The 576,716-nt window shown below is 40.2% G+C and overlaps 3 protein-coding genes, 4 long non-coding RNA genes, 1 other non-coding gene and 3 pseudogenes across 47 annotated transcripts; 8 read left to right on the forward strand and 3 right to left on the reverse strand.

The window, feature by feature from the left end:
* Nucleotides 1-320: 320 nt before the first annotated feature.
* LOC131759715 (uncharacterized) lies at nucleotides 321-59,183 on the reverse strand. The gene is made up of 3 exons (XR_010838126.1): nucleotides 59,136-59,183; nucleotides 1,795-1,883; nucleotides 321-393 (listed from the first exon to the last, which is right to left on the reverse strand). It is a non-coding gene; the product is annotated as an uncharacterized lncRNA (long non-coding RNA).
* A 435-nt stretch (nucleotides 59,184-59,618) lies between these two features.
* On the forward strand, nucleotides 59,619-86,007 carry PSEN2 (presenilin 2). Of its 16 annotated transcripts, XR_010839619.1 has the most exons (16): nucleotides 59,650-59,711; nucleotides 60,611-60,734; nucleotides 64,876-64,960; nucleotides 65,504-65,539; nucleotides 69,363-69,523; nucleotides 71,554-71,768; nucleotides 73,053-73,194; nucleotides 75,322-75,389; nucleotides 75,961-76,181; nucleotides 77,197-77,295; nucleotides 79,803-79,886; nucleotides 80,243-80,344; nucleotides 82,287-82,362; nucleotides 83,033-83,093; nucleotides 83,866-83,984; nucleotides 85,282-86,007. XR_010839619.1 is itself a non-coding variant. In XM_067028673.1 (14 exons), exons 5-14 carry the CDS (start codon nucleotides 69,383-69,385, stop codon nucleotides 85,435-85,437), a joined length of 1,362 nt encoding a protein of 453 aa, XP_066884774.1. In that variant the 5' UTR covers nucleotides 59,649-59,711; nucleotides 60,611-60,734; nucleotides 64,876-64,960; nucleotides 65,504-65,539; nucleotides 69,363-69,382; the 3' UTR covers nucleotides 85,438-86,007. The 16 variants fall into 16 exon arrangements, 11 of the variants coding, with proteins under 11 accessions (XP_058924948.1, XP_066884840.1, XP_066884848.1 ...); XR_010839612.1 differs by lacking the exons at nucleotides 60,611-60,734; nucleotides 83,033-83,093 and having other exon boundaries at nucleotides 59,637-59,711; nucleotides 71,539-71,768; XR_010839615.1 differs by lacking the exons at nucleotides 60,611-60,734; nucleotides 83,033-83,093 and having other exon boundaries at nucleotides 59,637-59,711.
* Nucleotides 86,008-86,164: 157 nt separating this feature from the next.
* On the forward strand, nucleotides 86,165-99,600 carry LOC136793808 (uncharacterized). The gene is made up of 3 exons (XR_010839621.1): nucleotides 86,165-86,331; nucleotides 98,381-98,530; nucleotides 98,944-99,600. It is a non-coding gene; the product is annotated as an uncharacterized lncRNA (long non-coding RNA).
* On the reverse strand, nucleotides 96,118-103,611 carry LOC136793809 (uncharacterized). The gene is made up of 4 exons (XR_010839628.1): nucleotides 103,325-103,611; nucleotides 102,178-102,745; nucleotides 97,299-97,539; nucleotides 96,118-96,270 (listed from the first exon to the last, which is right to left on the reverse strand). It is a non-coding gene; the product is annotated as an uncharacterized lncRNA (long non-coding RNA).
* Nucleotides 103,612-111,993: 8,382 nt separating this feature from the next.
* On the forward strand, nucleotides 111,994-114,661 carry LOC131759700 (uncharacterized). Of its 2 annotated transcripts, none has more exons than XR_009336539.2 (3): nucleotides 111,994-112,069; nucleotides 113,970-114,079; nucleotides 114,312-114,661. It is a non-coding gene; the product is annotated as an uncharacterized lncRNA (long non-coding RNA). The 2 variants fall into 2 exon arrangements; XR_010839629.1 differs by having other exon boundaries at nucleotides 112,000-113,695.
* Nucleotides 114,662-116,674: 2,013 nt separating this feature from the next.
* Nucleotides 116,675-169,298, forward strand: COQ8A (coenzyme Q8A). Of its 3 annotated transcripts, XR_010839638.1 has the most exons (16): nucleotides 117,149-117,279; nucleotides 145,923-146,108; nucleotides 148,667-149,074; nucleotides 149,337-149,403; nucleotides 158,302-158,376; nucleotides 161,337-161,459; nucleotides 163,009-163,094; nucleotides 163,211-163,351; nucleotides 163,852-163,933; nucleotides 164,020-164,113; nucleotides 164,389-164,530; nucleotides 164,762-164,869; nucleotides 165,014-165,079; nucleotides 165,375-165,461; nucleotides 166,191-166,913; nucleotides 167,364-169,298. XR_010839638.1 is itself a non-coding variant. In XM_067028910.1 (15 exons), exons 2-15 carry the CDS (start codon nucleotides 145,932-145,934, stop codon nucleotides 166,476-166,478), a joined length of 1,944 nt encoding a protein of 647 aa, XP_066885011.1. In that variant the 5' UTR covers nucleotides 116,675-116,957; nucleotides 145,923-145,931; the 3' UTR covers nucleotides 166,479-167,334. The 3 variants fall into 3 exon arrangements, 2 of the variants coding, with proteins under 2 accessions (XP_066885011.1, XP_058924857.1); XM_067028910.1 differs by lacking the exons at nucleotides 117,149-117,279; nucleotides 167,364-169,298 and adding an exon at nucleotides 116,675-116,957 and having other exon boundaries at nucleotides 166,191-167,334; XM_059068874.2 differs by lacking the exon at nucleotides 167,364-169,298 and having other exon boundaries at nucleotides 117,144-117,279; nucleotides 166,191-167,334.
* Nucleotides 168,880-482,617, reverse strand: CDC42BPA (CDC42 binding protein kinase alpha). 22 transcript variants are annotated; one of them, XM_067028810.1, is made up of 40 exons: nucleotides 481,159-482,617; nucleotides 432,304-432,395; nucleotides 392,457-392,540; nucleotides 382,768-382,863; nucleotides 369,114-369,262; nucleotides 334,797-334,890; nucleotides 323,484-323,684; nucleotides 321,504-321,752; nucleotides 318,811-318,890; nucleotides 315,455-315,621; nucleotides 304,221-304,343; nucleotides 292,250-292,383; nucleotides 282,770-283,012; nucleotides 282,408-282,518; nucleotides 265,246-265,493; nucleotides 259,262-259,367; nucleotides 248,922-249,046; nucleotides 235,502-235,607; nucleotides 234,950-235,098; nucleotides 233,357-233,448; nucleotides 230,905-230,981; nucleotides 229,561-229,608; nucleotides 221,841-221,879; nucleotides 214,701-214,805; nucleotides 210,743-210,826; nucleotides 204,633-204,738; nucleotides 201,830-201,966; nucleotides 201,011-201,150; nucleotides 199,650-199,731; nucleotides 197,051-197,267; nucleotides 196,104-196,166; nucleotides 194,609-195,202; nucleotides 192,462-192,559; nucleotides 189,726-189,810; nucleotides 187,061-187,184; nucleotides 186,243-186,360; nucleotides 181,426-181,611; nucleotides 178,336-178,453; nucleotides 173,751-173,908; nucleotides 168,880-169,053 (listed from the first exon to the last, which is right to left on the reverse strand). In XM_067028810.1, the coding sequence occupies exons 1-40, from the start codon at nucleotides 481,334-481,336 to the stop codon at nucleotides 169,042-169,044; spliced, it is 5,418 nt and encodes a 1,805-aa protein (XP_066884911.1). In that variant the 5' UTR covers nucleotides 481,337-482,617; the 3' UTR covers nucleotides 168,880-169,041. The 22 variants fall into 22 exon arrangements, with proteins under 22 accessions (XP_066884911.1, XP_058924800.1, XP_066884893.1 ...); XM_059068817.2 differs by having other exon boundaries at nucleotides 168,880-173,291; XM_067028792.1 differs by lacking the exon at nucleotides 230,905-230,981 and having other exon boundaries at nucleotides 168,880-173,291; nucleotides 229,561-229,607.
* On the forward strand, nucleotides 259,376-260,679 carry LOC131764296 (sialomucin core protein 24 pseudogene; annotated as a pseudogene).
* Nucleotides 404,584-420,355, forward strand: LOC131764302 (cathepsin B pseudogene; annotated as a pseudogene).
* On the forward strand, nucleotides 407,491-407,562 carry TRNAR-UCU (transfer RNA arginine (anticodon UCU)). Its single transcript has one exon. It is a non-coding gene; the product is annotated as a tRNA-Arg (tRNA).
* Nucleotides 482,618-535,100: 52,483 nt separating the features above from the next.
* Nucleotides 535,101-536,224, forward strand: LOC131759625 (beta-citrylglutamate synthase B pseudogene; annotated as a pseudogene).
* The last annotated feature ends 40,492 nt before the right edge of the window (nucleotides 536,225-576,716 follow it).

Below are 576,716 nucleotides of genomic sequence, written 5' to 3' on the forward strand. Positions count from 1 at the left end.
ATTCCAGAGGAATACCAATCTTTTTTTTTTCCAAATTTATTTATTTATTTTTATTTTGGGCCACATTGGGTCTTCATTGATGTGCATGGGCTTTCTTTATTTGCGGTGAGCAGTGGATACTCTTCATTGTGGTGAGGAGGCTTCTCATCGTGGTGGCCTGTCTTGTTGCAGAGCACGGGCTCTAGGCGCACGGGCTTCAGTAGTTGTGGCTCACAGGCTCTAGGGCTCAGGCTCAGTAGTTGTGGCGCACGGGCTTAGTTGCTCCGCGGCAGGTGGGATCTTCCCGGACCAGGGATCGAACCCGTGTCCCCTGCATTGGCAGGTGGATTCTTAACCACTGTGCCACCAAGGAAGTCCCGCCAATCTTTTTTAAAAGTGTTACTATTACTCTACCTTCGGAAGCAGAAGGAAAGAGAAAAACATATCATTTCACCCACCGAGAAAGTGGACATTGGAAAACTGAAAGCAAATATAAAACTCCTTTATCAAAGTGCCCAGTTTGGTCACTGATCACTTTTTCCGTCATTCATTCATTCTTTCATTCGTTCAATGGTCATTTGTGGAGTGACTTCTAAGTGCTGGGGATACAAGACAAAAAAATAGGGGAAGGATACATTGGGAGATAGGGATTGACATATATGCCCTACTATATATATAACAATAACTAATAAAGACCTACTGTATAGCACAGGGAACTCTACTCAATACTCAGTAATGACATACATGGGAAAAGTATCTAAAAAAGAATGGATATATGTATATGTATAACTGATTCACTTTGCTGTACAGCAGAAAGTAACACAACATTGTAAATCAACTATACTCCAATTAAACGAAAAAAAAAAGACAGAAAAATATACAACCCCTGCCGCCACAGAGCATTCAGTCCGGCGGTGGGGGAGGGGAAGTTCCACAGACCTTCATCAGATGACCACATATGGATGTTAAGTTACCACTGGGCTAAGTGCTGGGAAGGAGGGGCTGTAAGTGGCCCTGTGAACGTGGGTGATGGCCTGGGCTGGGTGTGGGGCTAACTTCATCATCAGCCCCGGCTCTGGGCTGTCCCCATCATCACCGCATTGGCTGTGGGCTGTGACACACCTCCTCCCAGGCTCTCCCTCTCCAGTGCATCCAGCAGCCCCTCTCACTGCTGGCTTCCCCCAGCCTGTCTCTGTATTCAGTAGCTCCATGACACACAGTGGCTCCCTATTACCACCAATTGTCTCAACATTAAACAACTCTATCTGTCTAGCGTGCCCAGTCCTGGGGAATCTCACCTCTTTAGGTCTTTCCTAGTCCACACAGTACCTTTGGTGCAAGTTTTAAGAAGGCGTCTCTTCCAACCCCTACCAGGGCAACTACTACTTGGAGAGCGGAGCTCAGGTTGCATTTCAGTCCCTACTCTGTTTTCTAGTTTTAGCTCCACATGTAGACCACATACCTCTTGAAGAGGAATTGTATTCTTTTGTGTTTTAATTCCCATGGTGCCCAACTCAGCACTGGACACGTGGTGCCAGGCCTTCTCGGGGACAGACAGGCTGCCAGATTGAGTCTTAAATTATAGAAACTTTCCGGCTAACCAGTCTTCTATGATCTTGGAAAGTGTCCTTATGTCCTGAAGACCTCCATTTCTTTCTCTCTCTTTTGTAAAAAATATTTATTTATTTATTTATTTTGGCTGCACCAGGTCTTAGTTGTGGCACGTGGGACCTTCATTGTGGCACGCATGTGGCATCTAGTTCCCCAACCCGGGATCCAACCCAGGCCCCCTGCATTGGGAGCACAGAGTCTTACCTAAATGGACCACCAGGGAAGTCCCCCGATTTCCATTTCTTCATCTGCAAAGTGGGAGGATGCACTGGGCACTTCAGGCGTGCAGCGAGCTGGGAAGAGAGAGAAAATCAGAGTTGAGGGGAGACAGAATGAAGACGGGGTGCGGGGGGAGGAGGAGCAGGAGGAGGTGACAGGTTCCTTCTCCCTTGATCTTCTCGAGTTCACCACAGGAGCTGAGAAGTAGTTGCGGCCGCCTGCCCTGGGGAGAGCGTGTCTCTCAAGGGCGCCTTTGCAAGAGGCGCCCCCTTCCTGGGCCCCAGCCACCTGTGGTTGACGGGAGCTCGCACATGAAGTTGAACCCAACCAAACACCCACATGAAGACCGCAGGAGGAACTGGATTTTCCAGGGAAGTCCTGATTTTGAATCTTTTGTCTCACTGTCTAAACATGATCTATTGGACCACGTGCTCCAGTTTGGGGCCCAGAAACCTGATCAGCTGTGGACTGGGGGTCCCTAGACGGAAGATGGAAGTGGAGGCCTTGCACGTCTGTACTCAGCACAGGTGCTTCAAGCTGCCCTGAGCTGCAGCCACTTTTCCTGCTGGCCCTCTATTTCCTTAGTGCAGCCTTGGTGCCATGAGCCTGGGCCTTCCCTCACACCGTCCCAGGACCTACCTGGCCATCAGGCCAATGGCGGGTTCACTGGGTCCTCCGGGAGACCAGGGCCCTCCTGTCTGACTCATTAGGGACTCTAGCAGTGGGACTTCCAAGTCTTGGCCAGCCGCTGAGAGGCGAGGGGAATGTTCGGGGGTGATGGACATTCAGGGCATATCAGGACAGAGGCGAAAAGCAGGTGGCAGCCAGGAGAGGCTCCTCTTCCCTCTGATGCTGCATGGCTGGACAGAAACAGGAAGCAGGGGCGTGTGATGGGTTTGGAGATGCCAGAACTGAGTTTGGTCCTTGCTCTGCCACCCACTAATACTGAATCTTCCTCCGGGTCCATTTCCTCATCTATAAAAAGGGCCAGTCCTTGACCAGGCTATGGTGCTGAGCAGCTGCCCGGCTGTGGCTTTTCATTAAGCAGCTCCCGGCAATTCCTTGAGCATGGGTGGCCCTGCTCTGCACATGTGACCCCACCACTGATTGGACCTGGGAACCTTCAAGGCGGCCCTGTGGGAGCTGCTGAGGCCCTCAGGGGGCCCTGCAGAAAGACTCTGCCTGCTGCACCGGAGGGTAGCTGCAGAGAGAGACACACGGAGGGGACGCCAGGGGCTGAATGTCAGCGGGGAAAAGACAGTGAGGAAACCCATGAGTCAGCAGAAGCCTTGAGGCAGAAAGAAGGTGCTTGAAGAGAAATGGAGAGAGTAGGGGCAACAGAAGCAGCTGCAGACACTACAGAGACGCGGATAAATTGAATCACTGTCGGGCAGACACTCAGGTGGGACCCAGCACGTGCACGCCTGCTTCTGAGGGCACACCTGATCCAGAACAATCTCCCTGTTCTCCTTGAGGTTCCATTGTCTTGACACCCAGAGACCCTGTGTTTCTTTACTTCCACTATGTCTTTACAGTAGCCCTCCCTGGCCTGGGGCAAATAACATTTGTCTATATCGCCTGCAATGTGAAAACAAAGATTTACCTTGCAGGATTCTTATGAAAATCAATCAGAATCCTAGATTGAAAATGGCCTCCAAGTGGCCCACGTGCACAGCAGGTAATCAGAAAGGGAGTTGTTATTGCCAAGAAACCAAACACAGTGCTTGACTGCAGAGCCTGAAGAATTCAGGAGGCCACAGAGAAGCCAGGGTGTTAAGAGTCCTGAGCAGACTTCAGTGAGACAGTCTGCGTGGACCCAACCTCATTCTCTTGGTCTGGCCCGTAGAGACCTCACAGCTATATGAACGGCGTTTTGGAAACAAAACACAGGACTTATGCTTGAACAAGGCACACTTGTGCTAGTTTCCCATATGAGAGGTAGTCTGAGAGTCATTGGATATATGCTGAAATATTGGATTTCTCAACAATTTTGATGTTATATGAGGATATCTGCAGAGAACATCTGAAAGGAAATCGGGGCTGTCCTGACAATCCCAGAACACGTGGGATAGACCAAAGCTGTCTGGATGGTCCCTGACCTTGGTCTCACTGGAGAAGGTGGATGAGACAGGAAGAAGCATCACCTGAGCCTCGGGGGTGGGGGGGGGCGGACTATGGTGGCAGTTTGACAAGTGATTCCATTGGCAGCCCAACTGTCTTGACGCTGGGCTGATTTCCCATGTCTTTACTCCCGGTGTATTTTCAGGATGACCCTCTCTCTCCTGTCCCAGAATTTGTCACTATCCCTTCCAACCTGAAAGAGTCAACAGTTGGGCTTGATGGTTCAGCTCAACTTTACGGAGGAGGAAACAGGGTCTGGGAGGTTAAGTGACCCGCCCAAGTTCACATCAGTGGTAAATGCAGGAGACAGGATTCGAACTCAGATCTGCTTGATTCCTCCCCACCAAGCCCAGGTATTTCTGCTGAAAAAAGCACACCCGAAAATGTCACAGCACACAGGGTAGAGATGAGTTCCAGACATGACCTTGTTCTCACAGCACATAGACTCACTTTGAACCTGAAGGTGGAAAGTGGACAAATGCCAAATTGGTTTGGGAAGGGGTGGGGAGAGGAAATGGGGGAGTGTCGAGTTGAAAATGTTCTCTGCTGCCTCATTAGGAGAAAGGAAAGGGGTGCTCTTCTTATTTTTCTTGACAAAAGCAACACAGGAAGAAAACAGTTCATTAAAACACTGCATACTTAAGCAGGGAAGCAGAAACACTTGTTTCAGTTCTTGAGAAGAAATTTTTGCAAAGAAGAAAAGGGGTTAGTCAATAGTTTTTGTTTTTTTTTTTTTCTAAAGAAACCTTGAGTGGGTTCAAGTGAGTGAGGGCATGTTTGGAGGACTTTGTTTTGCTTGAGATCATCTAATTACACGTGATACACTGTCAGCCTCTCAGGGCTGAGGGCTTGTCTGCTCACACATGGATCCCACTGCCTGGGACAGGGCTTGGCACACAGTAGGTGCACAAAAAATGCTCATTTAACAAAAGTGCCACCTGATGACCCACCAGGCTCCACCAGCTTGCAGGGCCATTGAGGTCACAAATAGACAAACCCAGTGTCTGCTGGTCCAACAGCCCCTCTCAGAGGTTACCAGTTCTGAAAAGGACTTGGCTCAGAATGATCTTAAAAATAGGCCTCGGAGGTGGCCAGTGAGGAAGGACATGAACACTGGGGGTCTTTAAAGGGTTTTAATACCACTTCCTGCCTTCTGTACCCCAGATGCCTCCATTCTTGCCCACCTCGCCTAGGTGGGACTTCCAACCTATGGGATCCGACTTGGTGGTTAGATGTCAAAGGTGAGAGGCAGACCCGTTCTCACTCATCTTTCAAAATTGAGTTTCGCTGCCTCCTCCTCCAGGAAGCCCTCCTTGATGCTCTCTTTCCTCTTCTCACTCTGGATTAAATCTCTCCCTTGTGTGTCCCCAGATCTCCCTGTGCAGCAGTGCATCTCCATCCTGGTATTCATCATCCCCGATGACGACAATCACTTCTCTCTACAGTGTCAGGTCCTCAGGGATAAGAGGTAAGTCTTCTTTAACTTTATATCTCCAGTACTTAGCCCAGGGCCTGGCATGTAGTAGGTGCTCAATAAATGTTGTTATATGAATAAAAGGAAGGGAGGAAGAAGGGAAGGAAGAGAGGAAAGGAGATGGGACACTCTGGGAACTACATTTTCTTTCTGAAATTCGTCTCGTAATTATTTGCCCATCTGTCCACAGATGGCAATTAAAGTCAGAACTCTATTTTCTGTAAATGGTTGTGCTCCTCTGCTCTCAGCTGTGTCTTTGGCACCAATGGCAGAAGGAGACTGGGGTGGATTTAGAGGGATTTGGGAGCGCAGTGCCTGAGAAAGGATTGCGTGTCCTAACACGTTTCTGAATTAAATGTGTGTCTCTGAACCACATACAAGAGGCACACGCAGCCACATTCTTTCTACCTGGAACTTAGTTACTCAGCAATTTCACCTTTCAGACCACAGCCAACCGCTAGGAAGCAAGCTGGGTGTGGGAGGGCAGAGAGCTTGCCCTCCTGTTCGCTGTTGCGGCCATGGTGCTCCGAAAAGGCCAGGCAGCTGGTAGGTGTTCAAGAGCTATTTGGTGAGTGATTGAATATGTGAGAAAAGGACTTGAGGCAGCTTAAATGCCACAAAATTTCTATTTTAAATATCCTGAACTTCACTCGCGGGGAGCCTCTTAGGCCCTCACTCAAGTCATGTTGACACTTAATTTACAAATAGTTCTATCAGACTTCATCATCTTGTTCTCTATCTACTGCAGACTAAAAACTGGAAGAAAAGAAAGGTGTTTTTACTCTACCTATGTAAATATATATATTTTTTATCATCGAGAAAGAATTAAGAAAAGTAGACTTCAAAAAACATAGTAGACTAGCGGCCAATTGTCACAACTGTTTTTTCGAAATAGTTCATGAGGCTATTCCAATATATCACAGACCGTTACCGATATTCAGTGATAACAGAGTCATGAAAAGTAGGTAAAATCAATTTCAACTTACTCTCCTGGGAAGACAGGAAAGTGAATTAAACATTTTAAGAAGAACTCTATGCATGATAAATAAAATTGGGAAAAGTGAGGTACATAAAGAAGTAATCTTAAAGCATTTCCGTTAGCTGAGGCACTGTGGAACCTGAGTATTTTCGATTCGCAAGTTTGTTGTTGTCAATGGTCTCTGTCCTTTGGCTTCTCCCCATGAGTGTGGATGGTCACAGCTTGCCTCCTGCCCATGGGTGCGTATGGGGGATACCCTATGGAGGCCCCCAGTTGGAGCCCACATTCCGAACCACTCCTTAAATGTACTCATTGCTGGTTTTCTCCAAGGGCCAGTAAGAACAGGGCTTCTTTAGGACATGTGGAACACCATGCTGATTCTTTTCCCTTTGAAGGTAGATAAGGACTGGGTCTGATGGCCTGTGGGCCCCCTTGGACTTTAGAATCAATTAGTCCAGCAAGCAGCTGGGCCCCATGAAATCACCTTAAGGAATCAGCCCCCAGCATCTTTCTCCAAGAGGGGCTCTGAAGCCCCCCCCCCCCCGCAACCCCGATATCCCAGCCTGGGACTGTTCCCGATCACCTCCCCAAACTGGGGGCCTGAGACACCCAAAGGCCTCAGGCTTCTGGTCACCGAGGAGATGTAGGACCCATGAAGAGGCAGGAAGAGCTGGCGAGGCTGCGCAGAGAACTCCTGAAACTTACAAACTGCTTCCACCAATCGTTTCTAAGCCCCCTCCCCCTCTCACTCCTACTTCCACTATAAATATCCCACCTCAAAAGGCTGATGGGGAGATACATCTGAGCAATACCTCCTGTCTCCTTGCTTGGCTGCCCTGCAATAAAGCTTCCTTCTTTCTGCAAAAGACTGTTGCCTCCGTATTTGGTCTTTAACCCACTTGCTCCGTTAATTACTAAGCATCTATCACATTCCAAGCACTGTGCTGGTCACTTTTTTTGTACCTTATCCCATTTATCCTTTCAAAACGAACCCAGGTAGATGTTGATTTCCCTCATCTAGAGAGGAAGGGTCAAGCTGGCGTGGGGTTTTGGAACTGGGTCTGTCCCTCTGCTGACAGCAGTGGAGCTGTCTGGCCACTCTCCCTTTTCACCTGTGTCAGGGCTGTAGCATCTGTCAGGCCCACGTTCTTACCTGGGACCTCAAGAGGGAACCCAGCTGCTCACCTTCTCAGTGATCCAAAAGACAGGCCCTTGGCCGTGGGGAGGGACACCAGGGTGAGCACTGAGTAACCGGCCCATGGCCGTCAAAGGTGAGGACCTTGGGCTTCACCCTTCCAGCCGGCACTTCCTGCTGAAAGGAGCTGCTGCTGGCTACCTGCTCCGTCTGGGGAGCCGAGTCCCACGCCAGGACATCCCTCAGAAGTGGTAAGGGCCTCCGGGGCCTGGACTGGATTCTCATTCTCATCCTTGACTGAGTACGTATGAGTTCAGCCAGATCAGGCCTTGACCACTCAACACAGCCACTGTTGGAGTACTCCAGGAAGATATATTTTACAGCAAAATCTTGCTTCCTTCTGTTTTATGTATGACATTTTCCCAAAAGAAAAAAAAAAAAGTTGGAATAACTAGTATCATTATTCTTTTCGTTCTTTTATTTTCCACCACAGAACCATCTGTCATCAGAAAACAGTTTACTTTATACCTCTCAGGCCGATTTCCACATCCAGAGGAGACTGGACAGGGGACAGAGGTGACCTCTGGACGGCCTGCGGCAAGAGGCTGGGAAGTAGGGGAGGGGAGTGAATCTTCAGCCCCAAGGCTGCTCAGGAGAGCTGAGCCGAGCGTCTGCAGAGGCAGACCAGGGAGTCTGTCCACTGTGTCGGATGGTACATGGGATGGTGAGACGTTATGAGACAGGCATCTTCTCCCTGTGTCACTTCTCACTCCACTCTATTGGGTGAAAACACTGTTAAAGTTCTGCCATTGTTGGTGCAAACATCGCCTGTGACATGGAGCTGGGGGGAGCACATGTAGTGGGAGCTAGCACAGAATACTTTGTTTCATCCTAAAGTCTATGGGGTCCAGTCTGTGAACCGAGAGAGAAGAGGGCCTGAGATGATAACAGTTTGTTATCAGATTTTGACCTTCTTGCTCCATCGGAGAAGGACCAGGTGAGAGACTCTAGGCTGAGGCCGCTGCTACAGACCCGAAGGTAAGGAGGGATGGGAAAATCCATCAATGTCCGAACACCCTGTTTATGTCAAGTCAGGTATCCTGCCATTGCAAGGGAGGTATTATATCTCTGGGTTTCTGGGTTGATGCTGAGCTGAGGAATCCGAATTTGATCCTTCATTTGAGCTTAGATGAACTTTACCACAAATTTTTTGAGGCCACCCAGATTGAGTAAATTTCAATCCTGGCAACCAGAAACGTATCCTCACGCTGACCCCTCCGCTGGAAGTTCTGGGCTCTTATCCGGCAGGGGTCACGCTAATCAGAATTTTATTTTGTAACTGGTGAGGAGCCAACTGCGGGTTTTAGCAGCAGAGTCACACGGTCGGATCTGTGTTTTTAGAAAGGTCACTCTGGGTGCAAGTGGGGGGTTGATTTTCAGGGGCAACTGGCTTAGGGACACTAGTGAAGAGCTGCTATGGTCTGAAAGTTTGTGTCCCCCTAAAATCCGTAGGTTGAAACCCACACTCAATGCCATAATATTGGAAGGCGGGGCCTTTGGAGGTGACACCGCCATGAGGGCAAAGCTTTCATGAGTGCGATTAATGCCCTTATACAAGAAGCCCCAGAGAGCTCCCTCACCCTTTCCACCATGTGAGGGCACAGCAAGAAGACAGCCATCTATGAATCAGGAAGTGGGCTCTCACTAGACACCAAATGCGCTGGCACTTTTTTTTTTTTTTTTTTTTTTTTTTGCGGTACGCGGGCCTCTCACTGTTGTGGCCTCTCCCGTTGCGGAGCACAGGCTCCGGACGCACAGGCTCAGCGGCCATGGCTCACGGGCCCAGTCGCTCCGCGGCATGCGGGATCTTCCCGGACCGGGGCACGAACCCGTGACCCCTGCATCGGCAGGCGGACTCTCAACCACTGTGCCACCAGGGAAGCCCTGCGCTGGCACTTTGATCTTGGACGTCCAGCTCCAGAACTGTGAGAAATAAATTTCTCTTGCTTATATCATATGCCACTCAGTCTATGGAATTCTATTATAGCAGCCCAAACTGACGAAGACAGGAGCCCATTGGAGTAACACAGATGGGAGGTGATGACAAAGGCCTGAAATTCTGCAGCAGCACGAGGGATGACGGGTTTAGGCACGACGGTGGGCCTGGGTACTGTTACAAGGTTATCAAGACAGAGAACCCAGGAATATCTAATCCTGCTCCAGCCCAACCACCTGCCCACCTACACAGCTCCCAGGGAAGCATCCAGGGAACCGAGGCTGAGCAAGACAGAGGAAATACTGCTTTTGTTAAGTTGCCATATTAATTCCCCTTTCTTTGTGTTTCCTTCCAAGCTTAGAAGGATCAGTTATCCTTGTATCAGTTAGCACAATACTCTGGTCTCTTGCCACTGCTTCCCTGATTCCTCCCAGGGGAGAAAGCACACACTGCAGTCTGCTGGTCCATGCTTCAGGTTTTATGGGAGCTGACATCTGCCAGTCTCCCATTCTGGAAGCTGCCCTGGTCCAGAACTGACTGTGGGGAAGAAATCCTACTTGCTTCCAGGATAAGCCACATTCTCCAATATCAGCTTTATCTATAACAAAGATGACAATTTGACATCCATATGCCTTGTTCCTCCTTTCTTATCTCTAAATTAGGCCAGAAGTTGGATGAGGAAAACAAGCTTGTCATTTATTGTAGCCCCTAAGACTCCAAGTTTAATATAAGCTGGTGTTTGGGGTCCAAATCCCAACCTCTATTAAACGGGGCTGAACCATGTGCAATATTTTTTTGGCCTAGGCTAGAGATCAGTGCTCTTTAGCTCCCCTAAATCCTAGTTACTAAACTAAAAGGGTAACCTTTAATGTGAGGAAAAGCCTCAGGGCAGCCTCAGGAGGCAGAGCGGTAGAACACGTTTGCCTCGCTAAGGATCAGGAATATCTTCCAGATGGCGCCCACAGGAATCGTGGCCCAATTCATGTCTGGGAAACCAACCCATCAGACCAACATACTTGCCCTTTAGGAAGAAGTGAATGGAGGGAGAATGGCTTGGGGAGGAGCCAAGTGTGACTTGAGGCCCACAGAGGGGAGAGGAAAGGTGAGAGAGACCTGTTGAAGAGGTAGAACCAGCTAGGTACAGTGGGTGAGATCAGCGCCCAAGTGCTCCCTGGCTAGAGAGGGAGGGGCCGTTCAGGAGGCGGGGAACGCAGCAGTTTGGAGGGAGGAGAGATCTGTCATGGCTGGGCAAAAGGGAAAGCACCTCTGCAAAGTTCTAGAAGCGGGTATTGCTCATGCCTTACAGGACACCCCTTCATTCCAGAGGCCAGGGGGATCGCTGACGCTCACAGAAGAGAAGAGATCGATAAAGCTGGGTTAATGGGAGCAATAAAAAGCTGGGAGTTTGATTGATTGACAGGTCTTTAGTGAACATCACAGTACGTGGGACACTGTGCTCGGGCCTGAAGACACACTCAGTGATGAACGAAACGGGTCTTGCTCTGCCCTTGGGGCTTTACCAGGGTTTCTCCAGGTTTGTCTTCTTTTTTGGGTCCTTCGAGGGTTGGGGAGTAGGAGGAACTAGTACTCCCTTTCAGGGGGTGCTGTCAGTGCTCGAGGTTTGCGTATGTTGACTTTCTATTGTCATGAGCCTTAGGGAATTGAGCAGGAAAACCACATCCAGTAACAAGAAACAGCTCAATTGGCCAGAAATGGAAAGTCTAAGTGGTATCCTTTCTGTCCTCCTTTTGCATGATTAAGAAGCTATATATTGGGCTTCCCTGGTGGCGCAGTGGTTGAGAGTCCGCCTGCCGATGCAGGGGACGCGGGTTCGTGCCCCGGTCCGGGAAGAGCCCACATGCCAGCGGAGCGGCTGGGCCCGTGAGCCGTGGCCTCTGAGCCTGAGCGTCCGGAGCCTGTGCTCCGCAACGGGAGAGGCCACAACAGTGAGAGGCCCGAGTACAGCAAAAAAAAAAAAAAAAAAAAAAAGAAGCTATATATTAATACACATGTATGTACATCTCCATAGGGGTGTGGATAAATGAGGTGGGTCCGAGGCCCAGGTCCTGAGTGTGAAATAAATGTCAACTTGTCCATTTCCTCTCCCCCACTTGTGCTCCCAATGAGCACCAGAGAAGTCAGACCCAGGTGACAACACAAATGGAATCTTGTTTGGGAATGCACCTTGTTTAGAGAGGAAAGCACCCAGCCACCACTACCACTAAAAGCTGAGTGGCCGAGGCAAGACTCCTCCCCTCCCGCGGCCTGTTTCCACCTCTGGAGTAGATGGAGTTGGTCTGGCTCAGTGGTTCCCACCCTGGGCTGTGCATCAGCAACCTCTGGGAGCATTATAAAGTCCAGAGTCAGGACTCCAGGTCTGGAGACTCTGATTCACTATGTCTGGGGTGAGACCTGGAAGTCAATATATTATTAATAAGCAGCCTTTCTCCTCTAGTGATTCTGGTGCAGCATGGAATACAGACAAACCTGAGTAAAAATAGACCACCCAAGCCGTACGGATTACGCGGCTCGTCAAAAGGGAGGCTGAGGACACAGCTGTGGCTTTAGCGAGGGTATCAGGATGGTCGTGGGGCCTTCAGCCTTGAAAGCCCGGTGGACAGTCAGCGCTGAGCGAGAACAAAAGTGAGACAACAGGAAGCACCGGCTTCCTCCTTCTGGTGTCTGAGGAAGTCAGTCAGACCCGCCCACAGGGGATGCTCCTGGTACCTGTGCCCCGTGAGCCCCTGACAGATCGGTTGCACGTTTCTGGGTGACGGGGTCTCTAGTTTGGGATTGCTCTTGTTGGGAGCATTGGAACTCAGCTCGGGGTCATAAAGATTTAGGACAGCAGTCACTCCAAAGGGCCTGTAAGGAAGATCTCTCTTGCTGCCGGCTGACCACCGCTGGTGGGGAACCAGATGCTTCCTTCGGCTTTTTAAAAAAATAAATAAATAAACAAATGTATTGCTGGCTGCGTTGGGTCTTTCTTGCTGCGCGCGGGCTTTCTCTATTTGCGGCGAGCGAGGGCTACTCTTCGTTGTGGTGCGCGGGCTCCTCACTGCGGTGGCTTCTCTTGTTGTGGGCTTTAGGCGCGCAGGCTCAGTAGGTGTGGCACATGGGCTTAGTTGCTCCCCGGCATGTGGGATCTTCCCGGACCAGGGCTCGAACCCGTGTCCCCTGCATTGGCAGGTGGATTCTTAACAACTGTGCCACCAGGGAAGTCCCCTCCTTCAGCTTCTTATAGAGGCACTTTTGTCCCTTTTGCACTCTTCCTCTGTCAGCCTCCCATCTTCCTGGAGCTCTGGACTCTCTGCCGGAGCCCTCAGTTTCCTGATGCTGGATGAATCCAGAGAGAAATCTGACCAGCCCCTCTCGGGCTGGAGCTGTAGCCACAGCTTGCTGGCCGACATTCAGATACCCTATTTAGTCCAAACTGCTGTAGCCAGGGGCAGGGCCCTGGAGCTAAATTATGAGCTCAGCTGGATCCATTCAGCAGTGACGGGGCTGGATCGGGGAGGGGTGAGTGAAAAGCAATGATCGGCGCCTCTGGAGGGAGGCTCCTCTGCAGCCCGCCCCGTGCTGGGTGTTTGAGCGAGGTGGGGACTGAGAAGGGGAATACACCAAGTATTCAAAGTTCATATCAGGGAAATTGTTAGCACATATTTAAGGCAAGCTCCGGGTGTCTGCATCAGGCCCTGCAGGGTGAGGTATGGGGCCACAAAGCTGTGTGTCTAGGAAGTCTATTGCTTTCCCGGGAGATGGAACCTCGAGACAGGTGGGCACAGCTGATTCCAAAAAATGTTGGAGACCGAGTGGGTTAGCAGGGGATGCAGCAAGCGTGCAGTGCCCGGTTCTTGTGCTTTCAGCCGGAGCTGCTCCACTGCATGTCCGCCGTGGCCTCCTGGCACAGCTCCACCCGCAGGCTGGCGGCAGAGGTGCTGCCACCCCTGAGACGCAAGCTGGGTCCGGTCCGGGGGGCAGGGAGGCTCCCGAGTGCTGACTTGGACACGGGAGTCTCTCCAGGGGATCATGGGAAGGAGTGAGAGGTGATCCCGGATTCCTGATTCACTGTGCTGTGATGGGGCTTTCCTCGGAGACTCCTCCCTGCCCTTGGCCACGTTCTCTCGTCCACTGTACCTCCTCGGGTCACTTTTGAAGTGCCCTTGGCCTAAGCTGCTCGGAGGGGTCAGGGACTGGGCTGACAAAGGCTCTCCTGGAGACAGGGCCTGGGTTCCCTCCTCCGCACACGCATGGAAAAACTGGGGGTCATCTGATTCCTAGGAAATCTCCCTCCGAGAAGGCTGCCCGCCGAGACCGGAGAACGCATTCCACGCCGCCGGCTTTAGTGGTCACCAAGGCAATTGCCTAGGAACCAAGGTGTGACACCCTGCCTCACATTTAAACAGCTTGCCTGCCGAGCGAGCAGCTGAAGGGCGATGAGCTTGAGCCACTTCACTTGTGATGTCAGGTGTTTCACGACAAAGCCCATGCAAAGCGGAGGGTGGTCGGAGACACAGGACCGAGAGAGGCAAACTCCGGGGCCCGGGGCCTGGGGCCCGGGGCCCCGTGCCTAGCAGCAAGGACCATCCGGCTCTATCTGCATCTCGGGGGAAGGCCTCTGCAGCCACACAGGTGTTGTCAGAAGTTCCGTAACGTGAGGTAGACATGGGGCACAGGCCTTGCAGGATGTGGGCTCCTCCCTTCTCACCTTGTGGCATCTCAGAGACTCCAGCCAGTCCCAGGAGCTACAGTGGCTCCATCCTCCCAGGTGCCCTGGCCGTGGGGACCAGGCCTGAAGGGTCCCTCCAGCCAGGCCTGTGCCTCTAGGGACACCTGAGGCAGGCTGTGGCCTCCCAGCCTGCTCTGTTTCTACTGGATCACCTTAGCCCCCAGGAAGAACTTTCCTCACTCATTACTGGAGGTAAACCAGCAGCCACGGGGCTCTAGTGGAGTAGATTTACCATAATTTATGTAACCATTTCCCTGCTGCTTTGTTTCTGTTTTTGAATTTTCACTCTTAATAATTCCGTGCTAAATACCACGGGCACACAGTATCTTTTCCTAAAGGGAGAATCCCCAGGGCGAAAAAACTGGGTCAAAGGAATAAGAATTTTTATGACCCTTGGCAGATAACTTTGCAAAATATTTGTGCCACTATACAGTGTCATCATCAGCCTATGAAGAAGAGTATCAATTTCACCCTGGCTCCACTGGGTGTTGTTTTTAAATTTTTTTCTAATTTAGTACTTAAAGCTATACTACCTCATTCACGTATCAAGTCTCATTTCTTGGATTACTAGTGAGACTGAATATTTTCCCAGGTTTATTGATCATATTTTCCCTTTTCTAAATTGTCTTTTCCCATCCTTTGCCCACACGTCTGCTGGAAGTTCAGTGTGTTTTTCTTGTCGAGGTATCCAATACAAACTCTTTGTGATATTTGCCATACACGTATTAGAAGTTGTAAGGCAAGCTTGGATGCCTAATGGGCCATTCAAATTTAACACATCTTGAGATGGGACCCTCACTATTGCTCCCTAAACCTGCTGTACCTTTGCTGTTCTTCCCCATCTTGGGAAATGGCACTACAATCCACCCTAGCCTGGAATCTGAGTCCTTCTGGCTTCTTGTTCCCTGATGCCTTGTGTCTCCTCCACCAGCCAGGCTCCGTCCCCTAGCTCTCCCCAAGCACCCAATCCACCTAAGTCACTATTCATCACAGAGCCCTAGATTTTCTTCTTTACAGTACTTGCCGAAGTCAGAAACTCTCTGGTTTATTTATTCATTTAAAAAAAAATAGTATGGGGCTTCCCTGGTGGCGCAGTGGTTGAGAATCCGCCTGCCGATGCAGGGGACACGGGTTCGTGCCCCGGTCCGGGAAGATCCCACGTGCCGCGGAGCGGCTGGTCCCGTGAGCCATGGCCGCTGAGCCTGCGCGTCCGGAGCCTGTGCTCCGCAAAGGGAGAGGCCACAGCAGTGAGAGGCCCGCGTACCGCAAAAAAAAAAAAAAAAAAAAAAAAAAAAAAATAGTATGTACCTTCTCTAGATTCTAGAGTCTAGAACATAAGCTCCCTGAGGTCAGGCGGCTTGCCTGCCTGATTTATCACTGTATTCCCAGGGCCTAGAGAGTGTCCATCCCTTAGTGGGAGCTCGATAAATACATGTTGAACGAATGAGTGAATGAACTTGGCTCTTTTAAACCCATTTAAATGTATATGAAGGAGACCTTACGACATGGAGGATTGGCGCATTGGCTTTCAGGATAGACAGTTCCAGGTAAAATGGCTCTGCCACGAACTGTGTGATCTTGGGCAAGTTACTTAATATCTCTCTGCCATAGTTCACTCATCTTTAAAAATGAGAATAATAATACCATTTTCATAAGGTTGAAAGATATATTAGATTATGTGGACAAAGTGCTTAAAAATAGAGACTGACCATAATTAAGCACTCAGTAGATGTCAACATTTCTTTGTTATTTTTCTCTGTGCTTTCTGGGCTTAGAAGCTATTCCCTTTTTTCATTAGAGTCTCAATTAACATTAAGTGATATTTTATTTTAGTTTTTATGGGATACTTTTAAAAACTATTTAAAAATGTACACCCTTTAATTCGTTTGGAGTTTATTTTGGTGTATTAAGTAAAATGAAATTCTAAATGCTATTGGCACCATTCGCTGACTAATCTTTCCCATTTGTTACGCTTTATCACACATTTAATTTTTGTATATAATAGGGTTTTTTTCTGGCTGGCAAGTCTGTCTCCCTGTCCCCTCTTGGGCTGGGACCACACCATTTCACCGAGTGGGTCAGACCCAGCTGGGTCGTAGAAGATTCCGACATTCTCTGCTGGTAGATTCAGACATGGGATGTCTGTTTGGAACGTGTGTTTGTTCTGGTTTCAGGCCCTCGCAAGACTACTTGCCCTTATTGCCCTTGGGTTCCTTGAGACACCAGTATATCCTGATACAAATGTCCCCTTTTTACTTGAGCCAATTTAAGCAGATTTCTGTAACTTGTGACTAAAAGAGTCCGAAGGTACACTTCACGTTTATAATGGCCTGAGGAACATCCCCAGCCAGTGAGGCTGTATTCCTACATGTCACGGAGATTAAAACGCTGTCCCTAACACGTTGTCAGAAAGTCACCGGCCAACGGGGTCAGCAAAAGACAGGAAAGCCTTCGGGACATCCACATGTCCAGCCACATATACCCACCCTGCCACCGCCTTGATGGTGGTGGATGCCCCAGCACTGTGCTACAGATTCAGACAAAGCCCAAAAGGCAGGTTGTCTTTGACCCATTCAAGACTCCACCAGTTCAACAGGTCATTCATTGTAAGACCAAAGATCAAAGAAAATAAAGTATGTGGAAGTACTTGCAAAAGCCTTTAAAATATATTATTATTATTGCCTTGTTTCATTCCAAAAAGGATATGGAACAGCATGCAAATTAAATATTAATAATAAAATATTACTTTTGAATATGTCTGAGGATCTCTGTGATGAAGTCATCACATTAAGAATATCAATCGCATTTTTCAGCCTATAAAAGTATTAAGGGTAGGATTGCTCTGGACTTGTCTTTGACCCTACGTTATACTTCACCTCTTGTTTTCTTCTAAAAATCCTTGATAATAGCTTGGTTTTGCCAAGTGGTTGGCTCTTGTTTTGGGAGGTGTCTGTTTGCCATGTGACCCTTTTTCTTAGATATTAAGTATATGAGGGAAAGTCTGGTAAAGTAAGTGTGTTCTGGATTCTAGTTATGTTTAGTTTGCTGTCCTAGAGAAGGCAAGAGTGCTAAGGGGAGGGAAGAGAAAGGCTGGCAAGACAGAGCAAAGAACTTGTGACTTCACTCCCCCAGGCAGAGGGAAGAGTGACTCAGCCGGACGCTCCATCTAGGCAGGAAAACCGTCCAAGCTTGCTCATTTCCCATCAGCCCTGCACCTGTTGGGATCTCCTGGCTGGTGTGGACTCTGTACGGTCACCTGGTGTCCCCAGCACAGGATACCCAGGGGCCTTTTTCCTACTCAGTCAGATGCCAGCGGGTGTGGCCATCTTCCAGTCACAGACAGAGCTAATAACAGCAGTCACTCCACCTGTGGTTCATGCAGCACTTAAAGCGTTTCAAAACAGCTTGCATACACGGAGAGATCTTGCATGAGCAGAGGGACACGGCCTTTTGATTTGTGCAAAAAGGCACAAGCCAATTTAGAAAGTGAAAACTCTTTTTGACACGCCCCCCCCCCCTTTGTGCTCCTCCACATTGACTGATGGCCTATGCCCTGGCCTCCCTTGCCTTTGCCACTCGCTCATGGCCCTTCTTGCAGAAAGACTCCCGTGGTACCACATCTCCACCTCTTTCCCCTTCCTCTGTTTCCTGAGAGGTGACTCTATGGAAACCCACCTCAAATGCATGCACAGGGAACAGGAAGACCCAGAAAATGGGCTGGGGCCATTCTAAACACTGAAAGATGAAGATGAAGGAGAGAAGCATCTTCTGGCCCCAATACAGGAGACTCCTCTTGTCCCCTGTCTTCCTTCTTCTTGGGGGCTTGTCCACCAGTGGATACTCCGGGTGAAATAGAGGCAAAGCCGTTTCGTTCTCACTGCTTACCGTATCCAATTCAAAACAGCTTCTGCTGGCAGCTGACCGCCTATATTTATCAGGAAATGCTGGTCCCCTTGCTTTTACCACCTGGTTATTCAAACATTTACAGCAACAATTTACATACATCCCATTAGGAGTCCTCCCCAATTCAAATGAGTAACTGCTACAGGAGATCTTTTTTCCATGACCTGGAGATTTGGTTGAAGATGAGGGGGTCTTCAGGAAAGAAATGCAAGTGATGGGCTTATGTTGGTGACCCAAGCTCACCCCACCATGCGATTCAATGGTAGGTGAAGGTCAAGTCTACAACAGGCCAACAATTCATCTCCAAATTAAATTTCCTGTGGCTCTCTCTGGTCTGGATAGTGTGTATGATGCCCCAGGAATTGTCCAAGTGGATCGTCCATGCCTGGGGGATACCTTAGCATTGGTCTTGGATTCCCTGAACCTAATGAAATATCCAGATAACTCAGGCGGAAATTGATTGATTTAACAAACACCTTTGTGAGTAACTGTTACATGCTACGGATCACGCCAGGCCTTGAACATGGGAACTCCTGCATTATTTCTCATCTGGGTCTTCCTAAGGAAACTCGGCTCTCAGAAGCTCCTAACCTCCTATAGGGGCCTAGGTCTCCTTAGAGACTCAGATTCTTCAGCTATGACTCCTTTCTGTGTGAGACCCTCCCTTGGAAAGGCCACAGGGAGAAAGGGAACTAAGAGGGTCTGGGGCCCCTTTCTTCCTTGAACCAACCCTCACACTGAGTTCTCGAGAGCCCCTGATGAGGCCCCTCTTGGCCCGGGACTGCACCCTGGGTTCTGGTTCCTCTAGTAGGAATGAGTTTAACGGACATCTGAAAATTCACAGAGGAGCAGACGGGCTTCAGGGTATCATGGAGGCTGTGTGTCCTCTCCTTTCTCCAGTGTTGTTTCAAGTGTTTCTAGGAGGGTGTTCCTGACTGCATTAGATATCTGCTTCTGTACAACCAACTACCCTCATACTTAGTGGCTTAAAACAATACAAATGTATGATTTTTCATGATTCTGTGGGTTGGCTGGCCTCGGCCGGGCAGTTAGTTCTGCTCTGTATTGAGTTGGCTGAGGTCACTCACGTGGCTGCATTTAGCTGAGAGCTTGGCTGGAGCTGGAACATCCAGGATGGCTTCACTCACATGTCTGGCTCCTTGGCTGGGGCTGGACGAGCAGGGAGCTGACCGGGCCTCTCCCTCCCCAGGCAGGCTCTTGTCATTCAGCTCTCTGGCCTGAGCTTATCCATGGTGGCCAAATCCCAAGAGGCCCAAAGCAGACACTATCAGGTCTTGTAAGGCCTGGGCCTGGAACTTGCAGAGCATCCCTTCCTCCACATTCTTTTTTTTTTTTTTAAGAAGATGTTGGGGGTAGGAGTTTATTAATTTATTCTTTTTTGCTGTGTTGGGTCTTCATTTCTGTGCGAGGGCTTTCTCTAGTTGTGGCGAGTGGGGCCACTCTTCATTGCGGTGCGCGGGCCTCTCTTGTTGCGGAGCACAGGCTCCAGATGCGCAGGCTCAGTAGTTGTGGCTCACGGGCCTAGTTGCTCCGCGGCCTGTGGGATCCTCCCAGACCGGGGCTCGAACCCCTGTCCGCTGCATTGGCAGGCAGATTCTCAACCACTGCGCCACCAGGGAAGCCCCCTCCACATTCTTTTGGTCAAATCAAGTCACAAAGACAGGCTCAGCTCAAGGGGAGGAGAGATATCTGCTCTCAAGGGGAGGAGTGGCATGAGGTCACAGGGAGGCTGGAACTGTTGCCACCATCTTTGAAAACAACTTGCCACACTAAAGAAAGAAAGGAAGTCAACAGAGGTGTAGATTGTTTGTGGCTCAAATAACACACCAATTGCAATTTTTTTCAATGTTAAAATTGTCTCATGTTGTCCCCTTGAAGGGTTTTGAGCAGAATAATGTAGAATGCTACTTTATTGACCACAATATATTCTCATTAAAATCAAAACTCTTTAAAACTAATCTATAGTGACAGAAAGCAGTTCACTAGTTGCCTGGAACTCGGGGTGGGGAGGGGGGTTGACTGTGAAAGGGCATGAGGAAACTTTTGGGGGTGATGGAAAATCTATATCTTGAGTATGGCGGTGGTTACACAATGAGTTTGTCATATCTCATTCAACTGTACACTTAGAACAGGTGCATTTTATTGCATGTAAATTATACCTCAATAGAGTTGGTTCAAAAAAAAATCAGGGCTTCCCTGGTGGCGCAGTGGTTGAGAGTCCGCCTGCCGATGCAGGGGACGTGGGTTCGTGCCCCGGTCTGGGAAGATCCCACATGCCGCGGAGTGGCTGGGCCCGTGAGCCATGGCCACTGAGCCTGTGCGTCCGGAGCCTGTGCTCCGCAACAGGAGAGGCCACGACAGTGAGAGGCCCGCGTACAGCAAAAAAAAAAAAAAAAAAAAAAAAAAAAAAAATCAAAACTGACTTACTAAGAATAATCAGAAAGGCTAAGTTTGAAAAAGTGGTTAAACAAAGCCAGTGTTAAGAGTATATTATATTTACAAACAACAGCAAATTCCTTCAGGGAAGGAAAGGAAGCAAAGGGCTAAAGGGGATGTTTTGTTAGTTCCAAAGCAGGATACACATTACCATGTCCTCCTGCTGTAATACTTAAAAACGTTTGCTATCATTTTCAGAATGTTGAGTAGGTGATTCTTGGTATTTTATAGATTATTGAAGAGTGACTACATCCTGCTTCCTGGAGTGCAGGAAGGGCAGGGGTCACCTCAAAGCAGAAACAAACAACAAAATGTGTTAGACCATCTTGGAATTAAACTGGCACCAGCATTGGGGAAAGCTGAGTGGTGACCCTCCAGGGACTTCCTAACTTCAGGAGTCAAGATCCTGCAAAGCGGGTGATCTGTGTAAAGCTGACACATTATTTGGGTTCTGAGTGTCAAGTTGGGTGCTAAGAGTATCAGGAAGGGCTGTCTTGGAGGATCTGGGGTTGTGGTGGGTAGATGGGTGTGTTAAGTGAGTCCTATCTGCCAAATGCATCCCACCTGGACACATGGTGACAGCACCAGGGACTGCCCAGCTCTGAGATCCAGCTCTGGAGAAAGAGACTGTCTTGAGTGAGCAGGAGAGGAACGATGTTTAGATTTTCTTGTGTGGTACAAAGTCTGGCCAAGAATGCCCATATCAGAAAAGCAATGCAGGGACTTCCCTGGTGGCGCAGTGGTTAAGAATCCGCCTGCCAATGCTAGGGGACACGGGTTCGAGCCCTGGTCTGGGAAGATCCCACATGCCATGGAGCAACTAAGCCCGTGTGCCACAACTACTGAGCCTGTGCACCACAACTACTGAAGCCCGTGCACCTAGAGCCCGTGTTCCTCAATGAGAAGCCACCACAATGAGAAGCCCACGTGCCTCAGCGAAGAGTAGCTCCTGCTCGCCACAACTAGAGAAAACCCGCACGCAGCAACAAAGACCCAATGCAGCCAAAAATAAATAAATTAATTAATTACTTGTTTTTAAAAAAGAAAAGCAATGCACTTGCTGCAGACATGGAAAGTGGCAGGAATCCTCCTCCATGGGTGAATTGGGTGGCTGGGGGACAAAGGGACATCACTCAGGGATCCCTTGATTGGGAAGGGTGGCCCTTGGTCTCATGTGTTCACCACATGTACCAAGTGGTTGGTTGGACCTGGAGCTAGAGTCTTCTTTAAAGACTCTGCTTTAAATGAACATGCACTTGGGACAAAGAGGCATTAAATAGACATTAGTGTTCACATACAACTCACTGTATCCACATCCGCAATGATTTCGATTTATTGCAGCCATATCAGCAAAGCACGATTAACACGGATCACTGATTCTTGTATTGCACTGGGTAGTAATCTTAGTTACTATCAGAATTCTACTTGAACTTTTAACTAGTAGGGTCAGGCCCAGAGCAAACCCTATCTGGGGCTAAACGTCCTAGGGTAATGAATAAAGCACACGTACCATAAAGGAAGGGAGGATGCGTCCAAGACATCTTTCCAGCTTTCCTCAAGAAAGAGCTCCTTGGGAATGAACAGTTTTTCCCTAAGTGTAATTAGCTCATCAATTAATGTCCTAACCTACCCCCCCCAATCAAAACGTGAAATTTATTTCTTGGGAAACTGTTCTGCTGAAGGGATGTTGGAAAGGATCTGATCAAATCCTTATATTGATTACTATTATTAGTAATTATTGGGAACGTCTTAACATTTACCCTCTAGAGACTTTGGATTAGGCTGTTTTAGCCTTAAATCAAAGGAATAAAAATGTCTAAGGGTAGATCAGGCAATGGTAATCAGAAAACCTCTCCTCAACAATATTTTGTAAGGAAAAAAAAATCTTCCTGGGATTAGCATTCTTCAAATGAAACCATATATAAAACCACTCTACTTTACTTGCCCCTTGTAGGATCCAAGAAAACACAAACAGCATCTCCTGGAGGATGTGAGATCATCGAGAGACATGGATTTGATTTCCTAGTAACTAAAATTCCTATGCCTTCTTGAATGTCCACAGTTTCCCCTTCTCTTATGCTTCTTAAATTCTCAAAAGTCTCTATCTATATAACATTTAATTTGGGGGTCAACGTCCTTGGTTCAGGGTTTCCAGAGCATCCTTACGAGTAAAGGCATAGTATAAAACTTCATGCACAGAGACACTCAGTACCTCGGGTTCCCAAAGTGCTTATAAACTGTCAAGTGACTCAGAAATACCAAGAACTAATCCTGACAGAGTCCAGAGGGAGAGGATGACTTCATCTGAAGCTGACCCAAAGAAGAAGGCACATCTGTCATCTCCTTGACAGCGTTCCAGGATGAGTATGAGCTCCTGGAAGCGGGATGGGTGTCAAGGCTCAGCTCACATCTGGCTGCCTCGTTCCTGAGAGCGCTCAGTCCCAGGAAGGTCAGGAACACTTCAGGCATTTCTCCCCAAACCGGAAATGGGTACTGGCTACCCGCCCCTGGGGGAAACTGACTCTGAAAGATGTTTCTAGCAGCTCCCTCACCTGTGTCTGAGGAAACTATTTTAGTAATCCCTCGCCTCCTCCAGATGGGCCCTTCTGCAGCTCAGGAAAATCCATCTGGAGCTTTCCTCACTCATTATGTGAACCCTGGTCTCTCTCCATGGCCGCTCAAGGCTTAAAGAGGACCAGCTGTTCTGCAGTGGCCCTGATGCTCTGCAGCTGTAATTGGGAATTAATGTGCACTTTGGCCTCCATCTCCTGATCCTACGAACAATTCTGCCTGTCTGGAAGAGCAAAATGCAAATGCTTCACCTTCCAGCTGCTAAAATTGACTGGCTACTTACCACAATGCCATGAAATGATGTATCATCCAGAGTCCTTAACTGCAAACAAAAAAATCCACACCGTAAGATTAACTAGCAAACTGATTTATTGAAGGATAATTGTGTGGCTTACAGAATTTCTAGGAAGGCCAGAAGATCATACCTGGAGGTTCTACAGCCTGGAACAATACGCAAATCATTTTCCCACCACTGCTGGAGTGAAGGTGCCATTGTTACTTTAGCTACTGAGATAGGACACCACCTCCTCTGCGCCTGCTGCCCTGAGATCTCAATGACTGCTCCCCTGAGGTCCCTAGGAAAGAATTCTTCCAGGTGCCTTCTCACAATGGTGCATCTGATTGGTGGAGTCACATGCTTGTGTTCTAGCTGCAAGGGATCCTGGGAAATGTAGTTCTGGCCTAAAAGTCTGAAAGTTATTTATTCAAAAGATGTTAAGCAGTCGCAAATATGACACTTATCCACTCTACATGGCCCTTTATTTTAGTCACTATGACCTGAAAATAGGCATTATATATATAAAATTATATTATTACATATATAATTATTACTATATTATTATATATTATTTCATTTATTTTAAATCTGCTATTTTTAAAAATTGGAATATAGTTAATTTACAATATTATATTAGTTTTAGGTGTACAACATAGTATAAATCTGCTATTTATTGCCTCTTGAAAAGGTGAGGTGGTGCGCTTGTTTTGTGTGTTGGTTTCCTATTCCTGCTATAACAACTGACCACTAACTTAGTGGCTTAAAACAACATGAATTTATTATATTTCTGGAGGTCAGAATTTTGAAATCAATATCACTGGGATAAAATCAAGGTGTCAGCAGTCTGGTAATTCTTCTGAAGGCTCTATAAGAGACACTGTCTCTTTTTCTTTTCCAGCTTCTAGAGATTGCCCACACCTGGAAATTGGCCCCTTCCCTGCATCATTCCAATCTCTTGTTTTTGTTGTCACATCTACTGCTCTCTGCTTCTCCTTGTCCCTCTTTTAAGGACGCTTGTGATTACATTGGTCCCACTCAGATAATAATCCAGGATGATCTCCCCAACACACAGTCCTAATGTAATCACATCTGCAAAGTCCTTTTTACTACATCAGGTAACACAGTCACATGTTGGGGGGATTAGGATATGGACATCTTTAGCTGCCATTATTCACCCCTCCACATCCTACTAGGCCAGCTGGCTGTCTACACCAGGGCCTCTGAGAGCAGAGTGGAGTTTCTCTGGTCCAGGGTCCAGTCTCCATCCTCACCAGTACCACAGAGCTGATCAGCTTGGAGAGACTGGCTCAGGAACATCAGGCATCCAGGACATTGTTGGGTAAACTAGAATGCCAATTCATTTACTCATTTTCAGTTGGCACTATCCTTTCCAGAGGGATCTGCCTGGCATCTGAATGCCCGTGTGTCTAATTAACCATCCGAAGGCTGTTAAGTGAGCATGAACTCAAACAAACCGTGTTGGATGTTCCCAAGAGGTGTTTCACCCAGGGAGTGGGAAGGCCAGTGAGCTGTCCTGACCCATAATAGAGCTCACCTTTCTGTTGGCCAGATGCTGCATTTTCCCTAAGCAGAACTGGACAGCACCTGACGACTAGCTTCCACCTGCTTGTAGAATGATCCAGGATCCTAGAGTTACCCTCAACTCCTCCCTCACACTTGACATTCAATCCATCACCCAGTGCCACTTCTCCTTCTTCCTAACTGTTTTCCACCGTCAATCACGTTTTTGAAGCCCCACTGCCGCCCCCTAGTCTAAGCTATCTCACCTGGGCTACTGTAAAAGACTCCTAATCGCCTTCCTGGCCTGATCCCCTGCTACCAAATTCTTCACCCTGCAGCCACATTGTTCTTTTCCAGATATACTCTGATCATGTCACTCATTTAAAACCCTCCACCACTGGCCATTATCATGAGGATAAAGCCTCATGTGTTCGTCCAGATCTTCCCAGCAGACACAAAGTTAATACTAAACATGTAAGGATTTTCTTTGGGGAGGTGTCGGTGAGAGACACGTGAGGGGCAGCTGGTGGAGACTGGGAGAGCCGTCAGACTGTGATGCGAGTCTGACCCCCTGTGAAAGAGAGAGGCGAGAAGGGAAAGTAGAAGTGTCCCAGACTACCGTGCAGTCTAAGGAAGGTTCAGCAAAGTCACTGAGTCCTTGAGCCAAAGCTGGCATCACAGGAGTTGCGTGCCTCCCGGGAGTAAGCCTGCCCTGCGCTGTACCCCGAGGTGCCCAGGCACTGCCTGGGAGCAGCCAGGGAAGCCATGCTTTGGTGTGAATGTCTTAGAGCGTGGCAGCTGGAGCTCTCGGCCAATTACATTCCATGGAGCTGGAGGTTTGCAAGGTGCATTCATCCGGCCACCACATCCCAAGTCCTCGACGTGCCGACAGCCCACCTCTTCAGCTCCCCTCCTGCTGCTCTGACACAACTCACTCTTTCCCATATCTGAGTCTTTGTAAATGCTGTTTGCTCTGCCTGAATTACCCTTCTTTTTACCTCTCCTGCCCCTTTTCCCTTTACTCAGTGAACTCTTCAAATCTCACTGTGACATTGCTTCCTCCAAGAGGCTGCCTCATTCCTCTGCCATGTCCTCCTATAGCCCTGGTCCTTCTCTGTCCACACTTTTCACCTTCTGTGTTTAATGTCTGACTCATTTTTCAGACTTGACTCCAGGAGAGCAGGAACCATGACTATTTTGCTCACTGGCATATCCCCCAAGCCTGGCATGTAGTAGGTACTCAGTCAGATATTGGTTGTTGAGTCGGCAAGGTCACCTGAACGACAGGGTACCTCCCAGGATAGCCTGGTGTATGCGAAGAAAGAATGTCACAACTAGGGGAGTGGTCAACCATGGAGGTCCAGAAAAGGGAAGCCCAGGGGCAAACGTGGCAGAGCCCAGCCGGGCACTATCAGTTGTTTGAGCTCAACATCACAACCACCTGTTATGTGCCACTGAGCACCTACTATGTGCTAGATGCTAAAGTAACCAAGGAGTAGAACCTTGTGAAGTCTAATGAGGGGCTTATAGTCAGTCCAGAGGAGAGACAACCTGTCAGGCTCCCAGAAACTCTGACTCTTCTGGCGGGTGTTACACACACCTATTATTAAGGGTAATGTTTAAAATATTTAACTTATATGGCAGAGGTGCTACTCAGTCAGAATAAGCTCCAGCCATTAATAATTTGGGGGGTCATGGAGGGTATTCTGCTGAATATCCACTCTGACTGAACGCAAGCAGAGACCCCACCCCTGCCACTTACACTGGAGCCGTACTTCCCACCACACTTGTTCTGAGCCACACCCACAAAAGGAAGCCCCCCCGGCCCCATTCCCTGCCCCTGCCTGTTGCGTTGGTTGGGGTGATAGAACTAGCTGATCTTATTTCTCATGGTAAGTGATGGCTTCACGCATCGGGCTCTTGTGAGCCTACTTGGGTCCCAGCGCCCCTGAGCCGTGGTGACCCACCTTCTTTAGGGCCAGGCTAACTTGTGAACCCCACTCCCTGCAACCCTGGACCTCTCTGGGCTGCCAGGCAGCTGTCCTTGTTGGCTGCCATTTGGGCCTATGAGTGGATGCTCCACTGGGAGCAGATGGGTAGCCTCTCGGAAGACAGGCCCCAGCGCATTCATCCAAGAGGTTGCCTCTGATGTTGGAGTCCTGTGGGAGCTCAGTACCAGGTAATTACAAACTGATGACAGATTTAGTCTTAGATCTCAATACCAGACCCAGAGCAGACGGCCAAGGGCTGCCACCCAGAGGCGTAGGAATTAGTATAAGAATCAAGCAAGAAAGTGCTGAAAGCGGGGAACCCGTAGTAGCAGGGAATGGGAAATCCAGCAGTGTGTGTGTGTGTGTGTGTGTGTGTGTGTGTGTGTGTGTGTGTATTCTCGTGTGTTGAAGATGTGGCAGTATGTGCTGCTATGTCTTAAAGACACCGTTCGTGTCAGACTAAGAGGTGCCAGGAGGTCCCCTCCCAATTACTTGTTGCTTGGGCTTCAAGTTCTCCAAAGTGGATTTTGGTTCAGCGGTCCTAATCCTGGCGCTCCCAGACACAGGTAGGGTGATGACTGATCCTCGGACTTCTTGACATGAACTTTTACCAAGCACCGTCAGAGAAGAAGGCACCATGAAAAGCCTAAAACTGAGCTACAGTGTGACTGCTGGGCTGTACTTGGAGAACAGTCGCAGTTGTTAGAGCTGCACAGCGTGTGTGTGTGTGTGTGTGTGTGTGTGTGTGTGTGTGTGTGTGTTTGGAGTTGGTGTTGAGACAAGCCCCTATATTAGGGAGGGAAAGGCACAGCCAAACCCTCATTTGGGGGCTTCCATCCCAGGAGGAAAGGTTTCTCCCAAGAGCTATGAAAAAAATGAAAGCAATTTAGAAGGCTGCCTGGCCCCGGGGGGAGTCAGGCAGCCTCATCAGCAGGAGGCTGAGGACGGCATAGGCAGCAAGGGCTAGAAGTGGGGCGCAGGGAGGCTGGGAGACACTACACTTCGGACCCTAAGATGGGCGCTGCGCAGGGGGCTCAGGGTTATACAAGAGAAGAGGCCTGTAACTGAAATATTAAAATGTATGGAATTCCTGCATGGATGGCTCCCACGTGGAATAGAAAACTTACCTTAGAACTCTCAGATTAAGTGAATGACACCAGACGATATAGGACAGTGGAAAGTTTCTCAAAGTGAGGTTTGAGGATCCTCTGCCTGAGAATCAAATAAGGTGTTTGCCAAAAAGGCAGATTCTTGGGCCACACCCTGGGCCTACTGAGCTGGAACCTCCGAGGGCGGGGCCTGGGTGTCTGTTCTTTTATCTGGTGACTCTTAAAGCTTCCATGGTCTACATGCTACCAAGAGGTCACACAATCAAGTGAGGAAGCAGAGAGGACGGCTTCCTGTGCCTCCCACACAATTCTCAACTTTTTAGGAAGTACCATAGAGAAAGGCAAAGTAGATAAAGGCAGTTTTGTTTTGTTTTGTTTTTTTGGACTTTGCAATTTTTCTTTTATTTTAAAATTTTACTTTAGTTTTGAGAACTTAAAATGTGACAAGACAATGGCATGCTTTCCCCCCACCCAGTCCCCAACCCCCAGGGGCCTTGAATGCTCTGTGAAAGGTGACCTCTTACCCCACCCTCACAGCCTGCTTTCCGGCAGGAACTTGACTCCCAGAGGGGGTCTCGGCCAAGGTCTCCAAGAGAATATGCCATTTCCTGACTCGGGGAGGTGGGGGGGGGGGGTCTCCAGGCCTGAACACTCAAGGTCAACATAGAGGGCCTAAAAATAGAGGCTGGAGGCCCAGTCCAACATAAAAGAGCAAGAGGCCTCCCTGGATTTCCAAAGAATGATCTGAACAAAGGAGCCTGATGCCCTCTAGTGGAGAGAAGCTGCTTCCCACCCAGACCAACGGCCGGATGCTGAGCCACCCTGCCAAGCGGTAACCAAAGGGGTGACATGGCCCTGGAAACACCACCTCCCTAAGATCCCTGACTCAGGGTAGAAAGAGGAAAAATTGTATTCCCTGCGTTTCCTAGCTTCCATGTGATTTTAGAATGCTTTGCTAGGGGCTTCCCTGGTGGCGCAGTGGTTAAGAATCTTCCTGCCAACGTAGGGGACACGGCTTCAAGCCCTGGTCGGGGAAGATCCCACATGCCGCGGAGCAACTAAGCCTGTGCACCACAACTACTGAGCCTGTGCTCTAGAGCCCTCGAGCCACAACTACTGAGCCTGCGTGCCACAACTACTGAGCCTGCATGCCACAACTACTGAAGCCTGCACACCTAGAGTCCGTGCTCCAGAAAAAGAGAAGCCACCGCAATGAGAAGTCCTAGCTCTGCAACAAAGAATAGACCCCGCTTGCCACAACTACAGAAAGCCTGTGCACAGCAACAAAAGACCCAACGCAGCCAATAAATAAATAAATACAGTAAATCTATATTTAAAAAAAGAATGCTTTGCTATAAGGCACACGGTTTTAATAATGAGTGCCTTCCATTATGACCGGATTTTAGACTCTTTTCATTATTTCTCAGTGAGACTGAGAGTACGACCACTAAATTCACACACACAACACAGAATCTGTAAATGTATCCAAGTACCTCAGACTGCTGCACAGGGAGATCTGTCTGGGAAGGCTATTCTCTTGGAGGGAGATCAGTCAGAGCTTTGGGACAGGTGTCCAGGAATGGTGTAGGAGGAAGGCGACCCGGCCAAACCAGGAAACCTGGCTCAATCATTCCAGGTACTCTCCATGGGGGCAGTTGTCTCTGCTGGCTAAGTTGTCTTCCCATCTGAAGATATCAATTCAGTTACGCTTAAATCAGAAAGACAATGCACTCCTGTTGTACATATTTTGAGAAAGAAAATGTACAGATGAACATTTGATATACAAGTAGATACACAGAAGATCCTAAAGTGCCTACTTCGGATTTGAAGGAAATCAGATTGTGACTGAAAGACACCAGGCTTTTAATAAAAGTTTAAAAAGTAAAAGCACGCAACACCTCACACCCATTGGGACAGCTACTATGAAAGAAAGACAGAAAGACCAAAAGAAAGAGAGAAAATAAAAAGTATTGCCGAGGATGGAACTCTTGTGCAATGTTAATGGGAATGTAAAATGGTGCAGACATTGTGGAAAACAGCATGGCAGTTCCTCAAAAAATTAAACATAGAACTATCATTATCATATGATCTAGCAATTCCACTTCTGGGTATATACCCAAATGAATTGAAATGGGTGTCTCGAAGAGATATTTGTCCACCCATGTTCATAGCAGCATTGTTCATGATAGCCAAGAAGTGGAAGCGACTCAAGTGTCCTTCGATGAATGAATGGATAAACACAATGTGGGGGCTTCCCTGGTGGCGCAGTGGTTGAGAGTCCGCCTGCCGATGCAGGGGACACGGGTTCGTGCCCCGGTCCGGGAAGATCCCACATGCCGCGGAGCGGCTGGGCCCGTGAGCCATGGCCGCTGAGCCTGCGCGTCCGGAGCCTGTGCTCCGCGACGGGAGAGGCCACAGCAGTGAGAGACCCACGTACCGCAAAGAGCAAAAAAAACAAACAAAAAAAACCACATGTGGTCCATCTATACGATGGAATATCATTGTCTTAAAAAGGAATGAATTCTGACACATAGCAACATGGATGAACCTTGAAGATATTATGTATGCTAAGTGAAATAAACGAGGCACCAAAGGACAAAAATTGTATGATCCCACTTAAATATGAGGCACCTAGACCAGAGAAAACCATAATGCAAAAAGACACATGCACCCCAATGTTCATTGCAACACTATTTACAATAGCCAGGTCATGGAAGCAACCTAAATGCCCATCGACAGATGAATGGATAAAGAAGATGTGGTACATATATACAATGGACTATGACTCAGCCATAAAAACGAACAAAATTGGGTCATTTGTAGAGACATGGATGGACCTAGAGACAGTCATACAGAGTAAGTAAGTCAGAAAGGGAAAAACAAATATCGTGTATTAACGTATATATGTGGAATCTAGAAAAATGGTACAGATGAACCGGTTTGCAAGGCAGAAATAGAGACACAGATGTAGAGAACAAATGTATGGACACCAAGGGGGGGAAGGGAGGTGAGGGTGTGTGTGATGAATTGGGAGATTGGGATGGACATGTATACACCGATATGTATAAAACTGGTAACTAATAAGAACCTGCTGTATTAAAAAAACAAAATAAAATAAAATTCAAAAAAAAAAAAGAGGCACCTAGAGTAGTCAAATTCATAGCGACAGGAAGTAGGATGGTGGTTGCCAGGAGCTGGGGGAAGGAGAGGATGGGGAGTCACTGGTTAATGGGTGTGGAGTTTCAGTTCCACAGGATGAGAACTTCGGGTGATAACGATGCATCAGTGTAGGTACAAGGATTGTAACAAATGTACGACTCTGGTGCAGGATGTTGATAGTAGAGCAGGTTGTGTAGACAGGGGTATATGGGAACTCTGCACTTCCCGCTCAATTTTGCTGTGAACCTAAAACTGCTCAAAAAAATAAAGTTCAGTAATTTTTTTAAAAAGTTCTGGAGATGGATGGTGGCGATGGTTGCATGACAATGCGAGTGTACTTTAGCACTACTGAACCGTATACTTAAAAATGGTTAAGATGGTAAGTTTTATGTTATGTGTATTTTACCACAACTAAATATAAAAATAAAGCAAAAAACAAAAAGCCGAAGGAGAGATGGGCTAGAAAGGAATTGTGATTTAGGAACCTTAGAACACTGCACACTTTAAAATGTCGTAAGTAGATGTTACAGTGTTTCTAAAATATATTTTAAAGTCTGTCTTATATGAACAAGAAAAAATTTTTAATTTCGGTAAATAAAAGTATACAGAATAGATGCTTATCAGGCAAAGACAAGAAGAACATGTGGTAGGCAGAGGAATAAACATTTTAGGGCCTTTGCTCTGCAGGGAACATCACTGGGGGCCTGGAGGAAAGCAGAGAAGGAGGGAGGCGTGAAACAGAGGGAACTCAGCCCTCACCCGGGATCCAGGTGAATCACCGTGACTGTGCTGATGTCATCTGGTGAGGAAAGTGGTCATTTTTTAGGTTGGAAAATTGCGGAGGAGGGAGATATGAGAAAAGCTGTTTGTTCCTTCCACCCCTCAGAAATCTTTTATGACCTCTCATCCTCCAAACCATCAAGTGGGAGCAGGAAAGGAAGAAAAAGTTAGAAAAAAAGGCATAAATATTAGCGGCAGGGTTGACATTTGTTTTCCACTTTGAGCAGAAGAGAAATCTGTAAGTTCTGTTCAGGTCCAACCCTAAAGGAATATGGCATGCAGAAGAAGGGCGGTGACAAGCCAATAGGACCGATGTGTCCCATGAGAGCAATCCCTTCAGAGCCACCTCTGTGGGGAAGGCAATCAACCACCTGATGTCCGTGGAGAACTCTGATGGCAAACATTTCAAAAGAGTGGGCCGGACATTTCCTTTAATACCTTCACTGTCGGCCAATCTTTGTCCTTTCTGGGGGTGGACTGAATTTTTGGCAACAGACACAAGTTATTCATAACCAACTGATGTGAATTAAGAAAACCAAGCTGATTTCCCCCTTGTGGATCATATGCTGATTCTTACATCAATTTGAACAGAAGAAATCTAAAGCATGTTCTAAGCCAGACACCCATGCGGTGCTTCCTGCAGTGATTCGGGAGGGTAACTAACATTCACTTAGGGGTGTGAGCTGGAGACAAAATTTCACACAGCTTTGTCCTATCATCACGTTTTGCAGCGTTAACAAATCCCAGATAATTCTGGTCTCACGGTTTTAAACACCCTCAAATAAACGCTATGAAGATCTATGGAAGATCAACAATAATTGCCTGGCTGCTTCTTGTATCTGCAGATGCTGCCATTGCTGACAGCGGTTGCCATGTAGACCTAGCTTTGAAAAAGGCTCTGAGACCAAAGTTCTCTTCAACTTGTGCCAAGACCAGCTGCTCTTTAGTTTAAGAACAGAGTGTAGATACCACTAAGCCTGGCACTGAAATGACCCTGTAGGTCAGACTCAGGCACTTCTCACCGCGTGTACTTCCAACTAACCCCAGCTCCCCAGGGCTGATGCCCAAAGACCAGAGCCAATCATAGAATCATCCTTTCCCCAAAGGTCCGTATTTATCAGATGTACAACACTCCATGCGTCTCACAGGATGGGTATAAAATTCCATTTAGAGAATTTTCCTATTTTTTCAGGTGACTATTTCCGCTTTTTCTTCTTTTGAGCGTTTCCGGGACTGTACTTTTGTTTTAATTTCAAGGAAATGGGCCAATTTTGAGCTGTATTAATCAGAAAATGAGGCCATTTAGACAAAGACAGTCATGTGCAGGAAAAGGACAAGTGCCCTTTGTGGAGAGGGCAACACTCAGCTCTCAACCTGAATAGCCACCTCAGACTTTTCTACTGCCTCTTTCTTTGGCCAGAAGAAGCAGGCACCTAGAAGCAAGGAGGGAAGGGGAAAGAACTTGGAGGTGAAAAGAAAGCCCTTTCTTCTCTACCACTGGAATCAGGCATTCTCCCCACTAAATTCCGGATGGATTAAAGAGAAATTCAGAAAAAAAATACATAAGAAAAATAAATGTTTTTCAAATTTCTATCTCAGCAAAGACTCTTTAAGCTTTGATTGGATAGAATATTTTAAAAGACAACAAAATTTTTTCAATCTTTATTATTTATTTTAAGATATTGCATATTTACAATAGACAAGGAAAGAGTAGGGGAAAAACAAACCCAGTTAAATGTATTTTATTTTACTTTTGAGCTTCCCCTTAAGTAGCACTTATTTTTGAGATATTGGGATGCCCAAACAAATATAAATATATATTTTATATTATACATACAATATATAAAAATTTACATACAGTGAAATGCAGATATTAAATATACAGTTCAATGAGTTTGGATATGCGTACACATCCATATAACCACTACTGTGACAAAATACACAACAATTTTATCACCCAGAAAGTTCCTGATACCTCCTTCCAGTTAATCTTCACTCCCCAGAGGAAACCAGTTCTGATTTCTAGCCCATAGATAAATCTGCCCATTCTTAAACTTTTTACAAATGGAATCATACCATGTGCCTGTATTCTTTTACTATAATATTTTTGTGATTTATTCATGCTGTTGCATGTATCAGTACATTTTTTTTTAATGGTCTTCTTTTTTTTTTTCTTTTGGCTTCGTTAGGTCTTTGTTGCTGTGCGCGGGCTTTCTCTAGTTGTGGCGAGCGAGGGCTAACTCTTCATTGTGGTGCACCGGCTTCTCACTGTTGTGGCTTGTCTTGCTGCAGAGCATGGGCTCTAGGTGCACAGGCTTCAGCAGCTGTGGTACGTGGGCTTCAGTAGTTGTGGCTCGCGGGATCTAGAGCGCAGGCTCAGTAGTTGTGGCGCTCGGGCTTAGTTGCTCCGCGGTATGCGGGATCTTCCCAGACCAGTGCTCGAACCCATGTCCCCTGCACTAGCAGGCAGATTCTTAACCACTGTGCCACCAGGGAAGCCCAATACATTACTTTTTATTGCTGAATATTCAATTATATAATTATACAATAATTTGTTTATCCATTCTGTTGATAGACATTAGAGTGGTTGTCAATTTTCGACACATGAATAGAACTGCTATGAATAGTCTCATTAGAGACTTTTTCTGGACATTATGTTTTATTTCTTGTGGATAAGTACTTAGGAATGGAATAGAACAGCTGGGTCATAGTATGGACGGATGTGGAACAGTTTTCCATGATGACTGGATCGTTTAACACTCCCACCTGTATGAGAGTTCCAGATGCTTGCTGTTCTCACCGCATCGGGCATTGTCAGGGGGAGAAATCGTATCTCATTGGGGTTTGAATTTGCATTTCCTTGGCAACTAATGATGTTGAGCATCTTTTCATGCCTTTTTAAACCATTTGTTTATCTTCTTTTATCAGGTATCTGTTCAAGTCTTTTGCCCATTTTTAATTGGGTAGTCTGTCATTTCGTTATTTATTTACAGGAGTTCTTTATATATTCTGGATATGTCTTTTGTCAAATATATGTATTGCAAAAATTTTCCAACAGTCTGACTTGTCCTTTTCTTTTTTGTTTTTTTAATAAACTTATTTATTTTTGGCTCTGTTGGGTCTTCACTGCTGCGTGCAGGCTTTCTCTAGTTGCGGCGAGCGGGAGCTACTCTTTATTGTGGTGCGCGGGCTTCTCATTGTGGTGGCTTCTCTTGTTGCGGAGCAGGGGCTCTAGGCGCGCGGGCTTCAGTAGTTGTGGTGCAAGGGCTTAGTGCTCCACAGCATGTGGGATCTTCCCAGAGCCGGGCTCGAACCCGTGTCCCCTGAATTGGCAGGCAGATTCTTAACCACTGTGCCAACAGGGAAGCCCTGTCCTTTTGTTTTATTGATGGTGTCTTTTAGTAAGCAGAAAATTTCAACTTCAAAAAAGTCCAATTCATCAGTTTAAAATTTTATGTTTAGTGCTTTTTTTGTGTCTGCTCTGAGAAAACGTCCCCAATCCCAAGGTCATGAAAATAATCACCTAAATTTTTTCTAGAAGTTTTATAGTGTTAGCATTTACGTTTAGGTCCATGATGGGGACAAGGTTCATTTTTTTTAATATACATTTATCCAATAGTTCCAGCACCATTTCTTGAAAACACGTGCCTTTACTTATTGAATTACCTTGGCAACTTTGTCAAAAATCAATTGATTACCTATGTGTGGACTCTGTATTCTGTTCCATTGATCTATTTGCCTTTATGCCAATACCATTCTGTCTTGATTACCACAGTAGTCTTGAAATCATATTCTGTGGAGCCTTCAATTGCTCTCTTTCAAGATTGTTTAAACTATTATAGGTTCTTTACATTTCCATTAGAAAATTTTAATCAACTTATCATTTTCCACCAAAAAGATTTTAATTTAATTGAGACTTTAACTGGCACATTGAATTTATAGATAGATTTGGAGAGAACTGACATCTTCTAATCCACAAACATGATATACTTTTCTATTGGTTTAGATTTTCTTAAATTTCCTCATGATTGTCATGTGGTTTTCATGGTAGAGTTCTGCATGTATTTTGATAAATTTTTTCCTAAACTTTTTTGTGGATACTATTAAAAAGAGATTTTTTAATTTCCATTTTAAACTGCTTGCTGTGAGTATATAGACATACACCTAACTTTTGTATATCGACCTAGTAATCTGTGACCTTACTAAACTCACTTGTTAGTTCTAGTGGTTGTTTCATAGGTGTCCTATATGGTTATGTCAGATGTAAATAGTTTTTCTTCTTCCTTCCCAATCTTTACACCTTTTATTTTTATTTGCCTGATTGCAATCATTATGGCTCTAGTACAATGTTGAATAAAATTGAGACCATTCTTGCCTTTTTCCCAGTCTTAGGGAAAAACATTCAATATTCCATCATTAAGTATGTTAGCTATAGGTTTTTCATAGGTGGCCTTTATCAGAATGAAGAAATTCTCTTGTACTCCTAATTTTCTGAGATTTTTATTATGAATGAGTGTTGCATTCTTTCAAATGCTTATTCTACATCTACTGAGATCATATGGTTTTTCTTTATTCTGTTGATACAATGAATTACTTTGATTGATTTCCAATATGAAACCAATCTTGCACTCGTGGGATAAATCCCATTTGGACTTGATGTATTGCTCTTTTTACACATTGTTGGATTCAATTTGCTAATATTTTGTTAAAGATTTATGTATCCATATTCATGAGGGTTACTGATCTGTAATTTTCTCTTCTTGTAACATCTTTGTCATATTTTGGCTTCAAGATTATTTATTGCTGGTGTCACCAAACAAATTGGAAACTCTTCCTTCCTCCTTTGTGTTCTGAAAGGATTTGTGTAAGATTGGCATTATTATTTTTTCCTTAAATGTTTTATTGAATTTACCAATGAAACTATCTGGTCCTGGAGTTTTGTTTGTGGGAAGATTTTTAATTAGGAATTCAACATCTGTAACAGACAGTATTTGTAAAAAGGGACCATTAAATTTTTGTATTTATTTCTGTCAGTTTTGATAATTTGGATTTTTCAAGAAATTTTCTCATTTCATCTAAGTTTTCAGATTTAGTGTCACTGAGTTATTTATAACATTCATCTATTATCTTTTTAACATCTGTAGAATCTGTGATGATACCCCTCTTTTATTGCTGATACTGGTAATTTATGTTTTCTTTCTTTATTTTTCTTCTTAATCAGTCTTACTGGGGTTTACCAATTTTATTAATCTTTTTAGAAAACCAACTTTTGGAATTTTTAATTTACTCTACCATTTGTTTTTTATTTTGTTGATTTCTGTTCTTATCATTATTTTTTTCTGCTACTCACTTTGGGTTTAAATCACTCTTTTAGTTCTGGAAGTAAAACTTAGGTCATTAATTTTAAATCTTTCTTCTTTTCTAACACTATAGGCATTTAATGCTATAAATTTTACTCTAAGCACTTCCTAGCTGCAACCCTCAGTTTTTGATAGGTTGTATTTTTATTCAGTATGAAATATTTCCTAACTCTCCTTGTGATTTCTCCCTTGTCCTATGGGTACTGCTTAATATCCAGATATGTGGGACTTTTCTAGTTATATTATTATTGATTTCTCATTTATTTCTGTTGTCAAAAGAGAACATACTATGTAAGACTGAAATGTACTAAGACTTATTTTATGGTTCAGCATATGGTCTATTTTGATGAATATTCCATATGCACTTGAAAAGAATTGATGGCATTTGTGATAGACTGAACTATGGCCCCAACGGTATCTAGGTCCTAATTCTTGGAAATTGAATGTTACCTTATATGATGTATTAGTCAGGTTCTCAAGAGAAACAGAACTAACTAATAGGATGTGTGTGTATAAATTTAGAGAGAGAGAGAGAGAGAGAGAGAGAGAGAGAGAAAGAGAGAGAGAGAGAGATTTTAAAGAATTGGGCTCATGCAATCATGGAGGTTGGCAAATCCAAAATCTGCAGGGTAGCTGGCAGGCTGGAGACCCAGAAGTGAGTTGCAGTTTGAGTCCAAAGCCCATTTGCTGGCAAAATTCCCTTTTCTTCCAGGGAAGCTGGTCTTTTTCTATTAAGGCTTCAACTGATTGGATGAGGCCCATCCACATTATGGCGGGTAATTTGCTTCACTCAAAGTCTACTGATTCAAATGATAATCTCATCTAAAACATGCCCTCACAGAAACATCTAGAATAATGCTTGACCAAATATCTGGGTACCGTGGCCTAGCTAAGTTGACACATAAAATTAACCACATATGGCAACAGAACCTTCGCAGATATGATTAAGTTAAGAATCCTGAGATGGGAAGATTATCCTGGATTATCCAGATGGGCCCTAAATGTGATCATGAGTGTACTTATAAGGGAAGCAGAGGGAGATGTGATTACAGAGACAGAAGAGAAGGGGATGCAATGATCAAGTAGAGAGAAATTTGAAGATGCTATGCTGCTGGCACTGAAGATGGATAAAGGAGCCATGAGCCACAGAATGCAGGCTGGAATATGCCGGAATCTGCAGGAGCTGGCATCTACAGAATAAAAGCTGCAAAAGGCAAGGAAATGGATTCTCCCCTAGAGCCTCTGGAGTGTGCACTGCCTTCTGACACCTTGGTTTTGGCCCCGTGAAACTAATTGCAGACTTCTGACCTTCAGAGGTAGAAGAGAGTGAATGTATGTTGTTTTGAGCCGACCAGCTTGTGGTAATTTGTTACAGGGGCCATACGGAACAAACACAGTGTTTACTGCCTGGAAGCGGGGTGCTGCTGTAACAAATACCTGAAAACACAGAGCAGCTTTGGATTGGGGGAAAGGATAGACTCTGGAAGATTTCTGAGAAGCATGATAGAAAGAGCCTAGATTGCTGTGAGTAGACTGTTAGGAGTAATACAGTTGTTAAAGACTGTCAGTGACGGCTCAGATGGAAGGGAGGAGCCCAATAGGGAAGCCCACAGCATCTTAGAGAATACCTACCTAGACTGTCATAAACAGACTGTAGGCAAAAAGGATGCATGTTAAAGGTGCTGCTGGTGAAGGTTCAGAGGAAATGAGGAACATGTGATCAGAAGGAAAGAGGATCCTTATTATATCATGGCAGAAAGCTTAGCTGAATTATGTCCTCCTGTTGTGAGGAAAGCTGAACTTGTGAGCAAGGCACTTGGATGTGTAGCTGAGGAGACTTCCAAGCAAAGTGCAGAGGATGCAGCCTGGTTCCTTCTTGCTGCTTATGGTAAAATTTGAGTGGTAACAGATAAATTGAGGGAAGAACTGTTAAGCACCAAGAATGGATGATTTGGGAAACTCTCGACCTATCCAGATTGCAAAACATGCTAATTAGGAGAGTCACTGTCCAAAAAGCAGACTGTAGAGAGAAGGCCAAGGGTGTGGCTGGAGAGCCATTTACTAGTGCTGAAGAGATGAGACACGTCACCGTGGATCCCCCCCAGCCATTTGAGCAGAAGCCAAGAAGAGAGACGGGAGACTCCAGGGAAGCTCTGTGGAAGAACCTCTCGTTTCATGGTGTGATTAATGTCCTTGACATACACAAGGGTTTTGAGAATGTTGTATCAGCAGAAACACTGCCAGCTTGAACTGAAAGAGAGAGGGCGAAATGAAAGAAGGTTGTCACCAAAATTCTAGAGGCCGGAAACAGGCTGATAAAACAACTCTGCTGCAAACACGTGCTACCCTTCAAGAAAAAAGAAGATGGGGAAGCAGGGGGCAGGGTAGGGGCGGAAGCCTCAAGCCACAGAGGGCAACTCCTGGGTCTTGAGACCTAAAGGAGTTTGGCCAGTTGGATTTCAAAATTGCTTGGGGCTGGTGACTCTTTCTTCCTTCCATTCTCTCCCTTTTGAAATGGGAATGTCTATAGCTGCTACCCTGTGCCTGTCCCACAATTATATTTTGGGAGCAGGTAACTTGTTTTCTAATTTTACAAGTCCACAGATGGAGAGGAATTTTGCTCCAGGATGGATCATACCCAGAGTCTCACCCATACCTGTTTTAGATGATATACGTGATGAGATTTTGAGCTGATGATATTTAGACAAGATTTGTGGCTTGAGATGATACCGTCATAGGTTGAGACTTAGGAGGATGCTAGGATGAGGTGACTATGTTTTGTGTGTGGGATAGATGTGACTCTTTGAGGGCTGAGGGTTGGACTGTGGTTGACTAAAAAATGGTCCCCAAAGATATTCAGGTTATAATCCCTGGAATTTGTGAATATTACCTTATATGGCTTTAAAGAAATCCTCAGTCCTCCTCTTTTTTGTCTCTCCTTTACTCTCACACTAATATCACATGCATAACACTTCTGACACCAGATGTGTGAGAGTTTTTTGTATGACACCAGATGAGTGTCCTACGATTCAACTCAATTCTGACACTATCTACCTGGGGACAGCAACAGATCCCATAAGACTGCCCCCCACACACACACCTTCCATCTCAGATGCCAGTCAAAAGTCCACATTGTTACCTGTGCTTCTGACCAATCAGCTGTAAATTGGAGGTTCCCACAACGCTCCCCTTGGTTTTGATTAATTTGCCACAGTGACCCACAGAACTCAGGAAGACCGTTTACTTACTGCTTACCAGTTTATTATTAAAAATATGATAAAAGATACACATGAACATGCAGATGGAAGAGATGCACGGGGCAAGGTATATGGGAAGGGGCATGGAGCTTCCACGTCCTCTCCGGGCCCACCACTCTCCTAGCACCTCCATGTGTTCACCAACCTGGAAGCTCTCTAAACCCCAAATGACTGGGATTTTTATGGACGCTTCATCATGCAGGCATGATTGATCACTAACTCCACTTCCAGCTCCTCTCCCCTCTCTGGAGAATGAAGGATGGGACTGAAAATTGATTTTAAAATTGCTCATACCTACATGACGAAGCCACCATGAAAATCCTAATAGTGTGGGGTTCAGGGAGCTTCTAGGTTGGTGAACACATCCATCTGCCAGCAGGGTGAAGCTCCTCAACTCCATGGGGATAGAAACTCCCATGCTTGGGACTCTCCCAGACTTTGCCTTACATATCTCTTCATTTGGCTGTTCCTCTGTATCTTTATCATATCCTTTAATAAATGGTAAACATAAGTGTTGCCCTGAGTTCTGAGAGCTATTCTAGCAAGTAATTGAATCCAAGGGGGAGAAGGGCATGGGAATCACTGATCTGTTGTCATGTTGGACAGAAGTTGTGGGTAACCTGGGGACCAACTACTTGTGAGTGGCATCTGAAGTCCTGTAGGACTGAGCCCTTCACCTGTGGGATCGATGCCGTCTCCAGGTAGACAGTGTGGGAACTGAGTTAAATTGTAGACACCCATCTGGTGTTGTGGAGAATTGCTTGGTGTGGGGAATAACCCCACACATCTGGTGTCAGAAGTGTTGTGAGTGTGGCAGTCATGTGAGAGCAGAGAGATTCACAGGAGTGGTGTGGGTTTTCTATACAAGGGCAAAAGGGGCTTTACATGTGTGACTAAGTTAAGGATCTTGAGATGAGAAGATTATCATGGGTTATCCAAGGTGGGCCCTAAATGTAATCACAAGTGGTCCTTGTAAGAAGCAGGCACAGGGACATTTGACTACAGAGAAGAAGGAAATATGAAGGAAAATGCTACATTTCTGGCTTTGCAGGTGGAGGAAGGGACTACAAACCAAGGATGCAGCTCTGGAAGCTGGAAAAGGCAAGAAAACGGAGCCTCCAAAGGCAGTGCTGCCCACTGGCACCTTGATTTGGGGCCAGAGAAACTGATTTCAGACATCCGACCTTCGGAACTGTGAGAGAGTTATTTTGTATTTTTAGCCATCAACTTTGTGGTAATTTGTTATAGCAGCCATAGGAAACTAATACAGTGCTGTTCCGACCTTTGTCATTACTGTTGTGTGCGTGCGCGCGTGCGTGTGTTTTGTCTCATTTTATCAAGTCTTAAGAGAGGACAGTTAAGCTCTCTTCAACCATGATTGTGAGTTTTTCTACTTCCCCCTTCAGTTCTCGGTTTTTGTTTCATGAGCTTGGAACCTCTACTCTTAGATACATCCATAATTGGAATGGTTGTATCTTCCTGATGAATTGTCTCTTTTATCATTATAAAGTGCCCTTCATCTCTGGTGATACGGTAATACAGTTCAGGGGTCAGCCATGGCTTTGGGGGAAATTTACATGCAGATTTGGGGGGGGGGCTCTCCACTCTGTGGCTCCTTCTTTCCAGGATGGCCTCCCCCGATTTCTATTTACTCTGCCAGCCTCAAACTCCATGCTCTGGTACTTAACTTTGTGTCTTAGGATACATTTGACTGTGTCTGTGACTGCCTGTGGCTTCCTACTTGACATTTAGTCACCCCAAGCTATTACAGATTGGTCAGTGCCTCCAAGGAAAAGTCACAGGAAAGAAGGATTTACACAGTGCACCTCTCTCCTCAAGAGTCAAATACCCTCCAGTTTCTGCCTGCTTTCTTTGCTCTCCAGTGTCTTAAAATAATGTATTTTTAAAATATTTTGTCTAGACTTTATAACTGTTGTCTGTAAGAGGATTAGACTAATATAAGCTACTCTGTCATTGTTGAAACCAGAAACCCCCTTAATTACACTACAATTTTAAGAACTTCTAGAGTCCAAAAGAAAAAATTTTTTTTAATGCAAACAGCTACCTTGGGAAATGAGGAAGAAAGAAGTTAAGCAGCTGGCTTGGACCCATTCCTCTTTCAATTAGTGGGGGACATTCCCAGGAAAAGAAAGATCAACGACCTGGTCTAATCTCCTTGTAAATATACTGACAACTGGATATTTGCTAGGAGGAGATTGCTTATAAACTAAATTCTTTCAGCATGATGTCTCTGGTTTAGAATTGCTTATCATAAACAGACCTAGACTCTGGATTTATGACTGGAAAGGGTAACATTATAGTTGTACAACTATTGGGTATAAAATAGAGATGACCTAAATTTAGATGACCTCAGTGCCACTCCTCACCCCCAACCCCACTGTGTGAGGTGCCCTGCAAACCTCATTAGAGACTTCATATATTATTCTGAGCCAGGGAGCACATGTCCAAGCAGGAAGGATAGACCCGGGAACCACCGGGGATGTCTCAGATGTCCCCCTGCTTTGCATATGCCTCTTGACTATTATATTCATAAATTTGATACTGGCAAGATCTCTGCCTCAGGTCCGTCCAGTTTCATCTGATCCTTTGTGTTAGCACAGAAAATATTCATAGCAAATATTTGAATGGGGCCAATATCCTTATTACAAAAGCTCATATAAATTATTAAGAAAAGCACTGAGAAACCAAACGATACATACACATAAGACTCAACAGGCAATTCACAAAAGAAAAAATGTAAATGAATATAGAAAAAGATTCATACTTCCTAGCAATCAATGTAATTTATAACAACATGGAGTTGTCCTTGTATTTGTTTAATCTTGAAAAATTAGCAAAGATGACACAAACAGATACAGAGATAAAAGATGACACAAACAGATGGAGAGATATACCATGTTCTTGGATTGGAAGAATCAACATTGTGAAAATGACTATACTACCCAAAGCAATCTATAGATTCAATGTAATCCCTATCAATTTACCAATGGCATTTTTTACAGAACTAGAACAAAAAAAAATCTTAAAATCTGTATGGAGACACAAAGATCCCGAATAGCCAAAGCAATTTTGAGGGAAAAAAAAAAAGAGCTGGAGGAATCAGACTCCCTGACTTCAGACTATACTACAAAGCTACAGTAATCAAGACAATATGGTACTGGCACAAAAACAGAAATATAGATCAGTGGAACAGGATAGAAAGCCCAGAGATAAACCCACGCACTTTTGGTCAACTAATCTATGACAAAGGAGGCAAGGATATACAACGGAGAAAAGACAGTCTCTTCACTAAGTGATGCTGGGAAAACTGGGCAGCTACATGTGAAAGAATGAAATTAGAACACTCCCTAACACCATACACAAAAATAAACTCAAAATGGATTAAAGACCTAAATGTAAGGCCAGTCACTATCAAACTCTTAGAGGAAAACACAGGCAGAACACTCTATGACATAAATCACAGCAAGATCCTTTTTGACCCACCTCCTAGAGAAATGGAAATAAAAACAAAAATAAACAAATGGGACCTAATGAAACTTAAAAGCTTTTGCACAGCAAAGGAAACCATAAACAAGACGAAAAGACAATCCTCAGAATGGGAGAAAATATTTGCAAAGGAAACAAAGGACAAAGGATTAATCTCCAAAATTTACAAGCAGCTCATGCAGCTCAATATCAAAAAACAAACAACCCAATCCAAAAATGGGCAGAAGACCTAAACAGACATTTCTCCAAAGAAGATATACAGATTGCCAACAAACACATGAAAGAATGCTCAACATCATTAATCATTAGAGAAATGCAAATCAAAACTACAATGCGATATCATCTCACACCAGTTAGAATGGGCATCATCAGAAAAATCTACAAACAACAAATGCTGGAGAGGGTGTGGAGAAAAGCACTTGCACTTTTGGTGGGAATGTAAACTGATACAGCCACTATGGAGAACAGTATGGAGGTTCCTTAAAAAACTAAAAATAGCAATCCCACTACTGGGCATATACCCAGAGAAAACCATAATTCAAAAAGACACATGAACCCCAATGTTCACTGCAGCACCATTTTACAATAGCCAGGTCATGGAAGCAACCTACATGCCCATGGACAGATGAATGGATAAAGAAGATGTGGTACATATATACAATGGAATATTACTCATCCATTAAAAAGGAATGAAATTGGGTCATTTGTAGAGATGTGGATGGACCTAGAGACTGTCATACAGAGTGAAGTCAGTCAGAAAGAGAAGAACAAATATTGTATATTAATGTATATATTTGGAATCTAGAAAAATGGTACCAATGAACTGGTTTGCAAGGCAGAAATAGAGACACAGATGTAGAGAACAAATATATGGACACCAAGGGGGGAAAGTGGGGGTGTGGTGGTGTGATGAATTGGGAGATTGGGACTGACATATATACACTAATAGGTATAAAATAGATAACTAATAAGAACCTGCTGTATAAAAAAAATAAATAAAATTAAAAAAAATTAGCAAACAATTTTATAAAAATGGTAATTTCTAAAAATAGCCAGGGTAGAGGGAAGAGACAGTCTCATACCTTGCTGGAGGGGAGCAAACCTTAATGCAAATCTTTTGAAAAGCAATTTCATAATATTCTTCAAAAGCCCCAATAATTTCATTTATGCAGATTTATCCTCAAGGAAATAATTCTAAATACAAAGAAATCTATGCCCTAAAATTTTTTAAATTGGAAATAATCTAAAAAGTACAACAGTAAGTGAATGGTTAAACATAGTGTGGTGTATCTATTCACTGGAATATTGTCCCACTATTTCAAATAATGTTTATGAAAACTATATAGTAACACATGAATATAATGCAATGTTAAGGGAAAAAAAGTAGGCTATAAAATGGTTCACATAATGTATTTTTTAAAAAGACTGGAAGGAAATGCACCAAAATGTTATCATTCATCATCACTGGGAGGTCGGACTATTCATTACTGTCTTCCCCTTTTTACTACTTACAATTTAAAATTTTTCTTTAATGAATACGTATCGCTGTACCATAGAAACAAATCTTGTAAAGCCAGAGAAAACGATGAGTGTTGATTAGCATATCACAATCCAACATTACCATATGATTTAGGTGTGGAGGAAAACAAAGTGTAACGAAACTAAATATTGTCCAGACATATGCATGGTAAAAGATAAGCTGAGGCACATTAACTTTTTTTTTAAAGAGTTTATTTGAGTCCACATTGATTTAACTGGGCAGCACCAAACCAAAGGTGATTAGGAGCTCTAACTGACAGGAGCTAGGGGAGGGGTTTTACAGAGAAGAAGCAAAGCAAGGAAATTATTTGATTGGCCACAGCTTAAGCAGTTAGTTGCCTGATTTGGGAAAGCCTAGTTGGCCATTTGTGGTTGGTGGTTCTTAAGTTTCATTTTCTCTGGTTCAAGTGCATCAACTCTGGCTTAGGTTTTGGTTTGCTTGCGTGGGGCACCAAGGCATTAGGGACAATTCAGTCTAATGGCCTCCTTGTTTGATTACCTTAACATGCATCACACCTTTTCCCTCCACGTTCAGTAAAGTAATTCCTCACTCAGTGGGCATGATTATTGGATAGCTACTACTTTCCTTCCTAAACCAACACGTGTAGAGTGGTACACACAACCAAAGAAAATAAGAAAGTGGAAGCCAGGCTATTAAAAAAAATGTGTGCCGAGTTGTCTACAAAGTATAATTCAGTTTCATAAATCTTGTAAGAAAAACGACAGGTGATATGCACATCCTTGAAATGGTTTAAAGAAACAAACACCAAAATGCTGCGCCCATCCACTTCGTGCCATAGAAATACTGAACGAAGGTGGAGCCCTGAGAGAAAACGGCTTCAATTGGTGGCTCTCCAAGTGCAATCTGCAGACCCCTAGGGTATGTGTGGGCAATATGGTTTTCATACTAAAGATTTTATTGTTATTCTTTCTCACTATGTTGACATGCGCACTGATGGAACAAAAGCAATGGCAGGTAAAACTTCTGGTGTCAGAGTGTAGAAGAACTCAGCAGCACCAAAGAGTACTGGTAGTCATTACATCAGTCACTGCCACCAATTAGTGACTTTCTTAAAGTTCCAGATTCAACTGAGAACGTACAAAAGAAATCAGTGAATGTTATCAATTTTATTTAATCTCTACCCTTGATTTATAATCCTTTTAATATTCTGTGTAGTGAAATGGGAAGCAGGCATCAAGCATTTCTGCTACAATCTGAAGTGTCTTGGTTGTCTCTATGAGAAGCACTCATGTGATTACACTTACACGTAAGCTGCACAAGCTGCTTTTCCTAGAGAACATCATTTTTGCTTGGAAGTATGATGGACAATTGAAAGTTATTCAGACTTGTGTACCTGGCAGACATTTTCTTTCTTTTTTTTTTTTTTTTTTTTTTTCGGTACGCGGACCTCTCACTGCTGTGGCCTCTCCCATTGCGGAGCACAGGCTCCGGACGCGCAGGCGCAGCGGCCACGGCTCGCGGGCCCAGCCGCTCCGCGGCACGTGGGATCCTCCCGGACCGGGGCATGAACCCACATTCCCTGCATCGGTAGGCGGACTCTCAACCACTGCGTCACCAGGGAAGCCCAGACATTTTCTTGAAAATGAACAAAGTGAGCCTATCATTTCAAGGGAAACAAGTCATAGGAAGATACTGATGGTATGCGTTGCTAATGACAAAATTTAAGCTTTCAAGTGAAAACGAGAATTCTAGAAAACTTCTATCTGCCATAGTGACTTTAATAGCTTCCCAGCACCTAAAGATTTTTTGGATGAGATTGGTGGTGATATTTAAAATTTGTGTTGTTTATATTGTAAAATGAAGTGTTGTTAACATTTGGAAGATCTGCATAATCAGTGAACCAATGTTTTTCTAAATGGTCAATACATGATGTTATAAAATCATGCATGGGTAAAAGGATCCATTAAAGTTCAAGAGAGATCAATGGATTTTAATGTAGATATGAAAAGTTATTGATATCATTTCAGACTCCACTCTGCAACTATAAGAAATTACAATTGTTAAATTTAGCATAGTATCAGAATAATCCACAATGATCTGAGAAGGCTATTGAAACAGTTACGTTTTCTAACTTTAAATCTAAGCAAGGTCAAATTTTCTTCGTATACTTCCACCAAAGCGGCATATCACAAAAGATTGAATGCAGAAGCAGATGTGAGGACCCAGTTGTCTTCTTATAAGCCAGACATTAAAGAAATTTGCAAAAGTGTTGTATTAGTTTTCTCCTGCTGTTATAAAAAATTACCATAAACTTAGTGGCTTGGTAACACATGCTTATTACCCTACCGTTCTGTAGGGCAGAAGTCCAACACACGTCTTACGGGACTGACAGGTGTTACAGGGCTGTGCTCCTTTTTTGAGGCTCTAATGGAGAATGTGTCTCCTTGCCTTTTCCAACTTGTAGAGGCCACGCTCTTTCCTTGGCTTGAGGTCTCTTTCCTCTATATTCAAAGCCAGCAACACTGCATTTCCCTCTGACTCTTCTTCGGTTGTTGCATCTTCTTCCGACCACAGCCAGGAAAGGTTCTGCACTTTTAAGGGTTCATGCGACTAAGCCCACCTGGACAATCCAGGAAAACTCCCCATCTCAGGGTCCTTAACCCTAGTCACATTTACAAAGTCCCTTTTGCCACTTAAAGTAACATACAGGTTCTAGGGAATAGGGTATAGACTTCTTTGGGGGACATTATTCTACCTACCACAAATGTAAAACAGTGCCACTTTTCTCACTAATTTTTGGGGTAACATATATTTTTCATTTAAATGTTATGTTAATATATCATTGGTTGTTATTACTTTAAAATGAATAATTTTTAAAAATTTCTCAGTTTTAATTTCTAATACCATAAACATTGATATAGTCCACATAAACAAAAGCTTTTTGGAGTCTTCAGTTTTAAGAGCATAAAGGGGTAGCAAAACCAAAAAGTTAGAAAATTTCTAGCTTAAATTATTGAAATGGTAAAAGCAAACATCACAGGAACTCCTTTAAAATAACACAAACATCGGGAATTCCCTGGTGGTCCAGTGGTTAGGACTCGGTGCTCTCACTGCCAGGGCCCCAGGTTCAATCCCTGGTTCAGGGAAATAAGACCCCACAAGCTGCATGGTGCAGCCAAATAATAATAATAATAATAATACAAACATCCTCTGAGGAGAGATGAGCCATCCTAGCTATCATGCAGAGAAAATGATGTAAATGTCAGTCATTATGTTAATTGACATAATCTTTCAAGCAATTGCTGGTAATTTCTAGACATACTGGCAAGAGCTGTTTCAGGGTGTCCTTCAAGCATCCCTTCTGTCCACAGTGTCACCCATGACTGGCAATACTGCAGATCTGCTGCCAGCAACAGGCCCATGGCTGGGTTTCTTAGCTGGCAGACTGGCTCTGTCCTGAAACCCTACTGGTGAGACAATCCAAACATAGTGTATCATGGAAAGTGGCCTTGCATGGCTCAAAGGGGAGGCAAAGAAACTGTTCCAGACTTGAAAACACAACAATCCAAAACCTATGGAACACAGCAAAAGCAGCCTTGAGAGGTAAGTTTATAGCAATACAAGCCTACCTCAGGGAATAAGAAAGATCTCAAATAACCTAAACTTATGCCTGAAAAACTAGAAAAAAGAACACACAAAGCCCAAAGTTAGCAGAAGGAAAGAAATTGTCAAGATAAGAGCAGAAAGAAATGAAATAGACACTTAAAAAAACAAAAGAAAAGGGGACTTCCCTGGTGGCACAGTAGTTAAGAATCTGCCTGCCAATGCAGGGGACACGGGTTCAAGCCCTGGTCCAGGAAGATCCCACATGCCGCAGAGCAACTAAGCCCGTGTGCCACAACTACTGAGCCTGCACTCTAGAGCCTGTGAGCCACAACTACTGAAGTCTGCACACCTAGAGGCCGTGCTCCTCAACAAGAGAAGCCACCGCAATGAGAAGCCTGCGCACCGCAACAAAGAGTAGCCCCCACTCACTCCAACTAGAGAAAGCTCGCATGCAGCAAGGAAGACCCAACCAGCCAAAAATAAAAATAAATAAATTTAATTTAATTTAAAAAAAGAAAAGATTAATGAAACTAAGAGCTGGTTCTTTGAAAAAATTGATAAACCTTTATCCAGACTCATCAAGAAAAACAGATTGAGGATCCAAATCAATAAAATCAGAAATGAAAGAGGAGAAGTTACAACTGACACCACAGAAATGCAAAAACTCATAAGAGATTACTATGAACAATTATATGCCAATAAAATGGATAACCTAGAAGAAATGGATACATTCCTAGAAACATACAATCTCCCAAGACTGAATCAGAAAGAAATAGAAAATATGAACAGACTAACTACCGGTAATGAAATTGAATCAGTAATTAAAAAAAAAAAAAACATCCCGACAAACAAAAGTCCAGGACCAGACTGCTTCACAGATGAATTCTACCAAATATTTAAAGAAGAATTAACACCAAACTATTAGAGTCAAACTATTCCAAAAAACTGAAGAGGAAAGAATGTTCCCAAACTCATTTTATGAAGCCAGCATTTACCTGAAAGCAGACAAAGACACCACAAAAAATGAAAATTACAGGCTAATATCACTGATGAACACAGATGCAAAAGTCCTTAAGGAAATATTAGCAAACCAAATTCAACAATACATTAAAGAGATCATACATATACCATGATCAAGTGGGATTTATCCCAGGGATGCAAGGATGGTTCATTATCTACAAATCAGTCAATGTGATACACCACATTAACAAACTGAAGAATAAAAATCACAGTATCATCTCAATAGATGCAGAAAAAGCTTTTGACAAAATCCAACACCACTTTATGACAAAAACTCTCAATAAAGCAGTTATAGAGGGAACATACCTCAACATAATAAAGGCTATATGTGACAAACTAGCAACCAACATTATACTCAAGGATGAAAAGCTGAAAGTGTTTCTCTAAAATCAGAAACAAGACAAGGATGCCCACTCTTACCACTTTTATTCAACATAGTACTGGAAGTCCTAGCCACAGCAATCAGACAAGAAAAAGAAATAAAAGTAATCCAAATTGGAAAGGAAGAAGTAAAACTGTCACTGTTTTTGGATGACATGATACTATATATAGAAAATCCTAAAAACATCAACCAAAAAACTATTAGAACTAAGAAATAAATTTAGTGAAGTTGCAGGATACACAATTAATATACTGAAAGCTGTTGTATTTCTATACACTAGCAATGAACTATCAGAAAATAAAATTAACTCATTATTTTTAAAAAATTTATTTATTTTTGGCTGTGTTGGATCTTCGTTTCTGTGCAAGGGCTTTCTCTAGTAGCGGCGAGTGGGGGCCACTCTTCATCGCGATGCGCGGGCCTCTCACTATTGCGGCCTCTCGTTGCAGAGCACAGGCTCCAGACGCGCAGGCTCAGTAGCTGTGGCTCACGGGCCCAGTTGCTCTGCGGCATGTGGGATCTTCCCAGACCAGGGCTCAAACCCGTGCCCCCTGCATTGGCAGGCAGATTCTCAACCACTGCACCACCAGGGAAGCCCCAAATTAACTCATTATTGACTGGGGGATTTTTGCAGAAACTAATGCCTGTGGCTGGTGATTTTTATTTTGGCCAGCCCAAAATCAATTATGTTATTTCATTAACACTTTGTGGGTTTATTACATTCAATAGTTACACCTGACACACCTGTAAAGTCTTCTAATTTTCATGAAATGTTGTCTTCAGTTCACTCTTCTGTAGAAGCAAAGGAGCATTCTCCAGCACCATGAGTGTCATTTTCACTTTCTGTATAAGAATCAATCACTAAAGGTTTTTGTCTTTTTTTGGTCTAATATTCAAATCATCTGAATCAGAACTATATTCTGAAGAATATCATCTTCTGAGACACTAGTATATATGTCACTTGGACAATCAGAGAAACTATCTGCATAAAATTCGCCAAAAAATTCTTCTTCACTCAAAATTTTGTGATGTGTCATTTTAGAAAATTTTATATTTATAATATACACAAGGTTGAAACAAAAACCTAACGGAGCAAAATGTGAATGATAACGACAATCATGAGTTCTGTAATGAACCCTAGATCAATTTTAAGTTCTAATAACTTTGCACGGTGATGTTAGTTGTATCACTCTCTAAAAATGTATTAATACATCTCTGGTCAATAATGTGTTAAGAAAACAATCCCATCTACAATTGCATCAAAAAGAATAAAATACCCAGGAATAAATCTAACCAAGGAGGTAAAAGACCTATACTTGGAGAACTATAAGACACTGATGGGGCTTCCCTGGTGGCGCAGTGGTTGAGAATCCGCCTGCCGATGCAGGGGACACGGGTTCGTGCCCCGGTCTGGGAAGATCCCACATGCCGTGGAGCGGCTGGGCCCGTGAGCCATGGCCGCTGAGCCTGCTCGTCCGGAGCCTGTGCTCCGCAATGGGAGAGGCCACAACAGTGAGAGGCCCGCCTAGCACCAAAAAAAAAAAAAAAAAAAAAAAAAGACACTGATGAAAGAAACTGAAGATGACAAAGACAAATGGAAAGATATAACATGGTCATGGTTTAGAAGAATTAATATTGTTAAAATGCCCATATGCTCCAAGGCAATCTACAGAGTCCATTCAATCCCTATCAAAATATCCATGGTATTTTTCATAGAACTAGAACAAATAATTCTAAAATTTGTATGGAAACACAAAAGATCCTGAATAGCCAAAACAATCTTGAGAAAGAAGAACAAAGCTGGTGGTTATCACAATCCCTGATTTCAAACTATGTTATAAAGCTACAGTCATCAAAAGAGTATGATACTGGCACAGACACATAGATCAATGGAACAGAATAGAGAACCCAGAAATAAACCCACCCTTACATGTCAATTTATCTATGACAAAGGAGGCAAGAATAAACAACGGGGGAAAGACAGCCTTGTCAATAAATGGTGTTGGGAAAACTGGACAGCCACTTGCAAAAGAATCAAACTGGACCACTTTCTCACACTATACACAAAAATAAACTCAAAATGGATTAAAGTCTTAAATGTAAGACCTAAACCATAGGTTTTATGAAACCATAAGACTCCTAGAAGAAAACATAGGTAGTAGGCTCTTTGACATTGGTCTTACCATATTTTTTTGGATCTGTCTATTCAGGCAAGGGAAACAAAAGCAAAAATAAACAAATAGCACTACATCAAACTCAAAAGCTTTTGCATGGCAAAACAAACCATCAACAAAATGAAAAGGCTGCCTACTGAATGGGAGAAGGTATTTGCAAATAATATATCTGATAAGGAGTTAATATCCAAAATATACAAATATAATATATCCAAAATATACAACTCAACATCAGAAACATGAATAACCCAATTAAAAAATGGGCAAAGGAGCTAAATAGACATTTTTCCAAAGAAGATATACAGATGACCAACACACATGAAAAGATGTTCAACATCACTAATCATCAGGGAAATGCAAATCAAAATTACAATGAGATATCACCTCACACCTGTCAGAATGGCTATTATCAAAAAGAGAAGAAATAACAAGTGTTGGCAAGGATGTGGAGAAAAGGGAACCCTTGTGCACTGGTGGTAGCAATGTAAATTGGTGCAGCCACTATGGAAAACAGTATGGAGGTTGCTCAAAAAATTAAAAATTATTTACACTTAGGTTGCTTCCCTATCTTGGCTATTGTAAACAATGCTACAATGAACATAGGGGTGGATATATCTTTTTGGAGTAGTGTTTTCACTTTCTTTGGATAAATACCTATGAGTGGAATTGCTGGATCATATGGTAGTTCTAATTTTTTGAAGAAATTTAAAATCCCTTTCACACCAAAACCTGAAGCAGAGGCCACCCCTTCTGGAACTGAGGTCAGGTTCAGGAAGGTGCTTACTCATTCTTCACAAACCAGCATGTGAAAAGTAGCTGAGAGTGACAATCTCAAAGGAGAACCATGAAGGGAATTAATTCATCAAAGATTACTCAGCCACAGCCCAGCTGATGCACTGACATGGAACCTTCTAAGTGGGCTAAAGAGGGCTGCTGCATCACGTCAGACAGACTCGAGGTCTACACTTAATTCTGCCCTTTCTTATCCATGTATATTTGGGAAACAGCTTTGTCTTTGTTGACTTCCATTTCCCCATATATAAAAGAGCAATGATAATGTTCCACCCCTCACAGAGTTGTTCTAATAGTTCAAGTTAAGACAAATAAAATGTAAAGCACATATAAATGGGATCCAAGAACTGTCCATTCTCTATTCCTTTTTCTTGCCTTAAAAAAGTTGACATGTCAGGAATCCAAGAAATGTATAGGTCCTGCTCTAGAGATGTTCACAGGAAGTGAGGGAGACAAGTGACTTGTCTGCAGTAGATGCTGTGCAAAGGAATGCTAGCAGAGAGAGTTGCATGTAGCTTAGTACAGCCAGTGGAGCAATGGTATAAGGGGAATAGGGCTGGAACAGTCTTGTGCATTAAGCAAGCTTTGGCTTAGTTTCAAGTGAGGGAGTCACAAAGTAACAACGGCCTGTTGAACAAGATAAAATTGTTTTTCCCTCCTTGAGACAGAGTAAGGAGGTAAGCAATTCTAAGCTAGCGGCTCCACAATCATCAAAGACTGAGCTCCCTCCATTTTATTGATTCTCCATCCTCATGGTTGTCATGGTCCAAGATGGCTGCTTGAGCTCTGGTTATCATCTCCACGTTCCAGATGGCAAGAAGAATGAGAGTAAGGATGTACCTCTTCTCCTTCCATCCCATTAGCCAGAACTTACTCACACGGCTTCACCTAGAGTGATCTGTGGGATTTCTGAGTGGAGTGGTCCATGAGTAGTGGTCCACACGTCTGGGGCTCTGGGGAGAGGACTAAGTTGGAGATTCATCAACGTAGAGTTGGCAACTTAGGTCATGGGTGGATTCCCCAAGAAGAGTGTGCACAGTGAGAACAGAACTCCAGTGACGCCTGGAAGCAACAATGGGCAGAGGAGGTGAAATCCACCATGGAGAGAAATAAGGCGAGCATGGCATCAAGGAGAAACTTTTTCAGTCAATAGTGTTCAGTGGTAAAAGTGAGGCTACTTAGGAGTGATGTCATGGAAAATGGCAGACCGGGAGCTCCAAGAAACAGTACCTCCACTTAAGCAACCACTCAGCTGATAAAATCTGACAGAATCAGCTTTTCTGGACTCTGGAATCTAATAAAAAAAACTTAGAGCAACCAGGGGAGTGACTCATGAAGAAAGAGGCTGCTACTTCAGTATGAAATTGTCGCAGCATTCTTGCTTACCGACCCACCATCTCCCATTCCCCAGCCCAGGGACAGCCAAGGGGACAACAGTCTGAATCCCTGCTGTGGCTTGCTGATGCCAGGGTAGGCAATACAGACCTTGTTCTCAAACATGTGGCTGTACATTTTGGCCCAGCTGGCAGTTCCGTGAGGGTGCAGAGGCTGACATTTGCTTCACCCCCACTCAGACTGGAGCAGCTTCCCAGGTGGCATCTTTTGAAAGGATTTAAAGACATACAGTACCCATAGTTGTCTGGGGCAAGGGGTGGCAGAGGGGGTTAAGCAGCAGACAAACCAAAAAGCCTGGAAAGCGGAAGGCTGAGGAGGAAGATACTGGAAGAATAAGGGCTTTGAAGGGCTACTTCTTACATCAAAGAATCCAGACTACAACACAGGGCCAGACACATGCTCAGAAAAGACCTGAGAGGACCCTAGACTTGCACTTTTGGCTGATCTTCCATGCAAGCAGGAAATAAAGACTAAGGCAGAGTTGCAGGTGGCCTGGTTAAGTGCAGCAGGAGTACCCAGCTCAGGGCCAATCTACAAAGACCAGGAGAGGATTCTTCTAATTTGGGGTGGGGTGGGGGGGAACTCCAGGTATTTAAGGAAATCTGTGTCAAGTCAGTGGCCGACCAATGAAATAATGGAACAGAGATCTCAGTGATTACACATGACTAGAATACAGTCTGCACGTGGAACAACCTAAATGTCCATCGACAGAGGAAAGGATAAAGAAGATGTGGTACATATATACAAGAGAATATTACTCAGCCATAAAAAAGAATGAAATAATGCCATTTGCAGCAACATGGATGGACCTAGAGATTATCATACTAAGTGAAGTCAGTCAGACAGAGAAAGACAAATATCATATGATATCACTGATATGTGGAATTTTTAAAGACGATACAAATGAGCTTATTTACAAAACAGAAACAGACTCACAGACTTCGAAAACAAACTTATGGTTACCAAAGGGGAAAGGGGATAAATTAGGAGTTTGAGATGAACAGATACACACTACTACATATATAAAATAGATAATCAACAAGGACCTACTGTATAGCACAGTGAACTATACTCAATATTCTTTAATAACCTATATGGGAAAAGAATCTGAAAAAGAGTGGATATATGTATATGTATAACTGAATCACTTTGCTGTACACCTGAAACTAACACAACATTGTAAATCAACCATACCCCAATATAAAATAAAAATTAAATTTAAAAAAGGAATACAGTCTGCAAAAATAGTTTGGAAATGTCACTAAACAAATGGATGATTGTAACCCTTAACAAGCAATAACGGCAAACCTTGCCAAGGGGTACAGAATCTGATTTCCAGAGCTGCCACAATATTCAAATGTCTAGTTGTCAACAAAAAATTACAAGGCATACAAAGAAAAAGTCTGACTCATTCACAGGAAAAAGAATTTGGCAGAAACCATCTCCGAGGAAGCCCAGAAATTGGACTTGCTAAGACAAAGACTTTAAATGAACTGTCTTAAATATGCTCAAATAGCTCAAGGAAACTGTGGACATAGAACTAAAGGAAACCAGAGAATAATCAATGTATAAACGAATAGAAGATATCAACAAAGAGACAGAAATTATAAAAAGGAACCAAACGGAAATAATTCTGGAGCTGAAATGTACAATAACTAAAATGAAAAATTTGAAAAGCTCAATAAAATTGACAAACTTTTAGCTAGACTGATAAAAAAGAGAAAAGGTATAATTAAATAATTAAAATCAGAATGACAGTGAGGACATCATTATGACCCTTGCAGAAAAAAAAAGAATTATAAGGGCATACTATAAACAATTATACACCAACAAATTACATAATTTACAGAAAATGGGCAAATTCCTAGAAACACACAAATTACCAAAACTGACTCAAGAAGAAATAGGAAATCTGAACAAACCTATAAAAAGTAAAGAGATTGAATCAGTAGTAAGAGATCGAATCAGTGATCAAAAATCTCTTCAAAGGCAGGATCAGATGGCTTCTCTGGGTGAATTCTACAAAACCTTTAAAGAAGAATTAACACCAATCCTTCTCAAACTCTACCAGAAAATAGAAGAGGGAATACTTCCTAAATTCATTTTATGAGTCTTTATGCTCCACATTAGGGGCTGAAATTCAACCTCTCAATAAAGTACAATACTGAAAGTTCCCGAAACAACGACAAACCTGGCTGGGCAGTCCTTTCTTGGGGATTCTGCAGAGATGACTCATACATCAGTTAGAGTTGAGTTTGTGACCCTCAAGGATCTTTACATTTTAAAGAACCTGTTATTTAATCATTGTTTCTGTTACTTGTAATTCATTTCTCTAATTTATCAAAGGTCATTATTTGGATCATTATTTTGTCTGTCAAAATGCTGACCTGCCCCATTTCCATCTTGGGTTTATTCTCATTGAAATAGCTCTTTTTAAAATTTGTTTTTTCCCGTTTATCTATAGCCCAGTGATTTTTGACAAGGGGGCCAAGACCATTCACTGGGGGAAAGAACAGTCTCTGCAACGAATGGTGCTGGGACAACTGGATAACCACATGCCAAAGAATGAAGCTGGGCCTTCCCTGGTGGCGCAGTGGTTGAGAGTCCGCCTGCCGATGCAGGGGACACGGGTTTGTGCCCCGGTCCGGGAGGATCCCACATGCCGCGGAGCGGCTGGGCCCGTGAGCCATGGCCGCTGAGCCTGCGCGTCCGGAGCCTGTGCTCCGCAAAGGGAGAGGCCACAACAGTGAGAGGCCCGCGTACCGCAAAAAAAAAAAAAGAAAAAAAAAAAAAAGAATGAAGCTGGACCCGGACCTCACACCATATACAATAATTAACTCAAAATGTATCAACAATCTAAATGTAAGTGCTAAAACTGTAACATTCTTAGAAGAAAACATAGAGGTAAATCTTCATGACTTTGGATTTGACAATAGTTTCTTGACTATGACACCAAATGCACAAGCAATAAAAGAAAAAATTGATAAACTGTACTTCATCAAAATTAAAGCCATGTATGCATTAAAGGATATTATCAGAAAGTGAAAAGACAACCTACAAAATGGGAGAAAATATTTGCAAATCATATATCTGATGGGGTCTGATATCCAGAATATATAAAGAACCACTTACTACAACAAAAAGATAACCCAATTAGAAATGGGCAAAGGATTTGAGTAGACATTTCTCTGAAGATATACAGACGGTCAACAAGCACAGGAAAGGCACTCAACATCACTAGTTAACAGGGAGATCAAAACCAAAACCTTCATACCCATTAGGAAGGCAATAAATAATAATTTTAAAATTTAATGGAAAATAACAAGGGATGGAGAATGTGGAGAAGTTGGAACCCTCTGTTCATTGTTGGTAGGAGTGTAAAATGGTTCAGGCTCGTGAAAAACAGTTCCTCAAAAAGTTAAAAATAGAATTTCCATATGATCTAGCAATTCAACTCCTAGGTATGTATCCCAAAGAACTGAAAACAGGTACTCAGACAAATATATGTACACGCATGTCTACAGCAGTGCTACTGACAATACCCAAAAGGTGGAAACAGCACAAAGGCCCATCAGTGGATGAACAGATAAACAAATTGTGGTTTATCCATGCAATGGAATATTATTCAGCCATAAAAAGGAATGAAGTGCTGATACATGCCACAATGTGGATGAACCTTGATAACGTTTATGCTAAGTGAAAGAAGCCAGATACAAAAGGTCACATATTGTTATGATTCCATTTATACGAAATATCCAAAATAGGTAAATAGGTTGCCAGGGACTGAGGGGAGAAGGAGATGTGAAGAAACGTTTAAATGGGTAGGAGGTTTTATTTTGGAGTGATGGAAATGTTTCAGAATTAGATAGAGTTGGCTGGGATTGTACCATACCGTGAATGTACTAAATACCATTGAACTGCACACTTTAAAATGGTTAATTTTATGTATATGTATAACTGATTCACTTTGTTGTAAAGCAGAAACTAACACACCATTGTAAAGCAATTATACTCCAATAAAAATGTTAAAAAAAAAGAAGAGGAAAAAAAATGGTTAATTTTATGTAGTGTGAATTTCACCTTTTTAAAATGTGAAGCCACTCAGAAATATCAGATTATTGACAACTCACCCCTTGGACTCCAAATCCTGGAAACAACGTTCCGGGTCAATTCTCAGGTCATGGGGAGCAATTTCATCCCTGTTCAATTTTATCTGGTAGTTTTGAAGCTCTAGAATACAGACCAGGAAAACTCTCAAGATGTTAGCTCACCCCAGGCCACTATTGCTCCCTTATTGTGAGTAAATCCCGGGAGTGGGGTGGGGGGATTGGAATGCGGGGACCTAAAACTACAGGACAGGAGACTGTCCACGAAGCAAATGCGCTACCGCCCTATGGTGCTGCTGCCAAGGCCTTCTTACATTACAGGCCCAGCCTCCACTCACTCTAAGGTCAGTGCTCAGCCCAACGTCAGGTCCATTCCGGGGTCCCTGCGGCGCAAAGGGGTAGGCCCTGCCCCTCTCACGCCCCTTTCCTTTCCAGGGCCGCGGCTCCGGTTGGGGCCCCGACGTGGACCGGGGAGCGTAGCGTCGCCGACGGGGCGGGGGCGGGGCAGGGGCGGGCCGTGGGCGGGGTCTGCGCCGGCGCCGGGTCCGGCGGGCGCTCTGCCAGCTGCGTAAACAATGCCGGATCGCCGCGGCGGAGCAGGTGAGCGGGCTGGAGCGCGCTCGCGGGTCGCGGCCCTGTCGCCCGCAGCTCTAAGGGCACGGGATGGAGCCGCGACCCGCGAGCTGGGCCCTGCCCTCCGCACGCCCTTCGCGGCGGCCGGTGGCGGCCCCTTGGCGGGTTCCGGGGCTGCGGCCCCAGCGGCCGGGGAGGGGAGGGCGCCGGGACAGCGGCTATCGGGGCCGGCCCGGAACTGGGGAGTGGAAGGAGCACGGGGAGGGGCCCCAGGCCTCGGGCCTTCAGCAGGGCCCGGTCCACCCGGCCGCCGGAGCCCCCGCCGGGGTGGCCGCGGTGCAAGCTGTTAAAGGGCCGGGGCATTTAAAGGAGCAGTGCACGTGGGTCTCGAAGGCGTGCGGACGCGGCATAGTGTTTCTCCCTCCTGGCTGGCACCTAATGGGCGCCCAGTCCTGCCGGCCTGTGGCACCCGGACCGGGCACTGCTTGGCGGGGGCAGGAGGGGAGGCGGAGTTCTTCTCGCGTACGTGAGGAACAGGACCTCAGGTCCGGGCTTGGACACCCCAGTTTCGTTATCAGCGGTATTTGGCCGTTTTATCAGGCATTTACAGCTGCGAGGAGACTCAGGGAATCTAGCTTTTGAAGCTGAAGAAACCCGAAACAGAAGCTAATGCCCATCCCAAATTTTATCAATGAAGAAACTCAGCCCACAGAGCTAAAGTGACTTTGTTCAAGGTCACGGAGGTCGGATATATGAGAGCCAAGCTTAGAACCCGTTGTCCTGGACTCTAGTTCTGTTGTCCAGCCCTGGGACTAGACCTCAGCCCTTTGACAGTTGGATGAAATGCCCCGTGTGTGACTTAATGAGTATTCCCTTCTTACGGTACGAACTGTGGATTGGTGCAGTAGCTGCATCCTCATTTACAGACGGAGAACCTGAGAGGCATCCATCCCATCCAGAACAGTTGCAGAGCCAACTTGACCCAAAATTGACAGCTTGGGTTGCCAGCCTGTCCTGAGAGTAACTGATCGGTACAGACCCCGGCTTCCGGTATGGATGCCCCTTACTTGTACATAGACCCCATTCTGTAGAATGGGAGTCCCCAAGGACTTCAGCCAAGACCTTTGGCAGTAGTTAAAAGGCTTCGTATAAGCTGCTTCCGGTGTGTGAGCCTCAGGTTCCCCTCTGTGTGAATGTGGCTGTGTGGGACAGGGAAATGTGTTAGCAGCGGTGTTTTCTGAGCCCGGCTGGTGAAAGGACCTCGGGTCCTGTCTCCAGCTCAGAGCTGCAGCTTCAGCCATCCATCAGGCAGGCCATCCAGGTTTGTGCCCCGGGTGTGCGAGGGAGCATTCAGGGCAGTGGCTGGAGGTGGGGGGCTTGGTGGAATGTTGCTGTGGAGTGGGGTGGAGGTTGTGTCAGGTTTTTAGGAAAAATTCTGTATCGTTTGGTGTTGAAGTATCCGTGCACCGAGTCTAGAGTCTGACATGTGCATGCATGGGAGGTGAATGCCCTGAGCCTGTCTATTCGAGGAAGAGGAGGACAAGGAAGAGCGTGGCGAGGGGCTGCCGCTCGGATGTGCCTGGGGGCCCATCGCCCTTCTCCCCCAGCTCCTCTGTGGCTACTCACAGCCCCGCTGCATCCCCGCGCTTTGCCAAATGAGAGGCTCCCACCTACCTTGGCCTCTCTCTAAGTCACTGATGGTAATAATGACAATAACATAACTTAGGTTTGTCATATACAATAAAAAGCCATTTTGTACAGTAGTTGTCACAAGAGCATCAATCACACTGAAGCAGTTCTTATTTTTACCCTTTTACAGAAGGGGAAACTGAGGTTCAGGGAGACAAGCGGCTTGTCCTGTTTTGTGGCTTCCATGACTGAACACCACGATTTGAACCCAGCTGGCTGTGTCTTCTTCATCTTTTGAGTTTTTGCACAGGAGGCTTCCCACACTCATGCCCTACCCATGTCACTGCAGTACCGCCCAGGACATTGCTGTGTGGTCTCCATTAGCAACTACCTGGCAAAGCAAAAAACAAAAAACAAAAAAACCACAAAAATTTCTTATAAAGAAACCAAAGCAGTGTGTGTGTAGGTCACATTATGTTTCACTGAAGACACGTTTGGCTGTTTTTCAGCTGTTGATTTGACTTTTAGACACTGTTTAGTGGGGGACTGGCAAGACGACAGATGTTTCTGCCAGTATTTCCACCTGTTCCTGGACTGCAACAGCTGGGGGTGGGGCTGGGAGTGGGATACAAGGGCTCCGAGGCTGGCACACCCTCCACACTGCCCCTGGCCAGGGCCTGAGAGGTTCTGCGCACCTTGAGCTGGCCGGATCTGACATGGGCTTCAAGCCCTGTGTAATCAGTGTTGGCTTCTTGACCTGGAGGTGGTGAGGCTGCTTGCTGTGTTATTACAGTCTGGGGAAAAGTAATTTCAGATTGATCCTCAGGGAGGACCAGATGTGAGGGAGGGAGATCATTTCTGTCCAGTTTCTTCGTTGCCTGGGAGAATGGGTTGCTGATTTGTCTTTGCTAAAATACAGTCTTCTGGAGCAGCGGGAAGAAAAATTAAAGGGTGCTCACTTTCTGCTGTACCGTATCTGCTGAGACATATCCTGACCTCGTCTGTGTTTTGTAGGCCGCCTGCGTGACTATGGTCCTGGGCCACTGAGTATGTGACCCTCACAAGTACTTTGAGCAGCAGGGAAGAGCTCCTTGTTGGTAATTTGGAGACCTGAGCTGTAACTGTGGCTTCTGGTCATGGGCCCTTAACCTTTTGTCCTTTTGTCCCTCTGGGCTTCAGTTTCCCTAAATGGGAAATGGGGTGCTGACCGGATGGCCTTTAAGGCCCTTGCCAGCTCTGACATCAGTCTACGGACTTGCCCTTTTGTTTGACAAAATGTTCACCTTGCGGGCGTACCCTGGACTGGGGCTAAAGTGGAAACACCCGGGGCCTGGATGAGGCGTGGCCCTGGTGCTCAACTCGTGTGTCTGGTGGTTTAGCAGATCGTAGCTTTCCAAGAGGGCCATCAACAGGCTTCTGTTATCCCTTCTCACTGAGTCCCTGCCTTTATTTCATCTTCATTATAACTACCGTTTATTGAGCTCTGTGCCAGACACTTTACACATTATCTCTGGTTTTTACAGTAATCTTGCAAAGTGTGCCTATCCTGCTTTTTACAGAAGAGGACGGTGCCATGTGAAGTGGCCCGAGTGTGCGGGCCACTTGTCCCAGTGTGTGGTTCACATCAGTCAGCTAGCTGATTTGAACTCTGTCCGTCTCTAAGGCTCAGCTTTGGCCCACTGGCTTACTGCTTCTCATTAAAACAAACAGGGCTTCCCTGGTGGCACAGTGGTTGAGAATCCGCCTGCGGATGCAGGGGACACGGGTTCGTGCCCCGGTCCGGGAGGATCCCACATGCTGCGGAGCGGCTGGGCCCGTGAGCCATGGCCGCTGAGCCTGCGCGTCCGGAGCCTGTGCTCCTCAACGGGAGAGGCCAGAACAGTGAGAGGCCCGCGTACCACAAAACAAACAAACAAGCAAAAACAAAACAAAACAAAAAACAACAAAAAAACAAAGCCCCACAATTTTTCGGGGCCCTACTCAACAGTGGCTACCTTCACAGCTTCCCTCTGCCACTTCCAAACCGCCCCTTTCCCAGGCTCCTTCAGGAAATGAGAGAAAATGTTTCCTGGGGACTTCTGAGTAGGGAAGGGCAGAAAGAGGTAAATCTAGAGCCTGGGTCAAGGTTTCAGGAGGCCCCATAGGGTCGCCTGGGGCCTGTGACTTGGGAGGGTGGAGTGGGACTTCAGGGCCTCCCAGTGGGACTCAGGCCCTGGCTCGGGCCGAGGCCACCTCCCTGTGCTGGGGAGAAGCATCTGGCAAGTGATGTGCATCAGAGAATGGGCAGGGTGGGTGGACAGATGGATGAAGGTCAGCCGGGGCCAGTACATGGTCGGGGAAGACAGGCAGGGAGGCAGGCAGGCAAGCTGTGGGAATTTCTAAGGGAATTTCCTCAGCTCAGGAAATTCTTCCCTAGTATGAGGGAAGGCTGGGAACACCCCAGGGGTCATGGGAGCTCTGTGAATTAGCCGTGTGACCATAGAAAGAGGCCTGTTTAAAACCAATGCCACCCTCTTTGAGGGAGCACTGAAAAATAAAATGAACAAATGTGACAAAACAGAAACAGACCAACAGAATAAACTAGTGGTTACTAGTGGGGAGAAGGAAACGGGGAGGGGCAAGATAGGGGAAGGGGATTAAGGGGTGCAAACAACTATGTATAAAATAAATGATACAAGAATGTAATGTACAGCACAGGGCATATAGCCAATATTTTACAATAACGTTATATGGAATATCTATAAAACTATCAAGTCACTATTGTTGTACACCTGAAACTACTGTAATATTGGAAGTCAACTGCCCTTCAATGATGAAAGAAAGGGAGGGGCACTGTTCAGTTAGGCCTGCGGAAACAAGAAAACAAGTACCCAGATCCAAGCCTTTCTCTGCTGACCACCTGTTTGTCTTAAGTGCAGTGACTCCCAATTTTCTTTTGGAGCCGAAATTTCCATCTTTTTGCATGAGGCACTAGAGTGTACTATGGCATTTAAAGATCAATTTCCTACTTAGGTCCATTGGCCTTAAATTTTAAGGTCAAAACCTTTGCATTTCTCTGAAATGAAAATCAGGTTGAGGAAATTGGGTCACCAGGGTTTCTATGATAATTGCAGGAACTGCTGACACAAGCAAGGTTGGGGAAATTCTCTGGGTCAGACTCCCTTGGTTTGGCTCATTCAGCATTTGGATCCCATTCAGCTGATTAATGGAGTGAGCAGTGGCTTCTTTGGATGTTTGATTTTACATCCTAATCCAAGGAGCTTTCAGCCACAGTGCTTTGTTCTGGGAAGGGTTTCCAGAATGCAGTCTTAGGCACCTGTTTCTCCCATTAGCTTCTCTGCATTTTCCCACTGCTCCGTCAGAGAGAACGGAGAGCCGGTTGCTATGTGGTTGATAGGATTTGACATCAGCAGTAGGAGAGTCACCCAGTCCCACCAGCACCTGCCTGTGAGTCAGCCTCCCGGCAGGAGTTCTTGGCGTCACTGGTGCTCTGATGTGGACAGACATCTAGCAAGAAGGTTGTTTATCGGCATACATCTGAGTGGTGATTTTTCCCTCCAAGGATTGCAGAGTATCATCAGTCTTCAATTCCAACTTAGAAGCAAAAGGAGTACAACCCAGCTGCTCCGTTCTCCTTCAGGAACCAGGTAATAAGAGGGGTTGGGAGAAGGTGTAAAAGCGGCTTCCCGAGTCCATCTGTTCCCCCCAGTCCAGGGAGAGAGGATGTGGGAGAAGGCGGGATGGAAGAAAATCTGTCTAAATGTTGATACTTGTTATTTCCCTTTAAAAAATTAATAGCTTTACAAAAAACGCCAGGCACAATCCATGTTTATTATAGAAGCTTTGAGAAATGCAGAAAAATATAAAGTATCACCCACAATCTCACTATGCAAAGATAACCACCTTTAATGTTTTGTAATATTTCTTACCAACCCTTCATATACATGCATTTTCTAAGACAATTCAGATAATTATGTATGTCAAGTTTTATATCTATTAAATTTAACATCTTGTTTTTTTGTGTTAGTAAATATTCTTTGAAGTGAGATTTTTAGTAGTCATATGTTAGACCCCATCAAATGGATATATTATCATACGGAGTCAGGCATCTTGATCATTTTCACTTAAAAAAAAATTATAAATGACTGCAACAACCATGATTTTATGTAAATCTTTTATTATTTTCTTAGGACAAATTCCAAGAAGTAGCATTTCAGGATCAAAAGGTATGAATGTTTTTATTTGAAAGCCCTCGATTTTTACTGCCTTCAGAAAGGCTGGTCCGCTTTGTACCAGCGACGCTTGAGCCCCAGTTTTACCACACTCTCCTTGGAGGTGGGCATTGCTGGGGGACTTTTTCAGCCAGACCACTCTCTTCTCCCCCCGTGGCTCTCCTAGTCTGAAAAGCTCCTGCTCATCTGCCTCCCCAGTGGCTCTCTGACCAGGCAGAGGGTATTCAGGAGAAAGGACTGTTCGTTCTTTCACAACCCCATTCAGCGAGCAAGTTGTACAGAGCAGTAGGTGTGCCAAGGTAGCTGAGCGAGGTGCCCTGCCCCTGAGACAGGGAGGTGAACTGTAACTGGACACTTCCAGTACCAAGTTTGGGCCCTGGCTGGGGCATCTGATTACTCGGCAGCAGCTCCAGGGAAGGTCTAACACCAGCCTAAGAATTGCCCAGGGACCATCTCAAAATGCAGATCCCTGGACCTTTGGCCAGGATGGAACTTAGGATCTGCATTTTAAATAAGCACCCTAGCGTAGCGTTTAAGAGCCCAGAACCTGACTACCCAGGTCCAAGGATGACTTTGAACCTATCACTTTTCAAATCTTGTTTCCTCATCTGTGAAATGGAGAAGGATAGCAGTACCTCGTACCTGACGGTTGTGTTTAGGGCGTAGTGAGTGCTCAGCAGCTGTTCTATCACCACCCCTCAGGTGGCCTGGACCACTTTGAGAAACAGCATCTCAAGCATCTTACGGCTTTCTGAAAGTCCTAAGCCACGCCCTCAGGTGCTAGAAGCTCCGAGAGGCACCTCCACCTGTGCTCATGACCACCAGGCCCAGAGGGCTGCAATTAGAGCCACAGCCAAGTCCAGCTCTTCCCTGCTGCAGCCCCTCTGTGCCCTGGTTTTCTGGGAGTCCTGCGCAGAGCACAAGGAGGGAAGGAATCTGCTCAGGGAGCGTTTGTTTTCTCGTGAGGAGGCTATGAATTACATGTGGTGGATGGAAAAGCATGTTTTGTAGTTTTCTGACTTCCTGCCTCTGTGCCTGTGTGGAACGCAATGCCGCGTGGAAGGGATACAGTCCTTTTTTAAGCTCACTCTCCCTGGGCGTGTCCTTCACAGACTTTGGGAGGCAGCAGTGCTTTCCTGGGATTTGGTGACTGGCTGAAGAAATGGAAATTGGAAGGACTTTACTTGATCCGGGTCCCGTGCTTTTCTGTCCCCACCTGCCCCGTAGCTCCCTTTCTCCTTCCAAGAAGCATCTTCACTCCTTGTGTGTCCATTTCCCTACTAGGGGAAGAGGCAGCCAGGATGCTGCAGCTGTTGTGGTTCTGAAGGATGAGCTTGCCCTCTGCCCTGGGAGTACAGCCCTGCCGTTTAGATGCAGGGACTCCTGATCTGCTCCTCCAGTCATGGTAAAGACAAATCACTGGCCCTCCAGAGGCGTGGAAAGAATAGAAGGAGTGAGATCGTAACTAAATTATTAATTCACAGCCCAAACAAATCTGACGTGCGACAGAATAAAGTATGGAAAGAGCCACTGCACTGCTCCAGTTGGAATGTCCTGGTTTAGCTTGAAGAAATGCAGCCAGCTCTGTGTGCGGGTACCCCTTTTTGAGTAAGGATGGGACTCACCGTTGCCAGAGTGGGCAGCGAGGGGATCTCCTGGGTCCAGGCAGGTGTCTGTTTGGGATTTATCTGGCGGGGCCCAGCCTTGCAGAGGAGGAGCGCTTTGAAGTTTTCCCTCCTGGGTCTCCATTAAGTAGTTTCTTTCATTACCGTGACAGTAGATGAAGGCAGCTAGGAGCTTCCCAAGGTCTCACAGCCTGTGGGGCTGCAAAGCCGTGTCCCCTCAGATTGGGCTCTGAGCTAGACTCTGCTGGTCCCAGGTCTGGGCGCTGAGAAGCAGATCCGCCTCCTGGGCCCTAGGCCACACTAGCCCTGGGGGCTCCCGGGAAGAGGCAGGAGGGCTCAGCTGGCCCTCTGCTCCCACAGAGCGCACTCTGGTCACATCCCTCTTCAGCACCAGAACCCTGGCTGGCCCCTCTGCTAGCTTCAGCTCCCGTCCTGGTCAGGTCTCTACGCCCATCCCTGGGGTGGTCCTGCCTCCCAGCGCTGCCTCCCTGGTCCCCGCCTCAGTCGTAACTGCAGTAGCACAGCGTCCTTGTCACCCCTCCTGGCAGCTACCGTGCTTTACTTCCTACTGCCGTCACTGCTGCTGTCACTCCTGTACTCGTCTTATCTCCGCTGAACCCGGGGGAGCTTAGCTTGTTCATTCTGAAATCCCTGTGAGAGCCACGGGGCAGCCCTGTGAGGGCCCGAGTCCGTGAGGTGAGCAGTCAGGCTCTGCCGTGGGCCTGTACTTGGGGATGGAGTTGAAGCCCAGCTGGGAGTAATCCAGGCCACGGCCCGGGGCACTGTCTTCAAAAACAGCAGCAGCCTCGGACCCTGCCAAGATGAACAGAACTGGCTGACTCAGTAGAAGGAACCCGCCTGCTCCACTTGAAAATCATAAATTCTTGGGGGCAGCTGACGTGGAGATGAACTTTGAGCTGAGAGCAGACCTGACTGTGCCGAGTGGCGGGAGGCGGCCCCAGGGTCCCAGGAAGCAGGTGACAGGGGAGCTGGCCCTGCCGCTAGCCCAGCTGACGACCTGCCCAGGATGTTGGTAGGGCTTCGGGCTGCCTTCCCGTATGGTCCCTTCAGCCTTGTTTTTTTCCTGTGTGGGGACACACACACACACACACACACACACACACACACACACACACACTCGCTTCTCGTGGTCTCAGCTCACTGCTCCCGTGGCCTCCACTTCTTAACTCATGACTCTCATCTCCACCTCAGGCCCCGGCACTCAGCTGCCTCCCAGGCATCTTCCCCCTTTTAACCCATTTACATTCAGCAGATTCCTGGATCAAATTCACAGTCTTTCCTCTGAAACCTTGTTCTCCCGCCTCCCCCATCCTACTCCCTGTCCGGCCCTAGTCCTGGACTGTGTCCCATTTTGTCCCGCACATCTGGTCCTGTCTGTACCTCCTACCCTTTCTGGGTTCTCTCTCCTTACTCCATCCATTCTTGCCACCTTAGGCCCCTATTCACTTCCCACAATTGTCTCCAGGGAGGTCACCTTTCCTTCTTTTCACTCCTTTTTCAGTCAGTGGCCAGACTGATATTTCTAACCAGAGATCTGATCTGTCACCTCTGTCCTCGGGGGATGAAGCACACCTCCTGAGCTTGGCACCAGAGACCCTTCACACCTCCACAGCATCACCACCCCAACCCCGGCAGCGCTGGGCTCAGGCTGGAACATTCTTCATGGCCTCTGCCATTCCCTCCCACCTGGGAAAATCTGTCTCCATCAGATGATGTTATCTTCTCCAGAAAACGCCCCTGATCTCTGAGTTTCAGTCCCTTCTTGGTGCTTCTGTACCTCTTGGTGAACACCTGGATTATATAATTTGTCACATTGGGTGGTTGGTTTTTAATTTTTTACGAGAAAAGTGTCGTTGGCACACGATCGGTGCTGAACAGATGTTTGTTGATTGAATGAGTGAGTGTGCTGACAGTTTGGAGTGGCTCTGACATTTCGAGTTGGGGCTTTTGCTCCCTATGGCCTGGATCTCCTCTAGCCGGTCCCTCTCGAGGTTGCTGCAGCCTCAGTAGTGGCTCCTGGGGACTGTTGCTTTATAGCAGTCCTTTGACAAGTGCATCTTGGGTGGTCATTGCGGGCAGGACCTGTGTGCAGATCTTAAAGCCGCCTCTCACCCTCCGCTGCCTTTGCCTCGCAGTAGAGTGGAACGAGGTCCCCTGTGCTCCTTTTCCAGGCACTTTCGGAGGTAGGGTCATGCTCACATTCATGGCCTCTGACAGCGAGGAAGAAGTGTGTGACGAGCGGACGTCCCTGATGTCAGCCGAGAGCCCCATGCCGCGCTCCTGCCAGGAAGGCAGGCAGGGCCTGGAGAACGGAGAGGGTGCCGCCCAGTGGGTAGGTTCCCACCAGCAGTCCAAGGCCTCCGGACAGGTCCCTGGGGTCCTAATGGACAGAAACCAGGCATTCCCTGATGTGGGAGGGAGGGGAAAGTAAAGGTGAGAATTGGCCAAAAGGGCGGGTGGTCCTCCATGGTGGATCCTCGGTCCGTGAAGGCTTGATAGTAGACTCTGCACAGACGCAGCCTATTACAGATCGACTCCACAATGGACTGAGTGATTCTCTCCATCCTGGCCCTGCCCCTCAGGTTTACCTTCCTAGTGCAGGTTACTGTTTCCACAGGAACCTGAGAGTGAGTTTGGATGCCAGGACAGGCAGTGCGGAGACGAAAGGACGGTAGGAGGAAACTGCTAGAGGGAACCTTTTTGGTGGATGGCCAGACATGGTCACCAAGAGGTTACCTGATTCATGTTTGACTTTTGAGTTGGGGATGTGTCTTAGTTCATTCAGGCTGCTATCACAAAAATACCATAGACTGGGTGGCTTATAAACAACAGAAATTTATTCCTCACTGTTCTGGGGCCTGGGAAGTGAAGATCAAGGTGCCGGCAGATCTGATGTCTGGTGAGGGCCCACTTCCTGGTTCATAGGCAGCTGTCTTCTCTCTGTGTCCTCACCTGGCAAAAGGGGTGAGGGAGCTCTCTAGGGCCCCTTTTATAAGGCATGAATCCCATTAGTGAGGGCTCCCCCCTCGTGATCTAATCATCTCCCAAAGGCCGTACCTTCTAACACCATCACATTGGGAGTTAGGCTTCAGCATGTGAATTTGGGTGACGCAAACATTCAGCCCGTAGCAGGAGGAGTGGGCTGCACTGTGATTTTACCTCTGCAGCCCACAGGGCAGGAGATGGTAACAGTATGAAGTGGAGGATATACTTGGGAGAGACATCTAGCCAAGGCACCTCCCTCCTCATCAGGGTAAAACAACATCTGAATTTGCCTAAATTCCATTCTTGGTTTTGCCCATTATAGTAATTTTTTCTTCCAGCCAGCCTTATTTCCCTTTGCTGAAACTTGAGCTCACTTCTCCTGTCCTCCTCTGGGCTCTGAGAGAGATCTCACCAGCTCAAGGCCACTGCACAGCTACTCCTTAGCTCCTTTCTTGCTAGTTGCTTTGTCTTTTATCTCCTGGAGTTTTTGTGCATTTCAACTATTTCAGTTCCTGTTCATTAACAGTTTTCCTTTCTTTCTCAGATGAATATATAGATGGAATTCTCTCTGCAAAGAACTGATACCAAAGAACAGCCACTTTTGATTTTTGTTTCATTTGGCTTTGTCTTGGCTGTTAATGTAATTAACAAAGCAGCTAATGATCCTGAATTGCCACAATTCCAAAACAAATTCTTGCAGATCAGTGTGCGCCAGCGCCTGGCAGGCGTCCTGTCCTCCTTCACTGCCTCCTCATTTCCACCTAACCCAGATCCTCCCAGATGCTTGATGCCCAGTTAGCGTCTTTGCTTCAGAGCTGCAAATCTTGCATGCTTGCTTTGGGGGGCGGGGCAGGGTGCAAAAAGTTCAAAGTAATTTCTTCCTCTGCAAATTCCCAGTGTCTTATTCACAATCAGAGACAGTCCCCCCATCCCCATGTGTGCTGACCATTCTAGTTTGTGATTTTTCACCCAACAGTGTTTAATTTTCTGCCCTCCTCCTATCACCTGGCCTGCCAAATTAGTGTGGCCATGTGAACAGAACTGAGTGTCATCCTGAGTCCCTATACTGAGGGAGGGGACGGATCTTTAGACGTGCTCCAGACCTATTCTGCAGACAGTCCTCCTCCACAGCTAAGCGGCCTCCCTTCCTGCATCTGTGGTGGTCAGCGCCAACTTAAATCTCTGCTGTCCTCGTAAACTTTTCAAATGTCCTGCAATTCCACCACTCCCACATCTAAACTACAGCCCATAGACGGGTTCTTACATCTGGAAAGCAACATTCAAACTTCTCGTTTCCGGTTCCAAAACACCCACGCGCTACGTCGCTAAGGCCTCTGGGGGGGCATTCCATGGCCCTCACAGCGTGGTTTCCCACAGAGAGGCCAGGAGAGCGAGGAGGACCACGAGGAGGACCCCGACCGCTACGTCTGCAGCGGGGTCCCCGGGCGGCCACCAGGCCTGGAGGAGGAGCTGACCCTCAAATATGGGGCAAAGCACGTGATCATGCTGTTTGTGCCTGTCACGCTGTGCATGATCGTGGTGGTGGCCACCATCAAGTCCGTGCGCTTCTACACGGAGAAGAATGGACAGCTGTGAGTTGGGGGCTTGGCGGGGAGGGGGAGGGGGAGCTGGGGGAGGGGAGTGCAGCCTGTGTTGGCCACCGCACCTGCGGCCCCATGCCATCAGTGAAGAGCGGGGCCGAGGAGCTGCCTGAGTCCACACCCTGGTCCGTCCACTGCCTCCTGGCTGTGTGACCTGTCTGGGCACATTCCTAACCTTTCTCGGCCTTAGTTTCCTCATCTGTATGATGGGTTTGATAACAAGGTTACCAGGAGAATTGAGTGAGTTAATCCACGTAAAGGGCTTAGAAGAGCACCTGGCACCCGCCAGGCAGCGCTCCGGCTCGGCTCGCTGGGTCTCACTGCAGGAGGCAAGCTCTCCGTCCGGGTGTGGCTGTACCACCGTGCATCACCACTGCGTGACCACGAGCAAGTTGCTTTCTCTCTGGGCCTCTCATTCATATCCCCATGAACGTAAACCAAGGAGGACCAGATGATTTCTTAGCTCACTTGCAGCCTTGCACGGGAGATTTTGTTTATTTTAATAAAGAAAACGCAGGCAGAAGCAGCGGCCTGGGAAAATGGGAGGGCTCCCTCCCCCAACCTCCCTGTGATAATTGCTGCTGAGTATCTTCCCTAAACATCTTTTTCTTTTTTTTTTTTTTAAAGGGAGTTTTTGTTAAATTTTGTTTATTTATTTATTTTTTAATGAAAAGAGTAGAGAAAGAAGCCCTTGCCCTCAGGAAGCTTATAGTCTGTTGGGGACTCAGAGCAGCTCAGATGAAAGGCGTTAAGAGACCTTGAGAACTTCGCAGGCAGTTTGTTTCCCTCCGTCCAGAGCGAGGGATCAATGAATTGCCTTCTGAGTTTTTTAGCTGCCTGTGCAGCTGTGGGGTTACGCTGGGTGTGGGTAGGGGAAGCAGCGGGGGTGGAGGCGTCCTAGGCTGGATGGGGCTGATAAGGAAGTGGATGTAGGGTCTCCCTGCTGGGTCTCCCTGGACCAGAGCTGGGGATTGGGGTCAGCAGGGAGAAGCACTTCCAGGGGAGGGTTGAGTTGGCGTGGGGGCCGGGGGAGGCCTTGGTGAGGCCAGCCATGTGGCTACATCGATCGGCTCAGTCATAGGCCAAAGTCAGCAGCCGGGAGACGGGAGGGCAGGGCAGCTCATGGGGATGGCGGGCAGCACTTGCCAGGGCAGCCAGAGCGCGGTGCTGAGGGGCAGGGGTGCCCAGGGCACCTGCATCCCAGGCCCAGGCTCCCTCGGGGTGAGGCGTGCCAGCAGGCAGGGCACAGAGGCCTAGCCCTTGCCCCTCCCTCAGCATCTACACACCTTTCACCGAGGACACGTCTTCGGTGGGCCAGCGCTTCCTCAACTCCGTGCTCAACACCCTCATCATGATCAGCGTCATTGTCATCATGACCATCTTCCTGGTCGTGCTCTACAAGTACCGCTGCTACAAGGTGAGCGCCGGTCTGCCTGCTCTCCCCCTCCTGCCTGCCACGCCTCGGTGCCTCTTTGGCAGCAACCCTGGCTCTTTTTTTTTTTTTTAACAGCATTCATTTTTGTTCTGTAAAATAGACCCTGATTTTGGGTGCAGGCATACCTCGTTTTATTGGGCTTCACAGACACTGCGTTTTTTACACATTGGAGGTTTGTGGCAGCCCTGCGTTGAGCAAGTCTGTTGGTGCCATTTTTGCAACAGCATTATTTTTTAATGAATGCTGTTTTTAAATTTTTTTAGACATAATGCTATTGCACACTTCATAGACTGCACTACAGTGTAAACGTTAACTTTTACGTGCGGTGGGAGACCAAAAAGTTTGTGACTCACTTTCTTGCGTACTCTCTTTATCGTGGTCCGGAACCCAACCCGAACCTCGCTGAGCTTTGCCTGTACTCCTTCCCACCCCGCCTCTGGCCCACCATGGATTACCTAATACTCCTGTCCTTTGAACTTACACGTAATCCCACTTACTTGAGTTCCCCTTTGCAGTGTTCATAGGGTTACTTCTCACATTCAGAAGTTAATTTTATTTTGCTTCTCCTTCCGAAGGAGTGAGATGTTCTATTTTAGGCTCCTTTCACCCGATACTTCCCCTCCAAGTTTATTTTTATTTTCCCATTTCCCTTTCGGCTGGAGATGTACAGCTGCTGTGCCGAGGTCTTCCAACACTGGGAGACGTTCGGGTGGGCCCCCTGCACCGCGGGGCAGTCCCAGGGAGGAACGGGGGAGTTGAGTCCCACGTGGCCCAAATCGTCCATAGAGATCCGTAAGCTTTTAGGCACGGGTTTCAGGCTTTTCTCCCAAGGAAGGCTTTGAAGCCCTGAAGACTGAACGGAAGTTGAACAAGACATTACCCGATTTAAAACCGTTCACACGCAGGTGTGTGCCGCACTTGATGTATTAGGCTGCCGCCATCGGTGGAGCAGGTAGAGACAGATGGGGAGGCTCAGTCTAGAGGGATGAGCCCCGTCCCAGCGGGGGTGACCGTGGGGGTGAGCGGTGGAGGGGGGGAGTGTCCGAGAGCTGGAGCTTCTCCATAAATAGCTACCTGTATAAACAAGGCAGAGTTCGTAACTGGGGCCGGGATGGCCGGGGATGGCAGGAAGCGGGGTAGAGGGCTTCGTGTCTGGAGCAGAGGATGCAGCACGCGTAAGGAGAAGCTAGAAGGAGCGTGGCCAGTGAACAGCCGGCACTGCTCTGGCCAGCAGGTGTCACGCGACCACTCCCAGGGACTGTTAAGAGGCAGCTCGACCCTCCGTTCAGTAAGATACACTCCATGACGCGGACAGGAGATGACGGTGGACTGGGCAGGTCCAGGTGGCATGAGGAGGGTCAGCACGTGCCAGAGGCAGCCCCTTCCCCTCTGGGGGATGCGCACAGCATGGCAGACAGACCAGGTGGCTGCTGAGGTCCCCAGCGGCCTGAGCTGGTGGCTGATGGGTCTGTCCTCCAGGGAGGCTGGTAGCAGTGACCACCGTGCCGCTGACAGCTGGCTAAGGGACTGGTTTAGGATCAGCCCCACCCTCGCCCTTGACCCTCCCTTATTTGGCCAGGGGAGGAGGGACGTGTCTTTCTGAAGACCTGTCTATAGGCCCTCAGGTGGGCAGTGACTCCCCGGGCTGACTCTTCTAGACAGGCTACCTCAGGAGTCTTCCCTGACCACTCTGTCTAATAAAGTAGCACCCCAGTGGGTCTCCTGTCACTTGATCCAGCCAAGTTACTTTTCATAGCCCTATCACTTCATGCTAACACGTGTCCGTGTGTCTGTTGTCTCACTGCCCTCACACTGGGTTGCAGCCAGTGGGGGCAGAGACCTTGCCAGCTTTATCTCCAGAGCGTGGAGTGTGCCTGGCGTGTCCAGAACGAGTCGAGTGCTAGGTGTTTAGACCTGAAGGAACTGCAGCTCCTTCGTGTGCTTGCTGGGTTACCTGGAGAGAACTCCTTGAATGTCTGTGCCCTCCTCATCTGTAAAATGGCCACCTGCCGACATAGTCGGGGAGGAGCCTAAGGAAGAAGGGTTTCCAGGCCTGGCCGTCAGTCCCGAGGACCGGGGCCTGCGATCATGCTGCCTGTTTCCGTCTAGTTCATCCACGGCTGGCTGATCATGTCCTCCCTGATGCTGCTGTTCCTCTTCACCTACATCTACCTTGGGTGAGTGGCAGCCGGTGGACAGCAGGGTCCTTCAAGACCCCTCCCCTGTGGTACGCGTGGGTCTGAAGGACCTGGGAGGGAAGGGCGCCCCTTGGTCTCCACACCTTCCCCATGTTCCTGCTCCGGGAGCCCAGCCTCCTCGACACGGGAGTGGAGCTGCGAGTTGGGCCACGCGTCTCCTTCTGGTTCCTGATTTAAAACAAATAATGCAGAGTCATCACAGAGGGGGTTCTCTGTGAACCCCAGCAGGGGGTGGGGGTGGGGTTCGGGGGCAGAAACCCCTCAAAATTTACATTCTGATCTTCGGGCTGGGCCTAGGTACCTCCTAGTTTATGGGGAAAGGGATCTCTCTTGCCCCGGAATCGGGACATCAGCCTGACCCAGGGTCCCAAAGAGACTGGAGGGACAGGAGAGAACACTTTTCCAAGGACCTTTTCCACAGGCAGAGGGCTCTGCCAGGTCGTGCCGGCGCACGTTTATGGGACTTAATGATGGAAGGGTGTTGAACTGGGTCAGGGTCTGACATCTCCACCGAGTTTCCCAGCGCACGGGCTTGACTGTGGTCCTGCAGGGAAGTGCTCAAGACCTACAATGTGGCCATGGACTACCCCACCCTGTTGCTGACCGTCTGGAACTTCGGGGCAGTGGGCATGGTGTGCATCCACTGGAAGGGCCCCTTGGTGCTGCAGCAGGCCTATCTCATCATGATCAGCGCTCTCATGGCGTTGGTGTTCATCAAGTACCTCCCAGAGTGGTCTGCGTGGGTCATCCTGGGCGCCATCTCTGTGTACGGTAGGTGGGCCGTGAGCCTGCAGGGGTGGGCCGTGGAGTGACGTCCAGGGCTGAGTCCTCACTGCTGGACAAGGGTGATGGGTGTTGAGAAGTCCCCCCTCCCCCCACCCCCACCCCGGGAGGCCTGGATGGTCCCCCTTCTAGAAAGTTCACCTTTGTAAAAAAACAAATGGGGTCCTGTGGAACCATGACTTGTTGACATGGTTACTAATAACAGCAGGTGTTTACTGAGCACTGACACCACGAAGCACTTTGCACACTGGAAGTCATTTGTTCCTCAGAGCAACCCTGAGACCGGACACAGTACCGATAAATAACGAGCACCCAAAATGTTAGCTGCTCTTCAGTTAGTACAGTCGTCCCTCGGTATCGTCGGGGGATTGGTACCAGAACCCTGTCAGATACCAAAATCTGAGGACGCTCAAATCCCTTATATAAAATGATGTAGTATTTGCATATAACCTACGCACATCTTCTCGAATACTTTAAATCATCTCTAGGTTACTTATAATACATAATACAACATAAACAATATGTAAATAGCTGCCGATGTGCATCAAATACAAGTTTTGATTTTTGGAACTTTCTGGGATATTTTTCTGAATATATTTGATCCACAGCTGGTTGAATCCATGGATATGGAGAGCCGACTGTGTTAGTGTGACAACCATCGCCAGTACTGCTTCTTACGTTGTTAGGATGAGGAGTTTGGGGCTCAGAGGAGTGGGGCTTCAAGCCCATCCTCTGGTCTCTGAGGCACACAGCAGTTCCCTGTTTGCAGCTAGCCTGTTTGGACACCGCTCAGACCCCGCTGTGGGCTCCTCCAGCCAGGGCGGGCTCTAGGGATCGTGGCTGAAACCCCGGGGGTGGGATGGCTGGAGCAGCAGGGCGTGGTCTGAGAGCCTCGGCCTGGGGCTCTGGGAGACACTGGTGTTTAGAGGGCTGGTTCCTCTCTGGGGTCCGCTTGGGAATAAACGTGTTTCTTAACATGCCAAGGGCGTCTTTGCTTTCCCAGATCTTGTGGCTGTGCTGTGCCCCAAAGGGCCGCTGAGAATGCTGGTAGAAACTGCCCAGGAGAGAAACGAGCCCATATTTCCTGCCCTGATATATTCATGTGAGTATATGATACATACATGGCTTTCAGAGGTGATGAGATAGTTAACCGTTTCCCTGACGAAAGGAGACGAGGCAGCCTCGGTGACCCCAGGAGGGCTCCACCTTCCGAAACGAAGGTGGGCTGTGTCTTGCTCTTAGACAGGAAGAAACTTGGAAAGTCAGAGCAGGAAGAGGGCACGGGGGGATGTGGTCCTGCCCCGCAGCTTCCTCCCACCTAGCTCCAGTGGCACGTGGTGGCTACAGGCCACGTTCCCATGAGCCCAAGGCCACCAACTCAGCCCTCCAGGCCCCTGATAAGGGACTTTGGAGAGGGACTCTTTAGGGTGGGGGTCTGGGGTGGGGGGAGGATGCGCCTACCTTTCCCTGGGCTGCCTCAACAGATTCGTGGCTGGTTGAAGTGACGTCTCTGAAGGGAAGGCCCTCGGGGTTGCTGCTGGCCTCGGGGCCAGTGCACTCGGGGATTTGTACTTATAAAGGCATCAACAGACATGCATCAAATTCATACTTCGTGGTGGGCGCTGTGCTGGGCATTGGGGTTGCCATGGAAACAAGATCCACAAGGTCCCAGGCCTCAGGGAGCTCACTGCGCTGTGGTTTTCGTCCCCTCCCCTCTGTTATTCACGTAGAGACCCTGAATTTCTGGGGCTCAGTTGTCTGCAGGGCGCGTTGGGAAACAGTCTATGAATGGCTAGAGTTGGCACTCTATACAAATGAAGAACCGAGCTCGTTGTGGGGACCCGTTGGCGGCCTGTCCCCTGGGTGAGGAAGCACATTCCAGGCACAGCCTAAAAAATGAGCGGAGACTGTGGAAAGACTGAGCCGTGTCAGACTTCTGCTCACCATCGCTGTGCTCTGATGGAGCTTACATTCTAGGAGGGGAGGCAGACAGGGACTCAACAGGCAAACATAAGTCAGGAGGTGAGAGCTCCATAGAAAGATAAAGTGCGGGGCGGGGGGTGTGAAGGACTCCAGGGTAGTGAGGGATGCTGTTTTACAGAAGTTGGTCAGGGAGGCCCTGTGTCATAGGTGACATTTGACCAGAGACCTGCCTCAGGAATATCTGGTGACAGAGCTCCAGGCAGAAGGAACAGCGGCAAGTGCAAAGGCCCTGAGGTGGGCGTGGGCCTGGTGTGCTCGGAGCGCCCCGAGGCCAGGCAGAGGGCGCCAACGGGGAGAGGGGGAGGTCAGATCCTGTTAGGCCACTGTGGGGACTTGGCTTTTATTGCTGAGTGAGATGTGATGCCGCTGGAAGATTGTGGACTGACCTGACTACGTTTTAACAGGACCACGAAGGTTGTGTCAGGGACAAGCGTGGAAGCAGGAGCCAGGTTTGGAGGCTGAATAATAATCCCGGAGAGAGATGTTGGTGTTTGGCCCCAGGGCAGCAGTAGAGGCGTTGAGATGTGCCTGGACTCTGCAGACATTTTGGAGGCAGCATTGGCGAGATTTTCTGATGGTTGGGGTGCAGGTTGTAAGAAAGAGAGTCAAGGTTACTGTCAGGTTTTGGGGCCTGAGCAACAAAAAGGATGGAGTTGCTGCTTACTGAGAAGGAGAAGGCTGGTGGGCGGGTCGGAGGGCAGTTGTTGAGAGTGTTCAGGGCATGTTGAGTTTGAGATGCTCTCTGGACATTCACATGGAGAGTTGGAGAGATGGGATAAGAGTTCAGGAGAGAGTTTCTAGGCCAGAGGGAGAGAACATGTTAGTACCACAGGATCCAGCAGTCCTGCTTCTGGACATAGACCCAAGAGGACTGAAAGCAGGATCTTGAACAGATTTTTGTGCACCCATGCTCATAGCAGCACTATTCACAATATCCAAGAGATGCAAGCAACTCAGGTGTCTGTGGATGGATGAACAGATAAACAAAATGTGGTATATACATAGAATGGATTATTATTCAGCCTGAAAAAGGAAGGAGATCCTGACACGTGCTCCAACATGGATGAACCTTGAGGACATTATGCTGAGTGAAAGAATCCAGTCACAGAAAGATAAATACTGTATGAGTCCCCTTATACGAGGTATCTTAGGTAGTCAAAATCATAGAAACAGAAAGTGGAATGGTGCTTGCCAGGGGCTGGGGGATGGGGAGTGGGTACAACGTTTCAATTCTGCAAGACAAAAAAGGTTCTGGAGATCTCTTTCACAGCAGTGTGAGTATACTTAACACTATTAAAGTGTACCCTTAAAGATGGTCAAGACGACATATTTCACGTTACATGTTTTTTTTACCACAATAAAACAAAAACATAATTAGTTCACCAAACTTGTTCACTAATAACATTATCATTGTTTTTGTGAGGAGGCAAAAAAAGACAGGAAGAAGCATCATCTGCCCGCACCTGGTCAGTGAGTCTGGACCCCCAGCGGCCCCCTAACAGTGGGGCGTAAGCAAATACCCACAGGAACTGAGGGTCCTGTGCAGGCTTTCTGGGGACACAGACTGGCCCTGGGGGCAGCCACAGGTAGTACTGCCTGAGGCCTGACCCTTCTCTCCCTCCCCAGCTGCCATGGTGTGGACAGTGGGCATGGCCAAGTTGGACCCCTCCTCTCAGGGAGCCCTTCAGCTCCCCTACGACCCAGAGATGGGTGAGTATCGGGGCTGACAGCCTCTCAGCATCGGCGGCAGCTTTTCAGCACATCCAGCTCAGCCTGGCCTGGCCTCTGCGGGAGGCACGAGGTCCGGAGGGGCAGGTGGGAAGACCAGCCCCCCTGGACACGCATGCCCTGGGTATTGAGTGCGGTGGCACCGCGCTCCTCTGCCTCGGCCCTGTTCCTCTCCCTTCCCTTCCCTTGTGTGTGGACTGGAGAATCCTCTTTGGGCCGGGCTGGGCGTGGTGGGGTAGGGGGATGGTGAGGGCAGGGGAGCCCTGAGCTCAGAGAACCCTCTGACGGGCTGTCGTCTCTCTCCCTTGCTCCCTGCTCACACGACGCCGGACACCCAGAAGAGGACTCCTATGACAGTTTGGGGGAGCCCTCGTACCCTGAAGTCTTTGAGCCCCCGCTGCCTGGCTACCCGGGGGAGGAGCTGGAGGAGGAGGAGGAAAGTAAGGGGGTCCAGATGGTCTGCGTGGGCCCGGGTGGGGCTCCCTGAGGTCGGGGAGGAGGGTGCGAGGGGAGGAGCCCCTTTCACATCAGAGATGGCTTCGCAAAGCCGAGGAGGAGCCTGCAAAGGCGCAGCCTCGTTGGCAGGCCACGGGGACTTCTACGCCCAGGCTGCACCTTGTGTGTGACAGACGTTGGTTGAGTGCCAGCTGCGTGCCCGCTCTGCGCTGTGGGGCTGTCATACGGATGCGGCTCGGGGGGACGCAGCCACGCAGGCGTGGGCACTAACCGCCCTCCCCGGAGCCTGGAGGACCGTGAAGGAGAACACGGGGTAATGGGGAGCACTGATGGGGCTCTTGACCTGTTTCAAGGGGTCAGAGGAAGTCGCCTGAGGAAGTAACTTCGCAGCTGAGCTCCAGAGGCTGAGCCACTGGAACTCAGAGAGGGGGACGCACAGTGGGGGTGCGTTTCCAGCTGAGGGGACCTTGGGAGCAGAGACCCCGAGGCAGACAGCACGGTGAGTTAGAGCAAGTGAAGGCAGGACGCTGAGACCCGAGTGCAGAGATGGGGCAGGGAGGCAGTCAGGGACCTGAGGGGCCTTCTGGATCAAAACGGGGATTCTGGTCTGTGTCCCGTAACAGTGGGAGCCATGGGGGGTGGGGGAGGGTTTTGAGCTGCGTGGGAGGAGGGACATGAGGGAGAAGGGCAGGCTTGTGGCCGGCAGAGTGTGCACCTGCGTGGCCTGAGGACGTCCCCGTGCAGCCGTGGGGGCCGCAGGCGTGGGCTCTGGGCTCAGAGGGGGGCCGGCTGGGCTGGGCAGGTCAGCGCCAACAGCACGGCTCCGTGATGGGACGGACAGTGGGCTGTGGAGCTGGGGTGGAGACTCCCCCAGGCAGAGCCCCGGTGTTTGGGGGCAGGAGGAGCTGGTGTGGAAGGCCGTCCTGAAGACACACCCGAAGACATCCTAACATATGGTTGTATTCCCAAGGGGATTAAAATAGCCATTCCATCAGTACACACTTATGGACCACCTACTACGTGCCGGGTGGCACATGGGAACAGGGAGGTGCTGCAGGATTAAAACAGCCTCTGCCCTTGAGAAGGTCCCCGTGGGAGCAGCCCAGGCCGGGGGAGGTTAGGTATAAAGTACTCAGGGCAGACATGGGGAAGAAGATAATGCCGAGGTGGGACTGGAAGGACAAGTTGGCAGTCACCCGGCAGACAGGCTGCCAGGCTGCAGTCCAGGCCCGGCACTGAGCCCCTGGAGTCAGCACGCATCCCACCGGGGCACAGTCCACAAGGCCACCCTCCCTTCACACGCCAGCCACAAGTCCTGGGGGTCTCCAGGTCACCCGCACTTCTGACTGACTGGCTACAGATCTGGGGGTTCCCACAACCCCCCCAGGTTGGAAGATTTGCTAGAACGACTCACAGAACTCAGGAAAGTACTAAACTTACAATTACAGTTTTGGTATAAAGGATACAAATCAGGACCAGCCAAATGAAGAACCACATTGCTCGTGGGACTGGACTGCATCTCCAGGCTCCCTCTTCTCCCCAGAGGTGGGTCTGGCCCAGAGTCCCGACCCCCTTATCACATAACCACGGGGTCTTTCTGGTGACCAGCGCCATCCTGATCCTCTCATTTGCATAAATGATCCAAGGGGCTCCTGAATAACAAAGACACTTCTGTTACTGGGGAAATTCCAAGGATTTGGTCTCCCTCCTGGAAACAGGGACAAAGGCCAGTTAGATTGTTTGTCACACGGCGGCAGCGGCAGCGGCATTGGCAAAGGCTCAGATGAGAGAGGAGGAGGCTTCAGGGAGCTCGGGGCAGTTTGGTGGCCCAGGCAGCCGGGGGCCGACCTTTCAGGCTGCGCAGCGCTCACGGGAGCCCGAACCTCATCCTGCAGGCTGTGGGGAACCGTTAGTGGTTTGTTGCAGGGAACTGAAGTGAGCAGAGCTGCATCCCAGACAGATCCCGGGCAGCAGCAAGGAACACAGACTGCTGGGGGACCAGGTGAGGGAAGAGCCACGAGGGCCCAACCCAGGCAGCAGGCTGAGAGGAGGTGGTGCCACCACATACCTGGGACACACTGGCAGGACTTGGCTGGGCAAGGGATGGGCGGGGAGGCGGGGAGGGTGACGGGGGAAGGTGGGAGGCTCTGCAGGACGTCAGATGGAGGCGCCGCAGACACACGAAGGGCAGTGATGCTCAGGAGGGTCAGGGTAGGAGACCCGAGTTGGAGGCACCATGTTGGATATACGTGTTGTCAGAACTGTGACTCCCCAGAAGGTACCCAGGGAAGGTGCAGGGTCGGAGTGGAGAGTGAGAGGGACAGCGTGGGCGACGTTTACGGGGTGAAGGGAAGGGCGCTTGTGGAGGGCCCTGGGGAGTAGCCAGCCAGGGGACAGGGCGCTGAGACAGACGGGTAGCGTGAGGGCGTCCACGGGGGCCGGGCGGTGGCCTGGCCAGAGCACATCGGCCGGGGGATGTGGGACCTGCCGCCACAGATCTCTGAAGTGCCTGGGAGGTGAGCGCAGTTCCTTTGAAAAAGAACTGATTGAAAAAGAAGAGAGGAGGGAGTGGGGAGAGCAGGCAGAGCAGGGAAGCAGGAGTGGGGGTGGCGGCAAGAGCGGTCACCTCTGTAAGGTGACAAAACTGGAGTGTTTGCTGTGTGCCGAGGCAGGAGCCAGAGTGAGGAAGCTGAAGTCAGAGAAGAGGGGCCGTGGAGGAAGGGACAGACCAAGGTGAGGTGCCTCTTGCTTGGAGCCCAGAAGGGAGGCGAGGGGGGCAGACGGGGCAGAGCATGTTTCCTTGATGCAGACCTCCTCGATTCAAGTCTGTTTCTTAAACATTTTTATTGTCTGTGATGAATAAAATTATCCTATAAATGAGCGTACAGGGCAGTTGTACGAAAGGAAACAAATGAAAGCATTCTAGAAGCTCTTGTTTCCTTATCAGTAATGGATACACTAGTTACAAATTATGTTTACTTATTTTTTTAATTGAAGTTTAGTTGATTTACAGTGTGCATTTACCTATTTTTAAGGGGCATGAGTCTCCGGAGAACCTCAGGTATTGTACATGTTCTTGAAAGTAGTGAAATTAAATTTCCTAAAAAGCACTTATCGTTCAAACTGAGCCCTCAGTTGGGTAGCCTCCCATCAGCCCCGGACAATGCATTTGATTCGCTCATGTCTTAACCAAGTGCCAAGCACCAGTTTTACTCGAGTTATCAGAAATGCTGGCTTTGCACAGCCCAGAATGCAAGTCACTCAGACTACAGGTTCCCCCTTTTTCCCACTGGCTGCTGTTTTTCCAAGGCAGCCAGTCCTTGTCCCAGAGTCCAGGTGAGGTGAGCTGGGCGGTGACACTACCCCATCTGCCCTCTGCGTTCCTCAGGACTCTGGCCCCTGGGCTGGGCAGAGAAGCTGGGCTGTTTGGCTGGGCTCAGCCTTCTCTGCCGCTTCCTCCTGGGGCTTCCGAGACCCATGGGTTCCCTCTGTCTCCATCACACAGGGGGCGTGAAGCTCGGCCTCGGAGACTTCATCTTCTACAGCGTGCTGGTGGGCAAGGCGGCAGCCACGGGCAGTGGGGACTGGAACACCACGCTGGCCTGCTTTGTGGCCATCCTCATCGTGAGTGGGCTGGGGGATGCTCCCCGCCCAGCCCTGGGCAGCGGGGCCCCTGAGGGTCTGGTGGGGGGGGGGGGCAGGAACCCAGGGGAGTTTTCAGGTGCGGTTATCCCTTGGAGGGGCTGGGCAGGGTCGCCAAGAAGACCCTCAAGCTGAGACCGAGGTTTACAGGAGGTTCTGGTCATCAACAGATGCAGGCAGAGCACAGGGGAGGAGTGACCGGGGCCTCTGACGTTACTGAGCTTGTGCGCCAGGTGCCAAGGTCTGGGCTAGCTCTGTGCGTTTGTCTCACGGCACCTGTGAGGCAGGGATGGTGACCTGAGATTTACAGAAGGCGGAACAGGTCTGAGGGTCTGGCCTGTGGGCACAAAGCTGTGAGGGCCGAGCTCTGACTTGAACTCGAGTCTCTGAAGCCAGGGCTGTGTGTCTTCCCTCCATGCCTGCCAGGCACCATGGGGTTCTGAATCCCCGTGGGATCTCCTGGGACTTGAGACGGGGGCCCATCACTTTGAACCCCAGCAGTGAAATTTGGAGACCTGTATGTCACTTAACACGGCCAGGTACACATGGTGGGGAAGCGTCTTACGGCGATTGGAGAGGTGGAGGCTCTGAACGGCGCATACTCGGTGTTCTGCCTGTTGAACCCCGGGTGGCACGTGGCACATTAGGGCTGAGGCTCCAGTTCTTCGGACAGTGTGTATTTGCCCAGTGTGTGTCAGGGATGGGGTAGTGAACTCCCAGGCTCCTCCACTTCCAGATCGTCTGCCCCGAATTCCTGCCCTCCCCAGGGATAGGGCAGGCACTCTAGTTCCCTGTCCCCACCCTGGACCCCTGCCTGCATTGGCTGGGCTGGGAACAGGATAGGCGGCCACTGTGCCTGCTTCCCGGGGCGGGGTGGGGGGGGTCACATGGCATCTTGGTTCCCTTGGTGTCAGCTGCTGAGAACATTGCTGGCTTTCAGCCCAGCCCGTCCAGTTCTTGTATATAAATATACGTCCCCTTGGGGAAAGCTTCCCACCATCAGGTCACACATCCCTACGGCAGCCAGCCAGGGGAGGTCGTCTGGTAGTGGCAGCCCGTTCTAGGGGTCAGGAGGCCCGCTTTCTGGTTTCACCCGTCCGTGTGCAGGGCGTTGCTACGGGGTGAGAACGCCCGCCCTCAGGCACCTCATAGAGCTGTTGAGAGGACCAGGGAAGATGACGGGGTGCCCAGGGCTCCTGAAGCCCGGGACTGTACCGTCACCGACTGCTCGCCGTCCCCGTCCGCCCCGCGGCCGCCCCCTCACCTTTGTGTCCTGCAGGGTTTGTGCCTGACCCTTCTGCTGCTCGCCGTGTTCAAGAAGGCGTTGCCTGCCCTCCCCATCTCCATCACGTTCGGGCTCATCTTCTACTTCTCCACAGACAACCTGGTGCGGCCTTTCATGGACACCCTGGCCTCCCATCAGCTCTGCATCTGAGGGGAGGCCCGGGCACCGTGGCCTGGAAGCTGGAATAAATGGTAACTGGATGCAGTTGTACAGTTTTACACTCTAGTGCCATATCTTTTTAAGACTTTTCCTTCCTGAAAAAACGAGAGAATAAAAAAGTGTTGCATTTACTTTGCAAAGAGGAAGGACCAGCTGTTTGGTGCCGGTTGTTTTGTCACCGGGCCGTGGCTCACCCCTTCGTGAGCACTTGCTTCACCAACAGGAGACGCGGGAAGTCGGTCCAGAGGAGCTGAGGGAGGTTCTGAGACGTGGGAGGGGCTTGGGGAAGGCCCCTGCTCTCGCCCCCCCCCCCCGCAGCCTGGAGTCCTCTGAGGGCCCAGCCGGAGGACAGGGTGCGTATGTTCGGGACCGGGAGGTCACCCCTGGGACGGCATGTAGCGCCTGGTCGCTCTGGCCGGAGAGGAAAAGCCAATTTGCTCTGCGAGGAATGTTCCCAACGCTTTGTCTATGATGTTGTCATCATTTTATTACCTTTAGAGTCCTTGTTAACAGCAGTTACTGCTGGCAAGTGTCTTAATATCAATAAATAGACGAATCCTGTTGCAGTGTTGGGGTTTGGTCTGTTCCTCAGCGTGGGCCCCTCTCCCGGCATCCTGGGATAACGTGCTCTGGGCACGAAAGGGAAGAGATTTGCCTCGTTGTGAGGAGAGAGGCTTAACTGCCCCCCTCTCTGCGATCGTTTCTTTAACTAGGTTTCCTAAGCAGGGGCACTCACAGACTCCCGAGGCCCACTGTCTGACAGCTGGGCGGGTGCCTGGCTGGCTGTCTTCAGAAATGCTGCAAGGCCGTTACCAAAACACGGAGCGAGAGAGCAGGGCTGGTCCCCAACAGAAGCAGCCCAGCAAGGGCCAGGTGGGAGCCCAGGTACCCGCTCTCCCTTCCTTCTATGGCCATGTCTCTGGGCACTGCGGGGGGGTGGGAGGTGGGCAGATCGGTTTTTCCTTTGTTTCTCTACATATTTCATGGGCTGCAAAAAGAACCTCAGCCTCCAGACCGGAATTTGAGCCCCTTGAGGCCTTGCAGAGCAGGCCACTGGGCCCACGGGGAGCGCAGCTGTCAGACACCCGAGAAATGCAGGAGCCGTGGAGCCTGCTGGGTATCACAAGGAGATGAAAGAAATGTGTACTTTGGTGTTTGACTTAGCTTCTTTTTCCCCTGGGCTGTTTGTAGAAGAGCCGAGGGAGGCAGGTGTAGAAGCCGGCTTGGCCTGGGGGTGGCAGTTCAATCTGGACAGCTGTCACTGGCTTGTGACTGACTCGCGGGTGACACCCAGGGTGGTGGCGTCGCAGCCTTGAAAGCCAAAGGTAGGGAGAATTTTAAGATGATGAGAGCTAGGCCGTGATAGTAAAAGCTCCCTGGAGGTTAAAGGGGAAGAAAAACTGGGAAAAACTCATTTAGTTTGGCAAGTAGGGCAACGTTTATCTTTGAAAGAGGGGTCTCAGGGTGGGGCTTCCAAAGAGGAGATCTGACAAGTGTTTTGACTTGTTAGGCTTAAAAGGCCTTTGTCAAAGGCCTGACCAGGGTGCTGGGGGTGGAGCCTCATTTAGAGGTAAAAGCAGAAGGTAGAGATGGACAGTGAGGGGAGGAGAGGTGAACGGTGCCCTGATGAGGTGTTAAGATTAATATGAAGACTGGGAAGGAACAAATGTGAGAAGGCAAAAGGGCAAGAGCCACTGGTGAGAAAACAAAGATGCTTGAGGAGACTCTACATGCGGAAGCGTGGTCCCCGAGTTGCTGGGAGACTGGGGGACCCAGCACCCAAGTGGAGGAGAGGAAAAAAGAGGATGAAAAAAGGTAATTCAGGGGCTTCCCTGGTGGCGCAGTGGTTGAGAGTCCACCTGCCGATGCAGGGGACGCGGGTTCGTGCCCCGGTCTGGGAAGATCCCACGTGCCGCGGAGCGGCTGGGCCCGTGAGCCGTGGCCGCTGGGCCTGCGCGTCCGGAGCCTGTGCTCCGCAACGGGAGAGGCCACAACAGTGAGAGGCCCGTGTACCGCAAAAAAAAAAAAAAAAAAAAAAAAGGTAATTCAGGCATGCTGAGAAGAACAGAGAAGTGGTATGCAAACACCTCTGCCCCCACCTTGTAACCAATCAATTAATCTTAGTATTTTTTCCATATTCACTCCAGATTTGTTTGTACAAATAAAACCTTACAGTTCTGCAGTGCTATTTGTATTCTGCCCCAATTGTATTTACTCCCTTCCACTGTCCTGAAGTCAGCTTGTGTCTTTCCCATCCATGTTTACTTTAGTTTTGCATGTTGGCATGTTTTTTTAAACCTTATAGAAATGGCATCATATTGTACATACTTGACATTTAAAAAAATTTTAATATTCTGAGACATTCGTGTATGTAGATGAAGCTCTGGTTCTTTGTCTTACCTATTGTTTAGTATTGCATTGCGTGATATTCCACTGTTTATGTGTGATGTTATCGATGGACGCTCGAGGTTTTTGCAGGGTTTCTGTATTATAACTACTGCAATGAGCATCCTGTGTTGTGAATTTGGGTGTGTACCAGCAGTCCTCTCATTGACTGGATGTTCCCACTTGCTTCCCAAGCACTTGAATCCCTTGATCCTCCCATCAGCCATCTGAGAGCTCCCCCTTTTCCCCAGCTCTGCCAACACTTGGCATTATCAAATTTTTCACTTTTGCTAATTGGGTAGGTGTTATCTCCTGAGGTTTGAGTTTGCAGTGAAGTTGAGCATCTTCTCACGTTTTGACTATGTGGATTCCCCCACCTTTTTTTTTTTTTTTCTGTTGTGCTGCACGGCTTGTGGGATCTTAGTTCCCCAACCAGGGATGGAACCTGGGCCCTCAGCAGTGAGAGCTCCGAGTCCTAACCACTGGACTGCCAGAGAATTCCCCAGATTCCCTTGTTTTTTGTCTATATCCTTTGCCCAGTTTTTATTTGGATGCTTAGCCTTTTACTTACAGATAGTTAGGCCTCTTGAGATATATATTCTGGAGAGATGCTAATCTTTGGTCAATTATATGCATTTCAGGTATCTTTCCTAGGCTGTGGCTTGTCTAACCTATCTTCCCTTTGGAGTCTTCTGTGATGCCAAAGTAATTTTTAAATGCTAGTGTTGTTAAATGTAGCAGTCTTTCACCTCTATGGCTTATGCCTTTGAATCTTTAGGAGATCCTTCCCTACCCTCAAGTTTTTCTAAAAGCTTAAATTTTTATTTTCGTATTAAGATTTTTAATTCATCTGAAATTTATCTTTGTGTATTTTATTTAGCAGGGGCCCAATTTTGTTTTTCTGCATCTGAACAGTTGTCCCAGCACTATTTATTGAACAGTTTCTGCTTTCCCCATGAGCTTATAAAACTATCCAGATATTCACCAAGTTTCCATAAATGGCTTCTGGGCCATCTGTTCTGTTCCACTGGTACGTGCACTCTCCCACGCCAATACCTCACCAAGTGCTTCTACGCAGAGAAGTCCAGTGGTGAAAAGAAAAGATGGAGCTCTTTCTGGGAGCTTCCATTCCTGGGATTCTAGAGGCAGAGGGTATGTAAATCTGATTACACCCCATCTCCAAAAGTAGTACAAAACTACATTATACCAGTGTCGAGTTGCTGTAGGAATCAACATCTGTATTCATTGGATAGAAAGACAGTCCTGGAATGAAACCTGGTGTAACTAGTTCAGCCCAAGTGCCAGCTTTCCTCTCCCTCTGTCTCCTTCCCCATGGGAAGGAGGGTGCAGAGTGTACGGGAAAGCTTATCCACTCCCTCTGCACTGTGTTCCTTTTGCTCCCTTTTCTTCCTCCATCACACACTCTCTCAGCTTCTTGTTGCCCCCTGGAGCTCATGACTGCAATCCCCTGTGCTGTGCCTCCTCTGCAAGGCCCTCAAGATGGGGCAAACCCCACTTTCATAAGTGTCCTTGTGGGCTCTGGAGCAAAACTGCCAACATTCAAATTTTGCCTCTGCCAGTTCCTTACCGTGTGACCTCAGGGAAGTCTCTTAAACTTCCCCAGAACAGGATTAAGTTAAACTGTATATAACAAAAATAGCAGTGATTTAAACAATATGGCTATTGTTCTTGCACAACCAGGCAGCTCAGAGAGATCATGATAGCTTGTGGTCTCAGGGGTCAGTCTTCTATCTTCTTGTTTGATGTCCTCAGTATGTGGCTTTTACCTCATGGTCCAAATTGGCTGCCGGGGTCTAGCCATCTGCACTCCATCTGACATGAAAGGAGGAAAAGAAAAGGATGCACTTCCTCCTCTTAAAGTCGCCCACAGCACTCCTGCTTATATCCAGCTGGCCATTATTCACATGGCTACAAGGGAGACTGAGAAATATCTTTATTTCAAATGAGCATATATCCATCTAAAGAAGATAAGGAAGTACGTGGTTATGGTGTGTCTTCTGATTCACCAACATAGACCTTGAAGTTACCAAAACAGTATGAGAAAACGAGGTCATGAGGGATAGTGTGGACCACAAGCTGGTGTCTTCGAAGAAGGTAGAAATGGGCCCTGGGAAATGACAGATGATAGCCAAGGATTAAGGTAGACAGTCATCCTGGAGTTAAAACAGGCAGGAGAGAGAGTGATGGAGATGGACTAGCCCAATACCCATGAGCTAGGAGACCCCTCCTGCTATCCACTGCGTTACAGAGTGCCTGCCAGCAGCTTACACTTATGAAGAATGTGGTGCAAATCTATGGCCCCTGCTAGGGGGCATTTCCCTGCCTCACAACACAGCCTGCAGGCACTGCAAGCTGACCAAACTACCCGATGAAGAAATGCTCCGGGGGTCTGTGATTCGGTGATGTGGGATTATTTATGTGAGTTGAATGGGGAGGGGGGTCCTGGGGTCATCTGCTGAGAAGGAAGGGCCCTGTAAGTCACCACCTTTCTTCCAGCTGCTCGGGAAAGGTAGTGTGCAGGACATGGGATTTCCGGACAGCTTTGAATGATGCTAGGTAGGAAGGGTCTGAGCAAGTGGCCAGAGGGGGCTTTGAGGAAGTTGGAGGAGCTTCCTGGGGACAGACAGGAGCCCTGTGGGTTGAGGAGGGTGAGCGTGGGGCACCTCTGGAAGGACCTCGAGGCAGTGCCTGTGGACTTTCTGGAGAGCGATGGCAACAACAGCAACGCTTTACCCAGAGTTTTTGCTAAATGAGTTCATGTCTTAATGCCTTTAATCCTCATACACTAGGAGGTAGAATAATAATTCCTGGAGGAGAGTTTGGCATCTACTTGATGAGGGAAGAAAAAGAGTTAGTGGGAGGCCCATGGCCACACTCTGTGATGTTACTTCACCCCCGAACCCCCCAAACCTTTGATCTTGTCAGCCCAACCCTGAAATAGTGTTATGTGCAGATGACTTACAGAAGCCAGGGATGTGAATTGGATCTTCTCTCCTCCATCCTGCTCAGTATTCCTTGTGTCCTTTCAGTATGAATAGTTGTGTCTTTGTTTAGATCTCAGAAATGTTCTCATATTTCCTCTATTCTCTCGTTTAGGTTTTTGTTTGTTTGTTTGCTTTTTGTGTGTGTGTGTGTGTGCGGTACGCGGGCCTCTCACTGCCGTGGCCTCCCCCGTCGCGGAGCACAGGCTCCGGACGCGCAGGCTCAGCAGCCACGGCTCACGGGCCCAGCCGCTCCGCGGCATGTGGGATCCTCCCCAACCGGGGCACGAACCCGTGTCCCCTGCATCAGCAGGCGGACTCTCAACCACTGCGCCACCAGGGAAGCCCTGTTTGTTTGCTTTTTTGAGACTGCTGTTAGATCTTTCAAATTGTTCCTTATTGTCTCTAAACTATTCACTTGTGCTCTCTCTTTGTCTCTCCTGCCTATATTCTAATTTATCTTTCAGCCCTCCAACACTTTATTTTTTGGCAATTACATTTTAAAAAATTAAGTGACATGTACTATTATATTAGTTTCAGATGTACAACATAATGATTTGATATTTGTATTGTTAAAAAAACCAAAATTTAACTGAGTACATATAAAGATCTAATTGGGGCTTTCCTTGTCCCCCACTGGCCTCCCCACCAGAAACCTGATGATGCACCTTGACCCACTGCTAGCCCCCCTCCCCCTCCCCCTCCTCTCCCCCTCCCCCTCCCCTCCCCCTCATCCCTCCTCCTTCCCCTCCCCCCCATACTGGAACATCCCCCACAGTGCACAGGAGCTGCCTGCTCTCAATCCTCGTCTCAGGCTGGCTGCTGAGGGAACCAGATTAAGACAAGACCTGCCCCAGCGTAACCAGTGTCTCCCTCTACCTTCTCATTAGGCTAAGGAATTGTATCTTCCTAAAGCAAATACACATGGGATTCTCCTACAGTCATAGTTTCCTGACAAAAGAAGAGTGTAATACAATAAAATGTATGGCTGTTTGGGGCCTAGAAAGTCAATTTATAGTCAGCTACCCACAGCCATGACCAGCTGGCCAATTTACCTCTTTGGACCCCAGTTTCTCACATTTATAAAGTGAAGGGTTTAAAACACGTTAGCGATTCCCAAACTAGTAATTTGAAGAGTAGTAAAAGTGATGCAAATGGTATTTTAACAGTTTTTCAAAAGCTACGGCAAGGCCACTCGAACTATTAGCTAATAACCACAGCGAGTCTGGTAGACCAGAATTAAACGTGGCAGGGGTGTGTGTGTGAGACACAGGGCTCTTGGGGGGGGAGGAAAGTGGGACCCTTGGCACGAGGGGAACTCTCCTGCCCTTCAGCCCCTGGCCTGGGACTTGGTTAATTGTCCCAGGCTCATCCCTACTGGTCCTGGCCCTGTGCATTGAGGGTAGTTGGAGGGGCTGGTACAGGCAGAGTTGTCAGTTGTCACCACAGACAGAGACTTTTCTGGGCGTGATCTGCCCTGGTTCAGGAGGAAATTAATTTATTCATACCAGAGAACTTGCTACCTCCTTGGTGTATTCCAGGCAGCATGGAGACATAGAAATGAAAAGATTCAGGTCTCATGGGGCTTGGAGTCTGGCCACTGAAAGAATTTTTAGTTTCCAGAAGCACAAGTCAAACCCAAGAGGGTTGCAGTGTCAAAACAGACAGCAAAGCAGAGCTGGTTAGAGGCATGGGTGCCGGGGCTTCAGAGTGGTACCTGAGGTCCCTGAGGGAAAGGTGACCCTCCCTGATTCCAGATGGCCATGGTGCAGAATGAGGGGGACTTATTTTTCACCATGTTTCCAGATGTGAAAAAATACAGAAAACCACCAGGATGCTGTGGATACAAGTATCTGAAGGCCTTAGTAGAGGACTTTTTAAAAAATTGTTTAAATTATGTTAAATTGTATAAATTGGGGTAGGTCTTGTCTTAATTTAGGCTCCAATGGACTTAAACAGTCAGGAGTTTGTTATCTCACATGACAAGAAGTAGAATATGGTGGTTCTGGCTTTGGTTTATTCAGCAGTTCAATGAAATCATCATTGATTATTGTTTCATTCTTTCCATTTTCTTCTCTGGCATTCTCACCTGTGCAGAGAGAGAGCCAGATGCAGAGAGAGAGAAGAGGGGAGGAGGAGAGAGAATGAATATTCCTGTGTCATTTTTTAAGGTCAATGCAAATCATTCTTAGAAGCCCCCTGGGCAGATTTCCCCCTAAATCTCATTGGCTAGAATTGTGTCACATCCCAACACCTAAACCAATCACTGGTTTAGTGTGGGATTGCCATGGCCAGCCTAGACCAATCAGAACTTAACCCTGAGTCTCACGGGGGAGGGGTGGATATCTGAATAAAATTGGAGTTCTGTTAGTTAAGGAAGAAATGGCAGAGGATCAGGGAAGGTTTTAGATAGACAACTAACAGTGTTTGCCACAATAACTTTCTTACTTTTTCTGTAACTTAAGTCCCATTGTGCCTATTGTTAGAAAATAAAACTGATAAACTCAGTTTTATGAATTGTCATCTTCTCCCCTCTTCTTGGAGTAGCGCCTAAGTGTGAAGGGATGGGGGAAGCACATGTAGTCCTTGATTGGCACCTATATGCTTTATTTTTATTTTTAATTGTGGTAAAAAACAGAACATAAAATTTACCATCTTAGGGCTTTCCTGGTGGCGCAGTGGTTGAGAGTCCGCCTGCCGATACAGGGGACACGGGTTCGTGCCCCGGTCTGGGAAGATCCCACATGCCGCGGAGCGGCTGGGCCCGTGAGCCATGGCCGCTGAGCCTGCGCGTCGGGGCCTGTGCTCCACAACGGGAGAGGCCACAACAGTGAGAGGCCTGCGTACCGTAAAAAAAAAAAAAAAAAAAAAAAATTTACCATCTTAATCATTTTCAAGTGCAGAGTTCAGTAGTGTCAAGCATATTCACATTGTTGTGGATTAAATCTCCAGAATGTTTTCATCTTGCAACCCTGAAACTCTGTACCCATTGAACGACTCCTCATTTTTCTCTCCCAGACAGCCCCTGGCAACCATCGTTCTACTTTCTCTATGATTTTGATTGCTCTAGATAACTCATCTAAGTGGAATTTATACAGTATTTCTCTTTTTGTGGCTGGCTTATTTCTCTTAGCATAAAGACCTTCAAGTTCATTCATGTTGTAGCATGTGACAGATTTCACTCCTTTTTATGTTAAATAATATTCCATTGTATGTACATTCCACATTTTTTTAATTCAGCTGTCAATGAGCATTTGGATGGTTCTACCTCTTGGCCATTGTGGATAATGCTGCAATGCACATAGCTGTGCAAATATCTCTTTGAGATCTTGCTTTCAGTTCTTTGGGATATATACCCAGAAGTGGGATTGCTGGATCATATGGTAATTCTATTTAATTTTTCGAGGAAACAGCATACTATTTTCCATAGCGGCTACACTATTTTACATTCCCACCAACATTGCACAAGAGTTTCAATTTCTCCACGTCCTCACCAATGCTTGTTATTTTCTGTTTTGTTTTGTTTTGATAGCAGCCATCCTAATGGATGTGAGGTGATATCTATTTGTGGTTTCGATTTGCATTTCCCTAATGATGAACAGTTTTGAACATCTTTTCATGTGTTTGTAAGCCATTTGTATATCTTCTTTGGAGAAGTGTCTATTTTATTTCTTTGCCCATTTTTCAATCAGATTATTTGGTTTTTTGTTGTTGAGTTGTAGGTGTTCTTTTCATATTCTGGTTATTAAACCGCTTATCAGATATATGATTTACATATATTTTCTCCCATTCTTTAGGTTGCCTTCACACTTTGTTGATTGTTTCCTTTGATGCACAGAAGTTTTTAAGTGTGATGAAGTCCCATTTGTCTCTTTTTGCTTTTGATGCCTGTACATTTGGGTCATAGCCAAGAAACCATTGTCGAATCCAATGGCATGAAGCTTTTCTCCTTTGTTTTCTTCTAGGGGTTTTATAGTTTGGGGGTCTTATGTAATCCAATTTGAGTTAATTTTTGTGTATGATGTAAGGTTAGGGTTCAACCTCATTCTTTTGCATATGGTTGTCCAGCTTTCCCAACACCATTTGTTGAAGAGACCATCCTTTTCCCATTGAGTGGTCTTGGAACCCTTCTCATAGATTATTTGACCACATACACAAGGGTTTATTTCTGGGTTCTCTATTCTGTTCATTGATCTGTCTTTATGCCATACAACACTGCTTTGATTACTGTAGGTTTTTAGTAAGTTTTGAAATCAGGAAGTATGAGGCCTTCAACTTCGTCCTTTTTCAAGATTGTTTTGGCTATTTGGGGTCCTTTGAAATACCATATGAACTTCAGGATGTTTTTTCCTATTTCTGCAAAAAATGTCATTGGGGTTTTGGTAGGGATTGCATTGAATCTGTAGATCACTTTGGGTAGTAATGACATCTTAACAATATTAAGTCTTCCAGTCCATGAACATGGATGTCTTTCCATTTATCTGTGTCTTCTTTAATTTCTTTCAGCAATGTTTTGTAGTTTTGCCTCCTGGATTAAGTTTGTTCCTAAATATTTTATTCTTTTTGATGCTGTTATAAATTGGATTGTTTTCTTAATTTCCTTTTTGGATTGTTCATGGTTAGTCTACTTTGGTTTTTTTTTTTAATTAATTAATTAATTTATTTATTTGGTTGTGTTGGGTCTTCATTTCTGTGCAAGGGCTTTCTCTAGTTGTGGTGAGCGGGGGCCACTCTTCATTGCGGTGCGCGGGCCTCTCTTGTTGCGGAGCACAGGCTGCAGACGCGCAGGCTCAGCAGCTGTGGCTCACGGGCCCAGTTGCTCTGCGGCATGTGGGATCTTCCCAGACCAGGGCTCAAACCCGTGTCCCCTGCATTGGCAGGCGGACTCTTAACCACTGCGCCACCAGGGAAGCCCCTACTTTGGTTTTGACTGAGATGGTCTCTGGCCTTAGGTTGCATACCACACTCCCTTGTCCCAACTAGGAGACCCTCTCAGTTTCTCCCTCCCTGCCCCTCTGCTGGCTTCTGTGCCCTTCTCGGGCACAGGAAGGTGCTGCTCTCTGGGACCACAGAAAACCCAGAGGAATCTTGGGTCCTTCTGCCTGTACCTCCGTGTGGCCACCTCTTCCCTTGAGTGTCCACATGCCAGGTAGGACAAGGACCTCTGAGCACCTGTGGTCCCCAGGGTCCTGCGCAGGAGGGGGCAGGTCCCCTCTGTTACCTGGGGTTCAGCCACCTCCTTTAGAGGGAAGCCTAATGAGGGGGAAGAGGGGGGCCACGGGGCCTGGGCTCTTCCCACAGACTCTGCTGGAACCTCTTTCTGTTCATCTCCTCTTGCACACTCTTCTCTCCCTCAGCCTGGAGAGAATTTAAAAATCTTGTCTCTGATGGAGAAACACTGACTCTTTCCCAATTTTTCTGTCTCACGTCAGTCCAGCTGTTGTAAATGTAAAAGAAAAACAAATTAGAAGGCTTTCCTATCTATTTCTGTGGAAGTTTCCTCTTGGAGTAGAAGTCACCTAGGGTGCTTCCCTTCCTGGCTTCCCTGGCCTTGGGCTCTTGAGCTGCTAGAGGAGGACCCTGAGTCAGGACTAGTCTCAGAATGTGGTTCCAGGGCCCCATAAAGCCAAGACTATCTCACAATAATACTCAGATATTCTTTGCCTATTTCATCCTCCTTATCTCACAAATGTGTGCTAGAATTTTCTAGAAGTTTCATGACACTATACTGCAAGGGACTGAATGCAAAAGAAATGAGAGTCCAGCTGTCTTCTGTTGAATTACTGTATTCTATTAAAGAGAGTTGCAAAAATGTAAATAAATGTCACTCGTTTTATTAAAGTTTCCTTTTGCTTTGCAAAATATACCTCTTTTGATAACTATGTTATTTATGTTAACATGAAATGTTTATTGTTATTTCTAAAAGAACTGACACATCAATATTTTAAAAATATTCTCAGTTGTAATTTCTAGGAGAGAATCAATCACATAACAAAAGGTCTTTGGGGTCCTCAATAATTTTTATGAGTGTTAAGGGGTACTGGGACCAAAAAGTTGGAGGATCACTGCCTCCCCTCACCCCACACACACAAGGCTGCTACTTTCACCTGGTGGCTACCAGTTCAACTGTCCTTCCCAGCCTCTCAAGGGTTTGAATTTCCTCTTCTGCTATCTCTGAGCCAGGACGGCCACATGAGGGCAGCAGATTCTGCCAGAAGCCACCGTGAGGCCCTCAAGCCCCAGTGTTCAGGGTTCAGCCTGCAGCACTGAGTTCCTGTCAGGTGTCTGGCCAGTGGTGCTGGGGAAGCAAAGGTGATAAACCCAAGTCCTTGGCTGTAGAAGGTGCAGCACCCCTGTGTTCCCTCCCAGTGAGCCAAGGAGCCAGGAGAGGACTAGGTTTGATCCAGGCCCAGGCCAGACACTGACCACATGGCAGAGGTTGACATGTTTGGGAATGAACGTTACCTCGATGTCGAGCTGAGCTGAGAATCCCATTTTCCAGGTTCTCAGCTTTAATATGGACATGCTCCTTCTCATCAGCACTGCCCGCAAGGAAGGAGGATCCTGCTCTCCTTACTGTTAAGTAGCGTGTAGTTAACACAGTAGGGAGCAAAGGAATTCTTCTCTCCTTTTATCGCATCTTGGATGAAGGTAGAGGTAAAGGGCATAGGTGAAGGGCCTCATTTTTCAACAGCCATGGAAACCTCTAGCAAAGGAAAAAGAGAGCCTGTGGTCATTTAACACAGACAATCCTCTCACCTCCTGTTAGCTAATGACCTCTTCCCAACAACCTTAAAGCAACCTGGCATGAATAGCTGGCTTGAACATTGGTCAGTAGAAAAGGCATAAGATCTACATTTGTAAGACAAGCCCTCAAGTCCCAAGTCTCCTGGCTTCTGGACTGTGTTTTCTCCCTTTTACTATTATACCAACCCCACATTGTTTTTTTTTTCCCTAAATAATCATCATCATGTTTAGTCAACCCACTGATACACAAAAAATCAGCAGTTCCTGCTGAAGCATGGCCTAGCAGGTAAGAGCAGGGCTTTGAAGAGCAGGCAAAATAGTATTCCTGGTTCTACCATGTTAGCTGTGTGAACTTGGGGAAGTTGCTTAACCTCTGAGTCTCAATTTTCTCAACTGTAAAAAGGGGGTGATGAAATGTCATAGGGTTACTGTGAGAATGTGACAGGTATTTAAAGTGCTCAAATCAGTGTGTGGCTCATAGTAAGTGCTCAATAAACAGTAGCTGTAAACTTCACTGCATTTGAAACTCACAACTTTTTCAGATGTCAGGGTCAGAAAGAATCTCAGAAATCATCTAATTCAGCATTTCCTAAAATGTGTTCAAAACACTCTCTTCCCTCAAATGTTCTAAGAAAAAGGGTTCTGTGGCCAAGTATGATGGGGATTTAAAACTCAGGGTAGTGTACTAAAGGCTCAGAGAAGTCACAGAGTATAAAGAAACCTGTTGAATGTCAACAGCATTTTCCAGCATTTGTCAACTGATTTGACCACAGAATCCTTTTCATACATCACCTCTTAAGTTCCAGGTTGCTAGTATTGGCACAGCACATCCTAACCATCTACCAATGCAGAAATCTGTCCTATGATTCCAATCAGTAATCGAGCAGACTCGGTTGGAACATCCAGAGACAAGGAGCTTGATCACCACAAACAATCATAATGGCCAATAGGTAACGCTGATGGAGGGTTTGCCATGTGCCAGGCACTATGATAAGCACTAGACATGCATTAGCTTATTTAATTCTTTTTTTAAAATTTATTTATTTATTTTTGGTTGCATTGGGTCTTTTCTGCTTTGCGTGGGCTTTGTTTAGTTGCAACGAGCGGGGGGCTACTCTTCGTTGGGGTGCGTGGACTTCTCATTGCAGGGGCTCTAGGTGCGTGGGCTTCAGTAGTTGCAGCACATGGGCTCAGTAGTTGTGGCGCATGGGCTTCGTTGCTCCGCGACATGTGGGATCTTCCCAGACCAGGGCTTGAACCCGTGTCCCCTGCACTGGCAGGTGGATTCTTAACCACTGTTCCACCAGGGAAGTCCCTATTTAATTCTTATAGTAACACTAAGAGTTATTATCTCCTTTTACAGGTGAAGAAACTGAGGCTTAGAAGAGCTAAGTAACTTGCCCAAGGTCACATGGCTAGAAAGTTCCAGAATGCAACTCAGGTTGGCCTCTTACTCAGCCTTCCTCACCCCGGTACTACTTCCTACAGCCACCCCATCATCTCTGACTGTTGGAAGGCCCTTCCTTGTGTTGAGCTGAGATCCAGTTCCCATCACTCCCCTTTCTCCCAGGTGTACACACAGCAGTTTCTGTTCTAAATATCTTCTGTAGCCATTGTTTCTAGAACTTTATCCACTTTGCTCCTTTTTCTCTTGACTTGCTCAAGTACTCCAGCATCCCTTTTGGACTGAAATACCCAAAACTGAATACAATTCTGTCTACTCTACTATAATATGATAGTTGCATTTTGGGGATATCACACATTATCAAAAACCAACTTTTTAAAGAGGAGTTCTAAACTAACATAAGAACTGTTTTCTTTAAATCAGGGTTAGGGAATAGCAAGTTTTAGATGTACAATAACAGAATTAATTTTCTTGCAAACAATTTGATAGCAAAGCTGTTTTCATAGTTCTGGTAGGATTGCTATAAAACCTTAAATATCACTTGATCACCTCTGGCATTTGCTCAAGGGTAATAGTCTCAGTTTCTTTCTCTCCCCACTACCCTTTCCCCCTCTCTCTCTCTCTCTCTCTTTCTCCCCTCCCACCCCACACACAGCAGCACCATGTTAACAGTTTCTTGCCAGTCTCACAACTTTGACTTATTATCTCATGGTTTAGTAAACAAGGCACAAAGCTGTTAAAACCTAGTAGCTGGACTCTTCCTAACAGTTTTGTCCCTCCCATACTCTGTGCTAATTCCCGGTTGAGCTCTGCTCATAACCAACAGCCGTCTCCAGTGATGCAAAATATTTTTTTCTATTTCATCAGTTTCATCTGGCCAATTCTAGTTCTGAAACACCACTGAAGGAAAAACACTTGCATTCTCAGTGTAGTTTGACCAACGTAGCTTGCAACTATCACTTTCTTGTTCTGAACCTTATACTTCATTAGTTCAACTCAAGAGCTCACTATTTTGGTTAGCTGCAATACCCCACAGATACCTATGGAGCTTTTCTTCAACAAAAACGAAGCCCCCCTCCATTCTGCTATACATCTGCAGTCACGTTTTGGAGTCCCCATGGAGGATGTTATGCTTAGAACTGTTCAAGTTCATCTGTCGAAACCTGGCTCGTGCCAGCCCGTGGTGATCACCTGGGAAGCTGACTCTCCTTCAGCTTGTGTCCTCTGTGAAACTGACAATCATTACCCGTAGATCAGCACTTTCCAAGAGAATGTTCTATAGTGATGGAAATGCTCTATATCTAAGCTGTACAATACAATGGTCACCAGCCACATGTGCCTACTGAACACTTAAAATAAGGCTAGTGCAACTGAGGAACTGAATTTTAAATTTTACTTAATTTTAATTAATTTAAAACCAATTATTCACACATGGCTAGTGGATAGCACATTGGATAGTGCAGATGTTCGCCTGAGACAAGGGTAAAAATATCGAACAGGAAACCTAATTCTGGATGGAGTATGGTCATTCTGTGATTATCAACCACCTATATTCAAATTGAGTCACAATCTTATCTATCAGTGAAGTGGGTAGTGTTGAAGGACATTGTCAACATTGTCAAATGCCTTGTGAAATCATGATGTCCTTTTTTTTTTTTTTTTTGCTTTGTTGTATCTTCATTGCTGCGCATGGGCTTTCTCTAGTTGCGGCACACAGGCTTCTCACTGTGGTGGCTTCTCTTGCTGCAGAGCACGGGCTCTAGGTGCTCAGGCTTCAGTAGTTGCAGCAGGCGGGCTCAGTAGTTGTGCCTCACAGGCTTGGTTGCTCTATGGCATGTGAGATCTTCCTGGACCAGGGATCGAACCCGTGTCCCCTGCAATGGCAGGCGGATTCTTAACCACTGTGCCACCAGGGAAGTCCCATGATGTCCTATTTATATGTGTGGTTGACCTGCTCTACCAGCTTGGTGATTTTTTTTTTTCAGAAAATAGGTTTTTTTCCCCTTTTGTAGAAGTAATACATGCCCACTGTGGCAAAATATAGGAAAGTATATAGAGGAAATTAACAGTGACTAATAATTCTATCTAAGATAACTACTGTTAACATTTTAGCATATTTCCTTCATCACATTTCTGTGCTGATATTTTTCACATCACTGAGAGCATATATTCTCTGGTATTTGCATCCTGATTTTTTCATTGACAGTATTTCATATGTATTTTCTCATATCATTAAACATTCTTCGAAAAGTTTTAAAGGCTGTATAATAGTTCATTGTATTAATGATTAATAATTTACATAACCATTCCCCTATTGCTGTACTTTTAGATTGTATCTAATTTTTTGCTATTATAAATAAAATGGTGACAACATCTTTTTGTGCAAAAAACTTTGTCCATAATTTGCATTGATTCCATAGCACAAACTTCCTGAAGGAGTATTATTAAGTCTAAGGACATGAACATTGTTAAAGATAATTCTTTCAAAAGAGAAAATGAGGTTAGCCTGGACCACATGCTGGCTATTAGTGGTCAATGCTTTTCTTCTCAGAGTTCGAGACCATCCGATTATCTCTTTGAGCCACTCAGCCCATATTAATGTCAAGTTCACCCTTGTATACTTCTTAGATTCCAATTTCTTAGTCTTTATGAAAATCAGGATGACAGTGCCTGCCTCTTCAGCCTTCTAGTAGCAGTTCTGTTTTTTACAGTTCCCCAAAGATAGGTTAGCTTGTCTGCGAGCCCCCTCAGTACCCTTGGGTGTAATTCATCCAGGTCGGAAGACCTGACCTCTTCTGCGGCATCAAGGTGCTGTCCTTCTACCTCCTTCCATACTTGGACCTTCAAATCTTCTTGTCGATATTGTTCCTCAACTTTCCACACTTAATAAGGAAAATTGAAAGAGTATGTGGCAGAGACTGCCAGCTGCTGGACAAAACCGTGCTCTTCCCCTCCTTCTGAGCACACACCTAGACTCCATTCCCAGATTCCCCTGCAGGTGGGTGTGGCCGTGTGACCGAGTTCCAGGAGGGAGCGTGAACAGAAGTATGTGTGCCACTGCCAGGTCGGGCCCACTAATCTTCCAGCGAATGGAGAAGACTCCCAGGGCAGCCTTGGAAGTCACGTGATGAAGACGCCAGAGCTCTTGTCAGCCAGTGTGGAAAGGAACACGCTGCTGACCCATTCACCTACCTACAGGTGTATTTGACTGTGGAGACTGTTTTTCTCTTTTCCCCCTGTGGGATCATTTGTAATTTACAACTTCACTTGGTCCTGCTTGAGCTGTCTTTCCTTTGTTCTTGGATCACAAGGCCAATCACACCTAACTTTTCTCCAGATACGTTTGGAGTCTTCTTCCTGAGAGTTGGCACACGCTGGACCGTCTAGCAGGCCCTTCCCAGCTGCCCCAGACTCCTGGGTGACGGTAAGCTTGCTCTCACTTTCACCTGACGAGCAAATTTCCCTGGTTGTGCAGAATTAGATAAAAAATGCTGCTCCTCTTTATTTTCTCTGCTTTCTAAGAAATGGAATTGTCATTTCGGCAGAAGGATTTAGCAGAAGACGTATCGCAATTTTAATAGAGTGAGAAAAAAACATGTACAGACACAATTGCCTGGTACAGAAGGAAGGTTGATCTTGCTGCCTGGAAGGGCCTGCTTTACACCTTGATGAGTTTGAATGGCTGAGTTTGGCAGAAGAAGTGGCAGAGAAATCAATGACTCTGCAGAATATAGTGAGAATTTGGAGCACTGGAGGCAGTCTAAAAGGGAAGGGATAAGTGGGAGAGATGGGAAGGTGAGGAGAGGAAAAAACCACTAAGCTGGACCACTCCATGAGTGCGATCAGCTGATATAAGTCCTCATAGGATGGGGTAGCTAAAGAACTTCCGAGGACAGAGGTGTCTCATAACTAATCTAACGTCATGTAGATCCCTTCCATTCCCCAACGGAGTAGGCACAGCTCTGGACAGGGACAGCACACAGATGGCAAGACCGTCCACAGATGGATAGAACTCAGCACTTGCAGGGGCTCAGGGCCAGAGGTGACTGTGCACAGAAGCCTCCTCCCACCTTCCACCCTGGCCTCCCAGAACTGGCCAAAATATGGGGGGCAGGACTTTAGGCTTCCACAGGATATGGAATGGTCGTTTGAACCAGTCTTATCTAGGGAGGCTTCAGCTGACATCTGAGTCACATAACAAGCACAGCCACTACTAAAATAAAATAAAATAAAATAAAATAATAGTAATAATATCTTAAGATTAAATTAAGAATTAAGTAGGTAGGTCAGGTATTTGGCACCTTAGAACACTGAAGCCCAGAGAGGTTATGTAACGTACCTAAGGGACCTGGTGTGGCGGTAGAGCTCTGCCCTGTTCTCAGGTTCTCTCGCTCCTGGTCCCTTGTTCTCACTCCATGCCCAGGAGGATAGAACGATGCTGCAGGGCTGCAAGCAGGGTAGCTCCTTGGGCACCGTGTGCTCCTGGTTCCTCCTGAGCTCAGGTCTTCCCTGTGTGGCTCCCACGGGGACCTTGGGGTCAATCAATGACTCGTTCTGCCCATGAGCTAAGCTCAGGATTATGCCAGGTAGGAGTGAGGAAGAGGTTCCTTCCACTTGGGAGACAAATTTTCCCTAGTAAGGGGAAGCATGTGAGAAAGAAACATTCATTAATAAGCTCATCAGTGGTCATAACGACATTTTATATGAATGTCAGAAGGTTTTCTTTGTTCCCATCAAAGGATTTGGGCCCCCAAACAAGAAGAATGAACCGAAGGTAGGGAGACATTGGGGCCATCTAAGCAGCCGTGGAGGAAGAGAGTTTGTTTATCGCCCCACTCTTCTCTTCTCTAGATAAGGATATGTGTTGACTGGTGAGGAGGGGCAGAAGTTTCTTGGGTGCAAAGTGCCAAGGCACAAACGCTGAGATAAGAAGTCATAAATAGACCGCAGACTGGACCCGGAGCCAGGCTCAGTGTACTTGGGCTGGTAGGACTTGCAGGCCAGGGCCCAGGCTGGGGGGCTGGAGCTGGGCAGCTGCTGTGGAAATTTCCATGGGCTGTCCACCAGCTCTTGGGAAGCTGTGGAACTCCTCATGGCGTGAGGAGGACACAGGTTATGAAAGAGGCACAAGATGTGGTCCCAGCTCACAAGGAGTTAGGTCCCTAGAGAGGAGACTCAGAGATGCTTGCCAAGAAAGCAAGTGAACAAGCAGACTGGAAAATCTTAAGCTGTGAATCAGGTCAAGACATGGAACCATTCAAGGAAAAGTCAATATCGCCTTTCAATTATTCGAACCCCACTTCACCTTCGAAGAAAAATGTTGAAAATACAAACTTCACATAAAGGTAAAGGCTGATTTTATTACTTTAAGAACTATTACAGGGTCCCAAACAATATATGATTTTTTTATGGAAAAAAAATTATACAGTTTATTACCAGTTGCTAGAGTCTGAGATATCCTTAAGAATTCAGGTTAAAATTGTAAATCATTGTAAATCATTTTTAATACAGAAATCAGTTAAAACTTTTCAAAAGACATCAGTTCCATGTCTTGGTAATTGTTAGCAAAAGCTTTAAAGTGTTCACTTGTGTGTGTGTGTGTGTGTGTGTGTTTGTGTGTGTGTGTGTGTGTGTTTTCCCTCTCGCTAGAAAGATTCAGGCTGGGCGCTTGGGTAAGGGGTGCGTGTGCACACTGTGTGTACACAACACATGTGAACCCACAATGTTCACTGTAATGCTGCCTTCCCAATGCACTGGCTCAGATGCTTTGGGGTGCAAGTAAGAGAAACCATGAAGAGAATTTATTGGTTCACGTGGCTGAAAAGTTAAGTTAGGGAAGCCTTCTAATATGGTTTAATTGGGGCTCCAGCTCCATGTCTCTGATTCTCTCTGCCCTGTCCACATTTGTGCGCCGGATTCCTTTTCAGGCTGGCTTTCTTCGTGGTTACAAGATGCCTGTGAACAGCAGCTCAGTTAGAACTGACCAACTAGTTGAAATTTCTTGACAGCTAATCTGGGGAGAAAAGGACTACTGATTCCCATAACCACTGAGGGTAAGTCCTAGCTTCATTCTGATTGGACCACCCCCAGGACCAATCACTGTGGGCGTGCTATGCGCTGACTGGCTCAGGCTCAAAAAAAACCTATCAGTTTGGCAGGTGCGTTGGGATTGGCCTACACCATAGGGGACCACCCCTGGAATTGGGGGAGGTTAATGTCACTCACATTATGGTGACTACACAATGGAGAAGAGGACAAGAGGTGTTGGAAAGACACTCCCAATGTCTACCACACCTTGGTAGCAATTTTAATTTTAATTTTTTTAAAATTTAAGGGGTACTTTCTAGGTACAAGACACTGTGGGAGGTATTAAGATATGCAGTTTATAATTTTTTGCGGTACGCGGGCCTCTCACTGTCGTGGCCTCTCCCGTCGCGGAGCACAGGCTCCGGACGCGCAGGCTCAGCGGCCATGGCTCACGGGCCCAGCCGCTCCGCGGCACGTGGGACCTTCCCGGACCGGGGCACGAATCCGTGTCCCCTGCATCGTCAGGCGGATTCTCAACCACTGCGCCACCAGGGAAGCCCCAGTTTATAATTTATAAGGTATAAAAAGAAAAGTTGAACGAGGCATGCAAATGCTAAAACAAAGTTCTCTAAAAGTAAAGAAGAGAGACAGACTGTTTCTGGTTGAGGTGATCAGAGGGGTTGTAGCAAGTAACACTGGAATTAGGTCTTAAAGAATGAGTAGCATTTTAATGATTACAGGTAGGAAGGCAGGACACTGGAGGCAAGGGCAATAGTTGGAGCACAAGTTCTAGAAGTTGGTGCTTAGGCAGGACCTATTACCCCAGTACAAAGAGATCTGGGGGTTCAGATGATACCTGAGTAAGTAGGATGAACTGCCCCACAAAGTTAGGGTGCAAGGTGAGCCTGTCTTTTATTTTCTCCCATAAAGAAAACCGGCTTAATTCCCCATTTGCCTGGTTAGCAGGAAGTTCAGTATCTCCTCTGTGGGGCTCCTTCACTCCTTAATTAATTGTCCCCAAACCCAAAGGCTTACACAGTTCAAAGTAGGGGGTGGGGTTGGTCTGACTTTCACATGCAGGCAGGGACCACTGGTCTCTGGCCTGTCTAGTGGCCATATGAGTCCCCAGGTCTCTGTGGCTCCTCAGGAAAGACAATTCCACTCCTGTCACTTTGAGCTTGGCGAAAGTGTTCCTCACCGGTGGTCCAGGACCCTGATCTCGGAGCTCTGCTTCTCAGTTAAATTCAAAGCTCCCCCATCCACCCAGGCACCAGCTGCCCAGGGACTCTGGGTAAGAGATAGTTTGGGGTCTCCTCATGGATGCAGAATGCCTGTCCTCTATCCTTCCCTGGGATCCATGGCACCAGGAGGCGGGAGTTTTGCCTTCTCAGCTACACCTGCCCTGTAACAATACAGCTATCTTCCCTCCCTTCTATGACTCCCTCCCTGAATGCCTTTCCCCACCACACACACACACACACACACACACACACACACACACACACACACACACACACACACATACACACACACACACACACCCCTGGGGTTCTTGGGGTGGGGACAACTATGTGAGATGCTTTACCATGACCAGGGTGACTGGCTGACACCTCTCTCATTGGCTCAGAGAAAGAAAATAGAACCCAGAGTTTAATTACCTGTAGGACAAGCTGCCCTACCCAGACTTGTAGGTTCACGCCTCCTAGTCTCTTCCAGAGATTGCTTATTTCACTTGAGGGAACCAGGCACTCCTGCACTCGTACTGAAAGTTCACATTGACTTTCGACCTCCTTGATCATTGGCAAAATGGAGGCATGTGTGTGCCCTTGGTCTGTCCTCACCTTTAGGTTGAAGTGTTTTTCCTTGCAGCCCTCCTGCTTGCCTTGATTGAGGTTCCTGGAAGCAGGAGCTCTTTCTGTTTGGGGCACACCTCTCCTCTCTTTTCTAAACTCCTCATCACAGCCTCGCTCTCTTAAACCCTGACTCTGGATAGCTCAGAAAGACGCGGTACAAGAGATTGACATACAATTACGCTCTGCTCCTGGTTCTCAGCTTCCAGTATATTTGTTGCTGCTCTAGTCTACAAACTTGGGGCCCAGATCTGGAAACTACTCCTAAATTTAAGTGAATTTTTTAAAAGTTTAAAACAGTATCCAGTGACTGTCTGAGGGAGAACAAAGTAAAAAACATATTCAGCAGCTAGAATGGCTGCCCACACGTGCTTGAGAATTTAAGTACAAGAGAATGAATTACATCCTCTTTTTCAATTCAGAGGGTGCTCTTTCCCAATCCATGTCATATAGTCAGTTATTTTTCCTTAATAACATTAACTTAGAATCAGAACAGTTGCCTGGAGCGAGGTAGGCGGTGACTGGGAAGAAGGGCATGAAGGACTTTTTGGAGGGAAGAAATTTGTTCTATATTTTAATTGGGGTGTTAGTTACATGATATATTCATTTGTAAAAACTTATGAACTATAGTCTTAAGATCTGTGCATTTTACTACATATAAGTTATATTTCAATTTTATTTTATTTTATGTTTTTGGCTGCACCTCGTGGCTTGTAGGAATCTTCCCCCACCAGGGATTGAACCCGGGCCTCCGGCAGTGAGAGCGCCATGGAGTCCTAACCACTGGACCGCCAGGGAATACCCTATATTTCAATTTTAAAGTGGAAAAATTAAACCAATGATTAGGCATACTTGGCTAATGTCCATATGCTACAGTGTGTTGAAAAGAAGTTAATCTGGAAAAGAAAAATCATAAACCTACGGTGAAGGCAGACAAGTGCTGCAAAGGCTAAGAAAACGGAGAGGAAAGCAGCAGACATTGCTAGCGAGCTGAGCTGGAATGTTTCCAGTTGTGGGGAGCTGAGCCTCTTCTGTAATGTGCTTAATCACTTCTAATTGCGCAGTCAGCTAATTACAGTCATTAGGCTTGCCTTAGTTGAACAGGCTTGGGAATCCCTTGAAGTCATTCCCTTAGCTGATTGGGTTGGACTTTTCTGAGTCCAGCAACCTCCTCAGATTGCAGCCCGTGATGGTGCATTCCTGGTGCTCCAGAAATGATCTGTTTTCACCATGGGGTGTTTGGGCGTACGTGACTAATCTTGGAACCAGTGAGTCATGGGTGTCAGGTCTCAGAGCACAGGGAGGGCACTTGTGGGCTCTGCACTGGCTCTGCTTTCTTGGTGCACCAACCCAGCCTTGCTTGGGTCCAAACCAATCACATTTTGAAAACAGGATTATTCCTGTTGCTTTTGTTTGAAATAGCAAAAGAATTGAAACAGTCTGCATGACCATCGACAGGAGACTGGTTAAATAAATTATGGTTCATGCACATAACATAATACTGAAAAAAGAATGAGGACACTTATCTACATACTAATTTGGAAAGAGCTTCAAGCTATATGTAATCTTAAATCAAGAAACAGAACATAGGGTGCAGTATGAGCGTTAGTATAAAATATAGGGTTGTATGTTTGTATTTGCTTACATATATATGTATGAAGAAACTTTGAAAAGAGACAAAAAACTTAAGAACAGTGGTTGCATTTGAGTGGGAGGGTGTAGGGGTGTAGGGGGCATTGGGGTTGGGAAGTGGGTGGGAGAGACATGGAGTAGGGGGGAATTTTCACTGCCTATTAAAATGTTCAAAATTTGTTAGAAGTAGGAAAAAGTTTTAGGGAAAGGGGGCTCACCCTATCCAGCGTTCCCACACAGTGGTTTGTGAAGGTGTCCTGGGAAATTCATGTACTTAAAACAGTAGTGGAGGGCTTCCCCGGTGGCACAGTGGTTAAGAATCCGCCTGCCAATGCAGGGGACACGGGTTCGAACCCTGGTCCGGGAAGATCCCACGTGCCGCGGAGCAACTAAGCCCGTGCGCCATAACCACTGAGCCCGCGCGCCTAGAGCCGGTGCTTCGCAACAAGAGAAGCCACCGCAATGAGAAGCCCGCGCACCGCAACGAAGAGTAGCCCCTGCTCGCCGCAACTAGAGAAAGCCCACGCGCAGCAATGAAGACTCAATGCAGCCAAAAATTTAAAAAAATTGAAAAAAAAGAGTAGTGGAATTTGTTTTCATTCCTACTTTCTTACATTTAAGGGATAAAATAGATACTAAACAACTGTTTTCCTGTAACAGAGCCGTGGTGGTGTGGGGCGCTCACACCGGGCAGCCTGTGGAGAGGAGGCGTGCAGGCTCTGACCCAGTTGCTCAGGCATCTTCCCACTTTGAAACAGCTCCTCCTGAACTGGTGGTTTTGACTATCACACAGTTATGAGCTGTTTTTATTCTTAGCCACATGCTGTTTAATATATATGCCAAATGGTCCAGGAGTTGACAAAGATTCTTCGCTTGACTGTCAAGCTTCTTTGTTTGACCAAACTTTAGACGGGCTCCTGAACCTTCTCCTAGGCCCGTCTGTGCATTTCCCTGTAAGATCCAGCTTTATCAAGAACCCAGCTAAGTCGGTTTAGCAAGAACCCGCATCCTTCACATCTGATCGCTGGATATCTGATCAGGCTCCCCATCCTCCACCATCCCCCAGGTGTTGTCTGACCACCCTGGCCTGTCTTCAGCAAGAATCCTTTTAGGTTAGTTCAGCTAGAATCCCCTTTACCCCTAATGCTTCCTCTTAGTTGTTTTCCATACACTCACCTCCCACCCTGCTCCTTGGATGTAAATTCCCACTTGCCCATGTTATATTCAGAGTTGAGCCCAATCTCTCTCCTCGCTGCAAATTCCTACTGCAGTGGTCCCTGTACTTATAGCAATGGGCCGGAATAATGTCTGCTTTACTATCTTTAACAAGTGCCATGAATTTTTTTTCTTTAACAGAATCAAAAAGAATACTGATGTTGAACACTACTAGGTAATGTGGAGCACGAAAATCAGAATTCTACAAAAGTGCCTCCAAATTTTTTCTCCAGGTCTGAAAGTTATGATTTATCAATCTCTTAGCTAGAAAATTAAGCTCTTCTACTTCAGAACCTAGTGTTAAAGGGAAAATATTGCAACCAGTATATAAATTTTCTAAGTATTACCAATAAAGACTAAGCTTTGACTTAGAAATGAAAGATGCAATTATTAAGTAAACTCGTTGATTTTTACTATGGGTTAGTAATATCAAGATGGTCAAAAAGTACTTGAAACACCATAGCTAATAAATTAGATGAAATTGCAGAAAATGTGGTCCTTTTTAAATTAATTTTTTTCATTTCAAAATCTAGAAGTCATTTTCAGGTGTATGTATGGTAACAATTTAGTGAAAATGGATATTAATATAGTATCTTGCTGAATACATGATACATGTTACAATGTTGGGTTTATCATTCATTTATTAAGCAAAAATAATAACTAGAATTATATAAAGTATACATGTGATAGGCACCACCTTAAGTACTTTACATATATTAATTCATTTAATCCTCAACAACCCTATTATATACAGATACTAGTATTATCCTCATTTTACAAAGGAGGAAACTGAGGCACAGAAAAGTTAAGTAACTACCTCAGGGTCACACAGTCAGTAAGTAGCAGAGCTGGGTTTCTAATCCAGACATTCTGGGTCCAAGGGGTCCATGTTCTTAACCATAAACTTTCTATTTGCCAGGAACTGTTCTAGGTTCTGGGAATACAATGCTGAACTAAAGAAACAAAGATTTTGCTCTCACAAAACTTATATTCCAGTTGGGGGATACAGATGATTAAACAAACAAGTAAACAAATAGAAATATGTTAGGTGATAAAAAGTACAAGGAAGAAAAATAAAGCAAGATAAGGGAATAAAGAGTCCTTTTAAGACAAGTTAAGGAACAGGATAGGTCATATTTTGGTAGGATGATCAGGAAAGGATTCCCTAATAAGGTGACATTTTGTCACAGAACCATGTAAAGCATGGGAGTGAGCCATGAGGATGCCTGAGGGATGAGTGTTCCAGGCAGAAGGAAGGGTAAGTGCAAAGTCTGACATGGGACTGTTCTTGGCATGTTAGGCGAACACTGAAAGGAGGCCTTTTTTGGTTGGAATAAAATTAGAGAGGGAGAGGACAATTGAAAATAACATCTGAAAGATACCTGGGGGTAAGATTATGCTGGGTCTTACAGAGCAATGTAATAATGTTGGATTTCATTCTGAGTGGGATGAGAAGCCATCAGAGGGGTTTGAGTTTAGAAATCACATGATCTGACTTTTGTATTCAAGCAAAGAAACAAACAGACAAAAAAGGATCACTGTAAGATGATGTGTGGAAACAGAAGATCAGTTCATTGGCTATTTAGAATAATTCAGGTGGAAGAAGATGTTGGTTTGAACTAGGGTGGCAGTGATGCTGAGGCAAAAATTGGCTGATTCAGGGTGTATTTTTCAGACAGAGTGGAAGAACTTGCTCATGGATTTGATGTGAAGTATGAAAGAAACAGAGTAGTCAAGGGGAATGCCAAGGCCTTTGGTCTGAGCAGTGAATGAAGGCCCCTTATTTGAGGCAGGGAGCCTTAGGGGAGGAGCAGGGATGAGTGGTAAATCAAGGGTTCAGTCTTGGACATTTGGAGTTTGATATCTAGTGGACATCGTAGTGAAGATCCTTATAGGCTGTTGGATTTGTGAGTCTGGAATTCACGGGAGAGGTTCGTGCCAGAGGGAAAGCTTTGGAAGTTGTCAGGTTATGGGAAGTGGATGAGATCACTGAGAGAGTGGGTGCAGACAGAGAAGGGATACAAGGACTGGGTCCTGAGGCCCTCCAACATTTAGACGTCAGGAAGATGAGGAAGACCCAACAATTGAAATTGAGGAGAAAAGGCTGGTTCTCAGAAGGATAACTAGCAGAGCATAATGTTCCAGGGGCTAAATTTAAAAAAAAAAACTGTTTCAAGAAGGAGGGAGTGGGGTGATATTAGAGAAAATGGCAAAGGAAGGGCATTTGAAAATTCTGTCCTCCACAAAAACAATGAAAAACCTGGCAAAAATATTCAGAATCAACTTTTTTTTCCAGAACTCTGCAAACTGACCAAAGGCTTACGGTAACCTGGGGAGTGAAGAGAAATGGCTGAATCTCAGTAAGAAAAATGAGCTCTGTGGTGGTGTAACTTGCTTTAGTCTCACCTGTGCCCTGCCTCCACCCCCCCACCTCCAGCTATGTGGTAGCTTGAAAAATAACAGTCCACATTCCTGGTTCAGCCTGGCCAAGGGAGCATAATTGAACTGGAACTTTTTCAAAGCTAAATTCTCAGAGCATTGTCATTTTTTTACCTGTCTGGTGGTTCTCTGGAAGACTCCACTTGTAAGGCTGTCTGTATGTGACCTGACTCAAGCTTACCCAGTGTGAAAACCATTTTTCTTAAGAAGCATCTGTCAAAAAAAAAAATTTACAGACATGTGTTTTAACTTTGCAGCTGCCTGAGGCAGTGGATCACAGTTGAGACAAACAATAGACTAACCAGAAAGCTTAAGGAGAGCTGGGGAATGAGACATCCACAGGGACTTTGAAAATCTAACATATTCTTGGGACTCTAGGCCACACACATGGCACGGCTGGGCATATGCTCAGGGAAGGCATTAAGATCTCACCTCTGACTGTGAGACTCTGCACAAGCAGGAAGAGGAAGAGTTGTCAACTGCCTGGCTGACCATTGAAATCATGCCCCAGCGTGCACACAGAGTCTCTCAGCAAAGACTGGATGATTTATTAGTTCCAGGCATTTAAGGAAATCTCTGTCTTATCATTAGCTCACCACTAAGCTAACTGAGTAGAGACTTCAGTGGCCACATACAACAAAATCAGACTTTATAGAACTAGTTCAGAAAAGTTACTAAGCAAACAAAGAATAATAGTACAATAAGCAGCAGCAACAATGAACCCTGGGTTTATATGTGAATGATGTCTCACCAAATAAGGAATATCAATAAAAAGATAGAAGTTATTAAAAAATAGTCAAATAGAAGTTCTAGAGTTGAAAAATACAATAAGGAAAATGAAAAATTCACTAGAGGAGCTCAACAGTAGATTTGAGCAGGCCAGAGAAAGAATCAATGAAATTGAAGACAGGAGCCAATTCAGATGATCCAGTCTGAAGAAAAGAAAGGAAAAAAGTGAAGAAAAATGAACACAGCCTCAGAAATCTGTGGGATATCATTAAATATAGCAACATACCTATAATGGGAGTTCTAGAAGGAGAAGAGAGAGGGGGAAAAAGACAAAGAATATCTGAGGAAATAATGGCAGGAAACGTCCCAATTTTGATAAAAAAACATTAATCTATATGTATAAGAAGCACACTGAAGTCTACATAGAATAAACTCAGATAGGATAAACAACTAGACACATGATAATCAAACTGTCAAAAGACAAAGAAAGAGAGAATCTTGAAAACAGCAAAAAGAAGCAACTCATTATGCATGAAAATCCTTAATAGGATTGACATCTGATTTCTCATCAGAAACACGGAAGGCAGAAATCTGTGGCATGATATAAAGTACTGAAGAAGAAAAAACCCTGTCAATGAAACATTCTATATCTAGCAAAACTATCCTTTAAAAATGAAGGAGAAATGGAGACATTCCTAAATAAACAAAACCAAGGGCATTCATCACTAGAACATACACTCTGTAAGAAAGAAAGAGTGTCCTTCAGGCTGAGATGAAAGGACAGTAACTCGAATCCACGTGGCAAAATAAAGAAAATGGTAAGAGAAACTACATAGGTAAATACAAAAGGCAGCATAGGTATATTTTTGTTGGTAACTCTTATTTTTTTGCCTGATTTAAAAAATAACTGCATAAAGCAACAATGACAAATATGTGGGGATGGGCATAAAATGAACAGAGATATAACTTGTATACTAATAACAGCACAAAGGAGGGGGGAGAACGGAGCCAGATAGGAGCAGAGTTTTTGTATATTATTGAAATTAAGTTAGTATTAATTTGAACTAGAATGTTATGTTAATTATACCCCAGGGAAACCACGAAGAAAAAAGAAGGGAGTGATCAACTGGGTCAAATGCTGCTGATAGTTTAAGATGAGATCTGAGGATTGACTACTTGATTTGGCAACATGGAGATCACTGGTGAGCAGGTTGTGGGAATGATGGGGGGTAAAGCTGACTAGACTGATTCAAGTAGAATGGAAGAAAAGGAGAAGGAGAAAATGGATATAGGCAATTCTTCCGTGAGTTTGCTGAAAATGGGAGCAGAGAAATGGAGATGGGATGAAGAGTGAGAGACAGTTTGTATGCTGATAGGAATAATTGAGTGGAGTGGGAAAAATTGATAATCGCCTTCTCTGTCTCTGCTATTAAGGAAGAAATTTTGAGATCAGAGGGGAATTGCTGCAGCATCATGCTTCTCACCCAAACGTCCCAGGCATTGGCATCTTTGATTATTGGGAGAATATGTATATACGTACATGTGCATGTATGTATACACAGATTTGTGTGTGTTTTCAATAATACTGTATTAATATATTATGCCCATTAGAAAAGATACACAAAAATGTACATTTTTAGAAGTTTACGATAAATTTAAAAGAAAGTCGATAATTAAGATGACGTATCATATAATCAATAATACCTCAGGCACTCAGACACTCAGAGTGAGGTACATTGTGAATAAATCCATGCTTCAAATATCTTCTTGCTAATTTTGAATTTTCTGGCTTTCTATCAGCTGCAGTTAGATTCATCCTTGCTCTTACTTTGTAGTGAGTTTATACCTAGAAGAGTAGTAATGATTGTTATTCGTTGTTTTCTTGTCATTCTCTCTACCTTCATTATTAGTATTATCTTCCAACTGGGTTTTTTTGGCCCAGATTTTATTTTAACTTTATTATGGAGAATTTCAAACAAACATAAAGAGACAGAATATGAACCCCAATATATCCATCATACTCCTTTCTCAGTTATCAATTCATGACCCATTCTTCCCTCCAGCCCTGTAGCATTTGGAAACTAATCCCATGCATTTTATTATTTCATCTGGAAATAATTCAGTGTGTATATCTAAAGCATAAGGACTCTTTAAAAAAAAACCTAACTACAATGCCATTACCATAACCAAAAAATAATTTGAAGGAATCTTTAACTTGAAGTAATGAGGGAATCTTTTCTTAAAAAAAATTTTATTGGAGTGTAGTTGATTTACGATGCTAATTTCTGCTGTACAGCAAAGTGAGTCATTTATACATATATCCACTCTTTTTCAGATTTTTTCCCATATAGATTATTACAGAGTTTTGAGTAGAGTTCCCTATGCTATACAGTAGATCTTTATTAGCTATCTATTTTATATATAGGAGTGTGTGTATGTCAATCCCAATCTCCCAATTTATCCCTTCCCCTGCTTTCCCCCTGGTAACCATAAGTTTGTTTTTTACATTTGCGACTCTATTTCTGTTTTGTAAGTAAGTTCACTTGTACAATTTTTTAGTCCACATATAAGCGATATGTCTTTCTCTGTCTGACTTACTTCACTCAGGATGACAATCTCTAGGTCCATCCATGTTGCTGCAAATGGCATTATTTTGTTCTTTTTTTAATGGTGGAGTAATATTCCATTGTGTATATGTATCGCATCTTCTTTATCCATTCCACTGTCGATGGACATTTAGGTGGCTTCCACGTCCGGGCTATTGTAAACAGTACTGCAATGAACATTGGGGTGCATGTATCTTTTTGAATTATGGTTTTCTCCAGACATATGCCCAGGAGTGGGACTGCTGGATCATATGGTAGCGCTATTTCTAGTTTTTTAAGGAACCGCCATACTGTTCTCCATAATAGTTGTACCAACTTATATTCCCACCAACAGTGTTGGAGGGTTAATGGAGGGTTAATCTTTGCAATAAAAAAATCAGGTCAGGAAAGAAGAGTGTTTTTAGTACAATAAAGACCCAGCAGCGCAGAGGACCTGGCCAGAGAAGCTCACAGCTGTGCCACCCCGGCCCCGCATGCTTCACTTCTGCGCTGCGGGGGACACGCTGCCTCAATCAGGTCCCATGGCCGGGCCGGCCTGGACGCCAGGCTCTAGCGTCCATGAGGAACGGTGAAGCTCAGTTCACGTCTGGATTTTATCACAACCCTCTCCCCCCATTGCAGGCATCAGCATACAACAGTCAATTTTCCTAAGTAGAATCAATAAACAAGTTTCCAAAATGTTAAATGTTAATTCCTCAAAATCATCTCGGAATAAACGACAATCCTTTGGCTTGAGTATTTAGTTTTGTGAAAGAGTCACTAAATTGTTCTGATTTCCCTTTTCTCCACCGACATCCCTGGACAGAGTTGCAGACCAGGGAGTGGAAACGGTCAAGACAACCGGGGCTCAGGTCTGATACCTCGGGCTGACGAGGAGACTTGGGGCCACTCCGTTTGGGAGGAGGCACTTCCTCAGGGAGCAGCTACCTGTCTTCCGCTTCTTATCGAGCCGGCCGCCCGCCGCAGTGCTGGCCTGTGTCCGCTACTCGGAGGAGGGCCGGACCTCCGCGAGGAGCCTTGCCGACAGGGGTATTCTACCCCGCACGCACCGGGTCCACTGCTCGGGCGACCCAGCCTGGGACGCGCCCACAGGGACAACACTGGTAGCCAGAAGAAAAACGCGACATGTGGGCGGGGCCGGGCGCCGGAGGCGGGCCCGCACTCAGCCGGCCCACAACGCTTCCGCCTTCTGTGGGAGCCTTTTGTGGGAACTGGGAGGGGGCCCTCGTTACATAAAGGAGAGCACGAGCCGGCCCAATGCAGTCACGTCAGCTCCTTCCACCGCCTCCCCTCCAGTCCCGCTCGGAGGCCCGGCGAGCACCGGCCGGGACGTGACATCCAACCGCTGGCCACCGCGGCTGCGCCCGCCGCCTCATCTGCCGAAGGGCTATTTCTCGGGGTGCACCCGCATCGAGCACCCACCCCTGCAGCCCAACCTTTACCCAGTCTTCCCAACTAGAGGAAAGGGCTGCAGGTAGGGAAGAACGGGAGCGGCCCGCGCGCTGGGGCAGCCTCCCATTGGCTCTTCTCTCTCTCTGCCCTCCGTCCCAATTGGCCGCGGGTCGAGCGCACGAGCCGTGCACGCTGCCCCGCGCCGCGCGACGTTGGACTGGGGGGGGCGTCGTATGGCGGCGTAGCCAATGGGAGCGGTCTGCGGGGCGGGGCTCCCGGCACAGGGTCTCTGGGCTAGGGCGAGTTGGTAAATAGATCCGGGGTGCGTGCCGGGTGCCTACTCTACGGCGAGAGCGCGGAGGCTGCGCGAAGGTGACCCCTGGATCCCAGCTTCCTGCAGCCGGGTAAGGCTGCCGCCCACCGCGTTCCCTGGGCGCTGTCTGCCTGCGGCCAGAGCTGCGCTCACCACCCGCTTGGGCCCTTCTTGTATCCTCAAGTAACAGCGCGGCTTCCCGTTTGCGAGTTTCATTTGCCTCAAGCTCCGGGCCGCGGCGCGTTGGGCGCCCTGCGGCTGTTTCCTACCCCCGTGCCCACCTTAGCCCATACCTGTCTCGGGGAGGGGACGAGGGCCGCGTGCTGGAGCCATGGGTCCCCGGAACGCGCCGAGCAGCCCCGGTGACCTGATGCCTTGTCTCTTGGTCGTCAGTACTGCTTTTTTGCCTCGCTTTCTCATAATAATATTTCTCTTCACGCCTAGACCCCTTTGCACTGTCTCAGGGGCGCTAACTGCCCCTGGCCCCAGGTTTGTGCCAGGACTTTGACTCCCTTGACCCGAGCCAGCTGTTGGGTGCCACATTTGGGGGTTTTGGGTGAACTTGGGAAAGAGGACTCTTCTTGGTCCTTTGCTCCTTTGGCTTTTATTTGGCCCCTCCTCCTACTTCTCCAAACGCCGGGGGTCTTGTGAATGGTTTGGGCTTAATTGCCTAAACTCGTGCCTTTGCCCAGTCTCTGCCTCTCTGCCGAACCCAGGCCAGTTCTCCCATGTGTCTTGTGGGATGGAAAATGTTGCGGGGGCAGGCCTGGATGCTGGAACTCTCCATTTGGATGACAGGTGCCAGTCCTTTGAAGGGTGAGAGACTTAATGTGCAGCCTCTCATCCAGGGTAGGGCCTGCAGCCCATTGGAAAACTTGTCCATGCTCACTTGCGCCTTGGGTGTGCGTGACAGAAGACTGAAGAGCTGGGCCTGCCAGGTCTAACTTGTTGGCAAAGGATTTGAGCATGCTTGATGCCAGCCTGCCAGTGTCAGGCTGTGCATGGATGGGTCATGCTGGCAGGAGGGCCCATCTCCGGAGAAGAAACAAAGGGGAGGCTGGTGGTTCTCAGGAGCAGTATCTTTAAGACTGGTGATGACTTTGGGCATTTTCAACTTTGCAAATAATACAGACAAGGCAGGGTTAGGATTTGGGGCCTGACCTTGGGCAACTCAAAGGAAAAGTGAACTAAGGTGGTTTGAGCACTTACGTGTGTGTCACATAAGACGGCGTTTCTCAACCTTCAGCAACATCCCTGGCCTCTATCCATTAGATGCTAGTAGCACCCCCCCCCCCACTATTTGTGACAACCAAAAATGTTTCCAGACATTGCCACATGTCTCCTAGAGGACAAAAGCAACCTTGGTTGAGAACCACTGAGGTAGAACTGTAAAAAGAGTCTTTCCATGCTGCCAGAGGCCCCCTAGGACTTGTCCATGACTGGCTGAGAGGTTTATGTAAAGGGTAGCATCTCTGTCCTAAACCAATGATAGAAGCCCTGTAGGTTGGGCTTTAATGGAGTCCCCCAGGGGGAGATAGGAGTGAGATAGGAGGTAGAAACCCATGGTCATTCGCTGTGCCTGCTGGGTGCATGGCAGTGACTGGCTGGGTCCAGAGTACAAAAGAAGTGGGAGACTTGTGGTTTCTGTCTTTGGGGACTTTGCAAGACTGTGGGAGATATGCATATGAAATAACCATGGGGCAGTTTTTAAATAGCAAACAAATTTATGCTGTCTGAATGCTGGCAGAAGGGCCAATTCAGTTATCCGTAAGTGGCTTTTCCAAGGTGATGCTTTGTTCATCCTTACTGATTTGTTGAGACATCTCATATGTCTTATGATGTGGGAGGGTGCCAGGCCTGTGTCTGCAGAGAGTAAGTGTGTGGCTGCATTTCAGACGTATATGTGGGTGTATGTACATGTGCCATGTACTCCTCCAAGAGAGAGGCTACCCAGGAGTGCAGAATGGACACGTGTACAATTTGTACAGTTCTTTTACAGTTGATTGAAGCATCAGAGACAGCCATTTCTTTTTGTGCGGGGAAAGACACTACTTCTGAGTCTAGATTTTGCCTTCACTGTAACCCAGAATTTATGCCCCAAACCACAAAGTCCCAAACTGGTGGGGATGCAGAAAAGTGAAGAGTGGTGATCATTGTACAGGGCAAGGAAAAACATCTGAAACCCCTACCATGAATTTCTTTTTCTTGTTGTTAATTGATCCTATGGGGATGTATCAGGATTTTCCCATAACATTCCTTGGTTAGTTAGGGTGTCCTTTGGATGCCCTTTCTTGCCTATGGAGAAGAATCTGGACAGGGAGGTCACTTCTCTTTTCTTTAGAGGAGCGTATTATTGGGAAGCTCCAAACTTGGCACGATAATTTTCCATCAAGAGCTGTGGACACTGAGTCATTATCTTTGTCAGTTGAAACAAGAGCTGTGTGCAAAATTAGACAGGAATGTTTGAGAGTTGTCTTGATCTGATAGTGGCATCTGGAAATAGTTCCAGCATTCTTGCTAAACAACAGCCAGGAACCTGGGACAGCCAGTAGAAAGAAGAGCCGGTGGGAGAGGGGGAGTGCGAGGGCCCTGTGCCTTCAGGAGTTGCACCTATGCGGGGGATGGGGTCCACTGACTCTGAGGCACACCCTGATGTGTCTGGGTGGGCTGCTCCCCACACTTTTCAGACCCAAGTGGGTATCCCCTGGTCTGTCCACAAGCATGTTTGTTGTGGGGTTACAGGCTCCTGAGCCCTTGACCTTTTGCTTTGAGGTCAGGGGCCCACAGAATATCTAACATTGGAAATGACCCTGAAAATCTCTTTTTATTCTCCATACTTGGATGTGCTTTATTTTTACTCTGCATGTAGAGAAGGATTCATGAGAAAGCTGAGTGTTTTTCACTCACCTTGCCCTTTCAGGGTATTGTAGATTCTGTTGTAGTGAATAGTGAACTGAGTTCTTGTCTCTGGAGTCCTCGACTTGCTTTTTTTTTTTTTTTTTTGGTGGTACGCGGGCCTCTCACTGTTGTGGCCTCTCCTGTTGCGGAGCATAGGCTCCGGACGCGCAGGCTCAGCGGCCATGGCTCACGGGCCCAGCCGCTCCGCGGCACGTGGGATCTTCCCAGACCAGGGCACGAACCCGTGTCCCCTGCATCGGCAGGCGGATTCTCAACCACTGCGCCACCAGGGAAGCCCTCGACTTGCTTTTTAAAATATCCCATTTCCATCTGGCTGAGGGAGAGGGGCTGCACTTGGTAGAAACCTGGAAAATCCCTGTGTGCTCTAAGGGTTGGCGCTCCTCCACATCCTGCCCTGAAGAAAAGCCCGCTCTGGAATTGTGGGTTATTCCCTTGTTGAACAAATATTGACTGATTGTCTGCCTTGAGCGTGGTATTGGAAATATAAAAGTGAACAATTCCTTGGTTCCCGGACCTCAGGGAATTGTAATAAGGGGTGTGCAGGTACCACCTAAACACCCTCAGTGTGGTTTGGACTCGGGGTCTAGATCAGACCACTTCTGGCTGGTGGAAACGGCAAGGCTCTTGGAGGAGAAGGCATGTTAGCTGGGGCTCTGAGGATGAGCTGGATTTCAGCAGGAAGAGGCAGGAGTTTGGAGGGGTGAGGGGCCAGTGCCTTCCAGATGCTCTATGCTGAAGGCCAGGTTTTATTTGTTCCCAGTTTGTTGCAGACCAGTGCTTTTGCAAAACACAGTACAAATGTCCTGACAGTGCTAAATTGCTGTGAAAATTTCTGAGCCCTTACTCCTGTAATCTCATCGAGGATGACAATATGAGTCCAAGGACCATTCTGTGAGTAGCATTGGTCCAGGCAGTGGGCTCTTTGAGCAGAGGCATTGGGGTGGGTGAGTGCCTGGTAGGGGCGAGTGCAGTCTGGCCGGAGGGTAAGGAGTGGGAGGGGAGCAGTGGGAGGCTGGGCTAGGGAGCAGATTGGGGTGAGTCCCCCACCCAATTTCCTGTTGAAGCAGCTTGTGTGATCTGCCCTTAGGAGTTTAGGATACTCTGAGCAGCCCTGCTGCCACTGTGCTTCCGTAGGGTCGGGGGGGCCAGGAGGGCTTTGGCATAGGGCTCCTGGTAATTTTCAGCTGACAGTTCAGTTCAGGCCAGAAAGGGTTCCCTGGGCACCCACAACTCAGCTGCAGCCTAGTGGGCTCTGGCAGAGAGGGAGGCGGCTCCCTGCCCTGGCATGTGCACAGTGGACGTGGGTACCTGTGGGTACTGGCAGACTGTACAGGACATAGGGCGGGTGCAGTCCTCTGCTGTGGGAACCCAGGGCGCAGCGGTGCTGGGTCTGCTGGAAAAGGGCTGGGAAACTGCCTTCCTGTGCTGGGAGGTCTAGGAGCTAGGGCCTGAAGGAGGAACAGGTTGAAGGATCTGAAGCTGACGCCTGAGCAGGGAGGGGCAAAGGTGGGCGCTGCTGTGGGGAGGAGAGGGGAGGGCACGCAGGCAGGCAGGCTGTGCAGAATGGGTCTTGGAGTGGGTCACTTTGAGGGGTTAGGGTGGATGGGGAGGGAGACCCGTGAGGCGGCCCGGCCTGTGAGAAGTGAGGGCGGCCTGAGTCCCAGGTGGCGGGTGGTGGGGAGGTGGAATGAAGGCGTAGATTCAAGAGATTATAAATCTGTGCAGGTGGACTCTCTAGACTCAGTTACTGCTTGGCCACTGGGCTGAGATCTCTAGTGGCGGGAGGGGTGGGGACTGTTCGGGGTGGATGGTGGTGTCACTGCTGAAAACAGGGGGCAGAGCTAGGCTGGTGGCAGAAAGATGGTGATGTTAGTTTTAGACAGGAAGGGGTTGAGGTGCCTGCGGGACTTTTTTCCTATCCTTTTTTATGAAGGTACAATTTGCATACAGTAAATTCACACTTTCTAGTGGGCGGTTGTGCAGTTTGACAAATGCATATAGTCATGTAACCATTACCACCGTCAAGGTCCAGAACGGTTCCGTCCTCCCCGCCCCCCGGGTTCCCTATGCTCCTTCATCGGTGCCTGTGGGACTTGCGGGGAGAGACGTGGCGTGTGTATAATTGGATTTGTTCTAGAATTGGGCCAGTGGTTGAGATGGCCTGCCCAGCCTGGGAATGGGGTGCACGGTCCTGGGGGAGCTGCCAGCCCGTGGGGAGGCTGAAGCAGCCCAGGGGATAGCGTAGAGAGCAGGGAGGATGGGGCTGGGGACCAGGCCTGGGGGACTCCGGGTGAGCCATGGGAACCCAGCAGAGGATTTCAGGGGAGAGGGTGGGACCCGAGGGAAAGCCGAGGAGGGAGGTGTTGACTCAGGTGGATGGAGCCATCAGGTGGCCTTTGTGAGTGCCACAGAGGGGGAGAGCGCGGGGTCGGGGCCAGGCAGCCTGTGCTGAGGGAGAAGGGAAGGCAGGGTTGCCCGGGATGAGGCTGAAGGAGAGGCAGAGTCAACGGGAGGTTTTTCAATATATGGTGCGTGAAAGCCGAGAGCGGGGTTTGTGGGCTTGAGGGGGAAAGCTTTTGCGGAAGGAGACATTGAACGCAAAATGAAAAATAGGTCCAGGGCGAAGTCCTAGAGGAGGAGGGAGAGGGAGGAGGGGAACGGCCACGGCCAGTGCGGGGAGGAGATAGGATGGGAGGAGAGGCACGGGGAGGGCTGAGACCTGTACCCAGGGTTGAGGGTGAGCACATCTGATTGCCTCTGTTTTGAGGAAGCAACAAGAGGTCAGTTGCAGTGAGTGAGGCCCTCTGCTTGATGTGAGAGGGGGAGGCTAGGCTGGGGGTGGCGCTTGAAGGGGAAGCCGGGCTCCTGCCAGCCTCTGAGGAGGGTTGTGTGTGTGTGTGTGTGTGTGTGTGTGTGCGCGCCTGTGTGTGTGTGTTTGTGTGTGCCTGTGTGTGCGTGCGTGCGTAACGGGGCAGGATAGGTTTCCTGGCCGTCTGCGAAGGGGTGCGCTCCCTGCCCCACCCGCTGGATTTTCCCAGAGGTGTTTGCTGAGAGAGGCTGCGCAATCCCCACCTCACCACCCCCCAGAAGCAGGTCTGCCCCTCCCCACTTGCTATTTTCATAGAACGTCTAGAAGGGTTAGTACTCAGATTCCTTTGTGTATGATTCTTTCTAGGACCTGTTAAATCCCAATTCTCAGCACAGCCCTTCTGTGCTCAGGGTAAACGGCCATGTCCTAATCTCTGGGAACTGGAAATCATCTGGGTCAATTGCCTTGTTTTACACATGAGGAAACGGGGAAACTCAGGCCCAAGGGAGAGCGGGTGTGCCCAGGGTGGGCCTGGAACCTGGGCCTGGCTGACCACCCTCCTCCATCAGCCTCATCATAGTTCCCTTGTTGTCTGGGAACCAGAGGGCCTGACGGCAATGATCCTGCCGTCTGCCAGGCGGGATGGGAGGTCCTGGGGTCTGTTCACACACCCGGAACTTCTACAATAAATTCAGATCCTGGGGTCAAGCTGGTGTTTGCTTTCTGTCTGGCACGTTTTCTCTGCGTTTGGCCCGGGTCCTGGCTCAGGGGAGGGGGAAAGTAAGAATAGGTTGCCCTGTGACCTGCAGGTGGTTACTGTTTGACAGGTGCTGGAGCAAACATCTCCTTATCTGTCTGAGATTGAAAAAGCTGTTTGTGGCTCTTGCCCCATTATGTGTTTACAGCCAGCATTTGGTAAAGCAAGGGCTGGGCACCACTTACAGGTCAGGCCTGCTGTGCCCCTGTTCCAGCCCGCATGAGCTCACTGTCAGCCAGGCCTGCTGTCTTTTGTCTCTCTTCCCTCTCACTCTTCTAAGCAAGGAGTGGGACCGAGCAGAGGACACAGTAGAGGTGCCGCATCCTGGGTGGGACGCCACCCCTCCCTCCCAGTGTCCGTGTGCACATGTGAGCAGGCCCCGGGTCCCTGTGAACGTCGCTCTTCCTCCATTCTCCCTCTTCTGCCCTCATCCCATTTAACACAGGGTGCTGCTGCCGCTGTGTCCATGGCTCCGGATGGTGGCGGTTTCAGGGTGATTGGTGACACAAAGAGCGTTTCCCAGATGCTTAGCATCCCTGGTGTCTCTTGGGTTCTGGGTTCTAGAAGAGGGAGCTTGAGAAGCTGGGGAGCCCCTAGGCGCCCGTGGGTATTATTAAACTCCTGGTATGGACATGGTACAGCACCAACCCTCAAGGGGAGTATAGGTCTGGGTAAGAGATCCTCTCTCCAGGAGTGCACCATGCAGCCTGGGAGACGGGACAGGTACACAGAGAGTCATATAGGGCATGGCAGGGCGACCTTAGGCCATTAAGAGATGAGGGACTTTAGAGGATGACTTTAGGATGGGGGGCAGACCCTATGGAGCGTCGTAACATTCCATCAGGATGGGTAGGATTTCGGCAGAGGAAAGGGTGTCCTGGGGGAGGAGGTGGGAGCAGCACGTGGAAGTAGGAAAGTGTGTGTGTGTGTGTGTGTGTGTGTGTGTGTGTGTGTGTGTGTGTGTGTGTGTATGTATATGTGTTGAGGCATGAGCCATTCTGGCTGAAGCGCTGGTGTGGGGTGGAGATAGTAGGAAATAAAAGCTGGAAAGATGTTTTGGGGTCCACAGTGAAGGGCCTTGAAGGCCAGGCCTGGGCCCGTGGCCTTAGTTCTGCCGGCAAAGGAGAGTGGAGGTCAGCGAGGAGACAGTCGCCTCTTCCTCTGTCCATCCTCTTTTCATTTCTCTTCCTGAGTATTGTCGTCTATCTAGGGTTGTCCCTCGTAGGGTTAACTCACTGGTCTTAAAAACTATTGGGGGGCTTCCCTGGTGGCGCAGTTGTTGCGAGTCCGCCTGCCAATGCAGGGGACACGGGTTCGTGCCCCGGTCCGGGAAGATCCCACATGCCGCAGAGCGGCTGGGCCCGTGAGCCATGGCTTCTGAGCCTGCGCGTCCGGAGCCTGTGCTCCGCAACGGGAGAGGCCACAGCAGTGAGAGGCCCGCGTACCGCAAAAAAAAAAAAAAAAAAAACCAAACTTTTGGGGTTTTGCGTACGCTTGTAGTGCCGGAGGGTTGCATGGGACCTCGGTGGCAGGACCCGTTAACTTAATGTCTGCACCAGTGACATGCACAGGTGTCCGTGCCTGGCCTGTGTGTGGTGTTTGGGGGTGCTGCTGATGGAGGCTGGTTCCAGGAGTCAGCGTGGCAGGACTGGGGGCCGCGTACCCAACAGCTTCTTCTGGAGGCGCACGCCCAGGGTGGACTCATTGTGAGGCTTCTGCCTCTTTCTCCCACTTGTGTCTGAGACAGAACCGGGGTGGGATTGCTGATGCTGAGAAGCCTAACACTCTCAACCTGGTAGCTGAGGAGCTTTCCAGAAAGGGAGTTTGGCCAGGTGGCCTTTGAGAGCCCAGCCAGCTCCTGGATTTTTATGACTTATAATTTTCTGCAACCAGGTGGACACACTTTTCAGGGCATGAACCTTGCCGTGTTTCCAGGAGAGTGACTTTTGTTCTTTTTTCTAAGGCATTTCTTTTTATTAAAAAAAAATCCTTTATTTTTTTATTTACTTTTGTCTGTGTTGGGTCTTCGTGACGGTGCACGGGCTTCTCTTATTGCGGATCATGGGCTCTAGCGCACAGACTTCAGTAGTTGTGGCACGCAGGCACAGTAGTTGTGGCTCACGGGCTTAGTTGCTCCGCGGCATGTGGGATCTTCCCGGACCAGGGCTTGTATCCGCGTCCCCTGCATTGGCAGGCCGATTCTCAACCACTGCGCCACCAGGGAAGCCCCCAGGAGAGTGACTGTTGATTTAAAAACATGTTACTGGGCTTCCCTGGTGGCGCAGTGGTTGAGAATCCGCCTGCCGATGCAGGAGACACGGGTTCGTGCCCTGGTCCGGGAAGATCCCACATGCCGCGGAGCAACTAAGCCCGTGAGCCATGGCCGCTGAGCCTGTGCGTCCGGAGCCTGTGCTCCGCAACGGGAGAGGCCACAACAGTGAGAGGCCCGCATAACGAAAAAAAAAAAAAAAAATAAAAAATAAAAACATGTTACTGACCTGGGGGCAGGTTTCTTATCTGCTCACTTCCGAGGCTGCAGGAGGAAAGGACTTGAGCCTGGAGTCTGTCAGGCATGGATAGGCCTGCCCCTGACAGCATTGGGACTTAGAGGAGATTTCTTTACCTTGCGGAGCTGTGTCTCATCAGCAAATGGGGACAGTAATACCTCACAGGGTTGCTGTAGGATTAGGAGTAATAAAAAGTGATACACACAGAAGGGGAGCAATAACTGGTAGCTGTTCTTGTTATTAATACTATTTCACTGAAATATTTAATCTGAAGTGAAAGTGTTTTGAAAGAGTAAGATTGTAAGAACTGATGAGCATTTTGAGGGGTGTGGGCTCTTACTTGGATGTCGCGGTACCCCAGGCCATGCACAGTGCCTGGCATGTAGTGTAAGTGCTCCATAATGCTTTCAGTGTTGAACCGAGCCTGGGAGAGAGGCTGGTAGACGAATGGGGCATATTTATACTGAAAGCAGGCAGGACTCTGTCATCAGGAGCAAGAATGTGTCTTGAGCTGCCCATGGGATATGCCAGAACCCACCACAGCACCTGGCACTTAGCTGGCACTCAGTACCACTTGTGGAGTGACTAAACTAAGTTATTTTAGATGAATGATCTGGAAATTATTCTAGAATATCGCCCCTCTTCCCAACCCAATGATGTATCTCTTAAAAATAGCCACTGCGTTAGTTTCCTATTGCTGCTATAACAAATTACCACAAATTCAATGACTTAAAACAGCACACATTTATTATTTTACAGTTCTGGAGGTCAGAAGTCTGAAATGGGTATCACCTGGCTGAAATCAGGGAGTCAGCAGGGCAGATTCCCTCTGGAGGTTCAAGGGCAGAGCCCCTCCCCTTGCCTTTCCAGCCTCTCGGGGCTGCTTGCATCCCTTGGCCGGGGTTCCTTCCTCACAGCTGCATCGCTCCAACCTCTGCCTCTCTCACATCTCCCTCTTCTGACTCAGGTCCTCCTGCCTCTCTCTCTCTCTCTCATAAAGACCCTTGATTACATTGGGCCCAGGTGGATAATCCCCCATCTCAAGATCTGTAACGTAATCACACTTTCAGCAGTCCCTTTTGCCACATAAGAGAACATAGTCACAGGTTCTGGGGATTAGGGTGTGAACATCTCTGGGGGGCCATCAGTCAGCCTCCCAAAGCCACCCACAGTATTTTGGCCAGATTTAAACACAACCCCTTAAATAATCTGATTTTAGTTTAAGATAAACTCCTCAACTACAGCTCCAGGTTCCCCACCAGGGTTCTTATTCACCTACCTGTGTGACAGTGCAGATGACACTTGTATTTGTGTGGTCAGGGTCCGTCTGTGTGTGGAGGTAGGTGGGGAAGGAGTCAGGTGTGTGAGATGTGAGCGTCCCCACGAGGGGCTTATTATTGGAAAGACTTCTGTGTGCCAAAGATAACTTACAAAATGGGGCAGAATCTGACCAGTGGTGGAAAATTTACATCAGCTGACGGGAAGACAAAACCATAAGAGCCAAGAGTAAATTAGGGCCTGATTAGAAATGTGTCCTTGAATATATATGACATGTTCATACACTTCAAAGTGCTTCTGCCTCTCTTATTTAGATTGGACATAATAAGAACTTAGGCTGTCATAATATCCAGGTGAGGAAACAGATTATAGGAAACGGGTTTAGGGACAGGCCTGGAGTGGCCTGGCTGGGTGGAGCAGAGCTGATGCACAGGCCCGGAGGCTGGCCTCATTCAGTTTTACAAGTGCAGGGATAAAGGGGTTGGTGTGAGAGGGAAGGAATTGGAGCAGCGCTTACATGGCACAGGTGTAAGTGGAGGCTGGACAGGAGGCCTGGGTCCTGACTTCGGCCTCCAACCTCAGGCTCAGGAGTTTGGAGCTTATCCTGTAGAAAAACTACGAGCCATTTGAGCCAGGGGTTAACATGATGAAAATGGATTTGGAGAAGGTTAATCTGGCAGCAGATGGGCTGTAGCTTGGAGACAGGGAACTTGTGGGGGTCAGAGGGGTTCTCCAGCACTGTCGAAAGCCTGTGCTTACCTGGCAAAAGCCTCCTGTGTTGTTGTCTCCTCCGAGAGTGGTATTGACCGTGGTGAGGATTGATTACCAGTGGTATTTATGTCCTGGTTGTCCTAGGCACTCCAAGCAGGCCGCCAGCACACCAGACCACCTCCCCGGAATGACGCCTCACACCAAATCAGCCTCACTGGCCCCCGAGAGAGGGCGAGTCTGCTCTCCCCGAGTCAGATCTGGTACTGTACCCAGCCCGGGTGCTGGGGGTAGAAATCAGTAAGAGGGGTGTCCGCACTGGTCTCATTTGTGCTCCCTCTGGTGTCACCAAGTCTGAGTGACTTGAGTGAGTCCTTCCAGAGTGTCCGTGAGGTCTTAATAATGATCATGTCAGCTAATGGTTTTGAGCACCTACTGTGTGCCAGGCATTTGGGGTCCTAAGTACTGTTATGTGGATTATCTAACCCACACTCCTCCTGAGAACAGATGAGGGAAACTGAGTTGCAGAGATGAGCTTAAATGACTACTTAGGTCAGCAGCAGAGTCAGGATTTGAACCTGGGGCGCCCAACTCCAGAGCATCTTGACTGCTTCATCAGTATCACTTCCTGAAGGAAATCTTTTTTAATGTTCTAAGCAGAAAACTTTGGTGGGTGTTTGGTCAGAAAATGAAATTGCCCTCAGGACCCCGTGCTTGGCAGGTTGGTATTTGTAATCAGTTACGTTTGCTCCCCAGTGGGAGGAAAGACCACTTTGGACCCTCTGTGCTACTCACGTGTGCATTGGAGTCCCAGGCCCGTGCAGGTTCATACACAGCATTGGGTTCCTCTCTGGATTGTCATTAGAGGCTGGAACTTCTCCTTCTGCTGCTTTTTTGTCCCCCCCTCCATGGCCCCAGCCCAGTGCCCACCTTGGGGCAACACACCAGGGAATCCTAAGAATGTCTTCTTCTTTTTTAAAATAAATCTATCTATTTATTTATCTATTTTTGGCTGAGTTGGGTCTTCGTTGCTGTGCACGGGCTTTCTCTAGTTGCAGCGAGCCGGGGCTACTCTTTGTTGCGGTGTGCAGGCTTCTCATTGTGGTGGCTTCTCTTTTTTTTTTTTTTTTTTTTTGCGGTATGCGAGCCTCTCACTGTTGTGGTCTCTCCCGTTGCGGAGCACAGGCTCCGGACGCGCAGGCTCAGTGGCCATGGCTCATGGGCCCAGCTGCTCCGCAGCATGTGGGATCTTCCCGGACCGGGGCACGAACCTGTGTCTCCTGCATTGGCAGGCGGACTCTCAACCACTACACCACCAGAGAAACCCCATGGTGGCTTCTCTTGATGCAGAGCATGGGCTCTAGACGCGCATGGGCTCAGTAGTTGTGGCACACGGACTTAGTTGTTCCGCGGCATGTGGAGTCTTCCCGGACCAGGGCTCGAACCCATGTCCCCTGCATTGGCAGGCAGATTCTTAACCACTGCACCACCAGGGAAGCCCCTAAGAAATGTCTTCTTAATCACCCATTGGGTGGAGAATGAAGGCTTGCAGTCTAGGACATCAAAACCCACTCTTATTTGTTTTCTCCTTTTATCTGTTAAATGGTTGCTTGGCTCCTGAGCCATGATAGATTCAAGTTCTAGCTCTGCTTGTTATTCATTGTGTGACTTTGGGCAAGTTACTTAACCGCTCTGTGCCTTAGTTCCTTCATCTGTAAAATGGGCAAAATAATAGTACTTACCTTTTAAAAATGAGTCAGGTAATACACATAGAACACTTAGCACACAGCCTGGCATATAATAAACTCCCAGTAAATAATAGCAGCTATAGTTATCATCACATTGTGCTGGTTTTCTGCTTCTCACAGAATAAAAATGTTTGGGGAACTGGTGAAATTCATTGGAGGAGAATGTCAGAGTGCCTGCTATTCAGCAAGCTCTTGAGTGTGTTAGCATAAGAGTGTATACTTTGTAAATGGTTCCAAGAAAAATCCCAATAGTCCAGAAATGGTTTTTGGAGGAACATGAAGTCCTTAGCCCAGGAGACAACTTGAGGCCCAGAAACGAACTCCTTTCCTTACGGGGTGCAATTCTGCTGTGCTGCCCCACAGTAGTGGACATCGTGTCTGCCTGTGTCTCCCCTCCAACCGACCCCCCCCACCCCGAACTTGGCTGCCCTCTTCTGGGTGACCCAGTAAAAGGTGGTCACCACAGAGCCCTCCCTTTGTCCCTGGGGCCTCTGGGTGGTGGGTGGCTGTGTGCCTGGTGAGGTACCCATCTTTTGGGGTCAGGAGCAGAGCTGTAATGGGGGGGTCCTCACCCCAACACCAGCCTTGTTGGGCTGCTCTGATATAACTCTAGTGACCTTTCCAGATTTCCTGGGACAGTTGTGGTTACATTTTACTCTGTTGCCCTAGAATAAGGGTCAACAAACTTTCCTTGAAGAGCCAGATAGAAAAAAAAAAAAAAGAGCCGGTTAGGAAATATTTTAGGCTTTGTGGGCCATAGTTCTCACTTGAAACTGCTCAACCGTGCTGTCATAGCTTAAAACCAAACCAAACCAAACCCAGAAACCCCAAACAGCCATAGATAATGCGTATGTAAATGAATGAGCTGTTGCCAGTACCTAAATGAATGAGCAAGGCTGTGTTCCAGTAAATGCTTATTTACAAAAACAGGCAGCAGGGCTGCATTTGGCCCCATGGTTTGCTGACCCCTGATCTAAAAGGGCACCAGTCATGTTATGGAAAAACCCAAACAAATTTTTTGCCGACCCATACATGTCTTAACTTTTGGTTCAGAAAAATGTGATCACTGCACTTACTACATTATTCTAAACTAGGATCCTGTTTGGGGGAAAGTACCGTTAATTATTTCTGTCTTTTAACACAGGGGCCAGCATTAGACCTGCCTCTGTCAAGTGGTTTTCTGACCACTTTCTGAGAAGCGCAGTTGAGCCTCTTTCCCAAAAGTGGGGCGGCCGTGTTCCACCTTCCTGGTGGCCTGTCAGGGACAGTTGTTTGCTGAGGAAGGACAGTGGCTAAAGGGTGTAGAGAGGTAGTATTTATAGCGTTCTGATTTGCTGTCTAAGCCTCTGCCCATCCCGCCCAGGACAAACGCTTCAGGGATGTGGGATCGTTTCTTTAAATCACACCTTTGTGTGCTTGCTTTTATTTTTTTATTTTAACAACAGATTTTTAAGATTATTTTTATATAACTTATTTTCTGTTATAAAAGTAGTACATGTTCTTTGTAGAAAATTTTAGGAAATAAAGTAATAAGAATCTATCACCCCACCACCCAGAGAAAACCACTGTTCCTGTTTTGCATGCTGTTTCTATCATCCACCTCCCTCCCTCCCTCCCTCCCTCCCTCCCTCCAAAATAAAGGATAATACTGTTTTGTAACCTACGTTTTTCCTACATGGGAATATATAGTAAACTTTCTTATTTGTCAATAAATGCCTCTCACAGTGTCATTTTAGATGGCTGCATAGCAGTCCATCTCATGGGTGTACCACTATTTATGTAGCCAGTCTTAGACAATGTTGTGATTTACATTCTTGTGGCTGCATTATCACACATCCACTGTTAAGGAAATGCAGTTTGACGGAATTTGGCTGGATGCTTAGATAACTATCAGGCAGGTTGGCCTGGGAAGGAGACAGGGAGAGGGGACTTTAGTGGTAGACATGCAGGTTTGGGGCATTCCAGAGGTGACTTGCAGCTATGGGGAATGAATGACCCTAGTGGCCTGTCTCTCACCGTAGAAGGTTGACTCACCAGGCCTGGCTGGGGCTGACTGAGAGGGGAGGGGGAGGGTATGAGGTGGGGTCTGAGGGGGGACAGAGGCTCTGTATATCTTCCCCTGGGTTTTTCTTCATGTTTTTAGTTGCCTTTGAAAATTGATATGTATTAGGATATTTCTGAACCTGCTGCCAGACGGACCCTGAAGCCAGACCTCACTATGTAGAAGCCTGGAGTGCCTGAGATATTTGAGTTACGGGCCCTGGAGTGTGATTTTAAAGGCCGAGGCGAAGGGCACATCTAAAGAAATTCATGGATTTTTGGTTCAGAAGTCTAAGTCTTTCCCCTAACACATATACTCTTCTGAGTCCTTGGAGAAAACAGTCGACTGTATTTCCTTTTTCTAAGAGGAAGAGAAAAAAAGAAACATTTCAAGAACGTAAAGGAACTTTCCAGTGTCCACCACACAGACTGTTCATGCCCAAAGTAAAAAGATTGTCCTTGGCTGGGAGGGGGCAGAGGGCCACCTGTGAGCCCCTGCCCTGGGGCCTCCCGGATATCATTAAACAGTTCTTTCCCGGGAGTACTAAAGTGACAATCTTGAGATTCCTTTGGTGGCTGGTTCTGTGGGTCATTGTCTTTAAGCCCATTCATTTCCGATGTTCTTTTTCATTTTCTTGAGGGAATAATGGGAAAGGAAGGGGCAGGAGGAAGGTTGCCACTTAAGGACAAAGCCAGACTTTTGGGGAGGGAGTAGCAGGGAGAAACTCTTAGGAAAGGGTCCCTGTTTAGACTTCCTGCCTGACCTTGGGCTTGGGCCACCTCTGTTCCCTTTTCCCCTCTTCCTCCAGAACAGGGTTCTTAAGGTATGTTCCTAGGACCGCCAGCGGCAGCAGGTGGGAATTTGTTAGAAATATAGGTTTCCAGGCCCCATCTTAGACCTCAGAATCAGAAACCCAGGGCGGCGGTACAGCAGTCTGTGCTTTAGCAAGTCTCCCAAGTGATTCTGATCCCCACTAAAGCCTGAGAACCCTGCCTCAGACCAGGCTCCTAAGAGACCTTTGATTCCATACGCAGATTGAAAAATGCAAGCAGGTGCGAGTCAGTTCCAGAAATGGCAGGCTTTCTTAAACCTTGGGGGGACCAGCTGAGTTCATTTCTGTCTGCTCTGTGTCAAGCACAGTGCTAGTTGCTGGAGATACAGAGAGGGGCCAACAGATGTGGTCTGTGCCCTTCTCTGGCTGACAGCCCAGTGTGGCGGGAAGACAGGTACACAGGCAGGTGTAGAGCATGGTCACTGCTACCTTGGGGAAAGAACAGGGAGCCGCGGGGGACATGGATGGGCTTCAGGGATGGGACATGTTGGGGAGGGCATCCCAGAAGAGGTGCTGTTTGAGTTGAGATCTGGTGAGGAGGAAAGACATGCGTTCCTGTCCAGGGCGGGGGCCAGAGAGGCCAGTTCGGGGCTGCTGCGGTTGCCCAGCTGGGAGCACCCTGGGGGACTAGGGGAGGTGGGAAGGGTTGGAGAGAAGTGGGGGGGTGGTCGCAGTGCTCAGGACGGGGAGCACGGGCTGGGCGGGGTAAGGGGGGTGAGGTCAGTTCTGGACATGCTGAGCTTGATGCCTGTGGGCCATTGGGTGATGTACATGCAGCAGCTGCGGGATGCAGCCTGCTCAGGAGAAGGCTTTTCCGTGAGCTTCACGCACACGCCCCAAGACAAAGAGCTTGCTGTGCAGCTTGCTTTTGGGTCCTTACACCAGTCATCCCATGGCTTCTGGGGCAGCTCAGGATGGGGAGAGACAAGAGGAGGGCGTGCTGGCTTTTAGAGGTATAGACACTCTGGCTTTGCTTGGATGGGAGCTGGTCTGCCTTGTCACACTTTATACTTATGAAGGGGGTTGAACAGTGGCCCAGTAAATTCATGCGCTGTCCCTGGCTTATTGTCACCTCGTGAGAAGAGACAAGTGACAGATGGTGAGTTCTGGCTGTGGGGAGGGAGGGGGTGCTTCGGGGTGCATATGGGAACCCTCCCCCCAAGTAAAATTCCCCCATGTGGGTCCTGGTGGAAAGGTCTATGATGCCTTCATTTGCTTAATGCTTGTCAGGATTGCCTGTTTTATGTACATATGTGTGTATGTATTTATTTATTTATTTTTGACCATGCCACATGGCTTGCAGGATCTTAGTTCCCCGACCAGGGCTTGAACCTGGGCCACTGCAGTGAAAGTGCTAAGTCCTAACCACTGGACCACCAGGGAATTCCCATATATTTTTAAAAAGAACACAACTCATTGCTGCTGATACATCTTATTGCATCTGGCCAGGTAGGCATGGCTTTGTGTTTTTTTTTTTTTGCGGCACATGGGCCTCTCACTGTTGTGGCCTCTCCCATTGAGGACGCGCAGGCTCAGTGACCATGGCTCACGGGCCCAGCCGCTCCGCGGCATGTGGGATCCTCCTGGACCGGAGCATGAACCCGCGTACCCTGCGTTGGCAGGCGGACTCTTAACCACTACGCCACCAGGGAAGCCCACTTGGTGGTTATTTTGTTTGTTTGTTTGTTTGTTTGTTTGTTTTTAGTTTTGGAGACTAGATTTGAAGGTCCTCATACCCCAGATAATTTCCAACTAATGGAGTCTCTGAGTCTGTTTTTCAACATGAATGAAATGGTATCTCAGAAAGCTCTTTGGGAAGGTCAGAGAGTGAGGGTTCAGCAGGAAAATTTCCTCTTGGAGCTTGAGAACTCATGTCAGGGGACACTGGCTGTGCTTCTTTCTCAGTCTCTGTCCCTGGGCAGTGGTGAGCTGTGTTTATTCCAGTTCTTTCTCTCTCTAGACAACAACTTTGTTCACTTCCTTTATAGCACTTTAGCATGTTAGCACTGGAAAAGGGGCCTGGTGAGCCACCTGAAGCCCCCTCTTGCTCTGGAGGGTGAAGAGGTGAGCAGCACACGTAGTGTCAGTGGCTGAGCTGTCCAGGCTCCCAGGCTTTGCCGCTGCTCAGCTGCCTCCTCTGCACCTGATCCTCGTGTGTCAGCCTCAGCTGGCCTCTGGCCGTCTCCGTGGTGTCTGTGCCCGTTACAGATGTGCCTGCATGCTCCTGCAGCTGTGCGCACCCCCGGGGCCAAGGGCAGGTTCATCCCAGAACCTGCACAGGCTAACCCAGAGCACTGGGGGGAGACGTCAGTGAACGTGTGTTCAAAGAATTGACCCAATGACTATTTTGGTGCTGGTACCTAGTGGGCACTCCCAAATGTGAGTGCCTGTCCCCCACCCTCACCGCTGTATTCATTGGTGCTGGCTCAGAGGAGAGCGGGCAGCGCCCAGGCCTTCTAGGGCAGGTGGGTGAAGAGCCCGAATGCGCCCTCCATCCCTTTGTAGCTCCTCCGTGAGGTCCCAAAAACCCATTCAAGGACCAGCAGGGTGAAGCGGGGTGGGTGAGGACTCTAATACTTGTAGATGAAATCGTGGTGAGGATAAGATTTTAAACTTGTGATTAATGTATTTTGGGGGCTTTTGATTTCGTTTACTTAAGGTCCTGATGAAAATGCGCGCTGGTGTAGTTGAGTGCCTGGTGCTCGTGCATTCCTGTTGGGGGGTTTGCCCCACCATTCAGGACAGCTGAATTCTGAGTCACGTTGGGATTCTGGTGCATTAGAAGTAGGGTTTATGAGAGCCAATTTTTGAAAACCAGGAGGTGAACAAAGTTCTGGAAAGGTATTTCCTCTGGCAGTTGTTTGCCTTCCCACCCCTGCTCCTTGAGGGTAGGCACTCCTTTGCACAAAAATATCTGGTATTGACTAAGGTCACTTTGTACCCAGCAGAGCAGCATGTGGGGAGGTTTGGGGACAGCGTCCCTTGAACATTAGATAAATAATCCTTAAGGGGGCTGGCACGGGCTGCGGTTTTGAAATGTGCATCCACCTGTGAATCTGCTCAAAACGACAGACTGTTTATGAGCAGCATCTGTAAATGTGAGAAGGGGAGGGACTGCCCCATAGTAGCGGGATGGTAGCTTTCCGTGTTGTCATTTCCATGTGGATGGAGCCTGCCTTCCCAGGGAGCTGGCTCTAGGCCTCCTCCTCCACGACGGCACTCGCTGTCCTGGGTGAGACGGGAACCCATGGAAAGTTCTCTGGTATGAGGACACAACCGTTCAGGCAGGAAGAAAGGCATAACTAATTAATTTTTAATGTGTACTTTTTAAAGATGATGTATTTATTTTCCACTTTGAAAGTGGGATATGTGAACTAAAAAAGTTAGGAGGGCTTCCCTGGTGGCGCAGTGGTTGAGAGTCCGCCTGCTGCTGCAGGGGACACGGGTTTGTGCCCCGGTCCAGGAAGATCCCACATGCCGCGGAGCTGCTGGGCCGGTGAGCCATGGCCGCTGAGCCTGCGAGTCTGGAGCCTGTGTTCCGCAACGGGAGAGACCACAACAGTGAGAGGCCCACGTACCTCAAAAAAAAAAAAAAAGTTAAGCAAATACTGCAGGAGACCATTATTACTCATATGTCTCAAATGCAGGAATTTAATAAAAAACTTGGTCAGTTTATTTAACATTGTTTCCTCTTTTGAATTTTTAAAAAATCATCGTCATAAAGTAGGTGTAATCCTGGCCCATCACAGAATTATGCTCAGAGCTGACATACTTAGAGACCAGAAAAGTTAGGACTGGACTCTGGTGGGTTCCAGACCTTCATCTGTAGAGTGCAGGACCAGAAATGGGTATTTCACATTGAACTGCAGAGCTAGGGCAGGGGAAACTGGCCAAAAACATCACTTATCAGCTTTGCTCTAGTGAAACTTTAGTTTGTGGGTATGATAACTTGGGTGAGAAATTTAGGCAGAATTAGTTTTAAGCCTGAAAACAAAGTCTGAGTTAAATAGGTCTTACATCAGTTACCAGACAAGGTGAGGTTTTGAGATTATCCAGGCTTATGGCTTATGGGAGACTGTTGCCTTGGTTATCTGGATTGGATTTAGAGGTGAGCAAGGGAAAGCCTGTTTCTGGGTACCCCTGGGGCAGTGGGGTATGGTGGATGGTCCACCAGCAAGGGTCTTTCTGGGGCCCTGGCCTCTGCCATTCAATGTCCCTGATGTCTCTTTCAAAAACCTCTTCCCTCAAGAGTGAAATGTGTCTGTGTGTGTCCGGGGCCAGGGGGCAGGGGAGCTGCTGGGAGCTGGCACCAGCTGCATCTGAGCTCTGATTACATGCTGTTTTCCCAGTCCTAGACATTTGGTCTATGGGGCTCACACTTGTTTACTGCCATAAGGTGCAGAACCCCAGAGTGGAGCCCAGGGTGTGAAATAGCATCAGGTGATGGCCAGGGCTAGCTGCGCCTTCTCTCTCCTTTCTCCTTCAAGGGTGCGGTCACCTTCCAGAAACCTCCTTGGCTTTGATTAGGGTACAGGAGTTCCACTTGTGTCTAATCAGTACCCTGTCCCTATGGGGGTGCCTTGGAGTTGGTGGACCGAGCGTTTGGGGAAGCAGTGTGGTGTGGTGGGCACAGAGCTGTGGAGGGCAGGTATCAGACCCCAGGGCCACCGTTCAGGAGCTGAATGACCTCAGCCAGTTAGTTAACCTCTCTGACTTTGGTTTTCTCCTTTGTGAAATGGGGGCAATAACATCCATGTCGTTTAGGTTGTTTATAAAGATTAAAAGAAGATGAAGCCCAGTGCCTGGGAGCTGCTTTCCTATGAAGGTGAAGGGTTCTTTGAGGGCAGGTTATGGTGGGTCATCTAAACTTTCTAGGCTCCCGTGCATTCGTGGGTTTCTCTGGCTATCACTGCAGCTCTCCTTTTAAATAAAAGTAGCTGTGTCCCATGCTCAGGAGCAGAGCGGATCCCGGTAGGAGTCTTTGGACTGACTGGGGCTGGTTCCGCATGAAGGGCAGGTGGGAGTGAGCCTGAGGTCTTTGGAAGGCACGAGAGCTCTGGTTCAGATCCTTGTCAGTGCTCTTGGCTGACCTTCCTGTCTGTGCTTCTGTTAATTTGGGCCCTTCTCAAGTCAGCCTGGCCTCCATGCGTTTGCACACAGGTTTGTTCATGCAGGTCTCCTGCCTTCTGTGCCTTCCACACCTGCTCCTCTTATCTTATCTCTGAGACGCTTGGCAGATCCCAGCTCCTCCCTGCCCCCTGGCCAGTGTGCTCCCTCCCCACTCTGGGTTCTCCTGCTCCTTTCCTTTTTGTTTTTTTGTTCAGCCACCTTATTTTACCTTATCTTATCCCTCCCAGCACACAGCTCGAGGTAGGTCTTGAGAAATGCTTGGGAGATTGTCAGCGCACACCCAGCCCTGTGAGGCACCCTGAGTACTCTGGCTTTCTACTTCTTTGACCCTGACATAAACATGTTTTACGCTGTGACCCAGGAGAAAGAAGAGAGCGCGTGCGCACATGGAGGGGAACCAGGTTTCAGCCCCAGTCCTGCCTGCAGTGTGCCCTGATGCTTCCCTGTCTGACATCATGTTGGTGTTGTTTTTAATGCTGGTTAGGATTTTCCAAGTGCATTGCCCTGTGGTCTGGACTGCAGTTTGAAAACACTGGCTTGGAGAAGAGCTGAGTCTGAGGGTGGGGAGGGGCTCTGGTTGTCCCTTGGTGGGTGCCTGTCAGAGGCTTCATTGGGCAGAGCAAGAGTGGCTGGGCAAGGACAGGCAGCCCCTGAGGAGTTGGGCTTGGGGCCCCTGGGTCCCTGCAGGGAACTGCTTCTGGAGCAGGTGTTCCTGAAACCATGCACCTCAGATTGGGACATGAACCCAGGTGCCAGGACTCGAACCCAGCCTAAACCCAGACTGAGACTTGAACCCATGTGGCTAGGACTCAAACCTGGTCAAAACCCTGATTGGGACTTGAATCCATGCAGCTGGGACTCAAACCCGACCCAAACCCACAGTCTTCCAACTGAGATCACACAACTGGTTTCAGGACTTAATGAAGCTCAGGTTCTTTTTTATTTATTTATTTGTTATTGTTTACCTATTTTATTTTATTTTTTCCCTTTAAATCCTTTTATATACTGAACGATCTCCCTGTTGGTTTTCAGGGGAAAATCTTTTATTTATTTATTAATTATACAGCAGATTCTTATTGGTCATTGATTTTATACACATCAGAGTATACATGTCAATCCCAATCGCCCTATTCATCACACCCCCTCCCACCTCCCCCGCCACTTTCTGCTCTTGGTGTCCATACATTTGTTCTCTACAACTGTGTCTCAATTTCTGCCTGCAAACCGGTTCATCTGTACCATTTTTCTAGGTTCCACATATATGTTAATATACGATGTTTGTTTTTCTCTTTCTGACTTACTTCACTCTGTATAACAGTCTCTAGGTCCATCCACGTCCCTACAAATGATCCAATTTCGTTTCTTTTTATGGCTGAGTAATATTCCATTGTGTATATGTATCACATCTTCTTTATCCGTTCATCTGTCGATGGGCATTTAGGCTGCTTCCATGACCTGGCTATTGTAAATGGTGCTGCAGTGAACATTGGGGTTCATGTGTCTTTTTGAATTATGGTTTTCTCTGGGTATATGCCCAGTAGTGGGATTGCTGGGTCTTATGGTAATTCTATTTTTAGTTTTTTAAGGAACCTCCATACTGTTTACCATAGTGGCTGTATCAATTTACATTCCCACCAACAGTGCAAGAGGGTTCCTTTTTCTCCACACCCCCTCCAGCATTTGTTGTTTGTAGATTTTTGGATGAAACCCATTCTAACTGGTGTGAGGTGATACCTCATTGTAGTTTTGATTTGCATTTCTCTAATAATTAGTGATATTGAGCAGCTTTTCATGTGCTTCTTGGCCATCTGTATGTCTTCTTTAGAGAAATGTCTATTTGGGTCTTCTGCCCATTTTTGGATTGGGTTGTTTGTTTTTTTAATATTGAGCTGCATGAGCTGTTTATATATTTTGGAGATTAATCCTTTGTCCGTTGATTCGTTTGCAAATATTTTATCCCTTTCTGAGGGTTGTCTTTTCGTCTTGTGTATGGTTTCCTTTGCTGTGCAAAAGCTTTTATGTTTCATTAGGTCCCATTTGTTTATTTTTGTTTTTATTTCCATTACTCTAGGAGGTGGATCAAAAAAGATCTTGCCGTGATTTATGTCAAAGAGTGTTCTTCCTATGTTTTCCTCTAAGAGTTTTCTAGTGACTGGCCTTACATGTAGGTCTTTAATCCATTTTGAGTTTATTTTTGTGTATGGTTTTAGGGAGTGTTCTAATTTCATTCTTTTACATGTAGCTGTCCAGTTTTCCCAGCACCACTTATTGAAGAGACTGTCTTTTCTCCATTGTATATCCTTGTCTCCTTTGTCATAGATTAGTTGACCATAGCTGCGTGGGTTTACCTCTGGGCTTTCTATCTTGTTCCATTGATCTATGTTTCTGTTTTTGTGCCAGTACCATATTGTCTTGATTACTGTAGCTTTGTAGTATAGTTTGAAGTCAGGGAGTCTGATTCCTCCAGCTCCATTTTTTTCCCTCAAGACTGCTTTGGCTTTCGGGGTCTTTTGTGTCTCCATAGAAATTTTAAGAGTTTTTGTTCTAGTTCTGTAAAAAATGCCATTGGTAATTTGATAGGGATTGGATTGAATCTATAGATTGCTTTGGGTAGTATAGTCATTTTCACAATATTGATTCTTCCAATCCAAGAACATGGTATATCTCTCCATCTGTTGGTATCATCTTTGATTTCTTTCATCAGTGTCTTATAGTTTTCTGCATACAGGTCTTTTGTCTCCCTAGGTAGGTTTTTTCCTAGGTATTTTATTCTTCCTGTTGCAATGATAAATAGGAGTGTTTCCTTAATTTCTCTTTCAGATTTTTCATCATTAGTGTATAGGAATGCAAGAGATTTCTTTGCATTAATTTTGTATCCTGAAACTTTACCAGATTCATTGATTAGCTCTAGTAGTTTTCTGGTGGCATCTTTAGGATTCTCTATGTATAGTATCATGTCATCTGCAAACAGTGACAGTTTTACTTCTTTTCCAATTTGGATTCCTATTATTTCTTTTTCTTCTCTGATTGCTGAGGCTAGGACTTCCAAAACTATGTTGAATAATAGCAGTGAGAGTAGACATCCTTGTCTTGTTCCTTATCTTAGAGGAAATGCTTTCAGTTTTTCACCATTGAGAATGATGTTTGCTGTGGGTTTGTCATATATGACCTTTATTATGTTGAGGTATGTTCCCTCTATGCCCACTTTCTGGAGAGTTTTTTATCATAAATGGGTGTTGAATTTTGTCAAAAGCTTTTTCTACATCTATTGAGATGATCATGTGATTTTTATTCTTCAGTGTGTTAATATGGTATATCACATTGATTGATCTGCTTATATTAAAGAATCCTTGCATCCCTGGCATAAATCCCACTTGATCATGGTGTATGATCCTTTTAATGTGTTGTTGGATTCTGTTTGCTAGTATTTTGTTGAGGATTTTTGCATCTATATTCATCATTGATAGTGGTCTGTAATTTTCTTTTATTGTAGTATCTTTGTCCGGTTTTGGTATCAGGGTGATGGTGGCCTCATAGAATGAGTTTGAGAGTGTTCCTTCCTCTGCAGTTTTTTGGAAGAGTTTGAGAAGGATTGGTATTAGTTCTTCTCTAAATGTTTGATAGAATTCATCTGTGAAGCCATCTGGTCCTGGACTTTTGTTTGCTGGAAGATTTTTAATCACAGTTTCAATTTCATTACTTGTGATTGGTCTTTTCATATTTTCTATTTCTTCCTGGTTCAGTTTTGGAAGGTTATAACTTTCTAAGAATTTGTCCATTTCTTCCAGGTCGTCCATTTTATTGGCATAGAGTTGCTTGTAGTAGTCTCTTAGGATGCTTTGTATTTCTGTGGTGTCTGTTGTAACTTCTCCTTTTTCAATTCTAATTCTATTGATTTGAGTCCTCTCCCTCTTTTTCTTGATGAGTCTGGCTAATGGTTTATCAATTTTGTTTATCTTCTCAAAGAACCAGCTTTTAGTTTTATTGATCTTTGCTATTATTTTCTTTGTTTCTATTTCATTTATTTCTGCTCTGATCTTTATGATTTCTTTCCTTCTGCTAACTTTGGGGTTTGTTTGTTCTTCTTTTTCTAGTTCCTTTAGGTGTAAGGGTAGATTATTTATTTGATATTTTGCTTGTTTCTTGAGGTAGGCTTGTATAGCTATAAACTTCTCTCTTAGAACTGCTTTTGCTGCATCCCATAGGTTTTGGATTGTTGTGTTTTCATTGTCATTTGTCTCTAGGTATTTTTTGATTTCCTGTTTGATTTCTTCAGTGATCTCTTGATTATTTAGTAACATAGTGTTTAGCCTATGTTTTTCCCCCTGTAATTCATTTCTAATCTCATAGCGTTGTGGTCAGAAAAGATGCTTGATATGATTTCAATTTTCTTAAATTTACTGAGGCTTGATTTGTGATCCAAGATGTGATCTACCCTGGAGCACGTTCTGTGCACACTTGAGAAGAAAGTGTAATCTGTTTTTGGATGGAATGTCCTATAAATATCAGTTAAATCTATCTGGTCTGTTGTGTCATTTAAAGCTTCTGTTTCCTTACTTATTTTCATTTTGGATAATCTGTCCATTGGTGTAAGTGAGGTGTTAAAGTCTCCCACAATTATTGTGTTACTGTCGATTTCCTCTTTTACATCTGTTAGCAGTTGCCTTATGTATTGAGGTGCTCCTCTGTTGGGTCCATATATATTTATAATTGTTATATCTTCTTCTTGGATTGATCCCTTGATAATTATTTAGTGTTCTTCCTTGTCTCTTGTAACATTCTTTATTTTAAAGTCTATTTTATCTGAAATGAGTATTGCTACTCCAGCTTTCTATCTTTTTTTTTTTTTTTTTTTTGCGGTACGCAGGCCTCTCACTGTTGTGGCCTCTCCCGTTGCGGAGCAGCAGCTCTAGATGCTCAGGCTCAGTGGCCATGGCTTACGGGCCCAGCCACTCCGCAGCATGTGGGATCTTCCTGGACTGGGGCATGAACCTGCGTCCCCTGCATTGGCACATGGGCTCTCAAGCACTGTGCCACCAGGGAAGCCCTCCAGCTTTCTTTTGATTTCCATTTGCATGGAATATTTTTTTCCATCCCCTCACTTTCAGTCTGTATGTGTCCCTAGGTCTGAAGTGGGTCTCTTATAGACAGCATATATATGGGTCTTGTTTCTGTATCTATTCAGCAAGCCTGTGTCTTTTGGGTGCAGCATTTAATCCATTCACGTTTAGGGTAATTATCGATATGTATGTTCCTATGACCATTTTGTTAATTGTTTTGGGTTTGTTTTTGTAGGTCCTTTTCTTCTCTTGTGTTTCCCACTTAGAGAAGTTCCTTTAGCATTTGTTGTAGAGCTGGTTTGGTGGTGCTGAATTCTCTTAGCTTTTGCTTGTCTGTAAAGCTTTTGATTTCTCCATCGAATCTGAATGAGATCCTTGTGTGGTACAGTAATCTTGGTTGTAGCTTCTTCCCTTTCATCACTTTATAAGTATATCATGCCATTCCCTTCTGGCTTGTAGAATTTCTGCTGAGAAATCAGCTGTTAACCTTATGGGAGTTCCATTGTACGTTATTTGTCGTTTTTCCCTTGCTGCTTTCAATAATTTTTCTTTGTCTTTAATTTTTGCCAATTTGATTACTATGTGTCTCAGCGTGTTTCTCCTTGGGTTTATCCTGTATGGGACTCGCTGCGCTTCCTGGACTTAGGTGGCTATTTCCTTTCCCATGTTAGGGAAGTTTTCGAGTATAATCTCTTGAAATCTTTTCTCTGGTCCTTTCTCTCTCTCTTCTCCTTCTGGGACACGTATAATGCGAATGTTGTTGCATTTAATGTTGTCCCAGAGGTCTCTTAGGCTGTCCTCATTTCTTTTCATTCTTTTTTCTTTATTCTGTTCTGCAGCAGTGAATTCCACCATTCTGTCTTCCAGGTCACTTATCCGTTCTTCTGCCTCAGTTATTCTGCTGTTGATTCCTTCTGGTGTAGTTTTCATTTCAGTTATTGTATTGTTCATGTCTGTTTGTTCTTTAATTCTTCTAGGTCTTTGTTAAATATTTCTTGCATCTTCTTGCTCTTTGCCTCCATTCTTTTTCTGAGGGCCTGGATCATCTTCACTATTATTATTCTGGATTCTTTTTCTGGAAGGTTGCCTATCTCCACTTCACTTAGTTGTTTTTCTGGGGTTTTATCTTGTTCCTTTATCTGGTTCATAGCCCTCTGCCTTTTCATCTTGTCTGTCTTTCTGTGAATGTGGTTTTTGTTCCACAGGCTGCAGGATTGTAGTTCTTCTTGCTTCTGTTGTCTGCCCTCTGGTGGATGAGGTTATCTAAGAGGCTTGTGCAGGTTTCCTGATGGGAGGGAGTGGTGGTAGGTAGAGCTGGGTGTTGCTCTGGTGGGCAGAGCTCAGTAGAACTTTAATCTGCTTGACTGCTAATGGGTGGGGCTGGGTTCCCTCCCTGTTGGTTGTTTGGCCTGAGGCAACCCAACACTGGAGCCTACCTGAGCTCTTTGGTGGGGCTAATGACAGACTCTGGGAGGGATCACGCCAAGGAGTACTTCCCAGAACTTCTGCTGCCAGTGTTCTTGTCCCTATGGTGAGCCACAGCCATCCCCTGCCTCTGCAGGAGACCTTCCAACACTAGCAGGTAGGTCTGGTTCAGTCTCCCCTGGGGTCACTGCTCCTTCCCCTGGGTCCCTATGCACACACCAGTTTGTGTGTGCCCTCCAAGAGTGGAGTCTCTGTTTCTCCCAGTCCTGTTGAAGTCCTGCATCAAATCCCACTAGGCTTCAATGTCTGATTCTCTAGGAATTCCTCCTCCCGTTGCCGGACCCCCACGTTGGGAAGCCTGACGTGGGGCTCAGACCCTTCACTCTAGTGGGTGGACTTCTGTGGTATAAGTGTTCTCCAGTCTGTGAGTCACCCACCCAGCAGTTATGGGATTTGATTTTGCTGTGATTGCGCCCCGCCTACCATCTCATTGTGGCTTCTCCTTTGTCTTTGGACGTGGGTTATCTTTTTTGGTGAGTTCCAGTGTCTTCCTGCCGATGATTGTCCAGCAGCTAGTTGTGATTTTGGTGTTCTCACAAGAGGGAGTGAGAGCACGTCCTTCTACTCCACCATCTTGGTTCAGGCTCTGAAGCTCAGGTTCTTGATATCTCATCGCAGGAAGAATTCAGTGAGAGACAGTGGATTTATTTAGAGAGAAACAAACTACACAGACAGAGTGTGGGCCATCTCCGAAGGTGAGAAAGGCACCAGGGTATGGGGTTGTCAGTTTTTATAGGGCTGGGTAATTTCATAGTCTAATGAGTGGGAGGAGGATTCCAGCTATTTTAGGAAGGGGCGGGGATTTCCAGGAATTGGGCCACGGCCCACTTTTTGATCCTTATGGTTGGTCTTGGAACTGTCGTGGCGCCTGTGGGTGTGTCATTTAGCTTGCTGAAGTGTTACAGTGAGCGTATACTGAGGCTTATGGTCTAGTGGAAGTGGACTTCTCTGCCATCTTGGACCCATTTGATTCTAATCAGTTTATGTCATGTCCTTGGGCTATGTCATTCTTTCAGAGGTTGTGCCTTGCCCCCTTCCCTCCTGTTTCATTCCTTCCTCAACTTTCAGTTTTGGTCCAGAGGGAAGAGCTCTGTACTAAATCAGGACACCCAGATTCAAGTCCTGGTCTGCCACTTGGTGGCTGAGAGACTTTGGGCAAATCCTTTTACTTGTCTGTGCCATGGGGTGGCTGTGAAGGCCCAGTGAGGAAACATGGTCCGGGCGCACAGCCTGGACTCCACGGACTCTCTCTTTCTGCTTTGAGCCCTGAGGTGTGGGGAGTCACTCAGTTTACCTTGAGCCCTGGGCCCTTCCTCTCTTTTCTCTCAGTCAACCTGGATCAGAAGGGGAGGTCAGTGGAAAAGCCAAACAGCCAGATTTTGGGGTAGAGGTGGCCTGTGTGAGTGCGACCCTGTGTGAGGCGTGGAGCCGCGACCCTGACTTGGCCCGCTCTCTTCCAGCCCTGAAGGATGGCTGCCATGTTGGGGGACACCATCATGGTGATCAAAGGCCTTGCCAAGCTGACCCAGGCGGCCGTGGAGACCCACCTGCTGCACCTGGGCCTCGGCAGGGAGCTCATTATGGCGGCCAGGGCCCTGCAGTCCACGGCCGCAGAGCAGATCGGCATGGTCTTGGGGCAGGTGCAGGTAAGGAAGCCAGTTGGCAGTGGGCGGGGTGCCAGTGGGAGAGGGGGCCTTGACGTTTCACCCTCCAAGGGGAGGGTTTTAAGCAAAAACAAGGGCTGGAGCCATGGGTGTCAACACGGCGTGCTGTAGCAGAGCGCCATCCACTGTGGCATCACCTGCATGGTTCCCGCCCCCCCCCCCCCCCCGTTCCTGACAGTCTGAGGGCATGGGGAGGGGGCGCGTGTGTGTGCGCGCGTGCACACGTGTGTTCCTGGGCATGTGTATGTTGGGAGCTGTGCTGCAAGGGTGCCCTGCTGCCGCACTCCTCCCGTTTCTGCTCTGACCTTCTGGACAAGGACACGCACGCCCCTCCAGGCTGTGGGACATCCCAGCCCGCCGGCCTCTGGTCATTCTCACAGTTAGGATTCCCAGCTCTCCCCTCGTGCTCTCTAAGGGTCCAGTGGCGGTACTGTGTCTCTCTCTCTCTACACAGATACCTTCAACTTGCAGAGGTGTTCACATCTGTGATCTCTTACAAGCCTCACCGCTGTCCTGGGAGGGCTGCAGACCCAAATGCTTACCCCCCTTTCTCAGACGGGGAAGCTGAGACTAAGCAGTTTGATGCGATTACTGATTGACAGGACCGGGATCCTGTGTCCTCTTCCCAGTCTCAGACTCCCCGCCCGCCCTCTCTCTGCTGCGGCTGGGCTGTGCCCTTGGCAGCCTCATTTGGTGCCTTCGCCGGTGAGGAGCCATCGCCTTCCTGTCGGGTGTTTGCCTGTGGAGCATCCAGGAAGTGAGGTTGCCCAGCACCCTTGGGCCGCCCAGGAGAGAGGAGCCTGCTAGACGTGGGCAGGCCTCCCTGAAGGCTGAGAGGGAGCCCAGGCTCCCCACTCACCCCTCTGCTCCCCTCGGACAGGCCTGGCCCTGGTCCTTGGAAGAGGCAGGGCCAGGCCCTGGGACAGCCCCTCGGAGGTAGGAGGGAGTGGGCGGTCCCCCACCACGAAGGAGGCGCCGAGCAGGGCGATGGGCTCCAGTGCGCTCCCGTTCTCTCCCTGCACACTCAGACGTGGGTTCCTCCCCTGTCTGTGAGGGGACGGAGGGGCAGGTACTCCAGAAACCTCTCTCCCTCTAGCTCCTCAAGGGATTTGTTCACTTATTCATTCAGCAGACATTTACTGAGTCTGGTCCCATTGAGACACCGAGGCCCCTTGGCTGCCACATAAATAGCTTATGGTAATGCAGGGCCGGCGGCCAGCGCTGGGGTAGTGGGGTAGGAGGGGTGAGCCCGCGGCCAGCGTGGGAGCTACAGGGGTCATGTGGCTCTCGGACCTTGTCCTAGACTCCCTCACTCCAGGGCTTCCCTGGCCATCTTGACAGGTGCCCCTGTCAAATTCCAAATAGAATTCATTTCTGCTCCGAGGAAGGTGCTGTCAGGCCGCCTCGGGGCGGCCCGCGGGGCAGGCCTTGGCTTGGCAAGGCTCTGCCCTTGGCTGCCTGGTGGGCCTTTACCAGATTATTTCAGCTCTCTCGGCCTCCGTTTGCCACTTATGAAATGAGAGTAGCAGCCTTCTCTTTCCTTCCTCTGGAGGGCAAGTCTTATCTGCTTAGATCCCACAGTGTCTTATAAAGCTGAGAGTGAGAAGGCTTTGGGGTCTGCTGCTGTTTCTGCAGAACTTACAGGCAGCACTCCATGCACTGAGTCCATTTCAGTGGAATCAGGGAATCCAGGTCCCCGACCTCCCTTCAGGAGTCAGTGCTGTTCTAATGATAACCTTCTCAGCCCTGTTCCCCTGGCTCCGTCTGTGCCCCACGTAACTCTGTGACCGTGGGGTGCCCTCTTTTCAGATGAGGAGGTGGCAGAGAGGGGTCAGGAACTCTCTCCAGGTCGCTAGGGATTCAAAAGTGGAAAGAACCCAGGCCTGAGGCTCAGGTCTCGGCGACTGTTACAGAGAAAACATGGTGTTCTCTCCCCCTCCTCTCCTGTCCTGTGCGCCCTGCTCCTGGAAGAGTCAGGCCAGGCCCTGGATGTGACAGGGAGAGCTCCTTGGGGGGCGCTCAAGGCTGACTGGCCAGAGCCGCGGCTGCAGCAGGGCGCTGGCCTGGAGAGGCCGGCAGGGCCGCCCTACCTGTGTGTTGCGCTCGCCTCCTCTGGTCTTTGGTTGTGCTCTTACCTCTCAAAGCTTTCCTCATCTTTTGCCCTGGTTCACCTTCCCCAGAGCCCTGGTAGCCTCTCTTGAGCCCGGATTTACAGGCGAGGGGCTTGCTGCTGGGAGAGTGGTCGCTCCCCTGGTCTGGGCCGGGCACCCAGCAGGCGCTCAGGGACCATGGGCGGCTGGCTTGCCGGGGCCCCCATGGCAGAGCCCTGGCAGGAGCGGGGCTGGAACCCGGGCCTCCTGGCTCCTGGGCTGCTGCTTGCCTCCGGAACTGGCCACAGGCCACGGGGGCGACATGTAGGGCCCTCCAGAGGGTCAGAGGGTGGGATGCGCTGGTGTGCTGTCCTGGCCAGAAGGGTATGCACACGGAGGGGCTCCTGGCTGGCCTCTGGCTCCTCTCACGTTGGCGTTTGTTCCCTGCAGGGTCAGGAGAAGCATGAAGAGGCTTATTCCAAGAGTTCTGACGACCCGCAAGCAGAATTCCACTTCTCCGGGCTGAGGGCCGAGGGCGCCTCCGAGGAGTCGTCTGCGGCCTCCTCCCCCGCTCAGTGCCCTCCGGCCCAGGATCGCGCCCGCAGCCAGGGTCCAGCCCCTGCCCGTGTTGCTAGCGGACCCTTTAGGGAAGGCGGGCTCCGGGGCCAGGCCGCCTCCCCTGTGGGCAGGGAGAACGGGCCGCTCTTCGCAGACCCCAGAGACCCATTCTCTGCCGTGGGCCTGCAGCGAAGGTTCTACCACCAGGACCAGTCCCCTGTGAGGGGCCTGGCGGCTGAGGACATTGAGAAGGCCCGGCAGGCCAAGGCTCGCCCCGAGAGCAAGCCGCACAAGCAGACGGTGCGCGCAGGAGGCCCCCAGGGTGGGGCTGGGGGGTTCCCCCAGTGCGGCTGGTGTCAGGTCCTCTCTTCGGGGACATCCTTCGGGTGCCGTGGCCTGGAATGTCAGGCACGCGGGCGCCTCTTCTGGGAGGGGTGTGCTGCTGGGCGGAGCTGCTGCCTTTGGGGGTGGAGAGGGCGTGCGGGGGACGGTGTGAACCCCTGAAGGTCGGTCCCGTCCCTGTCCACTGATCCCCTGAGGTCTCTTTCTTTTCTCCCCCCAGCTCAGTGAGCGGGCTCGCGAGCGGAAGGTGCCAGTGACGCGGATTGGGCGGTTGGCCAACTTTGGAGGTGAGGTGCCAGTGGAGCGGGGCCGCCATGGGGCCTGTGTGTGGCGGGGAGGCTGGGGACTCAGGGGTGCCCCGGGGAGGGTGGTAGCTCCTGTGTTAGCCGTGCCGGGATGTTTTCCATGGGTGGGCGATTCAGTCTCTGCCTCAGCTCACCCCTGGGGGTCGATGCGTGGCTGATTCCACGCTGTGAGCTGCGTCTTTGCTTCTCGGGGGGCAGCATCTGCAGCATCAGCTTTTCACTCAGGCCTTTGGAGGCCCCTGCAGGGAGGACGTGGGACAGTGGGGCTCTTCGGCTCCTGGACCCAGTGGTTTTTGCCCAGCCATCTGGGGGCCCGTTTGCTGGATTTCCACGGGCCTGCAGGCGTCAGTGGAATGAGAAAGAGGTGCCGTGGCCCTGAGCTGCTGTCATCCGTTTTAGCGTGCTGAGGAGTTGTGAGTTTGTTCTTTTCTTTAGGGGTTTACATAGCCATTGTGTCCAGTACCCCTGTGCTCTCTTCGTCCGAGTTGGAGGATCATTTTATAGGGAAGGTTTACAGCGGTTGTCTCTGCTTTTATGACATTGTATTGTCATATCTGACCAAGATGTTCCTCTTGAAAGTGCCGTCCTTTGCTATGGTTCTACTTGAAGGAGTGACTTCCCTAAAGCCCGCTTATCCTCAGTAGGTTCTGCAGACAATACAGTTACTGAAAGTAACAGCCTTGGCAACTTGATTCACGTACCCACCTGGGGCCCGTGCTTATTTGCAAGGCTCTGTGTAACAGTGGTCGCATCGATTGGTTCATGTTGATGCCAGTGCTGACTCGTCATGAAAGCGCGCTCTCATGTGTCTGAGCCTTTACCTACCTGCCTTTTGCTTTGCTGGTTTGTGTGTCTCCCCTCCCACGGACCATACATCAGGCACGCTGCTCTCCCCCGGCTGCCTCTTCTCTTCTGGGAACCCCATCTTACCCCTCGTTCAGGAGTGGCTCTGTGCTCCCTGATAACCTGGTCCTCTGGAAGCTGGCCTGATGTGTGGGTTCTAACATTGAAGGAAGGCTGGCTGTCTTCCTTAGGTGCAGAGCAAACTAGGTTAATTGGATAGAATTTTCTCAACTCTGAGGCTTTCTTCCATAATTATTATCTTAAAATTTGGCATCTGCTGCTACTTAGCTTTTCAGGAATCTAGCATACAGTGTCATCTGAGTTTTAGCACAAAATTATTGCTTCATTTCACTTTAATGGGTTAGCGTTTTAAGCAGTTCCTCATAGAACATTGTAACTCCCTGGGGTGCTGCTACCAGAATGGATTTGAGTTGCTGTTCTGGTGGCCTCCAGTGGTCCTTATCCCCCAGAAGACATGGCACTTTTCCTGCTTTGCTCAGTGGCTATTAGTTGGGACATTTATTATTCTTAAAGTATTAGATGGAGATTCTTTTCTCTCCCCCCATTAGTTTGAGGGCAGGAACTGTTCTCTTCTTACTTTGTAGTTAGTCTTTCTCTGTAACCTATAATCCTCCTCCCCTCACTGCAGACCAGGGCTCACCACAGAGCTCTGTCCCCGTAAGGCTTAGTTTGACTGATGTATTTTAGAATGTGAGTAAGCCTCTCTCGTGAGTCTTTGCCGGGGTGAGGTGGTGGAGGACCTGTTTGGGAAAAGTGGTCAGGATGAAGGTCGTGATGGCCAATTAGTATTTGATGGAAGTCCTGGAGAAGCAGGCAAGAATCAGGCCTTTTTGGGTGGTGGGTTAAGGAAAGCAGACTGAAGTGAAAGCGGTTGTATAGGAAGGTGTGTAGGACAAAAAGTCAACTTCATTAAAACCAGGGTACAGGGCTCCCCTCAAGGCGTGGGGGACGTGGGCTGCCATTGGGAGCTGGGGTTGGGGTGAGGAGAGACCCTGGTCTTTGTAGGGGCTTTGCACCATCAGGAGCCTCTTGAGCCCTTACTGACAGCTGCCTGATGCCTGGAGCCGCCCTTCCGAGTCTGTGCTGAAGATTTGCTCACAGCTGTGATTCTCAGCTGCACACGTTGTTGCCCAAGCAGTTGGCAGCTCATGTTTCAGGATTAGAGGTGGCAGGATGGGAGCAAAGAGGAGTCAGGTCTAGAAAGAACGTGCAGTTCTGGCCCCAGAGGTGAATTCTGGGCCTTCTACCCTATCCAGAGGTTTTCAAACTGGGGTTTATGACCCTTTAGTGAGTGTGAAATCAGTTTAGTGGGTCAGGACCAGCATTTAAAAAACAAATGAAAATAGAATGGAACTGAATAGAAAAGGATCAGAATTAGTATCATAGATCCTTAGAACTGCACATGTTGCAAAAATATTTCTGTTTCAGAGATCTAAATATACTATTGATGTATGTTCTTCATTGCACTGTGAAGTATATGGCTTACTGGTGGGTCATTATCTAAATAGTTGGAAGTAACGCTGCTCTACTTTCTTCTCCTAGAAAATACTTCTGGCCTTTCTTCCCCTCATGAGGGTGAGATGATTTTGAGGTGTAGACTAACAGACTTTAGGAAGTTGTTACACTTCAGGTATGAAAGACAGGGATTGCTCTAGATCTTAGGGTGGGTAGGATTGTATTGGGGAAGGTCAGCAGCAGGTATTCAGCTATATAGAGGCAGAAGGCAGGGGCTTTCCATTTGGGTGGCTCATTCTGATGCTGAGATGGCACAGGAACTCTAGGTCTAATTTGGCTGTGGGACATTATGGCTCTGATGCTATGGACACGGTGATCTGTGGATATTAGATTTTGTTGGAGAATGAAATGAAAGATAGCATCAGATACTGGATTTGGGGTCAGAACTGGGCTTTAGGTCATCATAAGATTTGGGTTATAATTCCGGCCCGGCTTCCTGTGACCTTGGGTCTTGCCTTGGTTTACCTTTCTGTGAAATAGGGATCTTGCCATTGACTCCAATGGGAATATACTGGTAAATGTTCCATGTGTATCGGAAAAGAATTCTGGCATTGTCAGGTGCAGTTTATCTATCTGTCTAGTTTGTTACTCATATTAATCAGATCTTTTAATGATTTTTTTGGTATGTTTATTCTTTTGTTCTTTTTAAAAAATTCTTTTTAAAATTAATTTTTATTGGAGTATGGTTGCTTTACAATGTTGTGTTAGCCTCCACTGCACAACAGAATGAATCAGCCATACACATACAGATATCCCCTCCGTTTTGGACTTCCCTCCCATTTAGGTTACCACAGTGCATTAGGTAGATTTCCCTGTGCTATAGTATGTTCCCATCAGTTGTCTATTTTACACATAGTAACAATAAAGTATAGGTGTCAATCCAAGTGTCCCAATTCCTCCCACCCCACCTCTTTCTCTCTTGGCATCCATACATTTGTTCTCTATGTCTGTGTCTCTATTTCTGCTTTGCAAATAAGAAAATCTGTACCATTTTTCTAGATGGTATGTTTATTCTGTCGGTTATCAAAAGAGACATTTAAAAGTCTTATGCTATGATCATGCATTTACCTACCTCTTAGTTCTGTCAATTTTTGCTTTGACATTTTGAAGCTGTGTTATTGGTTGCTTACAGATTCAGAATTCTTATATCCTCCTGGGGATTGACTCCTTTATTATTATGTCTTACCTCTCTTATCTCTGTGAAAGTCTACATTGTCTGATATTAGTATAGCTGTTTTCCAGCTTTTTTTTGAGGTGGTGGTGGTCGGTGTTTGCATCGTATATCTTTTTCCTTCCTTCTCCTTTCAACCTTTTGTATCCTTATATTTAAGGTATGTCTTTTGTAAGCAGCATATATATATTTTCTTTTCCTGTGATTTAGGTACAGACCATTAATCTTAGTCTTATAATGTGAGTATTTAGTTCATTTACATTTAATGGAGTTGCTGATGTATTGGGGTTTATATTTACTGTCTTAGTCTTTGTTTACTATTTGACCCATCCATTCTGTTCCCTTTTTTCTCATCTGTCTTACCTTCTTTTTAAAAATTTTTACCTTTTATTAAATTGAGGTATAGTTGATGTATATACTATGTAAGTTTCAAGTGTACAACATAGGGATTCACAATTTTTAAAAGTTAGAATCCATTTGTAGCTATTATAAAGTATTGGCTATATTCCCTGTGCTGTACTATATATCCTTGTAGCTTATTTATTTTGTACATAGTAGTTTGTACCTCTTAATTCCCTACCCCTTTCTTCCCCCTTTCCCCTTCCCTCTCCCTACTTGCCTTGCCTTCTTTTGAATTAATCAAAGAATTTTTTTTATTGTACATGTTTTCTCTATTAGTTTTTGTGTTATTATTCTACTATACTTTTAGTGGTTTCTCCCGAGATTACAGCATACATTCTTGACTTACTACAATGTAATAGAAATGATTATTTTTACTACTTCCCCAGTAATGCTATCACTTCAGAACAGTTTTAATCCCTTCTTTGTGTGTGTGTGTGTTAATGTGGATATGTATTTTGTTTCTATGTGTTTTATATTATGTACTACATTATTAAGATATGTTAAACCTCACAAGATGTTATTTCTTTGTATAGCCCATATGAATTTAGATTAGCCACATATTTACCCTTTTTGTGTTTCTTTCTCCCTTCATTTTTATATTAGAATTATTTTTGGGGTAAATTTCCTCTTCTCTGAAAAACTACCTTTTCTCTTTTTTGTAGTGCAGAGTGGTAATCATTAATTCTCTGTTTTTATTTGTGTGTAAATGTCTTTATTACATTTTTGTTTTAGAAGGTATTTTGGCTGGGTATAATACTCCATGTTCAAAATTAATTCTTTTGGACACTTTAGCAATATTATTCCATTGTCTTCTTTTTTTTGTTTTGTTTTTGTTTTTTGGCTGCACCATGCAGCATGTGGGATCTTAGTTCCCTGACCAGGGATTGAACCCACGTCCCCTGCAATGGAAGCACAAAGTCTTAACCACTGGACCACCAGAGAAGTCCCTCAGTTGTCTTCTTAACTTCCATCGTTTCTGTTGAAAACTTAGCTGTTCGTTTTATTGCTGCTCCTTTGAAAGTAATTTGTATTTTGTCCTCTGCTTTTAAAATTTTCCTTTTGCTTTTGTTTTCCATCAGTGTGACTGTGACATGCTTGGGTATGATTTACTTTGTTTTTATCCTGCTTGGGATTACAGAGCTTCTTAAATCTGCGATTGATGTCTTTCATCAATTTTGGAAAATTCTGGTCATTTCTTCAAATATTGTTTCTGCCCTGTTCTCTTTCTCCTCTCCTTCTGGGACTCCAGTTACACATATGTTAGCTCTTTCCCTTCTGTCATGTGTGTCTCCTCTACTCTTTTCTATATTTTTCATTTGTGCTTCAGTAATATAGGTTCAGAAGAGATGTCTTATCTCCTCTGCACCTATGAAATGAGGGAGAGCTGGACGATTATAGAAATGAGACCAACAGATAAAGTAGGCACTAGAGAAAACTTACCAAAAGGAGCTGAGCGCTATGTGCCTGACTTCCTGAGGGTACACGCTGGACACTTGCTGTCTCTCTAAGCAGCCAGCGCTCCTCCAGTGCTCTCTGAGGCAGCAAGACAGATGCCCTGTAGGTCCAAGAGAAGTTTGTGCCCTTGGCAGGGGCGAGGGAGCTTGGTTTCTACTTTTTCCAGGAGTATACTTTAAAAGGGACTCTTTTGTCTATTTTTTTGTCACTTAAGAGCCTCTGTGAAGGAGATTAGGGCAGTTACAGATGAGGAAGCTGAGCCACAGTTGCCAGTCACCCAGGCCCACATGTGCATCTGTGACAGTCCTGGGACCAGCGCTGAGGAGGCCTGTATCGTACAGATGGCAGTCTGAGCCTGTCGCCCCTGAATTCGTCCTGTCTCCCCTGAGCCAGCAGAGGGGCTGTCAGGTGTTTCCCCCCGCCCCACTCTGGCCTAGTTCTGAGAACCGAGGAGAATACTCTACAGGGAACTTCCTCCACTGCTCCTTCCTATTCGCCTTCCTGCGATGCTGTGGGTTGCAGCGCCCTCCCAGGCCCCCTCTTCTTCCCGGTGCCTGGTGCTGGCACGCGTGGAGGATGCAGGTGGTGGAAGAGAAGGTGGAATTACTGAGGGTTCGGGAACACCTTGAAGTGAAGGAAATATCCTTGTCCGCTGCCTTTTCTGTGTGGACTCTCTTGTCTTATCAGATCAGAAGGATTGTTGCATATGTTGAAAAAGGGAGGCCTGAGAACAGTGCCTGGCACGTGGGTGGTCCTGTGTGAGTGAAGCTGTTTTACCTTGGCCCTTGCTGCTGCAGAGGACCTCCGTGCAACCGTGCTCTATAAACATGCCTGGGGGTTCTGGCAGGTTAGGCGCCCCTCACTAAGCCTCCTCACAGATGGTGCTGTTTGTTAGAAGGCTTTTTTTTTTTTTTTTTTTTTTTTGCGGTACGCAGGCCTCTCACTGCTGTGGCCTCTCCCGTTGCGGAGCACAGGCTCAGAGGCCATGGCACACAGGCCTAGCCGCTCCGCGGCATGTGGGATCCTCCCAGACCGGGGCACGAACCTGCGTCCCCTGCATCGGCAGGCGGACTCTCAACCACTGCGCCACCAGGGAAGCCCTGTTAGAAGGCTTTTATTTACTTTTTTTTTTCTTAACCTCTGTGTCTGTGTGGGCAGAAACCCAGTGCTGCTCAGGGGGCACTCATTTGGCTCCGAAGACCTACAGAGGGACTTCGGGGAGCAAGGAGCTGGGCCAGGGGCCTGGGCTCCCTGCTCAGTCCCGCGGCCCGGGAAGCGGCCCCAAGCGCTCCCACCCCCTTGGGGAGGCCCTGCTCCTTGCTGCTCCTTACCTGCCACGCGTTTCTTGCCTGCAAAATCTCCGTTTGTGAGAGAAATGTCAGGAACTTTCTTGGAAAGGGCTGGCGCCTTCTCACAGGCTAGGGTGGCGGCCAGGCTGCTGACGGTGGCCATGGGCCCGTGGAGCCGCTTCTGCGGCTGGTCTCCCTTGGGACATCCATGCGGGCCGGGCCGGGCCCGCCTGTGGGTCAGAACATGGACAGGCGCCGCCCTAAGGGCTGGCGGGCCGAGGTGGAGTGGAAGGCCTCAGATGACGCCGGAGAGTGAGCGAGCACGGGCTCGGGCTGCCCTCACCAACGCGGGGAGTCCGAGGCAGAGGCGCTGATCTCTCCCAGGAGCTGCCTGCAGGTGCCGCCCAGCTCCGGGAGAAGAAGAGCCTGGCTGGCCTCTGCCCTTCTCTCTCTGCAAGGTTCTGAGAATGCTTTCAGGTCAGCCAGGTTGGGGATGGCGGGAGGGCCAGCCTGTTCTTGGTTCACTAGAGCAGGAGCTCCTGAGGTCAGGGCCGGCGGGGCTGCTCCCGCCTCCGGGGCCGCAGTGGGGGGGCCTGTCCCTTGGCGGCTCCTCGGGCCTGGCCCTGAGGGAGCTCGCAGGGGCACAGAAGGAGCCTGCGGCCTGCTTTGTGGAATGTTTCCTCCGTGATTCAGTGTTCAGTAACAGGTCCTTGGCCTTGGAGAGCTTTGGCTCTGCCCAGCAGCCCAGAACGGGCCAGAGAAGAGTTTGGCAGAGCGTGTGAGGGGGCCCAGCTGGGGACCCTGCAGAGAAGGGCGCTTGGCGTCTGCTCTCAGTGGCCAGCCTGGGTAACCTTTGACACGTCGGCCTCTTTGGTAGGCTTGTCTTTGGACTTGATGTAGGCAGAGAAAAATCTAGAGGCACAGAGACATTGGTGAAGGTCACTGCAGTTTGAAGGTTAGCGGTGCTGTTGCCACTTGTCTGCTGAGTCGGACAGTGTGCTGAAGGGTGGGGGAAGGGGAGGGGAGTAACCGTTTGACTGGGGACGCAGCTCTGTGCCCAGTGGCCTCCGGGGCTGGGTTGGGGTGTCAGAGGGAAACAGGCCGTAGCAGCTCCATCCCAGCATGCCACGGTGTCCTTGGGTGCATTTCCAGATGACCGTGGCCTCTGCTCTGGTCGCCAGAACTTAGGTTTCCTTGCCCGGTGTGAGACTCCCAGCCCCGCAGGGCTGTGCTCGCCAAGGCCCACTGGTCTCGGGGCATCTTTGGTATCTTCCCGGGGTCTTTGCTGTCCCTCCTGCTGTGGTCAGCGTGCTCCTCCAAATGTTCTTCACTCTCTCACCTAGTGTGCTCCCCGACTCCAGGCCAGCTGGAACTGTATTTAAAATAGAGGAAGTAGGCTCTGAGCCAGGCTCCGGGGCTTTGTGTGACTTAGTGGCAGGCCTCTCCTAGACAGTAGGGATCATCCAGTTCCAACCTCTGGACCAAGGCGATGTTAGTAAACCTTGATTTCAAAGACTGCTGATGGGAGAAGGAGGGCCCGTTACCCCACTGTCCTTAGACCACCGTCAGTGCCTGTGGGGCCTTCCCCGCACGTGAGGGCTGTAGCCCGAGCTGCTGGGAGCCCCCATGGCTTTGGCAAAATGCCCCAGTTCCCACCAATGACTGCTTTATGTTGCAGTGGCGATGCCCCTCCTTGCGACTTCAGTGAACTGGGTTAGAGAATTCTAGAGGATTGGAGGCTCTTCACACAGACTGTGAAGCGGGCGGCTGCATCCCAAGGGGAGGCTCAGGGTGGTCAGGATGTCCTTGGCCTGCAGCCATTCCTGGTCCACATTCCATTAGTGCTGCGTCCCGCCCAACGCGTTTCCCCCAACGCGTTCCCCGTCACGTTGTTTTGGGCCGGGGGAGTGTTTGTCGCGCGAGCCCGTAGCAGAGGTGATGGAAGTGGCGCTGGAGGAGGCTTTTCCAGCGAAAGCACCAACCTTGAGGCAGGTCTTCTCCGAAAACAACAGCTGTGTAGCTCCTCCCTCTTCATCCCCTCCCTTTTCAAGACGTCTGAGTGTCAGCGCGGGCCCCCAGGGGAGCGAGGCAGGTGTCTGTGTGGGGCTGCTCCAGGCCTCGTGCGTGGAGGGCTGTGGGCAGCCCCTGAGCGCATGCCCAGAGCCCTCGACCTCCTCCTTGCAGGTTTGGCCGTGGGTCTGGGCTTCGGGGCCCTGGCCGAGGTCGCCAAGAAGAGCCTCCGCCCTGAGGACCCCTCAGGTGAGCTGGGCCCTTGATGGGGAGGGGAGGGTGGGCCCTGAGAGTTGGGCCTGTCAGCTCCCAGCTCCCGCCTGCGTTCCCCGACGGTTGGCCTCCAGGGGCACCTTTCATCTTGTGTTCCGTGTTCACGGCAGCCCTGGAGTTTGAGGCCTGAAGGCTGTTCTGTTCCTGTCCCGGCCCACGTGGGCCCACCCAGCCCTCCTGGTTCCTCCGGGCCCACACGCCTTCCCTCTTCTGATAGGAACCTCCTGTTCGGCCCTGCCTCTGTCCCTGCTCTGCAGAGCTGCTGGGGCCCCAGGTCTGGCCAGGTCAGATGCCCAGGGCTCCCCGTTTGGCTGTGGTCAAGGGGCGTGGGAGCTGCTGGAAGACCCCATGGGCCCCCCCATTCCCCCACCTCGTGACCTGGGGTGGCCATCGCCTCTCCAGCTTCAGACGCTTTGTCTCGGAGGTGAAGATCATGACTCCTCCCCCCCCCCCCCCCCACCGCCTCCCAGGGTCAGCCCGGAGTCAGGTCAGAACGCTCAGTTCACCCTTGTCTGGGTGGCCAGCTGTGGGTGGTACTCCATGGAGAACATTCTGCAGACTGGCTGCTCTGAAACCTGGGGTGTTTAGTGTGCTCTGACGATGGGTCACGGGGCAGCTGGAGGCTCCACCCACCTCCTACCTGGTCCCCTCCCCCAGGCTTGTCCAGGTGTTGGGGGGAGGTGGTTAGGCAGGTGCAGGACGCTTTCCCTTCAGTGGGGTCCTGGGCGCTGTTGAGAGCAGCCCTGCTAGAGCCATCTGCTTGGTGGATTTCTCAAAGTTGACTTGAAGTCCTGGGCTGAGTGCCCCCTGGCCCTGGCCCATTCAGGGGACATCAGTTCATTCGGTACTTGACACCTCCTCCCCCCTTCCCTGGGAACCCTGAGTGATCCCCACTGCCCTGCTGTGGTGCCTGAGGCCCCTGAAGGGGGGCCTGCCAGCCACCTGGATGGCCCCGCTTCACCTGCAGGACCCTCTCGAGGGGATGGGGGCCTCTGCGGAGAAGGCGCTAGCCTGTCCTCCAGGCCCCTGAGTATGTGTGTGTCCTTGGAAGGGACCAGAGAACAGAGAGGATTAGGGAGGGTATTTTTAGTGTTGGTGCTGAGACTCTGGGAAGTGAGAAGCCAGCCTTCCCCAGGAACAACCTCTCCCATCGTCCCCACCAAAACTGGCTGCCCTCCATCCTGCCCCGTCCAAGCAGGAAAGAAGCTATACTGGCCCCAAGGTTACAGCTGGTGTCCTTTGTCAGGGAGGCGGTGGTCCTTGTTGGCGGTCAAGGGGCCCAAGTGCCACTGGCCCAAGAGCAGGACGCGGGGCTCAGGCCCAGAGGGACGTGCTCTAGCTTCCTGAGCAGGCCCGGGAACCCCTGGGCCTGGAGAGCACCCACCAGCCTGGACCAGGCCTCCCCAAGGAGCCACTCCTGAGGGGGGCACGCCCACCACGCCCTTGGGCACCCCCGGCTCCCCCTGGGGTTGTTTTCAGAACCAGCTTTTGCCCGGTCAGGGGCCCAGACTCCAGCCTGTGGAGACTGGCCAGCCGTGAGGAGCGGCTGCCTGGAAAGCTCAAGAGGGCCGGGCGCCGTCCCTGGATCTCAGGGGCGCTGCTGTCACCCGGGTCTGCTGTGTCCCTAGGGGAGAAGATCTCCCTCCTCCTGCCGGGGCCGTGGTATCTCTGCCCTGCCCACCTCTCCTCAGGGACACAGGCCCAGGTCCCGGCGGCCCATGGGGCCCAGGGGCTGGGGAGGGCAGAGCGGACACAGAGCGCATAGAGCGCCGCCTGTCCCTGCTGCTGCCCGAGACGAGGGGTGATCTGGGCACCCTTCTTGGCCTAGACACCCTGGAGTGGCCCTGCCCAGGGGCTACAGCTTTCTTGACCCCCGGCAGCTGGGCTTCTTCCTGTGGAGCTGAGATCTCTCCCCTTCCCGGGACCCTGTCCTGCTGTCCGGGACCCTGGGGTGAGCCTAACCCCGTGCAGGCCTAACAGCTGCCCTCAGGTGTGGGCCTTCAGTCTCACATCTCCCTGCAGCGCACCCACCCTGCTATATCAGAGGCCAAGCTGGACACGGCCCCGGATGGAGGGCAGTGGCATGACGGCCACCTCCGTGTTCCCCCCTTGGGACCCAGCTCAGGCCCACTCTGAGCACTGGGCCAGGCCCATGGTGATGCAGGGTGAGGAAAGTGCCAGGCTCTGTGGGGGGCAGCCCTCGGGGGTTCCTGATCTAACTGGGCTTACAGGACAGAGGGCAGGAAAAACACCGACTGTCACTGGGTCACCCCCTCCCCATCACCTTGAGTCACTACCCTACACCCTCCCACCCCCGACTGTGCTGAACGGAGGTCGTCTGCACACCTGAGGTCCCTATGCATTCTCCCTGGGCCAGCTGGCACCAGCCGGGTGAGGCTGTCCTTGACCCTGAGCTCCCCTCCTTTGAGGACTGCGCTCTCACTGCAGCCAGTGGACCCAGGTGACTGTGCAGAGAGTCCAGGGGTGCTGGTGACCTTTGTCCAGGACACTGAGGGGTAAAGGACAGTGACTTGGCAGGGGCTGATACGGAGGGAGAGGCCCCGTGGGCGAGCCTGTGTGTGTGTGGGGGGAGGGTGTTGGAGGTGGGCCCGGGGAGACCTGGGTGGCCCCCGAGGGCCTTCCTCGGCATCTGGGAGGTGGGTGTGAAATGTGGGGTTAAAGTTGCATTGCCAGTTTTGTGGACCCCGAGGAGGAAAGATGTTGACTGAGCCCTTTGTGTCAAGCTCTGTGCTGGGACTTTACTGCATCTCACTTAAAACGTGTTAAACCCTGATGTCTTGTTATTGTCCCTGTTTTTACTGGGAGAACCAGTGGTTTGCCAAGACCCACAACCAGGGGCCGGTGGAGGGGCCTCTGGGGGATCCCAGGCCCGGCAGCCCCGCCTGAGGGAAGCCATGGTGACTGCTCCTCTGCAGGGAAGAAGGCCGTGCTGGATTCCAGCCCCTTCCTGTCAGAGGCCAACGCGGAGCGCATCGTGCGGACGCTGTGCAAGGTGCGCGGGGCAGCGCTCAAGCTGGGCCAGATGCTGAGCATCCAGGGTGAGTACGGCTGCGCGAGCTGGGGGCGGTGAGGCAGCGTAGGGAGGGGAGCTGGGGGCGAGCGGAGGGGGATGCCGCACTTGGCCCCGATGGGAAGGGATGGGAGGTTTCCTGCCCACGGGCTTCTCTTGCTTGAAGCCTGGCTGTTAACCCACCTGGGATGTTTAAAAACAGCGTCTGAAATAGGAGCCCACGGTTGTTTTTCTGGCTTCTTTCTGAGTGTTTTAACATGTCCAGAGGTCCTGGCGTCTCAAAAGCTGGGGAGAGTCTGGCTGATGCCCCCCGGCGCCCCGCGTGGTGGTCCGAGGGTGCTGTTGGGGGAGCTCACGGGCCTGCGGTGGCGTGACGCCGGGCGTGGGCTGTGTGGCCCCGAGGAAGGAAGGCCAGGGGAGGCGGCAGCGGCTGAGCCGGAGGCTGGCTCATTGCAGCCCCCAGAGCAGAGCTGGGGTTCGGGGGGCCCCTTGGGGCTTCTGATGGTGCCTCCCAGGGAGGAGCACCTGAGGGGCTGGTGTCCTGAGTGGGAGCACAGCCAGTCCCCCCACAAGCAGTCAGATGGACTCACTGAACTGGGCAAGTGCAGGACAGGAATAACCACCCAGGCAGGTGGGCGCGGGCACTGCCTGTGCCGGTGCAGACTCCGGAGCGGCACGCAGCCCTCGGAAGCCCTTCCGAGTGTGAGTATCGCCTCTAGGATGGAGAGCCTCAGAGATGCGGTCAGGGCTCTGCAGGAGCGGCTTCATCGAAGGATTCTTTCTGGTCTCAAATAAACAAACTGAAGTCAGCTGCCGTCCAGCTAGTGAGCTGCATGTTGAAGCTTCTGTGTGCGTTACAGAATATCTCAGAAAGCTATTCAACGACGTGGCAAGTGCTCGTGAGAAACGGCTGCAGGAGGGGAGTCGGCCAGAGTGTCTCCAGGCAGCGTGACTGCAGTCAGGGAAAAACGCATAGGAAAGGGTCAAAACGAAAAAAAAGAACAGTAGTTCTCTTAGGTAGATTATGGGTATTTTAAACATTTAGTACACTTTATTCCCTAAATGTGTTTCTTTTATAATCATAAAAAGCTATGCCTGCTCCTTCTAAGGACTCCACCCGCTCAGGTCCCTGGGTGAGTTCAGAGGCCCTGGTACACGCTGCCCCGCGCACCATCGGCAGGGCCCGGGCTGCACAGACGCACCCAGCGCCCGGGTGGGGAGGGATGCCGTGGGCCGGGCTGCGGGGGTCTTGGATTTGGCTGTCGGCCGAGGTGGGCCAGGAGTGTGCATGGGTCAGCGTCCCTGCGTCCCCTCTGGAGCCTTGGTCCACAGTATCAGGGGTCTGTGTGCCAGTGGGGAAACGCTCCGCAGGAGCAGGGAGAACCCGAGGCTGGGCCTGCTGTGCGGCGTTGGTTCTGTGCCTCATCTTTGAACCTTGGGTTCAGCGTGTGAAGGGCAGAGAGGCACCTCGGCCTCCCCCGGGGAGACCCCGCTGGGCAGGGCTGATCGAGGTGGCCTGTGTGCCCTCCTTCCGAGGGGTCAGCCTTCCGCTTTCTGAATGCTCTGCTGCCTTCCAGACGACGCCTTCATCAACCCCCACCTGGCCAAGATCTTCGAGCGGGTCAGGCAGAGCGCAGACTTCATGCCGCTGAAGCAGATGATGGTGAGGCCGGTGCGGCCCAGGGTTCGGGCGCTGGCAGCCCCGCGGGAGGGGTGGGCGAGGGCCCCTCAGGGTGTCCCCGGCTGTGCTCACGGCCCCTCCCTGGCCTCTCCCTCCAGAAAACTCTCAACAGTGACCTGGGCCCCACCTGGCGGGACAAGCTGGAGTACTTTGAGGAGCGGCCCTTTGCAGCTGCCTCTATCGGGCAGGTGCACCTGGCTCGCATGAAGGGCGGCCGTGAGGTGGCCATGAAGATCCAGGTGGGCACCCGGCGTGTGGGCTCGGTGCCCTCGGGGGCTGCACGGGGCCGAGCCGGGCCCCGTAGTGAGGGGCCTCTGCACCCCACATCCCCAGTGTGTCCCTGTGCCCAGGGCAGGGCCTGTGTCTCTTCCCTTCTGTCTCGGCACCTGGTCAGCAGTGGGTGCCGAGAAGTATTTGCTACGTGAGTGACTGTAGGAGGGAGGACAGTCTCCCAGCACGCTTGGGTTGGGGGGGCAGGGACTGGGACAAGTGACTGTCTGCCTGGGGCCTGAGCCGCAGGGATGGGGATGGGGGAGTGGGAGGGAGCGGTCGGCGGTGGAGAACAGGGTCGCGGCGGGCCCCGGGGGTCACGGCGGGCCCCGGGGGTCACAGCAGCCCTGGTGGGTCTTGGCTCTGCCTCGCCGAGGTGCGGGCTCCGGGAGGGACACAGCTGGGCAGCTGGTGGGTGGCAGGGGGCCCTGCTGTGTCTGTCTGCCTGACTCTCCTCTGTCCCCCGCAGTACCCCGGCGTGGCCCAGAGCATCAGCAGTGACGTCAACAACCTCATGGCCGTGCTGAACATGAGCAACATGCTTCCGGAAGGTCTAAGGCTGCCGCTGGGCAAGGGCAGACCTGTGGGCGGGCTCTGGGGAGCCCCAGCCCCCCTGACGCCCTCCTCCCTGGCCCAGGCCTGTTCCCTGAGCACCTGATCGACGTGCTGAGGCGGGAGCTGGCCCTCGAGTGTGACTACCAGCGAGAGGCCGCCTATGCCCGTAGGTTCAGGTGCGGCTCCGGCCTCGGGCCCTTGCCCGTTGTTCCTGCTGGGGAGACAGAAGGGGCGGCTTCGGGCAGCCTGTCATGGGCTGAAGGCCCCCCCGGCTCTGAGGGGCGATGGCTGGGGTTGGGGCCTGAGGCCGGAGCCGTGTCCTGCCCAGCTCACGGCAGGGCCCTCCTCTGCCTGGCGGGCTCAGCCCCTTGCTGTCCTGTGTGTCGGCCCAGCATGTTGGTTGGGTGGGATCAAGGAGGCCCGGGTGTGACCTCCCACCCACCCCTGCCAGGGAGCTGCTGAAGGACCACCCCTTCTTCTACGTGCCCGAGATTGTGGACGAGCTCTGCAGCCCCCATGTGCTGACCACGGAGCTGGTGTCTGGCTTCCCCCTGGACCAGGCCGAGGGGCTGAGCCAGGAGATCCGGAATGAGGTGGGTCACAGGGTGGGCCTGGAGCCCCGAGGCCCCCGTGTGGGGCAGAGCGGGCAGGAGGGGTGCTGCGTTTCCCCGCCTGGTGGCACGCTTGGCCTCAGACTCAGCTCTGGGCGTGAGGCAGGATGGGGTGGAAGATGGGGAGGGAAATGGGAGTCAGGCTTCCCTGGCTCAGATCCAGGGACCACCGGGCGGCCCGGCGCTGGTGACGAGGACCCACCCGGCCCCCAGATCTGCTACAGCATCCTGGTCCTGTGCCTGAGGGAGCTGTTCGAGTTCCACATCATGCAGACAGACCCCAACTGGTCCAACTTCTTTTATGACCCTCAGCAGCACAAGGTGAGCGCCCAGTGGGGCTCCCACAGGGAGCCTGAGCTCCACTGGAGCAGGGTCCAAGATCTGGGGGTCTCAGCCCCCAGCCGCCCTGTCCCCCCAACCCGTGCTTCATTGGGGCAAACCCTCCCCGGCATCACCCGTTCCCAGGTGGCTCTTCTGGACTTCGGGGCAACTCGGGAATATGACAGATCCTTCACAGACCTCTACATCCAGGTAGGGGTGGAGGCAGGGCTTGGCCTTGGCCCGTGCTCTCCTGAGGCTCAGATGGGTTGCTTGGGACTCGGGGGTGGGCAGGCGGGCGGGCTTCTGTCCTCACGTCCCTGCCTTTCCGCAGCGTTTGGTGCCCGTGGATGAGGCCGCGGCCGCCTCGGGCTCAGGGAAGTAAAGGGGGAAGGTGGGTGGGCCGGCAGCTGGCCTGTGTGGGGAGGGGCAGTGCTGGCTCCCTGGACCCTCAGGAGCTCCCCTCCCCTCTGTGTGCTGCCCACGGTCCTCTCTGCGCCTCCGCCAGATCATCAGGGCTGCTGCTAACCGGGACAGGGAGGCCGTGCTGAAGAAGTCCATAGAGATGAAGTTCCTCACTGGCTACGAGGTCAAGGTGAGCTCCCTGCCACCCTGCCTGCTCTCGAGGGTCTCCACAGGGCCCCTGGCTGAGGGCCTCAGAAGGCTGGGGGCTGGTCACCAAGCTCTCGTTTTACGCCCCACTCCAGCCCATTCGAGATCCCAGTCACTGGCTCGTCGTGTTGGCGCTCGGGGCCTGGATGGGCAGGTGGGATGGCAAAGCGCAGCCGTCACTCGCTCAGGCCTCGCCGGGGAAGGGGTGAGGGGAGCGCTGGAAGTAATCGCAGCAGCCCTGTACACGACGGGGCGACCGTCTGTGTTCCTGGCACCCAGAACCCACTCAGAAAGCAGCACTTCCCCTCCCGACCACAGTGGGGAAGGGTTGCAGACACGCAGGTGGTCTCAGGTCTGCCGCCTGCGAGGAGTGCAGAGGCTCAGGTCAGCTCAGGTCTGTAGACTGTTCTTTTTGGAATGACAGGTGTTTAGTAAAAACTTTGAATTTGAGTGCCCTCAGGCAGGGCCACACCCTGCATTGGCTGCAGACCCTGCCACTTCCTTTCTTCTTACTGGGAGCCCAGTTCACACATTAATGATGTTCTCCTGGCCCCCGTGGGTTTGAATTTACACCCTGGTTACCGTTCTTCAGTCTGGTTGAAACACTCACCTACCTGGCCCACTCCTCGGGGAGCACTCAGTCTAGGCCCCGCGATGGGAGCCCCCGGCTGCTGAGGGCTCTTCGATCTTACCTCCATTCACCTCCCTCCAGGCCATGGAAGATGCCCACTTGGACGCCATCCTTATCCTGGGGGAGGCCTTTGCCTCGGAGGAGCCCTTTGACTTCAGCACCCAGAGCACCACCGAGAAGATCCACAGCCTGATCCCCATCATGCTGAAGCACCGGCTTGTCCCGCCGCCCGAGGAGACCTACTCGCTGCACAGGAAGATGGCGGGCTCCTTCCTCATCTGCTCCAAGCTGAAGGCCCGGTTCTCCTGCAAGGCCATGTTCGAGGAGGCCTACAGCAACTACCGCAGGAGGCAGGCCGAGCAGCAGTAGCCGCGGGCCCGGCCGCTAGGCGGGACCCTCTGTCCTCCTGCCGCTAAAACTAGTAGGAAGCCGGTGGTACCCACGCTCCGTTTAAACTTCACCCGGTGAGAGGGGGCCGCGCTGATGGGGGCCGCTGCTCGGAGCCGTGGCCAGCACTTAGACGCGGTTCTCATCGCTCAGTGGGTGTGGGGTGAGAGGCGCCCGCACGGACATGCACCCCCACTGCTGTCTGGCAGAATCTGCTTATTGTTTATTCATCCCCTGAAATGACTCTCGATAAAAAGACGATTTTATTTCCTTTTCCTTTTTGTAACAGGGCTTTTTGCTCATGGGAATGGTAACCAGAAGATGAGAGTTCTCCCTTTGAATCCCTGCCACCAAAAAAAAAACCCCAAAACAAAACAGAAAAGCCTTTTTTGGATTTTATGGAGTGTGTAATACAAGGTTTGTGTGTGTGTGTGTTTCTAGAATGAGATTTGTGTTTTCTGCCTTTTCCTCTCCGGCTTGGATCTGCACCTGGGAGAAGTGCTGATTTGAGCAGTGCCAACAAGCACTACTTCACCAAGCAAGGCCCACCCACACCTGCTCTCCGGCTGGTTCCTAGAGGCTTTTTGTTGACAAGCAGAGGTTTCCAGAGAACTGCTGCCTCCTGTGGGGAGGGTCAGGAGCCGTAGAAGGGGAGAGAAAGCCGCGTGCTCTCTGGGTGTGTGGGGGCCCTTCTTCCCACTCTGGCACCTGGGCCTTTTGTGGAAGATGACATGCACGTGTCACCTCCTTGGACCCAAGGGGTCGTTTTAGGCTGTTAACCTCCGTACAATTCTTGTAATTGTCTGATTTACTTGTTTCAATTAAAAAAAAAATGTTAGCATTGTGGCATTAATTCTTCTTGTAAAGGATTCTGAGCCAGATGGTGAGGAGCCCGCGGTCAGCGTCACACCCTCTCCCGCCTCCAGACGCTTCTGCAAGGTTTGCCCCTGTTCCCAGTGTGAGGCTCTTGGTGCCTGAACGCGGAAGGCTCAGACCATATTCCTCGTCGGAGAAAGGGTGCGGGGAGGGGACGGCACAGCTGCCAGGTCCCCGCCGCAGCAGCTTCCCAGGGCAGGCCCCACTGCGCAGAGGCGGAGAAGCCACAGCTGCACCAGAGGCTGTATGACGCAGTGCTGGCAACGGCGGGAAACGGTGGACACCAGCCAGCAGGGCGAGGAGGGCCTGGCTTGAGCGGCAGTGACACCCACGTCAGGGATCGGGCGCAGCTGAGGAGCACTTTCCTGGGGCAGCTTCATTCCTCGGTCACGGGGGCGATTTGAACGTTCAGGCGGGGGCCCTTCCAACGGACTGCGGACACCTTGAAAGGTGCGTTAGATGGTGAAGTAACTCGGAGAGATGGCAGTGGTCCCAGATGGGTCCTCAAGAGTTTCGGGTTCTGAAGGGAAAATTCCTTTCTGCGGTTTGGGATTGACGGGAACAGACACGCTGGACTCCGGGACAGGATGCAGAGGCCGAGATGGTCTCCATGACAGCCGCTTGTGGGGCCCTTGAGGTTAAGCCCTGAGCCCAGCACCACGCGCCCATCTGCTGTCGGAGCTTCCACAGCCCTTTTAAAGAAAGACTGGACGTATCCTAGTGACGCGTTAACTCCTGGGACGCTCGAAGTGGGCGTTTTTATAGATGAGGAAACTGAGGCTCCGAGGTTACGGTGAGCTGGCCGGACGTCCGTGCTCACCGTAGTCCAAGCCAAAGGCTAGCAAACTGTGGCCCCTGGGCCAAACCACTGCCAGTTCTTGTAAGTGACGTTTTCTCCGTACCGTCCAAGGTGGCGCTCGTGCCTACGCGAAATGGAACAGGGAGGGGGGGTCTCAGGACAATTATTTAGCTGAAGCCGATTTAAGATTTCCTTTGTTAAGAAAGGCCTTGCCTGCTTCTCCTCAGCTGTGTCATTCTAACTCAAGAGCTGCGGTACAAGTCGTGGGAAGTCTCCGCTGCTTGTCTGCAGGAGGAAGACGGAAGGTCACACGGCTGCCCCGTTTACAGTCAGCGGTGGCACTGGCAGGGAAGTCCGGCTGGGGACGGGCCCTCAGTGCGGTGGGCTCCCTGCTGGCGACTGCATACGGCAGCGCCACCACCCACAAACGAGGGCGCAGCCTGGCCTTGCACACTGAGCCAATACCAGGGACGTTTTGACCAGAAGAGGGGAGTTGAAAACTTCAAGAGAATGGAACACTCACTATGCCACCTGAGCTATGGAAGGAACTAAGAAAGTCCTAGATTAAACCAACCCCATGTCCTTCTAGTGTAACGAGGAAGCTGGATGAGGGGGGGAACTGGCAGAAATTGGGGTCAAACGAGACGAACAGAGTCACCTTTTCTCCATTCCTCAGATTAATCAGGGAAAAGAAGAGAAAATACTCACTTTGAACAGTTCCCTGTTTTATTGCAATACATCAGAGTCTGGTTAATATTAAGTGATACCAACGTAAAATATCGGCGAGGCGTCTTCTGTTACATTTTGACTGTCCCACCTTAAATATTTCTGTGCAAAAGAATCCACACCATTGTTTGGTAGCAGAGAATCTCATAAAGTTCCCTAAGACAATGAGGGGATAAAACCAAACAAAATGAAATGAGTGATAAGAGGCCAAAGCAGTATCTTTTTCCCTTCCATACACACTTATTTGTCAGCATTATATTCTAAACAAAAAAATGATTACACCCAGGCCATGCAAAACTGTACAATAATATTACAATGAGAAAAAAAAAACCTAAAAAATTTATAAAACAAATGGTGTTCCACTATCAAATAAAAAGGCAGGTCATTTTGTTTTCATGAAATTTCAAGGTTGACTTGTTTTCATCAGTTTCCCTCCATAAATGCAATGGTTTCTGTGTGTAACGGTCGTCCCTGGGAAGGGAGAGGAGCGCCGGCCGGAGACCCGCGGAAGCGAGGCCCTCGTATGGAGCAGGACTCTGCAGAGAACACTGGACTTGCATGATGAGGTCATCACAAGGAAAGAGGTTTTAAGATGGGCCCAACAAAATGCCATGTGGCTTGTCTAACGAATGCAGGGACTGGGCCACCGAGAGGTGGGGAGCAAGGCGCCCAGTTACTTCCCTGTTTTGCCCAGCGGACCAGGGCAGTGGCGAAGTCTGGCCGCTGCCGAGAATGCCCCTCTGTCCAGAGAGTGGATGCTGAGCTTTACAAAGCTCTGTGCAGCTGGGAGACTACAGTGTTCGTGGCCAAAGGCCAGCAAACGGCCCTGCTGTACCTGGGGGTTAGGGATGTCCACCCACCCCTACTCTGGCTTTTCTTTAATGATACGTGAGAGTCCATATAAATGCAACTGGTCTTTCACAGAAGCAGATGCGGCCACTGAGTAGCAAAATGACATGATTCTAACCGTATGGAAGGCAGAGAGAGAGGCTGAGAGCCAGCTGGGGAATGACAGATTGTTGCTGTAAACATAACAGGAATTTCAGATTCTTCCCTGAAACCTGGGTACAAGAATTGCTTGGAAAACTCAGCAGATGGGCCCTTTTAAATTGTATTTCATAGCCTTATAACTGTGCTCCCTGGGAAAGGAGATAAATCACTAAGTGTAGGGATGGGTGTGTGTGTGTGTGTGTACACACATAACTAAAGAAGTGAAATCTGCTTTAGCAATCATTTGACAAGGAGGAAGCCTTTTGTTTTTGGCAAAAAGAAATATATATATATATAAGCATATATGTAATTTTATACACCCAAAGCACGAGCAGATTAAAGCAGTCAGAATTCAAGAGTAGACAACAAATTGGCTGAACAAAGATAGCACCAAATACCAACACATCTACCCTGTGCCAGAAATGCCTCTGCACTTATTTTTACTTTCTACTGAGAAGAGACATGAGTTCCTGCTGCCATATACATTCTTTGAATGTCCTGCACAAAAACAAAGGATAACTTCAGACAGCAACACCACATCTGTTCCATGATCTTTCAATGATCCCTTTCGATGACCATTACATTTTCTGTTTCTCTAGAACCCATTCCCCATCTTTCCAAATCATTCTCAAGAAGCTTCTGAAGGTAACTGCTTCATATTTGAGAATGGGGATAAGCCCAGTAGAATGATCATTATCTTTGGAAAATACCTCCCAAACTACTACCCTTGGCAGTGTTTCTCCCCCAAAGTTCTACCACTGGAAGCTAATCATATTTGGGACAGCTCTCTCACTACTGGTAAGACCATTTCAGATTACTGGGGTATAATCCACTGGGTTAATATTACACCTCCCAGTGAGCCCAGCGGCCAAGACAAGCCCTTATCTGCCCTGTTCGGGGGCTGCAGGGTATGACTCATCGTAGTGGAGCCCAGACTTCAGGTATGTTTACATCTTGATCCTAAAAGCATCTTTTAAAAAATAAGCACCTACAGGCAGCAGAAACTTAGTTGTCAAAGCTATAAACTAATGGCTTAGTGTGGTGTCCTGTGAATCTCAGCCTGGTCTGCCTCCTCAGGGGGGAAAAGGGAGGCAGGAAGAGGCGAGGGGAAAGGAAAGCAGCGGGAGGGAGGGTCTGGAGGAGAGCGGGCCACGTGCACTCGGCACCTGGCTGGCCCGGTTCCCTCCTCTCCTGAGAAGTGTCAAACTTAAGGAGCTACCGGAGGAGTCCTGGCAATAGCCAGACTCAAGGTCTGACTCTTGCTTTCTGAATGCACAAAAAGTATTTTTACATGACACTTCTTTTCCAAAAGAAGGTTAGAATCATGCAGTAATTTATGCCCATCCAAAGTAAAACACAATCAAATCTGAGCAAGCACCAAGTTCAAATGTCGAAACTGTTATTATTTTAAAATTCTCGATTGTAACATTTTATAATATAATCCCCAAACAGGATCCTTTCTTCCCTCACTGAACCTCAGTAACCTGCTCCAGAGCGTGGCATCAGTGCAAACAGTACAGCTCCCTGTGGCTCGCGGTGGGCGGCCGGCACGGCTGCTGCTGAGGAGAAAGATGTGAAATTGGGGCCAGGGGTGAAATGACACTGCAAATCAGACAAGCAACTGCAGGAAAATTCTTCCATTTTAGCTGGATTTTAAAGAAGAGAGCAGAAAATCGGTTTCTATTTCTCAGAGAAATTTAGATTAAAAAGTAAGAGAGAGGCAGATTCTCTTTACTTCCATGAAAGATTTTTATTTCTATCTCTTTCTCTACTCATATGCTTAACTGGTGAAATGACTCTGGAGACATAAAGTCCTGGTCCTGCATCTCATTTCCTTGTGGTAATTAAAACAGTGGGAATCCAAACGGAAATGTGACTAACACGGCAATACAGCAACTGAGGGAGGAAAAGCTTAAGCAGTCAGGATGGCCATGCCGGGCTGACTTCCTGCCCGCACCCGGGCTGAGCACATCCACTTCCCCCCGGGTGCGGGAAAGAGTATTTGGTTAAGGCTGGTCAAGTCCTTGCGTTTGAGGTTTTACATTATTTGGTAACTAAACTCCCTTTCCCAGGCTCATCTGAGGAAGCTCACACCCCCCTCAAAACAGACCCCTCCCCGAGAAGCTGGCTCAGCTGGGGGCCAGACGCCTCGCTGCCACTCAGGGAGTGCGGGGACTTGCCAGGGAGAAAAAGCACTTTCACGAACCCTTTTATGGACCTTCAGAAACTACGACATTCCTTGGGTCCTTTCAGGTGGAAGGGATCCAGAAGGTGACAAAACTGCATTTCTACATTCATCAGCAGAAGATACCAAAATATAGTAATAAATGAGAAGTGTGGTTCAAATTCTACTGCTAGAAAAAGAAATGTCTTGGATAGAAGTAAATATGCCTTTTAATGATGCTGCTGAAGAGGCTTCAAATGTTAGAAGTCTGGTTTCCAGGTCACACTCTAAACCGGTGAAACCACAGCCTTGGAACATTCCCTAAAGCTGCCAGGTGACTGCGACCCGCGACCCGCGACCTGCGACCTGCGTGAGGAACGGCCCTTAAGGGGGAATTCTCACTCCTCTCACTCTCCTCCTGTAAACGTCCGCTGGAGGCCTTTCTACCCTTTAATTACTTAGGTGGAAAACAGACAAGAAACACACTGCTTTAAATTAAATGATCTCTGTCTCATATATGCATCCATCTTTTGTTGAATGCAAGATGCTTCTTTTTATTATATACAGTCAGTATTTAACCTCTACATTTGTGTATTTAGTTAAACTCTATTTTGTAGTAAAATATGCATCGTTTTAGTGAACAGGGATTTACTGGCAACGATCAGGTCGACATTCACTGTGGTGCTGAAGGGGCTTGGCGTGCCCGGGGCCCACTGGCAAGCCCCACGTGCTGTCTCAGGGCTACAACGAGACTCTACGGTGAAAACAATGGCTGTCTAATCTTATTCTTATCGCTTACATTTGTGTAATCTGCCTACTTAAGCTACCTTTCAGGAGAGGGGTGAAATATTCTGGAAAGCAATGCTAAGTGTATGAAATGAAATCGGTATTACTCTGAGCTGCTCAATGAAAGTCTGCCTTTACGGCTGTTGCTGTTGGGTCGAGCGGGGCGTGGATGCGAGTCCTAGAGGCAGAATTCCTGAGTCCCCGCCTGCTACTGCTTCCAGGCAGGGGTGGGGGGAGATGACGGTGAGAGCACAGGGTGAGTGAGCGGAGGGGAGCCCAGAGCGGCCGCTGCTCCCGCGTCTGGTCTGAGAGCGGAGGCCGCTCATGGGTCCCAGCTCCCGCGGTCCGTGCTCTCCAGGGAGAGGCTCTTGGTCTTCCGGGGCGACACGGGGCTGGGAGGGCTGCTCAGGTTGGAACTGTTGGAAGCCGTGGAATGCCTCGGAGAATCAGAGTCCTGTGAGGCCCAGAGGAAGACGTCAGGGAGCAGCAGAGGGGCGGGAGGGGCTCAGGCCACCACGGGTCCCCTCCAGCCACCCTGGCCCGTGAACTGACGTGATTTTTCTCCTGTCAGTAGAAAGCCCCTTTTCTGAGTTGATTAAGAGGCACAGAAGATAACAAACGCTCACGGTCCCTTCTGCAGGTCTTTAGAAATGTAGGCCATTTTCACACAAAAGCTATTCGAAGTCTGAACACTTCCAGGGAAACTGCAGTTTGCAACCCAAGTGACTGGCTCCGCACCCCCACTGCAGTGAGTGGCTGATCCCCTGCGGCAGCGGAGGCCAGGCTCGAGGTGGGCCCACCGCCATTTCCACCATTTCCCAAGGCAGCTTTGGGAAATGCACTCGCCTTTTCTCATTCAGGACTTCTCCAAAGCCCTGTCCCCAGACAGAGGTGCTGCCCTCGCGGTACTTACCTCTGCGTCGTAGTCCCTCGCTGGGGCGTCACTTCCTTGGTCCAGGCCTCCCGAGGACAGCGAGCCCTCTGATGGGGAGGGCATGGGCTGCCGCTTTGCACTGTAGCTTCCTCCAGAGTATTCTCTCTTTAATGCGCTGCCATTCTGTGCGGATGACCCTACAGCACATCGTTCAGGTGAAACTTTATACGTGCAGAAGGGGATAATCCTCTAGAAAGTGCACAGACTGCTGAGGTGATGAGCCATCCTTCCCGCTGCCCTGGGGTCATCCTCCCGCTTACAGCCCTTCACTGATGGACAGTGAGTCCAGCTGCGTTACTCTGACACCCAAGCCCACCTCGGAGCCCAGCCGCCAGGCCTGCTGGGTGAGCGGGCAGCACTCACCAGGCCGCTGGCCTCTGCTCTCACCGGCCGTGCGCCCAGGCTGCCCTGCTTGCTAGACGATTCCACAGAGGCAACCCTTCCAGTCTCCACCCACGCGCTACGGCCTTAGTGAGCTTTCTTTCCTACTCCCTGGAGCACCTACAGCACTTCTTATCACCTCTTTCAGAGTATTTGGATCTTATGTTGTAATTATGTGCCTTGCCATTCTTTTAATAGAAGGACGGTCTTTGCCTCTGCAGGGTGCAGGACCGGGTATGCAGCAGGTGCTCAAAACACACGTGCTAAACGATGAAGCAGAATAGAACAGTTCCCAGAAGTGAAGGCCATGCCACCTGACGATGCATAACTGTCACTTAACTTGCAGAGAATTTTCATAAAAACCACAAAGGAACAAAAGAGAAGCGTTTTCATTCCACAGGGCAAAAAGCCTGAGATACAAAAATGAAGTGAGTTGCTTTAAAATCACACTCTATGTTGATCTTAGAGTTGGGGTACATCAAAGGAGGACTGGCACCGTTCAGAGGAAGAAAGAGGAGGGCCAGAAGAATCTTAGAAATATTGGGGTGTTGTGAGTGCCTGTTTACAACTCTTTGCATTCCCTACTAGTCTTTAGTCTTTACTGAAAAATGTTTTAATTTTGCCGAGCTGCAACATTAAGATCACTGGTCAAAAAAGACTGTGAGACTGCGTTGAAGTTTTAGCACAACTACGGGGTATAGACTGTGAAGCCTGCCTGCCAAAGCCCCGTCCTTGGTGATCTCCCCCAGCTTCCTTCTAGTTTCGGTTTGTTTCCTGAGCCCCTCAGCTGTGTCACCATAATTTACTTATTGCAGAGGTTACCAACACTGGTTGTATGCTGCATATTATATTATGGAGCTTTAAAAATACCAGTGCCTGGGCCCCATCCCAGACCAATAATAACAGAATTTCTGACTTAACTTTTAAAAGCCCTTCTGATGATTCTACAACGCATCTCAGGCTGAGAACCACCGACTTAATCTTACTTCCAACACTCCATCCAGTTTCTAAGGCGTCTGTCACCAGACATATACTGATTTTCATTTGTTGATGTGTTTCTTTGGCTATGTACTCTTTACTTTTTTGCTGTGGATCTTATGTCTCCTTCGATTACAGCCTAATTGAAGGCATAAATCACTTTTTATGATTTCTCCTTCAATTCCATGCCTAGTTTAGTGCTCAATTTAACAAAAGCTGTAATGTAAGTTACTATTTTTAAAATTTTGTCGCTCTGAACAAAAAGCCCAAACTGCCAGAGTTCTGCTGCTCTGCTTACTAACCTGTGTGACCTGAAGCAAGTTATTTTATCTAAGTCTCAGTTTTCTTCATTTGTAAATAAGAAAATAAATTCTACCTTATTTAGTACACACTTACTGAGCTCTTTTCCTCCATCCTAATGATCGTTTATAGAATAGAGAACTTAATCCACCTCTGTGATTTACACTTTTTCTTTTCTTTTCTTTTCTTTTTCTTTTTTTTTTTTTTTTTTTTAACTTTGGGAATGTTCCTTTCAGAGAAAAATTACATGCAACCACCCTCATCTTAAAAAATTGAGATGGGCTGTTTTGATTGAACAGCAAAGGGGGACAATCTGAAAACTGTGGTCCCAACTCAGGCAGGGTCTCTTCCAAAGAGTTCTAGATGGTGATTCAGGGGGTTGGGCCCCAGATCTCTTGGGGTGACAGTGTCTAACTCTACATGACCTCTAGGAGAGTCTGCAGGCCCCCCGGTGAGCCTGTCACTGACAGGAGCGGGTAGAGTCACAGTGGAAAGCTCTGTGTTAATCTGACTTCGGTCAGGAAGCCATCGCAAGTCTGGCCCTGGAAGAGCCTGTGCTTCTGGTCCTGGAGGTTGACAACATGGAACCCTATTTCTTCTTGTGTCTCTCTTGGCAGGCTGTCCTTCTGGAAATTCTTTACGTGAGCTGGGCTACTCCTGAAGCTAGCAAGAAGCACTCTAAATAGCAGATGCCCCTTGGAATTCCTGGGCTGGTCTTCCTCTTAACCTCTATACAAACAGCTTGGTACCGAGAACCTCAAGAAGGCCACGCCTGATTATTGCATTAAAGGCCTCGACAGGGATTTGGAGCTGGCTGCAGTCTGTAGCTCGCATATTGTCAACAATGACAGTGGACCCTCACTTCAGCGCTCCTAAGGGGGTGGCCACTCGGCCCTTTAAGTTTCTGTATTACAGGTCCTGTGTCCTTACCTGCAATTCCACAAATCCAAGGCCCTGAAAACCAAAACTTTTTTCGTAAGTTTGATGTAAATTCGTGTGGTGGCAGACTTAATCTGAACTGACTGGAGGCTGATTACAGACTTCACTTAAAAAGAGTACATTTATTTATATATTCATAGTGTGCCTAGTCATAAATTTTGCTGTATAAATATTAATATGTTTGTAGGTGCTGTCTTAGATCTTGCTGGGAGTGTAATATAATAAATAGTAGATTCCCTTCTAAAATATATTTTAAAAAAATCTGAATTCTGAAAACAGGTATCTGGCCCCAAGAGTTTTGGGTAAGGGATTATGAACTTAACTATTAATATTGTGATATTTTCTTTGCATCTCAAGTGTTGATAGCTTCTGGTTAGTTATAGTAAATCTACTATCTTATCGAGCTACCATTAGTAAAAAGATAATTCATAAAATGGTTGCCATTTTTCCAACTGGCTAGATATTTTCATTGTAATCAAGGCTACACACTGCTTAGAGATAACTTTGGGAGATGACAGCAAAAAAATCACAAGATGTGCACTTCAACTTCTGCCTGTCGACTGAAAACTCCTTGAACATGCTCTGTACGTCTGCAGCCAGTCTCTGCAGCAGGCACCTGTCCTCGGTTTGCAGGCCCGGGGCGGGGTCCCTCCCATGGTTCCAGGGCTGGTCTGTGTGATCACCAGCACGCTGCAAAAGCAATGGCATGTCCTTTCTGAGACCGCTGCTCAGTCGCTCTGTCTCAGGTCACTTGCTCTGCGGGAAGCCAGAGGCCATGTCACCAGGACACTCAGGCCCATGCTGGTGAGGAACAGAGGCCTGCCAACAACCATGTGGGTGAGCTGGGAGGTGGCTTCTCTAGTCCCAGTTGAGCTCGGAGTTGATGGCAGCCCTGGCAGACAGCTTGACTGCAGCCTCCTGAGAGGCCCTGAGCCAGGACCGTCCAGGTAAGCTCCCAGACTCCTGACCCACAGAAAACTGTGAGAGATAATAATAGACTTTTGCTCTTTTAAGCTTGTAAATTTGGGGGTAATTTGTTCCACAGCAAGAGAACAAATGGTATTCCAGCACCCTTCACACTTCTGTGTTGCCAGAGCCTAAAACCAAGAGCTGGGCACAAGGCGGGTGCTGCTACCGGCACCCTCAGCATGAACGGTGCGTGAAGGAGGACACTCAGTCTGCACCGGGAGGCCTGACTCGAACGGCTCACGTTCAAGAATACGAGGCAACGAATACGCTTCTGACTGAATGACTCTGAAATGTGAGCTGGAGTTACTACCATCTGTTCTCCTCTGAGCTCAGCTGCAGGGAAGTGAGGGAGGCTTCGTTAGCATTACCCCGGGTCCACCCTGGGCCTGCACGTGCTCGGGCACACTCGCCCCGCTCTCTCTGATCAAAGCCAATACCATGTGACTTCTGAGAAAGTGACAGAAAAGCAGCTGTTGGCCAAGAACAGTCTTGCCCTTGGATAATGGTCCTTGCCTACTTAAAACTCTTCAGAGGTTTCCCACTGTGTTTTTTAAAAAATAAAAAATGTCTTACGTTGGTCCCCAAGTCCCTGCTTGATCTGACCCTTGCCTACCTCTTGAGCTTTACTCTTTGTCACTCCCTGCCCACTACCAGGTAGCCACTGTGCCTCCTTTCAGTTAATCAAACAGGAGTCAATGTGACTTCACCCCCAGGGTGGGCACATGACCTTGCTAATTATTCTAAGTGTGAATTCATCCTCAACAGCTACTGCCTGTTACTCTCTATTACTGTCCCCTGTTTATTTCCTTCGGAGCATTTATCATCACAATTTGTAGTACTGTTTGTCTGTCTCCCACATGGACTGTAACTTCTAAAAGGGTTCTATGACTATTTTCGTAACAGCTGCACTTGTGCCTACTGGGCATTACCCAGCCAGGTCTGAGACACTGGCTGCTACCTTGCTATGCAAATGCTTCCTGCAGCCGGGGCCACTTACCTGCTGACAGGCCACTGCTGGCACTCATGGAGCGACCAGGTTCAGGGCGGGATTTGGTGATAGATGGAATACTGACCGAGCCACTGAATGCTGTCCGACTTTCCTGAGGCCGAGGGTTCTAAAATCAAAAGAGAAAGAAAAATTCTTCATCCAGAGTGAAACTGATCTTCTACAGAGATGTCTATTTTTCACCCTAATTTCAAGAAATACAGTTGTCTTGACCAGAGTGATACAGAACAAGAAACAGATTATATAATCCCTCCCACCCACAAAAGTACTAAAGCCCTAACAGAGGTAACCCTCACCCCAACCAAAGATAAGTACTTATCTTTATACTTACTGAAAAACTTACCAACAGATAACAATTTTGTTCTTGTTGTTGTGAGTGCAGTAAGTGAAAGTTACATGGTTAGAAGTGACAGTGAAATGTAGAATTACATGGACCTCTGCAGATAACTGAAACAAAGCTTTTACTACATATGAGATTTTTATTTTCTTAGGATAATTCAAAAGCTAATAAGCCCATTTAGAAGAAAGTCACTTAAAAGTACATTCTTCTTAAGTATGTCTTCTGTTGTCCTGATACTGAAAGTGCCATTTGCATGTTCCCATCCCAGTCACCAGGCAGCCTTCCTGCCTCACAGACAGAGAGCAGCACCACAAGTCATAAATACGACGCTTGTTAACCATCACTGGGTGAAGTCATTTAACTTGGGAATGTTGGTGTGAGAAGCTGCCCGTCTAATATTGAATAATTTTGGTGTCCAAGGGAGGAAAATGAGCCATAGAGTGCTTTGAAAGTCACACACACCTAGAGAGGTGGTGCACAGGACCAGCTGTCTGAACACGGTCTCCTCGATGGCCCTAACCTTTTCAGACCAGGAGGGGTGTCAGGGCTGGTACCTGAGAGAAGGTTATGGCAACACAACTGATGCAGGGCCAAAGCTAGCAAACACCCACTAACATCTCTTGGAAAACATGCACTAATATATCTTGAAAAACTCCAAATCATACATTTTAAAGAATCACACATACTGAGATTTAGCTGGCTGGGTGGCTCTAAATTCAACTATTGCCATTTTGGTTCATATATCAAATTTGCAAAGTCCATGTAATTCTTACTGTGTTATTTGTTTAAAGCAAACATTTTACCTTTTTTTTCTCTAAGAAAATAAAAAAATTTAAAACAGAAAACAGTGGTAGCATTTCAACAGCCACTCATAGGAGCAACCCTGAGAGATGCCAATGACATGCATACAATGCAGCAGAGTCAAGTTCAAGAGAGATGGGGATATCAGTTTAAACCTTTAAATTTTTGTTTTTGCTATTAACCTTAAGATACCTTTGTGTCGTCCTTTTCTATAAAACAAACCTAGAAAAAATGGCAAAAATTAAGCCTATAAAAATACCAGGGGCTTCCCTGGTGGCGCAGTGGTTGAGAGTCCGCCTGCCGATGCAGGGGACGCGGGTTCGTACCCCAGTCCGGGAAGATCCCACATGCCGCGGAGCGGCTGGGCCCGGGAACCATGGCCGCTGAGCCTGCGCGTCCGGAGCCTGCGCTCCGCAACGGGAGAGGCCACAACAGTGAGAGACCCGCGTACCGCAAAAAAAAAAAAAAAAAAAAAAACCAACAAAAAACCCCCAGCGGTTTAGTAACACTGAATGTTGAGGTAATAAAAGAATGATACACAGAAGATATGTTCTTGGGGGTGGGGGGGAAACACACAAAACCCAAACCCAACAGTTTATCATTCATTCAGCTGAAGTTCAACTTCATTAAGAAGTAATGTGAAACCTAAGCTGATGGTCCTTTTCCTGCACAAATATGCTTAAGATTAGGGTAAAAATTCCACCAATCGTAGTGTTTCTATTTATAGAAGACTAACTTAAGCAACATTTCCACCATCTTTTATATCAAAAATTCTTGACTGATTAGTTTATTACAACTTCCCCTAGAATCCACTCCCTGAAATCTGTAACCAAGCAAATTGAAGCTTAGTTTATCATAAGTAATCTTATCTTGTGAAATAAGACACTTAAATGACATTATACTTTAATGTCAATAACAATGACATTTAAAACATCACAATTTAGAATGCAAACAAAAATACAAAAATAAACTTCTCACCCTACAGGTAGTTTTCTTATTGGAAAATTACTTTACTAAATACACAAATAAAAAATGGATGCTATTTTTTTCTAAGCCAGAGGAAATGCATTTGCATGATACAATCTAAATATTTTATTATCTGCAAAACAAACTTGAGAAAATGCTCCCTTGAAGTCAGTACATATTTCTTGACAGATGTATATGGATATTCAGCTTGAATGGCCACTTGCTCTCCATCCCACTGCAGAGACACTAGTTACAAAGATGCAAGCCTGCAAGGAAGGACTCAGTGGCAGGTACCACGGTCCTTCAGAATGCAGCACACTCTTTTTTTCTCTTGTTGATTTACTTCTCTTATCTTGGATCCTGGCTGGAATTAAAGGTGCATCAGCAACCCAAAGATTAGTAAGACTACCTTCTTTTGGTAATTTTTCCTGTTATTCACTGGTACTATTATACTTTCTAATTTTGAGAACTGTGAGCTTTTCAAGAAGGGGTTTATTGTAGATAAAAGGCCTTTGGACAGGCCCTTCTATAGACTTTAACTTCACTAAATATAAAAAATTTCTCTGAACTGAACTGGTTTTAGGGTAACGAGCAATACAGAATTCAGATATTCTAGATCCTTTTTTGTTTGTTTTTAATAGAATAAAGACTTACTCAGGGGCTATTTCTTATGGTATCTGTAATGAAAAATATCACGATGGGATGATGTTTTATTAAACATAGAAAAACCTCCAATACTGTTTTAGAAATAAAACTGAAATCTTCCCAAATCCTCATCTTTTTCCTCAAAAGAAGAAAAAAGTAGAACTCCAAGACAGAAGAGGAGGAAGAGGAAGAACAGAAGTTTGGCAACAGAGAAACAGGCCAAAGGGAAACGTTCACAGAAGGTACCCCCTTGGAGGTGTTACTTATGAAGCCAGGCAGAGATCCACACATAGTTAGTACAAGTTAACACCTAACTCAGCTGTTCATACCCTCAGAGTCATAAAGCTTGGTGTACCGGGGACAGAGCGTAGAGACGGGGAATATTCAGGGTTTATGGAATCAGGAGAGAGAAATTTTTCAGCAGAATTAACAGTCATGTGATAGATGTGCTCAAAGTTGATCGGAGAGGAGATCAGACCGGAGTGATGATGAGGGGATGGATAAGGGAAACCCGGCTATCAAAAACAACAGAAAGAAGAAAAAGGTAATGAGGTAATGAAAATGGATTCACTGGATATATGTGACATTTCAGACAACATGCATGTAGAAAAAATGAAGTAAGTATCTCACATCAAGAGTTGAATCCATAATGAAATACTTTTAGGCCTTAGAAAGTTAAATTTTGTAATCCTCTTGCCAGTTACCTAAAGAGCTGATTTGCAAAAAATCATTTGCCTCATAAACTTATTCTCTCTTATTACTAACAAGCTGAGTAGAAACTGAACTTTCAGAGATACAAGTAGATTTTCAAAATTTAGTTTAGTATTTTTGTATGTGATAGAATCATGGCAAAAATCTACCAAAAAACATTAGGGGTAGAAAAAGCGAGAAATAATTAAAGAAAAGAACAAGTGAACCTACAACCAGTCTCTCACCAAAAGCGTTACGAAACTGTTCCTTTAGAAACTAAAACCATTTCCTGGTATTTACAGACTTGACATGTGTTTGCTTTTACTGATCTTATCTTCCCATAACAGAAATAGTAACTGTGGAATATACCAATTATTGGTTTACCTTTAAGTAGCCCAAGCATATCTCCACTTAGACACCCAAAGAACACGTTTGTTTTTAACAAGAGAACAACCTTCTCTTCAATGTTCAGGTGTATTTTTAAAAAATGAAATAATGTAATACTAAAGACATAGAAGAAAGTTTTTGAAGACAAGGGCTCTAGTTTTTCATGTTAAAATAACTTGTGAACATTTGGGAACTGTCACTCGGCACCCAGTCACCTTCTCTAATGGGAACTTTCAAAGTTCAGTTTCTGAGAACAACTGTGCTTCAGGAAAGCATCCTACCATCTCTCCATTAGAGACGGGCTGGATGGCTTCCCGGAGACATGCTGACTGATATGAGTTGAGATGAGATTCCTTCGTTAAAAAAAAAAGTCTGGTAACTTAGGGAAGCTTAAAAGAAAGGCTTCTATGTAAGATGTTTTAAATTTAGAGATGTGAGTGAAACCAGTACTTTCTAAGGTTCTTTTCAAAAAGATAAAACTAATGATATAAATGTAACTTTAAGAAGTAAAATTACTTCATAAAGGTCTAAAAGGTCAACGAGCTTGAAATTTTATTTGTTAACAATTTTAGGAATGGGTAAAAGGCTAGGAGAAATTTTATGTGCTAAAAAAAATAAATCTTTTAGAGGTCAAATATTACTCTTGCATTCAACCAGAGACAAATCTAATCTTTATTACAAGTGCCCACTTATGAAAAAAGGTAAATGATAAAAAGGATTCAAGGAAACTACTACAGTATGTACGTGTAAGACATATATGCTGTTTTATATTAATTGCTTATATTCTCTTGGCTCACTAAGACACATATGAAAGATTTCCTGTATCACATCTGATATAGGAGATAAAAGAAAAAAATGACTCCTTACCCTTACTATCTTTTCCACATTCATGAGGCAAACAACCCTTTTCAGCATCATTTTGGTACAAAGGAAACAGAATAAGCTTCCAAAGACATTCAATGAACTCTCTAAGCTTTTAAGTATTTCAGAGAAAGGCAATACTGATCTGAATAAGTTAAACATAAAAATTTCTGGGGTACATGCTCTTTGCACGAATGACAACATCATAGCTTTGGTATTTGAAAGTGCTTCTTATACATGTTAACATAAGATGAATTAAATTCATCTTTATTTTTGGAAATAGTTCATTAAATATAGAAAATTACAGTGGAAAGAACATACTAAAATCTGAGACTATATTAAAGTATCACAAGCTTTTTAATACATGTATACACACACACATACACACACACAGGTACAGACATGTATATTATTTGCTTTTCAGACATGCATATTATTGTGTTGTTTACCAGTGTCTACTCCAAGGTAGGTACAGTTCTGGCATGACAATATATCAAAAAATATCTGTTAAGTGATTAAATGGATGCCTATGAAAAACCCCAGCTTTTATGTTCTTTGCTAGTGAAAGGAAGAAAGTCAGGTGAAAACAAAGAACAGGAGGTTCAGACACATAACGTCTTTGCTACAGTACTACATGTACAGGTGAACAGGTTTCAAAAATGTATACCAACTTCTTGTCCTGGACATTCAAAAGTGCTTATGTGATAAGAAAACATGAAAGGAATGAAAGGAGAATTAAAAACTGGATTGCACCTCTAGGGTAAAAAGTCACTTGTGTTAATTACAAAAAGAACCAGGCAAGGTAGTCATGGGTTAACAAAATCAGTGACACTAATACTAAAAATCAAGAGGTCTAATGGGAATAAGTAGTCAGCACAGGAGGCCCTGTGTCATGGGGTCAGATTGATGTTGAATCTTTGGGAAATGCTATCTGAACTTGTTTTGCCCAGTAATTAAGAATGGACCTTATTCTGAACAACAACAACGACAAAATTGAGATTTCGTTTAAGTGGTGGGAGGGTGAAAGGAGAAAAAAAGGAGGGATGCTGGGATATGAAAGTTCTTACAATGCTTGAAATTTCACATTTTGCTTCAGTGTGCTTATTCAGGGTGTAGAAAGACCAAGTCTTATTGTGAATGAAGGTCTGAAAAAAATTCTGGAACATTAGCAAACTGATTTTTCACCTGGTCAAGCAGAGGAACATTTTATTAAATCCTGAAACTATTTCTCCTTAAGGAACATACTGTGGGATATAACAATTTATAGAAAAATTTTCCATAATTCTTCTTGCTATGTTATTGGAATATATGAGAGGAAAGCCATACTATTCTTTTTTTGTATACCAGAATGAAGCAAGTGTGAAAGAAAGTTTAATTTTAAAAGGATAATACCCATTAAAACCTTGTTCACTACTGAAATAATTTTGTATTTGCTGATATGTTGCTTTGCAACATATGGATGTATTTGAAATTTGTATGCCTCTATCCCTCCATAATGCTACCTACATAGCAGATGTTGAAAAACTATTTACTAACTAAACTTCAAAAATTTTCACATTGATCTATCAAATATAAGCTATACATATATTCACATTTCAACTGTTTATCACAATTAAAAAATTCTCTCTCTTAAGGTACTTTGTACCTGACCTTGTAGCTTCTGTAAGGAAAAATGACAGAAGCTTTTGGACTGTGTGGTTCTGCTCCGTTTACTTCTGAGAATAAAGGAAAACCAGACTGAGGACTTAAGTAAATGTTCAGAATGGGAAAAGAATGGAGAAAAATCTAAACTCCCATTCCCAGGCAAAAGCTGAAAAAGTAGAATAGCTTTTAGATATGATAGATAAGTATAAAAGTTAACTATGTAAACTCAGCCTTTATTTATTCTCAATATTTTCAGCTTAATATTTATGCTCAGCCTTAAATTTCTTACTTCGTTTTAATTACTATATCAAGATTGGCTGTAATCTTTTTGCATACTTTATTTATATCTACCTAGCACGGCTAATAGAAATCCCCATTTCAAAAGGTTAACTGACTATTGTGAATGATCTGAAAGGAAGTAATGGCACTATAATCATATAATAATGTCTTGATAATGATGAAAAAACAATGACAGTAAGGACATCACATCCATTCATAAACGGGGCAACTGGTTAACTGAGATATTTATAATGTGGAACTCAGGCTCAAATCAGTGCAGATTTTTTTGGTTCCTCCTATGAAAGAAATGCAAAAACTACCTTTACGAGCTTAACTTTTTTATTAAAAAAAGTGACTGTACAAACTGTATTACCTATTATTTTTTTCTGTCAGTGATACACGTCTATATCTTCTATCACAGTAGAGTTAAGTAATGTGGGTAATTAACAAGGACTTCCTTAGAAAGAGCTTTGGGTAGAGATTTACACATTACCTCCCAAACTGTCATAGCACTTAAATTATGCCTAAAATTCTGTGCAAAATCTAGATGCTATCACCACCTATCAAAAGAGTCATGTTAAAGTTTCAATAGTTTGTTGAGAGTACTATGATACTGAAATGTCACAGAGCTTGGATAATTAGCTAATTCCACTAATGTTCTTAATCTCAATATATTAGGCCCAAGAATCTAATCTTCATGCTGTTAAAAAACAAACACACACACAACAGTTTTCCTATGTTGTACTTTTTTAAAGATATAAGACTGACTAGGCAACACGTCTGTAACGGGCAGAGGAAAAAGATTTAATTTCATAATCAGATGAGAGGTGTGACCATTAATGATCAAGCTAATGTGGTTCTTTGGGGGGCAAATATCTGTGTTGAATTGCTAAAACTTAGTGAAATTTTAGTAATTTGGTAACAAAGTTCTGAATCTTGGTATAGAATGTCTCCAAATCTGGTGGTTTATTTCTCCAACAATAGTAAATCTAGGTATGGGAGAAGTATATAGGGTATTCAACTAAATAAGAACTTGATATGTTTGGTTTTTGATACACATCTATATTTTATGTTTTTCTCATCAGCTATGTCATTATGCATCTTACATATATTGTGATATACTGAGATAAACATTTCCTCATTATACTAATATGTCTTTTTAAGTCTTATATGTATTTAAGTGCACACACACACACACACACACATTAATATGTATCCACCCCCTCCCCCCTCCAACTTAGTCTTAACCCCATTTATATTCACATTCACTCTTCATTTCTCTTACCATGGGCAGGTCTTTTAGAATCTGTATTCCATCTCCTGGACCCATGTGTGCTATGTGGTTAAAATTAGTTGGGTTGGAAATTAATTTATTTCTCATTTCTGGATCTCGCAGCATCTCCCTGTAAGAAAAAACACCTGTTTAAACACTTTTACTCCATGACCAATCTAGACAATTTTGGAGAAAAATTAAGTACACTTAAATTTTTTCATAAAAATAAACTGTGAAATCATGTTAATAAGGATAGAATTAAAATAATAGAATATACTAAGTTAAACATTTACTTAGAAGATTTTGTTTTAAATTTTAAAAAAGATCTTATGATTTTTGGTGGGAAAACTGAGAGGGTTATTTTAGTGCTTAAATATCAAAGAAGCTCTACTCTATTTTACAGATAATTCTGAACATTTTATGTACATCTTTTAAAATAATTGCTAATATATTAGAAATGTTTTTATATGTAACTGGAAATACTACAAGCCTATTTCTGCTTGGTCATGAGAATAGTTAATCTGCACAGGTATGTTCTATGTTTATAAAAGCCCATATTCTAAAAATTGTAACTATTCCATATACATAGAGAAATGAATCAAGATATGGTACTTTAATCTAGTACACACTCACAACTTGGGAAGTATTAATTAAAATTACACTGAGAAATACATTCATTATTGCAGTTTTTAATACATTCATTATTGCATAGATGATGATGACAGACTTTCAGAGATTAAATTTTCCTTCCAAATCAAATACAGTATTATTACCAAATAGTCCTTCTGATGCTATAAGCATCTTTAGATGAGTATGAATTAAATATCTACCTCCTTTGTTGCATCCTTTCCTCTTCTGGAACTCTGAAGGAATAACGCCTCTTATTGTTAATATTTCTAACCATTTGTTTCCGACTATTATCTGATGTTTCAGGAACTACCAGTTCATCCCCTTCTGTTAAAAAAAAAAAAAATACAAAGAACAATGATGTTTTTAAAGTGCTAAAATGCTTTTCATCCATTAATCTCCAAGACAGTACAAACATCAATCAATTATACAAGTATATGCAATTCTGATTTTTTAAAGTTGTGTTGATAAATCATAGTAAATAAGTAATAATTTTCAATGAAATATAAGTAAAGAAATATATGCTGAAATTAAATATAGCTTACAGAGTATATTTTCACTTTTATTTGATTATAAACATAAAATGGTACGATTTTACTAGAAGAAATAAAAGAAAATGTAGTTGCCTTGGTGTCCTATCACTTTGGCCACCCCACCTCCAATATCTCTACACCATCTTCTCCCACCTTCCCAGTATTGGTTTCAATGGCTTAGGGTGTTAAAAAGCTCTTATTGTTGACCTGCGCAGTAATCAGGCATAAATGGTGAATTATCCATGAAAATGATAACAGTTAAAATTTTTTTAATATATTAAAACATGTCCTTTGCAGATCCAATTTGCAAGATGTGGAGTAAAGGAAAGGAATTGTGTTTCCTCCAGCTTCCTTTACTAAAAGTAAGAATCTTATTGCTATTTCTACTCGCCTGATCTTCAGGGGATACTTAATTATGTACACCTAGTCACCTAATACCCATCTGTCTCAATTTTAATACCTAGAAGTAAACAAAACTCTTAGCCATGGGCTCCCCAAACATGCTGGGATATGGTGAACATCCTCTAAAACAGACAACTGTATCCATACCAACATGATGAATTCCATTCTCTAAATAAGGTAAGGAAAAAGAGAAAAGCCAATCTTTAGAAGTTTATAACACCCAAAAAGCTAAAGTGAGAAAAATGTAGTAGGAAGAAGCCAAAAGAGCCTGTAAGGCAAGCCAAAGCAAGATGATTAGTAAAAAAAAAAAAAAGCAGCATTCTCCTTGTATCATAATAATAGCTTTATCAGATTGCTTTCCTAATAGCAAATGTTAAAAGGATAAAATTTTAAAAGTAGATGAGAATTTGAGGGTTGGAATTTGAGAATTATGAGGGTAAAGCAGATCTTGGTGAGTTGCAGTGGCAATGGCAGATTTTGGACAGCCAGAGGACTGCAAGAGCACTTTGGGCTCCTGAGAGATGAAGAGAGAAACAGATAAGACGGAGAAATAGAATCTCCAGGAAATAGGATTTCCTTTCCTTTTCAAAGGATAAGACAACTATGTTGAAATTTTGTCAGGTCTTCCTTCTCCAAGCTCCACCTTTACTCCTAGCCTAGAGTAGAAAGATGAGAGCATAAGAAAAGACGAGTTGGAATAGGTTTTATCCTATAGAGACAAATTGGGTTATGGACACATTCTACAATCATTACATACAGTGAGAAGAGGGTGGATTTCATCTTGTCTAATACCTGAATATCCTTTCTCAAGTCATACTGCAATATCCTCTTAGCACAGGACTTTTCCTACAGTCGCCAGTCTGTATACCAAGAAGCCTCCAGTGCCAAGAGGATATACCAGAGCATCAAATCTGAAGCCAAGCAATTTGTGTGTATCTTAGTACTTAAAAACACACAAAACAAAAATGACAAACTTTTGATGGTATTTTTTTTTGATAGACTATACAAATTTATTGGAAGAATATGGGGGAAAAAGGAAAAGCAAAAGGCATAGAATAATCCCACTACCCAGAGATAATTAATATAAACATTTTAATGTGTTTTCTTAATGCCAATGTTTTTACTTACATTTAAGTCAAATTATTATTCTAAATACATAACATACCATAATTACATCTTCATTAACTAGATCCATCAGAAAAGATCATAAATTTATGAATACCTCTGTTATGGAGAAATTTGTTGCTAAGACATGAGAATAACTTATAGCATTATAATAATATGTAAAAAGTGAGATTTTAACTGTTCATAGGCACTCTCTGGCAATCAACCTAATTAGATGTGTGCAGTCTCCCTGGCCAGGACTCACTTCACTACTTTGGATGCTGCCCTTGTCCTGTCCGTAGCACCCAGGTTCCCATTCCCTCTCCTGACTCTGGGCCCTCTGGTGACTTTCCTCTTGTTCCTGCTTCTGTTGCCCATGTTGTCATTAGCACTTCAAAAGTTCTAAGCCCTATGCATTGGCAGAAGATGTATTCCAACAGTCCCAAGACAGAACTCTGGATGAGTTTTCATAATTTTAGTGCTACAAATTTTGGCTAGGTTCTACAGTATTAAAAGTACAGAATATATATTCAGTTATACTTTTTCTATTTACCTCAGTACTCCACAGAAAAATAACAAGGTAGGTCAGAATCAAATATTTTGCCTATACAGCTATGTGAGCCTGAACAGAATAACTTTTTGTCTAGTAGTTTATCTCAATATATTGATAGGATGTACTGAAGTTGTATTGAAGTTGATAGTGGTCAACTTCACAGACTTTGGAGTAAGATACACCTGAGTTTAAGTGGCTCTGCCACTTACTATCTTCAGCGGTCAGCTTAGCGAGAACACGTCTATGAAGCTGTCCTACTAATGTGTATTTTCTTACCTGCCATCTTATTTTTGAAATATATTAATCTAATCGTCTCCAACCCTAAAATATTTAATGATCCTTCACTGTTTAAGGGTCGAACCTAAAATAATAAAAAATAAAATTAGTATTTCAACAAAATTCAAAAATTAAATCATAAAACTTTTGAGATATTTATAAAGCACACACTATTAAGACCTTTAATTCATCCTTCCTCTTTAGGAAGGAAATCAACAGTTCTGACTAGAAAGGTATAAAATTATCTAACTTGAACAAACACAGTTATAATGATAACATTTTAAAGGAAGAATATTCTGGGCAAAAAAAGAAAAGCAGAAATACATTTAAACCTTAAATTTGACTTTTTAAAGCCATTAGTACCAGATGATGATACTAAGATGTTCATATACAGCTACTTTATGAATCTTATTTGAACTAAATGTACACACATGACAGAGATGAAATTGTACATCACTGGGGAAAGGAGGGACTGTCAATAAATGGTGATGGAGCAACTGGGTATCTATATGGAACAAATGAAACTGAATCCCTACTTCACACCATACACAAAAAGTCAATTCTAAATGGAACAGAGACATAAACACAGTAGGCAAAACTTTCAAACTTTTGAAAGAAAATAAAGATCCTATCTTTATGACCTTGAGGTAGGAAAGAGCTTCTGAAGAAAAAAATGATAAATGTAAAAAGGATAAGAATGATATTACATTAAAATTTATAACAATGAATTTTCAAGCAATAACAACAAATGTTCACAAAATACACTATAAAAATTAACAGATAGGTCACAAACAGGGAAAAGATTCACCATACCCATCGCTAAACCAGTATCTACCATATATGAATAATTTCGATAAATCAAAAGATGACCAAACAGGAAAATGAGCAAAAACACGACCAAGTATTTCACAGAAGAGGAAATATGAACGATGAATAAACATATGAAAGATTATCAGCAACACTGTTAATTGGGGACATGCAAATGAACACATCAATGAGATATCACTTTATAACCATAAATAAATGGTTATAAAATTATGAATTCTGAAAACGGTATGGGTCATTAAGAACTCTTATATACTGATGATGGGAGTGTCAACTGGTACAATTACTTTGGAAAATAATTTGACACTATCTTGTAAAGTTGAACACGTGTATTCTCCATGTCCCATCAATTTCGTTCCTAGGCATATGACTTACAAGAAACTCCTGCACATACGCACCTGAAGACATATATGACTTCTACATCAACGTTCATAATAGCAGAAAGCTGGGAAATAATTCACATGTCTGCTAATCAGACAAATAAATTGTGATCTATTCACCCAACAGAATATTTTACAGTAGTGAAAAATATATATGTGTGTGTACATATATATAGTACATGTAACATGGATGAATCTTAGAAACAGTAAATACATTAAGGTAGCAAGGCAGAAGATGATATACAACATAACATTTTATTATCTCAAACACAAGCAAAACTGAACAATATATTGTTTAGAAATATTTAAATATACAAAAAATTCTGTATTTTAAGAAAAGCAAGGGAATGATAAAATAATCATGATAAGGGAAAAATACACAAGTAGATTCAGTGAAATTGGTAATGTTCTGGCTCTTAAGTTAGGAGGTGAGTTCATAAGTGATCAGTTTATTATTATGCTTCATAAAGATCATAATTCTTTTATATATACTTCAAAATTCACATGATAAACATAAAAGGGAAAACTAATTGTAACCAGCCCGAATATATAAACACGAGGACCATATTTAGTTGTTTTATAAAATGTGGCAGTATTTACAAGAGCTTTTCTCACTGATGTTATGGTTTAAAATTGGGGCAGATTTTGAAATAAGATCTTGGTTATTTTCTTTTACCTATTCCTCTAAACCCTGCCTTGCAACTGATGACACACGCTGCATATACTTACATGAAACTATTATTCTTCATTTTTGCAAAACAGCCACTCTATACTGGTGAAAATTCTCTGTATGTTATCATAGGGAAATGTTAAAGGAAAATATTATATTTTATTAGGAATGTGTGAAACCCTTATTTTTTAATCATGAGATGCTTACACAGAGCATTGGTTCTAATTTTAATCAGTTTTCTAGCCCATGAAATTTGCCCTCACAGGATTAAAATTGCATACCATTATGTGAAAAACAGTAAAATTACAAATAATATATTCCTTCAGAGCTCCTTAAACTAAAGTGGAAGATAACACTGACATTTTAAGTTGTAGAATATATTCTAGTTGTTCATTATTATAATAATCGTACGTTATACAGTAAAACAAAATGTAATAAAAATAATATGGTGCCGAGCTACCTGTAAAATTAACCAGCTTGATTTTTCTTTTTTTTTTTTTACTCTTAAGCTAAGTCCCAGATTACCAATTATGTTATTACATGTGCCAGAAAATGCTAAACTAGTGAAAAACACCTAATAGTCACATTAGTGTTTCACTTATAATCATTTGTTCACTTAGCCCTTTTTTTTTTTTTTTTGTGGTACACGGGCCTCTCACTGTCGTGGCCTCTCCCGTTGCAGAGCACAGGCTCCGGACGCGCAGGCTCAGCGGCCATGGCTCACGGGCCCAGCCGCTCCGCGGCATGTGGGATCTTCCCGGACTTGGGCACGAACCCGTGTCCCCTGCATCGGCAGGCAGACTCTCAACTACTGCGCCACCAGGGAAGCCCCACTTAGCCCATTTTTTAATATTACATTACCTTTTTGAGTGGGAGAGTCTGAATCCATTCCATGGAGTTCACATCAAAGATATCAACTGCATTTTCACTATACACTGAGAGATACGGTGCATTGTAACCTGGGAGATGGGAAGGAGAGAACAGCTGGCTGGTTACTTTTAACTGTTAAACCCAAAACATTTTGAAAGATCTATGCTAAAGAACTGTAGCGTGGAATGCCACCAAAATCCTATTGTTAACATACAGTAGCCACATCAATACATTTTTGAAGTTAAAAAAAACCCCGTAAATCATAAATGAAGAGGTTTTAAGGCCATTATAATACAGAAGGAGTCTGTTAACACCAAGGGTATATTATTCCCTTGCCCCAGACTAGTTCTATAAAGGAATTTCATTACATTTTAAATAACTGATTCCTAAAGTAGTTAAGCTCTTGACAGTGAAACAACTTACGAAGTATAGAAATCTTCAGGTAAGAGTTATGGTCACATTTATGAAAGTATGATAAAGCATCTGGCACAGGAGATGCTCAATATATACTTACTGAAAGAATGAACATCAATAAATGGTGACATAAGGAAAGAAAGATTAAATGATTTACCTAAGCTAAGGTCATGAATTAAATTTTTGGCAGAGCTATTCATAAAAGCCAGATATTCTAATTCTTATTCTAATTCCAATTAACACTGTACAATTCACATAATACTTTGAATTATTTTCTGACTAGGATTCATTCTAAATATGATGCCATATTTAAGAGTATAAATTTCAGAAGAAACAAAACATCAAGTATAGTTAAGTCTGGGTAGGTAGAAGTAGTCTTCTTTTGTTCTTTTAATTTAGATTTTCTAATTTTTCTGTAATAAGTATATATGGCTCTCCTAAACTTTTTTTTTTTTAAAGACACCAATTGTACTTGAACATTTGTTACTTAAAAAAAAAAATTAATTTATTTATTTTTGGCTGTGTTGGGTCTTCATTTCTGTGCAAGGGCTTTCTCTAGTTGTGGTAAGTGGGGGCCACTCTTCATCGCGGTGTGTGGGCCTCTCACTATCGCGGCCTCTCTTGTTGCGGAGCACAGGCTCCAGACACGCAGGCTCAGTAGTTGTGGCTCATGGGCCCAGTTGCTCCACAGCATGTGGGATCCTCCCAGACCAGGGCTCGAACCCGTGTCCCCTGAATTACCAGGTAGATTCTCAACCACTGCACCACCAGGGAAGCCCCCTAAACTTTCTTATATTGAACTTTTAAACTTGACTATACTCATACCCACCATTCTTCCTATCTTGTTGCAGTGGAAGAGGTTTTACTCCTCCTGGTCCAAATCCTTTCCCCTGTATTCTGACTTCCATCCTTTTTGGCCTCTTGGGGATCTTACTCTATTTCCTGTATTTACCATACAGTCATCAACCTTTCCCTGGCTCCCTAGTGGCTATTTCCCTTTGGCATTTAAACATGCTCAACGTATCTTCCACTAAAAACAAAATGTGTTGGATTAGATATTCCTCCTACATGCCTCTACAGAACTCTGTACTTCTGCTATCAGAGCACTTATATTCTATTACAACTTGTTTTGTCAGGAATCCATTCTACTGCATTCATGCTCTGTGAGGGTAGTCTCTTTTGCTCAATGTTATATCTCTTACAGTAAAATGACACATAATAAGTAGTCAATAATTTATTAATATCTTAATGTTTCTTGAAAGTATCTACCTACCTAGATAAAAATTTGAAAAGTTTTCAAATGCTTTTTTCAAATGCTACATTATACCTTCACATAACTGATTAAATAATTCACTAGGTAACCACTTCTCTAGAATAAGTCCTATGAGCTATTAGTGCTCCAAGCACTATATTTGGGGGGACCATGAAGATAACTCCTTAGGGTTATTTCAAAATACAATAATATGTGTTAAAAATCTATCTAAGTAAAATATTGCATAGGAAGATTAGCTTTAATTATGTTCCTGTTAATGTTGGCCCTGTTGGCCTAGGTCTTAACTACATATGGTTAGTTACCTTACATAAAACATACTTGATGCTTAGGAAAACCTCAAAGATGACTTAAAAAACAACCTGTTATTAACAATGAATACATAAAGGAGATGAAGTAGAAGGAAAAAGAAAGAAACAGCAAGATAAGACAGCGAAAAGTAAGAGAATCTTACAACAAGAGGAAGGATTTGCTGGCCACATCAATTCCTGTTGTCTAGATCTTCGGCCCTGACAGTCAGTATATATCCCAATGCTGTTAAAACACAGCAGATATTCTTTACTGGAGATTTCAACTGCACAGATGGCATCCACTGGTTGATGTGCAATAAATGAGAGTGTATGGTCATTTGAATGGAGCATACTGTATGGACTTCCTTCTCCATTCAGGGGGTATCTTAGAAATCCAGACTGGAATCCCACACAGAGTTGTTCACTGAAGATTGCCATCCACTGGACATTATATGGGACTTGAATTTCCTTAAATTTTCTGTGACGGGTCTTGCTCTGAAATAGTTCATAACAGAGGACCTGCCTTTTCATAGCCACACACAGGCATGTAAGAGCTCCATGACGTACTTTTCCAGAAGTTATGGTTTGACACCCTTTAGTTTCTGCCAATTTATAAAAATCAGTCTCTCGCCCATCCAAAGCTGACATAGGAAAAAGTCGTACATGACGATTTCGTCCTGAGATCACAGCAACAAGTTGATCATTTGGAATGAGTTCAATCTGATGAATCTTCTTATTGTCACCAACTCTAATAATTTCTATGCAAAGAAACAATAATAAATCAACTGCAAAATGTTTTGTTTACCTATTAATTATATCCCAATTATACTCAAAAGAATATGTCAAGTTATAATAAAGACAGAGATACACACACAGAAAAAATGAGAGATCAGAAATCATATGGAGAAAGATGAAGATAATTACACCCATTATAAGATAATTTAACCTATCTATAGTAAGGTATTAAGTTTAGCACTGAGATTTCTGGCAGCCATGGCAAAGAGTTCCTATGTGATAAAGCATGCCAGATCTTTAAGAAAAATCTCTTTACTTTCACCAAATCCTAGGGAAGTTTACCATGGGTTACTATTTTTAAAAACTGAGTAATTCATGTTTCATTAAAGGTACTTCTTTGGGTAACAAATTAATGAAGTTTAAATGCATTGTTTTCCCATGATCTAACTTGATATAAAGACAGAACTTAGAACACTGTATTCAAGAATGCTAAGTTAAATGGGTTCCTTTTAATATCACCCAGTATTTAATTTCTCCCTAAAAAGAAATCTGTTGTGTTAAACTGTGGGATAAAAGACCCCAACAACAAACACATTTTAATGACTGTTACCCTTCTAGTACTGTTAGAACTATGAAAAAAATCAAGTTGCATTTTTCTTTCATGTACCATCTTTAGAAATGCAACCTGAGTTCATACAGCAGAACTGTGAATAAAATGACACAAGAAAGACAATACACATGGAAGTTTTAGAACTCAGATGGATTATAAAAATTAAAAAATTTTCTTTTGACTTATAAACGTATCCAATTAGGCCTGGAAAATTTCAATTATAGAATAAATAAGAGCAAATCTTTTTAGAATTCAGAATCTGTAGGTTACAATACTCTATGAATAATATTTTCTCCAAAATAATTTTCTCTTACCATCTTTGGTGACATGCACAACAAATAACCCTTCTTCATTCCCCAAAGCTATTCTTTCATGATCTATATAAGACATAAATATGAAGTATTTTTATTAGGTAGAAACTATGTAAATACATAGAATAAAACAGATAACAAAAGAAATTTGGTACAAAAAACCAAATAAATAAAATAAACAATTAAAAAATAGCAATAACAATTTTCACTATTAAATTTCCTTTCAGATTACTGTGGTAAATATTATCTTGTGTCTTTTTTAAATAGAACAATGATTAGAAAATAATTTATATCAATGCTTATAAAAAGATATAAATGTTTATTCAATAAAAGGTGAAAGAAAAAAACCCCTAGTTTGTTAGAACCCTGTGTCCAGTTCCATTTCTTGTTTGGGGAGGGAAAAATTGTAAAAGGCATTTGAACCCTACTCATCAAACTTTTCATTATTTACTAGAAAGTAACAAAAGAGTGGGCAGTGTACGTAAGAATATGGCGAAAATTTAACCCTCCAGACAGAAAAGCTGCCATTTTTGAGGGCATGTTATATATGGAGCACTCTGTGTTACACATTCCATCTTATTTAAACTTCTCAGTAACCTTTGCAAGGTAATTAGTACCCACATTTTACATAGGAAACTTACGCTTTATGAAACAGCTTATGCTTTAAACAACCTTTTCTAAGTCACACAAGTGGAAAATCGATTCGTTAACAGGTTAATCTTTAGCATTGTTGCTTTTTCAGAAGAAAACACATTTGAAAAGTATATTTATTCTTGTTTACTGAAAAATAAAGTTCTAATATGGTCTCATTCATTCAATAAACATTTACTGAGCATCTGTGATATAACACCTACCATGTTAGACACCGGGATTCCTAGATGAAAACCAGTCCCTGCTGACAACATATATTAGTAAACAATTATAACAAGATAAATGTTATGAATTCATACCTATGATTGCAGCTGCCTGGGTCGTTTTAATGAGGGGAAGAGTGCTGTCGTAAGCCTCTTTGGGAACATACACTGAGCGGTCTCTGAATTTGTTTTTCTTCAAAATCTTGTGCAATTCACTCAGCACTCCCACCCATTTACTCTTCTCATTCTCACTATCTGCTAGCATCAGGATTGAACATTTGTTATTAGACGCTGAGAGCTGGGAAGCTGTGACCTAGAACAATTTAATCAAAATTCATGATATCAGCAAACAGATACCTTTTAAGCCAGTTTTATACTGATGCTAGTTTGCTTAGCACTAGCCAACAAAATGAGCATTCATTAAGTGATACCTTTAACAGAGTTTAGCTATTCATAATCAGAAGAATAGTTTTAGCATTAGAATTCATGACAAAGGTAGTAGATACCATTCTAAATGTTAGTGTCATTTGTATTTTCTTTGCTGCAAAGTGCCAGAATACTATCACTAAAAAATCCATTACACACAATCATATAACAACAGCAACTGACATTTATTGAGTAATTACTGGGCACTGGGCACTGATCAAAGCACTTTGTAAGTATTAACTCATTTAACTCTATCAACATCTTTACAAGGTAGGTATTGTTATTATATTCTGATTTTATATATGAAAAAAAAAACCTGTGATGCAGAGAAATTAACTTCTCCAAGGACACACAACTAGACTGGAATCCTGTGTCCACGCTTGTAAGCACTACACTGTACTGATTTTCAACTTGTTTTAAAAAAGTCAAAAATACTCAGAAGTACTTAAGATTCTCTGTTACTTCATAACAATAATTCATCTCAGGGAAAAACCAGATCACTTGAGCTAGTATTTAAATGAAGGTTTGTAATTATACAATGACACTATAATCAGAAAAGAATCAAATTATGTATATATGGATCCTTTATTAAAAGTAATTTAAGCAGTAGTGACAATAAAATCCCACAGTTAGAATCATTTAAGATAAGTGGGCCTCTGTAGGCTCCCTTGGTACTGGTGAGAGAATAGCTGTTGGTCTAGAAACTGAAAGACTAAGTATGGTCTTTGTCTGACCTTCCTCATATACAAGATTCATAGACAAATACAAAGCATATAGGGATACCATTAAGGCAACAGCCCTTTTTATTAACCTCTATTACCTTAATTCACCAATTCGAGATGGCCCTGTATTAGACAGCCTCCAAAGATGCTACCAACAATTCTTCTATGGAATCCCACTCTTCTTATCAAGAAATGCAGTCTATTTCCCCTTCTCTTAAATCGGGCTGGCCTCATGACTCACTTTGGCCAACAGAATGGAGAAGGGTTATTATGCCTGTTTTGAGCCTAGTCCTTAAAAGGCCTGGCAGCTTTCTCTGCTCTCTTGGAAGTCGGTCACAGAGAGCTCAGCTAGACTAGTGGATGATTAGAGACCACATGGAGAGAGTTCATACAGAGAACTGAGGTGGCCCAGTGAACAGCCAAGTACCAAGGCGAACAGCCAGCACCAAGGCCCCAGATGTGAGCGTGAGGTCATTTTGGATATTCCTGCTCCAAATGAGCTGAATGCAGTCACGAGTGACCCCAGTTGACACCAGAACTGTACAACCTGAAGGACTGACCCACAGAATGGTAAAAAATAAATCACTGTTGGCTTAAGCCACTAAGTTTTGGAGTGGTTATTACAAAGCAATAGAACTGAAACATACTGACTTTTAAAGTGAGATCTTAAAGAAACTTCTATTTTTTAAAAAAAATTGAGGGGCTTCCCTGGTGGCACAGTGGTTGAGAGTCCGCCTGCCGATGCAGGGGACACAGGCTCGTGCTCCGGTCTGGGAAGATCCCACATGCTGCAGAGCGGCTGGGCCCGTGAGCCATGGCCGCTGAGCCTGCGCGTCCGGAGCCTGTGCTCCGCAATGGAAGAGGCCACAACAGTGAGAGGCCCGTGTACCGCAAAAAAAAAAAAAAAAAAAATTGAGAAATCTCATCTTATTCATTTTTTCATGTTGTAGTGCTTATCTGAAAATTCAATTGTGACTCAAAAATATTATCCAAGAGGAAATCTATTTTAGCAGCCATATATTCATGCTTGCTTTTTAAAAAAAAAAATTATTTTATATTTGGCTGCATTGGGTCTTCATTGCTGCACGCAGGCTTTCTCTAGTTGCAGCGAGCCGGGGTTAGTCTTCAATGCTGTGCGCGGGCTTCTCATTGTGGTGGCTTCTCTTGTGTGAAGTACAGGCTCTAGGCGCGCGGACTTCAGTAGTTGTGGCATGCGGGCTCAGTAGTTGTGGCTCACGGGCTCTAGAGCGCAGGCTCAGTAGTTGTGGCGCACAGGCTTTGTTGCTACGTGGCATGTAGGATCTTCCTGGACCAGGGCTCGAACCCATGTCCCCTGCATTGGCAGGAGGATTCTTAACTGCTGCGCCACCAGGGAAGCCCTATTCATGCTTTCTACTGGTCTTTTACTAATTAAATATTTACTTAGCACAAACTGTCTATAAGATTTGGTTCTATTCCAAATAAGTTTGTGATCTATATAGAAAGGCAAAACGTATACTCATAAAAAGCAAATAATTCAGTGATCAAATTACAGCACACATACTTACTCTAAATATACAGGGTATGTCTTTTCGACTTGCATGAATAACATCAGAAGCCAAGACTGAACTCACAGAAAATTCTTCATCCCTGAAGGAAAAGTTAAAAGTCAATGGAAACAGTAAAAGTCAGTGTATGTGGGTATGTGTGTGTGGTTTTAGGCATGTATCCAAATAACACATATGAAGCAATCCTTAAAATTTAATTGCACAAAACATCCAAATTAAATTTTTAAAATTTTTGAATTTTCTCCCTTTGTAATTGATAGTGCCAAAAGTAATTTATCAAGTGTAATGTAACAGTGCCACATTATACAAGAGTTAGAAAGCATTTCTGGATTATTCAGAGTCAAAAGGCCAGTGAGTACACATGGATTCGAACGCTGGTAGGTCTCCAGGGTCTCCAGTAGACTGCACCCTCTTTCCTCTCATAATACATCTCAAGTGCCTTCAACACAGCTCATCTGACATTTTACTGTTCCTTCAACACCTAAGACAGATTTCCTCCACAATAATTTATTCCTTGTGACTTCCTTAATTTGGTTATTGGTACCATCATTCTCTTGGTCTTGAAGACTTGACATCTTAGTCTTATCTTTGCTTCTTCTCCCTATTTTTCTGTAATTGGTCCCTTAGGAGGTTCTGTCAAATTTTCCTTGCTGATATTCTAGTATTTCTTGCATCTGTTCCTTTATATTCCATATTTGTGGGGAAGATAATGTGTTTGAAAGGCTGGTATGAAATGCCAATGTGAGCCAGAGCTAGAAATTCTAGTTTTGAGCACTGGAGAAAGGCCTGGACTGGAGACATATATCCGGGAGCCGTCAACACAGAGCTGATGGCTGAAGCTATGGCAGTCAAGAAGATAAGAGGGAGAGTGTTAAGAGAGTCACGAGAAGAGGGCATGCAGAGCACCCCAAGGGGAAGGGGAAGAGTCTGAAAAATGAAACTAGAAACATTCAAGAGATATACTTACTTAAATGTTCACTGATTCATTTTATATTCCAAGAGCCTGTCCGATTTTGAGATTTTTATTTCCTTTCCTCACATTGGCATTATACCTAAGCCTTTACTTTAGGTGATGATATGAACATTACACACATTAGACTCCAGTACCCCAGCAACCTTTAAACTGGTCTTGTGGTTTCAAACATTAGCTTCTTCTCCCTGACCCAACACACATCAACCTGTTCTATAACTATACCTTATTTTATATTTTTAATTATGTTACGATTATAATATTAGTAAATGAGAAAATTAACATGAGATTAGATTTAAATAAAAACATGGCAACGCGATTAGAAGAAAAATCACACGCTTTTCATTCGTATGTTGCAAAGATGCGAACATTTTCACCTTCGCAAGCTTACCTCATGTCCAGCACCTGACTGACTACAACACCGGGCTGAGAGGCCTTTCCCTCGGCAGCGTCGTACAGAAAGAGTTTGAAATCACAAACCACGGCCAGTGCTCTTTGCCACCCTTTCTTCACTCCAGCGGGCTTAGGGACCTTAGGCAGGCAAACAGACAGAACAACCTAAACTGAACTGTCAGTCCGAGCCCCTTTAATTACATATGTAACTGCATGATGAAAACCTAAAGACAGTGTACACGTGCTGTAAGTCTGCCACTGTGTTTGGTAAAGCAGCAGATGGTACACATATGTTGTTAATAACATGAGAAAGTGTGATAACACATTCTTCAAACACTGATTGGCATTATATTCTGAAAAAAACTTTAATGGTACCATTTAAATTTTCTCTAGTAATTCATTAAAATAACATTCATGGATTTCTAAGTAGCATAAAAGCCAAATTTGGTAGGAGGACAAAAAGCAGCTTACACTTTATTCAAGATTACAAGTAAGATTATGTCTTGACAGTATCTCATACTTCATAAGCATATGCCACTCCTCCAGCAAGATGAAGAGCCAAAGACTCCTTTATGGAGATTTCAACATCTGTTCATTACAATACAGGGACAGTACAGAAAATTTTGAGACATTTTGGAATTTATTCTGAGCAAAAGCTAGGTTTTTGTTTTCAGATCATTACTCTGAATGAAGTAAAACTGTTAGATGAATTTTATTCACCTAATTTTCTGTCAAGGACTGTGTTTGTAAGGTGTTTTTCTTTAATTCATTAATAAGCCTTAAAAGATTAATCTAAACCCAACCTAATCATACTTACCCTGACATGCCCTTCATATGCTGTTCCTATTCCTTTCTGTGGATCTATACCCAGGGGACCTTTTGTCTGTTCAGGAGGAACTGGACAAGCAGTTGGAGCTTTGTTTACACAAGTTATGTGACATGAAAATCCACACACTTTTGGAGGGGAAAAAAGAAACAGTGTTCAATAAAAATTCGTTTTTACAAAGAGAAAATTCACTGAGCACTCATTACATGCAAAGTGCCATGTTAAATGAATGCTTACCTCTGATTTTACTTTAAACAACTTGACAATATTTTTGTCATTTGGGGAGCCGATTCATTTGCTCACCAATAAGAATTGCAGTGAGAAAACAGTAAATACTTTTTTATTACTGTAATATGTAATATTACTGTTCTGTGTTAACACTAGTATCAAAATGAGAAGCAAGTAGAAGGAAAAAAAATCTAACCTTGCAAATAAAACAACTGTTTTAAACTGAATTCTTAAAAGAGTAGCTTCTGGAGTTTTCTTTAACTCTTCATCTCACTGCAATTTGGTATCTGACCTGAAATCTCTCTTGCAAGAGTCACTGATGGATGTTAAATTACCTGACATCTTTTCAATATCTGGCAAATTTTACCAATCCCTTTTTTTGAAATTTAAATTGTTCAATGATTAAGAAGGTATAATTTAAATTTTAGGAGTTACTGATATTATTGTATATAGTTAAATTACTACTAAGATAATAATAGTAGTTAACTTTTTTTTTTTTTTTTTTTGCGGTACGCGGGCCTCTCACTGTTGCGGCCTCTCCCGTTGAGGGGCACAGGCTCCGGACGCGCAGGCTCAGCGGCCATGGCTCACGGGCCCAGCCGCTCCACGGCATGTGGGATCTTCCTGGACCGGGGCACGAACCCGTGTCCCCTGCATCGGCAGGCGGACTCTCAACCACTGCACCACCAGGGAAGCCCAATAGTAGTTAACTTCATTGAGTGTTTTTAATTTTTTCTGTAATAACCTAAGAGAGGTAAGATTATCCCCATTTACATATGACTGGCCCTCGGTCACAGAAGTAAGTGGCATTGCTGGAATTCAAACCCAGGCAGTCTTGCTCAGAGCCTGCATACATAACTACCAACAGTATGGCCATGATACCTCTTGTTACTTAAATGATGAACTTGAGATTCTAAGACAAAATGATAAATAAAAATAAAGTCTCTTCCACTGAGACTTGGTTGGTTGAGAATTAAAGGTTAAAATATTTAAAACAAACAAGCTTGTTGGGAGGGGTTACAGACTAAGAATATCTATTTAGACAATTCCTACTCTCAGGGGGATCCTGGAGAATATCGGGGAAGGAATAAAAGAGGAACTGAAGGGATACCATCATGGCAACACATACACATGGGAAAATGGATTGTATATCACAAATGGATATAAAACCAGCAGAGAGGCAAGAGGGACTAGTATTGACTGTCAAAAACAATTCATCTTCTGTAAGAACTCATTCACTTCTAAGTAGAGTGTCTAACAAGTTACAATTTGCTTTAATATGCAAAAATCTCTCTTCCAACGAGCAATGGAAACAAGATAATTGTCCTATACTGGATCTAATTTCAACCAAGAAGAATTAAAACGACAGGAATCTTTAGAGGTTATAACCACATTATACTACATTTATGAAAGCCTGAGCATAGTCCAATGTGTCCCCACAGCTTTATAGGGTAGGCTGGTAGGCTGCAAAGAGTCAGTCTGAAGAAAAGACAGGCCCAATTTCATGGCAGGAGACCCTTAGAAGGGAAGAGAATTGGGAAGATCTCAAAAATTCCTACTATGGAACTGCAAATGATTCTGATTCATAAAAAATGACAAGGGACCTAAAGCCAAGTAGCTGCCAGGATTCTTTCTGACAAACAGATTAAAAAATCACATTTATAAGTACTGGCTAAGCTTCACAGTGAGATGAGGCAAATTCTCTCCATTGGGTTCAGACACACCTCCCTAGTCAATGAGAGGCTATTCCTTCTCAGATTACTTTGTTATCTTTACCTTTTACCTCCCCTTAACTATGTTTCCCAAGGCTCTCTCCTCATACTTGTTCTCTTTTACTCTACATGTGTTTCCTGGAAAACATCATTCATATTAATCAGTTCACACATTCACAACTCTCAAATCTCTACTTTTAAAGCCTGCCTATTTCCTTTTGCTCTAAACCCATGCATCTAAGAGACTAGTTAAGATATTGCAATCAGGATCTTCCAGTTGGGTTATGAGAACTAGCCAAACATCGAACACTGATCCCCAGTGCCTAGAAGCACAGAGCAGGCATTCTGCAAGCATGTGATGGATGGATCAATGAATGGTAGGGAAAAACCTCTGCTACTAACACCAGGAATAAAATATCTTTTGAGGCATAGTAGCCGACATTTAATATTTGTGAAAAGATACTTCATTGTCTACTTATTAATAATTTCTCTAATAAATTAAACAAGAGTAAAATTAAATGAATAGATTCAAGAATAACATTCACATATTTTGTCATACAGGTTAATGGGTTTTGGGGACCACAAATTCTCCTGAATGATGAAACAAAGATGAATGAAACATATTTAAATATAGCTCCCCTGGAAAATGTTTCTAGGGACCATCTGTCTAGTTTCCAATATTCAACAGACTTTAGCAAGGTGTTCAGTTTATTATCCAAAGAAAAGCAAATGATTAAGTCAAATAAATAAACATTTATATACTTTTTAAAGAGAATAAAGCTATTTGATTACACTTTAGGGAGTAAATGTCAGGATTCTAAATTAGTCACATTTTCTTACCATTTAATTCTTACCTTCACAGGAACAGCCTTGTCTTATCAAGCCCACCATCAAGGAGGTACACTGATGACATTTGGTAGGAGTAGTAAAAGATTTGACAAAAAACTGATGAGTCTTGCGCTGCAAAACAAATTGATAAAACCATACACATTGTTCATTTAAAGGATTTCCATAATATGAATCTCTGTGAACCACACCAGCTGCTAGAATGTTTTCTAATTAGGTGTAGAATGAATTATTTTCATTTCTCACCACATCTTTCTATAATTAATGCTCTTTAAATATTTTTATTAGGCAATATTGAGCTGGATTATGCTAAAAATAAGAAGTTAAATGATAATCAATTGCTCTTGAATGCCATTTGAAAAGTTATAAAATAAACTAGCATTTTTTTGCTCATGAATTTTGAATTCCGGATTTTTATAAGTTCTTTGGCAATGCATTAGGTGAAATTTTGCATATTTATACCTATACAAATAAAGAAGTTTAATATGCTTTTATACCTTCTTATGAAGAACAAACAGTAATTTAAAATTCTTGTCCCTACTAAAAATCATGTATTTGATTTTCTGGGACCACAAACAAGTAACATGTTAACAAATATATTTCCTCCCTTGGAAGCAGGCAGTATTACACTTGAGCAGATATAAATACACATATATTATTCCACAGACAGACTGAAAACCCAGCAGTTAAAGTTCTTCTCTAAGTCTTTTCTGATCTGTATGGTGGTACGCCAACGTAGATTTCAGTTCTCTAGAACACTTCTTTCCTCTCCAAATGAACTCTTAGCATGTTTTAATAATAAATGAATTACAGCCACTGTTCTATCACTCTGCTGTGTGAACTTGGGAACAAATTACTTAACTCCTCTGTGTCTCACTTTCTTTATTCTATAAAATAGAATCAGTAATAATATCTACATCATGGGGTGGTTAAATGAGCATTAATATAAACAAAGCCTTCTGAACAGTGCTGGCACAGAGTAAGCATTCAAAACATATTTACATATGTATGTTATAAATATAAACATATTTATAAAACATTCTGAAAACAAATTTGGCTAATTATTTCTTTTTTAAATGTGTGATTGATTTAAACTAGTAAAAACTTTATCCTGTAGTCTGGTAACATGTGAACACTGATGGAAAACAGTTTTAAAGTAGTATTATTTTAGTTGAAATTAACCATATTAACAAAAACTAAAGAGAATATTTGAAGCTTTAAAATTTAAGTTAAAATAAATTTTGCTCTTCTCAACTGGGATACATTTACATACCACAAAAGAAATTTTAAAAAAAATCAAGCATAGAAAAGTAGATAATCTTTTTATATTAGGGTCCTGGAATGGAATGAGATTCTCAAATTTAGAGCAGTCATGAGCTCTGGTCCAACTTCAAACCATTCTATTCTAGAAGTTCCTCAGGACCTTTGGTCAGTTTCAAAGCAGCACTGGGATCTGACTTTATTCTAAGTAGAGGACAGACTATCTTTCTACTGGCTCTATAATTGCTGTATGTGTACTGAGCAACAACCAAGGTGCAGACATTGTGCCACTACTTCTCAATCATCTCATTTAATGGAGACAATGCCTCTGGGAAGATAGGTATTATTTCTTTATATAGATGAAGAAACTGAAACTCAGAGAGATTAAATAAATTAGTCATGAATAGACAGTTATTGGTAGAGTTAAAAATTCAAGTCCGGATCTGATTCTGCCATCTTTCAGAGTTTGATAATTAAAAAACATGTAACTGAAAAATATGATCCTAAAAAAAAAATTCACCAGACTGCATAAGACACAGTTAGGTCAAGACTAGAGGCCTCCATGCCTGTGATAAAAATATCTGATTTGTTAACATCACATAAAATTTTGCTCAACATTTCTCCTGTATACTAATTTTTACTCTTAGTTTTTTTAACTTTCAGGAACTATGAGAGTAAATTTTCTAGTGCTAACTTTTTCAATTGTTCAAAATACATTAATGCAATAATGCAAAATTTGTTACTGATGGGTTTTAAAGGCTTCTATTACAATGAAAGAATTAGTCAATGGCTCAAGGTAAGTAACTGTTCTTTTTTTCTTCTTCTAAAAGATAAGAAGACATGTCTGAAATGACAGTAATAAAATAACCATGCCTATGACAAATTTAATAGTATTACATCACAATATCTAAAAATTGCTTATAAAACATATTTATTATATACTTTTTCCCCAGAGATCTGCTCAGGATGTCATAATTTTAACTACGTATGCAATAGTAGAAAAGATAAACAATGTTTTACCAAAGCATTGATTTTAAATGACCAACTGGCAGGTGCTGTTTAAATTGTAGGAGGTGGGTGTGATTCACTACTGAAGATTAAATGGTCCACGTTTTACTAATCCCAACTAAGAACAGTATAATATATAACATAATTAACATGATTCTGAGAGCATCAAACTTTAGGCAACACACAATAGGCTTTTGGTTTTATTTCTTTTTGGCGCAGGGTGGGGTGGGGTGGGGAAGATGAATAGTAACAAAAAGATAGGTGAATTCAGCCCTAGGGTCTAGACTACTTGGCTTCTGGATCTTTCTAAGATCCCCTTTCTTGTCTCCTGGTCAATACCTGATTTCTAATACTTCCACAAAACGTAGTTGGAGGAGGAGAAAAATACGTCTAGTAAAAGAGGCATTGGGCTTCCCTGGTGGCGCAGTGGTTGAGAGTCCGCCTGCCGATGCGGGGGACGCGGGTTCGTGCCCTGGTCCGGGAAGATCCCGCATGCCGTGGAGCGGCTGGGCCCGTGAGCCGTGGCCGCTGGGCCTGCGCGTCCGGAGCCTGTGCTCCGCAACGGGAGAGGCCCGCATACCACACACAAAAAAAAAAAAAAAAAAAAAGAGGCATTAAACCTAAAGCATGAACTCAAATTAATTTTAGATTATGTGATAATTTGGAGTAAAATGAGAATTAACTATAACCTCGAAATTTAAAGAAGTGGATAGAAAGAAGGGTTCTTTTCTATTCCAATTTTGCTAGTGTTGCAGACTTCAAGCTACTCCGTGGAGAAGGTAAAGTACTTTTAAAAAATAGATGTGAGAACAAAGTAGAACCAACCCTTTTTGAAAACTTACAAATCAGTAGTTGTACATAATTAGGATTCTACCCTATAAATGACAAGTAAAGGAGTCTTTATCTCAAGCAACCCTTTATTAAAGGTTTTTTAAAAATAACCTTTTTCCCTTTTAAACACCTTTACTTTGAGATAATTATAGATTCAATCCTTCATCTTCTAAAAAACATGAAGTAAATTTTATTTTATTTTTTGGGGAGGAACAATAGGTGTACAAAATTGAGTTAATATTCAGTCCATGAAATATTATCACCAGAGCTTCGTGGAGGCCCCTCTAATTTTATTTGACCTTATTTATTTATTTATTTATTTATTAAACTGGACCCCTATCTTAAACCACTCATAAAAATCAACTCAAAATGGAATAAGGATTGAACATGGACCTGAGTCCATAAAACTCCTAGAAAAGAGCATAAGGACTAAGATCTTTGACATTGGTCTTGTATTTGGACTTATTTTATTTTAAATTAATCCTTGACGATCTACTCTCCATCCTTCCCCATGAAATCTGTCACTCAATCTAATGTGATCCACACAGGTCCTTGGATATGTACACAGCCTTATGAATTAGATATTTCTGAGTGTTGCTAATTTATATAAATGTGATTTTGTTACACATCAACCATATTTTACCTATCTTTCTTCTATTTCCAACTTCCTGCTACCATTGCAGCACTAAGCATCCCTGTCATGTTGCCTAATGGTTCTGCATAAAACTTTTTCTGAAGGAATGAGATTGCTGGGTTATGTGGTATATGTCTACTCCAGTAGCCAGGTTGTTCTCCAGAATGGCTGTACCTGTTTAAAATTCCACTAGCTGTGTGTGAAGCTGCATGTTTCTTCACATCCTTGATGCTACCTTACTTAATTTTTGACAATCTGGTGAGTATAAAGTAGTATTAATTTAAAAATTATTAAATTATTTAAATTTTTAATGTTACCAATTATAAATAAGGTTGGACACTTCTTCATGTGCGTGCTGACCATTAGGATTTCCTTTTATGGGAATTATTTATATTATTTGCCAGATTTTCAACTGGATTTCTAATCTTTTACACATGCAGTTACAGGAGTTTCTTACATACTGTGTTCTAGAAATGAATCCCTTACTGGTGTTAAGCACTGCAAATATCCTCTACTAGTCTGTCATCACTTATTAACCACCTATTAACAATGTTTTCAATGTACAAACATCTTTAATTTTATTTATTTATTTATATTTGGCTGTGTTGGGTCTTCGTTTCTGTGCGAGGGCTTTCTCTAGTTGTGGCAAGCGGGGGCCACTCTTCATTGCGGTGCGCGGGCCTCTCACTATCGCGGCCTCTCTTGTTGTGGAGCACAGGCTCCAGACGCGCAGGCTCACTAGTTGTGGCTCACGGGTCCAGCTGCTCCGTGGCATGTGGGATATTCCCAGACCAGGGCTCGAACCCATATCCCCTGCGTTGGCAGGCAGATTCTCAACCACTGCGCCACCAGGGAAGCCCAGGATCTTTAATTTTAATGTAGTAAAGTCCATCAATATTTTCACCTGATGATTGTGGTTTGAGATCTTATTTTCATTGCCTAGTCACAAAGAAATTCTACATTTTCTCCTATGTATGTATGTATAATTTTAAAAATCAAATTAATACATGTATATAGTTTTAAGAGTAAATAGTATCACAATCCTTATAACAAAAACAGAAGTACCCCTTTGCCCCAAGTTGTCCTTCTTAGGGGCAATTTCCTTTAACCCTGTTAGCTATTTACTTCTATCAGCAGAACAAATTTTAGGATTCAGAGTTCTTTTTTTTCAACACTTTGAACATACTTCTTGGTTTCTGGCATCTCATTGCTGCTGAAAAGACCAATATCAATTTGACTTCTGTTTAGATAATCTGCTCTCTCTTTGAAAGTTTTTAGAATTTTCTCTTGATCTATGATATCCTTAAGTTTTGCTATAATGTGTCCAAGTGTGAATGCTTTCTTACCTCCTCTTTTTAGCACATAATAATGTATTTCAGTATGAGGATTTCCATCTTTATTTCTGGGAAATATTAGGCCATTATTTCTTTAAGTATTTCCATCTCTCTATTTTTTTCTTCTTTTGAAAGTCCTACTACATAGATAGACACTATTTCTGTCTTATAGCTTAACTTTCATATTTTCCACCTCATCTTCCATCTCACAACTTGTTTTTCTGCTACATCCAGTTTCCTCATTCTGCTATTAAAGCCAGTTACTTGAGTTCTTTATTTCAGCAGTTATATTTTCACGTCAAGCACCTGGAAATTATTTTTCTTTATAAGTACCTTATCCTGACCCATGTTGCCAACTTACTTCCTTTTTTACCTCTTTGATTTAAATTCAGGCTCTGTCTAGCCTCAAAATTTTATCTAGCATAGATTATTCAGTTTGTTGCTTTCTTTTATACCAGTTATACTTTGGTATATTTTATTGGTTTTTCAGATCCATCAATCTGTCTCTAATTCGGGGGTTTACCCGAAGTTTATGTTTGGGGGATGGAGAGTTCCAATTTCTAGAATTCCTTTGTAGGAGCTTGAGATAAGCAACTAAATCTTCATGTTCTACCATATACAATACTTTGGACATGGTCATGTTGAATGGAATGAAAAAAAAATGATCTGAATTTTTCTCTAAACATTTCTCTTTCTACGTGGTTTATTAAGCTCAATTTTAGATTCTTCCACAAGTGGCCTCAACTTAATGCCTGCCTTAAAGTACACACTCCAAGCACTACTCCTTGCTGTAACAGACTTCAAAACACTGAACTTAAGAAGATGGAAGTAAAACAAAACACACTTTGCATGTTTGTCCTACCTTTCTTAGTGGTGATTATTTCCACTCATACAGAATTTATTCTCTTCCCCAGCTTTTATGTTTATAATTTTGAGGAATCCAATAGTAAAAATCATGGCACATAAAAAAAGCAGAAGAAATCCATTCTCTTTCTTTCCTTTTTTTTTTTTTTTCCCCACAACATACAATGCTTATCACTAGATTGAATACCTTAGATGGAAAGCCAGTTGAACCAGGGCATCCCTTTTTCCTTAAGGTTGGTGTGTGAACTGGAAGTGGAGTATAGTCTACAGTCTGAATCCAGGGGAAAAGAGGAAATAAATGTCATAAAACACTCCATCTATTTCAAACATCACTAAAAATAAAAGTAAATACAGCCAAACAAAACAGCAATAAGGAAAAATTATCTCAATGAAGCTAAAATTCTTAGTGTTGATAATTTAAATTTCTGCCTGCAATATCTACAAATAAAATATTTGTTCAATTTATAAAAATTATTTCAGTCTGGAAATTTAAAAATAACTTGTAAAAGAGAACCTACAGAAGAACACAAGAAAGTCACAGCATGTAGCCTACATAAAACTGAGGATATTAATTCTCAAGTTCAACTGAAAATGCCATATTAATTGTATAAAGTATCTGAAAGAGTTTTTAAGCAAGATTTATAATCAAAATATTTAGAAGATGCTTTTAACTCCTTTGACTTCTATATACAGAATGCATATTACATATATGGAATACAATTCTGTGGATTTGTGTGTATGTGTGTAGAGAGAAAGAGCGAGAGAGCACATGCAAGATATAGAGATTGATTGAATGATGGATTGATTGATTAGTGGGATTTTTGTGAAGAAAGTAATTTCTAAGAAGGGAGTTAGATTATTTAATATTACTGGAATTCAGAACTGACAAATTTAATTACTTGCCATATCTTTATTTTATGGCATATTACTGTAAGATATTTCTTTGAATGAAAGGAACCAGTGATTTTACTGGATGTTATTGTGGAAAAAAAGAGACATCACTTATTAGCAAAGTATAAAAAAAATATATGAAGAATGATTTCCTTTTAGGATGTTAAGCAAGCAAGCAAGCAAGCAGGAGGGAAAAGCTAGCTTTGTGTACAGTTACAGAATATTCTAAAATATTAAGAGAAAAATGGATGGTCCCTCTTTGCCTTTGTTACTATATAACCTCCAAAAGCCAAATATTTTATACACATGATAGCCTTAAAATGGAATTTAGATGGGCTTCTCAGAGTTTTCAACTTAACTGTGAGTTTAGTTCTAATTTAAATTTAATTTACTTTTAAATAGCTTGAAAAAAGTATTAAACCCAATTTATAATTTAACATTAAAAAATAAATAAGAAATAAAAGAGATGAATACAAAACCTTTATGAAAGTTAATAAAGAACAATTCATAGGAAACAAAATTGACACTAGGATTTACATAGAAAGTCCAAGAGAAGTTTTTAGAATTAAAAGGGGTGAAGTAGGGGTGCTGAATCCAAGATCATCATAATTCATAAAGACCAGCAATGCCTAATTTAGAAAACATATTTTAAAGAGATCCCATTCACCATAGCAATAAAAATTTAAGGTTCCTAGGAACAAATCTAACAAGCAATTTGGAGTACATTTGGGAAGAAAATAATGAAACTTTATTGAAGGATATAAAAAAATATCTAAATAATGTTCATAGATGGAAAGGCCCAATATCACAAAGAGATAAGTTCTCCTCAGATAACCTATAAATTCAAATCCAATCAAAAGCTTTACATGGAACCTACAAGCTGAATCTAAAAATCATATGTAAAAACTAAAGAGTCAAGAAGTAAAGGAAGAAGAACAAGGTATGTGGGAGTGGCTGATCATACCAGGTATCAGGAATTATTTTAAGGCTACAATAATTCCAACAATGTGATGTTGGTACAGGAATAGACAAAAAGAACAATGAACGAGAATAGAGAATCCCAGACAAAAAGAACAATGAAAGAGAATCAAGAATCCCCAAACAGACCCATTTATAAAAAGCAGAGATAGATTTACAAATCAATGGGGGAAATATAGGAGAGTTGGTGGTTCATACAAGAAAAACATTAGATTAGAACTCCATTTCTCATAATACATAACAACAAATTTTAGTTTGATTAAAGTCCTAAACATGTAAAAGCAAAATGTAGAAACTTTTAGAAGAAAATATGGAAGAAAATCTTTATAACTGCTGCATAGGGAAGAACTGTTTTAAAAAGACATAAAAAGCAGAAGTCATAAAAGACTGACAAATATGACTACTTTAAAATAAAAACTGTTGCAAGACAAAAAGATACGACAAATAAAATTTTAAAATAAGCCACAGACTGGAAGAAAATATTTGCAATGCATATAGCCAGCTAGGAATTAGTATCCAGAATATATAAAGAACAATTACAAAACAAGTGGAAAAATAATTCAATAGAACAACAGACAAAAAGACATGAACAGGCAAATCATCAATGGTCAATAAACATATAAAAAGATGTTGAATAACACTTGAAATCAGAGAAATACAAATTAAAACAAAAATGCCACTTTATACCCATCAAATAGACAAAAGTTAATGTCTGACAGTACCAAGGGTTGGAAGGGTGTGGGGAAATAGGGAATTCACTCACACACACACTGCTGGTGGGAGTGAAAACGGGTCCAACCACTGTGGAAAATAATTTGACAAGATCTAGTTAAAGCTGAAAATGCATATTCCACACAACCCAATAATTCCACTTCTAGGTATATATGCTAAACAAACTCTGCACATTTGCAAAAGCAGATAGCTATTAGGATGTTCACTTCAGCAACAACTGTAATAACAAAAAAATGGAAACAACCTAAATATTCAACAACAGGAGAATGAATAAATAGTTGTGGTATATTCATACAATGAAATATTATGCAACAGTTATAATGAATGAACTAAGTAGACATGTATCTGTATAAGATGCAGATAACCTTTGTGTAAAATTTAAATATACAACAAACACTATTATGTATTGTTTATGGATACAAATGAAATAAACATGTAAAAGTAAGGAAGAAAGGGAGTATGCCAATTTCAGGGTATTTAGGTATGTCTGGAAAAGGAGAGGGGGAATGGTATAGGGAAGGTTATTTCAACTGTCAGGAATATTTTCTTTCTTTTTAATACAAATTTTGGGGCAAAATGTTCACATCTGTTAAATCTGTGGATGTTGGTTATGTGGGTATTTATAATATTATTTTCTGTATGCTTTAAATATTTTAAAATAAAAATGCATAAACTCAAAATATTAAAACAATGAAAATCTAAAATCAGAGGGTATCATCAACTTAACTAAGCAGTCTATCACAGGGTTGGAAAAAACCAAGTCAGAATCTGATTACAACTCAAACTTCACTTGAGACAGCTTTCAAAATGGGACTATCTGCTTCTATTGGAAAACTAGACACAGCTCTGTCTGATGACCAAATGGGAAACAAGGGAGCCATGTCAGAATTGTAAAGCTTGAGTAAATAACCAGAACTGCATCTGAGGCAGGATAGCATTAACTGAGGAATAATCCTTCTGACTTGTTGAGAAAGTTGGCCAGTTGGCTGTTTAAAACCATTTACTTACATAAGGTGCAAACACAACACTGTTTTTGCACTATTAAAAGGCATGATTTAAATATTAAAAGGTTGGATTCCTATTGCTGATTAACAGAATAAACTATTCGGTTGCCAGCAGTGGCAATTTGAAGTTCTATTTATGAAGTAACAGCTATGTCATATCTTATTAGATTGATTAGAAGAATTAAAATATGAGAATGGCACCTGACACTGCCATGTGTCCACAGAGCTTTTATCTGATAATTCCAAAATTCACACAACTCTGTCCTCTATTCTATATAGCTCTCTACTTAAGATAAAGACTACTTTAAAATTAAATAAAATTTCTGTCTATTTTGGGTTGAATTTGGGGGGACCATTTTTTACTTCAGTTTTATAATCCTGTGTATATTATCAGTCAAATGTAATGATCTTCAATATACTGTGACTTACTACACAATACATTTGATTAAAAGAAGAGAGTCAGAGTTCACTTGTTTTTGCAAGTCCCTCTTTCCTGACACAAGTGAAAAGTTGGGGAGCAAGACTGCTCCAGTGAGGCACCTTAACTGGCTCAGCTTCACTAGATGTGGAAGGAGATGTGGACCTTGACTGGATGTAAAACTTGACGTTCGGATTCCGTACATATGTGTTCTCAACGGGATCAGTCTAGGAAAATAAGTCAGGAAAAACAAAAACCCAAGAAATCACTTTTAAACAAAGTGCAGCTCTTAGTAAATTTCTGTAAGGCATGATCATGATAACATTCTTGAGAAAGGAGAATAACAAACGTTAGTTTGAATATTCACATTAGGGATGTGTCATTATACAAAAGCATAACCACTAGCTTTAAACAAAGGTCAAGATAACAATAGTTAACAAAATGCTCCAATCTTCACCACGGATCTCTTACTTTGAGCTACTGTATGTTCTTTACTTGTATTCCAACAAATAAATCATACATGTGAAATAAATGCAGAGTACTTAATAGAAATATGTACTGCAGATTACAAATAAGTTTGCCCTTGATAAGAATGAAATTTGGTCCTCTACAAGGCATTAGTTGAAAGTAAAAGAAACAAACCTATCAGCTTTGTCACTAAATTAAATACTCTTTTTATTTTGCAGCAGTAGAAATACTGGCACACATACTCAGTCGCACCCTTCTAACCAAGTATTTTTAGAAACTGAAGATGCTTTGGGTTAAAATTTAGCATAAAAGATCCTATGGAACACACCGGTCAATGATATATATTCAGTTTGGCAATTTTCAAAATTACCAGGATTGGGTTTTTTAAATGAAAGGCAATGAAGACAACTTGGGAAGGTTAGGGAATTTGTTTCAAATATGTTGTGCAAGCAAGAACAATGCTTAGGTCGGCATTTATTGTAAATCAGCATTTACTGATTTACAAATCAAGAAAAGGAGTGATCAGCTTAAGGATTTTAAACATGTACTAAAAACGTTTTTAAAAAATTTTTTCTCTATTATTATTATGGTTACTGTTTTAGGGACTGGCTAGTGGGCTGGCAAATACTGGAGTAGCCCTCTGCTGGTGCCCACCTGTGGCCTCCCTTGGTGGTGGGCATGGGCAGGTATTCTGGCAAACTGCAAGGCAAGACTTTGGTGGGACTGACTAAGATGGCCGGCAGCCGGGCCTTAAACCTTTAGCTACTGGTTTCGGGAGAAACGGGGACAGGAAGGATCTCAGTAAGGGCATCTAGGGGACCTGGAGTAGCAGCTATGTACTAACAACTAGGAGAGTATTTCACATTTAAAAAACTGAACCATTGAACTGATGCATCCCAGCTGTACGTCAGCTCTGTGTGTGTGATGTGGATAATTTCATAAAACTAGTTTGCCTTATGAGGTGGGAGAGCCAGGCCTGAATCTCATCTCTTGACTCCAAATTCAGTACTCTTTTTTGTTGTACCAAGGCAACTCCACAGTAGAGATAGTCAAAGCAAGTTAGTGATCATGGAGACTGACAATGAACTTTGCTCAGGAACAGGAGAGTAAAAGAAAGAAGAAAATGGGAGTCCAGACAAATTTTACCTAGTTCACAATTTTACTGAGGGACAGCCATGAAGAAGGTTATCAGTTCAAACTGTCAATCTGAAATATGACCCTAGGTTGGGAATAAGGCAAAATGTCTTTTATTTTCTAAAAATATACTCCTGGTTTCCCTAAGTTTATATAAATTGCAAGCTGAAAAAAGTCCATGGGGGAGTAGGTTCAATTAAAATGGAATTCATAAGCAATACTGATACATTTTATACTAATAAGAATTTTAAAACTGACTCAAATAATCAAGAGTTAATGATCTTATAAAGTTTTAAAGAAGTGTCCAAACAGAGGATATGCTAGTTGTAAAAAACTGGATTATTTTAAGAAAATTTAACGTTCTGACCTGTCACACAAAAACCTTTAGCCCATAGATTTAATAATTAAGACATAAAATCAGAAGTTCCTGTGTGAAGGATAGTGCTGTGTTTAAAAGAGGTGATAAAGAGAATTCAGAAACAATTTGGTTCCATTTTACTTGAAGCAGATTTTAAAATAAGACAGTGATTCTCAATTTTCTGGGAGGAGCAAATTTAATATAGCTAATATAGTGGCTTTGCACCTCTGGGTCCAATTACTTTAAAAATTCTTCAAAAATGAGAAAGGCAGGACATTGCTGTTCCCAATAGTACTGGCTGAAATTTTAAAGCAGGCTTGCTCTTTGTGCCATATGGACACATACCGACAGAAGTTGAACACAGTGTTTTATATACTTTCCTGTGCTGAAATTAGAATATACCATTTTACGCCATTTTGCCAATATGTGCTCTAAAGGGGGGTTCACATCATGAAAACTGTCAAACCTAAAAATCAAGTTGATCATTAAAACATTTACTAACATGTTTCATGAGCCTATGAAAATGTGACATTATGACGGTTTGATATTGGCAAAGAAAAAAAACACTATCACAGTTTAATCTGTGATTACACAAATCAGTGACTCTTAAGGAATGACTGAGGCTTTTAGCACATACCTCTTGGCCCTTCTGAAGAATTACTGGCATTATAAATCTTTTTCTCCTAAAAATTTTTTATTCATCAATAAAATGAAAGAAAACAATAGAAATGAGAACAGATTTTAGAATGATTTTCTTAGCTGAAGGAAGTTAAAACTGGCTTTTCAGAAGTGGAAAACATTTAAATTTTAAAAATAACCCATCCTAATTATAGTAAAATAGAATAATGAAAACTTCCACACTAGCTTTTTGGAGCTTTATGCTCTTAAAGTAAAAATAAATTCCAGAGATTAAACAAAATCAAGACAGTTTTGTTTAACAAAATTCAAAGTAAGAAATATTGAAATAATATTTTGAGATGGCATTAACTGACCTTATTAAAGAGCTGAACTATGCCATTTACAATGATGCTGTGATTTAAAAAAAACCATGCATGTATAAATGAAGTTTAAAAATTACCACTTTATTTTCCAAGTGTGTTTCTCATAAAGACAAGGACACAAAAGTTTGGTAAAGCTGAATAAACTCATGGCAAAAAAGTCTTGAATATCAAACTTTAAAAAACTTCCCAGGTCTTTTAAAAGACTCTAGTAGAAGCTAATAGCTAATTAGATTAATAGATTTTAATATTTCATTTCCTTTCTGGATTACTACCAGTGTAAACAATATCTCAAAAGAGGTTACCAGTAACAAGAAAAATACAATATCACTTACATATTCTCTTCATCAAAGTGTTAACGCCAACACGACTATGGCTTTCAAGATGTTATTAATTTTATCTGTAATTACATGCTTACCAATGCATTTCTAATTAATTTGTAATTCTAGTTACTAAAAAGCAATTAATTTTACTAAACTTTCAGAATACTCAATGACTATATGCCAGGATTTAGAGATAGCCTAAAATTAATTTTAATAATTAATTGGCAACGATTCAGATATAAAAATGACAGCAAAGCAACTGATTAACAGCATATTAGTTACTTTTACCTTTGAAACAAATATAATCACTAATATTATACTAAAGCCAAGGAAGCTTTGTATTATAAAAAAAATTACAGCATTAAATGTAAGCAATGACTTGAATTAATAATGCAGGAAAAGCTAATAAATATGATATACATCAATAGCAGAGCTATCTTAATTCATAATTGGATTTATGATTATAGAAAGAATAATAAAATAGGGAAAATAATAAGGAACAATAGCTAATATTAATTGGACAGTATATTTTGATAAAATCCAAAGGAAGATCTTGGAAACAAATCTTAACTGAATAGTATAAGCAATTCACTCAATACTTATAAGCTGCCATCTACTGAGAAAAATAAGAAACCTCTTCATGTAAATGTGATTTTTTTTTCCTGTTTTTTGATTAACTGATTCTTTTTCTATGTAAACATACTTTAAGGAGTTATTCCGATGAATAGGTATTAGAAACATCTACTCTAATGTCAGTTTTACTTACTGCTCTACTGCTTGGGAAAAAAAAAGCAGAAAAACTGAATTTCAGTATATTGTCCATAATGCATAACACTGTCATGTAAAAAGTCCATAATGTTTCCTGAATCTATTAGGACTTCTCTAATGAATAAACCACAAAATGTATTTTTAGAGCAGTATGGTACTATGAAATAGAAGTTTTTTTTCCACCTTGGCTCATATCTGATTTTTAGATGACTCACTACACTAATCAAGAATTTCTCAAATTATGCAATATGGCCTTCTTATAAATAACAAAAGGATCAAAAACTACTTATCTTGAACATGCATCAACAGGTCTTTTCTACTCCAAAAATAATTACAGATTTGAACAAGTACAAATAGCAAAACATTCATATAAGAAACCTGGTTTTAAAATAAAAAGATACCAACACTTGATACGAATTTGATACAGATTAAAGAATAGCTTACATCTAACATGTTGTTTTGTACTGGTAAATAAAAAACTCTAAGTTAACAGAAAAAATCCAGTTTTCATCAATTTTCTTTATCCTGTAGCTGGGAGTATTTTAGAAACAAAGTGGCAGGTAATCCAATTTTTTAATATTCAGAAACACCTTATAACTCAAGCTTTTAGTGATATAGTTATTTCTGTTAATTGTTCTTATGATTAAAAAACAGTATTGGACATTGTCTATGTCATTTGGACAACAGTAAATATATTTTATCATTCTAAAACAAATAATAAATTACTGAAGGTTGTGACTAGTAAATGTAATCTTACTAGTTACAAATAATATAACTTGTTTCTCTTTATGAAAATTTCTCCTTATTTTCAATTTATTGATTTGAATATCTACTCTGGAGAATTTACACATGTTCTAAGAAAACACAAAAGAAAGTCCAGCCATATGTTGGCTATTTACAATTTCTGCTTTAAATTCTGAAGGAATAATCTAATAGATACTCAGTGTTTCTCAATATTAATGAAAACACTATGAACCTTTCCATAACCATCTGTATCCAGACATTAATAATGACATTAATAACAAATCTTTCTTACACTATGATTAATTAAATAACGTCACTTAAAAAGAACATTATTTAAATTGTAAATGAGGCTTTAGAGCACATGGGAAATACAAATATATACCTCATTTATATGATATTTCATTCAGAGAATTTTAAATTTATGAAAATATTGTACATTTCTTGTCTACAAACACAGTATGTAACATAAAATTGTATGCCACCGTTCGATTCAAGGCCACTGTTAGGAATGGTAACTATTTGTGCCCTACTGTTTTCATGGACGTTCCCAGGGACTATTAAGATTCCTCACTATTCTAAGTTTCTATTTAACTGTTGAATAACTGGTAATTCTTCAGTCATCTCCCTCACAGACATTACCACTTTTAAGTGGCTGACTTCTTATCTGTCCAATACTCAATAAAGGAAAAATTAAAGGAAGCCTGAAAAGCAAATTACCAAGCCTATCACATCTGCATTAAAAAAAATCATATGTCATTATAAGTCATTAGGCTCTGGTTAAGTGTGACTTATTTATATCCTATAGAATAAAAATACAGACTAAATAGCAGGGGTCTTATAACAGCTATTTCCCTCAAAAATGTTTCCTATTTAAAGACTCACAGAAATGTTCTGGGTCGTCAAAGACCCTAGGAGTCTACAAGGTAAGAGACATAACTAATCTATGATAAATTTAACCAGAAAAACAAAATCTCTCTGAATGATAAATTTGTTGAAAAGCAAACAGATAAAAATATAGTCAATCCACAAGCTAATGATTTGAACCTAATATAACCGGGCACACAACATCTTGGTCTTCCCTTCTAGAGGTTACATGATACCAGTGAACATATATTCAGATTGGATAAATCCAAATACCCAATGGTTTTAACTCTCTACAAATGTCAAAATAATCAGTAAGTCAGTTGACCAGCAATCTTTTCATAAACTTCATTAATTAATGAGATATCACTTGAAGTCAAAGTTCTACTGGCCATACTACTGGTATCTGAAACTGCTTATTCACTGTTAAACAGTAGTTTGAAAACATGCGCTATATAAGGGTTAATCGTGTTCATTTTACAATCAACCCTCCATCACACCAGAAAGATAAAGAGTACAGGAAGCAGTGGGTCACTCTATTGCTTACCATGCCTTCCATAAACTAGATAATTCCCTGATTTAGAACTTTCCCAGTCCAAAATTCTGGATTTAAGGTGTTGATCAATACCAATGATCATGAAGCCGACAAGTAGAAATTTTAAATTTGTATCTATCAGAGATTTTCCTTTTTAATGTTGTTATTTACATTGCATATGAAACCCAGAGCAAACAGTGTCAGCTAGCTTCTCAACTAGTGAGTTTGAATGTGTGTATACTGGAGTTTGGGTGGAGGTTGCTTTAGAAAAATTTGAGACCTTTTCACAAACAGATTCCCCACTCTGGGCACATCAGAATTCTGCAGGATAGAGGTAGAGAGGTAGTGTCTGGCCCATTTCAGATTGAGAAACACTGAACTAGCCTTAGCACAGGAAGATGTTTATAGCTTGTTATCAATACATGTATAAAGAATGCTAAAAAATTTTTTAAATCTTGGAAATATCTTAGAATATAAATGATTTATTACCAAAAATCATTGCCTCGAAACTCTAAATACAAGATATTTGGGAATATAACTTTGAACTACATTAAAAAGTCTATTAAAAGGTTTCTCCAGAACTGATTTACATAAAATTATAATCAGTAAGATCTATACCTTATCCCAAATCTTTTTTGAATTTTGCATAATATGAATTATCAAGTTTTCTTTCTACATAATTAAAATTTCTAAGAATCTCCACATAATTGCTTACATCAGATTATTTAGAAACTCACTTACTTTGTATGTGACCAATTTAGACAGCATACTTTAGGATCACTCTTTTACCCAATCAAAATAAAAAAGATACCTTATAATTTTAGTAGTTTGGTTACAGAAATTTATATGAACATTCCTAAAGCTTTGCGGCCAAAGCCAAAAAAGAAAAAAAAAAAAAAAAAAAGAAAGTACAGAAAAGCAGAGTAGCAATAGCAGGTGCAACAGCACAAAGCATGCAATAAATGTAATAATACACCACAAAAACATTAGCATGTACTGCAACCACAGGCAAAAAGGATAAGAGATAGGGGTAGAGGGCATCGGATGGGCACACAAGTGCAATAGTCTCTTACACGTCTGCCTTTGCTAGCTGGAGTACAGGATGGAGAGCGCTTCAACAAAGAAAGGAGAATACTACGTTACAAATATTTACACACATGACTCTCAATGACTAATACTGTATTAACAGACAAAGTATATAAACATACATATAAAGACACATTTTTGATAGGTTGAAAGTACATGTATTTTCAGGAAAAACTGGAAGACAGGAAAGTAAAGAAACAGTTCCTCAGGCTAGGTCTAAGAGTGGTATAAAGTTTTCACTGGACCTTGCACAGTCATCCACCAAATAATGCTCCATCAAGCTATGGCCAATTTCTTTTCTGGAAAGGTCAGAAGTGGCAACTTGAAATGGGAGCACAAAAAGGTCTAAATAACTCTGATCTAGTGCTAGTAAGCATTTAACAAAATATTTAATTAACTAGTCTTGCTTCAGACATTTATCTACCAAATTTTTGCTCTTTTCAAAGATGATGACTCTTTTCGATGATAAGAGCTAAATTAGGCCTTCAGAACTACTGATGTTGAATTAAAACAAAAAGTTACTTCAACAATATTGTCCATCTTGACTAGACATTAGGCTTAATCAAAAGAGGGACCTTCACCTTTCTGACATTAAAGAATTAAGTAATTCAGAAAAAGTAATAAGTAAATAATTATATAGAAATATTTTTCAAGTTTTTGAAATTTGTGATGCTCAAGTAGTAGAGTTTCACAAATATATACCATCTCTACTCAGGCAATTTCCTATATTCAATTCAACGTGACATTTACTGAGTGTTTACAATATGTCAGGTACTTAAAAGATAAAGAGGGTATGCCAGTTCACAGACTGGTGGGGGAGACATCATGCCATCAACAATGTGACAAATGCTATAATAAGGACATGTATGAAGTTTGTATGGGAACCTGGAGGAGGGATGTACAAGATTTTTATGGGGACCTAGAGGAGGGAATTTATAAACTGAGTCTATAGGAGTTACAGAAGATTTCAGAGAAAAACTCAAGGATAAGAAACATCACTCAAGATGATCAGTTTTACTTGTACAATAGCTCTGACAGATTGGTACACAGGAACTATTATTTCTTTCTGTAGGAAATTGGGATTGAAGGTGACTTAAACACTGTGTCCCAAAGAGTTAATAGCAAACCAGGATTACAAAGTCTGCAGATTTCTCAACAGGTTCTTCTTAGTCCAGTCAGTCTTCCATTACGGTGGAGGCTAAAGTCTCAGGTTCAAACCTGGTTATATTCCTTCAGTGATTAATAGGAAGTATCTGTCTCCCTCCACACTCCCCCAAACAAAACAACCAAACATTAAATAACTCAACCCTCAACACTTCCTCTAACATTTAATCTCTCCCTTCTCTTCCTTAATAATGATAATAGCTAACCTTTATCATGTGTAAAATATATACCCATACTTTTCAAAGTACTTTACATATATTAACTTTTCTAATCCTCATAGAAGGATTAATATAAGGTAGGTATTATGATCCCAATTTTAAACATGAAGAAAAAAGATGAACTTGCAGCAGGTCACAAAACTGGTAAGTGGTAGAGCTAGGATTCAAACCTTCTCAGTCAGATTTCTCAAAATGGAATACTATCACTCTCTCTACTACCTAGCCTCTCAATTCACTTCTCAATACTGTACAATTTGGCTTCTGCTTTGATCGCCCTAATGAAATGCTGATAGGATCAGTATCTCCTGTTTGTCCTACGGTACCAGATATCTCCGGCTGTACCTGAGGCTGCTGACCATTCCCTCTTAAAACTCTGTACTTGCTTAGTTTTCGTGACAAGACACTTCCCTGAGTCATCTCCTGTGACCACTGCCCCTCCTTCCCTTACGTGGAGTCCTATTCCTCCATGCCCTTCTCAATGTGAGAGATCTCAGGTCTCTGTTCTGACTTACTACCTTTCTCTTGCTACAATCTCTCTCTGGGAGATCTCAATCTACTTTCAACTATGTTGATCATTCCCAAATTTCTACTGCTAGTTCACTCCTTTTCCTTAACCTTCTGACTCATCTAGAAAACTATCTGCTGGACATTTCCCCATGGATGTCCCTCAGGCACCTCAAACTTAACTTGTCCAAAAGGAAACTGGTCACCTTTCTCCTCTGTTAAGCCTTTTAATAATTATTACATATAGGACTGATTAAATCTAAGCTCCATAATATCTCCTTTATATTCCCATGATATGCAGTCCATATCTTTTATTATTGTACTTCTCCCATTGGTGTTATAATTATTTAGATGTTTGTCTTTTCCATCAGACTCAGATCCTTAAGGGCCAGAAATACTGTATTATGCTTAGCATAAAGCTTGTAAATTTTAAAATTCTTCGTAAATATTGAATGAATCCTTCTGAAATTCTATAATATTTAACCTAAATATTTCTTATGGCATTTATCATTTTCTACTTCACATAATACATTAACTGTGTATTTTTTTCTAATAATAAGATAAGCATTTTGAGGTCTACTTCTAAGTCTGATTTATCTTAGCATCTACCACTGTGCACAGAAGAGTACCACACATGCAAAAAGTGGTAAAATATAGAGAAACCCTTAGTTTTTGGCTATCCATACTCCTAAAGTCTAGAGTATGTTAAAACCATGAGAAAGAGCATGAATAGCTCAAAATACTATATAACCACTACACCAAAAACAAGTCAGAATGTCTCTCAAAACTATCTTTGCATATGAAGGACAACAAGTTTTCTAAGCTGGCATTTAGTATCACTAAGCTAAGAGAGATACTAAATCACCATTGTAATAATGTTCTTCTCCAGGTGGCTACCTAGAAATCAGACCATTTTTATATTTTCAATAGAAAAGAGCAAATTACCCTTTCCTGATGGTGTAATTAGAGGAAAATACACACACTCTTATACATACCCACACATACCACGGTTTTCTATAAACACTGAAACTGATCTCATAGCAAGCATTGGAAACCAGTACATTTTCTTAATATGCAATCATATACCTTTTTATATCTAGATTTATAAATTGCCACCAGAACTTTAAGGCTGATTATGGAAGCTAAGTATGGTAAGCAGAAACCAAAAGAAGCAATTTATCTTGTGGACACAGAATCTGGCTAACAGATTTTAAGGTTCAGTTAATGAATTCCAGAGGTCTTATTTAATAAAATACCGAAGAGATAAAAGACTATGTAGTCATGGTTCTTTCCTCTAGTTACCCAAATATATTATTGATATAATATATGATATATAACATACAATATAACATACTACCTAAATTAGATCAGAATTGCATATGCCAATATTCTGAAATGTAAGAGTTTCAAGTCAGGTTGTGCTTAACATGTGGAAGTTTTAAAAAACAAGTATTAAAGGAGGAAATTATAGAAATGTCATAATTTCTCAGAAGGATGTAGGCCTAGCTTTGGTCATAGGATTAAAAACTCTTTACAACGCATGTTTTAGAAATTTGTCTTCCATTGATTCTCACGTGTAATCGACTTTTCCAGATATAGCTAAACCTATGCTGCCAAGCCCAGATTTCTGTGACTGGTTATGACAGAATATGAAAGAACCCAGGAGGGAGAACAATGGTAAAGGCAAGACATAAATGAAGGAACCTAGGAGCCAGGACTGAAATTAAATATTCTGGGACATCTTAGTAAGCTTCTATATGAGGCCAAAACCAAGAGTAAAACTCAGCTTGCCTATACTCCCAGGCTACTCTTCTTTTAATGCACCAGAATGCCAGAAAAGAGCACAATATTAGGAGTACTGGACAGTTGTACTAAAGGTACTATCTCTATTCCTTTATGTCTGACCTTTATATTCTAGAGCTTTAATTCCCTGATTTACTCTTTTCCTCAGTACACTAGAGTAAGACAACCTCCAAAAAGCAAGCTGATACATTCACATTTGCCAGATAAATGGGCAAATTCCATTTTTGTGAAATTAAGCTAAACGAACAGAGTACAGAACTGTAATATAATAAACTCAAAACTTACCTAGCATATGTTTCGTATATATGACAATATATTTATCAAATATAACAGCAACTCATTCATTTATATAACTATAACTAGCATTCCTTGAATATAGTCAAGTCAAGCATTTGGGGGGTTCACTTGAAAAAGAGAAAATGAACTGAACAGAATAGGAAGTTCCTGTAAGCTTAGTCTGATGATCCCTGGATCTGCTACCATGGGAATGAAGCGAACAGATGGGGGAAAACCTAAGCTGCTGAACTCCATTTGCTCCCCCCCATCTGTAACCTGCAGGATGACGCTGGGCCTAATATGCAGTATCACAGGCAGTCTAGGATTCGGCACGTGGGGTTGAGAAGAAAGGTAAGGGTAAAAGAGGAAATCATTTCCACAGCAGAAAGGATCCCGGTATCTGTTCGACTGCTATCTCAATAACTCATATGGGAGTGCCTTACCCAAGGGACCACTAATCAAAATGGTCTCAGTTTCCTTCAAAATTAACTCACCCCCTAACCCCCTTTTTTCTGCCCTAAAGAATGCCATGTAACCCTTTTGTCAACACTTCCCTATTACTCCAAAGACAGAGAATCCTAAAAAGTCACTCTCACTAATGGGAGAGTAACCTATCTACTAGTGGAAGTGCTGTGGTAAATAATTACTAAAACCACTGGACTAAAAGATCTTCTAAGGTTCTCTTCTCCTTGAAAAGTCTATTATTCTACATGTAGAAAACTCCAAACGCTGAGTTACAGAAGCAGAATGTTGAGAATGTATTCCGCTGTGCCTGAGTCAGAGGGAAGGAGGGACTGGTGTTACATATATTTTTTCTCTTCTGTCAAGAGCTGTCTAAACAGTGTATCTTAAAAGGAAAGCATCTTGTTCCGAATGTCTTCCCATATTGCCCCAAATCCTAGCATTCATCTGAATTTTGAATAACAGGCAAAACATACTGAGGAAAACTTAGAGGTAGGAGAGTGATTAGGTGTACTATTTAAGTAAAATAATTATAGTTTTAATAGGCCTGTGTGGGAGGGTTAAGAAAAAAACTAGAAGGTAATTTGGGGGGAGGGGCGGCACTGGTGATAAAGCTCTGAAGAATCCGAGGGCAGTATGAGGGCACTAGGTTACTGGGGGCAGATGGAGAAGGTCAATGATGTGTGGACACAAAAGAAAACTTCATTTGTGCAATTTTGCTTAAAACTAACCTTATTCCCTCCTATACCTACAAATTCCACTGCAATTCAATTTTAGGTCTTCAACATAATCTTTTTCTTTTCTATAGCAATGAGACAGAAAACAGAAAAGAATGAGCAGAGGATATGTCCCATGGATTAGTTAAGAGAGTCTACTTAGTATAGAGCACAGTCACATATTTTAAACATCATGCACAACAACGTAACTAGTTTGGGCACAAAGAACAATCCGGATTTATTTTAATCCTTAAGAATCCACATGCCTAAGAGAAAGGAAGCTACAGAACTTGAGTTTTACACTAAATATCTTGGATGCTGAACCCAAGCATACCAAAGATTGAATACCATTATTCAAAACAACATTCTATTATGACTTTGAGGGTGAAACGGATGATAATGCTGGGAAGGGTGGTCACAGTTACAAACTATGAAGAGAAATAAGAGGTTTATGCCATAAAATAGGAATTAAGAATACAAAATATTTTTTTAAATGGGAGGTTACTGCTGGCCTTTGCCCTGACACGTAAAAATCATTTCCAGTGGTAATGTGATTCAGCAGGAGGAAAGTATAGTGATGCACATTGGTGGTAAGTGAAAGGCTGAGTGGTGAAGAGCTAAGAAAGTACTTAAGTGAAATTGAATTTGTGGACAAGAAAGGAAGCTAAAGAGAACACTGCAATGGAGGGGAACTGGTCTATTAAGAGTAAGGAAATAATAACCAATATTATTGAGGGCATTACATATGTTGTTTCTTTGAATTCTCAAACAACCTTATGAGATTAGTATTATTATTATCCTTGTTTGTCTGATGAGCAAACCAGTGCATAGCAAGGTTAGATAACTTGCTCCAAATTATATACCTAGAAAGTGCCAGAGGCAGGATTTGAATCAACTTAAGTGCTTAAGCAATAAATTGAGAGGAAAGTGCTTAGGAAGCAAATGAGAGAAAAACCATGCCCTTGAAGAGCTGGAGCCTGAATCATAAAGATTCAGCAGCCTTTGTGAACTTAGTTCTGGTTTACTTTATAATAGGAGTTCCTTTGTACTACTTTACAATTTACATGTATGTCTGAACTGTATCTATACTGGGTAATAGTGGGTGAAGGGTAAGAAAGGGTACTTGTGGAGGAAAAGTTAAAGTGGGAAACAGATACTACAGTTGGGTGGTGGCAGAAGACAGTATATGAGAGCAGAGATGAGATAGGAGTGGGCTGAGATGTGCTTCTGCTGAGAAGAGCTAACCTATTTACCAAAATACATACTACTCCTGTGTTGTACATTCAAAGATTTTTGTGGGAGAAAAAGGGATGTAGAGAAGAGTTTATTAGAAAGAAAAATGAAAATGGTCTTCTAGTCGAAGGACAATTAAAATATTTGTTCAGACTTCCTTCCCCTTCTTTTTAAGGTGAATGTTATCTGTATGGAAATACCATACTGAGTATTTTAGAATAGTAAAACATACATCAGATTATAACATCAAATATTATTGTACATCAAGAGTTCTCTTTTTATCACACTGCAGAATTAGCTAGTTTAATTATTTGTCTCAAGAATAATAAAATAGTTTCCATTTAGAATGGAAAGGTGCACACTTTGGTATAAATATTTCAAAGAAATAAAAAATCACTTAAAAATATAGATCAGGAGTTTTCTTTAGTAGAAAATTATGCTTAATATTCTCCTCAATATAAGAATTATATTTAACAAAACACAAAAAATAAAACATTTAAAGAACTTCTCCTGGTTTAAAAATAGTTATATACACAATATTTGCATTTGAACCCATTTTATTTCCAAATTTCTGTAAAGATAGAATGTTCAACAGGATAATACAATGCTTTACAACAAGAATTACTGTGCTATTTAATGTGGATTAGAGAGAATGTATATGTCAGGTATTTCTGTAAAGAGAGGAACACTATACATTAGGAACTTCTAAATTATTAAATCTATACAATTAATTTAAGAGAGAAAATGATAATGCAGTCAATTTATAGTGAATATAGTGCATATATCAACTAAAATCATTTTTACATTAGAAGAGAAATTCTGTCGGCATTAAAAATTGATCTGTACTCAGTTATTGTGTTATGATAAAATCTACTGGAAGAGTTAATAAAACGTGTCACTTGTTCTGATTATACCACCAGAGGTTTACTTTTAACTAACATATAAACTAAATAGTAAAGTTCAAGTGCTGAAAAGAAAAGGGGAATGTGAAATAGAAATTGCCATAAAAACAAAAATGAGCAATTATTTATATCTATGTATCTATAGGGACAATAATCAAATAAGCATTCCAATCTTCAGAATTGCTGCAAAGAATGGAACTATAGAGATTCTCTGATGGACAACACATTTTTAAAACTACATTTTTACTTTATTATATTTAATAATGATAACTCTTCATTGTATTTAAAGTAAGAAAGAAGTACATTTTGGCTCACAAATTATCAAGTGTGATATTTCTAAAACTGACTGCATTACTAGGTAAATTCTTCATATCAATTCACTGATCTCTTTTACTGAAGGATGCATTGGTTTGAAAATCAAAGACTTACGTCATCCAAAAAATCAATCAGTGAAGATGAGGAAGAAGAAAAGGAATCCTATTTAACGAATACAGCAATAAAAAAATAGAAAATATGGATGAAGCAATTTAATAAGAACAAATAATAAATCAAAAATTTTGTAAAACAATTGAAAGGCAAATGACATTAATTCAAATAAATAAATGAGAAAAGCAGTCACTATCATTGTTTCTCAAGAAATGTAGAAATTCATTAATTACTTTTTTTTTTTTTTTTTTTTTTTTTTTTGTGGTACACGGGCCTCTCACTGTTGTGGCCTCTCCCGTTGCGGAGCACAGGCTCCGGACGCACAGGCTCAGCGGCCATGGCTCACGGGCTCTGCGGCATGTGGGATCTTCCCGGACCAGGGCACGAACACGTGTCCCCTGCCATCGGCAGGCGGATTCTCAACCACCGCACCACCAGGGAAGCCCCCATTAATTGCTTTTTCAAGAGTGATTCGTTTTTCCTTTCCCAAAAGAATGAAATACAATTCATATACTGTGCTCAAAATGTATTAAGCTGAAGCTCATTAATAATCAAATTAAATGGAAGCACTCCAGAAGGTAACAACTAAAAGTAAGCAACAGAATCTCTGCCTCTAATCGTTCCTGCTAGAATGTAAGCTTCTTGAGGGGCAGGACTTTGTCAATTTGGTCACTACTGTATCTCCAGCACCTAGTACAGTGCCTTGCACAGAGACATACGATTATTTGTTGATTAAGATATAATCACTAACTAACTTAAATTTTCTGACATAAAACTATACTTCATATCTTAAGTTTTTTTCTAGCAAAGAATTTAAGTACCAAAGAATGATAGAGTCATATAATCACTATTTCATTACAATGGACTGTGCCAAATAAACTCTATGTAATACGTTTAACAAAAAGCATTCTTTTGGTATACTTCTAAAAAACTGAATTGACTTGGAACTGTAGAACCAGCATTGCCCTATTGTGAGCTCTGACATTTTCACTTGTTTTTTACTGTGGCTCTATGCTTTGGAGAAAAAAGAAAAGTGTCAAAATTATTTAAAGTTAGGATTTGCTCTGCACTTACTGTTCCTCAGGGAAAGATGAAATTTCTTTTAAATCTTATCAACGACCCTCTTATTTAGATCTGTCATAGATTTTTCTTAAACACAAGAAAAGTTTATGATTAAAGTTTCCAAAACATTGCAGAACATATTCCTTTCCTAATACGTTTTTGTTTATATAAGATTCTAGGTCCTCTTATATGGGATGCAATAAAGGTTTTATTGCAAATAAATTTTAAATCACAAAGTAAATTTTAAATTGACTGCAGAGGATATATGAAAAGTTTAATACTTACTTCAAATTGATCCAGAGCATCGGTAGGCGTATTCAAAAATGCCAAGAAAGAATGCTGTGAGTCTTGGTGCTCTATACCTAGAAGACAGCAGCAACTTTTTTTAAAACTAGATTAAAACTAATTTTCACGGATAACCTTTCCTGGCTGAATTTATTAAAAAGCTGCTCGCAAACTACTGTATTTTAAAACCAATTAATATCATTAACTCCACGTACTCCACGTACTTAAAAAACTAAAATACATTCATGTTTCTTGGAATATCACCCAATAGTTAAATTACATCAGACTCCATGAAATACATGCTTCTTGACTTACTTGAGTTCCTGAATTTCTTTTCCTATACAGTACACTGTAAGAAGCACATTAAATCTTTTTGTACCCTTGAGAAAATTTTTAAAATAGGACCCTGGTTACGTCTGATTTTTCTAAGGTAATTTATCACCAAACAAGGTTTCCTTTTTGAAATACTCTCATCAAGCATATAGTATATATTAATATAATCTTTTATTAAAAAATGCAGTGATACAACAAACTTATTTAATTATGAAAAACTTTTGCTAAGGCCTCAATCTGATTTCATTTACTGTTTTATTGACAAAAATTGCATGAAATTAAAAAATTTTGTCTGAGAAAAACTAGGGTTGGTGAATGAGGACTCCAAATCCTAGCTTTTCTCAGACAAATTAAAAAAATTTCACGCATACCTCTTGGCTATGGTATTAACTTTAAATACATGATTTCCAAATTAATTCTTAAAATACACATAATGATAAATACTAGGGAGGAAAAGGAGAAACAACCAACACACATTTTTGATCTCCATATCTCTTTAGGAACTGATATCAAATTATGTGCTTTTTTAATTACTCTCTAATAATATACCATAGTTGCCAGATAAGGCAACTTCAGAAATTCATTCCATCAATGAATATTTATTGAGAGCTATTTATTTGCCAAAACCTGTCTAGATACTGGATATATAATAGTAAATAAAGCAGAAAAACAAAATCCTTGCCCTCATTATATAAACATTACATTGTATTATTTAAGTAGACTATTATGTTACAACATATAGTGAAATTTTATTATTCTGCAACATTCAAAATCCAAATATAAAACCATAGCCATAGGTTAGCCTACAATGTGATAGATTTCTTCTTTCGCAAGTTTAGATCTACTTTAAAATGATGCAATCAATGCCAACTGGTGTATTATAGTAAGTCATACTCTTCACTGGTCTCTTTTCTATATAAATTGCCTTTAGGGCCACAGGTCCTCCATGTCTTATATATTCTTTTTCCTCTACTCACTAAATAATGCAGCTCCTTCCACTCTTCATACATGAAAATTAAGCTTGATTCTCATTTTAGCATGATGCTTTGTACTCCTAATCTGAGTTCCTAATTCACTTTTTCTGGGTTCCTTCCTTCCTTCTTGTTCACTAGGAAATTCAATCAACAAAAATTTATCTACTACTTTTAATGGCTTTTTCACGTTAACTCCTTTGTGTGATTACCCTCTTTCCTCCACAATTTTAAAAGGAGATGCGGAGACCCAACCAGCTTTACGTCACTGTGTGTCATAGGACTGGGAAATGATAAGGCAGCACATAAGTACAACATAGAGCCAATTAATTAGTTCAGTATTCAGTCAGGAATACTGTCAGGAAAATGAATTTTTAACAACTGTATATAAGAGATCCTTTCATTAAGATAACATTCTGAATTTAAAAAAATTAAATCTTCACATTCTTAATGCCCACGTTATAGAAAGAACGTTGAAGTTCATGTAATAAAGCTACCAAGCACTATGAGTTAACTTTTTACATTAATGAAAAAATGCTCAAGTAATGTTTTCAAGAAAATGGGAATAAATCCTTGAAAATCCCACAGGGTAAGCACTTTGAGTATCAAACATGGAAGAAGACACTGAAATGCTCAAATAATTCTTTGTCACTGAATTGCCTTTCTAATACTGGATTAGGTTAATCTTTAGTTATTTCATACATTATTTCGTCAACTACCCTGAAAGTGAATCCTCTATAACATTTGAGAATAGTATAGAGTATATGATAAAAACAAACTTTTCCAATCACAAAAATATTCTTCATGATATAGTCTATGGTCCTGAAAAAACAGTCAAATTTATGGCAAAGTGAGTTTTCTGTTAAGAAATCTTTAAACAATGTGTATCAAGTAAAACAAAATGACTCAGGAGACTTGTCTACCAAATGTGTGTGTGTGTGTGTGTGTGTGTGTGTGTGTGTGTGTGTGTGTGTGTGTGTGTGTGTGTGTGCGTGCGCACGTGCCATATACACATATATCTATAAATGAGTGCCAGAACTGTGTATGTGAACAATTCTCCTGCCTACACAGTAGGCTGATTCTTTTATAATAAAATGTATTCATAACAGAACATTAAGTCCTGGTTGATGCAAAACACATTCCCATACCCTTTTCAGATCTAAGCTCTTCAGTGTCCTTTATCAGTTGTTCAATTTCTGATAGCAGTTCCAAGTTCTTCTTCTCTGAATCTTTTAGTTTACTTAAGGGAAAAAAAGGAAAAATGTCATCATTTATATTGTTGGTTACTGAGCCATCATGTATGTAGTTGAACTTAATTGGTTTAAATGTCAGTCATGGTAATGTAGGGAACTGAAAACTACTGCAGGAAGGACAAATCTAGCCTGTCATCTACTCTTGAATAAATAAAGATTTACTGGAACACAGGCAAGCTCATTCATTTATATGCTGTCTATGGTTGCTTTTGTACTCAACAGCAGAGTTGAGCAGACAGAAACTATATGGCTTACAAGCCCTAAAGCATTCATTATCTTTCCCTTTATAGAAAAGTTGCTGGCTCTGAGTCACATTATTAAATTAAAATATGTCATAAAATCAAAGGTTAATTTTAGAATTGTTAGGCTTCTTTCATAGAGAACCATGAAAGTGACTAAACTTATAATTTTCAGTTTGACTCACATTCCTGATTTATGAACAAATGTGTAAATTTATATGTCCTAAGCATAAGCAGAAAGATCACACTTATTCTAAATTACAATACAGAGAATGACTTTAGCAGTTCTTTATGTTGGGATCAATTCATATTCTCCAAAAACAGTTTTTTTCCATTTTCAATGTTATACTAGCACATTTCAGTAAAACATACTTAATTTATGATTGGATAATTCATAGCTGAATTCATAGTTGAATTTATAATTCATAGTTGAATTTATATTTCAACTAGGGTGCTTCATACCATTAAAAACCAAATTTATGGGACTATATTTCTTTTCATAACTGAATGCCTTTGCAACATTTGGTATTCTGAGCACCAAATGGATTTTTCTATTTACATTTTGATTTGTAACATGAACTTTCTACTGTTCCTCTATATCACCTTATTCCTCTATAACTTATTCTTGAACCAATCCAATTATGAGTTTCCTTTTATCATTTATTTATTCAGAGTATGATTTATTCTGTTGTGATAAGAATTGAGGGAATGTATTCATTAGCTAACTGTCCTGGACCTATGGGGGATGCACTTTTTTTAATACATAACATGAAAGAAAGGATAATTAAAGTATATTCCACCTTTATGAAATTTACCATCACTTGAAACTTCATTTGTAAAATAATCTATGGTAGAGGCCAGAATTTTCAGATGACTATATTTTGTTCTGACTCTATGCTGCAATTTTATACTAATGTGATATTCTTGAACAAAAGATTATTTTGGATTTAACAGAATAAAATTTGAGAGTAAATTTTACAAATAAGGGGAAAAGTAAATAACAGAATATTAATTAGTACTATTAATTCCACTTTAAGGACAAGTCAGAAACAAAGCTGTATTAAAATTGCATCACTGCACACAAGGCCTAAAATCATCAATTCATTTTCAAATACTCATAGTTTTTTTTTCTGGTCATCACTTAAAAAAAAAGGATAGACAGGTAGGAAACTAAACATGTAACTTCTCTCCAGTTGCTTTTGGACCAAATTAGAAATCACTCTAGTGGGACTATGTTATTCAGTCTTACCATTCTGTTATGATGTTAGACGCCTTAACTTTATTCAGCTCTTCTTGGATGGCCTGCTTAGCTCTTATTTCTGCATCCAGAGCTGACTGCAACTCCAGTCTAGCTGACATATCCAGTTTTGCAAAACGACGCATTTTCCAGGGCATATCCTATGAAATAATATGACTGCATTTTTAGCTCCATTCGATTTTATTTTTAACATATAAGTCAATTTGGAAACTACTTAAAAGAACCATCTTCCCCTAATTAAAGAGAACTATTACTTGTGAAAATATATTATTTTTCATTAAATTCAGAAATAACTGTAGACTCACATTATAAATGCATTTTTTAATGGTTATTACCATTAATGGCTAGCCACACAAATTATAGTTAAGCAGCTATGTATTATAATTTCCTAAACTGGAAAAACGTTGAATGATTTCTCATGAAAACCTTTACAGTAGGCAAAGCCTAGACAAACTCATGTAAGTACTCAGATTTATTACAGTGTTTTCTGAGCCTTCCCACCGACTAATATAATAAGCCTGCTTGCTAAATGGCAGAGCTTACCGTTGCTCGGGTACCCAAGCTGGAGTTTCTTAAAGCTTCCAATTCTTCAGTCATTTTAGAAGCTAAGGCCTGAAGATATCCTCGTGCATCCTTTTCATCACTGACCCTAGAATACATGCAAATAAAGACAGAGATCAAGAACCAAAGTAAAACAGAAAACTTCAGTGAGATATATATTATTTTAAAGCATCATAAAGAAATAGTGAAAAGTGACAGAAATTTAAAGATGTTCTTAATATCTTCTTTTAAAGGTCTACCACAGTACTACTATCTGTCAACAAGTGGGAAACGGTTTACTGAACTGTTCAGTTATTTACAGATAAAGGTGGTCACGTTTAGAAAGGTCCAAATTGTACATATCTGATAAATCAGTAAAACTTCACCCTTGAGCCACGGAATTAATACTCTTTTAATCTAACATTAAACACACACACACACACACACACACACACTCACATGATTTCTAAAGAATATTAAGATTTCTTATTAATTAGATTCCATTTTTTATCTTATGAAAACACAACACACCCTTCTTAAAACTGAGGTACACTAAGTTTAGAAAGTTTAAAGTAGAATATTCTGTAAAAAAAAAAAAAAATCTGTGTTTTAATAAAGCTCTTTTGTTTTCTAAAATGGTCAATGATATAACAAAGAGAAAAGATTTAAAGTCTACTGAAACTCAGTTTCTACACCCATCGCCACCCTGCCTGACCTGCCCGGGCCGCGCCCCAAGGCACATGGGATCTTAGTTCCTGGACCAGGGATCAAACCAGGGCCCCCAGCAGTGGAAGCAGTGGAAGCGTGGAGTCCTAAACACTGGACAGCCAGGGAATTCCCAAAACTCAGTTTCTATTTACTATTTTAAGGCTATCTTGCTGATGTAATTATATGATTTTAGAGAGAAATGTTTTCAAATTATATTCAATAAAATTCAGGTTATTGAATAGCCATGAGGAAAGTATATTTCAGGCAAATCAATACGTATCTGTGATGCATACAGCAGACAAGTCTAAATCTTGAGGATTGATTCAGCATCTGTTACAATTTAATCTCCTGAGGAGTTAAATTGATCTGTCTACCTACATATCACTTAATATCTACATCTTAAAGAGGCCCCTTAAAAGGGGTTTGATCCCTTCTTCTGTCAAATGGGAAAGTGCTTTGGTGGACAATCAAAAGAATAAAGGAGCAAATAAAATCACTGTTAAGAAGTTGCCCACTCTAGTGATAGTTACATATTCATAGGCTCTACGTACATGTATATATGTCATAGCCTTTTAAAGAAAAGTAGCTTAAGAAAATATTAAGAAAGTTTGTGTACTGGGATGCTGCTTCCTTCTAAAATTCTTTACCTTTGGACACCACAAGTGACCACAACCTTTTCATTTAATCACCTAATCTATAACATAAAGAATAAATATAGACGGGGGAAGATTGTTTTTCCTCCAAAGACATTTTTTATTTTCCTCTAAAGACACTCACAGAGTAGCAATTAAGAAAATTAGGGGCTTCCCTGGTGGCGCAGTGGTTGAGAGTCCGCCTGCCGATGCAGGGGACACGGGTTCATGCCCCGGTCTGGGAAGATCCCACATGCCGCGGAGCGGCTGGGCCCGTGAGCCATGGCCGCTGAGCATGCGCGTCCGGAGCCTCTGCTCCACAACGGGAGAAGCCACAATGGTGAGAGGCCCGTGTACCGCAAAAACAATAAAAAACAAAACAAAAAACAAACAAAAAAACCTATATTACCATTTAACCAGGCTAATAGGCCTCAGCCAGTGCTGGTTTAGTAACTATCATAGCTCAGAGATCTTGGCTTATGCACATTTCCAGGAACCTATGAAATCCAGTATGTTTTATTCACTTTGGAAATCAAATAACTTCATGTAAATTGCTATAATGTTGTTTGAAATATTATATAAATGACAATACCTTCTAACTTTGCTTTTTATTTACATCTGAATACATTCCCATTCCCTTACCACTGTGGTCTTCCACTAATTCTCAACTTTTGATTAAACCTATGTCTATTTTCTCGGCTACAAAAAATTACTGATGGGAAGGGTGATGAAAAAAGAAAAAAAAAAGACTCGGTCAACTACATGCTCATGCCATTTAAGTTCCACTAGGCCCTATAGGTCTTGCACAACAATTCCTTTTCATAATCACTGTCTACTTCCAACCTAAATCTTAAAAACATTGCACTTTCCCCAACCCAACACCATCTCTTGCCCCTTCCTTCTAGGCTATCTGGTTAAGCTTACACTACTCATTCTCTTAACTTTTTTTTTTTTTAAACAGTTTTAGGAGGAGCTTCAAGATGGCAGAAGAGCAAGATGTGAAGATCACCTTCCTCCCCACAGATACATCAGAAATACATCTACATGTGAAACAACTCCTACAGAACACCTACTGAACGCTGGCAGAAGACCTCAGACCTCCCAAAAGGCAAGAAACTTCCCACGTACCTGGGTAGGGCAAAAGAAAAAACAGAGACAAAAGAATAGGGATGGGATCTGCACCTTGGGGAGGGAGCTGTGAAGGAGGAAACGCTTCCAAAGCCCGTTCACTGGTGGAGACGGGGGGGGGGGGGGGGGGGGGAGATGGCAGGTGGGAAGTTTAAGAGCCACGGAGGAGAGAGCAGCAACAAGGGTGTGGAGGACCAAGCGGAGAGATTCCCACACAGAGGATTGGTGCCCACCAGCACTCACCAGCCCGAGAGGCTTGTCTGCTCACCCGCCGAGGCGGGTCGGGGCTGGGAGCTGAGGCTCGGGCTGTGGTCGGATCACAAGGAGAGGACTGGGGTTGGCTGCGTGAACACAGCCTGAAGGGGGCTAGTGCTCCATGGCTAGCCTGGAGGGAGTCCGGGAAAACGTCTGGAGGTGCCGAAGAGGCGAGACACTTTTTCATGCCTCTTTGTTTCCTGGTGCGTGAGGGGAGGGGATTAAGAGCGCGGCTTAAAGGAGCTCCAGAGATGGGCGCGAGCCACGTCTATCATCGCGGACCTCAGAGACGGGCATGAAATGCTGAGGCTGCTGCTACAGCCACCGAGAAGCCTGTGTGCAAGCACAGGTCACTCTCCACACCTCTCCTCCTGGGAGCCTGTGCAGCCCGCCACTGCCAGGGTCCCGTGATCCAGGGACAACTTCCCCGGGAGAACGCACGGCGCGCCTTGGGCCTGTGCAGCGTCACGCCGGCCTCTGCCGCCGCAGGCTTGCCCTGCATCCGTGCCCCTCCCTCCCCCCTGGCCTGAGTGAGCCAGAGCCCCCGAATCAGCTGCTCCTTTAACGCCGTCCTGTCTGAGCGAAGAACAGACGCCCTCAGGTGACCTACACGCTGAGGCGGGTCCGATCCAAAGCTGAACCCCAAGAGCTGTGCGAACAAAGAAGAGAAAGGGAAATCTCTCCCAGCAGCCTCAGGAGCAGCGGATTAAAGCTCCACAATCAACTTGATGTACCCTGCATCTGTGGAATACCTGAATAGACAACAAACATCCCAAATTCAGGAGGTGGACTTTGGGAGCAATGATATATATATATATATTTTTTTGCCTTTTCTTTTTGTGAATGTGTATGTGTATGCATCTCTGTTAGATTTTGTCGGTATAGCTTTGCTTTTACCATTTGTCCTAGGGTTCTGTCTGCCCTTTTGTTTTTCTTTTTTTAAGCACAGTTTTTAGCACTTGTTATCATTGGTGGATTTGTTTTTTGGTTTGGTTGCTCTCTTCCTTCTTTCTTTGTTTTACTACCTTAAAAATTTCTTTTAAATAATTATTTTTATTTTATTTTACTCTATTTTATTTTATCTTCTTTCTTTCTTTTTTTTCCTCCATTTTACTCTGAGCCATGTGGAAGACAGGCTCTTGATGCTCCAGCCAGGCGTCAGGGCTGTGCCTTTGAGGTGGGAGAGCCAAGTTCAGGACACTGGTCCACAAGAGACCTCCCAGCTCCATGTAATATCAAACGGCAAAAATCACCCAAAGATCTCCATCTCAATGCCAATACCCAGCTCCACTCAACAACCAGCAAGCTACAGTGCTGGATACCCTATGTGAAACAACTAGCAAGACAGGAACACAACCCCATCCATTAGCAGAGAGGCTGCCTAAAACCGTAAGACGGCCACAGACACCACAAAACACACCACCAGACATAGACCTGCCCACCAGAAAGACAAGATCCAGCCTCATCCACCAGAACACAAGCACTAGTCCCCTCCACCAGGAAGCCTACACAACCCACGGAACCAACCTTAGACACTGGGGACAGACACCAAAAACAATGGGAACTACAAACCTGTAGCCTGCGAAAAGGAGACCCCAAACACAGTAAGTTAAGCAAAATGAGAAGACAGAGAAACACACAGCAGATGAAGGAGAAAGGCAAAAACCCACCAGACCTAACAAATGAAGAGGAAATAGGCAGTCCACCTGAAAAATAATTCAGAATAATGATAGTAAAGATGATCCAAAATCTTGGAAATAGAATGGAGAAAATACAAGAAACGTTTAACAAGGACCTAGGAGAACTAAAGAACAAAAAAAACAGTGATGAACACCACAATAAATGAAATAAAAAATTCTCTAGAAGGGATCAATACCAGAATAACTGAGGCAGAAGAACGGTAAGTGACCTGGAAGATAAAATAGTGGAAATAACTACTGCAGAGCAGAATAAAGAAAAAAGAATGAAAAGAATTGAGGACAGTCTTAAAGACCTCTGGGACAACATTAAACGCACCAACATTCGAATTATAGGGTTCCCAGAAGAAGAAGAGAAAAAAAAAGGGACTGAGAAAATATTTGAAAAGATTATAGTTGAAAACGTCCCTAATATGGGAAAGGAAATAATTAATCAAGTCCAGGAAGCACAGACAGTCCCATACAGGATAAATTCAAGGAGAAACATGCCAAGACACATATTAATCAAGCTGTCAAAAATTAAATACACAGAAAAAATATTAAAAGCAGCAAGGGAAAAGCAACAAATAACACACAAGGGAATCCCCATAAGGTTAACAGCTGATCCTTCAGCAGAAACTCTGCAAGCAGAAGGGAGTGGCAGGACATACTTAACGTGATGAAGGAGAAAAACCTACAACCAAGATTACTCTACCCAGCAAGGATCTCATTCAGATTTGATGGAGAAATTAAAATCTTTACAAGCAAAAGCTGAGAGAGTTCAGCACCACCAAACCAGCTTTACAGCAAATGCTAAAGGAACTTCTCTAGGCAGGAAACAGAAGAGAAGGAAAAGACCTACAATAACAAACCCAAAACAATTAAGAAAATGGTAATAGGAACATACATATCGATAATTACCTTAAATGTAAATGGATTAAATGCTCCCACCAAAAGACATAGACTGGCTGAAGGGATACAAAAACAAGACCCATACATATGCTGTATACAACAGACCCACTTCAGACCTAGGGACACACAGAGACTGAAAGTGAGGGGATGGAAAAAGATATTCCATGCAAATGGAAATCAAAAGAAAGCTGGAGTAGCAATTCTCATATCAGACAAAATAGACTTTAAAACAAAGACTATTACAAGAGACAAAGAAAGACACTACATAATGATCGAGGGATCAATCCAAGAAGAAGATAATAACAATTGTAAATATTTATGCACCCAACATAGCAGCACCTCAATACATAAGGCAAATACTAACAGCCATAAAAGGGGAAATCGACAGGAACACAATTATAGTAGGGGACTTTTTAACACCCCACTTTCACCAATGGACCATCCAAAATGAAAATAAAAAAGGAAACACAAGCTTTAAATGATACATTACACAAGATGGACTTAATTGATATTTATAGGACATTCCATCCAAAAACAACAGAATACACATTCTTCTCAAGTGCTCGTGGAATATTCTCCAGGATAGATCATATCTTGGGTCAGAAACCAAGCCTTGGTAAATTTAAGAAAACTGAAATCATATGAAGTATCTTTTCCAACCACAATGCTATGAGACTAGACATCAATTACAGGAAAAAATCTGTAAAAAATACAAACACATGGAAGCTAAACAACACACTACTTAATAACCAAGAGATCACTGAAGAAATCAAAGAGGAAATCAAAAAATAGCTAAAAACAAATGACAATGAAAACACGATGACCCAAAACCTATGGGATGCAGCAAAAGCAGTTCTAAGAGGGAAGTTTATAGAAATACAATCCTACCTTACGAAACAGGAAACACCTCAAAACATCCTAACCTTACACTTAAAGCAATTAGAGAAAGAAGAACAAAAATGTCGCCCAAAGTTAGCAGAAGGAAACAAATCATAAAGATCAGATCAGAAATAAACGAAAAAGAAATGAAGGAAACGATAGCAAAGATCAATAAAACTAAAAGCTGGTTCTTTGAGAAGATAAACAAAATTGATAAACCATTAGCCAGACTCATCAAGAAAAAAAGGGAGAAGACGCAAATCAATAGAATTAGAAATGAAAAAGGAGAGTAAAAACTGACACTGCAGAAATACAAAGGATCATGAGAGTTTACTACAAGCGACTATATGCCAATAAAATGGACAACCTGGAAGAAATGGACAAATTCTTAGAAATGCACAACCGTCGGAGACTGAACCAGGAAGAAATAGAAAATATAAACAGACCTATCACAAGCACTGAAATTGAAACTGTGATTAACAACATTCCAACAAACAAAAGCCCAGGACCAGATGGCTTCACAGGCGAATTCTATCAAACATTTAGAGAAGAGCCAACACCTATCCTTCTCAAACTCTTCCAAAATACAGCAGAGGGAGGAACACTCCCAAACTCATTCTACGAGGCCACCATCATCCTGATACCAAGACCAGACAAAGATGTCACAAAGAAAGAAAACTACAGGCCAATATCACTGATGAACATAGATGCAAAAATCCTCAACAAAATACTAGCAAACAGAATCCAACAGCACATTAAAAGGATCATACACCATGATCAAGTGGGGTTTATCCCAGGAATGCAAGGATTCTTCAATATACACAAATCAATCAATGTAATACACCATATTAACAAACTGAAGGAGAAAAACCATATGATCATCTCAATAGATGCAGAGAAAGTTTTCGACAAAATTCAACACCCATTTATGATAAAAACCCTCCAGAAAGTAGACATAAAGGGAACTTTCCTCAACATAATAAAGGCCATATATGACAAACCCACAGCCAACATAATCCTCAATGGTGAAAAACTGAAACCATTTCCTCTAAGATCAGGAACAAGACAAGGTTGCCCACTCCCACCACTATTATTCAACATAATTTTGGAAGTTTTAGCCACAGGAATCAGAGAAGTAAAAGAAATAAAAGGAATCCAAATCAGAAAAGAAGTAAAGCTGTCACTGTTTGCAGATGACATGATACAATCACTGAGAATCCTAAAGATGCTACCAGAAAACTACTAGAGCTAATCAATGAATTTGGTAAAGTAGCAGGATACAAAGTTAATGCACAGAAATCTCTTGCATTCCTATACACTAATGATGAAAAATCTGAAAGAGAAATTAAGGAAACACTCCCATTTATCATTGCAACAGGAAGAATAAAATACCTAGGAAAAAACCTACCCAGGAGACAAAAGACCTGTATGCAGAAAATCATAAAACACTGATGAAAGAAATTAAAGATGATACAAATAGATGGAGAAATATACCATGTTCTTGGATTGGAAGAATCAACATTGTGACAATGACTCTACTAACCAAAGCAATCTACAGATTCAATGCAATCCGTATCAAACTACCACTGGCATTTTTTACAGAACTAGAACAAAAAATTTCACAATTTGTATGGAAACACAAAACACCCCGAATAGCCAAAGCAATCTTGAGAAAGAAAAATGGAGCTGGAGGAAGCAGGCTCCCTGACTCCAGACTATACTACAAAGCTACAGTAATCAAGACAGTATGGTACTGGCACAAAAACAGAAATATAGATCAATGGAACAGGATAGAAAGGCCAGAGATAAACCCACGCACATATGGTCACCTTATCTTTGATAAAGGAAGCAAGAATATACAGTGGAGAAAAGATAGCCTCTTCAATAAGTGGTGCTGGAAAAACTGGAAAGCTACATGTAAAAGAATGAAATTAGAAGACCATACACAAAAATACACTCAAAATGGATTAAAGACCTAAATGCTAGGCCAGACACTATCGAACTCTTAGAGGAAAACATAGGCAGAACACTCTATGACATAAATCACAGCAAAATCCTTTTTGACCCACCTCCTAGAGAAATGGAAATAAAAAATAAATGGGACCTAATGAAACTTAAAAGCTTTTGCACAGCAAACGAAACCATAAACAAGACGAAAAGACAACCCTCAGAATGGGAGAAAATATTTGCAAATGAAGCAACTGACAAAGGATTAATCTCCAAAGTTTACAAGCAGCTCATTGCAGCTCAATATCAAAAAAACAAACCACCCAATCCAAAAATGGGCAAAAGACTTAAATAGACATTTCTCCAAAGAAGATATACAGATTGCCAACAAACACATGAAAGAATGCTCAACATCATTAATCATTAGAGAAATGCAAATCAAAACTACAATGTGATATCATCTCACACTGGTCAGAATGGCCATTATCAAAAAATCTACAAACAATCAATGTTGGAGAGGGTGTGGGGAAAAGGGAACCCTCTTGTACTGCTGGTGGGAATGTAAATTGATACAGCCACTATGGAGAACAGAATGGATGTTCCTTAAAAAACTACAAATAGAACTACCATACGACCCAGCAATCCCACTACTGGGCATATACCCTGAGAAAACCATAATTCAAAAAGAGTCATGTACCAAAATGTTCATCGCAGCTCTATTTACAATAGCCAGGACATGGAAGCAACCTAAGTGTCCATCAACAGATGAATGGATAAAGAAGATGTGGCACATATATACAATGGAATATTACTCAGCCATAAAAAGAAACAAAATTGAGTTATTTGTAGTGAGGTGGATGGACCTAGAGTCTGTCATATGGAGGAAATAAGTCAGAAAGAGAAAAACAAATACCGTATGCTAACACATATATATGGAATCTTAAAAAAAAAAAAAAGGTTGTGAAGAACCTAGGGGCAAGATGGGAATAAAGACACAGACCTACTAGAGAATGGGCTTGATGGACTTGAGGATATGGGGAGGGGGAAGGGTAAGCTGGGACAAAGTGAGAGAGTGGCATGGACATATATACACTACCAAACGTTAAATAGATATAACTAGTGGGAAGCAGCCGCATAGCACAGGAAGATAAGCTAGGTGGTTTGTGTCCACCTAGAGGGGTGGTATAGGAGGGTGGGAGGGAGGGATACACAAGAGGGAAGAGATATGGGGACATATGTATATGTATAACTGATTCATTTATTATAAAGGAGAAACTAACACACCATTGTAAAGCAATTATACTCCAATAAAGACGTTTAAAAAAAAAAACAGTTTTAGAGGCAAGTCTCTCATCTTTTCTTTGGCTAAGTCAAAATAATCAAGAAATATTTACTAAATACTGATTATTATGTAGACATATTAGGAAGATTGAAGAACACATATAAGACATGGTCCTTAAAAAGTTTGGTAGTCAGCAAAGACTTAGCGAACTTATGCTTACCATGGGAGAAGGGTTGGGGGAGGGATAGATTGGGCATTTGGGACATGCCTATAATTAAAATAGATAACCAACAAGGACCTACTGTATAGCACAGGGAACTGTGCTCAATATTCTGTAACAACCTAAATGGGAAAAGAATTTGAAAAAGAATAGATACATATATATGTATAACTGGATCACTTTGCTGTACACTTGAGACTGACACAACATTGTTAATCAACTATACGCCAACATAAAATGAAAATTAAAAAAAAGTTTGGGAGTCAGGACACATATAGTAGAGTGATTAAGAACTTGATTCTTGAGTCATATAGAACTAGGTTCAAATCCTAGCTCACAGTTTAGCAGTTGTGTGTCTCTGGATAAGTCATTTACCCCCTCTAACTCTCTGTTATCTCAGTTATAAGATGGGAGTAATAATAATACTACCTCATAGGACTGTTGTGATAACTAAATGAGAAAACATGTGAATTTTCAGCCTAATGCCTACAACATACTATAATCACTGTAAACTATTACTACACAGGAATGAAAATTAATGAATGAGGAATGTTTCAAATAATGTGAATGAATTTAAACAAAGGAAAATAAAAGTTTCACTATTGAAACCCTTTCCTGATTATTAAAACACTTTCCTGGTTGTCTTACACAGCTGTTTCCTCTATCTTCTACTATTATCACCCTCACCATTATCCTTCTTTCTATTATAAACCCCAACAACTTCAATGGCCTTATTTACAAGAAATTAAATTCCCAAATTTATATTTCTAATCCTAACCTTTAAGTCATCTTTTCTAAAGCATATTGGAAATTTCCACTCAGATATCTCAGAATGATCTCAGACTCACCAACAAAGAACAACTAAAATTGATTATATCATCCTCCCCAAAGCTGGTTCCTTCTCCTGACTTTTCTTACTTCAGTGATATCACCATTTTCTTAATCTCTCCAACAAAGAGTTTCAGAAATACTAATTCCTCCTCATCTCTTGCCCTTCATTTATAATTAATTAAGTCCTATAGATCCTTCTTCCATAATGTCTTCTCCATTTGTTCAGCTTCCCCCAAATTTCCTTCTATTTCATGCTGAACACCATTATGAAGAATTACCTTCCTAATGCATCACCTGAATCAATTCCATAATCCTTTGCAGAAAAGCCTTCTCCTTCTTCTTATAAATAAAGTTCTGATTCTAACCCAGTATTCATGTTAATTGTGCTGCAATAACTTTATTGGTCTTATTTCCTACTATTCTTTTATAGGAACAGTAGCACCCTTTATTGAACTCAGTGTTTTCAGAAAATGCATTATAGTTCCACTGATTACCCCCAACTTTCTTTAGCACCCAGTCTGAAGTAATTCTCCTCTATACTCATATAGGAAAATCATGTATGTATTTGATGTATTTGTACAATACATAAGACAATTTACATTTAAGTCTTGTTACCTATATCCACCTCTGATCACATTAGTTTTTAAACTTTTAAATGTTACACTATAAGCTAGTACTTGAAGGCAAAGTACCCTAATTTACAGACCTTTCTATCTCTTATTATACCAGAAGAATGCATTACATGTGAGGAGATACATCTAAAAAATGAATCTTATGGACCAGCCTATTACTTCAACCTCTTTGTAGTACCATTTCAAAGAGAAAGAGTGAAGTCTTCTGATGAGTCAATGGTGAGAAGAAAGGTCCCTGTTCCAATACAGTGTGAGCAACAAGGTTTCCTTGACCTAAAAGGTTTCCTTTCACATGAAAGAGGTATTTCATAGGAAAAGGCAGAGGGAGCAGAGAAACAAGGCCATTAGAAATGCATTCAAATGAAGTCTTATATACAGCAGTGTGTGTTTTATTTTAAAACTGTTAATTTGGCCAATGGACACATTTAAAACACTGCATATCACAAGTTTCCAAAACCTTGTTTTGGCATTACTTCATTTTTTAATATACCAGATTAAAAAACCAGGAATAGCCTGAGACTTCTGACCTTTATAAGCTTGTACAGAATATCTCAGAGATATAACTTTCAAATAGGTGAGAACTCTGAGAACAGTGAGTATATCTTTTACTTTTAGCCTATTAGGTATTTAATAATTTATTATCTAATATATTAGTCCATTTCTAAATAATAGCTTTAATGCAAAGTGAATTCATTGTATTCCTGATTTCTTCTGCATATTTCACTTGAATGTGAAATGTGTAAAAAGAGTGCTTTGTAGTATCACACAAATATTTTCATCTTCATCCTTTCTACTACTAACCCTTTCCAGATAGTCCATATTTAAAGCTTCTTTACTAGAACCACTTCTCATTCCATCTGAACCCATCATGCAATCACTTGAAAAGATCAGTGGTCTAGGATCTCAGGCTTTGACCAAATCAGTTTTGTCTTCTGTAAAGTCATTTTCATTAACATCTTATTACAAATTTGATTACATAATAATGGAGTTACAAATGAAAAGTTATAATGTTTGATATTATAAGCATGGCTAAAGATTAAAATGATTTTGCTTTAGAAATGTAGAGTTTATGACAAGGATCTCAATTAAATATTAATGCACCATTAACTGTACTATTTGGAACACAACCGTATTTCCACAATTTGGGCATTTTCCTTCAGCTATGCACTCAACAGTCACATTCATAAGCTAAAGATGAGTTAACATAAGAGCTCTATAGTTAAGTCAATATCAAAATTCTTGAGTCATTTGGGTAAGATTACTTAAAAAGGAAGTGTTTATTCACTTACGATTTAAGAAGGAGGGTATTAAGCTGGTATAAGTAGGAAAAAATGCTTAGAAGACAAAAATAAGAGCATGATCAACTAACATTCTCACCAAATTATTGGTCTATAGATATTTGAAGAAACCAGTAGTTGTTTATATAAATAAAACAAAAACATCAATAACGTGCTAAAAAAGTCAGAAAGTTAAAAAAGTAAATATAAAAAGTTAGGCTATTTGCATTAGAAAACCAAGTCCCTGTTGGATTCTACTTTCTTCAAGCATTATAAAAATATATAAAATTTTTACAAATACCAGAACAATCATTTGAGTTAATTAAATGATAGATACTAAGACAATTATCCCAAATTAAATCCTAGGGGCTTAAAGAACAGTTGATAAAACTAAACTTTAACCATTTAATGTTTTAAAAATGCCGTGTGTGAATTAGTCTGTTATAATTATGAAAAGGGTGAAAGCACATCTTCAGCTTGTAAAATATTCTCCAGGCTTTCTGTTTCTTAAAGTAATCACAGGGCTTCCCTGGTGGTGCAGTGGTTGAGAGTCTGCCTGCCGATGCAGGGGACACGGGTTCGTGCCCCGGTCTGGGAAGATCCCACATGCCGTGGAGCGGCTGGGCCCGTAAGTCATGGCCGCTGAGCCTGCGCGTCCGGAGCCTGTGCTCCGCAACGGGAGAGGCCACAACAGTGAGAGAGGCCCGCGTACCGCAAAAAAAAAAAAAAAAAAAAAAGTAATCACAAATACAGCAATTTTGATCTTAGAAAGGAACATTGATAGCTAGTGAATGAGTTTCTTCAGTTCTTTAAGGACCAACTGTCTTAGGAGACAATAACATTTTCTTTTCTTAGAAATATCAGCTTCCAATGAAACTGTGTAAAAGCTGATATGGAATATTTGATGGAGTTAGAGAAAAGAGGAAAATAACAGACAACACGGAAGAAGCACAGGCCGGTAATAAATATTCCTCCTGGAATTCATACCAACTTGACTATATGGCCAAAAATTACCCACAAAAACAGATTTAAGAGAGTACTCACCACTGAATTATTTCTGTGATTTGAGCTTCCCAATGTGCAACTGATTCCTTCTTGTCTGCTAGATCTTTTACCTCTTCTTCTAACTGCTGGTTGCATGTACTTAAGTTCTCATACAAAGTGGTAAGCTGAAAGGCAGTTTTAAGGTACTTAAAGACGTGTGACTTTTAGGAACAGGAATTCAAGGTGCTCAGATACCTCTTGTTAAATCTGATAACTCAAAAATGCTTCTCTTTCTGATTTCCTATTATTATGCACCCTCTGGCCACTGAATTTGGAAACATCAAGTACTCTGAATTCTCCTTCTGCCTTTGCTTTTCCCATATTCCCCATATTGAATTGGTTCCATCTGTGAACATTCTCCATTTGCCTGAAGAACTCCCCAGTTCTGTTGTTAACATCTCTCATTTTTTGTCTGAAAATATCTCTATGGCATCCTCTTTTTACAAAAACTTATAATTTCAAGCATATACAAAAATGAAGAGAAGAGTATAAGTGAATTCCCATGAGCCCATCATCACTAACTTCAACAATTATCACCCTCAATGTCAATCTTATTTCATTTGTACTCCTGTCTCCTTACCCTTTCCTCTGGTATTATTCTGCAGCAAATACCAGACATCATATAATTTCATCCATATATATTTCTGTGTATCTCTCTAGAAAATAAGGCTCTCTTTTTACGTATAACCACAATATCATTATCATATTTAAACAAATTTAACAAGTTTCCTTACATTATCACATAGCTAGTAATTGTTCAAATTTCCAGTTGTCTCAAAACATCAAAAGACTTAACAGTCTGTTAAACTGAATCACACCAACAAGTAAATGTAACTTAATGGTTGCTCTATCTTTTAAGTCTTTTTTACTTATAGGCTCCAGATTACTCCATTTGGGCTGCTGTAGTGGAATATCATAGTCTGAGTGGCTTAAACAAGAAACATTTATTTCTGATAGTTCTGGACACTGGGAAGTCCAAGATCAAGGCACCAGCAGATTCGGTGTCTGGCAAGGGCCCACTTCCTGGTTTATAGATGGTCATGGGATGAGAGAGCTCTGTGGGGTCTCTTTTATAAGAGCACTAATCCTATTCATGAAGGCTCTACTTTCATGACCTAATCATCTCCCAAAGGCTATACCTCCAAATAGTACTAGGTGTCAACATCGGAATTTTGGAGGGACACAAACATTTAGTACATAGCAGTTCCCCTCCAACACTTTAATTTTTCTTGTAATTTATCTGTTGGAGAAAGTAGGTTGTCCTGCAGAGTTCTCTGCAGTCTGAATTTTTGCCTTCATTTCTGAAAGATACTTTTTGCTGTATATAATTTTCTAGATTGGCAGTTATTTTCCTTTCTATTCCTTTTTATTATTTATAGGTGTCATTCCTTTTTATCCTGGGTTCCATATTTTCTGTTGTAAAGACAGCTTTAAGCTCAGCTTTTGCTCCTTCCAATACAATGTGTCTTTCTTCTCTGGCTGCTTCTAGGATTTTTTTGGTTGTTGGTTTTTAGCAATTTTTCTATAATGTGCCTAAGGGATTTAATTTCTATTTATCACTTTTAGGGTTTGTGGCATTTCTTGAATTTGTGGCTAAATATTTCTCATAGGGTTTGGAAAATTATGGGCCATTATTAACTCTGCAAATATTGCTTCTACCACAGTCTTTCTCCTCTCCTTCTGGGAAAGCAAATATTTGTATGTCATCTTTTCATCACGTCCCCGATGTCTCACATCTTCTTTTATGTATTTTTGTCCTTTTTTCTTAATATATATTTTAAAATTTATTATTTATTTATTTATTTAATTTATTTTTGGCTGCGTCTGGTCTTAGTCGTGGTGTGCGGGATCTTTGTTGTGGTGCATGGGCTCTCTAGTTGTGGTGTGCAGGTTTTCTCATCTCTAGTTGTGGCACGCAGCCTCTAGGGCACATGGGCTCTGAAGCTGTGCTGTGCGGGTTCCAGAGCCACGGGCTCTGTAGTTTGCGGCACATGGGCTCTAGTTGAGGCATGCAAGTAGTTGTGGCATGCAGGCTTAGTTGCCCCATGGCACGTGGGATCTTAGTTCCCTGACCAGGGATCGAACCAGCATCCCCTGCATTGTAAGGCTGATTCTTTACCACTGGACCACCAGGGAAGTCCCTGTATTTCTGTCCTTTTAAATCTATATCCAGATTTCAGTACAGAAAGTTTTTATTTACCCCTTCCTTTCTTTGGTTCTTTCCAATCTACTGTTAAAATTTTCTGTTGGGATTTTTCATTTATTTTATTTTTCACTTCTAAAGATTTACTTGACTGTTTTGTATAGATTCCAGTTGTCTGCTGAAATTCTTCATCATGTTTATTTTCTTGAATATATCACACAGTTATTTTTAAAGTTCAATTAAGAAAATTCCAATACTTGGAATTGTGTGGGTCTGTTTATACTGACTGCCTGGTTTTCTTCTCATTTATTTTTTTCTTACTTTGTTTTTGCTATTATACTTTTATGTCTTGGTTTTCTTTGGTTGTATCTCTTGGTATGCATTGTAATTTCTTACTGCATGCCACATATAGTGTATGAAAACTTTAGAGATAATTTGAGGCTCTATATAATATTTTCATCCAGAGACTGCTTATTTTTACTTCTGGTAGGCAATTAGACAGATCATGGATTCAGTTACTTAGAGGCTGGGTTTCAGCCACTGAGAGGGCTCATCTCTCTCTGGTTCACCCTTATTTCTAAAACGTAGCCTTTTCGATGAGTTCAATTGAAAGCTTGAATTGATTACCAAGGATCCTGCACCTTGGTGGGCACTGATATTCAGTTTTTCTCTCTAAACTTGTGATACTGTGGAATAGTGTGCTCAATTTCCTGGATTCTCTGCTACAGCTTTCATATCTGCAAATGCCTCAAGAGGAAAACTGGCACTGAATGCTGGGCTCATCTCTGTACTACTCCTTTCTAAAGGATCTGGGTCAGTAAAGTCTCGGCTGCCTTATCTCTCCACTGCCTTCCTGCAGATGAATACTTCCAGGCAGTGTTGCTACAGTATTAAAAACATTTTTTTAAAGTCCAGTTTTATAGCTCTTCTTGGTGAGGTGGTAGGTATGATGTAAGCTAATCTGTCACAGAAGCAAAAATTCTTATTTAGTTAGTTTTTTAAAGTTCATGATAAAATATTTGCACACAATTTTTATTTCATGGCTACATTTTTCTGATAAATGGTCTCAATATGCCATTAGTTATTACTATTCCTTTCTTCCTTTCTGATATATTTGTAGAGATATTGTGTTAGTTTTCTTTTTGATTACTCAGCTTGAAGGAGATGAATTTTTCCTACAAGAATTATTTATAGGTTTGTGAAGATGAGGGGCCATGTGACGGTTAAATTTATGAGTCAACTAGATTGGGTCATAGGGTGCAGAGACATTTGGTCAAACATTCTGGTTGTGTCTTTGAAGGAGTGTCTGGGTGAGATTAACATTTGAATTGACTGACTGAATAAAGCAGATTACCTTTCTAATGTGAATGGTTCCCATTCAATCAGTTGAAGGCCTGAATAGAAAAAAAGGCTGACCCTAGTAAGAGGGAACTCCTCCTGCCTGATTTGCTTTCAAGCTGGGACACTGGATTCTGTCCTTGGTCTCTTACTGAAACAGTGGCTCTTCCTGGGTCTCACATAAGAAACTATTGCTATGATTTACATCAGAGAATGTTTTGCCTATGTTCTCTTCTAGGAGATTTATGGTATCATGTCTTAATATTTAAGTCTTCAAGACATTCTGAGTTTATTTTTGTGTATGGTGTGAGGGAGTGTTTTAACTTCATTGTTTCATATGCAGCTGTCCAGCTCTCCCAACACTACTTGCTGAAGAGACTGTCTTTTCTCCATTGTATATTCTTGCCTCCCTTGTTGAAGATTAATTGACCATAGGTGTGTGAGTTTATTTCTGGGCTCTCTATTCTGTTCCACTGATCCATATGTCTGTTTTTGTCAGCCAATACCAAGTTGTTTTGATTATTGTAGCTTTGTAGTATTGTCTGAATTCTGGGAGGATTATGTCTCCAGCTTTGTTCTTTTTCCTCATGATTGCTTTGGCAATTCTGTTTTTTGTTGTGGTTCCATATAAATTTTAGGAATATTTGTTCTAGTTCTGTAAAAAATGACATGGGTAATTTGACAGAGATCACATTAAATCTGTAGACTGTTTTGGATAGTATGGCCATTTTAACAATATTAATTCTTCCAATCCAAGAGCATGGGATATCTTTCCATTTCTTTGAATCATTTTCAGTTTCCTTTATCAATGTTTTATAGTTCTTAGCATATTAGTCTCTCACCTCCTTAGTCAGGTTTATTCCTAAATTTGTTTGTTTTTTTATTGATGTGATTTTAAAAGGGATTGTCTTTTCACTTTCCCTGAGATTTCACTGTTAGTGTAAAGAAATGCAACTGATTTCTTGTTAATCTTGTATACTGCTACCTTGCTGAATTCGTTTACTGGTTCTAGTAGTTTCTGTGTGGAGTCTTTAGGTCCTATATATGGTATCATGTCATCTGCATACAATGACAACTTTACCTCTTCCCTTCAAATATGGATGCCTTTTATTTCTTTTTCTTGTTTGACTGCTGTGGCTAGGAATTCTAATACTATGTTGAACAGAAGTGGTAAGAGTGGGCATCTTTGTCTTGTTCCAGATTTTAGCAGAAAGGTTTTCAGCTTTTCACCTTTGAGTATTATGTTGGCTATGGGTTTGCCATAAATAGCTTCTATACGCTGAGATATGTTCCCTCTATACCCACTTTGGAAAGAGTTTTTATCATGAATGGATGTTGAGTTTTATCAAATGCTTTTTCTGCATCTATTGAGATGATCATGTGGCTTTTGTCTTTTCTTATGTTGATGTGGTTTATCACACTGACTGATTTGCATATGTTGAACCATCCATGTAACCCTGGGATGAATCCAGCTTGATCATGATGTATGATCCTTTTTATGGTTGTTGGATTCAGTTTCCTAATATTTTGTTGAGGATTTCTGCATCTATATTTATCAAAGATATTGGCCTGTAATTTTCTCTGCCAATAAATTGGACAAACTAGAAGAAATGTACAAGTTTTGCCAACTCCCTAATCTAAGTTCATCTGGAATTCTCCTAATGACCCAGGTTTTTTCCGGTGTGTGTTTTTAACCTGTACTTCCATGAGAGATAGGCAGTTTTAGAACAAGTCACAAAGCAAAGCTTCATTTCTTCCCCTCTGCCAAAAGCCAAATTACTTTATGCATTCCCCATTTAATCCTATCCTCAACCTCACTGTCTTCTTAGAAAGAAAAAGGGTCAGAGAACCTGTCACTACCAACGCACATCGTTATCTGCCTATTGAGAACAAGGAATTTACGTTTTGTACTCCAGGGTGTGCTATTTACCTCTAAAAATGCATTTTACCAGCTATTTTCTTTTTATAGGTTTATTAAGGTATAATTTACATACTATAAAATTCACTCATTATAACACTTATGGATTGATGATTTTTAGTAAATTTAAACATTTGTGCAATAATCACCACAATCTGGTTTGGGAACACTTCCAATACCTGAGAAATTTCCCTCAAGCTGGTTTGCAGTCAATCCTGGCTTCATCACTGATCTATTTTCTATGTCTATAGTTTTGTCTTTTCTAGAAATGTAATATCAACAAAATCATACAATATAGTTGTATCAGGCTTTTTTCACTTACCGTATTATTGAGGTTCAACCACAGTGTTGCACATATCAGAAACTAACTCCTTTTTATAGCTGGGTAGTATTCTATTACATGGATATTAGTACACTTTATTTATCCGCTCACTACTTGATGAACATTTGTATTGTTTCTGGTTATTTGCTATTATGAATAATGATGCTATGAACATTCATATACAAGTTTCTAAAGGGACTATGTTTTTAATTCTTCTGGACAAATATCTAGGAGAATTTCTGAGTTATAGGGTAAGTGTATGCTTAACTTTTGGAGAAATTTCAAAACTGTTTTCTGAAGTAGTTATACCATCTTGCACTTCTACACGCAGTGTAGGAGTTTCAGTTCCTCCATATCCTTGCCAACAGCTGGTATGGTCACTGATTGATTAATTAACTCTTGAGCCTGTACAACAGTATGTTACTATGGTTTAACTTGCATTGTTCCTGATGACTAATGATAGTGAATACCTTTTCATGTGCTTAGTTGTTATTCATATATCTTCTTTCATGAAATGTCTTTTCAATTTTTCCCCCGTTTTTTTCCATTGGGTTGTTTGTATTATTTTTTATTATTGAGTTTTAAGAGTTCTTTATACATTCCAAATATAAGTCTTTTATCAGATGAATTATTTGAAAATCTTTTCTCTTCATCTATGTATGTCTTTTCATTTTCTTAATGTTGTCTTTAAATTTTGATGAGGTCCAATTTATAATTATTTTTCTCTCAAGGGTTGTGCTTTGTGTCATATCTCCAAAATCTTTGACTAATGCCAAATCACAAAGATTTTCTCCTATGCTAACCTCATATTTCAGTTTATGATCCACTCTGAATTAATTGTATATGTTATGAGGTAAGGATCTAAGTTAATTTTTTACACATAGATATCCAATTATTCCAGCACCATTTGTTGAAAAGATTGTCTTTTCCCCATTGAACTGCCTTGGCATTTTTACTGAAAATCAATCAACCATAAATATGACGTCTTATTTTTGGACTCTCTACTGTGTTCCATTATGCCAATGTTACCATCTTTTGATTACTATAGATTTACAGTAAGTTTCAAAATTCTGTAGTGTAAATCCTCCAACTTTTGTACCCCTTGCCTCCCCTGCCCTGCCAAATATTTTTGCTATTGTAGATCTTCTGTATTCCCATATAAATTTAAGGATAGGCTTGCCAATTCTAACAAAAAAGCCTACCAAAATTTTGATAGTGATTTCCCCAAATCCATAGATCTATTAGGAGAGAATTGCAGTATAACAATAACTAACAATATGCAGTATATCTCTCCATTTGTTTAGATATTCCTTAATTTATCTCAGTAATGTTTTGTAGTTGTCTTCCTTTGGTTAACTCTGGGAGCTCTGAAATGACTGTTTTCAACAACTGTGTCCATTTTGAAACTTTTTTTTTCTTGAGCGGATTCATCAATCTCTTCATGTTAGCATAGCCAGAAGTCTACCAGCTATTTTGGAGAATGTTTTTTGCAGATGCAGTGTCTTCACTAATTCCTACAACACATCCTTTTCTGATCACCATTGCTTCTGACTTCCAATTAATCTGTGATTGGGGTTTCAGCTGGAGATTTGCAAGAAGAGGAGGAAATACAGATTTTTGCACTGTCATGTTACAGTAGTTAAAAGGAGTCTTAAATAGATGTGTTTAGTATTTGTCAGGAAAAGTTAATCTTTTCATTCTGACTGAATTAAAGCACAGGGGCTCTGGAGCCAGACCTGTGTTCCAATCCCATCCTGCCACTCCCTAGTTTTGAGATTACAAGAGTAGCTTAATCTCCCTTTGCCTCAATTTCCTCATCTGTAAAATGGTAGGAACAATAGGGTATACCTCAGAGAGTTATTGTGAGAATTATATGGTTTATATAAAGTAACTCAGGAGAGGGTCTGCACAAAGTAAATTCTACCTAAGTATTACTTCATTTTGCATGTTTGGGAATGAGAAGGTTTTACTATTTGTAAATTGATATATCTGGCTTATGATAATTATAAGACTACACAGGAATATGGAAAAATGCTCATGTTTTAAATGAAACGGCAGATTAGAAAATAAAATGTATATATGACTGAAATTATGTAATAATACATACACAACAAAACCTGGAAAGGAACATATAAAAGTAAAATGGTTGTTTCATGTTGATGAAATCATAGGTAACTTTTATGTTGAACATTTTCCACGTTTCGTGTAATTTTGCTTTTATGTAAAATAATTATTTAAAAACAAGACACAAATGATAATATTTTCTTACTGGAAACCATTTACTTCCACTCCTTGGCATATATGGCTAATTTTACTTGCAATAAGTTACCTTTAATAGAAACTTTGAATACAGACTTCTGAAAATATCAACAAACTTTCTTCTATTTCCTTTTTAATTTTTATTTTTGAAGTTAAAAAATCTGACTATGAGAATCTATTAGTTATATAAGTTTCAAAATTAACACACTAATTGCTTTTTGGTTTCTATATCTCAAGTTCTGTTGAGAAGGAATTCGGTTCTCTTCAAGCAGGATCCCAATGGAACAGTTGGTGTAGCAATGGCAAAGGTATTCCTTGGTTATCCCTCTTGGGGAAAATACCGAATTCAACCAAACCAAAAAATGAATAAATGGAAAGAAACAGTGAAGATGCGCAGTTAGGTGGACTGACAGAGAAGTAAAGCTGAATAAAAGGAGCAAAAATAGAGAAGAGGTTCAAATGGAAGAAGACCCAGATCCTCCCCTATTTCTCCAGAAATAAACATTTCCTTGTTATCATTTGTCACTGAATACTTGCCAACCATATGATTTGCTCTCAAAGTTCTGTTCACATCCTTTACCACATCTTTCAATTTAGCAAGACAAGGTAATATTCTACTTTTTATAAAATTAGGAGATAGGCTTTTATTTTTATCCTTCAGATCTCATCAAAATCAAGAGTATTGTTTAAAAATTATTTCTAAATATGTATTTCTGGTAAACTTGCCAGAATTTTATGGTTAATAATGAAATGAAACCAAGGGGTGAATACAAGATTTGATCTACATTCGATTTGATTATATCACAATTCAATTTTTCTTAAACTATAATACCATCTTTTACTAGGTAATTTGCTTATAAACTCTACATGAAGTGGCCTTCTAGAGTTTAATTATATTTCTTACCTCAAGGTAACTCTTAACAGAATCTTAAAATTCTGTCTCGTAGACAGAAATGATGTTTAATTTTGTAATCATATTGGTTAAGCCCATTAAATAACAATTATGTGACCTATTTGGATAAAGTTTAAATACTGTTAGTTTTATTTTAGTGGAAATAACTAAGAGTTATACAATAACGTTCATACAGTATTCATAGTTTAAAATATAATTTATACTACTTACTATATGGCCACTTTCCACAGTGTTTGTGTGCATCAGCTTTGTAATTACAAAATAAACTAACAGAGTTCTTTCTCAAGTAGTTTGCGACCAAACAAGCAAAGTCATTTTTAAATGCTTAGAAAACTAAATAATCATTGGGAAAATAGTGACAGAAATAAAAAGAAATATGGAACACAATGGAAAATTGAGATAGGATGAATGAAAAGTCTCTCTTTTATGACTATTTAGCCATTGTCTTTCAATGTGTTATTGAAATGACTATTAATTGAACATAATACTTTTACTGCAGGAAAATCCTTGAACTCATTGCAAAGCACAATTATCCAAACCTTATTATTTAAAAGTAAGTAAAACTATTAAAACTGCTGATTAATATTAGGATTTTTACAGCTGTTAACAACTGGGACAAGAAATGCAGAATGATGTCAGTTCAAGAAATCTGAGATACTAAATGGAAAAAGATTCCTTTAAGTATTTAAAATTTTGTTCATAAATCTAGCTGTTTTAATCTAGGTTTAATCTATGGTTCAGCTCTTTATTCAAGCTGTAGAGTTTATAGGCAGAGTTGGTTTCTTTGGCTTCTTAACTACTAATGGTATGACTTCTAGCTATTATCAGTTCTCCATCATGAATATGACATCAGAACTGTCAAATTTTCTCTAGTTTGACTTAATTGTTCCTGTTCTTGCCAAAGACAGGCCTTAACTTAGCCATGACAAAGTAAGTGATTAATAGTAAAAGAGAGATGGAAAGAACAGGGGCTCAAAAAATAAATAGGACAAAGAATAAGACAAGGTAAGCCAAGTCCTCTCTCCAGGAAGACTCCTATACAGATTGGTAAAATGAAAAATTGCCTGTACACAGAAGCAATCCTTGCATTTAGGAGGAATATTAAATAAAATAATGTAGGGCTTCCCTGGTGGTGCAGTGGTTGAGAATCCACCTGCCGATGCGGGGGACACGGGTTCGTGGCCCGGTCTGGGAAGATCCCACATGCCGTGGAGCGGCTGGGCCCGTGAGCCATGGCCGCTGAGCCTGCGCATCCAGAGCCTGTGCTCCGCAACGGGAGAGGCCACAACAGTGAGAGGCCCGTGTACCACAAAAAATAATAATAATAATAAATAAATAAATAAAATAAAATAATGTACACCAAATATAAAATTATATCTATAATTTCTATGATAGTGCTGAACATCTAGCATGTATCAATGGATATCAATGAGATTAAATCACTCACCTTATCAAGCTCACTTGTCAGTTTTTTATTTTCTTCCATTAATAACACTTTTTCTCGTTCATACTGTTGTTTGAACTCATTTTCAAATTCTTCCCTTTCACTTTGACTAATACAATGCAAAATAAAAAAGGAAAAAAAGGAATTGAATTAAAGGTGAAATAATGGTATCCCAGTTTGGCTATTGTATCATACGCCTTATTCTGAAAAGCCACTTATATCTCAATTGCTCCAAATCCCAAACATTTCCCTTAAAATTAGGAAGTCACAATCATTTCCTTTTCATTAATGAATAGATTTGTCTGCTTAATAATATCTATTTTGTTCTTCATTTGAAAATCTGAGGAAGACATCCTGATTATGCTCACCTTATTCAGTTGTAATATATGCTACAAAGCCTGGGAAAATGAGGAAGCTAGGGAAAAAGGAGGGTATAGGGACCACAATACAATTGCTTACACGCAGCTCTAGATTGCATAGAAAATTCAATGTACATTTCCAACAGTTCTCTCAACACACTAAATCCCTCCTTCCATTACTCCTGCCTTCCTTCTTCCCTTCTTCACTATGTACCTACCTATCTACACATACATACATACAATATTATAAAACTTATTTAAAATGATAGTTCTAAGGGACAGAACTGATTCACCCTTAGGGGTAAACAGTTCTAACGAACTTTTAAGGGAGGAGTCTGGGAGGCGGCACCGCAGGGGGCAGAGGGACGGACGCGCTCGAAGGCCAGCGAAGAGGCCACGATACTGGGGCTGCCCCGCCCGCTGCTTTTGGCCGCCGGCTGCCTGGCCGCGCTCTGCGTGACGAGGGTGGCTCAGAACACCACGCTGGCCCCGAACGTGACTACACCCTCGGCTTTACCGACTCTCATCAGGACAGCCCCGGTGCCACCGTCGCTCCGCCGGGCACGACTCCAGCACCAGAAATCTGTGAAAGCCGCAACAACGGGGTTTCCTGTTTTGATGCTAATGCTGCTAACACTACGTGCTTTTGGATACAATGCAAAGGTAAAGGCTACTGTTCAGATAATTCAACAGTTCATGATTGCAAGGTGGTGAACAGCACAGAATTCTGTCCTGCGTCCACTGCCACACCATTGCCAACCAATTCTACAGCTAAAACCACAACTCTGCCTTCCTCTTCTACAGCTTCCACCACAACTACTACATCAGGTACAACTGATACCACTTTAACTCCGACTTCACAACCTGCGTGGAAGTCTACCTTTGATGCAGCCAGTTTCATTGGAGGAATTGTCCTTGTCTTGGGTGTGCAGGCTGTAACTTTCTTTCTCTATAAACTCTGCAAATCTAAAGAACGAAACCACCACACTCTGTAAACAGACCTGCTAAATTAACAAGAACTGGTGTGTAACTCACTGAAACCAAAATATTATCTTTCAAGATGTCCCACACGGAAGACGCTATTCTAGGATCTTTAATTTTTCAAAGGATGCATATAGGAGCATTGCCCTTGAAGAAAAATCAGTTAAATCATTTTGCTCAACAGGCATCTTTAAAATATTCTGCATGAATCCTTGTGGCTGTCTTCTTTTATTTTAAATGTCTGCCGCTGTGGGATTATGTCCTCTCTTCTTGACATGCCAAATGTAACTCTGTAAGTGATGGAAAACATTGTCCTGCACAGACAACCTCATGACCCTTTTGGCAATTTCAATGTAGTCATTTCAAAACCTGAAAGCTGCATTATTTTCTTCCTAACTCAGGATGTATTTTAGCGACCAGAATTGAGAAGAACGTGCCAAATGAGCATCAATCAGGTGGATTTGGGGCTATTATTTCAAAAGTGGAATAAATTTATAAATTTAGTATCCTTAGAGTAAAATTTAGTGCTTGATAAGTTATTTTTTCTACATTAGAAAACAGATGCCACACAGGGAATTACATTCCAGATTTAAAGAAATCAATGGAAAGTATACAAAACATTAAAGTGTAGCAGGTTATTGTTCATACTTGTAAAGCACCTTATATCATTGAGAAAATAAAAAACAGTGCCTTAAAAGACAAAAAAAAAAAAAGAAACAACAACAAAAACCTCCTAAGGGAGAAAGGGGAATCTGTTTTTGAATACTGAGTTGAAGTGCAAATAAAGAGGCTTATCTCTAGAGCAGTTTGATGGAGGATGTTAGTTAGCAGCAAATGAATTTCAATGTGAAGCAGTTCTGGGTAATTTTATGATTGCTTCCAAGTCAATAAACATTGTAAGTAATGGCTGATTTTAAAAATGTAATCTTAAAAATCCCTTCCTCACTAAATTATTGAATATAAATTAAATTATAATTTAAATGATAACTTCTAGGAAAATAACCATCCTGTGTCCAAACAGATGCGTCCCTTTCCTTCTTATCTATAATCAAAATGTGAAATTTAGTTATGTTTAGGAATCTTTCTGATTCAGAGGCAACTCCAAACAACAATGAAAAAAATACAAAAAATTACAATGAAGCATCCTTTCAGAAAAATAAGTATATGAATAAATTGAGTAAAATTTCTATATACAGCCTTTTTTTTTCCTATTAGCGTTAAACAAAACTTAAGTCTCTCTCATACTGAAACGAAATAAACAAACTCTCCCCGAAACTCTAGGTCACACTTCATTTTCCACTTTCCTTGTCTTCCTGTTCACTGGCAACTACCCACTTCCTTACTGCCTAAATTTTCCTCCCTGTGCCAAAATCTGACTTCTGCTGCCACCACCTCAAAAAAACTGTTGTCCCAAAACTCATTATTGTCCCAACTGTTATTATATCCAATCTACTGCCTACCTTTGACAGTGTTGTCCATTCCCTCCCTCTTGAAATGTTGTCCTCCCTGGCTTCAGTGATACCCACTTTCTTGATTTTTCAGCCTACATTTAGACTTTTCAGCTGTATTTGTGAGCCCCCCACCCCCTCTTTCCTCCGTTTAAATGCCAATGCTCCCAGGTATTCTGTCACAGGTGCTCAACTTTTTTTTTTACACACTTTCCCTGAGCTATCTCATCTATTATACCACCTATTTCAATTATCATCCATTATGCTGACAAACTCTGAATCTACATCGGAAGCTTTTCTGGGCTTCAAATTGCTGACTTGATATCTCCCCAAAAGTTGTCTCCCAAGCACCTCAAATTCAACATGCCCAACCCTAGCAACAGAAAAACAAGTTCCCAACACCCCACGTACCTTCCCCTGTGATCATACACTCTACTTATTCTTCTCTTACTACAGGAGAAAAACGTAGCTAAGGTTGCTCTTTGCTTATGCGCCTGCTCAAGTACGCTTTTCTCCTCTCTGTCCTGAATCATCTACTGGTACTTTCTATCAGATTACAAGCATGGTGTTACTTCTGAGATAAACTTTTCCTCCAGTTATTATCTCGTTGCTTTTATTATCTGCTTGCTCTTACAATTGCTCTCCTTCAAGCCTTTGGATCCATTACGGGGTTTCTGCCCACTACTGTTCCACTGAAATTGTTCTTATCAAAGTCACCAATGACATTCATATTGTTAAACTCAACTATCAATTATATGGTCCTCATCTTATTTGATTTAGACCTCATCTAATTTAACATGTAGACAGATTTGATATGCAGTCATCATAACACCAAATTTGCCTGGTCATCTTCCTATCATTCTTACCGCTCTTTCTCTCTCCACTTCGCTGTTTCTTCCTCATTTCCAAACTTATAAAGATTGGAGTGCTCCCGCTTGCAGTCCTAGGACTTGTTTTCCATCTATATTCATTCACTAAGTGATCTCATAGTCTCACCCCTTTAAATATCATGTGAATGATAAATACTCCCAGGATTTTATCTCTAGCCCTGAAATCCAGACTAGTCCGTATGATGACCTACTTGACATTTCCACCTGGATGCCTAAAAAGCACCTCAAACATAATTTGTTTAAAGTGAGCTCCTGATATTCCCATCCTCAAAATGCTTCTTCTGTAGTTTTCCTCTCTAAATGGTAACTATATTCTCCTAACTGCTAAGGCCCAAAACTGTAGCATCATCCTTGATTTTTCCTCTTTCTTTCTTAGCCGATATCTAGTCTATCAGCAAATATCATTATTTTTACCTTTTAAAGAAATCGTAATTCGAACATTTTTCACAGCCAATTCTGCCACCACCCTAGGCCCAATCCACCATTATCTTTTGCCTGGATGATTGCAATAGCCTTCTAAATGGTTTCACTGCTTTTTCTCTTATCTAGTTCAGACTTTTCTTAATCTCGTAGTCAGAATAATCCTGTTAAAACATAAGTCAGTATTTGTCCATTTTCCACTCAAAATCCTGCAATGCTTCCCTGCTATGGTTTTACTGAGAGTAAAAAATTGTAAGTCACTGAACATGACTTACAAAGCCTTACATGATCTGGCCCCCATTACCTCTCATACGTACCTCTCACTATCCTTTCCCCTCAACTCTGCTTTATACACATTGGCCTCTTTTTTAAGATTATTATCTTAATAGACTTTATCTTTTAGAAAGGTTTTAGGTTCATAGCAATATTGAGAGGAAAATACAGAGATGGCCCATATACTCAGAGTGGTGTGTTTGTTACTACTGATGAACCTACGTTGGACACATCATTATCACTAAAACGTCACAATTTACATTCGGTTGTATAATGACATATATCCCCTATTACAGTTTCATACAGAGTAGTTTCACTGCCCTAGAAATCCTCTGTACCCTGCCTGTTCATCCCATCCTCCTCCCAATCCTTGCAACCACTGATCTTTTTACTATCGTTATGTCTTCCAATTATTTTTTTTAACAGACTTCTTGCTCCTCATGTAAAATGTTCTTCTCATACATCTGCATAGATATCTCCCCCACTTTCTTCAGTCCTTACTGAGAAATCACCTTCTCAGTATAATTTTCCCTGGTTATTTCATTTATATATATATAAAATTTAATTTTCCCCCTTAATGCTTCACATAGCCCCCATCCACTGCCTTATTTTTTGTTCTTAGAATTTATCATTACCTATATATTACCTATTCTATATCATTACCTATATATTCTGTATTTTACTTATTTCATTTATATTTTGCTTATAGTCTTTCACCATAATTAAAGGAAAGCTCCATAAGGAGAGAGAATTTTTATCTGTTCACTGTTATGCCTTCAGGGCCTACAGCAGTGCTTTCACATAGCAGGTTCTAAAAAACTTTGCTGAATGAACAGACCAAACTGAATTAAACTTAGGCTTCCAATATAAGTTGAGAATGACAATAACATACATTCAATTACCTAAAACCTAGAAACTTGAGTATCACTGATAATTTCTCCTGCTTCTAATTTCTCGTATCTGGTTATCATGTCATCCAGGTTCTGTCTTCTCGGTAGACCTTCTGAATCCATAAACTTCTCTCCATCTTAACTATCATATCTAAGGTCCAGCCCCCTCATCTCTCACAGCTATATTACTATCTGCAGTCTGCTCCTTCCAATCCATTCTCTCAACAGTAGCAAGAGTGTTCTTTCAAAAATATAAATATTGATATAATCATGTAATTTTCCTTCAATGGTCTTACGACTATTTTCCTTTCTAGTCTCATTTCCCACCACTCATCTTTTTTTTTATGCTTCCACCAGAATGAACAGCTTTCATTTTCTGAATCTGCCATGCTACCCTTTTCCTCTAGATCTTGGCAAATTCTGCTAACCTTTGCCTGGACACTCTTCCACAGCTATATATTTCTTATATATTTGGTCTTAACTCAGAAATACTTTTGTCCAAAAAACCTAGACACAACAGTTATCTTTTGTGCCTCTTCTACGGGTGTTCCTCTACTTATCCCATTTGCTTTCCTATGATGCTGTAATATAATTTTCTATTTACCAATCTTGACTTTGGTCTTCTTGAGGACTGGAATATGTTTATTGCCTATGTATCTCCAGTCCTTAACACCGAACAGGTATTCAATAAATAATTAATAGAGGAGTAAATAACTTGATTCTTACCTCTCTCTCCTGTTTTTTTCCAATTTGTCTTTCAAAATCATAATTTCTTTGTTGAGAGCAAGTTGCTGGCCTTCTGAATCATGTAGTTCCTTCTTCAGATTTTTAATTTCATTTGCATGTATTCCTTCTCTCTTGGACAATTCTTCTTCATAAAAGATACTTTTCTTTTCCAAATCAGCCTTTAGTTTGGTTATTTCTTGCTGATGTTCTATGCTACATACTCCTGGTGAGTAACTAATTTGTTTTTGCTATAGAAGTAATAATAAAAGATTAGTTAATCTGTAAGAATAATAAAATATCAACTAATAACTCTTTACAATATAAAGAACTGTTCATATAACTGAATATTATTTTTGTATATTATTACATAAAAATAATACTTTCTTTATGCAGGCTATTAACCTTTTGCGTGCCATATGTTGCCAATATTCTTCTAAGTGTATATTTCTTTATTGCTGTATTTTACAGTCTTCTTCACACCAAGATTAAATATTTATCTGTATTTTCTGCTGGTACTTATATAATTGTTTTACATTTAAATATCTAATTTATATATAATACTGCTGGTGTATGGAGTGAAGGAAAAATCTAACTGCATCCTATTTCTGATGTGGAACTAATAAAAGATTATAAATACATGTGTGTCTTTAAAAGATTAAATTAGGGGAGGAGTGGTAGAGCTAGAATGCACAAAAAGAAAAGGGAGAAAGAAGGCTTCTGCAGTGTCTGAGAAGAAATGGCAATAATCTAACATTTATGTATCTATTCTAGAAAAAAATGATACAGCTCTTCACATTTAGGTAGGGCTTTAAGAAGGGGAAATTTGGTTGAAAGACATCTTTTTAGAAATGAGGTTGAAATACACTCTTGGTATCAGTGAGAAAGGTTCTTCCAGGTAGTAGCTAAGGTAAACAGAAGCATACAGAGGTTATGACTATAAGATTTCCTGAGCTTTTTCCTGAGTAACTTTTCTATTACTTTGTTACATGTTATTTTCCCAGGTGATCCACAATAAAACTCTTTAAACCCAAAGAACCTATAAGCTTATGTTTAAGGACAACAAGGAATCCAGATCTGGAGGACACTGCATCCTTTTTTGAAGTCAGTATTAAGGACAGGAAAACTGGTAACAGTCCTTGATTTAAAGTCCAAAGAAAACTATGCTAGCTTCTTCACATTTGAGGTCTATAATTAAAAAAAAAAAAAAAAAATAGGCATCAACGTGGGCCTGAGAAATGTTTCTGGGATAGTCACTGTAATGTTAACCGTTTACTCAAAACTGCTTATGGGGCTTCCCTGGTGGCGCAGTGGTTGAAAGTCCGCCTGCCGATGCGGGAGACACAGGTTCGTGCCCTGGCCCGGGAAGATCCCACATGCAGCGGAGCAGCTAGGCCGGTGAGCCATGGCCGCTGAGCCTGCGTGTCCGGAGCCTGTGCTCCACAACGGGAGAGGCCACAGCAGTGAGAGGCCCACGTACCGCAAAAAAAAAAAAACCTGCTTATGAAGTGCCTACCATATGCAGGACCCAGATTTTCCAGTGGTTTCTGAGTCAGTCTGACATGCAAAGCCTGGTGGAAACTGGGAAGAGCCATGTCAAGTCATGTTCTTGCTCTTATGCAACTTCATGAAAATGGTGCCTAAATCAACATCTGCAACACTAACCACTTATACTACTCTTTCATTTTTTTAATCACCTAAAGAACACTATTAGTTTGCTGCTCACTTTAGTATAGTTTGTCTGTTGTGATAGCAGTAGATGTACTAGAAGTTTCAAGCAAAAATTACCTTGAAATCAAAAGCTCACAAAGATACCACCAAAAAAAGTTATAGACCCATGTCACTAATTGATAAGAACGTAAAAAAGTTAAATAAAATGCTGAGAAACAAACTTAAACCATAGGTAAAAAAGAATAATCTACTGCAAAACAATAAGTTTTATTACAGGTATTGAAGGTAATTTAATATTAGCAAACATTAATAACTGGGCAAAAATTAAATTAACTCCATGTGATAATCTCTGTAAGTACTCCTGCCCAAAAGTATTTGATAAAATCTAATACCAATTCCAAAATACTACCCCAAGTCCCACACACAAAAAAAAGGAGTTCAGTGGCTCTCTTAAGAAAGAACCTCTTTCAAGCTATCAGACAAAATAATACTTTCTAGTGAAACACCAGATACATCCAGGAATAATAACAACAAAAAGGATGTCTTCCATTATCTCTCTTATTTAATATTAGTTTTTAGATATTCTAAGTAACATGTGAAATAGTTACAAAACATGAATAGTTGAAAATCATGATCATTTCCACTTAATAAACTGTTCGCTCAGAAAACGCAAATAAATCCACTGAAAAGTGTTGGAATTGATAAAGCTGAGTAAAACAACTGCATATTAGATAAATATCACACAGTACTTCTAGACAGTAGAATAAGCAATAATAGTAAAAATTTTCATTGTTAATAATAAAAAATTTTCATATGTTTTTAATAGATCCAACAAAAATCACCAGCAACTAACACACACACAAGTAATAACAACAGTGAATAATTTGTTTGAATTATATGAAAAAACTACAAGTCTTTATAAAAGATTTAAAGAAGACAATACAGAAAAATACCAAGTACTTGAAAGGGAAGATTGAATGTACATATATTCAGTGTTTCTTAAATTATCTTCCCTGTAAATTTAATTTAAAAATTTTAAATGTGGGAGGTAATACTGGGTGAGAGATGGAGACAAATGTTCTAGCACACAGGCAAAAATAAACTGGTAAAAATACCAAAGAAAATCCTGAAAAAGCACAAAGAGTAAAGAAGGAGAGAGGGTAACGTTCTTTTCAGATGTTAACATATACTATAAATTTCTTTTAAATTTTTTTTAAAAAATATTTTGTCTGCATTGGGTCTTCGTTGCTGCACGTGGGCTTTCTCTAGTTGCAGGGAGTGGGGGCTACTCTTCATTGCGGTGCAGAGGCTTCTCATTGTGGTGGCTTCTCTTGTTGCAGAGCACAGACTCTAGGTGCGCAGGCTTCAGTAGTTGCAGCACACAGGCTCAGTAGTTGCGGCACATGGGCCCTAGAGCATGTTAGCTTCAGGAGTTGTGGCCCGTGGGCTCAGTAGTTGTGGCGCATGGGCTTAGGTGCTCCGCGGCATGTGGGATCTTCCCAGACCAAGGATCAAACCCCTGTCCCCTGCATTGGCAGGTGGACTGTTTTTCTTTTATAAATTTATTTATTTTTATTTATTTATTTTTGGCTGCCTTGGGTCTTCATTGCTGCATGTGGGCTTTCTCTAGTTGCAGCGAGCAGGAGTTACTCTTGATTGTGGTGCACATGCTTCTCATTGCAGTGGCTTCTCTTGCTGTGGATCACAGGCTCTAGGCACATGGGCTTTACTATTGTGGCACACGGGCTTGGTAGTTATGGCTCACGAGCTCTAGAGTGCAGGCTCAGCAGTTGTGGTGCACAGGCTTAGTTGCTCCATGGCATGTAGGATCTTCCCGGACCAGGGATCAAACCCGTGTTCCCTGTGCTGGCAGGCGGATTCTTAACCACTGTGCCACCAGGAAAGCCCCTACTATAAATCTTTAATAAAGTATCAGTGTAACAGATCTCCACCCCAAAATAATTTAATTCAATATGTGAAATATTGTCAATCACTGAGAAAAGCAGTGATTAATTAATGGAATTGAAACCACAAGTTAGCAATTAAAGAAAAAAATGATTCTCATATCATACCATTTAGCAAAACAAACTCCAAATGGATTAGAACTAAATATCTTTAAACCTAATAGAAACATCCAGGAAAAAGCAGAATTACATATTTAGCAAACTCTGAAAAAAGAAGGACAAGCCAAGCTTCGAAGCAATAGAAGAACTATTGAGGAAAATAAGAATAAATCATCTATAATTTGAAAAAGAAACAAGACAAAAATTAAAGGGCAAATGATAAATTGGTAAAACAGTTGCAGAGAAGATAAACAGTACAATTTTTACTATGCAAAGAGTTTATAAGAATTGATAAGAAAAACATTAAGACTACAAAATTAAATGGGCAAATGACTTAAAGAGATAATTCACAAAGAGAAAATATGATTAATAAATGCAAGAGAGAAGAGCTATGGGAACATATGTATATGTATAACTGATTCACTTTGTTATAAAGCAGAAACTAACACACCATTGTAAAGCAATTATACTCCAATAAAGATGTTAAAAAAATGAAAAATAAAGATGCTAAAACAAAATAAAACTTTCACTTGAAGCAGCAAAAAAATAAAAATAAAAATATAAATGTTCTACTAAGAAAGCAAGAAATGCCTCTCATACTTGCAAAAATTTGTGGCACATATCAAGTGCCTTAAAAATGATCTGACCACTTCATTTCCAGGTATCTGTTCTAAAAGAAGTGCATAAAAGGGTCCATGGCAATTATTATACTGCAAAAGTGAAAAATAAATACAGTCAGCTTGGGGGGATTGGTTCCAGGTCTGTCCACCCTCCATTACCAAAATCTACGATTGCTCAAGTCCCATATATAAAATGGAGTAGTATTCGCATATAACGTACTCTCCAATACTTTAAATCATCTACAAATGCTATGTAAAAGTTGCTAGGGCATGGCAAGTTTGAATTTTGCCTTTTGGAATTTTCTCCCCCACACCACCCCAAACAATGGGCTCTCTGTATCTGCAGACGTGGAAACTGTGGATATGAAGGTCCAAGTGTATTTAACAGTAGGAAACTGGCTAAGTGGATATTCTTCTATAATCATTAAAATTATGTTTGTGACAATCACATAATAATGAAACAGAGAAAAAGCTTATATCACACTCTCAAGTGAAATACAAGGGTTAAGGGTTGAATCGTGTCCCTCCAAAATTCTTATGTTGAAGCACTAAACACCAGTACCTCAGAATGTGACCATATTTCGAACTAGGGCTTTAAATACTGCATGATCTGACTTATGTGTGGAATCTAAAAAAGTCAAACCCTTAGAAGCAGAGAGTAGAACAGTGGTTGCGAAGGGCTGAGGGGGTAGGGGAAATGGGGAAGTGTTGGTCAAAAGGCACAAATTTCAGATATGTAAGATAAATAAATTCTAGAGATCTAATGTAAAGCAGGATAACTACAGTTAACAATACTGTACTGCGTACTGGAAATTTGCTAGGAGAGTGGATCTTAAATATTCTTAGCCAAAAAAAAAAAAAGGAAGGAAGGAAGGAAGGAAGGGAGGGAGGGAAGAAGAGAGGGAAGGTAGAAGGAAGGAGGTAACTGAGGTGATAGACAAGTTAATTAGCTTGATTGTGGTAAACATTTCACGATGTATACATATATCTAAATATCAGGTTTTACACCTTAAATACATACAATTTTAAATTGTCATTTGTACTTCAAAAAGCCTGAAACAAAAGAAAATAAAAATAGGGCCTTCACAGAGGTAATCAGCTTAAAATGAGGTCATCTGTGTAGGCCCTAATCCAATATGACTGTATCCTTATAAATAGAAGAAATTTATACTCAGAATCATGCACACATTGAGAACATCATATGAAGATTAAAGCAGAAATCAGGGTGATACATCTACAAACCAAGGAACGCTAAACACTGCCAGCAAACCATCAGAAGTCAACTCTGCAAACACCTTGATTTCAGATTTCTACTGCCATAATTGAGACAATAAATTCCTGTTTTTTAAGCCACCCAGTTTGTGGGTATTTGTAACAACTGCCCTAGCAAACTAATACAACGGGGTAAAAAATATCCTGTGGTATATGATTGCAACTATTGGAAAGTACTTTTTTTAAAAAACAGCTTTTCTCAAGTAAAGTCAATAGGGGAGGGGGAGGTATATCTAACAGGGAGGAGAGGGCCCAGTGGAAGGAAGAACCATAGAAGGAAAGATACCCAGCGGAAGTTATATCTAAATTGAGACCTGAGCGTAGAATATTGCTGGCAACATGTACAAAAGTCTACATACTAGAGAAAACCTGACGTATGAGCAGGGAAACCCAAATAGTAAGTTAAAATCTCGAACAGCAAGGACCTCATAAGGTAAAAGCTATGTTACAAAGTTTGAGCCTCTTCTGAAAAGCACAGTGGTACCATGAAAGGATTTTAAGCACAAAACTGAAAGACTTTAAAACTACTATTCTGACTACAATATGAGGAACAAATTTTTTTTCACCTAGGGGGAAAAAAACCCCCCAGGAAAACCAGACAGAACATTACATATTTATCCAGACAAGAAATGATAGCTGTATTAATGTTTGAAAAACAAAATATTAACCAAGAAAACAGCTTTACTAAGATATAATTCACATACCATACTACTGACCCATTTAAAGTGAACAATTCAATAGCTTTTGGTATACTACATTAATTATTTTAAAGTGGTAAACATATATAACAAAAAATTGCCATTTTAACCATTTTAAATGTACAATTCAATGGTATTACATTCACAATGTTGTGCAAGCACCAACACTGTAATTTCTAAAACTTTTTCATCTTCTCAAAGAGAATTCTGTAACCATTAAGGAATAAACACCCTACTATCCTCTCTACCCTGCCCCTGGTAATCTCTATTCCACTTCCTAGCTCAATGAATTTGCCTATTCTAGATATTTCATATAAGTAGAATCAAATAATATTTGTCCCCTTTCATCTAGCTTCTTTCACTTAGCATAATGTTCTCAATATTCATCCATGTTGCAGGATGTATCAGAACTTCACCCCATTTAGGGTTGAATATATTCCATTATATGTACTTGCCACATTTTGTTTCTTTATCTGTTGATGAACACTTGGGTTGTTTATACCTTTTTGGCTATTTTACTAATGTTTTAATGAACACTGGTGTACAAGAGTCTGTTTGAAGTCCCTGTTTACAATTCTTTTGAGTATATAACTAGGAGTTGAATTACTCGGTATAGGGTAATTCTACGTTTACCTTTATTGAGGAATCACTGATTGTTTTCATATTCCTGCGAGCACTTATTTTGTTTTTGTTTTTAATTTTAGCCATCTTAGTAGGTATGAAGTGGTATCTTGTGGTTTTAACTTCATTTCCCTAATAATTAATGATGTTGAACATCTTTTCATGTGCTTATTGGCTACTAATATATCTTCTTTGGAGAAATGTCTATGCAAGTTATTGCCCATTTTTTGATTGGGCAGTTTATCTTTCTGTTAAGTTGTAGGAGTTCGTTATAAATTCTGGATATCAAACCCTTATCAGATATTTGATTTACAAATGATTTCTTCCATTCTTTAGATTATCTTTTCATTTTCTTAAAAATGTCCTTTGATGCAATACAAGTTTTTATTTTGATAAAGTCTAATTTATCCATTTTTTGTTTTGTTGCTTATGCTTTCTGTGACTTAAGAATCTACTTCCAAACTCAAGGTCATGAAGATTTACCCCAATGTTTTCTTCTAAGAGTTTTATGGTTATAGCTCTTATATGTAAGTTGTTGATCCATTTTGAGTTAATTTTTTAATATGGTGTAAGGTAGGGGTCCAAATTCATTTGTTTGCATGCAGAAATCCAGCTGTCTGGCACATGAGTTGAAGGAACTATTCTTTCCATACTGAACAGATTTAGTACCTATGTCAAAAATCAATTGTGGCTATAGATACATGAATTTCTGGACTCTTAATTCTATTCCAGTGGTCTATATTCTTATGCCAGTGTCATATTCTTTTTATTACTGTGATTTTGTAATAAGTTTTGAAATTGGGAAGTGTGGGTCTTCTAACTTTGGCTTTCTTTTTCAAGTTTTTTGGCTATTTGGGGCAATTCCACATGAATTTGAGGCTCATATCTTCCATTTCTGCAAAAGGGGCTGATAATAGGGATAATAGGGATCAAATTGAACCTGTACATCACTTTTGGTAAAACCACATCTGAACAATACTAAGTCTTCCTATTCATAAACATGGGATATCTTTTCTTTATTTTAGGTATCCTTTAATTTCTTTCAGCAACGTTTTATAATTTTCAGTGCACAATACCCTTGGTTAATTTTATTGCAAGGCATTCTTTTAGATGTTATTGTAACTATAATTGCTTTCTTAATTTCACTGTGGATTTCATTGCTGACATAGGAACACAACTAATTACTATATGTTGGTCATGCAACCCTGCGGTTGTTTGTTTTCTTATTGAGTTTTAAGAATTCTTTGAATATTTGGATAACAGTTTTGTATCAGGTATGTGCATTTTCCTGCAGTCTGTGTCTCGTCTTTTCATTCTTCGCTGTGACTTTCATAGCCCAGAAAATTTCAATTTCAGTGAGATCTAGCATAGTAATTCTTTATTTCATGGATTGTGTCTTTGGTGCTGAAAGTAAAAAGTCATCACCATACCAAAGATTATCTAGGTTTCTCCTACGTTATCATCTAGGAGTGTTAATAGTTTTGTGTTTTACGTCTAGGTCTGTGATCCATTTTGAGTTAATTTTTGTGAAGGGTGTAAGTTCTGTGTCTAGATTCAATTTTTTTTTTTTTTTTTGCATTGATGTCTAGTTCTTCTAACACTATTTGTTAAAATGTACATCTTTGCTCCACTGTATTGCCTTTGCTTTTTTGACAAAGATGATTTATCTGTATAGTCTCTTGCCAATAACATACTGTCTTGATTATTGTAGTTTTATATGTCTTGAAGTCACTATTCCAGCGATGGTTTTTTCCTTCACTATTGTGTTGGCTATTCTGGGTCTTTGCCTCTCCATATAAACTTCAGGCTTAGTTTGTTGATACCCACAAAAGAAGTTGCTGCAATTCTGACTTGTACTGCATTAAATCTGCAGTTGAAGATGGGAAGAACTGACATCTTATAAGACATCTAATATGGAGTCTTCCTATCCATGAACATGGAATAGCTCTCCATTTATTTAGTTCTTCTTTGATTTCTTTCATCAGAGTTTTATAGTTTTCCCCATACAGATCTTACGCATATTTTGGTATATTTACACTTCAATATTTCATTTTTGTGGGTGTTAATGTTAATAGTACTGAGTTTTAAATTTCAAATTCCACTTATTCATGGTTGGTATATAAGAAAGTGACCAACTTTTGTGTATTAACCTTGTACCTGCAAGCTTGCTATAAATGCCTTACTAGTTCCAGGAGTTTTTTTGTTAATTTTTTTGATTCTCTACATAGACAATCACATCATCTGCTAACCAAGACAGTTTTATGTTATCTTTCCCAATTTGTATACTTCTTTTTTGTTTTCTTGTCTTATTGCATTAGCTAAGACATACGGCATGATGTTGAAAAGGAGTAGTGAAAGGAAAAATCCTTGCTTTGTTCTTGATATTAATGAAAAAGCTTTAAGATTCTCGCCATTAAGTATGATGTTACTTTAGGTTTTTTGATAGGTATTCTTTATCAAGTTGAGGAAGTTCCCCTCTACTTCTAGTTTACTGAATTTTCATCATGAATGAGCATTAGAGTTTGTCAGATGCTTTTTCTGTATCTACTGATATGATCATGTGATTTATATCACATCAATGATGCATTACATTAATTCACTTTCAAATGCTGAACCAGCCTTGTGTACATGGGATGAAATCCCATTTGGTTGTGGTGTAGAATTCTTTTTATATATTGTTGGATTCAATTTGTTAATACTTTCTGAGGACTTTTGCACCTATGTCTATGAGGCTTTCTACATTGGTCTGTAGCATTCTTTTCTTGTAATGTCTTTGTCTGGTTTTGGTATCAGCATAATTCTTGCATCACAGAATGAGTTAAGAAGTATTTCCGGGCTTCCCTGGTGGCGCAGTGGTTGAGAATCCGCCTGCCGATGCAGGGGATACGGGTTTGTGCCCCAGTCCGGGAAGATCCCACATGCCGCAGAGTGGCTGGGCCCGTGAGCCATGGCCACTGAGCCTGTGCGTCCGGTGCCTGTGCTCCACAACAGGAAAGGCCACAACAGTGAGAGGCCCGTGTAACGCTAAAAAAAAAAAAAGAAGTATTTCCTCTGTTTCTATCTTCTGAAGGCAACTGTAGAGAATTGTCATGATTTCTTCCTTAAATGTCTGGTAGAATTCACCAGTGAATACATCTGGGCCTGGTGCTTTCTGTTCTGGAAGATTATTAATTATTGATTCAATTTCTTTAACAGATAGAGCTGTTTCAGATTATTTATTTCTCCTTGGTTAGTTATGGGAGCTGTGTCTTTGAAGGAATTGGTCCATTTCATCTAGGTTATCAAATTTGTAGGCAAAGAATTAATTGTTCATAGTATTCCTTTATTAGCCTTTTCATGTACATGGGTTGCATACTGATGTCCTGTCTTTCATTTCTGATATTAGTAGTGTCCTGTCTCTCTTTTCACTTTTTCTTTGTATTTGATTTTACAATCAAAGGTTTAAAGATATAGCAGAGACTACAGCAGGCAAAACACAGATTAAACATATTCTGTGCAAAAATATTTACCACAGAAAAGAGAAGAAAAATTTTAAAAGAATTATAGTGTGAAGGTAATTATAAATATATGAAATAATATAAACTATACTGATAGGTAATTCCCCTTCTTTTCAAGTTTCCAAGGGAATATTAAATTTATGTAAGGTATTCAAACTTGTAAGTTTGAAAATCTGTTTGAAAGACATTTTTACTGGAAAAATATGTTACCAAATTGTCTCAAATCACCAAATAAATAAAGCACTGAGAAGCTACTATGTAATAACAAAGAATGTGTTACAAGATAATTTTTTCAGATTTCAAAGAAGAGTTTATTTCTATGAGCACAGAGAAAAAAAGAAAGCTTTACTCTACTTTATATAAACTTAAGATAACCCTGAAACAAAACCTGATCAAAACATCAAATAATAAAACCAGACTCATCTCAATATACTGATACATTTAACAGCAAAAATTGTTAATAAAATGGTATCCATGGAGTGTGGAGAGGGCATGGAACCAACGCCCCATGGATACTGAGGAACAACTATATGTGCCTCTATACCTAAAGTGGGCGTTTTAGACAACATATAGTTAGATACTGTTTTTTGATCCAATCTGTTTTGTAACTGGTGTACTTAGACCATTGACATTCTAAATGATTGTTGATGTTTTTTGATTAATATCTATTATATGTGCTACTGCTTTCTATTTATTGCTCCTTTCTTTGTATCTATTTTTGTCTTCCATACTTTGTCTTTGTGGTTTTTTTCCCCCTTGTTTTTGGCCACACTGTGCAGCATGCGGAATCTCAGTCCCTGACCAGGGATTGAACGCATGCCCCCTGCACTTGAAGCACAGAGTCTCAACCATAGAACTGCCAGGGAAGTCCCTGTCTTTTGTGGTTTTAATTAAGCAGTTTATGTGATTCAATTTTCTCCCCATTCTGAGCATATCAGTTGAACTCCTTTTTTGAGTGGCCATTCTACAGTTTGCAATATCCATTTATAACCAATCCAAGTCCAGTTTCAAATAACACTGTACCACTTCATGGACAGTGCAAGTACCATAAAATGAAATAATCCTAATTCCTGCTTCCTATCCCTTGTATAATTGCTGTCATTCATTTCAGTTACACAATAAGCATACATAAGCATATTTATATATACATGTATTCAGACATAAGCATATATATAAGAATATATAATTGAATACATTGTTGCTATTATTTTGAACATTTCATCTATTAGATTAAGAATAAGAAAAGTAAAAGCTTTTATTTATTTTACCTTCATGTATTCCTTCTCTGATGCTCTTTCTTTCTTTATGTAGATCTGAGTTTCTGACCTATATCATATGTCTTCTCTCTGGAGAACTTCTTTTAACATTTCTTGCATGGCAGATTTACTGGCAACAAATTCCCTCAAATCTTTGTCTCAGGAAGTCTTTATTTCTCCTTCACTTTTGAAAGATAATTTCTTAAAGTGCAAAATTCTAGGTGGGTAGGTTTTTTTTCTCAACACTTTAAATATTTCACTCCACTCTCTTCTTGTTTGCATGAAGAGGAAAAGTCAAATGTAATTCTTACCTTATATTTTCTACAGGTATTTTTTTTTACCTCTGACTGCTTTCAGGAATTTTATCTTTATCTATAGTTTGAAAATGGCATGTCTAGGTGTAATTTTTGTGGTATTTATCCTCTTTGGTGTTCTTTGAGCTTCCTGGACCTGTGGTTTAGTGTCTGACATTAATTTGGGGGAAATTTTCAATCATTATTGATTCAAATGGTTCTTCTGTTCCTTTCTCTGTTCACCCTTTAGTGTTCCCATTATACATATGGTACAACTTTTGTAAATGTTCCACAATACTTGGATATTCTTTTATGTTTTTTCACTTTTTTCTCTTTGCTTTTCAGTTTTGGCAGTCCTATTTTGACATCCTCAAGCTCAGAGATTCTTTCTTCAGCTGTATCCAGTGTACTAATAAGCTCATAAAGGGCATTCTTCATTCTGTTACAATATTTTTCATGTCTAGCATTTCTTTTTGGTTCTTAGAATTTACATCTCTCTGCTTACATTGCCCATTTATTTTTCCATGCTCTCTACTTTTTCATTAAAGTCCTTAGCATATCAATCACAGTTGTTTTCAATTCCTGGCCTGATAATTTCAACATCCCTGGGTCTGGTTGTGATGTTTGCTCTATTCTGTGTTTTTTGCCTTTCAGTATATCTTGTAATTTTTTGTTGATAGGTGAACATGATGTACTGGGTAAAAGGAACTACTGTAAATAGGCTATTAGTAATGTGGTTGCAAGCTGTGGTGGGAGGGGAAGTGTTCTATAGTGCTAAGATTGGATATCAGTATGTTATTGAGCCTGTGCTTCTGGAGTGAACTTAAGACAACCTTGTCCTTTTTTCTCCCCCACTTACCTGTTCTGACAGGGTGACTAGAGTGGGCTGGGACTGAATATTTCCCTTCCCTCAAGTCAGTTAGGTCTGATAAAACCACAGCAAGTTAGATTCTGGTTGAAGAGTTTCTCCTGAAGATAGACCTTGTTAAAAACAGAATGCTCTGGCACATTCAAAACTGTTACCCCTATTGTTAGTACAAGGGGATTTTTCTCTGACATTCACTGTGAAAACCTGGTAGAGCTCCAGGATGTGAAACTGATGAAACTGTCAGGGCTCCCCAATGACAAGGCTCCCCTGGAGTTTTTATCTCTCAAACTTGTCCACACTGAGCCTCTATCAATTTTTCAAAAACAGTTCAGGTCTCCCTACACTGGTACTGATTTCCTACAAGGGTTCCTGATATCATAAGTTGTGATTCTCTCTATTTGCCTGTCACTCTCTCTAGTTTGGAGGACAGCAGTTGGTTCTGTGATATTACTTCCCTTACAGATCTAAGAAGAGCTGTTGATTTTTCAATTTGTTCAGCTTTTTACTTCTTGTTAGAACAAAGTGGTGACTTGTGAAGTTCTTATATACTGGATTGGAAACTGGTAGTATTCTTTGGAGTTTTTATTTTTTATTTAATTTTTTTTTTGCGGTACGCGGGCCTCTCACTGTTGTGGCCTCTCCCATTATGGAGCACAGGCTCCGGACGTGCAGGCTCAGCGGCCATGGCTCATGGGCCTAGCTGCTCTGTGGCATGTGGGATCTTCCTGGACCGGGGCACAAACCTGCGTCCCCTGCATCGGCAGGTGGACTCTCAACTACTGTGCCACCAGGGAAGCCCTGGAGTTTTAAAATATAGGATCCTGTGATCTGCAAATAGAGATAGTTTTACTTCTTCTTTTCCAGTTTGGATGCCTTCTATTTCCTTTTCTTATCTAATTCCTCTGGCTAGAACTGCCAGCATAATGTTAATTGCAGTGGTGAAAATGGGCATCCTGTCTCATTCCTAAACTCAGGGAAAAATTTTTCAGTCATTCACCATTGAGTATGATGTTAGCTACAGGTTTGTCATAAATGCCTTTAATTATGTTGAGTATATTCCCTTCTATTCCTAGTTTTCTGAGAGTTTTTATCATGAAAGATTGTTGAATTTTGTAAAATGACTTATGTGCATCAATTAAGATGATCATGTGGTCCCCCCTCCCTTTGGTTCTTTTAATGTGATGTATTACATTAATTTATTTTCTTACATTCAACCACCCTTGCATTCCTGGGATAAACCCCACTTTGCCATGGTTTATAATCCTTTGAATATGGTTGTGGATTTGGTTTGCTGGTGTTTTGTTGAGAATTCATACGTCTGTATTCGTTAGGAATACTGGTCTGTAATTTTTTTTGGTGATATTATTCATATGGTTTTGGTATTATGGCAATACTGGCCTTATGGAATGAGTTAGGAAGTGTTCCCTATTCTTGTATTCTGTGGAAGAGTTTAAGAAGAATTGGTGTTAATTCTTCCTTAAAAGTTTGGTTCAGTTCACTAGTGAAGCTATCCAGTCCTGGGCTTTTCTTTGTCAGGAGATTTCTTATTACCAGTTCAATCTCTTTGCCTGTTGTAAGTCTGTTGAGACTTTCTATTTTGTCTTGCATTTAGGTAATTTGTGTGCTTCTCGATCTGTTCATTTCATTTATTTTATTTACTTCGTTGGCATAGAGTTGTTCATAGTATTCTCTTATAGTCCTTTTGCTTTCTGATGATAGGTATTAATATCCACTTTCATTTTGATGTTATTTGTTTCCTCCCTTCCTCCCTCTCTCTGTCAGTCTAGCTAAAGGTCTGTCAATTTTGTTGATCTCTCAAAGAATGAACTTTGGTTTCATTCCCTTTATTATTATTATTCTGTTCTCATTTTATTGAACACTGTTCTAATCCTTATTATTTCCTTCTAGCTTTGTTTCCTTTGCTCTTCTTTTTCTAGTTCTGTAAGATATAAGGTTAGGTATTTGCTAATTTCCCTTGTGATTTCTTCATTGACCCACTGGTCAGTTAAGAGTGTCTTATTTCATTTCCACATATTTTTTTAACATTCCAGTTTTCCTTATGCTATTGATTTCTAGCTTCATTCCATTGTGACTGGAGTAGATACTTTGTGTGATCTCAATCTTTTTACATTTATTGAGATTTATTTTGCGGCCAAACATCTGGTCTATCCTGGAGAATGTATTAATTGCACTTGAGAAGAATATGTATTCTGCCGTTGTTGGGTGGGTGGCAGGGTTCTATATGTATCTGTTAGCTCTAGTTGGTTATACTGTTGATCAAGACATCTATATGCTTATTTATCTTCTGTCTATATGTTCTATCCATTTCTATCCATTTTTGGTAGTGGGGTATTAAAGTTTCTAACTTTTATTCAAGAACTTTTTTTCTCTTCAATTCTATTGAAGAGTATTCTTAATGAAGTAGAGATTCCTACAACCTTTTAAAGGGGCCAAAATAAGTTTCAAAATTTACATGTGTATACCTTTAAATCAAGAAATTCCACTTTTAGGGCTTCCCTGGTGGCGCAGTGGTTGAGTCCGCCTGCCAATGCAGGGGACACGGGCTCGTGCCCGGGTCCGGGAAGATCCCACATGCTGCGGAGCAGCTAGGCCCGTGACCCATGGCCACTGAGCCTGTGCATCCGGAGCCGGTTCTCCGCAACAGGAGAGGCCACAACAGTGAGAGGCCCGCATATTGCAAAAAAAAAAAAAAAAATTCCACTTTTAGAAAATATCTTAAAGAAATGGTAGTACGATAATAATAATAGCACAGTTATTGAGCCCTTACTTTGTGCCAGGCCATGGGCTAAGCATTTCAAATGCATTAACTAATTTATTGGGTAGTTTTATTATTATCCCAAATCTGTAAATGATACAAGAGATTATGAGTGTCTGATATGTAGGTAAACACATGTGACTCAGAGTTTTCAGTGAGCAGTGTTTGTTACAGAAAAAAATAAAAATCAAACTAGTGGACAGAATGGTACTAAGAATTAGAAAACCTGGGTTTAAGTTGTACTCTATCATTTAAGACTATAAAATCCTAAACTCATCTGAGTTTTGCTTTCCTCAAATGCAAACAACAGTTTGCACTTTGTGATTCTTGTGTTTACCAAAATCACCTAAGATAGTGCTGAAAACAAAGTGGTCCCTGACTGAAAGTTATTTGAGACGGTAATGTAATGACTTCTATACACTAGTCCTGCTCTAGAAACAGATTATTTACGGAAGAAACATCTCTATTTTGGAAAGCTAACCAAGACTGTGCAATCGTGATTAATCAAAACAAAACAAATAATATACCAGTCTATGTTTTCAATAAGCTAAGTCGCAGTTTAGGTGGGGAAACATTTTGTGAATAAATAATTATAATAAGAGCTACTGTAAAGTTAGTAACGAAATTCTATAGCAGCAGAGAATAAGGAATATTTAGACTTCCTGAGATGACATTCAACTTCATTCTTGTATTTGCTGGATGAATAAGATACTAGACTAGACGTGCAAGGAGCGTGTGGAGGTAGTGGCTGGCAGAGAATGCAGAGGAATCGGGATATGCAAAGGGTAGAGTTAAGAAAAGGCAGACATCATATTCATATTATAATTTAGTATTATAGAAATACGATGTCAATTAATCCTAATTCTCTCACTTTGACATATATAATATTATTATTATAGCTAATAGTTACTGACCACTTATGATGTGCCAGCTTACATACATGTATATGTACTCCTTACATGAAACCAGTGAGATAGGGTTTTAAAAATGAGAAATTAAGGTCCAAAGAGATTAAATGTTTTGTCCAGCATTACACAGCTGGTAACTGATAAGGCTAGGCTTTAAAACCAGATAGTCCAACTCTCAAGCTGGCACAAAGATTTCCCTTGCTAAGCACTTCTGCTGATATGTTTAAATCCAGGCCAATTATCTCATCCCACTTAAGAGAAGTATCTGCAAAGCTACCTCTGAGCCTCTCCTAAGTCACTTAACAAGACAGAGGATCTGGACATCTAACCCTGCCTCCCATGAGATTACCAATAGATCTTGTCAAGGTATGCAGCCCTTCATAAATACTTTAACTCCTTCCTGAAAGATTTCTTCTCCCCACTATATACAGCCTTCCCTTTCCTTACAGCATGATTAAGAAGTCTATACCAGCTTCCTATTGATAAGAATGAGAATTAAGAATACTATGTTTGAAGGATAGCTAGTTTTTACTCTACACCAAAAAAAGAACATAACATAGTCCTGTTAAGCAGAAAGGGGAGAAAATTAATTCAACTTCATAAATATGAAATCAAATGATACCTTCAGTCCCTCTACTTCATTTTCCAGTTGCTTAGAATAGTGCTCGCTCTGTTCGCGCAATTTCCTGTCTTTAGATGCTTCAGCAGCTACAGCTTCTGTACGAACTTCCAGCTTTAAAATAAAATGAAAAAAGCAGATTTCATGGTTATAATTGTTTCTCCAATAAAATATTTCCCCATGGGAATTTACCTTGCAATAGATACATAACTCAAATATTGAAATTCATATTAAATATTATTACCAAACTAAAAAAAACCCCTCTTTTCAAAAATTAAAGAATGAAATATATATTATTTCACTAGTCTGAAAAAGCAGCTTTAATCACTACCCCATGGGCACTACAAATTTGCCTGACTACTAACCTCTTTTTTGGCTCTTTCTGTTCTGCGCAGTTCTTGCCTTAAGCTTTCAACTTTTTGCATCACCAGGTCCACCTCTTCTTCCTTATCTCGGACATGGCGAGCAAGTTTCTGTTTTTGGGTGTGCAATTCTGTTAGCCGCTCATTGATCTCCATGAATTCCTGCATGGCCAGTTTCCTCTGACAGTGTGCGTCTTTCAGCTCTTTGGATTGGTTTTTTAATCGCTCACTAGCCTGGACTAGTTCCTACAGTTTTGTAAAAAGAATATAAGTTACCAATTCTGCACCCTAGGGACCAAATTTGGCCATCAAAATACTTATCATGAAGTCAAGAAGAGCCAAAATTATTCACCTCAGAACAAAAGTAAAAGAAATGAACTACTTTTGAACAGATACTAGGAGCATGGTGCTCTTTTCATATTCTCAATTCCTTATGCTAACTGCAAAGGAATAACTGATTTAACCTTCCAGTACCTTAGTTTCAATAAATAAATAAACAAATAAAGGTATAGGAATACAAGATACAATGGTAAAGATAAAGATTGTGAAATTTAATGGATATCTATGAGATTTTTAAAAATTATATCAAATGATTACAAATGATAAAAACAAGGGTTGTATTTGATGTGGAGACTAACTCTTGGGCCAGCAGCAAAGAGAAAAGCTAATTAAAGTGAGAAACTTAGAAGGAGCTGAAGTAGACTTGGGTCAGTAGAACCACCTGCCTCCCAGCAAAAGGAAATGCAAACCTTCTTTGAGGAAAAGAGTCTCAATGATATCTATTGTTTTCTTTTAAGAGCATACAAATATGAGCTCACAACCATAGATTTCCCAAACACCCAAAGGACAAACAACCACAAGTAAACATTACAGACAATAAAAATAAGCCCCAATCGTATTTGGATATTAGAACTATCAGATACTGGTAAGATTGCTATACATGAAATGTCTGAAGAAATAAAAGGAAATCATAGAAATAGGAAAATGACAAAAGACTATTTAAAATGATGAGGCAAAAAGACTATGAAAAACTGTTTATAAAACATTGTATAGAGCATTTAGAAATGAAAAAACATAAGTATTAACATTAAAAACATGAATCTACCAATACAGAAAGCTCTACCTTTATGAAGAAAATTAAGAAGGAAGGTCTAATGAAAGAGAAGTGGAGGGCTAATTGGTAAACACAAATACAAATGTAAGCAAACTTGTAGATAAGATTGTATTATTGTCTTATTTGTACAGTAAACAAAAAGGACATAACTAACATATTAGTCCAAAAAAGCACAGTAGTTGGGAAGAAGCAATAGAGTTAAAGGTCCTCAAAGTGTTTGGGAGCAACTGTTTAAGATACTGGGTTGGCCAAAAGGTTCATTTGGTTTTTCCCGTAAGATAGCTCTAGTAGCACTTAGTTGTCTTTAACTTCATTTGAAACAATTTTGTTAGATTTTCTTGTGACACCTGTCTTAACAGTATGCATTTAAAAAAATACATCAAAACTGGTGAATTTTTGTGTAGCCATTTTAATACTGAAGATGGAAGAAAAAAGCAAAGTTTTCAGCATATTATGCTTTATTATTTCAAGAAAGGTAAAAACTCAACTGAAACACAAAAGAAAGACTTGTGCAGTGTATGGAGAAGGTGCTGTGATTGACTGAATGTGTCAAAAGTGGTGTGCGAGGTTTCATGCTGGAGATTTCTTGCTGGACGACGCTCCACAGTCCGGTAGACTAGTTGAAGTTGATAGTGATCAAATCGAGACATTAACTGAGAACAATCAATGTTATATACCATGCAGGAGATAGCCAACATACTCAGAATATCCAAATCAAGCACTGAAAATCATTTGCACCAGCTTGGTTATGTGAATTGCTTTGATGTTTGGGTTCCACATAAGCAAAAAAAACCTTCTTGACCGTATTTCTGCATGCAATTCTCTACTTAAATGTAATGAAAACATACCGTTTTTAAAGCAAACTGTGATGGGCGATGAAAAGTGATACTGTACAACAATGCGGAAAAGAAGAGATCGTGGGGCAAGTGAAATGAATCACCACCAACCACACCAAAGGATGGGCTTCATCCAAAGAAAATGATGTTGTGTATACGGTGGGACTGGAAGGGAGTCCTCTATTATGAGCTCCTTCTGGAAAACCAAACAATTAACTCCAACAAGTACTGCTCCCATTAGACCAACTGAAAGCAGCACTGAACAAAAAGCGTCTGGAATTAGTCAACAGAAACTGCATAACCTTCCATCAGGTTAACACAAGACCGCATGTTTCTTTGATGACCAGGCAAAAACTGTTATAGCTTGGCTGGGAAGTCTAATTCATCTGCTGTATTCACCAGACATTGCACCTTCAGATTTCCATTTATTTCAGTCTTCACAAAACTCTCTTAATGGAAAAAATTTCAGTTCCCTGGAAGACTGTAAAAGGTTCCCGGAACAATTCTTTGCTCAAAAAGATAAAGTTTTGGGAAGATGGAATTATGAAGTTGTCTGAAAAATGGCAGAAGGTAGTGGGACAAAAGGTTGAATACGTTGTTCAATAAAGTTCTTGGTGAAAATGAAAAATAAGTCTTTTATTTTTACTTAAAAACCGAAGGCACTTTTTGGCCAACCCAATATTAAATTTTTAAAAAAGATATTAAATTTAGACTTTGTTAAATATGCACGGTAAAATTCAATACTACTAGAAACTGCTAGAATGAGTAATGAGCAAAATGAGAACAAGAAAACAAAAACCTCAATTAAAAATCAAGAAAAAAATTTTCAAGATGAAAAGAATTCTGGAGATTGGTTTTATAACAATGTGATGTACCTTACACTACTCAATTATACACGAAAAATGATTAGGATAGTAAATTTTATGTTATATATATTGTGCCACAATTTTAAAAAAGAGCGAACTCAGCCATAAAAAGAATGAAATAATGCATTTGTAGCAACATGGGTGGACCCAGAGACTGCCATACTAAGCGAAGTAAGTCAGAGAAGGACATATGTCATATGATATTGCTTATATGTGGAATCTAAAAAAATGGTACAAATGCACTTATTTACAAAACAGAAACAGATGTAGAAAACAATCTTATGGTTACCAGCTGGGAAGTGGGAAGGGATAAGTGGGAGATTGGGATTGATATACACACACTACTATATATAAAATAGAAAACTAATAAGGACCTACTGTATAGCACAGGGAACTCTGGTCAATAGTCTCTAATGATCTATATGGGAAAAGAATCTAAAAAAGAGTGGATATGTGTATATGTATAACTGATTCACTTTGCTGTACAGCACTAATACAACATTATAAATCAACTTTACTCCAATTAAAAAAAAAGAGTGAGAAAGGAGATAAAGATAAGCATAGAAAATGCATGACAAACAGAAAACAAAAAGTGGTAGAAACATGTCCATATAGATTAGTAATCAAAATAAGTATAAAAGGAATAAGTTCACCAGTTAAATGCAGTTTGTTATATCAAATTATGAAACAAAATCTAGACTTAAATAGAAAAAGCATTATTACAGAAATGATAAAATTCTATTCACTAGAAAGAAATTCTGCTTTAAATTTTTGTGCATTCCATAAGATAGACTCAAAATATATTAGAAAAAAAAATTGCTAGAACTTCACAGAAAAACTGGTGAATACATCATCATGAGAAAATCCAATTTTTCAATCATTAATAGATAAACCAAGCAATTAAAAAAATAGTGAATATAAAGAAGATTTGAAAAGCTCAATTATATTCAGAAGCTTGCATCCAACATTGGGAAACACATTCTTCTTAAGCATATATTGAATATTTAAAAATGAAAAGGTCTAGATCATGAAGTAATTCTCAGTAGATTTCAAAGAACAGATATCATACAGATCAAGTTCTTTAATAATATTACCATTAAAATAGAAATAAAAAATAACAAGGCTAAATTCCATAATAACTCACAGATCAAGGAGAAAAATCATAAAGGGTATTAAAATATTTAGAACTAAAAAAATTTTAAATACAGAAAACAATAAAAATGTTTAATAAAGACTAAAACTTGGGGATGCAGTAAAAGGTATTGTATATACATTGGGGGAAATTTATAGCCTGAAATACTTATACTGAAACTAAAAAAAAGTTGAAATTCAATGAAATTCCACATAAAAAGTTAAGAGAGAACAACGCATTAACCACGTCCCCCAATATGAGATGATAATAAAGAACATAAATTAATGAAAAGGAAACATGAGAATAATGAAGATCAACAAAGCCAAAAGCTTGTTCTTTGATCTCACTAAATATCTGGTGAGGTCAAACAAGGGAACAAGAATAAATACACAAAGAAATAATATGAAGAAAGGAGAGGCTATAACTACAAATCTAGAAGAAATCAAAAAAGGTAAAAGGATGCAATGAAAAATTTTATGCCAGTAAATTTTTCAACTTAAGAAATGAACAAATTCCTATAAAAATAAATTTAGCAAAACTGTTTCAAGAAGAAATAGAATGCCTGAATAGTCCTATAACAATTAAAGTAACTAAACCACTAGCTAACAAAAATTCCCCATCCCCCCAGTGGGAAAAAATCTCCAGACTCAGATGATTTTACAGATGATTCCTCCAATGTGTTTCAAGGAACAAAACATTCTTCTTATACAAACTTCTCTAGAGAACAGAAAAAGAGGCAGTGCTACTCAGCTAACTCTATAAGACCAGTATAATCTTGATACCAAAGGGGAAAAAAAAGAGAGAGAGAAAGAAAAAGTCCAGAAAGAGAGGAAAAAAAAAAAGCCAATCTCATTGAAGAAAACAAATAAAAAATCCTAAGAAAACATTAGCAAATCAGGTCAGTGATATATAAAGTGGGTAAACATGAACTCTGGAACTCAACTCCCTGTGTTGAAATTCCAGTTCCCCCACTTTCTAGCCCTATGATCTTGAGCAAATGTACCTAACTTCTCTGTGTGGGATCTCACCATTTGTAAAATAAAAACACTACTACTACTGCTGCTGCTGCTGCTGCTGCTGCTGCTACTAATACTTAAATCACAGGGTTCTTTAAAAGATTAAATGAGCTAATAAATGTAAAGCACTTTAAACAGTACTATTAGAACAGATGCAACATAACTGTTACCTATATTATCATATTAATATTTAGAAGACAATACATGGGCAATTCAGTTTTAACTCACAAAAGTAAAAATGGTTTAATGTTAGAAAAAGTTTATAAATGTAAGTCATCAAACCAATTTATTTTTATTTAGTTTTGGCCGAGTTGAGTCTTTGTTGCTGCGCCCGGGCTTTCTCTAGTTGAGGTGAAGCGGGGCTACTCTTCGTGGAGGTGCGTGGGCTTCTCATTGCGGTGGCTTCTCTTGTTGCGGAGCATGGGCTCTAGGCGCGCGGGCTTCAGTAGTTGTGGCTCACAGGCTCTAGAGCACAGGCTCAGCAGTTGTGGCGCATGGGCAGTTGTTGCTCCGCAGCAAGTGGGATCTTCCCGGGCCAGGGCTCAAACCCGTGTCCACTGCACTGGCAGGAAGATTCTTAACCACTGCGCCACCAGAGAAGCCCCAAACCAATTTATTAAAGGAGAACACTAATATAATTCCATCAATAGATATTAACAAATTTCTAGAAATTTGTTGCAATACTGTGCAAAAAAAGCACATTTAATAAAGTCAATACCCATTTTTGATAAAAATGATTAGCAACACAGGAATAGAAGATAATTTTCTTAACCTAATAAAAAGTATTTACCAAAAACTTACAGAAAACATTATTATTTTCTTAGAAATCAGGAATAAGATAGGGATGCCTGCTATCATCACTTCTACTGAATGTTACATTTGAGGTCCTAGCTTATACAGTAAGAAAAGGAAAGAAAGAAAAGTAAAAAAAAAAAAAAAAGACAAAGAAAAAAACCTTAAAGAATCTCAAATATATTATTACAATTAATAAGAGTTTAGCAATGTTGCTAGAACAGAATCAGTAAGAAAGTATAATTTTTAAGGTAACATTTAAAATATGAAAACTTACAATCATAAATTTAAGGAAAGGCAAACAAGACCTGTACAGAATTTTATGGAGAACATTTTTAAATACTTTAACGATACAGAGTGATATACCATGTTTGTGAATTAAAAAGACTGTGGGAATGCAGAGAAAATAATTTTATGTTTTTGTACAGTTAGGTCTTTCTAAGCAAATTTTACTGAAACTTGGAGCATGGGTTAAAAGCAAGCCTTGTAAAGTAATTTATGACTAATTTAGATATGTAGTGAGAAAACTCCAAAGAGATTTAATTCCTGGACTTATGTGTTTACATTTCAAGGAGGGTTGGAGAGAGAGATAAGAGCCTGTACCAAGGAGATAATCTCTTTATGGAGCTGGAGACTTGGACACTTCTTTCCACCGGAGTGACTTATTTATATTCCAAAGGGTCCTAGAGATCCTTCTCTTTAGGTTTCCAAGGAGACTCCCAGAAAGGTGGGTAGAGATAGAGGTGAAGCAGGAAGCATCTGCCTCTCTCCTCTATGTAAACACCCTGATTCACTATTTTGGGGCTCTTTCTCTACCATACAGTCTCCATATATGTAGGGTTTTATCCAACCAGCTCTCATTGTGTTGCCCTAAAGGGTAAGAATGGGCATACAGGAAAGCCACCTGGTTTTTGTTTTGTTTTGCTTTTCTGAATGTAAATCGTAATAATCTTTCCTTGCTCTTGAAATCTTGTGTGCATTTAGAATGATATTACTAAACATGGATAAGAACGTAAAAACTCAATGTTATAATGATGTCAATTATCTTGAAATTGTTCTACGGATTTAATGCAATTTTAATCAAAATGCCATCACAGTTTTCAAGGAATAGAGAGTTGAGATATAGCCCCATGCATAAATGGAAATTTAAAATATGACAGAGGTGACACTGAACATCACTAAGGGAAGGAGGGCCTATTTGGTAAATGAACAACTGGCTAGCCATATGGGAAAAAGTGAAATTGGATCCTTATCTCATATGATAGACAAAAATAAATTTCTGATGCATTATTAAAAATTTAAATATGAAAACCAAACTTTAAAACCTCAAGATAAAAATTTACGAGAATTGTTTTTTACCTCAGATTTCTTACATAAGCCAGCAAATGCAATAATCATAAAAATGAAGACTGATGAATTTGACTACATTAAGACCAAAAACTTTTGTTCGTCAAAAGCTCCCATAAACGAAAAGACAAGCCACTACCTGGGAGATATCTGTAACATACATAATCCATAAAAGATTAGCATGTCCAGAAAATTCTTACAAACCAATAAGGAAAAGACAACCCAACAGAAAAATGTATAAAGTATATTAAGAAGCATTTCACAAAAGAAGAAATATAAATGATAAATGGACATGTGTGAGGATACTCAGTCTCATTAGTAATTAGAGAATACAGATTAAGACCATACTAAAACATCATTTTAGACCTAAAATATCAACTTAGATTAGGTTGGCCCAAAATAATTTATCTAGTAATATGAAGTGCTGTTGAATATAAAAATTCCTGTACACTACAGGTAGGAGTATAAATTGGTAGAAGTAGTGGAAAATGATTTGATATCATCATAAAAAATACAATAGTTCCATTGCGTATGACCCAATTATTCTACTCGTGTTTGTGTGTGTGTGTGTGTGTGTGTGTGTGTGTGTGTGTGTGTGTGTATGTGTGTCTGGATATATGTTCAAGAATGATCATAGCAGCATCATGTATAGTAGCTATTAATTACAAGCAACCTAAATGTCTGCAAACAAAAAATTAGAAAGTAAATTGTGGGTGTTGACATAATGGTGTATTTTATAGCAACTAAATGAATGGTCAACAGCTATACACACAAATCTTAGAAACAATGCTGAGTGAAAAAAGCAAATTGCAAAAGATTGCATATACCATTTTACAAAGCTCAAAAAAAGCCAACACTAATATACTGTTTAGAGATACACTAATCTGTGATAAAAATTTTTTCAGTAAGGGAATGATTAACATAAAATTCAGAACAGTGATTACCATTGTCAGGGAGGTGATGAGAAAGGAATAGGAAATGACTACCCAGGGCTATGTCACAAAATAGGTAACGCTCTATTTCTTAAGTTGGATGTTAGGTTCATTTTATTATTTGTGTCAAAACTTATATAATGTTACATTTATTTTTTATATGCATCAAATGAAAAAAATCTTAAAAAGAATATCTGCTGCCTGTAGGGTATCAGGCAAATCATTTAAAATCCTTTATCAATATGATGTGTTTCATTTCAGCACTACCCTCTTCTCAAAATATACTGAAAGGATTTTTAATATTAAAACTTATTAAAAATTGGCCAAGTACCTGTTACTATAAATCTAGATATCAGATGCTCATTCTTATTATGTTAAACAAGTTTGGCTGAGTAATCCTACCTTTAAATACGTAATCGTAACCATTAATATAATATTATTAAAACAAATAGGACGTCTGTTATAAATTCCAAATATTATTAAATGGACCATGAATATAAACGAATCTATACAAAACACTGCTTGAAAGCACATCAAGAAAAAAGTAAAAATATACTAATCTAATTCACTTTGACCTTCATAGCTTTCTCTGTTAATCTTTTTGATTAGCTTCATCAGCAAAAAGTTGTTTTATTTTTAATTACCTCCATTTCTTTATGGGCAGCAAGACTTATAAGTCTTCCCCAGAAGGACTTCATCTGTTTTATCAATGAATTATATACAACATCATTGAATACAATTTATACTATGCCATAAACCATTCATTTCTTTTTTGCATTGGCTAATATTAATTCCAACATTCTAAAATTTGTTAATGAAAGGCAAAGTACACACAGCGTATCATTTATGTAAAGTATTTCTCTCTAGTGCTCAAATATTATATATCCTATTGGACTGTGTTACTGTGTCCTAGTTATTAATAAATTTTGTTGATGTTTAAGTAATATTTACATGTTCACAAAGTTCTTATGAAAGCAACTTCAGCTTATTCATCCATGCTTTGAAAGATAAACTGACATCTAAAAAAATGATTAAAGAATTAAAGAAATTTTCTATCATAATCTTTAAAGAATGTTCATATTAGCAAGTCACAATGAAAATATGCCTGTATTTTTCATTTTTCCATAGACACTAAACAGATTTTTACTATTCTCTCACTTCTTCATATTTCTTTTTCAATAACATTTACTTTTAATCAAGTCCTTTGATTATTAACTCTCCAAAAGAACAAAAGATTCTGAACTTTGAAGCCTCGAAAATTTAGAAGTTTCTTCATAACTAGCCATTCATCAAATGTCATCCACCAAAATAATTCTTAAATTTTTAAACCATCTTTTTACAAAGTATACTATATATTATTGTAATTCCTTATGAATGCTTTCAGTATACAAATTAAACAAGATTAAGAATTCAGAAAAGGCTTTAACAATCTGTCTATGTATTTTTACCTTATTTAATTCTTCCCTTTCTTGTTGTAATGTTTTGATTTGTTTTTCATAAGCCTTGATTTGTCTAAAAGCATCATCTAGTTCTCGCCTCACAGAATTAGCTTCTTCAAGTTGCTGTTCCAAGTGACTTGATTCTAAAAACAGGAAACAATGTTTCTTTTACTATTTGCATAAAAATAAATACTCAAAACCAAGGTTTAAAGCAACTAAATTTTAAAAAATAAAGTATTTTGAAGTTGGTATTCTGCTTATCAACACCACATGCCACTGACTCATGGAAATTAAGTGCTTATCAGTTCACTGTAAAGATGGTAAATAGGTAATGCCAGGATGAAGACCAAATCTTAAGTGCAAAAATGCCTTCATATCTATTAGAAAAAAAAAGACCATAATTCCTAAAAACCGTATCTTCAGAACCAATTAAAAACGTAAAGCTAACAAAAAAGAACATGACCAATCAAAGAAAATATAAGTTCTCCTCTACTGTTAGTTAGCATTCTTCGGCTGATTCTACTCAAATTATTGTATGATGGTTTCGCTTCTAACGTTGTGGTTCCAGATCACCCCGCCTGGTTTCACTAGTGGTGATTTTAAGAATAAACTCTGATTTCTAAAAGCAAATATTTGAAATAGGCTCAGGGAGTTGAGTAACTTGCCTAAGGTCACATTGTTAAATGAGTATCAGAGCTAACTACAGCCCACCAGTCTTACATCAACCTCTCCAACTTAAAAAGTAATGTAATTAAATGATGTTTAACATTATAAGTTCAGAAGTTATTATAAAATAAAATTATTAATCTTAACATATGCTTAAATAAAATTTAATAAATTGATATGAAATATCCCTGGCATCAAAAGTAAATTAGCAAATTAAAGAATTGAAGCCAGTGAAAACAGAGAAATTTAACCACATTCATTGTTAATTTTGTTCTGGATATTTTCTATTCTTTATAGCCTTGTTACTCTGAGTGCCATCCCCAGGGAAGGAGCATTAGCATCCTCTGGGAGGTTGTCAGAAATGCAGAATCTCAGGCCCCACCCCAGACCTAATGAACCAGAATCTATATTTTAACAAGATCCTCAGGTGGCTCATTCACAAATTAAAGGCTGCGAACAAATGCACAGAGCATTGCACACTGTTGAGTTTGATGCTTTCAATAAATGAAGAAGTGTTTATAATACGTTAATTTTATAGAAAAGAGCATTTCATTTGTATAGACAAGTCCTGTAGTCAAGGAATAACTTAAATGTATCTATGTATTACATACTAACTGGTTATAGATTCCTTAAATAAAATAATTTACTAATATTCAGTGCCCTAAACTTTCAGATTTATTAAAAGCTTATTTATATTAGGTATTAGTTTTTAGCAATTTTGAAAATATCTGCAAAGTTGCATTTGATTAGTTTTCATTTTGTCTTAATAGTATGTATGTATTAAGTGTTTTCCTTGAAGAACAATAAAAAGTATCAATGGATGTTTAATCTTAAGGATCACAGGGTATTTAGTCTTATATTCAGAAAATTACATTTTATCATTTTCTCAAATTTCAGCATTTCATGTGGGAATTTTTCTGTTTATACTAATTTCTTTTAAACATCTTTAAATTTTTTTGTTGTTATTTTAACTTTTCAGCATTTTTAGGATTTCAATGATTTGTAAAGTAGGTATAATTTAGTTTGTTATTTCTAATAACTTGGAGTCAAAATTTAGTATGTGACACAGCTGATTTCTATCATTTCTGGGGTCATTTTAATCAAATTTTATGGCTAAGGTATATCAATCTAGAGTAGTAAGTAACATGGTACATTTAGTAATGCCTTCTGAGAATGCTCACTTCCTTTCTTCTACTTTGAAATTCTTCCCTAGTATGTTAAAATTTTTTGGAAATTATTGAGTCGTCCATTTATCTAAACTGCTCTGTTAGAAACAAAAATAGTATCAATATTTCATAAAATGTCTGCATCATATAAAGTTTACAGCAAAATGTATTAAATGTGATAGCCTCAACAGTCTTTAAGGATTTTTTTATTGTTGTATTTCAATATAGGTTAAATTTTAGTTTTATCCCAGCCATTTCATGTTGGCAGCTTTGCCATGGAGTTGTTAAGTAGATAATACAAAATACATGTCAGATTTTCATGACTCATATTTCAGACACTTTAAAAATGCCTAAAAAACTCAAAATAGTCATTTAAACAACAACAACAGGTAAATTATGAGAAGTACATGAGGAAATGTACTGGATAAAGAAGTTGAAGAAGACAAACCCAGCCAATTACTTATAAAACCCTTTAATATGGAGAAAAGTACAGCACTTGTAATTTGGAATACACAGAATTTTGTATCCCCCAAAGATAAAAACCCCAAATCAAAAAAATTCAGAATGTATTGAACTTTGGCCAACTACTATAAAATGGCTCAGGCAGAAGAGCCTTCACTTTCACTACAACAAATAGCAAATTCGATTAAAATTTTGAAAGAAATCCTCAAAGACTATCAAAAATATCTATTAAATATATGGCAACATGACTAGCCAAAACATTTAGATGAAGTTATTAAAAACTATTTTAGTGATTAAATTGAAAAGCAGTACTAGGGAAGTGAGGTTAGCTCATAGCAACAAAATGGTTTTTAACTCACTGCTACTAGTAGAATCCTGAAACTCAATCTGTTAGTAATAAGGATTTAATAAGGGCACAATACACAGGAATTTTCTTTGCACTGTGTGGTATATAAGAGAAATATAAAATACGGTCTCTGTCTTGAAGGAGATAGGAAGACAAGAATAACACTCTTTAAATCATAAAGCAGAAAATCAAATACAAATTGTGTGGCAGGTTACATGGATGATATAGGAATTAAGAGAAGGGCATGACTAAAGCGGCACTCACAGCGGAACACTGATAAACTACAGAGGGACTGCAGCTGGAGTCAAAAGGAGGTTGACAGAACAATCAAAGCACCTCTCTCTCTGACACACAAGAGCAGTGTCACAGCTTCTCCATTATGGTCTTATTTCTCAAATAATCCATAACTCTTCTGATGTAAAGAGATTTTACTTCTAACCATGATGAAGGAAAACAGATTCCCCTATTATCTTCCCCTCCATTCACTATTTTTCTCCTTTACTTACATACTGTAGGACAGTATGTGTGTGTGTTTGTGTGTGTGTGAGAGAGAGAGAGAGAGACAGAGAGAGAAAGGGGACAGAGGGAGACAGAGAAAGGGTGGTTTCAGTGTCGAGTTGGAGAGACAGTACACAGAGGTGCAAACCATAACCCTTGAGGCACTGTATGGCAATTCCTAGAAAATTAAACACAGAATTACCATATAATTCAGGAGTTCCACTTATTATACACCCAAACGAAGAGAAAGCAGGGACTTGAACAGATATTTGTACAGTCTTGCTCATAGCAGTATTATTATTCACAATAAACAAAAGGTGGAAGCAACCCAAGAGTCCATTTATAAATAAATGGATAAACAAAATATGGTATATACATACTGAGGAATATTGTATTAAGGTAGCAAATTCTGACACATGCTATAACATGAATGAACTTTGAATACACTACGCTAAGCGAAATAAGCCAGTCACAAAAGGACAAATATTTTATGATTCCATTTATATGAGGTTCCTAGAGTAGTCAAATTCTAAGAAACGGAAAGCAGCATGGTGGATGCCAGGGACTAGTGGGTGGGAGGAATAGGAGTTATTGTTTAATGGGTAAAGTAGAGATAGATGGTGGAGATGGTTGCACAGCACTGTGAATGTGTTTAATGTCACTAAACTATACATTGAAAAATGGTTAAAATGATCATTTTTATATTATGTATTTTTTACCACAATAAAAAAGATTTTAAAATGAATTAATGAATGATATTGAGGAGATGGAATAAAATCTAGAGTATCACTGGGACTAACACATGATCAAGAAAACAATGTTTGGGAAGGAAGAATACTAAAAAGAGGGATATAGCCTTTCTTACAACATTATTTTCACTGATTCTATTCCACCTCTGGGAAATGATAAAAAATAATGAGTAGAGTAATCCTATAAGCACTGACTTTAGGGAGAAGGTAGGAATAAAGTAAAGGAAGGGCATTTCAACCAATAATTTAATGGTAATCAATTTCCCCAATTAGGGTGATGCCAGGGACCATTTATTTGTATGTAAGGGATGTGAGCGTGTTGGGGATTGCCTGTAAAGACACAATGTAGGAAGATACATTAGGAAGTGGTCAGAGATTTCCAAGAGTGAGGTTTCATTTAGTTGTTCATTCACTCATTCATCAACAAATACTGATTTAGGGATTTTTATGTACCAAGGATCATTATAGGCACTTTGATATATCAATGAATAAAATACTCAAAGTCCCTGTTTTCAAGGAGCTTATAGTCTAGTGGTAAGGCAAGGGAAGTAAAGCAACATACAAATTTTAAAAATGTGCCAGTGGTGAAAAGTTTTATAGAGTAGTAGAAATTTACCAGTGAAGAGTGTTTCCAGCAAACAAACAAGCAAAAAGAAAGAAAGAAACAAATAGATGTTTAGTTGGATGGATGGACAGATGGATGGATGAAAAAAATGAATAAAAAGGGGGTGAAGAAAAAGAAGACTATGTAAAAAAAACAACAACCAAATATGTGAAAAACCTGGAGGTGATTAGGTGAAACTAAAAGTAGTTCACCATGGCTGGGATCAGTGGGTGAAGGAGTAATAACAAAAGACAAACCTAGAGAGGAAAATACATGCAAGATAATGAAGGACCCTGTAATCAGAACTGAGAAATTTAAATTTTATCCCAGAGGCAACTGGGATCCTCTGAAAACATTTAAGTATGTATGTTGAAGCTGCGATGGGATCAGATTTATATTTTAAAAGCTGGACATTATACGTAAAATAAACTAAGAAGTCCAAAATTGGAGAGAAAAAGGATGACTGGCCAGGGACAATGGAATCTGACACAGTGTGTCAGGAACATTGAAACTACACAGTGTTAAGTTCCCTGGGTTTTCTTTTTTGGTTCTTATTTCACAGACTTAGAGCTGAAGAAGCCAGCAACCCAGAAATGCCAAGAGAAGCAGAGAACAAAAGCTTGAACAAAAGGCTACTCTTTCTAGCCAAAGAACCAAGAAGGGGGCAAACTAGCAAGACAGAAGTTTTAGAAAATAACCACTCTGCTCAAGTTAAACACCACAGAAAACATTGTGGTCTGATGACCACCTGTGTCAGTGAAAGACAAGTGAGGAACTAGATTTCCAATCACATGAGGTTTTAATGAAGTGCCCAAACACACCACAAGGGTAATTAGAGAAGGGGGGCCAGGATTTTCAACCCCCTTGGCTGGTAACAAGCCCTTTCCCACACACAGTGTCAGTGGAGACCACATGGGGAACCAGGACTTCCATCTCCACCCAGCATTAATGAGGATCTCCCCCTTCTCCCCATTGGGGTAGTATCAGAAAAGAGTAAGAACTTTCACCATTGCCCAGCAGTAATAAGGCCACCCCTACCACAGTGTCAGTGGAAACCAGTCAGGGGGCTGGAACTCCCATTCCCCTCCAAGAATAACAACGAGCCCTTCCTTGGGTGTCAAGGGAGGTCAAGTGGGGAAACTGGATTTCTGCCTCAACCTGGCAGTAAGGAGATGGCAATCCCCTTCCCACTGCTGGAATGGTGTCAGGAAAAGCCAGCTAAAATGGAACGTTTAAATAAGATCCAGAGTCATTCATCAAAAATCACTCATCCTACCAAGCACTAGAAAAATCTCAACTTGAATGAGAAAAGAAAATCAATAGATGCTGACACCAAAATAACAGAGATGTCAGAATAATCTGACAAGATATTAACACAGCTATAATAAAAATGCTTCAATGAGCAATTATAAACATATTTGAAACAAATGAATAAATAGAAGACCTGAGCAAAGATACAGAAAGTCTCAGCAAAGAAATGGAAGATTAATGAAGAACAAAGTGGGAATTTTATAAATTAATAAAATAAAAATATTGGTAGATAGGTTCAGCAGCACAAAGGAGGGATCAGAGGGATCAGTGAACTGGAAGGTATAACAATAGAAATTAACCAATCTGAATAACAGGAAAGAAAAAACAGAATGGAAACAAAAATGAACAGAGCCTCAGCGACTTGTGTGATGATTTACAAAAGATCTTACACTCACATCATCAGAGTCCCAGAAGGAGAAGAGAAAGTAGGCAGGTCTGTAAAAGTACTTAGAAAAATAGGGTCTAAAAATATTCCGAAATATGGCCAAGACACAGAGACCTACAGATTCAAGAAAATGAACAAACACCAAATAGAATAAACCCAAAGAAATCCATGCCAAAACATACCATTAAACATCAGAATACTAAAGAAAAAACTTGCAAGCAGCCAGAGAAAACTTCTTGCATAAGGGGAAAAAATACTCAGAATGGCAGTGAATTTCACCTCAGAAAACATGAGGCCTAAAGGAAGCAGCACAGTATTTTTCAGATGCTAAAACAAAAGAGCTATCAATCCAGGCTCCTATGCCCAGCAAAAATATTCTTTAGGAATAAAGGGAAAATCAGGACATTCTCAGATGAAGAAAAATGAAGAGAATTGGTTGGTAGCAGACCTACCTTTTAAAAATGGCTAAAGTAAGTTCTCTAAACACAAAGCAAACAACAAAACAAGGAACTCAGTAATATCAGGAAGGAAGAAAGAGCATCATGTAACAATATGGGTAAATAGAAGAGAATTTTTCCCCCCTTAAGCTTTCTAAATTATACTTCATGGTTTAAGGAAACACTATAACCTTGTCTGATGTGCTTCTAAAACATATGAAGAGGAAATAATTGAAACAATTATATAATAAAGAGGAAGAATAAACAATTGTCATCAACATAAAACAGACTGTTATAAGACATTTTATGTATGCCTCACAGTAACCAAAAAGCAAAAACCTTCAGTAGATACACGAAAGAGAAGGAAATCAAAGCACCACTATGGAAAATCATCAATTCACAAATGAACTCAGTAAGAGAGGAAGGAACAAAGGAACTGTAAAACAGCCAGAAAACAATAAGATGACATTAGTAAATCTGTACCTACTCAATAATTATTTTAAATATAAATGGATTAAATTTTCCAATAAAGACCTCAAGTGGCTGAATGGATTAAAAAAAAAATACCCAATTACATGCTGCCTATGAGACTCACTTCAGCCTTAAGGACGCACAGAGGCTCAAAATTAAGGGATGGAAAAAGATATTCCATAAAAATGGAAACCAAAGGTAGGGTAGCTACACTTTTATCAGACAAAAGAGAGGCTAAGTCAAAAATAATAACAAGAGACAAAAAAAAGTTCATTATATAATAATAAAGGGGTCAATTCATCAAGAGGATATAACAATTAAAAATTTTTATGACCCCAACACTGTAGTGTCTAAATATATTAAGTAAATACAACATATCTGAAGGGAGAAATAGACAACACAATAATAGTAAGGGACTTCAATATTCTACTTTCAACAATGGATATATTATCTAGACAGAAAATTGATAAGGAAACACTGGACATAACCTATACTTCAGACTAGATGGATCTAACAGAAATATACAAAACATTCCATCCAACAGCAGCACAATATACATTCTTCTCAAACACACATGGAACATTCTTCATACATCAAGTTAGGTTACAAAACAAGTCTTAACAAATTTAGAAAGAATGAAATCATACCAAGGATCTTTTCCAACCATAAAGGTATAACACTAGAAACCAATAAAGGGAAAGAGTGGAAAAATTCACAGAAATGTGGAAATTAACACATTAGTAACCTGTGGGTCAAAAAGAAATAAAAAGGGAAATGTCAAAAAATCTTGAAACAAATGAAAATGGAAAAAATATACCAAAACTTTTGGAATGCAGCAAAAGCAGTTCTAAGAAGGAAGTTCATGGCAATAAACACCTATGGTAAAAAAAACAAACAAACAAAGGAAAAAAAACCTCAGACACCTAACTTTACACTTCAAGCAACTAAAAAATAGAATAAGGATATTTATATCAATCCTTCTCAAACTCTTTCAAAAAATAAAAGAGGGAATACTCTCAAACTCATTTTATGAGGCCAGCATTACACTGATACCACAGCCAAAAGCAAAAATCAACAAATGGGACTACATCAAACTAAAAAGCTTCTGCACAGCAGAGGAAACCACAAACAAAATTAAAAAGCAACATTTGGAAAGGGAGAAAGTGTTTACAAATCAACAAATATTTGACAAGGTGTTTGTGAAAGTTAATAAAGGGAAGTCTCACTAAAATGGAGTTGGGAGGCCCTAAGGGGGAACTCTCACACAGTATCTCTCTTCATCAATTACAGGAAGAACTGTCAATTACAGGCCCCAACAGGAAAGAGAGTATATCACATCTCCTATAAGAAATCAACTACCCCAGGAACTAAGTCAATGAGAAACCATCTTCACCCTGAACTCTCACTTTTCTCCAAAGGACTTTCATTCAAAACAACCTTTCCCAACATCCTCATTTTTCTCTATAAAATGTTCCTCACTTTGTTTGTTAAACTTGCCTATGATTTTTGCCATGGTTTGCTTGTCTCAAAGTGCAGTTCTCTGCTATTCCCAAATAAACGCATTTTTTCTGGTAAAATAACTGACTTTTAAGATCAAGAAGTTGATACAGAAAATGTACAAAGAACTCATAAACTCAATGGCAAAGTAACAAACAATTCTATCAAAAAATAGGCAGAGGAGCTGAATAGACATTTTTCTAAGGAAGACATATCAATGGCCAACATGAAAAGGTGCTCAACATCACTAATTATCAAGGAAATGTAGATCAAAACCACAATGAAACATTATCTCGCACCTGTTAAAATGGTTTTCATCCAAAAGATAAGAAATAAAAAGTGCTGGCAAAGATGTGGTAAAAAGGGAACCCTTGTGTACTATTAGTGAGAATGGAAATTGGTGCAGCTACTATGGAAAACAGTATGGAGTCCTCAAAAAATTAAAAATAGAACTACCATATGAACCAGCAATTCCACTTCTGGAATTGTATATATACAATAGAGTACTTTTCAGCCACAAAAATAAATCTTGCCATATGTGACAATATGGATTGGACCTTGAGGGCACTGTGCTAAGTGAAATAAATCAGACAGAGAAAGACAAATACACTAGGATCTCACTTACATGTGGAATCTAAAACAAAAACAACAAGAACAACAAACTGAACTCACAGATATAGAGAAGACTGGTGGTTGCAAGAGACGGGGGTGCAGGGTGGGTTAAAGGAGGAAAGATGGTCAAAAGGTACAAGCTTCGAGTTATATAATAAATACTGGGGATGTAATGTACAACGTAGTGCTATTATTACAGTTAATAATACTGTATTGTATATTTGAAAGTTGCTAAGAGAATAGATCTTACAAGTCCTCATCACGAGAAAAAAGAATTTATGACTATATGTGGTGATAGAAGTTAACTAATCTCACTAAGGTGACTATTTCACAATATATACAAATATTGAATCATTATGTTGTACACCTGAAACTAAGATAATGTTACGTGTCAATCATATCTCATTAAAAAAACAAAAAAAGAAAAACTAAAAACCCAGGCAAAAGCAGTACAAAAAAAAAAAAAGAAAAATACAACAAAGACCAATATCTGTCATGTATACAGATTAAAAATTCCTTAACAGAACAGTGGAAATAGAATATATAAAAATAATTATACACCATGACCAGGCATGTGCATATTCCAATGATTCAATATTTCAAAATCAACCAATTTAATCCACCATATTAACAGGTTGGTTAACTAAAGAAAAAAACCACACGTGTTCATATCAATCAGTGCAGAAAAAAATATTTGACAAAATTCAAACCCGTTCATGATAAAACCCTTAGAAACACAGAAATAGAGGAGAGCTTCTAAATTGATGAGAGTATCTATAAAAGGCCTACAGCTACTATTACAATTAGAGGTGAAAGACTTAATACTTTCCCCCTACCAGGATGTCTGTTCTCAACACTCTTCTTCAACAAAGTACTGCAAGTTCTAGCCAGTGAAATAAGGAAAAAAAAAAAACCCCAAACATCCAGATCAGAAAGGGCAAAATAAATTGTTCCTATTTGCAGATGCATGATGGTCAGCAGAAAATCCCAAGAAATCTTAAAAACAAACAAACAAAAAACAAAACACCAAAAATCCCTCCTAGAACATATAAGTGAGATAGACTTATGTAAATAGGTTTTTCCAAATCCATATCACCTCTTTGAAGTGATATGGATCACTAAACATCCTTGTTGTATCTTGTGTCTCACAGCTTTTTCTTTTTTTCTTTTCTTTTTTTTTTTTTTTGCAGTACGTGGGCCTCTCACTGTTGTGGCCTATCCCATTGTGGAGCACAGGCTCCGGACATGCAGGCTCAGCGGCCATGGCTCACAGGCCCAGTGGCTCCACGGCATGTGGGATCTTCCCAGACCAGGGCACAAACCCATGTCCCCTGTATCGGCAGGCGGATTCTCAACCACTGCGCCACCAGGGAAGCCCTCACTGCTTTTTTACTGCCAAAAAACTCAAGTATATTCAGTGCCACTGATAATGTTTTAGTGCTGATATCAAAGTAAATGATTCTACTTATAATATTCCTAATCTAACTTAATTTAAAAAAGATAAACCTACAGAAATTTGATAAAGAGATGTTTATTAGGAGGACAGCCACTTAAAAAAATAGAACAGCATAAATTATGCTCAAATTTAAAATCTACATGTGCCTTAATATTGCATTTTAAATAATCCTTTTTGTAAAAGACACTGGGTCAGATCCTTCTTTTCTTCACTTATTTTGGCCTAAAACTACTTTCTAGAGAGGTCTGACTATTCTAGCTAAAATAGTACCTTCTCTCTCTCTCTCTCCCCTTACACTTACTGAGATCATGTGATGCCTCTAAGCCCTGCAGAAGGCTCCCATTTCACTCACAGAACAAACCAAAGACCAAACAGTCAGTAAGACTCCACTGATCAGGCAATGAGCCCTCTCACCTGTTTATTTCTCTACCCTCATGTCCATCCATTCCACCTGCTTGCTAATTCTGCTCTAGCCTTGCTGTCCTTTTATGTTTTATTTGAACTCACGAGGCACATTTTGACAGTAGGGCCTTTGCATTGGCTGATCCATCTGCTTGTAACATGTGTTTCCCATTTAACTGCATGGCTAGGCCCCTTAACTCCTTCAATATTTTTCTCACATGGATCACCCTATTTAAAATTATAAAACACCTCATCTTACACTTTTGACCCATTCTCCTTATTCTTTTCTATTTTTAAGCACTTATCACCTTCTAACATACTGTATCATTTACAAAGTTACATAGTTATTGTTTAATGTCTGTTGTTTGCCCTCCACCCCAGCAAGGACAAAGATTTTTATCATTTTGTTTAGTACTGCATCCCAAGAGCATAAAACAACACCTAGTACATAGTAGCTACTCAATAAATATTTGTTGAATGAATGGAATAAATGAATGAATGGATACAATAGGCATATCAACAATTGTCAAAATTAATTTTAATTAACCTACACTGAAAAATGAACTACTCATATAAATGCTTTGCCAGACAAATATCCCAAATGAATAGGTCCTCCAAAAAGTCATCTTTTTTCACTTAATTCTGGGTTAGGTGCTCCTCCTGTGTACTCTCTAGGTACCTATGTTTACTTTTCTTTTGGCCTTTTCACATGTACTGCAAAAAACTATTTGTTTATCTTTTTCCAAGACCAAAACATGAGCTCCTTGAGAGCAGAACCATTCTTATTTGCTTTTCACTCACTGGCACATAGCTCACATCATGTAACACATAACAGGTACTCAATAAATGTTTTGTGCATGAATAAAACATTTAAAAATATCTACTAAACAGAATTAATAATGAATCACAGAAATTTACCTCTTAGTTGTTTCCTTAGTTTTTCAATTTCTTCTTTTAAGTTTTTTATTTCTAAATCTTTACTTGCTGTTAGTGGACCATCAGCAGTTGAATACTGCAGAGCCTGGACAGTCTGTGTTGATTCTTTAAGAAAAAAAGAATAAAAGAAAGAATGAAAAATATGCTCATACTCTAAATTTTAAAAACTAAGAGCAATATATTTCTTTCTAGAGAAATCCTTATTTAATTGTACTGATCGAAGCATATACCTACTGACAAAAGCATGTAAACACATTAATATTAAACCACAAAACTCCACTGCATGTTGTTAAAATTACATGTAGGAAACAGTCTACCTTCTAATATGTGAGGTTTTCAGTTTTAAATACTGTTGGTACATTCTGCCAGTGAGTCAACTATTCAGCCCCCTTTCATCCTAGCATAAAATGTCATTATGTGATAACCCCAAAACGTATGTCAGATGATGTATGAAAAACTGAGTCTGGTGTATGAAGAGAGGTTTAGAGATGTTAATATAGAATATGTATAAGTGCTGGCCTTCCAAATTTTATACATGAACATTGAGGCCCACCTATTGATGACTTGGCTCATCAACTTAGTTAAAATAGGGATTATTCATTTAACTTGTGGTTCTAATTAGAAGATGCAAGGTACCAAAGAAACATTAAATCTAGTGAAGCTCATTTCCAGATACCATTAAAAGATGTGGAAAAAAAAGAAATAGTCCTAAAACAGTTACTCTGCTAGCTTATAGAGAAACCCCAAATAGTAAATCTCTACCTCACCATAATTTTTTGTTAGTATAAATCATTACTGATTGCTTTAGATTACTAATATTATTTATATATTGCTTTACATAATGTATTACTTATATATTTATATTATTTATATATATATTTAAAACTCCAAGGGACTGTGACCTTCAGAGGATGGAGATTTTCTAATTTATCTTCATCATCTGTACAGAGAACAGTATCATGATATTCATATGCATGGTTGTCAATGAATATTTGTTAATTTGAATTAAAGATGTAAGATATACCATATTGTGCATTCAATCATGATCTTCTACATCCAATAAGTATTTCTTACACATTTTCTTTTTCTTTGGGTTCAAAACATGTTGAAACTGGTACTTTCTGTATTTATTATTTTTAAATGAATATCCTTCTTTTTTTTTTTTTTTTTTTTTTGCGCTGTACTTAAGCCTCTCTCACTGTTGTGGCCTCTCCCGTTGCGGAGCACAGGCTCCGGACGCGCAGGCTCAGCGGCCATGGCTCACGGGCCCAGCCGCTCCGCGGCATGTGGGATCTTCCTGGACCGGGGCACGAACCCGTGTCCCCTGCATCGGCAGGCGGACTCTCAACCACTGCGCCACCAGGGAAGCCCCCCTTCTTTTTTTTTAAAGACATCTAAGTTGGGAGTAGAAAATGGGGAGAATAAAAATATCCACTGGACATTAGTAGTTTTTTTCCTTCTACACCTCACACACTGCAGGGAGGTGGGATAGGTAATCCTAGCTCCTCTTTGTCACCTCTGTCCTCCCTATAAATCTCAGGTCTGCTAAAATGCCCATTATTTGGTTTTTTATTTTTTTAACTTTTTATTTTATATTGGAGTATAGTTCATTAACAACATTGTGTTAGTTTCAGGTATACAACAAAGTGATTCAGTTATACATATACATGTATCTATTCTTTTTCAAATTCTTTTCCCAGTTAGATTTCTACAGAATATGACGCAGAGCTCCCTGTGTAATACAGTTTGGGACTGATCTATACCCACTGCTATATTTTAAATGGATAACCAACAAGGACCTACCGTATAACCCATTACCTGTTTATTACAGTTATCCACTGCCCTTCCTTCCATTACAACTCTTTTTATTATTATTCTTAGTGACTTTAACAACAAAAGAGACGATCTATCCAACTGGCTTCACAGGCACACAAATCCCCTATGCAGACACTGTTGAGGCTGTTTACCCAGCAGCTACCCCTCTCTTCCTGCTTGTGCACCAAATTCAGGTATCAGGCTACAGTGTGCTTACGCAAGGTAGGCTCAACCAAAAGGAAGATGGCTTCCATTGGTCATGCCAATCTCATTCTACATTGCCAGGACTGGTTAAGAATTAGGTACGTGAACTAGTTAGAATGAATGGTACCTTGAGAGGTCCCATTAAGTGAGACATGTATGAAAGGAAATGAACCTTCCTTTTTTTTTGATCTTTGGATGTGTGAAGTCATGAAGTCTGGAACTTTGACAGTAATGTGGAATCATGAGGGAAAAGCCAAGAAAATCACAGAGAAGCTAACCCTGATAAGAGCACAAAAACTGTGTACTTCTGATTTAAGTGAGATAAAAAAATCTGTATTACTTAAGGATTCTATTACTTGACGCCTAAAACAACCTAGCTGGTAGACGTCTCTCCAGCACAACGACCAAATCTATTGGTCATGCCCTAGACCTGTGGCTTTGACCTTACTTAGAAATGTGCATGTGTACAGGGATGGGGAGGTGGGGAATGGAGGTTGGGGTGGGCTCCTAGGAGGCTGCTACAGACTTTTACTGTCTGGGGACCAAGTAAGCTCAGTATCTTACAGAATGTGAAACAGTCTCTCACATCAAAGAATTACCCTGCCCCAAATGCTTGTAGTTCACCTACTGAGAAATGCTACTGTACATGCTGTCATTATTAATAACTATATAGCCTCCAACATCTTGATTTCAAGTAAATACTCTCTATCTCTTATATTTACAGTTTAACTTACTCTAGGGACCCCTTCAGTAATTTTTCATTCCCACCAAGAGTGCCAATCCACTGTTCCTAACACTATTTCCTTTTCTCTTTTCTTCCTATTTATCCAGGTTAGATTCCTTGGTCCATCACTACTATTGCTTTGCATACACACCTTGGATTTCTTTGCTCTTCTCTCCTCCACTGTACTTAACCTAGAAGGCCCGTCTTACCTAAATCCTACTCTCCTTCTACTCTGTGCTTTCACCTTAATAGCTGAAAGTGACGGAAGAAAGCCCAACCATTCAAAATTCATGTCTAAATAGATTGGCGATGCCTGATGCCAACTAAAAATTGGCACTTGCCATCTGCCTCTAGCAGCCGCTGACCTTCAACACCCCCTGAAAGGAGATCAGGGTGGAGATCAAGAATGAGGCACTCTGTGCTCTGGGAAACACTGGCGGAGCAGGATTTCAGATAATTTTCAGGACAGATATTTTCAGGACAAAATTTTATGAGCCCAATTCTTGCATCTTCTCACATCTAGAAAACACTAAAATCATTAACCATGACATCTGCTCCTTGTGACTAGCAGCAAGCCTCTGCCAAAATGTGTGCTTCACTGCATGTACCCCCCTTCACTAAAATCATATATAATACCTTCCCCCCTACCCCTTCGGAGCAGTTTCTCAGAGCTACCTGAAATGCTGTCTCCCGGGCTACAATCCTCATTTTACCCCAAATAAAACTTGACTCACAACTCACACATTGTGCATTTTTTTTCAATCAACACTGGCAATCCTAAAATATTTCCCTAGTCCATTCACTCATCTCTCTTCTCTTAACTTACCATTTCACATCTTCTCTTTTTCTTGTCAAAAATCTAATAGGAACCCCCCCACACAAATCCCCCAAAACTAATACATTCTCTACCTTCCTTATTCTCAGCTGATGACCCTGCTTTGTATTTGATTTATCATCTGTTTCCTCAAAGTGGAATGTGAGCATTGAGAGGGCAGCTATTTTTTTCTTTTTCTGTTCAATTTATATCCCCAGTCATGTGCAGAACAATTCCTGCCTAACCGGGGCTCAACAAGTAGCTAACAAATAGATGAATCAGCTTAAATGTTAACCTATGCCATTGTACGAAATGAAACAGGTGTTAGTACCAAAAGGCAACGATCTAATATTTTCTGGGTTTGTTTTGGGCAGATGACACCAACTGTATGTAATGACACTCTCTAAGAACAGATTAAAGAATTTAAAACATCAAAAAGACCTGGGACATAGGAACTTCTCATTCAGAATAGGATGGAGTAGGAAGTAACAGGTCATTGCTCTATCACCCCTGTTGCAAAAAGTAAAAATACACTATATAACTTGAAAAAAACTTATTTTTACAAACATCATGTATCTGGGAAGGCAAAGAGAACTAAGTAAAATAAACCAGAGAGGGATGAGCCATTCTAAGGTGAAAAGGCCATGACAGCTGCCTCTTACCTCAGAATCTTATCCAATTCTGTGAACACATGAATTGAGGGCTTAACATCAGAACAGATACAGCAGATGACAAGACAAATGAACCTGAAGGCAAGTGAGTAGAGAATATCCCAATTAAGCACAAAAAACCTAAGAATGGAAGAAACAGGACTGAACATAAAATGAATGTGGGACACAGTCTAAGATATATGTAATTGAAGTCCCAGAAGAAGAAGAGATAGTGAATAGGGCAAAAGGAATATCTACAGAGATTATGCTTAGAACTTTGCAAAATTGATGAAAGATATCAATCAAGATTTCAGAAGCTCAGTGAATCCCCAACAGGATTTTACATTAATACAAAGAAAACTACACCCAGGTAGATCATAGCCAAACTGTTTGAAAGTGAAGTTAAGGAGAAATACTTAAAAGCAACCAGAGGGGAGGAAGAAAAGATACGTTCAAGAGACCAAGATTAACAGCTGGCTGGCTTCTCAAATATAATGTAAGTCAGAAAACAATGAAATAATATCTATAGAGCATTGAAAGAAAAAACTGCCAAGCTAGAATTCTAACCCAGCAAATATTCTTCAAAAATGAAGGCAAAATAAAGACATCTCAGGCAAACAAAAATGGAGAGATTTAGTTATAACACACAATCATAAGAAACACTAAAGGAAGTTTTTCAGACTAAAGAAAAATGATTCTGGATGGATACATGGATCACTAGAAAGAAATAAAGAACACAAAAAGAGTAAATATGTGGGTAAATAAAAGTATTTTAAAAATTAATGCGTAATAAATATTTAAAGCAAGAATAAAATAAATGTATTGAAAGGTTTACAACATAGATAGAAGTAAATTATAAAACAACAACAACATAAAGGGCTGTTATAAGGGTTTTATATTGTTTGTGAAGTGGAAAAATAAAAATTATTTAAAAGACATGTAAAGACCTAATGGGAAAAAAGGGCAAGAACCTACACAAGACTGAATATCCAAATGAACAGTAAATATTACTTATTAGAGAAACATAAATTTAAAATCATAGCAAAACGCCACTATACAGATACCAGAATGGCTAAAATTTAAAAAGCTGACAATTCTGATGGGAATATATAGCAAGTGAAACTCATACATTATTAGTGAAACTATTGATGCAATCACTTTTGAAAACTCTTTGGCAATATTTTCTAAAGCTGAAAATATGCTATCCCATGACCCATAAATCCTACTCCTAGGTAGATATCCAAGAGAAATAAGTACATATGACCATCAAAAGAAATATATAACAATATTCACAGAAGCTATGTTTATAATAGTCTATATCTGGAAATAACTCAAATGTTCAACAACAACAGCTTAGATGATACGGTCTGAATACCTGTGGTCCCCCACCAAATTCATATGTTGAAATTCTAACCCCAAAGATGATGTTATTAGGAGGCGGGGTCTTGGGAGGCGTTTAAGTTACAGTTATAAGGGCGGAGCCCTCATGAATGGGATTAATGCCTTATAAAAGAGAACCCACAGGGATCCCTAGCCCTTTCCACCAGGTGAGGACACAGCAAGAAGGCGCTGGCTATGAATCCTCACTTGACCATGTCGGCACTTTGATCTTGGACTTCCAGCCTCCAGAACTGGGAGAAATAAATTTCTGTTGTTTATAAGCCACCCAATCTGTTGTATTTTTTAAAATAAAAGTCAGAACAAACTCAGACATTGGATAAATTTTTTTAGTATCTGTATACAATGTAACACTAAACAGCAGTTTAAAAAAAAGGAACTATTGATATTTACACATGGAAAACCATGTTATTAAAAAAACAGATACAAATGAGAACATACTGTATGAAACCATTTATATGAGGTTCAAAGGTAAAATTAATTAATGTTGAAACAATTTAGGATAGTGTTTACTTCAGAGTTGTAAGCTACAAACTGGGAAGGAGCATGATGGAAACTTATCCTATGCTAGAAATGTTCTATATACTGATTGGGGTGCAAGTTACATAAAAGTACACTAATATAAACATTTACGGGGCTTACAATTTAAAGTAGAGTACTTGCACACTTTGCTGTATGCATATCACCATTTAAAAATCAAAACTGAGTGACATCAGTATCATGCCCCTATGGGTCATTCCTTTTTCCTCCCCCTTCGATTTACAACTAATTGGACATCCATAACTGAACAAAATTGCTTCTGCACAGCACACCAGGACACCAGAGATACATCCATATGTGTATCCAAAAGTGGGTAGACTGGACCTCAGAGGAGGCTGCAGGTCCAAGGTACCGGCAACAGTGACCTCTCTGGCAGAGGTGGTAGAAAGTGAAAGTGATGATTAAAAGTGCTGGGCTGTAAGGCTGAGAGGGGTGCAGCTGGAGGGACCCTGTTGCTTTTCAGCAATACCTGGATTTCTGAGGGGGGGTGGGGGAAGTGTAGGAAGGAAAGAAGGCAGACAAAGAGAAATGAAGGAATGCATTTCCTGCTGTCTGTCCACAGATTTCTGGACTCCTCCACTAAAAAGCCCCAGGTACTAAGCATACACCTCCTACACTCTGCCAACAGCTTTTACCATGCACACACTCCAAACTTTAGTGGAGGGTCATCTCTGGTAAGAGAAACCCAAAATTTGTGCTATAGCGCCACCTTCTGGAAAACAAAAGAAAGGTTTCTGATTGCCAAGCTGCTGAACTTAGAATCAAAGTAAAGCCTTACCTAAGTAAGAACGGTGTTTGCTACTTCAAATGTGATGGCAGAGGCAGTTCATGAAACACTACGAAAAATCATGGTAACGCAGTATCCCCCCAAAATGACAATTCTCTAGGCAACCAACTCAAAGACACAGAATATTGCAACTTAACTGATAAAGAATTCAAAATAGTTGTTATGAAGAAATTCAACAAGCTACAAGAAAACTCAGAAAAGCAACTCAGTGAACTCAGGAATAAAATTAATGAACAGAAAGAGCACTTTACCAAAGAGATTGAAATTATAAAAAAAGAACAAAACAAAAATTCTGAAACTGAAGAATTCAGTAAGTGATATGAATAGTGCATTAGAAAGCACTGGAAACAGAACAGATCAGATGGAAGAAAGAATGAGCCATATGCAGGAAAGGAATTTAGAAATGATTCAGGTGGAAGAGGAGAGAGAACTAAGTTTTCTTTTTATTTTTAAGTGAAGAAACCCTACAAGAGCTATCAGACTCCATTTAAAAAGCCAAAATAAGAATAATGAGTATACCAGAAGGAGAAGAGAGAGAGGAAGGGGCAGAGAGTTTATTTAATGAAATAATAGCTGAGAACTTCCCAAACCTGGGAAAAAACCAGACATACAAATCTATGAAGCTAATAGAACACCTTGCTACCTCAATGCAAAAAAAAAGATCTTTTCCAGCACACGTTATAATGAAACTGTCAAAAGTACAGTGGAAACACAACATTGTAAAGCAACTATACTCCAATTTTTTAAAAAAAGTCAGTGCTAAAGAAAGAATTTTGAAAGCAACCAGGGAAAAAAAGAAAGTATCCTACAAAGGAAGCCCCATTAGGCGATAAGCAGATTTCTCAGCAGAAACTCTATAGGCCAGGAGAGAGTGGAATGACATACTAAAAGTATTGAAAGATAAAAGTTGCCAGCCAAGAATACTCTATCTGGCAAAGTTATTCTACAGATATGAAGGACAAATAAAGGCTTTTCCAGATAAATAAAAGCTGAGGGAGTTCACCACCACTAGACCTGTCTTACAAGAAATGCTGAAAGGAGCTCTTCAAGCTGAAACAAAAAGTTGAAAGTACACAAAACTCTGATTAAGGTGACAAATAGACAGTCAGAATTAGAAAATTGTAACTGTATTTTACAATAGTGTGTTAAACAATTATAGCATAAATGTTAAAGAAAAAGAGCATTAAAAATTACTGTACTACAATTTGGTAGCAAATTCACAGCATAAAAAGTGATCATTTGTGACATCAAAAATCTAAAAGGAGATGTAAAAGAATGAAACCTTTATAGGTAAATGAAGATAAGTTGCTATAGGCAGAAAAAGGACTATTTTATCAATTAGATATTTTATGTAAACCTCATGGTAAAGACAAAGCAAAAATCTAAAGGAGAGACATGAGACATAAAAAGGGGGACAATGAGCAAATCACCACGGAAAATCATCAACTTACAAAGGTAGACAACAAAAAGAAGGAAAAAAATAAAAAAACAATGGAGATTCAAAATAACCAGAAGGCAAAAGACCAACGGCAATAGTAAGTCCTTACATACCAATAACCACCCTAAATGTAAATGGATTGAATTCACCAATCAAGAGGCAGAGTGGATGAAAAAAAAATCAAGTTCCAACTATATGCTGCCTACAGGAGACTCATTTCAGCTCTAAAGACAAGTAAGCTCAAAGTGAAGGGATGGAAGATGATATTCCAAGCAGAAACCAAAACAAAGTGGGCGTGGCTATACTTATATCAGACAAAATATACTCAGGCCAAAAACAGTAACAAGAGACAAAGAAGGTCATTATATATAATGATAAAGGGGTCAATAAATCAAGAAGATATAACAATTGTTAATATATATGCTCCAAATACCCGAGCACTGAAATATATTAAACAAATACTAACAAACCCTAAGAGAGAAATAGACAACAACAGAATAATAGTAGGGGACATCAATATGCCACTATCAACAATGGATAAATTGTACAGCCAGAAAATCAATAAGGAAGCGTTGGAATTGAACCATCTTTAGAACAAAAAGATTTAACAGACATACACAGAACATTCCTTCCAGCAGCAGCAGAATACACATTCTGCTCAAGTGCACACAGAACATTCCCCAGGATAGATCATATGACAGGGCACAAAACATGTCTTTACAAACATAATATTGAAATCATACCAACTACCTTTTCTGGCCACAAGGGTATGAAAGTAGAAATCAGTAAAGAGAGGAAAGTGAGAAGATCTACAAATATGTGGAGGCTAAACAACATACTTCTGAACAACCAATGGGTGAAAGAAGAAATCAAAAGAGAAAAAATTATCTCAAATTAAAATGGAAATATGACATATCAAATTTGTGGGATAAAGCAGTTCTGAGAGGGAAGTTTACAGCAATAAATGCATATATTAAGAAATTAGAAATATCTCAAATAACCTAACCTTACACCTCAAGGAACTAAAAAAAGAAGAACAAATTAAGCCCAAAGTTAGCAGAAGGAAGGAAATAACAAAGTTCAGGGCAGAAATGAATGCAATAGAGACAAGAAAAACTACAGAAAGGATCAACAAAAACTAAGCTGTTTTTTTGAAAAGACAAACAAAAGTGACAAAATATCTAGACTAAGAAACAAAGAGAGAAGATTCAAATAAATAAAATCAGAAATGAAAGGGGAGACATTACAAGTGATGCTGTAGAAATATAGATGCTCATAAGAGACTACTATGGACAACTGTATGCCAAGAAATTACATAACCTAGAAGAAACTAACACATTTCTAGAAACACAACCTATCGAGATTGAATTAGGAGGAATTAGAAAATCTGAACAGACCAATAATCAGTAAAGAGATTGAGTCAATAATCAGAAACCTCCCAACAAAGAAAACCCCAGGACCAGATGGCTTCACTGGTGAATTCTACCAATTATTTAAAGAATAATTAACACCAATCCTCCTCAAACTTTTCCAAAACATTGAGAAGGGAACACTTCCAAACTCATTCTATGAGGCCTCCATTACCTTGATACCAAAACCAGATAAGGAGACCACAAGAAAACTACAGTTGACCCATGAACAACACATTTTTGAACTGCTCAGGTCCATTTATACACAATTTTTTTCAGTAAATGTGTACTACAATACTACATGATCCCCAGTGGTTGAGTCTGCAGATGCAGAGCCATGGTTTCAGAGGGATGACTGTAAAGTTATATGCAGATTTTTGACTGCATGGGGCTTGTGCCTCTAACCCCTGTGTTGTTCAAGGGTCAGCATTAACCAATATCCCTGATGAATATAGATGTAAAAACTTTCAGCAAAATATTAGCAAACCAAATTAAGAACACATTGAAAGGATTATACGGGGCTTCCCTGGTAGCGCAGTGGTTAAGAATCCACCTGCCAATGCAGGAGACACGGGTTAGAGCCCTGGTCTGGGAAGATCTCACATGCCACGGAACAACTAAGCCTGTGCGCCACAACTACTGAGCCTGTGCTCTAGAGCCCGCAAGCCACCACTACTGAGCCCACGTGCCACAGCTACTGAAGCTGACACGCCTAGAGCCTGTGCTCTGCAACAAGAGAAGCCACTGCAATGAGTAGCCCACACACCGCAATCAAGAGTAGCCCCTGCTTGCCGCAACTAGAGAAAGCCCACGTGCAGCAATGAAGAACCAACACAGCCAAAATAATTAATTAATTAATTTTTAAAAAAAGAGTTACAAGTTTTATGATTATAGATACATTCCTTCATTCACTAAAGGAATGTATACATTGTATATAACGTATAAACATTATTGCAACCATTGCTTATAAGTAAAATACATTGTATATAATATTTTTTGGAGAAAATAAAGCAGGAAAGTAGGAGGGGGTAGGGGGGTGGGAAGAGGTAAGGCAGGGAAATCAGTTAGGAGGCTATTGCAATAATACAGATGAGAATTGAGAAAATATGGCAGGGCATCATATAAAGTGCAGTACGATAAGAAGGGTTCCATTTTTCTTAGTAGTTCTATTTTCCTCTCCCAGAGGTATTTATTCCCCCACTTTTATATACATACATATATACCTGTGGGAAACAAATGCTATTTTGCTGTTTACTGTTAATTGTGTGAGTTTACATAAATGGCATTATACTGCATTCTGTATAAATTTCTACAACTTGCTTTTTTCCATTTAATAAAAAATTTCTTTTCAAGATAAAACAACCACTTATAATAAATAGTATCTACACTGTGAGTCCAATACAAAAAGGGAAAATATTATCTTTAAAATATATTTACCTTGAAGCTTTCTACTAAGTTCAAGTTTTTCCTGTTCAAGGCGTTTAATTCTTCTTTCATAAGCTTCCGTTGCTAAGTTGTTGTCTAGAGTTCTCTGAACATTAACATCGAGATCCAGTGGAGCGGGACCAGCTGTAACTCTCAAACAGCTCCGATCAGACAGAACACTGAAAAAAAGGGGAAAAAACGTGGGTTTACACTGAAACAGTAAGTTTGAAGAGAAAAAGATAACCTTTTGAAATTGTTCATTTAAATTTAAATTGTTCATTTAAAACATCATTTGAACATCTAGCCATCTGGAGTGATTACAAAACATATTTTTTTGCAAAATCACCATAAACAACTCTTTAGAAGCATTTTTGAAAATGAAAACTTAAATAGCCCAAATTGTCTTGAATTTATTTTAATAACCACAAATTATAAAATGAAGTTTGCTGAAGGGTTATTGGTAGCTTAAAACAATGTGACCACCTAAGTGAAACAGTAGTCAAAAGCACCAACCATGGTCCTCTTTGGAATTCAAAAGTGAAATGCCTTCATAAGCTACAAGGATATACTTACTGTTCAACACAAAGAATATAGCCAATATCTTGTAATAACGATAAATGGAGTATAACCTTTAAAAATTGTGAATCACTATATTGTACACCTGTAACTTATATTATATTGTACATAAACTATCTACGTCAATTAAAAAAAAACTTTTAAGTGAAATGCTTCCTTTAATTCAATACAATTTAATTAAAAACATTTGAAGTGCTGGACATTCAGCAGTGAGCAAAATGCACAGCACTGGGCTTCCCTGGTGGCGCAGTGGTTGAGAGTCCGCCTGCCGATGCAGGGGGACGCGGGTTCATGCCCCAGTCTGGGAAGATCCCACATGCCATGGAGCGGCTGGGCCCGTGAGCCATGGCCGCTGAGCCTGTGTGTCCGGAGCCTGTGCTCCACAATGGGAGAGGCCACAACAGTGAGAGGCCCGCGTACCGCCAAAAAAAAAAAAAAAAAAAAAAAAAGCACAACACTTGCCATGGAGCAAGTTTTATATTCCAGTGGCAGAGACAAAAATAAACAAACAAGTAAAATATTCAATACGTTAGACAGTGTTATATGCTAAGGAGAAAACATAAAGCAGGAAAGGGGGAAATGAAGTATTAAAGCAGAGTAAATAAAAAATGTAGATAAAATGGTCAGGAAAGTCATCACTCAGAAAGTAACTGAATAAGTCCAGAAGGAATAAGGGGACCTGCCAAGGAAATATGAGAGGAAAGAGCATTCCCGGCAGATGAAATAGAAGTACGAAAGCCTTATCAACTATACTTCAATAAAATAAATTTAAAAAACAAAGAAAAAAGAAGTGCAAAAGCCCTGAGACAAGAGTATGTCTGGCATGTGCACGGGCCAGAAAGGAGACCTGTGTGGCTGTGAAGTGAGCAGGGGGAAGAGCAGTAGGAAACAGAATCAGAAAGATAAAGTGCACCGGTCTTGTAGGGCCCTATAAGAACTTTGGAGTTAAGATATGAAGCCACTGGAGCTGGGGGCAGTGAGAACTGGTCCTGAACAGGGGAGTGACATACTCTTATCTTTTAGCAGGATCACTCAGATAGGTTCAGAGAAATATAAAAAATGATGTTACGAACATGTGAAATAGGTGATTAAGAGAGATTTTAAGTAGAAGTGAGGAGAGAGGCCTCAGCTGAAAATACACATTTAGGAGTCATCAGCAAATAATACCAGAGCATCAGGGTATAAACAAAAAAGATCCAAAGATGAAGCGATAGGACACGGGGAGATTAGGAGGAATGTGGAGAATGAGAAGGGGTGGCCAAAAAGGTAAGAAGAAAGGAAGCAAGTGCTCGGGAAGCTAACAGAAGAAAGTGTTTTAATGGGAAGGAGCCGGGACAAATGAGACTAGGCAAATAAGTCAGACTAGGACGGAGAACTGATTGCTAAATTTAGCAACACGGAGGTCAGTGGTGACATGGATAAAAGCAGTTTGCATGAAGTGATGGGAGCACAAACCTGACTGGAGTGGTGCCAAGAAAGAAGAGTATGAGAAAAATGGACAAAGTACAGACAACAATTTGAAGTAACTCTCTTACAATGAAGAGCAGAAAAATGGTTGGTAGCAGGTAAAGAAAGTTAGATTAACAGTTTTTATATTTTGCTTTAAGATGGGAGAAAAAACTGCATGTTTGTGAGCTGATGGAAATGATCTGTTATGCAAATGACACAGAAAGGGAAAAATTTATGCTGTAACAGCAATGCACTAGAGTAGGTAAGAGGAGACAGAAGGGATGCGGCTTAGCTAGGGAGATCACATCGTCATCCATAAAAAGACGACTACGTGGGTCCAGCGGTGTGAAGGTGGTAAATGTGGTGATGGGAACTTGGGGAAGTTGTCTGCTGATCGCTTCAACCTCTCTGTGAAAGAGGAAGCGAGATCATCAGGTGAGACTAAGTATGACAGGGGTTTTAGAGGAAAAGTATAAAGTACGAAATAGTTGCCTAGGAGAGTGGAAGAGTGAGTACACTAGGGTAACACAGTATATTTTCCAGGCAGCAATAAGTGGCACCTGAGGTTGGTAATCATGAACTTAAAGTGAGACCAGTAAGAATCGACAGATATTTTTCTCTGGACACTTTGAACTACACAGGTATAGGCAGAAAACGGAACTGTAATAATGAATGCCAACTTAGCAAAACCAGTGTTACAGAATGACAGACACTCAAGGAATTGAGGGGGCACCCAAGGAGTGACTATACTCATTCTCAATGACATTTAAGGAAAGGTAAGGAGGAAAGAGAAGATATGAGTGGAATGACGGTCAGTGAAAAGAATGTTAAGATCAATGGGTTGAAAGTTCTGATGCTTGACACCTAGAAAATATTTATTCAATAGCATGGAACTCTTCTAATTCCTGCCCATTGCTAAGAGTTAGATTCTGAGCTATTTGTCCTCCAAAATGAGTTAAGATTCTTATATGCTCTATTCACTTTGTAATGTCTAACTTTTTCCAGCAGTAGCTTCACCGTTTTTCTAAAAAAATTTTTACAAGGCTCTCTTATGCATTGTACTTTTTTTTTTTTTTTTTGCGGTACGTGGGCCTCTCACTGTTGTGGCCTCTCCCATTGCGGAGCACAGGCTCCAGATGCGCAGGCTCAGCGGCCATGGCTCACGGGCCCAGCCACTCCGTGGCACGTGGGATCCTCCCGGACCGGGACCCGTGTCCCCTGCATTGGCAGGCGGATTGTCAACCACTGAGCCACCAGGGAAACCCGCATTATACTTTTTAAAACCTCAATTCATTTTTAATTTGATTTAAATCATCCAAATCACGTTAACTTTTCAAACTTACCAGCTACTAGTATATGTAAAACCAACAAATGGCAGATGGTGACCAGAAAATGCAGTATGTGTTGGTGGGGGCATCGTTTCCTAAAGGAGGAAAAAACATCTGGTAAGAAATGAATAACTATAAACTGCAGGCTGGGCTATAAATATTACCTGTCAATAGTAAACAGGTGACTGATCAATTTAGAAACACTGCTAAGTTTGGTACAGACATTTAGTGATAAAAAATTTAGACCATAAATACTGCTATTGTAGAATTCTAATAAAATGAAAAGAAAGATTTAAAGTCTGATGGATATTGAGAGTAGAATCATTATTCATGTATTCTATATTTACAAATTTGCCTAGTCGCTAAAATTTATTTGTAGCCCGAAATCAATATTCACAAATACTTTTGTAGTCATTTGCAGACACTTGCAGAGCAAAGAAAAATTTGAGTTGCCCTATGCACATGTTACCAGCTGGAGTTGAACAAGGAGACATCTGCCTTCTTATTTCAGCTCTCATACTATAAACAAGTGGGTTTTTTTCAATGTCTACATGTGCCACATTTTTCCCATTTTTGTGCTTTTTACAGGTGATTTTGCTATCTAAAATGGCCTCCAAGAGTAGTGCTGAGATGCCATCTATTGTGCCCAAACAAGAAGACTGTAATGTGCCTTACAAAAACAATGTGTGTTAGACATGCTTCATTCCAGCATGAGTCACAGTGCTGTTGGCCATGAGTTTGACATCAATGAATTGACAATATATGTTAAATAAGGTGTCTTTAAAGAAACACACATCAAACAAGGTATTGTTTGGCTGATGTATTGTACTGATTGGTTGATGAGAACATTGTAACCAGAGGCTCATAGGAACCTGACTGTGTATTTCCCCTAGGAGCAATGGTTCAGGATTCACTGATACAGTATTTACAGCAACTTTACTGAATATAACTACAGCAAATAGTCAGAATCAACTTTACTGTGCATTTAATTTGGAATGACTCACAATTCCTGTTAACAGTAAATGTAATTCTTGTAATAAAAAAACTGATGAGGAAACTCCATTTAATTCTTTCTTGTGAGGTTCAGTAAGCAAAGTATAAGAGAAGTTCTTAACTGTCTTGAATATGGTACTTACTGAACAGTGAAAAGTAAATTCTTAGTGCAGAATTAAACCCATAAGAAATAAAATAACTGAATAAAAATGAAAGTTCAAAATAAGAAGGCTAAGGACCTACTGTATAGCAGAGGGAACACTTCTCAATACTCTGTAATGACCTATATGGGAGAAGAATCTAAAAAAGAGTGGATATATGTATTTGTATAACTGATTCACTTTGCTATATAGCAGAAACTAACACAACTTTGTAAATCAGCTGTACTCCAATGAAAATTTTTTTAAAATTAAGAAGGCTAAAAAGACAAAAAACAAAAAAAATTGTGTTATTTCTCTAAATTTTAATTTAATATAACCTAATGGTTTAGAGCAGAGGTTGACAAACTATGCTGGCCTGCTTTGGTATGGCCCAGAAACTAAAAATGGAGGACCTATTTGGCTAATCCACTGGTCAGCCACCTGCCGCAAACAGAGCTATAACTTTAGGTTAATAATGCTACAGATTTTCTCTCCCCATTCATTTCCTACCAAGTTTGCTATTTTTAGTGGCAACACCACTGGGCATAGATATTTAGCTCTACAGTCAAGTCAGCTCCCTCTGTCAGCAAAGCTGCTGGTTTTTACAAGCAGCTCCATGCTAGCAGTTCTACTGTCCCCATTAAGCTGAGGGAAAAGTTGGGAGGGCTGTTTTTAACCAAAGTTCAACAGTATTTCATGAATAAATGCTTCTCAATTTATTTACCTTGGGTTGATTTATTAAGCCCTGAAATGGTTGCTTTTGACAATTTTGCCCAGTTTCATGGTGGTTTTTATTTATTTTTATTTATTATTATTATTTTTTTGCGGTACATGGGCCTCTCACCATTGTGGCCTCTCCCGTTGCGGAGCACAGGCTCCAGACGCGCAGGTTCAGCAGCCATGGCTCATGGGCCCAGCCGCTCCGCAGCACGTGGGATCCTCCTGGACCGGGATACGAACCCATGTCCTCTGCATGAGCAGGTGGATGCTCAACCACTGCGCCACCAGGGAAGCCCTCATGGTGGTTTTTAAGGAGAGATTTGCCAATGTCTTCATTCTGCCATCATGAAGACCACTTTTTTTTTTTTTTTTTTTTGCAGTACGCAAGTCTCTCACCGTTGTGGCCTCTCCCGCTGTGGAGCACAGGCTCTGGACACACAGGCTCAGCGGCCATGGCTCACGGGCCCAGCCGCTCCATGGCATGGGGGATCTTCCTGGACCGGGGCACGAACCTGCGTCCGCTGCATCGGCAGGTGGACCCTTAACCACTGCGCCACCAGGGAAGCCCAAGTCCACTTTTTAAAGCATCTAATTTGTCATCTTCTTAAGAAACCTAATGACATAACTAATCTAAGAAGTAAATCTTTGAATTTTAATTTAGCTCCTAGTCATGAATAACTATGTTCACCTCAGTTAACTCTTTTAATTTCTTGATTTAGGGAGAGTAAATACTGGAAGCCACGATAACTGTTTGATAATTGGTAAGGTGGTCTATAAAATTACTTTATAACCATATTTACAAAAATAGGAAAAAAAAAGCAGAAGGACAGAAATTCTTTACAATGTCATACTCACAGAATTCTTTAAACAATCATCATCCACATCAAAATTTGATGTATCTGTTGGGCTACTAACTTCTGGAATGTAAGGTGCTTCACAGTTTCGAATATTATCCCAATCAATTCCACTGAAAAATGGGTGTTTCTTAAAGTCTTCTATTCCATTTTGACCAAGTCGATGTTCTCTGCTACAAATGAGCCTTTGAATAAGATCCTTAGCATTTTCAGAGACATCAGCCACTTGAGCTGGAAACTGAAACCTCTCCTAAACAGAGAATAATAGAAACAAAATATAAATCACTATTCAATTTACTAAGTAGGTTGATGTTAGCATTTACTTTCTTAAAAATACATTTCTTTTAAAAATATCTAATAAATATATATGGTACATTGTCCTACAGCAGAAACTAACACAACATTGTAAAGCAATTATACTCCAATAAAAATTTTTTTAAATAATAAGAATATATGATACAAAGTACTGATACTAAAAGAGATGCAGGAATAAATTTAAAAGGATAATTTTTCTAAAAGAACTGTTCATTTCATATGTGACTTTGCATAGATGCACTACAGAAAGAGTAAGTTAAATGCTAAAACATCTAAAATGCTGTCAAAATGAATTCATTAAATGTAGTAGAATGTGACTCAGTATTTCAATAATGTATATGATTGATAATGTTCATATAAGTCACATACTAATGATTAATAGTATGGAACATTTTTAAAGAATGTAATACGTACTTTACACTACAGGAAGTACATTACTCCTTTAGCTCATTTAATCCTCAAAGCAACTGTATAAGGTAGATACTCCTATTACCCTAATTTTATAGAAGAGGAAACAAAGAAACAGTTCAAGCAATTTGCTTGAGGTCACACAACTAATAAATGGTAATAAACTGATTTGAACTGAAACTGTTTTATTCCAGAATCTGTGCTCTTAAAAACCATGTTATAGTACAATGATTTCTATCTGAAATGCTTTACATGCTATTTACAACTTTGTAGCTATTTCTCGTCTTTCAACTCTTCATAACTACTTAGCAGATTATCTTTGCAGCCAGGTAGAAAAGCATCGACTCTATAAGACTGATTTATATATATGTGTAGCAATTAATCATAATTGTATCACCAGAACAAATTAAAAAGAACAGACTGTCACTCCCTTTATGGGATATTCCTATTCTTATTCTAGGTTTTTGTAATTGCTCACAATCTTCTGAGACTGATAAGCAGACTCTTCCTCTTCTTGTACCATCTATTTCACTTGGTACTAAACGGATTAAAGTTTATTCATTCTTTCCTGCTCTGCATCTGGACTGTTTCCAATGTTTGGTGATCATAAATAATACTGGGATAGGTACCCTTGTACATATATCCTTATTCTACGAATATTTTCCTTAGGGTAGATTCCTAGAACTGAAGTTAACCAAATGTTTTAATCATTTTTTTTAAGGCTGTCGATGCATACTTATAAACTTCTTGACAGAAAGATTATATCAATTCACATTCCTATCAACAATGTCTTCCACCTCACTGGATTATTTACAGTAACAAGTACTATTTTTCTTTTCATCTTTGCCAATTTGACAGGGGGAAGAAAAGGATGCCATTCTTATTTTAATTTGCATTTTATTTATTACTATTAAGATTGAGAATTTTAAATGCATTCTAGTCATGATTATACTTATACTATAGTAGTAATGATATAAATTATCTGCTTATGATCTTTGTTATTCTACTGAAGAGAACATTTAATTTTCTACTTATTAGCAACTCTAATGAAATACAGGAGAAGGTGAAAACTAATAATTTTACACATAATTTATGGATCTTGATTACTCATATTTGTCACGTCCCTTATTAGCATAGAAATTAGATTGTTTATTGTTTTTAGAAAATCATTTTCTTTTTAAATATCACATTTTAATTTTATTGAATACTGTATGTATTATTTACCACATTAATTGGAAAATTAGTAAAATGTACTAACTTTGTGATTCATGATTTTTCCATATGTTTCCACCAGAGATTCTGCATAAAATGGTGTTTCTCCATAAAGCATTTCATACATACAGACCCCCAAAGACCACCAGTCACACTCAGGTCCATATCTGCCTTTTCCATCTTCCATGGCTTGAAGGATTTCAGGAGAGATATAATCTGGAGTTCCAACAGCCACTGAGGACTGTACCTGAAGAAGTTCACATTTTTAGTAATCTACCATAATATATTAGAAACAAATAATAATTTTAAATTAGAAATGTTTACATTTACTTAAAAACACAATAGCATTATTTCACAACAACTACAACTTCGTCATTATCTGAATTTAGCCTCCTTGTCCATATAAGTTAAAGTTTATATAAGCACCACACCAACAAGTTCTCCAGATTTTTTAACACTATAGAACATTTATTATAGCAGTTACTTAATTGACTACATTTAGGGTAACAATATGATTTGAACACCACAGCCACTAACCACAAATTGAATATATATATAGTTTTGTGTTTTTGTGTTTTTTTGTTTTTTTCCCCGGTACACAGGCCTCTCACTGTTGTGGCCTCTCCTGTTGCGGAGCACAGGCTCCGGATGCGCAGGCTCAGCGGCCACGGCTCACAGGCCCAGCCACTCCGCGGCACGTGGGATCTTCCCGGACCGGGGCACGAACCCGTGTCCCCTGCATCGGCAGGCGCACTCCCAACTACTGAGCCACCAGGGAAGCCCTGAATATATATTTTAGAACATTCTTATTATTGATATTATCCATCCAACACTTACATATGAAAAATGGAACTGTGAAAATTTTATAATTAATTAGGGGGAAAAATAAGAGTCTGGCTAATACTATGAGCAGACTGGAGATTATTTTAAAACACCTTAATGAAAACCTAAGGAAATAAATGTTAACAATGTCCCGCAAACTACTTATCTATTTTAAAAAATTATAAAAGGGAAAAAAATATATCCTTCAAAAAATAAAGTATCAACAGAAGAAAAGAGCTGGGCATACAATTATGGCAAGTTGGATGTAAATTAGAAAACAACAGCTAAAAAAGATCCTGGGCACATGTCTTGTAAGGTATTCCAAAGTAAAAGAAAATTGGTTCTTTATATTTTAAGAGAACATAGCAAGAAATGAACGTTCTCAAGATAAAACAATGGTTAATACTCTGAGTTTTCTAGACTAAATTACCATTCTTAATAATCATTAGAATAGACTCCTTCCTTGGCAATACTGAGATTGAGTAACTTGAAAACTCTTCTACTACAAACTCTTAAAAGTACTAGATAAAACATAACAACCATTTTTATAAATACATAAATGAGCCTTCAAATAGACAGTCTTAGGGGTCCAGTAATCAAGAAATGATTGAGAACCAGGGCAATAAACATTAAAGCAGGAGTGCAGTTGGAGAAATACTGGTTTTCATTTTCTAGGTACTTGGCTTTTAACATATACATAAGGACAAAAGGAAAGACCTTGAACTTATAGGAGGTTTGAAGTGAGAGGCTGCCCCATATAACCTTTACCCTAAAAGGTATATAGTAAGGAAAAGGTGAATTATAAAAATCTGCCACTCAGCAGAGAAAGATTAAGACATTTTGTCTATCTTGATTGTGACTGAGATGTGAAAAATATTTCCTCCTTTAGAAATTCATAACTTTAGGTCACATAGTCCCATCATTTGGAATTCTAATTCACAGGGTTTCTGTGGTTCAAAAGTTCTCAAGCCAAGAAACTGGCAAAAATACTGGCACCAGGTTAGGTGCCCCTAGAAAGCCTGGCATAAAAAATTCAAAACTACTGTGGAGGACACATGCTCAAACTTCGCCACATATAATTCTCACACATAAAGGGCCATTGAAGATGAGCTCACAATCCAATAATGTAACAAAATGAGGAGACATTCTATTACAAGCAAAAGTCAGAAATCCAAACAAACAATTAGACCTCTAACAATTATCAGTTCCACTTCATGAAATAAGTATGTTTAAAATTATTAGACATATTAAAAAATCAAAAACATAGATGAAAAAAATTAAAGAGAGGTCCTAGAAATGGAAAAAAGTAGTCAATGAAATAAAAGATATGAAAAAATAAATGAAATTGGATCCACTACTATACACACTGTAGTTAAACTGCAGAGCACCAAAGTCAAGAGATCTTAAAAACATTAGAGAATAAAGAGATTTTTCTACCAAGGAATGACAATTAGACTGATAGCTGAATTATTAATACTAACACAGCAGTCAGGAGAAAATGGAATTGTATTTTCAAAGTGATGAGACAAAATAATTGTCAATATTATATTCCCTACGTACCTAAATTATAATACAGGAATGAGGGTTAAATAAAGATACTTTCATACAAAGACTGAGTGAACTACCATTTGCAGCCCTTTCAGTTGAACAAAAGTACTAAAGGATATACTTCAGAATCAATAAATATAACCCAGATGGAAGAACGTGACACTAGAAGCAATTATGAACAAAGATATTAGTAAACTTTAACATACATCTAAATGGTTATTAATTGGATAAAATAATGACAAAGAGAAGGAGAAATAGGACAACAAAGAGTAAGATGAGGAGTAAGAGGAGTAAGAGGAGCAGGAGCAACAGAAAAAGAAGATGGAGGAGGAGGAAGGAACAACTACTTGAAGGTTGAAAAATAAGATGGAACTAAAATGCTAGAAAATAACACGTTACTAAGGGAGCAATTAGGATTACAATGTTCTAAGTTTCTTGTTTTCTAATTTTTATTTACTTTTTAATTATTATTTTTAACTGTGGTAAAACACCCATCATATAAAATTTACCATTATAACCATTTCTAAGTGTACAGTTCAGTGGCATTAAGTACATTTACATTGTTGTGCAACCATCACCACCATCTCTAAAACTCTTTTCATCTTGCAAAACTGAAAATCTATTAAACAATTATTCCCTCCTCCTCCCAGGCCTTGGCAACCACCACCATACTTTCAATGAATTTGACTACTCTAGGTACTTCATGTAAGTGAAATTGTACAATATTTGTTCTTTTGTGTCTGGCTTATACCACTTGGCATGTTTTTAAGAAGGTCTATCCTTGTTGTAGCATGTATCAGAATTTTAAGGCTGAATAATATTCCAATGTATGTATATACCACATTTTTTTTAATCAATTCATCCAACGATGGACACCTGAGTTGCTTACATCCCTTGACTTTTGTGAATAATTGTGCAATGAACATGGGTGAACAAATATCTCTTTGAGACCCTGCTTTAAATTCTGTGGAGCATGTACCCAGAAGCGGAACTGCTGGATCATATGGTAATTCTATTTTTAGTTTTTTGAAGAATTGCCATACTGTTTTCCTCAGTGGCTACAGCCTTTTACATCTCCATCAACAGTACACAAGGATTCCAATATTCCCACATTTTGCCAAAAATTATTTTTTTTATAGTAGCCATCCTAATAGATGTGAGGTAGTATCTCATTACAATTTAGATGTACATTTCCCTAATGACTAGTGATGCTGAGCATCCTGTCATGTGCTTGCTGGCCATTCGTGTATCTTCCTAGAAGAAATGTCGTTTCAAGTCCTTTGCTTATTTTGAATTGGGCTGTTAGTTTGTTATTGAGTTGTAGGAGTTCTTTATATATTCTGGATAGCAACCTCTTATCAGACATAGATTTACAACTATTTTCTCCCATTCCATAGGCTACCTTCTCACTAAGATAACTGTGTCCTTTGATGCACAGAAATTTTTAATGATGATGTAGTCCTATTTGTCTATTTTTTCTTTTGTTGCCTATTGCTTGGTGTCACATCCAAGAAATCATTGTCAAATAAAAGTCATAAAACTTCTCCCCCTGCCCACTATGTTTTCTTCCAAGAATTTTATAGTTTTAGCTCTTACATTTAGGTTTTTGATCTATTTTGAGTTAATATTTGTATATGGTATAAGACAAATTAAGTTTTATTCTTTAATTAGGAATATGGTGGAGAAACTCATTGACTCTAGACTTTACATAAAGGATAAATGCTAAACTTTTTAAGATAAACATTAAAATATTTGAAATAGAATGTATAACTTCCTAAGAAGTAAAGAAAAAAAGAAATAAAAATAAATCTGACCCAGCCAATAGAAGGCAGGGAAGAAGTGGGGTGTGGGGGAGAGGCACACATGCAAACAAACAAGCAAAACCTATAGCTAATAGTACAAGACAATATACTAGAAATAAATACAAACATATTAATAATGAAATTCATAAATGGATTAAATTCACCTATCAAAAGACAGAGTCATCACACTAGATGACAAATAAAACCAAAATGAACAAATTTTTTAAAAATCAGCAATAATCTGCTTAATGCACCTAAACATAAAGACAATGAAAGGTTAAAAATAAAAGGATGGAAAAGATATATCAGGCATATGTTAAACAAAAGAAGGTTAAGGTAGCTGTATTAATATCAGTCAAATTAGATTCTAAGGCCAAGATGATTATTATGATTTTTGAAGATTTATTAACATAATTAGAAAATACCCTGGAAGAGCAATTCTGAATAATACATAACTAAAAACATAGCTACAAAAGAGTTGTGAAAACACTGATAAGTTCAAGGGAAAATTAATAAATTCAACATCATAATAAGGACTTTAAAATACTAAATAATAGATCAGAAAGAAATAAAACTAGTAAGAATATTAAAATTTTGAACAACAAAGTTAATAACTTTAATCTTATGGACATATATAGAAACCTGCACCCAAAAGTTAGGAAAAAATGTATTATTTTCAAACAAACATGTAACAGTTATAACAACTGGTCTGTTACAAAATTAAAAGCAATCTTGACAAATGCTAACAAACTGATAACAAATAGATCCACTCTCCAGTAAAAGAAAACTTTTCTATAAACAGCCAAGTAAGTAAACATAACACTATGGATACTAAAAGGCACACGTCTAAAATAATTGATGGTCCACAGAAGAGTTCTAACTAAAGCTGGAAAATATTTAGTAAAATACTCTATGTCAAAACTCATGAAGAAAAGTAAAGCACAAATAAACAACATTAGGAATGAAGAAAGGGCAAAACTACATACGTAACAGAGATTTTTAAAACTAGAAAGAGTGCAGTCTGAACAACTTTACACCAATAAAATTGAAAACTCAGAGAAAATAGATAATTTTCATAGAAAAAAATATAACTTACCAAAACTGACTCAGGAAGAAACAGAAAACCAAAGAGACCTATAACCATTAAAAAATTTGAATCAATAGTATAAAATCTACCTGGAAAACAAACAAAATAAAACAGAAGAAAACAAAACCTCACCAAAGCAAAGGTGATTTAAAAGTGAGTTCTACCAATTATATAGGAAACAGATAACCCCAGTATTATATAACTGTTCTAGACCCAAAATGGGTAAGGGCAGGGGATATGGCTCCCCTGCTTATTTTATAAGGCTAAAATAACCTAAATACAAAACAAGACAGATAAGAAAAATTTGAGAAGAAAAATTATACTGCAATCTCAGATATGACCTATGTCAGGTATGAATCTCAGGTAACAATTAAATATAGAATTTTAGCATGGTCAATCTAGCAGTTTGTTCAACTATATCAATACAACTTGATGATAAAGTTATGTTTATATCCAAAGAATGGATGATTTAACATTGGACAATCTATGTCATTCATCGTATTAACAGACTGAAGGAAAAACACCCTGGTATTATCTCAATGGATGCAGAAAAATCACTTGATTACACAGTATTAAAAACCATAACAAACTCTTGGTAATCAGAAATAAGAAATTTCCTTAATCTGATGAAGAATATATACCCAAAGCTTATAGCAAACATCATACTTAATCTGAAACTACAGAAAAACACCAATAAAGTCAGGAACAAGGCAAAGAAGCTCCCAATTATTACACCTATTTAATATTGTGTTTAAGGTCACTGACTGCATGATGAGAAAAAAATATAGCAAAATAACAGTGTAAGGACTGGAAAGGACAAAACACAAGGCTGTGTCATTATTTGCAGATTATGATTGTCTATATAGAAAAATATACATATACACATAGAATCTACAAATTATTTTGAACTAATAGAAAAATGTATTGAGCTTGCTAGTTTCAAGATGAATATGCAAAAATCAACTGTGGTCCTAAAGAAGAGCAACAAGCTATTAAAAAGCCAATTTTTAAAAGTTATCCATTTATAATGGCCAAAAAAAAAAATCCATGAAGTGCCTAGGAACAAATCTAACAAATAAAGGTAATGGATTTACCTTTACCTGAACATTATTATAAAACTTCATTAACAGACATAAGAGAAAACCTAAAACAATGGAGATACCATATTCACAGATGGGAAGACTTCATGTTATAGACAAAAATTTTCCCAAAATTAATCTCTAAATTCAGCGCAGGTCTACAAGCTTGTATATGTGAAAGGGTGTTTGTATATGTCTGTCTGTATGTATATAAACTAATAACATAATCCTAACAATAATATGGAAAAACAAATGGCCAAGAATAGCCAAAACAATTTTAGAGACAGAAAAGGAATGACAGCAGGACACCCGCTCACAGAAACTGACTTCTTACAAAGGTATAGTGATTAAGATGGTATAATTTTAACTCAGACGTGAGACCTAAAAAGCAAGTTGAAACTTAGTTTGGAAAGTCACAAACTTTGTGAAAGGTTAAAATTGAAGCAACTACCCAGATAATAAATAATGATCCACAGAGAGTTGTATAATCACAACATTTCAGAACACCGGAAATAAACAGAACATCTTAAAAGCTTCCAAATAAGGGGCGAAGGTTATAACAGAAGTGCTGAGAATTAGGATGGCATCAGATGTCACAACAGTAAATTAGAAGACAATGCAATGTCTTCTAAATTCTAAGAGAAAAATAAGTTCAAATCCATCATACCATGTCCAGTCTAGATAAATTATCAATCAAGTATGAGAGAAGAAATGAAGGCATTTTTCAGACATGCAAGATTATGAAATATTTACTTCCACTGGAACCTTTCTCAGGCAGTACCACCAAATGAGATGAAAGACAGACATGGATCCAGGAAACAAGAGGATCCAATACTAGAGAGTGACACATAAATTCCATGATGATAAGGAAAGGTATGTCTAGGATGACAGTTCTCATCAGAGAACTGGAGATAGGAGATAGGCCTATCTCCAGTAGGCCTATTGGACAGTCTAGACTAGAATGAGAGTATGCATGCCTCCAGACAAAGGAGCCACTAAGTTATTTACTGTGTCTAAGAGAGAAAGGAATCGCTCAATTTCTTAATGTGCAGTAGAGAGTCTGGCGATAAACTAGTGAGAATTATACAGAAAAACTAAGCAAAGTAAAGGGGTCACTTACTTCAGGGAGAACAAAGAGCCATCCAAGAAAAGAAAGGTAATTAAGATAAATAATATGGCACAGCTATGAATAATATTTATATAATTATTTAAAAACTGAACAGGATTTAATGAAAGATTATGTGATAATTAACAACACTGGGAAGATAAAGAGGAAGTGTAAGGGTTGGTTGAGACGGGTATAAAAGACCTGTATCCTCATCTTCCATGATAGGAAATTAATAGATAATATCTAAAACTAAATAACAAGAAGCAGTAGCATGAACACAATAATAAAAAATACATAAGTAGAAGAAACAACGGAAGAAAGAGTTAAAAGATTTTTATGTGTCTGCCTGCAGAAAAAGACAGTTGGAGGTGGGAAAGAACCAGGACAAAGGAATGCTGTTTTTTCTCATGTCTTCCTAAAATATGTATACATCACATAAAAAATAAAGTAGAAAGGAAATGAAAAAAGAAGGTTTCATTATAATTTTCTAAATGGAGGATCAACATGCTATTATGTCTAGGAAAATTATTTGAGATCATTAATAAAAAATGAATGACTAGGAAGACACACTAGAATTTTAGGAAAAATCTGATCAGGGGCAACTCACAGAGACAGAAACAGTACTCAATGCATTCTCGAATGCACAGGGACTTGGAGGACTGAACACCAGACTCCATAGGAGGAGCCCCAGCTTTAAGGGGCTTATAACATGCAGGACTGAGGAAACACTACCTCTTCCCCTGGAATTCTTTCTCAGTGTAGCTCTCTCTTTTCTGGAATTGTGGACCACAACTTTCTGATACCACAGTCTACCTGACTTTAATCTATGTTTTCTCAACTTAGACCACCATGCTATTTCTCTCCCTCTCATGTCATACCTGGCACTATCCACTTCCCACTATATACTTCAAACACATGCAGTTATCTTAGAGCAGAATAATTACATACACCGGTCTTACACTGTTTGTGTGACTACTGTCATATCTCTTACTTTTCTACCTATGTCACAAGCCCCACGTTACAATATTATTTTCACTTTTAATAGTCAGATACCTTTTATGTAAATTTAAAAAGAAAGATTAATATAATCTTTTTCCTTTATCCTGTAAATCTTATTTATCATATCTGATATTCTTTATCATATAGCTAAGTATCCAAATGGTATCATTTCCTTTGGTGTGAAGGACAATCTTTAGCATCTAGGCCTCTTTCATTTACCTGAAAATGTCTTTAATTCACCTTCATTTTTTAACAATATTTTTGTTTGATATAGAATTCTTGATTTACAGACTTTTTTTTTTCTTTCAGCACTTTAAAGATATCATTCCATGATTTCTGATGAGAGTTCAGTGGTTCTTTTTATGCTTTTTCCACAGTATGTAAAGTGTTTTTTCTTCTGGCTGCTTTCAATTTTTTTTCTTTAAGTTTCAGCAGTTTAATTGTGATGTAGCCAGGTGTGGTTCCTTTTATTACCTTGAGATATGCTAGGATTTTATATCTGTGTTTTTCATCACATTTGGTAAATCTGAGCCATTAATTCTTACAATTGTTTTCTGTTACTATCACACTTTTACTAGGATTCTAACTGTATGGATATCTGAGCCTATATTGATTTTGTTTCAATCTTTTCCTCTCTGTTCTTCAGACTGTTTAATCTCTATTAATCTGTCTTCAAATTCACTGGCTCTTTCTTCTCTCGTTTCTAATCTACTGTTAACCTCCTCTTGTGAATTTTTTATTTCTATTACTATAATTTTCAAGTTCTAAAAGGTCTGTTTGATTAATTTTTCTGCAGAGATTCCTTATCTGTGCAATCTTTAAGACTATTAACTTCCTTTGATTCTTTAAACATATATATGATAGTTTCATTAAGTCTCTGGCAACTCCAATGTCTGTGCTAGCCAGGTTTTTACTGACTACTTTTATTTTAAAATTCTGTATCACAATCACTTACCCTACCCTCTATTTTTGTTTGGTCTAGTGATTTTTGACTGAATGCTGGCCACTGTCAATAAAACACTGTGGACAGTATGAATTCTATTATCTTCCTCTGAAGAATATTAAATTCTCCTTTAAGCAGATAAAAAATACTAACTGATCTCCTTGAACATGGGTTGGCTTACAGTTATACCCTTTAAAGGCAATTTATAGAAAATCTAAGATTCATCTCAACCCCTTTATTTGGAGGACCACTTTCAAACTCCATTGATCTTATCAGGACTTGGTTTTAGGCTGTTAGATAGGCTTAGAGTAAGTCTTACATGTTACAAACATCTTAACTAGCCAACATTCCAATGTCCCCTAACACTGTGTCTCCTCCAGCACTGCTTGATTTCGAGTAATCTGCTCAATTTTCAAATGGATAGCATCTACTCTTTGGTAATTCTCATATGTTCTTATACAGTTGTCCCTCCATATCTGCTGGTTCCACATTTGCAGATTCAACCAATCATGGATCAAAAATATTTTTAAAAAAATTTTCCAGAAAGTTCCAAAAAGCAAAACTTGAATCTGTCACACGCTGGCAACTATTTACATAGCGTTTACATTGTATTTACAACTATTTATATGGCATTTACATTGTATTAGGTATTATAAGTAATCTAGAGATGATACAAAGTATACAGGAGGATGTGCATAGGTTATATGAAAATACTACATCATTTTATATAAGGGACTTGAGCATCTGCAGATTTTACCATCCATGGCAGGGGGGCAGTCCTGGATACAATCCCGCAGATACCAAGGGACAACTGTACGACATACGTACAGACCAACCATCATGAGACAGCCCCATATGGATATTTTAGGATCCCCTATGCACAACTCCCTCCTCTCCGATGGTAAGCCATACAGATTCCAGCTGCCTCAGCTAACCCAATGCTGATGTCCTCCTCCTCAGCTCTGTAAGATGGTTACACTCTGCTTTAACTCTAGCTTTCTGCATCAGAGTCAGCAAACTGTCCTAATCCTGGGAAATGGTGAGGCATACCTCATGAATTAACTTCTCTCAGAGATAACAGTCTTGTGTTGCCTGTCGTCCACTGCCTAAAAACAGTTGTTTCAAATCCAGTTTTATAGTTATTTATAGTAAAAGAACAATCTGGTATCAATTATTCCCTCCATCATGGCCAGAGGCAGAAGTCATATAATCCTTTTAAAAAAAGTTACCTCCTTAGGATAAATTTTCAGAAGTCAAATTACTGGTCCAGAATAATGTGATATTTTCGTGGCTTTTGCAATGTATTATACTAAATTACTCTCCAAAAAGTTTCTGCCAATTAAAATGATATATATTTGGATGTATGCTATACAACCAGGAAATTGAGGTAAATACTACAACAACAATAACAAACAGGGAATACAATTCGGGCATGTAAACTTTTAAATAAGTGAGAGAATATAACGGAGGGGCCTAGGGTTAGCAGGACTAAAGTAAATGGTAACATAAAACTGAATCAGCCTAGAGGACTTTCTGATAAAAGCATTCACTTGTTGAACACTGTCCCTCAGGAAAACCAGACAACTAGTAAAGAAAGAGAAAAGAAATGAAATGAAGAAGTCACATTTTCTTTTTCCATATAGGATTTATTTTCTTCACTCCTCTGGAACTGTGGAAATATCTCAAGTACAATAATAAACAGTTCAGCTAAAAAAGGAACAAACAAGAGTCTCATAAAAGGTATAGTGTATAAATCTTAAGATCATTAATATAAGCAGTTGAAAATGGTATATGACTTTTTAGACAAGCCCTATTATAAGTAAGTATGCCTAAGTGAAGTAAAGCATAGAAAGACAAATGGATGGAAGGATGTTTCATAGATAATATAAATAGATGGCTTCTAAAACAGATAAAACAAGTAGTAAGGGAGATGTCTGTGGGTAAAATAGTTTAAGATTTATCTTTATTTACCGTTCCATCTTCCATCAGCTTCAGACATGAACCAAAATCTGCTAACCGAATATGTCCATTCATATCCATCAATATATTGTCAGGTTTGATGTCCCTGAAAAAAACAGACGCGTTCAATTTTTAGTTGGGAAAAATAAACACAATCAGTTACCTGGTAAGATAACCATTTTGTCTGAAAATCTCAACTTCTTTTAAAATTAATACTCTAAGAACATATGTTTCTTTAGACTATTTCTTTATGGGTTCAAATCCTAGCTCTGATTCATGTTAAAACTTTTTTAAACACATGCAATTTCAGTGTTCTGGAGATAAAAAGTACTGTGGTAATTTTCACTGAGGTTAAATCTTACCATTCTTCCTTTAGATTTGCACAGATTCCAAGGTGGCCATGGCAGGCCTACTTTCTGCATACAGAGAAGAGCCGTAATTACTTGATACCCACAAAACATACTACCTTCTAGCCCATGAAACTGAACAGGGAAAAATATACTTCCTAGACCCTGAACATAAATGTAAATAAATAAATTTTCAATTACTGCAGGTCATGACAACACAAAAAGAATTGCTTCACAAAGCTGATTCGGAAAACAATTGAAACCACTACTAAATAGTGATCTATATTATATAAAGCTATTTACAGCTGTTAAGTCAAAGGCTTGTAAGATATCCAAATCTAACTAATAACAAACTAAATCATGCCAGCTTTTGTGTTTATTTTTATATTTGAATTAAAAAAAGTGTTGCAAACCTTTGTGGCAGCTAACCCACTAAAAAGGCAGAGTTGAATAGCTCTGACAGACTATAGCCTTCAAAGCCTAAAATATTTCCTATCTGGCCCTTTATAGAAAAAGTTTGCTGACCCCTGTTACAGATGATAGATGATTGCTTAATACAGACAGGCAGATAGATAGACTGAAAACAACAGCCTGCAGAGGAATGGTCTTCATAGTCCTCCATATTTGAATTTATAACCTCAACTCTCAGAAATGCTATATTAAGAAAAGATTTTTCTCTTGTTCAGAAACATCAAAGAAGTACACTTTAGTGCTGGAAAGGAACCTTAGAAATTTACCTAGACCATTTTTAGATGAGGGGGAAACTGTATTTTATTCTTTATTTTTAAAAATATTAAACTATATAGTCATTATACATAACTGCTACTGGTAGAATTTTCAGATTTTAAAGGAGACTAAAGGAATTACACAGACAGGATTTATAAACATCAATAATATTTTTGGCTATGTAAAAAACAGGAAATATTAAAACTTAATAAGAGAAATAAATTGTACTTATACACTTATAACAAATAATTAATAAAATGTAAAATATTTAACAAGACATTATACATAGTACTGCCACTCCCCAAGTATCTCATTACTCTTCCTGATATCACCCCCTTCCTCCACTCCCCAGAGGTTAGCAACCACAATCCTGACTTTGGTGTTTACTATATCATGCATATTTTATATTATTAGTACATATACATGTAACCATAAGACTATATATTTTTCTGAATGTCTTTAAACTTTATAATTGATACCAAACTGTGTGTAGCCTTTTGCAACTTGGTTTTATTCTAATGTTATGTTTCTAAAATTTATCCATGTTGATACATATTGTTCTAGTTCATTAATTTAAATGCTATATGGAATATTTTCACAGATCCAATTTATCTATCAATGCTCCTGATTATGGAATTTAGATTGTTTCCAACAATTTTAGATTGTTTTAGATTTTTATTTTGCTATTACACAAAATTCCAAAATGAATATTTTTACAAATACCTCCTTGTACTCATATGGGAACATTTCCCTAGGCTATCTAGAAGTGGAATTGCTATGATAAAAGACATGTACATCTTCAACTTTAGTAGCAGGATTACTACTAAGGTTAAGACTCTTTTTTACATTATCAATGGTCATCTTAGATTCCTCTTCGGTAAAATGCCAGTTAAAATCCCGTGCCATTTTTTTTTATACTGTGTGTGTGCTGTTTGTTTTTGGTTAATCTTCAGGAATTTCGTTTTCTCAGATTTAAGTACATGTGTTACAAATCTCTTCTCTCAGCATGTGGGCTTGTTTTTCCACATAGTTTATAGTGTCTTTCTTACTCATAAAAACATTGTTTAATGTTAATGTAGTCTTATAATTTATATTTTTTGTCTTTTTCAGCTTTACTGAGGTATATAATTGACAAATAAAATTGTAATATATTTAAAGTACAACATAATGATTAATCTGATATACATCACATTATGAAAGGATCCCCACCACTGAGTTAACATATCCATCATCTCATCATCTCATCTCACATATTTACTTTTTTTTTTTTTTTCTGGGTGCAAACACTTCCATTCTACTCTCTTAGCAATACAATATTATCAGCTATAATCACCATGCTATACATTAGCTCCTCAGACCTTATTCATCTTATAACCTAAAGTTTGTACCCTTTGACCAACTTCTCCCTATTTCCTGTCAACCATCATTCTACTCTCAAAATTTGCATTTTTTGTCCTAAGAAATCTCCCTTATCCTCTCCTTCCAGGGCTCATAAGGATAGTCTCCTATATTTTCTTCTAAAAGTTTTAAAGTTTTACTTTTCACTTCAAGTCTTTAATCTCCCTGGAATTAATTCTTGTGTGTAGTGTTAAGATAAAGGCCACACTATATTTCTTTCTGTCCCAATACCATTTATTGAATGACATCCTTTCACTACTGATTTCTAATAGCACCTCGGTCATAAATCAAGTGGATCTGTTTCAGGATTTCCCATGCAATTTTAATCAAAAATCTTTAGAACGAAAGGGAGCCTATTAACAATGACCAGGACAATAGGCATGAACTGGAACTGTCACAGGCAAACAGAGATATGGTCATCCTACCTATACCTAGACTACTGTCTTAATTATGAGAGCTCTATAATGACCTCTCTATACCAGTAGACCATGTTTTTAAATTGCAATGGCTCTTCCAGATAAATGCTAGAATTAGCTTAATATGTTCCATAAAACATACTGAGATTTTGATGGGAATCACAATGACTTTACAGGTTAATCTGAAGAGAAATTGTATCTTTGCAATATGACCCTTCCCATCCATGTATCAAGTTAATTAACATTATAGACACATGTCTTAATTAATGTATATAAATACCTTATATATTAGTTATGAGTCTTCTTTTATGTCCTTCAATAATATTGAATATTTTTCCACAGAGAGCTTACACATCTTCTGCTATTGATAGTCTTGGATACCCTACAGTTTTGTTGCTATTGTGAATAGGATTTTCTTCATAGAAGCATTCTCATTTTGCTTCCAATTTTCATGGGAATGTTTCTCATATTTCACCATTAAGTGTGATCTTTGGTTTAGATTTCCAGTAGAAACTCAATATTAGGAGAATTACCTTCTCCTCCCAAATTGCTAAAAGTATCAGAAGTGGATATTCAATTTTGTTGTCATTTTTGGTATTGAGTTTATTTTTCTCTTTTAACCTATTACTACAGTGTATTACTCTACTAGATTTCCCAATGTTGAAACTCCCTTGCTTCCTGGAATAAAACCTACATGGCCATACTTTTCTTTTTAATGTGCCATCTATCACTGAATCTAAAACTCCACTGATTGTAAAGACTGTAAAGAAGCCATTTATTTAAAAATTACAGATATTAAATTGAAAAATACTTTTGTCTTAGCACTCATAATATATACACTGCTGAATTTGATTTTTTTAAACTTTTATCTTTAGGGACTTCCCTGGTGGCCCAGTGGTAAAGAATCCACCTTCCAATGCACGGGATGTGGGTTCGATCCCTGGTTGGGGAACTAAGATCCCACATGCCACGGGGCAACTTAGCCCACGTGCCACAACTACTGAACCCACGCACCTCAACTAGAGAGCCCATGTGTCGCAAACTACAAAGCCCACATGCTCTGAAGCACACACACAACAACCAGAGAGAGAAAAACCCACATGCCACAACTAGAGAGAAGCCCACGCACCACAATGAAAGATCCCGCATGCTGCAGTGAAGATCCCATGTGCCACAACTAAGACCATATACAGCCTAAAATAATTAATTAAAAGTTTTTAAAAAAACTTTTATTTTTATATTCATAAGTGATATTGTGCTATATAACATTCTCTTCTTATACTACCCTCGTCAAGTTTTGTTGTTAAGGTTTTACTATCTTCATAAAGTGAGATAGATGGCTTATCAAAATTTCAAAAGAAATTTATACAGAATTCAATTATTCCTTTCTTTTTTTTGGCCCCGACACGCGGCATGTGGGATCTTAGTTCCCTGGCCAGGGATCAAACTCATGCCCTCTGCAGTGGAAGCACGGATTCTTAACCACTGGACCACCAGGGAAGTCCCCAATTATTCCTTTCTTAAAAACAAAAGAGAACTCATCTATAAAGCCATGTGGGTAAAAGGCTGTTCATAGCAGCTATATTCGTAACAGCTCAAAACTGGAAAAAACTCAAATGACCATCAGCAGGTGGGTGGATAAACTGTCACGTATTTACACAGTGGAAGACTAGTCTAGCAATAAGGAAGAATCTGTTGATACTACATCAAATTGGATGAATCTCAAAAACTTTATGTTGATCAAAAGACATCAGACAAAAAAAATCTACGACGTATGATTCCATTTATAAGAAGTTCTAGAACAGGTAAAACTAAGCTATGGTGATAGAAACCAAAACAACTGGTGATGGAGGGATAGAAGTTGCTAACTGGAAAAGAGCACAAGGAAACTTTTATAGTGATGGAAACATTCTACATCTTGATTTGGGATGGTGGTTACACAGGTATATACATTGTCAAAAATCATCACTGCACATTTAACACTTGTGGACTTTATCATATGTATTTCAATTTATAAAAATAAAAGGGGTAAAGACAAGAAGGAAGTACCTTTAAAAAATATGAGACTGCAGTCTTGTGGAGGGAGAACTTTCCATTACAGATTCAGTTTTTTTAAACGTTCTTAGTTTATTGAGATAATTTCTATTTCTTCTTAAGTTATAGTCATTTATATTTTCTAATATACATTTCATACACATTTTCAAATTTATTGGAATACAATTATTCACTGTATTCTATTATTTGTTTAATCTACAATATATAGTTATATTCCTAATATTATTTCTTGGTATCTTTTCTTGTATCTTGATAAAAAATAACACCTAATGCTTATTTAGTACTTTCTAATTTCCATGTAGTGTTCTAAATACTTTATGTGCTTTACTTATTTAATGTTCACAACAACACTGCAAGGTAGGTACAATTATTTTCCCTCTTTAGAGATGAGGAAGCTAAGCCACACAGTTAATTCTCAAGGTCACATAGTGATTGGAATCAGGATTTAAACTCAGGCAGTCTGGCTCCAGAAAACATACTCTTTGCTATGATCATTACTGCATATGATTCAATGTTTAATACATTTGGAATTCTTCCTGGAACACCTTGGAAGGTATGATCCAATTTTATTTTTCCCACACACCATTCATTGAACCTCTTATTTAAGATGCAACCTTCACCAGATGTTAACACTTGTAAGTATTTGGATCTACTGTAAGACTTTCAATTCGGTTCCATTAGTCTGTCTTTACACACAGTGGTAATATACTTTTAATTATTAAATACAGATATTTTAACATCTGATAGGGATTGTCTTCCTCACTGTATATTTGTTAATATGCTATATATTTCTTAATAAATATATCCCTAAGTAGTCCATATTTTTAGATACCATACCTAGAGTCTTTTCTTCTACTATATCTCCTCATAATTATTGTTCCTTGCTACATCATAAATTCCACAAAGATAGGAATTTTGTTCTCTACTAGATTCCTAGCACCTGGAAAAGAGCCTGACACATAGTAGTATGCAATAAATATTTACTCAATTAATTAGACAACAAAAACTCTTGATATCTTTCTTGAACTTTCTTGCCATTTGTAGTAGTTTTTAGGTTAAATCTCTTTGATTTTCCAGGTATAAAGTAATATCATCTATGAATAGCATCTATAAATGTTACTATTCTTACACTTTAAATTTTTTCTTTTGCCTTACTGGCTAGTATTTCTACTACAATGTAAAATAATATTGGTGACAATGAACATCTTTGTCTTGTTTTGACTTTAGTAAGTTACCTATTTAGCATGATGCTGACTTTTGAGGTATAAGATACATGCACATACAGCATGTTAAGGAAGCATCTACCTATTCTTATTTTATTTAAAAAAAGTATTTACTAAATTCAACAACTCTTCTTGATTAAAAAAACAAAAAATAATTCTAAAATGCATATATTACATGTCTAAAATTTATAAATCAAGAAATAATAGGCTTAGATATCAGGACATTATAGAGATATGGGGTTAAAAAGCAACAACAAGAAAAACAGCATAAAGAAGGTGAATGTGGCTGCCACTGGGGGGGAGCAGGCATAATAGGTATGACAGAGGGACTATTTTCAATATAATCTTTTTGATACTACTTGAGTTTTATTTTAACTATATGCAGTATTATTTGATTTAAGTTAATTAAAAACCAAAATACAGGGGACTTCCCTGGTGGTCCAGTGGTCAAGACTTCACCTTCCAATGCATGGGGTGTGGGTTCAATCCCTGGTCGGGTAGCTAAGATCCCATGTCCCTTGCAGCCAAAAAACCAAAACATAAAACAAAAGCAATACTGTAACAAATTCAATAAAGACTTTTAAAAAAATGGTCCACCTCAAAAAAAATCTTAAAAAACCCCCAAAATACATGTATATAATGTCTGAGTCATTTAATTCAAGAATATGAAAATGTTTTGACTAAGCCACTATGATCACCTGCAGTCAGCAATATTTTTCAGTGAAAACAATTAATGGGTATCAAGATCATAGATAAATATGATAATGTTATAAAGATAATACAAATTGGTCTCTGCTTGTGCAACAGGGAATACAATTACACATTTCATGTGTAATGATGTGCCTAATGATTCATTCCACATAACTAGTTTATTCTGTGGCTGAAAAAGAAGTCTCTCTGTTCCTAAAATGGTCTCTATTTGATTTGATGGAAACTCTCCTAATCTTCTGAATTAATAAAACCTCAGGAGTATACGAACTATGAACTATTCCCTAATCATGTTAGGTTTGAAAATATTTATGTTTTATTTTTTTTGGGGGGGAGACAAAGTATAATGCAGATATGAGGTAGAACTTAAAGAATTCATAAGAAAGAAAGAATGACTTTTCTATTAGGTCATACTTAAGTATGACCTAAATTACCGGGCACAAGGAAGGCCTAAAACATATATAAGTCCACACACTTAACCACCTCAAACAAAGGAAAACATGTCCCTTCCTCCTTTTTCAACCAAAGACTACAGCTTGATCTTCTGTGGTTCCCTTTCTCCTTTAAGATTGTCTACCATTTTCATCTAAATCTAATCTAAAAATGTCTGGGAGAAAGTATACAAAATATGATCTGAATTGGGCCTAACACATACAGGAATAGGCCTGGTTCTTTTTGCACTTTAGGTTTTTGAAGTGTGGGTGAAGCGAAAGAGAAGCTGCAGATTCAAATCCCCACAAATGTCAGGGGAGGTGTGGATACATCTGCTGACCAATACCCATCATATGAGTCACAAATGCTCTTAACTACTTCATAAGAATGTTCTCACTGGAGTAGAGGAATAGAAAGAGATCCCAAGTGTAAAATGATAGAAAGATGGTTACACTTACATAACTGACAGTACCCTCAAACCCAAGAGATTCTTTTCTCTCATCTAGAAGAGCCAGGATCAAAGAAAAGCAGGTGAACACCTATCTATTCTCTCTACAAATAATGTGATAATTAAACCATGATTTTGGCATCTTGAAGGCTACATACAGAAGAAAAGGTTTAACAATCTGTAAGTAACAAAACCTTTTCAAGTAAAGTCATAGTTATAAAGTTATCTATCATTATTATATCTGCCCAAGAAAATGCAAGTCTTTATTCTTACATTACCACTGGAATGTATCATCAAATTTTAAAAGAAATTTGAGTGCTTAAAAGAAGTTCTTAAAAATTTTTTTGGCTTTCCCATTCCCATTCATATGCAGAAAATATTCTCTTTAAGATGACAAATAACCTTTTAATTGCCAAATCCAGTAGAATCTTTTCAGTTTGAATCCTATAATGATTTCTCTGTGACATCTGACAATGCTGATTATTCTCCCAACTATACCATTTTCTCCTCTATTTTCTCAACTAAAACCAATTCTTCTCAGTCTTCTTTCCTGATTCCTCTTTTTCCAAAGTCATACTTCCCATTCCCCTAATGCTGTCCTTCCCTAAGACTCAGTTCTCAGCTGCTTTAAAGTTACAGAGAGCCTCTTCCCCAAAAGGCCTGTCTTTCTTGGGCAACCTATATCCACTGAATAATTTACAGGGAACTATAAAGACTCAGCCAATTTTACTAAATGAGTAACAATTCTGATGGGCTATAGACTTTCCAGAACTCCTAGTGGGGCTGGCTGAGGCTTTGGCCTGCAGTGCAAACTGACTTCTCCCTCTGCCTAACCCTGCTTCCTCCAGCTCCCCCCACAAAGGTGTTAATCCTTAGTACATCTTGCATTATACATACATTCTGTCTCAGTCTCTGTTTCTGGAAAATACAATGTGTTGCATGGCAATGGATAAATGGAACAATGGGCTGGCGAATTCCATTTTCTGACATAAGAAGTAAAATAACATCTGGTATTCAGAACCACTCTGAGTCAGTGACATCTTGCAAATAAGGTGGCAGCCAGCCAACCAGATAACAAGTATTGTCAATAAAGGAAGTGAAAGGAAAATTCGGGCAAAACATTAGTTCCAACCTTGACAATCCATGAAAACTAAGAAAGAGATAGAAATGTTTAGAAGAGATAAAAATCTCTATATTATCACTGTAAAAAAGTATTATTCAAGTTTCTTCCTAATCTGAATATGAATTGTACCACTTATCATGAATTAAAGTTTCTGTAATCTGCAGTTTTCCTTGTCCCCAAGGAAAAGCATTATTTTACTTAAAAGGAACATCTGACTTAAAAGGAACAACATTATTTAAAACTCTAAGTCAAAATTAATATTTATAATGATACATATTTTTATTTATAACATTAAGAATAAAAAAGCATCCCAAAACAATGACCACACTGAAAGGGCAATATTCCATAGGTCATTTTTACTTTAATACTTCAGTAGAATATCAGAGCATGATTATTATAATTATTATTACTATAATAGTAAAATGTGGATATAATAACATTAGTTAACCTTCAAAGCAGTAGTTTTCAATTCTGGCTGGACAACAAAATCAACTATAGAGGTTTTTTAACTATATGTACCTCAGCCCCAGTCCAGACACCACAAATCAGAATACTGCATAGGGATTGGTTACTGAGAATACTAATTTAGGACACGTATCTCTCCTTCCATCAACCTCATGTCAATGTCTCCGATTTGGTTCCTTTTCATCATTTATACAGGTTGGGGGAGTAGACCCTCACAATGGAATGTTTTTATTTTCTGGTCTTCCTACTCCTCCTCTTTATATACCCATACAGAAGAAAATCAGCATACAGTATTATAATATTACAACTAAAATGTTTATTAAAAGTGTATCTTAATTTTGTCAAATACCTATTGTATCAGTAATAAAGAAGAGAAAACCCACACTGGTAAAATTATGTCACAAACTGCCTTTTTGTTAGTCATACATTTGAATTTTTAATAGGAACATTAATTTGAAGCTCATCTTACAATTTTAAAAAGTTATTCATAACATTCTGTCAATAAACTTTTCTCAAACTTATCTTTCCCAACAGTGGCTGCCCAAATCCTGATCTTTTACATATCCTTCAAAAAACCATCTAGATACAATCCACAAGAGGAAACAAGTAAAACTGACAACCCACACCTACAGTGTAACTTAAAGAAAGTCTACCACAAAATTAAAATCATTTCTAATTATAGAAATAAATATTCAAATCCAGCAGATCAAACTCTAGAGTGCATGTGGAAAGGAAGACCTGGGAAAGAGACTATGGGAAAAAGAAGAAAAGAGCAGCAAGTCCAGGGATTATAAAATGTAGACTAAACTACTACCCACTGTCACTGAAAGAAAAAGTCCTATTACGAGTGGGGTAAGATGCAACAATGCGGGAAACTGGGTAAAGGGTACATGAGATCTTTTTGTACTGTCTGAAATTTCCTGTGAATTTAAAATGATTTCAAAAAAAAAAGTTTCTTTTTTTTAAAGCCTGCCCCAAAAAATTACCTTGAGAAAATGTATGGGCTTATTATCTTATGCTCCTCGTTGTCTTGTTATACATTAACATAATCCCTTTAACACATATTTATATTTACTTAAACAACATATCACTAAAGAGAAAAACCTTCTAAAACTGTGTACCAGTCAATAGTATCTTATTTTCATCAGTGGACCTCCTATGACCTTGTCCTTGTCAGCCCAGTCGTTTCTCACATTCCCTTTTGCCCATGATCTTTGCCTCCGCTCCTCTGGATAAATCCCAGTTGGCCTAAACTGCAAGAATAATTGCCTTCTCTTCTGAGAACAGCCTTTGACACTACAGGCACACCTCAGAAATACTGCAGGTTAGGTTCCGGACCACTTCAATAAAGCTGATATCACAATAAAGGAAGTCACATGAATTCTTCTGGTTTCCCAGTGCATATAAAAGTCTAGTGAGTGTGCAATAGCATTACATCTAAAAAAAACAAATGTACATACCTGAATTTAAAAATGCTTTATTACTTAAAAATGCTAACCATTACCTTACAATGCAAGGTTGCCATAACCTTCAATTTGTAAAGAGCTCAGTATCTTTGATGTGTAATAAGGCAAAGCACAATAAAACAAGGTGTCGATCCCTATATTCCCTCCACCAGACCTATCTTGCTAAAGCTCTATAAAAACTGCCTTTCTTTCCTAAGGTAATGTCTAAGTCAGCTTGAGCTACCATGACAAATACCATAAACTGGTTGGCTTAAACAACAGAAATTTATTTTCTCACAATGCTAGAGGCTGGGAAGTCCAAGATAAAGGTCCAGCAGGGTTTGGCTTGTAGTTAAGACTATTTTCCTGGCTTGAAGATGTCTGCCCTCTAGTTGTGTCTTCACATGGCCTTTCCTTGGTGTGTTCACGGAGGGAGGGAGGGAGGGAGGGAGAGAGGGAGGGAGAGAGAGAGAAAGAGAGAGAGAAGGAGGGGGGAGGGAGAGAGGGAGGGAGGGAGAGAGAGAGAGCACGAGAGCGAGAGCACGCTCTCTGCTGTCTCCTTTTATACGGGCACTAATCCCATCATGAGGACCCTATCATAATGACATCATCTAACCTAATTACTTCCTAAAGGCACACTGGGGACTAAGAGCTTCAACATATGAACTGCAGGGTGGGGTGTGGGGGTGGGGGGGACAACAACACATATCTCATTCCGTAACAAGTAGAATATTCCTTGAAACCTCCTCATGTACTAGCACTCTGAATAAAGGCTTATTTATGCTTAGCACTTATCTGATTTTCTTCTACAGTTTCTATTAATTAATTAATCAACTAACAATTGAATACTATGTACCACAGATTGTACTTGGCGCTAGGGTTATCAAATATATATCTGAGATTAACCAAGGCATTTCTACTGCTAAAATTAAATAATGAGAAATAGGGGGAACATAGTTAGTTAATGGGTAAAACGTATCTATTTTAAAATACCATATAATTATATAAGAAATGCTAATGAATAATCATGAATAGTTTAATAGATTTTTCTTTTCAATAAATATATGACTTGATACTGTGATTTTTATATTATATATACACAAGACAGTCATATTTATTGATAAAATAATAGTTCCTTCAACATTTCATGGTGTTCCACAAAGTTCATTTAACACCTATCAGAACTCTGCACTGGTTTTAGATACCATGAAGCAAAAGTGAGACCATTTGAACCAAAACCCAGAATGTTCTGTTTCATAATGAAATCAGACACCAACTTGCAAGAAAATGATTAGACATATTTTGGATTCTTCTGAAGATTCTTCAAATAATTCTCAAACTGACGGTACTACCAAAACAATATGAAATTACTTTAAAATGTATTTATATACTGTTATGTTATATAGGCACTTCTGTCTTCATTGGAATCTATTTGTTTCAAAATTTATACTTATTCATTTGACTTTTTTGATAAATACAATACCATATTGTAAAAGTTAACACATCTCTTGAAACAAGTAATTAAAGCACATAATCAATGAGTCACAGATTTTTCTGGATCAGCAAGTAAAACAACTAATTGCCACATACCAAAGAGATACTCAAAATGAAAAGAATAAAAACAAGATGAAAGAAATTCACGGGAATATGGCTACTAAAGCCTGGTATACTTGCATATTACATGCAAAGTAAATTTCAAGGCGAAATAGAAAAGCACCCTTAGTGATGATAAGGACCTCTAAATCATGCCTAAAAGAAAATTATTTCACCAGTAATATATAACAAGTAAATTTGTAATACTTCACTTCCCTAAGGAAGAAGGAAGTGAGGGAGGATGCCGTTATGACTATATAGTTCTTCCCCTCTCGCCTCACCTCCCTACCAGATGCAGAGTCCCAGAACCAGGGCTCCAACTGTAAGTGCCAGAAGCAAGGACAATTTCTAAGAAGAAATTCTAGCCTTTAAACCTTAATGTCAGTCCTCCTAAGGGCCTGATAGGGTGAGTCGTGCCATCATTCCCTCTAGTAAAACCAAGACTGGAAGGGAATACTGCTGGGTTGCTTGGTGGTTGAGATAGCCCACTATTTCTGTATCTATGCAACCCTACACTGCATCAATGCAATGAGATGGAGGCACTTGCTAGACTAGTATTGCTGCTGTCAATTTGGACCAGCACAGTGGCCAAACCTAACATTCTTTCCAAAGGACCAAAAGTTTGGGCAAAACTAAGTGACAAATAGAGAGAAGGAAAAGTAACAGCTAAGGATAAAAGAATGAATAAATGGGTTATGCAATAAGGGAAATCCAATATTATTATATTGATGCTCTGTGAGAGGCTCAGAGCAAGATATGATGTTGTCTTGGGAGATTGGGATTGACATATATACACTAATATGTATAAAATGGATAACTAATAAGAACCTGCTGTATAAAAAAATAAATAAAATAAAATTCAAACAAGGTATGATATTGTCTCTTAGCTCAATTACACCAAATACCAGAATGGGTGAAGCCATATGCTGCTGAAACAACTTCCTGCTTTTGGAACCTGAAATGATCAAATGGAACTCTGCGAACCTGAGTGGCATCACTCTGGGAGACAACTTAGTCATATGAAATGATGATGGGCTAGATGGTTGATGAGTTGGTGAGACACTGGTAATATGCCAGCATCTTTTTTAAAAAAATTTTATTTATTTATTTATTTTTGCTGTGTTGGGTCTTCGTTTCTATGCGAGGGCTTTCTCTAGTTGCGGCAAGTGGGGGCCACTCTTCATCGCGGTGCGCGGGCCTCTCACTGTCGTGGCCTCTCGTCACGGAGCACAGGCTCTAGACGCGCAGGCTCAGTAGTTGTGGCTCACGGGCCTAGCTGCCCCGCAGCATGTGGGATCTTCCCAGACCAGGGCTCGAACCCGCATCCCCTGCATTGGCAGGCAGATTCTCAACCACTGTGCCACAAGGGAAGCTCATGCCAGCATCTTCTGACTCACCATACTGCCATATGGTGTTAACACTGGCCTTGCTGGTAAGATTCAACCACATTATGTAAACAGGCCTTTTGATAATACTGATATTAATAATTAAATGTATTGGGAGATTTAGTTAAAGCCTCCTCAGGATCTAATAAAATGATCAGCCAGAGGAAGAACTAGATTTTGTTAACCATCAGCTAGTTTCTATGTTAAACAGTTCTGCACAAGTTTATCATATGGTACAAATAACAATAGATCAAAGGGGAAAAACAAGTAATTAAAATAGTAGTACAAAAATATGAGAATGTATGTAATGGCCTTATAAGATGAATTAGTGGTTTCTTTAAATTTATCCCTACCCAACACTGGGCTCTTCCAAATGACAGACCTATTCACTATGATACTATTGCTGTGTCCACCATATAAATGCTACACTAAATGTAATACCCCCAAAAAATTATCATTTTGTTGTAAGAGAGCCTTGGCTAAAGGCCAGGAAGTGGCCTGTACAGTGAAGAACTAATCTTATCCAATGAGAGGTCTGGCCTTTGCTGCAGCTACTGGGAGGTGATCTCTAGGTTCTTGGAATATCATGCCTAATAGGAGTATCTTTGTCTGGGGCCTTCAGACACCAAACAGATTAACAATGTAATTTATGATGGATATAATTTATTTGGGCCATGTAGTACCAGTTTTATCTCCAAAAGGGACTAGAAACTAAAGGGATCATCCCAACCTCAGGGAAGGGCTGGAGACTAAAGATCAGTCCTGCAGGCAGTATGTGACTGAGCATCCCCCAAAACTCTGGAAACCAAATGCTCAGGTGAGTTTCCTCGATTGGCAATACTCCATTCGTACTGTCTCATGGATGCCAGGAAAGTAATGCTGCCCTAATTTCACAGGGAGAACGGGAGAGAAGCTCTGGGTTTCATACTTCTCTCGAAATCTGCCTTGTGCACATCTTCTCTTAGCTGATTTTAATCTGTACCCTTTCCATGTAATAAACTGTAACTGTAGGTAGAACAGCTTTCAGTGAGTCCTGTTGAGTCCTTCTCACAAATTATTAAAACTAAAAGTGGTTTTGGGGACGCCCCAAACCTGTAATTGGTGCCAGAAGTAAGGGTAGTCTTTTGAGACTGTTCCTTTTAACTGTGAAGTTGGCCCAAATTCCTAGCAGTTACTGAAATGCCAAATGCACTGTAATATGATGATTATCTTTATATAAAATGATCCCTGTAATGGCGCACATCCCAATTTCACCTACAACTCTAGTTTGACAATTTCTAACTATAAAATTAACTATTCTTTAGTAATTTCAAGGTATTATACAAATACCTCCTCCATTAGCAGCATCAAAAATTCTAGTTTTCAAATGAGACTCAGGACTGTGGGGGACTGAAGGGAGTTTTATCTTAGCGTCAGGCTTCAAAGTTTTTCTATCTCATTGTAAAAGTGTAATGATTTTACATATACCAAGAGAATAACAGACAAATCATACCACAAATCCAAGCTTAGAGACGAAATCCGCCTGAAGCCCTTGTGGAGGCTGAGCACATACCTCTCCTTCATAAAATCTTATGGGATAAGGGATAAAAAACTCTTTAGAACTGAATTATGTGTTATTTCCCTCAACAACTTCTATTAAAATACATTTGATCCATTTCCTGTAATGCATCAGTACACTTTACCCAAGAGTTAACCATATTATATAAAACAGTACTAACATTAAGTAGATGAGGTTAACAAAAACTGTAATTACAAATCTTGAATACTGAATAAATTCCATGAGGAAAAAGTACGAGTTATGAGGAAATCCATGAATAACAAGTGAATTATTTTTTGCCTTTTATTTTTGGACTAGGGTAAGGAGAGAATACTTCAAAAAAAATACTTTCCATCCTAAGAATTTATTTAAGCCAGTACTTAATGTTTAAAGCAAACACAGCAAAGCACACATACTCCATTACGTTCCACAAAACCGACCTAATTTGCCTTCAGAGACAGATTCTATCCAACAAAAAGTTAGTGTGCCTGAGACCTTAGGATCCTTGTCTGATCTGAAATGCGAGCATTTTTACATGAATAAGCTATACTAAGTAAAACAAGTAAAGGTAAGCATGAAAAATATGAATACATAATGACAACTTCTGCTCTTTAGTTATTTTTTTCCTGGTTTACGTTCTTTACTTTTAATTCAAGTCCATTCTCATGATTCTTTACTTGTACCTGTATTTTGCTAGTGTTTTATTGGAATGAGGTGAGAAAGAAAGGAATAAATTAAATGACTAGATACATAACTATACTATGAGGAAATACAATCCAATGGGCACTACACAATAACTGATGTAATTCTTTTTTTTTAACATCTTTACTGTAGTATAACTGTTTTACAATAGTGTGTTAGTTTCTCCTTTACAACAAAGTGCATCAGTTATACATATACATATGTCCCCATATCTCTTCCCTCTTGCATCACCCTCCCTCCCACCCTCCATATCCCACCGCTCTAGGTGGTCACAAAGCAAAGAGGTGATCTCACTGTGCTTTGCAGCAGCTTCCCACTAGCTATCTAATTTACATTTGGTAGTGTATATATGGCCCTGCTACTCCCCCTCCCCATATGCTCAAGTCCATGCTCTAGTAGGTCTGTGTTTTATTCCCGTCCTACAACAAATCTCTTCATGACATTTTTTTTCTTAGATTCCATATATATGTGTTAGCATACAGTATCTGTTTCTCTCTTTCTGACTTATTTCACTCTGTATGACAGACTCCAGGTCTATCCACCTCATTACAAATAACTCAGTTTCATTTCTTTTTACGGCTGAGTAATATTCCATTGTATATATGTGCCACATCTTCTTTATACATTCCTCTGTTGATGGACACTTAGGTTGCTTCCATGTCCTGGCTATCGTAAATAGAGCTGCAATTAACATTTTGGTACATGACTTTTTGAATTATGGTTTTCTCAGGGTATATGCCCAGTAGTGGGATTGCTGGGTCGTATGGTGGTTCTATTTGTAGTTTTTTAAGGAACCTCCATACTGCTCTCCATAGTGGCTGTATCAATTTACATTCCCATATGCAGTGCTAGAGTGTTCCCTTTTCTCCACACCCTCTCCAGCATTTATTGTTTCTAGAGTTTTTGATGATGGCCAATCTGACCGGTGTGAGATGATATCTCATTGTAGTTTTGATTTGCATTTCTCTAATGATTAATGAGGTTGAGCATTCTTTCATGTGTTTGTTGGCAATCTGTATATCTTCTTTGGAGAAATGTCAATTTAGTTCTTCTGCCCATTTTTGGATTGAGTTGTTTGTTTTTTTGTTATTGAGCTGCATGAGTTGCTTATAAATTTTGGAGATTAATCCTTTCTCAGTTGCTTCATTTGCAAATATTTTCTCCCATTCTGAGGGTTGTCTTTCGGTCTTGTTTATGGTATCCTTTGCTGTGCAAAAGCTTTTAGGTTTCATTAGATCCCATTTGTTTATTTTTGTTTTTATTTCCATTTCTCTAGGAGATGGGTCAAAAAGGATCTTGCTGTGATTTATATCATAGTGTTCTGCCTGTTTTCCTCTGAGAGTTTGATAGTGTCTGGCCTTACATTTAGGTCTTTAACCCATTTTGAGTTTATTTTTGTGTGTGGCGTTAGGGAGTGTTCTAATTTCATACTTTTACAGGTAGCTGTCCAGTTTTCCCAGCACCACTTACTGAAGACGCTGCCTTTTCTCCACTGTATGTCCTTCCCTCCTTTATCAAAGATAAGGTGACCATATGTGTGTGGGTTTATCTCTGGGCTTTCTATCCTATTCCATTGATCTATATTTCTGTTTTTGTGCCAGTACCATACTGTCTTGATTACTGTAGCCTTGTAGTATAGTCTGAAGTCAGGGAGCCTGATTCCTCCAGCTCCATTTTTCGTTCTCAAGATTGCTTTTGCTATTCGGGGTCTTTTCTGTTTCCATACAAATTGTGAAATTTTTTGTTCTAGTTCTGTAAAAAATGCCAGTGGTAATTTGATAGGGATTGCGAATCTGTAGATTGTTTTGGGTAATGGAGTCATTTTCACAATGTTGATTCTTCCAATCCAAGAACATGGTACATTTCTCCACCTATTTGTATCATCTTTAATTTATTTCATCAGTGTCTTATAGTTTTCTCCATACAAGTCTTTTGTCTCCATAGGTAGGGTTATTCCTAGATATTTTATTCTTTTTGTTGCAATGCTAAGTGGGAGTGTTTTCTTAATTTCACTCTCAGATTTTTCATCATTAGTGTATAAAAATGCCAGAGATTTCTGTGCATTAATTTTGTATCCTGCTACTTTACCAAATTCATTGATTAGCTCTAGAAGTTTTCTGTTAGCATCTTTAGGATTCTCTATGTACAGTATCATGTCATCTGCGAACAGTGACAGCTTTACTTCTTCTTTTCCAATTTGGATTCCTTTTATTTCTTTTTTTTCTGATTGCTGTGGCTAGAACTTCCAAAACTAGGTTGAATAAGAGTGGTGAGAGTGGGCAACCTTGTCTTGTTCCTGATCTTACTGGAAATGGTTTCAGTTTTTCACTATTGAGAACAATGCTGGCTGTAAGTTTGTCATATATGGCCTTTATTATGTTGAGGAAAGTTCCCTCTATGCCTACTTTCTGCAGGGTTTTTATCATAAATGGGTGTTGAATTTTGTCAAAAGCTTTCTCTGCATCTATTGAGATGATCATATGGTTTTTCTCCTTCAGATTGTTGACATGGTGTATCACGTTGATTGATTTGCATATATTGAAGAATCCTTGCATTCCTGGGGTAAACCCCACTTGATCGTGGTGTATAATCCTTTTAATGTGCTGTTGGATTCTGTTTGCTAGTATGTTGTTGAGGATTTTTGCAACAATGTTCATCAGTGATATTGGCCTGTAGTTTTCTTTCTTGGTGACATCTTTGTCTGGTTTTGGTATCAGGGTGATGGTGACCTCATAGAAAGAGTTTGGGAGTGTTCCTCCCTCTGCTGTATTTTGGAAGACTTTGAGAAGGATAGGTGTTAGCTCTTCTCTAAATGTTTGATAGAATTCACTTGTGAAGCCATCTGGTCCTGGGCTTTTGTTTGTTGGAAGGTTTTTAGTCACAGTTTCAATTTCAGTGCTTGTGATTGGTCTGTTCATATTTTCTATTTCTTCCTGGTTCAGTCTCGGCAGCTTGTGCATTTCTAAGAATTTGTCCATTTCTCCCAGGTTGTTCATTTTATTGGCATACAGTCGCTTGTAGTAAACTCTCATGATCCTTTGTATTTCTGCAGTATCAGTTTTTACTCTCCTTTTTCATTTCCAATTCTATTGATTTGAGTCTTCTCCCTTTTTTTCTTGATGAGTCTGGCTAATGGTTTATCAAATTTATTTATCTTCTGAAAGAACCAGCTTTTACTTTTATTGATCTTTGCTATTGCTTCCTTCATTTCTTTTTCATTTATTTCTGATCTAATCTTTATGATTTCTTTCCTTCTGCTAAATTTGGGGTTTTTTGGTTCTTCTTTCTCTAATTGCTTTAGGTGCAAAGTTAGATTGTTTATTCGAGATGTTTCCTGTTTCTTAAGGGAGGATTGTATTGCTATAAACTTCCCTCTTAGAACTGCTTTTGCTGTATCCCATAGGTTTTGGGTTGTCGTGTCTCCATTGTCATTTGTTTCTAAGTATTTTTTGATTTCCTCTTTGATTTCTTCAGTGATCACTTCGTTATTAAGTAGTGTATTGCTTAGCCTCCATGTGTTTGTATTTTTTACAGATCTTTTCCTGTAATTGATATCTAGTCTCATAGCGTTGTGGTTGGAAAAGATACTTGATACAATTTCAATTTTCTTAAATTTGCCAAGGCTAGATTTGTGACCAAATATATGATCTATCCTGGAGAATGTTCCATGAGCACTTGAGAAAAATGTGTATTCTGTTGTTTTTGGATGGAATGTCCTATAAATACCAATTAAATCCATCTTGTGTAATGTATCATTTAAAGCTTGTGTTTCCTTAGTTATTTTCATTTTGGATGATCTGTCCATTGGTGAAAGTGGGGTGTTAAAGTCCCCTACTATGATTGTGTTACTGTTGATTTCCCCTTTTATGGCTGTTAGTATTTGCCTTATGTATTGAGGTGCTCCTATGTTGGGTGCATAAATATTTACAATTGTTTTATCTTCTTCATGGATCGATCCCTTAATCAGTATGTAGTGTCCTTCTTTGTCTCTTGTAATGGTTTTTATGTTAAAGTCCATTTTGTCTGATATGAGAATTGCTACTCCAGCTTTCTTCTGATTACCATTTGCATGGAATATCTTTTTCCATCCCATCACTTTCAGTCTGTATGTGTCCCTAGGTCTCAAGTGGGTCTCTTGTAGACAGCATATATATGGGTCTTGTTTTTGTATCCATTCAGCCAGTCTGTGTCTTTTGGTGGGAGCATTTAATCCATTTACATTTAAAGTAATTATCAATATGTATGTTCCTATTACCATTTACTTAATTGTTTCAGGTTGTTATTGTAGGTCTTTTCCTTCTCTTGTGTTTCTTACCTAGAGAAGTTCCTTTAGCATTTGTTGTAAAGCTGGTTTGGTGGTGCTGAACTCTCTCAGCTTTTGCTTGTCTGTAAAGGTTTTAATTTCTCCATCAAATCTGAATGAGATCCTTGCTGGGTAGAGTAATCTTGGTTGTAGTTTTTTTTCCTTCCTCACTTTAAATATGTCCTGCCACTCCCTTCTGGCTTGTAGGGTTTCTGCTGAAAGATCAGATGTTAACCTTATGGGGATTCCCTTGTGTGTTATTTGTTGTTTTTCCCTTGCTGCTTTTAATATGTTTTCTTTGTATTTAATTTTTGACAGTTTGATTATTATGTGTCTTGGTGTGTTTATCCTTGGGTTTATCCTGTATGGGACTCTCTGTGCTTCCTGGACTTGATTGACTATTTCCTTTCCTATATTAGGGAAGTTTTCAACTATAATCTCTTCAAATATTGTCTCAGTCCCTTTCTTTTCCTCTTCGTCTTCTGGGACCCCTATAATTCGAATGTTGGTGCATTTAATGTTGTCCCAGAGGTCTCTGAGACTGTCCTCAGTTCTTTTCATTCTTTTTTCTTTATTCTGTTCTGCAGTAGTTATTTCTACTCTTTTATCTTCCAGGTCACTTATCCGTCCTTCTACCTCAGTTATTCTGCTATTGATCCCATCTAGAGTATTTTTCATTTCATTTATTGTGTTGCTCATCGTTGCTTGCTTCCTCTTTATTTCTTCTAGGTCCTTGTTAACTCTTTCTTGCAATTTGTCTATTCTATTTCCAAGATTTTTGAATCATCTTTACTATTATTATTCTGAATTCTTTTTCGGGTAGACTGCCTATTACCTCTTCATTTGTTAGGTCTGGTGTGTTTTTATCTTGCTCCTTCATCTGATGTGTGTTTTTCTGTCTTCTCATTTTGCTTATCTTACTGTGTTTGGGGTCTCCTTTTTGCAGGCTGCAGGTTCGTAGTTCCTGCTGTTTTTGGTGGCTGTCCCCAGTGGCTGAGGTTGGTTCAGTGGGTTGAGTAGGTTTCCTGGTTGGGGGGATTAGTGCCTCTGTTCTGGTGGATGTGGCTGGATCTTGTCTTTCTGGTGGGCAGGTCCACGTCTGGTGGTGTGTTTGGGGATGTTGGTAGCCTTATTATGATTTTAGGCAGCCTCTCTGCTAATGGATGGGGCTGTAGACCTGTCTTGTTCTTTGTTGGGCATAGGGTGTCCAGCACTGTTGTAACTCTTTTTTAAGCCTATGTGTAGTCTGAATACTAGATGCAACAGTAACTGTTCCTAAAATATGACTTGACAATGGGAATGCTATGTTGCAGCAACCTATTAACCCGTAACCCAGTAAGAAGACTTTGGAAAAAAATACAAGGTTCCCTGTCTAGAGGAAGAAAACCTCCAGAGATACATAATAAAATATATCCACTGAATACATTAGACGAAAACATCACAGTCTCTGCCTCCAGAAGCTTAAAAACTAGTGGAAAATATGAGGCAAATATAAAAATAAATAAGTAATTTGATAATGTACACTATCCTATACCTTAACAAAGCATGTAACGAACTACAAAATGATCATTTATTACATATTCTTTATATTAGTTCATTTGCATATATATTTGTTTACATTAGTTCATCTGTACCATCCTTACAAATGTGATGTGTCTTGAGTGGGTCTATATGCCATAATTGGGTTGAGTATAGGAGACCCTTTAGATATGAAAACTCATGTCTTTTAGCTCTATAGATGCTTTCAAGACTACTTCATTATCCTTTCTATTAATTGATTATAAGGTGCTAAGTGTGATTTTCTTTGAATTTATATTGTTTTGGTGCTTCAATTGTTGATTCTATAAATTCATATATTTCTCCGAAGTTGAGAAGTTTAGGGCTGTTCCTAAACTTCTGTTCCCTCCCTGCTCTCTTTCTGGGACTCCAATTATATATATGATAGATCTTTTCATACACCTTTATTTTTTCAATCTTTTCATCTCTGTTCTTCATAGGATACTTCCACTGACTATATTCAATTTCACTTACTTTTTCCTATAAACCTCCTTTTGATATTGAAACCACTCAGTGAATTTTTATTAGAGATACTGTATTTTTCTTCTGAAATTCCCATTGGTTCTTTTATATTATCTATTTCATTGCAGAGATTTTTCCATCATTCATTAATTTCAAACGTGTTTTTCCTTTATTTTGTGGAGTATATTTAAAATAAGTCCTTCTTTAAAGGTTTTGTCTGATAATTCTCAGCCCTAATGACTCTTCAGGTGGATAAGTCAACTATGTTTTCTCTTGAGACTGAATCATAATTTCCGGATAGATTGAGTAATTTGGGGTTGTATCGGGTGCACTGTGATGTTATGTCATGTATACTCTGCGTTCTATCAAAAATCTCTGGAAAATGTTAGCATTTTAGTTTTAACAGACAGTCAACGTGGTTGAGACAACACAACTGAACCTCAAAAATACTAAGCTAAGTGAAATAAGGCAGTCAAACAAGACATGTTATATGATTTCATTTATATTAAATGTCCAGAACAGGCAAATCTATACAGATAGAAAGTAGATTAATGGTTGCTTAGGGCTGGGGAAATAGGGGAATAAGGAGGTGAGAACTTAAAGGTATGGGGTTTCTTTTTTTTTTTTTAAGAATTTATTTATTTATTTACTTATTTATTTATTTTTTGGCTGTGTTGGGTCTTCATTGCTCACAGGTTTTCTCCAGTTGCGGTGAGCAGGGGCTACTCTTCATTGCAGTGAGGGGGCTTCTCACTGCTGTGGCTCTGTTGTTGCAGAGCACGGGCTCTAGGTATGCGGGCTTCAGTAGCTGTGGCTCATGGACTCTAGAGCGCAGGCTCAGTGGTTGTGGTGCACAGGCTTAGGTGCTCCACGGCATGTGGGATCTTCCCAGACCAGGGCTCAAACCCGTGTCCCCTGCATTGGCAGGTGGATTCTTAACCACTGTGCCACCAGGGAAGCCCCTGGGGTTTCTTTCTTTTTTTTTTTTTTTTTTTTTTTGCGGCCATGGCTCACGGGCCCAGCCGCTCCGCGGCATGTGGGATCTTCCCGGACAGGGGCACGAACCCATGTCCCCTGCATCGGCAGGCGGACTCTCAACCACTGCACCACCAGGGAAGCCCTGGGGTTTCTTTTTGAAGTGATGAAAATGGTTTAAAGTGGGCTGAGGTGGACAGAGTTCCCAAGATGGTGGCATAGGAAGACCCTGAGCTCACCTCCTCTCATGGGCACACTAAAATTACAACTATTTATAGAACAACTATTGATGCAAAACTGGAACCTACCAGAAAAGATCACTACAACTAAAGATATAAAGAAGGAACCACAACGAGTCATGTAGGAGAGGCAGAGTCATGGTATAGCAAAGACCCGTATCTCAGGGTGGCTGGCACACAAACGGGAGGGTAATTACAATTGCAGAGGTTCTCCCCAAGGATCGAGGGGTCTGAGCCCCTCATTGGGCTCCTGAGCCCAGGAGTCCCGTATTGGAAAGAGGAGCCCCCAGAATGTTTAGCCTTGAAGGCCAATGGGGCTTACTTTTGGGAGACCAGAGGGCTGTGGGAAATATAGATTCTATTCTTAAAGGGCACACACAAAATCTCACATTCTCTAGGATCCAGGGCAGAAGCAGTAATCTGAAAGGAGACTGGGTCAGACCTATCTTGGAGAGTCTCCTGGAGAGGCAGGAAGTGACTGAAACTTCACTCTGGGACTTAGACACTGGCAGCAGCCAATTTGGGGAGCTCCATTCTACCACGTGGACGCTAGTGCTGGCAAGCATCATTTTGGAATCCTCCTTTTACCTTATTAGCCCCAGGATCCAGTCCTATTCACTAGCAGGCTGACACAAGCTTTGGGACACCCTGTACCCCACAGCCAGCTGTGTCAGGAGCCAGCCCCATCCACAGCAGTCTGACACCAGCTCTGGGGACTCTAGTCCTGCTGCCAGACCCCAGGACCCAGCTCTGCCCACCAGTGGGTCAGCATTAACCCCAGGACCTGGCTCCACCTACCAGCGGGTGAGCAACAGCTCTGGAATTGCCTAGACCCAGACCCCATCCAATGAGCCAGCACTAGCCCTGCGGCCCCCTGGAGTTCTACAACCAGCTGCCTAGTGACCTGGCCCCACCAACCATGCCTACAAAACCATCCACAGTATTCAGCCCACCACAACAGAAGGATCCACACAGCCCACATAGGGGGACCCCTACAGCATATAGCTCTGGTGATCAAAGGGGAGTCACATAGGACACCTCCTACAGAAGGCTACTTCTCCAAGGTTGGAAAATATAACTAACCTCCCAGACACATAGAAACAAAGACAGCAAATTAGGCAAATTGAGGTGACAGAGGAACATGTTCCAAATGAAGAAACAAGATAAAAGGCCAGGAGAATTAAGCAAAGTGTAGACAGGCAACCTACCCAAGAAAGAGTTCAAGGATGAACTCTTTCTCTCAAGAAACAAAATGAACTCTTCATTCCCAACAAACAAAAGTCCAGGACCATGTAGATGTCTTCACACGTGAATTCTACCAAACATTTAAAGAAGAGTTAACAGCTGCACTTCTCAAACTATTCCAAAACACTGAAGAGGAAGGAACACTTCCTTTACATCTTACAGGCCCAGCATCACCCTGATACTAAAACCAGACAACAATATCACAAAAAAAGAAAACTACAGGCCAATGTCACTGATGAACATAGATGTAAAAATCTCTGACAAAATATTAGTTAATCATATCCAGCAACGCATTAAAAGGATCATAAACCATGGTCAAGTGCGTTTTATCACAGGGATGCAAGTATAGTCCAATATCTGCAAATCAAAGTGATATACCACATGAACAAATTGAAGAACAAAAATCATATGATCAGCTCAATAGATGCAGAAAAAGCTTTTGACAAAATTCAACACCGATTTATGATAAAAACTCTCCACAAAGAGAGCATAGAGGGAATATGCCTCAACATAATAAAGGCCATATATGATAGGCCCACAGCTAACATCATACTCAGTGGTGAAAAGCTGAAAGCATTTCCTGTAAGATCAGGAACAAGACAAGGATGCCCACTCTTGCCACTTTTACTCAATATAATATTAGAAGTCCTAGCCACAGCAATCAGACAAGAAAAAGAAATAAAAAGGATTTGAATTGGAAGTGAAGAAGTAAAACTGTCACATTTTGCAGATGACATGATACTGTACATAGAAAATCCTGAAGACACCACCAAAAAACTACTAGACCTCACAGTGAATTTGGTAAAGTTGCAGGAATCAAAATTAATTTACAGAAATCTGTTGCATTTCCATGCACTAACAACAAACTGTCAGAAAGAGAAATTAAGGAAACAATCCCATTTATAATCTCATCAGAAGAATAAAATACCTGGGAATAAGCCTTAAGTAAGGCGGTAAAAGACCTGTACTCAGAAAACTATAAGATACTGATGAAAGAAACTGAAGACAACACAAATAGATGGAAAGAGATTCATGGAGTGGAAGAATATCGTAAAAATGACCAAACTACACAAGCCAACCTACAGATTCAATGCAATCACTATCAACATACCGACGGCATTTTTCACAGAACTAGAACAACTTAAAATTTGTATGGAAACACAAAAGGCAAAGGCAATAAAAGCAAAAGTAAACAAATGGGATCTAATTAGATTTAAAAGCATTTGCACAGCAAAGGAAATTTGACAGAATGAAAAGCCAACCTACTGAATGGGAGAAAATATTTCACCAAAACTGATATGAACAATAAGGGGTTAATATCCAAAATGTACAAACAGCTCATGCAACTCAATATCAAAAAAACAAACAACCCAATTTAAAAGGGGGCATAAGATCCAAATAGACATTTTTCCAAAGAAGACAAACAGATGGCCAACAGGCACAAAACAGATGCTAAACATCATTAATCAGCAGAGAAATGCAAATTAAAACCACAATGAAATAATCACCTCACACCTGTCAGAATGGATAACATCAAAAAGACCACAGATAACACGTGTTGGCAAGGATGTGGAGAAAAGGGAACCCTCATACACTGTTGGCAGGAATGTAAACTGGTATAGCTACTGTGGACAGTGTGGATGCTCCTCAAAAAGCTAAAAATAGAACTATCCTATAATCCAGCAAGTCCATGCCTGGGTATGTATCTGAAGAAAACAAAAACACTAATTTGAAAAGATACATGCACCCCAATGTTCATAGCAGCATTATTTACAATAGCCAAAATACGGACACAACCTAATTGTCTATCAACAGATGAATGGATAAAGATGTGGTACACACACACACACACACACACACACACACACACACACACACACACACTGGAATACTATTCAGCCATTAAAAAGAGTGAAATTTGCAACAACATGGATGGAACTGGAGGGTATCATGCTTAGTGAAATAAGTCAGACAGAGAAAGACAAATACTGTATGTTATTACTTATATGTGGAATCTAAAAAATAAGATGAATGAATATAACAAAAAAGAAACACACTCACAGATATAGAGAACAGACCAGTAGTTACCAGTGGAGGTGGGGGGTAAAATAGGGGTAGGGAATTAAGAGATTCAAACTACTATGTATAAAATAAATAAACTACAAGGATATATTGTACAGCACAAGGACTACAGCCAATATTTTATAATAACCACAAATAGAGTATAATCTATAAAAACTTTGAATCACTATTTTGTACACATAAAACTAATATAATATTGTAAATCAACTACACTTCAATTAAAGAAATTTTTAAATATAAAAATGGACTGAGGTGATAGTTGCACTTATCTGTGACTATAGTAAAAACCACTGTATACTTTAAATGACTGACTAGTATGATATGTGATTTATATCTCAATAAAGCTGTTAAAGAAGATTATTTATAATTTAATCTCACAGCAATTTTTATGCAGATCCCCTGAATACCACTGGCAAGTTATACAAAAAAACAGAGATCATTCTTTCCTAAGGGTGAAAAAAGTTTGGAAAAAAAATCATATGAAGCAGCAATACGACAATGATTTCAAATGTTAATTATCAAAGATAATACCTAGTGCAATTATGAGTAGAGCCAACAAGAGTCTGTGATTTTTATATCATTTTTAAAAATTGCCTTTGAAGGGTTTAAAATTGAGGGAATTCTCCATTTTTTTAAACTGCTTTAAAAGTTTAGTCTACCATGATCTGACTATATGGATACCTATTTTCACTAAGAACTTAAAAAAAATTTTTCCTTTTGCAAAATGATAAGTGCTCCATAATAAAGGAAATTATCTCTGCAGATTATGTACACGTATCTAATTCTCTCTAAAAGTATACAACTTTAAAGTGTTGTATACTTTACAATATCATTGATGTTTGTAACAGAACAATCTGCCAACCATCAAAGACCTTCCCTTCTCAATCAAAGTAGCTTCTAGCAAGGTACTTTTAGTTTGGAGGCAAAATGTGCAGTACTCTTAAAATGATGTTATAGAAAACTACACTAGAAACAGAAATCAAGGTAAGGGCTTAGTCCCTGAAGGACACAGGGTATCAGAAGGTGACATTTTGATTATCTATGTAGAGTATTTATATGGTACTGAAAAACACCACAAGAGTCCTCATCTTTCCATTTTTGTCATCTGAAACTAAACTGCAAGATAATCAAACACAATATTTGTAATTAGATCAATTAATTAGACTGTTGTTCTAGTGGGATTGTGTGTCCTTCATTATTAGCATTTTTGAAGTTGTAGATGACAACTTTAACACAAAGTCTACTGCTGAGTTTAGTTAGCATATTTATTTAGAAATAAGTTGGGGGTTTTTTCAACCTATAATTAGGGCTTACTTTACCATAACCCAGTATTTGGCACACACTTTAATCAACCTGAGTCAGATACACCCAATGATGCTGTGTAGTTGTTAGAAATAACCTCTATTCACAAATTTTGCATATAAGAAAATAAATGATTGAAAAGAGAGGACATACCCTGAAAATGCGAACTGCTTATTCAGCAAATAAAAAATGGAAATGCTGGCATTTCAAACTTTAAGGTGAAAATTAAAGTGCACCTATGGCAAAGTCTAAAATCTGAGTTGAGAGATGACTGAAAAGAATATATTTTATGACTGCCAAAATAGCATTTCAATAAACACCGGGGGGGAAAACCCATTTTGTTAAAAGCAAAGGGAAAAAATGGACATGCTTTTATAATGCTGATATTTTTTGATACAGCTGACCCTTGAACAACATTTGGTTTGAACTGGGTGGGTCTACTTACACATGACCTTTTTAAAATAGTAAATATTACAGATGGAGGAACCTCAAATATGGCGGAACCAAGGATAAGGGTGGAACTAAGGACTATAAAGACTATAAAGTTATAGGTGGATTTTCACCTACGTGAGTGTCGGCATCCTAACTCCCACATTGTTCAAGAGTAACCTGTGTTGTATTTTTCTAAGTATTCAAGTGCTATCTTTAACATTAAAATAATGATAATATATTACTTCTGAACCTTAATGGTCATTCTCTGTGTATCATGTTTACTTTGGTTCTCCTTTCTTAGCTAAGTTAATTCAATCTCTTGAAATACCTTCTTCCTATCATATACACGGCTTTTTCCAAAAGGTCTTCCTGATTCACCTGTTCACCTAACTTATTCATTCTTTTATTTTACATCTCCACAATGTTTAGTATATGACATTACTACTTTTTTTAACCTGGTTTTGTCATCATTTAATTGCTCTCCATTATTACAGTTAAATTTATCCACATAACTTCTCAAAATGAGGGGGTATTTCTTTCTTTTCTGTTGTCTCTCTCACCCAAGAAAGTAGCTAAAACACTGGGAAAACAGTACTGATTGAACAAAACTTTCATGATGAATGAATTTACAAAATTAAACATTTGTCCAACTTGGGCACAACTATGAAGCATAAGTATTTTGTTAAACATCTTTCAAAAGACAATAAATTCAAAGTAAAGAGCATATTATATTACTTAACATAAAAGCAAGGGATATCTTACAGCTGCCCCCACTGCCACCTCCAACACCTGGGACAGAAGTATCCACAGGAAAAAGAGATTATTAAATGTCTGCTTGAAATGTGTCACCTAGGACATTAATGTAATTAAATATAAAGGGAAAGATGATTTACTTTTATTTCCCATAAGACACCTTATCTACACTCTCATTATTTTCCTCCTAACCTCTGGCTGTTCCTTCTTAGTTTGCTTCCTCGACTACTCCTACTCCACCCAGTCTCCAAAAACTGGAGCTCTTCAGGGCTCAGTCCTAGATCCTCTTCAATACTGACTCTGTTTCACAGAGTGAACTCAGCTTATCCCATGATTTGCATATCATCTATGTTAATAGCACCCATATACTTGAATTACAGGTAACAGCCTTACAGGTGGTAAGAAAAATCACTTCCTGGCAGGCCAGGAGCCGAAGCAAATCTGTCAATCTTGAGGAATTCACCAAAGTTTATAAGAATTGCATATGTAACATAAAGAATTTCTTGGGTTTGGTTTCCAGACTTCAGAAGAGCAAGTAATCAAATTACTTTTTTCCTTAAAATGTTATTATTTGAAGTTATTGCAGACTCAAAGCAAATTGCAAAAACAGTACAACGAGTCCCATGTACCTCTCTACCGAGCTCCCCCCCTTACTCCCTATAACATATTATAGCTGTAGCACAATAGTAAAATGAGGAAACCAACACCTGTACATTAATGTTAGATTATAGACCTTAGTCAGTTTCCATCCTTTGTTTCAACCTTCGTGTTATGTGTATGTAGTTCCATGCAATTTTATCCCAGTCACCGATTTGTGTAACTACTACCACAATCAAGATACACAACTCTTCCATCACCACAAAAAAGAACACCCTCTTGCTGCCTTTTTGGCCACGCAGCGCATCATGTGGAATTTTAGTTCCTTGACCAGGGATCGAACCCATGCCCCCTGCAGTGGAAGCGTGGTGTCTTAACCACTGGACCACTAGGGAATTCCCTCATGCTATATTTTTACATTCCCTCTCACTCCCCACACTCTTCCCTGCCCCTCTCCCCTGGAAACCATTAATCTGTCCTCTATCTCTGTAGTTTTGGTATTTCAAGAATGTTACATAAATGGAATCATACAATATGTAACATTTTGAGTTTTAGTTCTTTTCACTAAGCATAATTCCCTTAAGGTCCATCCAGGTTGCTGCATGTATCAGTAATTCATTCCTTTTTACTGTTGAGTAATAATCCATTACATGGATATACCAGAGTTTGTTCAACCATCACCCACTGAAGGGCATCTAGGCTGTTTCCAGCATTTTGCTATTACAAAATAAAGCTGCTATGAACATTCATGTACAGTTTTTCTGTGAATATAAGTTTTAATTTTTCTGGGATAAATACCTTAAAATGTAATTGCTGGGTCACACAGGAAGTACGTGTTTAATTTTTTTTTAACTTTCAAACTGTTTTCCAGAGTAGTTGTACAGATTCTTATCAGCAATGTGAGAGAGATCTACTTTCTCTGCGTATCAGCATTTAGTATTATCACTACTTTTTATTTTAGTTATTCTAATACCTTCTCATTGGTATCTCATGATAGTTTTTTTGTTTGTTTGTTTTTTTTTTTTTTTTTTTTTTTTTTTTTGTGGTACGCAGGCCTCTCACTGTTGGGGCCTCTCCTGTTGCGGAACACAGGCTCCGGACGTGCAGGCTCAGCGACCATGGCTCACGGGCTTAGCCGCTCCGTGGCATGTGGGATCTTCCCGGACCGGGGCACGAACCCGTGGTCCCCTGCATCGGCAGGCGGACTCTCAACCACTGTGCCACCATGGAAGCCCTCATGATAGTTTTAATCTGCATTTTTCTAATGGCTAATGATGTTGAACATCTTTTCATGTGCTTAGAGTTGACATCTCTATCTCCCCTTGGGTGAAATGTCTGTTCATGTCTTTTGCTCATTTTATAATTGGATTGTTCAAGGTTTTTAAATTTTGTTTTAAGAGTTTTTTAACATATTCTACATATAAGGCCTTTGTCAGATATGTAGTTTGCAAATATTTTCTCCCCTTCTATAGCTTGCCTTTTTATCTTCTTGCCAGAATTTTATGTAGAACACATTTTTATTTTTTATGAAGTCCACTTCACTAGTTTTTGTTTTAGGGACCATGTTTTTGGTGTCATATCTAAAAACTCCTTACCAAACCCAAAGTCCAGAAGATGTTCTCCATTGTTTTCTTCTAAAACTTTTATACTTTTACACTGTACATTTAAACCAATGATCCATTTTGAATTATTTTTTTGTATTTGTGTGAGGTTTAGGGAAGTTTGGGGTTTTTGCCTATTATTCTAGCCCATTTGTTGAAGACTATGTTTCCTCCACTGAACTGCTTTTGCAACTTTGTCAAAATCATTTGGGAGTTATTTGTGTTAGTCTCTGTCTGGGTCCTCTATTTTGTCTAGTGATCTATGCGTTTATTCCTCCACCATTACCAGAGTCTTGCTTAAGCTTAAGATAGTGATATAGTAAGTCTTAATATCAGGTAGAGTGATTCTTCCTCATTTATTCTCCTTTTTCAAAATCATTTTAGCTACTTTAGCTGTTGCCTTTTCATATACACTTTAAAATAAGCTTGTTTTTATCTTTAAAAAAATCTTCACTACCCTAAATAAAATTTCTGTTTATGTCCTGTGTTTTGTATACCCAAACAGACTGGAAGCATCATCAGTGTCAGGACTATATGCTATACTTACTTAAAATTTCACATAGTTTAGCACAATGCTATTTATAAAAGAGGACTCAATAAATATTGCTCAGTAAAGCATTTGCTGAAAATATTCTATCCAGAAAATGGGAATCACATTTTAAGAAGCACATCGATGCATCAGAACATGTCCACTGACAGGCAAACGGAAAGACAAGAAGGGAGGGAGAAGAGGTGTGGGAGTGGTCACAGGCTAAGAGTGTGTGTGCGTTTGTATGTGTGTGTGTGTGTACACGTGTGTGAGACAGTGGGAGAGCAAGTGTGTATGTTAATTTTGACAAGAGACACTATAAATGTTTAGATGTTTAACCTAAAGAAGAGATGACTTCAGAAGGCATGATGACTATAAGATAAACTAGATTATTGTATGTGGCTCTGAAGGCAAAACTAGGACCAATGATTAAGAGAAAAACAAATTCAGCTTAACATAAAGTAAAATTCTATAACATTGGAGCTGTCCAACAATGGAATAAATAGGATTCACTTAACATTAAGTACCTTGTAAAATTAGAGGTATTCAAGCAGCACTCAGGGCTGAAATGGATTACAATTCACATTTCAATATCGGAAAGATAATTGTTACCCAGAATGCTGTCTTGAGAAGAATTATAAGACTGCATATATAGTCAGTGGGAAGGAGTCCTGTGATCAGTTAAGAATATTTGTCACAGCCTGGCAGATGGGAGGGTAACAGAAATACCTCATACTTACTATCTCTAATCTAGATGAATTATTTTCAGAAATAATAAGTCCTTGTCGCGAATTTAGATGTGAACTGAGTAAGGTTTCTCTAAACTCCACGAGTCTAAGACTAGCATTCTTTAAATGTTCAATGAAGTGACTTTTAAAAGTTTGTTTTGTTTTGTTTTTTTGCAGTACATGGGCCTCTCACTGTTGTGGCCTCTCCCGTTGGGGAGACAGGCTCCAGACGTGCCGGCTCAGTGGCCATGGCTCTCGGGCCCAGCCGCTCCGCGGCATGTGGGATCCTCCCAGACTGGGGCACGAACCCGTGTCCCCTGCATCGGCAGGCAGACTCTCAACCACTGTGCCACCAGGGAAGAAGCCCTTTTAAAGTATTTTTAAATGACAGTCCTTAGCTACGATCTTCGCTTACTGCTTCAGCAACAAAACAGCACTTTGGTTTCTCATCCAAATAATTCACTCTTGAGACAACCATACTATCTTAAAAACTGCATTGTGCCTGACAGTTTTCAAAGTATGTTCATGTTTTTGCTTTCAAGAAAATTTGTGACTATCAGATATCGACAGAGAAAAGCATGTGAATAGGAAAAGTCAAATTGAGATCTGAAAAATACAAAATTTTTTAACCAAAATATTCTTCTTTTAATAATGTCCTAAAACTTCACTACTAATTAAATCAGTCAACATAAGATACCCAAATCTTAAAAAAAAAAAAAACAAAACTCTGAAACGGAAAATTTTTCTTCCTCCAACATTCTTGCTCCTCACAGAGATTACTCTCATCACCCACAACTCAAAAAGAAAGAGCCACTGCTGTCTTCGAGCGTAAGTCATCACGAGTGAGGTCACTAGACCAGCAGGGGCAGAAGCAGCAGCAGCAGCAGCAGCCCCTGGGAGGGTGTTAGAGACGCAAAGTCCCAGACCCATCCAACCTACTCAATCAGAAACTCTGGAGTTTTAACAGCCCTCCATATGATTCTGATGCATGCTGAAGTTTTCAAACTATGGTCTTAGAAAATGGTTGTTTCTTTCCAACATGCCAGGATCCCTTCCCTTTCCCTGCTTCTCCTTAGCGTCTCTTTACTCTTTCTCACATTTTGCACAACCCAAAGATTTTCTCATTTGAGTGATTAATTCACCAATAACTTTGTGAGGATTTCCTACTTTCTTTCTTTTAAAAATGTGAGACTGCCTTTTAAACCATCCAATAAGTTTTAACCTTTTTTACTACACATAAATTATTATGAGATGTTTACATAGACAGATTTTTAATATGTGTCAACAGGCATAAGAACAATCCTACACAAAAATCATTTTGTAAATGGCCTGCTTTTTCTTCATTCCATCTTAAACGGTATACAAAATAACACATTTGTAAGAAATTTTTTAAACAAATCATTATACCTGTCAAACAGTTTACAAAGAAGAAATTATTCCATGGCCATCAAAATCACCACTTTCTTACAGAAACATGTTTTGACATTTATACAATCCACTCCTTCACTGCATCTTACTCACCTGTGTACATAATGCAGTTGATGAACTGAATCAATTGCTATCACCATCTCAGCCAAGTAAAATCGAGCCATATCTTCAGGCAATCTATCTTCAAATTTGCTTAGTAGAGTAAGCAAATCCCCACCAACATAATAATCCATAACCAGGTACTGAGAATGAAAAATAAAATGTACTCAATAAATAAGGGTGAAAAAACAATGTATCTAATGTAAACCAAGGTCAAATAGCACTGGATCAAATACTTTTGTTGTTAATTAACAAGGAGCTGGGTAAGATGATCAGCAGCAGCCACTTATAAGCCTTAAAAATTTCATAAAGCAGTTAATAAATCTTCTAAAAACTGGGGCAGGAAACAATATAGGTTTATCATTGCTTTGTTGTTTTTTGCAAAGTAAAAATATGGAAAAGTAACATCATTATCAACTACAACAATAGACCACAGTTTTACCAACATTTCATAGAAGAATAAACTTTTAAATTCTCCAAATAAATTTTTAAAACTCAGAAAAAGACAGTCATTTACGTTGAATAAATTCATCTTCATCTCACTACATTTTCCTTATTTCACCTTAAGCCAATAACAACTGTATTATGACCAGCACTTGAATCAGCATTTGGAAGCCACTGGTATATAAGATATATAGGAATTCTCACCATATGTTTCTCTTCCCATTTCTGATACTGTGCAAGTATCAGAATGGACTTTTCTTAAGTATACATAAACAGAAGCCAACTAATTTTAGATAGGGACTCTTTTTTTTTTTTTGTGGTACGTGGGCCTCTCACTGTTGTGGCCTCTCCCATTGCGGAGCACAGGCTCCGGACGCACAGGCTCAGCGGCCATGGCTCACAGGCCCAGCCGCTCCACGGCATGTGGATCTTCCCGGACCAGGGCACGAACCCGTGTCCCCTGCATTGGCAGGTGGATTCTCAACCACTGCGCCACCAGGGAAGCCCTAGATAGGGACTCTTACAGGTATGTGTGTGTGATACTGTGATTTATAATAAGAAATATATATTTTTTGGAATAGAGCAGAGAGTTCCTTAAAACCATTGGAATTTCCTAAGTGACAAGATAAAGGTGTCTTTTGTTATTTATAACAAGTCCCTTTCAACCACACCTAAGTTTATGTTAATGAGGTGACTTTTGGAAAACCCCCAGGAAACCTAAGGATGGGAGCTGGTTGCCAGGAAACCAACCAAGATTAGGGTATTGGAATTTTCAGTCTCACACCCTCACCCACCAACCCCTGACCTCCAGGGAAAGGGACTGGAAGTTGAATCAATCATCAACGGCCATATGATCCAACAATCCCACTCCTGGGCTTATATCTAAAGAAAACTCTAATTCAAAAAGAAACAGGTACCCCAATGTTCATAGCAGCACTATTTACAATAGCCAAGACATGGAAGCAACCTAAATGTCCACTGACAGATGAATAGATAAAGAAGATATGGTATATATATACAATGGAATACCACTAAGCCATAAAAAAGAATAAAATAATGCCATTTGCAGCAACATGGATGGACCTAGAGATTATCATACTAAGTGAAATAAGTCAGAAAGAGAAAGACAAATACCACAAGATATCACTTACATGTAGAATCTAAAATGTAACACAAATGAACTTATGTTCAAAACAGAAACAGACTCACAGACATAGAAAACAAACTTATAGTTACCAAAGGGGAAAGGGGGTGGGAGAAAGATAATTTATGAGTTTGGGATTAGCAGATACAAACTACTATACATAAAACAGATAAACAACAAGGTCCTACTGTACAGCACAGAGAATTATACTCAATATTCTATAATAAATCATAATAGAAAAGAATATGTACATATATATGTATAACTGAATCACTTTGCTGTACACCAGAAACTAACACAACATTGTAAATCAACTATACTTCAATTAAAAAAAAATCAATGGCCAATTATTTAATCAGTCATGCTTAAGTGAATGAAGCCTTCATAAAAATCCAGCATGGGGTTTACATAGTGCCCAGGTTGGCAAACAAGTGGAGGTGCTGGGAGAGTGGTACATTCTTGGAGAGGGCATGAAGCTCCATGCCCCATTTCTCATACCTGCCCTACACATCTCTTTCATTGGGCTGTTCCTGAGTTCTGTGAGCTGCTCTAGCAAAGCAACTAAATCAGAGGAGGGGGTGGTGGAAATCTCTGATCTATAGCCTGTAGGTCAGAAGCACAAGTAACAACATGGACTTTGGACTGGGGAGTATGGGGGGCCATCTTGCAGGACTGAACCCTCAACCTGTGAGATCTGATGCTATCTCCAGTTAGATAGTATCAGAATTGAGCTAGTGTGGGAGAATTGCTTGATGTGTGGAAAACCCACACATCTAATGTCAGAAGTGAAGTACTGTGCAGACAGTACTGTGTGTAATGTAAATAAAAACAATAGAATAGAGTGTTCCTTTACAATGTGTGTATACCAAAAACGAAAAAATAAGGAGTATACACCAAAATGTTGACAGTGATTATTTCTGGGTTGTTAGATTACAGACTATGTCATAGCTTTTTGTTATTTTCCGGATTGCTTTATAAACATGTATTACATATACATGTGTATATTATGTTATGTCATGTGATACACTGAGAGAAAACTAGACATAGTGGAAAGATGGACTTTGTAGTCAGAGAGACCTGTATTCAAATTCTGACTATGGGTTATAAGTGGCTTTTGAAAAACTACTTAATTTCGGGCTTCCCTGGTGGCGCAGTGGTTGGGAATCCGCCTGTCAATGCAGGGGATATGGGTTCGTGCCCCGGTCCGGGAAGATCCCACATGCCGCGGAGCGGCTGGGCCCGTGAGCCATGGCCGCTGGGCCTGCGCGTCCGGAGCCTGTGCCCCGCAACGGGAGAGGCCACAACAGTGAGAGGCCCGCGTACCACAAAAAAAAAAAAAAAAAAAAAAAAAAAAAACTACTTAATTTCTTTGGTACTTCACTTTTTCATCTATATAACTACAATAATGATACCCTCTTCAGAGTATAGCACTTAGCATGATGGTTAGTAAATAGAATATATTTAGAATGTCAGTTATAATGTCTTAAAGTTCAGGTGATTTTATTATAGAATGGAGTTATTATTTCAAGGATATTACCAAGTAATATCTTATCAACATTAAGAGTTAAAGAGTCTTGAGAAAATTCACATTCTTATTACTATACATTAGAACTACAAGCATGGGCAATTTTGTTAAATAAAAGAAACTTATTTCATGTTTTAAATCCCTGAAAGTTAGGGCAACAATGTATTTCAAATCCTGGTCTATGGTTTACTTGCTATATTTACTAGGCCTAATGTTTAACAGTTTCTGTCAAGAAGGTTAGAACAAAATAATTTAACGTAGTAAAATTCTGTTAACATAAACATTTTGCTAGAATTGGCAATGGATGTAGAGCAGAAATCCACAGCTCTTACTTTAAAAAGTACTTTGAGTATACTAGCAAACACAGAAAGTTTTCAAACAAAAAAACAAGTCTACTATTAAAATTGGAATCTAATATTTATACATAGAAAGTCATATAACATAACTCATTTCTTCAATAAACATTTACTAGGTGCCAATCAGGATTTTTTTTGGTACCAAACAGAGGATAAAGAGATCAAAGGCTTCTACATCAAAGGCTTTCCTTTCCTGAAAGGGTACTCTATTCTTGCCACACCAGACTCCTAAGGTCTGAGTACACCATCTATCAATAAACTGCTAAAAAATAATCATCCCAACATTTTTGCCACCCACGGTCACCATTTAAAACTTAGGCTCCTTGAGTCATCATCTATCTTCTACTTTCATCCACATACTGCTATGTGCTTCCCTTAATAAACCCATGGATCCCTTCACTTCCAAGCTTTCAGTGTGCCTTACTGAACGTCTTCTACAGTAGATAACGTCCTTGAGATAGAATAAAAAATGATGATGCATAAATATTCCTAGTTTTCCTTTCCTGCTGCCTGCTAAACAATGCTCTGGCTTTGCCTACTCACATTCTTTCCCCACCTTGTCCTCAGAGGTAAAGTAGCTGTAGTTAAGACAGAATTCAGCAACTGGGAGAAGCAAGAAGCAGAAAACACAAAAGAAGATTCTCAAGAGAAAAGCAATGAGTTGAAAATGAACTATACTTGCAATAGGGTTTTAGAGTTAGGGAAACAAAAATGTATCCAGAAAGGCAAACAAGTAATAACCTCACATAGGAAAAAAGCCCCTTTTCCTCTATAACATATCCCAATGAATGTCTCTAAGTCATTCTTTTATGTTTTTTCCTTTGTTCACTACAACATTCAACTAAACCAAGGTCTTGTTGAGTCTACTCCCTACTAAATCTCTGTGAAGTCCATCTACTTCTATCCCTACCCACTACCAACAATCCTAATCCAGGCTCCTGGCCTCTCGACTATATGACTACCACAAGTTTAAGACCAAAGTGAATAGCTTTCTGTAATATATTTTATTCTGTAGATAATTTTCTTGGGAATGGAAAATAGAATACAGAACAAGAAAGGGACAAATAAATTCATTTACTAAGTCCACAGATATTTATATATAAGAACCTACTATGTGCTAATAATACACTTATGCAATGGAGATACTACAATAAATTAGACATAATTCTTGCCTTCATGGTATTTACAATCTAATGAAGAAGAAAACACAAATTAATGGGCAATTTCAGTGTAATATAAATCTTTGACAGGGATAAGAAGAGGGTATTGCTGCAGGCTCTTAAAGGAAAATAACCCAACCTTTTAATCAGGTTCATTCATTCATTTGTCTGAAATTTATTTTTGTACAAGGTATGAAGACTATTTTCTTATATACAGAGAGTCAATTATCTAAAACAAGTAGTTAAATATTACATTCTTTCCCCCAGTTTAATTGAAATGCCCCCTCATTGTATTTTAAGACACTAATACACTTGGATCTGCTCCTGGGCACTCTATTCTGCTACAGTTTTCTATTTCTATATCAATATCATATTGTTCTAATTGACTAATTAGTAAAATTTAATATCCAGTAGGACAAGTTCTTACTTATAGACTACCTTTAAAATATTACTCAATATGTCAAAAGTGTCTTTAAACAAGTTTAAGAAAACCATAGACTGAGAGGCAATATTCATAAGACATGTCAAGGAGATAATAATCCTAACATAAAGAGGTCCTACCAGTTGTTAAGAAGAGGACAAGCAATCCAACAAAACGAGGTTGAGGTTATTAACAGGCTATTTCCTCACATAAGAGGAAACACAATTAGCCAAGTAATATTGGGCTGGCTAACAAATTCGTTTGGTTAGTGAATATACTGTTCAATAAAGTTCTTCATGAAAGTGAAAAATGTCTTTTATTTTTACTTAAAACTGAACAAACTTGTTGGCCAACCCAATACATAGTCAAAACCAAAGCAACAAAGAGATATCTTTCACCAATTAGATAAGCAAAATGATCATTACTGTTTTGGATAAAGTGACTTAAAACAACACTGCTTTTTTGGAAGATGATAAACTACACCTATTTGGGAAAGTAATTTCACAGTATCTACTGAATTTTAAAAGGTGCATACCCCTTGATCTAGCATTTCCACTCTTAGGAATATAGTCAATTAAAATAAAAGCTCCAATGTGTGAGGCATATGGGCAAGTACATTTACTGGACAGCACTGTTGATAACTGGAACAAATAAGAAAGTATAAATAGAGATCAACAAGAAAACTGTTAAATGGATCCATTCAACATATCCATTCTATGAAATATGAAACTGTTGCCCAAAAGAAAAATTAAATATATATGCCCATGAGATATTTTAAGCAACAACAGCAAGCTGCAGAGTAATATATACTTTGTAATCCCATTTTTATAAAAAGGAAGAAAATATACATACTCACACAAACATACAATTATACAAAGCATAAAAAATGAAAGGATACAGCAAAGTTAACATTAGTTACCTCAAGAGGGTGAAATGAAAGATGAAGGTAAGGACTATTAACTTTTTAATGTATATAGATCTCTGTATTGTAGAGAGGAAAAGATCTAGTCAAATCGAAGTTGACCAATGGAGTAAAGTTCTGCAAAAGGCCAAAGGTGATGGAGTCAAAGGGAAAGGTTGATAGGAATAATCCTAAACATAAAGATATACCTCTTCCACATTGAGAAAAAAGATAAGAACAGGCCCCAATATGGATAAATTTGTATATGGGGGAAGGATGAAAGGAAATGCTGAGGTCAGAGCACAGAAAGTTAATGCTTGAGTAACCAATGGCTTTCATTTTTTCCAGGAAGTAGGGGTTATAGAATGAGGGTGCAGGAATATTTGTATAATGTCCCTATACTGTAGATAGGGATCATAACTGTTATTCCTGCTTTATGGCTATGTAATAAGAGACAATAAAGATAAATGATTTGCCCAAACATTAAAGAGTAGGAAAGCCAAAACTCAGAGTTCTTGATCTTTGATCAGTTTCCTTCTTACTCAAATTAAAGAAAGTCAGTGTTCAGTAAAAAAGCTGACAATATCCATGACATAAAAGAGTATGTGCTAAGCACCAGAATAACAATTAAGGATACAGGCTGAGTCCGCAGAAATCTTGTATCCCTCCAAAATAAACAGATCTCTAGGTGTAGATATACACATCAGAAAATTTCCAACTCTGAATTTCTAAAAAATCTCTAATTCAAAGTTTGTGCTTTTTAAGGAACTACATTCCAAGGAAAGAATGCTAAAGCATGTGAAAACATACAATAAATAGTGTCCAGAGGAAAAAACATTTCACAGAACAGATATGCTTTTAGACGTCTTCTTACGGAGAATACCAAACTCCTTTAGTCATCTTGCTGTCACATGAAGAGATTAATAGTCAATCCTTAGAGCCCCACCTTTTATTTATCCCTCCTAGCCCTTTTTTTTCCACTCTTACAAAAATACCTTTCTAATAATTTCTATCTCCAGCACAAACTGGATTCCTGTAAAGAATTTAAAGTTCATATGACTAATTACAATTTAATATTTAAATATCTTTCATCCTCTAATCAGTTTACAAATGGTAATTCAAAAAGCAAAATTTTTGCTTTAAATATTTTCCTATCTGTTTTCTTCCTCAAACATAAAATAGGAAACAGTGAATAAGAAAATGTGAGGAAAAAGGAAATTTTCATTTGTAATATTCTAAATGATATATCTAAGTGATAAGAAGTTTATGTATCCATATAGATGCAACTAAGTAGGTTTGTATTTAATGAGTTTTTCTTAAGGAAAAAATGCTCTAATCACATCTTAATACCATTCATTAAATTATGCAAGTTCTTCCTAAACAAATAAAATGCACATATGCTGTGACCATATGTTTTTCATAAACTGGCTATAGTGATATTTGAGCATATTCATATTACAAATGAAAGTCAAATTATTTACCACAGCTTCCTTGAATTGTATAGCTCTGTAAATCATGTTACTTATTTGACTACTTTAGGACTACTACTACTACTACTACTACTTTAGGGTTAAAAGTTATTTTGGAAAATAACTATGTATAATAAAATTTCTTTTTGGGTATCTAAAACAAGGTTTGTCAACATTTTTAAATGACTTTATTTTCTTATATTTCATGAATATTCAAAAGAAAATCTTTGATGATAACAGGACAATTTAGGACTTCTGACTCTTGAGACTAATATACCAGGAAGGTTTCCCTAAACTGAAGAAAAACTGGCAGTTTACAGGAGAGCTGACTACTAGAGTATTTCAGTTCTCCTCCAGTTGTGGAATTTTAATTCTAATATAATTAATGGCTGATATATAAAACACAATTTCTTAGAAATGTCTTTGAAAAAGAAATATTAATCCTAATTTCAAATGCAAAGAGCACAGATAAGACTAAATAACTCAGAGGAGGGAGAATGATAAGTCAGGGTTTTATTTATTGAAAATTAGGCAAAATCTTGCTATATAAAATTTGGCATTTGGACATTTTATTTCTGTATCTATATGTATTTCTATATTTATAGCAAAATGTAGATCTTTAAGCAATCCATAAATATACAGTGTTACATCTATCTACCAGAGAATTCATTGTCATAGTGGATTTTAGTCCTTATCCAAAAACTTTTGAAAAGTCATCATGATAAACTGCTATAATTTTGCCAAGCAAATACTTGGCATGTGTTCGATTTACTCTTAATTTTGCTGACAAATCTATGCAGATTATATTTGCACTGATACATTCATCCCTAAAATTTCATATAAGTATGGTAAATTCAAGTCAAATATTCCATTCAATTTAACAACTGAGCAACTAAGATGTGCAAAGCTCTACGTTATGACTTTTAAACAATTCTGACTATAACCCACAAAAATAATATGGTTTACATGATTATTCATAGTAACCATTATAAAAGAAATGTCATGAAACAATATTTACTCTTACTATTTGAACTCTGTCATTTTCTAGTCTAATTTTTTAAATGCTGGTGTAACCTACTAAATTGATTTTATGACTCACAATCTGAAGTTTGAAAAACACTTTTATACTCTGGAAGCATGTACTGGATACAAAGACAAGTAATGACCCTGTTTGAACACCTGAACCTGGCCTGAAATCAGATAAACTTAATGGCTATTAAGTTACACTAACCTCTAATTATATTTTAACTAAAGATAGTAGGGCTCATGTCATCTACTTAAAAATTTTTTAAGTTGTACCAAAAAAATCAAAGATACATACATACATAGGTTAATCATATAATAGCAGTACTAAAAAATGTAAAGCTAAAATGAAATAAGAAAGATTAATTCAAATTGGGAATTCTGGAAATACTGTTAAGATGTAGAATTTGAGTACAATTCTAAAGTATTAGCTAGACTTCAACAGGACTAGTGGCAGGAAGAGGAAGGAGTGGCACTAGCATGAAAGATATCATGGACCATAAAAACAAAGACAAAAAGTAAAAGAGTACAGAGAATGCTCAAGAATGGAGGGTATTCCCTCTGCTGAGGCTGAAACAGAGAATCTGGGCAGGCACAATATTTCCAGTCATATCTTTTTATTTACCACTATACTATAATTAACACTATTAATGGTTTTCTCTACCAACTCTCCTTTCAGTTTCCATGGTGCAGTATTTTGATTCTCTTTCTTGCTCTGACCATTTCCACTAGTTTTCTACTTCTTGGGATGTCCTATCTCTGACTTCTCTAGGCAAACTTGTTTTCTCATTTTACAAGCACTGCTCAGTGATTCTCATTTACTCCTTGTATTCACTGTTATCTACAAAAGGCGTTGGCCAAGTTTTCCTGTAAAGGACCAGAGAGTAAATACTTTAGGCTGGGCAGGCCAAGAGGAAAAATCAAGGATATTATATAAGTACATATATAATAAGAGAGAAAACAAAGTTCCACACATTTCATTAGCAAAATGCAAAATATAATAATGATAATTGAATACAATTTTTGTAATATGGACTACTAATGAGAAAATGTAATTCTTTTGTGGGGAGAGGGGAATAGAACAGTTTGCTTAACTGGGGCTCAAAGTTAGTATTCCCTACCATCAAAAACCTACTGCAAATGTAAATCTGCAAATGCTGATCTGTATTGAGATTCTACATATTTCATCTGTGAAACTCTATTCACAAAGATAGGTACTGCCAAATACTCGTATCAGTTCATGAGTATATATATAATTTTGATTGAGCATATTCCTCTACTTGAAATGCATTTATAGAATGCTATTAAAATCTTCTCCTGATTCTTGTGTATAAGTATGTCATTACTGCAGATTAACCACTTCTAACTGAAATTTAGGTGGAAGTTCTCAACTGCTCACTTAAATGGATGTTGAACTACAAACATTTCCTTTGCACTTGCATCAAGTTCCAAAAATTGCTGCTAGAACTGTAGTTTGAGCTCAAAAGATCTATCGGCTGCAAATCTATGTGGAAATGGAGATCTCACTCCTTTTTACTTTTGACAGCATGGGCAGTAGATACACCAGCTTGGCATTACTTGTGATTCAAACAATGTCAGTTGTCAAAATGACTTCACCATAGCATACTTTTGCATATAAGTGTTGTTTTGCCTTGTAATTTTATTTTAAATTTATTTTTAAAACATATCAAGTCTACAGGAAAAGCTAATTTCCAAGCCTTTTCAATACTTCATAATAATGGTTGAGGGTGGGGTTTTTTGTTCAGTTATATTTCAATCGGTCCTTTGTTCAAAATATTGCAATAAAATGTTACCACTGCAAAACCAGTGAATGGCTGTATGGTACAGCAAGAATGTTTAGCTTTGATTTCTGATAAAAATCCATGGAAATGACAATAGTTGTTTCCAAAAATCTGAATGAAGCACAATGTTGATACTACTGGTTCAGCACATGATAGATTCATATATTTGCTGCAAACTACCTGCTGATTAATAAGACAATGAACATCCACATGCTTTAAGCAACTAATATTTTCACATGATTTGTAAATCTGTCCAAATAAGCCTTTTCCTGCTCATACATATTTTTACCACTCTCAACTGTAATATGTTTTAGCAGATTCCAATTCAGGTTGTACCAAATCAGTGTTCTCTCAACTTCGTTGAAAATAATATGACTGTAATGATTCCACACAAGATATTCACAGAGGCTAATTCCTCAGCTATTTCAAACTCAAACACTGACTCCTCAAGTAACAAGGACTGAGCAGAATCAGCACCATCTTTCAACTCAAGAGTCAAAGAAACCCTCTCAGTGTGACAGGAAATGATTATTCCCTGGTTTTAAAATCCACCATTGATGCTGCTCCCATTGTCCTCAATTCTTGAAGCAACTGTTCTCACCAAAAGGCTAACAGTCTTAGCCAAGTTTATTTTCTGTGGACACATTTCTTTGGCTGCTGCAATCAAACATGATTTAATTAACTCAAGTTTGGTAAATGGCTTTCCTTGCTTGGCTAGTAAATGAGCCACTCAGGAACATACTGCAGTTGCAGCCTCATTTTCATTTTTTATTTTGTGAAAAACTTCTGCTGTGATAAGATATTGTTTTAAATTTTCTAACTCTTCTGACTGCAGCTTTCCTATGAGTTAGGAATGTTGTGATGAGTACTCAGTTTGGCAATGTAGACATTTATTGTATTCTATTAGTACAAGTGAAGTGTAGTTGTGTAATAAACACTATGCTGTAATTTAATTCATTAACAAAATAATCCACACTCTACTGTGCCTTAAAAGCATGATACTGAAAAGTCTACTTTTCTTATTTTGACATGAGGCATATGCACTGTTAATTTTAAAAATAATAAAACATCATGATATAGCACTTGAAATGCTATCAAGTTATAAATTGAAATGCTATCAAGTTATAACTGTCATTGCACTTTGTAGTCTGACTCAGTGCAAAGCAATGAGTAACACATACAGTGTGTTACCCTCTGTCACAGTGCCAGTCTCCATCACTAGTCAACTCTGCCACAAAGCAGCCATAGATAATACATAAATCAATAGGCATGGCTGTGTCAATAAAACTTTATGAACACTGAAATTTGAACTTTATATAATATTCACGTCATAAAATATTCTTTTGATTTTTTCCAACTACTTAAAAATGTAAAAACAATTCTTAGCTTGTAGGCTGTATGAAAATAGGTGGTGAGCCAGATTTGAGCTGCAGGCCACAATTTGCCAAAATCTGATCTATAAGAACTCCAAGATACCCTCAGAAACACCAGACTTACATATCTAACCCATTAAATGGATCACATGACAATTCAAACCCAACATATATCAAATTAAACTAATCATCTTCCCACCTACTTTAAATTTTCTCTTCCTCCTATATTCCCCAACTCAATTCATCACCTACCAACCACTGAATCCTACAAGTCAGACACCAGAAAACTGGGAATCATTCTGACTCCTCTCTCCTCCACTGACACTCACTCAAACACAACAAGTTCTAATTATTTTACTTCTTAAATAGTACCTGAAACCATCCCCTCCCACTGTCACCTTTATTCAATCCCTCATTATCTGTCACCTGAATATTGTTTCCTAACTAGTCTCTCTAGTTTTGCCCCCTGAAATCCATCCTTAACACTGCTGCTAGGATGTTCTATATAAAATATAAAACTGATCATCACACTATCCTTAAAACCCTCCTGGAAATTAGAATAAAATTCGAACTCTTCTGCATGGCCTACACTCTGGAAGCCTCATTTTATACCTCTCTCCCCTCCTTATCATAATCACACTAGCTTTCCTCTCATCTCTCAAACAACCTCAGTCCTTTCCTGACACAAACCCTTCTACAGTCCTAAAACAAAAGCTTCTCAACTTGCTCTGTGAAAGAACCCTGAGAAAGCATGAAGGAAAGTGGAAGGAGGAAGCTAAGAAATCAGTCAGGGCAGTTACATTTCTATATGCTTCACTGTATAGGCGTTCAGATATAATGTCATTTTACAAAACACACACACACTAGAGTTCCATGATAAAAAAAAAACCATTTGTTTTTGAAACTCATGACTGTAAAAGTCTAATTTCCTTACCATTACGTATAAGGTGCTATATTATGTGACTCTCTCATCTCTCCTCCCTCATCCCCAAGCCTCTTTTTCTATCCTTCATCAAGAGGAACATAACAGGTGGCTTCAAATCTCCATGCTTACCAAGCCATCTCCGCCTCTTCTCCCTTCTTGGTTTAGCCAATGTACATTTGTCTTAGAAGAGCCCTTATTGACTTCATACCTTTGAATAAATGTTATATTTTTCTTATATGAAACAATGTGAAAGTATTATTTACTTGACTGTGAATTCCTTGTCTGGTTCCCCTCACAAGAATATAAGAATAAGAAAAGAGATCCTTTGTCTGTCTTATTCACTATTGAGTCTCTAGAATCTAAAGAACAATGCCTAGCACACAGCACATGTCCAATAAATATCTATCAAATTAATGAAAAATGTCTTATTAATTTTTATATCCCAGTACATAGTAGTAGTAGCTGGCACAAAGCAGGAACTCAACACATATATGCTAAAAAATAAACCTTGAAATAAAAACTGGGTTCAGAAAATGAAGAGCTTTGAATAACAGGCCAAGGAGTTGTACACTCGACTGTGACAGATATCACTTATTTTCCTATTTACTTGTTCATCTCTTCAATCTTCAATTGGTAGTGCTTCTAACAGTTTGATTTTCCTCTAAGCTCTTTCCCAACTTCTTTTAGTCAAGTGGTTCATGATGTTAATATAAAATTAGACACAGCCTAGATTTTAAATATGGATCTACTTAAAATAACACATGACAACTTTGAAAAATATGTAAAATTCTAAACAGTAATAGAATACTACAAATTAGATACCTTGAGAAAATCATGGAAAACAATCCTGACCACCTTTTACAGAATGTGAATCTGTTTGGATTTAGTTTTGACGTGTTTATTAAAAAACATAAAAATTCCAAAGGAAAGGTATTGAACTACCCAGGGAAAGAAATCACATATCAAAATAAACAACTTATTCTCTGAAATTCAGTGGTTTTCTAAATAACATTTACATTTAAATAATGCTTAAGAGAAAATAATGCTAAATTCTGCCAATAAAAAATTAATAAGGATTTAGAAACATATAAAAAATGATTCTTACTAAGTTATTGTCATCTTGGAAAGCATAATGCAAAGTTGTAATCCATTTATTGTCTCCATTCACTAACACATCCCTTTCTTCACGAAAACATGCTGTCTGAAAAGGAAAAAAACATTTTTTTAGATAAAGAATACTTCATGTAAAACTAGGAAATACATTATGCAAACAATTGCTTAAAATATTTATTACACTTTCTGTTCTGAAAAGGGAATACATCTAATATCATATGACTTTCCAATAAGTCAAGTTTCAAAGAACCCTCAGAAACTGAACAACTGGAACAGTACACTTAAAAGTATTTTATATTTAAAAATACTATTGTAGTTCAAAAAAATCAGAAAAATACACAGAATTATTTAACAACCATGGTCCAATCTACCAGCTAGATAATATAAATGTCAACATTTTGTCACATTTACTACTGATCTTTTTGTTATTAAGAAAATATGATACAAGTTGTAGCCTTCCTATTCCTAGAGCATTCCTGTCCCTTCTCCCTCTGAGAAAATGAATAATCTGAAGTTAGTATATATTCTTCCCATCACATGCTTTATTACACATGTAAGTGTCCAAAAACAACAGAATTGTTTTGTGTTTTGAAAACTTCCATGAATAGTGTAATTTCATCTATCCCTTTGCAATGAGATTCCTTTTTACTCAATAATGGCTGTTCACCTTATAACTGCTGTGGTATTCCATTGTATGAATACAGCAGAATTTATTTATGTAAACCCCCAATCACGAAAACCACCCAATTTTGCGTTATTTCAATGCTGCAATGAATATATTTGTACAAATGTACAGTAAGTCCCCTACATACGAACCTTCAAATTATGAACTTTCAAAGATGCGAACGTGTGTTCGCATGTCCAATCACATTAGTTCACCTGTCTGGCATACGTTGCCACATGCATGCATCCTCTACAAGTGGTTGTGCTTTTGTGTATACTTTACTGTACAGCACCGTATAGCATACAGTAGTACAGTATTTTTATTTCAAGCCCAGGATGTCTGGAAGCAAGTGTAAAAGCAGCGGTGATGTAGCTGGTACAGTACTAACCAGACATCACTGGATCATTTTTTCAAGACGTAGATAGAATTGAATCCAGCAAGGAACTAAAACCTGTGCCATCAACGTCAGACGTGAGTGAAACTGCAGCTTGCCCTCTGTCTCCTATTGCTGATGATCCTTCATCTCTACCATCTCTCACCTCCCCTCCCTCCTCCAGTCAGTAACTCTTCCTGCCTGTTCACGCGATGCCAGCCCCTGTGTGCCAGCTGTTGTACTGTACTTTTCAAGGTACCGCACTGTAAGATTAAAAATGTTTTCTTTATTTTTCGTTTGTTTTTTATGTATTATTTGCGTGAAAAGTATTATAAACCTATTACAGTACATTACTATATAGCTGACTGAGTTAGTTGGACACCTAGGCTAACTCTGTTGGACTTACAAACAAGTTGGACTTATGAACGCGCTTTCGGGAACGAAACTCGTTCGTTGTAGGGGACTTCCAAGAGTTTCCCTAGAGTATACACTCGGAAACAGAAATACTAGTTTTAAGCGTTTTCAACTCTACCAGATTCAGCCAATTTTCTTTCCTAAGTGGTATACCAGTTACTACCTTCACCCTAGTGTATGAAATCTCCCCTTTTCCCCACATCCTCAACTGCACTTGGCATTGTTAAACTTTTAAGTGTGTGTCAATATGATGGGTGTGAAATAATATCTCATCATTCTTTTAATTAACATATTCCTAATTACAGGTGCAAATAAATAATTTTTTTGTTGCACTCATTTTTTAATTAATTTTTATTGGAGTATATTGCTTTATAATGTTGTGTTAGTTTCTACTGTACAGCAAAGTGAATCAGCTATACGTATACATATATCCCCTCTTTTTTGGATTTCCTTTCCATTTAGGTCACCACAGAGCATCGAGTAGAGTTCCCTGTAAATAAATAATTTTATATATGCTTATTGGACATCTGAGTTTTCTCTTTGAAAAACTCCCTTTGCCCATTTTCTCGAATGAATTGTCTTTTTCTTACTGATTTATAAAAGTTTTAATTTATTCTGAGAATATATTTCCACTATTATAAAGATATATCCTGGAGAACCTTAGAAATGTGTGGCTAAAAATAAAAAATAACTTTATGTGATACTTTATAATTCTATAATATATCTTTAAATTTTTAATTAAAAAGCTGCTATGCCAAAAAGAACTGAAAGGTAAAGTAGAAATTAAAAGTCTCCCTGAGTCACGCCCTCCTAGTTTCACCGTCCACCTGTTACGTCCAGAGGTTACTACCAATAACTCAGTTGAATTTCTTCTCAGAAAATTTCTGTATACACATAAGCATATAAACACACACACACACACACACACTACATTCATATGGCATCCCATGTCCCCTATCTTTTCTTCCTTTACACAAATGAGATCACAGTGCTCTGTAAGTCGTTTTTTTCAAGTAACAATGTATCTGAACAGCTTTCCACACCAGTACATGGAGACCTAATTTTTCTTAATGGCTGTACCACATTCCATACACACTGAAAAACCATCATACAGTATTCTACACATAGCAGGTGCCTAATAATTTATTTCCCACAAGATAAATTCAACAGCCATGATAAGTACCTTAATTTTTTTCCACATATTTCCATAAATTTTATTTGATGCAATAGAATTTCCAAAGCCATTTATTAAACAGCATCACCAAGGAAAATTTTAAAAACAAATAAAGCTTAAACCAAATGAATGGGCAGTTTTACCTGTCAATTCAATTATTAAATTCTACAATAGTTTGCTTTCATTCACTTTAGGGGGAAAATAGAATCACTTGACATACAACTAAGTTCTGTTTTAGACTTTAACTGACCTGAAATTATGGTTTGCTGCTAACATTTTAGAGTGGTGGTAAAGTCTGTCAAGCCTAGGAGACTCCTTTCTCTGGCTTTATCTTATCAGGACAGCTATCTGAAATTTTAAAGACATTTCCAGCTAGAATCTAGAAATGTGACTGATTGATGACTCCAAACTAAATAAAGCTCCAAAGACTACCTGTCAACAGAACAGATTAACTTTAGTAGATTCTAATCTATTCTAAACTATGTAGTGAAAAAATAAATTAATTTTTAAAAACATAAAATATAAACTATTTCTAATATAAAATTTTAAACATATACAAGAGAAAGCAGTAAAATAATCCCCTGCCCCCAATGTACCCATCAACCAATTTCAACAATTATTTTACTGTTCAATCTTATTTCATCTACACTCTCACCCACTTAACCACCACCCTTCTTCCACGCACATACATGTGAACACTCACACCTATGTATATACAGAGGATTTTTTGGAAGCAAATCTCAGACATCATATGATTTTATCCATACATACTTAGGTATTATAGACTACTCCTATTAATGCCTCAGATACTTAATTTAGATGTGAAGCACAGTCTCCTCTTTTGCTTCAGTATATCACACTGTCCTCAGCTGGTTGTCACAGCTGACAAGGGGTGAGGGATAATGCTACCAGCATCTAGTGGGAAAAGGCCAGGAATGCTGCTTCACATCCTACAATGCATAGGACAGCCCCCAGATGGAATTATCTGGTCTCAAACATCGTAAGTGACACTGCTGGAAACCCTGTTCTAGATCAATATTAACCCAACCATGATGCATGTATACCAAGGATTCAATATAAAGACATTTAATAATGTCCATTTCAATTACATTTTTGAAAAAACTAAGTAAGATTTTTAAAAAATCCTCCCTTAAAAAAAGAATATTTGAGTCTCTAAGAATGCGATAATCACAAAGGAGAGATTACTGGAGACCATATAGCTTCTTCAGATTCTGTCACTCAGTTTCTATTCAACCAAACATTCTGCCTGCACAGTGATGGTTTTGAGAGTTGTGCAGTTTTACATTGTTAATATTCAGTGACATACTGTTTAAATTTTATCCTTAATGGGTTATTGGTTAAAAAGAAAGAAGAAAAGGAATACCTATGCTGAAACAGAAGTTAATACAGACCATATATAAATGATAATAATTCTGCAAAACTGTCACATGATTCTCTTCCCTAGATCCATAGGTGCATTCATCAGATCAACATTCTTATACAGAATATCCAAATTGCCCAAATACTTGGAAATCACATGTTAAAATGAGAAAATCCATTCATTATATATCTACTTTGGCTTCTAATTTATAAGTAATAAAAGACTTATCTCACCCATGAAGTATTACCACAGAAAAAGATTTTCAAATAATAATTGAATCATTCTCTCTAAGCTAATATTTGAGGGGGAAAAAGTCAAGTTATTTTTTTAAAAAAAAATAGATAAACAAGTGGAATTTAAAATTGCAAAATGCAAGAACTTCAAATATCAGCTCTACACACCAAAGCATCAATTTACTTTTAAATCTCCATATTAATATATATTTGGTGACCAAATCAAACATGAGATAAGTCACATAAATCATTTGATAACATCCACAATTGGCAAATGTGTAAGAAACAGACATGTTTACATACTATGAGTGCAAAGATATACTGATCCAACTTTTTTTAGAAGACAGTTTGGCAATAGCTATCGAAGTTTAAAGGTATACCTGTCCCACACAAGCCAGGAGTTCCACTACTGAGGAGTTTAATCTGGGGAATGGATAAATTCTAGAGTCAGCAGGATATGAAAATCCCTTAGCGTAAAAATTATCCTTAAAAATCCCTTCAACCTCAGCATACACAACCTGGAGTACCTCAGGGTAGCCAACAGCAACATCTCTGATTAACAGTATTTCACAGCCCTTTCTATTTCTATGTTACATTGCATATACTTCTTAGGTGGCGTGACTAGTTCTGATGCACTATTTTCTCTCTTGTTTTGAAATTTCTCTTTGCTAAACACACATAGTTAGAATTGATGAAATAACCAAATAAAAATAGTAAAAAGGTGGAAACAATCTAAATGCCCATCAATGTTTAAAAAAAAATCATCATACTGAACAATATATCCATTCAGTATAATGAAACTATTAAAAAGAATCAGGTAAGGCTACCCTGGTGGCGCAGTGGTTAAGAATCCGCCTGCCAATGCAGGCGACACGGGTTCAAGCCCTGGGCCGGGAAGATCCCACATGCCACGGAGCAACTATGCCCGTGCGCCACAACTACTGAGCCTGAGCTCTAGAGCCCGCGAGCCACAACTACTGAGGCCCACATGCCTAGAGCCTGTTCTCCACAACAAGAGAAGCCACTGCAATGAGAAGCCTGGGCACTGCGATGAAGAGTAACCCCTGCTCACCACAACCAGAGAAAAGTCCGCACGCAGCAACAAGAACCCAATGCAGCCAAAAATAAAATAAAAAACAAATAAATAATTTATTTTTAAAAAAGAATTAGGTAAATGTATCAATATGGAAATGGAAAAATCCAATATATATTATTAAGTGATAAAAGCACTGTGAAAAAATCAGTCTTTTAATATGATTTCAATATAGTAAAATTTTCTATTAAGGATAAATAAGAAACTTTTTTAAAAATTATTTATTTATTTTTGGCTGTCTTGGGTCTTCATTTCTGTGCGTGGGCTTTCTCTAGTTGCGGAGAGCGGGGGCCACTCGTCATCACGGTGCACAGGCCTCTCACCATCGTGGCCTCTCTTGCTGCAGAGCACAAGCTCCAGACGCGCAGGCTCAGTAGTTGTGGTTCACGGGCTCAGTTGCTCCGTGGCATGTGGGATCTTCCCAGACCAGGGCTCAAACCCGTGTCCCCTGCATTGGCAGGCAGATTCTCAACCACCGCGCTACCAGGGAAGCCCAGAAACTCTTAATAATGATTTACTTTGAACAGAAAGACTGGACATCTGAGGGAGGGGGAAAAACAGCTTTCATTTTTTTACTTGTTATTTTCTAGAGTGCTTGCATTTTCTTTTTTTACTATACATAGCAGATCAGAAGTAGAGGCAGCTCCAATCTAATGACCTCAATTCATTGTTACTATTAACTACTGCTGCTACTACTACTACTGGCACATACATGTATAAAAATAATAAAACAGGGCTAACAACAATAACAAAAATAGTAAGACAGTAGGCATAAACCAGTACTATCACAGTTAAACTAAGATATATTATTCCTCCACTTATGGTATAGAGACAATTATCTTTATTTAATAAATAAGATAACTGAGCCTTGAAAAGGTTTGACTCTTGAGATGGAGTGCATTTCTGTAAACTATACTGCATCTTCCAACGAAACGAGTAAGACATCTCCTATATGAGTGAAATCAATAAGAGGTGAATTAATTTGAAGTGAAAGTAAAATGCACAGAATAGATTAGGAGAAGTTAACTTAAGGGACTGTTGACATACTAACAAAGTTTGTAAATGATGAATCTTTAGAGATATTAATCTTTGTAACTATAAGATTATTTACTAATTATCTATCTGCCAGGTATAGAAAGAGACAAATTTCCTAGTATCTTCAAATAATCCATGTCCCACTAATTATATATCTGTTACATACCTTAAATAGAAATAAATATGACAAACAGGTTGGAGGTAATCTCTGAATAGTGTTCTAAAGTATAAACAATACACAGATTTTAAAAGTAAGAAACTTTGCTGTTCATTTGTAATTCATTAGGCATCACTGGTAGGACCAGTTTTCCCAAATTAGATAAGTAATGATCAGAATGGGTTTCTTTTTAATGTTTTTTTTAAAAGGGATTTGAAAATTCAAGCACAGAAATATAATTCCATTCTACTTTAAGATGAATTCCTCTTTAAAAGTTTCAATGTAGAATTTCTTCCTAAAAAATGAGAGTTTCAAATAGTTTGAGGCAAGTTCCTTTCAAATACTGAACCAGCCTTGTATCCCTCAAATAAACCCCACTTCGTCATGGTGTATGATTTGTTTTATATATTGAACTCTATTTGCTAATATTTTCTAAAGAATATTTGCATCTATGTTCATGAGGCATATTGATCTTTAACTTTCTTTGTATGGTCCTTATCTGGTTATTCCATCAGAATAATACTGACCTCACAGAATGAGTGACATCCCTTGGGTCCCAAGGTCCCTAGCTGTTCCACATTCTCTCTGCCTTTCAGAGTCTTTGTATATCTGTTTTATATGTAATGTCCATGGTCTTTAGCTGTACTTAATGGGAAAGATAGGAAGAAGCACATCTATTCCATCTTGCCCCAGAAACAGAACATTTTAATGATTTTTAATTCAACAAAATAATATTTAATTTTTAATTATTTGTTTTATCTTCAATTTTGCCACTTCCTCCAGTGAGTAATGGAAGTTAAACCAGTTACTCTTCCTTCTCAAAATTCTTCCCCAACATATATACACTACCAAACGTAAAATAGATAGCTAGTGGGAAGTAGCTGCATAGCACAGGGAGATCAGCTCGGTGCTTTGTGACCATGTAGAGGGGTGGGATAGGGAGGGTGGGAAGCAGGGAGATGAAAGAGGAAAGATATATGGGGACATGTGTATATGTAGAAATGATTCACTTTGTTATAAAGCAGAAACTAACACACCATTGTAAAGCAATTATACTCCAAGAAAGATGTTAAAAAAAAAATTCTTCCCCAACATATCCAACATCATAAAAAGTAAGTACAAACTTTAATTAAATTTTTTAAAAGTTCTAACCCTGGAACACTAACCCACTACAATTATGAGCTCTGCAAAACAATTAGAACATAATTCTTTACTAATTTTTAATCGTAAGACTTATTGCTCCAACTGCTGGCAATGCTGTCAGCCCCTCCAGGCTTTGTCTCAGCCACCGAAAGCCTACTACTCCAAGGCCATGTCCTTCTGGAGGCAGCCCATATCCAATGACTAACTGAAGCAAGTGCATAAAGGTCAACCATTTGGCCCAAGGCAGGACAACTCTGACCATTTCTGCTCCACGGATCCCTGTTGAATCAACAGAGGCTGAAGGGGCAGCTTGACTTCTCCCTGACAAATTGTATTTCACCTTTCCCGTCTGTCAATGTCAATTTCAAAAGCACCCCCTAATAAACAGACTGCATACTAAACTCAATCTCAGTGTTTATTACCTGGAAAATATGACCAGTGACAGTAAGGCAATTCAGTTTTAGGAAAATACAAAAGTAAATATTGAAGTTATTGAATATAACGGGCACTGGCACATATGTCAGAGAGTGACATAGAACTTTCCAGATACTCTTTTAAACACGATTTTATTACCTCTGTAATTACCTCTGGGAGGTAGAGAGGGGCTGGACTTGGGCAGGGTATAGTCAAAGAATACTTTAGCTTTATCTGTAATGTGCTATTATTTGTTTTACAAAGAATATATCTGTAATTTCATGTGTGCAGTTTTTTTCAGTAGGCAAATAGAAAAAAATGACTGAAAGCAAAACTTGCCCAAAATGTTATTAATTCTAAGTGATGGAATACAAGTAATTATTAGTTTCTTCTCTGTGTTCTATTATTTCTTCAAATTTTCTAAAAGAAAGAAACACTGCAGTATTTACTTTCACTACCATAGTATGTATCGATCATCATGGGAACCATTTTTGCTTTTCCCTATGTATTTGCTGTTTTTCAGGTTGCTACAAGTACTGGTATACACAGAAAGATTTCTAAGGGCTAATTTCTCATTATCCTCTTATGAATCTTACTACCCTCTAGAGCTAACACTCAGCCTACTCAGCAGTATAATCCTTCTGTAAGTTAAAATATTAAAATACTTCCACACGGATAAGTTCTGCGTCCCTGAGGTCCCTGAATGCCCTACCTCACTGAGCAACTCACTATAACCCAGAACAGCAGGAGACCTCCAGAACCACTCCCCAAATTTACATGTAATGTCCAGTTTGACATACATATCAGCGATTAGATATTTTTAACATCATTCCAGTCAGTCTTTCCCTCAAATCTAGCACCAAGATTAAAATGATGACAACTCTTGCAACAGCAGATTTTACTTCCATTTTTAATAATATAAAACAAAACATAAATTTAGCTGCATAATCAGCAATAAACAGAATTCTTACAGGCCATATTCAAAATTCCTGCTGAATTTGCTTATAGCAGAATACAGATAAATAATATAAACAAGTTATATCAAATTGGATATCGATCACAACAAAATTTCTTCCTATAAAAGAAACTGGTTTTGGGGCCTTCCCTGGTGGCGCAGTGGTTGAGAATCCGCCTGCCAATGCAGGGGACACGGGTTCGTGCCCCGGTCCGGGAAGATCCCACATGCCGCAGAGCGGCTGGGCCCGTGAGCCATGGCCGCTGAGCCTGTGTGTCCGGAGCCTGTGCTCCGCGACGGGACAGGCCACAACAGTGAGAGGCCCGTGTACCACAAAAAAAAAAAAAAAAAAAAAGAAACTGGTTTCCACACATCCTTTTAACATAAGTGTCTAAGACTGACATTCTAAGGGTTTCCATTTGGTTTTCAGATAATATTAAAATAGCATCACAAATGTAACATTAATCATAACTATATCATAATTGTGAATTACTGAATTTGTCTCTTAGGGCTTAAAAAATAATGCCATCATAGATAAAAGGTTACTAAATGATACTTAAAGACCTATGGGCTCTCTATAATTTTATTTTTCTCTAAAAATATTTCTAAAATATTATTTAAATATTCCAATAATTAGAATCTTACCTCAGCTCTTTTCAGCATTTCCCATTTATTCAATATTTTCATGGCAAATACTTTATCTGCATTTTTTAGTTTCACCACAGCAACCTAGGAAAGGAAATACAACTTTTAAAATGTGACAAATAATACTTTTTTCAGTCATCCATTTTCCTTTTTCCTCTCTGTAAAAAAAAATAAATACCAAAATTATCAGATTTCCATGCAGTTCAAATTCTAAGATCCTAAATCAAATAGTATTGTCAGTTGAAAAAGTTAAATTAGTGAACATGTGCCAAACAAACAACTGTGTTTTTGAACATGGTGTTGGTTGGTTTTCAAGTTTTCTGCTCTGGAATTTAAACTCAATATCTACTATCACTAAGAAATTGACCAAAATGTACCAAACGAAATAACTAGAGCTTAAACACTGCATGCCAAATTCCAACACAAGGCTACAAGGAAAGCCAGCTGCCAAAACAAACATGTTTCTTGGGGATCAAACAGTATGACATAAACTGACATGCCACATATTCTTACACACTATACCACAACCCCCAATGTGCCTGTGCACACGTGCGCGCACACACACACACACACACAACCTAAAGATCAATTAAGGCTAACATCTCTACAAATTGTAGACTTCACACCTTTCTGACAAAAAAAGGAACAGATATTTCTGTATTTTGTGTTTTAGTTATGGATCAAAAAACTGTCAAATACAAATAAGTAATCCCCGATTTTCACTCTCAACAAACTGATTACATTTCTGTTTCTACTTCTCTCCCTCAGTTTGACTAGATAATCTCAAAGGGCCCTTGCAGCTCACTTGGGATGCTATAGAGCAGAGACTGAACTACATAAGAGGAGACAAAGGCTGTTTCCAGTTACTGGGGGCGGGTGGACTAGGGGGAAGACAAATACGAGCAGAAGGAGAAAACAAACTATATACAACATATCTTCAAACAGGTCAAAAGGATAGTTCTAAGCATAGAGAATAGGTTTAAACTCAAGTCCAGAATTTAAAAAATCTTAATAGCAAATGTACATATCAGGGGCATTTAATAAATTTATTTTTGGATCAGAGTGCAATAACAATAATATGACTATATAATTAAAATCACTGTATAATACTACAATATTATCTAAACTAGAATACATCTTGGTAATTGTCATAAATGCTTATACTAATGACTGTGATTACAGTTTCTCATCAATTAAAATGGTGGGAAGGAAGAAGAAATATCTCAAATTCATACACAGTCATTTTAGTCTTTAGTCATATATGGTCATATCTGTAGAAATGATGGATCAGTTGGTTCATGTTTAAAGAAAAGGGGCTGTACAAGATATAGAAACAACCTAAATACCCAATGACAGATGAATGGGTAAAGAAAATGGAATATTATTCAGCCATAAAAAAAGAAGGAAATCTTGCTTTTGTGACAACATGGGTGAACCTGGAGGACAGGTTCTGGCTAAGTGGCCAGAAACAGAAAGACAAAAACTGTATGATCTCACTTCTATGGGAAATCTGAAAAAGGTGAACTCATAGAAACAGAAAATTCTATTTCTAGAATTCTAATTCTAGAAAGGTGGTGAAAGGGGCTGGGAGTTGAGGGAAATGGGGAGATGTCGGTCAAAGGGTACAAATTTCCAGTTATGAGAGATGAGTAAGTTCTGGGGGTCTAATGTACAGTATGGTGACTACAGTTAACAGTATTGTATTATATACTTGGAAATTGCTACAAAAGTAGATCAAAATGTTCTCACCACAAAAAAGGTGGGGGGAGGAGTGCTGTGATAAAGAACAAGGAAAAACTTGAAATATTTTTTCACTAGGATCTCTGAAAGTCTGAAAACGCAAGTTTCACTATTCCGTAGACACAAATCATATGCTGCACAACTGGGAGCACAAAGAGATGGAAGGATAGGAGCAAAGAGCTGGACATGCCTACATTTAAGACAGGGGAGAAGTAAGGACGGCTATCACTTAAGCCCTCTCTTATTCTGATTTAGAGAAGAATGGCTGAAAGACTCCAATACTTAGATTTGCCCTTCTCAGGTCATGTGGTGTGAAAAGAACTCCTCCCAGCACTGTGTGATTCACGAATTTTCTATGCCTATGAGTATATAAGTATCTGATGATAACCAGTATAGTAGTAGCAGTATTCACCAACACATATTGAGTGTCTTCTAAATGCCAGTTACTCTTCTAAGAGTTTTATGAAGGTCCACAATCCCTTACCTGCAATTCTAAAAGCCAAAGGGTTTTCACAATTCATTTGGCAACATATACTGACATGAGGCTAAGCATGGTTTGGTGGGAGTTTTGTTTTCTTTTTAATCTCAGTGTAAAGATAAACATGCTTCATTGCAGAAACACCAATGCATTTGCTTATGAGGTTCTGCTCAAAACCCCAATAGGACTGTTATATAAAGTAGAGTACATGTATTAAATTATCTTTCTAAAATCCAAATAATACTGGAACCAAAACCACCTCTGGATTATAGAGCTGTGCAGTAGAAATAAGCTAGCACTTATTGAACACTCAAACACTGAGCTAGCACTTATTGTGGCTGTTCAGGGTAATGGTGATAGCATGGACTCAACAGCCAGACTCAGGTTATACACAAGTATAAAATATTTAAAACAGGGTCTGGCACTTAATAGGTGTTCAATAGGCAATAGCTATTATTACGTGTCAAGCATTGCACTAAGCACATTATAGCCCAATCTCTCAACTGTTGTTTACTCTATCACTAATATGTGGTACATGTTATACATCCTAATTTCTTCCATTTCTGTAACTAGGAAAATAAGAAGCTTTGATCTCTTCAACTTCCAACTTTATAAATTTATACCCATGACACATACATCAACATAGAAATATAGTTAGAAATATCCTCAAATGAACATATATATATACAAATAAAAACTAAGTCACAATATTTACGCATGGTTTCCAACAGTAAAATACTGTAAATAACTTAAATATTCTGAAAGGTGAAAGTGACTCAATATATCACAAACAATAGAAAATTATTAATATTCTTGAAAATGTTGTTAAAGAATACTATTTAATAGGGAAAAGTTCATAATATATTGTTTAAAAGAAATTTATTAAAATTTGTACACTAAAATTAATTTTTTATATATAAACATAAAGTATATAGCTATACATTTCTATGCCATATTTATTCTGAGAAAGACAGGCATCAAAACATTTTAAAAATCAGGTATTTCTAGGGGATATGATTTCTATTCCCCTTTCTACATTTTCTGTGCAGAACATATAAACTTTGAAGCATGGGGTGGGATAGTATGTAATACCATACCTCATCCTGATCATGAAATGACCACTAATTACTGAGGTATTTATAATGTGGCTGATACTGGCCAAAATGAGACCCATATTACACATCTATGTGATAATCAGGAATGCCATGCTGCTGCAGGGTGAAAAACATTCTCAAAGCTATCTTACAACAGTTTCATGAGCTGCCTAAAAACTCTTCTGGAATGAGGTGGGATGTGGTGAAATAAAAATGTCAGTTCAGAAAGAAAACAAACTTATGGTTACCAAAGGCGAAACAGGGTGAGGGAGGGATAAATTAGGAGTTTGGGATTAGCAGATACAAACTACTATATATAAAATAAACAACAAAGTCCCACTGTGTAGCACAGGGAACTACATTCAATATCCTGTAACAAACCATAATGGAAAAGAATATGAAAAATATGTGTATCACTTTGCTGTACACCAGAAACCAACACAACATTGTAAATCAGCTACACTTCAATTTTTTTTAAAGTCAGTTCCAAAAATATTCTTAAATTATCAAATTGATGACATGATGAGACAAGAATATGAAGTTGATGAAGTGATAAAATAAAACTGATCTTGCTTTTCTCCTTTAACACTACAGATCATTTTCACGTTCATTTCAGTAAAGAAGAAGGAGGAGGAGGAGGAGGAGAAGTAGAAGATTCTCCTAGAAATCTAACTTCAGGTTCTAGATTTTCAAGAACCACAGCTAACTGACATATAAGAGGGTAGTACATTAAAATGTCCTTTTTAATACAATTTGATCAAAATGGAAAGTACATTTAGTATGGACGGGAAGATTATAAATTTAATACAGAACAAAGACATGTTTTTTAAAACACCAAATATAGAGCTGTCTTTAAAGACAGCATATTAAAAGCACTATGTTAGAAACACTGCAAACACTACAGAAAAATCAGGTGACAAATGTAAATGAATGAGTTCTTAAACATGATTTAAGAATCATCACTTATAGATACAACATATAACTTAGGAATGATCATACTATATTAAACAGAATTTCAATATCCAAGAAGCAGCTGGCATGCAGTTCTACAAATCTAGTCTACATTCAATATATCCAGAATTTGCCATACCTCCTCCTCTAGTCCATACCATTCCCATCTACCATTATGTCTTGCGGGGACTATCCTATCTGGCCTCTCTACTTCTGCTCTCACAGCCCAAAATCTGTTCTCAAAACATCAGCCACAGTGATTCTGTTTAAACTAGCTCAGATCATGACACTCTGCTCCAAAACTTCAGTTTCTGATCCCTCTCCATGTAGAAGTCAAAGTCCTTGCTATAACTTATAAGTATCGTGGTCCAACATATCGTGGTCTCCCAGATCTCATATTACTCTCCTCCTAGATCACTCTCTCCAAACATACTGATCGCCTTGTTCAATCTCAACTTAGTGTTTTTGCACTTATTATTCCGTAGGTCTCAAATGGTCTTTCCCCCCTATAGCTACATGGTTTGCTCTCTCACTCCCTCCCTAAAATGTCATTCTGCCCTTTCACACTTTCTATCCCATTTCTTTGCTTCCTTTTCCCCTTAGCTCTTTTTACTTAACAAACTGTATATTCTACTTATGTATTTTGCTTACTGTTGCCTCACTCACTAGAACATAAGCTCTATGTGGGTAGGTATTATTTTTTTCTCATTTGTTCACTAGTATGTGCCCAGTGCTTGGGAATCAATAGGTACGCAGTAAATATTTACTGAATAAATAACAAGTGATTTGTAATCCATGAGTGTATATACATAGAAAGTTGAAAGGTATCAATACGCTCAGCTTCAAGTACACTACTAAATTGATACTGAAACTCAAATAAAAATAAGGCATTATGATAAAAGAGATACAATTCTGTATCTTAAGGTTTAAGTGTGTACCAGATTATTCCAGCTCATGTTGCGCTTTTTTTTTTTTTTTTTTTTTGTGGTACGCGGGCCTCTCACTGTTGTGGCCTCTCCCGTTGCGGAGCACAGGCTCCGGACGCACAGGTTCAGCGGCCACGGCTCACGGGCCCAGCCTCTCCGCGTCATGTGGGATCTTCCCGGACTGGGGCACAAACCCGTGTCCCCTGCATCAGCAGACGGACTCTCAACCACTGCGCCACCAGGGAAGCCCTCATGTTGCTCTCTTAACAATTATGTATGGCTTTTAAAGTCTCAAATTCACAACTTAGCTTTTATTATCTTTTGTGTATTGTTACTGTTCACTATTTATTGCTCCATGTCTTTGTCTCTTTTTTATCTCTGCTGTATAATGTCTAGCATCACTGATTATTAATAATAATAAACAAAAACAACTCATTTATAGAAAGCTTACTGTGACTGGCACTGGGCTGAGCACAATACATATACTGCCAAAATCAATTCCTACACCACTCTAAAGTAGGTTCTACAGTCCTCACTACCCGATTACAGAGCTTGAGTTATTTACTACTATGAGTACTGAATAGCTCTCCAGGTTCTTGAAGAGATCTTCCCATTCATCATGCCTATAGTCTTGATTCCCATTGTCATATTAATGGTGATCACTGTTAATATGTATGGAAATCACTGTATTTGTTTTTTATAGACTGTTCTGTTAGTGATCAGTCTGTATTCAAAATATTTAATTAAAAAAATACTGAGTCTCCTTAACAAGCAAACTAAAAACACTACAAAGAGTTCACTAAACCAGCTAGAGTTATCCTCTCTATGGAGTTGCAATTTATATATATAGTAGTGATAGTCAAAATATTTAGAAATTGGTACAGCATGGGCATTGACCAATTAGAGCAGACACTGGCTATAAAAATATAGTATGCCCATGCCAGTGTGCCCCTACAGACTGAAGACTAGCCCATATACAGAGGCTTCAAAGGTGAATCATGCAATATAACTTCAAACTTCTTTCACTCTCCCTTGAATCCCAGGAGAGCCAGGGTACAAAGTTTTTAAGGAAGAATGAATGGCTAAAAATAATTCTCCTCTCAGACCCTAAGACTAGGTTATGCAGACACATTAGGGCCTAGTTATGGTAATTAGAGGAAGCAAGCTAATTAAAAGCTTTTGACACCTGAAGCAGGGGTAGCAGGCCAAAGCAGCAAGCTTTCACAACAAGCTCTGAAGCCCAGAAGCCTTGAAGCTGCCGGAGCAAGGCTGGAGCAGGCAGAAGCGGTGAGCCACCAGGAAACTGTGGACAGGCAACACCCAGGGCGTAAGTTAAAGGTTTTCCTGAAAGCAAAAAGGAAAACCCAGCGTTAAGTTAAGCAGTAACTGACAACAATTGAGTCGTAGAGAGAAGGTTCTTAACTCATAGAGCTGTTGATTTTCAATTATATCTTGCTCCTTTATTATTTCCCATAATTTACGCATTTCTTGTAGGAGGTACATAAATTATGCTTTCATTTTCAGAGTTGTTTGTTTTTTTTTTTAAGAAAAAGCATAATTGAGAGAAATGCTGTTTCTGTCAGATATCCATGCCAGAGATGAACCTATCCACTGGGTCTATATAATACCTAATGACAAATTCCTGATAGAAGACGAAATCCTTTGGAGAAAAAAAAAAATTCTCTCTTTAGGGCTGTCTTTGCATTTTGAAATCTATTAATTGATAACTACTACAGGGTATGTAAGGCCACCAGAGATACTTTAACCAGGAATAAATAACTAAGCAGTAAGAACTCATAAACCAGCCAATACTACTTTTCTGTACAAAATTCACTGTGTCTTAAGATAGAGTAAATTATCCACAATCTATTTGTTGCTTTTATTTTACATACTTTAATTGATATACATACAGAGCACAGAGAGAGGGAGAGAGGGAGGGAGGAGGGAAGGAGGGAAGGGAGGGAGGAAAGAAAGAAAAAAAGGAAAAAAGGAAGGAAGGAAGGAAGGAAGGAAGGAAGGAAGGAAGGAAGGAAGGAAGGAAGGAAGGAAGGAAGGAAGAAAGAGAGAGAAAGGAAGGAAGGAAGAAAGGAGAAGAGAAAAGAAAAGGAAGGAAGGCACCTTCTCATACTAAATCTCAAATATTATCAGTCATGCATTAAATACTATGAATTGACTCTGGATCACACTGCCCTATGACCAGGCAGGACTTATTCTCAGTCTACTGACAGCCAGACTGCTGTCTGCAGCAGCCCACTCCCGACCCTGCACCCATTCTTCAATTATTCCAAGCATTAGGACTACAGAGCAAATAACACTGTCCTTAACTATCTGCCTTAATCCTAATGAGTAACTATCTATAAGCAATTCTCCAGGGTCCTGTCCTTTTCTTCAGTCCCTATTATGGAAAAAATATATAAACAAATATACATATTATTTAAGTATTTAAATTATTGCTTTATTTTTTCCATAGTTCAATCTCAACTGAGCCCTAAATCTATCTGCAGCCTCACCATTAATCCTTTGTCCTTTACCAATCTTCTAAAATAACCTGTGCCACCCTGCCACCACCATCTATCCTATCCCTAACCTATCCAAACCTTACCCTGCAATTAATGACCTGGTAGACTACTTTACAGAAAATAGATCCTTCACATTCCCTCATACCACCTTTAAATGTTTCTATATTTCTACTTCTCCTTACTTCTTTTCCTTTTGAGCCCAAGGAAGAAGTGACCCCACCACTTGGAAGGATAACAGTATCATCTGAGATCTTAACGCCAGACTCTCCCCTTCCTTTTCTTCTTTCCCTTGTTCCATTAAAGATTTATTTCTGGACTTCAAGCCTTCTTTCTTATGGCTCCTGAACACCAATTGATAAACTTTTCCATGACCATCTCCCATCCAAAAACAAAACATAAAACAAAAACTTTATTGCCATCCTACCTTCCTCTCAAGAAAGTGGTATCACATCCCTTTTTCCACAAGGTATCATTTCTCCATAAAGCACATTTGTAAAGAGTACTATATTCTTGCCTTTTCCACTTGTTCATCATTAGTTTCTCAGCCTCTTTCAATCACCTATTTCAATCTAGTTGCTATTTCCCTCTACTGGACTGAAATTACTCTCTCAAAGATCAATAATGACCTTCCAAATTCCAAATAAAACATATTGTTCTCAACTCTCATCTGTTTCAACCTCTCTTCACTACTGGACATCAACTGACAATCAATACACTTCCCTACTTATTCTTTTATCTGTAACCTATTAAATGATTTTCCCCAAGGATCCCTACTCCACGTTTTTTATATCTCCTCTCCTTCCTGACCTGTATTACCTATTCCATATGCCCTAATTAATATCTCTATGCTGATGACTCCTAAATCCTTATCTCCTAATAGGTAGACCCATACTTCTAGTTACCTATTAGTCATCTCTCTAGAATGTTCAGCAAATATTTCAAATTTAACAAGTCAAAAACCTGCACGTTAAACTCATTTACTCAGGTTGCATACCTCAATCATCTATGATTTCTACCTTTAACTTATCACTGACATCCAAAGTGACTTCTTTAACAATCTGTCTATCCCACCCATCCTTCTTGCCCACTGGCCTAGTTCAAGCCCTCATTATTTCACCTGAAAAATGATAATAGGTTCCTTTTTGACCACCTTACTATATGTCAGACATTATGCTAACTGCTGAGAATACAAAGAAATAAAAAAGCCCTTGCTCTCAAAAATCTCACAGTCCAGTGTGGGAAACATAACTAAACAGATAATTATAGTACAACATGAAAGGAAAGGTAAAAACAAGGTCCTATAAAAAGCACAGAAGAGAGATTCCTAAGCCAAAAAGGCAGGAGAAAGTATGGAGGTATGTAATCTGTGAATATGTATGTTAACGTTTCTTGGAAGATTTTATTGACATGAGTCTCACACAGTGAGCCCCAGAAAAAGGGGACCAAGGGGGGTCTGACTGGAGAGAGGGAATATTTTGGGAAATGGGGGCAGCATGAGCAAGGCTCAGAAGCAGGTGCTATCTGTGCGGGGGAGAGGGGTGAAGACAATCAGGGATAATAAGCAGTTTTCTTTCTTAGGAAAGGTTTTCTTCACAGCAGGGAATAGCTAGAAATGAAAGTGAAGGATCCAAATAATGGAAGAGTTTGTATGCCACGCTAATCAACTAGAACCTTAAAATGTAGAAAATAGGGAACCATTCTTCATATTTGGTTGTTAGCTACATCACTTTAATAGCTCTGTGGAGAATGGTTCTGAGGCAGGGAAAGAAATGAGAAGGTTACAGCAGTAGCTGAGGTGAAAGATATTGAGGACTTAACTTAGGAAGAGAAGAAGAAATTCAAGAAATACTTAGGATTAAAAAAAATCAATGATTAATTGAATGACGTGGAGGCTAGAGAGAAATCCAGGATCTCCCTCCCTCTGGTCTCTTCTCTACCAAATCCTTCCTCTACACTATCAGAATTATCTTTCTTATCATTCTGATTCTATCACTACTCTGCTTATTAACATTTGATAGGACTACCATTCCTATGAAATAACGTTCCTTATAATAGCATACCAAATCATTTGCTGCATCTGCCCAGGAAAACTTTCAATCCTCATCTTTCACCACCAACAACAAAAACCCTATATTCCAGGCACAAGATCACTAACTGCTCCCTGAATAAAAGAAATGCACTTAAAAGAAAAAAATAACTATTTTGATTCTTTTAGAATATAATTATTACAGAAAATTTATAAAACAAAGTGTAAAAAAATCACAGATAACATTATTTCATAGAGAAAATGACTCTGAAATCATATAAATTTGTCCATATCCTTTCAACCAGCAAGATCCTTTTCTAGAAGTTTCTTCTAGAAGTAATTATTTAGAAAAGCATCTGAAATACAGTGAAAGCATTTTGTACAAAAAAGCTTTGGAGAGAATTATTTCTAATATAGAAAAAATAGAACAACCTAAATATTTCATTCATTTTTTATGTATTAAGCACCTACTATGTACTAGACACTGTTGTAGGTGCTGGGGAATTGCAGTGAACTGACAGGGAAAAAATTCCTATATTCATGGAGCATACATTCCAGCTTAACATTATTGTTAAATAAATTACAGAGCTTCCACATAATGGACTTCTATGGAGCCATTAGAAATCAGGTTTAAAAGAAATGTTTCAACATATGGGGAAAAGACTTAAAATATTTGGTTAGAAAAGCTGGTTAGATATCAATGTTTATAAAACTATCCCAATTTTATTACCTATGAATAGAAATAAAATTGGAAAGAAATGCCCCCAAAATTAGAGAAGTTGATCTCAATGCTGTGTACCTTTCCCTCTTGTAGATTAGACTGTGATCCTAATCAAGGGTATGGAACATGTTTGGATTATAGTATATGGTTAATAAGTATTTTTTTCATTAGTCAAAATAGAGAAGCATAAAAGAAAAACAGAACTTCATTTTTCTGTTTTTAATCTCCAATAAGGAAAATTATTATATTTAAAAGTATTGTGCTAAGTACTGAGTATAATGAATAAAGAAACTCAGTCCTTGCCTTCACTAAGAGTCTATTAGTGAAGACAAACATTAAACACAGAAAAAAGGAATTTAAAAGTTAAAAGTATAAGTGTTAGGAAGAAGTTGTACAAGGTTCTCACTTTCCCCATTAGAAAGATAAAAGTATCTTACATCTTCACTCCCATTTTTATAAACTCATTAATCTACTGATTTCATTTTCCCATTCAGTTCTTTCACTGATTGCATTCTGCCATCAATTCTTTCACTCATTTGCAAATATGTAATGATTTTAAAGAAGCAACAGTAATAACAAAATATATTTTGTTAGGCCGGGATGACCTCCACTTTCTCTGAAAACACAATATCCATTAATACTGGCCTTAAATATAATGCATGAGTCATTTCAAAGTATCTGCAGGAACTGTATCAATAAAAGGTGAGTGCCTGGGCAAATTCACTCTGTTCTACTTCCCATTTCTGTAAAACTTATCCTGCTGCTTTTTTCTTCCTAAAGTTCAAATTTGGAGTGAATAAAAACAGTCTATCTTTAAAGCAAGAAAGGTTCTACCCTCTCTAGTAGACTCAAGAGACAAGTGTTGAAAAACAAAGGTGAGTAATTCTCCTTCACTTCTGTCTACGATTAACAAGTGGATTAAGACTCAAGACTTGTCCTCTAGCAATCAGCCTAGAAGCCCATATCTTAGTAGACTCTGTTCCACTATCAAATGAGTTTCTAAGGCTGACTGGAAACAATTGAGCTAGCTGGATATACATAATTTTTGTCTATTCTGAGATCCAAAGTGGGGAACAAAGGTTTACATTTGAAGGAAGGTAGTGGGAAGTCTCCAGCTTGGCTCCAAGTTCATGTCTTAATCTTTTTTAACAGGGCATCCTGGTAACACTGAACCTGCTCTGGCTCCAACATACTGGTTAAAACCCAGAGGCAAAGAGAACAGAGTAACTGGAACCTTATGTCCTTACATGGATGCAACGTCTTATAGCCCAGAAATAAAAAGTATCAAAAACATCCAGGATTCTAGAGTACAGGGACTAGAGACATTCATGAAAGGTATGTAGATGCAGAACAGGGAAGACTGGGATTCTCAAGGGATGGAAACACTTAAGTAGTATAAAGAACCTCAGCTGTGCAGACCAGTCAAGAAATATTCAATTACTGAAGCACCAAGAGCCAGGTACACTGACTTTTGTTGATGTTTTCTTTTTGTTAGTATTTAAAGATGGTTTTGAGATGGTAAACGAGGGACACTCATTTACTTCTCTCTCACTCTCAATCTCATGAAATTACAGAAAATATATGTTGTTCAAAGGAATAAAATTACAACACTGGAAAATAAGAAGAATAACATCAACGAATCAGATATTTTAAAGAATTCCTGAAATCTAGGATGAATAAAATGGGATTAGATAGAGACAAGAATGGAGAAACCATAGCCCAAATTACATTACAGAAGAAAATTAAGGCACAGGTAAGAGCAATAACACAGGGATTTAAAGCTCAAAATTAATAAACTCAAAGACTAAAGAGAGCTCATAAAGAAACTGTCAGTGTATATTCCAAATGTTCGCATTTTTGCCAGAAGATATAATTGTATACTTTAAAAGGAATAAAATAATAAATGAAAAGGAACTATCAGAAACCACAAGGTAATTTGGTAAGGTAGCTGGTAACCGAAGTAATATTAAAGAACTAGTATATATAAAATAATAGCTTTCATATTTTCCAAGAAAAAAATCAGAATATAATGGTAGTAAACTATCCCAACAACAGCAACAGAAGAAAAAATACCTAGTAAATGAGCCAAAAGTTTAGGAAAACTGCCCATCTTTCTTCTCAAAAATTATAAATCATATTGTAATCCCAAAGAAGACTGGGTATCAATTCTCCCTTAATTAATCTGTAAATTTAATGATATCCCAATGAAAATAACACTTTTTTTAAGTAGACAAGTTGAGTCTAAAATTCATATAGAATTTTGGTGGTATACAAGGTTAGATACTTTGAATGACCTTTCTAAACATAGTAAATATGAAAAACTATTAAAATCACCTTTTAAACATATTTCAGAACTAGGATGAAAGAAACTGGTATAGCATCAAAACTAAGTGCATGTAAGAATACTAAAAAACAAGCAAGCATAGCTGGCTTTCACCATGAAGGTTTCTGCCAAACTATGGCGATTGAATTTTCATGTTGGTAACTATAAAGCAGGTAGGAATAGGAAATAAAGACCAGATAGCACACAACATAGATAATCTAACAGGAAGCCATACATGTAAAAAATATCTCCTAAGACTAATAAATGGATTTAAAATAGTCACAGGATACAAGGTCCATATACAAAAAAATCTACTGCATCTTGATATACTAATAAATGGTAAATGTTCCATGTGTTCGTCAGCTGTTGAGCATAGTGTACTATGTCAATTAAGTTGTCTGTTAATTGTTGTTCACATCTTTTATTCCTTACTGATTTTTGTCTACTTGCATCAGCTATGAAAACAGTGTGTTAAAATTTCCTACTATGAAATTGATATGTCTATCCTTTTAGTTCTGTCCATTTTTGCTCTATATACATAAAAACTGTCAATTAGACAATACAAAGTTATAATGGATGTAGTATAATAAAAATAAATATTTTGCCTTTGTCCCTAGATCTTGGCACACAGCTCCTAAAACCCTTAGAATTTGTGGAATTACAATATTCTTTTGTATGTTAAGGAGATGAGTGGTGGCCCTAGATAGTTCAGTGTGGGGGGATGGTTGCCAGAAAGACTACTCCATTATTAGAATCTTGTGACTTTCAGCCCCACCCCCAACATGCAGAGAAGGGGAGAGGGGCTAGAGATTGAGTTGTTAATGGCCAACGATTTCATCAATAATGCCTATGTAATGAAATCTCCATAAAAACCCCTAATTGAAGGGCTTCTGGGAGCTTCCAGGTTGCTGAACACATCAAGGTACTGGAATAGTGGCACACTCAGAAAGGGCAGAGAAGCTCCATACCTCTCCTTCCATACCTTACCCTATACATCTCTTCCATTTGGCTGTTCCTGAGTCTTATCTGTTACAATAAACCAGTAATATCAAGTAAACTTCTGGGAGAAGTTAAAGATGGCAGCATAGGAAGACCCTGAACTCACCTCCTCCCATTAACACAACATATGTGCAGCTACATAAGGAGATGTTTTCCTCTGGAAAGGACCTGAGAACTAGATAAACAACACCTTGGCAACAAGATAAAAGAGACACATGGAGAGGGGTAGGAGAGGCAGAAACATTGTTTTACTTGGGACACCAGCCCAGGAGCAGTTACCCACAGTTAGCAGGAATTCCAAAAATATAGAACTCCTCCTCTAGGAGTGAAGGTATTGAGTACTACATGAGGTACCCCAACCCTCGGGTCTGGCACAGGAAAGGTGACCCCCAAAACATCTGATTTAGCAAATAAATGGGAATTAAATCCAGGAGAACCACAGAACCAAAGGGAAGGGAGAAGCCACTATTAAAGGGGTCATATACAGACCCACTCACCCTGAGATCCAGTGCAAAAGGAATGGTTTGGAAAGCACCTACACCATAAGCAAGGGAGACCCACTTACTAATCTTAAAGTAGCTGCCAGAGAGACAGGAGCCAGCTGGAACACTCTCTGGGGACAGAAGCACTGGCAAACTTTGCAATAACATTCTAACTTGCTTATGATAGAGCCGATGAATGCCATTTTTGGTGTCCTCCCTCGAGCCTGTTAGCACCAGGAGGGATGCTCTACCTACACCATGCCACAACCTGGTCAGGTGAGCACCCTGAACCCCCACTTACCACACACACCAGCCACACTACAATGGGGCTGGACGAGTACTCTGCACCCAGCCCACCCTATGCAGCAGCTGAGCCAGGCAAATGCAACACACCCTGCCCTCCCTGCAGAGCAGCCCCAGCTCTGCCACACCCATCCGGTGTATGTACCCCACACGAGTGCCATCCCTTGAGTGCCTAGCACTGATAGCAGGGGAAATGGCACTTCTGGGCCTCATGGGTCATCTCCTACACAAGACCACTCTTTCAAAATTGGAAAAGTAGCTGTTTCGCCCAATACATGAAGACAAACATAGGCAAATGAGGCATTAAAATATGTCCCAAACTGACGAACAAGACAAATCTCCAGAAAAAGGCCTTAATGAAACAGAGATAAGCAACTTACACAACAGTTAGAAGTAATGCTGTAAAGATGGCTCACTGAACTCGGGAGAAGAAAAAACACAGTGAGGACATCAACAAAGAGATAGAGGGAATTCCCTGGCAGTCCAGTGGTTAGGACTTGGTACTTCTACTGCCAAGGCCTGGGTTCAATCCCTGGTTAGGGAACTAAAATCCCACAAACCATGCAGCCAAAGAAAACCAAAACAAAAACAAAACAAAGAGATAGAAAATATAATAAAGTACCAAACAGAAGTTATAACTGAACTTAAAAAATACTTGAGGGGTTCAAAATCAGACTGGATGAAGTAGAAGAATGAATCAGTGAGCTGAGACAAAGCAATGGAAATCACCCAGACAGAGCAGCAAAATGAAAAAAGAATTTTAAAAATTGAAGATACCTTAAGGGACCTCTGGAACAACATCAAGGTGAATAACATTTGCATTATATGGGTCCCAGAAGGAAAAGAAAGAAAGAAAGGGCCAGAACAATTATTTTAAGAAATAATGGCTGGGGCTCCCCTGGTGGAGCAGTGGTTAAGAATCCGCCTGACAATGCAGGGGATACGGGTTCGATCCCTGGTCCGGGAAGATCCCACATGCCGCGGAGCAACTAAGCTCGTGCGACACAACTACTGAGCCTGCACTCTAGAGCCCGCGAGCCACAACTACTGACACTGCATGCCACAACTACTGAAGCCCGCGTGCCTAGAGCCCGTGCTCCGCAACAAGAAGCCCACGCACCGCAACAAAGAGTAGCCCCCACTCGACACAACTAGAGAAAGCTTGCACACAGCAACGCAGACCCAACACAGCCAAACAATAAATAAATACAATAAATAAATTTAAAAAAAAAAAAAAGAAAAGAAATAATGGCTGAAAACTTCTCTATCTGGGGAAGGAAGCAGACACACAAGTTGAGGAAGCCCAGAGAGTTCCAAATAAGATGAACTCAAAGAGAACCACAGGGACACACATTATAATTAAAATGATAAAAGTTAAGGATAAAGAGAGAATCTTAAAAGTATAAAGAAAAAAACAACCTAGTACATACAAGGGAAACCTCATGAAGCTATAAGCAGATTTTTCAGCAGAAATTTTACAGGCCACAGGGAGTAGCACGACTTAATCAAGTGCTAAAAGAAAAAAAAATTCCAATCAAGAGTTCTCTAGCCATCAAGGTTATCATTCAGAACTCAGCAAGAGTGGAGCTCATCACCACTACATCAGCCATATAAGAAATGCTAAAGTGACTTCTGTAAGCTGAAAAGAAAAGACACTAATTAATAATAAGAAAAACATACAAAAGGGAAATGGTAAATATATAGTAAAGGTAGTGGATAAATCACTTACAAAGCAAGTATGAAGGTTAAAAGACAAAATAGTAAAATTAAAAATACAATAATTAGTTAAGGAAAGCATAATATGAAAACATGGAAAAGGTGTTATCAAAAATATAAAAGATGACAGAATAATTTAAAACTTTTGAAAAAGTTACTATCAACTTAAAAAAGATTACTGTATACTTAAGATGCTGTACGTGAACCTCACATAACCACACACACACACACACACACACACACACAAACTTATAGTAAACATACAAAAGAAAATGAGAAAGGAATCTAAATATAACACTAAAAAAAGCCAGCAAACAAGAGAGAAAGAGAGGAAGAAAGAACAGAGAGGAGCTACAAAAACAGCCAGAAAACCACTAACAAAATGGCAATAAGTAAATACCAATCAATAATTAATTTAAATGCAAATGGACTAAATTCACAAATCAAAAATCATACACAGTGGCTGAATGGATAAAAAGAAGACCCATCTACATGCTGCCTATGAGAGACTCAATTCAAAAGAAAGAATACATACAGACTGTATGTGAAGGGATAGAAAAATATATTCCATGCAAATGGAAATGGAAAGAGGTGGTGTGGCTATATTCATATCAGACAAAACAGACTTTAAAACAAAGACTTATAAAAGACAAGGGCACTACATAATGATAAAGTGTTCAATCCACCAAGAAGACATTTATAGAAATATATGCACCTGGGCTTCCCTGGTGGCGCAGTGGTTGAGAATCCACCTGCCAATGCAGGGGACATGGGTTCGTGCCCCGGCCCGGGAAGATCCCACATGCCACACGGCAGCTGGGCCCGTGAGCCATGGCTGCTGAGCCTGTGCATCTGGAACCTGTGCTCCGCAACAGGAGAGGCCACAGCAGTGAGAGGCCCACATACCGCAAAAAAAATAAAAAAGAAATATATGCACCCAACATAGGAGCATGAAAAATATATAAAGCAAATATTAACGGAACTAAGGGGGAAAAAGTGAAAGCAATACAATAATAGTAGGGGACTTTAACACCCCACTTACAGCAATGGATGTATCATCTAGACAGAAAATTCAGTGAGGAAACACTGGTCTTAAATGACACATTATACCAGATGGAGTTAATAGATACATAGAGAATATACCATCCAAGAGCAGCAGAATACACATTCTCCTCAAGTGTATATGTAACATTCTCTCTCACATGCATAGATCACATGTTAAGCCACAAAACAAGTATCAATAAATTCAAAAAAAAAATTGAAATCATATCAAGTGTCTTTTCTGACCACAATGGTATGAAACGACACCAATTACAAGAAGAAAACTGAAAAAAAAAAAAAAAAAAACCCACAAAAACATGGAGATTAAACAAAATGCTACTGAACAGCCAATGGGTCATTGAAGAAATCAAAGGAGAAATCAAAAAATACCTAGGGACAAATGAAAACACAAATAAAATGTACCAAAATCTATGGGATGAAGCAAAAGCAGTCCTAAGAGGGAAGTTCATAGCAATACAGGCCTGTCTCAAGACATTTAAAAAAATCTCAAATAAACAATCTAATTTTATACCTAAAGGAACTAGGCGGAAAAAAAACAAAACAGAACAAACAAAGCCCAAAGTTAGCAGAAGAAAGGAAATACTAAATATAAGAAAATGAATAAATAAAACAGATTAAAAAAACAATAGAAGAGCTCAATGAAACCAAGAGCTGGTTCTTTGAGAAGATTTAAAAAAAAAAAAAATCAATAAGCCTCTAGCTAGACTAACCAAGGAAAAAAGAGGACTCAAAAACATAAAATCAGAAATGAAAGAGGTAAGTTAAAACTGATACCACAGAAATACAGAGATCATAAGAGAACATCAGGAACACATATACACTAACAAACTGGATAACCTAGAAGAGATAAATTTCCAGAAATATACAATCTACCAATACTGAAAATTTTAAAAAAAGAAAATCTGACTAGACCGATCACTAGCAGCAAAATTGAATCAGTGATCAAAAAACTCCCAATAAACAAATATCCAGAACTAAATCGACTGACTGGTGAATTATTCCAAATGTTCAAAGAACAGTTAATGCCTATTTTTCTAAAACTCTTCCAAAAAACTGAAGAGGAGGGAATGCTTCCAAACACTTTTAATGAAGCCAGCATTACCCTGATACAGAACCAGACAAGGACAGGAAGGAAGGGAGGGAGGGAGGGAGGGAGGGAGGGAGGGAGGGAGGAAGGAAGGAAGGAAGGAAGGAAGGAAGGAAGGAAGGAAGGAAGGAAGGAAGGAAGAAAGGAAGGGATGGAAGGAGGGAGGGAGGTTGGGAGGGAGTGAGGAAGGGAGGGAAAGAGAGAGAAAGAAAGAGAGGGAGGGAGGGAGGAAGGAAAAAAATTACAGGCCAATATCCATGATTAACACAGATGTAAAATTCTCAATAAAATATTAGCAAACTGAATTCAACAATACATTAAAAGAATTATACACCATGAACAAGTGGGATTTATCCCAGGGATGCAAGGATGGTTCAACATCTGCAAATCAAACAATGTGACAAACCACATTAACAAAATAAAGGATAAAAATCATATAATCATCTCAATAAATGCAGAAAAAGCATTTTATATTATTCAACATCCATTTATGATAAAAATTCTCAACAAGTATGCACAGAGGGAATGTACCTCAACATAATAAAGGCAACATATGACTAACCCACATCATACAATTCAACGGTGAAAAGCTGAAAGCTTTTCCTCTAACAGGAACAAGACAAGGATGCCCACTCTCACCATTTCTATTCAACACAGCATAGGTAATCCTAGCCACAGCAATCAGACAAGAAAAAGAAATAAAAGGACTCAAAATTGGAAAGAAGTGAAACTGTTTGTAGAAGTGCAAATATATATATATATATATATATATATACAGAAAACCCTATATATAGAAAACCCTAAAGACTCCATCAAAAAACTAATAAATGAATTAAGGTAAGTCGTAGGATACAAAATCAATACACAGAAATCCATGGCATTTCTATATACTAATAGAGAACTATCAGAAAGAAAAATTAAGAAAACAATCCCATTTACCACTGCATCAGAAGAATACCTAGGAATAAATTTAACCAAGGAGGTGAAAGACCTATACACTAAAAACTATAAGACACTGATGAAAGAAACTTAAGAAGATACTAATAAATAAAAAGCTATTCAGTGCTCATGGACTGTAAGAATTAGTATTGTTAAAATGTCCATACTACCCAAAGCAATCTACAGATTCAATGCAATCCCTATCAAAATTCCAATGGCATATTTCACAGAACCAGAACAAATAATTCTAAGATTTGTATGGAACAACAAAAGATCTGGAACACCCAAAACAATCTTGAAAAGAACAAAGCTGGCATATACCCTGAGAAAACCATAATTCAAAAAGAGTCATGTACCACAATGCTCACTGCAGCTCTATTTACAATAGCCAGGACATGGAAGCAACCTAAGTGTCCTTCAACAGCTGAATGGATAAAGAAGATGTGGCACATATGTACAATGGAATATTACTCGCCATAAAAAGAAATGAAATTGAGTTATTTGTAGTGAGGTGGATGGACCTAGAATCTGTCATACAGAGTGAAGTGAGAAAGAAAAACAAATACTGTATGCCAACACATATATATGGAATCTAAAAAACAAACAAACAAAAATGGTCATGAAGAACCTAGGGGCAAGATGGGAATAAAGACGCAGACCTACTAGAGAACGGACTTGAGGATACGGGGAGGGGGAAGGGTAAGCTGGGACAAAGTGAGAGAGTGGCATGGACATATATACACTACCAAATGTGAAATAGATAACTAGTGGGAAGCAGCTGCATAGCACAGGGAGATCAGCTCGGTGCTTTGTGACCACCTAGAGGGGTGGGATAGGGAGGATGGGAGGGAGGGAGACACAAGAGGGAAGAGACATGGGGATATATGTATATGTATAACTGATTCACTTTGTTATAAAGCAGAAACTAACACACCATTGTAAAGCAATTATACTCCAATAAAGATGTTAAAAAAAAAAGCTGGAGGTATCATGGTTCTTGCTTTCAAACTATACTACAAAGCTATAGTTATCAAAACAGTATGGTGTTGACAAAAAACAGACACAGAGCTCAACGGAAAAGAACTGAGATTCCAGAAATAAATCCACACATATATGGGTAATTAATTCACAACAAAGGAGCAAAGAACATACAATGGAGAAAGGACAACCTCTTCAATAAATGGTGTTGGGAAAATTGGACAGCCATGTGCAAAAGAATAAAATTAGACCACCATCTTACATCATACACAAAAACTAACTCAAAATAAAGAATTGAATGTAAGACTTGAAACCATAAAATTCCTAGAAGAAAACATAGGCAGTAACTTCACTGAAATCAGCCTTAGCAACATTTTTGTGGATCTGACTCCAAGGCAAGGGAAACAATAGCAAAAATAACCAAATGGGACTACATCAAACTAAAAGTTTCTGCACAGCAAAGGGAACCATCACCAAATTGAAAAGGCAACCTACTGAGTGGGAGAGTATATTTGCAAATCTTTCGTGTCTGGTAAGGAGGTAATACCTAAAATATATAAAGAACTCATAAAACTCAACCACAACAACAAAAACCCAAAGAACCCATTTTAAAAATGAGCAGAGAAGCTGTTTTCCAAAGAAGACATACAGATGGCCAACAGACACATGAAAAGGTGTTCAACATCACTAATTATTAAGGAAATGCAAGTAAAAACTGCAATGAGATATTACTTCACACCCATTATAACAGCTATCATAAAAAAGACAAAAAATAGCAAGTGTTGGAAAGAATGTGGAGAAAAGAGAACACTCGCACACTGTTGGTGGGACTGTAAATTTGGTAGTCTCATTTTATTCTTTTGCACATGGCTGTCCACTTTTCCCAACACTGTGTCATACCACTGGTTGGTATGAGAAAAAGAAAAACCAACTGGTGCAGCCACTATGGAAAACAGTGTGAAGACTCTTCGAAAAGTTAAGGATAGAACTACCATGTGATCCAGCTATTCCATTTCTGAGTATTTAGCCAAAGAATATAAAAACACTAAATCAAAAAGATCTATGCACCCCAATGCTCACTGCAACATTATTTACAATATCCAAGATATGGACAACTTCAGTGTACATTGGTGGATGTATAGATAAAGATGGGGTGTGTGTATATATATATATATATATATATATATATATATATATATACACACACACACACACACACACACAATGGAATACTACTCAGCCATAAGAAAAAAATAAGATCTTGCTATTTGCAACGACACAGATGACTCTAGAGGCTAAGTGAAATCAGTCAGAAGGAAAAAGACAAATACTGTATGATTTCACTCATACGTGGAATCTAAAAAAACAAAACAAACAAAAGAAAAACAAACTTATCAATACAGAGAAAAGATCAGTGGTTACCAGAGGCAAAGGGGGTTGGTGGAGTAGGCAAAATTGGTGAAGGGGTCAATTGTATGGTGACAGACAGTAATGAGACATTTAGGGGGTAATTACTTTGTAGTGTATACAGATGTCAAACTATAATGTTGTACACCTGAAACTTATACATTAATAAAAAATATTTTAAGTATATTTCCTGAGTTCTATGAGTCCTCCTGGCAAATTATTGAGGAAGGAGTTATAGGAGCCCTTAATTTATAGCTGGTTGGTCAGAAGTACGGGTGGCCTTGGACTTGCAAATGGCTTCTGAAGTAGGGGCAGTCTTGTCGGATCTCATGCTAACCGCAGGCAGATAATATCAGAATTCAACTGAACTGTCAGATGCCCAGATGGTGACCAGAGTTGGAGAACTGGTTGGTATGAGAAAAAGAAAAACCACACATTTGTTTTCAGTGTTGTGAGTAAAACAGTTCAATGGGTATATGTATATTTTCCTGACACATGAATCTGTTAACATACGGCACTTCTTTCTTTATATGTGGTTAGATGGAGAAATACTCCTTGAATAGACACATCACTTTGTTTTCATTTGTAATTTTTAAAAATTTGTTACCTTTTCTATATTCTTATATTAAAGATGTATCTCTTCTAAACAGATCTTGAGTTTTACTTCTTTATCTCAGTGAACAATCTTTTACTTGGATTATTTACTCAGTTTATATTTTGTATAATTGCTTAAATGTTTAGGTGTATTAACATTTCTTATTCTATCTGCTCAATATTCTTTTTTATTTTCCATCACTTGATTTTTCTACCTCTATAGCTTATTAATTATACACTATACTACTTCTCTTTAAATAGCTGTCCTAAAGATTACATTTTATAATATCAATGTATTAAATTAGTATTCTTACCACCTGCAGATAATGATTAGATTTAGAACACATTAATTTCCCAATTTCCTACTCATTGTACTACTGTTGTTATGTAATCTAAGCCTACATACTTAACATATCCTACAAGACATTATTGTTATTGTTTTATATAGTCATCAAAAGACATTTATCCTTTCCGAAGCTCTGTGTTCCTTCCTACATTTCTGTGCTTCATCTGGGAGTATTTTCTTTCTGCCTGTTAAGATTCCCTTTAGGATTTTCTTTAAGTCTCCTGATGACAGATTCTCAGTTTTTTCTTTTTCTAAAAACAGATTCTTAATTTTTCTTTGTCTTCATTTTACCTTCATTTAAAAGAATTTTATTGAGACATAACTCATATACCATAAAAATTCACCCTTTAGTGTATAAATCCCTGGTTTTCAATATGTTCACAGAGTTGTACAATCATCACCTCTATCTAATGCCAGAATATATCTATCACCCCAAAAAGAACCCCCACACCCAGAAGTAAGCATGCCCCACTCCCCCCTCCCACCACCTCCTGACAACAACGAATCTACTATGTCTTTATGGATTTGCCTATTCTGGATATTTCATATAAATTGAGTCATACATGTCCTTTTACATCTGATTAATTTCACTTAGCATGCTTTCAAGGTTCATCCATGTTGTAGCATATATCAGTACTTGATTCCCTGTGTGACTGAATAATATCTCATTTTAAGGACATACCACAATTGTTTATCCATTCATCACTTGATGGGCATCTGGACTGTTTCCTTCGCTAATATGACTAAGGCTACTATGAAAGTTCATGTACAAGGTTTTGTATTTACATGTGTTTTCAATTTTCTTGGGCATGTATCTAGGAATAGAATTGCTGAACTGAATGGTTGTTTGTCAAAGCAGTTGTACCATTTTACATTCCCACCAGCAATGCACAAGAGTTCCAATCTTTCTACATTCTTGCAAACACTTATTACTGTCTTTTAATTATATTCACCTTAGTGGGTGAGAAGTGGTATCTCATTGTCATTTTGACTTGTATTTCCCTAATGACTAATGAGGTTGAGCACCTTTTCATGTGCTTATTGGTTATTTATATATCTTCTTTGGAGAAATTTCTATTGAAATCAGTTGTCAATTTTTTAGTTATTTGTATTCTTATTGTTGAGTTATAAATATTCTTTATATATTTTGGGACAATAGACCCTTATCAGATATACAACTTGCAAACATTTTCTCCTATTCTGTGAAATGTCTCTTCAATTTCTTGACAGTGTTATTTGGAAGCACAAAAGTTTTTAATTTGGATGAAACCTAATTTATCTTTTTTCTTTGGTCCTTGTGATTTGGTGATTGTGATATATTTAAGAAACTACTGCCCAAACCAAGGTCAAAAAAGTTTACATCTATGTTTCCTTCTAAGAGTATCACAGTTTTAGCTCCTACATTTAAGTCTATGATCTGTTTTGAGTTAATTTTTTATATGGTGTGAGGTAGAATCCAACTTCATTCTTTTGCCTTCATTAAAAAAAAATATTCGCTGGGTATAGAATCATAGATGACAAGTTTCCTTCTTCCAGCAGTTTTAAGATGCCATTTTCTATTATTTTCAACTTCCATCATTTCTGTTAAAAGATGAATTGTCTTCTCATTGCTTATTGGAAGTTACGTGTCCCTTTCCTCTAACTACTATTAAAATTGTATCTTTATCTATGGTTTTCAGAAGTTTTACAATTATGTGGCTGGATGCATTACGTGCCTAGATGTATTTATCCTGTCATGGAGTCAACAGAATTCTTGAATCTATGTACGGATTTGTTTTTAGTTAGCTCTGAAAAATTCTCTGCCATTATCTCTTCAAATGTTGTTTTTGTCCCATTTTCTCTCTTTTATCTCTTTCTGGAAATATAAATACATACATGTTAATTTTTTTTTCCTATGTCTCATATCAATCCTAACTTATTTTTAAACTTTCCTTCCATTTTTTTTCCTCTCCATGCTTCAGCCTAGATATTTCCTACTGACCTATTTTTCAGTTCACCAATCTTCTCTTCAGTTTGCTGTGAAACCTATCAAGTTTTAATTTAAATCACTGTATGTTTCATTTCTACTACACTGATTACCTTAATCCAATCTGAGATTGATTTGATTAGAATTGAGTTGAGTTTTGTGAGGGCTGGCCTATTTCCATTTGTCCTTACACCAAATGGTGTAGCCTTTCAGGGGTTCCAATTAACTACCTGAGATATTTAACAGAGCCCTCCTCTTTATTGAGAACTGAACTCCAGTTTTAGTTTCCCTTACCTGTGAAATTCTGAAAATTCTAACTTCTCTGCCTCTAGACAACTGCCTCCAAGAGAAAGGTAAAGCTGAATGTTGGGGGTTCACCTCTCAAAATACCTATTTCTGTGACTCTTAGCCCCTTGAGTCCTTAATCATTTCATAGCTCTTATGCCTTCAAATAGATGAATTTATATTTTAATCAAGGTTTTCCAGTTGTTTTCAGCAGAAGATTTGGTATGATATAAACAAGTGTGTTAGAACCAGAAGTTCTATGCAAATTATTTAGTATGTCAAATTTCTCAAAATATCCACTGAATTTTGATTGGCATTCCACAAAACTTATAGATTAATTTAGGGAGAACTGACATCTTCAGAAATATTTTGTTCTGTATTTTGAATATGGTATATCTGTTTTTCAGGTCTTTTTATCATACATTTTAATAAGAGTTTTAGAATTTTCTCCATGTAGATCTTGTGCATTACTTGTCAGATTACATTCTAGAAACTTGATTTTCTTTTATTATTGTGAATGGTATCTTATATCATCCCTTCTAGCTAATTATTTTGAGTACAAAGGAATTCTGATTTTCAAAAAACAATCTTTTAAGAAATACTAAATTATCTTATTAATACATATAGTTTGTCTATTTCCCCTACAGATTTTTATATAGGTGATCTATAAACACTTACAGATTTATCTCTTCTCTTCCAATCCCATTAACTCATTTCTATTTATTTTCTTAATGCACTGGCCAGGAACTCCAGTAACATAAAAAACAGTTAACTATCTTTGTTTTATTCCTGATCTAAAATGGAATGCATGTAAAGTTTTTCCATTAATGTCTGCTTTAGGTTTTTGGGCACATATCCTTCATCAAATTAAAGATATTCTCTTTTATTATTTCTTAATAGATGTATATTAAATTTATGCTTTTTCTGAAATTGAACAAATCATGTACCCAACAATTTTTAAATATATTAACTTTTTTAAAGAACTAATTTTGGGTTTTGATAATATCTACTCTCTAACAGATTTCTGGCCTTATTATTTCCTTCCTTTTTGTTTACTATAGTTATTTTTCCAACTTCTGAATTAATATTTGTCTCATTAGTTACTCTATTAGTTTGCTAGGGCTGCTGTACTGAAGTATCACCGACTGGGTGGCTCAAACAACAGAAATGTATTTGTTCTCACAGTTCTGTAGACTAGAAGTCCAAGATCAAGGTATCAGCAGGATTGGTTCCTTCTGAGAGTCATGAAGGAAGGATCTGTTCCAGGCCTCTCTCTCTGGCTGGAGATGGACAACTTCTCCCCTATGTCTTTATGTCACCTTCCCTCTGTCCATGCCTATGTCCAAATTTCCCCTTCTTATAAAGACACCAATTATATTAGATTAGGGCCCACCCTACTGACCTCATTTTAACTTAACTCCGTAAAGACATTATTTCCAAATTACTGTCACAGTTTGAAGTACTGGAGGATAGGACTTCAGTATATCCATTTTTTTTTTTTTTGAGGGGGTGGGGAAGGAGACACAGTTCAGCCCATACCAATTACCAAAGTTTCTTACTTCCTGGTAAATATAAGTTATAAATCTCACAAACTTTGAAGTGCAGCATTTCCATTAATATCTAATTATTTTATAATTCCTCTTATGATCTATGATTGTAAGTGTGCAAGCATTTGGGTCATTTTTAGCTATCTGACTGATATTTATTGTATTTTATTAAGGTCAGGGATTATGGTCTGCATAATGATGATTTTTTGGAAGTTACTGAAGCAGCCTTTGTGGCCTAGAACATGTAAATTTTAAGAAGGATCTGTATGTGCTAGAAAAACATGTGTAATTCTCTGCTGGATGGAGAATTCTAACTATATCTATTAGGTTCAGTGTGACAATCATGTCATTAAAATATTTTATATCTTGTCCAAGTGGCAACATGGTGGACTCGGGTTCCAGACACCAGATACTGAGATTAGACATGGCAACTCCAGGCTTAGGGTCTCCACAACTTCAGTAAATCCAGGATCCAGATGCCAAAGTGTGGTGGGCCCTAGCCATCCTTTTCTGCCTGATGGTGCTGCCTAGTATCCCAAGCAGACCCTATATTGCACCCCTGCAGATGAACTGTTCAGCCTCCATAATGGGGATATGAACTGAATGGGCTTTTTAAGCATTTCCTGGATAGATTCAAGCTGCCTCAGAGAGTACAGTTTGCTAAGAAAATGGATATGCCAAAATCATTTTGCTACCGAGGAGTAGTGGCTAAACTGTCTAAACATTAAAAAGACATTACCAACAGTCCTGCATTTCTTCCTGGGCATTTGGGGCCATAAAAACCATTTTTGATCAGATCTGTATTGACACCAATAGGAATGCTCCCACAAAGATGCCTGCTGAAAACCTGCTCATCTACTGCAAAGTATGGGGATGGCTGTATGGGGGCTTTCCCTCTGGAGCCTGGAATTTCTGGACCAAGAAAGGTCTCTGGTGGCCTTTATGATGCCCATGTAGGCTGTAGGCCCTATTCTATCCCACAATGTGAGCACCATTTCAATGGCTCTCAGCTACCAGGTGATGGAGGTGGAGAGACACTCCCAAGTGCAGCAAGACCTGTGAGGCTGGCTATCCTCCTTTCTACAAAGATAACAAGCACTACAGCTGCAGTTTCTACAATATTCCTGAAGATCACTGCTGATATTTACAAGAATGGCCCAGTAGAGGGAACCTTCCCGGTGTATGCCAACTTCCCGCATGTCACAAATGAAATGAAGGGAGGCCACACCATCTGCATCCTGGACTGGAGAGTACAGAATGCCACCCCCTAATGGCTGGCTGTCAACTCTAGAAAACTGAGCAGAGTGAAAATTTCTTCTTCAAATTCTCTAAGGAAAGGACTACAGTGGAATCAAATCAGAGATAGTGGACAGAATCTCATGTACTGATCAATACCAGAAAAAAAGTTAAGCCTACTGCAGCCTATCCAGCCAGTCCTGCACAAACTGTTTTTGTTTTTGCTTTTAATATGGCAGGTTGGGTTAAGGTGGATATGAAGGTGGAAATTCCTTTTATTTTTTCAGTTCAGATAGGACTGAAGAATTTAGACGGTGGCTATGACAAGACTAGACTAGGCCAAACCTGTGTATACGATTTGAATTGATCCTTTCTGGGTTAAAAAGAGCTCTCTTACACAGAAAATAACTCCAAACCCTGGCTATATCTCAGCCTCATCAGTGGACTGATCCTTACTGCTGACAAGGCAGAGCACCCTTTAAATTTCCTAATAAGGACTTTCACAGAGACTAGTTCTTCATAGTGTCTGCTGCTCCAAAGTCTGCTACAACCAACCTCCAAACCTTCCCCAACCAATCTCCAGGGAGCAAAACTGAGAGAGAATGTGAAGGGTTTAAATGAACAACTGAATTCCTAACAAGGATTTAAATTCCCTCATATATTCACTACCTCTTCACAAGTAGTTATTTTGAAGTTTGGAATAAGTTAAGAGGAGAACAGGTACACAGGGTTTTCTTCTTTAAAATGAAGAAAACCACTTTTTCCTGTGGTCCCTAAATCTGTTGAATTTCCAGTGTTGCATACCCTCTCTGTTCTTTTCTGTAGCATGATTTTTTTTTTTTTTTTTTTTTTTTTTTACCAGAAGCTTTATTTGCAATGAACCTGGGCTGATCATATTATGAACAATTCTAACACTGGCTAGAATTGCTGTGCTAGTTGCAGAGTATAAATCCCAACAGAAATAGCTTAAAACAAAACTAGGTGGTCCCCACTAAGTACAGATTTAACTGAACTCTAATTCCCTTGGTGAAATTAGTTTGGGAGAAACCAGTTTTTATCAATTTTTAAAATCAATGCTCTACCAAATGTTTTAACACAGAATGGAATAATTATGCCATTAAAAAGTCCCACCTTCAAAAAACAAACAAAAATAAACACCTTCAAAAAATAAAAGTCTCAATTTTTTTCATCTGCTTAACTTGCTAATTTCTGAGGAGAGTTAAAAGCTCTATCTTCAACTATTGAAAGTTCTTGTATTCCCCTATGCAAATTCTATCAGTTGTTACTTTATATATTTTAAAGCTAATTTGTTAGATGAACATGTATTCCACGATTACTATTAATTCTTTCATTAATTTATAACACTTGTAATTGAGTAGAACATAAAGAAAATAAAACAAATGTAGAGTAAAACACAATTATGAACTGAACAAAATATAACTAAAACTGAGATCAAGAAATAGAACATTGGAGCAACGCTGAAACCCCCCCATGTGCCCCACCTGACCACAACTTCCACCTTCCCGCTACAGATAACCATTACCCTGACTTTTGTGATGAAATCAAATCATATGCATTTTTTCCTTATTTTGCCTCCTTCACTCAACATATAGTTAGATTTTAGAAACAAGATTATTCTAGCCTCATAAAATGAGTTGGGCAGTGGTCCCTCTTTTTCTATTATGTGAGGAAGTTTAAACTTAGAATTGCTTCTTCCTTAAATGATTCACAGAACATGCAAATTAATACATCCCAACCTGGAAGACTTTTTAAATGATTTTTAAAATAGATGATACACTTACATGTTTCAGAAGTCAAAATAAAAAGGTTTCCACTTAGAAGTGTCACTCACACTCTACATGTACCGCATTCCCTCTTATCCCTTTAAAATGTTACTTTATGAAAATACAAGTAAGAATCATAATATTTCTACCTTTTTTTAACAAAAGATAGCGTACTATATATCAGGCTGGCCAAAAACTTCATTGGGAATGTTAGAGAAAAACCACAACAAACTTTTTGGCCAACCCAATATATTCCCCTGCATCTGATTTTTTCACTTTACAATGTATCCTGGAGATTTCTCCACAGAAGTACAGTGAACTTTTTTTATTGCAGCTACACAGTATTAGATACACCATAACTTAGTCAACCCATTGATGGGTACTTGTGTTGCATTTATTTTATTTTTTTAATATTTATTTATTTATTTATTTTGGCTGCACCGGGTCTTAGACGCGGCACACAGGATCTTAGTTGCAGCATGCAGGATCTAGTTCCCTGACCAGGGATCGAACCCAGTGCCCTGCATTCAGAGCACGCAGTCTTACTCACTGGACCACCAGGGAAGTCTCTATTTTATTTTTTATACTTGAACATTTGATACATTTGTACTTTCTCCTAATATATGGTATGAATTTTAACTGGATCCACAAGTGGACTTTTCCAATTGGCTACCCAGTTGTCTCAAAGATCTAAGTTTCTACCTTGAGAAGCTAGAAGAACATGAATAAATTAAATCAGAGGAAGTATTGATAGAAGGAAGGAAATAACAAAGATTTAAAAACTGCTTAACTTTTTTAAAAAAAATTTAAGTAAAAAGAAGACAAAAATATAGACAATTCACAAAGCCAAAGTAGCTTTGTTCAATAATGAACAACACTGAAAAACCTCTATGTGACTGATCAAGAGAAATAAAACATAAATTATAAATATCCACAATGAAAGAGAATATCACCTTGTATTCCACAGACATCAAAAAAATAACAGAGATATTATTAACAACCTTATACATTTGAAAATTTAAATGAAATACACAAATTCCATGAAACACAAAACTTACTGAAGCTGACTAAAGATGAAATAGAAAATCTTAATAGCTCTATAACCAAGAAGTTAAATTAGTAGGATTAAATGCCCCACAAAGAAAAACCTAAGTCCAGATGGCATCACTGCTAAATTTTATCAAGCATTTAAGGAAATAAATAAATAAATAAAAATAAATAAATATACACAATTTTTTTCTGAAAAAGAGTAAACACTCCCCAATTCATTTTATAAGTCCAGCATAACCTTGATGTCAACATTTGACACAGACATGACAAAAAAAAGAAAATAATAGGTCAACATTCCCCATGAATATAGATTCGAAAACAGCTAAAATATTAAGGAACTGAATAGAGCCATATCTCAAAAGGATAGTAAGTCATGACCAAATGGAGTTTATCCCAGGGATTAGTTTAATATTTGAAAATCAATCTATATAACACCAAAGGCATAATTCATGAAAGAAATCATTGATATATCTGATAAAGACATATCTGATAAAGGACTGTTATCTAAAATACATGAAAAAAACACTTAAAATTCAACAATAAGAAAACAAACTATTCCATTAAAACATGAGTTAAAGATCTAATATATACCTTACCAAAGAAGATATACAGATGGCAAATAAGCATATGAAAAGATGCTCAACATCATCTAGGGAACTGTAAGTTAAAACAACCATGAGATACCACTACATGCCTAATAGAATGGCCAAAATTCAAAACACTGATAACTCCTAAATGCTGGTGAGAATGTGGAGCAACAGAAACTCTCATTCACTGCCGATGGGAATGCAAAATGGTACAGCCACTTTGGAAGAGAGTCTGTTGGTTTGTTACAAAACTTAAATAATGCTCTTACATACGATCTAGCAATTCTGCTCCTTGGTATTTATGCAAATGAATTGAAAATTGATGTCCACACATCACATCAACCTGCACATGAATGTTTACAGCAGCTTTATTCATAATTGCCAAAACTTGGAAGAAAGCAAAGATATCCTTCAGTAGGTAAATGGGTAAATAAGCAGTGGTACATTCAAACAATGAAATATTATTCAGTGGTAAAAGCAATAAAAAGACATGAAGGAAACAAAATGCCTATTACCACATGGAATAAGCCAATCTGAAAAGGCTACATTACTGTATGATTTCAACTCTATGACATTCAGGAAAAAGCAAAACTACGGAGACAGGAAAAAGATCAGTGGTGGCCAGAGGTTAGGGGAAGGAAGGGATGGATTGACAAAGCACAGAGGATTTTTAAGGCAGTGAAACTATTATGTATAATACTAAAATGGTGGATAGGTATAACTATACATTTGTCCAAACCCATACAATATATAATACAACACCAAGAGTGAACCCTAATGTAAACTATAAACTTTAGCTGATGATGTGTCAATGTAGATCCATCAGTTGTAACAAATATATCACCCTTGTGTGCTAGGTTGATAGTGGGAGAGGCTGCACATGTGCAAGGTCAACGGGTATATAGGAACTCTGTGTACTTTGCACTCAGTTTTGCTGTGGACATAAAACTGCTCTAAAAAACAAAGCCTATTTAAAAAGTCACTCAAAGTAGCCCACCGAATTTACAGAATAAAAGAGCAAATCCATATGATTATTAAATTCTCAGCAAACTAGTAACAGAAGACAACTTCTTCAATCAGATAAAAGGTTCCCTCAAAAACACCTACAATTAACATCATACTTACTAGTCAAACACTAAATCCTTTCTCCCTGAATTCAGGAATAAAGTAAGGATATATACCCTCCTCATGACACCTACTCAACACTGTATTAGAGGTCCAAATTAGTATAATAAGTCAACATAAAGAAATAGAATGTATGAAGTCTGGAAAGTGAAAAGGACAATATGATTGTCCTATTCTCAGACAATATGATTGTTTACACAGAACAACTAAGAAAGTAGCAACCAAAACAAAAAACTTTAAAAAATAATAAGTGAATTTAGAAAATAAAGTCAGATACAAAAATGAATGGTGTACATAGCACAGGGAGATCAGCTCAGTGCTTTGTGACCACCTAGAGGGGTGGGATAGAGAGGGTGGGAGGGAGACGCAAGAGGGAGGGGATATGGGGATATATGTACACATATAGCTGATTTACTTTGCTTTACAGCAGAAACTAACAAACCATTGTAAAGCAGTTATACTCCAATAAAGATGTTAAAAAAGAGTGGTGTATCTACATACTAACAGCATACTATTTGAAATATAAAATTTTAAATATCATTTACCAGAGCATCAAAAGGCATTAAAAATTTAGCGATAGGGCTTCCCTGGTGGCGCAGTGGTTAAGAACCCGCCTGCCGATGCAGGGGATACGGGTTCGTGCCCCGGTCCGGGAAGATCCCACATGCCGCGGAGCGGCTGGGCCCGTGAGCCATGGCCGCTGAGCCTGTGCGTCCGGAGCCTGTGCTCCGCAATGGGAGAGGCCACAACAGTGAGAGGCCCGCGTACCACAGAAAAAAAAAAAAAAAAAAAAAAAAATTTAGCGATAAATGTAACAAATTATGAACAAGACCTGTACACTAAAATTACAAAAAATTTTTGAGAAAAATTAAAATAGACTTTAAAAGACAAAGAAAAATGCCTTGTTCGTGGACTAACTAGTAGACTCAGGATTGTTAAGATGTCAGTCCTCACAAAATTTATCTATAAACTGAATGCAAACTCAATTTTCAATACCACTAGGCTTTTATGGAAACTGACACAGTGATTCTAAAATTTATATAATAATGCAAAAGTCTTCAAATAGTTAAGACAATTTTGCAAAAGAACAAAGAAGGAGGACTTACACTCAGACTTCATTACATACTCTCAACTCTACAGTATAAAGCTACAGAATCAAGATTGTGTGGTACTGACATGAAAACAAACAAAGATATCAGTGAAATAGAATAGAAAGAGCAGAAGTAGATCAACATTTATATGGTCAACTGATTTTTTTGACAAAGGTACTGAAGTAATTCAATAGAGGAGAAACAGCCTTTTCAATAAATTGTGCTGAAACAACTGGATATCCATATGGAAAAAAATGAACCTCGATCCCTATCTCACATCATACATGAATTAATTTGAAATGAATCACCAGTCTAAACATAAGAGCTAAAACTATAAAGGTTTTAGGAAAAAAACACAGGTAAATATCTGTGACCTAGATATAAATAAGAATTTCTTACAAAGATCATGGAAAATAATAACCATAAGAGAAAAAATTGATAAAATTAAACCACCAAAATTTAAAACTTCTGCTCATCAGAAGACATTTTAAAGAAAATTAACAGGCAAGCTATGCAGCCTTTGAGAAAATATTGACAAAACATACATCTGACAAAAGACATTGATAAATATAAAATATAAAGAATTCTTACAACTCAATGATGACACAAATACCTCATTTCTTTTTTTTTTTTTTTTTTTTTGCGATACGCGGGCCTCTCACTGTTGTGGCCTCTCCCGTTGCGGAGCACAGGCTCCGGACGCACAGGTCCAGCGGCCATGGCTCACGGGCCCAGCCGCTCCGCAGCATGTGGGATCCTCCCGGACCAGGGCATGAACCCGTGTCCCCTGCATTGGCAGGCGGACTCTCAACCACTGTGCCACCAGGGAAGCCCTACCTCATTTCTTTAATGAGCAAAACATCTGAACATATACTTCACAAAGGAAGATATAAGAATGGTGAATAAGCACACAAAAACTCATCATTATGTTGCTATATAACACAAATCCACATAACAATGCAATTTAGACCATGAGATACTATTACACAACCATTAGAATGACTGAAATTTAAAAGACTAACAAAAAAATATTGGTGAGAACATGGAACTGGTGGGAATATAAAATGGTACAACCCCACTGGAAAAAATGTGCCAGTTTCTTTTAAATTTAAATATGCACCTACCACTTAACATAGCAATGCCACTCCTAGGTATTTATCCAAGGAAAATGAAAACATATTTCCATAAAAACCTGTACAAGAATATTCACATCAGTTTTAATCCTAAGAGCCAAAAATGAGAAACAATACAAATGTTCATCAATAGAAGGATAGTGGTATATAGTTTACTAATCAGCAATAAAAAGTATTACTACATTTGATCACAAGAATGGATCTCACAGACATTATTCTGAGCAAAAGAAGCCAGACACAAAAGAGTACATATGGTATGATTTCCATTTATATGAAATTTTCAAACAACCAAAACTAATCCATAGTTAAAATTTAGAACAGTGGTTGCCACTTGATGGAAGTTATGGGGAAGTAACAGGAAAGGGAACTTCTTAGGGTGATGGAAATATTCTGTATCTTGATAAGGGTGAATCCATTTGTCAAAACTAATGGAATTGTACATATACAATTGGCGTATTTCAACATATACACAATTTACCTCAAAAGATGTAAACAAACAACAAAATAAAAATTGTACTCCTAGTCTAGATGGACTCAACAGAGAATTTTTCCAAACATAAAGGGAAATAATATTCTCAAACTCAGAAAATTGAGAAAGCATGAATACTTCCCAAATTGTCTTATGAGCTAAGCATAACATTTTTAAAATATAAAGAAATTAAAAGATAGGTAAAATAAAGTTCAATCTTTTTCATGCACATAAAAAAAATGGTAAACAAAATATGAGCAAATCAAAACCAACAATATACTAAAAGAAAACATAAGGAACAACTGGATTTATATAGTAATCCAATATTGGTATATTTAAAAATTAATATTATTTCCACATTAACTAAACACAGAGGTCAAATCACATCATCAAAATAGATATAAAAAAAGCTTTTGATAAAAGTTAACTCTAATGCATGATAAAAGCTCTCAACAGACTAGGACTAAAAGGAAAACTTCCTTTACCTAAAAAAGAGTAACTTCCTTAACCTAAAAAAAGAGTAACAATTTTTTTTTTAAAAAGCTGTTGCAAACTTCATACTTACCCCTGAAATCACAAACCAGAAAAAAATTGATTTTCAACAACTGAATTTAATATTTTAAGGAAGAAATTCTCTATTCTAATAATAATAGGAAAAAGAAATAACAAGTGTAACGAAAGAAAAAAAGCTGTCATTATTTGGAAATGGTATGATTGTGTACATGAAAATTTTTTTAAATTTATAAACTAGAATTAATAAGTTAATATATAAAGATGCTTAAATACAAGATCAATACACAAAAATTAATTGTATTTCTAGTATAGCAACATGGTTATAAAATGAAATCTAAAAATATCATTAACAGGCTCATCAACAAACATCAAAGACTGATAAATAAATTTAATGAATCATGAACAAGAATTCTACATTACAAACTATTAAAAATAGAAGTAACACATATAGGATCACTGGATTCACAATGGAAGTTCCTTTGCAATCAAATGTAGAAAAAGTAGTCTTTAAATAAATGATGCTGAGAAACCCACAAAGAATAAAATGAACCTTGACCTATACCTCACAAAACACAAAATAATACCAGACGGATCATAGACCTAAATGAAAAAGATTTGTTTTTTATAGATTACATAAGATAACAGAGAAAAATATCTTCATGGCCTTCAGGGTAGAAAATAACTTTTTTAATGAACACAAAAAAGCACTAATCATAAAGAAAAGCTTAATTAAATGTACTTCACCAAAACTAAGATCTTCTCTTCCATAAAAGATCTATACAGAGAGGGAAAAGCCAAGCCACAGACAGGAAGACATTTTGTTTAATACCCCCCCACACACACACACACACACTTCCAACGAAGGACTTGTATCCAGAATATACCAGTAAGTCAGACAACCTACCCACCTGCTCCCACTCCCCCAATCCCAAAATGTGCACTTATGAAAAAGGATATCCAAGTTATATGAAGTAATATGAAAATGGGCTCAACCTTAAGAGTTATTAGGAAATGCAAAATGAAATCACAATCCAATACCACTACTCATCCACCAAAAAATGTCCAAAGTTTAAAAAATGACCCAAGTGTTGGTGAGGTTGTGAAGCAACTGGGACCTTAATACACTGTTGGTCGGAGTACAAATTGACAACCAATTGGGATATTATTTGGCACTATCAACTAAAACTAAATATGCCTAATATGCAACCCAGAAATTCCACTAGGGTTATATCAAACACAGATGAGTGCTTCTATCTCCCAAAAGACATGTACTTGAATGTTCATAACAACATTATTAACAGTGGCCAAAAACTATAAACTTGAATACCTACCAACACCAGTATGGATAAAATACTTGTGGCATATTCATATAGAGGAATACTGTGAACCAATAAAAAACAAAAATGAATCACACAAGCATAATATTGAGCAAAAGAATGCAGAAACAAAAGAATATATATTATATAATTCCACTAATATAGCATTCCAAAATAGGCAAAATAAATCTATAATTACAGAAGTCAGAATAGATGGTTAATGAGAAGGTGGTTATCCACATAGAGGGGGCAATAGGAGCCTATCTTGATCTGCATAATAGTTACAGAAGTTCATGCAAATGTACAAATCCATTAAGCTATGTGTGTATATAACACAATTTTGTTAAGACCTCAAAATAAATGTATTTTCAGACAAAAAATGCAGATAATTTATCTCAACAGACTTGGCAAAATACTAAAGGGAATTTTTAAGTCAAAAGGAATATCTAAGACAAGTATATGAATATAAATAAGTATGTGAATGTGAAGAGTAAGAAAAAATGTAAATATATGAGTAAAGCTAAAATGAATAGGGACACTATAATCATATCTTTTGGGGTTTCAAATATCTGTAGAGCTAATGAAAGGTAAATTTGGGTAAATGGGAACTGACAAAATACAAATTTACCAAGAATACAAGTGGCAATCTCTAGGGAAACCAATAAAAGAAGGTACAACTCAGAAATGAATAGAAGGGGGAAAGAATAATTTAAAATACTCAGTTAATCCAAGAATTGAGAGAAACATAATACAGAATGGACAAGACAAACAGAAAACAAATAGTAAAATGTAATGTAATTACATTAAATGTCAACTGACTACACTCCAATTAAAGATAAGACATTATCAGACTAGATCAAAAAATAAAAACTATATTCTATTTAACACTGAACATATAAAGTAATAGCTGAAACTAACAGGGTGGAGGAAGATATTTAATACAGAAGACTAATAAAAAGAGCTAGAATAATTCCACTAACATCAGATTAAGTAAAGTTTAACTCAAAAAGCATTACTTAGAGATAACAAGGATCATTACATCATGATAAAAGAGTTAATCACTAGGGAGATATAATAACTTGATATTTGTTATCAGTGAAAACTGAAAAAAATAAGAAAGAAATAAGCAAATCGTCTCTAAGGAAATGAAATATCACACAGAGAAAACAGTTAAGGATATGGAAGATTTAAATAAGATTAATGTCTTTTATCTAACTGATATTTACAGAACACTGCACAGCAAATTTCAAAGACTTGAAATCACACAACGTATATTCTCTGACTGCTCTGGAATTACATTATAACTCAAAAACAGAAATATAACTAAAAACCCTCCAAATACTTAGAGATGGAGCAATAAACTTCTAAAATCATAGATCAAAAAAAACCATGACAGAAATTTAAAATCACATTGTATTTTGAGGAAATCTATAATGAAAATATGACATATCAAAACTTTGCTATAGCTAAAGCTGCTTAGAGGAAAAAGTATAGCACATTTGAAAAGATCTAGAAATCAATGCTCTAAGCATCTAACTCAAAAAGTTAGAAAAAGAACAGCAAGTTGAAACCAAAGGGAGAAAAGAACATTAAAAGATAAAAGCAGAAATTAATGAAACAGAAAACAAATCGACCATAGAAAAATACAAAGGGCAAAAGTTAATTCATTGAAAAAACAAAAGAATTGATAAACCACTAAGTGTAACAAATGAAAAACATGAGAAGTGCAAATGACCAATATTGTAATAAATATGAAGAATCAGATGACATGGATGAACCTAGCAAAACTGACACATCTATATAAAATATCCAAATAGTTCAATTTCAATTTAAAAAATTAAATATATAATTTAAAACTCTCTCTCTAGGAACCTCCAGGCTCAAATGGCTTCACCAGTGAAATCTTCTAAGCACATAAGAAAGAAATAATAACAATCTTCTCAAACTCCTCTAAAGGACATTAAAAAAGGAAATACCTCCCTCTTTTTATGAGGCCAGAATAACCAAGATACCAAAATCTTATCAGGATGTGATAAGTAGGAAAATTACAGGCCAATTTCTCTCAAAGATCCAAAACACACAACACACACAAATAGCAAACTGAGTCCAAAGGTAAATTAAAAGGATAATACATCCCAACAAAGTTGGCTTATTTTAGAAATGCAAGGTTAGTTTCACATTGAAAATAAACCAGTGTAACTCAACACATTAACAGAGTAAAGGAGAAAAGCTGTGTCTCAAAAGATGCTGATGAAGCAGTTTATTTAAATCCAACACAATTCATGATTTTAAAAGTAAAATTACCAAGGTTGCTGGGTATGAGGTCAATAAACAGAATTCAATTGTGTCTAACTATTAGCAAAAACAATTAGAAGATGAAACTTAACTAGTAATTCTAATTAAAATAACATAAAGAATATCACATACCTAGGAATAAATCTGCTGAAAGATGTATAAATCCACTCTATTGAATGGAAACTATAAATAATTAGTGGGTTAAATTTATAAAGCCCTAAATAAATGGAGGCATATACCATGTTCATGGATTGGCTGACTCAATATTGTTAAGATGTCAATTATCTACAAAGTAATCTCTAGTTTCAGGGCAATCCTAATCAAAATTCCAGCAGATGTGTGGGTGCTGGGTGTGGATGTGGATTTTTAAGAGTGAGTAAAAACCGAAACACTTATTCTAAAATTATATGAAAATATAAAGGGCCAAGAACAGAGGAGAAGAGGGAGGAAGTCAGGGTATACACACTACCAGATATCAAGACTTCTTAAACTAAAGTAATTTAAGGCAGTGAGAGACAAACAGACCAATGAAACAGAAGAGAGTACAGAAACATACTCAAACTTCAATGACATATGAAAAATAGAAATATCTTGGAAAAAAATTCCATGTAGAAAGACTTCATTCAGAAGTTTAATGATTTCTGATCAATATCAATTACAACACCAAGTAAATAATATTTCAGCTAAATTCTCTCACAGACTGTATAAAATAGCTTGCAAAACAATTATCAGATCTTCTATAAAATCTTTATCTCTTACCTCTCCAAAAGCCCCTCGACCAATCACCTTTAATATTTCAAAGTCTTCTCTATGTAATCGCATCTGTTTCACTTTAGAAGTAAACGGTTTAGCTGAAACAAAAAGGCAACATAAATTACTTAATGAACTGTGATACAAATTAGATATAAATAATGATATTTCTTACTTAAACAATAAAAATGAAAATAAGGATTACGCCAAAATAACAGTCTCATCAAACTATATTGAGAAGAAATATTTAATTTTCATATGATGTTTATTTCTTATATATGAATATTTTGAGTGAGAAACATATTTTTAAACACCAAATAATGCAAAGTACTAGTGATGTACAAATGAGACCAATTTATTCTCATTTTAAACATTCCGTGTATTCTAACTCAATGCTAGATACATATTTTAGCACAAAGGTCCAAGAAGTAAAAGCAAATTTCTTGGCACCAGAGAGAAATTCAGCAATCCCCACCAAGTAAATTAATATTTGTCACACTCATTAATTTATTGATCAATTTAACACGCCTTTAGCAAGAGCTGACATTATACAAAGTAGAGTGGCAACTACTGGAGTTTAAAGCAAATATAATTACAATATGGTACCTTCATTCAAGAACTTCTCAGTCTTCAGAAACAGATACAGTATGCACACACATATAATGCAGTAATGTGATAAAAGTTTCTAATAGAGATAAATACAAAGCCCTTCAGGATCAGTGAAAATGGAACCCTAATTCTCTTGTAAGAACACTGTTTCACAGAGGAACTAACATTGCATCTGGACCTTGAGGACTAAGTAGACTTTTGCTAATTTGCCTGTTTGCAATGTACTATAAATATTCCCAACAGAGGGAGCAATATAAGCAAATAAAGAGAGGCAAGAAAGTGAACTTGGGTGATAATGGTAAATAATCCACTGTTGTTATAGAATTATAAGAAGAAATACAAAGAAATCAGGGCTAGAAAATGGAAAATGTAAATGGCCTTGGATGCCATGCAAGGAACTTAGAAATCATTCTATTAATTCTATTAATTACAGGGAACATACTGACATTTTTTTAAAACTTATAAAACCAATTACATGTTCTGCTGCCTCTAAGAGAAATTTAGACCTGTCTCCTTTCCTCCCCTCATGTCCCTCCTTATTCTCACACAAGGAGTTAATACAATTAAATGGTCACTGTATATGGGTACAGCTCTCTTCTCCTTCCTACCACGCATGAGAGTGTGGAAGATCAAAGGTATGTATTTGAACATTAGAAAGGGAAAGAGATACAGCAGGCCTTACCACTTGATTTGGTCTAAAGGTATTTAGCCCTAACTACTGATACTTTAGAAAAGAGAGGTATTCTGCATTGCAAAACCCAGTCTACTAGAGATTTCTGCATTGGTGTTTTAGATTATAAGGAAAGGAAATAGAGATTGAATCTCTATTTGGAATTCACACAACAGAAAAGATGATCAAAGAAACAGATCAAATTTGAATAAAGGTATAAAGGATCTCATACTGTAAGAGAGAGAAGATGTAAAACCATGGCAGCCAGGAAGTGAACATTTTGATAAAATGCCCAAGACATCCTGGTTTTGAACAAACTGGACTGGACAAACCATGAGACTGTGACAACTGGGAATCAGTCAGGGTCCTAACAGGAAATAAATTATCCCAATCTGAGGAAGGCTTATTTACAAATAGACTATTTACAAAGGTATAGGTGGGTTATAAGGGAATGGCAAGGAATAGTGAAATCATCTTGAGACTAGTGTCCCTCCCTTTCCCAGCTTCTACACAAGCATATCAGAAATACTTGGTTAAGAATAGTACACATAGAATGTGTAAATTAAAAATAAAGATGTGAAGCCAGCCAGTGTGAGAAGAGTGCTAGTCTAGTTGCTACCTAGAGCTGGCAACACAAAGCAGCCTACAACATTACACTTAACAGTTCTTTATTTCTTTTACTTCACTTTTTATTACCCTGACCCCCTCAAGATTTCCAAATACCTTAATCCAAACAGACGGTATGTTCTATATCTTTGACTCATTCTGACCCTAAATCCAAACAACATTTCATCACAGACAACTATGTTTATTCTTAAAGAATAATTCTGTGTATACCTTCCTCTGGGTAACATCCTACTTATCTAAAAAGTTAGAAATCTAGGTATTGCAATCCTCTAAAACATTACCGTAAAGCAAGAAAAGAAACTTTTTTAAAACTAGAGTAACTGAAATACAATTCAGGTAAGCAAATGATTGTTGAAACGATCTTTTAGCAAGATACAAAGGATAACAATATGTCAAAATATAAATGGTAATATCTTTCCATGCAATAGTATACACCCTGAAAGCACCAAGCAAATGAATACTGTTAAATCATGCATAATTAGGATTAAGGATTTTATCAGCTATCCACACTTTATGGGAGCCTGTAGTATTAACATAAACTAAAAGAATAATCCTGTCCATTCTTTACTTCCTGGAACCTGCTAGTAAAAATCCCATTTCTTTGACATAGCAAAATTATTCTATTTTCAGACATTAAAAAATGAGTTAAGTCACAAATTTCTTCAGAAGGCTCATAGTTTACTAATTATTTATTCAATTCACTCAAAAAGTATCTTTGAATATCCGCTATATGCCAAGCATTTTATAAGATGTTAGAAGTACAAAGATAAATAAAATAGTCCCTGTCCTCAAGTAAACAAATTATGCAATAAGTGTTACTCTCCCATTTTAAATTTTCAGTGTGTTTAAAACAGACTTATACACAGAAAATTATGCTCACATTACAAGAAATGAGAGAAATGTAAATAAACTTACTGGTAATATTCTATTATTTAACAACCAAATAAGCCAAAAATAAAAAACCTGAAACCACCAAGTGTTTGCCGAAGTACGAATAACAGGTATTCTCACACATAACTGGTAGGACTGTTAATTACAACCTCTGTGGACAATATTTGGTTTTCTTTTTCATTCCCTTAACATGATATTTTACTTAAAAAGATTTTAGAAGCTGATACATCTTTGTATACCTTGAGATAAATGTTACTTGGTTATAATGTAATTTTTTAATATATAGATGAAATTGCTTTGCTTTGATTTTACTTAGGAATCTTAAATTTGTGTTTATAAACAATTCTGGTTTACAATTATATTTCTTCTGTACTATCTTCATCTGGTTTGGTACCAATAATAAACCAACCTCATTAACTATGTTGAGTAGCTTCCTATCCTTTTCTTTTCTCTAAAATAAAATAATTCCAGGTTTTTTAAAGATCTCAATGTGAAAAACAAAACTACAAACCTTTTAGAAGACAATAAAGGAGACTATGACTATAAGTTCTGCTAAAACTTGCTAGTGAAACATCTCGCACATGTCATTTTGTTGGATTTTTAGTATTTCACTTCTTTCACACTGTCATTTTCATTTTTCCATTTCTACCTGTGACAACTCTATTAATTATATTTTTATAAGAAATTATACATTGCATGGAAATTTTCAAATTTATTAGAATAGGGTAACATAATATTCTTTTCTTTATAAAACTCTACTATATCAATAGGTTTGATCCCTTTTTAGTTACTTAATATTATATATTTAGGTCTATTTTCATTATTTTTCTTTACTAATATTGCTGGAAAGTTTGCATATTTTACAACGATTTTTCCAAATACACATTATTTAGATTTGTTTATCCTCTCTAAAATTCTGTGGAGTATTGTCTTCTGTTTTAGTAGGTTCTTACCTGAATTTACATAAAATTTCCAAAAAAGTAAATAAAGGCTAATGTTAACCCTCAGCTCTCACCCACCAAAAATACTATATAGCCATACTGATATTAGATGAAAGGGGTATTGGGTGGGGAGGCATTAGTGGAATAGAAATTAAAAGCAGTCATATATAATGATTAAAAAAAAAAAAAAAAACCAGCTGAAATTAACCAGGACATAATAAGTCTAAACATGTATACACCCAACAACATAACCACCAAATGTGTAAAGCCAAATTGACAGACATAAAAGAAGAAACAAACTCACCTTCCTAAAGAGAGATTTTACTCTCTCTCTAACTCATAGCTCAAGCAGACCAAATAACAAACAATTCTTTTAGTGTACTGAGTGGCATACATGTAACACTCCACTTAAGAGTTGAAGAATTAATCTTCAAACACACACTGAACCTCTACACATTTTTATAATATGCAAGACATAAAACTACCTCCAACAAAATTCAAAGTATTGGGGACAAAAAATAAAATTCTATGAGTACTATGCAATTAATACAATTAGAAATCAAGAATAGAAAGACCAGAGGAAAGCCCATAAGCTCTGAAATCTGACAATAATTTTGAAGAAGTAATAAGGTAATTAGAAAATATTCAGAACTACTTAATAATAAAAATGTTACACATCAAAACTTCTAGAATATAACTGGGGGAAAGGGGAAAGCCCTCAATATTTATACTGGGAAAGAAAGCAGGCTGAAAATTAAGGTGTCAAATATGTTAAGGTCAGACCAAGAGACTAAAATCAAAGTAGAAAGAAGAAAACAAAAAATATGAGGAAAAAGATTAAATTAATTAATTAATTAATATCACTTACAACTACACATCTGCCAAAGACAGATAACTGGACTCTAATCACAAGGAAATAATCAGACAAACTTAAATTGAGGAACAATCTATAAAATAAATAGCCTGTGATATGACAAGTTTCAAGACACAACAAGGACACTGAAAGATTAAAAAAATGTCTAAACTGCTCCAGATTAAAAGATTCTAAAGAAATATTAAAACTAAATGCAGGGCTTCCCTGGTGGTGCAGTGGTTGAGAGTCCGCCTGCCAATGCAGGAGACACGGGTTCGTGCCCTGGTCCGGGAAGATCCCACATGCCGCGGAGCGGCTGGGCCCATGAGCCATGGCCGCTGAGCCTGCACCTCTGGAGCCTGTGCCCCGCAACCGGAGAGGCCACAACAGTGAGAGGCCCACGTACCGCAAAAAAAAAACAAAAAAACAAACTAAATGCAGAATTCCCTGGCGATCCAGTGGTTAGGACCCCACGCTTTCACTGACAAGGGTGCAGGTTCTACCCCTGGTTGGAGAACTAAGATCTCGTAAGCCAGACAGCATGGCCAAAAAATAAATAAGTAAAATAAAATAAAAACTAAATGTAATGTGTAATAATGGATTGGAACTCATAGCCAAAAATAAAAACTAAACATTGCTATAAAGGATATTATTGGGATAACTGGTGAAATTTCAATATTAAATATGTATTATATAATATTGTATCAGGGTTAAATTTGCTAAATTAATAATTGTACTGTGGAGATATCTAACAGAATGCTTTCATTTCTGAGAAAACAGATGTCAAAGTATGTACAGGTAAGGAGTCAAGATATCTATATACATAAGAATGAACATAGATCCTTATTTTATACCAAATACAAAAATTACCTCAAAGTGCATCAAAGATCTCAACTTAAAAGTTAAAACTATAAATACTTATAGAAGAAAACATAGGGGAAAATTTTCATGGCATTGGATATGGCAACGATTTCTTGCATATGACACAAAAAGCACAGGCAATAAAAGAAAAAATAGCTAAACTGGATTCATCCAAATTTAAAACTTTTGTACATCAAAGGTTAGTACCGAGAGAAATTTAAAAACCTACAGAATGGTGAAAAACATTTGCAAATCATATATTTGAAAAAGAATTAATACTAGAACATATAAAGAACTCCTACAACTCAAAAATTAAAAAACAGCCCTATTAAAAAATGAGCATCCAAAGAAGATATACAGATTGCCAACAAACACATGAAAGAATGCTCAACAGCATTAATCATCAGAGAAATGCAAATCAAAACTACAATGAGGTATCATCTCATACCAGTCAGAATGGCCATCATCAAAACATCTAGAAACAATAAATGCTGGAGAGGGGAACACTCTTGCACTGCTGGTGGGAATGTAAATTGATACAGCCACTATGGAGAACAGTATGGAGGTTCCTTAAAAAACTAAAAATAGAATTACCATACGATGCAGCAATCCCACTACTGGTCATATACCCTGAGAAAACCATAATTCAAAAACAGTCATGTACCAAAATGTTTATTGCAGCTCTATTTACGATAGCCAGGATATGGAAGCAACCTAAATGTCCATCAACAGATGAATGGATAAAGATGTGGTACATATATACAATGGAATATTACTCAGCCATAAAAAGAAATGAAACTGAGTTATTTGTAGTGAGGTGGATGGCCCTGGAGTCTGTCATACAGAGTGAAGTAAGTCAGAAGGAGAAAAACAAATACCATATGCTAACACATCTACATGGAATCTAAGAAAAAAAAAAATGTCATGAAGAGACTAGGGGTAGGATGGGAATAAAACACAGACCTACCAGAGCATGGACTTGAGGATATGGGGAGGGGGAAGGGTAAGCTGTGACGAAGTGAGAGAATGGCATGGACATATATACACTACCAAACGTAGGGTGGCTAGCTAGCTAGTGGGAAGCAGCCGCATGGCACAGGGAGATCAGCTAGGTGGTTTGTGACCACCTAGAGGGGTGGGATAGGGAGGGTGAGGGGGAGGGAGACACAAGAGGGAAGAGACATGGGAACATATGTATATGTATAACTGATTCACTTTGTTGTAAAGCAGAAACTAACACACCATTGTAAAGAAATTATACTCCAATAAAGATGTTTAAAAAAAAATGGGCAAAGGTTTGATTAAATATTTCTCCAAAGACATACAAATAGCCAAAAAGCACATGAAAAGTTACTAAACATCTGAACACCAATAATTAGGGAAATGCAAAACAAAACCACAATGAGATATCACTTCACACCCTCTAGGACAGCTATAAATAATAATAACCATAATAATAAATTAATAATTAAATTTTACAAAACAAAAAAATAACAAGTGTTGAAAAGGATTTAGAGAAACTGGAACCCTCATACATTACTGGTGGGAATGTAAAATACTTTTAATGTATGAATGTAAAAAGCTATTTTGGAAAAGTTTGGCAGTTCCTCAAAAAACTGAACAGAGATTTACCTTAGGACCCAGCAGTTCTATTTTTAGAAATATATCCAAAGGAACTGAAAAAAGGGATTCCAGTAGATCCCTGTACACCAATGTTTATTACAGCATTATTCACAATAGCCAAAGGTCCATCAACAGATGAATGGATAAACAAAATGTGGTATATACATACAACAACAGTTTAACCTTAAAAAGAAAAGTCTGATACATGCTCCAACATGGATGAATCTTGAAAACATTATGCTAAAAGAAAAAAGCCAGACATAAAAAGGCAATTCTTGTTTGACTCACCTTATATGAAATATCTAGAACAGGCAAATTCATAGCGATAGAAAATAGATTAAAGGTTACCAGGTGCTGGAGGGAGGGTGGAAAATAGGGAGTCATTGCCTAATGGTTATAGAATTTCTCTTTGGGGTGATGAAAAGTTTTAGAAATAGACAGTGGTGATGGTTGCACAACATTGTGAATGTAATTAATGCCAATAAATTGTATGGTTAAAATGGCAATTTTGTATTACATACAGTTGGTCCTTGAACAACATGGGTTTGAACTGCAAGGGGCCACTTACAAGCGGATTTTTTTCAATAAATACATACTGCAGTACTACACTATCTGCAGTTGGTTCTGAACCTCTGATGCAGAATCGCAGATGCAGATGGCCCACTACAAAGTTATAGGTGGATTTTCCACTGTGCAGGGCTCAGCACCCTTAATCTCCACATTGTCAACTGTACTTTACCAAAACTTTTTTAAATTAATAAGATAAAACAGTAAGATAATACCACTGAATTGCATACTTCAAATGAGTGAATTGTTTACTCTGTGAATTATATCTCAATAAAGCTTTTTAAGGAAGAAACCTTAACATACACATACACACACACACACACAGTTAGACAAGATGGGTTTCTTACCATGGCTGTTACTCCCAGACTCTAACTCTCCCCCTTCCTTGAGAGAATCTAAGCTGGGGGGAAGTGTTATCTTTGTCTTACAGGAAACCATCAGAAGAGAAAAACAAGAGGCCACCAGACCTGGTAGAACTGGCGAAACCCAAGATGGTGGGAGACCTGACCTCCAGTAGACCCTGAGCCTCATTATACGTTCATTGTAATACATTAGCATGCTAAATGACACATGCACCAACAGCCATAACAGGAAGTACCGGACCATAGAAGGAAGAAAAGGAGGTGGCATCCCAGTTCCAGGAAGAAACCTGCCTATTCCAATAAAACCAATGCATGTGCCTCCCCCTCATTAACCCTACGTTTAAAAATCTTGCCTTGACTGCTCCCCCTAAAAGAAACTGATTTGCGAACTAAGTTCCTGCTTCTCCATTCTCTGGCCATTGAATAAAGCTTGTGCTGTTTCAGTCTCAGCATTGGTTTGGTTATTGTCTGTGTAAATCCTCACGGGAAAAGACCCTCCCCCCCCCACACCCCCACTGAGGCAGGGGGCTTTGACCAGACTGGGACCCAAGGGGTGTCCATAGAGACAATCCAGCAATGGGTTGATACATAAAGGCCTTATTAGAACTGAAAATGGGAGCATAACTATAATTCAAATAAATTATAACATCAATCTCCAATACTTAAAAGGAGCTTTAACTTCTACTATATCTCAGGGTCACAAAACAAAGGTATTATTAATACATACTTCAAGTTCCTCCCAAGGATAAAGCAGAAGTCCAAAAATAAAGTTGCTGCAGAGCTAACACTTAAGGTATATTATACCTATTATTATAATCTATGGTACAAATAAACAAGCAACAATAATTATTAAATCTATAGAGGGGTATATAGGTATCTTATATTATGATACTCAGATAGTACAAAGAAAATGAACCAAAACAAAGTTAAAAGCTACACAATTTATTACAAAGCACTCCATTCACAATGTCTGAGACAGTTTAAAAGATGCCCTAACATTATTAGAGCTGAGGGTCAGATATTAAATGAAATCATGAAATAGAACGAGATGATTCACAATTTCAACTACTGGAACATTTATTTCTATATTGCATTTGAAAAAATTGATTATACACTCAACTTACTGCCAAAAGTTCATTAGCACTATCTAACAAAAATGCTTTATTTATTTATTTATGGCTGCGTTGGGTCTTCATTGCTGTGCGTAGGCTTTCTCTAGTTGCGGCGAGTGGGGGGCTTCTCTTTGTTGCAGAGCACAGGCTCTAGGCACATGGGCTTCAGTAGTTGTAGCACGTGGGCTCACTAGTTGTGGCTCGCAGGCTCAGTGGTTGTGGTGCACGGGCTTAGTTGCTCTGCGGCATGTGGGATCTTCCCGGACCAGGGCTCAAACCCATGTCCCCTGCATTGGCAGGTGGATTCTTAACCACTGTGCCACCAGGGAAGTCCCCAAAAATGCTTTATACAAAGATATGTAAGAAAAAAATCATGAATTCTATCTACCAAAAGGCCATTTCAGGCACTCAGTGTAATTTAAATAATTTTGGATATATAAGACTAGTTACAAAAACTCTGTATTCATTATAGTAATTTTCAAAGAATTAATAATCACTACACTACTGCCCTTGACAAAAATCAAGGCAATATAAGGGCCCAATCCAGTCTGTTGTACTGCTAAACAATGGCTATGTCTATACTGAATAAATGCTATATTCAGTGACCTTTCACAAAGTACTACACCATCTAATGATAACAATACGTTGACTTTCTTTAGTGCTGTCCAGTTCAGTGCTTTCACTTGTGGCACATACTTTCTGAAGTCTGTGCCACACCACCTCACTCTCCTTTCTCTGAAAATCTCCCCAAGAATCTCAGGGGAAGGTTAAGTATATATTGTGGGGCCACACTTCACAGGTCAGAGTAAAGTGATCCAGCGTAGAAAACTGACCAAAGCTGTGGAACAAATAATTTACAACTGAACTCAGAAAGACTTAGTCTTTGCAGGTGGTTATAAGAATTAACATAAAAACTCAGTAGTTAACTGGGGTAAGCGTTCTACCACAAGGCTAAAAGCTGGGGAGAAAATTAGTTCTGCAGAAAGATACAAAGCACATGCATGAAGAGAAGCAAAGATGAATGACAAGTATTATTATTCCCATTTTACAGAAAAGAAAACAGGTTCAGAAAGGTAAAATAAATTCTGAAGATTACTAGTAAGTGGTACTAATAGGATTGAAGCTCTGATCTGTCAGGCTCCAAAGCCTTTCTAATATAACATGCCTCTTTCTTCCCAAAAGTTTTGAAATTAACACAGATACTGGAATTTAAGAAATCAAATATGAAATAATTCTAAGTTAAAAAAAAATCTCTTTGAAGCTGGAAAGAAAGCATATTTCTATCTGAGCCACTCACACCACTGCCTGGTTCACTGTACACTGATAAATGAATGGATAAATGAATGAATGATTCTAAAGTAAAAAGAATTCAAAGTTTCAATATGAAATGCCAGGTATACCTTGCAAGGCATACTCTTTTCCCTGCTGAATGCAGCCCAAGATCTAAACATGGAGTCTCCTTCAATCCTCCCCTCCAGCCTCCCTCCTCCCAACAGCTACTGGCCAGCCCTCATGGGAACAGTCTGCTGGTTTCAAACCACTGGGAATATTAGCTGCCATGGCTTGAGAAAGGAACCTAGTTAGTGGTTCCAAAAGAAAAAGAAAGTGGAAAGTGAGAAGATGAAGAATAAAAACAAAGACAGAGCCTGAAGGCATAAAGAGGCCTAGAAGAGAACAGTGAGTACTGGAGCAAGAGATTTTAACCTTCCCTTCACCCATGATTCTGCTTCCTCCCTTTCCTCTCAGATTTCTCCAGTGGGTGTCCATCCCTCCATTTGTCCTCTCCCTTATCCTTTCTACTGCACGTCCTTCCACTATGGATGCTGATACTAACCTGCAGTGGAGGAACATGAGAATCAGGGACCAAAACTAAGGCAGGGAGAAAATCCATGCAAAAGGGAGGGAGGAAGAAAAATATGAGGGAGCAATGACAAAAGAATAGTTACTGAAGTCACATTAAACTTTTATCAATTTTATCAGGATTAATGTCTATATTTTACAAATAAAATATACAGTGTACTTTTAAATTAATATGTAGATTATGAAATATACTGCAACTATATACTAATCACCTGTACAAAGAATAAAATTACAAGTGGTATGTTTCTGAGATTTTTTAGCAATGACAGGAGGACAAGTGTAGCACTGTTATTCATTTTTAAGCCCATAAAATAGTATCTTTTACAGAGTATTTTTTAATTTTTTAAATAATTGATTACTCAAAGAAGTTTCCAAATAGTCCATATGTGTTTATGGTTTTGGCACATTAACAGGCAAGGTAACAGGGATCCACACACATAAAACCATGCAACAAACCAACAGAAATGCTGAATAAGAGACACCCATGAGAAATTTTAAATATACATTCAAACTCAAAAAACAGTGAGAGAGAGAGAGAGAGAGAGAGAGAGAGAGAGAGAGAGAGAGAGAGAGAGAGATGGGGAAATTCCCAAGAGCCAGAAATAAAGAAAGAAAATATTGGTCCTGGGCACAGTCGCTAACAGATACACAGGAAACATGCGGGTATTGCTGGTGACCTAAGAGGGGGAGAAGAATGGAATCAATACTCCTGATTAAAATCAGGACCCGGGACCCTTTCTCCACATAAGGGAATATCAAAAATTCTGACTCTTGGTTTAGGTGAGCAGCCCAGGATGGAGTGGGGGGTAATGTAATGGGGGAGCATGTGACAGTTTGGAGTCTAAATTTATACTGCTCATGTGGCAAAGGAATCCTCAGCCAAGAAATTAGTATTAAATCTAGTCCCAACCCCACAGAGCAAAGCACTCAGAGAGAACAGAACTCAACCCAGAAAAATGTACCCCAATCAAAAGTGAGCTCGCAACCTAAAAATTTAAACCACATGAGGAAATAGTCCACCATAGTGTAAAGTAGGCAATTGAAACAGGAACATTAGTACCCCCAAGAACTCAAGAGAATAGGACAATCTAAAAAACCCCATAAAATAAGTGGGTAATGATGACTAAGAGATAGAACATAAATGATAAAACAAACAGATATGAAAATCTACCAAAAAAGTCAAGAAATTAAAGGTATAGTCATTGAAATTTAATGTTATTTTAAATAGTAACATGTGCATATATGATACAATAATGAATTTAAATCACCAATTTACTTCTCTATATACTGTTTATAACTACTCAAACCTTATTTTAAAAAAAAAAAAACCTCTTGGGGCTTCCCTGGTGGCGCAGTGGTTGAGAATCCGCCTGCCGATGCAGGGGACACAGGTTCGTGCCCCGGTCCGGGAAGATCCCACATGCCGCAGAGCGGCTGGGCCCGTGAGCCATGGCCGCTGAGCCTGTGCGTCTGGAGCCTGCGCTCCGCAATGGGAGAGGCCACAACAGTGAGAGGCCCATGTACCACAAAAAAATAAATAAATAAATAAATTAAAAAAAAAAAAAAAAAAAAACCTCAATCAGTAACTCAAAAAAAGGGGGAGTTTACAGAGAGATCACAGGCTACTTCAACAATATGGTATAAGGCTATGAACTCCTCCCAAAGAAAAAGCACATTACGTCAAATTTTATATATCTTACAGGGAGATTACTAGATACTTCATAATCCTAGATTAAGAAATGATGTTCTACAAATGTATGGCTACCAAGGGGGAAAGGGGTGGGTGGGGTGGGAGGAATTGGGAGCTTGGGATTGACATATATACAGTACTATGTATAAAATAGATAAATAATGATAACCTACTGTATAGCACAGGGAACTCTACTTAATGTACTGTGGTGTCCTAAATGGGAGGGAAACCCAAAAGGGAAGGGATATATGTATATGTATGGCTGATTCACTTTGCTGTGCAGTAGAAGCTAGCACAACATTGTAAAGCAACTATACTCCAATAAAAACTAACTTAAAATAAAAGAATAGAACTACCATACAACCCAACAATTCCACTACTGGGCATATACCCTGAGAAAACCATAATTCAAAAAGAGTCATGTACTACAATGTTCACTGCAGCTCTATTTACAATAGCCAGGACATAGAAGCAACATAAGTGTCCACCGAAAGATGAATGGATAAAGAAAATGTGGCACATATATACAATGGAATATTACTCAGCCATAAAAAGAAACGAAATTGGGTTATTTGTAGTGAGGTGGATGGACCTAGAGTCTGTCATACAGAGTGAAGTAAGTCAGAAAGAGAAAAACAAATACTGTATGCTAACACATATATATGGAATCTAAACAAAAAAAAATGGCTATGAAGAACCTAGGGGCAGGACAGGAATAAAGACACAGATGTAGAGAATGGACTTTAGGACATGGGGAGGGGGAAGGGTAAGCTGGAACGAAGTGAGAGAGTGGCATGTACTTATATATACTACCAAATGTAAAATAGACAGCTAGTGGGAAGCAGCCACATAGCACAGGGAGATCAGCTCAGTGCTTGTGACCACCTAGAGGGGTGGGATAGGGAGGGTGGGAGGGAGACGCAAGAGGGAGGAGATATGGGAATATATATATATATATATATATATATATATATATATATATATATATATATGTATAGCTGATTCACTTTGCTATAAAGCAGAAACTGACCATTGTAAAGCAATTATACTCCAATAAAGATGTTAAAAAAAACCCACAAAAATAAAATAAAATTCTCCCACCTAAGAAAAAAGAAAATATAAATACAAAAAAATAAGTTTAAAAAAATCATGTTCTAAAAGATACTAAGTATGTAGACATATTAAATCAAATTACATGTCATCACAGAAAATATAACATGATTTTAAAAAATCAGCCTATTAAGCCATACGATAGCCTGAGAATGTCATTTTTCACATTCCCAGCATCAATGAATTCTACTTCCTATGACACACTAGAGGGAACTAGGAAATAGACAGGGTGAACTTATTGCAGATTTAAAAACATCTTTCTTTACAAAATCTTTCTTTCCTTACAAAATATTTCTGTAAAATAAAAACAGAAGGTGAGTCAGATTTGTCCAATGGTGTCCTAGCTTCCTGAACCCTGGACCAACAAAACAATGGAACAGAAATAAGTTCAGTTATTTGCACACGTATATCTAAATGAATGCATAGGAAAAGAGTCTAAAAGGATATAGGCCAAACAATTAATACAGAGAACTTCTGTGAAAGAGAATGGACATGGGGCACAGAAAAGGAGGGACTTTCACCTTTACTACTGAAAGCAGAGAAACATTTGGTTAAAAATATGGAACCTGAGGTCCGACAGACCTGAGTTCAAGGTTAGGGTTTGTCACTTACTAGCTATAAGATCTCATACTAGTTACTTATCTTTTATGAACCTCATTGCAAAATGGAAATAATAGAACCTAAGTCAACAGGTTGGTTGTTTTTTCAGTTTTATTTTGTGGTAAATATATATATAACATAAAATATGTCATTTTAACCACTTTTGAGGGTACATCACTGGCATTAATTACATTCACAATGTTGTAAAACCATCACTGCTTTCTATTTCCAAAACTTTTTCATCATCCCAAACAGAAACTCTGCAACTATTAAGCAATTGTTCCCCATTCCCCCTTTGCCCCAGTCCCTGGTAAACTCTATGATCTACTTTATTTCTCTCTCACTTGCCTGTTCTAGGTACCTCATATAAGTGGAACCATACAATATGTGGCTTATTTCTGGCTTATTTCACTTAGCATAATGTTTTCAAGGGTCATCCATGTTGTAGCGTGTATCATAACTTCATTCCTTTTTAGGGCTGAATCATACTCCATTTTGTGTGTGTGTCACATTCTTTTATCCATTCATCAGTTAATGAACACTTGGGTTATTGTGAATAATGCTGCTGGGAACACTGGTATACAGTACTTTCATGTTGTTGTGTTGTTTTACAATTAAACAAGAAAATAAAATACTTAACATGATATTTCATGTATATAAAGGCTCAATAAATGCTAATTATACCTATATATTGTTTGAATGGTTTAAACAAACCTGTGTTCATGTATTGGGTTGGCCAAAAAGTTAGTTTGGGATTATGGAAAGACCCGAATAAACTTTTTGGCCAACCCAATATAACATGTAAATTTTTTAAAATAATTGCTCCTAAGAGCATGATCTGATGGTAAAACAATCATACAACTAAAGAAAGAATGTGTCCAGGAGGACGATATTAATCAGGAGAGAATATTTGTGAGTGAGAAACCTGAGTAGTAGTCTTTCACACAGTAGATGGGGATGCTGACAAATGAACAAAATATTAATCCACTTGACATGTCATTCCTGCCATGGGCTATCAGAACTTAAATCCATTACAGTAACTATCCTTATTCCAAGTCCATTCTTCAGGCAAACTTCTAATAAAATATTTTCTGCAAGAAAAAAAAACCACCAGTAGGGCTGACACAACTAACTCCAATGCTCGAAAGATATTTATTGTAAATCACTAAACTAGCATTCTAAATTCACCTACTTCGCTTCCTATAAGACTAGCAAATATATTAGCATCCCTGATTTGATCAGTTCTATAAGGCTGAGTCTCATAAATTCACCAATAAAATGTCTTCATTAATCATTTAATTCTACATTTAATTCTTTATTGAGTTCCTCCTGTTCAGTACCAGCCACTGTGCTAGAAACGACTACTTAGTCTTCCCATAGTAACAATTTACTCTCATCACATACATTTTTCAAATATCTTCAGTTATCACCACTATTAATAATGCATAAATAAATAATAGGTTCACAGGAAATTTTATATAACAGTTTTATGGGAAGTAAATCTCAAAAAAGAGAAAATATAGACATTATATAAATTTATTTCCACTCAGCTGGTGAGAACACTACTATAAAATGGTGTTTTAAAATTATTCCAGGGCTTCCCTGGTGGCACAGTGGTTGAGAGTCCGCCTGCTAATGCAGGGGACACAGGTTCGTGCCCCGGTCCGGGAAGAACCCACATGCCGTGGAGCAACTAAGCGTGTGCGTCACAACTACTGAGCCTCTGCTCTAGAGCCCGCGTTTCACAACTCCTGAAGCCTACACGCCCAGAGCCCATGCTCCACAACAAGAAAAGCCAAAGCAATGAGAAACCTGCACACCGCAACAAAGAGTACGCCCTGCTCACCGCAACTAGAGAAAGCCCGCGTGCAGCAACAAAGACCCAACACAGCCCCCCCAAAAAAACACAACAACCTATGCATACCATAAATGTATTAGAATAGGACATTTTTATGTTCTTGGGATGAGGAAGAACTTTTCTAATCGTATGCCAAAAACAAAAACTCTAAAGGAAGAGATAGAAAGATTTAACAAAATTTTAAAGTTACATTTTTAATTGAAGTATAGTTGATTTACAATATTATATTAGTTTCAGGTGTGTAGCATAGTGAGTCAGTATTTTTGCATACTATACTTCATTATAAGTTATTACAAGATAATGGCTATAATTCCCTGTGCTATACAATATATCCTTGTTGCTTATCTAAAAGTTATAGATTTTTAAACTCTCTGAATAAATTTAAAAGAAAATTATATTACAAACAGGGAAAATACATGTAAACTGTGAAGGTCAAAGGGCTGCTATTCCTAAAATTCAAAGAGCTCTTGCAATGTAGTTAGAGAAAAAGAACTTTATAACGGAAAATGGGGCAAACAGTAGGTAATTTTTTTTAATAACTGGATTTTAAAACATGCATTTTAAAAGCCTTAAACCAAATATATCAAATAATTAAGAGCTCTGTCTTCATAGTTTGGATCCTGAGTCCCAAACCTGACTGTAATTGAATAGCTATGTAATACTGGATAAGTTTCTTAACCTAATTCTCAGTTTCTTTATGAAGACTATTTATTAACCCAAAGGTACTGGCAAGATAAGGTAAATATTTTATACACAGGTAAGATGAAAACATCAAAAAGGCAAGATGTGGGGCTTCCCTGGTGGCGCAGTGGTTGGGAGTCTGCCTGCCAATGCAGGGGACACAGGTTCGTGCCCCGGTCCAGGAAGATCCCACATGCCGTGAAGCGGCTGGGTCGGTAAGCCATGGCCACTGAGCCTGCGCGTCCAGAGCCTGTGCTCTGCAACGGGAGAGGCCACAACAGTGAGAGGCCCACGTGCCGCAAAAAAAAAAAAAAAAAAAAGGCAAGATGTGGCTATAAGATGATTGATAAAAATGGTAAGGAGCTCAAGTTAAAATGAAAAGAATGAGAGCCAGTGGAGACTTCAGAAGAACGTCTTTGCCTGCTAAAATCTTTGAGTGTGAGACACACAGTTGTCATTTATTTGTATAGGAACACCTATGTCACATTCAGTTTCCTAGGAATTCTCAAGCAGATAAGCACTAATGGAAAAGAAGGGACAGACCAAGGAAAAAGACATAAATGACCCGAGCCTTCTGAAACAGCACAACCATGGAGAGATGATCAATTGGGGTGGGGGGACTGACTTTGATAGGTTTCAAATATTCATATATACCAAAAAAAAAAAAAAAAAGGAAGGGGAAGTAGGGAGAAGGGAGAGAAGGGAAAGGATAAGGAGGGGAAAGAGAAGGGGGAGAAGGAGGAAGAGGAGGAGGAAGAAGAGATTTCCCCACAATTCCCCAAACTGTGAATGTGTGAGGGAAAAAAAAGTCCTACAGAAAGTATATAGAATTAGATATATTTGGGTTTGCAGCAATTCTGTAGTAGACATCTCCTGAATGGCATATAAGAGACAATAATATATGGTACCAGGAAGGGAAAGGAGGGGTGGTAAGGGGTAAAAGAGAAGAACCTAGTGGGCATATCTCTACTAAACCCTCCCCCTCCCCCACTCCTTACAATGGCTATGATCCAGAAGGAGACACCTGATCCAAGCTATCTCAATTAGATTCTCTCTTTTTCTCAATTAAAAGAAATAGAGACTAGGAATCACAGGAGAGCATCCTTGGGAGAAGCATGAAAACAGTGATTAACTTCACAGTTTGACAACTTACATGCGTTAAGTTTCAATTGGGTAACCTCTAAAGGAAAAGAAATGGAATGTTTGTCAATCAAACAAGTAGAGGGGAAAATTGATTCAGGAAAATAAACTGAATTAATCCAAAGGATAGTGAGAACATATGAAAAAATAAATATTTTGAAAGTTTTTTTAAAAAGGAAAATATATGGTAGAAATAAATCCAAATAATTCTGTATTTACAATAAATGTAAATGGCCTGTTACAGTCAAAATACAAAGATTTCACACTGAGAGAAAAATCCAGTCAGATGCTTTTCCAAAAAACATCAAAACACAAGAATACAGAGAGAATAAAAATAAAAGGATGGAAAAACAAATCACATAAATAACCAAAATAAAGCCACATTATTTATAATAAGGGAAAAAAAGAGGAACTGTAGGGCAAAAATCCTAACTAAAGATAATGATTGTCATTACATAAAAGGTACAAATCATCATGAAAATAAAATAATTCTACATTTCATCATTTAATTAATCTAGTATTACTCAAAGTATATAATCGGCAAAAACTGAGAGAGTTACATGGAAAATACCCCATCAAGATAGATAACTTTAATACACAATAATTTATAGGTGAAGCAGACAAAAATCTGAAAATCTAAGTAACAAGTTGGGTCTACTGAACACATACAACAACTGCAGGATAAACATTATTTTGAAAAACATGTGGAACATTTATATACATGGAACAAATACTAGGCCATGATGGAAATAAGTTGGAAATTTCTTAAAATAATAACATTCTTAAAAGTATTTGGAAATTAAAACACACCTCTAAACAACTCATAGTTCAAAAAAGAAAACAGAAATAGGAAATAAGAAAGCATTTAACATGGAACAATAATAAAAAGACATATCAAAATGTGGGATGTACCTACAGTGGTACTTAGAAATCTAAAGCCTTAAAATTTAAATTAGAAAATAAGAATGCTGAGACTTAATAGGCTAATCAAAGAACTTTAAAAGATGGGGAAAAGAACAAAGTAAATGAAAGAAAATAATACAGATGAGAGTACAGATGAATAGAAAATAGAGAAAATCAACATTACAAAAAATTGGTTCTTTCACAAGACGGACAAGATCTTGTCAAAAGGTCTCTAAAAAGAGACCAAGGAAAGAGAAGACATAAATAAGCAATATTAGAATGAAAAAAATGTACACAATTACTGCTCTTAAGAGAGTAATCAGAAAATCATCATTTCGAACAAGTTTATGCCAATAAATTTTAAAATTAAGTGGGCAAATTCCTAAAAAATTCAACTTGCCAAATGACACAAGAACTAATAGGAAACTTGAATAATCCTACATCTAATAAAGAAACTGAATCCCTACTTTAAAATCTCTCTGGAAAGACAACTCCAGGATGAGACAGATTTGTCATTGAATTTTTCCAAACTTTCAAGTATCTAAGGTAGTAATGACACCAGCATTACGTGAAGGAGTACATTTCAACGTGTTTTGTGAGGCCAGCATAATGTTGATGCCAAAACTTTACACAGACATCATAAGAAAAGAATCTCTCTTGTGTACACAATGCAAAAAAACATAATCAAAGCATTAGTAAATCAAATCCAAAAATATATGTTATACATCACAACTAAGTTGGGTTTAATGAAGGAATGCCAGATTGATTCAATATTCAAACTTAATGTTTATCACCACATCAATGGAATAAAGATGAAAAATCAAATGATTATCTCAACAAACACAAAAAAATAATAAAAGGCAATACCAATCTATAACAAAAAACCTAAAACCTTTTGGAAAATTAGGAATAGATACATTGGATAAAACTCTTCAGCAGTTTTTAAGTCAACTTCTAAAGGCATATTGCCAAGGACAAGATTCAAAGCTAGGGTACTCAGAATGACTCTAAAACCCAGGCCTTTCCCACAACACCCCAGCAGTGGTCATGAAATTATTTTTGTTCACATACTAGCTCCACAAAGGTTTTGAAAAACAACATACTCCTTTGAACAGTTTTAAATTATAGCTCAAATAATTATAGGTTTAAGAGTTGTAAATGATGTACTTTCCAGTATATTTCATACTGCATATATGCTTTAAATAGAATTCTATTAAAACCTGAAATTTATGAAAATTTATGGGAAATGTCCACCATATAATCTAATTGGAAAGCCAAACATCACTATCAAACCAATCTATAAAATAAGACTTATTTTGTTAGAAAAGGTCTGACTTTAATTTTTAACTCAAATGAGTGTGTTATTACATAGCCCAATATCAGCCATTTTGCTTCAGAGTTTTCAGAAAGATTATGGATGACTGATAGAGCTTCAACACTAGTTTGTAAGCTAGTGAAATAAAACACCTGCCTCAATAATTTTTATGGAGCTTTTTGTTTTGCCCTCCCTTGGGAGCTATGCGTTCTCAAACAGTCCCTTTTGTTTTGCACCCAAGAGAAGCTAAAGCACAAACCATAGACTTGAGACAAGAAGTATGCCTTTAGCTTATAAAGTGGGAGATGAGCAATTATAAAATGGGAGTGGAAAAAGAAAACAGACTTCATAGTGTTCTCAAACAGATGGATTTTAGAAAAGAACACTTAGGGAAGTTGAGGATCTGGAATCTGACTCCCATTAAACTATATGTACCCACATACCCTTGGGGTGCCTTCATGCACTAATGGTACAGCTACCTCAATTTGAAGACGAGTATCATAATCCTGAGCTTTAATAGATAATTTTAAGTGAAACTGACAATTTGTATTTTAACAAAATGTTTTAATCTGATTTTAATTGACTCTCAGGTGTAAGTGAATGATGGTATCTTTAAAAAGGACTCCACGCTGGAGGCTTGGTTTTCTAACAGGGATCACCTGCAGTAAGTGAGGAGGGTTGTTTTGGCTACTGATAGGAATCATTTTCTTAGCCCTCTCCCTCTCCTCCTCACTCTAAGGTAAGCTTGCCAGCCACGGATCCCAGTACAGCAGTTCAGGGTGTCAGAACCCTTTCTCAGGGCCAAAACTGCCTCTGAGGTGCCTGGGACACAACTGCTGCTACTGATGGCCAACACTCCATCAGCAACTGTCTAGTGCCTGTTCCATAGTCCAGATACAGTGCCAGGCCTGTTGCCTCTGCCCTCACTACATTCTCCCAAATTCCAGTCCTCCGTACTCCCAAATACTATGCCACGTGTGAGCAGGGAAAATGTTGAGTCATATGAGAATCTAGGCCCAAACCAAACTAGGAAAGTCAGTCTGGTGCCCTATTAAAACCTCTCTAATGATGCAATTAAAAGAAAAAATTTTTTCATTGAATTTTTTGTTTGTTTGTTTTTCTTATTGAGCAAACATGTTTATTTTTTCCATATTTCTATTTTGACATATTTGAAATTACAGAGAATATGGTTCCCTGTACTTTTAAAAATTTTAACATTACATTTCTTAATTTTTCTTTCACATTAAAAGGGTGATAGCCATCAAATTCTTTCCCTCATTCTGGAGTTGACAACAGGCAGGAAAATTACTCCCACGTTCTCTCAAGTTAATAACCATTATACACATTTAAAAGTCCTTTTAATTACTGGAACTCTTTTTCCTGATTGGCTGCTCTGGTTTTACCCAAAACCACGTTGGGGTATGTAGATTCAGAGGCCTAGACCCTCAGCCTTTTTTCTCTGTCCCTACTTCTGACACCCCAGACATGCCTGGGGAATTCCAAGGCTTCTCAGAACACAGCTCTTAAGGGTATCAGCAGGCTGTGTTTCCCAAGCTGTGGGACAGAGCAAGTCAGCCAGCAAAGGGCCACCAACCTCATCCCAGCCAGGGCAATTCTAAGCCAGGGTCCTGTCTTGTATCCCACAGCCCACTAGACATGAAGCCCACAGAAGCAGCTATCCCAGGGCTCCTAAAAGCAGGCCAGAGCACACAGACCTGCCCACCTGTAACTGGTGAGTCTACTGTGGCAGATATTCCATGCCTGCCCTGAAGCGGGGACTTGGAGGCCCTGCCCTGAGCACCAAGCAGCAGTATGTCTATGAGAAGCCCCCCACCCAGAGCTACAGCTTTACAAGTACTCCCAACTCTTACAATTGAGAGTTTGATGACAAAGCCTGAGGCAAGGAAGTGGAGTGGGACAGAATACTACCCAGACTCAGAAGACTTGAACTTCTGCTCTGCACATGCCAGGACATCACAAGTACTCCTGGGCAGGACATATCCCTTACTATAAAAGGAGAGAGAGAGCAAGAAGAACTACAATCCTGCAGCCTGTGGAACAAAAACAACATTCACAGAAAGACAGACAAGATGAAAGGGCAGAGGGCTATGTACCAGATGGAGGAACAAGATAAAATGCCAGAAAAACAACTAAATGAAGTGGAGATTGGCAACTTTCCAGAAAAAGAATTCAGAATAATGAGAGTGAAGATGATCCAGGACCTCAGAAAAAGAATGGAGGCAAAGATCGAGAAGATGCAAGCAATGTTTAACAAAGACCTAGAAGAATTAAAGAACAAACAAACAGAGATAATACAATAACTGAAATGAAAACTACACTAGAAAGAATCAATAGCAGAATAACTGAGGCAGAAGAACGGGTAAGTGACCTGGAAGACAGAATGGTAGAATTCACTGCTGTGGAAAAGAATAGAGAAAAAAGAATGAAAAGAAATGAAGACAGCCTAAGAGACCTCTGGGACAACATTAAACGCAACAACATTCGCCTTATAGGGGTCCCAGAAGGAGAAGAGAGAGAGCAAGGACCAGAGAAAATACTTCAAGAGATTACAGTCGAAAACTTCCATAACATGGGAAAGGAAACAGCACCCAAGTCCAGGAAGCACAGCGAGTCCAATACAGGATACACCCAAGGAGAAACACACTGAGACACATACTAATCAAATTGACAAAAAATTAAAGACAAAGAAAAATTATTGAAAACAGGAAGGGAAAAATGACAAATAACTTACAAGGAAACTCCCATAACATTAACAACTGATTTCTCAGCAGAAACTCTACAAGCCACAAGGGAGTGGCGTGATATACTTAAAGTGATGAAAGGGAAGAACCTACAACCAAGATTACTCTACCCGGCAAGGATCTTATTCAGATTCCATGGAGAAATCAAAACCTTTACAGACAAGCAAGATAAGAGAATTCAGCACCACCAAACCAGCTCTACAACAAATGCTAAAGGAACTTCTCTAAGTGGGAAACACGAGAGAAGAAAAGGACCTACGAAAACAAACCCAAATCAATTAAGAAAATGGTCATAGGAACATACAAATCGATAACTACGTTAAAAGTGAATGGATTAAATGCTCCATCCAAAAGACACAGGCTTGCTGAATGGATACAAAAACAAGACCCATATATATGCTGTCTACAAGAGACCCACTTCAGATCTAGGGGCAAGTACAGACTGAAAGTGAGGGGATGGAAAAACATATTCCATGCAAATGGAAATCAAAAGAAAGCTGGAGTAGCAATACTCATATCAGATAAAACAGACTTTAAAATAAAGACTGTTACAAGAGACAAGGAAGGACACCACATAATGATCAAGGGATCAATCCAAGAAGAAAATATAACAATTATAAATATATAGGCACCCAACATAGGAGCACCACAACACATAAGGCAACGGCTAACAGCTATAAAAGAGGAAATCGACAGTAACACAATAATAGTGGGGGACTTTAACATCTCACTTATACCAATGGACAGATCATCAAGAATGAAAATAAAAAAGGAAACAGAAGCTTTAAATGACACAATAGACCAGATAGATTTAATTGATATTTATGGGACATTCCATCCCGAAACAGCAGATTACACTTTCTTCTCAAGTGTGCACAGAACATTCTCCAGGATAGATCACATGTTGGGTCACAAATCAAGCCTCAGTAAATTTAAGAAAATTGAAATCATATCAAGCATCTTTTCTGACCACAACACTATGAGATTAGAAATGAATTATAGGGAAAAAAAAATCACAAACACATGGAGGCTAAACAATATGCTACTAAATAACCAAGAGATCACTGAAGAAATCAGAGGAAATCAAAAAAATACCTAGAGACAAATGACAATGAAAACATGACAATCCAAAACCTATGGGATGCAGCAAAAGCACTTCTAACAGGAAGTTTATAGCTATACAAGCCTACCTCAAAAAACATGCAAAATCTCAAATAAACAATCTAACCTTACACCTAAAGCAACTAGGGAAAGAAAAACAAACAAAACTCAAAGTTAGCAGAATGAAAAATATCATAAAAATCAGAGCAGAAATAAATGAAATAGAAACGAAAACAACAGCAAAACTCAATAAAACTAAAAGATGTTTCTTTGAGAAGATAAACAAAATTGATAAACCATTAGCCAGACTCATCAAGAAAAAGAGGGAGAGGACTCAAATCAATAAAATTAGACATGAAAAAGAAGAAGTTACAACAGACACCACAGAAATACAAAGCATCCTAAAAGACTACTACAAGCAACTCTATGCCAATAAAATAGACAACCTGGAAGAAATGGACAAATTCTTACAAAGGTATAACCTTCCAAGACTGAACCAGGAAGAAACAGAAAATGTGAACAGACCAATCAAAAGTAATGAAATTGAAACTGCGATGAAAAATCTTCCAGAAAACAGAAGTCCAGGACCAGATGCCTTCACAGGTGAATTCTATCAAACATTCAGAGAAGAGCTAACACCCATCCTTCTCAAACTCTTCCAAAAACTTGCAAAGGAAGGAACAACCCCAAACTCATTCTATGAGGCCAACATCACCCTGATACCAAAACCAGACAAAGACACTAAAAAAAAAAAAAAAGAAAGAAAATTACAGACCAATATCACTGATGAATGTAGATGCAAAAATCCTCAACAAAATACTAGCAAACAGAATCCAACAGCACATTAAAAGGATCATACACCATGATCAAGTGGGATTTATCCCAGGGATGCAAGGACTCTTCAATATATGCAAATCAATCAATGTGATACACCATATTAACAAATTGAAGAATAAAAACCATATGATCATCTCAAGACATGCAGAGAAAGCTTTTGACAAAATTCAACACCCATTTATGATAAAAACTCTACAGAAAGTGGGCATAGAGGGAACCTACCTCAACATAATAAAGGCCATATATGACAAACCCACAGCAAACATCATTCTCAATGGTGAAAAACTGAAAGCATTTCCTCTAGATCAGGAATAAGACAAGGATATCCACTCTCACCACTCTTTTTCAACATAGTTTTGGAAGTCCTAGCCACGGCAATCAGAGAAGAAAAAGAAATAAAAGGAATACAAATTGGAAAAGAAGAAGTAAAACTGTCACTATTTGATGACATGATACTATACATAGAGAATCCTAAAGATGCCACCAGAAAACTACTAGAGCTAATCAATGAATTTGGTACAGTTGCAGGATACAAAATTAATGCACAGAAATCTCTTGCATTCCTATACAATAATGATGAAAAATCTGAAAGAGAAATTAAGATAACACTCCCATTTACCATTGCAACAAAAAAGAATAAAATACCTAGGAATAAACCTACCTAGGGAGACAAAAGACCTCTATGCAGAAAACTATAAGGCGCTGATGAAAGAAATTAAAAATGATACCAACAGATGGAGAGATATACCATGTTCTTGGATTGGAAGAATCAATATTGTGAAAATGACTATACTACCCAAAGCAATCTACAGATTCAATCCAATCTCTATCAAATTCCCAATGGGATTTTTTACAGAACTAGAACAAAAACTCTTAAAATTTCTATGGAGACACAAAAGACCCCGAAAGCCAAAGCAGTCTTGAGGGAAAAAAATGGAGCGGGAGGAATCAGACTCCCTGATTTGACTATACTACAAAGCTACAGTAATCGAGACAATATGGTACTGGCACAAAAATTGAAACATAGATCAACAGAACAAGACAGAAAGCCCAGAGATAAACCCACGCACATATGGTCAACTAATCTACAACAAAGGAGGCAAGGATATACAATGGAGAAAAGACAGTCTCTTCAATAAGTGGTGCTGGGAAAACTGGACAGCTACATGTAAAAGAATGAAATTAGAACACTCCCTAACACCATACACAAAAATAAACGCAAAATGGATTCAAGACCTAAATGTAAGACCAGACACTATAAAACTCTTAGAGGAAAACATAGGAAGAACACTCTTTGACATAAATCACAGCAAGATCTTTCTTGATCCACCCGTTAGAGTAATGGAAATAAAAACAAAAATAAACAAATGAGACTTAATGAAACTTCAAAGCTTTTGCACAGCAAAGGAAACCATAAACATGACGAAAAGACAACCCTCAGCATGGGAGAAAATATTTGCAAACAAATCAACGGACAAAGGATTAATCTCCAAAATATATAAACAGCTCATGCAGCTCAATATTAAAGAAACAAACAACCCAATCCAAAAATGGGCAGAAGACCTAAATAGACATTTCTCCAAAGAAGACATACAGATGGCCAAGAAGCACAAGAAAAGCTGCTCAACATCACTAATTACTAGAGAAATGCAAATCAAAACTACAATGAGGTATCACCTCACACCAGTTAGAATGGGCATCATCAGAAAATCTACAAACAACAAATGCTGGAGAGGGTGTGGAGAAAAGGGAACCCTCTTGCACTGTTGGTGGGAATGTAAATTGATACAGCCACTATGGAGAACAGTATGGAGGTTCCTTAAAAAGCTAAAAACAGAATTACCATATGATCCAGCAATCCCACTACCTGGTTTATACCCAGAGAAAACCGTAATTCAAAAAGACCCATGCACCCCAATGTTCACTGCAGCACTATTTACAATAGCCAGGTCATGGAAGCAACCTAAATGTCCATCGACAGATGAATGGATAAAGAAGTTGTGGTACATATATATACAATGGAATATTACTCAGTCATAAAAAGGAAAGAAACTGAGTCATTTGTTGAGACGTGGATGAATCTATAGTCTGTCATACAGAGTGAACTAAGTCAGAAAGAGAAAAACAAATATCATATATTAACGCATGTATGTGGAACGTAGAAAAAGGTAGAGATGAACCAGTTTTCAGGGCAGAAGTTGAGAGACGTAGAGAACAAACGTATGGACACCAAGGGGGGAAAGCCACGGTGGGGTGGGGATGGTGGTGTTCTGAATTGGGCAATTGGGATTGACATGTATACACTGATGTGTATAAAACTGATGACTAATAAGAACCTGCTGTATAAAAAAATAAAATTAAATTAAAAATTTTTTAAAAAATATTAAACTTTCTTTGGGTTATCTGTATGGAAATATGTTAATATAAATGTTTCAGACATTACATGATAGTCCTAAAAATCTTCTATTTTCTGGTATAAGTCACAATTCTAGTTATTACTTTAAAATGTATATCTCAGAAATAACTAAATTTCCTTGTCAATTGCATTATTATGAACTTTCATCAAATCTTTTACCGTGGTCATTTTTAAGTCTTTTGTCATTTACAGACAGTTCTGGGTGTACTCTGATGCTTTTACAAAAACGTTCCTCTAAAAGGGTTTCATCTTCAAGGAATTCATGGAAAAGACTCTGACAAGTACAGGTTTCTGGTAACTGACTGTACTGCTGAACTGAATGAAGCATTTTCAGAACTCTAATGGAAAACTGATGAATTCATAAAAGTGCTTACAAAAGATCAAGATAAAAAAAATTAATTACATGGGACTGAGTCAACTGATGAGGATGATTATAATTTTTTTGACTTTGAATTAAAAACAAAAGGCTCTAGCTTATAATAAAATCACATTTAAACATAGATCAGTTTATAACAGCATTATTTATAATAGCAAAAAATTGGAAGTGACAAATATTGAAAATACATTTCAATGTCCAATAAATAATGATATATCTATTTAGTTGACTTTGAAAATGGTCATTATAAAAACATGAGAATATAGAAATAATACAGAATATATTCTATATACAACAATACAGAAAAAGAGGTTAAGATAATACAATATTAATAATAAAGATAACTAATACTTATTGAGAGCTTACCATATGCCAGGCACTAGTCTAGCACCTCATGCGCAGTATTTTATTTAATCCTCACAACTCTGTGAGGTATGTATAATAACTATCCCCATTTTTATTTTTTTTAACATCTTTATTGGAGTTTAATTGCTTTACTATGGTTAGTTTCTGCTTTATATAACAAAGTGAATCAGCTATACATATACGTATATCCCTATACCTCCTCCCTCTTGCGTCTCCCTTCAACCCTCCCTATCCCACCCCTCCAGGTGGTCACAAAGCACTGAGCTGATCTCTCTGTGCTATGCAGCTGCTTCCCACTAGCTATCTATTTTACATTCGGTAGTATATATAAGTCCATGCCACTCTCTCACTTCGCCCCAGCTTACCCTTCCCCCTCCCCATGTTCTTAAGTCCATTCTCTACATGTGTCTTTATTCCTGTCCTGCCCCTAGGTTCTTCATAACCCCCTTTTTTTTTAGATTCCATATACATGTGTTAGCATATGCTATTTGTTTTTCTCTTTCTGACTTACTTCACTCTGTATGACAGACTCTAGGTCTATCTATATCCCCATTTTTAGAGATGAAGAAACTGAGGAACAAAGAGGTTCATTAATATGCACTATCACTTACCATGTTAGTGAAAAAAGCAGAGTATAAATATACCAGAAGTGCTCCTATGCAGAAAACTAATGTATACATTAAAAAAAAAAATACTCAATAGGAAAGTATAAAAATGACAAAGCTACCATGTTACAGTGACAAAATTTTTTTCTACTTTTCAAAAAATTGTAGAGACCATTTAAGAACATAATATTATATATTAAGAAAAAATAATTTTATAGTGAAATTCACAAAAGATATATACAAATTTTGTATACATATAGATACAAAAATTTTTAATTAAGAACAGTTCCAGCAATTCTAGCAATATATTCTATTCAATGTATTCTATTCCTCACTCCCTTCACATAGTGCACACAAAGAAGAGATAACCAAATTAATAATTGGAAAAGTATATCAATTAAGATTAAGTTCAGGAGCTTCCCTGGTGGCACAGTGGTTGGGAATCTGCCTGCCAGTGCAGGAGACATGGGTTTGAGCCCTGGTCCGGGAAGATCCCACATGCTGTGGAGCAACTAAGCCCATGCGCCACAACTACTGAGCCTGTGCTCTGGATCCCATAAGCCACAACTACTGAGCCCACGTGCCACAACTACCAAAGCCTGTGCGCCTAGAGCCCACACTCCACAACAAGAGAGGCCACTGCAATGAGAAGCCTGCGCACCGCAACGATGAGTAGCCCCCACTCGCTACAACTAGAGAAAGCCCGCGCACAGCAATGATGACCCAACGTAGCAAAAAATAAATAAATAAAAATACATAAATTTATTTTTAAAAAAAGATTAAGTTCATTTCTATCTAACAAAAAACTCAAATTCTCAGCTTAAGCAAAATAAAAACATATTTCTTTTACAAACAAAAGAAGTCTGAAGGTAAATAGTCCAAGGCTGATAAGGCAGTCTGATAAAGTTGTCAAAGGATCCAGGATGTTTTCAGCTCACCACTATGCCATCCTTGGAGCATGGCCCTCATGCCCCCATCCTTAAGGTCCTACCTCTGAAGACATCACATGATATGTGTTCTGTGTAGCAGAAGGGAATAAGTGGGGAAATCTCACCTTTTAATGAAGCTTCTGATAAAACATATCACCTTCCACTTACATCTAATGGCCAAAACTAGTCACATGTCCACACCTAACTGCAAAGAAAACTAGAAAATAAGGTCAACTGAATTTTGTTAATACAAAAGGGGGGCCATATCAAAACTCCAACATTTTTTCCCATTTTTTATAGAAATGGAAAAGCCAATCCTCAAATTCATATAGAAATGCAAGAGGCCCAGACTAGTCAAAATAATCTTGAAAAAGAAGAACAAAGTTGGAGGACTCACACGTCGCAATTTCAAAACTCACTACAAAGCTACAGTAATCAAGGCTGTGTGGTAGTGGCCTAAGAACAGACATAAAGATCAATGGAATAGAACTGAAAGTCCAAAAATAAACCCATATATTTATGGCCAATTGATTTTTGAATAGGGTGGTAAGTCCATTCAGTGGAGAAAGAATAACCTCTTCAACGAATTATGCTGGGGCAATTGGATTTCCACATGCAGAAAAATGAAGTTAGACCTCTATTTCAAACCATATACAAAAATTAACTCCAAATGGATCAACAACTTAAAAACATAAGAGCTGAACCATAAAACTCTTAGAAGGTAACATTCGGCAAAATCGTTTTTTTCATTCTTTTTTTAAAATTCTTTTCCATTATGGTTTATCCCAGGAGACTGTATATAGTTCCCTGTGCTATACAGTACAGCCTTGTTGTTTATCCATCCTAAATGTAAATGATACTGGATTTGGCAATGATTTCTTAGATATGGCACCACAGGCACAGGAAACAAAAGAAAAAATAAACAAACTGGACTTTCTGAAAACAAAAAAAATTTGTCCATCAAAAGACAATTATCGGTCTTCCCTGGTGGCGCAGTGGTTGCGAGTCCGCCTGCCGATGCATGGGACACGGGTTCATGCCCCGGTCCGGGAGGATCCCACATGCCGCGGAGCGGCTGGGCCCGTGAGCCATGGCCGCTGAGCCTGTGCGTCCAGAGCCTGTGCCCCGCAACGGGAGAGGCCACAACAGTGAGACGTCCGCGTACCGCAAAAAAAAATAAAAAAATAAAAAAAGACAATTATCAACAGAGTAAAAAGGCACCCCACAGAATGGGAGAAAATGTTTGCAAATAATATATCTGATAAGAGATTAATATCCAGAATACATAAAGAACTCTTACAACTCAACAACAAAAAAACAAACAACCCAATTTTTGAAATGGACAAATGACTTGAACAGACATTTATCCAAAGAAGTTATGCGAATGGCCAATAAGCACATGAAAAGATACTCAACACCGCTAATCTTTAGGGAAATGCAAATTAAAACTACAGTGAGCCACCATTTCACACATACTAGGATAGATACAATGAAAAAACGTAAAATGCCAAGTGTTGACAAAAATACAGAGAAACTGGAACCTTACTTAGTACATTGCTGGTAAGACCGTACAATGGTACAGCTGCTTTGGAAAACAGTTTGGCAGTTTCTCAAGACAGTTAAACACAGAATTACTGTATGACCCAGAAATTCCACTCCTGGGTACACACCCCAAAGAATCAAACAGATACCTGTACACCAATGTTTGATGCAGTACTATTCATAATAGCCAAAACGTGGAAATGACCCAAATGTTTGCCGAAAGATGGATGGATGAACAATGTGGTATATATACATACAATGGTATATTATTCGGTCTTAAAGATAAATGAAACTCTGCTATAGGCTACAAAAAGGATGAACCTTAAAAACATTATGTTAAGTCAAATAAGCCAGATACAAAAGGGTAAAACTTATATGATTACACTTTCATGAAATATCTAGAACAGGCAAATTCACAGAGAAAGAATAGACTGCAGGTTACCAGGAGCTGAGGGGAGAAGAGAATGGAAAGTTATTGCTTTATGGGTACAGAATTTCTGTTTGGGGTGATGAAAAAGTTTTAGAAATAGACAGTAGTGGTGGTTGCAAAACACTGTAAACATAATTAATGTCACTGAATTAAATACTTAAAAATTGTTAAAATGGCAAATTTTGTTATATATGTTTTGCCACACACACACAAAAAAACCTTAAATAAAAAGAACGGAGACAGGAAAATGGGGGAAACCAGAGGGATTACTGTTTTCCATCCATCTCAGGACAAACACATACACAAATACACACACACACACACACAAACACAAACACACACTCATGTGTAGTAAGTAAGAATTTCAGGCAGCTGCAATTTTCAAGGGTCCTTCCCTCTCCCAGAGTTGTACCATGATTCCAAACTCACATATATTTCCAAGGCACTGGTAACAAGAAGTATTTAGAGTACATCCAACACATATACACAAACACAAAATAACCATAAGTTAAATTATGACCAAATAGCACCAGAAATGCAACCACTATAATTGTGTTCACTCATTTTGTATTATTTTTTTTGTAGTAACAACCAAAGAAAATAGTACTTGTTTAAATAATTTGTCTAAACACGTGAATAAACTAGATAATGGCATTTGTATAGCCATTTCTGCTCTAGCCTAAAAACTCAAAGGAAAATTAGTCAAAACTAAGTTGAGGGGCTCCCCTGGTGGCGCAGTGGTTGAGAGTCCGCCTGCCAATGCAGGGGACACAGGTTCGTGCCCCGGTCCGGGAAGATCCCACATGCCACGGAGCAGCTACGCCCATGTGCCACGGCCACTGAGCCTGTGCGTCCGGAGCCTGTGCTCCGCAACGGGAGAGGCCACAACAGTGAGAGGCCCACGTACCTTAAAAAAAAAAAAAAAAAAAAAAAACCACTAAGCTAAGCTAAACACATTGGTTATCTATAAAACTCCATATCCATATCCAATATGATAGAAGAGAATCAAATATTACAACTCTTTACGTTCTGGAGGCTAGTATCTGCTACAAATAGACAAACTTTAAAGTAAAAGAAATATAAATCAAGTGAAACAAATATAGTGTAAGTCCTTCTGTGAAAGGACAGTAGTAAACAACTAAACATTTTCTTGGTATTTCTCCATAAAGCATTCCAAATTTTCAAAACAAGAAATTCAGACTCCAATACAATTTGAGTCACATGCAGATAATTTTAGAAAAGAAAAATTAGTTAAAACAACTTTATGTGAAAATTCTTAGTGTTAATAAACACTAAACAATTGGGGCTTTTAAAAATCTAAACAAATTCTATTTCAAAAACTATATAGTCCTGGGGCTTCCCTGGTGGCGAAGTGGTTGAGAATCCACCAGCCAATGCAGGGGACATGGGTTTGAGCCCTGGTCCGGGAAGATCCCACATGCCATGGAGCAACTAAGCCCATGTGCCACAACTACTGAGCCTGCACTTTGGAGCCCACGTGCCACAACTACTGAGCCCGCACACTTACAGCCCGTGCTCTGCAACGAGAAACTACCACAATGAGAAGCCTGCGCACCGCAGCGAAGAGTAGCCCCAGCTCGCCGCAATTAGAGAAAGCCCACGCACAGCAATGAAGACCCAACACAGCCAAAAATAAATAAAATAAATAAATTTCTTAAAAAAAAAACTATACAGTCTTACAAAAATTATCTTTGTATATTTCAGAATTGAAATGTAAATTAGATACTGCTGTAAAGGAAATATTACTACTGCTAGGGGGAAAATTCTTCTATCATTTTCAAATACTAGCTAAATTACATCATTTCCTTTTACCTCTTTCTTTCTTTTAAATGGGATGGTTAAAGTTGTATTTTTTAGTAGCATACCTAACTGAAAACAAAATATACTAGATTATCATAAATATTTCATTCTAACCCTAAGTAGCTATTTTAAACTATGGAAGTTGCTCTCTAGGAACTCTAGTTATATCTACTTTAAATTCTTTTGATTCTAACTAAAGGCATTAAATCTAGAAACTAAAAAATGATCACCAATTTAAGATATAAATTTTAATTTTTGGCTTTACTATTTTTAATGTTTCCTTTTTCCCTTTTAGATGAAATGCAACACTAACAGCATTTTTTAAGTATACAATCACCAACAAAATAAGTTACCAACAATCTGGAAAATAAAAAATGACCTTGAACAACAGCAGTGCAGTCAACAAAAAAATCAGGAGAATAATCTCTAATGCAAGGAAACAAAGTATTGCAAAATCGTTTAGTCGTTTGGGCTTCTATAATAAAATACCACAGATTGGGTGGCTTATAACAACAGAAATTTATTTCTTACAATTCTGGAAGTCAGAACTCCAACACCAAGGTGCCAGCACGGTTGCTTTCTGTGTCCCCTCATGGTGGAATGGCTCACAAGCTCTCTGGGGCCTCTTTTATAAAGGCACTAATAATCCCGTTCATGAAGGTTCCATCCTCATGACCTAAGCACCTGCCAAAGGCCTCACCTCCTAATGCCATCATCTTAGGGAGTTCAGATTTTAACATATGAATTTTGGAGGGACACTAACATTCAGACCACAGCAGCAATTCAATAATAATTTGTTTTAGGGTGTGTTTTTCAATATGTATCCTAATGTTCAAATTAAATAATGAAATCATTCCCTGAAAACCTGACCAGGAGTAGTTAGAAAGCTGACCAGTTTCCCACTTAGTCTTACTGCTCAGCAACTCCCTGAAACAAGTTTCTCTTAAACTCAGCCCTAAAACAGAAATGAAAAGGACAGCTCAATTATTTAGGCTTCAAAACATTTTCTGTGAGATATTAAAATTACAAGAAGAATCTCATTTAATATGTGGCATTTCCTTGCATTTACAAGGTCCAACATGGATTTCAGAAGACTCAAGAGCAGCTGAGTACTGTTAAACAGAGCTACCCTGCAGCTGTGTATCTGACAAGTGTTCTGATGTCTGCTCTCACAGTACCTGGTCGCTTACTAGTTTATAGAAGTGATAATTTCATCCATCATTCATAACATTTGTGTAATTTAGTTTGTCTTTATTGCTGTTAGAGTTCTTTGTTGTGTGTTCAATTCCATAAACACTGAGTATTATGTGTGTGCCTTATGTAACTTTAGAAGGATCTGTTTATCATTAATGTGATTACATAGAATTTACCCTACATAGCTTTTTCAAGAATAAACTACCTTTTCCTACGATAAATAAAGACTATTTATAAATTGCCATCTGTAAGAACAGAGCAATCACTAAAGAAGAAAAACAGACTGATCTGCTCAAAGACAAATTTTAACTGATAAATTTTAAATCTTCTATTTACTGTATCCAGTTTTCAGCTCCTCATTTAAAGACTTGGGAAAAAGTCTGAAAATGAGATCAATGAGGAAGGATTAAAGGAATAGGGACTTCATAATTCTTCAAAAACTAATACTATTTTTTTTTTTTTTTTTTTTTTTTTTTTTGCGGTATGCGGGCCTCTCACTGCTGTGGCCTCTCCCGTTGCGGAGCACAGGCTCCGGACGCGCAGGCCTAGCGGCCATGGCTCACGGGCTTAGTTGCTCTGCGGCATGTGGGATCTTCCCGGACCGGGGCATGAACCCATGTCCCCTGCATCGGCAGGCGGACTCTCAACCACTGCGCCACCAGGGAAGCCCTAATACTATTTTTTTAAGTTTTCATGTTTATTAGTTATTCATAAACACAGATTCAATTGCCAATTAAGGTTCAAGAAAAACACCAGGCCCCAGTTAAATACCATCACCCTCAACAAAAACCTTTTCCTTCCTATACCATCCTCCCAATATAGTTATAGCATAATTTTAGTTAACTCAATATTCACTGGTTCCACTACTGTAACCATGTAAATTATTTTCCTTTCCTAAACAAATTTTTATTTTTCTTAATCACTGCTTTCTCATTTGCTTCACTTTCCAAGCAAACCCAGACTCTCCCCAAATTTCTAAATCTCCTCTCAAGATGTTCATTCGCATCAGATATTAAAGAAGTCTCTCAGGGAGATTTCTGTTCTGCCTCTTATCTCGGCTGATTGACCTCTATGTTTGGTACAAAGCAATCATTCTGTATTCTCTCTTCACCATCATCTTAGGAAATCCTTTCTTCTCTCCCCTGTACTGGATCTCCTACTAGGAGATATCTTATATTTCCTCATCTTAATTTATTCTCTTGTTTAGTTGGGTCTAGAGCATCCAACTCATCACAGTGAACTCTTAAATTGGTCCTCCAATGCTCTTCTTTTTATCTCCTCTCTTCTATCCCTTTGTGGTTTCTGCTGTATTTTCTGCGAAATTCTTTGTTTTACCTTCTAGTTCGTGTACTGAGGTTTTAATTTTAGCTATCACATTTTTAATTTTTTTCATTCTTTCATTTTCATTTTTTTCACTGTTCCTTTTTATGACATCCTGACTTACTTCATGGTTCTTCTCTTATCTGTGAGAATATTAATGATAGTTTTTTGTTTCTGAAGTCATACTTTCTCTGCAGAGTCTGTTTCATGTAAGGTGCTTTTTTCCCGTTTTTTGTTTGTTTGAAGCTGTATCTTATTTATTACAGGCTTTCTTCAGATATCTGACAATCCCTGGTTTTATATTAGGAATGAGAAAATGGAAAGATGCTCTGAAGCTCTGAACCTTTGGGTGAAGCCCACTGATAATGAACTTCACTGAAGTGTGATTACCTGAGCCCTTTACCGAGGAATCTCGGATGTATCTGTATCTTTAGGCCTTTCTTCTTGGGCTGGTCAGATTCTACAGAGAAGACTTTTCTAATCTCTTATCTTTGTGATAAAGGCCTAGTTGCCAACTTTCTGGGAGCCAAGCAAAAGTATATAAACATTTATTTACTCTCCTGTTTTCAGTATGAAATGCCCATCCTAAATTATGCCTAACGTCACTCAACACAGAGAACCTCTGTCTTACCGAAAATAGACATTCAGTCTTTGTTTGGGGAGGGAAGACAGGAGCCAGCTGGCACGTAGTAGGGGAAAGGCTCTAGAGTTCCTACTGCTTATACAACAATTCAATCAGTCCTCCACATTTTAGCTCCACCTGTACCTCAACTTTCACAGATTCCTGACAATACCAATTTCTACGACTTTTGAACATTCTGCCAAGTAAAGGGGATAGGTCCTAGCTTACACTATTACTGCCTTAAGACTTTACTTTCTCAGATCTGCTAAGTCAGCAGTTATCACCCATCTACCTCCTTTTTCAGCTTCCAAAATTTCACAGTATCCTCCCATGTTTTTCTCATCCTTGAAGATTTATGACTTCTTAAAAATTCCTTTACCATAGTTTTAGTGGGGCTGCAGAAGAGAATGAAACTAATTTGTGTGTTCAATTCATCATCACCAGACTATGCTGGACACTGTTGCAAATAAGGTTAAACACCGACTAATGTAAGAAAAATTTACCTTTAAAAATCGGAGACTATTTGCATTTTATCTTATTCCTTTAAACAGTAGCACCCTCTTCTCCTTACCTTTACCCCATAAAATACTTATTTATAGATTATCAACTGCTAAGGGAGGGGACTATGAACCATTATTTATAAGAAATCCCTTCTGGGGGGCTTCCCTGGTGGCGCAGTGGTTGAGAGTCCGCCTGCAGATGCAGGAGATACGGGTTCGTGCCCTGGTCCGGGAACATCCCACATGCCACGGAGCAGCTGGGCCCGTGAGCCACGGCCGCTGAGCCTGCGCATCCGGAGCCTGTGCCCTGCAACGGGAGAGGCCACAACAGTGAGAGGCCCACGTACCGGGAAAAAAAAAAAAAGAAACCCCTTCTGAAATAAAGCAGGATACATCAATGAAGAAAGAAATCCATGGAACAGTTAAAGAATAATCAAGTAAAAGATCTGATTAGTAGAAGAGTCAACACTTCATTACAGCTGTAGGAAAAAGGTGAGTGTGGTACAAAAGGGCAGCACAAGAGAATCTGGGGGATAATGGAACTGCTTTGTATCTTGACTATGGTACTGGTCTACATTTGTCAAAACTCATAGGATATATACCAAAACAAATGAACTTTACTATATATAAATTTTTTTAATGAAGTACAGTTCATTTACAATGCTGTGTTAGTTTCTGCTGTACTATATATATATAATTTTGGAATAACTTTAAAAAATCCTTTAAGGTGAGAATGGGAAATAAATATAAACAAAATTATATATATATATACATATATGCATATATATATACACATATACCATATATATGCCATAAGGAGGAATCAAACTAGGAATGGGGGAACAGAAGGCATCGTGGATCAGAGTAGAGTGTTGCAGGCTGAGCTGAATGAAAAGGATATCCACATAAAAGAGCTGCATGGCATCACTTCTGGGATATTCTTGCCAAAGATGTATTATCATGAGGAAACAATCCCAAATTTAGGGTTTACTTCAAATGCTGCAAAACCAGCTGGCAATCTTCAAAAGTGTCAGTCATGAAAACTGAGGAAAATCTGAAGCCCTTGTCCAGACTGACTGACACTAGAAGGCATGACATCCAAATGCAACATGTTATTCTAAACTGAATCCTTTTGCTATAAAGGTATTATCAGGACAACTAACAAAATTTGAATGAGGTCTAAGGATTAGATGATACTAATGTATCAGTGTTAACTTCTTAATTTTAATAGTTGCATTGTGGTTATGCAAAAGAATGTTACAAAATACACACGAACATATTTGGGGATTAGGGTAACAAGTCGGCAATTTACTCTCCAATGGTTCAGAGGGGAAAATATTGTACTACACTTGCAATTTTTCTGTACATTTCAGATTGTTTCAATTGTTGGGTTTTTTTTGCGGTACGCAGGCCTCCCACTGTCGCGGCCTCTCCCGTTGTGGAGCACAGGCTCCGGATGCGCAGGCCCAGAGTCCACGGCCCACAGGCCCAGCCACTCCGCAGCATGTGAGATCCTCCCTGACCAGGGCACGAACCCGTGTCCCCTGCATCAGCAGGCAGACTCTCAACCACTGCGCCACCAGGGAAGCCCTAAATTATTTTTTTTTAATAATAAAAAGATTAGAAAAATAGACAAGGACCATATCCATATGTCATGCTAAAGAGTTTCAATGTCATCCTGAAAGCTATCAGTAGTCATTGTAGGATATTAAGCAAGATGTTGACACGATCAAAGTTGAAACCGTTTTTTAAAAGTTCTACTAAACAAAGGCCCTTGGATATGTAGGATTCCCAATATTTTCAGGTTAGGTGCACATGTAATACTGAGATTATAAGTTACTTAGCATTTAAAGAAGAAAAAAAAAGCATGATTAATAAGGTCAATAAGACCCAGGAACGTAATCCATTTAGATACATTTAACACAGACAAGTCAACTGAGCAGATGCACACAGAGGTTGAACAGTACCAGGATAACTCAAGAGCTGCTGTAATTAATAATTAGGGTTACCATAGGAACACAGGCAAAAGAAACAAGTATGATCACCCTTAATCACAATTTACAGCAATGTAACACCACAAGGAACACCTGGAAAAAACTGTCAACTTAGCACACATCAGTCAGAAATGGGGTGACACATTACAAAGGCATGCAGGAAAAAGGCAGAAATAGAAATCACACTAGACTTGGAAATATTATTATGGTTTTAACCATAAACTCTAGGAAAATCTTTAGTACAGAAGATGGAGAAGCCTTATGATATCATATCAGTATGTCAGCTGCACCACATACTTGAGCTTTTGTTCTGTTTTTAAATGTTCCTTAGTTATGATTTTTGGTTGGGGCAAGGCCATAATTAGCTAGCAATATAATCACAAACTGGGGCTCTAGCCACTGAGGGTTTTTCCTAATCTTTCAAACAAATATTTTTTTAAATCTCAGAACAGAACACTTCTAAGTAAGTGCATGACTACTTTTAATAATATCTGAGTCAACTTGGGGTGTTAGCCACTTCCAGTAAACCTGGTATTTAAGGATGGGATTCTTGTTGCAGCAGGACAACACTGCTTTGACAAAAAAAAAAAAAAAAAAAACCTCTCATAAAATTAATTAGCTTTGTTCTCTTTTGCAGCCATGACGGTCTGTCTCCCAAATTCTATACCAGCACAACCAACGGTTAGAGAGGTAACTGGATTAAAAAATGATCAATTGCTACTGAAAACAAAAAATCACTAGGTTAGCAGGAGCATCTTTGCAAACCACGAACTACACACATAAATATAAACTCAAAGGCATGTATCAAGTTTTATTGTTCTTTGTCTATAAACACATACTTACCCAATGCAGAACTCCACATTAACCTAGTACATACTGCCGAACTGCCTTCTAGGTGATGCAAACAGAAGTGCTAAAAAAACATTAAACACGAAAAGGATAAAGGCAAGTCATTCAAACCTCTGCCTTTGGAGTTAGATGTGAACTGTGATAATATTCAAAATACAATGTGATAGAAGAATTCAGTAACCACTTTCTGAAATATAATTAATTTAAAAGCTCTGACACTGCCTATGGATTCTTAGCATAAACCAGCACTTCCCAAACTCTGCCAGCTATCCTCATAAAAAGGGTTCCAAAGTCAAATGACTTAGGCAAATTCTAGGTAAAACAAAGTTAAAGAGGTTTCTGTACCACAGAAATTTTGAAAAGTGTTACTATGATAATGTGCTTTGTGATATACAAAGAGGGATACAAGGGAGGGTGATGTAAGAGGGAAGAGATATGGGAACATATGTATATGTATAACTGATTCACTTTGTTGTAAAGGAGAAACTAACACACTATTGTAAAACAGTTATACTCAAATAAAGATATTAAAAAAAAAAGAGGGATGCAATAAGTACTATTTCCCAATCTTACATATACACTGAGCTCTTAATTTTCAAAATCTTCATTTATATCTATTGAAACATAGTTTAGGAAACACTAGGGTATACTGTGGATTTTCTTCACATTTACTGTCAGTCTACAACATGCATTTACGGGTGCTGCATAACCTTCAGTCCACAAAAATTCCTAAGTGAATGACATATCAATAATTTTTCATGATTTTTTTTTTTTTTTTTTTTTTTTTTTTGCAGTACGCGGGCCTCTCACTGTTGTGGCCTCTCCCGTTGCGGAGCACAGGCTCCGGACGCGCAGGCGCAGCGGCCATGGCTCACGGGCCCAGCCGCTCCGCGGCATATGGGATCTTCCCGGACCGGGGCACGAACCTGTGTCCCCTGCATCGGCAGGCGGACTCGCAACCACTGTGCCACCAGGGAAGCCCTTCATGATTATTTTAATCTTCTGAGTTGAGGTCTAGAATTCCACCACTGATTTGCAGGTTGGAGCTATATAAATATACAAATGAATCATAACTAGCCATTTCACAATATTTGCTGTTGGTGATAAAAAGAATAGGCACGGGCTTAATATTTACTGAAAAACAGTTCAGAACTACACAACATTGTAAAGCAACTATACTCCAATAAAAATTAATTTAAAAAAAAAACAGTTCAGTTAATAACAACAAAATGTTTCAATGCAAAATATCCTGAAAGAAGGAATAAGATGCTGTTTGCATAGTCACACAGGGAAAGACATATACGATGATATATAATTCAATAAAATATTATCAGTAAGCTATGAGTATGTTAAAGTTATTTACATCCCTGTATTAGTACAACTATACATTTCAATTAAACTTTACCAAAAAATAGCATTTTATCTTCGTTTATCATAAGGCCAGATAGAAACTTCAAAAACAGAATGAGAAGCCTCTTGCCTTCTGAGATGGCCCACACTCTGTCTATGCAGTGTGTATCTCCCTGAATAAACCTTCTTACCATTTTGGGGGAAAAAAAAAAAAAAACAGAATGAGAAAAAAAGCCAAGAAAATGCAACTATAAATCACCAGAAAAAGAAAATCCTAAACCAACTTTCAACCTTTCAGAAAAATAAGCTATTACTATAATGCCAATTTTTCACTGATGTTAAAACAAACTTAGGTTAAGTAACTTGCTTAAATCACCCAGCCAATGATCAAGGGAGTCAGTCTGAACCCAAAACCCCTACTCTTTTCCAGTATTATAGGTTTAGAACAGAAATAGTTCAGGTTGAGGTATTCCACTTGTAGATCTTCACCATGGAAACTCTAAGTAAATTTAATTAAGCTTTATCACTATGAATAGAAAAAACTGACTAGAACATGGGGTTTTTTTTCATAGATTAAGCCTACAGTGATGTGTAAGCAATCTGAAATAAAACCAAAATTTAATATATGATTGCACGACTGAACTAATTCACAGGCATTTTTAAAAGATTGTTTTCATCCACATAAGTAGTATTTTCAAGCATAATTAGATTGGGGTTGAGAGAAATAGTGTTGATGGGGAAGAATTAAAGAGAACAATAAATGTAGGTCAGAAGAGAAAGAAAAAAGACTAATTAATTTATGCTATAAGCTATTTATCTTTAAAATCAAGTCAAATTATCCTCTAGTATTATTATCTGCCACCTTAATACTCAGAATAGAAGTTTATGGTAATCACAGAGTTCTACTTGCTCACATAGTGTTGAAACAGCACCAATTATATATGGTTTCCTCTTTAATAAAAGTATTGTATATTCTGGTTTATTTACCCTCTACATAAATAGGTGCTTGCACTTGAAACCTATAGTTTCACAGATACAAATAATAGGAAAGTTCCCACACTAATCCAAAAATCTGAAACCAACAGCTTAGCAAAAAACACTGTAACCTTAGAAAAAACAACACTTAACACTATAATGAATTGTAAAATTGCATGTCCATGATCTTTTCCTCTGAAATATCACAAACTAATGAATAACATTATTTCACAGACAGACAATAGTTTTGCAACGTTATAATTATAGTAACTAAAGCTGCAAAAGATAAGGTGAGAATTTCTGAATTTGTTGTGAATGCCTATACTTGAAAAGCAAGTTTAATTAGAGCAAGAAAAGGTCGTAAACAGAGACTTGTCAGTAATTTCAAGGACTTTAGAGGCTAATAGCACTGGCTCATTATTATATCTAATTTCATTCTACTTTATAGGGTGTTTCCTGGACGCAAATGTTCACCAGCCTCACACATGTGCTACTCCACCATGATTAAGTTTATATGTGACTATCACACAGAAAACAATTGAAAGTCCACAACCACTAAGTAAAACCTAACTTAATCAGATTTGGATTTTCTCTCCAAACCAGTGTTCCAAACTTTCCCTCAAAATTATCTCTTTCTAACCCTGAAGACACAAGGGACACCATGACCTCATACTGAAAGAGCATTTCCCAAAGGGTGTTCCATAGAACACTGGTTGCCATCCATCTTCCTCAAAACATTATAAATTCTAGGATAACCCACAATATTTTTAATGTTTAATTTTGTGTAAAAGTTTCCCAAATTTATTTACCCACACAACCCCCCCCAAAAGCACCTATTAATATCCCATGGATTTCTAGAACACATTTTGAAACTAGGGAGGGGGCTAAAGAAACCCTAACCCCAAAATGAACCATCGTTCATATGAGGAAGAATTAAGGGGCAAATAGTGAGACTGGAAAGTGGAGAGCCAGGTCTCTGAGCCTCCTGTTAACCAATGAAAGCCGAAGTGCTACTCTCCTATAGCAGCAGATAAAGAAGCACAAGAATTGGGAGAGGGGTGTTAGCCAAAAGAGGCTAACAGCTACTAATTGGAAAAAGCGGACGCTGTAGAGAGGAAGTACAGAGCAACTAGCTGGGAAGAGCAAACCTGTTACTGTGATCAGCATCAAAGGGGAAAAAAGGAAATCCCCTGGATCTAGAAAGGAGTTTTATATGCAGTGACAACAAAAGACAGTCATTCATATGTCTGGGATGATCTATACTTATAGTGTGGGTCATTCCAAAAAAAAAAAAAGAAAAAATCTTTATGGAAAGAACTTCTTGACTCAAGATACAGCAAAAGCTGTTGAGCAATTCTTCACCTTAGCCACTGAAAACTTGAAGTCACCCCCACTGGAAGTTTCATGAGTAACAAGGGATGAGAAAATCTATGGAACTAGCAGATCCTTCTCACCTGCATCTACTCTAACATTCATCTGGAGTAATGGGAAGGCATAAACAAAAAACTACAACCAATGTCTAAAGGTCATATCCTTCATGTTTGACAAGTTACACAACTTTTACAGTTAATGGAAGTCAACATCCAGGAGCCCAAAGTCAGAAAAGGAAAAATGTCAAAAAAATCAAAGACAAAATCGAGTGAATTCCCCTGTCCCTTAAGTTCTTCTAAATTAAAAATACTCAGTTATTCATGAATCAGACTAAAGTAGCAACCCAGGAAAACAGTATATTCATGCTCATTTTCTCATTTCTCCTCTCTCCCATGCTCCCCCGCTCCTTCCAAGTATCCTGTCCCTACCTAAACTCCTTTTCTTTAAATTCTTCAGTCTGTTCCAAATTTAATCATGTGTGCTTTTTGAAAAAGGGAACTAGGTCTATAATTTTTTCACTGTTAAACAGTGAACATGTTTTAGCATCACCTACACTAGAATTCAAACTCTTCTGCTTCCAATCTTCAGTAAGAAATGTAAGAAAACACAAGAGTTCTGTATAACAATATTTATTCTTTCAACACATGATGTACTTGATATTTTCTATTCTAGTATATTAAATTTTTTAAATGCTGGTTGGACTTAGTAAATTGATTCTAAAACCTATCAAAACCAACAGGATGAAAAACAATGAACAATATATATAATATACTGGCAATAAGTGTACATGAATAGAAAAGGGTTTGGAAGAATTATTTTTGACTACCATAAAGGAGTAGTAGAATAAAATATTAATTTGTAACAAGTTCAATTCTTTTACCCTAAAATAGCCTGGGCTTACTATCTAATATTAACCAAGTCCTAGGAATTATGGAACATTTCATAAAATCTCCAACACATTATGCTACGTGTTTTTACACTGCTATGTTAAGGTATGCCTTACATTTCCATATGAAATAAATAAGTTCCTAAAATTATTAGTGTTATTCCTGACATCCTTGTTCACACTCATGGAGCACTACATCCTTTAAAAAAGAAACAGAATGCAAATGGAAAAATAATAGCCATCACTTATTGCATGCTTCTATCATATGCCAGCATTGTGTTAGATCAAATAATTGTACTTACTATCACTCTTTAGAAGAGACTAGATTATTAGGTGACTAGTATAAAGGAAACAAATGCCCAACCTATGTTTCTGGTGACATTTATGATGATCCTAATTGAGGACTTAAATAAAAATAAACCTAATCATGTGTATTAAATGAACTTTTTGGTAATTTGGTATGATTAATCAATTCTACTCAGGAAGAGCTAACAATGAGGAACAACGTAAGTAAAGAACAAAGAAAAGATTCAGATTCTTCTAATCAAGGCATCATCATCTCACTTAAATGACCCACATATCAAAAGCATGAATAAGCTTTAAAATTACTCTAATAAAATGAAAAGTTTAAACCACAGTACCTGCTGATGTACTCTAGTAACAAGTTTATTAGTCATTCAGACTATTGTGTGTGTGTGTATATACACTGAATAAACTATAAAATTACTGTTGTTTAAGGATAATTTAAATGAAATGTTATAAAGTTCAATATTCAGAAAGCATCACAATACAGTTGGCCACATACAGATAGTTCTGCATTTCTTTTTTTGTATTGAGTAATATTATCTTATGCCTACTTTTTAAGTAACTTGGTTAAGAATTCCCTAAAATTCTGATTTTCCATTTCAAAGTAGAAGATAACCAATTCAATGAATAACATATTCATTTAGTCATTACTAGCAGATTAGCTTATAATGTAAAAGTTATTTTTACTTCTTCAGCTCTATTGTAACTTAACTCAAGTCACACTACTGATATCAAAACTATTATTTTATAAACAAAACATACAAACCATAACCATTTCAAGAACTTAAAAAACAAGGACAAAACATAATCTTTCAAAGCTTGTTGTATATAACAGGAAAATATAATAATATTTAATAAAAATAATAATCTTATTAATTTTAAAAGTGATCTATGGCCTTAAGGCACTCTTTATCCCCTTGCTCTATAGCTCAGTGACTTAATCCCCTCTTCCTCTCTAGAGCTCTACTTGTTTCCTCCCTCAAGCCATTAGCACCAAATGCAAGGAGTGCTATCCAAAAAAAAAAAAAAAAAAAATCTAACTTTGAATTGTCAGTTTTCTTACTGTCATGATACTGTAATGAGCGAAACATTAACTGTATCAATATAAAAGTGAAATGGGCCATAACTAGGAATAAAGTGAAATTGATGGAAATGAAGCAAGTCAGAATCTTGCTGACTCCATTTTTAAAAGTATCATCAGCATAAAAATAAGGCATATCTAGATGACACTTCCATTCATATAGACAGCCAAAAAAATATACATCATGTACTAGTATTTAACTACTACAGCTCTTCTGTTGCAAATATTGGGTATTTTAAAACTCAAACTAATAATTGTATCATCTAAGGCAAATCTAAATTACCAAATTTAACCCCAACAAATAATCCCTTTAAATTTCCATCACAGACCAAAAAAATATTTAAAATATTAAATTGAGGTCAATTCATTATCTGGAAACTTCCTTAATCTAACTTGTTTTTTATATAATGTTAGGTACTGAGAATCCAAGAAGACATTTCCCCAAAATGTAGTAATCAATTCGTACAAGAACAGCTGATCTAGTTCAATAATTAAATGAGGAGACTGGCATTCTTAAATAACCTAAATTCTCAAATAACTTAAAGATAGTAAATACTACTACTCATGATGCACTTCTTGACAGCTTCTCCATTCTTTTCTTCCTCCTTACCCAAACTTCTATGGTTGGTAACTCCCACTTTCAAGACCTCACACTCCAACTTAAAAACACCTAAGACTTAACAGACACTGCCTAGTCCCAAAGCCTACAAAATAACTGCCTAAAAATTCTAGTCTCTCATTCTTTATTACTGAGAAACACAACAGTAGTTTACTTAAGAGAATGTATATTTTTGTTACATCACACCAGACTTCTAAAAGACAAAATATGAAGGATACTACTAAAACCTAATTTACTTTAAAACTGTGAAAAGTCCCTTGCTTGAAATTATTTAAAATCTGCTAATAAAAATAAAATGTATTTGGCCAAACACTTATTTGACTTTTGGCTTATTTGGCTTAAATTAAATATATACAAACAAGGGTTTTTTTGATACAGATATAAGAAACAAGATCCAAGAAAACATATTTAGTGGAAAATATATATAAATTATTCTGATAATACAGAAAAATATCTCATAACATAAATGTAAATTCTTAATCACCAAAAGGCAATTAAGGATATAGTTTTTTATCATATTTTTAAATTACATTTACAACTGGTACATACGAAGAGTTCTCCCATCATTTTGCAGATGAGAAATAATAGATATTAAAATGACAATCATAATCATAGACTGGAATATCGCTATGAAACCATAATTCAAGAACTGACACTCTAAAAGTATCAAAATCTTTTCTTTAAATCTTAAAAAAAAACTAAAAATTTTCTAAATTTATTAAACATGAGGTGTAAAACTACACATGCTTTATAAAATATTTTACTCCACACATAAAAATAAAGGACATATATTCACAAATCCAGTACCAAAGTCAAAACTGTTTCATTCTTAAGAGAGCAGTCTCTTGAAAGATCATTTAGAATTCTTACATTCCCAGTATGAGTCTAGTAATCTGTCTTTAAAAATTATTCTATTCACATTTCATATATATATATATTTTTAACCCTTATGACATCAAGTTGCTAGAAAACTTCTGATACCGACAAATTGAATAATCAAAGTTATGATGTGTAGGCAATCTTGAATAAGTGATTTACCTGACAAACGAATTTTTAATAAATTTCAAGTCAAAAAAACGAAATAATCACCAATTGACTTTTACTTCAGAAAAATAGTTACTTGGAAACAAAGACATTTTAGTATAAAAACTTTCCAACAAACTGAAATATTGGTATTCCAAAGGTACAAAATAACTTCTTTAGCTAATATCCTTCAAAAGTCAATGTACCAATATAGGTACACTGACATGTACTATACACAGTAGGATATGTGATGATGTGTACTCTTCCCACACTGAACTGGTGGATGTTGGAAATTGCTCACATGTAACATCGGAAACAGAACTTAAGCCAAGCCTTCAAGCTTGAAGGTCACATGGAGCATTTGCTCTCATCATTGATCTACTCCACTACCTAGCTCTTCTAAATCACATCTATATTTAGGAGAATGAAGACAAAAACTTAGCCAGTTTAGGTATGAATTAAATTTAGAGTAAATCTAACTCTCAGGCAGGCAGGAGCTGCTCCCAAACATTCTCTACCAAATACTATCACAAAATTCTTAAACTATTTGTCATCTTACAAACATGACAATTTTTGGCAAGTCCGTGTTTAGTAATTTCCTTTGGTTGTACTATATAGAGATGTGATAAAACCCACTGATGACCACCTTCAAGTTCCTGTTGACTTAAGATATTTTAATATCTCCTCCCATTTCCAGAGTGATTTCCAAAGCCTGGGAAGGAATGTTTCCACTAATAAATATCTTTCAATTGAATGCCTGTTATACCACCACACTCTCAGTAAAGCGAGCAATAATCCATTTTTGCCCATCACAGAATTATTCAAAATCTCTTACTGCTGACCAAAAAACATCTTCCTCATAAGTTCCACATTAAATCTAGGCAACACGAGAGAGGGGTGGCATAGGGAGGGTGCGAGGGAGGGAGACACAAGAGGGAAGAGATATGGGGATGTATGTATATATATATATATAGCTGATTCACTTTGTTATACAGCAGAAACTAACACACTATTGTAAAGCAATTATACTCCAATAAAGATGTTTAAAAAAAAAATCTAGACAACAACTGAGTAGCATGCTTTTACTCTTGGGAAAATATTTACTGAAAACTACAAAAAAAACCTTGAATAATTGGTGTCTACGCTTTTATTGTATATATATTTAAATACATTATGTATAATGTATTTAAATACATAATATATATTGTGTACACACAATATATAGTTATATACTCATTACAGTTTATCATGATAACTCTCTATAACAATTAAACTATAATGGCTAGCTAAGGAGTTTATTTTACATACAAACTTACCCCATTCTAGGTATTCAAGAATGTTCTTCTCTCTTCTCAATGGAGAATTATTGCATTCATCATAAAGGCAGATGAGGATATCCAGTAACGTTTCCACACTGAAGCACTGCCCATTGGTCTGAGCGGGCCCATCCAAAATAAACTGCTCCAACTGCCTCAAACGCACTTCTCCAGACATGTTTGCTTCAACTTCTGCTGGTTTTTCTTTCAATTACTGAACCGATTTTGACTATGATTATTTGAACCTAAATTTTTAAAGGTGTGGTTTTAAAAATAAACCACTTGTTATTCAAACAACTGTCATGCAATGCCGGTGCTGAATTCAACATCCAACACACCAGTAACCTCACTTAACTGAAGCGTCTTCTATTTCACACATATACATATATTTTGAGGAAAAGTTACCATAAAATATATTTTAAACATTTTTAAAAGAATAATACAATTAAATCGTATATTTAAATAAAATAATTAAAAAGTACTGAGAACCAAAGAGTCAACACTTCTTAAAAAAAAAAAAAAACTCTTCTCCTTCATTCAAAATTCAACTCGTGCAACATAATCCTGAAACGAATCCAGTTGCATCATTAATGAATTAAGTCCGATCTGCATCAGCAATTCACTTCCCAAGCAGAAGGAAAATCGAAAAGGAAGGAAAAAAACCAGAATGTATATAAGGGGGAGGGAAAACCAAAAATTCTGCTGCAAATCCTCCCAACCACCACTTGGATAAACGCATCAGCGGCAATTTCTCCGGAGGGAAAGGGAGGGGGCGAGGTCCCTGAAGCAGCCCCTCGACTCGGAGCACGCCAAGCCTTCCTCGGAGGAGGCTTTCCCTTTCTCCTCCCGAGGTCGTTCTTTTTAAGGCTTTGCAGTTAGTCCTATTTCCAACGGATTCCGATGAAAACTCTTCATTTTTCTCCCCGCTTCTCCCAGGGGCCTGACTAGCTGCGGGCGGCACTCGCCCCCGGCTCCGGGAGCGGCGGCTACTCGGCCGCCCGAGCCCGCTCCATGTCGGTGGTCGCTGGGCCGCCGGCCTGGGCCGCGCCGGGCGCAGAGCCCGGTCTCCCCCACACCAGCACCGCGGCCGCCCGCCCACACTCCCGACGCCCTGGCGAGGGGGTGATTTTCTGGATTCAAAGGACACGGACGGCAGCAACTGCGGCGGCGACGGCGCGGGCGGCTCCGGCAGCTAGTTCTCCCCCTTCTTCACACCCCTGGGTTAAAGGCATCTTTCCGCCGCAAAGAGGGGAGCGGCCGAGGCTCAGGAGGAGGGGTTGGTGCCGCTGGTGAGGCGACCAGAGGCTGCCGCAGCCCGGCTCACAGCCACTCCCTTCCTTTCCCTCCACCCCTCCCCCTCCTTCCCCGTCCTCTCGCGCTCGCGCCCTGGGCTCCGCGAGGCTGCTCCAGGCCCCTCCGCACGCAGGCGGAGGCTCGTGGACGAGTCCGGATCCAATATGGCGGCCCCCGCCTCCCTACACGCGCGCACCCGCCCTCTCACTTCTCCGCCCCCGCCCCGCCCCCGCCCGAACCCAGCCGGCGCGTCGAGGTCCGGTTCTGCGGCCCCGCAGAGCCGAGGCCAGGTCTTGCGGGGCGCGCGGGCGGCGGTCGGGGGCGCGGCGGCTGCACAACCCTGGGGGGAGGGTGGGGACGCTTCGGCCGGAGAGGCTGCGGCTGCCGCAACGTGGAATGCAGGGATACGCGAGGACTGAGGGAGGCCTTGGCGGCTGTGGTGGCGGACGGTATGGAGGCGGGAGGACCCAGGCGCGGGTTGGGAACTGCGCCACCGCCTCGCCGCCGTTCCCGGTTCCTCGAGGCTTCTCGTAGGGGTCGCAAAGCGGGTTTTCCTCCTGGTCCTCGGAGGCACCACCCGACTGACACGTTTGCTAAGGGGGCCCAGAAGCAAACGGCTTTCGGCTTCCAACAGATCTGTAAAAGACAGTGCTTTTCTCACCGCCTCTTACCTGCTCGCTACCCGCCCCCCAAATTCAGTTCTGAACCACTCCAAAGTAATTTTCTGGGTGTCCAATTACACCACTTCTTGTGTCATTTCCCGGGACAAATACAATGACAGACATGTACGCGCTACCCTCCAAGTCCTGAGTATGTCTGCGAGAAAAACAACTCTCCATGTCTATCCCAAAAGTTTCCCTACGGAGAGGATAATGTTTTCTCCTCCGGAACTATTCCAGCTGCTGCTTATATCCCCAGCCTAGGTTACCACCTACAGGGGATTCAACCAATGAAGGGGAGTCAAGACGGTTCGTCCGTCTCACCAAAACTCCATCCCCTGTGCGCGCTCGCATGCGCGCGCGCACACACGTAGCCCAATGGCACAATGCAGAAACTGGGCAGCAAAGGCAAGTCATTCAATAGGTAAGGCCATTTAGGGCCTTCCGGGGTTTTTTTGAATCTTGATTTTCGGAGAGCGCTCTACAAAATTCTCATGGAAGATCCCACATTTAAATGTATCACTAAACTGGGTCACTGCATTTCTGTAATTTCCTCTCAAAACTGCCATCTCCTTTATAATCTTTCTCCAAAATACAATTATTTTATATTCCTTTCCTACACCCGTGAGGCAGTTATGTTTTCTATGTTAATGCCTACAATTGCCACAATTTTTCACATCTTACTAATATGAAATCTGAGGAAGAACTAGAAATGAAGGTCTAGAAATGAAGTCTAAAAATGAAGGCTAAGGTTAATTATTCAAGTTGCTGTTATTCACAAAATATTGTGACTCTTGTGAAATCTACACTTGCATGGCTTATATAAGGAGACATTATTTCCAGTAAGCTCTTGACACATGTGATACTTACATAGATTCAGACAAAAGATGGATCATTTATAGCCATGACATCTTTATGTGTGTGTGTATTGGCTAATTATAAAAGTAATAGGAAAGCAAAAAGAAAAGTTTAATCCTAACACATATAATAATATTTTGGTGTTTATTTTTCAAGTCTCTTTCATATGTATTTTAATAAAATGATGCATAATAGAAGCCAGTTTTATAGCCTCCTGTTTTCACTTAGCAATATATTATGAACATGTTCTCAGGTCAGCACATATTCTTAAGCAACATGGTTTTTAATGGTGAAGCCAAGACATTTTAACACTTTCAGTTGACCATGAGGTGGGGTAGCAAAGAAAGAAGCAATTTCTTCTGCTTTGGCACCATAGAGCTGACTCTAAGATACCTACTTATCCAACTTGTAAATAACTCCAAAGAAGAGTTTAAAAGAGAACCTATAACATGTTGTCTCAATAAATGCTAATTAACAGTGGAAGTATATGAGGTACAGATGTGTTTTTTAACGAGTCATGCTGCCAGTTTTCTCTCTACCTATTCTGTTAGCACTTGGGTACCACCCACAGTCCAGGGTACTGATGGTTGCTTAATAACTTTTTCCACATTATTTAGAGAGTAAAGGGGAGAACTTATTATTTTTATTTTTTTAAAAAAGCACAAAGAGAAGGAAGAAGGTTGAACCCAATCAATTTTGCTTGAATAATTCAAGCTCAGAGACTTAATAATTAACTAGACCCTAAACACATTGTGTGGGTGTTATTTTAAATATTTGGGTTGAAGTATGAACATTCTTGTTAATGAAACCAAAGAAAGGTGCAGCTCCAGCAGCCCTACAGTGCTTGAAGTGATCCTGCAAAACATGAGTGCTACAGGCTGCATGGCAGGGTAGCACTTTTTTCTTTGGATAAAAAACCTGGGGCGTCCCTGGTGCCGCAGTGGTTGAGAATCTGCCTGCCAATGCAGCGGACACGGGTTCGGGCACTGGTCTGGGAAGATCCCACATGCCACGGAGCAGCTGGGCCCTTGAGCCACAATTACTGAGCCTGCACGTCTGGAGCCTGTGCTCCGCAACAAGAGAGGCCACAATAGTGAGAGGCCCGTGCACCGCGATGAAGAGTGGCCCCCATTGGCCACAACTAGAGAAAGCCCTCGCACAGAAATGAAGACCCAACACAGCCATTAATTAATTAATTAATTAATTTTTAAAAAAAAACCTGGAGGAGGTCTTCTTTGTGAAATTTTGCTTGGGGGCCTGGAGATTAGATGTGTACCACTGCAAACACAAATTGTTTGAAATAATCAGGGAATTTGTATGAAGATGCTGGGTATTATTCTGACCTTTCAGAAAAGAAATAGGACAGGAGAGGACAGAGAGATAGGAGAGTGAAAAGAATAAAACAGGACAGGAGTCATTAAGCCTAGTCCAACAAATCCTTCAGTTCTGGCCTGAGAACAGAATTGATCTACCAATTTATAACAACCAGCCCCACTCTTACCTTGCTGTATCTTACTCCAGAATAACTATAGGTTCAATGATGGAGAACAGGGCCAAAAGCAAGGTGAGTGCCACAGCAGGGCTTCATGTATAATAACACACAGATATTTTACTACATCACCTTTCAGCCCAGCTAGCACGTCCTGACCCTGCAAATGACTGACTTGGTTTAGAGCCCTCTGAGGATAAAACGCCAGCAAATGCTTGTCCTCACTTCACGTCTGACTCCTGACATGAGTAATACCAGCTGCAAAGGCTTATGTTATAAAAAAGGGAGACTTTGTAATTAATAATTACCTCTTTTACAGAACACTTACAATGGGTAAATACTCTCCTGAGTACTTTGAGGATATTATGCTATTCAATCATTATAATCATATGGAGTAGACAAAGTATCATTTCCATATCATAGATAAGGAAACGGGTTTAGAGATATCTTGGATAACCTGTGAATGACCACACAGCTAGCAAGTGACACAGGAACTGGGAGTCAACACCAGGCCTGAGCCCATGGTTTTAACCATTATACAAGAGAGGTCAGAAAGATCTGCAGAATTCCATAAACCCAACTCCTCCTTCCTGATGTAACCAGGAAGCAGTGGGATATAGTTGTTAATTCACATATTTGGACATTAGAAATTGACATCAGGGCAGAGGAGGGAAACACAGATGATGGATCAGGATCCAAACAGAAAAAGATAAATCACCCATGTATTTAAACCAGAGAGACCTTAATTATGAGAAATGGGTACACAGGTGATGGAAGAGCTGAGGAAACAAACAGGGGAGAGTGAGGTGACCCACAGTTTGATGGCAGCACCTGCTACTACCTCAAGGCTGGTGGAAGCTAAAACCAGACCTGGAGGGAGCTGGAGCCCAGAGGGGGTACAAGGGCTACCAGGGAGGCTGCCTAGGCATAGAGAGGGGAAGAAGAATCCCCTTACCGCGAATCCCCCACTATTTGCAGCTAACACAGAGCTTGTGAAAGAGAGCCTGCATGCATTGTCCCCAAAGATACAGAGCAGAGCAGGTGATGGATGTGGAATGGCTGTAAAGACAAACAGGCCAAGGATTTACATACATATAATCAACACAGTTTCAGTTTTACCCAAACTATTAAAAAAAAAAGCAATAAAGCAAATGTCTTATCTTTGAACAATAATTAAGTGGATTTTAAAGTGGCATGGTTTTAACCTAGGAGCAGGTTTTACTCCTCCCTTTTCATATTTATTTTGCTTTGTTTTAATTTCTAAAAAAAAAAAAAAAAAACCTAAAAACCCAACCAAACAAACTCTCCTCATCTAGGGCATGTTTACTCAGGTTCACAGACCAATACTTCCCACTTGCTTATCAGTGGATCTTGCCTACCTTGCCCTATCTTTAAATCTTGCATTTAAATTTCTCATTAAAGCTCTACATAAACAAGCTCTACTATAAATGGATTTTTCAAAAATATGTTTAGGGTCAAACATTATAATACAGATATTGCCCCCCTATTACAGCAGTTTAGTAAATTTGGATATTAAGAAGATAGTTACCATTCTCTTATAAATTACATCAGCAGGAAACATTTGGCAAAAGTCTCCAAGCCATGGGTGTTGACAGAAACCAAGTCAGTTAAGTCAATGTGTTCTTCTCAATTCCGAGGTGGGGCTGGAGGTGACACAGGCTAGCCAGGACCTAGGGGCTGGCAGCAGAAGAAATGAGTTGAAGAATCCATTTACCCCACTCTGGAAATCTCTCTGCCAAGGTTACTGTAACTTCCACATTATCAAAGCCAATGGTCAATCCTCATTTTACATTTCATTTGATCTTTTAGCAGTTTTGACAGCACTAATCACACACACACACACACACACACACACACACACACACACACACACACTATTGAAATACTTTTCTTCACCTGGCTTCTGCACTCTCCTTGTCTTCTCCTCCCTCACTGGCCACTCCTCAGTCTTCTTTGCTAGTTCCTCCTTGTCTGCCTGATCTCTAAAAACTGGAGTGCCTCAGGGTTCAGTCTTTGGAACCCTTTTCTCTTTTCTATTTACACCTATTCCCTAGGTGATCTCAATTAGCCTTAAGGATTTAAATACTATATATAATGGTTTGAAAACACATGTCACACATTCTTCAACACTTCTCTCATTGAAGGTTGAGTCTGCACCTTGAATCTAGGCCAATCTTAGTGAATCACTTGTAACAAATAGAATGGAACAGAATAACCACTTTATGTGGGTTATTGAGGTTGGGCAAACAAGATGTGATAGCCATATCCTTTGTTGTACAGTGCCCATCAAACAACACTAATAACAGCTAACATTAATTGTGCACCTTCTATGTCAAGTACCACACTAAGGACTTTCCATTCACTGAATCCTCTTAACAACCTTATAGGGCAGAAACTATTATTATTTCCTGTCTTAATCAACTCAGGCTACTATAGCAGATTACCATAGACTGAGTGGCTTAAACAGCAAACTTTCATTTCCACAGTTGGAGGCTGAAAGTCCAAGATCAAGGTACTGGACAAACTGGTTCCTGGTAAGAGCACTCTTCCTAGTTTGCAGATGGCTGGCTTCTCATTGTACCTTCACATGGTGGAGAGCAGAGAGAGAGGAAACAAGCTCTCTCATGTCTCTTCTTATAAGGTCACTAATCCCGTTCATGAGGGCTCCACCCTCATGACCTTAATTGCCTCCCAAAGGCCCCACGTCTTAATACCATCACACTGAGAATTAGGATTTCAACATATGAATTTTAGGTGGGATACAAATATTCGGTTCATAAAATTTCCATATAGAAAAACTAAGGACTAGGTAGTTTAAGTAACTTTCCAATGGTTATAAAGTTGATAGGTGGTAAGGTCAGGCTTTCAATCCAGGTGAGATTCATTTTAAAGCCTGTGTGCTGAAATGCTTTGTTGACCTACCCCAATACAAGCTAAAAAATACTAATATCAGTTAACTGATTAATAATTAGACAAAGCCCTCTTGTCTAACAAAAAGAAGGGGAAACGAAAATGACTTCATTATAACCTTGAAGCATAAAAGACATTCTCTTGCTGGAGTTTGGTCAATTGTTTTCCATATAAAGAAGAGCAAAACCAGAGAGAACAGTTCATTGAAATAGGGTTTATTTCAGGTAGACAAAAAGAGAAACTCTTAATTGTCAGGTTGGTAAACCCCAAAATCAGACACAAAGAGAAATTGTGGAGTTGTAACATGTGAGGATCTTTAAAATGATGGTTTCAATTCTATTTCAACCGCCATCTCTCTTGAATAGTTTGGAATCCACCTGCCAGAAGGTGATGGGATCAGAACAGATGTGCTCTCCAGGCTCCCTTCAGCAATAAGATTCAGTGCTTCCACACCGGTACAGGGGACTAATTAAACCCACAGTCATATGGTAGAGCCAGCGATTATGTTTTAGAACAGACTGTGACCTCTCTCTGACCCAGAGGATAGCAGCATCAGCACTTACAAGCCAAATGAAATGAGGCACTGTCAGCAATGCTCCTTACAATAAAAAGTATAGCAATAATAATAATAATAATAAGTATCAAGACATAAACCCACAAATAGGATGGTATCTGGAGCACCCCAGGCATTCACGGGAATAAGGGAAATGAAAATTCAAGAAAATTATATTTGAGATATCAAGAGGGACTTTCCTCAGATAAGAAAAGTTCCTAACATTACAAAGTACAAGCAGAAATCCATGCAGAAGATAAGAAACAATGTAAAAATATTTGTAAGTATTAAAACTTGGGACTTGTTCCAACCACTTCTTCAGATACTAGGGTGGCATAGGTCAGGATAAGAAACTAGAGAATAATATTAAGAAGTGATGTTAGAAGAAACAAATTAAGTATTTTTCTTTACTGCAACATTAGATTTTCCTGTTCCTTGAAACTTTGATTCTCATAATGATAACATGTTGTCCTGTATAAACTGTTGATCATTAGTGGATTATTTTCTCAGCAATGGAGCTGAGTTTCTCTGAACCCTTTTACTCACCCTGCCTTGTGAGAAGAGCATGATTCATTTAATAACTAGCCACAGTACAAGGTAGCACTGTGGAACAAACACTTTCTCTAAATAAAAATAAATTGTCTAGGCAGTGATGAAACTACAACTTTGTCATCCTTAGTACTTCATAGTAAAAATGGAATTAACCATCTCATAAAAGTATTAGCTAATCATTAACAAGTACAAGAGCAATCATTCCCAATTTTTTCAAACCATTCAACTGTTTTAGTTTCATTCATTCATTCATTCCCCAAGTCATTCACCAAGCCCCCAGTCTGCATCAGGAACAAAATAAAAAGTATAGGTGGATGATGTTCAACCTTCATTGTACAAATCCCCAAAGATACACTTATACATTATAAGCAAACGTATCACAATATTGTTAATATCCTTTTAGTTGAAAGAAAAAGATTGGTTCATAGGAGGTGATAAAGCAGAGAAATTTTCCTGAGCAGTTGAATTAGAGTACATGTTTTGGTAAGCTTTGGATTACTCATAGAACAGAGCAGACAGAGGGGATTCTTCCAAATAGGGAGAAAAGAAAAGCCAACTTCAGCACTGTGGGAAACAAGCCAGGACAGAAGAATCAGGGCCCTCCAGGAAGGGACAGAGGTACAATGAAATCCAAGCATGGTTAAATGAAATCTTATGTGGGTGATTTAATATTCAAGTGGCTAATTCCATGAGGACAGGGTTGAGAAGGGCAATGATAGTTGTCATGTGGGTGCTAGGATTATGGTGGTCCTTCTAAGTTAGGGTGGCATTGGTTACTAAAAGAGGTGGGAAGAGGATACAAAGGCAGGAACCCATGAGAGTTTCCAGGTCTCAGCCAACAACGGATGGACTCATTTCAGCAGGGAATTGGAACAGAAACCCAAAACCAAGATGCAAAGCCTGACATACAAGCTGACCAAGTAGAATAAGGGTCAGGTAGAAGCTCTGTGAGGTGTTTTGGGAGCTAATGTTACTTTGGAACCGCTAGACCCAAGGTGTACAAGCAAGGGCCTATTTCAAGATCTTGCTCCCTAATGGTCAGTGTTGTCAGTGTGCCCTATAAGGCCAGGCTTACCCTACTCAGGGCCTGTATGAGGTGGAGCCTGGGAGTCATCATTGCTGGCATCTGATTAGACCCAGAACAGCCATGGACTCATGCCACCTGCCTAAAACTATCTCCCTCCATACCCCCTACCATGATGCCTAACACCAACAATCTGACACTGCTTTGGGTTAAGGTCAAAGTGGGGAACATTTTTCACAGGCTGGATACAATCTAGAGCGTATATGCACTGGAGGTAAAATTCAAATAATGACTTCTCCTTTAATTGTCTGTTATGGCAGTCTTATTCAGAGTGGAACTTCTGAAGGTTAAATAATAAACTATTGTGGAGCTATGAACCATGGTTTAAAAGCAAGTTAGCCTTGTAAAGGAAAGTCATTTAAAAAAAAATAATGAAGGCAGAACATCCTCAGCTCAAAGAGCAATCAGATGGTGACAGTGTCCCTCTATGACACTGTCTGTCAGTATGTCTCTCTGGCATACTGACCGTACTAGACAGTGTGCTGGATGCTTCCCAGCCTCTGTGAACTTTGAGAATACAAACAATTCTCTCCCCAGCTCTATCTTGTTCTCTCCCTCTGTTTTTAACTTGACCTCTCTTCAATCTCTGCTAATGTATCTTTCTGTAGCTATTTCCGTTTATCTACTTCTTCCCCCTTTTCCTCTGCCTACCTTCCCCTCCCCCTTTATGTGTCCTTTCTCTTTTTTAGTCTTCTCCCACTTCTCTTTCCTTCTTTTTCCTTCTTACCTTCCAACTACTTTTTTCCCTTACTTCTCATAATAATAAATGAAGATTCATTTGTAAATATTTATTAGAGATAACCTGTCTCAATAAATAAGCTTCTGGTAAGTGCATTACCAGGGACATAACATGAAGTTAGCGCCTTTTAACACATTCATATAAATTTAGATGAACTACCTTACCTAGAAAAGACAAGGCTGAAGGAAGAGCATGCAAGGCATATAATTTTTCCTGACAATTGGTGGCAGGTAGAGGGACAAAAGAAAAGTCTATGCATGGGACATTCCATGAGGGCAGTGAGAAACAGAAAAATCTGAGCATATGTTCAGTGCGGGGTCTGTTCTGAACATGCGTCTCACATCATTTCTTTGATCCTCACAACACCCCCATGAATTAGGCAGCATTATTATCTCCAGATGAGGAAACAGATGTAGAAAGTAAGTGGCGGAGCTGGAACTGGGACCCAGTCTGTCTGTTACCAAAGTCCATGGTGACAAAACAAAGAGAAACTTAATGAGCTTGATAGTTCTATCTGTTAGAAAAAGCCAAGTCATAAAAAGGAACCACAGTAAGATATCCTGAGGACTTGTGGCTCCACCGGACTACTCCCATTCAACTTCGCACCTGTGGTACCTAACAGTGCGCTGGCACAGACTAGGAGCTGAATAAGTGATTATGGAACGCATGAACAAGATTCAAAGCAGCAGGCATTGAAGTTTCTGAACTGGAAAAATCATTATCGTACCCAGTTCAGGAGTCATGCAGCCTCTGCGTAAACATTCCCAGGGACAATTCTCCTACAAAATAAGAGTCACAATTGGGCCACATTTTTGATACAACAGTTCAAGGCCTTAAGCTCCCATGTATGCAGAGACTTTAAAATATATTTCTGATACTCCCACTTTTGTAACATTTCATCTGTCATTAATTCTTTAAAATCACCAGAAGGTAATGTGAATATACTTCTGGACTACTTAAAAATGGTTCAGATGGTAAGTTTTGTGTGTTTTTCACAATTAAAAAATTTTAAATCATCAGGATGTAAATATTTATGTATATGAAATATACATCATCTTGAAATATACATCATGAAAGTTCCTGGCATGGACAAGTAAGTTATTCATTTCATTTCAGAAAAAAAATTAAAATCTGATGGATGACTAAGCAAGTCTGTTTGGGAACTTGATGCTTAGCTGCTAACTGTGCTGAGTACTCTGTTAGTGCCACTCTTACATCTATCCTTCTGGAAGTTTTAATAACTCATTTTTCTCTTCAGCCTTCTTTGTAAATATAAGTTTAAATTTTCTACAGTATTTAATATTTCACAATTACAGCCATCCCTTGGTATCTGACAGGGATTGGTTCCAGGATCCTCCTTTGAATACCAAAATCCACGGATGCTCAAGTCCCTTATATAAAATGCACAGTATCTGCATATAACCCACACAAATCCCCCCTTATACTTAAAATCATCTCTAGCTTATTTATAATAACTAATACAATGTAAATGCTATGTTAATAGTCATAAATGCAATGTAACTGCTATGTAAATAATTCAAGTATTGTTATTGGAACTTTCTGAAAAACATTTTTTTAATATTTTCGACCCATGGTTGATTGAATGCATGGATGTGGAACCCACGAATACTGAGGGCCCACTGTAATAATTCAGTTTGATCATTTATGTTCTAGCCTGATTATTTCTTCAATGGTACTTTTATTTGGGAATATTCATACCTTAGGTGATATATTTATCAAGATATTCTCCTTAAGAGATTTATTCTCCTCATGTGATAGTGCTTCATATGTATATTTAATCTAACTTGAGTTCTCAGTTGTGTAGAAGGAATATATGATTAGCTTAAGATGGAGAAAGATTACTGTGTCTATTTTATCGATCATGCAACTAAAACTCAAAAACATGAGTTTACCTGAAGTGTATTAGCAACAGTGGGAAGATATTAAAGACATGAGCACGACTTAGAAGTTGATGCTTGTGTTTCAGAATCTGTCATTTCTATTACACTGTCATTACATGACCAATTGGCTTTTTTGAGTCCATGCTCAATAGATGTTTTATTAACTTAGAGATGCTTAGAGATCCCAGTGACAAGGATCTTACTGCTTTTCAAAGTTGTCTTTATTGCTGGATAAGTCTACTTTTTACTATGAATAATAAGTAATATATTACACCAGTTAGCACTTTTGATGTTGTTGCATAACAAACCACTTCAAAATTTAGTGGCTTAACACAACCATTTATAAAGTTCATGATACTAGAGCCAGCAGTTCAAGCTCCACTTAGCAGTTTTTCTGCTAGGTTTCTTCATGCATCTGTGGCCAGCTACAGATCGATTTTGTCACTCTTGAGTGGGCTCTCACACATGTCTAGAGCCTCAGCTGGGACAACTGAGCTGACTCTGCTCTGATCCGCATGGTCTCACATTCTCCAGCAGGCTAGCCTTGACTTGTTCACATGGCAAAGGCAGGAGTCCCAACAGTGCAAAGAGAAACACACAAGGCCTCTAAAAGTCTAGGATTGGAATTGGCACACCATCACTTTTGCCACACTGTATTGGCCAAAGCAAAGTCACAAATCCAGCCTAGATTCAGAGAATGGGAAAATGGACTTTACCTTTGGACAGAAGAAGACACATTAAAAAGAGTGTAGATATATGGAAGTATGAACGATTGTGACCATTTTTGACATGTACCACAAATATTATAAAAATTGCATTTAGGAGGTATTGGGTATGATATTAAGGATATAAGAGATGATATTCAAAATGTCAAAAGGACAACCAGTAGGCAATGAACAATAAACATTCCAGAACAGATGACAACTATAAACAATAGATAAAGCCATATTAATGTGTACTCATTGACTTGAAGGATGTGATACTCAAGACAAATATATGCTCAAAAGATACAAGTTACCTTATCATTGGCTGGAGCTTTGAATTTCTAGCAGAGGACTCAAGTTAAATCTGAATAGCTTCAAACTTAAGTAGACCCAAAGGCCTACTTTGTGTTTTTCCACTGGAAGTCTGAACTTGATTCTCAGATCTTTTCACTCCTCTGCCTGGAGAGGTCATATCCACCAAATATGAAGCAAAAGATCCAAGGGGACAGTCACAAAAGAGAGGGTTTGCCTCAAAGCCTAAACTTGTCTACCTCATGCCTTCTCAGATCAGGGCAGAAGCATAGGGCTTCTCAGATTAGTCACAGAATGGGAAGGGAGGGAAAAGGCATCTAAAGAGAAGAAGACAGAGTTTATCCCACTGGCTGCCTTACCCTTTGGTGAGGAATGAGAGAGCCCTGGGTGAGTCTCCACTCTTAAGGAAGAGACTTAGGCTTTATCTCACTTGTCTAACTTCCTAGAGGGAGGAGTCCAGAAAAGAACCCATTCTTTTTTTTTTTTTTTTGTGGTACGCGGGCCTCTCACTGTTGTGGCCTCTCCCATTGCGGAGCGCAGGCTCCGGACGCGCAGGCTCAGCGGCCATGGCTCACGGGCCCAGCCGCTCTGCGGCATGTGGGATCTTCCCGGACCGGGGCACGAACCCGTGTCCCCTGCATCGGCAGGCGGATTCTCAACCACTGCGCCACCAGGGAAGCCCAAGAACCCATTCTTGTACAACAAATATTTCAGCCCAGTGCAGTGATTCCATCCACTGATATAGAGTGGCCAATAAATTATGCTTAAACCTGAATATCTATACCAAAGTCTGGCTTTTGGTTTAGTTTTGGTTTAGTTACTCTAAATGGGTAAGTAAGAAGAACAAAGGGACGACTAGAGGCCAATGCTATATGCTGCTTACCATTTCACAAAATACTTGTGCACATAAATTCTCTTAATACATCCTGAACTTTTGGAAACCCCTGTGAATTTACTTTAATAGTCAATTTTGCATAAAGTGCCTCTATTTACTGTATTCGTAAGTCAGTTGAGATTCTATGATTGCAAGCAACAGAAACCAATGCTAACTTAAGGAATTTGCTGGAAGCTTATGAGATAGCTCACAAAATCAAAGGAAAGCCAGAATCACCAACAGCTGTTAGGATCTAGACAGCAAGAACTAATGGTCATTTCTTCCAGGTGCCAATGATAGGATAAATCAGCTTCAACATTTTTTATCCTTGTATCATGTGATGTAAGAACCAAATTTCAGGGAAACAATGTTTAGCTGACCTAGTTTGATTGCATGCTCATCCACGGGACAGAGAAAAGCATGGCACCAAACAAAGGACTAATTTGAGAAGAGAGGACTCATTTCTCATTTTCCAAAAGAATAGGAAAGGTTGCAGGGTCATCCAAAAGAGTCCACTGTAATATCATAGCCGCAGCATCATTAAAGTGCTGAGTGAAGACATGCAGCAAGGTTAAGGTGGTCTGGGGACTGTAATATGTAATAGGCTAACAGACAACCTCAGAAGAATGTATTAAGTTAGAACAGTCTATTTGGATAGTTGAGAAATTCAGTAAATATGCATAACACAATTACTCTAAAAATGTATCTGGCACTTGTTTTGAGCAGGCAAGTTAGATAAAGAGACAAAAAAATGATTGCCATGAAGGAGGAAGTTTTTTTCTTCTACTCACAATCCCCTAGAAATAGGAGGCATGCCATGCTACACCACACCATGCAGGGCCACAGAGGGAAGCACCAAAGCAAGATGAGCCAGAAGAGAGAGGGGCAAACTGTAGGCAGGAGCTTTTATTGCAGTTTACACAGAAAGGAATGGGAGAGGCAAGGTAAGCAAGAAATACAAACTTATGATTGGATAGTCTGAATAATTTTGATAATCTCTGGACTGTAGGGATGGTTCCCAATTGTCCAATACCTGGTCCTGTGGTGATTAGGGCAGGAGATAATATCCCAGACTGAAGAAGTATGAGGAAAGGAAATGGGTGGAGGGTGTTGTTTGCACATCAAAAGTATGCTGGCAGGAAAGTTGTTTGCCTCTCTAGGAATTAGTTAACCCTGGGAGGGCGGTTCCCCAGATCTGTAAGGCCCCAAATGTCACAGTAGCAATAATACAGAAAGCAAGAAAAAATAGTTAAAGCAACTGTATTCTTTGGGCAGCCATGTGAAGATGTATAAAGATACTAGATAAGTGCTTTACTACAAAGCCTCATTCTAAGTTCCATTTTACTGACCATCCAATATGCTGCAGGCATAGTCTGTTGAACCTCCTTCCACCACTCCAGTTCCTCTTCCTTTCCTCTAGCCTTGTTTATTGTGGCTATAGCAACTGTTTTATTATAGCCACAGTTATGGTCTGAATTTGCTTTTAAACATGATAATATGGTATAGCCAACCATATTTTAATAATCTATTTTAAGATATTAAAAATTCTTATTTATATTATAGATTTATGGATGTTTGATCTTCCAGACTGATGCCAACATATAATAAATCCCCAGTAATTTTAAAATGTTTAGCATGTGAAATGAAGTCTAATTTTTTTTTTCTACTTTGATATTCCTCTGTCTTCACATTTGTTTCAACTCCTCTACTAGAATCACATTCTTATTTATTTTCTCTCTGGGCATTCCTGAGATATTTCTGCTCAGTAGAAATCCAATATCAAGCTTCACTGTTTTATTAAATATATCAGACATCAGACTCTCTGGATAGTGAGCCAAAAGTTGCCAAAGGATATATTTCTTTTGTCTGCTGTGAATTATGCCAGCAGGCTCAACAGAGTGGTAAAGACTGTGTGTTTTATATTATTAACTGAATATGTGAGAATTGATCTTTGCAAGGACCTAACTGTCCTATAGCCTTATGCCATCATCGAGAGAGATTTAAGCATTTTTTATTTTCTCCACAGATGAAGTGTATATTTTCTTTGGCTTTGCTTCTATTGAGTTTGGTTAATCCCTTTCAAATCAGGAGACTCAGACTTAAAATATATACTCTCCTTTGCACAAAATCTTCAATATTTTGCACTTATTAACTGTGCTCACCCAAATTATGCCAATTTATACTTAACCGTACCAAATTTCATTTGTGATTCTGATTTTTTAAAAATTTTCAACAGCAGTTGAAAGTGAATTAGCATACTACTTTGAATGGTTTCTTTTGTAAATAGTGATGATGTAATGTTCTTCCACAATTATTTTCTTTAAAGTTATTTAGTTTTTATATTGATAGAAAAGGAAACTCAGCCAACACTGACTTTCAACATTTTAAATTATTTCTCCAGTATCTTCACATGACTATGTCTTCTCCTAAATTTCAAGCTTTTAAGTCTGAATTTTACACTTCCTCATTGCATAAACCTGGAAAAATTACTTTCTTCTTTTATTTCCATCTCCCCATATAGGAAAGTTAATAATTTATCTACCATAGATCCTACTGTGAAATTCCATTAAGAAATCACCATGGTGGTATGCTGCTTTGGAAGAGAGAAGAACCTCCATAAACAGTGGGTTGCACCAGTCTTCCTCCTAACACTTCTCCACAAGCCCACTATTCTGATACACAGGTTTCTGCCCAGTTCCAGACTTTCACATTTTCTTCTTTTATGAAGTAACCATTTCCCATGAAGCTTAGTTATATACTGCTCATTCTCAGTTTCTCTACTTCCTAAATAAACATATGGAATGGATTCAAACTCCTGAACTCTGGGAACTTCAATAAACTGAGATTGTTTAAAGAAACTCTTAGTGAATCATTATGCTATCCCTCCCCCAAGAGGCTGCAGAATGTTAGCTTTGAAAGGACTATAAAGAACATCCAGCCCAATCTCTGCATTTTAGAGATGAGAAAACTGAGCTTTTGGGAGCTTGAGTAATCTTGAAATTTGCCCAAATTGACAAGACTAGTAAGTGGCAGATCCGTATGTGTATCGTTTCAAAAGCATGAAATATTGATAATTACTTCATTTTCATTAGTTTCTTTTTTAAAATTATCTTAAGACTGGGGCTTCCCTGATGGCACAGTGGTTGAGAATCTGCCTGCCAGTGCAGGGGACACAGGTTCGAGCCCTGTCTCAGGAAGATACCACATGCCGCGGAGCAACTAAATCCGTGCGCCACAACTACTGAGTCTGCGCTCAAGAGCCTGCAAGCCACAACTACTGAGCCCATGTGCCACAACTACTGAAGCCCACGCACCTAGAGCCCATGCCCTGCAACAAGAGAAGCCACCGCAATGAGTAACCTGCACACCACAATGAAGAGTAGCCCCCGCTCACCTCAACCAGAGAAAGCCTGCATGCAGCAGCGAAGACCCAATGCAGCCAAGAATAAATAAATAAAATAAATAAATTTATTTTAAAAAAAATAATAAAAGTATCTTAAGACTAATATAGCCTGGTTAAATTTTTGAAGTCTCAAAACACAACTAAGGGAGTTTCCTGGTGGCCTAGTGGTTAGGATTCAGGGCTTTCACTGCCGTGACCTGTATTCAGTCCCTGGCTGGGGAACTGAGATCCTGCAAGCCACACACCATGGCTAAAAAACAAACAAACAAACAAGCAAACACAACTTAAATAACCTAGTGTTATTTTGTGTCTCATTTTTTTTTTATCAAAGAATTCCTCCTGAGGCTTGTGCCTTTAAGAATGATTTCTAAGAGATCATTATTCAGAGGTGATATTCAACATATTAAACAACAGGACATCATAGACATTGCCCAACAATTGGTGTGTCTGTTCTTGTTCTACCAGCTGCATGTAACCATGGGTATATTACTCAAAAATAGACAATGCCCTGTGTTAGAAATTAAAAAAAAAAAATCCTGAGAGGTGGTCACAACACAATGAAAATATAATACCCAGTAAAACTATAATATTTTCACTATCATGTTTGGTCCACACAATTTGTTCTTTCTCAAAAATTTAAAGAAGAAACAAAGGACTTTCTTCCCCATGTGATAATTCTAGTAGACTTAGATTTAACTGTTAGTAATGGTAACAGAATTGAACTTCTGGAGTTGGTAAAATTGATTGCCTCCTCAAGTTAGAATTTTTAATATTTTATAAAATAACCTCTGGATATAGTTATCCATGTATGTAATTTGTAGTTGCTACCTTGGGTTTGGGGAGTGAGGACATAATAATATGCTATATTAGCAAACTTGAATATGGGCTAAATTTGTGTTCGCTGATTGACCACAGAACTCCATAAACATGGCAGTGTATTTTTCCCAAAGTCAATATGGAAATGCACTGTGGTGCTTGCTTTACTGAGCAAGTCTGAATTTGTGGCAGGAACACATTCAGTTTTCCTGTGTTTCTCTGTTATCTGGAAGAACCAGACATAGTGTTTCGTTGTTCTTTTGCTTCCCTCCACTTAGAAGAAATTTAAAAGAAACAAAAAATTTTCGTATTAGAAGGGAACGTAGAAGTGTAGTGTAATTTTCCACACAATGCAAATTCCCTTCTATGAGCATCCCTGAAGAATCTTCACCTGGCTGATTCCTGAATATTTTCGATGATGGAGAGTTCATTGCTTAATGAGGAGCTGTTCTTTATTCAGGAGCTCTGGTTGTATAAAGATTTGTGTTAACCCTTAATCCTTGTTTCTGAAAATGTGGTCTCTGGACCAGCAACATTAACGTTACCTGGAAATTTTTTAGAAATACAAATTCTCAGGCCTCCACTCCAGACTGACTGAATAACCAAGAAAATTCTAAGAATGGGGCCCAGCAGTGTTATAACAAGTCCTCCAGGTGATCTGATGCATGCTAAAGTTTGCACTGCCCTATATACAACCCCATACGATAATATTAATAAGAACAGCTCCCCTGTTGGCACAGTGGTTAAGAATCTGCCTGCCAATGCAGGGGACGTGGGTTCAAGCCCTGGTCTGGGAAGATCCCACATGCCACAGAGCAACTAAGCCCGTGTGCCACAACTACTGAGACTGCTCTCTAGGGCCCGTGTGCCACAACTACTGAAGCCCATGTGCCACAACTACTGAAGCTCGTGTGGCTAGAGCCCATACTCTGCAACAAGAGAATCCACTGCAATGAGAAGTCTGCCCACCACAAGGAATAGTAGCACTCACTCGCCACAACTAGAGAAAGCCCACGGGCAGCAACAAAGACCCAATGCAGCCAAAAATAAATTTTAAAAAAAAAAAAGAAAAAATAATAATTCTTTGGATTGCAGATATCAGGAATCTAACTATAAATCTAACTTTAGCATGAAAGGGAATATCGTAGTTCATGAGGCTTGTGATAATAGGGTACTTCATAGGATCAAAGGGATTGATCCCGACCTACAGGAACTGGGCTTCTGGTATTGGAAAGAAGGCAAGGAATGTCTTACTCTTGTTCATGCTCATAGTGTTCTCAATGGCTCCACCCCCCACCCTTCACCCATATGTTGCTCATTTCTGTCTCTGCTTAATTTTATGCTCTACTACAGACAGGCTTCTGTTCATGGGAAGATGACTACCTTCTCTACCCTCCACCCTTACACATGCCTTCAAGCACCTGACCTCAGGGGCAGGGCTATTCCTCCTCAGACTCCAAATCAAGAAATCCCAGAGAAGAACTCCTAGGGGAGGAAATGTTAACCAAAGAAAGGCATTGGGAAATCTTGCTGGGCAAACAAATAACAATAGTTACTGTAGTCTATTGCATAAACTATAGTCAATCTTACTTTGGTAAAGGAAGTTCAGAAAGACTAGTCACCTTGCCCAAATCACTCAAGTCAGTGAAAATTGAAACCCCCAAAACTTTAAATAATAAAATTTAAGACTACAATATAGTCACCCATTTACTGAAGACTGCCCTAGAAAATTTTTGTTTGGATTTTAAGTCAACATTTTTGTACTGAACTTTCTCCCCCAATGAAAAAATAAGAGTTTTATAAAAATAGCTTCATGAGCCTGCAGTAAAACAATGGTGAAAGAAATACAATTTTTCCTATTTCAGATAGACGACTGAGATTTTTTTGCATTTATGTCATTCAAAAATGATTGTTATAAACTTCCAACTTGGCAGGAATGTACTCCCAATGGAGGAAAAGAAAAAATCAAGCCAATCTAAAGTCATGAAAATTTAAATAAAGTAGTTAAGAACAAGCACAAAATAGAACATTTTATGGGTTTTCTCAAGAACTTTGACTTAAGGCTTCCCAATTCAAAAAAATTACAACTCAGAGATTGACATTAGCAAAATGATTACTTTTTCTTTTGATATACCTTCTACCTAAACTCAGAAAAAAATGTAGTAATGAAGCATACGCATTAGGAACATTCATTATCCAAGCATAAGGAATTCCAAAGATTTTCATAGCAATGTTCATTCAAGCTCTTTACCCATAAGTTGGTCTTCCCATTTTTCCCTTTGCATGGTACACTATAGCATAACACATTATGGTTGATATTTTTAGGGCATGTTATAAGCCATATTAAATGGGCTCTACAGCCGAGTCAACATAAGAATCTGAACTCTGGAATTTCCAGGTTCTTGAATGTCTAAATTCATAAGACTGTTGTGTTACACTATTTATGGACAGTTTCATAAAAACAAGCACCATTCTAGGCTTTGTCTTTTCAACTTTATGTTTCCTTTCACCCATTAGGCCATTGTGGCTCTCCAAGGCAGCCTGGGACAAGGCATTTCTCAGCAGAGCTGAGCTAATGTGGCACTAGTGAATTCTGATATTGAAGTTTTTATTAATATTTTATTTTATTTTAATAGATCTTTTTTGAAGTATAATTGCTTCACTATACTGTGTTAGTTTCTGTTGCACAACAAAGGGAATCAGCCATATGCATACACATGTCCCCATATCCCCTCCCTCTTGTGCCTCCCTCCCACCCTCCCCATCCCATCCCTCTAGGTCATCGCAAAGCACTGAGACGATCTCCCTGTGCTATGCTGCTGCTTCCCACTAGCCAACTATTTTACATTCGGTAGTGTGTATATGTCGATGCTACACTCACTTCGCCCGAACTTCGCCCTCCCACCCCATCCACGTCCTCAAGTCCATTCTCTATGTCTACCTCTTTATTCCTGCCCTGAACCTAGGTTCATCAGTACCATTTTTTTATAGATTCCATATATATGCATTAGGTTCTATATGAAGTAATTGTTTCTTAATTCTTAAAATCATTATTGACTCCCCCGACAAATTTCTGTCAGACAAGCAGGACAGAAGCTGTTACAAAAGCAAGGAAACATTAGTGGTTCTTATGGTAATACATGAGCTCTCTATTTTTCCATGACCTTTTGTGCTAAATGTTAAATCTGAAGTGGTGTAGAACAGAGGGAATAGACTTGGTTTTTCCTTACTCACAATTGCATTTCAGTGGACAAGTTATAAAAACAAAATCAGAGAACCTCATTCTGTTCTCTATCTGGGACACTAAATAAGCCCATCCATACTATTTTGCCATAAGTAGATTAAGTGGGAAATTCCAAATCTCGGTATGACTATCCCCAAAGTCATCTGGTTCTACTCTCACTTGTCACTTGCAACTGGAACTCAAAACTGCCAACCCCCTAGAACCAGTTTTTATGTTAGCAGGAACATACACTGAGTCTCTGATTCAGATGAGAATCTTGCTTTAGGATGGTTTTTCCTTATGGTCCCTATATGCTGGTTCTGTGTATGAACTTTCTTCTCTATTCTGAATGCCTGATCTGGGAAAATTACATATATGATGATGGTTTTGATAATCAGTATGATGATAATGATGTTGACGATGACTTCACAATCATTTAAAGAGCATTTACTATGAGGCAGCCACTCTATTAAGTACAGTCGTTCTTCTCCAGTGTCTATGCATATAATGCAAATTAGTTCATACATGAACGGTAAATAGGGAGATATCAATATAATCAAGATTACTTTGATTCATAAGTAGTTTTCCCCAGCATATGAATATTTTGCAGCTCAGTGCACACATGTTAATATTTTACAGTTCAATGCACACTATTTATTAAGATTTAAAAAAACACGGGAAGTCATGATGTAATCCAGTACAGAACACAGTGCCCATTCACCCCACTTTCTTCCTCTTGGCTCTATCTTGGAAGTGCTCACTGGGAGTTTTCCTGGATCTTGGTGCATTTTGCCCTCATCTCCATAACTTGGCAGCATCTACCCTTACTCAAACCCTCTTTCATCAAGAAGCCATCAACTTTTCTTAAAGGCAAGTCTTATATTTACTTAGTATTTTTTTTTTTTTTTAGGAGAAGTTTAACTGTGATAGTATTTTATTAGGATGGGTATTGTTATTGTCAGTGCTTTGGTTACAAAGTTGCGTAGATTTTGAGCAACCTGCCCAACTCTGTTTTTCTTATAAATCGCCTTACTTTTAGTGTGCAAGTTTGCAGAATGAGTGGTTTGTGGTTTCTGCACTTATTTCAGAAATGCCTGTTCTTTACCTGTGTAATCTTATTCCTTTCTTGTCACTGTTTTATGGCATAGGTGTTATTCCCCTTAACTGATGAAAGGAAACCAAGGCTCAGAGAATTTAAGTAACTTGTCCAAAATCTCATTGTAATGAGAAGTCAAGATGACTTTGAGTCATGATATATACCCCACTTATTACCTGGCTTCCTAGACTTCTATTCAGCTTCACTTTCCAGTCTTAGGACCAAAGTGAAGGCAAAGGCAGTAAGACACAGACCCCACGCAGCAGAGTTGTGGTGAGCGGGGAGCAATGATCTGCCTTGCCATTCTCCTACACTGACAACACTTCCTTTTCATTTCTTGTGGAAGACATCCCAGAACATTTTTTTGTTGTTGTTGTTCCAGAAAAAGTCTCCAGAAAAATAAATTAAGTATGTGGGTCAGCTGTAGCAAGCTACTGATAATGTCACATGAGGGAGGCTGTGGAGTTCTGCAGAGGGAAAAAAGCCAGGCTGAGCCTGACCTGGCCCTGGCTTCATGGTACAGTGATATAGCACATTCCAGAAGAAGAAAGTAGGATGTGGAGGATTCGAATAAAAAAAAACAATCCCAGAAGAGATTTCCTATTGTCCGTGGAGTTCCTTTTAGAAATTGAATATGATTTGAGGCAAGCACTCTTGTTCATCTCACAAATGAAAATAATTCATTTTTAAAAGAAATTATCTTACACAGCATCATCCTATTTTTATTAAAATAGAATACAGACATGCAAACCCTTTGAACAGTAAACATCAAAATATTAATGGTATTAATTTCTGAGCGGTAGGATTATGGGTTTTTCACTAGTTTATATTTTTACAAAATGTCTAAAATGAACAAGCATAATTTTTCTAGAAAGAAGTGATAAAAGTTTTGTTTGAAAACAAATTTTTAGGAGAATTTTGTGATTTTCTTTCCTGAGAACAATTGATTTTGTATTGGGGAAAGGTATGAATAATATTTTTGAGGTAGATCAGTCTCTTGGTGTCACTCAGACTTGCTGTCTTTATAAATGTCACAGACTTGCTTTTTTGTTTTCCTAGTATTTCATTTCAGCTTTTCACGACTTTGCTTCTCCCTCTTTCCCATGCGTTTTATCTCATCCACACTTACAGTCCGTTCTTCAGCCTTCTTTGCACTGCTGCTTCTCCCTCCTTTCTTCCACTCAGGCATCACTGCTTCCCTATGATTCCCCAGCCACCCCTGTGCTGACTCTAGCATTCTCTTCCACCAATGGTGCCAGAGTTCACAGTTGATTGCACACTCCTATTGTTTTGGAGGGATTGTGTGTGTGTGTGTGTGTGTGTGTGTGTGTCTTTTCCCCCCATATTTCTCCCAAGGATAGCAGAGGCTATTTGTTTACTTTGAAGGAACCTATGTCATTTGGGTTTCCTGGCAGCCCCAACGAGAAGACGGATTCCTCTTAGAACATAATCACAAAACAACAACAACAATAAATCTCTATTTCTAAAGTTTTTCTGTTGCCACTCACCCATTTGTTCCTTAGTTGCAGCAGCAAGATGGTCATACCTAAAAACCAGGAGGCTCGGTAAACACACAAGAGGTTATTGTAGACTCCTCTCCCAGAAACTTTTCCTTTGCCTATTCTATTCTGAGTGAATTACAATACTATCAGGATCTAATCTCACTGGTAGCTTCATCACCTCTGGGGAAAATTGCTGTAAATCATCAGAGCTTGTGTGCAACTATGTCTACTTCCGTCCATGAATCCTTGTGGTGTTTCACTAGGACATCTAAGTTTGCATCAGTCCCTGCTTTCTGAATCAAAATGAGCATAATGTCATTAATTCAATCGATCAGCCTGATGTGTTGCTTCCACAGATGATCAAGATAGTCAAGGTTTCTGTGGGCTATGTTGTCATAGAGAGAAGACAAGTTAACACAGACCTGTGGCAAGACGGTGATTGTATCCTGCTGCCTTATAAAAGCAAACAGGTTTTTAATTTTCCTTACTGATCGCATTCACCACATCAATAGTTACACTCCAAGTGCCAGAGACTTTGTGAATATATTCCAGTAAAGATCCAACATCTGGTACAACAGCTGCAACTGGGTAGCCCCAGTTGCCACCTGCCTTGATCACCTAGTTTTCACAAGGGCCAAGCAGGTGAATTGAATGGGGATATGATGGAGGTCACCATCCTAGTGTCCCTTTGCCTATCTCCACAATTCTTGGTATACAAGATTGCTCCTGATTTACTATCTTGGCTGGAGGAGGGCAGTTTTAAGGACTTCCACTTGGGTCTTTCTACCATAATAGCTCTTACTCCATAGATCAGGTATCCATTGTAAGGATTCTGCTTTCTGTTAGGTATACGTATCCCAGTTATGCTCTTGGGGACTGGGACAATAGCCACAGTTGGGTCTGCAGACTTAGTAGACCCACCATCAGATGGATTTGGACAGGATTCCATTTATCACCTGGATTCCATAAGATTCACCTATAAGTGGGGGATCGTGTTGGTGTTTTGAATCCCTTGTATCCAATAGCCCTAAAAAGGCATGGTTATTCCCCTTATCCCTCTATATACTTATTCTAGTACATGACCATAGATCCCTTTAGGAAAGGAATGGGGGAAATGATAACTGTATATTCCCACAGTGGCGTTGTGGGGTTCTTTCTCAAGTGGACCTAGCCTCTCCTTCAATTAATGGCCTCTGGGAGTGAGAACTGGCTCAGATCTGGTAACTAGGCGAGGGGTCATGATTTTCCACTTCTGCAGTTGATGTTAACTTTCTGCTCACTAAGCTCTATGGTTTTTCTCATTATATAAGTGAAGTAATATCTTAGTTAACTGCCCATTTATCTTGCCTCCCTAGGATCACTGTGGTCTTTTATTAGCTGTTGCAATAAAACTTTGTGAGAGAAAGCACCCCGTATGAGATTTTTGACTTGTTGCCTATTTCTGTTATATTTACCTTGCTCTTGTCTGTTAAGTGCTAGCACCTGGGCTCTGCTATCCCAGAATTCTCTCACCTATCCTGACACTAGGGAGCCCAGTCCAAGGCAGGATCTCCTACAGTTACCAGTGAGGATAACCATCACTGGACTTCTCAAAGATGCTGGTGCCCTCCTTGCTAGTGCATCCTTAGCACTTCAGTGGAAGGAATGTTCTTTGGACCACACGCTCAGGAATGGGTTCTCTTTATTACATAATAAACCCATTCTTATATTTTCATCTCCCCAAGATTTCTAACCCCCTCCTCAATATTCTGCAAGGCAGTTCCAGCATCTCTACCTCATTTACAGCATCTCTACCTCATTTACTACCTCAACATTATGTTAAATTTTTATGGAGCAATCCCAGCCCGTATTAGGACTGATTTTCGATGTCATTGCCAGGATACGAAACTCCTAATCTTAGAACACTCTCATATCAATGAATTCTCACCTACACAGCCTTAAATCCTGCCCTTCCTAGCCCAACTCTCTCAAGATCCATCCCTGGATATAGCTTCCCATTTCCTGCCAGTACATATTAGCCAGATCTTGGGGCAATGAAGGGAGGCAGGAGCAGATCCAGAGGAGGACACTCATCCACAAGGCAACTGCTTCAGGTGAGGGTTTTGAAGTGTCTCCAGGAGAGGAGGGGCTCTTTTCCTCTAGCATTGGGATAAGTGAGCCACTTCTGCCAACCTGGAGAGTTCAGAGGGACCAAGATCTCGGGGGCCCAGATTCTCTAACTCATCCACCCCAATGTTCCCATTCCATGTTCCAGGGTCTCACTCATTCCCTATCAGGGCTCTGGCTTTGACACAGACTTCTCAAGGCTGCAGGTTCACTCTTTGTTGTAGGTCTGCCATCCTTATAATCAAATCCTGGGCCTAAGGTAAGGAAGACAAGAGCCTTTTAAAAAGCCTGCCGTTTTCTTTTTCACGACCTGTGATGCTGTTAACAAGACCCAGCCAACACCACATCCGAATGATACACGTTGCTCCCATACCTTTCAGGTGCCATTACTATGGTGTAAGACAACGTTCCAACATTTGCCTGCATCTCACGCCAGCCCATCACTGGTGCAAGTCTTCACGATTAGGATGCTGCTGCAAGCTGGTGGTTGTTATCATCTCCCTTAACACCAGTCAGAGGTCCTTGACTGGTGGAAGAGCCAGACTCCTCTCTGAAAGTTTCCTCTCCACGGTACTTCCGGTTCCAACTGTCTTAAGCCTGGGTTTCCCTAAAAAGCAGAGCCTAACATAAGGGTTTGCATACAGGTAATTCATTTTGGGACGTGATCCCAAGGAACAGAAATGAAGCTAAAAAGAGTAAAACAGGAAAGGAGAAAAAACAATCCAAAGGTGTGTTATTAAGCTGATCACTGGGCTCGATCCGGCCGGGAAGTTTCTAAGGGGTCATATAAAATGTACCTCAGAATTGTCTATCTGAGTATCTACCATGGGTCAAGGGGATGTCTGCCCCAGGAAACGAAACTCCCTGCCAGGTTTGCACAGCCATTTTGTCAGAATGGCCGAATGGGTTTCCTCAAGGCGTCCCACAGGGTACAAAGTGAGAGAAATAGAGAGAAATGTGATACAGCTGAGGTGGGTTGCTCTCAGATTACACCTGCACATTGTTGGTGAAATTCTTACTGATTAGGGTGCAAGCCAGCCCCACTTAACCTCACGTAACACCAGTCACCTCAGTGACTAGAATAAAAAAATGGGTCAAAATGTTATAAGACAAGATGCAAGATGTCTCTGATATGCATCTTCTCCCAGAATATTGCCTCGTATTATTGTCTTCGCCCAAACCTTCTATTTCGTTTATCATCACTCTGATTCTCTCCCGGAAACAATCTCAACAGGGTGTCTTTCCCCATCTGTAAAGCTTAACTCAACAACACTCTTATTATCTAATAGTATTCAGCCAGTTTCTCTGTGTAGTATCCTTTGTGGATTTCAGATTATGACTCTTTCCGCAGGTTGTTTCTCATATTATTTAACTGTCCCTGGTCATAAACTGTAATAAATTTGTGACAAAGGTTTCTTAGGTCGTGTCCCCTGAGACATACACTTTGAGATTTGTAGGAAGTTTATTGGGGAGTGTCTTCAGGATCAGAACCAATGGGGAGGGAAGGAAGTAGGATAAGGCAGAGGGAGGAGTTGAGCAGGGTTGCAACAGAGCCAGGCTGCAGCCAATGGGGAGCTGTGCATGGCCTGTCTTGTCCCACCTTGACGCAAAGAGGGTAGACGTTTGGATCCTGCATTCATCAGTCTTTGGGTGGGGACTGGCCCCAGGGAGGGTATGTTCTTGGGTGAGGGATTGACAGCATTTCCTGGACAGTGACTCAGCTGAGAGACTTCAGCCGCCTAACACTCCCAACAGCTGGGGAGATGATATCTCAGCTCTGAAGGGAAGATTTGGGCAGTGTATCATAGTATTAACTATAGCCCACCCTTTCTGCTGCTTGGATTATTTTCTTTGTAAATTAAGTTCTACAAACAGTTCTTCCAGGATGCTGGTTGGTTCTTCTTGTGGGAAATTTAAAAGAGGAAAGTTTGCAGGAAAAAAAACACAACTTCCGTCACTGCAGTAATGGAGCCTGAGGCTCCAACTGTTTCCCTCTTCTGCTGCCAATTCTATATCCTCTCACCCTTGGCTAGCCTCTCTGTTGGTCTTGGTGCCTTACGTGGTGGGGTGACCTAGACTCTCATCCCTGACAGATCTGAGACCCTGGTTGCCATGCCCTTCTCAGGCTCTGACTGTGGCAACTTGTCCATTTACTATCAAAATTGGGAAAGAGATTACTAGGTGACTCCCCTAGAGATGACCCGAGTGCCAAACACGTTTTCTCTTAGTGCCGCAGTACATTAGCAGCCCCACCTCCTCCTGGTGACCAGAGTCGGTTACCCCTACTGTGTCCCCAGTATGACTCATCCCCAGAATGATGATTCCTTTTTTTTTTTTTTTTTTGTCTCTTACAACAAGGAGTCTGAAGTGATTAGGCAGCAGCTACAGCTTATTGGTTAATGGAAAGATTACTCTGTTCCTGGTGGAAGTGGTTTCCCTCTAGGATACAAGATCTCTAAACCCAGAGTCCAGAGTTGTACGGACAGAAAGCACAAATTCCCGACAGTCACTGATAGTGATGACAAACACAGCCACTCCTACTTCATCTCCTTTCTCAGACCCATGTGTTCTTCCTGCTGGGGATACAGTACCACATAGTGGTAGCTGATTTAGGGTGTGTCCTGCAACCTGGAGGATGATGCCTCATCCTCACAGGTTATCCTCTCCAAGCCTGGGCCTCAGTCGCTCCTTCAAAGGCCATTCCATTCCTTTTGCAGGCTGGCATGGTCCAGTTGATACTATGGTCATGTGTCCACTTTTACACTCCCCTGGACTGATACAGAGTCACATGGTATTCCATGTTTGTGGGTGAAACACTGTAATCCCTCAGAAGGTGGTGCTGGCTGAGATCCTGTAGGCAAAAAAGGCAAACCCACATCTATAGGTATTGATTCCTGTCAAGATTAATTGCTGCCCCTTCCAGGATAGAAAGGCTCCAGTGTAATTAACTTGCCACCAAATGGTTAATGGGATTCCTTGAGAGATGGTACCATATTGGGGATGTGGGGTTGGTTTGTGTTTCTGGTAGGTTGGATGTTTGGCAATTGTAGTAGCTTGACCAGCCTTGGCGAGTGGGAGTTCATGCTCTTGGACTCCCATGGCTCTCTGTTCATGCACCCTTTGTGCCAACACTGGGATGGCTGATGACTACCAGTTAAGGCATTCTATCTGATTGGTTCTAGTGTCCCTTCCCTGGTGGATTGCTCTCTGATAAGCATTAATTAACAATGGGATTCAAAAACCTTCACATTTTGGGTCATGCCCATAGGCCCATCAACATGCCTCTCCTCCAAATGTCTTTGCTCCCAGTCCTCCAATCTTTCTGAGTCTAGCCTCCTGAGCAATCAGTGAGCTAATCACCAAGAGTAGATGACTAAGTGCACTGCTCAGAAATCTGCCGACTGGTAAGATTTCCTTCACTGTCTTTCAGGGTCTTCCACTGCATGGCTACAATGGAGCTGTAGTGTAGGCATAATTCATTTTCATCCTGTGTCCACACACCAAGGTGACCTGGTGAATTTGACATGGTCTTTTTCCTCTCTGTCATTTGGTCATAAGGGACCCTCCATGGTCCAGGTGTGAGCTGAGGGAGAGGAACCATTGCAACAGAGGTAGAAAACATGAATTCAATCTCTCCTGGAGCTCTCTTTTGCTTGTAATTAAGTCCTGAGCCTGATGCTCAGTTTTTCCTGTGTTCTAGCTGTAAGATAAGAGTCTCTATATATGATGCCAAAGAGAACTGGCTTTCTGATTATTGATTAATCATCCAGGCTTTTATTGTCTTTCTCCAACACGTTAAATGTCTACAGTAACAGCCATCCATTTCCATAGTTCTTAAAATTACTACTTCCCTTGAACTTCTCAAATGCCTGAGATGTTACCCCTGTGATCCCCCCCACCAATACCCCATCCCAGATCACCATCAGGGAAAGTCTTAACAGCTGCTCGGCATCTGGGCTTTCTATCCTATTCCACGGATCTATATTTCTATTTTTGTGCCAGTACCATAATATTTTGATGACTATAGCTTTGTCGTATAGTCCGAAGTCAGGGAGCCTGATTCCTCCATCTCAGTTTTTCTTTCTCAAGATGGCTTTGGCTATTCAGGGTCTTTTGTGTCTCCACACAAATTTTAAGATTTTTTTGTTCTAGATCTGTGAAAAATGCCATCGGTAATTTGATAGGGATTGCATTGGATCTGTAGATTGCCTTGGGTAGTATAGTCATTTTGTCTATCCATGCTCCACCTACCACAGTGTTGGTGTCATTGCCAATGACCATGGGCAATACAACTCCAAAATCCATTTTTTTTTTTTTCTGTGGTATGCAGGCCTCTCATTGTTGTGGCCTCTCCCGTTGCGGAGCACAGGCTCTGGACGCACAGGCTCAGCGGCTGTGGCTCACGGGCCCAGCCACTCCGCGGCATGTGGGATCTTCCCAGACCGGGGCACGAACCCGTGTCCCCTGCATCGGCAGGCGGATTCTCAACCACCGCGCCACCAGGGAAGCCCCCCAAAATCCATTTCTGAGTCAGCTTTCTCAGACCAGTCCTGGAACCAACTATCCTAGGTCATGTTCCCCAAGAGGCAGACGCTGAGATGAGGATTAGCATACGGTGAATTTATGAGGGGAGGAGCGTCATCAGATCGCCATGAACAGGAGATGAAGGAAGAAGGACTGAGCAGAGGGAGGAGATGAACTGCATTACAGTCACACAAAGACCTCATCTGATCCCATAGGGAGTTCTGGGCTAGGATGTGGGCCACTCCCAAGGGAGAGGGTGACTTGGGCAAAGTGGCTCTCCTGGGTTAATGAAAATTCACAAGAAATAATTCAAAGGAGGACAGTCAGATGTCAACACTCTTGACAGCTGGGTGAATGAGCACCTCAGTCTTTTTTAAAAAATATTTATTTATTTATTCATTGATCTCTTTGGTTGTGTCAGGTCTCAGTTGCAGCATGTAGGATCATAGTTGCAGTATGTGGGGTCTTTCATTGTAGCGTGCAGGTTCTCCTTTGCAGTGCACAGGCTTCTCTCTAGTTGTGGTGCGAGGGCTGCCCGTGGCATGTGGCATCTTAGTTCCCCGACCAGGGATCGAACCTGCACCCCCTGCCTTGGAAGGTGAATTCTTAACCACTGGACCACCAGGGAAGTCCTGGGTGCCTCAGTCTTGAAGGGGCCTATGGGCCCCATGTCATAACATTTACTACATAAGGCCAATTCTTCCTTCTCAAATGAAGAGAACTAATAAGCCTATAACTTCCTCCATTATGAGGCAGGAGACTTAGCCCAGATAAATCAGGCCTAAAAATATCAACAGTATTAATAACATGGTAACTGTGGATGAGTTCATATAATCCCAAGGTCAAAAAGGCAAAAATATAACTTCTCTCACTCCAAGAAAGTTCTTTTCATATTTTGTATATCCTTCGCTGTAATAATGCCATGGAAGAGAAGCAAAGATCCTATCTTCTATACTTTCTATAAACTTTTAACATCACCCATCTATAAAGATGAGACTTAAAGTCTGTCTAGGTTTTGAAACCAGCCCTTTTAAAATATATTTCCCAACAAAGCAATTCTGGCAGAGCTGAGGATAGGAAAACCTTTCTAAATTGCTCTACTCCGGATGAGTGATACTGCTTTCACACCTGTGTACATTTGCAAATTCACTCTTTTTGCCAGAATGTCTTCCTTACCCCGTGTCTTCCTCCAGAATTCTATTCATGCATAAGGTTGCCAGATTTAGTAAATAAAAGTACAGGATGTCCAGTGAAATTATTATTTTTTATATCTTTATTGGATTATAATTGCTCTACAATGTTGTGTTAGTTTCTGCTGTACAACAAAGTGAATCAGCTATATGTATACATATATTCCCTCCCTCTTGAGCCTCCCTCCCACCCTTCACATCCCACCCCTCTAGGTGGTCACAAAGCACCAAGCTGATCTCCCTGTGCTATGCGGCTGCTTCCCACTAGCTATCTATTTTACACATGGTAGTGTACATATGTCAGTGCTACTCTCTCAATTCATCCCAGCCTCCCCTTACCCCTCCTGTGTCCACAAGTCTGTTCTCTACGTCTGCGTCTCTATTCCTGCCCTGCCACCAGGTTCATCATCACCATTTTTCTAGATTCCATATATATGCGTTAATACACAGTATTTGTTTTTCTCTTTCTGACTTACTTCACTCTGTATGACAGACTCTAGGTCCAACCCCATCACTACAAATGACTCAATTTCGTTGCTTTTTATGGCTGAGTAATATTCCATTGTATATATGCACCACATCTTTATCCATTCATCTGTCAATGGACATTTAGGTTGCTTCCATGTCCTGATTATTGTAAATAGTGCTGCAATGAACAATGGGGTATATGTATATTTTTGAATTATGGTTTTCTCAGGGTATATGCCCAGTAGTGGGATTGCTGAGTCAAATGGTAGTTCTAATTTTAGTTTTTTAAGGAACATCCATACTGTTCTCCACAGTGGCTGTATCAATTTACATTCCCACCAACAGTGTAGGAGGGTTCCCTTTTCTCCACACCCTCTCCAGCATTTATGTTTGTAGATTTTTTGATGATGGCCATTCTGACCAGTGTGAGGTGATACCTTATTGTAGTTTTGATTTGCATTTTTCTAATAATTAGTGATTTGAGCATCCTTTCATGTGCCCCTTGGCCATCTGTACGTCCTCCTTGGAGAAATGTCTACTTAGGTCTTCTGCACATTTTTTGATTGGGTTCTTTGTTTTTTTGATATTGAGCTGCATAAGCTGTTTGTATATTTTGGAGATTAATCCTTTGTCCATTGCTTTGTTTGCAAATATTTTCTCCCATTCTGAGGGTTGTCTTTTCAACCCGTTTATGGTTTTCTTTGCTGTGCAAAAGCTTTTAAGTTTAATTAGGCCCCAATTGTTTATTTGAATTTCAAATAAACAACAAATGCTTTTTAGTATAAGTCTGTTCATATATTCCATGGGACATACTTATACTAAAAAATTACTTGTTGTTAATGTGAAATTCAAGTTTAACTGGGCATCCTGTACTTTATCTAGCAAACCTACTCATTCTTCACACATTTACTGAACATTTACCACATGCCAGAAACTATTCTAAGTACTGGGAATATAATGCCAAACAAAAGTAACTCAAATTCTTGCTCTCATGTGATTTACATGCCAGTGTAGGGAGCCTGGCCATAAACAAGCACACAAGTAAATATACAATAATATTGTCAGAACATAAATAAATGCCATGAAGAAGAATAAAGTGAGGTAAGGGGAAAGGGAGTGCTGGGCCTGGAGGTGAAGCAGTGCTGTTCTATGAAGTTCTTGCTGATCAGGTGAAATTTGAGCAGAGACCTGAAAGAAGTGGAAAGCCAGCCACATAAAGATTTGGAAGGGGTGTACACTCCAGGCAAAGTGAACCCCAAATACAAAGTCCTAGAGGTGGAGGGACAGCAAGGAGGCCGGTGTGGCTGGAGCACAATGCACAGGAGGGGTTTGCCAGGAATCCCCTCGCAAAGGTGCGGGCAGGGACGGGGGCAGGCAATTTTCAGCCTTTTGGTCACAGTGAGGGCTTTGGCATTTACTCTGGAGACACGGAGCAGACGCTTGACGAGGTCTCACATTTCAGACAGAGCAAATGTTCAATTAATAAATATTTGTTAAATAAACGGCTTCCACGTTGAGAGTTGACTCTTCTTGCTGGGGCAGGGAGGTGGGGCAGAAACAAGGAGGTCAATAATGAGGCCAGGGCTTCCCTGGTGGCGCAGTGGTTGCGAGTCCACCTGCTGATGCAGGGGACGCGGGTTCGTGCCCCGGTCCAGGAGGATCACACGTGTCGCGGAGCGGCTGGGCCCGTGAGCCATGGCCGCAGAGCCTGTGCGTCCGGAGCCTGTGCTCTGCAACGGGAGAGGCCACAACAGCGAGAGGCCCGCGTACTGCAAATAATAATAATAATGAGGCCAATAGAATAATCCAGGAGAGAGTTTGGAGTACAGTTGTAGCAGTAGAGATGGTAAGTGCTAGGATCCTGAACATATTGTGAAGGTATAGCTGATAGGATCTGCAAAGAGAAGAGTCAAGGTTGAGGCTTGAGTCTCTAGAGAGATGGAGTTGCCATTCACCAAGTTTGAGAAATCTGTTGGGGGAAGCAGATTTGATGGTGTGCGGTGGGGGAAGATGTGGAAATCTGGAGTTCAGCTTCAGACTTGTTGATTTTGACATGCATATAAGAAATCCATGTGGAGATGTTGAGGCAGCAATTAGATGTTAAAGTCTGAGTTCAGAAAAGAGAAATGGGCCTTCTGGAGATATAAATTTGGGAGCAGTCACTTACCTAAAACCATAGATCTGGATGAGATCCCTGAGGAGTGTGTATAGACAGAGAAGAAAGTTCCAAGGACTGAGCCCTGGGGTCTCTAAGTGTTGAGAGATTGAGAAGATAAGTGGAAAAGAAGTCATCAGCCTGTAAGGAGGAGACCAAGGGAAGGGTGATCCAGAAGCTAAGAGAAAAAATATTTCAGGAAAGAAGATGTGATCATTTGTGTCAAATGCGTCTGAAAGTCGACATTGGATGGGGCCTGACCACCGGGCTTAGCACCCTGGAATTACTGACTCCTCAAAAAGATCTATTTCGGTAAGATGGTGGGAAAGAAAGCTTGATGGGAGTAGATTAAAGAGAGAATGGGAGGAGGAAAATAGAGCTAGCAACTATAGGCTAGTCTTTCAAGGAGTTTTGCTATCACATGGGAATGATCCAAAAACAGAGGGGAAAGATAATGACGTTGGAGATGAGGGAAACCGTATCAGGAGCAGTGTTGAGCTTGGGAAAGAGAGTGGGAATTAGCACATGAATGAGAAGTTGGCTTGAGACAAGAGCACAGGCAGGTCATCCAGAATCACAAGAGGAGGGTGAAACAGCGTGTGAAATCAGAAGCCAGGTGGCGTGAAGGAGAGGGAGCATGAGGTAGGTACTGGTCGGGGAGAGAGGGGAAGGCGTGAGCAGAGGAGTCGCCTCTGGAAGTGTGATAGGATGGCCAGGCAGCACTGGGGCTACAGGGGATTCGTGGTTGTTAGTTTAATTTAGAACCAACACCATGGTTGTGTGTTTCTCTTCGGTCACTTTCAGCTGTCCAAATGCAGGCAAGGAGTAGGCAGAAAACTGGCTATAAGAAGGGGTGGAATTTTGGCAAGTAAATATGTCAAAGTGAGAAGAGAGGCCAGGGAGCCTAGAATGTGGGCAAGGGAATGTTTACAACGACGGCTCGAGAAATCTAAATCGGGTTAGGAGGGAAACCAGGACATCAGGGGGTGAAGGACAGTGAACAGATGGTAGGATCAGGGGATTGGGGGATCCGGTGGGATTGAAGGATTACTGGAATCAGAGCACTACAGAGAGTGCTGAAAAAATAGGAAGTGGTGGTCAGAGTGAGATTCTTGAAAGTGAAAGTTACAGAAGACTTGCAATTATTACGAATATTAAATCTAGGCTATGGCCAAGCGACTGAGTGACTGAAGTAGGATAGAAATCACTGAAAGAAAGAAATCAGTGAGCTGAGAGGTCTGAGAACTTGAGAGCAGACAGTGGACCATTGCATTAGTTTCCTATTGCTACCGTAGCAAATTACCACAAACTTAGTGGCTTAAAACAATACAGGTTTGTTGTCTTACAGTTTTAGAGGTTAGAAGTCTAAAATCAGTCTCATTAATCTATAGTCAAGGAGTCAGCAAGTCTGATTCTCTCTGGAGGCTCAAGGGCAGAGCCCCTCCCCTTGCCTTGTCCAGCCTCTCTGGGCCGCTTGCATCCCTTGGCCGCGGTTCCTTCCTCACAACTGGATCGCTCCAACCTCTGCCTCTCTCACATCTCCCTCTTCTGACTCAGATACTCCTGCCTCTCTCTCATAAGGACCCTGTGATTACCCTGGAAAATCCACCACCCTCCCCTGCCCTCATCTCAAGATTTTTAACTTTTAAGATGTTAATCTTTACATCTGCAAAGTCCCTCTTGTCACTTACATAGTCACATGTACTGGAGATGAGCACATGGGCATCTCTGGAGGGACATTATTCAGCCTACCACACCAGCAATATATTTTTTTTCCTCTGTGAAGACTTCCCTGATTCTGGCACTCCCACCCCAGCCCAGGCTGAGTTGATAAATATTCCTTTTGGTTCACCCTTGCACCTTCTAAGGACATTCCCGTATTAGAGGATATGCCTTCTTTATTTGAGTATGTACTATGCTAGGTTCTGGGTTAATCGCTGTTAATACAAATAGGATACAACATTAAAAATATTCTCACCCTAATCGCCAATGTTTGCTTATATGTCTATTTCCCCAGGTAGACCGTGGATCACACCAGGACAGAAACTACTCACATTCATCTCTCTGTCCTCGGTGCCTGCCATGGCACCTGATGCATAACATGTACTTGGTGGACCTTTTTAAATGGGTAAATGAGCTTTGTGTGCATTTAGTAACAGAAACATCTTCTCTAAGTGATCACATGCACATGAAAAGAAACTATTTTCATAATCCTAGCCCAGCTTCCTGACAGCACTAAATTAGTATGCCTTAATGTACATATGTATCATTTTACTAATCTGCAAGCTAATCCCTCAGATGTCTGGAAACAAATGCTAGTCTTCTGAATATTATGTATTTTTAAATATCCACCTGCTAACATCTCAATTTAGGAACACTTGGACATCGTAGTTCATAATGGTTCTGCCAAGCCTGCTTATTTAGAGAATTTAGATTGGGTCATATCTCCAGGGAAATCACCTGAATTAAAATAGAAAGTATCATCCATCTCTTATTCAGTCACGATTAGAGACTGATAAAAACACATCAGCAACCATAGAAAGACTGAATTCCTCAAAAGCAGCCTGGCAAAGTAATAAATAATATCCTATGCAAAAATCAACTGCAGACACTTATTAAATTCATATCCTTTTATATGACTATTTTATAATTACTACCTCAAAGAACTAGATGATAACAGATTCCAGTGAAGATTTTGATATCTACAGTTACATAATGGTGAAATTAGATTCTGGGACACTGAGTCCATTGTAAATCTTTTGTAAATGGAATTATCAAAGCTTAAATCATTTTTCACCAGACAAGTTGCTTTCTTCAGCTGTGTAATCCTACAACTGCGGGTACATCTTTTGTAGCTTATAGAGACCTACATTATAACCTATCCTAATGGCTGATCAGCTACTCAATTGGAAAAGCCCCAGAAGAGTTCTGACATCAGAATTATTTAGATGCTACCCTGATTTATGAACACCAAACTATTATCCCTGTGAAGAGTAGGGGTATTTTCCCTCAGAATGTAGACAGAGGTTTGTCCATCCCATTTTCAAAAAATACTCATGTTTTAAACTAGTATACCATATATTTCCTCAAAACTCCAGGCCTATTTCTTTTTGACAAATTATAGGGTCATAGTTTCTAAATTGAGACTTCATGTAAAGAACAAACATACTTCAGGCAATGGAGAGGTACTGATCACAGTTATTCCGTTTTAGCTCAAAACAATGCAAAACAACTTGAAGCTATCAGTAGCATTATCAATCATTCATAAGTCCTTGATTCCCTAGACAAAAGCCATCCAGAGACCCAGTCGAGCTGTCCTAATATAGATGCAAGGCACTCATGTTTCTGTGGAGTATCCTCCTACTATGAAAATCAGAATGGGTCCAGGTACAACCCTAGAGAAATACATGCACGTGGGAGTAAAGCGACACAGACAAGTGTGTTCATTGGGGTATTGTAGGTAACAGCCAAAGTGAAAGATGGCAGATTCCATTTACCTTTGGCGTAAAGTGAATGGAGCACAGGAGGGCTCTTGGGGTGCTGGCAATGTTTTAATTTTTGATCTGGGGACTGGTTATGCAGGTGTGTTCACTTTTTGGAAATACACTGAACTGTTGTTATTTGTGCACATTTCTGTATGTATATTATTCTTCAACAGAAGGGTTTTTTTTTTTTCCTGTTTTGTTTTTTTAAAGACCAAGAGATTTTCTCAGCTCTCACGAGGTTGATCTTGCTATTCAAAGTGCATTCCACAGGACTAACAGCACGGACTTCTAGGAGAATGACCAAAAAGTAGACTCTTGGGCTTCCCTGGTGGCGCAGTGGTTGAGAATCCGCCTGCCGATGCAGGAGACACGGGTTCGTGCCCCGGTCCGGGAAGATCCCACATGCCGCGGAGCGACTGAGCCCGTGAGCCATGGCCGCTGGGCCTGTGCGTCCGCAACGGGAGAGGCCACAACAGTGAGAGGCCCGCATACCGCAAAAAAAAAAAAAAAAAAAAAAAAAGTAGACTCTTGGGCCCCACCCCAAACCTACTGAACCTGAATCTGGATTTTGACAAGATCCCCAACTGGTTCGAATGCATACTGAAGCTTGAGGAACACTGATCTAAGGCATAAAATTACAAATAGAAAAGCACAGCATGACAGTGTAATAAGTGGTATAGTGGAAGGAAGCACAGGGTGCTATGGAGGCCAGAAGAGGCACCCTTCGCCCAGACCAGCTCAGCTGCCCCGCTGAGTTTGCTCCCAAGCTGAGTAATTCTGGGAGGATCTAATTGCCAGAAATATTGGCTTAGAACCTCAAGTTTGCTCCCTCCCTTATTTACGGTTTAGCATTTTAGTGAAGAGCAGTAATTGGCTAGAATCAATATAAAAGAAGCCTGAGTTTCAGGCCAAGAAAGTGCTGCTGTGATTCTGCAGTTGTTTAAAAAGATAAATGGTCTCTATAGCTAGGGACAAAGAAAAGTAGGACAAGCACGAGGAGAACCTGATAGAGGAGTGCCTCGCAAATAATTAGTGGCTAATTTTAGCCCATCAGCTTACCTATTTTTTCATTATTCAGTAAAACTGAGTTCCAAAGTCGTAAAATTTGACCCCGCAGAAGAGACCCCAAAATAACATTTAAGATCCAATTATGCTATCAAACGTAATGGACACTAAAAGCAGAGCCTCAGAAGCACCTCAAATGTTGAGTCATTACTTCCCTATTTCTTCTGTTTGTCATTCCTAGGATCACCATTATTGTATTTCTCCAGAGCATTATCTCTTTTAAAAATGGGATCACATGGGCTTCCCTGGTGGCGCAGTGGTTGAGAATCCGCCTGCCAATGCAGGGGACATGGGTTCGTGCCCCGGTCCGAGAAGATCCCACGTGCAGCGGAGCGGCTGGGCCCGTGAGCCATGGCCACTGAGCCTGCGCGTCCGGAGCCTGTGCTCCGCAACGGGAGAGGCCACAACAGTGAGAGGCCCGCGTACCGCAAAAAAAAAAAAAAAAAAAAAAAAAAAAAAATGGGATCATAAAAAATGAATTCCAGGTGTAATGATGTTAAACACCATGGAGAGATGATTTCTTGTCTTTGTATGGCGTCCTCCCTTTAATTTATACTTGAGTCACAATAAATTGTTTTAATTATAATACTACACTGCTAACTCATTTAGTTCGTGCTCCACTCTGGCCTGGAAGCACTTTCTACTACATTTGTGACTCTTTAGCCTTAAGCCCCTTTGAGTCTGTATTTCTGACTCCTCAAGATTTTAACTTGCATTTGTCTCTGCTGAGGTTGAAAGCAAGTCTTGGTTTTCAGTACACAAATTTTATGATTTTTCCGTCATGTTGCATTCTATTTAATGTTCAAATTGATAGCATCCCCTCCCTGCAAGTGGATGCTCTCTTCGAATTTAGTGAATACTTTCCATATCTTTATCTAAATTACTGATAAAGAACTAGCCCCTGAAGATGTCCTTGAGTTGATAAGGAGCCACTGATAATCACTGTTTAGGAATTTTCAGTAGGCTAATAGTATCTCAGCCTCTGGCTTAGCAAATCATGTGACATAGAATCAACTGCCTTAGTCACATTCATATGGGGTCCCTCCCTCTAACCCGCCATCCACTCACCCACCACCATATATCCTGCCCCTGAAGCACAAAAGGAAATAACAACATTGGTTTGGCATAATCCTCTTTTAACCAACCCATGCCTTGGCATTAAAAATGTAAGGAAATAAGACCATTTTCCCTGCGTCATAGCCAAGGCACTCTGCAGCAAACCCAGTGTGGTTTCTGAGCAGCGTTTAATAAGTGGAACAGGCTGGACCGCCTGATGCCTGGAAACACACACCAGATCAGATATTTATTAGTAAAAGTGGCAGGAATGACTCAAGATCTGAGGTCATCAGGGTCTGAGAACAACCGATTAGGAGGACAAGTAGCCACCCTGGATAAAATCTGACCTCCTTCTACAATCCCACTCAGCAGTCAGAACAGATGAGAGCAGCAGCCAAAGGAAGCTCCCCCATTTTTTTTTTTTTAAATCTAAAACAGAAATGTAGACAATCATCAAGCAAAGACAACTACATACTGAGTAACAGGAAAACATACGTTGGTCTGTGTTAAATTATAACTTAACCGTGCACAGGCAGGCCCCATAGAAGTCTACTACTTTGCTTTAACTTGTCCTGATAATTTACTTGTTGGATAAAATCCCTGCCATTTTCATGCGGCTCCCTGCAGAATTATTTTCACTCTCTGGCACCACCTCCTTTTCAAGAAGTAAACCTCATTCTTCTTCTCCTTGTTCTAACTTGACCATAACATATGCAGAGTTTGTTCAGGGTCAAATATCTGCTTTTTGCATATCAGTTTCTTTTTCAGTGTCAGAACCATTGTTTCAGTTGTAACCAGCTAGACAGTAAGGACAGTGTGTGTGTGTGTGTGTGTGTGTGTGTGTGTGTGTGTGTGTGTGTGTGTAAAATAGATTCTTTCCTTAATACAAGTATTCCTCATCCTGTGGAAAAAGTCAGCCAGATTTTAGCGTTAGGAAATAAAGCAGGGAATTAAATCCCTAGTAATGGCTTGAAAACTAGTGATTTCAGGATTTTAAAATTCCTTTTTCATTATATTCAGTAGATTGAAATTGCTATGCTAAAATGTGACAGGGGATGGCAGGCACTTCTCCTGGTTGAAAGAGCTGCAGAGGGGCAGCTGCTCACGACCACCTGGTTACAGCTGTGATGCCCCCACTGGCACCAGTGCAACTGCTTCTAGACCAGTTCCAGAGGTCCCAACCCTTAATCACTTGCTTATTTTCCAATGACCTGACAAATGCCTGGGAACCAAGTCTCTAAATCAGAAGGTTCCCCAACTCCTAGACCCCCTTCCCTCTCTCTTATTCTCTCATATGGCTTCACCAGACCTCAGCCCCAGTGGGTCAAAGCCCTAATGTCCTCCATGCTCTGACTGGCACCCTTCTATTTGACTCTGTGTTCTAAGCTATCTTCCCTTGACTCTATCTCCTCCAGAACTCATCTCCCCAAAATAGGGTTCATGATACAGAATCTCACTTTATAACCAACTTAGCTGGTATGTCTACTTTTTCAAATTGAGGACCACATGCAATCTGGGATTTAAGTCACTTTTAACACCCACAGCTGACAAATGGTTACCCCTAGAGAGGGGGATTTTTTTTTTTAAGATTTTTTGAAATTAATTAATTAACTTATTTATTTATTTATGGCTGCCTTGGGTCTTCGTTGCTGCGCGTGGGCTTTCTCTAGCTGCAGCAGGCAGGGGCTACCCTTTGTTGAGGTGCACGGGCTTCTCATTGTGGTGGCTTCTCTTGTTGTGGAGCACGGGCTCTAAGCATGCGGGCTTCAGTAGTTGTGGTGCATGGGCTCCAGAGCACAGGCTCAGTAGTTGCAGCACACAGGCTTAGCTGCTCTGCGGCATGTGGGATCTTCCCGGACCAGGGCTCGAACCTGTGTCCCCTGCATTGGCAGGCAGATTCTTAACCACTGAGCCACCAGGGAAGCCCCAGAGAGGGGGATTTTTAGTGCCACAGCAGAACCACTAAATTCCTCTGTGTCTCATGATGTATTTGTCCTTGCAGAATTCATTCATTGATTCATACATACATATATTCATGTAGTTAATCACTTATTTAAAATGCATTTGTTAAACATCTGCCATGTGCCAAGCAAGGAAGAGATAAACAACATAATATTGTTACCTTCAAGAAGCTCATAATCTAGTAGCCAGATAAATAAAGATAATTATGGCTCTAAAACAATAAGAAAAAATCGGTAAAAGTGAAATGCAAAGGGTATTTTGAGAGCTCTGAGAAGAGGTATCTTAACCAGCTAGGAGGGGTTAGGGAAGACTTTTTGGACAAGTCTGGGGTATGATCCAGTTTATTGCTTGCTGGGAGGTAAATGTAGAAGTAAGGCAGCAAGTGAAACCGAATTACATTTCATAAAATCAAACTATAGGCCCATAAAGCTTCAGCCAACATATAAAAAAATTTATATCTTGTCTTTGACCAAATACATCCAATCTTTAGCAGGCAGTTTCTTGCTGTGAGCACAGTTAGATGCGTACAAAGATGGTTTAGTTTGAGGTACTCATTAAGTCCTTGGACAATGTTTTGAGGATTCCAGGTCCACTTTCTCTGCCCCTGGCTCATTAACAATTTTCATAAGAGATCTTTAGAGGGACCAACATACAGGAAACTCCACTGTTTCTGAAAGATGACCTCTAAAAAAAGTTGAACACAGACTTAAGAAGGTTTGCATTTGTCTCTGCTCACAGAATAGCATCCAGAATCTTTCATATTTAAAAATGCCTTAAAAAGAATCAGCTGTCCATATGTATACAAGCCACAGTGCTGATCTACTTAGGCCTGCTTCTTCCTGCAAACAGAAAGAGAAGGAAATAAAACAGCTTCCAGTCAAAATGAGATCAACTCATCTGACCCACAAAAAAAAAAAAAAAAAAAAAAAATCCAATTACTTTACAATAAGACAATTACAGCAATTCCCATGGAATAAGCTAGCTTGGGCTTTTAACTAATCCTGGATAAAGCTTGGAGGCCAAGTTGATTTTAAATTGTGATCTAAACATTTACATGCTTATTTGAAGTTTGGCTCTCTTAAATTCATAAGAAAGGTCTCCATTATTTCTTAGTGAAAAATTCTTCTCATGTTGATATTTTCCAAACTTTTGTCATTACCAAGACCCCAGAAGACAGCAAGATTGTCTTATATTTTGTATCCCCATGTGTAACAATTAGAAAATAGGAAGAATTTAATGAATGTTTATGAATAAATTAAAAAACCCAAATTTGGGAGTACTTCCCTGGAGGTCCAGTGGTTAAGACTCCACGCTTCCAATGCGGGGGCTGCGGGTTTAATCCCTGGTCAGGGAACTAAGATCCCACATGCTGCGCAGCATGGCCAAAAGATTTAAAAAAAAAAAAAAAAAAAAAAAATTTGGAGACAGGGTGAATAGATAGGAAGGAAATAATACAATCTCTGTTCCCACAGTGGAGTGAATCCTGCACCCCCAGACTAGCTACAACCATCTTAACCCAGAACATAAGAACAAGTACTAATCCCTTTTTAGAATGTCGATATTTCAAATTATGTTTATTTGCTGGATAGGGTCGCTGTTTATGTTTTTCCCAATGTTATGCAGCTGTGTTTGTCTGACCTTTGACATATTTGTCCATCCTGATGGAAAGCTTAGACAAAGTGGAAATGATGCCTATGGCTTCATGGCACTTAAGTGGGTACTTAAAGATGCTATTCTGAATGGAGCCTTTGGGAGACCCTAATGAGTGACACCATTCTAAATGAACTGAAATACCAAAAGAACAGCCTCTCTCTCTGGAAGAAGAATACTGAATGACATCAGTGTGTTTTCAAAGCACAACACCATCATTTAGAAAACATTCCTTGTTACTTTGGAAGTCTCCCCCTCTGTGCCCCAGTGCCCATTTCCCTAAAGGGGCATGTCTGGAGTGAGTAGAGGAAGGGAAGATAGAAATGAAGGAGCCACTGTTTTGTTGCTTCTTCCTTAGGCCGAGGTGTCCTACATACATATAAATGGCCAGCATATAAAAGGCACCCTTATCCATATTTCTACCCATCACCTCCAACAAACTTCCCAGCCATGATTCTCAGGCTGGGACATCAGGAGAATTTCCAGTTCACTCAGGCTCCTGCCTTGATACAAACCAGCACCATAGAAAGATGTGATCACAGAGCTGGGAGTACTTGTGATATCCACAACATCCCCAGCTCCTCCCCCAGAGACTCTGATCCCCTGGGTCTGGGGTAGGAGAGCGCAGGCTCAGTAGTTGTGGCGCACGGGCTTAGTTGCTCTGCGGCATGTGGGATCTTCCCGGGACAGGGCTCGAACCCGTGTCCCCTGCATTGGCAGGCGGATTCTTAACCACTGTGCCACCAGGGAAGCCCACCACTTAATTTTATAGATGATGAAACTGAGGATAGAAAGTTGCAATGACTTGGCCAAGGTCACACAGCAAATCTGTGTTTAAGCCTAGGTTAGGCCACACGGAGCCGCTTTTTTTTTCATTTTTTTTTTTTTACTTCATCCCCATGCTGATCTTCAGGAAGCACATGAAGCAGTGCTGGCACATGTCATCTGGTGGGTTTATTCCCACATGAGTGGCTGCATGAGACAGACTACTTCCATGGGTAGTATCTGCCTCCAGGCTGTGCCTAATTAAAGGTTATAAAAACCAGTCTCCCAAGTGCAGAGGGATTTGCAGGAAACAGCAGAAAAAGGAGTAGAGAAACAATTAGATGAATGTTGACAACAGAAAAAAGGATTCTTTAACATATTTCAATGTCTATGTTATAATTCTTATTGTAACAAAATGAACTTTAAGCAGGAGAGGTTCTGTAAATTTTCAAAGGCAATTTTTTCTGACAGCATTCTCAAACAATTTAAAGCGACTGCCTGTTTACTATTGAAGATCTGTATAATACAGCAAAAAATTCGAAACACGATTTAAAGAAGACCAACGCCAGGCAAGGTCATAGAGACAGCAAGTGTGCTCTGACTTCCCCATCCTGCTCTGGTTACCCTGCTGATACCACAATGGCAACTGCTCAGCCCCACTGTGGTTAATGCCCTCCTGTCCCCAGTCTCCCCATCTTGATCAGTTCAATACCCATTTTTCTGTATGTTTTCAGCCTCGTTACTCTCATCTTCCTTTCTTTCCTGAGGGATGGCTCCAAACCCTACTTCAGGTTTCTACATTCCCCTTCCCTCCACTCTCAGATGCTTCCTCCTCTGTCTCTCTCGCCAGATCTTCTCATCTGCCTGCATCTAAAATGGGCCCCAATACGGAGGTCCCTCTCCCCTTGACTCTGTATATTGAACATTTCCCTTGGGTGATCCACCCACTTTAAGGCTTCGGTTTCCACCTACAGACTTACAGACTCCCAAATCTGGGTCTTAGCCTGGATAGCTCTCCCAGGCTCCAGACACATATTTCCAACCATCTGGACACTCCACCTGGATATCCTGCAGGCACCTGAAGCATACATAGCACGTTCAAATCAAATACGTTATCCTCCGGCCAAAGCTGCTCTCACCTGCGTCTCTATCCTAGTGAATTGTGTCTCCAGTGTTAGACACCCCAGTGTCATCTCAGATTCCTCCCTCACCCTCATCCAAATAAATCTACTCCACACATTCTGGTAGTCTCTCTTGGGAGTGTTTCTTGAGCACAGCCAAGCCACCTTTCCTGGTGTCACCGCCCTGGTCATCTTGGAAAAGAGCCTCTGAACTGGTTTCCCTGCCCCCGGCCTCTCCTTGCTCAGCTCCACCCTGCACTGTTTGCAGAGTTACTGATTGTCTCTTTTGTGTGGTTCCCCTTTCCTGTAACGTAACATTGGGAATTCTTAAAATGGCATAAATGGGGACTTCCCTGGTGGTGCAGTGGTTAAGAATCCCCCTGTCAATGCAAGGGACACGGGTTCGAGCCCTGGTCCGGGAAGATCCCACATGCCGTAGAGCAACTAAGCCCGTGCACCACAACTACTGAGCCTGTGCTCTAGAGCTCGCGAGTCACAACTACTGAGCCCACAAGCCACAACAACTGAAGCCCACGCGCCTAGAGCCCGTGCTCCACAACAAGAGAAGCCCCTGCTCTCCACAACTAGAGAAAGCCTGCGTGCAGCAAGGAAGACCCAACACAGCCAAAAAAAAATTTTTTTTAAGAAAAAAATGGCATAAATGTTCCTTCAGCCTAACTTTGCTTTTCGTTCTTACTAATCTCTAATCACTCCCCCAGAAATACACCCCTTTGCCAAATGAATTTACAGTTTCCCAAACACCCCAGGCTCACCAGTGATTTTGTGCCTTTACGTACACTATTCTCTGAGCCTGGATTCCCTCCAACCCCACTTCCTCTTTCATTGTCCTACTTGTCCATTGTATCTCAGTTTAAAAATCACCTCCTCTGAAAAATTTCCTCCAGTACATTGTACATGATGGCTTGTTCTGCCTTCCTGGATCCTGCAGTTTTGTTTGAGTTTCAACTTCTCTGTTGATGCGTTTGGAGTCTTAACAGTAGTTAAGGTGCTCAAGGGCAGCATTATGTTTTATCTACTTTGGCATCTGCCTCATGTAGCACATAGAGATTGCTCAGTAAATGGTGGAGGAATGTGATACCGAAAGCAGGTATTTCTAATTAAAAACATTTTTAACAGCTTTATTGAGATATAATTCACACATCATACAATTACCCTTGTAAAATATACAATTCCATGGTTTTTAGTAAGTTCACAGGGTTGTGAAACAATCATAACAATCTAATTTTAGAACTTTTTTGTTCCCCCAGAAAGAAACCCCATACCCTTTAGCTATCACTTTCCCAACCCCCCAGTACCCTGACCCAGTTCTAGGCAACCACTTTAAAAAAAAATTAATTTATTAATTTATTTATTTTTGGTTGTGTTGGGTCTTCGTTTCTGTGCGAGGGCTTTCTCCAGTTGCGGCGAGCGGGGGCTACTCTTCATCGTGGTGCGCGGGCCTCTCACTGTCGCGGCCTCTCCCGTTGTGGAGCACAGGCTCCAGACACGCAGGCTCAGTAGTTGTGGCTCACGGGCTTAGCTGCCCTGTGGCATGTGGGATCTTCCCAGCCCAGGGCTCAAACCCGTGTCCCCTGCGTTGGCAAGCAGATTCCCAACCACTGTGCCACCAGAGAAGCCCGGCAACCACTTTTCTACTTTCTTTCTATGTGGATTTGCCTAGCCTTGATGTTTCATATAAATGGAATCATACAGTATATGGTATTTTGTGACTGGTTCCTTTCACTTAGCAGAACCTTTTCAAGACTCACTCAGGTTGTAACATGTACCACTATTTCATTCCTTTTTACAGGCTGAGTAATAGTCCACTGTATGGCTATACCACATTTTGTTTATCCATTCATTTGTTGATGGCCATTTGAGTTTTTTTCACTTTTTGGCTATTATGAATAACATTGTTTTTAACATTCATGTACAGGTTTTTGTGTTTTCATTTCTCTTAAGTATATACGTAGGAGTGGAATTGCTGGGTCATATGGGAACTCTATATTTAACCTTTTAAGAAACTGTCAAAATGTTTCCAAAGCGGTTGCACTATTTTATATGCCAACCAGCAATTAACGAGTGTTCCATTTCCTTCAGATCCTCACTGACACTTCGTATTGTCCATCTTTTTTATTATAGCCATCCTGGTGGTTATGAGGTGATATCTCATTTTGCATTTCTCTAATAACTAATAATTTTTAGTACCTTTTCTTGTCCTTTTTCTTAGGCATTTGCATATCCTCTTTGGAGAAATATCTATTCAAATCCTTTGCCTATTTCCAAATTAGGCTATTTGTCTTTTTATTGTTGAGATGTAAGTGTTCTTTATATATTCTAACCGAAGTTTCTTATCAATTATATGATTTGCCAAAGTTTTCTCCCACTCTATGGGTTATCTTTTTCACTTTCTTTTTATTGGAATATAGTTGCCTTTTTCACTTTCTTACTGGCATCCTTTGAAGCACAAAAGTTTTAAATTTTGATCAAGTCCAAATATATATAAATATATATATTTTTCTTTTGTCACTTATGTTTTGGTACCATATCTAAGAAGTTATTGCCTAACCCATAAAGATTTACCATTATGTTTTCTTCTAAGAGTTGTATAGTGTTAGGTCTTACATTTATGTCTGTGATCCATTTTGAGTTAATTTTTGTAAATGGTTTGAGGCAGGGATCCAACTTCATTTTTTTGCATGTGAATATCCAGTTGTCCCACCACCATTAGCTAAAGAGACTATTCTTTTCCCATTGAATCATCCCAGCACTCTTGAAAATCAACTGCCCATAAATGTAAAGGCTTATTTGTGGACTCTCAATCTTATTCCACTGAGCTATATGTCTATTCTCATGCTGAAACTTTTAATCTTTAATTTAATTTGAAAGATGTCATCCCTGTCCATAATTACATTGGAGGCAATATAGTTTGAAGCTCAGAAGGGCGCCTAAAATTACACTAAGCTCAAGATCCTAAGATAACACTTGCCCTAGAGGAAAGCAATGAGCTTTAGCTGTTGAAGGTCTATTCTTGGACTCTTTTTAGGAGAGGGAATCATGCATGGGTCAACATTCTTGGGAACTGGCTGTCCTGTTCAGCAGGCTTCCTCTCTCCAGGTGGTCTCACTGAAAACATCCATTCTTCTTTTCCTTCAAAATAAGCCCCACCCTGTCCCAATCTTACTCTCTCCCTTATCCCAAGATTCATATTTTGAGTTTCCCAGGATATTAGGTATAGTTTTTAATAATGTGTAATTCATTTTTTCAGCATATATTGAATGAGCATCTGCTGTGTGCCAGACATAGTTCCTGACTCAGAGAATACAGTAGTCAACAGAACAGAACTCATTACCCTCAAAGAACTTACATTTTAGAGGCACAAATAAGCAAAAACAAGTAATCAAATAAATAAAGTAATTCCAGATAAATACAATGAAGAAAATAGAGGTAATAAGATTGCAAATGAAAAAGGGACCTTATTTAAATAGACTGGTCTAAGGGAGCTCCCCAAGGAGGTGGTATTTGAGCAGAGTCCTCAGTGTTGATAAGTGAGCCACGTGAAGATCTAAGAGGAAAGTAATCCAGTCAGAGGTAACAGCAAGTACAAAGGCTCCAGTAGAGTATGTGGAACAGTGAGAAGGCAAACGTGGCTGGAGCAGAGTGAACGAGTAAGAAAGGGGTAGAAGGAAGAGGTCAAAGAAGCAGCCGAAGGCAAGATCGTGTAGGTCTTCGTACATTAAAATTAGGAGTTTAGGGCTTCCCTGGTGGCGCAGTGGTTGAGAGTCCGCCTGCCGATGCAGGGCACGCGGGTTCGTACCCCGGTCCGGGAGGATCCCACGTGCCGCGGAACGGCTGGGTCCATAAGCCGTGGCCGCTGAGCCTGCGCGTCCAGAGCCTGTGCTCCACAACGGGAGAGGCCACAGCGGTGAGAGGCCGCATACCGCAAAAAAAAAAAAAAAAAAAAAAAAAAAAAAAATTAGGAGTTTAGATTTTATTTTAAATATGAGGGAAAACGCTTGGAGAGGTTTAGCAAGGGACTGATGTGATCTAATTTACACTTTAAAAAGGTTACTCTACTAGAAGAAAACAGATGAAAATCTTTGTGACCTTGAGTTAGGCAAAGATTTCTTAGATACAACACACAAAAGCTTGATCCATGAAAGAAGATATTAAAATATTGGACTTCATTAAAATTAAGGATTTCTGCTCTCTGAGAAACACTGTTTAGAGGATTAAAAACAGGGCACAACTAGTCCAGTATGTAAGGAGTTGGAAGTTCCTACTCCATCTTAACAAGTAGACAGCTGACAAACTGAAAAATCGACCACTCTTCTTAGATTCCTAAGAGCAGGGAGGTCACAAGGCAAGCTGCTACCCCAAAACTGAAGAAACAGGCAAATACAGAGAATCACAACTTGCCAGAGCAGAAACCCACAAGCAAAAACCTCCATGGGGGGGCTTCCCTGGTGGCGCAGTGGTTGAGAGCCCGCCTGCCGATGCAGGGGACACGGGTTCGTGCCCTGTTCGGGGAAGATCCCACATGCAGAGGAGCGGCTGGGCCCGTGAGTCATGGCCGCTGGGCCTGCGCGTCCAGAGCCTGTGCTCTGTAACGGGAGAGGCCACAACAGTGAGAGGCCCACGTATCGTAAAAAAAAAACAAAAAAAAAACAAACAAAAAAAAACAAAACCTCAATGGGAACCAGTGCTGCATTAGAGAAACCTGAACTGTAATTGACAAATTATTATAGGCTCAGTGTGAACAACTCTGAGAGATAAAATCTCCAGGAAGACCTTATCATAGGGAGGCCGTCACATTTTTGTGAGTTTTGTGTCTAGGAACTCAATTGTGTACTCAAGTGCCTATCACAGAAAAATTCCCTTGTGCTTCTGGCCTGGGGAGGAGAAAATGAACCATTTTGAAACACACCAGAACATTCTGTTCTTCTTAACAAGGTCTGTCCTCAGGAGAAACTATTTAACTAGAGCCTACCCTGCTAAGGTTTTATTAGAGCCTAACTGACCTTGGGGAAGGGAAATACTTAATTCCAGCCCACTCTAGCCATCCTGTCCCATCTAAGGCAGGGTTGCAGTGGGGGTTGGGGGGGGGGAGTTCAGGAATTAATAAGCACTTGTGACGTTCACAGTCCAGAAGCATAGGTTCACTAAAAGCCTGAGACCTAATCATAAGACTATAGAACACTTCCCCTCCTCCACACCTTACCACATTACTAAAGGCCTATTTAGAGTACTTCCTTTTACCTAGTACATCATGTCCAGCTATCAAGAAAAAAATTACAAGGCATAATAAGAGGCAAAAAACACAGTTTGATGAGATAGAGCAAGTATCAAAACCAGACTCAGATATGGCAGGGATGTTGGAATAATTAGACCAGCAATTATAGCAACTATGATTAATATGCTAAGGAATCTAATGATAAAGTTGACAGTCTATAAGAATAGATGGGCAGAGTAAGCAGAGAGACGGAAATTCTATGAAAGAACCAAAAAGAAATGCTAGAGATTAAAATAAACACTGTAACAGAAAGGAAGAATGCCTTTGATGGGCTTATTAGTAGACTGGACACTGCTGAGGAAAAAAAAAAAAAATCTCTGAATTTGAAGATATCTCAATAGAAAGCAGTGCTTAGTGGGAAATTTATATACTGAATGCATACATTAGAACAGAAGAAAGATCTAAAACCATAATCTAAGCTTCCACGTTAGAAAATTAGAAAAAAAAGAGGAAATTAAATTCAAAGTAAACAGACCTCATGGATATTGAAAGGATAATAAAGAAATACTATGAACAACTCTATGCCCACAAATTTTATAATCTAGATGAAATGGATTATTTCCTTGAAGGGCACAATCTGCCAAAACTCACACAAGAAGAAATAAACAATCCAAGTAGACTTGTATCTTTCAAAGATCTTAAATCAATAATTAATAGCTTTCCAAAACAGAAAGCACGAGACCCAGATGGATTCACTGGTGAATTCTGCTAAACATGTAAGGAAGAAATTATACCAATTCACTACAGTTTATTTCAGGAGAAAAAAGCAGAGGAAATACTTCCTAATTCATTCTATGAGGCCAGCATTTCCTGAATACCAAAACCAGATAAAAATTACAAGAAAAGAAAATTACAAACCATTATCTCTCATGAAATAGAGGCAAAAATCATCAATAAAATATTAACACATTGAATTCAACATTGCATAAAAAGAATGATATACCATGACCAAGTGTGATTTATCCTAGTTATGCAAGACTGGTTCAACATTTGAAAATCCATTAATGTAAGTATTTGACAAAATCCAGCAACCATTCATGATAAAAACTCTCAGTAAACTTGAAATTGAAGGAAACTTCCTCAACTTGATAAAGAATATCTACAAAAAAACCAAAATAAAAACAAAAAACCTACAGATAACATCATACTTAATAATGAAAAGCTTGAGGCTTTTCCATTAAAATCAGGAACAAGGCAAAGATGTCCCCTCTCACCCCTCCTTTTCAACATTATACCATATGTCTTAGTTAATGCAATAGGACAAGAAAAGAAAATAAAGGTGTACCAATTGGGAAGGAAGACATAAAACTATCTTTTTTTGCAGGTGACGTGATTATGCACATAAAAAATCCAAAAGAATTGACAAAAAACTCCTGGAACTAATAAGCAATTATAGTAAGGTTGTAGGATACGAGGTTAATACATAACAGTTGATTGCTTTCCCAGTATACCAGTCATGAATAAATGGAACTTGAAGTTAAAAACATAATATTATTTACATTAGCACCACCACCCCAAATTAGATACTTAGGTATAAATCTAACAAACTATGTATAAGATCTATATAAAGAAAACTATATAAAAAAAAAAAAAGAAAACTATAAAACTCTGATGAAAGGTATCGAAGAAAAACAAAATAAGCTGAGATACATCCCATGTTTATGGACATAAAGGCCCAATATTGTCAAGATATCAGTTCTTCCCAACTTGATTTGTAGATTCAAAGCAATCCCAATCAAAATCACAGCAAGTTGTGTGAATATCAACAAACTGACTCTAAAGTCTATATGGAAAGGCAAAACACCCAGAATAGCCAACACAATATTGAAGAAGGACAAAGTTGGAGGACTGACACTACCCAACTTTAAGACTTACTATAAAGCTGCAGTAATCAAAACAGTGTGGTATTGATGAAAGAATAGACAAATAGATCAATTGAACAAAATACAGAGCCCAGAAGTAGACCCACGTAAATATAGTCAACCGATCTTTGACAAAGGAGCAAAAGAAATGCAATGGAGAATAATCTTTTCAACAAATGGTGCTGGAACAACTGGCAATCCACTTGCAAAAAATAAATCTGGACACAGACCTTACACCCTTTACAAAAATAACTTTAAAAGGATCACAGACCTAAATGTAAAATGCAAAACCATAAAACTCCTAGAAGACAACATAGGAGAAAACCTAGCCTTGGATATGGCAATGACTTTTAACATACAACACCAAAGGCATGATCTATGAAAGAAAAAATTGATAAGCTGGACTTCATTAACATTAAGAAACTTCAGTTCTGCAAAGACAATGTCAAAAGAATGAGAAAACAAGCCACACGCTGGGAGAAAATACTTGCAAAAGACACATCTGATAAAAGACTGTTATTCAAAATATACAAAGAACTCTTAAAACTTAACAATAAGAAAACAAACAACTCAAAAAATAGTCCAAAGACCTTAACAGATAACTCATCAAAGGATATAACAGATGGCAAGTAAGTATACGAGAAATCTCTGTACCTTTTGCTCAATTTTGCTGTAAACCTAAAACTAGCCTAAAAAATCCTAACCCTAAAAACTCCAACAAAGTACTTCTATTCAGACTATTTTTAAAAACTTTCTGAACTCAACAGTTAGAGAACAATCTAATTAGAAAATAGCAAGGGAATTCCTTGGCAGTCCAGTGGACAATACTCTGCACTTTCACTGCCAAGGGCCTGAGTTTGATCCCTGGTGAGGGAATTAAGATCCTGCAAGTCGTGCATGGTGCAGACAAAAAAAAAAAAAAAAAAAAAAAGCAAAAGATTTGGACTCTTCAGTAAAGAGGGTAAACGGATGGCAAGTAAGCACATGAAAAGATGTTTAATATCTTTAGCTATAAGGGAAATGCAAATTAAAACCACAATAGAGAGTTTGGGTCTTTTGAGGATGAGCTGCCTGTTCTCCATCCTTGGTGCCCTGCAGTAAATGCTGTACTTTCCCTCACCCTCACCACTTCCCGGTGTCAGTAAATTGGCTTTGCTGGGAGGCCAGAGAGGGGATACAAGTTCGATTCGCTAGAAAGAGTCTATATTCAGGAGGAAGTAATCCCAGAAAAGGAAGAACAGGCAGATCAAGATGTGTAGCTCTGTGGCTGCCAAGTTGTGGTTTTTGACAGATTGTCGAATCAGTGAAGACTATCCCCCAAAAGAGATATTACGAGCATTAAACTGGACTTTAGGGCTGTGGTGATAGATGAGGTGGTGCTAACAGTTGAGCAAGGAAACCTGGGTCTTTGTATCATTGGAGAACTAATTACTGCCTATCCTCAGGTGGTGGTAGTGAGAGTACCAACCCCTTGGGTGCAAAGTGTAGTGCGCCATCTAGAGAAGACGGGAAGCAGGTTGATGAACTGACCTCAAGCCATGCTGAACTGTGTTAATAAGTTCTGGATGTTTCAAGAGTTGGCAGGTCATGGTGTTCCTCTGCCAGATACTTTCTCTTATGGTGGTCATGAAAATTTTCCTAAAATGGTTGATGAAGCAGAAGTACTGGAGTTCCCAAAGGTGGTGAAGAATACACGGGGTCATAGAGGCAAAGCGGTTTTCTTGGCTCGCGATAAGCACCCTTGGGCTAATCTAAGCCATCTTATTCACCATGAAGCTCCATACCTATTTCAGAAGTATGTTAAAGAGTCTCATGGAAGGGACGTACGTGTCATTGTCGTGGGATGTCGTGTGGTTGGCACAATGTTACGCTGTCCATCAGATGGGAGGATGCAAAGCAACTGCTCACTAGGTGGTGTCGGGCTGATGTGCTCATTGAGTGAACAAGGGAAGCAGCTAGCTATCCAGGTGTCTAACATCCTGGGATTGGGTGTGTGTGGCATTGACCTATTGATGAAAGACGACAGCTCCTTCTGTGTCTGCAAGGCCAATGCAAATGTAGGTTTCATTGCCTTTGATAAGGCGTGTAATCTAGACGTAGCTGGTATCATAGCGGACTATGCCACCTCCCTTCTGCCTTCTGGCCGGCTCACGGGGCGTATGTCCCTGCTCTCCGTGGTGTTCACGACCAGTGAGACTAGTGAGCCGGAGTTGAGTTCCCCAGCCAATAGTTCTGTCGACACCATGAACGCAAGTTCCAGCTCTGTTGACAGCGACCCTGAAACCACGGAGCGAATACTTCTCACCAAGCTCACAGGGGGCCTATTCAACAGAAACCAACTGCTAGCCAATGAAATCAGACTCCTGGTGGAGTGATTCCACCAGTAAATAATTAACCAGCAAAACCCTTGTAAAACTTTCTTTTTCCTTTTTTTCTTTTTCTTTCTTTCTTTTTCTTTTTAAACCAACTTGCAATGTTGTTCATGGAAAATGCTCAGGAAGATGAGAGAAAATTGAGTAGGATTAGTTAGGAGAGAAGAAGGGGGAGACAGACGAGACGTTTGCTACTAAGATGTTACTGACTTTGATTTACAAATCCTGCAGATAGAGAGGCAGAAGAGGTGAGATACAGAAAAATGTCAGGCTCTCACAGTTACCCTTTTGAATTACTCAAAAATGTGTAGGCTCTCAGGCCATGAAGAACATAATTTTTTTCATAGTTTTTGTACAGTTGGTACAACTTTCAGAGTAGTGTAACTTCACATTGTGTTGTAATTGGTGAGGAAGACATCTACATAAATTATAATCTTTTTTATACAAATCTGAAAATTCAGCCTATACACTATTATCTAGGAGCTTTATGTTCATAGTTATGAAGTCTTGAGGGGCTCTTTTATTGACTTTTTCCCCCCTTAATTTGGGTGGGAAGGCAATGTGAATGTGACCCAATAAAGGGTTTTTTAACGATAACATTGGCATGTTTGCATGATAAAAGGGAAATGAACAGTATTGCAATGCCTGGCACACAAAATAACATTTACTCCATTGTAGATAAAATTGCACTAGTTAAAAATATGTGCATTGACTTGTATTTGTTAGTAATTTAGCCTTTTTTGAAAGATATATGCTCTGTTAATGTTGCTTTTTTTTAATACATGTGAGTATTAATATTCCCTGAGCTATGCCTGCATCTTTAACAATGGCCAAAGTGAAGAAAATGCTACCCTTTTTGTTAACAAGACACTGACTTGAAACGTGCATTTAAAGCCTTTTATTTTTTTCCTTTTTCTTTTGGTGGTTGGGCATTTAAAGAATAAGGACAAGGAAAAATATTTGGGGGGAGCTAATGAAGGGTCTATAAGTTCCTAAGTATAAAGTTGAAGTGATTTCTAATACCAGCGTTATATATCTGCATTTTTCACATTTTAGGACAGTGTGTGTGTGCGTGTGTGTGTATGTGTGCACGCGTGCACGCTTGCATTTTTATGTATTTTGCTTTTTGTTTATACCAACCAATCAAAAAGGGTAGATTCTAGAAAATGGAGCATGATGGGAAACAGTTTTTTACTTAAAAAAAAAAAACAATTGAGTTGTTTTCATGACTATAATCTACTGGGTAGAGGTACTCACCCAGTAGTACTCACCCAGTAGACATGAGGAGAATAGCTGCTTCTTAGGCTTTTGTGTATATGTATGTTGTTTGCTTTTTTCTTTGGTTCTAGACTGTTCAGTATATCATCTATTCCAGTCTACATGCTTTTCCTCTGCTTCTTGCTGCGCATTTTCTCCTATTACACATAGGTTTGGGGGTGGGGGTGACTGAACATTTTTGTTTGGGAACTTATTTAGTAGTATTGAGTCTCTTATAGCCCTACTCTGAAGCCTTCAATATTCTATTCTTTATATTACTTTATTTCTGAATTTATAAAAGCCCCCAAACTGCATATAATATGAGACTTTAAACATGGGGAGAACTATCCCAATGAATGGTTTGGAGGGTGTGTTAAGAAATGGAGATGCTCCAGAGCTCAACATAATTTTTTTAAGAAGCAAGTTCCATCTCCCTACAACCCTCTGAAGCTTTTTACCCAAGTCCTTTCTTGCCTCTCCAGTGCTTTTTTTCTTCAGATGGACCTTAAACATAATTTCTTGGACACTACTAGAGAGACTTCGAGGCAATAAGATCAGTATTAACCAGCTCTAACAGAGGTTTGATCATGCTTACTTGTACAGTTTCCCCCCCATTTTAAAGAAGGAATGTAACAAAACTTGTTTTTTCCGTAGAATTAAATAATATTAAAATGGAAAAAAAAACCCACAATGGATATCACTGCACATCTACTAGACCAGTTAAAATAAAAAATAATGGCAATACAAATGCTGGTGAGCTCAGGGAGAAACTAAATCTCTCATACATCACTGGTGGGAGTGTAAAATGGTACAACCACTCTGGAAAATAGTTTGGCAGTCTCTTCCAAAGTTAAATATGTACTTACCATACAACTTAGCAGTGCTACTCCTGAATATTTACCCAGAAAGAAATGAAAATGTATGTTCGTTCAAAAGCACATATATGAATGTTTATAGCAGCTCTATTTATAATCATGAAAAACTGGAAACAACCTAAATGTTCGTCATTGGAACTATTCTATATCTTAATTGTTGTAGTGTTTACAGGATTATATACATATGTCAAAACTTGCAGAATGAACAACCAGGTGAATAATGATGCTGTTAACTGAAATGGGGATGACTGGGAGAAGAGCAAGTTTCAGGAATGTGGAGTCAAGAGTCGTTTTTCAGACATGCGATGTTTGAGAAGACTATTTGACACTAAGTAGAAATGGTATGTTTGACCTTGGAGCTAAGGAGAGTAGTCAGAAATGGAAGTATAATTTAGGATTCATCAGCATTCTGGTGGAATCTTTACATCAATAGCACACCATCAGCAATCACCAGATCAATGTGACCTTGGTTATTTTGACACTGGGCAGTGTGGATACAGACTACCAACTGTATTTTCTTTTTCTTTTTTAAAAAATTCTTCTTTATGTATTTTCTTCATTAGTCGTGACACGAATGTGAATGAGACAGAAGTTATTTCCTCCGTGTTACTTACAACTAAATCTAGATGTATCCGTCAAAGGACTTTAAACAGAACTTTTACCTTTGACCCACCTATTTTGTGAGCATCAATTTGCAGCTCAAAACAGGGCTAAGGCCTCGAACTCTTTAACTACTGTGAGGTACAAAAGATGCCAGATTTGATTGATCCTATAAAAATGATTTATTGTACATATGCATGTGTGCATATGATTCATAAGTATTTTCAGCAAACTGAAAACATATTTTAAATGTATGGAAATTAGCAGAAATAAAAATGAACAATAGATAGTAAGGGGAATAAAATACTTGATTTGTAATTTCATGGAAGTAAAAAAAAATTTGCTTAAACAAATCCATCCTATGTAAATAAGAAGTTAAAAGGAAAAGTCAGCTCCAATGGACTCTACATTTGCACTTCTGTAGTCAGAGCATTTTGTTTTCTGTTTTGTCTTGGAATTGGTTCCCTTATATAACACATGTCCAAATAGCTGGAAAAATGTGATTAACAATTGCCAGCTGAAATTCTTGTCCCACAAGGACAACTCCCTGCTGGCTCCTTATTTTCTTCTCATATTTTGGGTACTGGGAGCTAGTGGTTGGAGCACAGGCAGGCAGGCAGTGTGGCTCTACAGGAGAGAGAATTCCAGGGTTGGGCCTTCTCACTTTGCAGCTATCATTAATTTCCTACATCCTCCTGCCAAAGCCCCTTTAAGACTCACTGTGGTCTCACACAGGGTGTGGTCAGCAGGAATTTTGCTGTTACCCGGATTCCTGTAGGAGCCCAATCTTGCCAATGTATAATTTAGGTGCTTAGGGAAGAGGGAAAGGTGAACCAACACTAATGCCTTGGCCTTGACTTCCTCATCCAACAAAGAAGCACAGCCTTGTACACATTCAAGAGCTTACCTTCTAGGGGAGGTTTTGAACAAATATACAGCCAAATTCTAATTTTGGTTCCACCAAATGTGCTGTTTTGGACATCTAGCAACCTCTCAATTTTCCAGTAAATGCTCTACAAGGAAGCTCATAAATGTAGTTAGAAAGTTCCTTTGATAGGAAGGAATACACTCAAAATGGATAGCATAGTTTTTGCCACATGGGTACTCAGAAAAAAATTTTTTTGGTTTTTTTGAGTTGAACTCCTTAGATGACTGGAAAATAATACCATTGGGCATTTGCTAAAACAGTTATAAGAATAAGAGAAATAATTCTAAAAATCGTTTAGTTTTTAGGGTGCTAAGTAAATCTTGCAATATCGACACGCCCTCTTCCCTATGTCTCAGGTACTGTCCTTTCTTGCACATACCAGATTCCCTTTCACTACCTTCAATCAAGCAACTCATCAATATTTATAGAACATTTACGATATAACTGGCACCATAAAAGGCACCAGGGAGGATCCAGAAGATGTGGAATGCATGGTCTTTGCCCTAAAATAGTTTATAATTTATTTAGGAAATACTAAAATTCAAAACAGCAGCAAATGACATATACCATCTAAGAGTTATATCAATGCCTCAGAGATGTAGTCATAATCTGAGGCAAGGGAGGTTAGTGAAGATCGGAGTGCTTAAGAAAAGCTTTATGAATCTCATCTTTCTCCTGGGGAGGAAAGTGGGGAAGGAGGAAGGTCAAGTGTGTGGAATCTCGGAGCTCGGAGCCTAGAGAACAACAATACCATTTCTCACTAAGCAGGCAATTGTGTGACAAAGTTCAAAGAGACAACACGTGTAGATTTATCAAAATGGGGTGCCAAGATAATCTAGAACTGTGTTGTCCAGTATGGTGGCCACTAGACACATGTAGCTATTTAAATATAAATTAAAATCAAATAAAATTAACATTTCATTTCTTTAATCTCACTAGCCACATTCAAATGCTCAATGGCTATATGTGGCTAGTAGTACCATATTGGACAGTACAAATATCAAACATTCTCATCATTACAGAAAGTTCTCTTGGACAACGCAGGTCTAGAACCATCAAAGTGTGAAGGAAGCTTGAAAGGATTCCTCAAGCCACTGGCATATTGCTACAGCTGCTTTCTTTATGCTTTCTGTGGACACAAGGTTTCCAAAATCCCAAAGAGGTTTAATTATTTTAAACAAATAGACGTTGAGCACCTATTAATACAAGTCTGGGGAATGTGATAGACATAAAAGTGAATCAAGCAGATTCCAGTCCTCAAAGAGCTGAATACCTGGGGGAAAAAAGATGTGATCACAAACAACTGTCACACAAAATTTAAAGTGATAAGTATCCTTAGGGGAATAAAATTAAACATGTAAGAGTTCAAGGAAGGGGCAGATTACTACTATTTTATGACTTCAACAAGGCTTCTGAAATAAGGCATTATTTGAGCAGAACCTTGAAAAGGCAGTGGGTGTGGTAGAAAATAATTCCTGGGACCCAAGAGGCCAGAGATGATCTTTAGGTTCAGCTATGCCCTAACTAACTGCGTGACCTTGGGTTAGTCAGGCGCCAGGCCTCAGTTTCTTTATCGGTTGAGTAAGGGTAGCAAAGGAGAAACCAAATTTCCAGATGGCGTGTCCAATGCAAGCAAAGGCACAGGGACAGATGGTTGTGTGTACAAGGAATCTAATAGTCTAATTAATGCTGAGGTGCTATCACTATACACGTATCTTAAAACTTGTTCCTGGGCATTACGTAACTCTAAGACAACTCAAAAATGTTTGTTTGCAAAAATAAAAAGCCACCATCACAAAAACAAAAGCTAGAATTTGGTAATGCCTCCCTCACTCTACCTTATTGACATACAACATCGTGTACATTTATAAGGTGTCCAATATGGTGGTCTGAAACACATATATTGCAAAATGATTGCCATTACAGCATTAGCTAACACCTCCATCACATCGCATAATTACCACTTCTTTTTTTGTGGTGAGAACATTTAAGATCTACTCTCTTAGCAACTTTCTGGTATATTATACATTATTATTATCCTGAATCACCATCTGTACATTAGATCTCCAGAACTTATTCATCTTATAACTGAAAGTTTGTCCCTTTTGACCAACATTTCCCCATTTCCACCACTTCCTAGCCCCTGGTAAACACCATTCTATTCTCTGCTTCCATGAGTTCAGCTGTTTTAGATTCCACACATAAGTGAGATACAGTGTTTGTCTTTCTCTGTCTGACTTATTTCACTTAGCATAATGCCCTCAAGGTCTATCCATATTGTTGCAAATGGCAGAATTTCCTTCTTTCTCATGGCTGGGTAACATTTCATTGGAATAATATATATATATATATATCACATCTTCTTTATCCATTCATCTGTTCATGGACACTTAGGTTGTTTCCATATCTTGCCTAGTCTGAATAATGCTGCAATAAGCATGGGAGTGCAGATATCTCTTCAAGATCCTGTTTTCATTTCCTGTGTATATATATCCAGAAGTGGGATTGCTGGATTACATGGTAGTTCTATTTGTAATTTTATTTTTCCTTTTTTTTTTGTGGTACGTGGGCCTCTCACGGTTGTGGCCTCTCCTGTTGCGGAGCGCAGGCTCCGGACGCGCAGGCTCAGCGGCCATGGCTCACAGGCCCAGCTGCTCCGCGGCATGTGGGATCCTCCCGGACCGGGGGCGCGAACCCATGTCCCCTGCATCGGCAGGCGGACTCTCAACCACTGCGCCACCAGGGAAGCCCTCTATTTGTAATTTTTGAAGAACATCCATACTGCTTTCTGTAATGACTATATAAATTTATATTCCCACCAACAGTGTTCCCTTTTCTCCACAGCCTCGCCAATATGTGGGTCTCTTGTCGTTTTGATGATAGCCATTCTAATAGATGTAAGACGATATCTCGTGGTTTTGATTTGCATCGACAATTGTGATGTTGAATACCTTTTCATGTACCTGTTGGCCACTTATATGTCTTCTGTGGGGAAATGTCTATTTGGTATATCTGCCCATTTTTAAATGTGACTGTTTGACATTTTTGCTATTGAGTTGTATGAGTTCTTTACATATATTGGTATTAACTGCTTATCAAATATATGATTTGCAACAATCTTCTCCCATTCCATAGGTTGCCCTTTCATTGTTTTGCTTGTTTCTTTTGCTTTGCAGAAGCTTTTTAGTTTGATGTAGTCCCACTTATTAATTTTTGCTTTTGTTGCTTGTGCTTTTGGTGTCATATTCAAAAAATCATTTCCAAGACCAATGTGAAGGAGATTTTCCCCTATGTTTTCTTCTAAGAATTTTATAGTTTTGGGTCTCATGTTTAAGTCTTTAATCCATTTTGAGTTAATTTTTGTGAGTGGTTTAAGATAGGGGTCCAATTTCATTCTTTTCCATGTGGTTATCCAGTTTCCCAATGCCATTTATGGAAGAGACCATTCTTTCCCCTCTGAGTATTCTTGGCTCCCTTTTCAAATATTAGTTGACCATATGTGAAGGATTTATTTCTGGGATCTCAATTCTGTTCCATTGGTCTATGTATCTATTTTTATGCCAGTACCATACTGTTTTGATTACTACAGCTTTGTACTATAGTTTGAAATTAAGACATGTGATGCCTCCAGCCTTGTTCTTTCCCAGGATTGCTTTGCCTGTTCAGAGTTTCTTGCGGTTTCACTTGGTTATGTCTTAATAGTTCAGATTAAATATGAGAAGTAAAGCCAAACAAATGGAAGCAATAGTATTTATATTTAAATATGGTTTTTAAGTGGAGCTAGAGGACGACTCCATTAATTTGCTCCCCTCTGGGAAAAGGTTTTATTCATGGAAAATATGAGTAAGAGCCACACTTTGGGAAGCAAGAAATAAAATTACAGGACATTTCTGAGGGGGAAGAAAAGCAAGTCAGAGTCTGAAGCTGAGAAATCACTATTGAACAGGCTGTTAAAGGATAAAGCTGACATGAAAAGAGCAAAGCCAAGAACATGGTAGTTAAAATAAAATGTGGGTCATATGTGGAATGTGGAGTCCCTTGTTAAGAAGCAGACAGAAAATAGTGCATAAGTGAAATACCAGCTCAGCAGGTTTATAGATCTCTATCTCTAGAGCGATTATGAATATATAGAGAGAAGTATTTTCATTTTGCAGCTGTACCAAAGCATCTGTCAGTAGCTCCATTATCATTTTCTTGTGCATTTATATTTATATCCACACAGAAAGATTAGAGTAGGTAAAAATATATGCTCTGTGTGTACAAATATACTGAAATATTTATTTAATGGTTAAAATTAAAAGTTCCTGGAAATTGTTTTTTTAACCCCACAGCTCCCTACTGGCTAAGTTCACATTTCTCAGTCCCTTACTCTTCACTTAAAACCTGAAAATAAGATCCAATATAAGCCCAGGGAAGAGACATAGCTATTATAAATAGAGATATTATGTTCATCTACCCATCCAAGTTTTAAAAATAGATTGAAATGCTACTCTTTCCAAGATTTATAGAATTTGCTTTAAAAATAAATGTGTGGACTTCCCTGGTGGTCCAGTGGTTAAGAATCCATCTTGCAATGCAAGGGACACCAGTTTGATCCCTGATCAGGGAATTAAGATCCCACATGCTGCGGGGCAACTAAGCCCGCATGCCACAACTACTGAGCCCACATGCTACAACTAATGTGTGTGTGCACCACAACTAGAGAGAAGCCCATGCACTACAACGAAGAGCCCAACAGCAATGAAGAGCCCACGTGCCGCAATGAAAGATCCCGTGTGCTGCAGCTAAGACCAATGCAGCCAAAAAATAGATAAATAAATATTTTTAAAAAATTTTTTAAAATTAATTAAATGTGAATTTTGTATGTATATGGCTGAAATCCATGCTTATATTTGTTCAAGGGCCCTTAAATCCAGACTGATGTCACTTTTTCTATTGCTATAGATAACTGTCATTACTGTATGAAATTAACCAGATAAGGTTAATTGTTAGGTACCATAAGTAAGAGAATGGAATTAGCTTTTGTTTGACAAATTCAATTGCATGTTCTTTTTTCCTTTTGCTTTATTTTCTTTTTCTAAAACATGAACTCCAGAAGGTAGAGTTAACATCTAGTCAGGATCAATTTTAAGTGAAAGACTGCTATAAGAACTCACATGTCAAATGGGTCCATCAACTTCTGCAATGAATTACTAACATATATTTTAAAGAAAATTACCCATGTCATCTAAGTTTTCAAATTGGTTGGCCTAAAGTTATTCATATTATTCTGTTTTTTATAGTGCAGTGATTTGTGATTTTGTGATTCTGTTCTGCATGCATGGTTGTACCCTCTTTATGATTCCTAGTATTGTTTATTTGTGCCTTGTTTTCCTTGATCAGTCTTGTTAAAGACTGTGTATCCATATTTGATTTTTTTTCTAAGAACTAACTTTTGGTTGTATTTATGTACTCTGTTATGACTTTGTTTTCTATTCAGGCTTTCTGCTCTTATTTTTATTCATGTTTTCTGTTATGGATCAAATTGTGTCCCCCTTCCTCCAAAAATGTTGAAGTCCTAACCCCTGGTACCTCAACATGTGACCTTATTTGGAAGTAGGGCCATTGCACATGGAAGTAGTTAAATTGTCATGAGGTCATACTGCAGTAGAATGGGTCCCTAGTTCAACATGACTGGTGTCCTTATAAGAGGAGGAGAATTTGGCCACAGACACACATGCAGAGGGAAGACGATGTGAAGATGCACAGAAGGAATGCCATGTGAAGATAGGATTAAAGTGATGCATCTACAAGCCAAAGAACACCTGAGGTGCCAAAAGCTAGGAGAGAGGCCTGGATAATTCCTCCCCTTCAGAGGGAGCATGGCCCTGCCTACACATTGATTTCAGACTTCTGGCTTCCAGAACTGTGAGCCAATAAATTTCTGTTGTTTTAATCCACCCAGTCTGTGGTACTTTGCTATGGCAGCCCTAGAAAACTAATGTACCTTCCTTCTCTACTCTTTAAGTTTATTACTCTGTCGTTTTTCCAGTTTCTATTTTGAATGCTTACCTTGTTTATTTTCAATCTTTTTCTTAATAAACAAAAAGGATATACCTTTATCTCTAGATAATGCCTGATTCATTTTTGTAACTTTCATTGTGATTTCCTTTTTAACCTTGAGTTATTTGGTTGTAAATTTTTAAGTTTTGAAGCATGCAGAAATTTAAATATTTTAGTGTTGATTTCCAATTTAATTGAATTATAGTCAGACTATGTTTGCTATTGATTGTTTTTTAATTTGTTGAGACTAATTTTTAACCTAGTAGGTGATACATTTCTTTTGTAAAAGTTCCATAGATACTGAAAAAGAATATACTGTATATATTCTTTATTTGCTTAGTTCAGAGTATTACATGCATTAGATTTATGTATTAGATCAAAGTTTTAAATTTGGTGTTCAAATATTCTGAGGAGTTGCTAATTTTATTTTATTTTATTTATTTATTTTTTTATGCTAGGAGGGTCTCTCACTGTTGTGGCCTCTCCCGTTGCAGAGCACAGGCTCTGGACGTGCAGGCTCAGTGGCCATGGCTCACGGGCCCAGCCGCTCTGCGGCATGTGGGATCTTCCCGGACCAGGGCACGAACCCATGTCCCCTGCATCGGCAGGCAGATTCTCAACCACTGCACCACCAGGGAAGCCCAGGAGTTGCTAATTTTAAAAATTCTCTTTGATCTATCAAAGGTGTGTTAAAATTCTTTACCATGATACTGGACTGGTAAATTTCTCTATAATGTTCAGTTTTTCTTTATGTATTTTGAGGTACCTACAGGTTTGTGACTGTTACATATCACATATATCATGTTATTATGTAGTATACCTCTTTATCCTTATTAATTTTTGTGTTTTTAAATTCTATTGCATCTGGTATTAAGATTTCTATACCAACTTTCATTTTGTTAATATTTTTTTACTGCAAATCATTTTCTATTCTTATTTTTTTTTTATTTTTCCAAACGATTCTGTTTTAGATATGTCTGTTGTGTATAGTATATAACTGATTTTGGTATTTTATGCATTCTGATAATATCTTTGTTTTAAATCAATTTTTAACCCATTTATGTTTGCTGAGGTTAATGATAATATTTGAACTTATTTTTAACTCTCTTTTCATTGTATTTTTACCATCTTTTGCTGTTTTTTTCCCACTTTTGCTTCCTTCTCTTGCATTGAAAACATTTTCTGCATTCCCTTTTTCCCCTTCTACTGGCTTAGGAACCAGACATTTTATTTATTCTAGTAGGCATCCTCAAACTAACATACATACTTAACTATTCCATTTTCTGAGAACATCTAAAGTTATTCAGTATTTTTATCCTTTTCCCTGACATGAAACTGATCTTAGCGTATATTAACTTCTTGAATAATTCTCATCCTCTTTTCCCATCCTTTACCCCCTCTAGTTTTTTCACTTTTCTTCAGAGTTTTGTCTAGAGTTCATCCTAGAGTTCATGTAGAGTTCATAGTTCATCATAGTTCATCATCAGAGTTCATCAGAGTTCATCTAGTTCATCTAGAGTTCATAAGGCAAAAAATGATATTTTGTAAGAAAATTAAATTAAATTTACTAATCTAATTTATCAATTTCTCTGTTTATCATTATCAATCTCTGTTCTCTTTTGTTTTTGCTGAAATGCATTCTTTTCTTCATATTTATTTATTTATTTGGCTGCATCAGGTCTTCGTTGCCCGCACAAGGCATCTTCGTGCCACGTGGGGGATCTTTGTTGCAGCACGCCAACTTCTTAGTTGTGGCATGTGGGATCTAGTTCCCTGACCAGGTATCAAACCCGGGTCCCCTTCATTGGGAGCACGGAGTCTTAGCCATTGGACCACCAGGGAAGTCCCTGCTGAAACACATTCTTGCTACTTATTTTCATGAGGGTCTCTCAGTGGAAATATTTTAATCACTGTATTTTTGAAAATGTCTTTGACCCTCACTGTTAAATAATAGTTTAAAAGAGATATAAGATTTTTATATTCTCAGCTATTTTCCCTCAGGACTATAAAGATATTACTTCATTGTCTTCTGGCATCGGTTTCTACACATGAAAAGTCAGCTATCAATCAAATTCTCATTTCTATTAAGGTGATATGTCTTTTCTCTCTAACAGCTTTTAAGTTCTATATTTATCTTTGATGTTACACAGTTTCACTAAGACGTGTGGATTTATGTTTATCCTTCTTGGCACTTTATATGGCTTGTCAATCTGAGATCACAGATCTTTCTTTAACTGTGGAAAATTCTTAGCTATTACCTCTTCAAATAGTGGTTCCTCACCATTCCTTTCATCCTCATTTTCTAGAACTCCTTGTAGACATTATGTTGAAGCCAATCAATTGGTCCTCTCTGTCTCTTAACTGCTCTCTCACATTTTTTTTGTCTCTTGTCTTTCTGTCCTGTTTCCTGGGTGAAATCCTCAGCATCATCTTCAGTTCATTCATATTCTCTTTAACTATTTCCAGTCTAGAGCTTATCTCATCTGTTGAATTTTTATTTTGATGATGCTATTTTTCATTTCCAAGATTTCTAGTTGTTCTTTTTAGTATCCATCCATTCTGATTTCATTTATGCTGGCATTTTCCTCACAATGTCTTGCTCTTTTTTTTTTTTTTTTTAATGAGTTATTCCTTCACATATCTCTTTGAGCATTCTAAACATATTTAAATCTTTTCTCAGATGGTTCCATAACATTAGTTTCAACAGTAATAAATTCATGTTCTTTTGTTTTGTTGGCTATCTTTCTTAGCATTGGGTTTTGGTTGAAGAGCTCATTTTGAGACTAGGCTTGCATTCCCTCTGTCTCTCTTTCTCTTCTTCCCTCAACTCCCAGTGTGTTTTCTCCTTCCTGTCTAGTGGTTTCGTGATTGCCCTCATTCTGCACTTGGCTCTGTGGACCCCAGTTCAGACCCAGATCTACTAACAGAGCTTCAGAGATCCAGCCCACAGTGACTGAGGACAGCACAGATCCAGGCACCAAACCAGGCAATGGACTGCTCCCTTTCCTGGTCGCAAGGTTATATCTGTGTCCTCTCTTTCCTCTAAGTCCACAGTTTGCTAAAAGCTGTAGCCCCAGGCAGAAATAACTTCTTTTTCAACCTCCTTTCATGAATAGGAGGAGCCTGCCTCTGCCTCTGGCTTCAAGCAGTGAACCTGGCTTCAGTCTCCCATCTCGGCATGGAACTTTTTTATTTTAATTTACCCTGGAGGAGCCAAACTCCAGCTAACATTGCCTGGTTCCAGACCTAGAGCCCAGTAAGTTTGTGGCTTCCGCTCAGCATGAGCTTTGTATTTCTGTCCCAATTCTGGGCCGCAGAAGTGTTTATTTAGTTTTTAAGCTTGATAAATTTCATTTATCATTGCTATGTGTTTGGAGTAAAGATGTGTCAAAGAACAAACTTTCAGAGCTGCTTGGACTAGGTTTGCGTGCCGACTTCTTCAGTGAACTAAAGACTCTGTAATGCATTCAGTTCAATCTTTAGTTTCCTCTTAGATGAGGACAGTATTTAGCCTGTGGCGACATGTCATAACTAAAACAATGTCAAAAGCATGGTTCTTTAAATGCTTTTATCTTAACACCTGATTATCTAATAATTAACTTGGTTATCTAATGATCTAATTCAGTTGTCATGATACTGAAAATACCATACTTTCCAATTTCCAGTTAATTTTCTTATCTACATTTTCATAGAATAACAAGTAATTTTTTTTAATGAAAAAGAAAGATGGGGGAAATGTCATCTCTTAACCCCTGCATTCTGGAATCTTGTAATGATTATTTTTACCAAGTAAATAAACCCAGGAGTAAATGAAATGTGGTTTACTGCTATGCTTCCTGGAATTTCTTGCAGCCAACTCAGGATAATAGCATCTCAGAGTTGGAAGAAATTCTTCATATGACCGCACCGAAATTTTTTTCCTGTTGGTCTGCATCATATTTGTGAAGGTTAATGACTAAAAGGCTGAGACTTTAGAAAGTCCTGTGGCAAAGGTAAAAGCCCACTTCAAAGGAAGTTCAGACATTCAGCTTGTTTCTTTGAAGAGAATTCATTTCCATGAAAAATGTTCTGAAAACTTTCTGATGGGACCGGAGAGAGCAGAGAAGCCTGTTTTCCCCTTCATTTTACTATAAATGGAGTCACATTGCCAGTGTCATGCTGGTACATGTTTAACAACTAGCTTTCCAGGAAAAAAAAAATGTACTGTTTGTCAACTTCCATGTTGTCAATACTCCCCCCGTGGCTGATTTCAAACTATCAGTATGTCATCGCTAAACACAGAATTAGAAGATGCCCATAATAGGTTTTCTGGGCGGATAGGACTCAGCTTCTGCACAGTACTGTGATAATGCCAAATCCAATAGACACTTTCCAGACCTCGACCTCTCAGCAGCCTTCAGCATAGTTACTTGTACCATTATTGAAACACTCGCTCCTTGGCTTTTCTGGCAGCCGTGCTGTCCCCTCCTCTCTCCTAAGCTTGGGCTAATTAAGTCTCACTGCCAGCTCTTCCTATGCCTATATCATTAGAGATACTCAGCACTCCTTCTGGAGCTTGTTGCTCATTTCTCTCTACATTTTCCCCCCGGGGGATCTCATCCAGTCCCATAGCTTTAAAAATCACCAAAATGCTGTTAACTCCCATATTTTTATCTCCAGCCCAGACCTTTTTTCTGAGCTCCAGGCTTGATATCCAACTGCCTACTCAGATATCTAGGAGGCGACTCCAACTTAACTTATCCCCAAACTGAATTATTGACCCTCCTCCTCCCATCTCCCTTATCTAAATAAATGAAACTACCAGCTGTTCATCTGCTAAAACCACAAACCTAGGAGTCATCTCTGCAAGCTCCCTCCCCTTTGCTCATAACAGCCAACGCATTACCAAATACTACTGAAACCACTTTTGAAATATTTCTCAAATCTGTCTGTATGTCTCCATTTCCAAGCTCTCACCATCGCAAATGGACTACTGCAGCTGAACTCCGAAGCACTATCCCATCTTCTTCTCTTGCCCTTTCCTCCTGTGCTCCTCAGAATGGGCAGAGAGATCATTTAAAATGCCTTCAAGCCTGTACTGGTTTTCCATTGGATTTAATAGAAAATGAAACAACCTTACATGGCCTACAGGGCCTACATGATCAGATTTCAGTTTAATTCTCCAACCTTATCTCCTACCCCCCTCCTCCTCAACTACCACAATTTGGTCCTACAAGTTGTTGTTGTTTTTAAATAAATTTTTATTTATTTATTTAATTTTGGCTGTGTTGGGTCTTCGTTGCTGCGTGCGGGCTTTCTCTAGTTGTGGCGAGTGGGGGCTACTCTTTGCTGTGGTGCACGGACTTCTCATTGCAGTGGCTTCTCTTGTCGCGGAGCACAGGCTCTAGGCGCGCAGGCTTCAGTAGTTGTGGCACGCAGGCCCAGCAGTTGTGGCTCACCGGCTCTAGAACGCAGACTCAGTAGTTGTGGCTTGCGGGCTTAGTTGCTCTGCGGCATGTGAGATCTTCCCAGACCAGGGCTTGAAGCAGTGTCCTCTGCATTGGCAGGAGGATTCTTAACCACTGTGCCACCAGGGAAGTCCCCCCACAAGTTGTTTAAGATTCTTAACATACATAATTCTGAGTATTGAGCTGTTTGCCTATTTCATGTCTATCTTTCCCCATTAGACTGTAAGCTCCATGAATGTAAGGACCATGTCTCTTATGCTCATTGTATACCCAAGGCCTAGCCCATAGAAAGTATTCAATGCATATTGGTTGAAAGAAGTAATAAATAAATGAATGAAAACAAGATCATATTTTCAGATAAACCTTTTAAGGTATACCTTTTGGACATGTACAAAGGGGTGATTGGAGTGGCTGTTGCCATTGAAGCTTTCCTAATTTTTCTTGTTTTTTGGCTGTGCCATGTGGAATGTGGAATCTTAGTTCCCTGACCAGGGATTGAACCCATGTCCCCTACAGTGGCAGCACAGAGTCCTATCCACTGGACTGCCAGGGAATTCCCACCATTGAAGCTTTTAGAATGCTGTGACTGAAAAAAATTCACAATTCCTTTGATGACAGTACTCCAATAGCAATAAAAAGTTGGAATAATTTATCCTGGAAAGAAAACATAGAAAACAAACCAAGGAAATGAATGAACTTCCCTGAGTATGATTAAAATGCAAAACAAATGATCAAGTAATCCACCACCAAGTAGACTTATTTTTATGAAGACAAGTGCTGAAGAAGGGAGTCTAGCATAGAGCTTAGACCACATGTTCTGGAATTAGACTTGATTTCTGCCATTTAACTTGCTGTAGGAACTTGATCAAATTTCTCAACCTCTCATTTTCTTCATCTGTAAAGCAGGGACACTAATATCCCATACATTTTAGGGTATCTGTGAGATGATGTATTAAAAACACATTCCACCACTGAATTTACTCTACCCTTAATTTACTTAATTTCTCTGAGCTACATCTGGTACAAAGGCTTTATTTTATTCTGTGTAGTATTAATGCTCTCAAAGCCACCCCTACTCTCTTTTGATGTGGGGATTAAGGGCCCTGCTCTATGAGGACCCTGTACGGTGCACCCAGGCAGGAACAGGCTGTGTTCAGACACCATTCTGCCTGTTTGGTCTTTCCACATCCAGTACACCAAGTTCTAGAATCAACTTGAAAAAAAATGTTTTAGAAGTACTTATGATTTTTTTTTCTTCTTTTCAAATGTAATACATGCTAGCAACTATACTTCATTAGGGCAGGGGTTGTACCCCTCTCTATTTTCTCTTTTATTTATTTATTTTTCAGTGGGCTTTATTTTTCAGAGCAGTTTTAGGTTCATAGCAAAATCGAACAGAAGGTACAGAGATTTTCCATAAACCCCCTGTGCCCACACACCCACCATTATCAACATCCCCTGCCAGAGTGGAACATTTGTTACAATTGATGAACCTAAACTGACACATCATAATCACCCAAAGTCCATAGATGACATTAGGGTTTACTCTTGGTGTTGTACATTCTTTGGGTTTTGACAAATGTATAAATGTATAATGACATGCACCCACCAATTATAATATCACACAGAATAAATAGTTCACTGCACTAAAAATCCTCTATGTTCTGCCTATTCATCCTTCCTTCCCTCAACCCCTGGCCACCACTGATCTTTTTCCTGTGTCCATAGTTTTGTCTTTTCCAGAACTGTCATATAATTGAAATCATACAGGATTTCTTTTCACTGCTGAATAGCATTCCATTGTCTGGATGTACCACTGTTTATGTATCCATTCACCTACTGAAGGACATCTTGATTGTAACCAAGTTTTAGCAATTATGAATAAAGCTGCTATAAACATGTGTGCAGGTTTTGTGTGCATGTAAGTTATCAACACCAAGGAATGTAATTGCTGGGGTTTTTAGTAAGAATATGTTTAGTTTTATAAAAAATTGCCTGTCTTCCAAAGTGGCTATACCATTCCAAATTCTTACCAGCAATGAATGAGAGTTCCTGTTGCTCCACATCCTCACCAGCGTTTGGTGTTATCAGTGTTCCTGACTTGGACATTTAATAGATGTGTAGTGGTAAGTCATTGATGTTTTAAATTTGAATTTCCCATTTGTTTTAAATTTAAAACATTGATGTTTTAAATTTGATGCTCCACATCAAATTTGCATTTGATGTGGAGCATTTTTTCATGTGCTTATCTGACATCTGCATATCTTCTTTGGTAAAGTGCCTGTTAAGGTCATTGGCCCATTTTTTAATCCAGTTGCTCATGTTCTTATTGTTGAGTTTTAATTTAAATTTTTTTTTCTTTTTGTCCAAGTGATGCTTGCACATAATTTTGAAAAAAATCAAGTAATCTATAAGTATTAAAATCAGCATTTTCTTGAATCCACCCTCATTTCCTATGCCTTAGTGGCAACCCTTTCAACTGATTCTTCTAGCAATTATTTCCATATTTCTAAAAAATAGGCTTATATTGCAACTTTTTTATTTTTCAGTTCCAACATTATCTGTTAACTTCCCACATTGGAAGGTGAGGATTTAGTGCTCTCTCAACATCACAGTCCTTCCCCTGTATCTCATATCCACTCTCTCCTCAACTCCCATTCTACAGTACAGTTGAAACCTAATTTTATTTTGCTATTCAGTGTTTATACTATTTTGACTATTTGGTATGATTAACAGCTAAGCAATGTGGTATACTATGTTGACTTTTTCTTTCCCAAACATTCTATTTTCCATAGTCTGTTTGTTTTTAAAATGTGTTTACTTTTTAGTATACTTATGACTGAGTCATCTCCAAATTCTTCCCCAGTTGTGCAAATATCTTCTCAATAGAGTTACTCACATTAAGTACTCCATTAATTTCATCTTTTTGAAGAAGTTTCCTGGAAACTTCTGATCCCCTTCAATCTGGATTGGTTACTCTCTAAACTGTCCTCTTGGGATCTCCCTTTACTATCTTCCTGAGGATGCCCTGAACTCCCTCCAGGTTCGATTTTCTGTTTCACAGATCCCATGTCTTCCTCTTTTTGGTTTACTCCCCTTTTTAGTGAAGAAAAATTTGGGAGTGCTTACATGTCTGAAAATATTTTTAACCTACCTCACACTTGCCTGAGACTTTGTCTAGGTATAAAAGTCTAGATTTTAGATTCTTTTATTTCAGAATTTTGAAGACATTGTTCCCTTGTATTCTGGCTTCCAGTGAGACTGTTGAGAAGTGGGATGCTATTCTGATTCCTGATTCTTTATATAGTATCTGTTTTTTTCCTCTTGTAGAATATTTTCCTTGTCTTCAGTCTTCCGAAATTTCATGTTGACAGGCTTTGGTGTGAGGATATTTTCATTCAATGAGTTAGATATTCAGTGGGCCTTTCCTATTTGAAATTCATACCCTTATGTTCTGGGAAACTTGACTGAATCTTCCTTTCTTCTTTACTTTTTAAATAGTATACTGTTCTTATTTCATGTGTTTAATATCTTCCCTTATCACTCTGAGCATATTAACTATAGCTTTTCTTTTGAAATACTCTTTTCCTCTCATCATCTCTGTTCCATCCAAGTTGCTTTTCCTGTTTGTTTTCTATCTTTCATATTAGAAGCTTTCCTCAAATGTCTGGTAACCTCTGGATGTCCACTTATATTTAAGAAAAGCATGCTAAGAAACAGATTGAAATCTTCATACACTTGAGTGGGGCTTACTAGCTCCAGGTATCACTGTAGACTGATCTGGCTAGAGTCCTCATTAGAGGATGCCCCCTGCCCCATCCATGTCAGTATCATTAGATCTTTTCTCAAGGGCTGGACAGATTCTTCAGAGAAGACTTCCAATTTTCTACTTAGATGGAAGGCCTAAGCCTGGCTGCCAGTAGACCAGAAGCTGATTAAGGGAAGAGGTAATACATGTACCAACATTCAGTGAGTAAAATTTCACCTAATATCTCTAGTTTTAATATGGTAGCCCCATCCTGAACTATGTCTGGTGTTCTCTGGCCCAGAAAACACATTCCTGGGTGAAAGAAATAATATGGACATCTAATTGTTGTTTTTTTTAAAAACAGCTTTATTGAAATATAGTTCACATACCATATAATTTCACCCATTTAAAGTGCACAATTCAATGATTTTTAGTATATTCACTGAGTTGTGCGTCCATACCACAAACAATCTTAGAATGTTTTATTACCTCCAAAAGAAAGTTCATTTCCATTAGTAGAAACTCTACAATTTTACCTCCCACTAGCTCTAGGCAAACATTAATCTACTTTCTATTTCTATAGATTTGCCTATTGTAGGCATTTCATATAAATGGAGTCATACAGTATGTGGTCCTTTGTATCTGGCTTCTTTCACTTAGCATAATGTTTCAAAATTCACCCATGTCATGTACTGAATCAGAACTTCATTTCTTTCTTTGATGAATAATATTCCATTGTATGGATATATCACATTTTATATATCCATGCATTGATCTAACTGCTTTTTTAAATAGTCTTTTATCCAATCCGCTGATTGTAGCCCACCTTCAATCTCACTTCAAGAAGAACCGCCATCACCACTTCAGTGGTGGGGTTCTTCAGTGTAAACCGGGTTGCTTTTCAGCTTCCCAAACATTGCTATAAAATTTGGCATTCTCAGATTTCCCAAGTAGCTATCACTTGACCAGGTTCTTTCCAGTACCCCAAATTTCGTCTTTGTTTTCTCTTGTCCTATTCTCTCTTTCATTATGGTTTATGCCTCCCCCCCATCCCAATTCCTTTATTTATACTTTAGAACAGTTTAGAAGGGAATGAAGGCTAATGTGTACATTTAATCTGCCATCTTCAACTAAAATGCTTAATATCAATCTTTATTAATACAAGAAGAGATGGTTTTAATCTGATTTTATGAAATCAGCAGGAAGCATAAAAAGCACCAACATTACAAAACAACTATAAACGGGTAACTTGACAAATGTATGCATGCTATAAGCTAACATATGATGTGGCTCTGGTCTTAATTTTAGACAGGTATGGCCAAGGGAAATAGCTATGCTCTGGTCCTTCCTGATCCTTCCATTGTCCCTGACTCTTGCTCATCTATAGATTCTTTTCTGTGTCCCACACTGTCCCACATCCCATGCCCTCCTCTATCAATAAATCTTCCTGGCATCAGGAAGCATTTTACCTGATTACAGAGCATTCTCTGTCTCTCAGTCCACCATTGCTCCTTTATGTAGATTCTTCAACCTGTTCTCTGGTTCTAGCTATGCACATTCTGGTTCTACATAATACCAAAACATAAAGAGATCTGCTTACTTCCAAGATCCATGACTTCGGCATGTGCCCTTTTCTTGGCATGTGCTTTTTCAGTTGTAACAGCTGCTATGTAATATGGTAGGTTACACACACTACCTATGTCTCTTCTATGAGATGACTACTATGTCTCATTCATATATCATATGTCACATAGTTAAGAACAAGACACAAGAAATAACAGGATCAATGATTACTGTATAGTGGTGCTTCCTGAAAACATAGTTCCCCACAATACATTAATCATCGATTCTGTTATTTCCTGTGTCTTTTTTTTTGGCTGTGCCGCACGGCATAGGGGATCTTAGTCCCCTGACCAGAGATCAAATCCGCACCCCCTGCCATGGAAGCATGGAGTCTTAACCACTGGACTACCAAGGAAGCCCCTCCTGAGTCTTATTCTTAAGTATGTGACATATGATATATGACATGAGACATAGTCCCTATATTTTATATTTGTTGCTTGGAGCAAATCTTTTCATAGATAGGATTAGGTTGAATATTGGCCTTGTTCTATCTGAATTATAGTGTGTTGTAAATTAGAATAATCCATGGTAAAACAATGTTAAGTTATAACTTTGCCCAAGCAGGTGATAATTATTGTATTAAGTATTTCATATCTAGTCACTCTACATGGTGCTGACTACCAGTTTGAAGCCTCACTTTACATCTGTGGATCAGCATGCATCAGTGGGCCTCAATGTCTTAGAAAAACTCAGCCCAGTGGACCAGGTTTACAGACCTGAGAGGACAAGGAAATTCTAAGTTCTAATTCAGAATCTTCTTCCAACTTGCTATGTGGCTTCCACAAATCATTTCACACTCATTCGGTCATTTCTTTATTTCAGCAAGCAAATAGACTCTACTAGAGTCTCAAGGGCATTGCAAGAAAGGGGAAAGTGGTGGTCAAAGAGAGAATGAACTGAAAATATCAAGAGCACATCAATAGTTCTAACCTGTAGCAAGAAAAGAAACAAGGCAGCACCGGAAAACAGCATGAATATAGCCAAAACCAAAGTCTTGTTGTTGTTATAAAGAAAGGGAACAATGTCTGATTTTAACACTCACACATTCCAAACCGCAGTCATCCAAGCTTTGCTCCTGCAGCCAAGCCTGTTGGTGGGAGCCAGGTCTAGAGGAAAGTTTGCAGAAAGCAGATTTTGGCAAAGGTTGCCGCTAAACCTGCAGAAAACACAGTTCCATTTTTTTGTTGTTGTTGTTGTTTTTTAAAGAACATTTTCATTCCTTTTTGCCACACAGTTTCATGGACTATGTTTCTTTTTCCTTTTCAGGTTATAGTATATGGATTTTTCATCATCAGATGTGAGAAACAGGCACATTTCTTTCCATTTTTTCTTTCTTGCCTCACAAAATTCTTTCAACTCATGGGTGGAGCCAAAGTCTAAGATTGTAATTTAGAGAATCTCTTTTCTTATATTATCATTAAATTACTTCAGAGAAAGAATGAGTTACTAAAGTCCACCTTCTGAGTGCTTTGAGGAGAGGCTAACACATACCCAACGGGAGGCACGATTAATGATTTTGATTACAATCCCTGGACAAGTGGCTTAGGTGGCCCAGAGTCCTGCACTCAGAGAGGACAGCGCGGGCTCTGGGTCTGTTTTGGATGGTTTTGTAAACCAAAAACAACCACTGCAAGTGCACTGGTTTTAGAGGAATGTCCAAGAAAATTGCCTTCCCTCTCACAACGTGTCATTACAGAAAAACAGAAGCCCGTACATTCCAATCTGATTTTCATTTAACTCTGCAAGCCTGTAAATTTTGCCATGAGGTAAGGGGCTGATTCAGAGCTTCAGAATCCTTTTGGTGCCACAGACACTATTTTTAAATGGATATTCCTTTGAGTTTCTCAATGTTATTCTGCTAGGGTCATGGAATAAATGGGGCTCTGTGTGATGAGAACTCCCAGTCCCGGTAAACAAGAATGGGGATGCCTGGTGGCCAAAGTAGCTGCCTTGTACTTTAAAGGTTAGGAGTTCAAATCTTGTGGGTTTGCACTTGGCTTAAAGTGTGCACGTATCTTGGTTGAAGAAGCAATAACATTACACGCCATAACATTACACGATGGAATCTGGCCTACCCCCAGCTGAGTTCTGGCTACAATTAATTAAACAAATACTTCCTATGGAATGCTTTACCTCGTAGATCCTGAACAAAGGGTCCACATTCCAGGAGGCATAGGAAAGCTTTATTTTCAAGCTTCCTGCCCCCTACGGTGTATAGATATTTGAATTCCACCACATAGACTACAGTTCATATTTGACACATTCTTTAAATTTTGATATACCTATAGCCCCAGGCCTCCTTTCCACTCTTCATTTTCTTTTCTCCTGATTTTCCAGGAAGATAATAATTTACCGATTTAAAGGCATGCTCCTTGCACCACTGACCCACTGGAAATAGACCCCATTGGAAGAAAATATAACCTGCACTAGGCATCATAATTTTAGTGGCCCATTAGCTTCATAATAGTTTGTTTTTCTATAGCATTTTAGTGTTTATAAAGCACTTTACATATATGATCTTTTCTTATTCTCATAGCTATTGGTTAAAGTAAATATTTTTGTGACCATTTTGCAGACAAAAAAAAAAAAAAGAGAGAGAGAGTCAGATATATTAAGAGACTTACTCAAAATCACTCAGCGAGTTAGTGTCAGAGCTGGTACTCCAGCTCAGACCTTTATAACTCTAAATGTTTTCATCACTACAGTAGAATTGCCTCTAATAGCAAAAATTGCTATAGAATCACATTTATGTTCCAGATTTTGTTGCTAGTCCTACTTTATTGAGCTATGCTTGGTGATACCACTGCCATCACGGAAAGAAAACAAATACTGAAGTTCCCTGTAGATGCTGAACACAAAATACCAACAGTTGAATTGATTTAATTAAATTATCTGCTACCCCATTCCCTCCTATACAACCACAATAAAGAGAAATAACTAACGCTTTATGCTCCCTTGCTTCAAGAATGCTTGAAATTAGAAATATCCCAGCACTGTGACCTGAAGTTGCCTCAACAGGAAGTTCTGTTTTTTAAATTAAGCCTCCAGTCATTTTCTTTCCAGTTGCTCTTATTACCAATGGGGTTTTGGACAAATAATTCCCAGGAAAGTGATCGACATATTTGTGTGATGAGGAGAGTAAGATACCTGCTCCCTACCTAGCTGGCAAAAGTGTTGGGAAAAACAACCAGATAATGTCTATTGTGTGCTTTGAATGCCTAGAAAGAAAGTTTACACACAAGAGTGTAATTATATTGAGTCAACCATGATATCATCGTCTATATTTTACATGTGTGGTTGTTGCCTAAGTCATTGATGAATATGATTTGGCGCTCATGTTTGATGTCTTAAGGACATGATGATATTACAATAAATTAGCAAAAGAGTCTAAGTTGGGAAGGTTAGGCATCCTCTTCTTTTAAAAATTCATGAATGACCGAGATTTATTTTTGGCTAGCTTCTCCACCTGGTCCTGCAATTAGGACCACCTCCAAGGTGCACAAAGCACTCCTTCCACGTCTTTACATGTGATTCCCCCTCTAGAAAGGGTCAGGATACTGTGGCAAGGGGTGACTTGGAGAGGAGAGAAAATGTGTCCAATCCTGCTGAGGGGCTACGAAAAGGTGAAAACCCAGTTGGAGGATTTCTGTGGTCATGCTTCTAGAAAGCCTATGCCCATCAGGCCTATGCCCACAGAGCAATATCTTTCCCAGGCCTAGAAAGACCATTCTAGGTGACCTTCCCCCAAGCACCATTTAAATTTGTTTAAAAGAATAATTCTAAAATCTAGAGTCACAATGTGTAACCATATTGACTATCTTCTAGTGTGCCAGGCACTGCATGAGGTGTTGGAGACACAGTTAAAACACTATTCCTCAGAGAAATGGCTGTCCAGTGGGGAGACAGACAAGCACTCAGATAGGACCAACACCCAGCACAGTGCCTGACGCACAGTAGGACTTGCAGCAGACTTGCTGAACGAATACGAGCAGTGTGTGCTGCATGGTGTTGAGGACATTAACAAAGGAAGCATGAGGTGCAGTGAGAACACATATGAGGGTGCCTGACCACAAGCAGCAGGAGAAGGAAAGAGACTGCAAGAAAGACCTTGTGTGATGGCTGTGCGTGGGAAGGTGGGAGTGCACGTGGTTTACAGAGGCAAGAACGTTAGCTGTCAGGCTTTTCATTTTATCCTAGTTTACTTTTTAAAAATATGCTGTTCACAGCCCACTAAGGTCTCAACGCTCAGTGTGAAAAATGCTACGTTTTAAAAAGAAATTTCTCTTCTACATAACTGTTGGCCTTGAAGTCAAGGACTAGGAAAAGAATTGGAATGTTTGCTTGGGAGCTTTTACATTTCTGCTGGGGAGCACGATCCATTTCCAACCCGTCTCTGTAGTATTCAATCTACAGGGTCATACCAACCATCTGTATTAGTTTCTTATTGCTGCTGTAACAAATTACCACCAACTTGGTGGCTCAAAACAACAGAAATCTATTCTCTCACAGTTCTGAAGACCGCAAGTCTTAATCAGTCTTGCTGGGCTGAAATCAAGGTGTTGACAGGGCAGTGCTCCCTCCTGAAGCTCTAGGGGAGAATCCATTTCTTGCCGCTTCTTCCAGGTTCTGGAGGCTGCTGGCATTCATTGACTCATGGCAGCATCACTCCAATCTCTGCTTCCCTGGTCAGGTTGCCTTCTTTTCTGACTGCTGTCAAATCTTCCTCTGCCTCTCTTTAATGAGGATGCTCATGATTGCATTTAGGACCCACTTGGATAATCAGGATAATCTCCCTATCTCAAGATCTGTAAAGTCCATTTTTGCCGTATAAGGCAATATTCACAGGTTACAGGGATTGGGACATGGCTATCTTTTTTCTTGAGGTCGGGGAGGGGGACATTATTCAGCCTACCACACCTTCACTGTCTGAATCCCTGGGTCTCCAATACAAACCAGTTAAATTTATCTCAGTTGAGGTTCTCTTTACTTTCCTTTTAAAAAGTCAGAATAACCACTCTCTTCTTTCTTTGGAGGAGAAGAAAAATGGACAAAAAGATGGGAGATAATTTTTGTGGAGCCCCTACTATGTGTTAAATAATTTATATGTACTCTTACAACAAGATTGTGGGTAGCTATTGTCATCATTTTACAGATGAGAAAAGTGAGGTTCAGAGATGGCAAATAACTTGTCCAAGTAGAGACAGAATTTGAACATGGATGTGTCTGATTTCAAAGCCCATGTCCTTTCCACTATATCAACATTCCTCAAATTTCATTATTACTCTGAAATCTCATAAAGGAAAAAAATTCTCACAGACCTTGGTTGGAGAAACAACTGAATTAAGGAACTAAAGTTATATTCTATGAAAAAATAAATTAAAAAAAAATCTCAAGTTCTCCCCCAAATCCTGGCGACCTCCATGTGAGAAATACTTTAAGAAACCATGGTTCTCCCCACTTGAGAACTCCATTTTCAAGGATCTTAATATTAAGACCCAGGATGGCTGCATTTTAACCTCGTTGCTCTGCTGATTAGAAAAGGCTTTAATGAAACAAAGCATTTGCTACTAATAAGATTTTAACAAGATCTGTTAATATTATAGATGTAAGTTAATTATTTCCACCACAGAGATGCTTCCACCACATCAAAGTAAGTGGCTGTGGCATTTTTTGAGTTTAATCTAAATGAAAGTTTACCTGGATGTCCCACACAAGCTTTGAGGTTTAAAGATGTCACCCTTGTTCTGGCACATGCTGACCGACCAGCTATAATAATATGGAAGCATATCCATATCAGTTCCAAAACAAAGAGGTTTTTCTCATTTTTTAATCACTGATTTCTAGTTCCACTCCTAAGACTCCAAACTCTGAAGTGGTCAACCCCACCAGTTTTCTTCTACACAGTTCAGTTTGGGGGTCTGTGTCCGGCATCTAAGAATTTCACAGCAGGGGCTTCCCTGGTGGTGCGGTGGTTGAGAATCTGCCTGCCAATGCAGGGGACACGGGTTCGAGCCCTGGTCTGGGAAGATCCCACATGCTGCGGAGCAACTAGGCCTGTGAGCCACAAGTACTGAGCCTGCGCATCTGGAGCCTGTGCTCTGCAACAAGAGAGGCCGCGATAGGGAGAGGCCCGCGCACCGTGATGAAGAGTGGCCCCCGCTTGCCGCAACTAGAGAAAGCCTTTGCACAGAAACGAAGACCCAACACAGCCAAAAATTAAATAAATAAATAAATAAATAAATAAAAGAATTTCATAGCAGTCAGAGCAGCAGCAATTCTGTCCTTGGACCTCATCTCTTGGTCTCTAGACTCAACCCTAACATTTGGATATTTGCAAACAGAAAGAAGGAAGGAAGTCAATAAAAGTCCTGTGTTTACACTTTCCACGCCTTTCCTGTTCCCTGTATATAACAGGGCCTTTCTCTGAGGTAATGTCAATCTATTTAATCAGCTTCCCTATACTCTAAGTTCTTCAGAGAAAAAAATTCCTTCGAATGCCTTTTATTCCTTCATTTTTCTTGGTCAGTGCTATACATCAATGTGGCTGACAGACAGAGTAAGCAACAAACTCTAGCCCTCACAATCACACGGGCATTTTACATTTGCCTCCCGGTTCCTCTGAAAAATGGTCATTCTTGTTTTATTATTTAGTGTGATTTTTACTAAGAGAGGTCAGTTATTCTGAGGGGCAGATTTTCTACCAACTGATCAAAAAAATCTCGTGGAAGCTTTCCCATCTTAGGAACCCAGGCTGAAAGGAAAGCGTGCATTCTGCAGCTGGGGGAGGGTAAGTTCTCTTCTGAACGTGACTGGCCTCGATTTGCCTCTGCCTCTCCAACACCCTAGCAGCCCTCTGACAGAATACCTAAGTGCTACTCCTATTTGTCATTCTGGCTACCAGGACTTTAATATCCTTCCCATTTGGGGAGAACCCCAAAGTAGAGGAAAGACAGGACTCCACTTCCTACTTTAGAAGCCAAAGAGGGCAGAGAGTTTCTATCTTCACCCCAGCAATGAGGAAACTAGAATGTCACCTGGGCTCTGCAGATCGAAGGCCCCATCTGGGACATGCAGCCTGTGGGGAAGCAGAAGCCTTTGGCAGTGACAGTAGTGGGTTTGAGTGTCCAGTAGTGAGGCAATGAATGCTAGTGGCAGAGCCCAGCAGCACTGTGACAAGTGTCCAGTAGTGACAGCGTCAGTGGCAGCATTTTAAGCACACTATCCCTGTGGCAAGATCTCAGCTGTGCCTTGCCTCCCTTGACTTTTATTCATTTTCATTGCCTGATTCTCCAGCCTTCCCACTGATTCTGTGAGCCACACAATATTCTTTCAATAAATTCATCTTCCGCTCAAGTCAACTAGAAGAGATTTTCATTGGTTGCAACCACGAATTCTGACTGGTATGCCAATCTTTCCTACGTGGACATGTGATCCAACAACAACTGAGTATGGCGGGTTTGACTGGGCCATTTCCTTCTCTCAGGTTGACCTTCCAATCATGTGTGAATTGCTTTGCTTCCTCTTAAGTCAGAAGTAGCTGTTTGTATTCCAAGGACAGGTACAGGGAACCTTAGAAGACAAGTGCCATAGAGCCCAAAGCAAACTAGGAGAAACGACTAGAAGAGGGAGGATCATCTGATGTCTTCTCTGAGGGAGGTGGATATGGTCACTTAAGAACAAATGACAAGGTGAAGTTAAGGTGATGGCATGGGAAGACATGGAGTTCATATCTCCCCGCAACTAGGGTGCCTGCCGGATACTGGCGGGAGACCTCAACGCCCAAGGAGATGGGAGGAACACCGAAGCGAACCAGGAATATTCATTGGAGTGAGGTCTCCCAGAGGTCCTCATCTTGGCACCAAGACCCAGCTCTACCCAACAGCCTACAAAGTCCAGTGTTGGAAGCCTCAGGCCAAACAACCAGTAAGACAGTAATACAATCCCACCCATTAAAAAAGAAAAAAGAGAGACAGCAAAAAAGTATCTCACAGATAAAGAGCAAGGTAAAAACCTACAAGACCAAATAAATGAAGAGGAAATAGGCAATCTACCTGAAAAAAAATTCAGAGTAATGATAGTAAAGATGATCCAGAATCTTGGAAATAGAATGGAGGCGTGGATTGAGAAAATATAAGAAACGTTTAACAAAGATCTAGAAGAACTAAAGAACAAACAGAGATGAACAATACAATAACTGAAATGAAAAATACACTAGAAGGAATCAATAAGAGAATAACTGAGGCAGAAGAATGAATAAGTGAGCTGGAAGACAGAATGGTGGAAATATCTGTCAAGGAGCAGAATAAAGAAAAAAGAATGACAAGAATTGAAGACAATTTCAGAGCCCTCTGGGACAACACTAAATGCACCAACATCCAAATTATAAGGGTCCCAAAAGAAGAAGAGAAAAAGAAAGTGTCTAAGAAAATATTTGAAGAGATTATAATGGAAAACTTCCTTAACATGGGAAAGGAAATAGTCTCCCAAGTCCAGGAAGCACAGAGAGTCCCATCCAGGATAAACCCTAGGAGAAACACACCAAGACACATACGAACCAAACTAACAAAGATTCAATTCAAAGAAAAAATATTGAAAGCAGCAATGGAAAAGCAAAAAATAATACAAAGGAATCCCCATAAGGTTATCACCTGATTTTTCAGCAGAAACTCTGCAGGCCAGAAGAGAGTGGCAGGATATACTTAAAGTGATGAAAGAGAAAAAACTACAACCAAGATTACACTACCCAGCAAGGATCTCATTCAGATTCAAGGGAGAAATCAAAAGCTTTTCAGACAAGCAAAAGCTAAGAGAATTCAGCACCACCAAAACAATTTTACAACAAATGCTACAGAAACTTCTCTAGGCAGGAAACACAAGAGAAGAAAAAGACCCACAAAAACAAACCCAAAACAATTAAGAAAATGGTAATAGGAGCATACATATTGATAATAACCTTGAATGTAAATGGATTAAATGCCACAACCAAAAGATGCAGATCGGCTGAATGGATACAAAAACAAGACGTTATGGAGATCCCATATATATGTTGTCTACAAGAGACCACTTCAGATCTAGGGACACTTACAGACTGAAAGTGAAGGGATGGAAAAAGATATTCCATGAAAATGGAAATTTTAAAAAAGCTGGAGTAGCAATACTTGTAACAGGTAAAATAGACTTTAAAATAAAGACTGTTACAAGAGATAAGGAAGGACACTACGTAATGATCAAGGGATCAATCCAAGAAGAAGATATAACAATTATAAGTATTTATGCACCCAACATAGGAGCACCTCAATACAAAAGGCAAATGCTAACAACCATGAAAGGAGAAATCGACAGTAACACAATAATAGTAGGGGACTTTAACACCTCACTTACACCAATGGACAGATCATCCAAACAGAAAATAAATAAGGAAACACAAGCTTTAAATGACACAATAGACCAGACAGATTTAATTGATATTTATACAATATTCCACCCGAAAGTGACAGAAGACACTTTCTTCTCAAGTGCACATGGAACATTCTCCAGGATGGATCACATCTTGGGTCACAAATCAAGCCTTGGAAAATTTAAGAAAATTGAAATCATATCAAGCATCTTTTCTGACCACAGTGCTATAAGATTGGAAATCAATTACAGGAAAAAAACTGTAAAAACCACAAATACATGGAGGCTAAACAGTGCATTACTAAATAACCAAGAGATCACTGAAGAAATCAAAGAAGAAATAAAAAAATACCTAGAGACAAATGACAATGAAAACATAACTCAAAACCTATGGGACACAGCAAAAGTGGCTCTAAGAGGGAAATTTATAGCAATTCAATCTCACCTCAAGAAACAAAAAACGTCTCAAATAAACAATCTAACCCTACGCCTAAAGCAACTAGAGAAAGAAGAACAAACAAAACCCAAAGTTAGCAGAAGGAAATAAATCATAAAGATCAGAGCAGAAATAAATGAAATAGAAACGAAGAAAACAGTAGCAAAGATCAATAAAACTAAAAGCTGGTTCTTTGAGAAGATAAACAAATTGATAAACCCTTAGCCAGACTCATCAAGAAAAAAAGGGAGAGGATGCAAATCAATAAAATTATGAATGGAAAAGGAGAAATCACAACTGACACCACAGAAATACAAAGGATTATAAGAGACTATCACAAACAACTCTATGCCAATAAAATGGACAACCATGAAGAAATGGACAAATTCTTAGAAAGGTACAATTTTCCAAGACTGAACCAGGAAGAATGAGAAAATATAAACAGACTTATCACAAGTAATGAAATTGAAACTAATTAAAAAATCTTCCAACAAACAAAAGCCCAGGAGCAGATGGCTTCATAGGCGAATTCTATCAAACATTTAGAGAAGAGCTAACACTGATCCTTCTCAAACTCTTCCAAAAAATTGCAGAGGGAGGGACACTCCCAAATTAGTTCTATGAAGCCACCATCACACTGATACCAAAATCAGAAAAAGATATCACAAAAAAAGAAAATTATAGACCAATATCACTGATGAACACAGACACAAAAATCCTGAGCAAAACACTAGCAAACAGAATCCAGCAACACATTGAAAGGATCATACACCATGATCAAGTGGGATTTATCCCAGGAATGCAAGGATTCTTCAATATATGCAAATCATTGTGATACACCATATTAACAAATTAAGGAATAAAAACCATATGATCATCTCAGTAGGTGCAAAAAAAGCTTTTGACAAAATTCAACACCAATTTATGATAAAAACTCTCCAGAAAATGGGCATAGAGGGAACCTACCTCAACATAATAAAGGTCACATATGACAAACCCACAGCAAACATCCTACTCAATGGTGAAAAATTAAAAGCATTTCCACTAAGATCAGGAATAATACAAGGATGTCCACTCTCACCATTCTTATTCAACATAGTTTTGGAAGTCCTAGCCACAGCAATCAGAGAAGAAAAAGAAATAAAAGGAATACAAATTGGAAAAGAAGAAGTAAAACTGTCACTGTTTGCAGATTACATGATACTCTACATAGAAAACCCTAAAGATGCCACCAAGAAACCACTAGAACTAATCAATGAATTTGGTAAGGTTGCAGGATACATAATTAATGCACAGAAACGTCTCACATTCCTATACACTAACAATGAAAAATCAGAAAGAGAAATTAAGGAAACAATCCCATTTATCATTGTAACAAAAAGAATAAAATACTTAGGAATAAACCTACCCAAGGAGGCAAAAGAATTGTACTCAGAAAACTATAAAATGCTGATGAAAGAAATCAAAGACAACATAAAGAGATGGAAAACTATACCATGTTCTTGGATTGGAAGAATCAATATTGTGAAAAATGACTATACTACCCAAAGCAATCTACAGATTCAATGCAATCCCTATCAAACTACCAATGGCATTCTTCACAGAATTGGAACAAAAAATTTTACAATTCCTATGGAAACACAAATACCCCGAATAGTTAGAGCAATCTTGAGAAAGAAAAACGGAGCCAGAGGAATCAGGCTCCCCAACTTCAAACTATACTACAAAGCCACAGTAATCAAGACAATATGGTACTGGCACAAAAACAGAAATATAGATCAATGGAACAGGATAGAAAGCCCAGAGATAAACCCATGCACATATGGTCACCTAATTTACGACAAAGGAGGCAAGAACGTACAATGGAAAAAAGACAGCCTCTTCAGTAAGTGGTGCTGGGAAAACTGGACAGCTACATGTAAAAGAATGAAATTAGAACACACCTTAACACCATACACAAAAATAAACTCAAAATGGATTAGAGACCTAAATGTAAGACCAGACACTATAAAACTCTTAGAGGAAAACAAAGGAAGAACACTCTTCGACATAAATCACAGCAAGATCTTTTTTGACCCACCTCCTAGAGTAATGGAAATAAAAACAAAAATTTAAAAAATGGGACCTAATGAAACTTAAAAGCTTTTGCACAGCAAAGGAAACCATAAACAAGATGAAAAGACAACCATCAGAATGGGAGAAAATATTTGCAAATGAAACAACGGACAAAGGATTAATCTCCAAAATATACAAGCAGCTCATGAAGTTCAATATCAAAAAAACAAACCACCCAATCCAAAAATGGGCAGAAGACCTAAATAGACATTTCTCCAAAGAAGATATACAGATTGCCAACAAACACATGAAAGGATGCTCAACATCACTAATCATTAGAGAAATGCAAATCAAAACCACAATGAAGTATCACCACACACCAGTCAGAATGGCTGTCAACAAAAAATCTACAAATAATAAATGCTGGAGAGGGTGTGGAGAAAAGGGAACCCTCTTGTACTGTTGGTGGGAATGTAAATTGATACAGTCACTATGGAGAATAGTAAGGAAGTTCCTTAAAAAACTAAAAATAGAACTACCATATGACCCAGCAATCCCACTACTGGGCATATACCCTGAGAAAACCATAATTCAAAAAGAGACATCGGGCTTCCCTGGTGGCGCAGTGGTTAAGAATCCGCCTGCCAATGCAGGGGACACAGGTTCGAGCCCTGGTCAGGGAAGATCCCACATGCCGTGGAGCAACTAAGCCCGTGTGCCACAACTACCAAGACTGTGCTCTAGAACCCATGAGCCACAACTACTGAGCCCGCATGCCACAACTACTGAAGTCCGCACGCCTAGAGCCCATGCTCCACAATAAGAGAAGCCACCTCAATGAGAAGCCCACGCACCGCAACAAAGAGTAGCCCCTGCTCACTGCAACTTGAGAGTGCCCGCGCGCAGCACAGAAGACCCAATGCAGCCAAAAATAGATAGATAAATAAATAAATAAAGGGAGACATGTACCCTAATGTTCATTGCAGCACTATTTACAACAGCCAGGACATGGAAGCAACCTAAGTGTTCATTGACAGATGAATGGATAAAGAAAATGTGGCACATATGTACAATGGAATATTACTCGGCCATAAAAAGAAACGAAATTGAGTTATTTGTAGTGAGGTGGATGGACCTAGAGTCTGTCATACAGAGTGTAGTAAGTCAGAAAGAGAAAAACAAATACCATATACTAACGCATATATATGGAATCTAAAAAAATGGTATTGATGAACCTAGTGGCAGGGCAGAAATAAAGATGCAGACATAGAGAATGGACTTGAGGACACGGGCAGGGGAGGGGGAAGGTGGGGTGAAGTGAGAGAAGAATCGACATAAATACACTACCAAATGTAAAATAGATAGCTAGTGGGAAGCAGCTGCCTAGCACAGGGAGATCAGCTCAGTGCTTTAGGATGACCTAGAGGGGTGGGATAGGGAGGGTGGGAGGGAGGCTCAAGAGGGAGGGGATATGGGGACATGTGTATGCATATGGCTGATTCACTTTGTTGTACAACAGAAACTAACACAGTATTGTGAAGCAATTATACTCCAATAAAGATGCATTTTTTTAATGACAAAAAAGAACTTTGTATATTGATTCTTTTTAAAAAATGAAGTTTATTTTGTTTTTCACCCCCAATATAGAAATAATTCGTGTTCATTGTGGGAGAATGTGAAAGAAGGAAAAAAATTACCTGTGTTTCTACCAGCAGCTACCAATAGCCACAATTGAAGTTTTGGTGTGTCTTTCTCGTATTTTTTCTATGAAAATGTTTTCGTAGTTATGATCATCCTAGTCTATCACTTACTAAAATTCAGAAAAGAGCAGAAACATTTCCATTACACACTGATAGATAGATAGATACACATATCTCCAGCTGCTAAAGGGAGGATAGTGAACTCTGTCTTTTGGCTGAAAGAAGCATTTCTCAAAATGTGTTCCATAGAACACTTATGCCTCCATTTGTTAACAGCTGTAGAATAATATAAAAAGAAATGTTCTCAATCAGATAAGTTTGGGAAATGCCGAGTTAAAGTTGAACAGGTTTCTTTATTGCATGAATTTTCAGAGCTTGTAACACATGAGGGTGCAGTGTGATTCTTAAAGAGAGCAGCATGTCCCAAACATATTTGACCATAGAACTCCCCTTTGAAAACACATTTCTCAGGACCAGGGTTCTAAGGATTATTGACCCAGAAAGCTTAGATCTTCATGTCGTTTTACCTTCCTCTCACTTCATTATTGAAGAACCAGTTCAGTCAGGGAAATGGAGAATGTATTTCAGATATATAAGAGCAAACTTTGGAAAAGAAGTAACAGAATGGGACCTTGGAAGTAAAATTTCTTTGCCAATTTATTTACCTGTAAGGACTTGTTCTAGGGAATGAGGTTTATAGACAAACATCAAATTCATCCCTGAGAGAACTGAGAACAGAGCAACACTGAATTCTAAAGAAGCAATTTTATCATGGGAAATGTTGCCGCATAAATGAGCTTATCCACATTTACGTAGAAAATCCAATTAACGTACTAGAACACTGCATTGCCAGGCTAAGGAGATTAACTTCATGTTGGTCAATATCATTTTAGTACCTCCCCCCTAAAAAGGACAGTTCCATATCACAAATGGTTTTTTTTCAATGATGCAAACAAGAACAAATGAGAAAACAGAAGAACACAAGAATATAGTTTAAGACAAGGACAATGTCCTCACCAGAACAAACCACGGTTGACAAAAGAAACTTCGGTGAGAAATACCGTTCTTATCCCATCACTTCCCCAACGAACCTAATGTCTGGACAGACTCCAAGTGGAGAATCTGCCACTTGGAGCCTGTGGATTCAGCCACAGGTTAAGTATGAAAACATGGCTTCTTCCATTAAAACAACAAGTTTGCATGTCCATTTGACATTTGCAGGAGTTGAGGCGAACAGAAAGTAAAAAAGGACACTGAAATGGGTGTTGTCTCCTAACAAACAGCTTATTTACCTTATTTACCACCTTGGGGTCGGCTCTGTGTACTTGCTTTGTGCCAAAACCCAGCCACAAGACTCCCTCAATATTCCTGAGCCTGGTGTCTATCATTTTTGGAATAAACTAAATGTTTAGGAAAGTCTGGAGTTACCAGAGTTCGAAAGTACCTTTTTTCTGTGAAGGTGCCTAAAGATATTCTAGGACAACTTCCTGATTTGGGCCTGAGACTTTCATCCTGCTTCTGTTTGGTGAGCTGTTCGTCAGACCCCCGTCACCGAGCTGGACAGCGCGAGCTGCAGGTGACCCTTGAGAGGGAAACGGAATCTGAGAACGTCAAAGCTGGAAGGGACCTTCATGATCCTCTCCTCTAACCCAACCCCCTCTATTTACAGATGCAAAAACATGAAGTCTGAAACCCACCCAGAATCCTGAGAGTGAATGCGCTTTCCTCTCTTCGTCTATTTTTGTGCAATTTTCCCATGGCCGCTGGCCAGAGCATCTACATCAGTAATGTCTAGAGGATTTATGAGGCCAAGCGATCCTTTGGGTTTCTACGCAGACCTAAACAGGAAACCCACACAAGGAAATGCCCTTTCTGTTTGCAGGCCGAATTCCCAGGATGCTTTCACCAGAGTGCCCAGCTGGAACAAAACAAAGGCCTGCCACAACAAATGCCCTGAGATCCGGAGGTGGAAGTGCCCTCCCCACCTCTCTCCCCCCCCTCCCCAGTCTTGTGCTAATTTAATGAGAACAAGTCTTGCTTCTCTCAGACCTCAACTTGAGGTTGCTCCGTTGGTCTAGATGCTGAATAGGGGTCAGGCTGGAGACTGCCAGCCCTCGGCTCTCCGACCGAGTTCAAAGCTTTGTGCCTCTTTTTCACCTGTGTGAAATCAATTACCTGGGGAAACTAGGCAGCCCACTCACACCTCTCCTATTCCTTCTGCATGTTGCATTTTGCTTCCAGAGGGTGCCTTAGGGCTGAAACAAAATCTGTGCATTTCCTAGCCGAGGCTTCTGAGTCCTGAGCCACCACTGTGCACTGTGACAGCCTCTCAACCGGACACGGCTCTGCTCCCCTTTGCTGCAGCCTCAATAACCAGTGTCCTGCCAATCTCCTCTGCCCGTGTAATCAGTCCATCTGCCCTGTGTCCAGCCATGCCAGCCCGGCATGGCATGTTTAAATCTTTTCAGCTCTCCATGCAAGATTTAAAACTTCAGAAAGCGACGGTTGCTCAGGCCTGGACAGGAGGGAAGCCTGCATTCCCAGCTCAGGGAACAGAATGGCGTGCTGCTGACCCTTCTCCCCCTCCTCAAGGTGTCCCCTTGGGCTGACACTGCAAATAGACTCTGTCCTCCTTGTTTGCCCGCGGCCCCGCCTTCCCTCAGGAAAGAAGACTTAGGCATCTAGTGAGCCAACAGTATTATCAGGGCCTGACTGTCTTTCAGGAATTACCAGATGTTGGGAAGAGGATAATGTGTCATTTCCTTTAACAAATAGCCTGGGCATCTGTGCATTTCCTGTTGAGCCAGCTGTTTAGGAGAATGTGATGTGGTGAGAGTGAAGGACAAACCACACTGTCTTCCACTCTCAGGTACCGAGGGGCCTCTCCAAAGCCTTTGGTTCCAATCCTCCATTAAGAAAATAGTTCTGTCCTCTGTAGGCATGGGTGGCACCACGAGGAGACGGAACAGGTTAAAAGTAAGGCTTTGGAAACAGGAGGAGTGCTCTAAGGGAAAAGGACAAGGAGCCAAGGAATGGTGGGAGAGGGCTTGGAGTAATCAAATTGTCTACCCTTTCCCCCCTATCATCCACAGGCCACAGTCTGCGAATTTGCCGCCCACTCCCCACCCCCACCCCCCGCCACCAGCCATGGCTACTAATCTGAAGCTCTACGGACAAAGCCCAGCGCTCTCTTTTGAGCCTTCCAGGTGATTTTTTTTTTTTTTTTTTTTTTTTTTTTTTTTTGTCCGTTACGTGGGCCTCTCACTGTTGTGGCCTCACCCGTTGCGGAGCACAGGCTCCGGACGCGCAGGCTCAGCGGCCATGGCTCACGGGCCCAGCCGCCCCGCAGCATGTGGGATCTTCCCGGACCGGGGCACGAACCCGCGTCCCCCGCATTCCAGGTGATTTTGATGTGCCCTCAAGTTTGAGAACCTCTGACCCAGATAGATTTATGTTAAGGGTTCTCAGAAGGCAAAAGAAGAAGAGATGGTATGAGATGGTTATCTGAGAAAATGCTTTAAAGACCTTGCAGAAGTGGGAGAAAAGGATGGACCTCTGGATGAGGCTATCTTGGAAAGAGAAAAATTCTAGAAATAAAAATGAAAGACAGTAAACAAAATAAAGATATAGCCATATCTCTTTTTTCAGACTGCACTAGTTTGTACTTCTTCCAGAGTATGGTTTAAAGAACCATAAGAGTATATTCACAGAATATTTTTCAGTTCAAATAAAATGTGTAGTGTGGGCCCAATTATGTAAAATGTGTGTGCATATCAAGTGATATATAGAAAAAATATTGGAAACTTGTGCATCAAAATGTGATCATTCCTGGGTGATGGATTATGGATAATTTTTATTTCATTCATTACACTTTTCCGGGTTTTCTCCCAATGTTTTCCAGGATAAATAGGTAGTTTTATAACCAAAAAAAATTTTAATAAAGTGACAAGCTTGCTGGGTCAAAATGGTCATTTAAAAAAATTTCTGTAGCACTCTCCAGAGGCCAGCTCTTCAAGAATTTATGTCACATAGATAATTAGCACCACCTGTTACACTTGCGCTAAAACAGGGCATGAAGAACGTTGGATTCAGAATGTATAAAGAGATTATTAAACTCATCAGCTCCAATACAAACCAGCACAGCAGCACCCTGGCCCCACTGGGGCCCAGCCCAGTGCCCTGGCTGCCTCCCCTGCCTGCTGGGTGCCTCCGAGGGAAATCTGGGAGCTGGGTGTTCTCTGCAGCCTGCAGGGACTGGCTGTCCCTCTGGATGGCTTTGTTCAGAAGCCCCAGCCGCCTCTCTGTTTTTACACCCCTTTTCCCTAACAGGGATAGGCCGGAGGCAAAAACAAAACAAAACAAAACCACTGAAAGAGCACTTAAAAGCCTAGAAAGGAAGAAAGGACAATGGAACGTGATGTAAGGGCAACTAAACAGCCAGTGACTCAGCGCTTCTGGGCCATCAACACCAGCTGCAGTCCGCGGTGGCAGCAGCAGTGGCAGCTCACAGAACAGACACACACACAAACACACACACACTCACACATGCAGTGCAAACATAGCACAGCCTGGAGAGCAAAAATTCTGGCTCCTGGACTGTGCTGCTGACAAGACAGAGAATCAGCGATTTCTGGAGCTGCATATTTGTCAGAATGTATAAGGATGTTGCATGTTAATTCAGCTTTCCACTAACATCTTTCCCTAAGGACCTGGACATGTATCCGTGGGGTGAAATTCTCCAAACCAGAACTAGTATCCACCTGTAAGCACAGCTATATCTCACAGCTATGAGCCCCAGAAACACCACAGGATGAAGTTTGGTTAATGTGGTAGATTTTAGTATTGGCTTCTCAAGAAGACCGGGGTGGGGGTGCAGGATGGGGATGAAATTCCCACCCTTTGTGAGTCATGGAAGGGGCTGGGAGACCACAAATGGGAGTAGGACTCTGCCCCATGGAATGTTGACTCAGGAAATAACTCTGCCTGCAAATGTATCATCTTATTAACAGATGCAGTTCTTAATTCGGCCTTTACCACGATTCAGAGTTCTTGATCCCATGGAGTTGGCTTTGGCTGGCCCGCACTCCTCCCAGGTGGCTCTGTGACCACAGGGCCCATCCCAAAGAACCCTGCAGATTAGTGATCCCAGAGGCCTTCCGCTCACCGCTAACCACCAAATCCACACATGTGACCAGCACCACTCAGGGGATGTGATCCAAAAGCAACTCTTTGTCACTCACTGCTCCTCCCAAATGTATTCCGCGAGCTCTTTCCTGCCGTTAGATTAAACCCCGTGGGCTCCAGAATTTTTCTGCTCACTTTGAGGTCTTGGATCACTCTATGCACAGATGTTTCAATCGCAAAACACAGTCTCATTTCAGAAATTAGGCGTCTGGGCCAGGCATCCAGAATAATCACATTGTAATACTCATTCCAAGGTGGGACCTCACAGCACTTTCCCCGCCCAGCCTGTAGGTAGAAGCAGAGGGCAGGGGACAGCACAATTCTTAGCAGGCTCTCGGAGGCCCTGGCAGATGGTGAAGGGGACTCCTCTTTCCGGGGTCTGATTTTTTTTTTTTTTTTTTTTTTTTTTGCGGTACGCGGGCCTCTCACTGTTGTGGCCTCTCCCGTTGCGGAGCACAGGCTCCGGACGCGCAGGCTCAGCGGCCATGGCTCACGGGCCCAGCCGCTCCACGGCATGTGGGATCTTCCCGGACCGGGGCACGAACTCGTGTCCCCTGCATCGGCAGGCGGACTCGCAACCACTGAGCCACCAGGGAAGCCCCGGGGTCTGATTTTTGTTGCAGTCTCATGTAGGCACCGTGATGCCCTCCTCCTGCCGGCTGCTCCTCCCACACAGATTCTCTCTCCGTCCGATGATCCCCTCACCCCCTCACCTTCTCAGGCCAACTCGCGGATCACATTTAGAATGTCTCCTGGCCTGCTCTCTCCATCTCCATCGTGAGGCCCATGTCGGTTGGTTCCTACTGTCTGTGGTAGGGCAGCTCTTTCTTTTTTTAAAAAAAAATCTTTTATTTATTTATTTTTTTGGTATTTATTTGTGTGTGTTTCTTGGGCAGTTCTGTCTTAAATGAAGCCCTGTTTTCTCTCTCTCTCTATTTATTCCCACAACCACTGCTGCTGTAGCCTCCCCAGGAGTTCCCCCAAAGTAGGTCTCGGACTGGTTTTCCTCTTGTAATTTGATATGAAGGAAGCAACACGCCCCAGCTCCACCCCTCTTACAGAGGGCAGTCTAGTCATAACTTTCCTCACAAATTCCCCTCTCTCCACTTTCTTGATCCTTCTATATTCCTTCACAGACGGGGTTTCTTAAGGGTTGTAAAAAACTGTGTTGAGATATTGCTTTTGAAAATCTGCATATGGTCTG

Source organism: Kogia breviceps, chromosome 1, assembly GCF_026419965.1.
Source record: "Kogia breviceps isolate mKogBre1 chromosome 1, mKogBre1 haplotype 1, whole genome shotgun sequence".
Lineage (NCBI taxonomy): Eukaryota > Metazoa > Chordata > Mammalia > Artiodactyla > Physeteridae > Kogia > Kogia breviceps.

Coding starts and splice junctions, on each gene's coding strand:
- PSEN2 (XM_067028662.1), top strand. CDS start 69,383: ATGCTCACATTCATGGCCTCTGACAGCGAGGAAGAAGTGTGTGACGAG. Junction 76,182..77,196: donor GGGCGCCATCTCTGTGTACG/GTAGGTGGGCCG, acceptor TTGCTTTCCCAG/ATCTTGTGGCTGTGCTGTGC. Junction 77,296..79,802: donor TCCTGCCCTGATATATTCAT/GTGAGTATATGA, acceptor CTCCCTCCCCAG/CTGCCATGGTGTGGACAGTG.
- COQ8A (XM_067028910.1), top strand. CDS start 145,932: ATGGCTGCCATGTTGGGGGACACCATCATGGTGATCAAAGGCCTTGCC. Junction 161,460..163,008: donor CCAGATGCTGAGCATCCAGG/GTGAGTACGGCT, acceptor GCTGCCTTCCAG/ACGACGCCTTCATCAACCCC. Junction 164,114..164,388: donor GCCTATGCCCGTAGGTTCAG/GTGCGGCTCCGG, acceptor CACCCCTGCCAG/GGAGCTGCTGAAGGACCACC.
- CDC42BPA (XM_059068817.2), bottom strand. CDS start 481,336: ATGTCTGGAGAAGTGCGTTTGAGGCAGTTGGAGCAGTTTATTTTGGAT. Junction 292,384..304,220: donor ACTAAGGAAACAACTAAGAG/GTAAATTTCTGT, acceptor TCCTGTTTTTAG/AATCAAGTCACTTGGAACAG. Junction 233,449..234,949: donor TCTAACATCATAACAGAATG/GTAAGACTGAAT, acceptor TTTTCCCTTAAG/TAAACTAAAAGATTCAGAGA.